General features: G+C 43.2%; 1 protein-coding gene across 1 annotated transcript; it reads left to right on the top strand.

Annotated features, from left to right (window-relative positions):
- The first annotated feature begins 20,215 nt into the window (after positions 1–20,215).
- On the top strand, positions 20,216–414,342 carry LOC115462840 (protein hinderin-like). Its single transcript, XM_030192876.1, has 10 exons — positions 20,216–20,245; positions 46,333–46,472; positions 70,820–70,917; positions 78,646–78,761; positions 174,595–174,719; positions 289,149–289,828; positions 298,378–298,479; positions 337,389–337,528; positions 385,485–385,581; positions 413,039–414,342. The coding sequence occupies exons 1-10, from the start codon at positions 20,230–20,232 to the stop codon at positions 413,268–413,270; spliced, it is 1,746 nt and encodes a 581-aa protein (XP_030048736.1). The 5' UTR covers positions 20,216–20,229; the 3' UTR covers positions 413,271–414,342.
- The last annotated feature ends 162,374 nt before the right edge of the window (positions 414,343–576,716 follow it).

The following is a 576,716-nucleotide window of genomic DNA, read 5'->3' on the forward strand; positions in this document are numbered from 1 at the left end:
AGTGTTCCTGCCAGACAATCGGATTGTCAAGCTTCAGGCTCAGGTGGACCAGTTCCTAGTAGCCTCTCCGCTTCGGGCTTGGGACTATGTGCAGCTGTTGGGCTCTATGACGGCCACGATGGAAGTAGTGCCCTGGGCCAGGGCTCATATGAGACCACTACAACAATCTCTGCTGCAGCGCTGGACTCCGATGTCGGAGGATTATGCTGTGCGCCTTCCCTTGGATCCAGCAGTGCGCAAGGCGCTGAGCTGGTGGATGCAGAAGACAAGTTGTCTGCGGAATGCCTCTGGTGACCCCAGAGTGGATTGTCGTCACGACGGACGCCTCTTTGTCGGGCTGGGGAGCCCACCGTTTGGGAAGGACAGCGCAGGGGCTCTGGTCTCCTGCAGAGGCAAAGTGGTCTATCAACCTCCTGGAACTCAGAGCCATTCGGTTGGCGCTTTTGGAGTTCATCCCGGTACTGGTGTTGAAGCCTGTACGGGTCCTGTCGGACAATGCCACGGCTGTGGCCTATGTCAACCGCCAGGGAGGTACCAAGAGCGCCCCTCTAGCCAAGGAGGCTATGAGTCTATGCCAGTGGGCAGAAGCGAACCTGGAACAGCTGTCAGCGGCCCACATTGCCGGAGTCATGAATGTCAAGGCGGACTTTCTCAGTCGCCATACCTTGGAGCCCGGAGAGTGGCAGCTATCTGCTCAGGCGTTCTTGGACATCACGAAGCGCTGGGGCCAGCCGAGCCTAGATCTGATGGCGTCATCGGCCAATTGCCAAGTGCCGCGCTTTTTCAGCAGAGGACGGGACCCTCGATCCCTGGGAGTAGATGCTCTTCTCCAACAGTGGCCGACACAAGAGCTTCTCTATGTGTTCCCGCCCTGGCCCATGTTGGGCAGGGTGCTAGACCGGGTGGCAAAGCATCCCGGCAGGGTAATCCTGGTGGTCCGGATTGGCCCAGACGTCCCTGGTATGCGGACTTGATCAGGCTCTCAGTCGACGATCCTCTGCGGCTGCCAGTGGAGCAGGGCCTGTTACATCAGGGTCCCGTGGTGATGGAGGATCCCTCCCCCTTTGGTCTTACGGCCTGGCTATTGAGCGGCGTCTGAGGAAGAAGGGCTTCTCAGACAAGGTCATCGCCACTATGCTGAGAGCGAGGAAGCGCTCTACTTCTACTGCTTACGCCAGGGTTTGGCGTATCTTTGCAGCGTGGTGTGAAGCAGGCTCACTTTCTCCTTTCACTGCTCCAATTTCTTCAGTGTTGGCGTTCCTGCAAGAAGGTCTGGACAAAGGCCTGTCGCTCAGTTCCCTTAAAGTCCAGGTAGCGGCTCTGGCTTGCTTCAGGGGCCGCCTGAAGGGTGCTCCCCTGGCTTCGCAGCCAGATGTGGTGCGCTTTCTCAAGGGAGTTAATCACCTGCGCCCTCCTCTGCACTCAGTGGTGCCTGCGTGGAATCTCAACCTGGTGCTAAGAGCATTGCAGAAGCCGCCGTTTGAACCCTTGTCAAGGGCATCTCTGAAAGACCTGACGTTGAAAGCAGTCTTTTTGGTGGCTATCACTTCAGCCAGAAGAGTTTCCGAGCTCCAGGCGCTCTCATGTCGAGAGCCTTTTCTGCAGTTCACTGAGGCAGGAGTGACTATTCGCACAGTGCCTTCCTTTCTGCCCAAGATTGTTTCTCGCTTCCATGTGAATCAGCAGCTCTGTCTCCATTCCTTTCGTAGGGAGGACTACCCAGAGGAGTACTCTGCTCTTAAATATCTGGATGTGAGACGAGTCATCATCAGATACTTGGAAGTGACCATGATTTCCGGAAATCGGATCATCTGTTTGTCCTGTATGCAGGTCCTCGTAGGGGTCTGCAGGCTGCTAAGCCTACAGTGGCAAGATGGGTCAAGGAAGCCATTGCAGCGGCTTATGTGGCCGCGGGTAAGGTGCCGCCTATCCAGCTGAAGGCTCACTCCACAAGAGCTCAGGCGGCCTCGATGGCAGAGGCCGGTTCCGTCTCCTTGGAAGAGATATGCAAGGCGGCAACTTGGGCTTCGGCCCATACATTCTCCAAGCATTACCGCTTGACTGTGGCTGCTCGGGCGGAGGCCCGGTTTGGAGCTTCAGTGTTGCGGTCAGGGATTTCTATGTCCCGCCCTGGGTGAGTACTGCTTCGGTACATCCCACCAGTCTATGGATTGATCAGCTTGATGATATGGAAGGTAAAATTATGTATAATCATACCTGATAATTTTCTTTGCATTAATCATAGCTGATCAATCCATAGCCCCTCCCAGATATCTGTACTGTTTTTATTCTGGTTGCATTTCAGGTTCAAGTTCAGTCTTCAGTTACTTCAGAAAGACTTCGTGTTCAAGTTTTTTCACTTGGATTCTTCAAGAGTTAAGACGAGTTTGTGTTACAGTGAGCTGCTGCATTCCTCTCCCCTCCGTTTTACGGGGCTGGATTGAGACTTAAAATTCTGCCGGCACTCCCTCCCGCTTCGTGCGGCTGTAGGGCAGTTTTGTACCCCTCCCGCTTCGGCGGTGTTAGGGTCAGTCAGCTCCTCCCGCGGTTGCGGTTGCAGGATAGCCAGATCCCCCCGCATCGGCGGGTGTGGTGTCCCTCCCCCGCTCCGCGGGGATAAGCTGGACGGATTCCCCTCCCCCACTTGTGTGGGGATGAGCTGGGTTAATTCCCCTCCCCGTTTCGGCGGTGGTGAGCTGGGCAGAGTGTCCCTTCGTGGGTGTAATTCTCTAAGTGCTGAGTCCTGCGGATGGAGCTTTGATATCGACATACTGAGGAGTTTCCGGCAGCACATGACCACATATAGGGAGGCAAAAGTTTGCTCTCTATCTCCACCTGCTGGTAGATGGACACAACCCACCAGTCTATGGATTGATCAGCTATGATTAATGGAAAGAAAATTATCAGGTATGATTATACATAATTTTACCTTAATGAAAAGGAAAGCTGTGCTGTTTAGTACTCTTTCACAAGTGTGTGTTTCCCATATGAATTGGCATTTCACTCATTTGTTTTGTTGGTCACAGTCTTAGATGGACATATTTATTTAATGCTATTTATTGATGCCATTCCGTAAAGAAGTGCCCAAGATGAGTTAAAAGACTCAAGAGCAAATCATCTTATTTTAATTGCGCTTATGATCATCTCTGCTGCTGTTCATAAATAAGCATATGTCTTCAGAGTTTTGTCAAGGAAACTGCTGTGTTTTGTATGGTGTGTCTGAGTTCTGTACTAAATTACAGATGGTTTTGGTGAGGCAGGCAGCGGTGTTTTAGTGATGAGATGAATTTGGGCTTTCTTTAGATGACAGTTTTTTGAGGCCACTGACATAATCTCTGGTGTAAATGTAGGTTTTCAAAAATGCCAGTAACATAGTAGATGACGGCAGAAAAAGACCCGCACGGTCCATCCAGTCTGCCCAACAAGACAACTCATATGTGCTACTTTTTGTGTATACCCTACTTTGATTTGTACCTGTGCTCTTCAGGGCACAGACCGTATAAGTCTGCCCAGCACTATCCCCGCCTCCCAACCACCCCCCGCCTCCCGATCTCGACTAAGCTCCTGAGGATCCATTCCTTCTGCCCAGGATTTGCACAGGATTCTTTTATGCTTATCCCACGTATGTTTGAATTCCGTTACCGTTTTCATTTCCACCACCTCCCGCGGGAGGGCATTCCAAGCATCCACTACTCTCTCCGTGAAAAAATACTTCCTGACATTTTTCTTGAGTCTGCCCCCCTTCAATCTCATTTCATGTCCTCTCGTTCTACCGCCTTCGCATCTCCAGAAAAGGTTCGTTTGCGGATTAAAACCCGAATCTATTTTGTGTTGACAGGAATCTAGCACCTGCAAACTCTGGATATGTATGAAACTGTGGTCCCTACTGGACCAGAGATTTACAGAGAAATACCATAGGATAGGCCCCTTGGAAAATTCACTTGTAAGTGCATGGGTATGAAGTAACAGCAGATTTGCAAGTAGATAATCATAAGACCCATCTAGCATTGCTAACCGGTTCCAGATTTTTCTGGCAGTATTTACTCCATTGCATGGTGAGGCTTGAAGTCTTGCTCTTCTTAGAGTTTGCAATTGATACATCAAGACTACAAGTTCTTATATCGGAGTTCTGCTGTGTGTCTTCATGCTTGAACTGGTTCCATCTCTGCATGGTCAGTATGATTCAAGCTCAGCATTTTTTGCTTGGTTCCATCGCTAAGTTGAAATTCTGATAGTGTTTTTTTGCAGATCCCTAATTTGTGATTCGGAGTCCAGGGTGACTCTGAGCACGGTCCCGCCATTGTTGCCATTTCCCTTCCCCTTCCCTTCCTACTATTCTCCGGGAAGAAAATCATCCTGGGAATTTCCATGTGCTGCTTTATATTGCAATCGTGGGCCTTTCTGGTACCTTCAGGCCACCAATGGATGTCTGGACATAGGGCAATGCAGCCTCATATGCAGCCATAGCTTACTGGATCCGGGTGCCTATTGCTTGGGCATATGTCCTCTGAGTGCGTCTCCTCGTCACACATTTTCCAGACCTTGTCTGGTTGATGGTTTCGGCTAGGTCTAGGACACCCTTCGGGCCGTTACATAAGAACATAAGCATTGCCATACTGAGACAGACTGAAGATTTCCAACAGTGGCCAATTCAGTAGCAAGATCCCAGAACAGCAAAACAGATTTTATGCTGCTTATGCTAGAGTATGTAGTGGATTTTCCCAAGTCTATCTTAATGGCTTATGGACTTTTCTTTTAGGAAATTATCCAAACCTTTTTTAAATCCTGCTAAAATAACTGCTTTACCACGTTCTCTGGGTTACTCGTTGAGTGAAGAAATATTTTCTCCAATTTATTTTAAATGTACTACTTAGTAGCTTCTTGTGTGCCCCCTTGAAAAGAGTAAACTAGTGATTCACATCTACCTGTTCCACTCCATTCAGCGTTTTAAACCTCTATCATATCAACCCTCAGCCATCTCTTCTCCAAGCTGAAGAGCCCTAGTCGCTTTAGCCTTTCCTCATAGGGAAGTCCCCATCCCCTTTATCATTTTCGTCGCCCTTCTTTGTACCTTTTCTAATTCGACTATATCTGTAAGATGTAGTGACCAGAACTGCACACAGTATTTGAGGTGTGGTCACACCATGGAGCAATGCAAAGGCATTATAATATTCTCAGTTTTGTTTTCCATTGCTTACCTAATAATTCCTAATATTCTATTTGCTTTCTTAGCCACCGCCGCACACTGAACAGAGGGTTTCAACGTATCATCAACAATGACACCTAGATCCCTTTCCTGGTCAGTGACTCTTAATGTGGAACTTTGCATCACGTAACTATAGTTTGGGTTCCTCTTTTCCACATGCATCACTTTGCTCTTACATTAAACATCATCTGCCATTTGGATGCCCAGTCTCTTAAGGTCCTCTTGTAATTTACACAATCCTCTTGCGATTTAACAACTTTTGAGTATCTTTTTGTCATCAGCAAATTTAATTACCTCACTAGTTACTCCCATCTCTAAATCATTTATAAATATGTTATAAAGCAGCAGTCCCAGCACAGACCCCTGGGAAACCCCACTATCTACCCTTGTCCATTGAAAATACTGGAGGAGTGGCCTAGTGGTTAGGGTGGTGGACTCTGGTCCTGGGGAACTGAATTCAATTCCCACTTCAGACACGGGCAGCTCCTTGTGACTCTGGGCAAGTCACTTAACCCTCCATTGCCCCATGTAAGCCGCATTGAGCCTACCATGAGTGGGAAAGCGCGGGGTACAAATGTAACAAAAAAAAATACTATCTGTTTTCTATCTTTTAACCAGTTTGTAATCCACAATAACACTCCTCTCCCATGACTCTCCAATTTCCTTTGGAGTCTTTCATGAGGTACTTCTTCAAATCCACAGTCAGCAACCTAAAAAGTGGAAGAAAGTTCCAAGAAACTGCCCAGAAGTCTAATATCCTATATAATAATTTGCACCTCTAACATTCTACTACGCTGGATGCCTGGGTTCGTAATATCCATTCCCACTCATTGCCCCGCCCTCGCGTCAAAACGTAATGACGTCAGAGGGCGGAACAATGAGTGGGAATGGAACGCTGGAGGCGAGATGAAGTCAGGAGGAGAGAATCGCGGGACATCGAGGGGCAGAAGGGGAGGGCAGGGCAGAGGAGAATTGATGGCCATGGATGGGATGGAGGACAGTCATAGGCACCCCGTATAAGAGGCTAAGCCTCCCCAGCCCAACCGTAACCTTCCGCTGGCTGCTGCCCCCCCAAATGCAGGGCAGCCAGGCAGCTCTCGGATTGTCCCTCCACTCCTTCCTGCTCTCAGCTCCCTGATTGACAGCCCTCCTCTCTTTTCCTCCCCCCCCCCCTTGCGCGTGTTTAACCCTTTTACTTTCAGGCGCAGCGATGGGAGTGAAGAGGACAACATAGTGGGTCGCCTCCAGCTTCTCCCTTCTCTCACACAGTGTCCCGCCTTCTGCAATGATGCATTTGCTGTTTCCGTGAGGGTGGGACACTGTGTGAGGGAAGGGAGAAGCTATGTTGTCTGCTTCACTGCTGTTGCGCCTGAAAGTAAAAGGGTTAAACGCGTGGGGGGGGGGGGGAGGAACGGAGAGGAGGGCTGTCAGGGAGCTGACGGAGGGCAGAAGAATCGCTGGACATGGGTGGGAGAGCAGGGGGAGAAGAGATGGCTGGGATTGGAGAGGAGGGCAGGGGGAGAGAGATCGCTGGACAGGAGAGGAGGGGAGGGCAGGGGGAGAGAGAGATTGCTGGACAGGAGGGGAGGGCAGGGGGAGAGAAGAGATTGCTGGACAGGAGGGGAGGGCAGGGGAGAGGAGAATTGCTAGACATGGATGGATGGAGGGGAGGGCAGGGGAAAGAGGAGAATTGCTGGAAATGGATGGATGGAGGGGGCAGGTGAGAGCAAATTTGCTGGATATGGATGGATGGATGGATGGATGGAGGAGAGGGCAGGGGAGAATGGAGAGTTGCTGGACATGGATGGATGGAGGTCATATCCAGCAGATAGCCAAGACCTGTCGCTTCTTTCTCTATAACATCAGCAAAAGTCGCCCTTTCCTCTCTGAGCACACCACCGAACTCTCGTCCACCTCTTATTACCTCTCGCCTTGACTACTGCAACCTACTCCTCACTGGCCTCCCATGTAGCCATCTACCCCCCCTTCAATTCAATTCGTTCAGAACTCTGCTGCACGTCTTATCTTCCGCCTGGACCGGTATGCTCATATCACCCCTCTCCTCAAGTCACTTCACTGGCTTCCGATCAGGTACCGCATCCAGTTTAAGCTTCTCCTACTAACCTTCAAATGCACTCAATCTGAAGCCCCTCATTACCTTTCTACCCTTATCTCCCCGAAACCTCCGCTCACAGGACAAATCCCTCCTCTCTGCACCCTTCTCCACCACCTCCAATTCCAGGCTCCGCCCTTTCTGCCTCGCCTCTCCCTATGCTTGGAATAAACCTCCTGAGCCCATACGCCAAGCCCCCTCCCTACCCATCTTCAAATCCTTGCTCCAAGCCTACCTCTTCAATGTCGCCTTCGGCACCTAACCATTATACCTCTATTCAGGAAATCTAGACTGCCCCAATTTGATTGTCTGCACATTTTGTCCATTAGATTGTAAGCTCCTTTGAGCAGGGACTGTCCTTCTTTGTTAAACTGTACAGCGCTGCGTAACCCTAGTAGCGCTTTAGAAATGTTAAGTAGTAGTAGTAGAATTGCTGGACATGGATGGATGAATGGGGGCAGGCGAGAGAGGAAATTTGCTGGATATGGGTGGATGGAGGAGAGTGCAGGGGAGAATGGAGAGTTGCTGGATATGGATGGAGGGGAGAGAGGAGAATTGATGACATGGATGAATGGAGGGGGCAAGGGAGAGAGGAAATTTGCTGGATATGGGTGGATGGAGGAGAGGGCAGGGGAGAATGGAGAGTTGCTGGACATGGATGGATGGAGGGGAGGAAAGTCAGGAAGGAGATGCACATGGATGGAGGGGAGGGAAGAGAGGAGAAATGCTGGACATGGATGGAGTCTGCGTACTCTTTATTTTTAAAAAAATACTATAAAAAAATAACAAAGATAAAAAAAAATAGATAAAACAATCCGTATCTCATACCCCTGGAGCATATTTATTTTTTGTTGCATTTATACCCCGCTGTTTCCCGCTCGGTAGGAGGTTTAGTGCGGCTTACATAGTATGGATTACTTCCGCAAACTGAAGACCCATCTCTTTAACAAGGCATACCACAACGATCAACAAATATGAACTCCTATACATAAATCTAGAATTGTCTTGTAATATTGGTTATACCACTATAATGTATTTCATTATCATATTACCCAAGAACCTTCTGTAATACTAAATTATACTTTATCATATATTTTCACTATTCATGATGTATTGTAAGCCACATTGAGCCTGCAAAGAGGTGGGAAAACGTGGGATACAAATGCAATAAATAATAATAGTATCACAAAAAGAACACAGCTGTAGCAATAGTAGAGGTAAGATGTGGTTGTTAGGAAATAGGTGAAATGGGCAGGGGATGTAGAGGTAGGAGTGGTGTAGAGTGGGTTCATAGGTTAAGTCTGGTCATTTGGGTAGGCTTGTTTGAAGAGGTAAGTTTTTAGCAACTCCTGGAAGGGTAGATGGTCGCTAACTGTTCGAATGGGTCTTGGTAAGGCATTCCAGAGCTGGCTGCCTATAACGGAGAAATTACATGATAACCTTGCTAGCGCCCGTTTCATTTGTGTGAGAAACGGGCCTTTTTTTACTAGTCTTCAATAAGTAAAAAGGTTTATTCTCCACTAATAGTCACATGCATGATCCAGACTCCATGTATAGATCACAATAAAAATATTTAACAAAACAAAATGTGCATTAGTCCTAATTTTGTACATAAAGAAATACCCTATATTTGTAATTAAATTTTTCTTAGATTTACTATACATAGTTGGAGTCAAAGGTTTGATTTAAGGACTCCACAGCCCTGCTAGTTCTTTGTATCTTATTCAACTGCACGTACAGTTTGCTTTCAGTTGTCTTGTGTATATATTTCGACTGCACTTACCTTCTTGTCTGCCTATTAAGAGATTTCATTGTATTGTACAGTGTTAGCATCAAACATATAAATGGCGAGTGACCGACTCACTCGCAAATGCGCAGTAGAGACTTCCCTCTCTGTCCCGCCCCCGCGTCAATACGTGATGACGGGGGGGGGGCGGGACAGAGAGGGAAACTGCGCCGCCGAGGTTGCTACCGCTCCCCCCCCTCGGAGTCGCCGCCACCATCCCTCCACCCGGCCCGGGCCCTCTCTTCCCTTCTGAACGTACACATCCATTCGCCGAACGCAGCAACGCACATCAGCTGAGCTGCAGTGAGCCCTTCCTTCTTTGCCTGTGGCCCCGCCCTCCTGTGACGTAATGTCAGCGAGGGCGGGACACACACAGGCAGAGAAGGAAGGGGCAGCTCAGCTGATGTGCTTTGCTGCGTTCGGCCAATGGATGTGTAAGTTCAGAAGTGAAGAGAGGGCCCGGGCCAGGTGGAGGGGTGGCGGCGACTTCGAGGGGGGGGGAGCGGTGGCGACTTCGCGGGGGGGAGGGGAGCGGTGGTGACCGCGGGGGGAGGAAAACCTCAATACCAGCCCGTTTTTACGGGCTCAACGGCTAGTCATATATATTTGATCTGAATGTTCTATTGTGCCTACCATGATGTTTCATTTATTTTGTGGTGACATCTTGAGTGCCATGTCTGTTATATGAATGTTTTTTCGTGCTGCTATTATGATGTATTCTGATTACATTTATCATATTTTTGTATGATTGTTTTACAGTGCTGTTAAATGTTTATATTTCTGATATTTTAGTCTTATTACTAGCCGTTAAGCCCGTTAAAACGGGCGAGATTTCCAGCTAACCTCCTCGCCGCCACTCCCTCCCCCCTCTGGGCCGGGCCCCCTGCACTGCCCTGACAGCGCCTCTCACCTCCATGTGAAAGCGCTGCAGGCAGCAGCAGATCTCCTGCCTGCAGCGCTTTCACACGGAGGTGAGAGGCGCTGTCAGGTCAGTGCAGGGGGCCCAATATGGAGGAGGGTGGGAGCGGCGGCGGGGATGGGGGGGGGGAAGGTGGAGGTTGGTGCGCGCGATGTTCGTTTCCAGGCGGCAGTGTCCGACAGTGACTCTGACTCCGTTTCCCTCTCTGTTCCGCCCTCTCACGTCATCACGTTTTGACGCGAGGGCGGGACAGAGAGGGAAATCTGTACTGCGCATTTGCAGGTGAGTCGGTCACTTGCCGTTTATGTGTTTATTAGGATTCATTTTGCCATTGATTGTATTCATACTTATTTTTATTCATTTTACTATTATTTATACTGTTAACAAAATTGTAAGGTTTTTTTTCAAGTTGTTCCTGCAGTACACCACATTGGGCGAATCTCTTCATAAAAGCAGTTAATAAATCCCAATAAATAAATGAATAAAGAGATTTGCTGTACTAGAATAAGTCAGGGCATGCTTAGTGTTTTCAAGGAAACAATCCATTTGGTTGTGCCAAGTTTACATGTTGCTAAAACAGCAAGGGACCATGCCTTGTTTTCCGTTCCCGTTCTGATGCTATGGAATACCTGTCCAGGTCATTTGTAGTTGAAACGAGTTGCACCCAATTTAGAAATCTTTGAAAGCTCATCTGTATAGGGAAGCAGTTGGTTGATTTTTGGGTGGGATATTGTTTGGGGGATGGAGATGTTTTTTCTATTGTGTATTTTGGAAGCATCTTGATCATTAATTTCCTAGATGAGTAAGAAAATAATGAAATGAAGCTATTGCAATTTCCTAAATATAGGAGAGCATACTGCTCATATAGATGGAACCTGTTCGTTTTAGGTGGCTGTGTTGTGAATAAGCTGATAGGCCATGTTTTTAATTTTCTTTAAATGCATTATTGCCAGCATACTGCTACAGATGTTGAGGGTGAAGGAAGGAAATTAAAAATCAGAATTTCCTTAGCTTAGAGCAGATGAATCCAAAAACTTTTATGGGTTATGACCATCTACCAGGTGGAGATAGATTGCAGAACTGAACTCAGCAATATAGTATGGTAAGGCTCCTTGTGATTTGGTATTGTTCTGTCAACAGGCGATGGGTGATCTCTCATAAGCTCCCTGGTTTCTTTGGTGGGCCTCAGCTCCTTTTCCTTTATGGTGTTTAGTTGAGCTTGGGTGGGGGTTAAAACTTCTGCAAGTGCCAGTCTTGGGATACACCTGATGGTTGCCAGGTCCCTCCCTCATCCTGCTGCAGTCTTCTCCTTTCCCTTGAGGGGAGAGGGGAGAATAAAAAAGAAAGATACAGAGACTATTGAGACACAGATTTCTGTGGTCAGCGACTTGTGTTCTTAGGATGGGTTAAGTATACTTTAAAGCCAGCAGTTCCTCTCAGAGAAACTGCACGTTCGGTCTTGTATTGCTATGGTGCGTACAGCTTTAAATATTTTTTTACTGTCGGGGTTTATTGAGATCATAGTTCTGTGCTCTTTTGTTCTGGCATGATGGCCAAGCTCATTAAGCACTGCTCCCGCTATGGAGCATGGAGAGCAGCATTGGGACATTGTTCTGTGTTTTTGGGGTTCAGAATTCGGCGGTTGCTGCGGTGGGGCCCTCACTTTCCTGCTCGGGAAATAACACCTTGTTGTCCTCTTAATTAACTGACTTTGATTTTTCTCCTGTGGAGATGCCAGTGGCAGCCATTTCGAATTCTCATGGTTCTCTTTCCTCTGCTCAGGAAGCCTCCTCTGCAGCTCAGAGGAATCTGCACTTGTGGTTGGCATTGGGGTCTTAGGTTTCTTTTGCATTTCAGGTTTTGAGCTCTTAGGTTCCTTTTACACCTAAATTTGTCCTGTTAATGCAACAACTAATGCTATTGCAGACAATATTCAGGACTCTATCGCGGCCCAGTTGGATCCTGTCCAAAAAGACACTTGGAATCTGTGTCTGAGCTGCACCCTGCCTCTCCAGTCCCCTCGGAGGGGGCGTTTCTGCTGCTTCACTGCACTCTGTTTTCTCAGAGGTTCTGCAGGAAGGAGAAATTGTCTCGGATGAGGCAGATGATCCTACTGCAGTATGGCTGTTCTATAGGGAAGAACTCCCTAATTTTATTACTAAAGCTTTGGAAGTCCTGAAAATTGCATCCTCTGATTCTCAGCCTTCATCTTTGGTTAATCTTATGATGGCTAGCACCAAGAAGCCTCCCAGATCCGTTCTTGTGCATGAGGCTATGCAGGAATTAATTTTGGTGCAGTTGAACATGCTAGATGCTAGCCTGCGGGTAGCCAGGGCTATGTTTCGCCTATATCTAGCTTCTCAGGAGAAGTTGGAGAAGTTCAAGATGCCTAAGGTGGATGCTTTGGTGGCGACGGTTACCAAGAAAAGGGCGGTACTGCACTTAAGGATGTTAAGGAGAGGAAGCTGGAGTCTGCTTTCAAGTGTTCTTTTGAAGTCTCTGCCTTATCGCTTAAGGCTTCAGTGTACAGCTCCTATCTATGCTGCTAGAGCTTGTCTGTCTTGGGTGCAGCGAGCTGCTGATTCCTTTTCTACCTCTGATGACATGCCGTCTTTGGAGTTTCTGGCTATAGAATTTGTTCTGGATTATCTGGTGGATGCTTTGTATGTTGGGAGAGGGGGAGGCTATGGGCTGGGACCCAGAGCTGTGGTAGCAGACAACATTTTTTTTCTTTTCTTTCTATCATGATGTTGGAGTTATTTTCTGTTGTGTATTTTAAATAATTTTTTTGTATGTACCCTGTTTTGATGGACTTTGCTTTCATTGGCGGTTAATCAAGTATTAAACCTGAACCAGATCTCATTTGAGCTTCTGCTAAGCAGATAGCCCTAGCAGTCACAACCAGGCACTTTCTGTGGCTGCATCATTGGGCTATGAATGCTGATTCCAAACAGTGCTTCCCAAAGCTTCTATTTAGAAAGAAGCTTTTGCTTTGGGAGGATTTGAAGAAGCTGGTCAAGAACGTGAGGGACTTGAAGACTCAGCGTCTACTTGAGGATAAGCCTAAACGGATCCTTCCTTAGCCTTTGCAGCAGATGAATCCAGAAACTGATGGGTTGTGTCCATCTACCAGCAGGTGGAGATAGAGAATACTGTACTGAAGACAGTGATACTGGATGGCTAGCCTCTTAGTCAGTGAATATATCTCTTTCTCCAGCAGGTGGTGGACAGATTCTCAACAGCTCCTGAATTCTTCAGATTTGGGTTGCTCCTGAGCCGGATTCTAGCCAGTTTGGCCAGGTGATGCCTAAGATGGATGCTTGGTGGCATACCTGATACCCTGCTTCACCCCGTGTTCCCCCTCCCTCCTTCTTTCTCTGCCCTGGTTGTTCCCTTTGGCTGATAGCCTTCCACACACACTTTTGGGTGACGGGCTCCAACCTGGAAGGTTGCGTCTTTTTAGAGACTTGCATCAACCTTCCTGCGGCTGTGCTGAGTGGATTCTTTCCCTTTTATTTGCTTTCCAGGACGTAACGCTAGTTCATGGTGTGCAGCATGGCAGCAGAGACCGTGAAGAGGTGCTCTTGCTGTGATAAACGGTGGTTGATGGCAGGTCTCTGTGTAGCGGGGTGTTCTGAGGGCCTGGTATGGGATAGTGCTTTGCCTTCTCCCGACATGGTGATTTCCCATGCTGATTCGCCGGGTGCACATGCCACCTTGAATTCTCCCATCGCAGCATTCCCACTGTACAGCTGATCGCAGTGGTGTTGGTCAAGGAGCCTTTGCGATCTAGGGTGTTCTGGACTTCAGCTTTGGAGGTTCCTCTCTCTAGGGTGTCCTTTTCTATGTTGACCTGGAACTCCAGGGGTTTGTCTGATCCTCTTGAGTTCTGGGGAATTTTATTCGCCAGAATTTGTTGTGTTGAAATGGGGCTTTACCAATTTCTGTGAGCTCCAGTGGGACTGGTTCCGGGTGACCCCACAGGGGACTTGGAGCCTGCCTTGTAACCTTTAGGAGATCTTGCGTAGAAACGGAGGTGGCTGACCTCTATTCTGAGCCCGGGGGTTGTTAGACCCTATTTCCCCCTCTCCTTCCCTGGTGACTTTGTTAGGGGAGTCTCTACGCCCCTCTCGGCTGGATGAATTGGAGGGGAAGATCCTTCAGGAGGAACCTGATGACCCCATGGCTGTCTGCATTTTTCATAGAGAGGAATTGCTTCTCTCATCACTGGGCTTAGAAGCGCTGAATATTGCTGATCCGAAAGCTCAGGTTGCTTCCACGGTGAATCCTAAGATGACGAGCACACGGAAATCTTCCAGGGCAGTTCCCGTGCTTGAGGTGGATGTTTTTCTTTCGTAAGGTGGACGCTCTGGTGGCAGTGGTCACGAATAAGACCACTCTCCTGGTTGAAGGTGGCGTGGCTTTGAAAGACATGCAGGATTTGCGGCTGGAGGCTTTCTTGAAGCGCTCTTTGGAGGTATCTGCCCTTGCCAGTCAGGCTTCTATTTTGTAGTTCTTACACGGCCAGAGCATGCTTTAGCTGGTTGCAGAAGGTGCTGGAGCAGGGTCGGGATTCTTTCTTTGCCTTGGCTTTCTGCTATGCCGCGGATGGAGTCGGGTCTGGCGTATTTAGCAGACTCCTTGTAATGATTTGGTGTGTGCCTCAGCCAAAGACATGGCTCTTGCAGTCGCTTCCCTGGCTGCTGTTGTGCTTTGTCATTGGGCAGCGGATATGGCACCCAAACAGCGGCTCACTAAACTGGCCTTTTCGTGGCAAACTTTTCTAATTGGGGAGGATCTGGTGAAGGATTAGGGTGATTCCAAATCTCAGCTTCTCCTGGAGGATAAGCCTAAGTCCACGGTGTGGTCTGGAGGTCAAGGCCTCGGCTCTGGGATGCGAGACGGTACCGCCTGGGCTGACACGTCCTCAATGTTCCAGCATACCAGATTCCCGCAGCGCTCTTCCTTTCGGGGTGATTTAGCGGGCTTCTGGCCGCTTCAAATGAGATGTCCTCGCAATAATGGGATGCCGTTCCACTCTTTCATGCTCAAGGTAGGGGGTCGTCTGACTCTCTTTTACGAGGAGTGGACTAAAATCACCACAGATCAGTGGGTTTTGGATATTATCAGAGACGGTTACAGGCTTGAATTCTCCTCACCCCTCGGAGATTCTTTCTTGGAGTCCCGGTGCATCACAGTGTCCAAGAGTTTGGTGTTCAAGACATGTTGCAATCCCTGGTGGACCTGGGGGCGGTGGCTTTCAGTTCCTCCCTGCAAAGCATGACAGGACAGGTATTCCATTTACTTCGTCATCCCCAGAAAGGAAGCTCCTTCCGCCCCATCTTGGCCCTCATGAAGGTCAGTCGAATTTCTAAAGGTTGGACATTTTAGCATGGAAGGGCTGTGGTAGTGGCGGTGAAGCCGGGAGGGTTCCTTTGGATTTCAAGGGGGCCTATTTACCTATTTCCATTTGGCCTCCGCATCAGCAGTACCTTTGCTTTGTGATTCTGTCATTTTCAATCTGCACCATGCCATTTGGCCTGGCTACTGCACCTCACACTTTCTCCAAGGTCATGGTAGGAGTGGCAGCGTTCTTGAGGAAGGAAGGGATCTGGGTGCATCCTTACCTGATTGATCAGAGCGTGTCGGAGCAGGAGAGTTGCCTGGCTTCCGAAAGGTTCATTGCCCTGTTGCAGTCCCTAGCATGTGGGGAATGATGGAAGCTAGATCTCATGGCGACACGATTGAGCACAAAGGTAGCTGGTTCTTCAGCAGAAGATGGGAGGTTGGGTTTCAAAGGACTGGATGTCCTGCTGCAGCCATGGGCTGGAGTTGGCGCTTCTCTACATCTTTCTGCCATGACCCTTGATAGGGAGAGTCTTATACAGAATCGGACGTCACTGGGGGCTGGTCATTTTGGTGGCCCCGGATTGTCCACAGCGTCCGAGGTATGCAGCCTTGGTCCGTCTTCTGGTGGATGCTGCCCTTCGGCTTCCACTCTCTTCTGATCAGGGTCTGGTTCAGATGGAGGATCCCTCCCGCTTTGGTCTTATGACCTAGCTCTTGAGAGGTGAAGATTGAGGAAGAAGGGGTATTCGGACTCTGTGATAGCTACGCTTCTTAGAGCCAGGAAGTGTTCCATGACAACAGCATATGCTCGGGTGTGGCATACCTTTGAGGCGTGGTGCTCGGCCTGTGCCTGGTTTCCGTTTCTGCTGTTGTTCCACATCTGTTGGCCTTTTTGCAGAACAGTCTGCAAAAGGATTTGGCATATAATTCTCTTCGGGTTCAGGTGGCGGCTCTTGCCTGTTACAGAGGGTGTGTGTCGGGTATTTCTCTGTCAGCTCATCCTGATGTGGTTCGTTTTTTGCGAGTGTTCTCCACCTAAGCCAGACTTGCCTGGCCTGGAACCTGAATCTGGTGCTCAAAGCTCTCCATTGAGTACCATTTGAGCCATTGCTCAAGGCTTCGGACAAGGATCTTACTCTTAAGGCAGTGTTTGTGGTGGCTATGGCCTCTGTGCACCGGGTCTCCGAGATTCAGGCATTGTTGTGTTGAGATCCGTTTTTTTCAATTTTCTGAGTCTGGGCTTAAATAGAGTACATTTTCTTTTTACTGAAGGTCATTTCAGCATTTCATCTCAATCATTCTTTCCTTCTCCCCTTGTTTAGGAGGGAGGACTATCCTGCAGATTTTGTGCAGCTTTGGTTTTTGGATGTGCGTAGGGTACGTCCTTCACTATTTGAAGAAGTCTAATGATATCAGGTGTTTAGATCATATCTTCATGTTTCTGTCGGGGCCCAGATGGACTCATGCAGCGTCAAAGGCGACAATTGCACATTGGATCAAGGAAGCGGTTTCTTCGGCATATATATTGGAGGGCTGTGCTCTGCTGTTGGCGTTGCGGGCTCCTCCATGTGGGCGCATGTGGCCTTGTGGGCAGAAATGTGTTGTGCTGTCTGTGGATGAGATCTTCAGGTGGATACTTGGACCTCATTGCATACATTTTCAAAGCATTACATTGGATGTGGCTGCACAGACGGATGCCGGTTTTGGTGCGGCGGTGCTGTCTAGGGGAGCGGCAACTTCCCACCCTCTGTAGGATTGCTTTTTTACATCCCACCAGTTTCTGGATCATCTGCTGCAGAAGGTTAAAATGATATCTGATAATTTTCTTTCCTTTAGTCGCAGGAGATGAATCCAGGTTCCCACCTGTTGAGCAGCGTCTTTTGTTCTATTCTTTGATGTGGGGTCTCCGTTGTTAGTGTTTTTTTTTTTCAGGTTCAGTTGCATTTCGGAGCACTTTAAAAAAAAAATACCCAACTACATGGTACGGTTTCACTGTCTTCAGTACAGTATTTTCTATCTCCACCTGCTGGTAGATGAACACAACGCTGGTAGTTCTACTATGTGTATTTTTCAGTATCCAACTTGTGCTTCTCATTTAAAGTATCCTCAGCACGTTGTTTTGTAGCAGTTCTATTTCACTGCGGTGTTTTATCAAGTTATTTGGCGCCCTTTTGGAGCAGTATTTTATCTGGTTTTTATTTCACCATCTACTTGAACAGCTTAGCATCTGACCGGGTTTTTATTTTACCAGCATTTCATCTTTACAGACGTTTTATTGTTTTGGGTCCCTGTTTTTGTTAATATATATGTCTTAACCTCTTTTAGTTTTCCTGTGCATCATGAGAGAGTGCTGTCTCAGTGTTTTAAATACATTACTTTAAGGTTTATCCCCTTTTATTTTACATGATATATACCACATGCACATTTGTATAAAGTTAAAGTCCATTAACATTCCAATCCACTGCATCTTTTAAGGTTCATCTAAATTTTGTTTTTTTAATTCATATTTAAGAATATTATTGTGACCCCTGAAGCAGGCGGTTTGTGCCACTGAAACACTGTATCAGGTCCTTCTCCTCAAGCAGCAAATAAGTCCTTTTAAGCACCATTTCCTGTGTTGGATCATCCTTGGTCAGCCTCTACATTTTTCTGCTTTTGCTATGAACCAAGACCACATTTTCGTGTCAGTATATTTTTATTTATTTAGTTTATTGGGCTTTTATTCAAGTTTTATCAGATTTATGGGCTTTTCTAGCCTTTTTTTTTTGTTTGCTTTGTCAGTTTTTGAGATTTCATTTGTATTGTCTTTCCAAACTCAAGCTATGTTACCCATAGGGTTTGCAGTCTGTAGCTGAGGCGGTGAAGGATGAGGTGACTTGCCCAAGCTCACAAGGAATATCAGTGAAAGAAGCAGCGTTTGAACCTTAAATTATCTTGCTCTAGCTAAAAGACCACTTCACATTAAAAAAAAAATATTAGGTTTTTGTTTCCTTAGCATCCCTCCGGACCGGCCCAGAATGTGACTGATGGGTTGTGCACGCCTTCCAGCAGGTGGAGACTGAGAACTCTGTCTCTTGAACGAGCCAATAAGAGCCCTGGCCAGCTTATCTCTTGTCTGTTCTGACTGTTTATTTAAATATTTTATACAGGGGAGAGATGTTTAGTTGGTGTTCAAAGAGATGAGGTTTACCTTTTTCCATTTGTTTCTGTGCACCGGTGTCTCTTGCCTTTTGAAGAGGCTGAGGCCTGCGGGGGTCTCCCTTCAGCGTCGGGGGTGTTACACTCAGGAGGCTTAGTCCCTCCCCAATTCCTCCCTATTTTCCTCCCTGCACCACTAAACACTACTGAGTACCAGGAGTTTCCTCAGCCTCTTTGAGGGAAGAACACTTGAGAGTTGCAAACTGGGACAAGGAGGAGTCAGTTGCAGCAGGAAGCAGCGAGGCTCATGTCTTGGGCGGAGATTCATTTGGCCGCCATCTCGGTGTCATATGTGGCAGGCACTGCGAACTTTCAAGCATATTTTCTCAGTCGGCACAACATGGACCCAGGAGAGTGGTCTTAGTGCAACAGCGTTCCAAGTGGTTGTAAATCGCTGGGGACTTCTGATCATGGACTTGTTGGCCACAAATCTGAATGCAAAGGTACCCCTTTTCTTCAGTCGCAGAAGGGATATAAAGGAGGAAGGCATGGATGCGCTTCTACAGCCTTGTCTGTCAGACCTGCTCTATGCGTTTCCTCTGTGGCCTCTTCTCTGACGTCTGATCCAACAGATCGAGGCTCACAGGGGGCCAGTGATCCTGATAGTTCCAGACTGGCACTGCAGGCTGTAGTACACCGGTGCCACGTGCCTCCTAGTTGAACCTCTGCTTCGGTTTCAGGAGTTTCTTGATCTGCTAGTTCAGGGCTGGTTCATCCAGACCCAGCTCAGTTTTGTGTTACAGCTTGGCTCTTCAGTGGGCTAGGTTGATGAACAGAGGATTCTCCTCCAAGGTCGTTTCCATGATGCCTTAATTCTCAGCCAGGTTATTATAATAATAAATACATATATATGTGTATGTATGTATTGTTTTCAGATGAGTTGGTGTTTTTTTCCTTGTTGATGAGCTCAGTGATCTAATGAACATCTTGAAAGTTATTGAGGGGGTCTTCTACTAAAGGTTAGCTTGAGTTATCTTCAGCAGGTCCCATTTTATTCTGTGGGTCCTGCTGCAGATAACTCGAGCTAATCTTTAGTAAAAGACCCCTGAAAATGTAGTGACAGGGTATCTCCTGTTTTATGCATGTCGGTTACTGTAAACATCCGGGAAAGGGGATGGGATTTGATATACTGCCTTTTTGTGGTTACAATCAAAGTGGCTTTCATATTATATACAGGTACTTATTTTTGTACCTGGGACAGTGGCAGGTTAAAGTGACTTGCCCAGAGTCAAAAGGATTGGCCTTGGGAGTCTAATCCAGTTCCCCTAGTTCTCAGACCACTGCACTAACCATTAGGTTACTCCTCCGTTCCAATAAATGCTTAATTCCAGTTTTGCACGGGTAGAGAATGAGAGTTTAGATCGGTAGTCTCAGACATCTTAGATACAGTGAACAGAATTGTGCATCTCTGTATTCGCAACCAATAACCAACATCCACATTTGCTTTAAGTGTTGCCTAGGTGTATAAAGATAGGTTAGTTTGCATAGTGTATGCTACAGACCATCTCTGGAGAATCACTGATCACCAAGGTTGGGAAGTGTTCCTTAGGAAAGACATTAAGATGCTAGATGAGCCTGTTTTATCCCTTAAACTGTTTATTCTGGTCTGTTTTTGTTCCTTAATGGTGGTATTTTCAGAGTCAAACGAAGAACAATCAATGGTGTTCCTCCCAGGTAAGGTATCTTGCATTTGGTAACATTTTTCTATTTTGAAATGAGGCATTATGGAGCTGGTAATGTTGAAAAAAAAATTATAAAAACATACAAACTTTTCTACATATTCATTTTTACTACTATTCAGTTTTGTCAATGCTTACGGTATTCAAATTTGGATCTGAAAAAATATAGTAGTTGTAGTAATATGATAATGTTGTCTTGTGGAAGTGATGCCTGTCAAAGTAGCATATGGGTTATGGGTTTGCCATTGACTCTTGTGCGGATATCGGGCTTTGATTGTGAAGCTCATATTCTGTTCTTTGAGCTGACAAGGGCTGAAGATGATGTGAAGGTAGAATTTTGCAGTCCATGAAGAGAGGAAGTCTCAGGTATCACAATAGTTTCATTTAGTAGCTTGATTTCAAGTTTGAAGCCCAGAGCAGCAAGAGGAAACTGGAGGTCCTTAATAATAGACAAAAACACAATGCTATTTTTCTGTACTTCTGTTAACTTATTTTATTACAGTAGTAGACATGTGCAGCTCTCTGTAATACACATGAGACAGATATCCGTGTTCTGTGAAACTTAAAATCTAGTCAAGAGACACTGACTAAACAATCGGGTTTCAAGAATTTATTACACTAAACAAGGTTTAAATCAAAGTCAATGATCAGGAAGAGCCAAAATATGAGTACTATCAGAAAGATCAGATTTAGTCAGGAGTTTTTGGCTACAAAAGAGTGAAGCACCAGCTTTGGAAGACACTGTTGGTCATATGGGCTATAAAGGTGTAAAGTATGGAATTGGGAGTTAAGGGGAGATGAGAGTAGCTTGCCCAACAGGTAGAGGATATGAGGAAGGATGCAGAGGGTGATAAGAGGTATCATATTAGACGAAATAGCACCACTACAAACAAGAACCTCACGAAGACACAACTCGATACCATGATATAACAAAGAACTGAAAAAACTAAAGTTAGGAGGCTAGAACGAGCATGGACAAAAATAAAGGACGAATACACACACAATGCATGGAAACAAATGCAAAGAAAATACAAGTATGCAATACCCAGCAGATCGAATCTGGACAAACTTCGCACTCCTCAACACTGAAACCGTCACCCAAGCGATTAACAGATTCGCCAAATCCCACTGTAAACTGGACGTATGTCCTAACAACCTAATAAAATCTGCCCCACAACGCTTCATAACAGACCACACCTAAACTACTTACTACAACATGGACTCTTTCCTAAGGACAAAGGCAATATACTACTCACCCCAATACCTAAAGACTCGAAGAAAAAAGAAAACGTCATCACCAACTACCGCCTGGTAGCATCTATCTCTCTGACAGTTAAACTACTGGAAAGCATGGTAACCAAGCTTACCTGAATAAATTTTCAGTACTACACGAATCACAATCAGGATTCCGCTCCAACCACAGCACCGAAACAGTACTAATCACTCTTTTAACCAAATTCAAGCAAGAAATTACAACCGGCAAGAGTGTACTTCTCCTACAATTTGACATGTCAAGTGCGTTCGACATGGTCAACCATACAATATTATTAAACATACTAGAATACTTCGGGATCGGTGGAAGTGTACTCAGTTGGATCAACGGCTTCCCAACTGCAAGAACATACCAGGTGATGGCAAACTCGAACACATCACTACCATAGAAACCAGAATGTGGAGTACCCCAGGGATCACCGCTATCACCGACTCTTTTCAACCTAATGATGACCCCACTAGCCAAAGCCCTATCCGACCAAGGCCTTAACCCCTACATCTACGCAGATGATGTCACGATATACATCCCGTTCAAACATGATCTAACAGAAATCACAAACGAAATCAAACTTAGCCTCCAGATCATGAACTCATGGGCGGATACATTTCAATTAAAGCTCAACGCAGAAAAAACACATTATCTCATCCTTTCATCTCCATACAATACGAACAAACCCACACATATAAACACCCCAGACTACACCCTTCCTGTTTCAGACAACCTGAAAATTCTTGGTGTTACAATCGACTGAAACCTTACGCTAGAGAGCCAAGTGAAAAATACTACAAAGAAAATGTTTCATTCAATGTGGAAACTTAAACAAGTAAAACCTTTCTTCCTGAGGGAAATATTTCGTAACCTGGTACAATCATTGGTTCTATGTCACCTAGACTACTGCAATGCAATCTACGCTGGATGCAAAGAACAAATCTTGAAGAAACTCCAAATTGTCCAAAACACCGCATCGAGACTCATATTTGGAAGAATGAAATACAATAGTTCTAAGCCCTTACAAGAAAAACTACATTGGCTCCCAATCAAAGATCGAATCGCGTTCAAGGTCTGCACCCTCGTTCATAAAATTATTCATGGCGAAGCACCAGCCTACATGGCAGACATTGTAGACCTGCCAACCTGTTATTCTTGTACATTTAATTGTAACAATATGCTGAACCTCTTACTCTGTTAATGGAGATGCCATTGCAATATAATGTAAGCCACATTGAACCTGCAAATAGGTGGGAAAATGTGGGATAAAAATGCAGCAAATAAATAAATAAACACAAAAAGATCAGCACACTTTTACCTAAATCTCCACTTCCCAAGTTGCAAAGCTCTAAAATATAAAACAACTTATGCATCCAGCTTCTCGTACATAAACAGTCAGTGAAGGAAAACACAGCAAAGCACGAAGGGGAGGGGAGAGAGGGCAGAGGGTAGGGACAAACACACTCCCACATGCACACAGAAGAAACCTTGCTAGCCCCCGTTTCATTTGCATCAGAAACGGGGCTTTTTTTTACTAGTATGTAAATAAAACCTTGACGTCTGGGTCATGAATTTCTTTAGCTTTTCTATATATTTCTTACATAGTAACATAGTAGATGACGGCAGAAAAAGACCTGCACGGTCCATCCAGTCTGCCCACAAGACAAACACCAGAGCTGGTGGTTGGGAGGCGGGGATAGGGCTGGCCAGACTTATACGGTCTGTGCACTGAAGAGGACAGTACAAATAAAAAAGTAGCACATATGAATTTGTCTTCTTGGGCAGACTGGATGGACCGTGCAGGTCTTTTTCTGCCGTCATCTACTATGTTACTATGTATACCTTACCTTGATTTGTACCTGCCTTATTCAGGGCACAGACCGTACAAGTCTGCCCAGCAGTACTTCCCGCCTCCCAACCACCAGTCCCGCCTCCCATCACCGGCTCTGGCACAGACCGTATAAGTCTGCGTTCCATTATCCTCGCCTCCCAACCACCAACCCCTCTTCCCCCCACCTGCTCCGCCACCCAATTTCGGCTAAGCTGATTATTACAACTCATTAAGAGACAAATCATTACACATCCTTTCCACTCCAGCCTATATAGATTTAGGCTGAGTCCACTTCATTAAATGGTGCATCATATTGTCTCTTGTCACACTGATTCACCCCCTGTAGCTGGAAAAGCAAATGATTTTTTTTCTGAGGTGACCCATACATCAGGATTTATACCACTAAGTCCCCCTTTTGCATGACAAAAAAAAGATCTGCTATATGTTCCTCTGTGTTATCCTCTGCATGATAATCTGGAGGTAGGGCACTGGGAGGAAGTACTAGATACAAAGAAGTACATCTTTTTTTTTTTTTTTTTCAAAATAATCAGCTTTATTTTTAACCTCCGCTAATTTCTGTTCCATTTCATCTTTGATTTGATCAACCTTTTTCGAACCTGACAGAGCATGTGCTTTATCACATTTTAAACATTTCTCATATCATTTAAAATACTCGTCTACTGGTCTGAAGCTATTTTCTTTTGTTCCAAAATTTCTCTTAAATTTATGAGTATTTCATATTTAAAAGTACTGTTTGGTGGGAAGCAAAAAGCAGAATTATTTCTGTTATAACTGTTCCATTTATCCAAATATTTATAACATTCCAGCCCATAATTTATTTTCATGTAAGCTGCTGACCCCGAGAATAGGGTCTCAGACTTTTTTTTTGATTTCCCATAATTAATATGCTGAGAGGAATCTCGAAATCTCATGCCACTGACTCCTATCCCAGGAGTTCCTTTTGAATCTCTCTCCTGTGAGATTTTTTTTTGTTTTGTTACATTTGTACCCCGCGCTTTCCCACTCATGGCAGGCTCAATGCGGCTTACATGGGGCAATGAAGGGTTAAGTGACTTGCCCAGAGTCACAAGGAGCTGCCTGTGCCTGAAGTGGGAATCGAACTCAGTTCCCCAGGACCAAAGTCCATCACCCTAACCACTAGGCCACTCCTCCATCAGATCAGACAAAACTTCTCTGTATGCCCGACAGACTTTAATTCCTAGAGTCTGTAATCTGGCCCCCAGCCAGATTGGCTTAGACCCACTGAGCTTAAAAGCCTCTTCTCTTGGACTTTGTGTCTTAAGCAAGTTGAGAATCCAGTCATCACATATACTCCCAATCGATAAATGATTCACAAAGTTAATGTTAGTTTTCCACAAACTTAGGTTTTTTAAAACATGAAATATATATAGTATCTACAACCCACAAGAGGGCAGCGTTGATCAATGCAAATAATTCACAGACAGCAGAACATAGCTTTCAGGTTTCAGCCGAGGGAAGTCTTGACTCACCAATTTGCTTCATTTCTTTGAAGGCATGAATAAACATGTGGATAAAGGTGAGCCGGTTGATGTAGTGTATCTAGATTTTCAGAAAGCTTTTCATAAAGTTCCTCATGAGACTCCTGAGAAAATTAGAGTCATGGGATAGGAGGCAAGGTTCTGGTGTGGCTTAGGAATTTGTTATTGGACAGAAAACAGGGTTGGCTTAAATGGTCATTTCTCAATGGAGGAGGATGAACAGTGGAGTGCAGCAGGGATCTGTACTGGGACCAGTACTATTTAATGTATTTATAAATGGTATGGAAATCGGAACAACGAGTGAGATGATCAAACTTGCAGATGATACAAAACTATTCAAGGTTGTTAAAACACGTGCGGACTGTGAAAAATTGCAGGAAGACCTTAGGAAATTGGAAGACTGGGCGTTCAAATGGCAGATGAAATTTAATGTGAACAAATGCAAGGTGATGCACATTGGAAAGAATAATCTGAATCATAGTTACCTGATGCTAGGGTCCACCTTGGGGGTCAGCATTTAAGAAAAAGATCTGGGTGTTGTAGATAATATGCTTAAATCTTCTGCTCAGTGTGCAACGGTGGCCATAAAAGCAAACAGGATGCTAGGAATTATTAGAAAAGGGATGATGAATAAGAGTGAAAATAATATAATGCCCTTGTATCGCTCCATGGTGTGTCCAACCTTGAGTATTGTCTTCAGTTCTGGTTGCCGTATCTCAAAAAAGATATAGTTTAATTAGAAAAGGTTCAAAGAAGAGCAACCAAAATAATAAAGGGGATGGAACTCCTCTCGTATGAGGAAAGGCTAAAGAGGTTAGGGCTCTTCAGGTTGGAAAAGAGACGGATGAGGGGAGATACGATTCAGGTCTACAAAATCCTGAGTGGTGTAGAATGAGTAGAAGTAAATCGATATGTTACTTGTTCCAAAAGTACAAAGACTAGGGGACACTCGGAAGTGACATGGAAATATTTTTAAAACAAATAGAAGGAAATATTTTTTCACGCAACGAATAGTTAAGTTCTGGAACTCTTTGCTGGAGGATGTGGTAACAGCGGTTAGCATATCTGGGTTTAAAAAAAGGTTTGGACAAATTCCTGGAGGAAATGTCCATAGTCTGATATTGAGACAGACAAGGGAAGCAGCTGCTTGCCCTGGGATTTGTAGCATGGAGTGCTGCTACGATTTGGGTTTCTGCCAGGTACTTGTGACCTGCCTTGGCCACTGTTTGGCAAACAGGATAGATGGTCCATTGGTCTGACCTAGTATGGCTGTTCTTATGTACTTTGCTGAGTTATATGCGGACAGCTCCTGGGGTTCTGATGTAGAGTCAGAAGACTTCTCAGAGGAGGTCTCTCTTGGCCTACCTTCAGACCCTAATGACAAGAGTCAGGTAGCTGATGCCATCCCATTTAAGTTGAAAATTGAGGATGAGCCCTGGGCCAAGATGTTGACCATCCTCGATTTCTCTCTTAAGGAAGCGATAACAGTGCACATTCACAGCATCTTTAAAACTGTGTAGAAGAGAAATTGAGAGACACCACGCTATGTGGTGCAGGTTGTTCTAAAGAAGGCACACTCTCTCTATATATATAGAAGGCTCCCGGATTCGAGAAGCTACATCTTCCTCACCATTCCATGGTGGCTGAATTTGTTCTCAAAAGAGCCAGAAGCTCGAGGACCCATGCCTTGGCTCCCCCAGGTAGGTATGCTTACACTCTGGAGCATTTTCGGAGGAAAGTGTTACAAGGCTCAATACTCATTTTCTGCATCTAGTCTTAACCAGCTCTTCATAATTATCTACCTGAAGAACTTGGTCAGCAGTGTGGTGGAATTTGCAGGGACTGTCCTTCTCTGTTAAATTGTACAGTGCTGCATAACCCTAGTAGCGCTCTAGAAATGTTAAGTAGTAGTAGTAGTAGAGTAGGCCATAGAACTCTACCAGATAATGAATAAGCAGAAGGAATGTCGAAAGCATATAATCTAGGCAACTTTTGATGTGGCATCAAGACTGTGACAGAACAGTGTGTTTTAAGCTTGCAAAACTGACTTAATTAGTTCTGAAGTGTATTTCTCTAGTTTGGCCAGCAGGTAGTGCATGTTTATGTTTTGAAACTTTCCAAACGAATGGAACAAAATACCAGTACTCATCATAGGAAGAAGACGCTCACACCAACAGCTGGAAGAGCCAAACCACTACCCAATCAACAATACAGAAGCTAGACAAACAAACAGCAACATAAATCCAAACACGAACAAAACCCAACAGAACCACAACAGCAAAATGGACAGACCACACAGACAACTATGAGCTGTCAAGAACACCAACAATAAAGACGACACATATGTCCCAATACCCACAGGCTACATATACTCAAGCTCAGTAATGAACAAGACAACACTACTAAGAGACTGGATAGAAACAGAACAAATTGGACTACTGCTTGTAACTGAAACATGGTTACATCTTGAAGGCGACCATGCACTACTAGACCTATACCCACCAGGATACAAAATAAAACATATCAACAGAACCAAAAAAAAGAGGAGGAGGCGTAGCAGTAATATACAAATCCTCCTTCACAACAGAACCAATCGCTAAACACACATCCTCAACATTCGAAATCCTGGCATGTAAAATCACTGACAAAACACCTGACCAACTATGCATCACACTATCATCCCCCAGGAAGCTGGACAAACAACCAAGATGATTTCATGGACTTCAAATCAAATATCTGCACCAGTCACCCAAACGTCCTACTAATAGGTGACACAAACCTACACCTAGAAAAACAAAACAACACAAACACCAACACACTAATGAACTTCATAAACCAGTGGAACTTTACAACAGCACAAGGAGTCGCATCACACACAAAAGGTCACCGATTAGATATACTAGCACACAGATTCTCAATGAGTAACAGTCACATAGTAGCAAACCACACATGGGAAGAGGTCCCATGGTCAGACCACAAGAAGCTCACCTTCACCTTACAATAGAAGAAAAATGGCAAAAAAAGAGAGCCAAGAACCCAACACACAACAGCCAGAGGGAAAATAGACAACCTCACATTTTGGACAACAACGATAAATGAACTCAAAGACCTATCACCCAAGGAGGAACACTTTATGAGAAAATGGGATGAAATAAGTGAAAACATATTAAAGAAAACAGCACCACTCAAAACAAAAATAACCACGTCCCTGGTTTAATGACAAACTATTACACATGAAGAAACTCTGCAGGAAACTTGAAAATACATGGGCCAAAAACAAAAGAGAGACAAACAAAACCATATGGAGAAAAGCCATAAGAACATATGCAAACAGTATAAAGAAAACAAAAGCAGAACACTACAGAACATATACGGACCTCGAACAGACCAACACAAAAAAATATTCAAACTCATGAACAAACTCCTGAAAACCCAGAACATATTGGCGACAACGGAAACACCACCAACTACTGATGAGCTTGCACAATACTTCAAAATCAAAACAGCAAACACAAGATCAACCCCTACTAAAACGACAAATAAATGTCACAGACTACATACAAGACTACGAAACACAGGGCAACCATACCGCAGCACACAGAACATGGACCACTTTCAAACTACCATCACAATTAAACACAGTAAAGACACTATTGACAAAATACGCACACGCATATTGCCTACTTGACAAATGCCCCAACTATATGATGAAAAACCCACCAGACTGGTTCATCGAGCATCTCACCAAACACATCACATGTTTGAAAAAGGTCAGTTTCCAACAGACAAAGGTGATATAGTACTCACACCCTTCCTCAAAAACACAACTAGCAAGATCAGTGATATCACAAATTATAGACCAGTTGCCTCAGCACCACTACTGACTAAAACGATGGAAGGTCTAATAAGTCAGCAACTAATGAAATACTTGACAACATTTTCAATTCTTCATAACTCCCAATTAGGTTTCAGACCACAACACAGCACTGAGATGGTCATAACACTGATAACGAAATTGAGAAGCATAATATGGCAAGGACAAAATGTATTATTACTACAATTAGATATGCCAAGTGTGATCGACTTAGTAGACCACACTACACTTATTACTCTGCTCGACAACTTGGGAATCGGTGGGGCAGTGGCAACATGGTTCAATTTTTATTTTTTAATTTTTGTTACATTTGTATCCCGCGCTTTCCCACTCATGGCAGGCTCAATGTGGCTTACATATAATGGCTTCCTAAAGACCAGATCCTATATTGTAAAGATGTCCAACCAAATATCAGCATAGCTCTGAGTGCAGGGTACCACAAGGATCACCATTATCGCCAATACTATTTAATGTAATGATGGCACCACTTGGGAAAAAAACTGAAACAAATGGGTTTCAACCCATTTATATATGCAGATGATGTCACCATCTTCATACCTTTCCAAAAGAATATCATAAACATACAGGGCAAAATTTTAAAAAACAGGACTGGAAATCATGGAAGAATATGCAACAGTCTTCAAACTGAACAGAGACAAAACCAACTTCCTAGTACTATCTATCCTGCACAACCCCACACTGCACATACTACCAAAAATTCACAATCAACCAACAAACATATAAAGTCGAAACACACCTTAAAATACTAGGGATCATACTCGATAAACACCTAACACTGGACAACCAAATATCTGCATTAACATCAAATTACTTCAGAACACTTTGGAAACTGAGAAGGATAAAAGACTATTTCTTTAGGCAATCCTTCCGAATACTGGTCCAGTCAACGATACTATCGCAACTAGACTACTGCATTGCAGCATACGTAGGGTGCAAGGAAAACACACTAAAATCTCTGCAAATGGTCCAAAACATGGCAGCAAGACTGATTTTCAAGAAATCGAAATATGAAAGAGCAACCCCACTACTTGAAACACTATATTGGCTACTAATCAAGGCAACAATATTTTTTAAAGCGAGCACCCTAATCTATAAATTACTATTCGGAATGACACCCGAATATATGCTTGACATGTTCGAACTATCCACAAGAAATTCAAACCCAGAAAACAGAAATTGCCTACTCCTACACCTACCTAATTGCAAAAATATCATCTACAAAACCATCTACACAGCAGGATTTAGCTACCTAGGTTCCAATTGGTGGAATTCGATACCAAAAACCATAAGAAACATCACAAATCTCCTCCAATTCAGAAATGAAATCAAAACCTATTTCTTCAAGAAATTATACAGCTAACTGCAAAGATATTGCCATCTCCTTTCAACACTTCCCCTCAAAACTATATGAATAAACACCACCAAAACTCAACAAGGAGCACAAGAACCACCACCTCCTTTTCCTCTTCAAATCTGTCTCTTTAGAAACTATATAAACAACTACACAAACTATGGATGCCCTCTCCACATTGTACAACACTATTGTAACTCCTCAAAAATGTAAACTGTAAGCCATTTTGAACCAAAACTTGTTTTTGGATATTAGTGGGATACAAGAATGCATAAAGAAATAAATAACCATGTTTCATAATTTTAGCAGGGTAGGGGTGAATATATTAGTTCTGACCGCTTCTGAGTCAAAGGTAATAAAATGGTATTTTTAAAGCAAAGCAGGTCACTAAAAATGCCAGCCCTAACCCACTGGATCTCTGTTTGGAAATCTACCTAGAAAAGATTTAAAGCAGCCTTAAAAACCTATGTTAACTGGGCCTATTCATGCTGTTATAAAAGTGTGAGGGTCATTGGGCCAGAATCAAATCATGGTCTGTCCAAGTTAAAGGAATGCCTGGATTAGTAGTAAGGATTTCATTCACTGAAATTGTCAAAGATGTGTCCTGTTGAGTGAATAGGGATGCGTAACCCTGGCAGCGCTATAGAAATGCTAAGTAGTAGTAGTAGTATGGTTAGCAGCTGTAGTAGATTTAAGTTGGTAATTAGCATTGAAAAAAATATTCTTGTAGATAAGCTTGAGGGTCGTCTACATAAATATTAAAATCACTGTGAGGGAGTGAGTGGTATAATGGCAGATGTCCCTGAGAACACACACTCATTGATACTGCAGTTAAGCCCACTGAGCCAGAGAGGCGGGGCTCAGGCTATTCGGTGGTTAAATGCCCTGGAGTTGAGTAGTTCAGAGAGGCCCTGAGGCAAGAGGTCTCCAGGAGCGAGACCCCCAAATACAGTGGAAGACTGTGAGAGAAGGAATCCTTCCAAGAAGTTGGTTGGGCAGTAGTACCTGTGGAAGACTTGGGGAAACAAAGTGGCCCTCAAGCTTTTATCTACAGAGTCTGTGTGGGAAAGGCAGTCAAGGTTGTAAGTTTATGCGATCATCTTGAAGACTTGCATGTTGTGTGTCCAGGCTGAAGGTAAAACTGTGTTGGACTGTGCTTGGTTGGAACGGTATCATTGTGTTTAAGGTGTGGCCAGAAGCCAGCCCTAGTGACACTGCTTCCTTAGGGCTCGACCAGAACACTGACAGCACTGCACTTAGCAGTGATGCATCAGACTTTCATATTAGAAAACAGTAATAAAGAATTATTCTGTTTACTCTTACCCCTTGTCTGCCTCTGTCTGTGAACGTTCACTGCCTTTCCGTGGAGTCAGGTTACCACAATTATCAACTACAATTGGGAGTCCATGTCTCAAGGAATGAGAAGAAAGGCATTCAATCAACTCTGCAAGTAATAGAAGAAATGGAGGCTGGTAACTAGAGCAACAAAGTTAGGCCCAGATGATCACAAGCCCTGCGCTGTTCCGAACAGCGCTCTAAAATTAGCGCTGGAACAGCATGGGGCAATAATGCTCCTATGATCAAAGCTAATAGCATGCAAATTCATGTGCGCTATTAGCTCTGTTCATAGGGGTACTTCTGCAGGAGTATAGTGCCTGGGCATGCACCCAAGGCAAATCTTCCTGCAGAAGTTTTTTTTTGACGGGTCCGGGCTGTCAAAAAAAAAAAAAGCCTGGACCTGTCAAACGGGAGGTTTCCCCTCCCTCTCCATGCATGAAAAGGGCTGGAGGTCCGCTGAAACAAATAAAGTTTCCCTGGTGGCCTTGTCCATCCCCCCGACATCCCCCTGACATGGGTATGGGGGGGGGGGGGCTGGAGGTCCTGTGGAATTCTAGCCCCCCCTAATCCCCCACCCTGACACAAAAAACCCCTCCCTGGTGGCCCAGTGGGCAACCCTACTCCCATACTATCTCTCACCCTCTCTGGTGGTCTTGCGTCCCCTGATCACCCCCCGTACCTTGTAGTGACAGAGGAGGGAGTATCACTTCCTCCTTCCAGTGCTGCCTCCAAAATGACGGTGCCCTGCCTGGGATGTACTGGACAGGGCTTCCCTACATTCGCCCGTGCCTTCCCACCACGCAAACGCGCTCTCCTCGGTTCTTTTTCTACCGCGGTGAGGAGATGGCATGTTTTTTTACCGTCTCCTCACATTGCTCAGTCCATAAGAGCTTTTTTGTGCCTTTCAGCAATTATTTTTGTCCAAATTTGTGTTCCCAGATGTGGAACCTCCTTTTTTGTTTTCCCCTTATATTTTTAGTTTATTTTGCCCGGTTTTAAGTTTCCTTTCTTTTTCGTCTTCATTCGGCCGCTTGTAGGCATTGACTTCAGCCTGGAGTTTTCCCTTCACCTCTGGGAAGGACATCCATTCTTGGTGTCGTCTTTGCATGAAGAAGAGGACCCAGATTTCTAGAGAGGCTGAACGAGAGAGAATTTTTTGGAGCCAAGTCCGGTTTCTCATGTCTGCATCAGCATCGACATCGAGTATCACACTGGCATCAGGAGCATTGGTAAGCATGGCTGCTGCTAGACCCTTGACACTGGGAGCAGTGAAGCATCGAGTGGGTCTTCACCTGCCTCGGCCTCCTGCTGTGCATTGCCCCTGGGACCATCCATTGTTGTATCCAACCCCAAGGTGATGTATGGATTCAATGTTGTCCTTTTCGGCTCCGAGGTGCCTTGGTGACAGGCTTTAGATGAAGGCCAAGAAGTATTGTCATTGATCGCCCTTGACGCATGGTGCTGGGAGCTCCGGGGCATCGAAGGATTCAGCACCGAGAAGCGTTGGCAGCAGGAGGACCTCTCCCCCTACATAGAGGAGGTGCTGATGCACTGGTTCCCAGCAGCCAAGACCCAACTCCAGTGTCAACCCCAGCATTTCTGCAACCTACTTTTGTGTATACCTTACCTTGATTTGTACCTGTCCTTTTCAGGGCACAGACCGTATAAGGCTGGCCAGCACTATCCCCGCCTCCCAACTACCAGTCCCACCTCCCACCACCGGCTCTGGCACAGACCGTATAAGTCTGCCCAGCACCATCCCCGCCTCCCGCCACCCAATCTCGGCTAAGCTCCTTAGGATCCATTCCTTCTGAACAGGATTCCTTTATGTTTATCCCACGCATGTTTGAATTCTGTAGAGCAACTCCACTACTCATAATGCTACATTCGTTCCCAATCAAGGCCAGATTATATTTCAAAACCAGCACAATCATCTTTAAAATACTGTTTGGCATGTCACTGGACTACATGCTAGACATGATCAATCACCAAGAAATGCAAGCCCAGAAACCAGAGGTTACCTACTACTTCACTTGCCCAACTGCAAAAACATACTATATTAAGTCCACCTACATGGCAGGATTTAGCTACCTGTGCTCAAAATGGTGGAACTCAATTCCCATAGTCATAAGAAGAATCACGAACTACCTCCAGTTCAGAAAAGACCTAAATCTTCAGGAAATTCTATGAGTAAAATAAGCACTCATCATTCTGGAACAACAGAATGCCGCTAAACCTTGGATCATCAGAGACTGCTGCTCCCCTAAAAGAAGACTGTCATAGCTCCACTCAATAGAACACTGAAGTACCTGCTCTACCACCAGAAGCGCCTGTCACCAGACAGTAAATGAATTGCACTACAGAAAGGAATTTATTTATTTATTCCATTTGTATCCCGCGCTTTCCCACACAAGCAAGGATCAATGCTGCTTACATAGTAACAATAAAAAAAGGAATTACAAGTCGTAAGAATATACAATTTGTAGTAAACGTAATATTAATGGGGTTAATGGATAAGTAAATTGCGCCTGAACCAACACCCCGCCTTTCCCGATGTTGGCCCTTGATGAGCGCATCTGGGCCTTGTTCCCTGAGCTGCTGCATGTCCTAATGCAATGGTGTGCATCGGAATCTAGGGTGCTTGCGCCTACCCTGCCTCCCATTGCAGACCCGTTTGGTCTGCAGCCTGCAGTGCAGCCTCCAATACCAATGCCGCATGCGGCTCCGGTGTCAACTGCCACTCAAGCCGGTATTTCCTTAACTTCAGTGGATGAAGCTTTGCTGGAGTTGAGGCAGGAAGCTCCTGCTGCTCCCCATTCAAAGCAAGGGACGAGCTTTTGACTGACTCCAGCAGAGCACAGCCGCAGTAAAAGTGTCCGTCCCGGATAACTTGCTGGTCGGGGGGGGGGGGGAGAGAGCTGAAATTTTTTTCTCAAAATGTGGCCCCTTATAACCTTCGACTGGTACGTTCTTCAAATAGTACCTGCCTGTGCTGAGAGCTGAATGAATGAGCTCTCGGTGGGCAGTTTGGAGGTTTTTGAAACCAATTGAGTTTGTACCCTGTTAACAAGTGTCCCATTTATTGTCCTCTTGCCACCAAGTCTCTGAGATGCCTATTATATCTACCTCATCAGTTAGTGTTATATGCTCTAACTCTGCCATCCTATTTTTTAGACTTCTAGCATTTGTATACAGGCACTTCAAATTGTGTTTTTTTCCTTTGATCTACAAGCTGCTTAGAAGTTGAAGGGGATAATGTTCTTCCTTTATCCTGCTCTCTCATTAAGCACATGTGGCTTACTTTCAGCATTGTTGAAACCTCTCTACTGGGATTCCCTAAATGTCCTGTTTCAATAGTATCCTTCAAGGATACTCCAAACCGAACCGTGCGCTCCTGGGCGACTGTTGGCTGCCCCCCACCCCATTATATTTTAAAAGCTTCTTTATCTCCTTTTTAAAAGTTAGCAGCAGAAGCCTGGTGAACCCATCCTTTCGGAACAGTTTCCCCCTTTCCCAGAATGTTGCCCATTTCCTAACAAATCTAAATCCCTCATCCCTGCACCATCGTCTCTCAACCATGCATTGAGACCAGAGCTCTGCCTGCCTTTTGGGTCCTGCGCGTTGAACGTGGAGCATCTCTAAAAATGCTACCCTGGAGGATCTGGACTTCAGCCTTTTACCTAAGAGCCTATATTTGGCTTCCAGAACTTCACTCCCACATTTTCCTATGTCATTGGTACCCACATGTACCAAGATTGCTGACTCCTCCCTAGCACTATCTAAGATACTGTCTAGGTGACGTGTGAGGTCCGCCACTTTCACACCAGGCATCCCTGCACCATGAGCTATGGAAAGCTATTTAACTTAAGTCTTGGGCACTGATTTCACCTCAAGAAGCAGGAGGTGGGATGAGCATCAGTAGTTGAATTCACAGCAATAAAGAAGCAGGGAGTGTTAGGAGAACCAAATAAAAGAGCGTGCAGAGAAAAACCAAAAATAATCACGGTCTTCCCCCCCTGCTTCTCTCAGGCTCTGATCTGCTTGAGCAAGTTGATGGGTGCTAGATTTCTTGTTTGTAGTATGAAAAGGGTTATGGTGAACAGTGTGGTTTGGGATTTGCTGTTTGAATGCATAGCTTATTTCGAAACACAGCTGATAGTCTAATTTAGTGATTGACTGTCGTTTTGCTTTTTCACTAATCTTTCATACTTTGATTCCTGGACAATTGCAAATCGCAATAAATTCAGTGCACAGCTATATGTACTTGATATTGCTTACAGTGAAATGACTCCATTTAGCTTTTGGACTGTGCAGCTAATGTGTTTTCTAGTCATGTGACTGCTTCATTACCATTCATAATGATCCTTGAGTGCTTCAGAACATTTTGTGATAGCTTTGTGGATTGGGTGTTAGCCAACAAGCACATGGGTAATGTCAGAAAGGCTTTTTTTTTTTCTTGTTTACAAAGTGATAAAATCAGTCTTCCTTAATAATTTATCATTTTAACAGGATTGCAGTATATTCACAACAGAACACTGCTCTAGAAAGTTTATTGAATTTAAGAAATTAATTTCTTAATGAGCTGTGGAAGAAGGTCCTGCACTGTGTGCAGGGCCGCTTTAACTACCCATGGGGCCCTGGGTAAACTTCTGTGGATATCCAGCAGCACAGCTTCCTTAGCTCCCTGCCAGCCAAGCTGCTTTCTACTGTTAAAAAGAGGAGTGTGGTAGCCGTGTTAGTCCACTCTTAAGGTTATCAATAGAAATCAAACAAAATCTCTGTTGATCACCCTCCCCTCACCTATCCACACCCATCCTGTTAGAATATCAATGATATGCTTTGATGTCCCCATGCATACTTCCTACCCACCCCCCTCCTCCCACCCTGTCAGACTGTCATAGTAATGCTTGAAGGTTTTCACATATATACACTGTCAGCTAGCACATTTGCTTATTTCCGATCTGACGAAGAAGGGCAACCTTCGAAAGCTAATCAAGAAATGTATTAAGTTATGTCCAATAAAAAAGGTATCATCTTATTTTCTTTTCCATGTTTTATTTTGTTTGATTTCTATAGATTCTACATGGAATGTTGCTATTCCACTAGCAACATTCCATGTAGAAGTCGGCCCTTGTAGATCACCAATGTGGCTGCGCAGGCTTCTGCTTCTGTGAGTCTGACGTCCTGCACGTACGTGCAGGACGTCAGACTCACAGAAACAGAAGCCTGCGCAGCCTTCTACATGGAATGTTGCTAGTGGAATAGCAACATTCCATGTAGAATCTCCAATAGTAGCAACATTCCATGTAGAATCTCCAATGGTATCTATTTTACTGTCATAGTAATGCTTGAATGTTTTCACTTATATACTCTGTCAGCTAGCACATTTGCTTATTTCCGATCTGACGAAGAAGGGCAACCTTCGAAAGCTAATCAAGAAATGTATTAAGTTATGTCCAATAAAAAAGGTATCATCTTATTTTCTTTTCCATGTTTTATTTTGTTTGATTTCTATTGATACTGTTAAAACAAAATGCAACATAAATACGCAGAGCCACTGTTTAGGCCATGCTGATGAGGACTCTGCTGGTTCTGCTCTTCTGAAATAGGAAGACCACATCAGAAAGGGTGCAAATGGCAGAGCCTTCAGCTGTGTGGCCTAGATAGCAGCTTCACACTTTTATACTGCTGCCTTTTATTTTTTTGGAAGCAGTGGGGCTGGCAGCTGGTGGGGAGGGTTAAGAAAGCTGCTCAACCAGGGAAAGAGAGGGGAAGGAAAGAACAGAGATGGCCCAAGGGTGGCCCATCCCAAAGAGTGAGATTGAAGGCCAATGAGTAAGTGCATTTGGGGTATAAATTTGTTATGGTTCTGAAGGGGCTAAGGTCTGAGGAAGGAGTACTGGCTATCATAGCATGTTACATATTTTAAACGCCATTATTTCAAGCACTTATCAAGACTAAACTACATACATAATCTAAATACAGTTGAATTGTTTCCATAAAAGACCCCACAAGAGGTAGTGTCTCTTAATTTAAACCTGATTAGACACAAGTTTCCAATAGACAACTACCTCAAAGCACATCAGATCCTGCGCAAAATGTTCTAAAACCCCATATGATAGACTAAAATCATATTAGTGTTCTGATTTTATCTCAGACCAACACACTGTCCCTCCACTACAAAACACTATGCATAAACTTGCGCAAAAACGCTCTCAGAACCTTATCATACCCTAACACTAGCTCCCAGGACTCAAAAAACCCACAATCTTATCTGTGAAAAGGCAACACTGTAAATATCACACCAAACCCTAATACTCCAATACACACCTAGTGAGAAAACAGAAGAAATGGGTCTGCTACAGATCTCTATATAGAAACTATATGCTAGCAGAATATTGCACCTTGGTCACAGGCACAAAACACACAGACCCTCAACAAATATGAAACAAGGGACCACAGATCATTTAATAGACATATGAAGGGAGGAAAACTAAACTGGAGCCTCAAGAAGTCAAACTCTGCATATACAGCAAACAGAGAGAAATAGAAATTGAAATGCAAGATATCGGAGATGCACATTTTCCAAAGCTGACATATCTCTCTATATAAAAGGCAAAACCAACGTTCTATGAAGTCTCCAGCCGGAAGTGTGAAGGGGGCGAGATATCCGGTTTCCCTATGAGTGTCTGCCCCGCCCTCTCTGTAACACAGTCAGTGAAGGAAAACAGCAGAGCAGGAAATCAAATCGCTGGCTCTGTAACAGTGAAGGACTCAGAGGGAAGAGGGGAGAGAGGCCAGAGGGCAGGGACACACACACTCCCACATGCACTCAGAAGAAAACATTGCTAGCCCCCGTTTCATTTGCATCAGAAACGGGGCTTTTTTACTATCTCTCTATATAAAAGGCAACACCAATCTCTCTATATAAAAGGCAACACCAACGTTCTATGAAGCCTCCAGCCGGAAGTGTGAAGGGGGCGAGATATCCGGTTTCCCTATGAGTGTCTGCCCTGCCCTCTCTGTAACACAGTCAGTGAAGGAAAACAGCAGAGCACGAAATCAAATCGCTGGCTCTGTAACAGTGAAGGACTCAGAGGGGGGAGGGGAGAGAGGCCAGAGGGCAGGGACACACACACTCCCACATGCACACAGAAGAAAACATTGCTAGCCCCCATTTCATTTGCATCAGAAACGGGGCTTTTTTACTAGTATCAAAATAAAATACTTTTTTCTCTGAGGACAAATGGGATATGTATTCTCACATATGAGTGACGTAATCCGACAGCTCCCTATAGCTTTAAGAAGCCTTTGGCAGTGTCCCACTGTGTATGCACCGGCAGATGCTCAGGCTGCCTCCATACTGGCACTGCTCAGCCTTTCAGATGCCTGTCCTCGAGGAGCAGATCTGAACCATGCTTTAGGAGGAGCTGGGATGCCTCCTTGCAGGGCGCAGTACAGAAGCACCAAGGGTTCTTGAGCCAGACATGGAGCTGCTGTAGCCCATCTTGGAGGCTCATGCCCTTCCTGTTGGGTGGTCGTCAATGCCAGTACCTTGTCATGTGTTACTGTTGGTGCCAACCAATGCAGTGGCTGTTTATATCAGGAGAGGAAGCTGCCCTGAGTATCAAGGACAGTCTGCACCTTGGTGCCCAGTATCAAGGCCTGGACGTCCGTCTAGTAGGCTGAGTCGGGCACAGACTCGGGTGTCTTATGATTATTTTGCTGAATCTGATACGGACCGCTCTCGGGCTTTTCAGGAGAACCCTGACAATCTCTTGGAGGAGAGGGGTCTTTAGGCATACACTCAGATCCCTCCCCTCTACAGGAGAGAAGAAGACAATCTCTTCCAGAGGAGTTCTCCTATTTTGGCTTTTTCTGGGAAATGGCGACTGCCATTCCATTTCATTTGGATGTGGAGGACGGGCCCTGGGCTGAGTTGTTAACTGTCCTGGACTATGGTTTCTGCTGCAGGAGGCTGTGACAGTCCCTGTTCAACATGTCCTGGGAGATGCACAAATAAGAAACTGGGAGACCCCTCTTTCTGTGCAAGTAGTACGTAAGAAAGCGGATTCCATATACAGAGTCCAGAAGGCTCCCAAATTCCAAAGGCTCAGTTGCCCCACATTCCATGGTAGTCGAATCTGCTCTGAAAAGGGCCAAGGGCTTATTTTCCTGCATCCAGACCTTCCAGCTCTACATGTGCCAGTACTTGAAGTCCTTGATGTCCAGTGTGCTCACTCTTTTACGGACACTCTCTCACTGGAGCAGGCTGCAGAGCTTCACTAGTTAGCAAGCAGAAAGAGTATAGAAAATATCTGGTTAGGGACACTTTTGATTCCTTTGCTGTGGTGTCCAAGCTCTCCACCATATGTGTGGGAATGCGTAGACTCTCTTGGCTGCATGTTTTTGATCTAGAACCTGCAGTTTAGGAGAGGTTGATGGATGTCCCTTGCCATAGAGACAATTTTTGGGGGGACAAGTTGGAAGAGGTCGCGGACCTCATAAAGAAACGATACTGCTGATGCCATCAATCCCTGTCTTGGCTGCCTCATTCTATTTACTCCACATTGCAGAGGTTTTCTGGAGGATTATAGAAGAGGTTCCTACTGCTTTCAAAGGTGTAGGTATACCTCCTTTTCTTATCCTCAACAACAGGCTCAGGCCCAGCGCTCCCGTCCTTGGTAGCAGTGGGCCCAGAAACCTCAGCAGGCTCCCCAGTTGAAGTCAGAGAAAGGTTTTTGACTGGCTCTAGGAGAGCATAGCACCTTCTTCCCATGATTCAGAAAACTATTGGTTATGCTCTGTGGAATTAAAGGATGCTTACACCCATATCCAGTTACATCCCAGTCACAGGAGGTATCTCAGATTTCTAGTAGGGAAGCACCATTTCCAGTATCGCCGTTTAGCCTTGCATCTGCCCCCAGCGTTTTTGCAAAGTGTCTTGCCCCTAGTCACAAGCATCATTACACAGACAGAGTTTCTCTACCTGGACAATTGGCTAGTCAAGAGCACATCAAAGGAAGGTGCTCAGGTATCAATGCAGAGAAGGGTGTTGGAGCTACTAGGGCTTGTTATAAACAACCCAAGTCACATCTACTCCCAGTACAACAATTGGAGTACATAGGAACCCTGCTAGACACAGTACAGGCTATGGCCTACTTACCACTGGCAGGTCAAAGCTCGGCAGATGTTGAGACTGATGGACCACAAGGCCTTCACTGTGCATGTCACGCCCATGGCCTGCTTCTGTTTGCAAAGTGTCCAGTGGACCCTTGCTTCCCAGTGGCATCAAGCCATAGGGAACCTTGTGGATGTAATCTCCGTTACCCCAGAGTTAACTCAGTCCCTTCTCTGGTGACTGATTTGCCCAATTTGGTCCCATTCCGAATTTCACCACCTCAGTGGTGGCTGACAACAGATGCATCCAACTTGGGGTTGGCAGCCCATGTAGAAGGTTTTACACTCGGGACCTTTGGTTCAATCAGGAGACAGACCTTCACATCAACCTCCTAGAGCTATGGGCAATATGGAACGCTCTAAAGGTTTTCAGAGATAGTCTGCTGAACCAAATTATTCTATTTCAAACAGATAACCAGGTTGCCATGTATTATGTCAACAATCAGGAAGTTAGGAAGTGTCAGGTTATGGTATGGGTCACCAATCACAATATGAGCCACATACCCGAAGGGGAAGCAGAACAGCCTGCACAACTGCACAAGTGGCCTTTCAACATGGGTGTTGCCTGGAAGATCTTCTGAGAGTGGGGCACTCCCTCAGTGAATCTTTTTGCCACTAATTTCAATAACAAGGTCCCTCAGTTGTGCGCCAGACTCAGGTCACATGACAGACTAGAGTTAGACGCATTCCTCCTTGATTGGGGAAAGGGTCTCCTGTATGTGTATCCTCCAATCCTTCTAATAGAGAAAACTGTGCTGAATCTTAAACAGGACTGGGGGCCCATTATCCCCATTGCACCTTACTGGCCAAGACAGATTTGGTTCCCTTTTCTGCTGGAGTTGTCTTCTGAAGAACCGAGGAGAATGGGCTGTTTTCTAACTCTCATCATGCAAAACAAGGGGTTTCTTCTGCACCCCAACTTCCAGTCCAGGAAAGATTCCACTAAGAAGTGTTATACTTTGTGGAGGAGATTTGCCATCTGATGTGAGGGCAGGGCCCTAAACCCTCTCTTTTGTCCTCCATATAATGTGCTTGAATACCTTCTGCACCTTTCTGAGTCTGGTTTGAAGACCAACTTTATAAGGGTTCACCTCAGTGCAATCAGTGCTTATCATCTTGAGGGAAGAAAGCCCATCTTTGTACAGTCTCTAGTTGTTTGCTTCATGGAAGGTTTGCTGTGACAAAACCCCCCATCAAACCTACTGTGTCATGGGTCCTCAACTTCGTCCTCACACGTCTGATGAAAGCTCCTTTTGAGCTGCTGGATTCCTGTCATGTGAAGTACCTGATCTGGTGGCGGTCACTTCAACTCACAGTTCCAGAGCTGCGTGGACTTAATACTACATACTTCCTACTCGGAATTTGTGCTGCAACCTGCTTATTAGACTATAACCGTGGCTTTCACCTGATAGAGAGCCTGCAAGTCTAGTCCCGTCGTATTGGCAACATTAGAAATGGCGCCTATCATTTTTGAAGGGACGCTATTTAGCTTTTAACCAATCAGCGGCTTGTTATGTATATTACTTCATCTTAAATTAATACAAGATTAACAAAAATGGCTTTATCGACTGCAATCTCTTTCACCTAAAGGTTTAAATACCAAAATAGAATGGAAAGCATTCTTGTAAGTATCTTTGTAATCATTTTTATAAGCACCTTTGTAAGCATTGCAGCTTAAATCTTTCCAGTTCTATCCAACAGTTTGGAATGGGAGCACTTTTGGGCTCCTTTAAGATGAAGTAATATACCTACAAGCGGCTGATTGGTTAAAAGCTAAATAGCGTCCCTTCAAAAATGATAGGCGCCATTTCTACGTAAGTACATAATATAAGTACATAAGTAATGCCACACTGGGAAAAGACCAAGGGTCCATCGAGCTACAGCATCCTGTCCACGACAGCGGCCAATCCAGGCCAAGGGCACCTGGCGAGCTTCCCAAACGTACGAACATTCTATACATGTTATTCCTGGAATTGTGGATTTTTCCCAAGTCCATTTAGTAGCGGTTTATGGACTTGTCCTTTAGGAAACCGTCTAACCCCTTTTTAAACTCTGCCAAGCTAACCATGTTGCCAATACGATGGGACTGGACTTGCAGGCTCTCTGTCAGGTAAAAGCCGCTGTTATAATCTAATAAGCAGGTTGCAGCACAAATTCTGAGTAGGAAGTATGTAGTATTAAGTCCATGCAGCTCTGGATTTTACTCATTTATTCTTTTTGCGAGTAGGACACTAAGAATGTAATCTTGACAGTTTGTCTCCCCAAGAAGCAGACAGTGAAACGGAGGCGCGAAGTAAAATCAGTAATATTGGATGAACTTGCTAATGTTCATATATATAGACAACTTATCAAGATGCACTTGGAAATTCTTTCTGGTCAGTCTAGTGGTACCTAAAGCATTTGGAATTATTTCTGTATCCTTTTGCCACGTTTTCTTAGTTTGATTGCATTTCTTAGTACTTTTCTTTTTCTCTGCATATGTTGTACAAAAATATTCATTTGGTACTGTCACATGTATTAGCAATGATGTCCTTTTTTTTTTTTTTAGCGTTGTGTCTGGTTTTCTTGCAATGAGCAGTTTTTTTTCCTCCAGTGGAACGAGATTGTCTGAAGTGATCACAACCTCTTTATTCTCAACAGTTCTCTTAGGGTCACGATTCCAGTGTTTTTCTGGTACGGCAGTGTTAAGTGTTGCCAGTGAATGAGTCAAGTTACCTTATTGTACCTTCCAGAATTCAGTCCACCTTATATCAGCACGTTACATCTACAAAAATTTGTTACCATTTGCAGTTTTTTTAAAAAATTACATTTGTACCCTGCGCTTTCCCACTCATGGCAGGCTCAATGCGGCTTACATGGGGCAATGGAGGGTTAAGTGACTTGCCCAGAGTCACAAGGAGCTGCCTGTCCCTGAAGTGGGAATCGAACTCAGTTCCTCAGGACCAAAGTCCACCAAAGGCCACTCGTCCACTGTTGCTACTATTTGACATTCTACATGGAATGTTGCTATTCCACTAGCAACATTCCATGTAGAAGTCGGCCCTTGCAGATTACCAATGTGGCCGCGCAGGCTTCTGCTTCTGTGAGTCTGACGTCCTGCACGTATGTGCAGGACGTCAGACTCGCAGAAACAGAAGCCCGTGCAGCCTTCTACATGGAATGTTGCTAGTGGAATAGCAACATTCCATGTAGAATCTCCAATAGTAGCAACATTCCATGTAGAATCTCCAATAGTATCTATTTTATTTTTGTTACATTTGTACCCCGCGCTTTCCCACTCATGGCAGGCTCAATGCGGCTTACATGGGGCAATGGAGGATTAAGTGACTTGCCCAGAGTCACAAGGAGCTGCCTGTGCCTGAAGTGGGAATCGAACTCAGTTCCTCAGGACCAAAGTCCACCAAAGGCCACTCCTCCACTGTTGCTACTATTTGACATTCTACATGGAATGTTGCTATTCCACTAGCAACATTCCATGTAGAAGTCGGCCCTTGCAGATTACCAATGTGGCCGCGCAGGCTTCTAAATGGAATGTTGCGAGTGGAATAGCAACATTCCATGTAGAATCTCCAATAGTATCTATTTTATTTTTGTTACATTTGTACCCTGCGCTTTCCCACTCATGGCAGGCTCAACGCGGCTTACATGGGGCAATGGAGGGTTAAGTGACTTGCCCAGAGTAACAGGGAGCTGCCTGTGCCTGAAGTGGGAATCGAACTCAGTTCCTCAGGACCAAAGTCCACCACCCCCTAACCACTAGGCCACTCCTCCACTGTTGCTACTATTTGAAGTCGGCCCTTGCAGATCACCAATGTGGCCGCGCAGGCTTCTGCTGAGTCTGCGCAGCCTTCTACATGGAATGTTGCTAGTGGAATAGCAACATTCCATGTAGAATCTCCAATAGTATCTATTTTATTTTTGTTACATTTGTACCCCACGCTTTCCCACTCATGGCAGGCTCAATGCGGCTTACATGGGGCAATGGAGGATTAAGTGACTTGCCTAGAGTCACAAGGAGCTGCCTGTGCCTGAAGTGGGAATCGAACTCAGTTCCCCAGGACCAAAGTCCACCACCCTAACCACTAGGCCACTCCAGTTTCTGTTCTAGAATCTGCATTTATTGCTGTAAGCATTCATGTTTGTAAACTTGTTCTGTAATGCATCTGTCAGTCTTTCAGGCTTAGGTTTAAGTTCTCTTCTCCTCAACGCTTCCTTTGCCAGATTTTCATCAAATATAGTTCTTGAAGTAATACTTTGAATTTTTTGTTTCCCAAGGGATACTGCCTCCAAGTGGGTTTGTGCATAATTTCTCCTGCTGTGTCAAATGGTGTGCGTACGCTTTGATTATAACCTATCAAATAAAAATTTGTATGTATAAGGAATTCAAGTGGGATGAGTTGTGCTGTTCTGAACCACTATGAGTGTGACAGTGCAAAACAGTTGAGTACTTTCACTGTTTGATTTTGTTGGAGCCTAAATATTCTGCCACCAGATGGAGTGAACAGAAATGTAAAGATATATGTTGATTGTATGTCACAACCCGAGGGTGAGAGGGTATTATATATAAGTATACAACAAAACAAAACTCTCTCACTAGCAAGCAGGAAGCATGCTCATTCCCACTGCAGGCACAGGCAGCTCCTTGTGACTCTGGGCAGGTCACTTAACCCTCCATTGCCCCAGGTACAAATAAGTACCTGTAGATAATACTTAAGCCGCATTGAGCCTGCTATGAGTGGGAAAGTGCGGGGCAGAAATGTAAGAAAAATAAATATTGGAGATTCTACATGGAATGTTGCTACTATTGGAGATTCTACATGGAATGTTGCTATTCCACTAGCAACATTCCATGTAGAAGGCTGCGCAGGCTTCTGTTTCTGTGAGTCTGACGTCCTGCACGTGCAGGACGTCAGACTCACAGAAGCAGAAGCCTGCGCGGCCACATTGGTGATCTGCAAGGGCCGACTTCTACATGGAATGTTGCTAGTGGAATAGCAACATTCCCTGTAGAATCTCAAATAGTAGCAACAGTGGAGGAGTGGCCTAGTGGTTAGGGGTGGTGGACTTTGGTCCTGAGGAACTGAGTTCGATTCCCACTTCAGGCACAGGCAGCTCCTTATGACTCTGGGCAAGTCACTTAACCCTCCATTGCCTCAGGTACAACTAAGTACCTGTATATAATATGTAAGCCGCATTGAGCCTGCCATGAGTGGGAAAGCGCGGGGTACAAATGTAGTAAAAAATATTGTGAACCTTTATGGTTACTCAGGCCTTGACACAGCGTTACTAGCGAAACCTTGGCCGAAATCGGTGTGTTTGACCGATGACCCACTTGTTGCTTTGTATCTGCACTTGAAAGCTAAGTTACTCTTTTGACTTTCACATGCTATATGGATCCCGAGCTGATTCTGTTGAGCTTTTAGCACCTTTTCATTCATTTTGCAATTAAAATTGGGTTTTTGCCTAAGATGATATAATTCCCAGCAGAAGCTTTCTCAACCCTTCTTATTACTAAATGACTACTTGGGTTGGAGGTTGGGTTACATTCAGAGGCTTTTCCCTTAATTCCCTTTAAAACAGATGCACTCCACAGAATCTTTAGTCTATTGTTGAAATTATTATTTTTTGCCATTACATGAGAGAGTTTTGTTTTGTTGTATACTAAGATATGTGTTGATAAAATCCTGTCTAATTTATAATCCTTAGGACTTTCCGGAGAAGGAAACCTAAGACCAGGAGTCAAACTTATGGGTCAGAAAACCCAGTATAGTAAGCCCATGCCTATGATGACCACATCTGTTTCAAGAGATTCACTCATGGATCGTGAAACATCTGCAAGGCAACAGGTAAATTGGCATATTTTAAACAGAACTGTTCAGGATGGGATAAATATTAATAGCACTTTTCATGTTGGCATATGTACCGTAATACAAGTTCCTGATAGTTCTAATACCTTCACCTTAAGATAGGCTGTTAATGTAACGGGAATGCTCATGTGTTTATATGTACATACTGTCACCCTTTGGGGTGGAATTTGCACCTGGACACTGCTTTGGTGTCTGGTGGCCAAGGCTCTTTCTGCTTGCACTGACTCTTGGTGACTGAGCTGCAGATGCACTTGACAAAACTCTCCTTAAGATTTAGCAACAGGTTAGTCTGCAGTTCTTTCAATACTTTATACTATCCCTGTTAAGGATGGTAACATCAATAAGAATAACACAGGGTCTAGTTTCTAGGGTTTCAGGAATGCTTGAATTCCTCCCCTCTCCTCTTTCAGACACAAAGAGAAGGAATCCTTGTTAGAAGTAAACTCAAAAGTCTCTCAGCAGCCTCTACTCTCAGCTGCTTTCCCACTGTCTTTCGTAATTCAAGAATGGCTGTAAAGGAAAGCCTTGATTCCTCTTTTCAAGGCAGTCCAGAAATAGAACAAGGGCAGTCTGTCTTAAGAGATAAATCAATTATCAAAACAGTCAATATAAACTTTATCCTCTTCAGTTCCTTAACCTCAGTTACAGTTGCTTGCACAGAGAACTGTAATCCCTACACTTAAACCATAGTAATCCCCTCCCTCCCCAATGGTTAATGAAGCTCCTGCTCTCTCCAGGTGGCTTAGTTTGTGCAAAAACAGGAAAATAAAAAACCCAGCGCTCACTATTGCAGGCCTCAATTCAAAAGCAAAAAGCAAAACTCCCATGTCTGCAAAATACTTTCCACCCCTAGCCTTCAGTAGATCCCTGCTTACTGTTAGGATCTCTCATGATTTATCTCAAAGGAAGGGTCTTCTGATGGCTCCAGACTAGTGTCCATTTCTTTCAGCTCCTGATCTTAGAGAGTCCAGGGTGCTACTGGTATCTGCCTTCCTCTCGTGTGCTCTCCCAGTAGCTTTCTGTAAAACTGACTGTTCAAGCGTTTCCCTTTCCCTCTGTTGCCTGGGAAGTTGATGAGCTTCACCTTTCAACTGAATGAGAAGTAGACAAAATACTGTGTCTTCCAAAAGGCCTATACCCATCTCTTGGTTGGTTGCTTGCTTGCCTGCCTGCCCAGCCTCTCGTGCTCTGCCTTTCATCACCCCTGCCTCAAGGATCAGGTTCACTCGGGCCAATGCAGAAAAACACACAGTAGTGCCAGCTCAGGACATGGCATATATTGTTAAATTAACTCCAAATAATTCTATGGCCATGTAGTGAGCATGCAAATTACTACTGTTAAAAATGCAGCAGTAATACACAGCTCATTGCAAAATGTTATCCTTCCTGTCAGTGCATGAGTGATGATTCACTCGTTAACTGACAGGTAGGGTGACAAAGAAAAAAAGCAGCAGCCATGGCCAAAAAAAGCATTCTTCAACCCCCCCCCCCCCCCCCAAACCGATGCCCTGACCAATCGCCTCCCCTGACTCAACCCAATTTCCTCCCTCCGACTTAAAACACAGTTTTCTGGTGTCTAGTGGCATCCATCTGCATATCTAATGCACTAATCTACCCTCTCAAAGTATACCTTAAAAGGGGCAGGAGCAATGCCACCTTGAAAAATGGCAGTGCCTGACTCCACTTTGAGGCATATTTTCAAAGCACTTAGCCTCCCAAAGTTCCATAGAAACCTATGGAACTTAGCCTCCCAAAGTGCTTTGAAAATATGCCTCATAGTGTATTCCAGGATGCACTGAACAGGGTCAGTCTGTCAAATAAGGAATTTTTTTCCCTTATTTGGTAGTCTCCACCCATACTATTAAAGAAGCAAAAATTTCCCTTATATAGCAGACCAACCTCACTGGGTGCATCCTAGGGTGTTCTGTGTAACATAGTAACATAGTAGATGACGGCAGAAAAAGACCTGCACAGTCCATCCAGTCTGCCCAACAAGATAAACTCATATGTGTATCCTTACCTTGATTTGTACCTGCCTTTTCCGGGCATAGACCGTACAAGTCTGCCCAGCAGTATTTCCCACCTCCCAACCACCAGTCCCGCCTCCCATCACCGGCTCTGGCACAGACCGTATAAGTCTGCCCTCCACTATCCTCACCTCCCAACCACCAGCCCCTCTTCCCCCACCTGCTCCACCACCCAATTTCGACTAAGCTGCTGAGGATCCAAACCTACTGCACAGGATTCCTTTATGCATATCCCACGCATGTTTGAATTCCGTTACCGTTTTCATCTCCACCACCTCCCGCGGGAGGGCATTCCAAGCGTTCACCACCCTCTCTGTGAAAAACTACTTCCTGACATCTTTCCTGAGTCTGCCCCCCTTCAATCTCATTTCATGCCCTCTCGTTCTACCGCCTTCCCATCTCCAGAAAAGATTCGTTTGCGGATTAATACCTTTCAAATATTTGAACGTCTGTATCATATCACCCCTGTTCCTCCTTTCCTCCAGGGTATACATGTTCAGGTCAGCAAGTCTCTCTTCATACGTCTTAGAATGCAAATCCCATACCATTCTCGTAGCTTTTCTTTGCACCGCTTCCATTTTTTTAACATCCTTCGCAGGGTACGGCCTACAAAACTGAACACAGTACTCCAGGTGGGGCCTCACCAACGACTTGTAAAGGGGCAACAACACTTCCTTTCTTCTGCTGATCACACCTCTCTCTATACAGCCTAGCAACCTTCTCGCTACGGCCACCGCCTTGTCACACTGTTTTGTCGCCTTCAGATCCTTGGATACTATCACCCCAAGATCCCTCTCCCCCTCAGTACCTATCAGACTCTCCCCGCCTAACACATAAGTCTCTCGTGGGTTTCTATTCCCTAAATACATCTCTTTGCATTTCTTCACATTGAATTTTAATTGCCAAACCTTAGACCATTCTTCTAGCTTCCTCAGATCCTTTTTCATGCTTTCCACTCCCTCCCGGGTGTCCACTCTGTTGCAAATCTTAGTATCATCCGCAAATAGGCAAACTTTACCTTCTAACCCTTCGGCAATGTCACTCACAAATATATTGAATAGAATCGGCCCCAGCACCAATCCCTGAGGCACTCCACTACTCACCTTTCCCTCCGAGCGAACTCCATTTACCACCACCCTCTGGCGTCTGTCCGTCAACCAGTTCTTAATCCAGTTCACCACTTCGGGACCTATCTTCAGCCCATCGAGTTTATTTAAGAGCCTCCTGTGGGGTACCGTGTCAAAAGCTTTGCTAAAATCTAAGTAGGTTACGTCTATAGCACGTCGATGATTCAATTCTCCAGTTACCCAATCAAAGAATTCAATGAGATTCGTTTGGCACGATTTCCCTCTGGTAAAACCCTGTTGTCTCGGATCTTGCAACTTATTGGCTTCCAGGAAATTCACTATCCTTTCCTTCAGCATCGCTTCCATTACTTTTCCAATAACCGAAGTGAGGCTTACCGGCCTGTAGTTTCCAGCTTCTTCCCTATCACCACTTTTGTGAAGAGGGACCACCTCCGCCGTTTTCCAATCCCTCGGAACCTCTCCCGTCTCCAAGGATTTATTAAACAAATCTTTAAGAGGACCCGCCAGAACCTCTCTGAGCTCCCTCAATATTCTGGGGTGGATCCCGTCCGGTCCCATGGCTTTGTCCACCTTTAGCTTTCCAAGTTGTTGATACACACTCTCTTCTGTGAACGGTGCTATATCCATTCCATTCTCAGGTGTACTTTTGCCAGTCCCTCGCGGTCCTTCTCCAGGATTTTCTTCAGTGAAAACAGAACAAAAGTATCTATTTAGCAAATTGGCTTTTTCTTTATCATTATCTACATAGCGGTTCGCAGTATCTTTTAGTCTCACAATTCCCTTTTTAGTCATTCTCCTTTCACTAATATACCTGAAGAAATTTTTGTCGCCCCTCCTTACATTTCTAGCCATTTGTTCTTCCGCTTGTGCCTTCGCCAGACGTACCTCTCTCTTGGCTTCTTTCAGTTTCATCCGGTATTCCTCCCCGTGTTCCTGTTCTTGAGATTTTCTATATTTCTGGAACGCTAATTCTTTAGCCTTTATTTTGTCAGCCACTTGCTTGGAGAACCATATCGGTTTCCTTTTTCTTTTGCTTTTATTTACTCTCCTTACATAAAGGTTTGTGGGGTCCAATGCTACCATTTGTCAAGATGGTGGCACCGGAGGCGGGAGTGAGTGGGCATTGTTCCTGCTTGTTTTAAAGTACACCTCAGGGGGGCTCAGGGTTAATGTCGGGGGGGGGGTGGGGGGTGGAGTTATAGTAGAGGACGGGGAAAGTTTTTTTTTTTTTTTTTCTTCCTGTCAGGGGTAGGGAGTAGAGAGGTGCACTAGTCACCAATGAAACTTTTTTTTTTTTTTAAACGGGGAGAGAGGGTGGCTGTGTCAGGCTCTGCTGCACTATACATGGCCAATTTTCTTTTTTTGTATTAATGGTTGTGCTCTAATGTTGCCATTAGCGCATGGCCATTAAAAAAATTACTGCATTAGCACTTACTGACACCTATTTTGTAGGCGGTAAGTGCTCATGCAGTAAAGCTGTGGTAATTAGTGTGCAGTAATATAATTGCGTTGATTAGTGCAGAAATGCCCACTCTCCGTCCTAGACAACCTTCTCTGTAAAATAAAAAGTATATTTTTTAGTGCAGCTAGCGCTCACAGATTAAGAACTTATCACAAGACGCTTGAGTGCGTCCCACTGTAGGCCAGTTTAAGTGGTGGTAACCGTGTACTAGTGCTTACTGCAGCTTAGTAATAAAACCCCTCAGTGAGTCTGTTCTTAACATGCCTGTTCTCAGGGTTGCAAGATAATTGCAAAGCTACTGTATAAAATATTTCTAAATTGTTCAATTAAGCAGTGTTCTTCATTACAAAGCTCAGGGGTCAGTGGCGGCCCCCAGTGACCCTCTAAGTGTGGGGGGTGATGGGCTGGAGGACATGGATAGAGAATGTGTGGGAAGGATATAGACTTAGGGAAAGAGAGTGTGGGGAAGTAGACTGTTTTAGTTACACAAGCCACTCTAAATGTGTATGAGCAATCAGGTTGACTGTATCTTCAGAGGGGGGAACCACCCGGCCAGCTACATCATTGGAGGAGGAATCCCCCCATGCGTAGTATGCTGTTCATTCTATGAGCACAAACAGGCCTAGAATTCTCACGTGGTAACATAGTACTTGATGGCAGATAAAGACCCGTACGGTCCATTCAGTCTGTCGATAAACTCACTACATTTGATATGTGATACTTCATATGTATACCTCGTCTTGATTTGTCCTTGCTATTTTCAGGGCATAGACCATAGAAGTCTGCCCAGCACTGTTCTTGTTCTAAAATTTCTGAAGTTGTCATCGAATACCCTGAAAAGCTCCACTCCATCCCATCCAAATCTATTCTGCCACGATCAGGACACAGACCGCCGATCACTGGCCTTGTTTTCCAACTTCTGAAGCTGAAGTTGAATCTGTCCAGCCATGATCTGAGCACACACCGTAGAAGTTTGCCCAATACTGGCTTTGCTTCCCAATTACCAGTGTTGCTTCCTAATCTCTGCTAAGCTTCTTAGGATCCATTCTTTCTAAACAGCATTCCTTTGAGTTTATCCTATGCATTTTTTAATTCCGTTGCTGTTTTCATCTCCATCACCTCCCGTGGGAGGGCATTCCAGGTATCTACCATCCTCTCTGTGAAAAAATACTTCCTCCCATTATTCTTGAGTTTGCCCCCTTTCAACCTCAATTCATGTCCTCTAGTTCTAGTGCCTTCCCGTCTCTGGAAAAAGTTTGTTTGCGGATTAATACCTTTCAAATATTTGAATATCTGTATCATATCACCCCTATTTCTCATTTCCTCCAGGGTATACATGTTCAGGTCATCAAGTCTTTCCTCGTATGTCTTGCAACGTAAATCCCATACCATTTTCATTGCTTTTCTTTGAACCGCTTCGTCTTTTTATATCTTTAGTAAGATACAGTCTTCAAAACTGAACACAGTACTCCACGTGGGGCCTCTCCAGCGACTTGTAGAGGGGCATCAACACCTCCTTTCTTCTCTATGCAGCCTAGCATCCTTCTGGCCATGGCCACCGCATTCTCGATTATTTCACGACCTTGAGATTCTCAGACACCATCACCCCAAGGTCCCACTCCTGAGCCGAGCATACCAGTCTCTCCCCTCCTATCCGGTATATCTCTTTTGGATCTGCACCCCAAGTGTATCACTCTGCACTTCTTGGCATTACATTTTAACTTAGAGTACTATCTTGGGGATCATGTAGAAAAATACTGAAGTAAATGTATTGCAAAAATATGTATATATAAATAATCCAGTCTAATATTGTAACAATATCAAAAATTTGAGATCTGAGGCACCCTTAGTGGCCCTTTGGGTGTCTTAAGTGTCATACTGTGGAAGATTTGCGATGTGTGGTTCTTGCTCAAGTGGTGTTGAAAAGAGGTGGGGATGTTAGTGAAGTTTTGTTTACTTTAGAACAAAGATTTATATTTAATTGAAATACTGTCAAATTTGGAGGTGGCATGGTGATTGTAAGTTTGCAGTGATGTTTGTCATCTTACATATTACCTTCCTGGGTCAGATTCTCAAGCTGTTTATAATCACTTTCTTCTGTGAATGGCGCAATATCCGTTGCATTCCCAGATACTCTCTTGGCAGCCAACTACAGCCCTTCTCCAGGATTTTCTTCTACTAACACTGCCGAGAAGTATTTGTTTAGCACATTTGCTTTATCCTCATCATTCTCCACTCTCTCGGCAGCCAACCGCAGCCCTTCTCCAGGATTTTCTTCTACTAACACTGCCGAGAAGTATTTGTTTAGCACATTTGCTTTATCCTCATCATTCTCCACATAGCCATTCTCAGCATCTTTCAGTCTACCAATTCCATTGCTATCTTTTCTCCTTTCCCCAATATATCTGAAAAAGGTCTTGTCACCTCTCTTAACATCTTTAGCCATTTTTTCTCTGCTTGTGCTTTCACTAGGCGTATTTCCTTCTTTGTTACTTTAAGTTTAATCTGATAATGTTTTCTGTGATCCTCATGTTGCGTTCTTCTGTATTTATTGAACAAAGCCTCTTTTGTCCTTATTTTTTTCTACCAATTGTTTGGAGAACCACATAGGCTTCCTGTTTCTGTTTTTGTTTACTTTCCTTGCGTAAAGATCAGTTGCCATATTTATAGCAGCTTTCAGCTTGGACCACTGTGTTTCCACTTCACATATGCCTACCCATGCCATCAGTACTTTCTTCAGGTATTCCCCCATTTTACCAAAATCAGTTTGTCTGAAATCCAGTTCTTTCAGTTTTGTACGTCTGCACAAAGCTTTTGCTCTTATATCAAACCACATGTTGTGATGATCACTATTACATAGATGGGCACCCACACGGACATTGGAAACACTTCCTCCATTTGTGAGCACTAGATCCAGCGTTGATCCTTTCCTCATGGGTTCTGTCACCATTTTTCTGAGCAAGGCTCTTTGACAGACATCCATAATCTCTCTTCTTCTCCGAGTCAGAGCCGGTAGTGGGAGGGGGGATAGTGCTGGGCAGACTTATACGGTCTGTGCCAGAGCCGGTGGTGGGAGGTGGTGCTGGTGGTTGGGGGGCGGGGATAGTGCTGGGCAGACTTATACGGTCTGTGCCCTGAAAAAGACATGTACAAATCAAGGTAAGGTATACACAAAAAGTGGCACATATGAGTTTATCTTGTTGGGCAGACTGGATGGACTGTGCACGTCTTTTTCTGCCGTCATCTATTATGTTACTATGTTACTATGAGTCTGCTGATGGGACATTCCAATCCACATCGGGCAAGTTGAAATCTCCTAACAATTGCACCTCCCCTTTCATACCAAGCTTTTGAATATCTTCTATCAGATCCTTTTCCAGCTTCTCCATTTGTGCTGGAAGTCTGTAGATAACACCAGTGTGGATACAGTTTCCATCTTTTCTTTTCAGGACGATCCATATAGCTTCTTCCTTTCCCCAGGTTCCCCGCATTTCAGCCGCTCTGATATTGTTTTTCACATACAGCACCACTCCTTCACCTTTTCGGCCCTCTCTATCCTTCCTAAAAAGATTATAGCCTGGTATGGTCACATCCCATTCATGGGAATCATCGAACAATGTCTCCGTAATATCAACAATATTCAAGTTGTCCTCAAACATCAGGATTATAGGATCCAAGATGGCCGACGAGTAGGAAGCAGAGAAGTTTGCTCCCTAAAGAAATATAATATATTTCATAAGTACATAAGTACATAAGTAGTGCCATACTGGGAAAGACCAAAGGTCCATCTAGCCCAGCATCCTGTCACCGACAGTGGCCAATCCAGGTCAAGGGCACCTGGCACGCTCCCCAAACGTAAAAACATTCCAGACAAGTTATACCTAAAAATGCGGAATTTTTCCAAGTCCATTTAATAGCGGTCTATGGACTTGTCCTTTAGGAATCTATCTAACCCCTTTTTAAACTCCGTCAAGCTAACCGCCCGTACCACGTTCTCCGGCAACGAATTCCAGAGTCTAATTACACGTTGGGTGAAGAAAAATTTTCTCCGATTCGTTTTAAATTTACCACACTGTAGCTTCAACTCATGCCCTCTAGTCCTAGTATTTTTGGATAGCGTGAACAGTCGCTTCACATCCACCCGATCCATTCCACTCATTATTTTATACACTTCTATCATATCTCCCCTCAGCCGTCTCTTCTCCAAGCTGAAAAGCCCTAGCCTTCTCAGCCTCTCTTCATAGGAAAGTTGTCCCATCCCCACTATCATTTTCGTCGCCCTTCGCTGTACCTTTTCCAATTCTACTATATCTTTTTTGAGATACGGAGACCAGTACTGAACACAATACTCCAGGTGCGGTCGCACCATGGAGCGATACAACGGCATTATAACATCCGCACACCTGGACTCCATACCCTTCCTAATAACACCCAACATTCTATTCGCTTTCCTAGCCGCAGCAGCACACTGAGCAGAAGGTTTCAGCGTATCATCGACGACGACACCCAGATCCCTTTCTTGATCCGTAACTCCTAACGCGGAACCTTGCAAGACGTAGCTATAATTCGGGTTCCTCTTACCCACATGCATCACTTTGCACTTGTCAACATTGAACTTCATCTGCCACTTGCACGCCCATTCTCCCAGTCTCGCAAGGTCCTCCTGTAATCGTTCACATTCCTCCTGCGACTTGACGACCCTGAATAATTTTGTGTCATCGGCGAATTTAATTACCTCACTAGTTATTCCCATCTCTAGGTCATTTATAAATACCTTTCATTTAGTGGAATATGCCAAAGAGAAAGGGGAAATCTAAGGGACCTCTTCGTCCTAAGGTGGAAACTCCCTCACTTCGTCAAACACTTATTTCAGCGTTCCTGGCTTCGACACCGACGGGCATTTCCGCTGCCGGTGCAGGGGAGAGCACCGGCTTGGAGAGTGATTTTTCACTCAGCCCTGCTGGCCCGTTAACCCCTCCATTCTCACAGCCTACCGGTGTACCAGTTCCAGAGAGAGGAATACTGACATCTCCGAAAGAGAGGCAGGTCCCGGGTGAAAAAACGAAGGCGTGGGAAGAAATGGAGGGTGACCAACGACCTCAAGCCACAGCAGTGGTTCCGGAACAGAAAGATACTTCATTGGCTGAAATGTTGCTATGTTTGGCGGCAACTCAACCACTGGTAAGACCGGCTGAGATTTCATTGGAAGCTATATGGTTTGCCCTAGAATACCTTCATAAGGTCTGTTTATTGTTTATTTCAGTTTCCTTAAGTAATGCTACGCAAATAAAAAGCAAGAAAACTGACTTAGAAGCTGTATCAACTAAACAATTGAAATTTGATGGAGAGTTACGAAAATTGCGTGAGGTTCAAAATCAAGTGGTGAATGATAGACTAATGATTGTAAGAAAAATTGAAAACTTAAAAAATGCTATGAGGAACCAAAACCTTAGAATTTTAAACTTTCCTATAAGTGAGTTGATATCTCCAAAAGAGATGTTCTTCAGATTTCTCAAGGAAGAGTTTAAATAGAGCAAATGTTTCCACCGGTTCAAAAAATGTATTATCTACCAGTAAAGCAAGAAATTTTCCAGGATCAAGGAACTCAAGCTCAGTCAAAAGATCAGTCAGAAGGTTTGGATTTGACTGCTTTTTTTAGAGCAATCTAATGAAGAAATAAAAACGAGATCCACACTACTAGTGAAGTTTGTATTCCTCCAAGACAAAGAAACATTATTAAAACTTTATTTTAAAAAATCTAATGTGGACTTTTTAGGAGAGAAAATTTCTATTTTCCCAGATGTTTCAAAATGGACACAACAACGTAGAAAGAAGTTTTTGGACTTGAGACAAGAAGTTATTTCACTGCAAGCCAGATTTCAGTTATGTTTCCCATGCAAATGTTTGGTAACATTTAAGGATAAGAAATATGTTTTTTATGATGTTAACCAGTTGAGTGAATTTATAAAGGCCAAGAAGGAAATAGGACAACCCGTATAACTAACAGGCCTTAAGTAATATAAAAGAAGCCTAATTTTGTTCTATATGTATTGATCTGCTACCAAATCCCCTTGGTATATTTCCTAGGGCACCTTGGATCTATCTTATTGTGGGCTATAATAGAGTGTGGGAATTAGATTATTCTTGTTTATATTTCTTTCATTAGAGATTTTTTTTGCCTGAACTCTGTAATTTTTCCTCAAAGTTGATGTATCTTTGTAAAGTTAATATGGAAAATATATATAAAAAAAAACAACAACAACAAAAAAGCATCAGGATTATAATACTTTGTTCTTCAACCCCTAACCTTACACTTGAGGATCAATATCAGAAACGTTTTGATATAATGATGGTTCTAGCCACTCATCTTATAGTATTTAATTGGAAAAATAATTTGCATTTGAACTTTTGTGAATGGTGGAGTCATCTTTGTACTATTAGAAACTATGAAGAATCTGCAGCTTTTAAATTTCATCAATTGCCTACTTTTAAGAAGCATTGGGCTCCTGTTGATCATTACATCAAAACATCAGCATCTCCTAGAGATTAGATTTTTATATTTATACTTAAATTGTCACATTTATTTATATGTAATGCATTTGGTTTTGTTGTATGTTATATTGGTTTAAATTTTCTGAAAACTCAATAAAAATGATTAAAAAAAAACATCAGGGCTTACATAAGTAATGCCACACTGGGAAAAGACCAAGGGTCCATCGAGCCCAGCATCCTGTCCACGACAGCGGCCAATCCAGGCCAAGGGCACCTGACGAGCTTCCCAAACGTACAAACATTCTATACATGTTATTCCTGGAATTGTGGATTTTTCCCAAGTCCATTTAGTAGTGGTTTATGGACTTGTCCTTTAGGAAACCGTCCAACCCCTTTTTAAACTCTGCTAAGCTAACCGCCTTCACCACGTCCTCCGGCAACGAATTCCAGAGTGTAATTATACGTTGGGTGAAGAAAACCTTTCTCCGATTTGTTCTAAATTTACTACACTGTAGTTTCATCGCATGCCCCCTAGTCCTAGTATTTTTGGAAAGCGTGAACAGACGCTTCACATCCACCTGTTCCACTCCACTCATTATTTTATATACCTCGATCATGTCTCCCCTCAGCTGTCTCTTCTCCAAGCTGAATAGCCCTAGCCTCCTTAATCTTTCTTCATAGGGAAGTTGTCCCATCCCCGCTATCATTTTAGTCGCCCTTCTCTGCACCTTTTCCAATTCTACTATATCTTTCTTGAGATGTGGCGACCAGAATTGAACACAATACTCAAGGTGCGGTCGCACCATGGAGCGATACAACGGCATTATAACATCACACCTGTTTTCCATACCTTTCCTAATAATATCCAACATTCTATTAGCTTTCCTAGCCGCAGCAGCACACTGAGCTGAAGGTTTCAGCGTATTATCGACGACGACACCCAGATCCCTTTCTTGGTCCATAACTCCTAACGTGGAACCTTGCATGACGTAGCTATAATTCGGGTTCTTTTTTCCCACATGCATCACCTTGCACTTGCTCACATTAAACGTTATCTGCCATTTAGCCGCCCAGTCTCCCAGTCTCGTAAGGTCCTCTTGTAATTTTTCACAATCCTGTCGCGATTTAACAACTTTGAATAACTTTGTGTCATCAGCAAATTTAATTACCTCGCTAGTTACTCCCATCTCTAAATCATTTATAAATATATTAAAAAGTAGCGGTCCTAGCACATTTTTACATATACTACAAGCTTTTATGCTCATTGCTTTCCATGTGCTAAGTGAGTTTGGATGGTTTTCTATATTTATATGACCTTTCCCTCTGCCATCATATTTTCTTCTGGGGTTGACTCTCTGAATTCCCTTGTTTCCTTTTGTCAACTCCACCCTCTAGTTTACATTTCTAGAATCATATTGTCTGATTTGTCTCCAAGGATTCTTTTTCCTGTCGCAGAAAGATGTAGTTCATTACAGTATAGCCTATTATTGTTCCATGTATTACTCCATCCTCCTATGTATCTAAAACCACCTTCTTTACACCAAGATTTAAGCTATTGGTCCAAATGATGATATTTAATTTCAAAAGGCTGCAATTCACAGACTGCCTGCCTTATACACTATGTCACTTTCTCAAGAGGTCAAAACTCCATTCCTATTAACTTATGCTGAAAATAGTGCCATCCAATGGGGAAAACAAACATCATTCACAAAAATGTCATAACTTAGAATCCCATAAATGATGTTTGAATATTGCCCACTACTTTATTCTAAATTATACAGCGTTCACCTGATTCCTTAATCACTAACAAATAATATCACTGTATTTTTTTAAATTATTATAAAATTTTTTCTAACAGACCTCAGAGGTGTTGTTGGAATAGATTTCCACTTTGATGTTAACACACCAAAAAATCAATCGTATATGCCTCTCGTCATTGGTCACCACTAAATGAGTTATCTTTTTTTTATTTTTTTATTAAATTAAATATATTGTTTATCAATTTTCTAATGTGACTCTACCTTTTCTAATGTGACTCTACCTAACTATCAGTATCTCCTTACTAAAATTCACTTGTTATAGTATATAAACTATTTGTATAAAAATATCTTTATACTTAGCTTTTTTTCAAAAAAGCTTCCTTCCGATAGAGTTGCTATCACTCCAAATCCGATTCATTGGACTTTGCTATCGCTCCAAAGTTGAAATTATTTCACTCCAAAGAATCATCATTCAACTAACGAATTGTCTCTCGCTCCAAAGGCTTACATCAGGGCTTAAATCCAGGGCTTAAATCGACACGTGTTTCGCCATCCAGCTGTTTCAAGACTATATGCCCTCTCTCATATCCGGGTAGAATCTCCGTAGTGTGCCTCTAGGGAAATAAACATAACTTAATTCGATATCTTTTATATATCCAAACCATTCAACATCGGGTCTGGTCTCTTACTCTCTCGTATCCGAGTAGAATCTCCGTCATCGCAGGCCACCAAAATGGCCGCGACTTTTTATTTTCATTCAAACAAAATCAGATGACTCAACCAACTATAACTTAGAATCCCGGCACAATGAGACTTACTTCTCCATTTGATGACATGCCTCCAAAATGGCGTCTGCTGTTTATCAAAAATGTCACCACTGTGGAGACCAATCCAAGAAGCAGCTATGTAGAAAGTTATCTCCAATAGGATGTTTAAGCAGTGATGTCACAAATACTTTGAAGTTCATTCATGCTAAAACATTCTATGCTTAAATAAAGGCTTTCCACTCAGTGCAACTATTCAGTCCAACAGGCTGTAAAGATCGCAGTCTGTGTATCCAATGTTGCTCCCTCTGTAGAAGTTTCCTTGCGCAATCCCCCCCCCATCTGATGTTTTCATCAATGTCAATAATAAAGCATCGCAGTTTGTTGAAACTGACCCATCAAATTACAATGCTGTACGAGAGGTGCTTCTAGTCTGTTCCTCATCAGACTGCATTGATGTTCATTCAACCTAATTTAAACATTTTTAATAGGTTTACCAACATAAATGTTATTGCAGGGACACATAAACAGCAAACTTGCAATTAATATTGCTAACTGCTGAAGATGATTGGGGTTGGACGGTTTCCTAAAGGACAAGTCCATAAACCGCTACTAAACGGACTTGGAAAAATCCAAAATCCCAGGAATAACATGTATAGAATGTTTGTACGTTTGGGAAGCTTGCCAGGTGCCCTTGGTCTGGATTGGCCGCTGTCGTGGACAGGATGCTGGGCTCGATGGACCCTTGGTCTTTTCCCAGTATGGCATTACTTATGTACTTATGATAAACTCTGCTATCTGCTGGATTTGTGAACAACTTCAGTTGTAACGTCGCATCACAGTTCTTAAAATTCTTACATTTATAAAGACCTATCAGACTCTTGCTCGTTATCTTTTTCACTTGATGGACTCAAAATTTTCTTTAAATTCTTTCCTAGAGAATATGCAGTTCGTAAATTTGCATCCTTAAATAAAGCATATGTCTGCATAATATTACACTATTTTATTAAATGTTGGACTAGCATTAGTATATTTAGTGACAAAAGTATACATGTTGTCTTCATCATTAAATCTAGCCATACTGCTCAATAATTGATCTTGATCATTATATTTAGCTCTATGATATGTTTGTTTCAATAACTTCTCATTATAACCAGTGTTTGCAAATCTTGTGTTAAAGGCTTTGATTGTATCTTGTAATCCTTCATATCGCTACAAAACTGCAGATAGGGCAAACGTTCTCAACGTTCCTTTCCATATCATCAAGCTGATCAATCCATAGACTGGTGGGTTGTGTCCATCTACCAGCAGGTGGAGATAGAGAGCAAACTTTTGCCTCCCTATATGTGGTCATGTGCTGCCGGAAACTCCTCAGTATGTTCTCTATCTCAGCAGGTGGTGGTCACACACAGCAGCAGCTCTGGCTAGGCCTCCAAGCCTAATTCTTAGGTTTTGTTGAGTGCCTGGGGTTGAGGGCTCTTTTGAGCAAGTGCAAACCTGGTGGTGCCAGGTCCCTCCTTTTCTCCCCCCCTCCCGCTGGCTCCGTTAAAAAAAAAAAAAAAAAAAAAAAAAATTTGAACGTCCTTAAAGGCGTTTATTTCGACGTTTATTTAAACGTTTATTGCAGCTACTCACTGGGACACCAGGTCGTTACAGCTCGGAGCGGCAAGCAGGTAATTTTTACCTTTTTATAGCGGGCAGGGGGTTTCCCGATTCTTCTCCTCGTGGCATATGGCGTCGGAGGGCGAGGGCGCAAAGAGTCGCTCCCCGGATCGCTTGAGCGCTTCTAGAGGGGATGCGGGGGTCTTAAAGCCTGATTCGCCCTTGTTGGGTGACAGTTTCGTGACCGATGAATGTCCCGGTCCTTCCTCCGGCGTGGCGGGTTTTCCCGCCATAAACGCCCATCCCCCGCTCCTCGCCTCCGCCATCTTGGCCGGCCACGCGGCTCGGACGGCTTCTTCTTGGGCCGCCCTTGAGGTTGGAGACATTAATGCCATGAACGCCCTTAATTTGGGCGACGGCACAAAAGCGGCTAAAGTTAAGCGCCGTTCTTCCCGCGTGGCTCCTTCGCGGAGTGTCGCGCCGGACGCCATTTTGGATGCGCAGCATGTCTCTCCCCCGCTCTTGCGAGCGCCGGTTGAGGGTGCGTCTAGGGCTGTAGCCCAGGTTGCGGAAGTGCACAGTCTGGGGGGTTTCTCCCCCGAGTTTGTTTTGCTGCTGCATCAGGCCTTCCTTATGCAAAACGCTGCCCCTGCTCCCTCGTCTGGTAAAGAGGTTGAGGTTCCCAGAGGTAAATGCCCTCGGGTTGATTCCCAGGCCTTGGAGGACTTTGTCTCCTCCGATGTAGATGAGGGCAGCGTATCTGAGTTCTCCCAACGGTCCTTTGCGGATTCCTTGGAGGAGACGGATCCCCGCTCGGATGGAGCGGATGACCCCTCTGCAGCGCGGCTTTTTAGCTCAGAGGATTTGCCCAACCTGTTGATACAGGCCATGGACACTTTGAAGATTTCCTCTCCGGAGGACGTCTCTCCCTCAGCCCCTGTTGGCTCTGCCATTATGCTGGGGACGAAGCGCCCGCCTAGAACCTTCCACGTGCATGATGCCATGCACACCTTAATTTCGGCTCAATGGGATGTCCCTGAAGCGAGCCTTAAAGTGGCTAGGGCTATGTCCCGCCTCTATCCTTTGACTGAAAGTGAACGTGAGGCCTATCTGTGGCCTACCGTGGATTCTTTAATCACTGCGGTGACTAAGAAAACGGCGTTGCCGGTGGAAGGTGGCACGGCCCTAAAGGACGCCCAAGACAGAAGATTGGAGGCGGCTGCTTTAAGTTTGCAGGCCTCAGTTTGCGGCTCCTATGTGGCCAGGGCGTGCCTGACTATGGTGCAGCGGGCTTCCCCCTCGGATCATTCCTTGAGGGCTGATTGGCCGGCCCTGGAATCGGGCTTAGCCTATTTGGCAGACTTGCTGTATGATGTCTTGAGGGCCTCAGCTAAAGGCATGGCTCAGACAATCTCTGCGCGGCGGTGGCTTTGGCTGAAACATTGGTCTGCTGACCACGCCTCTAAATCCCGCCTGGCTAGATTGCCTTTTAAAGGCAAGCTGCTCTTTGGGGTCGAGCTGGACAAAATCGTGACCGATCTCGGCACGTCTAAGGGCAAGAAGTTACCAGAGGTCAGGGCTCGGGCTAGTACTCGTCCCGGTACCTCCAGAGGACGGTTTCAGGAAGCCCGTCGGTACCGCCCGGGCAGGTCGGGTTCCTCTGCCACCTCTTCCTTTAAGAGGAATTTCTCCCCCAAGCAGCATTCCTTTCGCAGAGACCGCCGTCCCGGAGGTGCTCCCTCCGGTCCTCCCCCAGGGTCTCGTACCCAATGACGGGGCCTTGGTCCACGCCCCAGTGCAGATTGGAGGACGGCTGTCCTCGTTTCTGGGCGAGTGGACCACAATAACTTCAGACGCTTGGGTGCTGGAAGTCATCAGAGACGGCTACAAGCTAGAGTTCTGCCGACCCTTAAGAGACGGGTTTGTACTCTCTCCCTGCAAGTCTCCGGTCAAAGCTGTGGCAGTGCAGCAGACTTTGGACAATCTGATCCGCCTGGGTGCGGTCGTTCCGGTGCCAGAAAATCAGCTTGGCAAGGGGCGTTACTCCATTTACTTTGTGGTACCAAAGAAAGGAGGTTCTGTCCGGCCTATCCTCGACCTCAAAGGGGTCAATCGGGCCTTGAAAGTGCAGCACTTTCGCATGGAGACTCTCCGCTCTGTTATAGCGGCAGTGAAGGCAGGGGAGTACCTGGCATCCTTGGACATCAAGGAAGCGTACTTGCATATTCCCATCTGGCCTCCTCATCAACGCTTTCTGCGTTTTGCAGTCCTGGGCCGACACTTCCAGTTCAGAGCCCTCCCGTTCGGGTTGGCTACTGCTCCGCGGACCTTTTCCAAAGTAATGGTGGTCATCGCGGCCTTCCTGCGAAAGGAAGGAGTACAAGTCCATCCTTATCTGGACGACTGGTTGATCCGAGCCCCCCCTTATGCAGAGTGCGGCAAAGCTGTGGACCGGGTAGTTGCTCTTTTGAGCTCCCTGGGATGGATCATCAACTGGGAGAAAAGCCAGCTGCGCCCGACTCAGTCCCTGGAGTATCTGGGAGTTCGATTCGACACCCAAGTGGGCAGAGTGTTCCTGCCAGACAATCGGATTGTCAAGCTTCAGGCTCAGGTGGACCAGTTCCTAGTAGCCTCTCCTCTTCGGGCTTGGGACTATGTGCAGCTGTTGGGTTCTATGACGGCCACGATGGAAGTAGTGCCCTGGGCCAGGGCTCATATGAGACCACTACAACAATCTCTGCTGCAGCGCTGGACTCCGATGTCGGAGGATTATGCTGTGCGCCTTCCCTTGGACCCAGCAGTGCGCAAGGCGCTGAGCTGGTGGATGCAGACAGACAAGTTGTTTGCGGGAATGCCTCTGGTGACCCCGGAGTGGATTGTCGTCACGACGGACGCCTCTTTATCGGGCTGGGGAGCCCACTGCTTGGGAAGGACAGCGCAGGGGCTCTGGTCTCCTGCAGAGGCAAAGTGGTCTATCAACCTCCTGGAACTCAGAGCCATTCGGTTGGCGCTTTTGGAGTTCATCCCGGTACTGGTGTTGAAGCCGGTACGGGTCCTGTCGGACAATGCCACGGCTGTGGCCTATGTCAACCGCCAGGGAGGTACCAAGAGCGCCCCTAGCCAAGGAGGCTATGAATCTATGCCAGTGGGCGGAAGCGAACCTGGAGCAGCTGTCAGCGGCCCACATTGCCGGAGTCATGAATGTCAAGGCGGACTTTCTCAGTCGCCATACCTTGGAGCCCGGAGAGTGGCAGCTATTTGCTCAGGCGTTCTTGGACATCACGAAGCGCTGGGGCCAGCCGAGCCTAGATCTGATGGCGTCATCGGCCAATTGCCAAGTGCCGCGCTTTTTCAGCAGAGGACGGGACCCTCGATCCCTGGGAGTAGATGCTCTTCTCCAACAGTGGCCGACTCAAGAGCTTCTCTATGTGTTCCCGCCCTGGCCCATGTTGGGCAGGGTGCTAGACCGGGTGGCAAAGCATCCCGGCAGGGTAATCCTGGTGGGTCCGGATTGGCCCAGACGTCCCTGGTATGCGGACTTGATCAGGCTCTCAGTCGACGATCCTCTGCGGCTGCCAGTAGAGCAGGGCCTGTTACATCAGGGTCCCGTGGTGATGGAGGATCCCTCCCCCTTTGGTCTTACGGCCTGGCTATTGAGCGGCAGCGTCTGAGAAAGAAGGGCTTCTCAGACAAGGTCATCGCCACTATGCTGAGAGCGAGGAAGCGCTCTACTTCTACTGCTTACGCCAGGGTTTGGCGTATATTTGCAGCGTGGTGTGAAGCAGGCTCACTTTCTCCCTTCACTGCTCCAATTTCTTCAGTGTTGGCGTTCCTGCAAGAAGGTCTGGAGAAAGGCCTGTCGCTCAGTTCCCTTAAAGTCCAGGTAGCGGCTCTGGCTTGCTTCAGGGGCCGCCTGAAGGGTGCTTCCCTGGCTTCGCAGCCAGATGTGGTGCGCTTTCTCAAGGGAGTTAATCACCTGCGCCCTCCTCTGCACTCAGTGGTGCCTGCGTGGAATCTCAACCTGGTGCTAAGAGCATTGCAGAAGCCGCCTTTTGAACCCTTGTCGAGGGCATCTCTGAAAGACCTGACGTTGAAAGCAGTCTTTTTGGTGGCTATCACTTCAGCCAGAAGAGTTTCCGAGCTCCAGGCGCTCTCATGTCGAGAGCCCTTTCTGCAGTTCACTGAGGCAGGAGTGACTATTCGCACAGTGCCTTCCTTCCTGCCCAAGATTCTTTCTCGCTTCCATGTGAATCAGCAGCTCTGTCTCCCTTCCTTTCGTAGGGAGGAATGCCCAGAGGAGTACTCTGCTCTTAAATATCTGGATGTGAGACGAGTCATCATCAGATACTTGGAAGTGACCAATGATTTCCGGAAATCGGATCATCTGTTTGTCCTGTTTGCAGGTCCTCGTAAGGGTCTGCAGGCTGCTAAGCCTACAGTGTCAAGATGGGTCAAGGAAGCCATTGCAGCGGCTTATGTGGCCGCGGGGAAGGTGCCGCCTATCCAGCTGAAGGCTCACTCCACTAGAGCTCAGGCGGCCTCGATGGCAGAGGCCGGGTCCGTCTCCTTGGAAGAGATATGCAAGGCGGCAACTTGGGCTTCGGCTTATACATTCTCCAAGCATTACCGCTTGACTGTGGCTGCACGGGCGGAGGCCCGGTTTGGAGCTTCAGTGTTGAGGTCAGGGATTTCAATGTCCCGCCCTGGGTGAGTACTGCTTCGGTACATCCCACCAGTCTATGGATTGATCAGCTTGATGATATGGAAGGTAAAATTATGTATCATACCTGATAATTTTCTTTCCATTAATCATAGCTGATCAATCCATAGCCCCTCCCAGATATCTGTACTGTTTTTATTCTGGTTGCATTTCAGGTTCAAGTTTAGTCTTCAGTTACTTCAGAAAGACTTCGTGTTCAAGTTTTTTCACTTGGATTCTTCAAGAGTTGAGACGAGTTTGTGTTACAGTGAGCTGCTGCATTCCTCTCCCCTCCGTTTTACGGGGCTGGATTGAAATTTAAATTCTGCCGGCACTCCCTCCCGCTTCGTGCGGCTGTAGGGCAGCTTTGTACCCCTCCCACTTTGGCGGTGTTAGGGTCAGTCAGCTCCTCCCGCGGTTGCGGTTGCAGGATAAGCCAGATCCCCCCGCATCGGCGGGTGTGGTGTCCCTCCCCCGCTCCGCGGGGATGAGCTGGACGGATTCCCCTCCCCCACTTGTGTGGGGATGAGCTGGGTTAATTCCCCTCCCCCGTTTCGGCGGTGGTGAGCTGGGCAGAGTGTCCCTTTGTGGGTGTAATTCTCTAAGTGCTGAGTCCTGCGGATGGAGCTTTGATATCGACATACTGAGGAGTTTCCGGCAGCACATGACCACATATAGGGAGGCAAAAGTTTGCTCTCTATCTCCACCTGCTGGTAGATGGACACAACCCACCAGTCTATGGATTGATCAGCTATGATTAATGGAAAGAAAATTATCAGGTATGATACATAATTTTACCTTTTGGCAGTGCATACACTAAGACCCCTACAGGTGCCATACCCTTTTAGTCTACGGCTCCCTCTGTGAAAACTTATCTCCTCCCCTCTCTTTCTCTCCCTCCTTTCTTTTTTTTTTTCTTTCTCCTGTGACCTTGTCCACTGTACTTTGTACTATTGTTTGCTTATTAATTATTGTACGCCACATTGAGCCTGCCCATGAGCGGGAATATTGTGGGATATAAATGTCATAAATAAATAATAAACAATGTTGGAGTGACAGCTGTCAAAATGTAGAAATGTATTCCTATGTATTGTCTTCTTACGAACTTTGATTTTAAAACCATCTACAAATTGATTATCTTCCACATCCAAAAATGATAGTCTGATAAGAATATTGACAGATGAGAATTGCACGAATTCAGCCATTCGAAGTACAGTAAAAATTCATATATATTGCACAGCAAAAAAGTAATCTATGAATCTGTGCTCAAAAAACAAGGCAAACAGTCCACAGTATCCAAGAGGGAGAACAGAAGAGAAGCAGACCTTTGAGAAAACAGTCTTTATTGACTCTTTAAAACTCCCAGATGTCAAACAGCATTGCCTGAAATGGCCATGTTTCGTCAGATGGCTGCGTCGAGGGTAAAAGATACTAAAATAATGCAAAACCATTATTGGGAGATAACAACAACAACAAAAAAAAACCCAGTTAAAAATGATACAATAAAACCACAAATAAGTAAAATCATAATATACATTGAAAATATAAGTGAATGAACTTAAAACATAGTTCTTGGCCAGTTTATCCTAAATGAACCATAATCAAAAACATATCTAAAGCTGCCATAGAGAATATAAATGCCAAAAATGGAGAGGGTTAAAGGAACACTAAAACAACTCAAAAGCAATACAATAAACCCACATATGTATATAAAATCACAGTGAAGATGACAATTATTTTGTACACTTACAACATACATCTTTGATCTTTATCTTAAATAAATCATACCTAAGAACTTATCAAAAATGATTAAAGAGAAAAATACATTTGTAAAAAGTCCGAAGGAGGAGGTGGCTAATCTAACTAGTATAAAATCTCAGGTTCAACCAAAACTGATTAAACAAAAACAAAACAGTGGTATAAAATGGGTTCCACCATAACTGATGGAAACTAGAACCAAACATCACTTAAAAGTCCTGCCACCTTCATAGTCTCAAAACACAAAGGGCCCTGTTTACTAAGATGCAATAGCATTTTTAGCACATGCTAACCATGTAGACACCCATAGGAATATTATGGCCATAGCGCGTGGCTTAGTAAACAGGGCCCAAAGCCTTCTAAAAGAAAAACCTCAAAATTTAATAAAAATATAAAAGAGAAAAACAATAAGTGATAAATAGTTGTAAGTGTTTTTGACCAGTGATAAAATTCAGCGCCCCAGTAAAGAAGCTGAGAAGTGTCAGCATCTGGGTATTTGAGGTCTTTCTCTCCTATATTTATACACAGTAAATGTCTATTTCTCTAATATTGCTGTACGTGCAGTGTCTGACTTCTTGAGGTTTCCAGTTCAACCTTTTTGGCTTCATGGCTCTATTACTGATCTGTGGTCCCATGTTTCATATTTGTTGAGAGTATTCTGTGCTTTGCATGTCTGACAGGGGTGTAGTGTTATGCCAGCATGTAATTTCTTTGTAGAGATCTGGTAGCAGTCCCATTTGCACTGTTTTCTCTTTAGGTATATATTAATGTTTTTGGTCCCGGTATAATGCATAAGGTTGTTGCTCTTTGAGTCCTGGGAGTTAGTGCTGCTATGGTATGGTAAGGTTCCAGCTGTGTTTTTGCAGAAGTTTGTGTATTGTATTTTGCAGTGGAGGGGTTAACATAAGAACATAAGTGTTCCCATAATGAGATAGACAAAGGGTCCATCAAGCCCAGTATCTTGGCCAGTCCAGGTCACAAGTACCTATCAAGCCTAGTACAGTATCCTGTTTTCAACAGTGGCCAATCCAGGTCACAAGTACCTGGCAATATGCCAAAAGAGTAAGACAGATTTTATGCTGCTTATCCTAGAAAAAAGTAGTTGATTTTAACCAAGCAGAGATCTTTTAAAAGATCTAGACTTCTAGCAACATGGAAGAGAACAGTGGGGTTTGACATCTGAACACTGCAAGAACTCTACAAAATCTGCCTAAAATTCTTTCATAGAACTTTCAGCTTTTGCTTCACTTATGCCCATTGGAATTGTTTTTTGGAGCTATTCCTGGGTTATACAATCTGGTTAATAAAATTGAATCCTTTTGTGAAAGCAAAATCCATCCCTGTGCACGCACACATACATACACAACCACATATATATAAAATTAAAGATGAATAACTTTTGTTTTTGAAATTCAAAGCATTTGTGTTCCCATTCTCTCCCCATGTGGTAGAGGTTCGGGTTTTATGTTTGGGTAAACAGCAGGGTAGTTGACAGGTTCTCCAGAGCAGAGAGATTTCATTGCCCTTCACTAAAATGAGAACTTATGTTGCTCTTTGTGTCTGTGTAACAAAAATACAAGATTATTTTATGAATTGGAGATTAAAAACTTGTAGATGAGTGGCCAGCTTCATCAGAATGCAGGAAAGAGGGCAAATATTTAGCGCAGCGTTTCCCAAACTGTGCGCTGCAGCACCGTGGTCCACCGCAGAAAATTCCGACCGAGCTCCCGCCTGAACCGCTACTGCAGACAACAGAGGCAGAAAAACAAAAAAGAGCACGCGCAGGGCTGCACAGCCTTCATGCATGTGTTGTCAGTTCTGCCGATCCTTTGCTCCCGGAACTGGAAGTTGACGTCAGCGAAGGCAGAGGACCAGCAGAGCCGATGGCGCATGCCTAAAGGCTGCTGCGGCCCCGCTCTTGTTTATTTTATTTTTTTGTCGCGACTGCCAATGAGGTTGGATGAAAACAGAGATGGAATGAAGTCAAAAAGTTGAAGCCAATAGTCAGTCTCTGTTTCCCTTCCAATTCAAAACAAAGCAAGCAAACCTATGAGCTGCTGCATCCAAGTTGTCATTCTTTCTTGTTGGTAGCATTTTTTAAATTTAATCTCACTTATATTTTTAAACATGCTGGCTTGTGCAGCATACAGATGTACAAAGAGGAATTATAATAACGGAATAACTTTTCATAGGTAGAACAGTAATTTGTTATAAATTGTAATCATTGTGTTATTTGGAGGGGCTGGTTATAGGGACACCCTAGCACTGTTATATTTGTGCAGAGAAAAAGATGGATACTTGTGTGGATGGGGGGGGGGGGGGGGCTATGTGACAGGGGGGGGGGGGAAGCGAAGATTGGGGGAGGGGTGCCGCGAAAAATTGCTCAGACACGAAGGTTGCCGTGAACTGAAAATGTTTGGGAACCACTGGTTTAGGGGATCATTTGCAATCATTCAGACACGTTTTGATTATGTATGTACATAAAGATTAGACCATTTTTATGGAATGTCACATCCAGTTAATTCTGCCCGTCTTTGAGGGTTTAGGGTATAGTTAGAAAGCATATCAGAAGATGAAAGAAGTTTGAAAAAAAAAAACCATACAAAATTTGAGGCGTTTTTTTGGTTTCTTATGTGATGGTTAAGATTTTGTTAAAAATGGTAATTTATTTTAGGTTATATATGAAGTTGTAGAATCAAAAAGTGCATCCTTGAAAGATTTGTGTCCAGAAGATAAGAGGAGGATTGCAAACTTAATTAAAGAACTTGCCAGGTAAGATTGTGCTTCCTTTAATAAACTTTCATTCTCACTTTAGAACAGTCAATATCTTATTTTCTCACAGTGAACGTTTATTGACTTCAGAGGTAAATATTGACCAAAGTAAAGCTGAGTGAACTGTAACGTTGGAATTCTAATACACATAAGCTGCCGGATTCTCTGTAGAGCGCCTAGAGATCCACGCTGAAATCCAGGCGTATTCTATAACAACACGCATAACTTAATTGGTTTAACAAGCTTATCAGTGTTGATAACAGCTGTTGACAAGCAATAATAAGCACTAATTGGCAATAATAAGAATTTACATGCACAACTTGCTAAGCGTATTCTGTAATGAACTGCGCCTAAATTCTAATTATTATTAGCATTTGTATAGCGCTACCAGACGCACGCAGCGCTGAACACCTGACACAGAGAGACAGTCCCTGCTCAATAGAGCTTACAATCTAAAAAATGTACGCAGTTCAAAGAGGACATGGCTAAGGGTGGGGAAATAGGCGTTTTGTGGCCATTCCAAAATGTATGTGCATAGTTATAGAATATAGCCCAGTGCGCAGGGATTTACGCCGTGTTTTCGTTGGTATAAATGGAGACGCATAGTTTTAGGTGCTGAGATATCAACTAAGTGTATTCTATATACCGCACCTAAATCTAGGCGCTGCTTATAGAATACTCTTTGTCGGAAATGTTTACCACACGGATATTTTAGGCACCTTATTTAGAATCTGGCCCAAGGTGTCAATTGTTGATGTGTGCTAAATCGTTTTCCTGTTAGATTGTCATATTTAGTATACATGTACTTGAGTACAGTAAGGACAAGACTACTTACCTCTTTGAGTTTCATTCACAGCCACCTTCTCTCTCACTTTTGGATTCCAGAGAACAAGTGTGACCCGCTGAGCAAAAAGATACCAAATGTGGGGTTACAAAAAACAGAGATAAATGCTATACAAGTTTGGGGAGGCAACTTTAATTTTTGAAAGTTTTGTGAACTATAAGGTCAGTAGAATAGGATTAATCAATTTTTAAGAACTTTGATGTTTTTCATGTTCTACAGCCGAAAAACTGCAGATACCTAAGGTGGGGTATGTGTTTCCTGGCTTAACTTTTTATTGATGAACACTTCTCATTTTTGAAGGACATAATTAGTCCATACCTGAGGCTGAGATGTTACGGGATTATGCAGATATCCCTCTTTCTGGTATAAAAAAGGTCACATTCCCCATTTTTGGTACCTTTTCGCTTAGTGGGTCACAAATATCTGAATATTAGAGTTCTGCCTACCAAGAAGTGCTTTGAAAGGAATAGTTGAGAGCTCTTCAAAGTAGCTGGAATAATATTTGGCAGCATTCAAAAATATTATATATTCAGGGCTGATAGGAGGAAGCAACTCCATGGATACTCCTCTGCTTTACTCTCAAACTGGCCCACAGACAGTTATTCACTCACATATTTAAGCAGTTTTTATCTGCTGCCCTGATTAAAGTCAAATATATTTATTCTTCACTAGACACTGAATATCTCATGCAATTCCCAGTGTATGGAACTGTTTTTTTTTTTCACCACCTTTATCTTTCAGGGTGAAACTAGGAAACTTAGCTTCTCAAACCATGGCATTTTTATCATAAGAAGGATATGTGACAAAACCTGTGCTGTAAAATCCACTGACTGTATTTTCTCCACCAGAAAGAGCGGCCGTAAGCAACCTACAAAACAACCAACACATTATGATCAAACCTGCAGACAAAGGAGGCTCAGTGGTGAGTATGGACACACAAAAATACGTCGAAGAAGGACACAGACAGCTCTCAGACAACACATACTACAGGAAACTAACTGAGGATCCCATACAGGTTTATACAAAACAGCTGAAAGACCTTATCAGAACATTTCCAAAGCAAGTACAGCCACATCTGAAGAAACTCATACCAAACCAGCCTTCTGTGGGCACATGCTACTCAAAATCCACAAACCTGGAAACCCTGGCAGACCAATCATATCGGGTATTGGCACACTCATGGAGGAAATATCTGGACTTATAGAGGGGATTCTGAAACCTCTCGTGCACAAGACAAACAGCTTCATACAAGACACCACAGACTTTCTAAATAAATTAAAAAATATCAAGCAATTACCACCGGGTACCCTTCTGGTCACAATGGATGTAGAATCACTATACAGCAACATTCCCCATATGGATGGCATAGCTGCATGTGAGAAGCTCCTAAAAACATCCACACTGGACCATCAATACTCACCGGAAAGTATTACAAAATTAATCAAATTTATTCTAACTCACAACTATTTCCGTTTTAACAAAGATATCTACCTACAAATCATGGGCACTGCGATGGGTACCAGGGCAGCACCCCAATATGCTAACCTCTTTATGGCTGAACTGGAAGAGACATTTTTGAATACATATCAGACCACACCTCTAAAATACTAATGGTATATCGATGACATTTTTATGATTTGGACTGAGGAGGGAGAAACCCTAAAACAATTTTCCAGTTCTTTCAATACATACCATCCTATAATCAGATTCAAAATTGAATACTTCCCAGAAAAAGTCAATTTTTTGGACACCAGAGCTTCAATCAGCAATGGCTATATACAAACATCCATATACAAGAAACTCACAGAAAATGCAACTCCAGCTTCTACCCTTCACATACAAAAAAAATCTAATGTCTAGTGAGGAATAATATTTGACTTTAATCAGGGCAGCAGATAAAATGGATTAAATATTTTGACACCCATCAAACAGGACTTAACAAAGATCTGGGTTTTCTAGCCCATTATAAACCATGAAATTCCACTGCTCTGATCACCATGCGTATCTCCATGTCCCTCATTCCTGTCTCTCACCTAACCCACCCTTCCCTCATCCTTTCAGACTGTCACTGAAATACTTTGATGTTTCACTTATATATGCTGTTACTTATCAAAATTTGCTTATTTCTGATCTGACGGAGGGCTACCTTCGAAAGCTAATTAAAAAATGCATTAAGTTAGTCCAATTAAAAAACAATGTGTAGAAAGAGAAGTTGGCCATATAGAAGATAAAAAGAAAAAAAGGCTATTTCAATTTCAGACTTATTTTCAAAAGAGAAGGACGCCCATCTTTCGACACAAATCGGAAGATGGGCGTCCTTCTTACAGGGTCACCCAAATCAGTATAATCGAAAGCCGATTTTAGATGTCCCCAACTGCTTTCCATCGTAGGGACGGCCAAAGTTCACGGGGGCCTGTCAGAGGCGTAGCGAAGGTGGGACTTGGGCGTGCCTAACACATGAACGTCCTCGACCCATAATGGAAAAAAAAAAGGGGCATCCCTGACGAGCACTTGGACAACTTTACCTGGTCGTGTTTTTCTTACGACCAAGGCCTGAACTGACCAGATGACCACCGGAAAGAATCGGGGATGACCTCCCCTTATTCCCCCAATGGTCTCTAACCGCCTCCCACCCTCAAAAACATCTTTAAAAATATTTTGTGCCAGCCTTTATTCCAGCCTCAGATGTCATACTCAGGTCCATCACAGCAGTATGCAGGTCCCTGGAGTAGTTTTAGTGGGTGCAGTGCACTTCAGGCAGGCAGACCCAGGCCCATTCCCCCCCTACCTGTTACACTTGTGGTGGTAAATGTGAGCCCCCCAAAACCCACCAGAAACCCACTGTACTCACATGTAGGTGCCCCCCTTCTCCTGTAAGGGCTATGTAGTGGTGTACAGTTGTGGGTAGTGGGTTTTGAGGAGGGTTTGGGGGGCTCAGCACACAAGGTAAGGGAGCTATGCACCTGGGAGCAATTTGTGAAGTCCATTGCAGTGCCCCCTAGGGTGCCCGGTTGGTGTCCTGGCATGTCAGGGGGACCAGTGCACTATGAATACTGGCTCCTTCCACGACCAAAGGGCTTCCATTGGATCATTTCTGAAATGGGTGTCCTTGGTTTCCATTATTGCCGAAAATCAGAAACGACCAAGTCTAGGGACGACCATCTCTAAGGACGACCTAAATTTCAAGATTTGGGCGTCCCCGACCGTATTATCGAAGCGAAAGATGGACGTCCATCTTGTTTTGATAATACGGGTTGCGTTTTCCTAAGCTCCCCTTTAGAGGGAAATTTCTTTTCAGGAAGATCTGGAGAGGATTGTGATGGATTTGGGTTAATTCAAATCCCAACAGCTTCCGGAGGGCTAGACCAATTTGACTGCTAGGGCTACAGCCTCGCTTCCGCGATTCCGGAAGGCTTGGTGGTACAGCCCAGGCCAACCGTCGGTTCCTTTTTCAGTGTTCCAATTCCTTTTGTAGTGAAAAGCGGTTCTTGGGAGCAACAGTCAGACTGGTTGCACCTGGTCGCTCCACACTTGATGGGGTGCCAGTCCACTTTTTGGGGCCTTGTATGAGGGGTTGGCTGACCTTTGAGGAGTGGGCCACGGTTTCTTCAGCCCACTGGATTCTTGGTCCTTTCAGAGGAGGGTTCAGGCTGGAGTTCTCCCATTACAGATTTTTTTGGAGTTTTGTGCGCCATTTCCAGGAAAGTGTGGCTTTCGCCAACCTGTTGTGGGCCCTCCTCAATATGGGGGCAGTGGCACCGGTTCCACCGTCTGAGGGGTATTCAGATCAGGTTTCCTTTTTCTTTGAGGTCACTTTTGTAGGGAGTTCCTTCAGATCGGTTCTAGAGTTACAGGAAGTGAATGAGTCCCTGGAAGTCCGGCTCTTCCAGATGCAGAGGTTGAGCTCTGTGGTGGCAGCAGTGCAGCTGGGGGAGTTCTTTTCTTTCCCTGGACCTGAAGGGACCTATTTGCTTTTCCTTCTGGCCTCCACTGCGGCAGTATCGGCGATTGGTGGTCTTAGGGCGCCATGTTCAGTTTCGCACCCCGCCCTTGGGGATTTGCTACAATTCCGTGCACCTTTTCTGAGGTGATGGTGGTAGTAGCAGCAGCATTCCTTTGGAGGGAAGGAACCTCTGTTTCCCCTTCCTAGACAATTACTTATTTCGACCTGACTCGAAATAGGACAGCCTCTTGACCACTGTCAGCTTCTAGCCTTTTTGCTTTCTTTAGGTAGGGTGTTCCATTCGTAAAACACTCTCTTTGTTTCTCTAGGACTCTGGAGTTTCTGGAGGGTGCTTCGACAGGTAGGGGCTCATGTTCTTGCCGGGAGACAGAAGGGTCGGAGTCTGCTGTCTCGTGCAGAGTCTGTTGAGCGTTTTGAGTCCATGGGCCTGGTTTAGCGCACAGCTGCTAGGATCCATGGTGACTTCTTTGGAACTTATACTGTAGGCGAGAGCTCTTATGCGTCCTTTGCTATTTTCTCAGCTGTGCAGATGTTGCCACTATTCCAGCAGTACCAGTGCAGTCTCTTTTGGCTACGATGGGCAAGACGCATCTGGTGCTGGTGGCTTTGCATTGACTACTTCTGGCGGGAAATACTTTTGATGTCTCCGCAGTAGAGGTAGTTGTCATGGATGCCAGCCTCACAGGGTGGGGAACTCTTTCTCTCCACTGGTATGCGCTGGGGTATCAGTAGATGATGGAAGCAGCATGGCTTTTCAATCGGCTAGAACTGCGGGCAGTTGTGTTTCCGTTGCAGGATTTTCAGAGCATGCTGACAGGTTGAGTGGTTTGCCATCTCTTGCACAGCTTGTCGTCTGTGGCCTCATCTACCGTCGGCTTGGTATGCAGAGCTTTGTGCTGGCTGCGGAAGCGATGATTCTGTGGAGTGGACGGAAATCCATACTCTTTATCTCCCTGCAGTGCTCTGTGTGGGTCAGAGCACTGTTCAGGAGGATTTTCTCAGTTGTCTTCTCCTCGATCCAGCGGAAGGGGAGTTGGCACCGGATGCGTTTCTTCTGATCTGTCGGAACTGTTGCTTGCTGGAGTTCGACCTCAAGGGAATCAAGGAGAAGTTCTAGTTGGGCAAGTTCTTCAGCGGCCAAAGAGAGCTCGGGTCTGCAGAGTTGAACGTCCTGCTGCTCCTTTGAACGGAGTCGTCACTCTATTTCCACCGACAGTCAGTTTGGTCAGACTGTTCTGCAGAATTTGTTTAGAGTCTAGAATCCAACTTCATTTTCCTAGTCTTGTTTTGTTCTGTTCTAGGACTCACCTTTACAACAGTGTGTATATATATATATATATATATATATATATACATCAGGTTAATTTGTTAGGTGAAGGCAAGGCCTTGACTTCTTTGAACTCGTTGTTGTGAGTTCCTGTTTTCCTAATGTTGTTTTCTCTGTGCCTGGTAGGCATGGATTCCAACATGTGAGAATTAGCTGGCCTGCTTGTCTTTGGATAAAGCGAAGTTACTTATCTATAGCAGGCATTCTCCGAGGACAGCAGGTCACTTATTCTCGCATACCCTCCCACCTCCCCTTGGAGTTGTCTTCTTTACCTTGGTCCTGCGCTCGCAAGTTGGGCGGAAAGGCACCCACGTATACACCGTGAGAATGCTGCCTCAATCTTTTAAAGAAACAGTATGCTGGGTAGCGTTTCCACACTGGGCTCCGTGGATGATGTGTCCTTGGAGAATACCCGCTACAGTTAAGTAACTTCGCTTTCCCTACTAACACTATATAACCTGACCATTACTTGTGCTTGAAAATAATCACTACTGGTTCCTTTTTTTTGGCCAGTCGAAAGAGGAAAAAAGTTTTTACTATAGAGCTGAAACTTTTGCAGAAAGGAAGTGCTAAAGAAAGTGAACGTTAAAGCTGTTTTGAGCTGAGACCTTGCTTTCTTGCCAGAGAGCCATCTGAGATTGTGCTTTAGCAGAAATTTTTTGGACCTGCACTATGTGACCCAAGAGCTTGTTTTTCCTGCTAGGGGATCCATTTTTGATCTGAGGCCATTCTTTTGCAGTAATGGAACCATGGTAAGATTCTTGTGCACAATGAGTTTTATGCAACAGAATATGTACATCTACTGTATTCCTGTTCATTTACATTTACCATTTGTCTCTACCAAATTTCAAAATTAAATTAAAACCCATTTTTTAAAATTGGCTTTTGGTTCCAATGCTGTTGGAGTCTCCTTTGGTGGGTTGGACAGTCTATATTTATTATTGATTTTTTTGAATCTGCTATTGTAATCTTCATTTTCTCTGGTGTGAATGTGATTATTCTTTCCTATCTATTTATGGTGTTCTTTTATTGTACACCGCTTTGACCTTGTTTGAAGTAACAGCAGTATATAAAGTTTGAATAAACAAAAACATAATTTGTATATAAGTATTGTGCCTACTTTTGTAAAATTATCCCCTTTATGACTGAAATAATTGGGCTGAGATGGGTGAATAAAGCTACCAGGATGGCTGTGATCACTTTCATTTTGAAGTTATTGTGTTATATTTAATAATTATTGTAGATGCAGTTAAAGCATACATATAGAATTATAGTTTCACTTTGCAGCTTAAAAAATGGTTGCACCCTCTCTGCCTTGTTCTAGGTCATTGGTTTTCAACCCAGTCCTCAGGGACCCCCTGGCCAGTTGGGTTTTCAGGATACCCTCAATGAAAATGCATGACTGATATGCATGTTAATACATCTCATACATATTCATTGTGTATATCCTGAAAACCCAACTAGCCAGGTGGTCCCTGAGGACTTGGTTGAAAATCACTGTTCTAGATGACTTAGGTAAATTGTATAATTGGAAGATTTCAGTTCATCATACTGAAGCATCAGGTTCATTCTTCCTGAATTTTTCCATCTTAGGGTGAGTGAAGAAAAGGAAGTGACAGAGGAACGATTAAAAGCTGAACAGGAGTCATTTGAGAAGAAGATCAGACAACTGGAGGAGCAGAATGATCTCATCATCACAGAAAGGGAAGATATCCTTTTGAAAGAGCTATTTCTTAGAAAACAAATTGCACAGTCAGCTTCACTGTTTGAAACAAAAAATGTGGATTACCAAGAAATAATTGTTCTAATTTATGGCAAGGAAGAAATCTACATGGGTTGTCTTTCAAAGGCATTCAGAAGGATAATTTATCAGCATGGGCTTTTGGCTCATCTGAGCTTAAAACTGCCATCCAGCTGTTCCTGTGATGTTGTTTCACTATGAAATAGACACTTGTCAACTAAAAAACTCCAATTCATACTTGTTAATCAGGAACCGTGTCATGATAGAATTTATAGAACAGAAGTGGTGTGTGTAGTTTCTCTTTAATTTTTTTTAGACAATCTTTTATTTTATTTATTAGGATTTATTTACCGCCTTTTTGAAGGAATTCACTGAACAGCAAGCAAAAAGTTGTTCGATAAAGGCAATTCATGGAAGAAGAGATATGCATGTTAACACCTAATAGATTATCTGGATTCAGGAGTTCTTAAACACATAAGAATAGCCATACTGGGTCAAACCAATGGTTTATCTAGCCCAGTATCTTACTTCCAACAGTGGAATACATTTGGTCTGGGCTTCCACGATGGTATTTTTAAACAACATCCACGCCTGATTTAAAGTCCCAACCTTTGCGGCCGACCCTTTCAGCTTCTTTTTAACCATTTTCCTCATTTTGTCATAGTCACCCTTTTGAAAATTGAATGCTGCTACAGTACATTTCTTTAGTGACTTCACTCCAGATGTCAGCTCAGATTTGATCATGTTAGGTTCACTGTTTCCCAGTGGATCCAACACCATTACCTCTCGTACCAAGCCCTGCATTCCACAAAGGACTAGATGTAAAATAGCTCCCCTTCTTGTCTGTTCTTGGACCAGTTGCTCCAAGATGCAGTCATTTATTATATCTTGTGCTCCATGATGTTGCATTTATCCATTCAATATTGGGGTAATTGAAATCACCCATTATTATAATGTAGTCTATCCTAGAGTAAGAGTCATGGGAGTGCCAATAGAAAGTATAATCCTGGGCTCCCGAATGCCTCAACCGCCACGGATCACACATCCCTAGGTCCCTTACCAACTCAGCAAAAGCACAAGAGATCTTGTAATCATTTGCCACAGGAGGTCCAGATCTATCCAAAGCAGGGTGGATAGTAGAATTAAAATCTCCTCCCACAATCAGGTGAGCTGCATGCATGACAGGAGTCTTAGAGCGGATATTTTGAAAAAAACAAAAAACAAACCTCTTGAGATTGATTTGGTGCATATACTGAGGTCAAAACTACCGGATTAGCATCAATATGCAAGGTCAAGAATAAAAATCTTACCTGCAGGATACCGCTTTATATGCTCCACTTTCACCTGCAAGGAAGAGTGCAATAAAATTGCAACACCCCTTTTCTTTAAGCCGTTGCCCGCCGAGGCACAGTACACATGAGGATAGCGAGGATGATCCAGTAGCCGCTTACGGTCTCTCCTGAAGTGGGTCTCCTGCAGAAGCACAACCTGGGGGCTGTGATGCAAATTTTCTTAAGCAGTTTTTGACGTTTCTGAGAAGAATTTAGCCCCCTGACATTGTATGAAAAAACCTTTAATGATGTCATTTAAGTAAAGAGTAGAAATTTAAACTGCTAAAAATCTCTAAATAAAAGGAGTGAGCTAATCCAAAATAGCCTAATGACCTTGTGTCAATGCCCTCTGCTACTCTACAGAGCCCACCCGACTCCCTTCCCCTGAATCCGCTCGTAATTCATCCAACCACTACCACATCCAACAACCCCAACCTCCCCCAACCCCTAACCTGACCCAACCACCAAACAGACAGAAACAAAAAAAAAGGCAAAGATCTGCCACAGAAATGGCAAATCAAAAGAAAAAAAGCAGATCAAAAAACACCAAAAAAATAGAACATGAGGGTAACAGAAGAAGTGGTTTATTACAAGTTACCCGACGTGGCCACGTTTCGCCCTCAGGCTGCGTCAGGGGTAAAAAAAACTAATAGGGGTAAAAAGCAAAGTGAACCCCTAAAAGTAGTCATACAACCACCTTACATAAGTGCTTCCCAAGCTTACTCAGCAAACTTCACAATGCTATGTTGACTGGCAGCATTATGAAGTTTGCTTTTTACCCCTATTAGTTTTTTTACCCCTGACACAGCCTGAGGGCGAAACGTGGCCACGTCGGGTAACTTGTAATAAACCACTTCTTCTGTTACCCTCCTGTTCTATTTTTTTGTCTTTTTTGATCTGCTTTTTTTCTTTTGTTTTGCCAACCACCAAACAGACATCCACAACAAAGGGAAACCTGAGTGGGAATGTGCGTGAAAAAACGAACCAAGTCCCAAATTAGCCACCCAACCCCCACCCCCACTGTCCTCCATTCGCCCACAAGCACATACAGCCATCTACCTATCAAACAAACATCCAGACTAATAGAGAACCCCCCCCACCCAAAAAAAAAAAAACCTTGTCAGCACAAGTACAATTCCAAAACCAGCCATGAGTAATGACCCCAGATGAAGGCAACAGAAGGACCAAAAGATTTTAAGTCCAAATCAGCCCTGCAGTGAAGTTTTCTTTCTCTTCGGAGAGCCACTGCTGGAGCTTCGCCCCAGTAGCCGGGGCCACAGATTGTTTAAGCATTGGGGATTCCATCATATTAATGTCCATCAGAATTTTCCAGGCCTCCTCCAGCCAACAAGGTCTATACACTTTCCCCTGGATTGAGAAACATAAGGCAAATGGAACAGCCCAGCGATAGTTAACTTTCCCTTTAGATAAAATGTCCAGAACCGGTCTCATAGCACACCTTAGAGATAGGGTAAACAAAGACAAGTCTTGATATACAGAGACCTTAGCTTCATTAAACTTCAAGATAGGGAACAGCCGAGCTTTCTGAAGAAGATTTTCTTTGTCAAAAAAATTAGCAAAGTGGACCACAATGTCTCTAGGTTGATTTTCCCGTGGCTTCCCAAGAGCCCGGTGCGCTCTCTCTAGCGCGATGGAGGCAGCATCCCCGCTATCTCCCAGCAGCTGCTCATAAAGAGGGGCATAATCGAATGGGGCACCCAAGTTTTTCTGAGGGCGTCCTCGCAGAACGTCTCCGCGAAGGGGCAGGGAAACCCGTATTATCGAAACAAGATGGGCGGCCATCGTTCGTTTCGATAATATGGTCGGGGACACCCAAAACTCAACATTTAGGTCGACCTTAGAGAAGGTCGACATAAATGTTGAGATGGTCGACCTTAGAGATGGTCGTCCCCGGTTTTCGGCCAAAATGGAAACCGAGGACGTCCATCTGAAAAATGACCAAATCCAACTCATTTGGTCATGGGAGGAGCCAGCATTCGTAGTGCACTGGTCCCCCTGATATGCCAGGACACCAACCAGGTACCCTAGGGGGCACTGCAGTGGACTAACTGATGCACTAACTGAACGGGAAAAGCCCTTTCCTTTCCGATCCCTTAGCGATTCGGAAAGGAACGGGCATGCAAGAAGGAAATTGCATGCAAATGAGCTGCTCACTGTTAGCTCATTTGCACACGATTTCCTTCCTAAGGAGGGGAAGCCAGTGCAGAGCAGCTAAGTGTTATGCGTGGCTACTCTGTGCATGCCAAAGACTGCTTCATACACGCAGACAAGCTGCATGTATAATAGCCGTCTACAACCTTAAAAAAGTCCAGGTGAAAACGTCCAAGTGCTCGTCAGGGAAGTATTTATTTGTTTTAATTATTATTTACTGCTGTGTTGGACTTTATCAGGTGCTGGAAGTTTTTTTGTTTTTTTTTTAAGAATTCTTGACCTTTTGGTAATTTATTTTTTTAACACATTTTGTTTATTATTATTTTATTATTATTATTATTATTAACCTGTTATTTGAATTATTATAAACAGCTTTAAAACCTTGCTATATTTAGTGGTATATCGAGTAAATAAATAAAAAATAGGATTCCTTTTGGAATTATATAAATATGTGTTTAAGTATATTTTGCTAGAGTCGAAGAGTGTTTGTCTGCTCCATCTGTTTTTATGTTTCACTGTTTAGTGTGAGGATGTTCTGTGTGGAAATGTGCTGCCTTCCTTCCAGTGTCAACTGAGAGATCAAGATTTGAGCATTGTAAAGAAATTTTGACCTTTCTAGAAAGTGCTACTATGCGGAAGCCTGCCAGAGGAGGCTGTGTGGTACGCAAGAGCAGGCACTTGGAAAAGGCGCTCAGCACCAGTAGGCTGTGGCTCAGGCAAGTTCAGAGAAAAACAAAAAAGGCAACAGTCTACTTGCTACATAAAAGTCTGTTATAAAAAGTAGACCGATACACATATATAAAAACAAAGAAATAATTTATTCAAACCAAGATAAAAGCAGTACCCGACGTGGCCACGTTTCGCCCTCAGGCTGCGTCAGGGGTAAAACTAAAAATCAGGGGTGATCAACATACCCCTTCATACCCCTTCAAAAACAGACACTGCTCTGGATCAAAGTGCACTTTGATCCAGAGCAGTGTCTGTTAACAAGCACAGCTTTTTTTGAAGGGGTATGTTGATCACTCCTGATTTTTAGTTTTACCCCTGACACAGCCTGAGGGCGAAACGTGGCCACGTCGGGTACTGCTTTTATCTTGGTTTGAATAAATTATTTCTTTGTTTTTATATATGTGTATCGGTCTACTTTTTATAACAGACTCAGGCAAGTTCAGTCCTTCTCTAGCAGCCTGTCCCCCATCCTGGCTTTGAGCAGCTGGCCGAATCAGATCACCTCTAATTCTTGTGTATGTCTTGACTTTCTCCATGGCAGCAAAGAGCAACAGTACCACTCCCAGAGCTTGGAATGGCATCTCTGTGCACAGAATGGCCCATTTGTGTGCCAAACTGAGATGTTTCCTGCTTTTCTGGGGACCTGTATCACTATTTTGTAGTGGGGTTCCACCTTCATTTCTGTCCTTACCACAAAAGTCTCTTGCCAAACTTTTTTTTTTTTTTTTTACTTACAACATTATGAAGGAGTAATGTATTGGTATTATTTAAGAGAGAAAACTGACTTGCAGCCCTTATCCTGGGGAGGTTTTTGCAGCCCATTTGCGTAGTCCTCCCAATGTACTTGGGGGGGGGGGGGGGGGGGAGAGTCCACCCCAAACCATTCAGACCTCTGCTTCTACTACCCCATGCTCCTTCTGGCCGCTTGGCCGTGCACATGGAAGGTTTTGCAGTTAGTATGCACATTCCTCTCAGAGTCTGCCAGGGTGACTCAGGTCCATCTTGACCACTAGAGTCTCTGCTGCTTCTACTCGTTGATTCTTCTGGCCACTTGTCTGGTGGTATGTGCTTAATGGCATGCATCCTATCTCCACAGTTTTGTATTTTCTCTTCTTTTATTTCCTTTGTCTCTGTTGTTCGTTTTCTTCCTTATGCTAGCTTTCTCTAATCTTATTCCCTGTCACAAAGTGTACTGTATAACTCAGGATCACATTGTTCATATTTTGTTTTCATCACTCACCATCCATTTTGTCACTATCCTCTCCTCAGCTCTTGAGCTTCAATGTTGCAGCAACATAAATGATATCATCTACATAAACATTAAAGTCCCCTAAAATCATCATCTCCTCAATTCCTGACATTAGCAATAATAAATATTCCATGAATTCTTTCCATAGTGCCACAGATAGCTTAGGGGGACAAATGATATGTTCTTGATCTCTGGAGGCCTGGTGCAGATAGTCCAAGGTGGTGCTCAGCAACAAGGTCACACACCTTGGATTTAACTTTATATTGGAAAGTCTATATCAACAAGTACAGGTGCAAATGATGAAGATAATGTCAGTTCTACAGCTGGATCATACTTGCTTCATACTGCAACCACAAACCTTCCACACCTATAGATAAAATCAATATTTTTCTTTTACTTCAAATTTTCTCTAAAAATAAAAATGCAAGCAACCCTTCTCCCTTTCCAACATTTTCTAGGGATATGTATTTTAAAAGCTGATAGACATAACAAACTTCTGTCTGGATCCCCCCTTGGTCAGCTATGTTAAAAATAGACAATCAAGGTTATCATCTCTTAAAAGATCATCCACCAAATGCTATTTGTTACCTATAGATCGAACATTGAAAAGCACAAAAGAACCATGCTTTCCCACAACTCCCTGTCCACCTAAGATGGAGAACCCTGGACCTCTTTCATCCCTCCTTTATTTTCCTAATATTAGACCCCTCACGCTACCTACCATACCTCCCTCTTTCTAATATAATCTCCATTGGCTGTGAGCTCCCTTTGCTAATTTGCTCCATAACTATAAATAACCCAGACCAGTACAATACCTCAATAATAAGAATCTCCACCGACTCTGATACTGTCTCCCCAAGCTCCTCTTAATCAAAAAAAAACCCAACAAAAAAAAACACACACACACACTATCGCCCCACAACCTACCTAGACTGAAATCCAGTTTAAATTACCACCTGAAGAGTACAAAACACTTAAAAGTAATCTCACTTGATCTTGTGAAGAGGCTGACAAAGAGGTAGGACCCCATTACCATGTTCTGGCTTAAGCCGTAAATGACATCACAGATACTCTGAGTCTATTACGAACATGGCTGTTTGCAGGGGAATTAATTCCAGTTTAACAGCAACTCTAAGTGATGCAGACTGGAATGCATGTAAGACTTTTATCTAATTTTTTTTGTTGTTGTTACATTTGTACCCCGCGCTTTCTCACTCATGGCAGGTTCAATGTGGCAGGCAATGGAGGGTTAAGTGACTTGCCCAGAGTCAGAAGGAGCTGCCTGTGCTGGGAATTGAACTCAGTTCCTCAGTTCCCCAGGACCAAAGTCCACCACCCTAACCACTAGGCCACTCCTCCACTGTTGCTACTATTTGAGATTCTACATGGAATGTTGCTACTATTTGAGATTCTACATGGAATATTCCACTAGCAACATTCCATGTAGAAGTCGGCCCTTGCAGATCACCAATGTGGCCGCGCAGGCTTCTGCTTCTGTGAGTCTGACGTCCTGCACGTACGTGCAGGACGTCAGACTCACAGAAACAGAAGCCTGTGCAGCCTTCTACATGGAATGTTGCTAGTGGAATAGCAACATTCCATGTAGAATCTCCAGTAGTAGCAACATTCCATGTAGAATCTCCAATAGTAGCAACATTCCATGTAGAATCTCCAATAGTATCTATTTTATTTTTGTTACATTTGTACCCTGCGCTTTCCCACTCATGGCAGGCTCAATGCGGCTTACATGGGGCAATGGAGGGTTAGGTTAAGTGACTTGCCCAGAGTCACAAGAAGCTGCCTGTGCCGGGAATCGAACTCAGTTCCTCAGTTCCCCAGGACCAAAGTCCACCACCCTAACCACTAGGCCACTCCTCCACTCCGGCTTCTGACTTATACTTTTACCTTAAAGACTGTTTTAAATTGGTATTTACTTTTTTTTTTTTTTTAAGGAATGTTTTATAAAGATCACCATATCTTTCTATACACATACGTGGGCCAAATTTGTGCTATGCGATAAGCATACAAGTAAAATATGTGCAGGTCTTTTCATCAAATGTAGCCTTTCCTTGTAGTCCTGTCAAATTTCAGTATGAGGAATTTACTTACATTAGGAAGACTGTATTTCTGGTGAGTTCTTCACAAGCCCCTGATAGTAGTACGCCTAGATTTTGTCTGTTAAGAAAACTGCTGAACAGCAATAATTTACTTTTTTTTTTATTTTTTGCGTGTGTCCCATTTTCATTAACGTGTGGTAATTGACGGAGTTGCAGTGACTTCTAGCCGTAATGAGTTCTAAACATAATAATGCACTCCTTTCTAATAAGTGAGCACTGCTGGGGATTTAAAAGCATACTAAATCAGTTGCTTTAGTGTGAATGTATTAGTTTTTTTCAACATTAGCTTTAATAGTAGTTATTTACATAAGCATACATCCCATTAACTGCCATCAAGGCTGGAAAACATGCTGAACTGTTCATATTTTCATATAATTATTGAACATAATGGTTTCATTTGCATTTTTAAACAGTGATGTCTCTGTCAGGCTTGAAAATAGTGTTTTTACGCAGTCCCTATTTCACATCCACTTATTTGACATCATTAAATTTTATGCTAATGTGCTTGCCTTGGAATATCATCAATAGGACAGATGCTTGTGCTTTAATGTACAAATCGAACAAGCGTTTCCTTCCTAACTGCAAAGGAGTGGAGAGAAAACACATCTGCACTTTCTAGATAAATTTTCCAGTTCAGCTGTTAAATAGCTGTATTAACTAAAACTTTACCTAAAAATCAAGATATCACTTTAACATCACAACCTTTATTTAGTGGCAGGGAGACCATAACATTGTCCTAGCAGGACAGAAAGAGGTATTTTTATAAATAGTACTCAGAAATGTGATTTTTTTTTCATCCATCTCATAAAGCATCTGTTCAGACATTTTTAATAGGTCTGTCACTTTCATCCTGATCCTCTGTTTATACTCACTCAAAATTGCTCTCTGCTGGTTCTGTGGTATGGTAAGCCTTCATTTGTGACAGGTTTATTTTCGAAAGAGAAGGACGCCCATCTTTCGACACAAATCGTAAGATGGGCGTCCTTCTCACAGGGTCGCCCAAATCGGCATAATCAAAAGCCGATTTTGGGCGTCCTCAACTGCTTTCCATCGCGGGGACGACCAAAGTTCCCAGGAGCATGTCGGAGGCGTAGCGCAGGCGGGACTGGGGCATGCCTAACACATGGGTGTCCCACTTGGACAACTTTACCTGGTCCTTTTTTTCTTACGACCAAGCCACAGAACTGTGCCCTAAATGACCAAATGACCACCGGAGGGAATTGGGGATGACCTCCCCTTACTCCCCCCGGTGGTCACTAACCCCCTCCCACCCTCAAAACAAATTTAAAAAATATTTTTTCCAACCTCTGTGCCAGCCTCAGATATCATACCCAGCTCCATGACAGCAGTATGCAGGTCCCTGGAGCAGTTTTAGTGGGTGAAGTGCACTTCAGGCAGGTGGACCCAGGCCCATCCCCCCCTACCTGTTACACTTGTGGTGGTAAATGTGAGCCCTTCAAAACCCACCAGAATCCCACTGTACCCACATGTAGGTGCCCTTCTTTACCATAAGGGCTATGGTAGCGGTGTACAGTTGGGTGGAGTGGGTTTGGGGGGGCTCAGCACACAAGGTAAGGGAGCTATGCACCTGAGAGCAATTTCTGAAGTCCACTGCAGTGCCCCCTAGGGTGCCCAGTTGGTGTCTTGGCATGTCAGGGGGACCAGTGCACTACGAATGCTGGCTCCTCCCACGACCAAATGGCTTGAATTTGGTCGTTTCTGAGATGGGCGTTCTCGGTTTCCATTATCGCCGAAAATCGGGGACGACCATCTCTAAGGTCGACCTAAATTTCGGGATTTGGGCGTCCCCAACCGTATTATTGAAACGAAAGATGAATGCCCATCTTGTTTCAATAATACTGGATTCCCCGCCCCTTCGCCGGGACGTCCTGCGAGGATGTCCTCAGGAAAACGTGGGCGCCCCTTTCAATTATGCCCCTCCACATATCTTTACCTGTTTTTGCAGCAACATTTCAGCTAAGGTCCCTCCAAAGCCTAGTATGCATGCACCTAGTAGATGTGTCAGTTGAGCAATGACATGAACTCTCACCCCAGAGTTCAAAAATACCCATGCCAAAGATCCCCCAGGTATGCCCTGTGGCTTGTAATGGACCTGCCAATGCTGCAGAAATACAGGTTTCTGGATCGTCTATGGTGATTAGAAAACTGGAGCCATTAATGGCAGAACGTGGCCTGCAGTATTTGCTGTGACATTGAAGGAGCATGTGCATATACCTGCTGTCCTTGTAAGGTGTCTGTCTCTTGTTCTGCAGTGCTGTGGAGGGACTTCCAGAGAGGAAGAGAACTTCACTGTTTGTTTATTAAAAAGTTGCTTTATCGCGAGAGCCAAATCAAGGTGATTTACATAATAAAAATATCAGTAACATGAAAGAAATAGAAACCAAACTCCATTTTAAAAAGAAAAGACAGACTCGCACAAAGAAAAGTACCACACAGATAATAGGTTTGCTGATGCTGTCCACCCCTCCCCAGAAACATCACAGTTTAACCAAATGCAGCTTGAAATAAATGAGTTAAAAAAAAAATTGCACTGTCGAGTTGACTTCCACCGAGCATATGCAGGGTCCAGGAAAACCAATCTATAATCACTAATAGAACATAGTAAATGAGAGGGGTTGGGGGGGGGGGGTATTGTTAAGGCTGCCAGATAGTCTGGAACACCATCATGTAGAGCTGTAAATGCTAGAGTGAGGATTTTGACCTGTACCGTATATTGTACAGGGAGCCAGTGAAGTTGCATGTTTTGCCCTACAGAGAAATTGGGTGGCCCTGTTCTGTATCAATTGTAAACATTTCAAGTTAGTTTGAGAAATACATATAACAAAAGAGAGGGAACAAAGTACAAACTAAAGTCCAAACAAAAAAAACAGCACCACGGGCCTTTAAAAATGGAACACAGTTCTTTAATGAATGAGCCTTGACAAAAAGACCCGACACGGGCCGTGTTTCGGTGACTAGCACCTGCGTCAGGGGTCTACATAGAATACAAAACACAGAAATAATATATTTGTAAAATGTTTTTAAACATATAATGAATAAAACCAAAGATTAATATTTAGACTCATCAAGCATACATATATAAGCCTATATAAACACCTAAAGCATTTAATATTTTAACATTGCATTTAATATTTTAACATTCTCATATATTATTACATAGTAATTTGAAAATAAATGGATAATTAATCAAAACAAAAATGGTAACTCACCACAGTGATGATGTGGAAAACTTGGGGAATAACTCAAATATATTCCTCTACAATATATTATTCCTTACTTTTGGACAAAAAGTTTTTCATATATTAATATTATATATTTAAAACGCTTATTTTAATTATTTATAATATATTTTATAAAAAGGTCATATTATATAATACTGGCTATAACTAAATTTCATATTCATAAAAGCTTTAACAGGTCAAAAATAATTTTAAAAAAAACCCCATTTTAAAATGTACAATAAATTTCAAACATTACACTGATAATATTATAAACCTTCAAAAACATTCAAATCAGCACAGAAATGAATAAATACATAAATCTTCAAATATAAAAAAAAGCCAAAGCTATAATATCTAGTGGCAGTACTTGATCTTAATTTAAAAAAACCCTTTTGTCACTATTCAAAATGCCATTTGCATAATTGATTGCAATTGGCAGATAACAAGATGAATAACAAAGTCAAAAGTATTTTATTCATTGACTAAAGTAGCATTAGCAGTTACAGATAAAATTGGTATATAGCAAAACAAGTGTACCCAGAGCTTCAAACAATAAATAAGTAAATAAAAGCCCTGTTAACTTTTTGTCACTATTCAAGATGCCATTTGTATAATTGTGATTGGCAGATAACAAAATAAATGCAAATTTTAAAGGTATTTTGTCACTAGCTAAAATATCATTAGCAGTTACAAATAAAATTTACATAATTAATTGTAATTGGCAGATGACGAAACAAATTTACCCAGAGCTCCAAAAAATAATAGAAGCCCTGTTAATGCTATAATATATATATACTAGTAAAAAAGGCCCGTTTCTGGAACGAATGAAACGGGCGCTAGCAAGCTTTTCCTGGGAGTGTGTATGTTTGAGAGAGAGAGCCAGAGTGAATGTGCGGGTGTGTGACAGAGTGAGACTGTCTGTGTGACAGTGTGTGTGTGTGAGAATGAGAGTGTGTGACAGGGCCCCCTCCCCTGTTCCTAATGCCCCTCACCCCGTTCCCTCCCCTCCTTTTCCTCCTCCTTCCCACACTTTGGGTTCCTTAAGGCTTTCAAAAGTCTATGTACCCCCGTGGCCCTAACGCCCAGTATCTGGATACCTCACCGCTTTCCTCCTCACCCCTCCCCCAAGATGTAATACTTTCACGTCCTTCATGTTTTTTTAAAAGTGTCCTATCTACCTTGTGTACAAATGCCCCGCATTCAGATTGTGTTCCTCTCGTAAATTTTCATTTCTTTCATTCATTCAGAACTCCCCCCCCCCCTATGGAACACTTTTGGTTCCTTCAGTCTTTTAAAACTGTCCTATGTACCCTTTGTGCTAATGGCCAGCATTGAGATTGTTTTCCTGTCCGAAATTTGCATGTCTTTCAGTCATTCACAACTCCCCCCCCACCCCTTCTCCAGTTTAACACTTTCATTTCCTTCAGTCTTTTAAAACTCTCCTATCTACCCTGTGTCCTAATGGCCAGCATTCAGATTGTTTTCCTTTCCCAAATGTTCATGTCTTTCAGAACTCCCCCCCTCCCCCCATTTAACACTTTCGGTTCCTTCAGTCTTTTAAAACTCTCCTATCAACCCTGTGTCCTAATGGCCAGCACTCAGATTGTTTTGCTTTGCCAAATTGTCTGTCACTGAGGTCAGTGCTTGCCTGCCTAGCAGACCACTTCCGGCAGGCATGGTCCCAAGTACATCCTGTTGGAGGTGAGAATTTCTAATAATTCCTAGCATCCTGTTTGTTTTTTTGGCCACCACTGCACACTGGGCAGAAGATTTCAGAATAGAATGTAACTGGTGAAGTGCAAAAAAACCTGATTTCAAAAGTGTTGACATTTGCTGAGAGAATGTCAGATGTGAATCAAGTGTAACCCCCCACCCGATCACAAAATGGTAAGTATTTGCTAGAAAATTGCTTTAAACTTGGGGAGGAGTGGCCTAGTGGTTAGGGTGGTGGACTTTGGTCCTGAGGAACTGAGTTCGATTCCCACTTCAGGCACAGGCAGCTCCTTGTGACTCTGGGCAAGTCACTTAACCCTCCATTGCCCCATGTAAGCTGCATTGAGCCTGCTATGAGTGGGAAAGCACGGGGTACAAATGTAACAAAAATAAAAAATACAATTTAGAGTTAAATAGGTAACCTCAGTGACTTTACTCAGCTCACTTAGCAGTCTCAATATATGGATGATATGATGGTGCAGGGAGGGATTTAGATTTGTTAGGAATTGGGCAACATTCTGGGAAAGGCGGAACCTGTTCCATTTAAGATGGGCTCCACCTTAACTAGGGTGGAACCAGATTGCAGGGATCAACATTTAAAAGGATGCAAAGCAGCTTTAGAAAATGGGGGAAGGCCGACAGTCGCTTAAAAGTGCACGGTTTGGAGCAAGGTTTCTTTAAATGATATCGCCAAAACAGGGAAGATACGGCACCCTGATAGCGATGTTGCCATAAAGACCATAGTAGATCAGATGTCTTTTAAATAAAGATCAGACATAAGTACATAAGTACATAAGTAATGCCATACTGGGAAAAGATCAAGGGTCCATCGAGCCCAGCATCCTGTCCACGACAGCGGCCAATCCAGGCCAAGGGCACCTGGCAAGCTTCCCAAATGTACAAACATTCTATACATGTTATTCCTGGAATTTTGGATTTTTCCAAGTCCGTTTAGTAGCGGTTTATGGACTTGTCCTTTAGGAAACTGTCTAACCCCTTTTTAAACTCTGCTAAGCTAACCGCCTTCACCACTTTCTCCGGCAACGAATTCCAGAGTTTAATTACACGTTGGGTGAAGAAAAATTTTCTCCGATTTGTTTTAAATTTACTACACTGTAGTTTCATCTCATGCCCCCTAGTCCTAGTATTTTTGGAAAGCGTGAACAGACGCTTCACATCCACCTGTTCCACTCCACTCATTATTTTATATACCTCTATCATGTCTCCCCTCAGCCGTCTCTTCTCCAAGCTGTATAGCCCTAGCCTCCTTAGTCTTTCTTCATAGGGAAGTCGTCCCATCCCCGCTATCATTTTAGTCGCCCTTCGCTGCACCTTTTCCAATTCTACTATATCTTTCTTGAGATGCGGCGACCAGAATTGAACACAATACTCAAGGTGCGGTCGCACCATGGAGCGATACAACGGCATTATAACATTCTCACACCTGTTTTCCATACCTTTCCTAATAATACCCAACATTCTATTCGCTTTCCTAGCCGCAGCAGCACACTGAGCAGAAGGTTTCAGTGTGTTATCGACGACGACACCCAGATCCCTTTCTTGGTCCGTAACTCCTAACGTGGAACCTTGCATGACGTAGCTATAATTCGGGTTATTTTTTCCCACATGCATCACCTTGCACTTGCTCACATTAAACATCATCTGCCAGACAGATTTTAAAGATTACAAATTATCACTGCCACCTTTAAGCAGGTTGTAAATAGGAATAACAAACATTGTTGGAATGTCTGCAGCCTAGGAAATAAGATGGGAGAGTTAGAATATATTGCACTAAATTAAGACCTGGTGGAAGGAAGATGACCGATGAGACACTGTTATTACAGGGTACAAGTTATACTGCATTGTTTGGTAGAGGGCCTTGAATTGAATAGACTAAAAATTCTGCAGGATACAAAACATACCTTGAAATCCCTGTGGATAGAAATTTCATGTGTGTAAGGGGAAAAGATAGTAATAAGAGTTTTCTATCATCCACCTGGCCAGAATGATCAGACAGATGCAGAAATATTAACAGAAATTAGGGAGGCTTACAAACTGGGTTACACAATAATAATGGGTGATTTCAATTACCCTGAATATTTCTGGAATAGTCAAAATTTCTACCTTATATACAACCTGTTTGGGGGCAACTATGGCAGGCAAAAAATGAAAAAAAGTGGAGAAAAAAAGACATTCTTGTTAAAAAAGAAGCCGTCCGCCATTCTCGTTCCAGGGTGATTCGGAGACGGAGAGAGATGTTATGTGCTTGGATTAAAAGAAATAATTCCCCTGAAGCAGCTATGTAATAGCGAAACAGGGCTTCCCTGTCGGGATTTGATGAACTTTAAGAGTACACTGTATATGAGGCTGGACTGGACTATGATTTTTGAAGACATCATCGTTTGAGTTAAGTACTCTTTCCAAGCTTTGAGAAATGTGAATTTTGGGTCTCCTTTACAAGTGTTTGTTGTGGCACATGGCAGTGCTTATGTGAAAGTTTATATAGTGGAGTTTTTTTTGAACACGCATGATTGTAACGGTTCCCTCATTATACCAAAGGCGTGTCCTTTAAGAACGAGGAGTTTCCTGAAGTCTTCTTTTTCTCCACTTGTTTTTTTCATTTTTTGCCTGCCATAGTTGCCCCCAAACAGGTTGTATATAAGGTAGAATTTTTGAATTTTGTTGATTTCAATTACCCCAATATTGATTGGATAAATGTAACATCAGGGCATGCTAGAGTGATAAAGCTCCTAGATGAAATCAAGGACTGCTTTGTTCACCAGCTGGTTCAAGAACCAGCAAGAGAGGGAACATTTCTAGACCTAGTCCGTAGTGGAGCACATGATATGGTGCAGGAATTAACTGTACTATAGCCACTTGATAACACAACCGAACTCCAAAATTCAGAGATTTATAAAGATGTGGGTGAGATACCGCTGCCAGAACTGATATTTAATGCTGATGAGTCAGAGAAACTGAAACACATTTCTGTAAGCCTGGAACATGTAATAGGGCAATTTTATAATTTGTACAGTTGCAAATCATCTGGACCAGATGTTATACATCAAAGAGAACTGAAAAATTAACTTGCAGAGTTACAGTTAATAATATGTACTTTATCTTTAAAATCAAGCACGGTATCGGAAGATTGGAGGGTGGCCAATGTAACACCGATTTTTTAAAAATGGTAGAGATTATTTTAAAGAACAAAATTACAGAACATATACATAGGCATCAATTAATGAGGCAAAGGCAACATGGATTTAGTCGAGGGAAATCTTTCCTCACCAGTCTACTACATTTCTTATGGGGTGAATAAATGTGCATAATGGTGAGCTGATTGATAATGTGTATAAGGACTTTCAAAAGGTATTTGACAAAGTACCTAATGAAAGACTCCTGAGGAAATTAGAAAATCATGGGATAAGAGTAGTATCCTATTGTGGATTAAGAACTTCAAAGATAGAAAACAGAGAGTTGGGTTAAATGGTCAGTGTTCTCAATGGAAAAGGGTGGATATTTATTTGGTACATTTGTATCCCACATTTTCCCACCTATTTGCAGGCTCAATGTGGCTTACATAGTACCGTAAACGGTGTTAGCCGATTCCGGTATGAACAAATACAAGTTATGAACAATTACAAGGTGATCTTGTGGTAGAATGAGGTACATGTATGGTAAATACAATTGGGGGAAACTTAGAGAGAGAGAGGGAGAGGAAGAGTTAGGATATGTCCATTACGGGGATAGTGAGGTTCTCTAGGGGAATGTGCTGGGACCACTACTTTTTGACATGTTTATAAATGATCTAGAGATTGGAGTAACTAGTGAGGTAATAAAATTGGCTGATGACATAAATATATTCAGAGTTGTTAAATCATAATAAGAGGATTGTGAAAAATTGCAAGAGAACCTTGGGAGAGTGGGCTTACAAATGGCAGATGACATGTAGTGTGAGCAAACGCAAAGTGATGCATGTGGGAAAGAGGAACCCAAACTGTAGGTACAAGATGCAAGGTTCCATGTTAGGAGTCATGGCCCAGGAAAAAGATCTAGGTGTCATTGTTGATGATACGTTGAAACTGTCTGCTCAGTGTGCAGCGGTGGCTAAGAAAACAAATAGAATGTTAGAAATTATTAGCAAAGGAATGGAAAAAAATGAGAATGTTATAACGCCTTTGTATTGTTCCATGGTGCAACTGCACCCTGATTACTGTGTGCAATTATGGTCACTGCATCTCAAAGAAGATACAGCAGAATTAGAAAAGGAACCGAGAATGGCAATTGAAATAATAAAGGGGATGGGGTGACTCCCCTATGAGGAAAGGCTAAAACAGTTAGGGCCCTTTAGCTTGGAGATGAGATATAGAGGTCTATAAACTACCGAGTGGAAAGGGTAAATGTGAATCACTTGTTTACTCTTTCCAAAAATACTAGGATTAGGGAGCATGCAGTGAAGCCACTAAGTAGTAAATTTAAAACAAATGGAATAAATATTTCTTCACTCGTGTAATTAATCTCTGGAATTTGCTGCCAGAGAATTTGGTAAAAGCAGTTCTCCGAGGACAAGCAGGCTGCTTGTTCTCACTGATGGGGTGACGTCCACGGCAGCCCCTCCAATCGGAAAACTTCACTAGCAAAGTCCTTTGCTAGCCCTCGCGCGCCCGCGCGCACCGCGCATGCGCGGCCGTCTTCCCGCCCGAAACCGGCTCGAGCCGGCCAGTCTTCTTTTGTCCGCACTCGGTACGGTCGTGTTTTCGCCGTGTCGAGCCCCGGAAAGTCGACCTCGCGCGTCCAATTCGTTTGAACGTGTTTTTTTCCTTCGGGAAAGCTTTATCCTTGATCGGGAAGTGCTCCGGAAACCCCTCGTCGGGTTTCGTGTAAATCCTCCCCGTATTTCCAGCTTTTTGGCCCCGATAAGTTTTCTTTCGTCGTCGGGGTAGGCCTCTTTCGGCCTCGGTCGAGAATTTTTTTCTCCCTCTAAATTTTTGGTGCTTCAAATTTCGCCATTTCGGCTTTTGATTTCGCCGGCGTGATTTTTCCGCCCATGACATCGAAGCCTTCCAGCGGCTTCAAAAAGTGCACCCAGTGCGCCCGGGTTATCTCGCTCACTGATAGACACTCTTCGTGTCTTCAGTGTCTGGGGGCCGAGCACCGCCCTCAGAACTGCAGTCTGTGTTCCCTTCTTCAAAGGCGGACTCAGGTAGCGAGATTAGCCCAGTGGAACGTGTTGTTCTCGGGCTCTTCGTCGGCATCGGCACCGGGATCTTCGAGTGCATCGACGTCGTCAGCGTCCAGACCATCTTCCTCGGCCGCCCCTGCATCGAGTGCATCGAGGCATCGGGCCTCTGCATCGGCGCCGAGACATCGGATAGCTGCATCGACGTCGGTGGTACCAGGACCTCGTCTGCTGATGTCGTCGGATGGTGGTGCATCGGGTGGAGTGCAGGTGAGGGCTGTCCATTCCCCTGCTGGTGGCGGTGAGCCCTCGGGTGGGTCTCCTCCCGCCCTGAGGGCTCCTGCGGTACAGCCCCCCCGAGATCGACCTTCTTCAGTCTCGGCCCCGAGGAAGCGACGGATGGATTCGACGTCCTCCTCGTCGGTGCCGGGGAGCTCCGGTGACATGCTTCGGAAGAAATCGAAGAAGCATCGACACCGGTCTCCTCCCCGTGTCGGCACCGAGAGCTCTGGGTCGCCGAGGGATTCGGCACCCAGTAGGCATCGGCACCGAGAGGACCGCTCACCCTCTGTTCAGGAGGTGTCGATGCGCTCCGCTCTGGACAGCCCGGAACAGCCTCCACGCCCGGAACAGGTACTGACGTCGACGCCTGCATCGACCTCACAGCCTTTCTCTACAGCCGCTCTAAACGAGAGCCTCCGGGCCGTTCTCCCAGAGATTCTGGGGGAGCTGTTGCGCCCTACCCCTCCGGTACCGGCGGTGCTTGCGCCACCGGTACCGTCGAGCGTGGCGCCGGCTGGCCCATCGCCCAGGTTGAGGTCCCCGACGTCGGTACCGCGTGCGGTGCCGACCGCGGCCACCTCCCAGGAAGGCTCCCCGACTACGTCGGCGGAGGGAGCTTCGCCGATGCGGGCGAGGGAGTCTACCTCTCGACGTCCCCATCGTGGACGGGGTTCCACGGAGTCGAGCAGGGCGAGGTTGCAGACACAGGTCCGTGAACTTGTGTCTGACACCGAGGGTGAGGCCTCGTGGGAAGAAGAGGAAGATCCCAGATATTTCTCTGACGAGGAGTCTGAGGGTCTTCCGTCTGATCCCACTCCCTCTCCTGAGAGACAGCTTTCTCCTCCCGAGAGTCTGTCTTTTGCCTCCTTTGTCCGGGAGATGTCTACGGCCATCCCCTTCCCGGTGGTTGTGGAGGACGAGCCCAGGGCTGAAATGTTTGAGCTCCTGGACTATCCTTCTCCACCTAAGGAAGCGTCCACTGTTCCCTTGCACCATGTCCTGAAAAAGACATTGCTTGCGAACTGGACCAAGCCATTAAGTAATCCCCACATTCCCAAGAAGATCGAGTCCCAGTACCGGATCCATGGGGACCCAGAGCTGATGCGCACTCAGTTGCCTCATGACTCTGGAGTTGTGGATTTGGCCCTAAAGAAGGCTAAGAGTTCTAGGGAACATGCTTCGGCGCCCCCGGGCAAGGACGCTAGAACCTTAGACTCCTTTGGGAGGAAGGCCTACCATTCCTCTATGCTCGTGTCCAAGATCCAGTCTTACCAGCTCTACACGAGCATACACATGCGGAATAATGTGCGGCAGTTGGCGGGCTTGGTTGATGCTCTTCCCCCTGAGCAAGCCAAGCCTTTTCAGGAGGTGGTCAGGCAGCTGAAGGCGTGCAGAAAATTCCTGGCCAGAGGAGTTTATGACACTTTTGATGTTGCGTCCAGGGCCGCTGCTCAAGGTGTGGTGATGCGCAGGCTCTCATGGCTGCGTGCCGCCGACCTGGAGAATAGAATCCAGCAGCGGATTGCGGACTCGCCTTGCCGTGCGGATAACATTTTTGGCGAAAAAGTCGAACAGGTGGTAGAGTCTCTCCACCAGCGGGACACCGCATTCGACAAGTTCGCCCGCCGGCAGCCTTCAGCTTCTACCTCTACAGGTAGACGATTTTTCGGGGGAAGGAAGACTGTTCCCTATACTTCTGGCAAGCGTAGGTACAATCCTCCTTCCCGACAGCCTGCGGCCCAGGCTAAGCCCCAGCGCGCTCGCTCTCGTCAGCAGCGTGCGACTCAGCAGGGCCCCGCGGCTCCCCAGCAAAAGCAAGGGGCGAGCTTTTGACTGGCTCCAGCAGAGCATAGCCGACATCCAAGTGTCAGTGCCGGGCGACCTGCCTGTCGGAGGGAGGTTGAAAGCTTTTCACCAAAGGTGGCCTCTCATAACCTCCGATCAGTGGGTTCTTCAAATAGTCCGGCAAGGATACACCCTCAATTTGGCCTCAAAACCTCCAAATTGTCCACCGGGAGCTCAGTCCTACAGCTTCCAGCACAAGCAGGTACTTGCAGAGGAACTCTCCGCCCTTCTCAGCGCCAATGCGGTCGAGCCCGTGCCATCCGGGCAAGAAGGGCTGGGATTCTATTCCAGGTACTTCCTTGTGGAAAAGAAAACAGGGGGGATGCGTCCCATCCTAGACCTAAGGGCCCTGAACAAATATCTCGTAAAAGAAAAGTTCAGGATGCTTTCCCTGGGCACCCTTCTCCCCATGATTCAGCAAAACGATTGGCTATGCTCTCTGGACTTGAAGGATGCCTACACACACATCCCGATACTGCCAGCTCACAGACAGTATCTGCGGTTTCAACTGGGCACACGCCACTTCCAGTACTGTGTGCTACCCTTTGGGCTCGCCTCTGCGCCCAGGGTGTTCACAAAGTGCCTAGCTGTGGTAGCAGCGGCGCTTCGCAGGCTGGGGGTGCACGTGTTCCCATATCTCGACGATTGGCTGGTGAAGAACACATCCGAGGCAGGAGCCCTGCAGTCCATGCAGATGACTATTCGCCTCCTGGAGTTACTGGGGTTTGTGATAAATTACCCAAAGTCCCATCTTCTCCCAGTGCAGAAACTCGAATTCATCGGAGCCCTGCTGGACTCTCGGACGGCTCGCGCCTATCTCCCAGAGGCGAGGGCCAACAACTTGTTGTCCCTCGTCTCGCGGGTGCGAGCGTCCCAGCAGATCACAGCTCGGCAGATGTTGAGATTGTTGGGCCACATGGCCTCCACAGTTCATGTGACTCCCATGGCCCGCCTTCACATGAGATCTGCTCAATGGACCCTAGCCTCCCAGTGGTATCAGGCCGCCGGGGGTCTAGAGGACGTGATCCACCTGTCCACGAGTTTTCTCGAATCCCTGTATTGGTGGACGATTTGCTCCAATTTGACTCTGGGACGTCCCTTCCAAATTCCTCAGCCGCAAAAAGTGCTGACCACGGATGCGTCTCTCCTGGGATGGGGAGCTCATGTCGATGGGCTCCACACCCAAGGAAGGTGGTCCCTCCAAGAAAGCGATCTACAGATCAATCTTCTGGAGTTGCGAGCGATCTGGAACGCTCTGAAGGCTTTCAGAGATCGGCTGTCCCACCAAATTATCCAAATTCAGACAGACAATCAGGTTGCCATGTACTATGTCAACAAGCAGGGGGGCACCGGATCTCGCCCCCTGTGTCAGGAGGCCGTCAGCATGTGGCTCTGGGCTCGCCGGCAAGGCATGGTGCTCCAAGCCACATATCTGGCAGGCGTAAACAACAGTCTGGCCGACAGGTTGAGCAGGATTATGCAACCTCACGAGTGGTCGCTCCATTCCCGTGTGGTGCGACAGATCTTCCAGGCGTGGGGCACCCCCCTGGTGGATCTCTTCGCATCTCAAGTGAACCACAAGGTCCCTCAGTTCTGTTCCAGGCTTCAGGCCCACGGCAGACTGGCGTCGGATGCCTTCCTCCTGGATTGGGGGGAAGGTCTGCTGTATGCTTATCCTCCCATACCTCTGGTGGGGAAGACTTTGTTGAAACTCAAGCAAGACCGAGGCACCATGATTCTGATTGCTCCCTTTTGGCCGCGTCAGATCTGGTTCCCTCTTCTTCTGGAGTTATCCTCCGAAGAACCGTGGAGATTGGAGTGTTTTCCGACCCTCATCACGCAGGACGAAGGGGCTCTTCTGCATCCCAACCTCCAGTCCCTGGCTCTCACGGCCTGGATGTTGAGGGCGTAGACTTTGCCTCTTTGGGTCTGCCAGAGGGTGTCTCCCGCATCTTGCTTGCCTCCAGGAAAGACTCCACTAAGAGAAGTTACTTCTTTCATTGGAGGAGGTTTGCCGTCTGGTGTGACAGCAAGGCCCTAGATCCTCGCTCTTGTCCTACACAGACCCTGCTTGAATACCTTCTGCACTTGTCTGAGTCTGGTCTGAAGACCAACTCCGTAAGGGTTCACCTTAGTGCAATCAGTGCATACCATTACCAAGTGGAAGGTAAGCCGATCTCAGGACAGCCTTTAGTTGTTCGCTTCATGAGAGGTTTGCTTTTGTCAAAGCCCCCTGTCAAGCCTCCTACAGTGTCATGGGATCTCAATGTCGTTCTCACCCAGCTGATGAAACCTCCTTTTGAGCCACTGAATTCCTGCCATCCGAAGTACTTGACCTGGAAGGTCATTTTCTTGGTGGCAGTTACTTCGGCTCGTAGAGTCAGTGAGCTTCAGGCCCTGGTAGCCCAGGCCCCTTACACCAAATTTCATCACAACAGAGTAGTCCTCCGCACTCACCCTAAGTTTCTGCCAAAGGTCGTGTCGGAGTTCCATCTGAACCAGTCAATTGTCTTGCCAACATTCTTTCCCCGTCCTCATTCCTGCCCTGCTGAACGTCAGCTGCACACATTGGACTGCAAGAGAGCATTGGCCTTCTACCTGGAGCGGACACAGCCCCACAGACAGTCCGCCCAATTGTTTGTTTCTTTTGACCCCAATAGGAGGGGAGTGGCTGTAGGGAAACGCACCATATCCAATTGGCTAGCAGATTGCATTTCCTTCACTTACGCCCAGGCGGGGCTGGCTCTTGAGGGTCATGTCACGGCTCATAATGTTAGAGCCATGGCTGCGTCGGTAGCCCACTTGAAGTCAGCCTCCATTGAAGAAATTTGCAAAGCTGCGACGTGGTCATCTGTCCACACATTCACATCTCATTACTGCCTGCAGCAGGATACCCGACGCGACAGTCGGTTCGGGCAGTCAGTTCTTCAGAACCTGTTTGGGCTTTAGGATCCAACTCCACCCCCCGAGGGCCCTGTTTGTTCTGTTCCAGGCTACACTCTCAGTTAGTTGGTAAATTTTTTAGGTCAATCTCAGTTATGTCCTCGCCGTTGCGAGGCCCAATTGACCAATGTTGTTGTTTTGAGTGAGCCTGGGGGCTAGGGATACCCCATCAGTGAGAACAAGCAGCCTGCTTGTCCTCGGAGAAAGCGAATGCTACATACCTGTAGAAGGTATTCTCCGAGGACAGCAGGCTGATTGTTCTCACCAACCCGCCCGCCTCCCCTTTGGAGTTGTGTCTTCCCTTGAAATGTATTGTCTTGCTACATACTGGACTGGCCGGCTCGAGCCGGTTTCGGGCGGGAAGACGGCCGCGCATGCGCGGTGCGCGCGGGCGCGCGAGGGCTAGCAAAGGACTTTGCTAGTGAAGTTTTCCGATTGGAGGGGCTGCCGTGGACGTCACCCCATCAGTGAGAACAATCAGCCTGCTGTCCTCGGAGAATACCTTCTACAGGTATGTAGCATTCGCTTTACCTTAGCAGGGTTTAAAAAAGGTTTGGATAATTTATTAAGAGGAAAGTCCATAAGACGTTATTAAGATGGACTTAGGAAAATACACTGCTTATTTCTAGTGTAAGCAGCGTAAAATCTATTTGTCTGTTTTGGGATCTTGCCAGGTATTCGTGGCCTGAATTGGCCACTGTGGAAACAGGATACTTGGCTTGATGGACCTTCGGTCTATCCCAGTATGGCAATAGTCATGTCCTTATGTAATGGATCATGTCAATGGAGATTAAAATCTCCTAATACCAACATTTATCTATTTATTTAGGCATTTATGTCCCACATTTTCCAATAATATATTGTTTTATTGTGGCTTACAGTTAGAACATTAACGTACACTCTAACAGGTGATCTCTACCTGTGCATAGCAACTACAATTAAAAACAGTAAAGTGAAGCATGCTGCTTGCTGATAGTTTTCTGGAAGGTACAACTTACTTTTAAGGCAAGGCACTTTTCAAATTAATTTCACAGAATCATTTATGATGCAGCCTGGCTCTTGTATTAGTCCACTTAGATACACAGAAATAAAGGTCAAACAGACTGTAAGCAACACCTTTTTATTGGACTGACCTAATAAATTTGTGATTAGCTTTTAAAGGCTATGTTCCCTTCACAAGGTCAGTATAAAATAAGCTCATTTTCCACTTACCTGATGAAGGAAGCACAGTTCTCTAAAGCTAGTCAAAAATATATTTCGCCCAATAAAACAGTAGTGCCTACAGCTTGTTAGTTGATCTTTATTTCTACAGAGCCCTATAAATACAAAACAAGCCACTGCAGATAAAATGAATATTTTGATATCACAACATGACTAACATTGCCAAAAGAGTACTAAAGTTTTTCATGATTTTAGATATTTTATTTTTTTACTTTTTCGCTCAAATTAGTCATAGTAACATTACAAGCCTTATCACATTTCTAAAAGTGACTTATTTTAATTCATTCTAACCAAATGAATGTTAGAAAGAAATTATATATAAAAGAACATAAGTGTTGACATACTGGGACAGACCAAAGGTCCATCATCAAGCCCAGCATTCTGTTTCCAACAGTGACCAATCCAGGTTACAAGTACCTGGCAAGATCCCAAAACAGTAAAACAGATTTTATGCTGCTTATCCTAGAAATAAGCAGTGCATTTCCCCCAAGTCCATCTTAACAATGGCTTATGTACTTTTCTTTAAGAAAGTTATCCAAACTTAATTGAATTGAAGACAATATTGAGTGATCATTGCCAAGAACTCCTCACTCAGCACAACTGTCTTGAACACAAGGGGTCAAACACATCAGCCTCAGAGAGACTGTCTAACCCATGTACTGACTATGATTCCTTCAGTACAGATAATTGAAAGTATCATAAGCCCTCTTCTTTTCCCTACAAGAGGGCAATTCAAAACATCATATACCGTAAGCAAAGAGCCATTTTTTTTTTTTTTGGGGGGGGGGGGGGGATTCTGTTGTTCCATTTTATTATAAACTTGGTTAGCATACTCAATTGACCATGAGATCTACTATAGTACAAATTTTACACTGAAACAGCATTAAAATAGCATAGACTTGGTGCTGAATACTCTGCTAATTAAAATTACTTCATATTATAAAACTTGGCAACACACTGTTAAAAAGACAAGCAAAACTTACCAGTAGTCACAACATTCCTTAAAACTATTTAGTGTAAAGTCCAAGCAGTTACAAAAATGACTGCAGTAGCTTTAACACAGACCATATTAAGTACTGAGAACCTCTTAAAAACATGCTCCCTGCCATACTTGTTGATTCAAATATGTAAAATATACTACATTTTCTAAGGACACAAAACTTACCAGTGCTCGCAACAGCATATACACAGACTGTTCCCAATGCAGACAGAAGCTGTGCATGATGGAAAGAATAGATACAGCACTTCTTGCCCTGCTCCCACAAATGGGAGGGCTATTCAAAACCATTATGTGCAAAGCTTATATCAATTTTCTAACCCACAATCAGTACTAAAACATACAGAATACTCAGCAACAATATTGAAGGATACTCCAATTCCTAAAAAGCATGCCTTAAAGCCATTAGTTATAAAATCCAAACAGTTATAAAAACAAATAGTTCTAACAGCTTTAATGCAAACCATAGTCAATGGAAACAGCCTTCAAAAATATGCGTCATATCATTCTCTTCTAATTACAATAACATCGCATGAAACTTAATAATATACTTCTAAAAAAGCAGGTGAAACTTGCCAGTGCTCAAGGCATTTCTTAAATTTATCCTATATAATAAAACGCACCTCCAACATTCTGAAGCTGACTGCATGGCTGAGGCATTCCTGCTTCTCTGTATCCATCTCCTGAATTGACATCACGTACTTCCAGGTTCGACCCAAGCAGAAGTGACCAACCACACGAGGTTTCTCGGCTTCAGAATATTGGAGGTGCATTCTATTAAATAGGATTGGTCAGTTCCTTGAAGCACAGCCAGAGCTCAACGTCCTGCACAGTAACGCTCAGACACCAGAGAGAGAGAGAGGGGGGCCTGACACCAGAGAGGGGAGGGGAAGGTCTCTCTGTCACACACACACACACTCTCTCTCTCACAGTCAATGTCTTTCTCTCACTCTCACACACTCTGTCTCACACTGTATCACATTCACTCTCTATGTGTCACACAGTCACTCACACATTCTTGGTCTCATACACTCAGTCTCACAGAGAGTCTGTCTCACACACACACTCTCTCTCTCGCACATACTGTATCTGTGTGAAACACACTCTCTCTCTCTCTCTCACACTGTGTCTCACATACGCACTTGCACACACTCTCATTCTCACACACACACACACACACTCTCTCTCTCTCTCTCTCACAGACACACTCGCACCCAGACTCACTCTCTCTCTCTCACACACACACACTCGCACATTCACTCTCTCACACACAGTCTCTCTCACATACACTCTCTTAAACATACACACTCCAAGGAAAACATTGCTAGCGCCCGTTTCATTTGTGTCAGAAACGGGCCTTTTTTACTAGTTAATAATAATATCCAAACAAGCAGTTACAAAATCCACTAGTATCTGCAGCAACTTTAACACAGACTATTTTCAATGTAATCCTTTAAACGACATACTTCATACTATACTCTGCTGAAAAATAACCCTACCCTGTAAAACTTAAAAAGCAAAAAAACAACCCCCCCAAAAAAACCAAAACAAGCAATACTTACCAATGCTCACTGCAGCATGGACAGAGACTGTTCTCAGTATGAACAGCAAACAGGGGCCATGTATGATGAAAAAGTATTGTATAGCCCAGAGCTCCCAAAAACAATGGAATCGTGAAACATATATACCACTAAAGAAAGTGCTCATTTAAAGCCACAAAATCAAATGCGCAGACTTGTCCTAAAATTGTTAAACATTAATAATCACATACCATACAGAAAGCTTACATAAAATTATCTAGAAACACTGTTCTATACACTGCTAATATAAACAGCAAAAACCTTAATTCTTGTTCTTATAGCAAACTAACAAAATATAGATGTAAATATGCTATTCTGGATCACAGTAAAAACGGCAAGGATGTATATTCCAAGGGTCGAACAGATTAGCCTCAGAGACCATCTAACCCAGGTACTGACTATGATTCCTTCAGAACAGAACAACAGATTAACAGAAATCATTAAAAGTAACATCATGCCTCTTCTTTTCCCTACATGATGGCAATTAAAAACATCATATCCCTTAGGCAAAGAACCTGTATTTGGGGGTCATCGAAGTCTGTTATCCCAGTTTATTATACGCTTGGTTAACACACTCATTTGACCAGGAGATGCGGAATAGTACACATTTTATACTGAAACCGCATTAAAATATTATGGGCTTGGGGGGAAGGCAGAAGTAGTCTGCAAAGTCTAGTATTCAAAATTATGTTGATATTGTAGAGAAATTGTTGGTGATTAACAATATGGAAAACAGGCAAATGCAAAGTACTGCACTTGAGCAGGAATAATTGAACAAACAAATATAAATTGAGGACTAAGTCTGGGCAGTAACGTTGTAGTTCAGTCTTGGGTTTATACCAGGGTTTGACAAGTCCCAGCTGCCAGGTCATCATGATGCCTAGAAACTGCACTCTGGTGTCTGGATTTGTCAGTATATTTAGGGGTCTGTTTACTAAGCTGCATGGTATTGTCCAGACAGCCCATTCAGAGTGAATGACTACTACTACTACTGCTACTTAGCATTTCTATAGCGCTGCCAGGGTTACGCAGCGCTGTACAAGTTTAAACATGGGGAAGGACAGTCCCTGCTCAAGAGAGCTTACAATCTAAAGGTAGCTATGTCGCCAGTAGCACACAGCCCAGCCACACTACCAGCTTAGTAAACTCCAGCGTTAGTTTTATATTTAACAAAAGCAGCTTCCCCCAATAAGGTTGAATTGAACCCCTTCTGTTTAAGCACTGGGCAAGACTGGTGATAATTAATAGTGTATTTATAACAGTCGCTTATCCTAGTTAGCAAGAATATTTTTATTAAAGGGCTTATAGAACATTTGCTTTTCAGACAGTACATTTATTTTAACTACAACTGATATTTAGCATAACCTGAGTACGTAATACTATTGGCTTTCTGAAGGTCAAAAATATTTTGATTGTGTTTAGTTCTCACACACAACATTTGGTTCACTAGTACCATGTCAAACTGCACAACTGTGGTTTTACAGCTCTGTTGAGTACAAAGTACCATCTGCAAATTAAGGGACAAACATGACAAATCATTTTTTTGCACTTACTATTTGGGGCTATATACTCTGTCCTCTGGATGACTGGGGGGGGGGGGGGGGGGGGTCATGCAAGGATATCAGGGAGATGGTGATGGGAATGGAGATGTTTAAGTCACTGGCTCTCTTTATTTTAATCATTTTAGTGAAATTCTCCATAACACGGTCAACATCTTTTCTACGGCCAAAAAAGCAAACAGGATGCTAGGAATTATTAGGAAAGGGATGGTGAATAAAACCAAAAATACTATAATGCCTCTGTATCGCTCCATGGTGCGACCTCACCTTGAGTACTGCATTCAGTTCTGGTCACCATGTCTCAAAAAAGATATAGCGGAATTAGAAAAGGTTCAAAGAAGAGCGACTAAAATGATAAAGGGGATGGAACTCTTCTCATATGAGGAAAGGCTAAAGAGTTTAGGTCTCTTTAGCTTGGAAAAGAGACGGATGAGGGGAGATATGATTGAGGTCTACAAATTCCTGAGTGGTGTAGAATGAGTAAAAGTAAACCGATTTTTTTACTCATTTCATAAGTACAAAGACTAGGGGACATTCAAGGAAGTTACACGGAAATATTTTTAAAACAAATAGGAGGAAATATTTTTTCATTCAACGAATAGTTAAGCTCTGGAACTCTTTGCCGGAGGATGTACTAAAAGCAGTCAGCGTATCTGGGTTTAAAAAATGTTTGGACAAATTCCTGGAGGAAAAGTCCATAGTCTGCTATTGAGACATGGGAGGAGATCCGCCGGCAAGCGGAGAACTCAAACACCCCACGGTAAAAACAGAAGAAAGCAAAAAGTGGGAGAGCGACCAAGGATGCCAGAAACTGGAGGATGTTCGTTAATAAAGAATTTTATTAAAAGTTTTGAAGACTCGACACAACGTCGTGTTTCGGCCGTCAGGCCTGCATCAGGAGTCTGCCGTACAGAATGCTGCAGAGCAAAAATGATGGAGATCCTTTGAAGATCTCACAGCAGTCTCTTGTGCAGAGCATTATTGGATGACATAAAGGCTGATTCTTCAAAAGGAACGTAGGTATCTCAAAAAAGATATAGTAGAATTGGAAAAGGTACAGCGAAGGGCGACGAAAATGATAGTGGGGATGGGACGACTTTCCTATGAAGAGAGGCTGAGAAGGCTAGGGCTTTTTAGCTTGGAGAAGAGACGGCTGAGGGGAGATATGATAGAAGTGTATAAAATAATGAGTGGAATGGATCGGGTGGATGTGAAGCGACTGTTCACGCTATCCAAAAATACTAGGACTAGAGGGCATGAGTTGAAGCTACAGTGTGGTAAATTTAAAACGAATCGGAGAAAATTTTTCTTCACCCAACGTGTAATTAGACTCTGGAATTCGTTGCCGGAGAACGTGGTACGGGCGGTTAGCTTGACGGAGTTTAAAAAGGGGTTAGATAGATTCCTAAAGGACAAGTCCATAGACCGCTATTAAATGGACTTGGAAAAATTCCGCATTTTTAGGTATAACTTGTCTGGAATGTTTTTACGTTTGGGGAGCGTGCCAGGTGCCCTTGACCTGGATTGGCCACTGTCGGTGACAGGATGCTGGGCTAGATGGACCTTTGGTCTTTCCCAGTATGGCACTACTTATGTACTTATGTACTTATGTACTTAGGTAGTCTTTAAGAAGACTGTTGAATAATCCGTCAGAAGCACTGCACGTACTGCGGGTAATACAGCTAAAAGAATTGTGTGCCTGAAAAAAGCTGTGGAGGCGCTCGTGGCGCCACAGCCCATTCACTTTGAAACAGCTTAGAAACAGACGCCCCTAGCATGGAGTGTTTACACGATTTGGGTTTCTGCCAGGTACTTGTGACCTGGCTTGGCCACTGTTGGAAACAGGATACTGGGCTAGATGGACTATTGGTCTGACCCAGTATGGCTACTCTTATTTTCTTATATACAAATCCAAAATAAAACCATGACATCACAAACGCATGAACATTATCCACCCAACCCCTTTCTCCTTTATAACTCCCCCCCCTTTCCCTCCCGCCATGTTTGGTAAGTACATAAGTATTGCCATACTGGGACAGACCAAAGGTCCATCAAGCCCAGCATCCTGTTTCCAACAGTGGCCAATCCAGGTCACAAATACCTGGCAAGATCCCAAGCGTTTCCTTTCAAATGCTGTAGTCTTGCCAACTTCCCTTTAACAAATATCTTATTTCCCGTGTCATAATTCTCCCCACCCCAAACAGTTTCCATCTTGAGCTCTACCGGTCTTCATGGAGTTGAAGGTGCAAGGTGAAGAAACTGAAAAGGGCTCCCAGGTCTTTAAAATAATTTTAATTGCCTTTTCCCCTGCATAAAGAACAGTAATTTCATTCCATCTGTAATAAATCATGCATTTGATTTCTCCACAATGATAGTGCTGGTGTAATAGGGGCCAACTTTTCAGAATGTTTGGAGGTTCTAAACCCATCACAAAGTACACTTTCTTGGTCAGAATGAAAGCTTGCTCAATATCAGGAGTGCTCAAGCACCCAGAGAGCTGGCACCTATGGCCAGTGGTTCCACACTGTCCTATCATAGCAGGATGCTTTTCTTAGCCACTAAAGCTTTCCAGAGAAAGAGTTCTTGCTCAATGAGAGGGAGGTCATGATCATTGCATAGATCCAGGAGACAGAACTGTGGAATCATGGTTATAGTTTGCTCTAAAATCTCTAAAAGGCTTTTGTTGTTGTTACATTCCCAAAAGCAATGAACGTACGTACCCTGTGCACTGGCACATTTAACACACACACACACACACACACACACACACACACACACACACACACACACACACACACACACGCACACACGCACACACACACACACACACACACACACACACACACACACACACACACTTGTCTACCTGAGCTGAGGAGAAATGCAACCTGTGCATTACTTTAAATTGAGTTTCTTGCAAGCTTATACACTGCACCAAGTGCTAGCTTCCCACCATTGCATCCAAAACATTTTCTTCCGTATAATATTTTCCTAAATGTTGCTCCCATTTTATTACTGCCAGCCAGAAGGGAGAGACCATATGCTCTCTCCGCCAACCATTATTAAGGGGTGGGGTGGGGGACTTGATATACCGTCTTTCTGTGGGTTTTTGCAACTACATTCAAAGCAATTTACATAGTATATACAGATACTTATTTGTACCTGGGGCAATGGAGGATTAAGTGACTTGCGCAGAGTCACAAGGAGCTACAGTGGGAATTGAACCCAGTTCCCCAGGATCAAAGTCTACTGCACTAACTACTGGGCTACTTAAACTTTCCTATCAACTGCTGCTCATCCCCAACAGCACATTTAGGGGGAACTTTCCAGTTGCATCCTATCCTTTTACAGATGCCTGCAAATATGAAAAAAAAGTCCAACCTGTATTCAAACCATATCTTTTCTCAGCCATTCAAAAGGAAACAGTACAGGACTCTTCCTCTTCCAGCAACTGCTTAATGTACCCTAACCCTTTCGTCTGCTATTCCTGATATTTCCTACTCTGTAACCCCAGGGGATATTCTCCATTACCCAGCAGAGGAAGATACCTAAACACACATGATGTGGATACTGAAGTGTGTGAAATCCTATCTTCCCCTAAACACCTTCCGAAGTTTGGTCCAGTCCACTGTACTTACCCATGTTGACTACTGCAATAGTATTTTTATTGGATGCAAGGCCCAAGTCCTGAAAAAAAACTCCAAACTGCCCAAAACACGGCAGCCAGACTTATTTTTGGTAAGTCGCAGTTTGAGAGTGCAACACCTCTCCGTTTAAAACTTCATTGGCTTCGTATTATGGAACGAATAAATTTCAAAGTCCACATGATGATTCACAAGATTATCTACGAAGACTCCCCAACCTACATGTACAATCTGATTGACCTTCCTACCAGGAATTGCTCTACTTCTTCTCGAACTTATCTAAACTTACACCTTCCCAACTGTAAAGGAATCAAATACAAAACATATTATGCATTCAATTTCTCCGTTATAGGCAGCAAGCTCTGGAACATCCTACCAAGATCGATTCGTATAGTCAATAACCATCTACCCTTCCGGAAGCTACTTAAAACTCACCTTTTCAAGCAAACCTACACATATGACTTGACTTAATTAGAAATCCATCTGCGATACCTGGATCTGACTACTTGGCAGAACTTAAATATGCTTTTTCCTTTTGAATTCATTCCTCTCCGAACCATTATTATACATTCTTTCTTAGTCACAATACTTTATCCAACTTACACCCTCTTCCGTTCCCTACCTCTTCCACCGTCCTCCCTTATCCTTTTTTTAGTCCACCTCTTTATATACTATATTTAAATGTTTTATCCATGTTGTGCTATCTTGTAAATTTTGTTTTATTGTAAGCCGCATTGAGCCTGCTAACAGGTGGGAACGCGCGGGTTATAAATGTTACAATACAATACAATACAAAATAAGAATTTTTTCATAACTCTTCATCAGGTTAGACAATTTAGATCATTTTTAAAAGCTAAGAAAATTTTAATGGTGCCCCCTTTTTTTAAAACCAAGATAGGGAGAGGAGCTCTGGTACAGAGTGTGGTTCAGCAATTAATATTTTTATTAATGTTGTAAATCTTATTACAGTAGACTGAAGTTAAAACAAATGTTGAATGTAAGCTAGTTGGCACATTTCCTCTAAGCCAGGAATGGGTAGCCATGGCGCTTGAGGGCCACAACCCAATCGGATTGTCAAGATTTCCACAATGTATATGCATGACATCTATTTGCATGCATTGGAGGCAGTACAAGCAAATCAATCTCATGCATATTCATTGTGGAAATCTTGAAAGCTCGACTGGGTTGTAGTCCTTGAGGACCATGGTTGCCCACCCCTGCTCTAAGCTCTGGCTAGCTTCTAGCGTAATGCCTGAAACCACTCACAAATTCTGATATAAGATGATGGATTGGGATAAGATGGGCTGTAGAAGTGCCAGTCCGATCTAGCCGTACCTAGAAAGGAGTTCTGCGGAGGCTCAGTCATCTCTTAGAATCATGGTTTGTACATGGGATTCCATTCCAGGTTCTTAAGCAACACTAAGGGTGCATATGTAAAACACTGCTTTATTGTAAACATGAGTTAGCCTGGTATGTTGCCAGTTCATTACTCCAGTCATTGATTTGAGTCTGTTGGGAATTGGCGGGCATCCCTCTTTCTAAAACTGCCATAAAAACTCAAGAGTAAAAATTTTTCCTTTAAATAAAATACAATAAACTGTCAAAGCATTAAAAATAACTAGAGGCATTAAATATTTAAACCCTGATCATTCACTGTCATATTATGCATAAATGTGTGATAGGTTAAATGCTGAAGTGATTTTTAATGATCTGGCTGAAAGATGTAACATCATATTGTAGTTCTTGTCATATGTTACTTTTTAAAAAAATCATAACTGCCAGATTGGTATGAACTTCTTAAGAAATGTACTCCACCTGAATATCTATTGAGCAATAAAATAATTATCGAACAGCCATATTTACATATCCTTCATGTTTCTCATAAAAATATGCACTCTTTGAGTTTGACTGCTAAAGTGCCTGACCTATTCGTCACTGTAGTATGTAACCTTAAGGCTATTGTGAGCACTCTGGAGTGCTGGTGCGGGAAAAGGGGGATAGTGGTTCTTTTTGCCGTCAGCAGCCCTGGTCATTCAGCCCAGCTAGGAGAGCAGTGCGCCCTCTAGGGGCCAAACTGCTGGAGAAAGCTTTAGTTAAGGAGGAAAACTACTCTCCCCAGAAGCCAGTGCAGGGTCAGGAGAGGGAGGGGGGAATAACTGATTGGGAGATGAGGTCTGATCCTGGAAATGAGGAACAGCTGGGGGAGCTTAGGGAGGAGGAGGATACGGTTTGTGATAAAGAGGAGGTGTGAAAAGAAGCGGAGGAGGAGTGTATAGAAGTGGCTGGTTTTGCTCTAACCCGGGCAGACAAGGTGAAAGCTTTTGTGGCCTCAGCATTGCCCCGGCTGTAGAGTTGGGGAAAGCTGTGGAGAAGAGACTGGAGAGCACAACTTGCTACAGTACTGTCTGCTCACAAAAGGTAGTGCTGTTGAAAGTTAGATAGATTGTTTCTGAACAGGATTGTGCCCTGGAAAACTCAGACTGTATTGTGTAAGAGATGGTGTGGCATCACCTAATCACCAAAATTGTCTGCTGATAAGATAGTGCTGCTGGAGGTTTGGTGGGATTTGAAGCAGAAAACTGCAATTGTCTAGGGCCCTGATGGCGAACCTATGACACGCGTGTCAGTACTGACACGCGTAGCCATTTTCGATGACACGCGGCCGCATGTGGCCGCATACAGAGAAGCAGCGGCGTTCCTTGCTGACACCCGGGCGGATCGCCGATGCGCCCCCCCCCAAGGTGCAGCGCGACCTCCCCCCCCCCCCCCCCCCCCCGGTGCATGTTTACCCGTGTGCGCTCCTATTGGCTCCCTCCGAGTCCTCCGCTCGTTCCCTCCCTGCTGCTCCCTCTGCCCCGGCTCCTGCACGGCCGTTTGACCTCACTTCCGGCCGGCGGAGCAGAGAGCAGTGGAATGCCGTGGGGGACGCATCTCTGAGGGCCCTGTGATCGCCATTACCAGCAACCACATAACCACAGCAACCATCATCCAATCTACTGTTCTGGGGTGTCGTGGATTTCTAATTGACCATCATTACTGAGATAGGTGAGGGGGAGGCTGGGAGAGGCAAGGGCATGTGCTATGGGTGCCGTTTCCCGCCATTAGAAATAGCGGCAGCCATCTTAATTTACATAAGGTGGTCAGTTAGGCTAGTTAACCCCTAATTGCCTGCAGGGCTAACAGGCTATCTATAATTCTATCTTCTGTCACTGCCCCCCTGATGGAGAACCCAAAAAATAAAAAAACAAGGTTAAGTAAAGGAAGTGGTAGTAGCAGTAGCCGACCCTTTCAAGAGACATGGACCGAGATGTATGGCATTATAGAAAAAAATGGCAGATCATTTTGCGTTCTATGTACTGAAACGGTAGTAAGCAGAACGTGGAATATAAATAGACATTTTGAAACTAATCATTCCCAGCTCCTGAAAAAAAGTGAGGATGAAAGGAAGGAATACATTTCCAGGCAGCTACACTTTTATAAGAGCCAATCTAATTCCATCCTTACATTTGTAAAAGGTTCTACAAATTTAACATCTGCAAGTTTGAGCATTGCTCACTCCATAGCTCAGCATGGAAAAGCACTCAGTGAGGGAGGATTTATTAAAGAAACTCTCCTAAGATGTGCACCAGTTCTATTTCACGATATGCAGAATAAAGATGCAATTATTAAGAGAATATCTGAGTTACCAGGAAATTTGGAGTGCCTGGATCCGATTACCAGACACTTTTAGCACCCTGAAAAATATAGCAATGGCTTTACTCACAATTTTTCCCTCTACGTACTTTTGTGAAACCTTATTCTCAGTGTTAAATAATATCAAAACCAACAAAAGAAACAGATTGAAAGATGAAGTTAGTAGCGCATGCTTGGGCTTGAAGTGTACAAAATACCAACCTTCAATTGAAGATTTAGCCAATGAAATTCAGCAACAAAAAAGTCACTAATAGGCAGATTAGTTAAAGAATTCCCCCTCCCCCTCACTTATCTTAGTTCACGGCACCCCACACAAGTTAAATAATACCAAGACCAACAAAAGAAACCGATTGACAGATGAACAAAGAAGTCACTAAGCAGGTAAGTTAAATAATTAGTTTTTGGTTTATTAAATACAGTTATATATTACAATTATACATTTTTGTTATTTAAACTATAAGTATCGTGAAATTATGGTTTTTTTAATCGAAGTGACACACCACCCGAGTTATGCTCGGTTTTTTGGCGAATTTTGACACACCAAGCTCAAAAGGTTGCCCATCACTGGTCTAGGGGAAAATGAGTTTGCAATATGTAAAGATGGGAGGACGACCCATTAGGAGATAAAGAGGCATATTTTCAAAGCACTTAGCCTTCCAAAGTTCCATAGGTTTCTGTGGAACTTTAGAAGGCTAAGTGCTTTGAAAATATGCTTCATAGTCTACTGATTGAAGGAGGTGTTTAAGCCAGATTAATCTGGTGCTAAGAGAGCTGGAACAATAAAGAACTTTGATTGTTTTCTAACGGCTATGAGTGTGCAACAGTTTCTTAAAATCTACAAGAAGGAGAGAGAGAGGAAAAGTGAGGTGTCTGGCTAGCAAAGCTCACGGAAGGCAGTGGAAGCTAAGCAGGGACGACCTCGGCCCATCTGGAAGGGTGACCTGGTTACACTATGCATTGGGCTTCTGGGAGCTGCATAGGAGGATCTTCATTGTTGCCCTTTGATCGCTGTGTGGTATCACTTCAACACTTCTACATTTGTCAGAGTCTGGTCTTAAGACCAACTCCGTAATGGTTCACCTTAGTGCAATTAGTGCTTATCAGTGTGTAGAAGGTAAGCCTATCTCTGGACAGCCTTTAGTCGTTTGCTTCATGAAAGGTTTGCTTTTGTCAAAGCCCCCTGTCAAACCACCATCATTATAGGATCTCAACGTCATTCTCACCCAGCTGATGAAAGCTCCTTTTGAGCCGTGGATTCCTGCCATCTGAAGCATTTGACCTGGAAGTTCGTTTTCTTGGTGGCTGTTACTTCAGCTCATAGGGTCAGTGAGCTTCAGGCCTTAGTAGTGGATGCACCTTATACTAAATTTCATCACAACAGAGTAGTCCTTCCCACACACCCTAAGTTCCTGCCGAAGGTGGTGTCGGAATTCCATCTGAACTAGTTGATTGTCTTGTCAACATTTTTTCCCTATTCTCATGCCGCCCTGGTAAAAGCAGCTTGCACACCTTGGACTGCAAGAGAGCGTTGGCCTTTTACATGGAGCAGACGAAGCCCTTCAGTTGTTTCTTTTGATCCCAACAGGAGGGGAGTCACCATCAGTAAATGCACCATTTTATTTATTTGTTGCATTTGTATCCCACATTTCCCCACCTCTTTGCAGGCTCAATGTGGCTTACATAAAGCCATAGTGGCAATCGCCATTTACGGAATGAGAAATACAAGGTATTATAAGGTTTAGGGTACAAACAGTAATAAGATAAATTAAAGTAAGTGTATAAACAGTACATAACAAGTGTAAGAAAGATCATTTAGTGGCAAGTAATTAATGTGAACAGTATAAAGAGTTTGATATTATCTTGTTCTGGTAGAGTTTTGAAGTCGGGTCATTTATGAAGTTATCATTATGATAGGTCTTTTTGAACAGGTTGGTCTTTAGTAGTTTCCGGAAGGCAGTCAAGTCGTGCATTGTTTTTATGGTAGTTGGAAGTGCATTCCATAGTTGTGTACTGATGTAGGCGAAGCTAGATGCATATATTGATTTATATTTAAGTCCTTTGCAACTGGGGTAATGGAGGTTCAAGAATGTATGTGATGATCTTTTTATATTCCTGGTTGGTAAGTCTATTAGATCTGACATATATAGTGGGACTTCGCCATGTACAATTTTATGAACCAGAGTACAGACTTTGAACATAATTCGTTCTTTTAGTGGAAGCCAGTGGAGTTTTTCTCTAAGGGGTTTTGCGCTTTCATATTTCGTTTTTCCAAATATGAGTCTGGCCACAGTATTTTGGGCGGTTTGAAGTTTCTTAATGACTTGTACTTTACATCCAGCATAGATGGAATTCCAATAATCCAAATGGCTTAACACCAGTGATTGCACCAGTCTACGGAATATTTCCCTAGGGAAGAAAGGTTTTACTCTTCTAAGTTTCCACATTGCATTTCCAGTTGGCTAGCAGATTGCATTTCCTTCACTTATGCCCAAGCTGGGCTGACTTTAGAGGGTAATGTCATGGCTCATAATGTTAGAGCCATGGCCGCGTCGGTAGCTCACTTGAAGTCAGCCTCCATTAAAGAGATTTGCAAGGCTGCTACGTGGTCTTCAGTCCACACATTCACTTCTCATTACTGCCTTGAGCAGGATACCCAACGCGACAGTCTGTTTGGGCAGTCAGTATTGCAGAATCTGTTTGGGGTCTAGAATCCAACTCCACCCTCCTAGACCCGTTGTTCTGTTCCAGGCTGCACCCTCATCTAGATGTATATGGTTTTAGGTTGATCTACGTTATGTCTTCGCCGTTGTGAGGCCCAGTTGACCATTGTTTGTTTTGGGTGAGCCTGGTTGCTAGGGATTCCCCACTTGTGAGAATGGTAAGCCTGCTTTTCCTCACAGAAAGCGAAGATACTTACTTGTAGCAGGACAGCAGGCAGCAGGCTTCACATTCTCACAATCCCACCAATCTCCCTTTAGAGTTGTTTCTTTGTACTTTGATTTATTTTTATGCTATTGTATTAAACTGAAGAGCAGCGAATGTGCTGCGGGCGGGAAGGCGCTCCATGCATGCACGGTGGTCTCGGCTCGCGCCCCAGAAGGCTCTCAAAACTTTTTTTCTTGCTGGCTAATGTTTCGAATCCCAGGTGACGCAGATCGTCTACCCACTTGTGAGAATGTGAAGCCTGCTGTCCTCGGAGAATACCTGCTACAGGTAAGTTTCTTCGCTTTTGTGAACTTCCCCAAGGTGTCTTTTCAGGTACCTAGTGATATTTTGGAGAAATACTTTGTAGAGATGCTAAAGATCCCACCTGATTTGCACAATTGCTATCACCTTTGCCCTCGATTCTTTTTAATGTATTTTTATATACATTAGGATTTGAATTTGAGAGAGATGGGTGTATAACCTACAGCAATCAGACTAATCTTCAGGCTATCAAAATTCGACAGGGTCTCCCCATGTTACATGATACTACACTGGCTCCTCATTGAGGTGAGAGTGTTTTTCAAACTGGTATGCTTCCTTTTAAAAACACTGCAAGGACTGATCCCCAGCTATCTGCTAGTTCATTTCTGCTTTGCAACCTCAGCCAGAAATAGGAGACAAGAAGCTGCTAAATTCTTCACTTTCGCCTCATCTAAGGGCAAGAAGAGAGTATCGCTTATTGACAAATTTCTTGCCATTCAAGCAGCCAGACTTTGGAAAGACATTGCCGGAATGTTTTCTCTTCCTCAATCATATCTCATGTTCTGAAAGAAGATAAAAACATTCCTATTTAAGAAATATGTACAGTAGAACACCAATTATCTGGACTATCCTCTGCGGAGGATAGTCTGGGTAATCATAAATCCAGATAATTGGACATATCAAATTTCTGTAAAGAAAACAAGATTACAGCATTGCATATTAAACATTAGCTTTATTTTCATCAATATGTTTGCAGAAAAAAGTATAAACTACAGTAGTTCTAATCAAAAAGTACTGTTTTTAAAAGTAAAATGCAGTTCAGTGCTGTATGTTTTGCATACTGTATATACACTCTTGTACACTAAAAATGGAAGTAATTCTTAATTGCTTCAATGCTCATTTTCATTTCTCTGCTGCAAGATCACGTAGTCTTTTCAGAAAAAGGTGCTTGATTGCACTGCTTTCTTCCTGCTTTTCCTGCCAAGCCATTGCTGTATTTAAACATTCAAAGGCTTCTGCGTGTGTCGGTCCTGCATCAACATCAACCTGGTGATCATCATCCATCAGTTTCTGATTCTTCATGTTCCTTGTCCTATACAGATTCCACGATTTCATCATCTGTTATGATCTGATACCCTGGATCATTTGCATCACTGCATATGCATTCGCTGACATTCTCAACATCACAATCAGAGCAACCAAGAATCTGTAGAAGATCTCTTGCAATATTTTCAAGGGCATCATCTTCTCTCCCTCTGCGGGTGTTTCTTGTTTGTTTAGAATTATGTTCCATGTGTTTTTCAGGGTTTGGTTTTTAACATGATTCCAAGAGTCAGCAACCATGTAGGAACAATTTTTTTATGTTCAGTTCTCTTCAGAAGGTGATCATGCCATTTTTAGTTTCTATGCCAGCCAAAATAAGTTTTTTTAGCAGTTGTTTCTTGTGAAGTCATTTCAATGAAACAATAACTCCTTGATCATTGGCTGCATTAACGATGTCACATTTGGCAAAAAAAGCTCTTTGAATCTACCTTCCTCTCATGCTAGGCTTTCAGCTGTAGGATGTGAAGGTGCATTGCCCAACAATAAAATGACATCTCCTTGTTTTCCTGTACGAAGCTTCCTTTTAAAAACATATTTTCTTTTCCATGTTTTATTTTGTTTGATTTCTATTGATAACCTTTAAGAGTGGACTAACACGGCTACCACACCCCTGTACGAAGCTGAAATCTTTTCACCTCCAATATGAAGCAAGTGTCATACCAGTCAAGAAAAACCTCTTAACTCCTTTGGATTCTGTACAACAATGGAAGGTTATGTATGTTTTTGAATGCACAAGGATTTTTAGATATACCAATCAGCAATAACTCCAACTTATGACTACCAGTTGCATTTCCCCCAACCAGCAGTATGACACATTCTTTAGATGACTTGAATCCAGGAGCAGATTGCTCCTTGTGACTAACCAGTGATGTACTGTGGAGTGATTTCCAATTCAGACCTGTTCGTCTGCATTATAAACACCATCAAGGTCATAGTTGATAAGGTCATTAAACAGAAGAAGAAAGTCATTAGTTGCTGGCAAATTTGCAGAAAGTTTCTCACTGTGGATTTCAGTTTGCCTTATTCCATGTCGGTGCTTGATATTTCAAAGCCACCCAGTGCTGGGTTTGCAGTCTAAATCCTGAAGCTGCTTATTGAAAAACACTGCCTTTTTGGCTAATAGTGGCCCAAGGATCTTTTTTGCAGGAACCAAAGATTTAGAGCTGTATCTACCTTTTCAGTAGGTGACTTTTTCATGGTTTTTCTGGAACAACTCCCTTCATCTTTTTCAAAAACTGAGACGTAGTTTACAATAGCATCACTTTGTCAGATATTGTTGATGTTCCTACACCATATTCTTCTGCTAAATGTTTCCCCGACACTCCCTGTCTTAATTTCTCCACAATATCAATTTTCTCTTTTAATGACAAAACATGCCGTTTTCGCTTTTTTTCCATTTCCAAGCAGCGATAGCAAGGCTGTTTCCTCTGCCACGACCCCGCAAGCAGTGATAGCAAGGCTGTTTCCTCTGCCACGACCCCGCAAGCAGTGATAGCAAGGCTGTTTCCTCTGCCACGACCCCGCAAGCAATGATAGCAAGGCTGTTTCCTCTGCCATGACCCCGCAAGCAGTGATAGCAAGGCTGTTTCTTTTGCCACGTCCACACAAGCAGCAATATCAAGGCTGTTTCCGCTGCCAGGTCTCCACAAGCAGCGATAGCAAGGCTGTTTCCTCTGCTGTGTCCCCGCAAGTAGCGATATCAAGGCTGTTTCCTCTGCCGCGTTGCCAGAAGAGCTAGGCAGAAAGGGCTTTTTTTCTGCTGCGTATGAGTCAGGAAAGGGCTTGGGCTTTTCTCTGTGTGGACTGCGAGGATTGGCTGGGAATGTATTGGCGGATAATGGGTCTGGATAATTGGAAATCCAGATAATCGGCGTTCTGCTGTATTATAATTAGATTTCTGCCTATCTCCAAAGCATCCATTGTAATTCTCAGAGGAATGTTCTGATCTCTATATTCCTATAAGAAGTTTGTAAACTGTTTAGAACTGAAAAGGTGTTAGCGGGAATAAGCCCAAATGTAATGTAATTTATGCAGTTGATATCTCAGTTTTAATTCCTATTAGATGCTGGTCAGAAGTGGCGCTAACAAGCATGCAGAAGAGATTGGACATAATAAAATATTGGGTGTCTAAACATAAACTGACGCTAAGTTCAGATAAAACAAAATTTATATGCTTTAGAAATTCATCTATTTTGACACCACCAATGATAACGATTAAACAGAAATATTATACCTTGTCATCTTGTATTAAAATTTTAGGGATTCATCTAGACAATAAATTAATATTGAAAATTAATACAGAAAATTTTTGATTAGGAAAACGTTTCTGCTTTTTAGGAAATTGCGGCAAATCCTATATAATAATTCTCACCTCCAATGTTCTGTCTTGCCTGGGACCGTGGCTCCCTCGGAGGTGGTCAGGAAGGCTCCATAGATCAGACAGAGACGTCACTGGCAGCATTATGACGTGGTCCTAGCAGACCAACTCCGAGCAAATATAAGCAGTGCTTTTTTTGTGCCAGTACACACCGGTACGGCGTACCGACACCTTTTTTGTAGGTCCCCTCCCCGACCCAGTCCCCACCTGCCTATCAGCTCCGTGCCGACGACCCTCCTCTCCTGCCACGGAGCTGGTAGGCAGGTGGGGACTGGGTCGGGGAGGGGACCTACGCTGTACCGGCACAAAAAAAGCACTGCTTATATTTGCTATTTCATATTTATGTAATTTATATATGTTTATGTTACATGGTCTATTTATAATATGGGCTGAATTTGACCCACTAATGAAATAATCAGATCCATATGAAATGTAAATTTTTTTTTTTTGTTCTTTAAAATGGGTAGGTTTACTTCTTATGATAGCTTACTACGAATTAGGAACGTTATGTAGGAACATAGGAATACCTTATTACATTATTTTCCTTCGCCATTTTGATGTTATTGTTCTGCTGGACATTTATATATATTTTTATATACATATTTTTTACAAACATATATTTTTTACAAACAAATAATGAAGTTGACAAATATAATATACTAGTAAAAAAGGCCCGTTTCTGACACACATGAAACGGGCGCTAGCAAGGTTTTCTTCGGAGTGTGTATGTTTGAGAGAGTGTATGTGAGAGTGACCGTGTGTGAGAGAGTGAATTTGCGAGTGTGTGTGTGAGAGACAGAGAGTGAGTCTGGGTGCGAGTGTGTCTGTGAGAGAGAGAGTGTGTGCAAGTGCGTATGTGACAGACAGTGTGAGAGAGAAAGTGTGTTTCACACACAGTGTGTGCGAGAGAGAGTGTGTGAGACACAGACTCTCTGTGAGACTGAGTGTATGAGACCAAGAGAGTGTGTGAGTGACTGTGTGACACATAAAGAGTGAATGTGATATTGTGTGAGACATAGAGTGTGTGAGAGTGAAAGACATTGACTGTGAGAGAGAGAGAGAGAGAGTGTGTGTGTGACAGAGATACCTCCCCTCCTTCCCTCCCTTCTTCTCTCTGGTGTTAGCCCCCCCCCCCCCCCTCTCTCTCTCTCTGGTGTCTGAGCATTACTGTGCAGGACGCTGAGCTCTGGCTATGCTTCAAGGAACTGACCAATCCTATTTAATAGAATGCACCTCCAACATTCTGAAGCCGAGAAACCTTGTGTGGTTGGTCACTTCTGCTTGTGACGAACCCGGAAGTACGTGATGTCAATTCAGGAGATGGATACAGAGAGCAGGAATGCCTCAGCCATGCAGTCAGCTTCAGAATGTTGGAGGTGCGTTTTATTATATAGGATTATTTTAGTCATTGTTAGCTGTACCAATTTTGAGGCATGTTATGTTACAGAGGTTCTTCTCTTTTTTGTCTCTTTATTTGCCTTTATCTATTCTTTTCCCCTACTATTCATATAGTTACGGTGCTTAATCTATGATGATATTTAATTTTAATTACTATATTTGTTATAATATTTTTAACAAATTTATCAATTGATTTTATCATTATAAATATTAAACTTATTTGTGTTTTTATGCGTATATATATTTTTAATATATTTTTAAATGTCTGTTTTATTTTTAATTTATTTACTATATATATGTTATTTTATAGACCCCTGATGAAGGCTTTTTAAAGCCGAAACACGGACCGTGTAGGGTCCAAATCAAGCTGTATTTGGAGCATCTTATCCTGGTGTTTGGACTGATCTCTTGAAGTTGGTTTCTTTTTCCACTTCTTTTTGTTGGTGTTGTTTTCTTGTGGAAAGTGTGAACCCTATCTTGTTCTTGCATATAATAATGGTAGTAATAATATTAATATGTTCACAATTACTATAGTCTAGAGTCTCAAGCATCAGGACAAAGGAGATGAGATGACGATCAGTCCATGATAACCTACAATCTGCAGGCCATGTAGTATCACCACTGACTCTTCTGGTAAAACATAGTAACATAGTAAATAACTGCAGATAAAGACCTGTACAGTCCATCCAGTCTGCCCAACAAGATAAACTCATTATACATGGTATGCGATACTTTATATGTATACCTGAGTTTGATTTGTCCTTGCCGTTTTCAGGGCACAGACCGTAGAAGTCTGCCTAGCACTGTTCTTGTACTAAATTTCTGAAGTTAATGTCGAAGCCCCTTAAAATTTACACTCCAACCCATCCATATCTATTCAGTCATGATCAGGGCGTAGACCGTAGAAATCTGCCCAACACTGGTTTTGCTTACCAATTACTGGGGTTGCCAGTGCCACCCAATCTCTGCTAAGATTTCATGGATCCATTCCTTCTAAACAGGATTCCTTTGTGTTTATCCCACACAAGTTTGAATTCCATTACCCGAGATCTAAGATATGTGACTAAAGTCACCAAACAGAAAATGAGGTTTTAATGAATTCTAGTAGAGCAAACAATTTGAAATGCAACAGTCCAGACCCCATTCTTTCATGTGAAAAAGTGAAAAAGTTACAGAAGTTCAAACGTAACTTTTTTTTAGACTACCTATGGGCCCATGGCATGAAGAATAGGCCATTCTTAACATTTTAAATCTGAGACTTTAGTTATCTTTTCCCAGAGACGGTCACATATGAAGGGAAGGAAATGGGACTTGATATACTGCCTTTCTGTGGTTTTTGCAACTACATTCAAAGCGGTTTATATATATATACAGGTACTTATTTTGTACCAGGGGCAATGGAGGGTTAAGTGACTTGCCCAGAGTCACAAGGAGCTGCAGTGGGAATCGAACTCAGTTCCCCAGGATCAAAGTCCACTGCACTAACCACTAGGCTACTCCTCCACAGCAATGGCTGAGGAACACACTCAGCCATTGCAACAGAAAAAACTGTAAAGTAGTGGTCCTTTAGAAGCCTAATGCCAAATATGGAGAAGGGTGTGTGTTTTGACAGTTTCTTGTACAATGAACTGTGTCACATGATCAGTTTGTTTAGACACGTGTAAAAGTAAAGAACAACGGAACTGCAAGGGGGAGTTTACTTTCCCTGGTTGAAAAATTAGCTAGGAGAGGCTGTCTCTTCCCCCCCCCCCCCCAAAAAAAAAAAAAAACCAAACAAACTTGTGCTTTGTATTATAGACTGCATTGTATGTACTTCTGCTTTTGATTAGAACAATAAATGAACAGAGTTTGCTGACAGCGTTGTCTGGTATAAGTTGGTATTCAGGGCTGGCGTTAGGGGGTGAGTAAACAGGGCAATTGTCATGGGCTCCCATGTTACAGGGGGCCCCAAACTTGCCAGAAATTGAAAGAGGGATTGCTTGCAAGCAAGCTTTGGGGCCCCCTCCCCAGCATCTGCAAAGGCCCTGTTGGTATTATACCACTAAGTTATCCCCCTGTAATGGAGAAGGATACCCCCACAAGGGTGAGTGTAATTGTGAGTTAGTGTCACTGGCCCCAATTCCCCCCCTCTTGTTACAACAAGTTCTTGGAGGAAAAGTCCATAGTCTGTTATTGAGATGGACATGGGGGAAGCCCCTGCTTGCCCTGGGATTGGTAGCATGGAATGTTGCTACTAATTGGGTTTTTAGGTAAATATAGGAGTATTAGCAATGTGGTAATGGAAAAATCACTCTAAAAACTGCAAAGAAAGCATAAAACCTTCAATACCTTTATATGTATGCTAACATTGCTAGTTTTTACATTATATCTTTTTTTTTATATATATAGTTATGAGTCTTACTGATAAAAAAACAAAACAACAACAAGGAAGGAGGTTTTGACATCAGATATCCCACAAGGCAAACTATCGGACCTCTTATAACACTTACAGCTATTTCAAGTCCAAGCTCTTAACTGCAGTTCTCAATCATTTGCCTCAGCTCTCCCTGTCTAAGAATCTTTAATAGAAAAACAGAAAAGCGACAACTTACCTTAATGAACACATGAATCCAGCGCTTGTGACCTGGATTGGCTGCTGTTGGAAGTGGGATACTGGGCTAGATGGACCATTGGTCTGAGCCAGTATGGCTATTTTTATGTACCACTCCTTGGGAAATGAACAAAAAATTCCTGTTTTGTAAAGAGAGCTGCACCGGAGCCAAACTTGTGTTAAACAGCATTGCAACTCCATTTGTCCAACCTTGGCTGATGGCACCACTGCACCCCCCCCCCCCCCCCAAATCCCTTCCACTGGGTATATCAAAGGTGACTGAGATTGATCCTTTCGCTCTTTTAGAACCAGGTCTTTGTAATGCAAATCAAATCTAGTCTGTTATCCTCTAATAGTTCTTGTAAAATAACCTACTTCCTAGTAGCATAATGGGCATTCACCAAGGGAAAATGATTAAGCTGAATATCTGTACAAGACACCCGGGTTATAGCTAAAATTACAGTCTTATCTAGTGTGGCGTTTTGGCTTATACCCTCCTGATTAATGAACTAATCAGTGGAAGGAAAGACAGGTTCCATGTCAAGTTTAGCCTTTCACCACTGTCAGCAGAAAAGGTGGAATATTTTCCTCTGTCCCAAATGGTTTGGATAGCAAAAGTACCATCTCTATACTCTCTTGTACCTAAATCCCCACAAATCATTTTGAACACAGCAAAATATTCCAACCAACCAAACAAGCCTTCTAAAACGTACATAATAATAACAGAACCCTAGTATACTATAACTTTAATCTTAGTAACCCCTCTCAGTGTAGTTTCTTGTTGGTGCTGCAGGTGGACATCAAAACCAGCTAAAGAGCCAAGTCCCCAGTTTGGAGAAGTCGGTCTCAGAACAGTTGAAGGCAGAGAGACAGAACAGAAACCCTCCAGTCTTTAAATAATTTGCTAGGTCTGCCTCACTGATGGCTTCATTGCATGGGCACAGCGTCTGCTCTATAGTTTCCGGATGGTGATACAAGCAGGCAACAAAGGGGCTGAAGTGAGACTCTACAAAGTAGTATCTGCTATTAATAGTATTATTATGTATACTAGTAAAAAAAAGGCCCGTTTCTGAAACCAATGAAACAGGCGCTGCATGTGGTTTTTTGTGTGTGTGTGTGTATGTGTCACAGAGTTATTTTGTGTGTGTGTGAGTGTGTGAGGGTGCGGTGTGTGTGCAGGTTGTTGATGTGTGTCTTTTTTTGTTTTGTTTTGTTTTTTGGTTGGGGATGTGCTGTGCTGTGCTGGCAAAGTGGGTTGGATTGGTGTGTGGCTTTGAGGGTGTGTTTCTGTTGTAATCTGTGTGTGTGGTTTTGTCTGTCAAGGAGGTTTGTGGAGGGGGGTCTTTCTGTTGGTGAAATGTAAATGTGGTTGTAGGGGGTGTCAGCCTTTGTTGAGTGTTGTTTTTTTTTCCATGTTTTTTTTTTTGTGTTGTGCTGAGGCAGCAGTGTTGTTTTAGATGGGCGGAAGGTTGAGGAGCACGTTCTTTGTCTGTTGGTATTTTTTGGCCGTTTCAGGGCTGCTGTAGGGGAATGCTGGAAGAGAAATGTGCTGTTGGAAGCAGCGCCATCTTTTTCCATTGGGCTGGGGTTCTGGGCATCCTGGAGGTGGGTGATGGCTTGCCTGAGGACGGGGATGGTTGTTTTAAGTTGGAGGAAGGGAGAAGAGCACGGTCTCGGGCCGTCGGGGGGTGATCTGGTATGTTTGGTCCATTTCAGGCCGGCTGCAGGGGAATGCTGGAACATTTATGCACTGCAGCAATCAGCGCCGTCTTTTTCCGGGTGCTCGGGGAATCCCCGAGGTGGGAGACAGCTTGCCTGAGGCTGGGGATGGTTGGGCACGTCCTTAGCCGCTTTGGCAAAAGGGGAAGAGGAAGGGGGTGGGGAGTTACCTGCAGCCGCCTGAGAAACCATGTATTCTTTGTTTGTTTTGTATTATTAGTTTGCATTTCTGTTGAAGAAAGAGTGGATGCCTTTCTAATGATGGAGGTGGTGCGTCGGTGTGCGGTTGTTTCGTTAGTTTGGCAGCCAGTCTCCAGCAATTCCTAGGCAGGGAAGGAGTAGGGAAACACGCTCCGCGTGTTTCTCTACTCCTCCCCCTCCCCTGGTCTATTTTTGCACATACCCACAGCAGGAATATTCTTCTCTCGTTCCAGCGGTGGTTCTGTGCTCTCCGTGCTGCACAGATAATGAGCCATTCTGCTGGGGAATGCTCCTCCCTTATTGTCACGTAGTTTCCTCTGATTGGTCTGTCTTACGTTGCCTAGTGTTGCCTGGGAACGGTGTTGTGATGGTCCTTTGTGTTTCAGAATGTTGAGGGTGTTTTTTCTGATTGGTCCGTCATGCGAGGGCGGGGCAGAGAGACATGGTCAGTGTTGTGGCTTCACCACCATGAATCCATGAACCCTTCAGTGAGTGACTGAGTGACTTCAGAACATTGTCTTCAGAATGTTGAGGGTGAGTTTTATTATAGTAGATTAGCATGTGTATAGCGCTACCAGACGCACGCAGCGCTGAACACCTGACACAGACAGTTCCTGCTCAATAGAGCTTACAATCTAAAAATACAGACAGACAAGACAATTAAGGGCGAGGGAAGTACTGGGTGAGAAAGGAACAAGGGGAGGGCAATAGTAACTTGGATTTATGTAGCACCTTTATCCCAAATAAGATCTCAACACTCTTTGCAATTTAATACTTCAGAAACATTCACGCAGCTTCCAGCTAAGATAGCCTGGTGGTCATTTCTGACCCCATGAGTGAATGAAAATCACTAGAGGAGAGGAGCAGGAAGAACATTGTTAGTTGTAATATTATCTTATTGTAATAGAATAAAGTAACATACATAGTAGATGACAGCAGAAAAAGACCTGCATGGTCCATCTAGTCTGCCCAACAAGATAAACTCATATGTGCTACTTCTTGTGTATACCTTACCTTGATTTGTATCTGCCATTTTCAGGACGCGGACCGTAGAAGTCTTGCCCAGAACTAGCCCCATTTTCAGGACACAGACCGTAGAAGTCTTGCCCAGAACTAGCCCCACCACCCAAACACCAGCCCCGTCTCCCAATCTCGGCTAAGCTTCTGAGGATCCATTCCATATAGAGATAAAATTGCTTATAGGTTACAAAGAGTTGGCAAAAGTAGAAATCTGAGATTGTAACTTCTTAATTCTTTTTATTCAACCAGTACATTTATCTTTCTCCAGAATGCTTTCAAAAGATTTTGAAGAATAGTTTCTGAGTTTTCTATGTGGAGATGATATGAAAAAGGATTTTGGATGAGGAGCTTGTTTATTTGGATGGCAATAGATTTAGCTCTTTAGGGCAGCCACCATTGAGAAAGTTCTGAAGATTTTAAATTGGCAACCAAAGGAACAAAGTGATATTCAGCTCGTATTTAGGGACAGGAAGGTCAGACACTTACAAAATCTTCAATTCGAAGGTCATCATGCTGTAGGCAATCAATAAAGCTTTTCAGTTCAAGAAAGACAACTGCTGAAGTTTGCAGAGTCCATATTAGCATGTTACAAAAACCACCACCATGAATAGCCTTGGGGATAAAATGGTATTACTACATAGCTTAGGTCAAATGAGGTACAAACCTTTATCATGAGCGCTGCAGGTTTTACAGCCTGCTTTTAACATTTCAAAGCCAAAAAGAACTTATGGATCAAAGCTGCAAAGGGGGTTTGACCCTAAATGTTTGTAGATACAATGGAAGTAAAAAAAAAATGATGATAGTCTTGCTTTGCAGCCAAGCACATGCATATTTTAAAGTAATTTATTTCAGCTTTGGTTTTATTTGGTATTCTCCACAAATATGAGGTAAGTAGATTATTATTTCTTTACAGTATTGGTCTAATTTGTCATAACACTGTTTTTCAGTAGTTCTTGCTTAGATGATACATAGTAAACATAGTAAACATAGTAGATGACTGCGGAAAAAGACCTGCACGGTCCATCCAGTCTGCCCAAGAAGATAAATTCATATGTGCTACTTTTTTATTTGTACTGTCCTCTTCAGTGCACAGACCATATAAGTCTGCCCAGCCCTATCCCCGCCTCCCAACCACCAACCCCGTCTCCCACCACCAGCTCTGGCACAGACTATAAGTCTGCCCAGCACTATCCCTGCCTCCCACCACCGGCTCTGGCACAGACCGTATAAGTCTGCCCAGCACTATCCCCGCCGCCCAACCACCAGCCCCGGCACAGACCGTATAAGTCTGCCCAGCACTATCCTCGCCTCCCAACTACCAGTCCCGCCTCCCACCACCAGCTCTGGCACAGACCGTATAAGTCTGCCCAGCACCATCCCTGCCTCCCAACCACCAGTCCCACCTCCCACCACCGGCTCTGGCACAGACCGTATAAGTCTGCCCAGCACTATCCCCGCCGCCCAACCACCAGCCCCGGCAAAGACCGTATAAGTCTGCCCAGCACTAGTCCTGCTCTATTCTGATACAAGTCCTTTTTTTTTTCCTAATAGCATTCAGTGGGCTTTAAGTCGACTAGCAGCACTGTTTATGATAGTACAGCATTAATAAATTCCTCTCAAAATTTGGAGAATGATATATCTTCTGCAAAAGGCGTCTCTTTAGTATTATTCATTTGTGTATTAATATTGAGGTAGAAGATCACTTTCACTGTGGTATGTGTTTGAGCAGGTAGGCTTGTATAATGTCTTGAAAATTGTACAAAGGCCTTCATTTGACAAAGTGTCCTTTGGATTTGATTCTGCTGCCTTACTTAAATTGGTGAGAGAAAGAGTGAAGCCAGTTTTGAGAAATTACTTCTGGCTCCGTAAGTGATTGTTCCAATTTTAGGCCTATATCAAATTTACTATTATAGGGAAAGATTTTGGAATAAGAAGTAAGTTGACAACAGCAGGATTTTATGACTGCCTAGAAAATGTTACAATGGATCCAATATTTTCTAGGCAGTTTTTGGTAGGACATAGTCCTGAGATGTTAACATAGTCATTGAATGCTGTTCTTCAGGACGTAGACCACAAAATATTGGCTTACTTTTATTTGTGGATCTTATACCAGGGTTTTGACACTGTTCATCACTCTTGCTATTGTCCAGACTAGCAAGCATTAAGTATTTGTTGCACTAGCTAACCTGTCAGTCTGCTGCAGCCTTCCCGAACATATCACTCCATATGCACTCACATACCACAGACCATTGTCATGCCACTATTATTATTGTTAGCATTTGTATAGCGCTACCAGACGCACGCAGCGCTGAACACCTGAATGCATGCCTCCACATCCCATACTGCAGCAGCCAAGGGGTATAGTGCACTGTGGACCTCGGAAACCATGATGCTAGATAGCCACACAGCGAGGTGGGTAAAGAATAATGGGAGTAGTCTGGAGAGCACACTGAGAGGACCACAGATGACTTGAAAGCAGGAATAGGAACTGGTTGGTGATGGGCTGAGGGGGAAAGGGGCAGGGAAGGAGCCCCCCCCCCCCCCATACGGCAGGACTTGAATTGGCGACCTGAGTGCTCCTAGACCTAGCCACTAATCGCTGCTCTATTCTGATTTGTTAGGACGTGGCCCCTGATCACCAGCCTATCTGCCTGTAGTCTGGAGTGCATTCTTCCCCCCTCTCCTCACCTCTCTGAGTGCCTCTAGTATAGATGGGTTTCTTATCAGCCCCCACAGTGTCCAAGCTTGCTGGAGAGAGGGGTGAGGTTCACAGGCTTTGCCTCTGGCAGGTTAGCTCCAGCACTTGAGAAACTGCTTCAGGGTGCCTCCATTTTCTTTTGATATCCTCTATATCTCTATTTGCATGGATCACATTAAGCCGCTGGCATATACATATATTTTTTATTTTAGATTTTGCTCACACCTTTTCAGTAGTAGCTCAAGGTGAGTTACATTTGGGTACTGCTACTACTACTATTTAACATTTCTAAAGCGCTACTACACTGGTATTTCTCTGTCCCTGGAGGGCTGGCAATCTAAGTTTGTATCTGAGGCAATGGAAGGTTAAGTGACTTGCCCAAGATCACAAGGAGCATCAGTGGGATTTAAACCTCTGGTCAAGACCAGTGCTCTAACTACTAAGCCACTCTTCCACCCATTTTTTCTGCTTGGTATAAGCACAGATAGTTTGCCCCTTGGGAGCAAACAGTTTGTCGTGGTGTGCCACTACCTCCTTCACTAGGAGCTTGAAAAGCTTGCCATAGGGGTGTTTTGTAGTTAAGATCTGGAAAAAGACCCTTGAGCCTGGCTTTTTCAAGCTGAAACATTGTCCCTTGTTGGGTCTCTATTGTCCTCCAATAAACAGCCATTCTAAGAAATCCACCAGCTTCATGAGTGGTTATGTGTTGGAATCCTCATCTTTGAACTTACTGTTGAGGTGTGGTGTGGCATCCTGGGGTAGCAGGTTCAAGTCCGGACCTCCTTGTGATGCAGGGCACATTGGATCCTTCTTGATTGGGCAGCCCTCTGGTAGAGCATTTGACATTAAGGAGGAGCAGCTCTGAATGTGTCCACTGAGGGCCCTTTGAACACCTCTTTCCCCCACTTCCCCTCGTCTTATAGTCTCCCTTTCCCAGGGCTTGCCTAGGAGTGTTTAACCACAGCAGTTGTCAGCCTTGCAGATCGGGGAATGTACACATAATTTAGAGAGAGGAGGCAGAACATTGTATTTGAAAACTAAATAAAAATGCAACAATGTTATATTCAACAACAGTCCATAGCCATCATTTAGGCTGCCTCCGCTCCTCACAGGGCATCCTCAGCTCATTGAGAATTTGCCCCTATAATATTCTTGGGGCTGCCAGCTTCTCCTGCACATCTGTGCACAGGTCTGTGTCCTTCAGCAAGAACTGGCCTAGGGTGGCTGTGAGGGTGGGTTCCGCCACAGGCATGTCAGCGGTTTCCGGGGGGCTGTCTCCACTGGGGACATGTCCTTCCAGGGACCCTCACAGATGCCAGTGGCTGCATATTACTCCATGACTTGGGTGGGGGAGGAGTATGCATAGGGGGTAGTTTCCCTAAGGAAAGGTTTGTATTCTACTATCATGTAGAGTTTTGAAGCAACCTCAGCTTGGGCCTTGAGGGATGTTTCACAGGGCAGCATATCTAACGTTGCACCTCATAATGCTATATACAATTAGTGTGGGGTGTGGCCCCTTGTGATTAGATTGTGCTCTAACAGCCCTCTCTGTAGGTAGTGTGCTGTTCTCGTTGCATACTCCTTTGTTAGGTATTGTTTGTTTGTTTTTGTACCCCGCGCTTTCCCACTCATGGCAGGCTCAATGCGACTTACATATTATATACAGGTACTTATTTGTACCTGGGGCAATGGAGGGTTAAGTGACTTGCCCAGAGTCAGAAGGAGCTGCCTGTGCCTGAAGTGGGAATGGAACTCAGTTCCTCAGTTCCCCAGGACCAAAGTCCACCACCCTAACCACTAGGCCAGTCCTCCACTGTTGCTCCTATTTGAGATTCTACATGGAATGTTGCTATTCCACTAGCAACATTCCATGTAGAAGTCGGCCCTTGCAGATCACCAATGTGGCCGCGCAGGCTTCTGCTTCTGTGAGTCTGACGTGACTCACAGAAACAGAAGCCTGCCTGCGCAGCCTTCTACATGGAATGTTGCTAGTGGAATAGCAACATTCCATGTAGAATCTCAAATAGTAGCAACAGTGGAGGAGTGGCCTAGTGGTTAGGGTGGTGGACTTTGGTCCTGAGGAACTGAGTTTGATTCCCACTTCAGGCACAGGCAGCTCCTTGTGACTCTGGGCAAGTCACTTAACCCTCCATTGCCCCATGTAAGCCGCATTGAGCCTGCCATGAGTGGGAAAGCGCAGGGTACAAATGTAACAAAAATAAATATGCAGCAAAGTGCTGACAGCTGTTTTGCAGTGTTAGCATCTGTTAGCCTCATTTATCCCTCCCTCCATGTTCTATAAGGAGGTCCAAAGGGCTTGATGTGCAAAGAACTACATAGGTTGAGTGATGTTTAAAGATAGGGATGTGTGTTCATTTTAAGTATTGATTTAATAGTTTCAACTGCTTGTTGAATTCCATTGCTTTAAAAAACCATTGGGTTATAAACCACATATACGTTTCAGCAATAGATGGCATCATTGACCAATTGTTTGCTGCTTAAGAATTATACAGAAAAAAAATGTAGATTTTTTTCCCTTCTCTTTCCAGTCTTTAAAAGAATGGGTACTAAACTCTCAGAGCAGCGTTCATAAAGTTATTCATATTTTTTTTTTGTAGTTTTCTTCCTCTAGGGTGAAAGTGTATTTCCTTTTAAAGTAGTTAAAAATAAAAAGCTGTTTTTGTTGTTGACCTTTCTAGTGATTTGATCCTGTCCAAAATCTATCAACAACATTAGTTCTTTCTCTTCACTTGTAATACGGTACACAGTGACAGCTGACAAAAAGAAAAAAAAAATTAGTCACAATGTAGTGACAAAAGTGTTGCCTGGAGAGTGTGCCTGCTGAGAGCCAGAGACAATTTGGAAACAGTAATAAGTTTGCCTTGATTGAAATGATTATTTTCATGGTGCTTTAGGGGAGAGAAAAGATGAAGGATTGTTTGCTCTTAATAGGAGTGCCCTTGAAAGAACAAGTAGGTGCAATCAAGGAAGAAAAATAAAACACACAGTATTGTTAGAATTCCAGTATCCCCATGGAGTGAGGGCATATAGTGGCTGATTTACCAAGTGATGTATGTCTGGTGTTCCGGAGGTCAGGCTACAGCCTTCACGTGCTTTCGTAGCATATCGCAGAGAACAGGCTGTAAAATATAAGCCTTGTAACACTTCTACACCAAAAGATCATAAATTGGTGTATTCATATGTGTGAAGACTAGCTAAGAAATAAAAAATGGAGTATTGTGTTCAGTACTGGTCTCCGTATCTCAAAAAAGATATAGTAGAATTGGAAAAGGTACAGCGAAGGGCGACGAAAATGATAGTGGGGATGGGACGACTCTCCTATGAAGAGAGGCTGAGAAGGCTAGGGCTTTTCAGCTTGGAGAAGAGACGGCTGAGGGGAGATATGATAGAAGTGTATAAAATAATGAGTGGAATGGATCGGGTGGATGTGAAGCGACTGTTCACGCTATCCAAAAATACTAGGACTAGAGGGCATGAGTTGAAGCTACAGTGTGGTAAATTTAAAACGAATCGGAGAAAATTTTTCTTCACCCAACGTGTAATTAGACTCTGGAATTCGTTGCCGGAGAACGTGGTACGGGCGGTTAGCTTGACGGAGTTTAAAAAGGGGTTAGATAGATTCCTAAAGGACAAGTCCATAGACCGCTATTAAATGGACTTGGAAAAATTCCGCATTTTTAGGTATAACTTGTCTGGAATGTTTTTACGTTTAGGGAGCGTGCCAGGTGCCCTTGACCTGGATTGGCCACTGTCGGTGACAGGATGCTGGGCTAGATGGACCTTTGGTCTTTCCCAGTATGGCACTACTTATGTACTTATGTACTTATGTACTCTTAGTCATAATACAACAACATAACACATAAAGGCTGTTTTGTCAACCCAGGCTGCCTTTCTGTATCTACCTGTATCAGATTGCCTCTCAAGTGGCACTTGCTTCTGCTCTCCAGTTCTCGCCATTCTTGTGGCTAACGCATGGCCCGAAGTAGCTATCCAGTGCTAGGACTTGCAGCCAGTGTCTCTCTTCTTGAGGCTATTGCCTCGGAAGTAGCAATTGCATAACTTGTTTTTCAGGCTTGGGTCTGCCTGTGAACACAATGGGCTAAACCCCGAAACCAGAGGCTGATAAGCCTTCAAAAGAAAAAGTTAAGGGGAACCCCCCCCCTCAAGTTTTAACACGGTGGCTAGAACATGCCCAAACAGTGGCACTTGCTAAAAGAAGAGAAGCAGCAAAGTAAGAGAGAGGCCCTTACAAACCCGCAAGCCCATTTTCACAACCTGCCACTGGCAGTAAGGCCAATTAGTGTGGAAATAGCGTGCGTATAAATCTGCATGGAATGCTCAGAGGGCTTTAGCGTGGCAACATCGTGCTTAGCAGAGATGGCTGCAAATTGTATTTAAATGTAGTGAAATGTATGTTAATGGTGTCATTTGCTATGCCTTTCCAATGCTCAGAGAACAGTTCACAAACAAACCATGCTCTTACCACTGGGAAAATAACACCAGCTCAGAGCTGGCGTTGGAAGGTGTGAGGAGAGGATTTCTTTTGATTTCCAGTTTAAAATCTGCCTGTTTTGATTTCTTTTGGATGCGGAAGCAAGCCTGTGCAAGCATGTAAGTGCCGGTCCTGAGAAATAAAGCAAATCCGAGCGAACCCGACAGTGAAAGCACACATTGGCACCCTGTTTTCTGTGTTTTAATATAAGCCTTCCAAATAAAAACAAAATTTGAAAAGCTTATATTTAAAAATGCAGAAAAGCAGTGCCGATATATGCTTCACGGTCGGGATTGCCTGGCTCATACGCAGAAGAGCTGATTTCTGTACATGCGCTAAGCATGTACCTACACCTTGTATTCACTTTTACAGCACGCGTGTAATTTAAATATCATTTCCTTTGAGTATTGGAGAGCTGTTTTTCTGTGCTGCTCCGGTGGTATGGGATCTGTGTTATTGGTTTTACTGCAGGAGTTCTGAGAATTCTGGAGAGGAGACGAGCAAGGCAGTCCACATACATACAAACAGCCAAGTCTTTAGAAGTTTTCTAAAATAGTTATTGCTTGGAGCTAGTTGCTTTTTGAAATTCCCGAGTAAACATATGTTCTTATGGCTGCACGTTAATTGCAATTAACACAGTAGTTAACGCATTAATTGTTAACCACAAGTATAAAAATTAATTGTGATTAATAGTTAATTGAGTGCTGCATACCTTCTCCCTCTCTCTCGTCCCTCGGTGCACAGTCAGGCATCTCTCCCTCCCCTCCGGCTCTGCCTGTGGTGCTCTGTCTCAGTTCTTCCCCCCCTCCTCCCCGGCGTACCTTTTCAAAAGCAAGCAAGTCTTCGGTCCTGTAGCACCAGCAGCAACCATACTGACAGGTTGTCTGTGATCTGCACTGGGTCTTTCCCTCTGACCCATTCTGCTCTTGCGTCAGAAGGGGCAGGATGGTTCAGAGAGAGAGGCCCAGTGAAGGCCAGAGGCAGCCTGTGAGTATGGCTGCTGCTGGTGCTGCAGGACCGAAGATTTGCTTGCTTCTGCACTGGGGGGGGGGGGGGGGGAAATTGTGAGAGAACCATGGACAGGGCCTGGAGGGGAGGGACAGACACCGCTGAAAATCTGCTATTTAAAAGGTATATGGGGGAGAGGGGATGTTTGAAGACCATATGACATGCAGGCAAGAGAGGGAGAAACCAAATCACTTGTAGGACAAGGTGGAGTTCTGACCACACACCTTGGGTCCAGGCCCACCCAAACGTGGGTGTCTGGCTACGCCCCTGCTCAGCTTATGCAAAAATAGGCATGCATAACTCAAACTTTCAAATGATCTAAAACATTTCTGAAAACTAAAATCATTTTTTCAATTTGTGTTTGGTTAAGAAATTGACATCCTTTAAATCAACCATCTGTTAACAAAGGACTCCAGTCAAGCAGCGATTCTGAACCAGTGTGTCACCAAAAAGTTGACAAATTAGACAGCAAGCTTGTGCTTTGCCTAAGAACTACCTATTCCTACAAGCTGGAGAGTGCAGAGACCCAGAGAGTTAGGTACTCGAAATCCCCATTAACTGGTCCTTATTTCTACTTCCCCACTACCTCCGATGATAATTACTGCCGGCAGCCCCAACTAGAAGTGTAGATCGCTGTTCATGGGTTCTGGGTAGTGTATTTGCAGGGTTTTTGTATGACTTTACAGTATCTGGCAGTGGAGGAATCTTGTACTTCTGCTACTTTAGGTGACTCTAGAATGTATGACAAGCTCTAAATTCTAGAATAGGTAAACGTCTATTGATGTTGACAGAAAGTTAGTATGAATTTGTCTACCATTCAATTCCATAATGAAAGCTATATGCAACACATTATTTATTAGGATTTATTTACCACCTTTTTGAAAGAATTCACTGAAGGTGGTGTAGTAAGAGTAAATCAAACATGAGCAATAGACAATTACAGCAGTAAAAATATTATACAAAGTATGGCACAGTATACTACTTGCAATGTCAACACAGTATGTAATAGAATGTTTTAATAGACAGCGTAGGGTATAAGCGAAGATGGAACATATAAATAGGTAAGACAGTAAGAGGAGTTAGAAAATAAGGTGACATTTAAAGAAAGTTGCACATGAGGTCATAGAGTTGATTAAATGTTATCTCAGCTAGGGTAGGAGTGGATAAACATGTCCTGCTGCAGTATTTGCAGTCTGTGTCACTCCTTGTGTGTGTGAGACTAAGAAGTTAGTTACTTCTTCCATTCAAGGCCTGAGTGAGGAGCCAAGCTTTCACTTGCTTCCTGAAGTAGACAGAACCTTTCAGGAAGTGCATTCCAGAATGTGGGGGCTACTCCGGAGAAGGCTCACTTGGTGGGCATCACATATAATGTCTTTTGGAGAGTGTGGTTAGGGATACCCCTTGGGGGAGGACCTTAGTGTCCTTGGAGGTGTGTAGAGGGTGATCCTGTTCTTTAAGTACTCTGGGCCATTTCCTTTAAGGGCCTTGAAGATCAGGCATTAGTCCCAGTTAACATAAAGCCTGTATTTTTTTTAAATAAAGAAAGATAAAATTTTATCATTTTAACAGTCTATTAAAAATAAATTCTGTTTAAGAATATTGTATATTTCCCTTACATCATTGAACATTTAGGATTTTATTTTTATTCAGCTGTGAATTTGTGTTCAGCGTGTCACAGACATGAAATCGTCTGTCAGGTGTGTCACAATAGAAGAAAAGTTGAGAACCTCTGTTCTAAAACCTTGATTCGATAGAACACAAAAGTTTTGGTGAAGTTGAATTACTCAATTTTTAGTTTAGTAAAAGGATCCCTTACCAGCTTTATGAAGAAATTCATACAACAAGAATGAGCTGAATGTAGGCAATAGACAATTACTGCAGTAAAAAAATATTCAAATAACAGTACTTGTTATGATATAGATTTATCTCCTGACAGTGGGATCATGAAGACAGGTTTGAGAAGGCCTGATTATATATTTGTAAGAAAGGAGTTCAGTGTGTCTGTATCCTTCTGTCAATAATTTCCCTGTTCTTTTCAGTTTACCTATATAGTTTGTATATTCTTGAGAGAGAGAGGGAGGCATTTTTCATTTCCTCTTAATAGCCTGCACTTGTGTCATGCAGATCTGGCCATAGTTTGTTTTATTCCCAAGATGCTTGTTTCGTTCTCTTCCCATCTTCCACTGTTGTCTTTTATGCTATCATTTATATGTGTCTGAAGGACGTACATTTTTGTTCAATATTGTACTTGTGCCATTCTTTGTGCATTAATGGGGCATATTTTATACATTTTGCCAGCATCTTCCACCCATGTAATCTTTGTGCTGTGATTCTTTGTGCTGTCATTGAGTGGAGGAGTAGGGTAGTGGTTAGTGCAGTGGGCTGATAATCAGGGAAGCCCAATTCAAATCCTGCTGCTGCACCTTTTGCAAGTCACTTAACTCTCCATTGCCTTGAGTACAAACAGATTGTAAGCCCTCCAGGGACAGGGAAATAACTAGCATATACTAAAAAAAGGTTGTGAGCTAAATCCAGTTAAATAAATTTTTGCATTACTGAAACATTTATAATACCTCTTTGCATTATTTTCTGTTATTTGAAACAGTATTCTTTTGGCAACTAAGATTTAATGCTAAAAATTGCAGGGTGAGGCATTTGGGCTACAAAAACCCAAGGACGTGGTACACTTTAGGGGGTGAAGTACCATATATACTTGAATATAAGCCCTTCCAAATATAAGCAGACATAACATTTTTCCCCTAAAAAAAGAGGGAAAAATGTTAACTCAAATATAAGCTGAGGGCTTTTATTCTTTTCCTCTCCCATAGTGACCAGCATTTCTCTCCCTCTTCCCTGTCCTCCTCCTGCAGTGATTGGCATTTCTCTCCCTCTTCCATGTCTCTCCTCCTGCAGTGACTGTAATTTCTCTCCCTCTCCTACCTCCCACCTTCCCTCCTGCAGTGACTGATACTTCTGTCTTCCTTTCCCTGCGGCCTCTCCCAGAAGTGACCGGCATTTCACTTGCTTGAGCCTGGATGCTGACCGCTGACACAGAAGTAACTGCAAGCAGGGCCAGTCCAAGACTTTGAGCATCACCGTCAGCATCCAGGCGTACCGATAAGAGAAATGCTGGTCACCAAGTGCGTGGGGGAGAAGAGGGGGGAGAGAGATGTTCCAACTCGACTAAAAGCCAAGACCTCAATTTTTGTTCCCAAAAATCTTGACTTATAGTCTAGTATATACAGTACTTCTGTGCATGAAAGAGGAATGGGGCTTGGGTGTGATCGTATATGATGATCTTAAGGTAGCCAAATGAGTAGAAAAAGTGATGGCAAAGCCAGAAAGATGCTTGGGTGTATAGGAATGGCCATCAGGAAAAAGGAGATGATAATGCTTCTAAAGAAGTCTCTGGTGAGACCTCATTTAGAGTATTGTATATAGTTTGGAGACCACACCTTCAAAAAGGTATAAACAGGATGTTGGTTCAGAGGGTGGCTATTAAAATGGCCAGTGGTCTTTGCCATAAAGGGTATGGAGACAGACTTAAAGATTGCAATACTTATACTTTGGAAGAAAGGTGGGAAAGAGGAGATATGATACAGATGTTTAAATATATCTGTGGCATAAATGAGATGATACGATGGGAACAATGAAGGTGAAATGGGACAGACTCAGGAGTAACCTAAAGAAATACTTCTTCACAGAAAGGGTGGTGAATGCATGGAGCAGCCTTCCAGTGTAGGTGGTGTAGAGAAAGATTGTATCTACTACTACTACTTAACATTTCTAGAGCGCTACTAGGATTACGCAGCGCTGTACAATTTAACAAAGAAGGATATTCCCTGCTCAAAGGAGCTTACAATCTAAAGGTGACTTCAAGAAAGCTTGTGACAAGTACATAGGATCTCTAAGGGGATGAAGGGATAGTAGATGATTTAGATGAGCAAACTGGATAGGCCACTTGGCCTTTATCTGCTGTCATTTTTTCTCTGTTTATTTTTCTTCAGCTTAGGGAACCATAGGATTGGAATTTGGCTTTAGCTCATTCCTTTCTCAGTAGTTGAAGGCGAGTTACATTTAGTTACAGTAGGTGTTTTCCTATCCCCAGAGTGCTTACAATCTAATTTGTTTCTGAGGCAATGGAGGGTTAAGTGACTGGTAAACAAAGTGGGGGTGACACGAAGGATGATGCAGAACAAAAACGTCCAATGGACTAAAAAGTTCACATCAGAAGCTTTATTCACAGTAAAATGGACTCCACATGAATCGTGTTTCAGCCACAAAAGGCCTGCTTCAGGAGTCCCTATAAGTTGTACTTATATGGCTACACAGCACTCTGCAAATCCCGAAGGCAAATAACCTAGACAGTAATTATCAATCGCAGGAGCACTGTCAAACAGAGTTGGAGCTAACAAGTGACTGCCCAAGATCACAAGGGATTTGAACCAGGTTTTCCTGGTTCTCATCCCACTACTCTAACCATTAGATTATCCCTGTACTGGAGAAATTACAGAGCAGAACCAAGATAGCATGTGCTATCAGTGAAACATATGAGATCTTGATTTTCTCTCTCTCTGTTTTGAGTATCCAAGTCTCCTAAAAATAAATTATTTTTAAAGGTCTGCAGGAAAAGTATGAATATTTTTAGGAAACTTGTTGGAAAATTAGGTTCTTACCTTGGTAATTTTCTTTCCTTTAGTCATAGCAGATGAATCCATGAGCCCTCCCTCAGTGGTTCATTATGTGATTGATGTTTATTTTATGTTCAGTTTTTCCTGTAGATATGTTCCCTCATTGGGAGAAGTTGGAAAACAGTCTTCAGGATTTCTGTTCTGTTACAGGAGGTTGAGTTTGTCCCTCCTTTGAATTGTTGCTCCTGTTCTGGGGCATTCATCCGCTGTGAGGAAAGTTCATGTTATTATGCTTTGCGGTGTAACACTGCTTTGGAAGCTTCAAATACTGAAGAGACAGATGGAGCTAGCTGGCCATGAGGCACTATGGTTTTTCAGTGCCCTCTATCTCCCCCTGCTGGTTGATGGACACAACCCACTCGTAATGGATTCATTTGCTATGACTAAAGGAAAGAAAATTACCAAGGTAAGAACCTAATTTCCCCACAAGTTTCCTAAAAATATTCATACTTTTCCTGCAGAACTTTAAAAATAATTTATTTTTAGGCGACTTGGATACTCAAAACAGAGAGAGAGAAAAACGGTATGAAGGAAACGGTTAGGGGTTAATTGTCGAAGTTTGGTGTATATTACAGATTTACAGGCATTAGTATTTTGAGACAGGTTCCTTACTGATGTTTTCATATGAAGCTATATTTAAAAAATGCGTACATTTAATCTTTTTTTCTATAATATCAAAATACGACTCCCCCCCCCCCCCCCCCCCTTAAGCAATTGTAAAATTGTAGTTTGAATTTTGAATATAGTTGCCTGGTTCAACTTCAGTCCTTCAAAACTCAGTTAGTTGTACTGTATGTTTATGACCTGTTATGGATGAGTACATGCGAGCCAACGTTAAAAAGTTAAGTTTCTTTATTAGAACAGTGCTATTATAAAGCTTCTGTTTTACACTGATTCTAGCTAATGTCTGTCTTGGCCTTGCAGTTTATTTTACATCTTTATTTCTAGTTAAATTGGAACCAGTCTTGATTGTGTTATAGCTCCATAAACCTTTTTCATAACTTTATAGTCTGCCTTCCCATCTATCACAGTCCCTATTCTTAGCCAGAAACCACAGAGCACAATTTCTGAAACCCAGTATGTGTGCATTTTGAGTCTGACTATAATACGATGTTGCCTTTGGTCAGTGTTGGAGACTAATTCCTACTATGGGGCAGTAAATGCTGCCTCCTTTTCACCCCCAACTTTGGCTGGCTTAAGGAACAGAAATTAATTTCAGGAATTGAACTCAGGTGTCCCACATAGAAACGTTCAGGACAGCAATTGATCCATTGGGTTGACTGAGGAATGATGCCATATATGTATGACTTGTGAGTCTAGGCTAGTTAGATTTGATATGATTCATCATACAGTATTTCAGTTTATATCCCCCCTTCTTAGTGCTTAAAGCAGAGGACAACAATCAAGCCAATGAATTAAAATAAATACATTGAAATGTAGAAAGATAAAATCAAAATTAATTAACCTCCATAAAATAAGCAGTTTTAGAGCAGAAATTACAATATTTTCTGTATGAATTTTTAGTGAACTTAGGAAAATGAATCCTTCCTCAAAAGTGCAATAGAATGAAAATCAGGATAAAGTTTGCAAAGAAAGTATTGTATACTAGAGAAAAGCTTATAAAATATCAGTAGTATTATTTCCACTTTCAGCTGTATACAAATAAAGCTTTGTCTATCAGTTTCAGTGAAGATGGCTCTGCTAGTACATTTCTTATTTCATGCTTCATTTTGTCTTCTGCTCCAAGCGCTATACATGTCACAAAGTGTCTTGCATTATAAGTGCTAGAAGGTATTGTTCAGAGAAATTTACTTTGTCAAAAAACATAGTGGGAAGAAGACAAAATATATGAGATTATATAGGACCAAAAAAAGGACCCCGTCAAATAGAGGTGAAGAAATCAAAGGAGACAGCAAAAGTATTTTAAAAGGGGTCAAGATATGTTTGTTCATCTGTTTGGGAGCAAAATGACTCAAAAAAAAGAATTATTGGAATGGGATGAAATTTGCCATGTAGGAAAAAATGGTAAAAGAACACATGCCCCCCCCCCCCTCCCCCCCACCCGTTTACTAAGCCACTTGGCAATGCAAACACAGTCCATTCAAAGTGAATGGGCTGTGTTGGCATTAGTTCATGGCATCCACTAGTGCAGCTTAGTAAATGGACCAAATCAGACTAGGGGTTCCAGAGAAATAAGGCCCCCCCCCCCAAAAAAAAAATGTCCCAATGCATTCTATGGGAGAAGTTCAGCTTCTATAGCATATAAACTTAGGTCTCTGTTTACTAAGCCATGCTGTACACGCGGTGCACTAATACTAGAGACATTCATAGGAAGCTGCGGCAACAGATTCAGTTTCTCCTTCGGCAAAGTCATAGTAACATAGTAACATAGTAGATGACGGCAGAAAAAGACCTGCACGGTTTATCCAGTCTGCCCAACAAGATAACTCATATTTGCTGCTTTTTGTGTATACCCTACTTTGATTTGTACCTGTGCTCTTCAGGGCACAGACCGTATAAGTCTGCCCCGCACTATCCCCGCCTCCCAACCACCAGCCCCACCTCCCAACCACCGGCTCTGGCACAGGCACAGACCGTATAAGTCTGCCCAGCACTATCCTCACCTCCCCACCACCAGCCCTGCCTCCCAACCCCGGCTCTGGCACAGACCGTACAAGTCTGTCCAGCACTATCCCCGCCTCCCAACCACCAGGCCCGCTTCCCACCACCGGCTCTGGCACAGACCGTATAAGTCTGCCCAGCCTTATCCCCGCCTCCCAACCACCAGCCCCGCCTACCGATCTTGACTAAGCTCCTGAGGATCCATTCCTTCGGCACAGGATTCCTTTATGCTTATCCCACACATGTTTGAATTCCGTTACCGTTTTCATTTCCACCACCTCCCGCGGGAGGGCATTCCAAGCATCCACTACTCTCTCCGTGAAAAAAATACTTCCTGACATTTTTCTTGAGTCTGCCCCCCTTCAATCTCATTTCATGTCCTCTCATTCTACCACCTTCCCATCTCCGGAAAAGATTCGTTTGCGGATTAATACCTTTCAAATATTTGAACGTCTCTATCATATCACCCCTGATACAGACGTTCAAATAGTCGCCCTCAGGTATGGGATTATGTGCAAGTGTTGGGCTCCATGATGGCAGCAGCAGAAGTGATTCCCCCTGCAGCAGCCTCTACTCTAACTGCTGGTCTTCAATCTGCCAGAATTACAACCTGTGCCTGCTGTGCATTCGGGAGGTGAAGCTCATCATGCCGTGGTGTTTGTCGGTGGATAACCTGATCAAAGGAGTTCCCTTTCCCTTGAATCACTGGAGATAGTGGCCACAGATGCCAGTTTATCGGGCTGGGGTATGCATTACTTCTCTCATCTGACACAGGGTACTTGGATGGAAAAGGAAGCTCGGTAGCCCATAAGTCGTCTGGGACTCAAGAGCAATTCAGAATTCATTAAGGACTTTTGCTCTTTTCCTGAGTGGTGCTCCAGTCAGGGTGTTCTTCGACAATGCAACAACTGTCACTTATGTCAGCAAACAAGGAGGCACATGTGGCAGTCGGAGAAGGAGGCTGCTAGCTTGAGGCGTTGGGCAGAGAAGCATCTCCTTTGCTTTTTTTCCAATGCATATAGCAGGATGCATGAATGTGCAAACAGATGTCTACCTCTTGTGCTGAAATCATCTTGCTTTTGCCGGGTGATATTTCCAAGGCAGCAACATGGTCTTCTCTGCATTCGTTTATCAAGCACTCTAGGGTGGATGTGGTGGCTTGCTTGTAGGCCTCCTTTGGGGTTTCAGTTCTGCAGGAGGCAGTGCCTGATGCCCACCCTCTCTAGGGACTGCTTTGGAACATCCCACAAGTTCTGGAATAGTAGGAAGGATAATATGGAAGGAGAAATTAGGTCTTATCTGATAATTTTCTGTTGATTAGTCCGTCACACTATTCCAGAAGTCCACCCTTGATTTCTGGTTTTGCTTGACAATGGAAGAGACTATACTTGCTACTGCTGTAGACCTGGTTTTGCAGCTCCTTGTGAGGGTGCTGTCCCTCTCTCCAGGTGGACCTGGGGAAGTGAGCTGTTAATTGTTGTTCCAGGTTTTGTTTTTCATGTTACAGTTTAAGGTTGTTTGGTTGGGATCTCTTTTTTGTCCCATGTCCCTCACTGCTTGTCTTCATAAATACCGAAGGACTCAGGTGTCTCATAGAGGTTATATGTCCCAGCTCAGCTCTGTATTTTCTATCTCCACCTGCTGGTCGATGGATGTGACTATCCCACAAGTTCTGGAATTGTGTGAAGGACTACATTATTAAGATTCTTGTTTTAGTCCACTGGGCTTTTTATTCCCAGATAGCTGCTTACTTAGCTACTCCATTGTTCTCTCCATTCCTCCAAACTGGGTTTCCTTTCTATACCTTTCCTAGCATGTCTCTGTCTCACATTTCCAAGGATTCTGCCTTTTACTAGGGCCCCTACCTTTGGAATTTTCTTCCCATCCATATTTGCCTTGAACCATCCTACCATAAATTAAAGAAAGCAATTTAGTCTGGCTGTTCCAATTAGCCTTTGATAAGATCTAGATGGTGTAATCCTAGGGACCTTCCTCTTCCCTCTCTCCCTCCTCTCTTCCCCTTCCCCTTGCCTCTGTTCCCTTTCCTCTTGTTTCCTTCTCCTTCTGTTTTTCTGCTTTTAGTTTGTTAACCACTCTGCTATGCTCTGGCATCAAGAGTGCTATATCAAGCACCTGTAAATAAAAAATAAATTAATTGCAAAAAAAAAAATATATATATATAAAATTGAAACAACATTTCACATATGTATATTTTCAATTTTGGTGATACTTCAATAAAACAAATGCCTGGTGTTTTTCTTGCTCTCTGTTCAGCTCTGACTGACCTGGAGACTTCTGCAGTTTTTGTGGTTGAAATGAAAGGTGCATGTTTTAATCTAAGGTTGGCTGCCCTTGGTGTGCTGTAATTTGATTTGAAATGTTCTACTTTATGTTATTTACTGCACTCACCAGATTGCTTTCAGCCCTGCTGTTTTCTTTATGCACTCTTAGACGCTTTCTTTAAAATACCAAGAAGTAAAGGTCAACAAACAAGTTGTAGGTGATATCTTTTTATTGGTCTAACTTAATACGTTTATGACTAGCCTTCAGGAGCTCTGCTTTCTTCATAAGGTTTGTACAAAAAACATTTTACACTGACCTAATGAAAGAAATATCTCATGAAATCTATTCACAAACGAACTGTTGTTCAGTAAAGGTAATCCCCCTACAATTTGCTTGTTGACCTTTTGATTTCTTCATACATATATGGGTTACCACGTTGCTGCATTCGAAAGTACTACGAATGGGAACCATGTCACAAGTGCACAAAGTTGTTTCAACTGTGGTTTGTGTCTGAAAGTTATTGTATGTCAGTAAGCGACCTTTGTAAAGTTTGGTGGTCTTAGTTCAGAGCTTGTTAGATAGTTATTTGCATTAATTAAACAGCTATTTCTATATCATCTTCCGCCTTCAAATCAGTTTAAATGATGAAAGCAGAAAACCATATTAATATAAAGTATCAGTGAAGCTTAAGTACAACTCACAAAAAAACTCCAGACCGCCCAAAATACAGCAGCCAGATTGATATGTGGTAAAACACGATTCGAAAGTGCTAAACCCCTACGAGAAAAGCTGCACTGGCTCCCAATCAAAGAACGGATCATCTTCAAAATCTGCACTTTGGTCCACAAAATCATCTACGGTGTAGTCCCAGGATACATGACAGACCTCTTAGATCTACCAGCCAGAAACAGAATCGGATCATCACGATCATACCTAAACCTACACTACCCAAACTGTAAAGGACTAGGATACAAAACAACTTGCGCATCTAGCTTCTCCTACATAAGCGCACAACTATGGAATGGACTCCCAAATGCGGTGAGAACAATCCATGACCACTTAAACTTCAGGAAATCACTAAAATCTCACCTCTTCAAAAAGGCCTATCCCATCGATCCACCCAGCAACACAGCATAACTAATGATGCCACCCTCCTAGACCCTGTTTTATTCTGTTTCAGGCTGCACCTACACCTAGTATGCAGTGGCGTAGCTAGGTGGGGCGCCAGGGGAGCGGCCGCTCCTCCAAACAGAATTCTGCCGGCGCCAGCATCTATTTTTTTCTCGTCATGTTGCATTGAAAATGTGCGCCGGCAGACGTCTGCTCGTGCTCCGCTTTTGCTTCCCCCACGCCGTCAACCTGGCTCCGCTTCTACTAGTATGTATATAATTTCAGGTTGATTGAAGCCTTAGTCTCGACATTTTGAGACTATTATCCTAGCTTTCTTGTTTTTGGTGACCCTGGTAGCTAGGAATTCCAACATCCTGTATAATAATTCTCACCTGTGTGGAAACTGTACAAAGCAGATCGTTGATAAACTGAGATGTATTTTATTAATATAACAGAATTAAAATATGTATACAGAAACTCATACATATACATATCATAGCCCGATATGAGTTTCTGTATACATATTTTAATTCTGTTATATTAATAAAATACATCTCAGTTTATCAACGATCTGCTTTGTACAGTTTCCACTTTGGAGTTTGCAGATCGTCTGCCCCTTTGTTTTCTTGGCCCCTAATAATTCTCACCTGGCTCACTCTGTGGGAGGGAAACACTGAAGCACTAGGCTGGCTGCCAGCAACACTCACTGTGCACCACTCACCACTCACTGTCACTCAGGACCCGCCCTCAGCCACGCCCCTTCCGGACATAATTCGCAACCCCAACGTTCTAAATGAAGCCTCAAAAGCCCCTCAAAACCGGAACTGAGGCGCCAGAGATATCCGGTTTGCCTATGCCTCGAAAACGGAAGCCAGAACTCTGAAGCGCCGTATGCCCCGGCCTCGCATCACAACGTCATGACAACGAGGGCGGACCACACTGCAGCAAACTACGGAGCTCCACGCAATCTGCACAGTGCTGGAAAGTAAATGCAGTCAGACCTCGCAGGTACCTTGAGGGGGGTCGGGAGACACGGGTCGCGAGGCACACTGCAGCAAACTACGGACCTCCACGCGATCTGCTGGAAAGTAAACAAACGCGATCGGACCTCGCAGGTACCTCGAGGGGGGTTGGGGGACACGGGTCGCGAGGCTACAAACGCTACCTCCTCATGCCTGCAGGGTGCTTCGGGGACAGCTGCGTCGCTCCACATGCCTCCACAGCCTACAAACCCCATCTCCCCCTGTCCCAAAAACTTGCTAGCGCCCGTTTCATCTCTCCCAGAAACGGGCCTTTTTTACTAGTGTGGGAATAATGCAGCCTGTTGTCCTCGGAGAAAGCAAAGATACTTACCTGTAGCTGGTGTTCTCCGAGGACAGCAGGCTGCTTTTTCTCACATACCCTTCCACCTCCCATAGAAGTTGTTTTTGGTTGTACTCTTTATGCTTTTCACCTGACTGAGGGATCCACGCTCAAGCGCATGTGTGGTGGGACGCTGCTAGAACTTTCTCTAGTGATAGTGATATAGCGTCCACACCGGGGCTGCGTCTGATGACGTTACCCATATGTGAGAATAAGCAGCCTGCTGCCCTCTGAGAACACCAGCTACAGGTAAGTATCTTTGCTTTAAAGATCTGGCTGATAAACGGATAAAGGAATCAAATATCAATTAGTATCTTTTGCCCCTGACGCAGCCATCTGGAGAAACATGGCCATGTTGGGCAATGCTGTGTTGACACCTTGGAGTTTTAAAGAGTTAATAAAGACTGCTTTTTTAAAGGTCTGCTTCTCTTCTGTTCTCCATCTTAAATATTTTATTACTCAAAATTGATTAACAGCTCATCTTTTCTCATGTATATAAACAGCATTAGTGAGTGATAGAACTGAAACTTTAGAGCTCTGTGCACTCCTACTGCCTGTAGTTTTATTTATTGATTTATTTATTGCATTTGTATCCCACATTTTCCCACCTTTTTGCGGGTTCAGTGTGGCTTACAATATGAGTTGAATGTTGGAAATACAATTTGTTACAGATTGGTTATGGATTACATTGTGCAGAGTTATGCGAAACAATTGAGGTGTCGTTAAGGAATGTAACAATGGAACATAAACATTGAAACTTTGGAAGGAAACAATGGGAGCTTAGAGGGCGATAAAAAGGCATGAAGGCGTATGGTATATATCTTTCTGTGAGTAAAGGTATGAGTGATGTGATATTACGGGAATGAGAGTTCAGAGGTGAATGTATGATGCATTAGTAAGTGTGGACTTTATGTGTTTTGTTTCCTTCCGTAAATTTTTTCGAAAAGATGGGTCTTCAACAATCTGCGGAAGGAAGCTTGCTTGTTGATTGTTCTTAAGTTGCGCGGCAGTGTATTCCAAAACTGCGTGCTCATGTGATGCATTGTGTGACTGAATGACTCTCCATCTTTGCCACTTGGCAAAACATGCTAGCAATGAACTAAGCATTACAGAGCCATTTTCAAATGTTATCTACTTTTTAATTGTAATTTTTAAGTATATACATGTATATTAGGTCATAATTGAATAGCTTTCCTTGGTTGCTAGAGAATTGTTAAGGCAGTCTTATACATCCTAATTTGTTAGTTTAGTCATGGTTACTAGGTCATTCCTTAGCCGTTACCAGTTTTTAAGCACACCATTTGCATACTCCTCTTTGGTGACTGACTGATTGCTCCTACAATTTTGCTGCCTAGGAGTTTGACTAAAATTTTGTTTTCATGCTTATCTAAGTTTAAGTAGCCTTTCAAATGCTAATGTTTCCTTCTTGATTTTCATTCCTGCCTCCCCTATATCCACCTACCACACTGCCTGTATCTGAGGACCTTTTGCTCACTCAAATTCTTCCAAAAGAAACTGTTTTAAGGCCTTGTATAAATCCATAAAGGGTAATGGATTTGATGTACTACCTTTCGGTGTTAAAACCAAAGCAACTTACATATATTATATGTGGATTCTTTCTCTATCCCTAGTAGGCTCATAATCTCCCCCTGATTCTGTCCTTGTTTTATTTAGTTTTAAAATAATGAAGTTGTCCGAGGACTAGCAGGACATATTCTCACAACTGAGTGATATCATCCGATGGAGCTCGGTGTAGGCGCTGCCCTGCATACTGTCTCTTTAAGAGGTCTTTAGCAGTATCCTACCAGTCATGCACAGGTGCCTTCCCACCTGAAGTGCAAGTGCAGGACCAGCAGTCTTCAGTTTTCAACAGAGCAGAGAGGGCACATTTGTGGTTTGTCCTCAGCGTTTCAGATTTCTTCTTTTTTTCTGGTGCCTTCCCTGCTGGTATTTTTCCTTGTTTTTCTCATTTTTGTTTTAACCCTTTTAGTATCAGTAGTACCATTTTTCACGGGTTTAAGTTTTCTTTCTTTTTTGGCTCCAGAGGCCCCCTTAGTCTGAGCTCCAGCTGAGTTGTATCTGTTTTTTTTCTCCATCACCATTGAGCCGTTTGATTTTGCGTCGGCTGTTTTCATATCCCAGATGGTTCCTAGTGGCTTTGAACGCTGTTCCCAGTGTAATAGGGTCATCTTTAGGACAGATCCCCATAACTGGTATCTCTTGTGTCTGGGTCCAGACCACGATGCTCATTCCTATGTCTTCTGACTGTGCATGCAAAATAGGATCCAGAGAGTCAGAGAGATCCAGTGCGAGAAAAGTTTTTGCTTAAAGTATGGTCCATCAACGACTGCATCAGAAGCACCAGTCTCAATGTTGCAGTGGCCACTTCTGACGCTAGGAGCTTACTGGCATCAAGGAGGTCTCCCCCTACCTCAAATTCAAACGTTTTGTAGTTCCCCGGGACCAATTTCCATTGGACACGATGCCAGGGAGGCATGAAGATTTGTTGTCGGGACTTCAATACTTGATGCCCACTCAAGTCTAAGAACAGCAATCACTGTTTTCCCTTGAAGCACGGATCCTGGAGCTGAGAGGAGCTGACACTACAGCTGCCTTTCAGTTGGCTTTTGATTTCCTATTTGGCATCGGCAGGTTCTCAGACTGTCTTTACACCGACTCTGGCCCTCCTTTGCCAATGCCTACCTTTGAGAACAGGTTCTGGGGCATGATCAGGGAGCAGCTGGTAGCTTGCTGTAGCAGCAGAGTGCTTTGGCATCAGCGGCACGCCAGCCACAGTATAGCTTCAGCCTTCATTGGAGGTCCAGGCTTTGCCTGTGGAGCAGCCACCAATGCCTTTGCCTCGACGGGCATTGGAGCCCAGCCATCCCATGTGGTGACCCACTCAGTGTCGAGGGAGGAAGCTTCCCCGGGATTGGGAAAGATCTGTATTTGTAGCTCAGCACCCTGAGAGGCCTGGATACTCAGCAAGTAGACCAAGGCAAGCAAGGAATCATTTCTCTCAGAAAGAGTACCTTGAGTCTGATTTTGACCAGTCACGGGAGTCTAAAGTGGAGACAGACCACTTTTTGTCAGAGAAGTCTTATGGCATATATTTGGACCCCTTCCCTCCATAGGAGAGGAGGAAGTCTCCACCTGAGGCTCTCTCCTTCACCAGTTTTGTGAAGGAGATGGCGGCTTCTATCCCATTTATGTTGGAGACCGAGGACGAGCCTAGGGTGGAGTTGCTGACCATTTTGGATTATGACTCTGCTCCTAGGGAGGTGGTCACTGTACCTCTCCACGCCGTCCTCAGAGATACACAAATTAAAAATTAGGAGACCCCACTCTCTCCAGGTTGTGTCTGATAAGGTGGATTCCATGTATAGGATCCAAAAGGCGCCAAATTCGAGAAGGTCCAGTTGCCCCACCACTCTATGGTAGTCAAATCCGCTCTCAAGAGGACTAGGGGTTCCAGGATTCATGCCTCAACTCCCCCAGGTAGGGATGCCCGGACACTGAATTCCTGTAGGAGAAAAGCGTTTGGGGTCTTGATGCTCATTTCCTGCATCCAGACCTACCAGTTCTCCATGAACCTTTACTTGAAGTCCTTGGTGAAAAGTGTGCTTGACTTTGCAGACACTCTTCCACCAGAGCAGGCCACAGAGCTTATTCAGCTGGCTACAAAGCAGGAGGAGCACAGAATGTACCAAACCAGGGACTCTTTTGACACTTTTGATATTGCATCCAAGCTTTCCACTTTGGGTGTAGGAATGCATAGACTCTCATGGTTGCATGCCTCTGACCTCAAACCGGCGGTTCAGGAGAGATCGGTTGGACGTTCCATACTATGTAGACAGTCTCTTTGGGGACAAGGTGGAGGAGATTTCGGGCTCATTAAGAAACATTCTGACATCATTAAGTCCCTTTCCCAGCAGCCTCCTCCTGCCTTCACTTCCTCTCAGAGGTTTTCAGCAGGGCCTTGAAAGAGCCCCTACTACTCTGAGGCATAGGTTTAGTCTGTCTTTCCATCCTGACCAGCCCCATCGCACTCGCCCTTGCCATCAGCGGACCCAGAAGGCCTAACTGGCTCCCCAGTCAAAGCAAGAGATGAGCTTTTTTTTCTGGCTCCAGGAGAGCATAGCTGCTATCCCAGTAGCCATTCTGGACGACCTGCTGGTAGGGGGGAGGCTGAGTTTTGTACATGTAATCTCCGACCTGTGGGTTCTCCAAATTGTCCACCAAAGTTATGCACTCCATTGGCGAAAACTACCTCCAAATTGCCTGCCGAGCATTTTATTTCAGCTCTCTGCACAAGGAAGTGCTTGCAGAAGGTACTGTCCACCCTTCTGAATATCAATTCAGACAACCCGTTCTACCAGGGGAAGAAGGGAAGGGATTCTATTCCAGATATTTTCTTGTGCCTAAAAAAATGGGGGTGAGGGATTACATCCTATCCTAGACCTCAGGAGTCTGAACAAGTATTTGGTCAAAGAAAAGTTCAGGATGCTTTCCTTAGTCACCCTTCTCCCCAGTCACATGAAGTATCTCAGGTTTTGTGTGGGAAACACTTTTTCAAATACCGTATTCTGCCTTTTGGCCTCATGTCAGCTCCCTGGATGTTTACCAGATGTCTAGTGGAAGTGTATGTGTTTCTCTGCTTACACTGTCTGGAGATGAAAACCTTTTCTGGAAGTCTGATCAGCACGTTGTCACATTTCATGGACTGTGCAAAAGGGAAGAAGCCTCAAAGTCTTTCCTGGCATGCTGTATTAAGATGATGATAAAGATGGCATATAAAAACTCTTCTAGGTAGAGGCCTAGGTGATCACTCCAGAAAACATTTGCAGAGTGGTGATGTGGTTGTTTCCTTTGCGAGACACTAGAAGATTGATGCCTGGACCAGGGTGAGAGTGCCCTTTGGCAGAGCAGGTATTAGAGAGAGTCCTATCTTCCTCCCACCCTGAAGATTATAGTTTTTGTACATCTTGTCGGTCTAGACTGTTCTAGCAAAATGAAAAGGAATATAAAATTTTCTGTTAATTTCCTTTCTTTGATGCCTTCTAGACCAGTTCAGGGCCCACCCAGAAATACTGCAGTGCTTGGGGTATTGTTGTGCAGCATCTACCTGCTTTCATGGCTCTTAGTTCTCTGTGTCTCCCTTATATGGCATGTTATTGGTTCTGAGATAATGTGGTCACTTTTATGTTATGGTTCTGGAGATAACACATCACAGAGCGTATGTTCAGTATGCAAAGGTGTTCATCACATGGACAGTTAAAAATAGGCATGCAAAAGGTGTTCATCGCATGGACAATCAGAGCATAGGCATGCAAAACTTGAGATGCTTACACACAATATACAGCAGACAGTGTCCAGTTAATTCCTGAGACCCAGACAGTTGGCCTATGGCATGTAAATGAATGTGGGGGGATGTTGAGGGGTGCACTCGTAGGAGCCAGTTCTGTGTATGTAGTGTCCAGGGAGAGAGAATTTCCATTGGGTTTAGCGCCCCCAGTAATTCTGAAAAGTTGGTGCCTTGGGTGGACTCTTTCATGTGCTCACTCTAATACATGTCTCAGTAGCAGAGGTTTACATTTTTTTAACATCTTGGTACACAGCCATGCACTGGTTTTACACTCTGTCTTTGCCAATTAAATGTCTCCTCTTGGTGACAGCAATGTGTCCATAGATTTGGATAGTTTGGGGAGGGGAGTGAGTTTGGTGCTGATTAGTGTACAACCCCATTCACATGGCCTTTACATTGCCAAGATGGGATAGTGGGCAGTCTGTGGTGAGAGCTGGGGTGACAATGGTGCAATGATCACCCCTTATATGGCTTATGTAGAGTGAACACACTGTACTGTAGCAGCATCTTATGGTTTGCTGTTGTAAGATATGACTTCTGTCTTGACACATTTCAGCCCCCACCTTGTAAGTTGGGGAAATCTAGAGTAAAAGTTCTATAGGGATTATGCAGCAGTTGAGTAAATGAGCTTTTGTATCTGGATGATGGGTATTAACTATGGAAACTACCATTATACACTTAAGAGGTTGGCTTCCTTATCAGTCTCTCTCGGCATAGTGTCATGAACAAATCCACTCTCAAAAGAGCCAAGAGTATGAAGAGTCTTCCTCAGTGCTCCTGGGGAGGGAAGAAAGCATTTGAGAATGATAAGCTTACCTCCTGCAGATCTTCGTATCAGCTCTTAATGAGTATGTGGAAATTTGTTTGCAGTGTGGTGGAGTTTATTAACACTCTCCCCCAGGAGAATGCTGATGAGCTGCACCAGCTAGTAGCCAAAGAGTGGGAATATGGAAAATATATGGTAAGGGTAACCTATATTATTTTTAACACAGAATCCAGGGCTTCCACCATGGGGATTGGGAGCTGCAGACTCACATGGCTGTGGACCTCCATCCTCGAGCCAACAGTGCAGGAGAAGCTGCAAGATGTTCCATGCTATGGTGATAATCGTTTTGGTGACAAAGTGCAAGAGGCCACTGGCCTCATTAAGATGCACTCTGATACAATGGAGTCACTCTCTAGGCCCACTCCCAGCTCAGTCTCCTCATCTAGGAGATATTTTAGCAGAGGATAACAGATTCTACTACTCGCATCAATATAGGTACCCTTCCTCCTCTCAGTCCTCCCAGACGTTTCAGTGACTTCACTCTCGCCCACTACTGCAGAGGGCCCAAATGTCCCAGGCAGCTCTACAGTTAAAATCAGGGGTAACTTTTGATCGACTCCAAGAGAATATAGCATCAATCCCTATAACAGCCCCTGATGGCCTACTGATGGAGAAGAGGCTGAATTTGTTTTTATCAAGGTAGCCTCTTAATAACCTCAGACTGGTGGGTTCTGAAAATAGTTCAGATAGTCTGCAGTTGGAAAGACTACCTCCAAATTGCCACCAGATAATCAAAATTAAGCTGTCAGCATCAGATACTGTTTTGGGGAGGAACTCTCTAACCACCTATAGGCCAATGCAGTCAAGCCCATTCCAGAAGGTAAAAGAAGGCAAGAATTCTGTTCCAAGTACTTCCTTGTTTCTCCCATCCTAGCCTTGAGGGCCCTGTACAAGCATCTGGCCGGACAAACGTTCAAAAAGGGAATTGGCAATGCTTTCTGGACTTAAGGATATATATACCCATATTCAGACACATCCAAGTCATAGTAAGTATCTTAAGATTCTGAGTGGGGAGACACCATTACCAGTACTGCATACTGCCATTTGGCCTCATGTCAGCAGTGCAAGTTTTGACGAAATGCTTAGCAGTCATTGCAGCATATCTTTGCAGACTGGGAATGCGAGTGTTTCCCTACTTAGATGACTGGCTGTTCAAGAGCACATCAGAAGGAGTGAAAGAATTAATACTCATGACCATTCAGATGCAGGAGCTACTAGGGTTTATCATAAATTATCCCAAGTCCCGTCTTGGCCTTGTCACAACAATTGAAGGGCTTATTTTCTAAACCTTCTAAGTCCAGTAGCTCTTTTTGTCACTCGCATCAATCCCTCAGCAACCAAGAAAGCAGTAGAAGTGCTGACCAGGGAAGGAGGAAAATTCTGAAAGAAAAGGTGTAGAATTGTGGCGAAGCAAGGGTTTGGATATAAATTAGACTTCTGATTCTGTGTGTTTATAAATTGCAAACTAAGTTGTTTGTTTTGAAGCCAATTATGGGCTTTGGGATGATACTAAAATTCTATGGATATCATGTTTTCATGTCACAAAACTAAACTTTAGGATCATTTTTAGGTAGATTCCATTGTTTTCATGATCTTATAAAATGCAAAATTAGTATACTGTTCCTCAGTCATCTTCATCATTCCCAGTGGTTACACACTTTCTCTCAATCATTGTTTCTTTCGGTCACACTCCTCACCCAGTCTCTCATTTCCCCACCCTATCTTTAACAGTCCACTGCTTATCTTCCCCATCTCCAGCAGTCTCCCTCTCTCAGTTCCTCTGATCCTCACCAGCTGAGATCACTGATACTAAAAAATACAAAAAAATAAGCTTCTCTCTTGTCTTCTCCATGGGACTACTTTTGAGCTACACAATAGCTAAGAACCTACTGGGAGTGGCTCAAACCGGGAGACATGTGGTAAAGAGAAGCACTTCAGCAACCGGCATGGAGAGAAGCGGGTACATCCCACGTTGATTATGTCGTTTGGCTGCCACAGAAGCAGCTGATGACATCACTGGAGTTTCTAAGGAAAAAGTGTTTTTGTGATTTTTCATTGTATCCGGAACCACCAATATTCCCATCAGGGCAGGGGGTGTTTATCTGGGTTTTCTGATTATAACAAAAATGAGAAACCCTTGAGTGAAGGCCTTTTGTCATTACATTGTCTGTTGCTGGTCATCTTTAGGATTTATATGGATACCAATAATTGTGTAATCTTAATTTTACGGATTCAAATTGTATAATCTTAATTTTACGAATTCAAAGACTAATTAGGAAACAAACTTGTCTTGACAGAGCTCTGTCTCAAAACTAATGTGCCTGTACACATTATACAAGGAAGGAGAGAAATAAATTGGTTCTAATTACCTTTGTGCTTGAAATTAAAGGTTAAAAAAACCTTTCTTGTTCTGGGGATTGATTCATCAACAGTTTGTGAATCGTTGAAGCTGTGATTGTGACTGGAAATAATGGGGGGGCCACTCTTGTGCATACTAAAATAGAGTGATTATGCTTAAATAATTAATCAACTAATTACTTTATGCTGAATTTTTCATTGGAGCTACCTTTAATTTATTAATTTCTGACTTTGATATTTCAGAATCAAATGAAGCACAGTTTGACAGAAAGTGTCCAGTTTGGGGTCTGGGAACTGAGCAGGGTATAGTAGAGGCTTCAGAACAGAACATGTACCATTTGCTCTGTATCTCACTGCAACTTCTCTTCTTTGTTTTATTTTCTAATGCTCCCCTGTTTAATCCCCTCACTCATCTTCAGCACTTTGTGGTGGAGATCACAGATAAAATGAGCTTGAAGCTCCAGATTAAATTAGCAGTGGGGAAGAATTTAAATCATAAAACCCATCACAATTTAGGGTTCAGTTTGAGACTAGCAATCTGAATGCAATTAAAAAATGAACTTATTTAACATAAAAGGTTGTAGCTACAGTATAATCTTTGGCTTGATCATGGTGAGTCTGAGAGGTTGGTGTTATGGAGCAATCTTCTCTACCTGCCCTGGAATATGATTGTCTGCCTGTTTGAAAGGAATTATGAGGATATCTGGATGACTGATTAGTAGGGGAGAGATGAAAATGTTCACAGTTGATAGGTTGGGGGACTGTATTGGATTGGATTTATTAATTGTATAAACCGTTTTGTACCAAGGTGTTAAAGCAGTTTATAGAAAAACGGTCAGCTATTAAGAAATACAATATGACATCATGTAAGATACAGTTTCCAGAAGTACAAAATCCCCCCAAAATACAGAATATTAATAAATAACCAGGTTTTTAAAAGCTTGTGAGAATTAAAATATAAAGGAGCATTATGCAGCTCATCTGGTGAGAAGTTCGAGTAGAAGGCTAACGTACGAAAGCACTCTTTGCCTCATTGTTGAGAGTCTGATAACATTGAGTGGACCTTATGCATCCTAAACAGTTAACTCAGCTTTCATATATAGTAGTGGGATATCCTTTTACTTTTTTCTAACTTTGAGCCTGGGCATGTACAATCTGGTGTAATCTGAAGGCCCTATTCATGAAAACTGGCCAGTACAGATGCAGGTGCTTTAGGGAATAAGAGAGTAAATCAGGACCTAGGAAAGTTACTAAGGTAATTAAAGCACAGGGGGACACACTAATATCTAAGAAGGGTAGAAAGAAACATATTCTGTTTACTTTAGTCTAATGGCCTTGAATTGTGTATCTCTTTTTAAGTTCAAAAAAATGTATAAAGAATGTAATAAAGGTAAAATGGACCATTCAATTTTGTAACAGACTGGGGCAGGAAAAGGCAGCAAGTAGGTCACAGCTTAGCAAATGTTGAGATTGATGGGCTACATGGCCTCAACAGTGTATGTCGCTCCCATGGCATGGTTCCATTTGAGAAGAACCAGATTAATAGACACTCTCTTTTTGTATCAAGTGGTTCTTTTGGACAAGGCTATTAAAGATCTCTTGATGTCCAGATTTCCTATAATTTGTTCCATAAACAGATCAAAACTTATTTAAAAAAGTTGTGTTAAATTTATGCTGGATAGAATATGTAGTTTAGGGATATCTTGTATCTGTTAGGTTATATTTTGTTATTCATGGAAATGTCCAGTCTTCTTTAATGTGTGATCCACATTGAACTGTAAGGTATATGACGGAATACAAATTCCACTACTTCAGAAGTTGTTGATAACGAATGCATCCAACCTAAGATGGAGCGCTTGTATAAATGGGCTTCACACCCAGGGAACTTGGTCTACTCAGGAAACAGATCTCCATATTAACTTCTTCAAGCTGAGGGTCATTTGGAATGCTCTAAAGGCTTTCAGAGATTGGCTACAGAACCAAATTATTCTCATTCAAACCGACAACCAGGTTGCAATGTTCTATGTAAGCAAGTGGGGGGGAGGGGGTACAGGTTCCTACCACTTTGGGTCAGGAATGGTACTTCGAGTCACATACCTACCAGGAAAGGACAACTGCTTGACTTACAGATTGAGTAGGGTTTTGCAACCGCACAAATGGTTTCTCGACATGGGTGTGGTCTCTTGACATGAGTGTAGCCCGAAATATCTTCTGATTGTGGGACACCCTGTCGGTGGATCTTTTTGCCACTCATCTCAACAGCAAAAACCCCCAGTTTTTTTTCCAAGCTCAGATCACACAGAATGCTAGTGTCAGATGCCTTTTTCCTACATTGGAGGAAGGGACTTCTGTATGCATATCCTCCAATATCTCTCATAGAGAAGACTTTGTTGAAACTCAAGCAGATCTGGTTTCCTCCTCTTCTGTAGTTGTCCTCTGAAGATCTGTGGAGTTTGGAATATTTTCAGACCCTCATCATGCAGAATGTGAAATTCTTTTGTATCTCAACCTCCAATCCATGGCTCGACTGAGTAGGGTTTTGCAACTGCATGAGTGGTCGCTCGACATGGGCATAGTCTCTCAACGTGGGCGTAGCCTGCAATATCTTCTGAGTGTGGGATACCCCCTCGGTAGATCTTTTTTGCCACTCATCTCAACAAAGTTCTCCAGTTCTGTTCCAAGCTCAGATCACACAGAAGACTAGTGTCAGATGCCTTTTTCCTACATTAGGGGATAGGGACTTCTGTATGCATATCCTCCAATATCTCTCATAGAGAAGACTTTGTTGAAACTCATGCAGATCTGGTTTCCTCCTCTTCAGTAGTTGTCCTCTGGAGATCTGTGGAGATTGGATTATTTTCAGACCCTTACAGAATGATGCATCTCTTTTGCATCCCAACCTCCAATTCGTGGCTCTCATGGCTTGGATGTTGAAAGTGTAGAATTTGAATCCTTAGATTTTCTGGAATGAGTCTCTGGCATGTCGATGTTTCCAGGAAAGACTCCTCTAAGAGATGATACTCATGTGCAGGAGGTTTGCTGTCTAGTGTGAGGATAAGGCCTTGGATCTCATCTGTCCTACACAAAAACAACTTGAATATCCCCTGCACCTTTTTGAGTCTGGTTTGAAATCCAACTCTGTAAGGGTTTTTCTAAGTGTAATCAGTGCTTATCAACATGTGGGAGGTAAACCCTATCTCTGTAAGGAATGTTCACTTCATGAGAGGTCTACTATTAACAAAGCCCCCTGCCAAACCTACAACTGTATCATGGGATCTCAATGTTGTCCTCACTCCAGTGATGAAAGCTCCTTTTGAGCCACTTGATTCCTGTCATCAGAAGTATTTGATCTGGAAAGTTGTGTTTTTGGTGATGGCGCTTCAAGCCCTATATTTATTTATTTATTTATTAAGAGAGAATTGATATACTGCCTTAAACTAACAGGTAGATCTAAGAAGTTTACAATTAAAAGCAAATATTAAAAGCATAAGAAAATAATTCCAATTTTTGGCAAGAAAGCAAACACATCCAAACCAACCAAGTACAGCAAAACATAAGGGAAAATAAGAGTACTAGGGATAAGGAAAGGTAAACATAGCAGGGCACAAAAGAAAGGAAAGAAAGTTGCAATGGACAAAGTAAAACAGAGTCAAACCTTCAGCAGTTAAAAACAAACAAACAAAAAAACCCCCCAACAACTCATAGGCTATTGTAGGACTGATTAAAAAGCCAAGTACTATCAGGGGAAGAAGGGTACTTTCTTGTGACCAATGTTATAGGTGTACTGATTTTACAGTATTTCATTATTTGTATTTTCTGTATCACTTAGAAGTACCACTAGAGGGAACAAGAGATTAAGTTTTCTTTTGTAAACAATGCCCAATATTAGATTTCATTTTGTAGTTGCACATATGGTAGAATATTATCATTTTATGGTTACAATTATGAGCAGTTCTAGAAAATGACAGCTAAATTATGCAATGTTCCTTTTATTTGTTTCACTTTTGCACTCTAACATTGTATGAAAATGTTCAAAAATATAATTAGCCTGATCATTTTTCGAAAATTGGAGGCAGAGACAGACTTGGCTCTCTCTTTCATGGTACACTGAAGATTCAGGTTACTTTAACAGTTTATTTACACAGTGCAGCTGGGACTTCAGTGCTTGACTAAGATATGGCATTAATAGAGAATACACTAAACATTACCTCATTCAACTTTGCATATAGTTTCCATGGTGATCACACTCGTGCTTAGGAGCTTCTCGAGCTTCTGATGTTAAGGAAAATGCCGTTTTTATCATGGTCCGATAAGTTCAAAGTAGATTGGGCCTTTCACTGAAAACACTGTGTGCAACATACCATGCTGATGCTTTGTTTGAAGTATCTTTCAACTTCACACAATTGTCATGTCAGTAGGATGAGAAAGAGATGGATATTAAATCTGGAAATCTGTAAAAATAAATAAAAATGCAGTCTCTGTGTTCTGGTAACAGATATTCTGTGTGTTACCTTCAGACAACAGGACTGTGATAATGCTGGTGGCTACTATTTATTTTGTCTTCTACGGAGAGACTCTAACCTGAGTGCACTCACATTGGTAAGAACTATGAGATAAAGCAATTTGCTGTTTTCTATTCCATGGTTGAGTGAAAAGAATGTCATATCCTGGTACTATCAACACCCGGTGCTAAATGCTCTGTTTTCCTGATTGACCTGATCAGTAGTGATTGGATGAAAAACGGACCAGATTCTATCTGCTTGAGAATGAGGTAGTAAAGGATCATGTAAATAGAGGAAATAGTCTATAGATGAAGGGGTATTGTTAAATTCTATTGTATTTATTTTCTGTTTAAAATAAGTATTCAAGTGGGTGGCAGTAGGTGCGAGATCGTTTGAAATGGTTATTAGTTGAGTATCCAATAAACTTTTTTTTTTTTTTAAATCATTTTTATTGAGTTTTCAAGAAAATTTAAACCAATATAACATACAACAACAAAACCAAATGCATTACATATAGATAAATGTGACAATTTAAGTATAAGTATTAACTAATGAATAAAGTTTTGTCTGGTTTACTATTGTATCACCAATGAATTTGGAATAGTAGGAGGTTTTTGCTTTGAAGATCATACCCCTGTAGATCTTCAAATTTTTTTTCCAAGTGATCTATTTAGTGGATTTGCCCTTAGCCCAAATTCTCTCTTGTCTCCTGCATTTACGTTTCATTGAACCAAGGAGATAATCTTTTTGGATGAGATTTGACAGACACGGGTGCAATACCATCAAGGACTGCTTAACAAGTATTGTTCCATTGCTGAATGAAATTCAGGGAAGGGTTTGAGGTAAGTAATGTACTGAATGACTCATTGAACCAGAATTTTAAAAGGTCAATTTTACCTCTAGTTTTAAAGGAATGGAATGACAATTTCCTTCCAGTGCAATTTAAAAAAGAGGCTACTGTGATCTGACCAAGGTATTGAGGTCCAATGAAAATCTGAGATGAAAAATTAGTTGGGTCTGTAAATGACGTTGCTAATACAGTGCACTCCATTTAAGTGCACGTTGGATAAGCGCATGCTCTGTTTAACTGCATGCCGTACTTTAGTCCCGTTTTTGGCACCATCAGTTTCTATGGGGACAAACTTCGGTTTAGTGCACCACTGATAAGTGCAAGATTCGCTTATATGCATGCTTTAAGACCGCTCCTCTGCAGGAAAGACTCTTCATAAGCGCGCACACAGAATATGGAAGCCGATTGACGCGTGACAACAAACGAGATTTCAAATTTACCGCCTCTTTAACTGCCACAAGCAGAATAAGTGAAAGAATGTTGTTAGAGTGTACACCGGGGTCGTCATCGATACGGAACTGTAAGACTTTAACACTGGCTGAACGAATAGAAGTTCTTTAAAAAATTAGAAAACAAACAAAGTCAAGCATCTATTGCTAAAGAATATGGCACTGAGGGAGTCTTTGGAGTAGGGGGCGATCACAGGTTCCTACGATTGTTTCATGAGGAGGAATTGAGCTCCATGATATTGGAGGCCCTCGCGGTCCTTTCTTTGTGGTTTTGGGCCATCTCTTTCAGTTTATGGCTATTCCATTCAGTTTTGCCACAGTTCTGAGGATGTTTTCCAAGGTCATGTTTGTAGTGGTAGCCTTTCTGTTGCACTGGGGAATCAGGTTGCACCTTTACCTGGACAACTGGCTGATTCGTGCATCATCCTATCATGACAGTGTAGAGGCAAACTCTCAGATGGTCCAGCTCCTGCAGTCATTGAGTTAGGTGATCAACTTCAAGAAAAGCTGTTTGATTCCATTGAAGAAGTTAGGGTACCTCGGGGTGCTGTTTGACATTGGGATGGAGATGGTCTTTCTCATGAATTGCAGACACATCAAACTTTTGCAGCAGATTCATCTCCTTGTGCGCCAGTCCTGGCCATGGGTCTATGTCTAAGTTCTGGGTCCATGATGGTGGCTATGGAAGCGGTTCCCTGGGCATGGGCATATATGCATCTGTTGCAGGAGTCCTTACTCAGCCGCTGACCTCTGGTGTTGCAGAATTACAACATTCGGCTTCCTTGGACGTGAGTAGCCAGGCAGAATATAAGTTGGTGGTTGGGGCGGGGGACTCTCCAAAGGAGTCCTGTTCCCCATCACTCAGTGGGAGGTAATGACTACAGATGCCAGCTTGTCCGGCTGGGGGGCCTATTACAGGATTCATCTAGTCAAGGGCAAGTGGACCATGGAGGAAACGAAGTTGCCGATTAATTACTTGCATTCTTTACTCCTTTGCTAGGAAGAACCCCAGTCCAGGTGTTCTCCAACAATGCGACAGTGGTGGCATACATCTGCAAACAAGGGGGGACCCGCAGCAAACAGCTGGCAATGGAGACCAATTTTCTGATGGACTGAGTGGAGAGGAATCTTCTCTTCTTGTCAGCAGCTTACATTGTGTGTTCACTCATTGTAGAGGCTGACTTCCTCAGTAGGACTTTGCTTGACCCTAGAGAATGGGAGATGTTCAGTGAGGCTTTTCATCAGATTGTGCAGTGTTTTGGGGGGGGGGGGGGTCTCCACTGTTGGATCTCAGGGTGATGCGATTGAATGTCAAAATGCTGCTTTTTTCAGCCATCGGAGGGAGCCAGACAGACTGACTAGGCCTTAATGCTCTTCTTCAGGAGTGGGTGGACAGAGGTCTATGGCTGTGGTACACAGACCTGGTGCAACTCCTGGACAGGGATCTGTTCCGTCTTCCTCAGTCTCTAGGCCTGCTTCATCAGGGCCCAGTGCTCATGGAGGAGCCCTCCCCCTTTGGTCTTACGGCTTGACCATTGAAAAGGCTCGGTTGAGATAGAAAGATTACTTGGATCCCATTATTGCTGTCTTGCTACAGGCCAAGAAATGCTCTACCTCCACAGTGTACGTCTGGGTGTGGCTAACGTTTGAGGGGTTTCACTCTGTTCTCTTCCTCGTTTCCTCAAACCTTGGCGTTTCTCCAGTCAGGTGCACACAAGGGATTGGTGTTGGGCTCCTTGAAAGTACAGGTCATGGCCCTGGTCTTCAGAGGTCGTCTCCAGAATGCGTCTTTAGCATTGAGAGTGGTTCCATGTTAGCCAGTCGATGAAACTGCCCTCGTTCCGCAGGGACGAAGTGGAGGATCAGTACTTCTTGTTGATCGCTGGGTCCTCCTCTGATATCTGGAGGTCACTAATGACTTCTGCAGGTCGGATCGGCTGTTTGTCCTTTTTGGCAAACAGAAATTGGGACTGATGGCATTTAAGCCCACGATTTCAAGATGGCGCAAGGAAATATTTGCCTCGGTTTACATTCTGGCAGAGAAGTAGCCCCCTCCAGTGTTGCGGACTCATTCCACAAGGTGTACTGCAACTTCCTGGATGGAATCTACTCTGATTTCCCCAATGGACATATATGCAGGGCAGCGACGTGGTCGATGCTGCATACGTTTGCTAAACACTACAGGATGGACACTATGGCACATTCCGAGGCCGCTTTTGGTTCTTCTGTTCTGCGGGCAGCAGGGCTGGGGTCCCATTCTTCTTAGAGATTGCTTTTGAATGTCCCACAAGTCCTGGAATAGTGGTCCCACTATTGCTTTAGAATATCCCACAAAACCCTGGAATAGTTGGAAGTCATGAAATGGAGAAACTAGAGCTTACCTGATCATTTCCTTTCCATTAGTGATTCCCACTATTCCAAGAGCGCACCCATAATTCTCAGGTCTTGATGACTAGAAGAGGAAATATGTTTGGGCCTTTGGACGCTTGTTGAGTGACATGGCAGCTGCTTGGGGCTCTCTAGCTTCTCTGCGGGGCTCCCTGAGGGTGGGCTCGTAAATTGACTTTGTACTGTTTCTATGTTGGTTAGAGTTATTGTATTTATTTATTTGTTACATTTGTATCCCACATTTTCCCACCTATTTGTAGGCTCAATGTGGCTTACATTGTTCCGGAGAAGCGATTACAGACTCCGGTATAAACAAATACAAGATGGTGTTGTAGTTAAATAGTTAAATAAAGCTAATGTGGTTCAACCACACTAGGGGATCATGCAACAGACGTTTTGTGTTATATCCATATCGTGTTTTAGTTATGTTGTGTTGCAGTGATTGGGCGTTTATGTTGGATCAGTGGGGTATGCCTTTTTGAAAAGGTGAGTTTTTAGGTTTTTTCGAAAGTTTAGGTGGTCGTTCGTGTTTTCCTACTGCTTGTCTACAATAATACTGAGGAACTGGGCTGCCCGACTAGGAATATAAGGCACAGCTCTGTTCGATGTTCTTTATCTCCACCTGCTGGTTGATGGACATGAGTATTCCCACAAGTCCTGGAATAGTGGGAAGCAGTAATGGAAAGAAAATTATTAGGTAAGCCCTACGGTTAATGCATGGACCACATACAAACCTAAGCACATTATACTATGTAACACCTAACTTATATATAATTTTAACATCCACTGAATAAATTATTGGCTGCTTAGCATTGAGACTGCTATCCAGGACTGGTATATGGAGCGCCGTTCCCGTGCGTAATACCGGAACCTTATTAGACAGGATTGAAATAGCTCAATAGGCCCCACCCTTTAAGGAGATAGCGTGACTTCATAGCCATTCTACTTCAAGGTTAAGGCCCATAGAGGCCACCTTATTCCACTCAAAGATATAGCGCTGTTCTATAGCAAATAATTGACACTTACATCTCCTCCCCTCATGGGAGGAGCTACCTGTACCAACACCACACATTTTAAGTCTTCTATAGCATGCCTCTGGCTGATCCAATGAGTGACCAGCGGTGCTTCTTTTTTTTGGATTCTCAAGTTACTAATATGTTCAGCTAGCCTATTTTTCTTTTGGTGTGCCCAATGTAATAGAGCGAACATGGGCACATTATGCAATAAACCACTCTCTCACTATTGCACGTTGTATTGGCCTGCAAGTAAAATCGCTTGTTAGATCCCGGGATGTCAACCCAGTTTGACGCAACTGTTTGCTTGCAATAGACACAGCTCCCACAGGGGTAGTGCCGGCCATCCAACCTGTCAAAAGCAGATCTCTTTAATAATTCACCCAAATTTGACTTTCTACGGTACGCAACCTTGGGGTGCTTGTTGAATACCGGATGCACCGACAGCACATGCCAATATTTATGTACAACTTGTCCTATTTTAGGAGCGTAGTTGGAGAACGGGAGCACACGTGCCGAAGGTCTGGCTGTAGACTTTTGTTTGGGAGAAAATAACCAGGATCTGTAAGCATATCGTGCTCTTGGCTACATGTGCTGGAGCATACCAGAGTTGCAGGCCCGGCTGGCGGAGATCGCGGCCCGGTGCTCTCCATCTTCATCTTCGGCACTGCCGGTTCAACATGATGCCAGTCTGCAAGGTGGATGTTTGATACCGCTCAATCAGCACTTCCCTGGCGTCTTTGTGTCCTGATTCTTCACCAGCCTTTCCAATGTCTCCCGCAGGCTGCGGTCGTCACCCGCACTGCTTGTCTCAGGCATCTGTCACTACCTTCTCGGCTTTGCTGTCCTGTTCGCCTGCCTTGATGAGTCTCAGTGAGTCAAGACCTGATTTTGGCCTTTTCCTTCCTTCCTCCTCTTTTTTGCTTTCATTTTCCTGCCTACTTATTTATATTCCCTTCCTTCCTTCCTCTCTCTGTTCCTTCTACCCTCTCAATTCTCATTGTAATTATTTCATTAGTTCATTGTAAGCCGCTTTGGGGCTGCTAAAATGCGGCAAAAGGTGGGGTATAAATGACCTAAATAAATAAATTTCTCCATATGAGAAGTCTGAATTTCAAATTGTAATCAAGTCATGAGCTATACCACATTTTGAAAGCATGTAAAATTAATTTGTCTTCAACCAAAATGGGAATGGACGGTGGTGTCTTTCCATAAAATATGTATCATTTAGCAGTTTAACAGGTCCTTCATGTTTTACCCTGTTGTCATTTTATTTTTTTTCATTTTCAGTAAATAGCAGGGCACAGTATTTAAGAGCTGAATAGTAGCTAGGAAGTCTACCATAGTGAAACTGCTTGTAGAACTGGGTTATAAAGTATGAAGAGATACTGTTTTTGGTTTATTAAAAAAAAAATGCCAAACTAAGATGATACAACCTTGGCTTTAAAAAAAAAAACCTTTTAAGTATCTTTTCCCTCCATTTCCTTCCCTTTCCCTTCTTAATACCAATTCATTTTTTTATTTAGCACATATAAATCATAAACTTCACCAAAACAGTCAAAAGCATGTTACAATATTAATATATAATAAATCAGTTACACTAATGATAACCCCAACCCCGTCTTCCCACACATTCCAGTCCTGACTCCAACCCCTAGTATTGTCTTCCATAATCGGAGATACCGTTCCACAATCTCATTGGCAGTGTCCCCCAGCCTACTATAACAAAAAGCAACTCCTTCACTTTTATACAAACGTGGAAAAAAACGTCCTTGTTCCCTCAGCTCTAGTGGCAATACATTTCATATGTAGTGATCCTAAACTGCGACAGAATGCTTATTGTGCATTGTACCTTGAAACCTAATCCTGCCCAGTACCTGCAGCAACAACTGCTGGGATGACTGTAAGGGCCACAATATAAATTATTACAGTAGTCTAGCCTGCCCATCACAAAAACTTGAATAAAAGTTGCTAGATCCCATTAATCTAACAAAGTCTCACCTATCAAAGCAGTTGTAAATTGGCAAACTACCCCTTCATTGCTTCTGCACAGTATCTTCCTATCATAAACAAACTGCCATCCAACAAGAAACCCAAATTTTTGATCCTTGCCCTGCAAGGGAGTACCCTTAACAGTTGGCATGGCAGACTAAATACTAAAGTGGTTGCTAACCCTTAGGATCACTGACTTATTTATGTTCAATTTCAGCGTTTTTCTCTGTAACTATTCTGATATTGCAGTAAAGCGCCTGTTCATATCACCCACATCAGTCCTTCACTGGAGGTCATCAGCAAATCACCCCAATTTGTTCCCCACTTGATTAACAGACTCAAAGATTAAATTCTAATGGGAATAAAGCTTGAATATGTTACTGATAACCCATATATATCGTAACACATGACACACATGAGCGTATTCCATTTCTGCCACCATTGTCACTCCTAGAAGCCGGGAGTATCAGAGTTCTGCTGTCAAACTTTGGAAAAACTGCCTTGTTTTTACTTAGGCTTCTACTTAAGTTCAGTCCATCAGAGATTCTGAGTCAGTTCAGATTCTGAAACTTGTTTATCTTAGTGTTTTGGGACATGTCCTTCTGTTTTAGTGATTTAAAAAAAAATGTAGACTCCGAATTTTAGAACGTTTGAAGTTGAAAGTGAAGAGAGCTAACTCCATATCTCTTTGATAAATTGATATTGGTTGAAAGGTGTTTTCTGTACTGTATTTACACACATTTCCCTTTTAGTATTCCGTTTTGGAACATACTTGTTAAATATATCTGCTCCTGTTAAGTCATCTCTGCTCTGAATACAGCTTTCTCATTACTAGAATAAACATTCTAATGAAAATGACATTGGAAAACTATCTTGTGTGTTCACATTAATGTTGTTATAGCAAGCTACAAGCAACTGCCTTTCACTGCTATTGAAAATTAAATGAATAAATAGAGCAATCTGTCATCTTTCATCTTTCCACCACACACATTATTCTCTTATCATTCTAGTGATGCTTTGTGTGCTTTTATTTCTCCTACTTGGGGTTGTTGGGAGTAGGAATCTTCTTTTTATGTATTCTTATAATACTAGCCGTTGAGCCCGTTAAAACGGGCTAGTAAAGGAAGGGGGGGGGGGTTGAAAGCCCCCCCCCCGGGGGCCCCTCCGCCACCCGGGCCGGGTACCTGGCTTCACTATTCAAACCGTCTGAACGCAGCACACAGCTCATCTGAGCTGCCGTCGGCCTTCCTTCTTCTCTGCTTGTGTTCCGCCCTCGTGTGACGTAACGTCGGCAAGGGCGGGACACAGGCAGGTAAGGAAGGCCAACGGCACCTCAGATGAGCTGTGTGCTGCGTTCCGGCGGTTTGAATAGTGAAGCCAGGTACCCGGGCTGGGTGGAGGGTGGGTGGCGGCGGCGACTCTGGGTGGGTAGGGGGGAGCGGTAGCGACAACCCTGGGGGGGGGAGCGGTGGCAACGGCGGTTCCCTCACTCACAGGTGCGCAGGTTCCCTCTCTGTCCCACCCCCGTCATAACGTATTGACGCGGGGACGGGACAGAGAGGGTATCTACTGCACATTTGCGAGTGAGTACGCCTCTTGCCATTTATATGTTTGATAGCTTTGGCTTGTACATGCTCTTCTATTGACTATGGAGCTCATTGAAGGGGGGCAGACTCAAAAAAGATGTCAGGAAGTATTTTTTCACGGAGAGGGTGGTGGATGCTTGGAATGCCCTCCCGAGGGAGGTGGTGGAGATGATAACGGTAACGGAATTCAAACATGCGTGGGATTTGCATAAAGGAATCCTGTGCAGTAGGAATGGATCCTCAGAAGCTTAGCCGAAATTGGGTGGCGGAGCAGGTGGGGGAAGAGAGGTTGGTGGTTGGGAGGCGAGGATAGTGGAGGGCAGACTTATACGGTCTGTGCCAGAGCCGGAGATGGGAGGCGGGACTGGTGGTTGGAAGGTGGGAAATACTGCTGGGCAGACTTGTACGGTCTGTGCCCTGAAAAAGGCAGGTACAAATCAAGGTAAGGTATACACATATGAGTTTATCTTGTTGGACAGACTGGTTGGACCATGCAGGTCTTTTTCTGCCGTCATCTACTATGTTACTATGTCCAAAAAGTGGCATAAATCTGCATTTGGACGTTTTTCTCAGAAGTGCGTTCAAATCGCAAAGGGGCATGTTAAGGGCGGGATCTGGGCATACCTAACATTTGGACGTTTTTCAGCCGTAATTGAACAAAACAAAACTGTCCAGGACTAAAACTAAGACATTTTCAGCTAGACATGTTTTTATAACGAATAAGGCACAAAAAGGTGCCCTAAATAACCAGATGACCACTGGAGGGAATAAGGGATGACCTCCCCTTACTCCCCCAGTGGTTACTAACCCCTCCCACCCCTCAAAAATGTGATTAAAAACATTACTTGCCAACCTCATATGTTATACTCAGGTCCATTGGAATAGCATGCAAGTCCCTGGAGTAGTGTAGTGGTGCTGCAGTGCAGTGCAGATAGGTGGACCCAAGTTCTTACCTCCCCCTACCTGTTACACTTGTGGAGGAAATTGTGAGCCCTCCAGAACTCACCAGAAACCCACTGTACCCACATATGGGTGCCCCTTTCACCCGTAAGGGCTATGGTAGTGGTGTATAGTTGGGGGTAGTGGGTTTTGTGGGGCTCAGCAGACAAGGTAAGGGAGCAATGGTGAAATGTGTACCTGGGAGCATTTTATGAAGTCCACTGCAGTGCCCTCTAGGGTGTCCTATTGCTTTGCTGGGATGTCTGATGGACTAGTCTACTAAAAATGCTCCTCTTACATCCTAATGGCTTGATTTTGTGCGTTTTGCACTTGGACGTTTTGTTTTCAAAAATGGACCAAAACACAAAAGCGTCTAAATCACAAAACCTTGTTCAAAACAGTATTTTCAAAAAAAAGATAAATGTTTTTCTTTCCTATTCAGATTTTGGACGTTTTTTGCAAAATGTCCAAAGTCGGACTTAGATATTTTATCAAAAATGCCCCTCTATATATCATACTGCAGACGACTTGAACATTATGGTGTAATTCAGTTGTACTGTGGCGCAGAGGATTCACTGAGTTAAAGCATGAGAGGTTTGGTAATTTAAATGGAAAGATGTGAGCTGGGTTATATAAATGCCAGCATAACTTTTTTATTTTTTAAATTTTATTTTAGTGTACACTTCGTAATGTCACATGAAATACTTGTGCTTATGCATTATGAAGTAGACTCAGTAGCCAACCAAACATTTTTTTTATCCATCTGTATCAGTGACTGCATGTTATAAGAATTCTAAGTAATATGAATATTGCGTTGGATATAGGCTTAGAGTTCCAATTTAAGGAATAGTTTAGAAGGTGAAAGCCAAAAAATTAGCATTTTAGAAGGAAGCAGAGAATTAGAACAGGGGCAAGTATTTATCTAGAAAAGATATGGAAAAATGGCCAAGGCAGGAGAACAAAGGTGCAAAGAGAGGAGAAATTAAGATGGTACAATGTGGAGCAACAATACTAGAAAACAAAAATGCAGACAAGCACAATAATTACTTTTGGATGCTCTTCACAGATGAAGGGGATGATGATGGTCTGTGAATGACTAACAGGAGTGTAAACAAAAGGGAGAGAAACTGATCTATAGAAGATTATTTAGAGGGAACTAGCGTAACTGAAAGTGGATACTGTAGAGAGGTTATACTATTGTAGAATATTAAGAGAGCTTAAGAATATGTTAGCAGTGTTACTGTCAATTGTTTCCTAGAACTAGGTGTAGTTTCAAAGGACTGGAGAAGAGTCATTGCTGAATATGAGTGAGGGTGGGGGCTGAGAATTACAGGCTCCTTGGTAATGGGAAGAGACTCAATTAATCTGGACAGCTTGAAAACTGATGAGCTGGGTTAGAAACTGCTCAGGTGACCCTCATCATAGAGTGATGGTAAATGGAGTATGAGGGGAGAAGACTAACAAGTGGGATTCCACAGGAATCACTCCTAGGACCAGTTCTATGCTTTTTTTCCTCCCCTAACATAGAAACAGCAAAATGATATTGTAGTACACAGGGTTTTGAAACCTCACAGATCTCTTCTATAGATGTGGAGCCTTCAATGCTCATTTAATACAGCATTTTTTTTAAAACGGTCCTTAGAGGAAATCCAGCCTATGGAAGCTCCCATTTTCTCCAGGCCTATTGAGATTATGTTTACATAGAAACAGTGTGATGGTGATTTGCAACTGATTCTGGGTTTATTCAGTAATAATTAACTTGAGTTGTGTATTTCTCACGGACCTTATATTACTGATAATCTATCACAACAAAGTGGGCACCATATTGAATACATAGAAATGTAAACATAAAATATTGTGCAGTTAGACAATGAGGCCAATTTACATAACCATTTTGTACTTTCCAGTTATAATGCTTTGCCCCTTACAGTGCTTATTCAGTGTGCTTTCAAGTTTCCCTTCCCTCCGGAAGGTACTTGTGATGCCGCTGGGTCTACCCACACCACTAACATTAACCATACCCTCTATCCTTCCCCCATTTCTTCATCCTATCATTCTCTACACAACTTGTTATCTCTATCGTACTTTGTATCCATACACTGTGTTACATATTTTGTAACCATATTTTTTTTTTTTTGTTACATTTGTACCCCGCACTCTCCCACTCATGGCAGGCTCAATGCGGCTTACATGGGGCAATGGAGGGTTAAGTGACTTGCCCAGAGTCACAAGGAGCTGCCTGTGCCTGAAGTGGGAATCGAACTCAGTTCCTCAGGACCAAAGTCCACCACCCTGACCACTAGGCCACTCCTCCACTGTTGCTACTATTTGAGATTCTACATGAAATGTTGCTATTCCACTAGCAACATTCCATGTAGAAGTCGGCCCTTGCAGATCAGCAATGTGGCCGCGCAGGACGTCATACTCACAGAAACAGAAGCCTGCGCAGCCTTCGCTTTCCCACTCATGGCAGGCTCAATGCGGCTTACATGGGGCAATGGAGGGTTAAGTGACTTGCCCAGAGTCACACCAATGTGGCCGCGCAGGCTTCTGCTTCTGTGAGTCTGACGTCCTGCACATACGTGCAGGACGTCAGACTCACAGAGACAGAAGCCTGTGCAGCCTTCTACATGGAATGTTGCTAGTGGAATAGCAACATTCCATGTAGAATCTCCAATAGTAGCAACATTCCATGTGGAATCTCCAATAGTATCTATTTTATTTTTGTTACATTTGTACCCTGCGCTTTCCCACTTATGGCAGGCTCAATGCGGCTTACATGGGGCAATGGAGGGTTAAGTGACTTGCCCAGAGTCACAAGGAGCTGCCTGTGCCTGAAGTGGGAATCGAACTCAGTTCCCCAGGACCAAAGTCCACTCCTCCACTGTTGCTACTATTTGAAGTCAGCCCTTGCAGATCACCAGTGTGGCCGCGCAGGCTTCTACATGGAATGTTGCTAGTGGAATAGCAACATTCCATGTAGAATCTCCAATAGTATCAATTTTTAATTTTATTACATTTGTACCCTGCGCTTTCCCACTCATGGCAGACTCAATGCGGCTTACATGGGGCAATGGAGGGTTAAGTGACTTGCCTAGAGTCATAAGGAGCTGCCTGTGCCGGGAATCGAATTCAGTTCCTCAGTTCCCCAGGACCAAAGTCCTCCACCCTAACCACTAGGCCACTCCTCCACTCCTGATTTGAACCAACCACCTTCTGATTCCCAGGTCAAGTGCTCTAAGCACTGCACCACATGAATCATATATATACTATGTAACCATACATTGTGTTATCTCTGTAATACCTTGTATCCATGCTTTGTAAGTCGCACTGAACCTGCTATTGAGCGGGAAAGAGCGGGGTATAAATGCTACAAATAAATAAATATACGGGAGCAATGGTGAGATATGTACCTGGGAGCTTTTGGGTGAAGTCCACTGTAGTGTCTCCTAGGGTGCCCTACTGCTCTGCTGGGATGTCTGTGTGGCCAGCCTACTAAGAATGCTGGCTACTCCTACATCCCAATGACTTGACTTTGTGCATTTTTCACTTGGACGTCTTTTTCTTTTCGAAAATGAACCAAAAAGATAAACGCACAGAGCACAAAAACATCTAGCAAGTGGCCATTTTCGGGAAAAAAAAGATGTTTTGCTGTTTTGAAAATGGCTATATTTGCCATTCGGATTCTGAACATTTTGAGCTGGCCGTCCAAAGTCAGACTTAGACGTCATATTGACAGTGCCCCTCTTTATAAGATTACCACCATGAAGATTAGTAAAAGACACATAACGAATGATAGAGGAATTAAATCAGGGTCTACACTTTTCACACTGCTGTTCTCTAATCACTATGTTGCACAATTAATCATTTTCACCAGAAATGTGCTACAATGTGTATCCTTATATTAGAGTTGAAGAAAAAAATGTGGTTGCATATGTGGGAACCAAGAAGTTAAGAATAGAACAAAGTCACTGCATCTCCATCTTTCTTGGTACTGCGTTCAGATAATCTGATCTAGTATCTTTTGGGTTAGGATTTCAGACTTGAATTACTTGCCTTTCCAAAGCCGAGTTCAGAAATGAGAAGCTGCTGTTTGATTCTAATTTTATTTTTGCTTTCTAAATGATTCTTGTTTTCCTTAACTTGTTATTGCACCTCTGCAGCAACAATATAGAGAGTGCCAAGAACTGCTGAGCCTGTATCAGAGGTATTTGTCTGAGCAACAAGAGAAACTGAAGCTATCTGAGCCTGCAGTTAACACGTTAAGCCCCAGGCGGCAGGTGAGCTTGGTTTGTTCTTACTTTCCCTTAATATGGCCCTTGGAATGCTCCCTTTGAAGAAGTATTTTTACCTTACTCTTGCGTCTTAATATTCTTGCAATATACAAAACATTTCCTGGTGGACTTGCGTTTCTCATATATCTTCCATGGCCAGGAAAGCTGAAGTAACTGTCCTTTAAGGGAACTTGAGTTCAAGTTTCATGATTTTAGTGCAGCACGGGCAGTTTCCTTATGGTCCAATGAAAAAGTAGCTCTTATATTTTCTGATACTGTATGCATGCTAGAATAGAATGTGTGAAGACTAGAGTTCAATGGTCAATACATCAAAGAGAGAAAGTTCATATATATCAAAGAAATCAAAGCATTGCTGTAAATGCACAAAACTCTGGGGCCCTTTTACTAAGCTGCGGCATAAAAGTGGCCCGAGGTGGTGCGAGTGAGTCTTTTGGGCTTGCGCCCGGCTAGTTTTTGCCGCATCCTGGAAAAAAGGCTTTTTTTAAGGGAGCGGAAAAACCATTGCGTGTCCATTTTCGGCATGAGACCTTACCACCACCTATTGACTTAGCGCTAAGATCTCATGCGCTACCCGGGTGGTGGGCCTGCAGCATGCGCACACGGTCCGTTTACTGCTGGGTAAGCACCATGTGGTAGAAAATAGAAAATATTTTCTACTGTGAGTTTTCGACGAACGCCAAATTCAGAATTACCACCCGGGGCACATGGTAGCCGGGCAGTAATGCTGATTGGCGGACATGCGTAGAGCCTTACATTCCTTTGTAAAAGGGCCCCTTAGTGTTTACACATTGAAGGTTGCTAACTTTATTGAAGGGTTTTTATGACAGACATGCTCATTCTACAAACTCAGTTTGGGGTAATAAATTGTGGAGTGTATGTTGAAATTTTCAGCCTGGTGTTAAGGATTAATTAAAAAGGAATGGGAACAAAATGGAGAATAGTAGCTCCTTGGTGTGACTGCACCTTTGAATAATTTTTTTGTCATTCATCAATCTGATTACCTCATTTATCACTCCTATTTCCAGCCCATTTATGAGTGTGTTAATTAGGACAGGTCACAATACAGATACTTTGGCACTCCATTACATGTAGATAACTGACCATTTAGTCACCATCCTTGTTTTCTTTTAATCAGGCCCCTATGCTCAGATGCAAATGTGAGTTCTAGAGGCCATTAGCCCTGGACTAGCACCCGCATTTGTTAGCTCAGAATGCTCAGAGCCGGCGATCACTTGAACTAATGATCACGCCAGCTCTTGAGCGCAATGAGCATGTACATGCATGCTGATGAGGTTTTTCTATATTTCTCCCCAATGCTTAGCGGATAGCACGCCAAATGATGCTCTTGCTGAAAACCCTATGCCAGCTCAGAGCAAGCGTTAAGGTGTCAGGAGAGCTGTCCGATATGCTAGAGCCACCCAGTTTCTCCATACAAAATAAATTTCAGTCTCAGGCTCAGCTATCATCAAGTGAGCTTAAACGAAAGAAGACACTTATCTTAGTTTAAGTGCCGGTAGGCTTTTCCTGTGCCCGTAAGTTCAGTCTGTGTACAGCAGATTCACTTGCTCGCTTTATCAGCAGTCTTTACCCTCTTTTCGATCCGGTGAGCTCTGTAGATATACCATATCCATGAGCTCTTTGAGGTCGTTTTTCCTTCTGTAGAAATCCCGTTAGGGGAGGAATTTCAGGTAGTAGCAATCAGATGTTATCATCAATTTCTGGGATTCAGTGTTTAGTTTTTGCATAGTCAGAGAAGCTTGACTCCGTAGAGGAGTACTCATTTGACCTATTTTTGCCTCCACAGGCAAGGAATAGGTCTCTTGAGAAGCTTGTATTTTCAGATTTTAAAGTCATGGCCAAATTAAGAGCGATTGCATTAAATTTCAAAGAAGAATTCAGAACTCTCCTTTTAAGTATCTTGAAGTATCTGGATGCGCCAAAGGATTTAGTGACAGCAGAGGAGAAAATGAAAAATCCCATATTCAATATTTCTGGTTGGCAAAAATATAGATACCAAATACCCTCTCTAAGCAGCTGAGATATGTACTGGTTCTCGTTGCCTACCATTCTGTGGTAGTTGAATCTCTCTGAAATGGGTCATGAAGTCTAGTATACGTACCTCTGTGTCCTCTGGGTGTGAAAATTAGAACTTGGGCCGTTTTCTGAGGCATTATCAGGATGTTATGCTACAGAATTGTATAGCATCATAGTCCAGTATCTCTGTATCACAGGCATTCATTAACCATCTGCTTCAAAAGAATCAAAGTGAATTCAGTTTACTATTAGATTAAGGTTTGTGAAAATATGTAATCATATTGGCTTATGATAAATGCAGCCTTTCATAAATGCAAGCATTTAGCCTTCTTGAGGACATTCAGGAAGGGCTCACATATGAGAGGGAAGAACTTTCTTACGGCAAAGAAATGCTTTCAGGGTCATAATTTCCCCAGGCCTCATCAGGATTTTCAGGCCTGAATATAGAAGCCCTATGCACCATACTACTATCCAGTTAAATCCATAAATGGGGTTTTGATAGAATCCAGAGACAATAGAATGTAAGTCTACCTTCTGGAAGACTAATCTGTGGCTGAGAGACTAATATTTTATGGAAACTCAGTGCATTTTTCCAGCAAAAAAAGGTGGTACTCAAATGCCAGGCCACTTTTCAGGGGCGAGGCGATCACTGAGGGATACACCCCACAATAGCCAGATCCCCAGCAACCAGTCACAAAATCTATGACAAGGCAGAACTGGTGTGTAGAGCCTGAGCTCTTTCATTAAAACTTGGGGTCCATGGGTCAAAATTTTAGCAGACAATGGAAAAGGTGCCGGTATGCAGTACCCCCTCAAAAAAAGCCCTGTGGAAACCACTGACTTATATTTTCACCAGCAATGAAGCTGCATAGGACTGTATCTAAGCAAAGAAAATAATCCCTTGTGTAGGAATTTCTAATTGCTGCTGATGTATTGATTGTGCCTGAATATTAGGGGAGCCTAACAGCTTGTCTTACCCCGTACCAGCACAAGTGCAACCTGCTGCTAGACAGAACATCTTCCACTGCTACTTGTTGTTTGTGCCTAGCCTGACCTAGCTGTGTCTGCCTTGTGCCTTCCTATTCCCTGCAGCTGATGGCTTCTGCTGCTCTTTGTGCAGGTAAGTATTGTGTGATTGATTCCAAGGGTCCTCAGTGGTAGGACACTAAAGGACAGTACAATTAGGAGAAAAACTGGACTGTCTGGTCAAAATTCAGACAGATTACCACACTAGTTGGGATAGTTGTGTGTGCCTGAACTTCTCAGAGTTTGGAAGATCATAGTATACTACAGCAATGGAAGCTATCACAGACTAGGGGTAAGCAGGCATGCTTAATCTGTTCTGCTTTCTAGGTGAGTTTTGGGGCATATTCTGTTTAATATATTTGTGTGAGATATTGCTGAAGGAAGGAAAGGTTTGCCTTTTTGTGAATGACACAAAAATAGCCAATAGAGTGGATACCCTGGAGGGAGTAGAAACGATAAGAAGGGATCTCCAAACCTTAGAAGAATGGTCGAGGGTCTGGCAATTAAAATTCAGCTCTCCAAGTTCAGAATTAGTCACAAAAATAGTTACAGTCACACGATTGGTTAAAGAATTGGCACCGGACCATTGATATGGTTATAACTGAGAACATACACAATCTAGATCTACAATCCCAAGCTAAGTGAAATCATTTTTTAATATATTACTTTAAGTGTAAAATGATGGAAGGAAGGAAGCGATTGCAGTACAATGATGTATAATAAGTTTGATTACAATAGCCTGATATGGCCGGTGTAAAACACGATCACTGAGCACTTACTTAGAAATAATCACAAGAAAGAGCAAAAAAAATTTTTTTTTTAATTATATATAGTTAAACAGTGGTTTCTTTGAATATATGAGTTAAAATTTAATGCCAAGAAGTGTACAGTGATGCACTTGGGGTGCAGAAACCCAAAAGAGAGATACTGGGTAGGAGGGGAGAGATTAGTAAGCTCGACTCGGGAGAGAGACCCTGGGGTGTTGGTGTCTGAGGATCTAAAGCTGAAGAAACAATGCGACAAGGCGACAGCTTTGGCCAGAAGGATGCTAGGCTGCATAGAGAGAGGCATAACCAGCAGAAGAAAGGAGGTGTTGATGCCCATCTTCAAGTTGTTGTAGATGGGCATCACCAAGTTGTTGGTGAGGCCCCACTTGGAGTATTGTGTTCAGTTTTGGAGGCCGTATCTTGCTAAAGATGTAAAAAGACTGGAAGTGGTGCAAAGAAAAGCTACAAAAATGGTATGGCATTTGCGTTGCAAACCGTACGAGGAGAGACTTGCTGACCTGAACATGTATACCTTGGAGGAAAGGAGAAACAGGAGTGACATGATACAGACGTTCAAATATTTGAAAGGTGTTAATCTGTAATCAAACCTTTTTCAGAGACGGGAAGGCTGTAGAACTAGAGGACATGAATTGAGGTTGAAGGGGGCAGACTCAGGAGTAATATCAGGAAGCATTTTTTTCACAGGGTGGTGGATATGTGGAATGCCCTCCTGCGGGAGGTGGTGGAGATGAAAAAGGTAATGGAATTCAAACATGTGTGAGATAAACACAAAGGAATTCTGGAAAGTAAATAAAAGCAAGAGAAAAAGGAAACCGCTATGGTTCTCCAAGCAAGTGGCTGAGAAAATAAAGACTAAAGAGTTGGCGTTCCAGAAATACAGAAAAACTCAAGTCGAGGAACACGGGGAGGAATACCAGAGGAAACTGAAAGAAGCCAAGAGAGAGGTACGTCTGGCGAAAGCGGAAGAACTAGTGAGGTAAGGAGGGGTGACAAAAATTTCTTCAGGTATATTAGTGAAAGGAGAATGACTAAAAAGGGAATTGTGAGACTAAAAGATACTGCAAATCGCTATGTAGATAATGATGAAGAAAAGGCAAATTTGCTAAATAGATACTTTTGTTCTGTTTTTACTGAAGAAAATCTGGGAGAAAGACCACGATGGACTGGCAAAAGTTCATTTGAGAATGGAGTGGATATAGCACCGTTCACGGAAGAGAGTGTGTATCAACAACTAGAAAAACTAAAGGTGGACAAAACCATGGGACCGGACGGGATCCACCCCAGGATATTGAGGGAGCTCAGAGAGGTTCTGGCGCGTCCTCTTAAAGATTTGTTTAATAAATCCTTAGAAATGGGAGAGGTTCTGAGGGATTGGAGAACGGCGGAGGTGGTCCCTCTTCACAAAAGTGGTGATAGGGAAGAAGCTGGAAACTACAGGCCGGTAAGGCTCACTTCGATTATTGGAAAAGTAATGGAAGCGATGCTGAAGGAAAGGATAGTGAATTTCCTGGAAGAAAATGAGTTGCAAGATCCGAGACAACATGGTTTTACCAAAGGGAAATCGTGCCAAACGAATCTCATTGAATTCTTTGATTGGGTGACCGGAGAATTGAACCGTGGACGTGCTATAGACGTAATCTACTTAGATTTCAGCAAGGCTTTTGACACGATTCCCCACAGGAGGCTCTTAAATAAACTGGATGGGTTGAAGATAGGACCCAAAGTGGTGAACTGGATTAGGAACTGGTTGACGGACAGGCGCCAGAGGGTGGTGGTGAATGGAGTTCGCTCGGAGGAGGGAAAGGTGAGTAGTGGAGTGCCTCAGGGATCGGTGCTGGGGCCGATTCTGTTCAATATATTTGTGAGTGACATTGCCGAAGGGTTAGAAGGTAAAGTTTGCCTATTTGCGGATGATACTAAGATTTGTAACACAGTGGACACCCCAGAGGGAGTGGAAAACATGAAAAAGGATCTGAAAAAGCTAGAAGGTCTAAGGTTTGGCAATTAAAATTCAATGCGAAGAAATGCAAAGTGATGCACTTAGGGAGTAGAAATCCAAGAGAGGCATATGTGTTAGGCGGTGAGAGTCTGCTAGGTACGGATGGGGAGAGGGATCTTGGGGTGATAGTATCTGAGGATCTGAAGGCGATGAAACAGTGTGACAAGGCGGTGGCCGTAGCTAGGAGGTTACTAGGCTGTATAGAGAGAGGTGTGACCAGCAGAAGAAAAGAGGTGTTGATGCCCCTGTACAAGTCGTTGGTGAGGCCCCACCTGGAGTATTGTGTTCAGTTTTGGAGGCCGTAGCTTGCTAAGGATGTAAAAAGAATTGAAGCGGTGCAAAGAAAAGCTATGAGGATGGTAAGGGATTTGCGTTACAAGACGTATGAGGAGAGACTTGCGGACCTGAACATGTATACCCTGGAGGAAAGGAGGAACAGGGGTGATATGATACAGTCGTTCAAATATTTGAAAGGTATTAATCCGCAAACAAACCTTTTCCGGAGATGGGAAGGCGGTAGAACGGGAGGGCATGAAATGAGATTGAAGGGGGGCAGACTCAAGAAGAATGTCAGGAAGTATTTTTTCACGGAGAGGGTGGTGGATGCTTGGAATGCCCTCCCGCGGGAGGTGGTGGAGATGAAAACGGTAACGGAATTCAAACATGCGTGGGATAAACATAAAGGAATCCTGTGCAGAAGGAAGGAGCTTAGCCTAGAATGGGTGGCAGAGCTGGTGGTTGGGAGGCGGGGCTAGTGCTGGGCAGACTTATACGGTCTGTGCCGGGGTTGGGGGGCGGGACTAGTGCTGGGCAGACTTATACGGTCTGTGCCAGAGCCAGTGGTGGGAGGCAGGGATAGTGCTGGGCAGACTTATACGGTCTGTGCCAGAGCTGGTGGTGGGAGGCAGGACTGGTAGTTGGGAGGCAAGGATAGTGCTGGGCAGACTTATACAGTCTGTGCCAGAGCTGGTGGTGGGAGGCGGGGTTGGTGGTTGGGAGGCGGGGATAGGGCTAGCCAGACTTATACGGTCTGTGCCCTGAAGAGGACAGTACAAATAAAAAAGTAGCACATATGAATTTATCTTCTTGGGCAGACTGGATGGACCGTGCAGGTCTTTTTCTGCCGTCATCTACTATGTTACTATGTTTAGAAGGAATGGATCCATGGAATCTTAGCAGAGATTAGGTGACAATGCCAGTAATTGGGAAGCGAAACCGGTGCTGGGCAGACTTCTACGGTCTACGCCTTGATCGTGACTGAATAAATATGGATGGGCTGGAGTGTAAATTTTAAGGGGTTTCGACATTAGCTTCAGAACTTAGTACAAGAACAATGCTGGGCAGACTTCTACGATCTGTGCACTGAGAATGGCAAGGACAAATCAAACTCTGGTATAAAGTATCACATACCATGTAAAATGAGTTTATCTTGTTGGGCAGACTGGATGGACCGTACAGGTCTTTATCTCCCATCATTTACTATGTTACTATGGAGAATCTACATGTGACAGAAGCAGAAAGCACATAAGCTGAATGAGTTGGGGGCAGGGAAGAAATTATTAGGAGAGTAGAAATTCCTTCAAGCACTTTCTAGCAGAAAAGTCAATATAATGGAGTAGCAATGATAATTTTTATTTCTTATTCTTCCTTGTGATGGGCTGTGTCAGCATTGCCACGCGGCTTGGTAAACAGGGGGGGGGGGGTTGTTTGGTATGATTGTAGCACTAGCTGCATTAACTTCCCTGAAATGAAATGCTCTGGATGAGAGAATTTCTCTGCTTCAAATATACTCACCAAACTGTATTAGATACCAAGGCACTTGAAATATTATCTCCTGGGATGTACTCAAAAGCTTCTGTTAATTATGTGCTCTTGCCCTATTTGGTGTGTGTGAATGGTAAATTTTTATTAGATGGTTCTTGGAAAGGGATTTGCTATTATCCCAAACCCACTTCTCCTCTCCCTCCACTCTCTATCTCAGTTGATAACACCCTCATCGTCCCCGTCTCATCTGCCTGCAACCTCGGAGTCATCTTCGACTCCTCCCTCTCCTTCTCTGCGCATATCTAGCAGATAGCCAAGACCTGTCGCTTTTACCTCTATAAATATATCAAAATTCTCTACAATGTCGCCTTCGGCACCTAACCACCATACCTCTATTCAGGAAATCTAGACTGCCCCAACTTGACATTTCGTCCATTAGATTGTAAGCTCCTTGGAGCAGGGACCGTCCTTTTTTTGTTAAACTGTACAGCGATGCGTAACCCTAGTAGCGCTCTAGAAATGTTAAGTAGTAGTAGTTAGCAAGAGGTCCTTGATTATTTGTTTTTCTATTTCACTTTTGCAATTTTATGTACACTTGGTGCCAACAATGGTTGTAAACGAGATGCGCAAACAACCATTTAGCTGTAGACATGTTTACTACTACGAGAACAAAAATGTATTAATTTCTTTAAAAAAATTTAGTCATCTTGTTTTATCATTGCCATTTTTTAAATCTATACAATATTTAAAATATACACTCCCAAGTGTACAACATTTTAAGCAATATAGAACCAACCACAAATAATTTGGTGTTCCATTTATAATTACAAAAGGAAAAAAAAAAGAATTAAATACATTTACACTGGTCTACCCAAAGTCCACAACTGGAGTGAAACTAGAATCACATAGCACACATTTGCAAACAAATTTGGTCAGTGGAAAGTTTACATATGAATCAAAACCTTTACACACAAGCCATCAATCCTTAGAGGGAACATCGCTCACCAGTTAGATCCTTCAGGTAGTGTTATGGGGCTACAAATTATCCCCTCTGTTTACTAAGCTGTGTGGCAATTCCGACACAGCCCATTCAAAGTGAATGGGCTGTGTCGGCAATAACACACGGCAGCCGCTAGTGCGGCTTTGTAAACCGGGGGTCATGTCTGCTAGGATACCTTTCAGATAATTTTCCAAGGAGAGAATTGACATTAAATAAATGCCCAGACCCAATCAGGTTGGAATACTGTCTTGCATACCAGTGTATATGAATTGTAATCTACCTTGTTAGGCAGGATAGAAATGTGAAAGAAATAAATACATAAGTAAATAAAATGTGGAAGCTGAAAAGAATAAAACCATTCTTTCCAAGATCTGTCTTCCGCAACCTGGTACAATCACTCGTATTAAGCCATCTAGATTACTGCAACTCATTATACGCAGGCTGCAAAGAACAAATAATGAGAAAACTTCAGACAGCCCAGAATACAGCAGCCAGACTCATCTTCGGAAAACCAAAATACGAAAGCGCAGCACCATTACGCGAGAAGCTACACTGGCTCCCACTCAGGGAACGTGTCACCTTTAAAATATGCACGTTAGTGCACAAAATCATTCACGGTGAAGCCCCTGCATACAGTGGGGGAAATAAGTATTTGATCCCTTGCTGATTTTGTAAGTGTGCCCACTGACAAAGACATGAGCAGCCCATAATTGAAGGGTAGGTTATTGGTAACAGTGAGAGATAGCACATCACAAATTAAATCCGGAAAATCACATTGTGGAAAGTATATGAATTTATTTGCATTCTGCAGAGGGAAATAAGTATTTGATCCCCCACCAACCAGTAAGAGATCTGGCCCCTACAGACCAGGTAGATGCTCCAAATCAACTCGTTACCTGCATGACAGACAGCTGTCGGCAATGGTCACCTGTATGAAAGACACCTGTCCACAGACTCAGTGAATCAGTCAGACTCTAACCTCTACAAAATGGCCAAGAGCAAGGAGCTGTCTAAGGATGTCAGGGACAAGATCATACACCTGCACAAGGCTGGAATGGGCTACAAAACCATCAGTAAGACGCTGGGCGAGAAGGAGACAACTGTTGGTGCCATAGTAAGAAAATGGAAGAAGTACAAAATGACTGTCAATCGACAAAGATCTGGGGCTCCACGCAAAATCTCACCTCGTTGGGTATCCTTGATCATGAGGAAGGTTAGAAATCAGCCTACAACTACAAGGGGGGAACTTGTCAATGATCTCAAGGCAGCTGGGACCACTGTCACCACGAAAACCATTGGTAACACATTACGACATAACGGATTGCAATCCTGCAGTGCCCGCAAGGTCCCCCTGCTCCGGAAGGCACATGTGACGGCCCGTCTGAAGTTTGCCAGTGAACACCTGGATGATGCCGAGAGTGATTGGGAGAAGGTGCTGTGGTCAGATGAGACAAAAATTAAGCTCTTTGGCATGAACTCAACTCGCCGTGTTTGGAGGAAGAGAAATGCTGCCTATGACCCAAAGAACACCGTCCCCACTGTCAAGCATGGAGGTGGAAATGTTATGTTTTGGGGGTGTTTCTCTGCTAAGGGCACAGGACTACTTCACCGCATCAATGGGAGAATGGATGGGGCCATGTACCGTACAATTCTGAGTGACAACCTCCTTCCCTCCGCCAGGGCCTTAAAAATGGGTCGTGGCTGGGTCTTCCAGCACGACAATGACCCAAAACATACAGCCAAGGCAACAAAGGAGTGGCTCAGGAAGAAGCACATTAGGGTCATGGAGTGGCCTAGCCAGTCACCAGACCTTAATCCCATTGAAAACTTATGGAGGGAGCTGAAGCTGCGAGTTGCCAAGCGACAGCCCAGAACTCTTAATGATTTAGAGATGATCTGCAAAGAGGAGTGGACCAAAATTCCTCCTGACATGTGTGCAAACCTCATCATCAACTACAGAAGACGTCTGACCGCTGTGCTTGCCAACAAGGGTTTTGCCACCAAGTATTAGGTCTTGTTTGCCAGAGGGATCAAATACTTATTTCCCTCTGCAGAATGCAAATAAATTCATATACTTTCCACAATGTGATTTTCCGGATTTAATTTGTGATGTGCTATCTCTCACTGTTACCAATAACCTACCCTTCAATTATGGGCTGCTCATGTCTTTGTCAGTGGGCACACTTACAAAATCAGCAAGGGATCAAATACTTATTTCCCCCACTGTACATGTCTGACTTGGTAGACCTGCCACCTAGAAACGCCAAAAAATCATCCAGAACTTTCCTCAACCTCCACTTCCCTAAGTGCAAAGGCATAAAGTATAAAGTACTACATGCATCAACCTTCTCCTACAAGAGCACGCAACTCTGGAATGCACTGCCACGCGGCCTGAGAGCGGTCTATGAGTTGACAGACTTCCGCAAACAATTGAAGACCTATCTCTTTGACAAAACATACCACAAGGATCAAAACATATAAATCACATATACACCATAACAATGCCTCAAGATATTACCCCATGTACTCCACTTCCCTGTACTCTCTCCCATTCAACAATCTACCCACAGATAAAAACTGTCTACCCCATCGCTCTCCTGCTATTATTCGATCAGCGTAGTAATTCCCCAACGTCATATCCTTTAGTTTCTACGCCCCAAAGGTGATTGATCTGACTCTGTCTTCCTTAACTATTCACAATGTAACCCATAATCGTAATGTAACAAACTGTATTTCCATCATTTACAATGTATTGTAAGCCACACTGAGCCCGCAAATAGGTGGGAAAATGTGGGATACAAATGCAATTTAAATAAATAAAATAAACCTGCCCTTCTACAAAAGAGAGGGTAGGGGTTTTGCTCCAGGTTTTCCTGGTTCTTGAGAAAATTAAAGGACACCTCTCATTCTAGACCTACAAGTCTTGAACAAATATCAGACAAAAAGTCAAGTTGGTTAATTTGTGCACCTCAATGCCCCCTCTAATTAATGGACACTGCTTATCTGCTCTGGATTCAAGGAATAGCTATGCTTACGTACAGAAAAAATTTCAAGTCAAAAGAAGTGTCTCAGATTTTCTCTAGGGAAAAACATCCTTTTTTCCAAGATATTTAGCTGCTGTTGTGGCATTCATATAATAATTGGTGTTAACATAATTGATCAAACTCTCTGAGGCTCTAGCTTCACTGCAGAGTTGGTGAAAGGGAAAGGGAATTGGGACTTGATATACCGCCTTTCTGAGTTTTTTGCAACTACATTCAAAGCGGTTAACATATATTCAGGTACTTATTTTGTACCAGGGGCAATGGAGGGTTAAGTGACTTGCCCAGAGTCACAAGGAGCTGCAGTGGGAATTGAACTCAGTTCCCCAGAATCAAAGTCCACTTCACTAACCACTAGGCTGCTCCTCCACTCCAAGCCATAGTAGCTTATCCGTTTTATTCTAAATGTTATTGTAATTGGGTAATCTTGTGCACACGTCCTAATTTTCTGCCTAATGTGGTAATGGACTTCCACATTAGTCATGCATTTTCCCCAGACCAAGTTAGTTTGGAAAACAGCTGTTACTTAACTTAGAAATGAGCTAATGGCCATCTTTTTATTTATTTATTTTTTTATTCCAAACTAGCCTATTGCGGTCTCAAAGAGAAATGTATCCAGTTGAATAACAAATTGCATATTTTTTTTTATGGCCAATTAAATTTGTCCCGAGATAGACATGTCAGAGCCCATATCAGGGCTGTGTTTGATGGCCCATTTCTGCTCAGGATAGAATTGCAAGGCTGAGACGGAGTTATGTCCACTCATTTACATCTCATTATTGCCTAATTGTAATAATGCCTATTTCAGCAGCAAGTCTGGGCTGCTTCTTCTCCAGGATCTTTTTGAGGGGTAGAATCCAACAAGCAATCTACCTTGGGACCTTGGAAATACTAACCATAACAGTACAAGAAAAGCTAGCTTTGATTATAACACATCAGATAGTGTTCATGTTGTAGAAGAGATCAGGGGCATAGCCAGACACCCAATTTTGGGTGGGCCTGGGCCCAAGATGGGTGGGCAGAAGAACTCCACCTTGTCCCACAAATGATTTGGTCTCTCCCTCTCTCGCCTGCATGCCATATGGTCTCTCAAATATCCCCCCTCCCCCGTATACCTTTTAAATAGCAGATCTTTACTTTCAGCGAGCAGCAACAAATACACACTGCTCATGTTGGCCCCACAGCTTTCCCTTCGATACAACTTCCTGTTTCCCCATAGGCAGGAATACATCAGAGGCAAGGCTGTGGGGTCAGTGCGAGCAGTATATAACAGTCGCTGCTCGCTGCAGGCAAAGATCTGCTATTTACAACGTATGCAGGAGGAACAGTTGTTGGGAGTTTTCGGCTGATGGGGCTTGGGGATCTCTGCCAGCCACATCATAGGTGTGCTGCTACTGGGTGGGCCAGAGCCCAAAGTGGGTGGCCCACCCAGGCCCACCCTTGGCTACGCCACTGGAAGAGATGCTTGACATTAAGGTATGCCAAAAAGAAAGATTTTTAAGAGGCAGGTTGGAAAACGGGACAGGAATACTTTAAAAGCAACTTTTATATGGCGATGTTCCATCAGTAGCAGACATTTGTCAATATTAATAGAATATAATAATTTTTCTTCCTCTCCCCCCCCCCCCCCCCCCCATAAATATGTATTACATGTCACATAGGGCGTAAAGGGATTGTATGAATTCAGTAGCATTCTGGTCCACATATGCCAGCACTGAACAGGAACAAATACACGTATGTGGGTGAAATAATATTTGTAGGCATGTCTGTGGGCAGCGTAGGAGATGTTAATGGACTGTGCATGTTACAAGCACAAAAGTTCAATTGCACCTGTATAACCAGATTTATCAGCGACACAGTTTCTTTAATGTAACTTGGATTAGCAATAGAAGTTTATTAGGCGAGAAAATAGTAATTCACAACAGGCACAAATCATGTTAAGTACTTCCAGTTAACCAAAATGTTTCTACATGAAACTATATTTCTGTAGTAAATCTTAAAAACCATTACATTCAGAACTTGCCCTTAAAAGTAAAACTTCCTGGCCTAAATAACCAAGCTTAAAAGAATAAATGAGCACAACCTTACTGTTTGTTTTAGCAGTCTGTCTCTAAGATAACCATCTCTGGTGGACATGCAGCCAGTCCCAACTCTTCAAGACCATAGCTTTTTAAAAATGTATTTAGCTTGCTCCTTTTCAGTGGAAAGATACCAGATTATCGGCAGCACTAGCAAGGTATGAGTCCAGTAAAATGTCAGAGAGCTCAAAGTAAGAGTTCAGACCTCTCAGTTCAAGACAAAGTAGCGATCCTGATTGGGAAGCAAGGAGTGAGACCCGTACCTGGACCTGGGCCTCACTCCTTGCTTCTCAATTAAGATCGCCCTGTAAGGCACCCTCTCAGCCCCACAGAGGAAAATTGCGGGGGGGGGGGGGGGGGGGGGGGTGCGTTCCTTGTTCCAGCATAGAAGCAGTTGTTTTGCAGGGGGTGGCCCTGAAATGAGGCCCGGGATTAAATACCATGTGTGTATGGCGCTTGGCATGTGAACTCCCATCTCTCTTGCGGCACACAATGTGGGAAATGTGATCTTAGAGCCTGGAAAAGCTTTATAAGGGAAGAACAGGCACAATATGGGGCTCATTTTCAAAACACTTAGACATACAAAGTTCCATAGGTTACAAGCAGGCTTATTTTCGAAAGAGAAGGACGCCCATCTTTGACACAAATCGGAAGATGGGCGTCCTTCTCACAGGGTCATCCAAATCGGTATAATCGAAAGCTGATTTTGGACGTCCCCAACTGCTTTCCATCGCAGGGACAGCCAAAGTTCACAGGAGCGTGTCGGAGGCGTAGCGAAGGCGGGACTTGGGCGTGCCTAACACATGGATGTCCTTGACCCATAATGTAAAAAAAAGGGCATCCCTGACGATCACTTGGATGACTTTACCTGGTCCTGTTTTTCTTATGACCAAGGCACAAAAAGGTGCCCGAACTGACCAGATGACCACCGGAGAGAATCGGGGATGACCTCCCCTTACTCCCCCAGTGGTCACTAGCCCCCTTCCACCCTCAAAAAAAATCTTTAAAAGTATTTTGTGCCAGCCTCAAATGTCATATTCAGGTCCTTTACAGCAGTATGCAGGTCCCTGGAGCAGTTTTAGTGGATGCAGTGCACTTCAGGCAGGCGGACCCAGGCCCATCCCCTCCACCTGTTACATTTGTGGTAGTAAATGTGAGCCCTCCAAAACCCACCACAAGCCCACTGTACCCACATCTAGGTGCCCCCTTTTACCTGTAAGAGCTATGGTAGTGGTGTACAGTTGTGGGTAGTGGGTTTTGGGGGGCTCAACACACACGGTAAGGGAACTGTGTACCTGGGAGCAATTTATGAAGTCCACTGCAGTGCCCCCAAGGTACCCGGTTGGTGTCCTGGCATGTGAGGGGGACCAGTGCACTACGAATGCTGGCTCCTCCCACAACCAAAAGGCTTGCATTTGGTCTGTTCTAAGCTGGGCATCCTTGGTTTCCATTATCACCGAAAATCAGAAATGACCAAGTCTAGGGACGAGCATCTCTAAGGATGACCTAAATTTCAAGATTTGGGCGTCCTCGACCGTGTTAGCGAAACGAAAGATGGACGTCCATCTTGTTTCGATAATACGGGTTTCCCCGCCCCTCCATTGGGACGTTTTGCAAGGACGTCCTCAGCAAAACTTGGGCGTCCCTTTTGATTATGCCCCTCTATGGGACTCATTTTCAGAGCACTTAGGCTTACAAAGTTCAGTTCCATAGATTACTATGTAAATTTGGAAGTCCAACAAAAATTAAAGATAAAAAAAAATCAGTTGCTCCAAAATCAGAGCTTTCTATGTGTTCTCCATAGTAATCTAGGCTGGATTCACCAGTAGAGCAAAACACAATTCCTGAATGGCTGGCTTTATTCCAAGGGAGTAGAAACAACAAAAAAGTGCAGAGTGATGCATTTGGGGAGTAGAAACCCAAGGGAGCTGTATGTCCTAGGAGGTGAGAGGCTGATATGCACAGACGAGAAGAGGGACCTTAAAGCGAAAAAACAGTTTGACAAAGTGGTGGCTGTAGCCAGAAGGATGCTAGGTTGCATCAAGAGAGGAGTAACCAGTAGAAGAAAGGAGGTGTTGATGCCCCTGTACAAGTCATTGGTGAGGCCCCACCTGGAGTATTGTGTTCCGTTTTGGAGGCCGTATCTTGCTAAGGATATAAAAAGACTAGAAGCGGTCCAGAGGAAGGCGACAGAAATGATATGGGGTCTGCACCATAAGACATATGAAAAGAGACTGGAAGAACTGAATATGTATAGCCTAGAGGAAAAAAGGGACAGGGAGATATGATACAGATGTTTAAATACTTGAAAGGTATTAATATAGAAACAAATCTCTTCCAGAGAAAGGAAAATGGTAAAACTAGAGGACATGAGCTGAGGTTGTGGGGTGGTAGTCTTAAGAGTAATGTCAGGAAATTATTTTTCATGGAGACGGTGGTTGATGGCTGTAATGCCCACCCAAGGAAGGTGGTAGAGACAAAAATAGTGGCAGAATTCAAAAAGGTGTGGGATGAACACAAAGAAGGAACCCTATTTGAAAATAGATGGTAGAAAACAAAAATAATATATTTTTTAAAAAACCTTAAATGGCTGCAGGGGGTGGATGTGTGAGTAACACTTGGATGCTACTCCACCTGTGAAGAACTAATGTCGGTGCCAGGCAGACTTTGTAGGTCTGTGTCTGTATATTGCAATCCAATTTAGGGTAGGCTGGAAAGGGCTTCAATGGCAACTTCAGTAGCTAGAACTGAGGACAGTACTAGGCAGACTTTTACGGTCTGGTCCCACAAATATTTAATAGGCTGGATTTGAATAGGCTGGAGTAAACTTCGAAGGCAACTCCAGTAGGTGGACCATAAGGACAGAGCTGGGTGGACTTCTATGGTCTACGTCCCAGAAACGCCAAAGAAAGACTAGTGATAAAGTATATAATATCACATTCATTGTTGATTTAATCATTAATTGATAATGAGTGTGACTGTTGTGCAGACTGGATGGACCATTCAGATCTAAGACTGTCATCATTTACTATGTTATGCAATCCTTCTCCAACCCCCTCCACCCCCACTCCTATCCCAACCAGATTATGGGGGCAGGGGGGAAGATACCACTTCCCCCCCTGCCCCCATAATCAGCAAAATAATTCAAGTCAGATAGGAGTTATTCATCATTGATTGTGTATTTACTAAACGTCAACCCAATTCCTTAAAATTCCCCTATACATTCTTCTGTAGTGGATGAATCCTCTGCAACTTCCAAACAGATCTTCTGTATCTGGGCAAAGGTTTCCAAGCTGGATCATGCTTACTGCAACCAATTATATTTGAAATACTCCAAACAGTACAAATCTCTCGTGTTGACAAATAGCCTCTATTTGCTTGTTGCAGTTGTCCGAGTCTTACTGTGTCTGAATAAGTGGAACTGTCATTTCAACCATCATGCTGTGACTTTCTTCACGGTATGCTGTGAAGTCTTCAGTTTGTCTTTATATTAAGTAGGTCCTCAAACCTGATTGGATGCAGTTTGAGGTGATTTCGGCAGGAAATTGAGGCGGTAAAGTCAATTGGTCACTTCTTAGAATTTTGGTGGGAAAGTCCGTGGTCATAGATTTGAATTTTGGCAGAAAATACTTTTGAATTTTTGGAATGAAAGTCCGTTGGTCATGATTTTAAATTCTGGCAAGAATGAGGCTTGAAATTCATTGGGACAATTCTGATTCTGGAGGGAGAAGGAATTTCTGTAGGTTGTATTCTAAAATGTTGGGAGAGGGTGAAGAAGACGTTTGTCCTCTGCCCCATTTCTGTTTGCGTACTTGCTGTTTCCTTTTAAGAACATTGTCACATTGTTGTGTCAACTCTTTCAATTATTGTGAACAGTATTTACTGTTTATTGGTCAATGAACATTGTAAAACTCAGTGCAGGTTTGACAGTCCCAGAATCATATGCTTAAAATCCATTTTTAGCCCCTAATGTGGCAGGCTATTTCTTACAGTGTATTTGGTGATGACCACTCCTGTACACTTCAAATACCTCTTATTTTGATTCCTGGCATTTTATTTTATTTTTATGAAATAATGTTATGTAGCCTTCAAGTAGAATATACTTGCTATAAGTAACAAAATAGTCCACAAGCAAATTACTTTAAACAATATAATCCATAGAAGATGGCTGATGTTAACACAAATTGAAGTAGAGGTAACACACACCTATACCCAGGGAACAATGATCAAGTGTTATAAGGTTTAGGCACAGTAACATAGTAGATAATGGCACATAACGACCTATATGGCCTATCCAGTCTGCCCCACAAGATATACTCATAGCATAAGGTATGATGCGATAACTATATATGTATACTTGATTTTGATTTTTCCTTGCTATTTTCAGGGCATAGACTGTAGAAGTCTGCCCAGCACGGTCCTTGTTCTCCAGCATCTGGAGTTGTCATTGCAGCTCCACTCCAGGCCATCCAAATCTGTCCAGACACTATCAGGGCACAGACAATAGAAGTCTGCCCAGCTCTGGCCTTGTTCTCCAGCTACTGAAGATGAATCTATCCAGCCGTGATCAGGGCATAGACTGTTGAAGTCTGCTCAGCACTGGCTTTGCTTCCCATTTACTGGTATTGCCATCTAATCACTACTAAGCTTCTTTGGATTTATGCCTTCTATACAAGTTTCCTTTGTGTTTATCCTACACATTTTTTGATTTTGTTACCATTTTCATGTCCACCACCTCCCACAGGAGGGCATTCCAGGTATCTACGTCCTTGAAAAAATACTTTCTGACATTATTCCTGAATTGGCCCCCCCTGCAACCTCAATTCGCATCCTCTGGTTCCTCCACCTTCCCATCTCTGGAAAAGGTTTGTTTGTAGATTAATACCTTTCAAATATTTGAATGTCTGTATCATATCACCCATGTCTCTCTTTTCTTCCAGGGTATACATGTTCAGGTCATCAAATCTCTCCTCGTGTATCTTATGACGCAAACCCCATACCATTTTCGTTGCTTTTCTCTGAACCGCTTTGAGTCTTTTTAGCAAGATATGGCCTTCGAAACTGAACACAATACTCTAAGTGGGGCCTTACCAATGACTTTTACGGGGCTTCAACACTACCTTTCTTCAGCTGGTAATACCCCCCTCTCTATGCAGGCTAGCATCCTTCTGGCCGTGGCCACCACCTTGTCGCAATGGAGGGAAGTAGGATTATCATAATATATGGAGACCCTCTAGCATTTAGGAAAATACATAACTGATTTTAGTCATAAAATATATAATGATTTTTTTTTTCAAATTTCACAAGATATCTACATAGAAAACAAAGAATTATGCTAGTGCCAAGGGCGTCCACATCTTCACCTGTAAGAAGAAATTGCTTCATTTTAGTCTGTGTAGTAACCGGGGCTTTTTTGTGCCGGTATGCACCGGTACGGCGTACTGGCACCTTTTTTCCCCCGGCGAGTCCTGCACCCTTCCTCTCACTCCCCTACTTACTGTTTTTTTTTTACAGACTCAGCAGCACGAGCGGTGCAGTGATTGAGAGAGGCTGGCAGCGTCAGAGCTTCCCTCTGCGAGTGCTGCCTCAACTTCCTGTTTCCACATAGGCGGGACTCGCAGAGGGACACTCCGACGCTGACAGCTTCTCTCAATCGCTGCACTGTTCGCGCTGCCGAGTCCAATGCTGACAGCCTTTATCGCTTCACTGGCTGGCAGGCAGGCAGTCTAGAAGGAGGATGGGCTGGGGGAAGAAGAATCGCTGGACATGGATATGAGAGGAGAATCGCTGGACATTGATGGGAGGGGAGGGCAGGGAAGAGAGAATTGCTGGACATGGAGGGGAGGGGAGAGAGGAGAATCGCTGGACATGGATGGGAGGGAAGGGAAGAGAGAATTACTGGACATGGATGGGAGGGGAGGGCAGGGGAGAGAGAAGAATCGCTGGACATCGATGGGAGGGGAGAGCAGGGAAGAGAGAATTGCTGGACATGGATGGGAGAGGAGGGCAAGGGAGAGAGATGAACCGCTGGACATGGATGGGAAGACAGGGGAGAGAGGAGAATTGCTGGACATAGATGTCAGGGGAGGACAGGGGACAGAGGAGAATTGGACGTGGGAGGGGAGGGCAGGGGACAGAGGAAACATGCTGGACATGGATGGAGGGCAGGGAAGAGGAAGGAAATGCACATGGATGGAAGGGTAGGGCAGGGAAGAGAGGAGAAATGCTGGAAATGGATGGCGAGGAGAGCAGGAGATAGAGGAGAAATGCTGGACTTGGATGGAGGAGAGGGGAGAGAAAATTATTGCTTTATATGGATACAGGGGAGGGAAGATGGAGGAGAGGAGAGAGGAGAAGTGCTGGACATGGATGGAGAGGAGGAAAGAAAAAAGAAGAAGATGCACATGGATGGAGATGAGGGAAAGGGAAGAGAGGAGAAAAACTGCACATGGATGGAGAAAATAGGCAAAAGCTGGATCCACATTATACCTCCTCCAGTCAATTCCACGGAGGAGGACCCAGCTTTTACTTATGGATGTAGGGCAAGAAATGAAGAAGAAAGGAGGAAAGTAAAGAAATAAATGGAAAGGAAGCTCTGGAAAAGGAGTTAAGAGAACAGATAGAGAGCAGCAGAATCAGAGACTGGGACCAATATGGATAGAAAAACAAAGTCACCAGACAACAAAGGTAGAAAAAAATCATTTTATTTTCATTTTAGTGTTTGGAATATGTCCAATTTCAGAATTTACATCTCCTGTCTTATTTTGCATTGGGTATACTGGAGCTGTAACAGCTTACAGAAATGATTTATAATGAAAAAAAATCATGTTGTTTTTTTCTATACTTGTATAATATTTTCAGTGATGTTTGTTTATATGCTCCATGGCTGGTGTAAGGGGTGTGGCTATCAGGGGTGGAGCCATATGTGGTGACCCCACCCATAATGAGTACCGGCACCTTTTTTTCTACAAAAAAAAGCACTGATAGTAACACACATCAGGTAAAGCCCAGCCCAGCACAGACCTGACATTTTAGTTTAATGCTAGATATCTCCCAAATATTTATGCTTTTAATTTTTTTCTTTTATTCTCTCTTCAAAGATTCTATTCTGTTCTGTGGCTTATATTCCACTTTTATCTCAGCAATTCAAAGTGTATTATAAAAGACAGCACATTCTTAACTAGAAAGAGTTACAGTAAATTAAGAAAACATAATTCAAATTCATTAAAACATAAATTCATTTATAAAGCAAAAATAAGTAAGTTTTAAGAACTTTTCTATACAATAAGGAGTAATTAAATGAATCTCAAACGGTAAAGTATTCCATATTCTTACACCCTGAAAAGAAAAAGAACACTCCCGTAATGATTTCTGAGTCATCCCTCTCATTGAGGGAAAATCAAGCAGTAAGATTTTTGAACTTCTCAAGTCAGATCTGTGTTGTTAAAATAGATATAGGCCTCTAATCATACCTGAATTTAATCCGTAAAAGCACTTATAAATCATGCAGGCAATTTTAAAATGATCACGAGATTCTAGTCTCAACTAGTGTAATTCTTTAAAAAGAGGAGTAACCTCACTATATTTACATTTTCTAAAAATCAGTCTAGTAGTAGTATTTTGTAGAAGTTGTAATCTGTTCTATTGTTGCTTACTTATAGTGCAGTATAATGAATTACAATAATCCAAAAAAGTTAAGAGATCTACCTGAATAATAATCGTAAACCTTTCTGGATTTAATGATGCTCTAATTACAGTACCTTTAATTTATGCAAAGTGAAAAAGAACTTTTTTTTTATCAAGTTATCAATATGGTGTTCATAAGATATGTTAGAATCCAATATTATCCCAAGTACTCTGGACTTACTATCAAACCGTAAAGATGTTCCTGAAAGAAGAACCACACTTTCTAAAACAACTTTTTGTTGATCCAGTCCTCGACTATTTTTATATGACTAGTAAAACAGGCTCGTTTCTGACACAAATGAAACGGGTGCTAGCAAGTTTTTCCTCGGAGTGTTTATGTTTGAGAGAGAGAGTGTGTGTGTGTGAGAGAGAAAGTGTGTATGAGAGATGGAGTGTGTGTGTGTGAGTGAGAGAGAGATAGTGTATGTGAGAGACAGAGAGTGTGTGTGTGTGGGGTTCCAAGTTCCCTGACCCCCTCCTTCTCTCCCTCCCTCCCTGTCCTCCTCTCCGAGTTCCAGGCCCCCCCTTCCATCTGAGGTGCAAGCCCCCCTCCCTCCCTCTCCTCTCCTCTCCTTCTCTCTCCTCCCCTCCGAGTTCTTGCCCCCCCTCCCCAGCGTGTTCCATGACCCCTTTCCTCGGAGTGTGTATGTTTGAGAGAGAATGTGTGGGTGAAAGATGGAGTGTGTATGTGAGAGAGAATGAGTGAGACAGAGTGTGTGTGTGTGTGTGTGTTTGTATCAGAGAGAGAGAGTGTGTGTGTGAGAGACAGAGTGTGTGTGTGAGTCTGTGTGTGAGAGAGTGTATGTGAGAGACAGAGAGTGAGTGTGTGTGAGAAAGTGAAGCCTTCAAGCCTTGAAGCATTCGTGTGCTCTGTAAGGCTCCATCTCCTCAATTGACAACACGTAGTTCCGGAACGTTGCAGGAATGCTTCAAGGCTTGAAGGCTTCACTTTCTCGGCTTCAGAACGTTGGAGGTGCGTTTTATTATATAGGATTTTACCATCTGAATAATATCAATAAGTTTTGAATGGGGCATAATGCAAATATGTCATTTGCGTATGTTAACAAAAAGATGTGTTTTGCTTGCAGATAACTTCCTAAGTGACTCATATAAACATTAAACAACTGGAAGAACAAAGGTGACCCCTGCGGGACACCACAAGCAGATATCCATCCCACAGAAGTCTTGCCATTCTTTAAAAAACTTATATTGTCTATTTCTTAAGTAGGCTTTGAACCAATCAAATACACATCCACCTATTCCTATCTCACTCAACCGAGTCAGTAATAAACTATGGTCCATGGCATCAAGTGCTGCCGAGATGTTAAATTGTAAAAGGACCACCTCTTTACCTTCAACCAGCCTATATGTCAGACCTGATAGACCTACCACCCAGGAACGCAAAAAGATCCTCTCGCACATTCCTTAATTTACATCCTCCCAAATGCAAGGGTCTGAAATACGAATCAATGCATGCATCTACCTTTTCCTATACGAGCACGCAACTTTGGAACGCGCTGCCACGTAACCTGAAAACGGTCTATGAATTGACCAATTTCCGCAAACTATTGAAAACCTATCTTTTTGACAAGATATATCACAAAGATCAGCATGTGTAACTGTATAATTCAACATGTGTAACTGTATAGTCTTAAAACCTCTAGACTGTCTTATAATGTGTTATAATGTCTTTCTGCTCTAACGCCCTCATCTATCTTACTACCATGTAACACAAAACCCTCTGTAAACCAAATGTATACTCAATGCTACTTCCAGTATCCATGACGAAATGTAAGCCACATTGAGCCTGCAAAGAGGTGGGATAATGTGGGATACAAATGCCATAAAATAAATAAATATCCTCCTTATTTCTGTTGTGAGTACAATCAACATGGTCTCTGTACTATGCATCGATCTAAAACCATGTTGAGTTGGATGTAAATACAGAGAGTCTTCTAAAAATGAGGTAAATTGATTATTTACAACAAACTAGGAGTTTAGCTAACCAGGGAATATTCGCTACTGGTCTAAAATTATCCACTTGCGTGAGATCTCCTATATTCTTAGGAATTGGGGTGAGTGCAATAGATGCTATTTCCTTAGGATAGACTCCCTCCTTCGACACAATTTGTAAGCCAGTGCAGATGGTAAGGATTCCAAATAGAAAGAAGGGCAGAGATCTAAACAACTTTCCTTTTTGCCACTCGATTAAAAAACTTCAAAATAATAGTGGAAGCTACAGGGAGAAACTTGTCCCATATTCTATAAGTTGATATACCTGTCTTCTCATCATGTTGTCGTTCTGTTAAGATCTTATCAAAGTCTTGGATGTTAGACAAAAAGGAATCTCGAATATTGTTAATCTTTGACTGAAAACAAATGGCAAGATTATCTGCAGAGGGCTGTTCTAATTCTGACTTGTTTAAAGTTCTATCTGCACAAGTCAATTCCTTATAGATCTTAAAAAGCATCTTAGATGAATTATATGCTTCCTTTATTTTCTTATCACAATACTGAATTTTTCTCTCCCTAACTGCATTTTATACTGGTTAATATTGTTCTTCCAACTCTGATAAATTTCATGTTCTTGTTTTTTTTCTCCACTGCCATTCGAGAGATCTATAGTTCCTTTTAAGTATTAACAATGCCTCAGTAAACCATGGATTATCCAACTTTTTTTCTTAATATACAAAGAAGCTAATTCATCAAGCACTGTCAGAATAGTAAATTCCATGTCTGAATCGTATGAGATTCTGAAAGAGTAAAATTAATTTGTGCAATTAACTCATTCCAAAATAGATGCTTACTTGGATATTTCCAACAAACTACCTTCTGTCTGTGATCTAATCTGTTAGGAACTGTAGTTCGGTTATCAAGTATTCTGACGTAAAAATTAGCAATGTAATGATCCCACCAAATAACTGGTTCCCAGGAAGTATTGCAAACTAAAGTTTCCCAACCATTATTCTTAAAATATACTATTAAATCTAACATATGCCCTTTGTTGTGTTTTACATTTGTAGAACATAACTCTAAATCTACAGAGGAAAGAAAAGTTTTAAAATTACAAACATTCATATTAAAATCATCTTCCAATTGGAGATTTAGACCACCTAAAATTATGATTAATAATAATGACATAATCTCATATACTTTATTATAATTGTCACACCAAGGGATCTGGATGTCGTCGTCGATAATACACTGAAACCTTCTGCTCAGTGTGCTGCTGCGTCTAGGAAAGCGAATGGAATGTTTGGTATTATTAGGAAAGGTATGGAAAACAGGTGTGAGGATGTTATAATGCCGTTGTATCGCTCCATGGTGCGACCGTACCTTGAGTATTGTGTTCAATTCTGGTCGCCGTATCTCAAGAAAAATATAGTAGAATTGGAAAAGGTGCAGCGAAGGGCGACTAAAATGATAGCTGGGATGGGACGATTTCCCTATGCAGAAAGACTAAGGAGGCTAGGGCATTTCAACTTGGAGATGAGACGGCTGAGGGGAGACATGATAGAGGTATATAAAATAATGAGTGGAGTGGAACAGGTGGATGTGAAGCGTCTGTTCACGCTTTCCAAAAATACTAGGACAAGGGGGCATGCAATGAAACTACAGTGTAGTAAATTTAAAACAAATCGGAGAAAATCTTTCTTCACCCAACCCGTAATTAAACTCTGGAATTCGTTGCTGGAGAACGTGGTGAAGGCGGTTAGCTTAGCAGAGTTTAAATAGGGGTTAGACGGTTTCCTAAAGAACAAGTCCATAAACCACTACTAAATGGACTTGGGAAAAATCCACAGTTCCAGGAATAACATGTATAGAATGTTTGTACGTTTGGGAAGCTCGCCAGGTGCCCTTGGCCTGGATTGGCCGCTGTCGTGGACAGGATGCTGGGCTCGATGGACCCTTGGTCTTTTCCCAGTGTGGCATTACTTATGTACTATCTAGTTCATCTGGAGTTTTTACATAATATCGGATTAAAAGAAGGCTCAGTGACCCCTACCATACTCAGGCCGGCTCCTCCCATCAGCCCAAATACAAAAATCACAAGACCTTTAACCAATGCATCTTAAAAAACATTGGATGCTAGAATATCTAGTGCACAACTATATATCTAACAAATACGTGTTGGCAAAGTATAAAAACATCCAGAACCAAACTAAATCTTGAATCATACAAAATTCCTTCCTTCTTTGCTTCCGTAGTTGCACATGAAGGGGAGTGCCAAAGGGGCCTCTTCAACGTGGTGCCTGAGGTGCGATGCCTCAGGAGGCAGAGTGTTTAAAATGCCCTCTAGGCTGACGTCAGTGCTGAAGCATCTGGCTCCACCCACTGGCTCCGCTTCCAGCGATCCCACTACTCAGCTTGCAGATTTTCTCTCAGGCTCATTCTCATGTCTCAGAAGCAGATTCTCTGGTTTCACACACATTCTGCAGGACTTCTCTTCTCATAGATAATTTTTCGAAGTCTAATCTTCAGTAAAGGGTTCCAGAATGTACTAAAGGAAGTTATCACTGTTGATGTATTTTCACTGTTGGATTGGTATGCAGTTCTTGGTACTAGTTCTGCATGAAAGTTTAATTCAGTGATGCTTTGGGTTCCTTTTAATTTCCTTGAATATTTATTCGTAATCTTCCCTTTAAATGAACATGGTCAAGAAATAGGATTTTGTAAATACAAACCTGCCAAAATCATAGATAATCACTTCAGCAATGCTAATTACTTTTGTTAATGCTAGTTAACTGTCATTATCAATGATTTTAGTATATACACTGGGGACAGTATCATCGGAGAAATCCTCTGCTGTGAAATATAAATGTTCATAGTTTGACTTGGAATGCCATATTTTGCATAACTCAGTAAATTGCATTGCTGTAACTTTTCATGTGCAATGAAATAACATCCTGAAATTTAAAAGCAAACATTTTATGGTGCAAATAACTTTTTTTTTTTAATTTCTAATTTGCATTTAGCTTCTGTGAATATGCAGTATTATATAATAGTGGCATAAATCTGCAAGAGTACATTTAGACATACCTGATTTTTGGTTGAAAGTATTGAAATATTACTGTGAGGTATTCTGGCATTAGGTGTCCCTCATCTCCAATCTTATCTTGGCATTTGCAAATTCTGCTATCACATCAGCCTGAGACTGCCAGTCCTTGGCTGGCAAGGTTGGCTGAACTACAGCATTAATGAACTTTTAAACCTCCGCAAGGGAGGAAATGAAAAACCATGAAGCAGCCTGATAACTGCAGAATCTTCAGCTTCAGTTTTATTGCCTCGATGTTTATTTTATTCTTTATTTATTTATTTCTTACACTTGTATCCCACATTTTCCCACCTATTTGCAGGCTCAATGTGGCTTACATAGTACCGTAGAGGCTATCGCCAATACTGGTATGAACTATTACAGAGTGAAGTTGTGGTAGACTAAAGGTCATGTGTGATAGACACATTAGGGAATTATAAAGGAGAAAAAGTTAAGCTATGTCCAATATGATTTTTGGTTTTGGTATGTTGTAGGGTTAAGGCATTTAAGTTGGATCATTAGGGTATGCCTTTTTGAACAGGATGGTTTTTAGTAGTTTCCGGAAGTTAAGGTGGTCAGTTCCCCAGGACCAAAGTCCACCACCCTAACCACTAGGCCACTTGATGTGGTGTCTAGAGTCTCCTCCATAGGTATTGGCATACTTACACTCTCTTGGCTGGAGAAACTTATAGAGGTCTCCTGCTGAGGTGATAATCTTTTTGATGGCAGGGTGGGCATGGTTGCTGACTTTATCAAAAAAACATTCTCATACCATCAAGTCACTCATCCTCATTCAAACAGATAATCAGGTTACGTTGTACTTTGTCAACAAACAGAGAGGCAGGGGATTGTATCTCCTGTGTCAGGAAACGGTCAGGCTGTGGCAGTGAGCCTTTTCAGCCATGGCATGGTTTTCAGGGCCACATACCTGGCGGTGAAAGACAACAGTTTGGTTGACAGACTGATCAGGGTGATGGAACTGTCTCTCAACATGGGCATTGTCCAAGAGATTTTCTGAGTGCGAGAAACTCCCTGGTGGATCTCTTTGTCACATGGCAGACTTGTGTCGGATACCTTTTTCCTCAATTGGAAGAAAGTCCTTCTATATGCATATTCTCCCATAGCTCTAATGAGGTAGACATTTCTGAAATTCAAGCAGGACTGAGGAACTATAGTTTCACCAAAGGAGATATTGTGCCCAATATGGCCACGTTTTGCCTATACAAGGCTGCATCAGGGGCAACAACTAGAGGGGATGGACGAAGCACACTTCCCTCTGGAGAAAGCAAAGTCAGTGGTAAATAGCAAAAGTGCTGCTCCTCAGGAGTCTCTCTGGTAATCAACTTTAAAGGGCCACTGACTTACATTGTATAGATGGACTAAGCATCTTGATGAGATTTCCAGATATGTTTACAAAAGTCAAAATGCCATCTGTTTTCAACATCCTTTCTTAAACAATGTATGGAAATCTTTTTAAATTATTTGTATGAATGTCTTAAGGTTATCCTTCATGCAAGTTCTTTTCCAGTTGAAGCTGGTAGGATTTTATTCACCCCAGTTCGTAAGAAACCAAAACATCTTAGTGATGTAGCCAATTTTTGGCACATTGCATCCATTCCTTTATTGACAAAATGAATGGAAGACTGTTGCGAGTCAGTTAATTGAGTATTTAAAATTTCGTAATATCTTTTTCGAGTCCTTTATCTGGCTTCAGGAAATATTTCAGCACGAAACTGTTAACCTGATTACACTCTGAAGGCAGAAAAGAAATTAGTTTGGGCCGAAGGGTTTAAATAATACAGTTCGACATGTTGGCTGCGTTTGACCTTGTCGATCATGAGATATTCTTGACTCTATTAGCACATTATGGAGTAGGAGGCTCAGTATGGAAGTGGTTTGGTAGTTTTTTTTGAAAGACAGATCATATCAAGTTAAGAAGGGAAAGAATAGTTTGTCAATCTCATGGGTGCCCGAATGCTGTGTACACCAGGATTCACCTCTTTTCCCCATACTATATATCAGCTGTATTTCTTTCATATATTTATGCTAATGATGTGACTGTTCTCTTACCTTTTGACAAAACACTCATTGATTTCTAAGCTAATAGAGGAAGGATTTGAAATTCTTTCTACTTGGGCAGTTACTTTTCAATTAAATAATGATAAAACCAAATTTTTGGTATTAGGAAATTCATATAAACCATTTTTTTTTAACTTATTTAGAGATAATAGGGAGTTCATTGCAATTAGAAAAACAACTTGAGATCCTTGGGAATAATTTTGATGAGCACCTTACATTTGAACCCCATTTTAAACTGTTGACAAAGGATCTTATATACTTTGAGGAAGTTGAGAAGAATCAGATCCTGTTTTAATTTTACAGCTTATAGATTGCTAGTCCAGTCTCTTACTTTATCCCATCTTGATTATTGTAATGTACGTGGGCCTAAACGAGTGCCTTTTTAGAAAACTACAAGCACTACAAAATATGGCTGCACATTTGATCTTTAGCTCCTCAAGATATGAATCTGTCTCTCCTTTATTAATAAAGCTTCACTGGCTTCCGGTAAAGGTTTGATTTATTTTTAAACTGTGTTCTATGACCTTCTTAATCCTTTATTGTTTTTTACCGATGAACTTGACAAATTTAGTTCATCTATCATTTAGGAACTTGGCCACAGTTTGCACACTGCCCTTGTTATTACAGTTTCCAAGTGCAAAAGATGAGATTTATAAAACCACTTTCAACGGAATGGTTTCTTATCAGGTTCCACATTGGTGGAATTCATTGCCTTTATTCGGCAAATACCTCTTTATCTGCCTTTTGGAAAGTGTTTTGAGGTTTTTTTATAAGTAAAGTTGAGATTTCTACCTGAACTTTCTTTTATCCTCTTTTTAATTTGTCACTTTGTAATAGCATCCTAGGGATGCCCCTGTACCTTTTAGATTGGACACTGCATTGAACTCTTGGTTGGGACCTTGCGGGATAGAAGTAAAAATTGTATTGCAATGTACCAATGATGATGGCATTGTTGCTCTGATTAAAGATTCTTTGGTATAACATTTGTAGACATTCTCATTTGGGATAGACCGAAACGATGATTTTAGAAAGTAAAGGGCCTTCTGCTCTCAGTGCAAATCAACATAGCAAAGAAAATCTGCCTGATATAAATAACATTAAATAACCTTCTTGAGCCTATATTGCTTTCTGGCAGAAGAGCCAATATTCTATTTAAAAATGTAGAACGTACAGAAAATGTACCTAAACGTAGGGGTTGCACAGAGCCCTTAATGCCAGTTGGTGAAAAATCTTCCAGCCGAAATCATGCCCAAAAATAGCTATGTAACAAGTTTTCTTTGGGGGGGGGGGGGGGGGTCTCAAGTTACTGCCTCACCTGGTAGTACAGTGTACTGCTCAGCTTGCTCTGCTGCCTCCTCCAGGGTGGGGGATCTCTTCAGCGTATATACTCTGGCACTGAACCTGGCAGAAGCCTCCTGAGCAGCCATCTGATCATAACCTCATCAACCACCTCACCCTCCTATTGGTCAAATTTTGAGCCAGAATGCACCAAGCCTCATTTCGGCTCCAAATTTGACCAGTAGAAGGGTTAGCACACACAGAGCCGGAACCAACCAGTGCGGCCGGCCAAAAACAGAAAGTACCCTAAAAAGTCACAACCTGCAATCGTTAAAAACTTCCCGCGAACTACTTTAAAAAACTGCCCAATTCCACAAGAAAACTGCAGAGCTGACAACTCTGCTTAATGCAAGTAATTGCTGAGCCCATGACAGTTTAAGAAGTGCTTCAGCTTATAAAACATGATCAAACTCTTGCATATAAAGTGTACTATTTAATTTTAAAGATAGGCTTTCTTGGTACTGCACTTCACCCTCACTGCTCATTTGAAAGTGCTGCTTGCTTTGCCTCCCTCCCTATCTATATAAATCAATCTGTATGCTATTGCAGAATAATCTAAATAAACTATTCTTTCTAATTATATTTATATTTGGAATTGTGATTGTTTTGCATACATGTTTATACCATTTTGGACAATTTTACTCAACAGAATTGGATTGGTGTAAAGTATACATAGTCCTGAAGGCAGTAAATATCTATAGGGAAATGACACTGACAGTTTTAATAATAGGAATATTGTATGTTTTTCTGTTTTGTTTTGTTTTATTTTAAAGAAAATAACCCTTTATATTCTTTGTTCTGGAATCATTAGAACCACCAACGTTCTAATGAAGCCTCCAGCCGGAAGTGTGAAGCGCCAGAGATATCCGGTTTCCCCATGAGTGTCTGCCCCACCCTCGCTCTCTCTGTAACACAAACAGTGAAGGAAAACAGCACAGCACGAAATCGCTCTCTGTAACAGTGAAGGACTCAGAGGGGGGAGGGGAGAGAGACGCCCTCACTCTCTCTGTAACACAAACACAGCACAGCAGGAAACAACACTGAAGGACTCCACTCGGAGGGGGGAGGGGACAGACAGCACAGGGGAAGGGAGAGAGGGCAGGGACACACACACTCTGAAGAAAACCTTGCTAGCCCCCGTTTCATTTACATCAGAAACGGGGCTTTTTTACTAGTATTATGATAAAATCTTCTTCAGCTTTTAATTCTAGTACTAGTTTTGGTGCAAAACTTGAGCTATTGGAAGACAGATTGCTTTCATATGCTCACTAACTCAATATAATGAAAATAATACTTGAATGACTGCATTCCACAGCATTAATATTTGAAGAGGATACTGTTGATTGGAAGGCAAGGCAAATGTAAGTTGCAGTCAGGAATTCAGGGTTCATCTTTTTAACATTTTCATTCTAGATCTTAAAGCTCTGTGATGCATCCTGACACACATTTATCATTTTCATTTAGCAAGAAAACAAAAGACCTACAACAGTACATTCTTAATGGAATAATTTGAAGTGGGCACTAGACAATCCAGATGTATGTATAAGAGTGAGCATCTAGAAGTATTTTTCTCTGGAAGGCTATTCACAGGTTTTGTTACAGTGTCAGTTTTTCATATTGGAGGACTTTCGTCAGACAGTCTGTTATGGCTGTCATAGGTCTGGTTGAATTATTTTTGTTTCAAAGCTTAAATATTTCCCTACATATATTACTGAGTTATTCTTTAGTACCGTGTTTCCCCGAAAATAAGACACTGTCTTATATTAATTTTTGCCCCCCAAAATGCGCTAGGTCTTATTTTCAGGGGCTGTCTTATTTTTCGGGGAAACATCGGGGTTGGATCGGGGTTGGCCCGCCCGCCCTCCGTCGCTCCCGGAACTAACCTTAAACGCCTCCTTTCACCTCCGCAGCAGGGCAGGCCACTCCTTCCTTCCATGTCCCGCCCTCGCCTGACGTAACATCCGCGAGGGCCGGGCACAGAAGGAAGGAGAGGTCTGCCCTGCTGCTGCTTGCTGCAAAGGTGAAAGGAGGCGTTTAAGGTTAGTTCCGGGAGCGACGGAGGGTGGGTGGAGGGGGGGCAGCCTTGTCCGGCTCTCGGCGGCCCTGCTTTCAAACAAAAATTTGCTAGGTCTTACTTTCGGGGGAGGCCTTATATCTACCAAGTCAGGAAAACCTCTACTAGGTCTTATTTTCAGGAGATGTCTTACTTTCGGGGAAACAGGGTACTGCTTTTTAAAAATTCATGCTTCAGTGAAAGAGTTGATTGTTGCAATTCACTGTACGCTAATATTTCAAAAAAGAATGTTTGCACCTTCCGTTGCTTCAGAATACTCCAGCACATCTGGTAGTAGGCGCTAAAACGTTTGATATTTACCTTAGATTTGTAATCATCGTGTTGGTTGGTGGTAAAATTTTGAATGCAGTTTAACATTTTACTGTTTAATTATTTGTTTTTTTTGGATAGCCATTTTATAAATAGGTTATTAGAGTATTATGATCTGTAGAGTTGTCATTCAGCTGCTTAAGTGTTAATAGAATTACTCCTTGTATGTCGTGAAGTTTTGTGTTACTCAATAATCAACTTAGTTATCTTGGGCCCTATTTATAGAAACTGTTAATTGAAATTTACCACATGAACTTAATTACTTTAAAATTCAGGCAGCTAATGAAGGCCTCATTTTTCCCCTGAACTTCTATGCGTGATCTAAAAATTAAGTACTGTGTGATTACTATTAGATTTACTGAAGTGATACTTGCTGATTGTTAGCAACCAACAGTGATGATGCAATAATTCAGAAATGAAAGGGTTACAGGAATGTACGTGCAGCCTAGGGAGCAGAAGTCCGCATAGGTTCAAGAATTCCTTCGCCAAGGGTCTAGAGGAAACGGTAGTAAGCCCAGGCATAGGGATGTCTTTCCTGGAATCCCCATCCATTGTATTTCATATATGATTATTATTTGTTTATGTGCTATTAGTGAAATCACCATGTTAGTATTAATGGTTAGGATCTAACACATATTTGATGTGTCTTTGAGAAGAATAAAAAGTGCAGTTTTGCCCCAAAATTGTCCACCCAACCTGGAAGAATGCTGCTGACTGAGGCAATACCTAGATTTTCAGTGATATTTTATGACTAATGCCGCTGAAAATCCCTGCAGACTGTTCTGGCACTGGATGGAGCTGGACTTTATTTGGATACTGGCGATGTTCCAATACTTCTGTTACCCAGATATTCAGTGCCAATATCCAGATATCAGCAGGTGCTGAATATTGAGTATATCTTTAAATGCTGACCATGTAGTTTAAAAATTGAACTATGTGTTTATGAAAAACAGTGACACAATTAAAGCATGAGTAAAATTGTTATAGAGACTACCTTTTTAAAGATTCTTTTTATTAAGTATGAGAAAACGAGCATCAATATAAGCAATTAATATAACATATATACTGTAAACTAAAACATACAGTGGTTTCTTATTTGTGTTTATAAACCACATAATACAAACCAACAGATAACAACAGTAACAATAAAGAAAACTGATGATGCAAGGACATCTAATATATGACATGAAATAATTAAGTTTTTCTAAGTGTTTTTCCATTGCAATCATCCCCCGCACACTAACAAGAAAGAAGAAAATCTATCTGCCATATAAACCCTACAAATCCAGTAGAGCCTAGAAAACTATTTGACATTTCTTTGTCTCACTCCCCATCTACGCATGAGCAATCAGTATTTATCCATATAGTCTCTGGGACTGGCACACTAACAATTAAAAAAAATCATTGATTGAGAAAACGTATATGAGTCCTTTTCAAAGCTGCATGTTTTCCCGTGCACTGAAAGTTTTTACAGCAGCCTGAAAATGTCTAACTTTCCATTTTCCAAATTTATAACCATGCCCTGATGTTGCCATTAGCACATGGCCATTACCAAAAATTACTGCGTGAGCCCTTACTGCCACCTATTTTATAGGTGATAAAGCTCACATGCTAATCAGCGTGTGGTAATGTGGCTGCGCTAACTGATTTGGGCTGTCATGCCGACTCTCTGCCCCAGACACACCCCCTCAGAGAAAAAGAAAAAAATGTAGCACATGGTTCATACCCACATTGGGCTTTTTCTGTAGGACACCTCAGCGTATCCCGCCGTAAGCCCTTTTAAGATGCGGTGAGCGCACACTAGAACTTACCACAGCTTAGTAATAGGAGCCCATATAAAGTTACAAAAAATTTAATGAATTTAACAGCAAATGATACCAAAATATTATCAGGCAAAGCAAGGAAATATAACTCTTTATCTGTTAAGAACTGAACTACGTTCCACATGAGAGTTCCCTCTCCCCAATAAGGTTCCCAAATAACCTGGAATATTTTCCATTTTTTGAGTATCTCCTTCGTCAGCATTTCTTCTCGCCGTCAATAATTGTTCAAACATCAATCTCTGCCAGTGCAATAAGATTGGGGAGGCCATCAATCTCCAATTTAATAAAATCACTTTCTTTGCTAGCAAGAGTGCTTTTTAAACAAATAAGTGGCAGTCTTCCCCCTGAGAAGGTACTGTGAGATCCCCTTGGCATAAAAATTATGTAGAGCTGAATGGGATTGAACTCCCACATAGGATAACAAAAAGGAGAAATTTATATTCCAGTTCTCAATGGCCCATATTTATAGGATATGATGACAAGCAGATGGGTAGATGCAGAAAGCTACCATGGGCTGCAGCACGCAGTTAATAAGAAGTCTACAAGCTCATTATGGGCCGCGTGATGCAGAAAGGGGTTTAGCAAGACAATTAACTCACATAGTAGACATCAGTGTATAACATATAAAATGCATTTAAATGCATGGTAAACAGGCTATTAGCTAATCCATAGTCATGCAAAAAGGTTAATAGCCTGTGCTGTGATGTTTGCAGCGTGATAAATTTACCGCTAGGTCTGAGGTAGCTTTCTGCACTGTTCCCTGGTAGTCTAGTGGCCCTCCCTCCACTCCCAAACCAATTTGACCCTTTCCACAACCCCTACCAATGTAACCTAAAAGCCCCGGTAGTTTAGTGGCCCTCCGCTCACCCCAATATTAAATATCCCTGGTGTCTAGTGGTCCCTCCTGACTCCCTGACCCAATTTAAAGAAATATAATCCCTGGTGTCCAGCAGCACCCTGACCCCTCCCCTGAGCCCCTGGAACCCTGTACCTGAAAACAGGCAGGAGCAATGCCCACTCGCTCCTTCCCTCCTCAAAATGGCAGTGCTCTGCCCTACGTGGTACATTGTGAGATGCATCAGCCCGGGCTAGTGTATCATATAACTTTATGAATCCTACTACCCATCACATATCCAGGAGACAATGACTTTGACTATCTTTCCAACCAAAATTCCATCCGCTTATCCTGTACCTATCCCCCTCCCACCTCCCCCTCCCGCCTCTTCTACCCTTGCTTGCACCTCTCCTACTCCTTCACCCCTGCCCTTCTCTACCTACCTATCACTTTTGTTATTCTGTTATATTTAACTTTTATTTTCTTATCAAAATCCTGTAATCCTTATTACTATGTAAGCCGCATTGAACCTGCTTTGAGTGGGAAAGTGCGGGGTACAAATGTAATAATAAATAAATAAGGGAGAAATCTCTTATATGGCAGATTGGCCCTTCTCAGTTCATCCAAGGCTAGCGATTCAACATTTGAGAGACGGCCCTCACCTGAGTCCCTGAAGAAAGTTTCTTATTGAAACCCACAGTGTCACGTGTTCTTCATAGCAGGGGAGTTTGGTGTGATCTCTTTTGAAGCTTTATATTCGCTGGAACCCTTGGCGTTATTCAATGTTAACTGTTGCCAGGCTCACAAGATAAATTCTTTTTCATTTATTTATATGATGCTGCCTTATTGTTATTATACATTGTTATGATATTTGGTGCACATTAGATTTGATAGCATATGTTGGTACGTTATTGCACTGTAAGTACCACTGGGAGTGAGTCGCCCAATGAATTTACTACTTTGTAGCTTCATTTCGTGCCCCCTAGTCCTAGTATTTTTGGAAAGAGTAAACAAACGATTCACATCTACCCATTCCACTCCACTTAGTATTTTATATACCACTATCATATCTCCCCTCAGCCATCGTTTCTCCCAGCTGAACAGCCCAAGTTGCTTCAGTCTTTCCTCATAGAGAAGTCGTCCCATCCCCTTTATCATTTTCGTTGCCCTTCTCTGTGCCTTTTCTAATTCCACTATATCTTTTTTGAGGTGCGGTAACCAGAATTGCACACAGTATTCAAGGTACTGGGTGCTCAGTGGGAGGGGGAGGGCTGGGGAAGACTCAGGGTGCCAGCTAGACATCAGGTACTATGAAGTCAGTGAGAGGGAGAAGGAGAGCAGTATTTTAATGTCAAAAGAGGGATGGTCAGTTCTTTCAGGGGGTTGGGTTGGGCTTCTGCCTGGTGTTGGTCACTTTTTTTTGGGGGGGGGGGGAGGGAAGGAGTGCCACTAGATACCAAGGGCTTTTTTTCTTTTTGTAATATTGGGAGGTGAGAGGGAACGACCTAAGTCAGGCAGGAAGGAGATCAGGGACCAGTGCAGGTCACTGGCAATTTTTTTTTAATGTCACCCTTCCTGTTGGTGCCTTAGCCAGTCGTGGGTCATGCGCTGACGGGAAAAGTGACATTTCCCAATGAGCTGTGGATTACTGCTATGATTTTTAATGCCAATGTAAGGAAACATCCTCAAACCTCAAAAATATACAATCTAAAGATGTCTACAGATTGTTGTTCGAAGTATGTTCTTTATCTTATCATCTGTTCCTGTTTAAAGATCAATGTGGGATAAACTAGTAGGACTAATGAACATCACAGCAGACTAAAAATAAAATAATAACAGCTCCAATGGTTGTCCATTGTATTGAATAGAATCATGATTTTGCGGTCATGCAATGGCTAATCATTGTACAGGTGTCTCCGCATTTCCAGGGTGATCGTGATGCTTATTTGGCACTACTAGTGCAATTTTGGATTTTTGAGCTAAAACCAGTGGCCCCTGATAGTCTTAATGAAGAGATTGAATGGAATGCTACTTTTTGAACTTTGTAAATATCCCTTTATGGGAGAACATCAAACTTTCTTCTTGGTTCCATGACGTGTACGTTTTTCAGATTGGATGAAGATGGGACGTAAGGGACGTCAGACTTTACTTAAAAGACGCTGACTTTCACTGAGCTTATTATAAATGGAGGATCTCTGAAATTAAAGCACTGGCATCCCTGACGAAGACATTGTTGAAATGGAAATTTCTGTAGGACGTGACAAACTTCAGGAAATCTTGTCAGAGAATTTTGAAAGAACTTTACACTCAGATAGCTTTGTTCCTGTTTAACTTGATTTTCCAGTTCATTTATAAGATACATGTACTTGTTGCAACCAAATAGGTTCAAATGTTGAGCCATCTGAGTTGATTGTGTTAGTTCAGAGGAGTACTCTCCTTACGTATCATTTTGGACATATGCCAAAAGCGGCTATTACAATTTTTCATTATTTATTCACACAAAAAATTGGGGTAACACTTTGACGAGAGTATAGTATGATGTATAGAGCCTGGTAGTGAGCCGCTTTTGCGGCTAGATTCACTGAAAATAGACTCGGTTGTGGATACAGCCTATACTAAACTCTCTGTGTACCCCCTCACAAATTATTAATTAAAATTTTTATATTGTGTGTTTCACGCTTCTGGCATATACCCTTGGATCCATTGTTATGGGATATATATTTTTTAGGGGATTGACTCTTGGTTTATGATTTTTAATGCGGTGGTAATTTGCATGCTCATTGCTTAGAGCATGCCACAATATTTTTGGAGTGGTAGTTTTGCGGTAGAGTTGTGTGCTGATCTAGCTTACCTCAAGGCTTTCTGTATCGGCCCCAGAGTATAAAAGGTCTTCTCTCGCTAAACATCTTAATTCTGCAGTCCATGTGTGCTTAAATTTCATATCAGGGCTTTGAGACCAAATCCATCATATACCTGTAATAATGAGATAACTGGATGGCATCTTGATATTTACATCAAAAAACAATTATGTAAAGCCAGAGCCAATCCAGCTGTTAACTCCAGCCCTATAATACTATCAACATAATGTTGTTACTGTAAAAATGCAAATTAATCTCTCAGATTAAGGTCAGTGATAACTACTTTAAAATTAGCCAACAAATGATGCATGCTGCTGGTTCTGTCACGTGATCAGTGTGAAATTGGGATTACCTTCCTGAATCCCCCAAAGAGTGTGGGGCTTGGAGAGACAGTGAAATTAAGCAAGTCACTTCTGCATTTCTTCCCTTTAGCTTCCACTCAAATTTTGGAATCTTCAACTACGAAAACTGTACTAATATTACCCTACATTTTTTAAAGGCATAGGGACCTTTTTACTAAACTGTGCTAGGCACTAGTACAATGCCTACCGCGTGCCAGAAAGCACTGTCATGGGATGCACTGATGCGTCCCTTGGTAGTGTGCTGATCCGCATGCACTAAAAAATATTTTCTATTTTTTTTTAGCACCAAAGACTTATCTATGGGGAGGAAGTAGACATGCCTTGCTAATTGAGTAGTTCGGGCATATTGCCACGTATTGCCCAATTAGCATGGGGTTAGCGCAGGAGCCCTTATCGTCTAGTAAATAGGTGGTGGTAAGGGCTCCTGTGCTAATGGCCATGCACTAATTGGGAAATTAGCATGTGGTCATTACAGATCAAAATACAAATGCGGCTACAGTGCCAGTAAACCAGTGCTGGATACATTTTAGTGCGGCTTAGTAAAAGGGCCCCATAGTTTTTCAAGCTGTGTACATTGTCTTTAGGTTACTCTTAATAATATTTACTACTACTACTACTTAACATTTCTAGAGCGCTGCTAGGGTTACGCAGCGCTGTACAGTTTAATAAAGAAGGACAGTCCCTGCTCAAAGGAGCTTACAATCTAAAGGACGAAATGTCAACTTGGGGCAGTCTAGATTTCCTGAATAGAGGTATGGTGGTTAGGTGCTGAAGGCGACATTGAAGAGGTAGGCTTTGAGCAAGGATTTGAAGATGGGCAGGGAGAGGGCCTGGCGAATGGGCTCAGGGAGTTTATTCCAAGCATGGGGTGAGGCGAGGCAGAAAGGGTGGAGCCTGGAGTTGGCGGTGATGGAGAAGGGTACTGAAAGGAGGGATTTGTCTTGAGAGCAGAGGTTACGGGTAGGAACCACTTTGAGCCTGCAAAGAGGTGGGATAAGGTGGGATACAAATGCAACAAATAAATAAACGTAGGGGGAGATGAGGGTAGAGAGGTAGGGAGGGGCTGCAGATCGAGTGCATTTGTAGGTTAGTAGGAGAAGCTTGAACTGTATGCGGTACCTAATCGGAAGCCAGTGCAGTGACTTGAGGAGAGGGGTGATATGAGTATATCGGTCCAGGCGGAAGATAAGACGTGCAGCAGAGTTCTGAATGGACTGAAGGGGGGGATAGATGGCTAAGTGGGAGGCCAGTGAGGAGTAGGTTGCAGTAGTCAAGGCGAGAGGTAATGAGAGAGTGGATGAGAGTTCGGGTGGTGTGCTCATAGAGGAAGGGGCGAATTTTGCTAATGTTATAGAGGAAGAAGCGACAGGTCTTGGCTATCTGCTGGATATGCACAGAGAAGGAGACAGAGGAGTCGAAGATGACTCTGAGATTGCGGGCAGATGAGACGGGGAGGATGAGGGTGTTATCAACTGAGATAGAGAGTGGAGGGAGAGGAGAAGTGGGTTTGGGTGGGAAGACAATAAGCTCGGTCTTGGCCATGTTCAGTTTCAGGTGGCGGTTGGACATCCAGGCAGCAATGTCGGATAAGCAGGCCGATACCTTGGCCTGGGTTTCCGCAATGATGTCTGGTGTGGAGAGATAAAGCTGGATGTCATCGGCATAAAGATGATATTGGAAACCGTGAGATGAGATCAGGGAGCCCAGGGAAGAGATGTAGATTGAAAAAAGAAGGGGACCAAGGACAGATCCCTGAGGAACTCCAACAGAGAGCGGGATGGGGGTGGAGGAAGAACCATGAGAATGTACTCTGAAGGTACGGTAGGAGAGATAAGAGGAGAACCAGGAGAGGACAGGGCACTGGAACCCAAATGAGGACAGTGTGGCAAGAAGTAAATTGTGATTGACAGTGTCAAAAGTGACGGATAGGTCGAGGAGGATGAGGATGGAGTAGTGGCCTTTGGATTTGGCAAGGAACAGGTCATTGCAGACTTTAGATAGTGCCGTTTCTGTCGAGTGTAGGGGGCGAAAGCCGGATTGAAGCGGATCAAGGATGGCATGAGAGGAGAGAGAGGAAGGGTAGGAGGGAAATTGGGCGGTAGTTGGAGAGACAGGTAGGGTCAAGTGATGGTTTTTTGAGGAGTGGTGTGACTACAGCATGCTTGACGGTGTCAGTGGAGAGAGAGAGGTTGAGGATATGACAGATGGGGGGGGGTGACAATAGGAGAGAGTGTGTTGAGTAAGCTGGTGGGGATGGGGTCAGAGGAACAACAGGTGGTACATTTCGAGGAGGAGAGAAGATGGGCGGTTTCCTCTTCGGTGATATCAGGAAAAGAGGAGAAGGAGGCCTGGGTTGGTTGGTTGAGGGAGTGGGTTAAAGGGTGAAGAGGAGGAGATGGTTTGGTGTTGAATTCGAGGTTGATCTTCTGCACCTTGTCGCGGAAGTAGTCAGCCAGTGATTGAGGAGAGCCAAATTCCCTTAATTGTTAAAGAAAATACGTTCTGTTAGATCATTTTATGACACAACAGACTTCATACTCTACTTCATGCTCTGGTATAGTATTAGGCCATCTGAATTATTACAATGTTTTATTCCAAGACTTTAAATGATATAAAAAGACTACACCTTGTCTAAAATATAGCTATTAAGCTTATCTATGGAGCAAGACTCTGGGACCACTTCATTTCTCTCCTCAAAGCCTTTTTCAACTAGAATTCCTCATAAGATTCTGTTGTTGGCCTATAAAATACATAATACCAGGGCCTTCCATCTTTTTTCTTTTTTTAAAATCACATCTACTCATCCCTTACACATTCCCTTGTGTCCTGTGTTCAATCCAGCGGACCCTACAAGTAATTCCCTCATTCCGCCAAATTCAATTTGGTTATATTTGTTTTTCGATCTTTAGTGTAATCATCTGCATTTTGAGCCCTCCTATCAAAAGTTCAGAGCTGGGTTGAAAACCTTCTTTTTTGAAAAACCTGTTGGAAACTAATTTGGTTACCAGTACCAATAATTTTAAGGGAATAGGAGCAGGGTCCAGATTTGGAATGCACAGAACAGTTGATTACATAATATCTGCCCATTTTCTATAGTTATTATAACTCCTTTTCTTTTCTTTTACTTCTTTTCTATATCGTATTGTAAACTACACAGATGCTTCCTAATGTGTGGTATATCAAGAAATAATAAACTTGAAACTTGTTACTTTTATGAGTAACTGCACTTGGCTTTTAGAAGAATGTCTAGTAGCAATTTTTTCATATTATTAAAGTTATAAGCTGCTTTTTCAATATTCTCAAAACAATTTACATTTATTTATTTTTGTTACATTTGTACCCCGCGCTTTCCCACTCATGGCAGGCTCAATGCGGCTTACATATTGTATACAGGTACTTATTTGTACCTACTACTACTACTACTATTTAGTATTTCTATAGCGCTACAAGGCGTACGCAGCGCTGCACAAACACCTGGAGCAATAGAGGGTTAAGTGACTTGTCCAGAGTCACAAGGAGCTGCCTGTGCCTGAAGTGGGAATCGAACTCAGTTCCTCAGGACCAAAGTCCACCACCCTAACCACTAGGCCACTCCACTAGCAACATTCCATGTAGAAGTCGGCCCTTGCAGATCATCAATGTGGCCGTGCAGGCTTCTGCTTCTGTGAGTCTGACATCCGGACGTCAGACTCACGGAAACAGAAGCCTGCGCAGCCTTCTACATGGAATGTTGCTAGTGGAATAGCAACATTCCATGTAGAATCTCCAATAGTATCTATTTTATTTTTGTTACATTTGTACCCTGCGCTTTCTCACTCATGGCAGGCTCAATGCAGCTTACATGGGGCAATGGAGGGTTAAGTGACTTGCCCAGAGTCACAAGGAGCTGCCTGTGCCTGAAGTGAGAATCCAACTCAGTTCCTCAGTTCCCCAGGACCAAAGTCCACCACCCTAACCACTAGGCCACTCCTCATTATCATATACAAAACAACTAAAATGATGTAAAAAAAATAATCAAGTAAAACTCCAGTAGGAAAACTAAACCCTAAACTTGATCATCAGTACGTTATTCAGTATTTGAAGTCCAGCACCAAGTACTCCTGGGGGAATTCTGTGGAACTGTGCATTGCAGAATTTCTGTTGAATTTCCCCAGGATGTAGAATTTAACTCAAGATGGAGAGATGCTGTGGCCTTCCAACACCACTTCACTATTATAGCTTGCAATCAGTGCAACACTGAAGTCCTGTGTTGTTTGTGTGAAACTTTGAGAAAAGTTCAGGATTTGAGCATCACATAGATGGCATGGTGAAAGAGCCACACAGTGCAGAAAGTCCATGACACCAGTTGTGTTTCTATTAGGGCTGCACGCTTAGAGAGCCACACAGTACAACAAAGACAGTGCTGAAACAGAATTCAGGGAGAGAAGATAGAAGAGGGATTTAGACCATGGCTTGCCCGTGGATTGGTAGCATGGAATATTGCTATTGGGTTTTTCCAGGTACTTGTGATGTGGCTTGGCCACTGTTGGGAACAGGATACTGGGATAGATGTATCATTGGTCTGACCCAGTATGGCTGTTCTTATGTTCTTATGAGCAATGAGGTAAGGCAAAACGGGAGAGCAGGTAGTGGATAAGCAGAGCATATGTGGAAGGGGGCTGAACTGGAGGAAACTAGGGATATGGGATGTGTGGGGAAGGGGAGAGCTAGGAGTGTGTGAAAGAGGAGTTGAGCTGGCAGAGATGATGGTTAAGAAGGCATATGAGGGGAGGGGAAAGAGCTGGGAACAACAGTGAGTAAGAGTGGAGATGGGTGAAGTAAGGGAATGAGTATAGGAGTGATAACCTATGGGGAGACTGGTTAAGTGTGATATAGGGTGAAGGAGAACTGAGGGAGGTAATAACATGTGTAAGGCAGATGATCTGGCAGAGATGGGTTAGAGGCAGTGGCGTTCCTAGGGGGGCTGACACCCAGGGCGGATCGCCGATGCGCCCCGCCCCCTGGGTGCAGCGCCCCCCCCCTGGCGAATGGACACCCCCCCCACCAAGGAACTCCCCCCCCCCCGGGTGCACGCCGCTGGGGGGGGGGGGGGGGGTGCCGCGCGCGCCTGCCTGTCCTCCGTTGTTCCATGCTTCTTCTCTGCCCCGGAACAGGTGTAGAGAGAGAGAGAGAATGTTGAAGGGGGATGAGCTGGGATGGTAGAAGAGAGTGTTGAAGTGGGATTATCCAAGGGGGACAGTGTATGTATATATGTAGTGGGGAAGTGACATAACATAGTAACATAACATAGTAGATGACGGCAGAAAAAGACCTGCATGGTCCATCCAGTCTGCCCAACAAGACAAACTCACATGTGTATACCTTACCTTGATCTGCACCTGCCCCCCCCCCCCCCCCCCCCCCAGGGCACAGACCATACAAGTCTGCCCAGCAGTATTTCCCGCCCCCCAACCACCAGTCCCACCCCCCACCACCGGCTCTGGCACAGACCGCACAAGTCTGCCCTCCACTATCCTTGCCTCCCAACCACCAACCTCTCCTCCCCCACCTGCTCCACCACCCAATTTCGGCTAAGCTGCTGAGGATCCAATCCTACTGCACAGGATTCCTTTATGCATATCCTACGCATGTTTGAATTCCGTTACTGTTTTCATCTCCACCACCTCCCGCGGGAGCGCATTCCAAGCATCCACCACCCTCTCCGTGAAAAAATACATCCTGACATCTTTCCTGAGTCTGCCCCCCTTCAATCTCATTTCATGTCCTCTCGTTCTACCGCCTTCCCATCTGCGGAAAAGATTTTTTTGCGGATTAATACCTTTCAAGTATTTGAACGTCTGTATCATATCACCCCTGTTCCTCCTTTCCTCCAGGACATGGTTAAGACTTCTGGAATTCATGTATTTTCATTTAGCAATCTTGAGAACTCTAGATAAACTGTGACAACTACTGACATTAATAGCAACCGCTGTGAACACTGCTGTGTTGCTGCAAGTATTGGCAGGTGCAAGAAGTTGGCACTACATGCAGTTCAGAGCTCTCCTTGGACAGTGGATTGCTGAAAGCTAGAAGCCCTAGTTATGGTGCACTATTGCTGTACTCCTGGGGAAAATCTGCACCAAAACGTGAAAAGTTTGCATCTTTGAGCAAGAATTTTTCTGTTTAGTAGTTTAAATTAATGACTGTTCAGAGACGGTGGATACACTGTATTATTTTCATAAATATAGTATGCAGAATTTTAAATATTGTATGCAGAATTTCTCCAGGAGTAAACAGGGAACATAATGAAAGATGTTTGAATATGAGTAAGGGAGGAACATGAATGAATTAAGAAATAACATTCAACTAACTTCTGTATCTTGAAATATCAATGCTGTCATCAAATAATCAAGTTTCTCTTTAACATAACCATTCCCCTAACAAAGTATTCCTGTAAAAGCAGAAATATTCTTTCATTTGGATATCATTTAATGATACACTTGAGCCTGCAGCCTGAAATGTCAGCCTTTTGTGTTCTTAAACCTTTTGAATCTTGAATAAAGCTTCCACGTAAGAACAATCAACATTGATAGTAGCAGATGAAACAGCAGTTTCTGAAAATGAATTTTGTATGACTCTGTTCTCAAGACAATTTGAATTTTAAATGTTTTAAAATGTTACGTCTTCGTACAAGTGAATACAGATTGAGGTAGCACTGGCAGTAAAATGTGTTTTCATGCATCGGTGACCATTTTTTTTCTCCTTTCCCTTTAACCTGTTAGATTGCAGAAGCATCCACAGTGCATACTTTACAGCTTCCAATTTCAATAATTTATTGGCCGTCTGACCTATAAACTAATATCTGTAACCATGTCTTAAACCTGGACACATTCCCCAGGGTACATTTGTGTGCTTTAAATACAGTGCATGTATAAGATTTTATATCTCCGTATTTGCAAATGTTAGTAGTCCATTTCCTCAAGCTGTGTCTTGACAGTTATGGTTTATCAGCACAACATTGTTACAAGGTCGCTTCTTCCTTCTCCCCTCCTCCTCTTCACAATATTCTTTTTTTTTTTTTAACTTGCTGGTTTTACTTGGTCATAAAGGAGTGCTGTACTTTTTTTTTTTTTCTTGAATCATTTTTTTTAATTAACATTTGAACATATAAATTCCAAACATGATAGAGGAAAAGATAGTGCAGAAAAGAAAATACAATCAAAAAGAACACAGGAAAAACAACCATAGTGTACAAACCAACAGTCCACATCATGGGAAGGAAGAGAGCTACAAAGAATATAATCAAGGTAAATAAAGAATAATATCTTCCATATCAAGCCCTTCAAAACAAAACAAAAAAAAACTAAAGTCTAAACCTAACCCTCAAACTTATTCTTGTTCAAAAGAAACTTGCCCAGTTATGCTGGTGCCCTCTCCCCACCCCCCCCTCGCACATACTCAAGGGACTGGAGCCGGAGTGGCTCATGGATACTGCTGCTGGCTGCTGAGGTTAGAGAATGTTTAGGCTGCTGTTGGTGGACAACTTCAACTAGTGGGCCTTGGGAATCCCCGCCAGCTCAAGGTATTTAAATTTTGTGTTTGGGGAGGGGGGTGCTGAAAATGTTGTGCCCACCCACTTTGGGCTCATGCCCACCTAAAATTAGCCATCTGGCTATGCCAGTGATGTGGTGGTGGTGATGAAGTTGGGTGGGAATGCCACTCCTTCTTTTCTTTCTTTGATTATCAAGGCCCTGTAGAAGTGCCTTCTGTTCAGCCAGAGGGACTTAAGAGAACCCTGCCAGTCTAGCAGCTTCCACAACTGGAAATTCCTTTCTTCATCTGTTGGGACCTGGGGAACCTTGTCATCCCTGCTGCTTCTGCCAATAAGGACATCTCCACAACCAGTTCTGTTTTTGCTTTGCCCACCTGCCTCCTCCCACTTCCCTCTGTCAAACAGGGACAGCCAAGTGAAAAAATGTTAAAACATAAGTACTTTTCATTTCCCATAAAATGCACTGTAAGTCTCAGTAAAGGGCTGTTTCCGCATACAGTTCAAACTCCTCTCATTGACCTATAAGTGCATTCACTCTGCAGCTCCTCAGTACCTCTCCACTCTCATCTCTCCCTACATTCCTTTCCGGGAACTCCGTTCACTGGGTAAATCTCTCTTATCTGCACCCTTCTCCTCCACCGCTAACTCCAGACTCTGTTCCTTTTATCTTGCTGCACCATATGCCTAGAATAGACTTCCTGAGCCGGTACGTCAAGCTCCATCTCTGGCCGTCTTCAAATCTAAGCTAAAAGCCCACCTTTTTGATGCTGCTTTTAACTCCTAACCCTTATTCACTTCTTCAGAACCCTTATTTTATCATTCTGACTTTAATATTCCCTTATCTCTTGTTTGTCCTGATTATATTGCAAGCTCTGTCGAGCAGGGACCGTCTCTTCATGTTCAAGTGTACAACACTGTGTATGTCTAGTAGTGCTACAGAAATGATTAGTAGTAGTCTTTGGGATTCCGGAATCTTGCTACTCTTTGGGATTCTGCACGGAATCTTGCTACTCTTTGTCCTTATCCCTTATTTGTCCTGTTTGTCTGTCCTAATTAGATTGTAAGCTCTGTCGAGCAGTGACTGTCTCTTCATGTTCAAGTGTACAGCGCTGCGTATGTCTAGTAGCGCTTTAGAAAATGATAAGTAGTAGTAGTAGTCTTTGGGATTCCGGAATCTTGCTACTCTTTGGGATTCTGCACGGAATCTTGCTACTCTTTGTCCTTATCCCTTATTTGTCCTGTTTGTCTGTCCTAATTAGATTGTAAGCTCTGTCGAGCAGTGACTGTCTCTTCATGTTCAAGTGTACAGCGCTGCGTACATCTACTAGCGCTTTAGAAATGATAAGTAGTAGTGAATTGTTTTAGAAACTTCCTTGTAATCCACTTTCAATGTGACTTCACCAGAGCAACAATGAGGCTGATTAGTGAGCACCCTAGTGGGAGTTTTCGCAGTTCTTTTACCTGGGATGTACATATTGTTTTGTTAAAGGCTTTCTGTCATAGTTAGGCTTTATCTTCTTTTTCCACTTCTGAAATCAATGAAACAGGGGAAAGGGAAATGTGACTTGATATACCGCCTTTCTGTGGTATTTTGCAACTACATTCAAAGCGGTTTACATATATACAGGTACTTATTTTGTACCTGGGGCAATGGAGGGTTAAGTGACTTGCCCAGAGTCACAAGGAGCTGCAGTGGGAATCGAACCCAGTTCCCCAGAATCAAAGTCTGCTGCACTAACCACTAGGCTACTCCATCAATAGGGGAAAAAAAGTTTAAATGATATACTTAAAATGATTTCTGTTTTACAGAGTTGCTTGCTTTTTTTTTCCCTTGGGCAGTATTTTCTATTTGTATATCTAATTCTGAATACAACACAGTGGAGCAAGCTAAACTCAGTGAGGGTGAGACACCTTAAAAAGGATAAATGGGGGAAAAGACCTCGGAAAGCTGTGGTCACCAGCTCAATAGCTAGTTAAAAATCAGAATCAAAATTGTTCAAACCACAGTTCATAGCTTTAATCATCGGTCATAACCCCCCCCCCCCCCCCCCCCCAATCCAACCAGGTGTATAATAACTGTTTTTTCTAAATTATTTTTCTTGTTGCTCTTGTGAAAAAACATTAATGAGGCAATAGCTCTCCACAGCATTTCTAAAATTCTAGTAAATCAAAATTGAACTTAGCTTAGCTTGGTTTTGTTTGACCGTCCCTGTAACGAGTATCCAGACATATCTAATTCTGAAAACACAGAGAATACAGTTTCACCTTTTGATTCAAATTTGCATTGTCTTAACAATTTCTCAGGTTTCGTGTCTGTTCTTTTGATCAGATAACAGGACATCTATTCTAGTGATCCTTTTCTGTGTGTTAGGTACACAAGTGCAAATATGTCCACCATTTCAGTCTAATGTAACACATTATTCTGTTGAGAATTAAGTAGAGTATTAGTGACAGTGAAAGAAGTTCTAATCAATAACTCCCAGCGCGGAGCCTTTTCCATCCCAAGTCTGACCTTTAGAAAGTGCCCTTGGCAAAACTGAAGAAGAGCCGCATGATCTTAACAGTCTGTTCTAAAATCTTATTCATAGGACTGTGAATGAGTACAGAGAAAAGGGTCGTAATTTTGAATAAGAAAATTAAGCATTATGACACACACCAAGGTAGTCTGATAGTCTGACTAAAAGTGATGGTTTTTGTGGAGGGAGTTTAATTTGTTACCTTATTTAATTTTAGTCCATGATGCTATTACAGTATGAGAGCCATAGGATGTAATTTTGCAGTAGATGCTGGTAGTCAGATGTGTAGTGTTCTAATGCTAATAGCCAGGGATATTATTGATGGTCAGTAGGTAATATGCTTGGTCTATGTAAACTATTGCCTATTTTCATGCAGTATGCATGCTTGTATTTGAACGTTGAATAAGCTAATTTTTTATTTTTATTTTTGTTACATTTGTACCCCGCGCTTTCCCACTCATGGCAGGCTCAATGCAGCTTACATGGGGCAATGGGAGGGTTAAGTGACTTGCCCAGAGTCACAAGGAGCTGCCTGTGCCTGAAGTGGGAATCAAACTCAGTTCCTCAGGACCAAAGTCCACCACCCTAACCACTAGGCCACTCCTCCACTGTTGCTACTATTTGAGATTCTACATGGAATGTTGCTATTCCACTAGCAACATTCCATGTACAAGTCAGCCCTTGCAGATCAGCAATGTGGCCACGCAGGCTTCTGCTTGTGTGAGTCTGACGTCCTGCACGTACGTGCAGGCCGTCAGACTCACAGAAACAGAAGCCTGCGCAGCCTTCTACATGGAATGTTGCTAGTGGAATAGCAACATTCCATGTAGAATCTCCAATAGTATCTATTTTATTTTTGTTACATTTGTACCCTGCGCTTTCCCACTCATGGCAGGCTCAATGCGGCTTACATGGGGCAATGGAGGGTTAAGTGACTTGCCCAGAGTCACAAGGAGCTGCCTGTGCCTGAAGTGGGAATCAAACTCAGTTCCTCAGTTCCCCAGGACCAAAGTCCACCACCTTAACCACTAGGCCACTCCTCCACATTTTGATAAAACATTTTTAATCTTCTAAACTTTTTTTTTTAAGGAAACATGCTGAAATTAAATTATTGATGGCAGATTTCCTATTTCCTTCTAATACATTTGAATTAAGTAAAAAAACAAAAACAGTTTCATATCCTGGGGAATAATTGCTGGCAGCTCAAGTTCTTTAAAGGAGTTAAAAGAATCCACTAGTTCTTGCTGATTCTCTATTGACAAACAGGATGAGTCGGCCTCACAAATAGGTGATGTCCTCTGATTGCAACAACATGGAGCCAGTGCCCTTGGAGCTCAGAATAATCTTACAGAGACTTCCTGTGCAGCTGCTACTTTATAAGTCCCCTTAGTCTTTTTGATCTACTATTCCACTAGATGCAATCTAGTGTGCCTTCATTTCATTGTATTTTGTCGTTGAGGTGTTTCTTTCTCTCATTTTTTCTGTCTCACCTTTCCTTTATATCCCCTCTTGATTTTCCCCTTTCCCTTTTTAAAAACTAAGCTGAGTTCAACTTGGCAATTCAGGTTTTCCCATAGTTAACAGGTTTAATTTAGACTTTTGAAGGTAGAAAATGCCCATCACAGGCATCCAATGAAAATAATAATAATGTTTGGGTCTGAGATATGACATTCCAAATACATTCTTTCCAGAGTGATATCCACATGGGAGAAGGATTTCTTACTCTCACCGTTTGGTTCATAGACATCTTTCTGTTGTGGCAGTGGAAGAGTTGCCTGGTGGTTAGAGCACCAGTCTTGACATCCAGAGGAGTCTTTGTTCCAATCCCACTGCTTCTTCTTGTGATCTTGGGCAAGTCACTTAACCCTCCATTGCCTCAGGTACAAACAGATTATGAGCCCTCCTGGGACAGAGAAATATCCAGAGTACCTGAATGCAACTTATCTTGAGCAAAATACAAATAAATTAAATAAAATAAATACAAATGAAGCATGTAGAAGCCCTGAACCAAAGAGAATGTTCCCCTGATAACTTTTTTGAAGAAGTAAGGAAAATTAGTTAGCATAGCAATTCATAAGACCTCTTTTTGTCAGGAAATGAGGAATCCAGATGGCTGAGTTCAGCCCCATGAAGTGAAGAGGATGGGACCTGTAGGTGCGGACACTTATTGGAAGATGAGCAGTCCTCAAAGAAAAAAGTTGTTAGGTCCTGTAGTGCTGCAGCCTTGATGATAGAGGAAAATTGGTGAAAGGATTTTTGTCAGTAAGAAAATTGTTGATGTCTCAAGTGTTCTCACCACCAATATCTTCACAGCAAGTGCCAAGTTTAGCTTCACTACAATGGGTACCCATCTGCTTCTTTACTGCAGATGCCTTTTGGCATGACAAAATAATTTTAGCACTGAAAATCATTTTCTGAAGTGGATGATTCTTCTTTGGAAATTTCTGCAAATGGTTTGATGGAACTGCTCACTAGTGCTGTTAAAAACAAGATAATGTTATGTTTCCATTCAGATTTTCATTATGATAGAGGTCTATAAAATACTGAGTGGAGTGGAATGGTAGAGGTGAATTGTTTTTTTTTTACTTTTTCCAAAAATACAAGGACTAGGGAGCACTCAATTAAGCTACTAAGTAGTAAATTTAAACAAAACAGAAAATATTTCTTCATTCAACGTGTAATTAAACTTTGGAATTTGTTGCCAGAGAATGTGGTAAAAGCAGTTAGCTTAGCAGGGTTTAAAAAAGGTTTGGCTAGTTTCCTTAAAGAAAAGTCCATAAGCCATTAGTAAGATGGACTTGGGGAAATTCACTGCTTATTTCTAGGATAAGCAGCATAACATCCGTTTTACTGTTTTGGAATGTTGCCAGGTACTTGTGACCTGGATTGGCCACTGCTGGAAACAGGATACTGGGCTTGATTGACCTTTGGACTATCCCAATATGGCAATGCTTATGTTCTTATTATTGCCTCATGAAATATGAAAATAATTTTCAAATGGCATTGGTATTAGATACAAGGGATTGATTGTTTTTAAGTAAACTTCTGTTTTTGCATCCCTCAAGTGGACTTAATCTGAAAGATCAGTTGGTATCCTCAGCACTGTTTGAGAAAAAGGATGCCCCTATGTTATCTCAGCACTACAGATATGATAATTGTCCAATTTGTATGCAAACTTTGCGAATCCAGTTTTACGCATCTTTGGGAATAAAAAAGGTTTATCATTGGCAACATTTTTCCAATTGTAATACAACCAATGTTGTGTATTTTATTATGCCCCTGTAATCTTGTTTACATTGGAAATGCAACCAGAAACTTTAGTGTGGATCCTGGATCAATGTTTCACTAGCTCTCATTTGTCTTCATTGGTTACTAGTTGAATGGAGGATTCAATATAAAACTTTTATTGTTAATTAACAAAGTGTTGTGTAATATTGTACTTGTGGTGTGATCTCAACAAGTGTCCGTTTGTATCAGCCTCCAAGAGCTCTAAGATCGACTTCTAAGAATTTATTAGACATTCAGTCTTTTCATACTATTAAACTGGAAGAATACAGATCCTTCATTTTTTATATCGCAGGACCAAGTTATTAAATGCATTTTTATTCTCCTTAAGAGCAATAGAAACCTTGGAGACCAAGAAACAGTTGAAGGCCTTTTTCTTAGATGGTGCATGAAACAGTATATTGTTCCAGATGCATTGGCCCGGCAGATAGTATGTTGATTTTTGACGTTGATGTAGATTTAACATTTGTTGTTTAATTTATTAAATTGTGTGTGGTTTTTTTCTGTGTTTTTATTTTTATTTCTCTATTGTATATGTATATTGTACCCCTCTGAGAATTGTAGATCGAGCGGGTTATACATTTTTAAATCAAATAAATAAAACATAAGAATTGCATTGATAGGAAGATCAGAGAGAAACATCTTACAACATATTTTATGGATCATAAATTTAGGGCCCTGTTTACTAGCATTAGCATACACTAATGTTAGAGACACCCATAGGAATATAATGGGTGTCTCTGTCGTTAGCACGTACTAATTTTTAGCACGCACTAAACAGTTAGTGAGTCTATAGCGAGGCTTAGTAAACAGGACCCTTAATGTTTTGTTTATAACTATTTGAAGAGGAGGAAATGCTAATAGAGTTTTAGTCAGCGAGGAACATAAATATATTTTTGAAATGGATACTGCGGAACCTGAATTTAAACCAAGAACTTGGTCTCGCAATCCACAGCTTCTAACACAGATTAAAAAGTTCAATCAAAAATACATGTATAAACTAACTTTGTAAGTAATTATATAAATGTGATCATAAATTTTGAGAGACCACCACTATCATATTTTTATGGGAAGCTCAACTGGTATTATCTTTCCCACAGTCAGGCTTATTTTCGAAAGAGAAAGACGCCCATATTTCGACCCAAATCGGGAGATGGGCGCCTTTCTCCCATGAGCGCCCAAATCGGTATAATCGAAAACCAATTTTGGGCGCCTCCAACTGCAGTCTGTCACGGGAATGACCAAAGTTGACGGGGCCTGTCGGAGGCGTGTCGGAGGCGTGGTGAAGGCGGGACTGGGGCGTGTTTATCGTCCGAGGAGAGCTGGGCGCCCTCGGCCGATAATGGAAAAAAAGAAGGGCGGCAGAAGCGAGAATTTGGGCCGGTTTTTTTGGACCCTTTTTTTTTCACGAACAAGTCCCCCCAAAAGTGCCCTAAATGACCAGATGACCACCGGAGGGAATCGGGGATGACCACCCCTGACTCCCCCAGTGGTCACTAACCCCCTCCCACCAACCCCCCCCCCCCCAACTTTAACAACTTTTTTTGCCAGCCTGTGTGCCAGCCTCAAATGCCATACCCAGCTCCATCACAGCAGTATGCAGGTCCCTGGAGCAGTTGTTAGTGGGTGCAGTGGACCCAGGCCCACCCCCCCCCCACCTGTCACACTTGTGGTGGTAAATGGGAGCGCTCCAAACCGCCTCCAGAACCCACTGTACCCACATCTAGGTTGCCCCCCTTCACCCATAAGTGCTATGGTACTGGTGTAGAGTTGTGGGGAGGGGGATTTTGGGGGGGGATTTTGGGGGGCACAGTACCCAAGGGAAGGGAGCTATGGACTTGGGAGGTATTTTACTGTTTTTTTTTTTTTTTTACGTTTTACAAGTGCCCTCTAGGGTGCCCGGTTGATGTCCTAGCATGTGAGGGGGACCAGTGCACTACAAATCCTGGCCCCTCCCATGACCAAATGCCTTGGATGTGTTCGTTTTTGAGCTGAGCGGCTTCGGTTTCCATTGTCGCTGAAAACCGATACCGCCCATCTCAAATCCGCCCAAATCCGATGGATTTGCCCGGCACCAACTATATTATCGAAACAAAAGATGGACGCCCATCTTTTTCGAAAATACAGTCTGTCCCGCCCCTTCGCGTACCCATCCTCGGAGATAGTCACCCATGGAGATTGGCATCCGCGTTCGATTATGCCCCTCAATGTATCCCAATTTACAGAATCTCTCATAAATACGAAACTTCTATGTGCAAAAAAGTTCATATTCATTTATCTTGATTTGTAGCATCCAGTTCTGTTATAAACAATCTGGTTGGTACTCTTAACTAATAAAGTCAAACCTCATCAAATCAGAATAACTGGTTCTCTTGAAATCTATTTTGCTTGATACCATATTCAAAGCATTGACTTTGTCCTCCACTTCACATTACTGTTTGGACCAGTCTCCAATCAGAGATGGTGCATTTGGTTGGGCTGTGCTGGCCAAACTTGTCTTTGTAACATTAGGGAAGGGAATGGGATTTGATATACCGCCTTTCTGTGGTTTTTGCAACTACATTCAAAGTGGTTTGCATAGTATATATAGGTATTTACTTGTACCTGGGCCAATAGAGGGTTAAGTGACTTGCCCAGAGTCACAATGAGCTGCAATGGGAATCAAACCCAGTTCCCCAGGATCAAAGTCCCCTGACCTAACCACTAGGCTACTCCTCTACTCAAACTCTCCCATCTTTATTTATGAATAGACTGTGTCCAGACAATGAACAATCCATATAAATATGAGCAGCCCTGAACATGGAAGACACCCACTTGTGTGCCTTACTCATTCCTGTTGACAGCATAGAGCCCTCTTTAGAAAAGCGTGTGCTAACTGTATGGACGCCCATATGAATATGATGGGTATCTACATGGTTAGCGAGCACTAAAAACGCTAGCATGTCTTTGTAAATAGGTCCCATAGTTTCTTATATGTAATGGGTGTTGAGTAGGATTAATCAGGCACACAATCCCTCCCCCTCCCCACCTCCCTGAAAGTTGGATTGGTTCTTGAGCTCTGGAACTGATATAAAGAGGAGACAGACTGAACATGTTCAGAACTTTACACTAGTTCTGAACTCTGGGAGAGCTGTTCCATCCCAGTGGTGTTGGATGATATTACCAACTTTCTTTCCAGGTCAATCTTCCTGTCTACTGAAAACACCTGGTTACAGGTGAGAAGTCAAAGCTTAGGGCTGCTGATACATGTAAGAATTGTGCAATGTCCAGACACAGCCTGTTCAAAAAGAAAGATGGGTAAGTTGCTGTAGTAAAAAAAAATATAGAATGTATGCAAAGAACATATATAAATAAATAGAATTTTAATAACAATGCACTTGTGAGTTTCTGACCTAAAAGGTATTTGTAAAAACCTATGCCAAAGACAAATTACTTTTACATTTCAACAATTTGATTGGTGACATTGCAAAGGAAACATAATAAACAATAGAATATACAAAATATTGACTATCAGAACAAACATGAAAAATAAAAAGAGAAAAAAAAGGCAACAAAATGAAATCTGTCACCAAGCTTTTCACATATTTATCCCCTCAGCCCCTAACCATCAGATTCTACTACTACTACTTATCATTTCTATAGCGCTACAAGATGTACGTAGCGCTGTACCCTTGAACATGAAGAGACAGTCCCTGCTCGACAGAGCTTACAATCTAATTAGGACAGACAAACAAGAGAGAAGGGAATATTAAAGTGAGGATGATAAAATAAGGGTTCTGAACAAGTGAATAAGGGTTAGGAGTTAAAAGCAGCATCAAAAAGGTGGGCTTTTAGCTTAGATTTGAAGACGGCCAGCGATGGAGCTTGACGTACCGGCCCCTTCTCTGCTGTGTTTATGTTACAAGTGTTTTATTGATGGCAATATAAGCGAAACACAATTTTCGTGAAAAATATTATTATTATTATTATTATTTATTGCATTTGTATCCCACATTTTCCCACCTCTTTGCAGGCTCAATGTGGCTTACAATATAAATAAATAGATATGAAAAGTAAAAAATCACCACTCATTTGAGTAAGATAGGGGATAAAATAAATCATCAACTTTGAACAATGTAGCTTCATTCAGTTCCTATCAGAACCCCTCACCCCAACCCTCCAGATATCAGAAAGGCATCTCCACCCCCCCCCCCAAAAAAAAAAAAAAAATTATGCAGAGACTAATGTTTCTATATCCTCCCAAAGCTCGCCACGTTTCAAGGGGGCCTCAACTACAACTGCCTCCCCCCTAAAGGCCTACCCTCCCCCCCAAGACACTCAAACTCAATCCGCCTAACCCCCTCCCTTGATCACTGATGGATACAATTTATTTAACAGAGAACTATGTCCTGAAGGTGATAAAATAGAAAGATAGGATTCCCAAAGAAGCAGGTATCTCTGCGTGCACTTGGGAGATAGAGAGGCATATTTTCAAAGCACTTAGCCTTCCAAAGTTCCATAGGAACCTATGGAACTTTGGAAGGCTAAGTGCTTTGAAAATATGCCTCATAGGCATCCTGAGCTTCCCAAAGGGCTAATATATGCACCTGGTTCCTCTATCCCCAGAAAGAAGGACCATCTCCCAAAACCCAAACTTGTAAAATACATTTAAAAGCTATAAGCCTCAATTTGTAAAATAAAAGAAATTTCCCCTTCCCACATACGGTCACAGAAGCTACCGTTCCTAATAAACAAATCCGCGGGGTCAGAGGGATCAGCAGGCTCATAGCAGTAGCAAAGAAATCAATTCACTCCAAAAGTCCTGTACCTTCGGACAGCACCATAGAGAATGATAAAAAGAGTTTTCCTCCTCAGAACATTTAACACACTGCGCATTGGGCATAAGCCTCATGCAAAAAAGTTGTAATTTGGAAAAGTAAGCCCTATATATAATTCTAAAATGTTTCCTGTAACCCAGTTGTGACTACTATCTGTGCTGTCTTTTTCAAGAACTGAAGCAGGTCCCAATCCCGCAAGGACATCCCAGGTCCTGTTCCCATTGAGTTTTCAGCCAGTTCTTCCCCTCCAGATGACCACTCAGGGCCCTATGGAGGCCAGCTATTGATAACTTGTCCTCAGGGATGGACAGAAAGAAAGTCCTTAAGTCCTCCCCTATTCGGACTCTAAGGGCCGTTTGGGGTAGACTAGATGCATAATGTTTTATCTGACAGTAAGCAAAGCAATCTCCCCATTTTCTAGAATTCATTGATATAAGGTTGTCCAACAGTTTCAATTTTCCCTTTGGAGTGAGTACATGTTCTAAAAGTACCAAGCCCCGAGTTTCCAATCTAAAAGCCTCTACCCAGCAAAACATTTACATTGCCACAAAGTGGTAATTGATCTGTTATCTCCGGATCCCCACCCAACAGACCCACTATGAACCGCCAAGCATCCCTTAAAGACTTAAGAAGGACACTCTGACCTCAAAGGGGCGGAAGCGTCCGGTAAGGGGCCTGGAGCAACGAAAAGAGGTGGTAAGGCGAGCATAAAGCCTGCTGAAAGAAGATAGGAGTATAATCCTGGCCTTCTGAGAACCAATCATAGAAATGACGTAAAAGACACACCTGGTTATATAACCGAATATTGGTGAGGCCTAAGCCCCCGGTGGTCCAGTTGCCCACCAACCAGTGTTAACGGATCCTATCCTTTTTCCATGCCCAACAAAATCTAGCAAGCAATCGTGCCAAACGGAGAAGATCCTTGTTTAAGACCCGAATGGGGAGGGTCTGAAGAAGGTATAACCATCTAGGAAGCAAGACCATCTTAATCAGATTTATCCGGCCCATTAATGACAAAGGTAAGGGATGCCAGGTCTCCAGCTGACATCGCATCTCCTCCAGGATTTTGGGGATGTTCGTATTATATAGTTTACCAGTATGCTTCCCAAACTGGATACCAACATAACAAAATGTGTCCGTCGCCCAGCGAAGAGGAAAAATCCCCCCCCCCCCCCGAGTCTCCAAATGTCTTTCCCTGAGGGCAATGCCTCCGATTTCTGAAAATTTAGCTGAAAACGTGCAAAATCACTATGGATTCCCAGATCTACCACTTTAATCTCTGGATTGGTGTAAACATCTCAAATCAAAGGGTCTAAAATCAAGGTAAACAACAATGGAGAAAGCGGGCATCCCTGACGAGTGCCACGAAGGATGGGAAAGGCATCAAAGAAAATCCTATTAACTATTACTTGGCTCTATGGTTAGTATATAAAAACTGAACAAAGCGTAGAAAATGATCCCCAAAACCGTAGGAGTGTAGTGCTGAAAACAAGAAGTCCCATCTAACCCTATCAAAAGCTTTTTCAGCACCATGAGAGAACGTAAGGCCTTCTACTCCCGATATTCTAAAGAAGCAAGGATTCTATGCACATTTTTCACAACAGAGCGCCCTTCAACAAATCACACTTGAGCCTCATGTAACAGAGTGGGCATGAACTTCGCCATCCTGTTTGCCAAAAGTTTAGCCAAAAGCTTAGCCTCCACATTCAGAAGTGAAATCGGATGGTAGGAATCCGGATATAAGGGGTCTTTTCCTGGTTTCAGAAGGGCAACAATATCTGCCATATTCAGCTCTCCTGGAAGTTGGTCTGAATCTAGGAGGGCATTAAACATAGCAGTCAATGACTGAATTGTCTCCTCTCCCATCGCCTTACAGAATTCAGTGCGAAAGCCTTCGGGATCATGGTGCCTTGAGTAATGGGCTTTGATTAAGAGCCCAGACCACTTTCTCCTGAGAGATTGGGGGCCCCCAAACCATCTCTGTTCTCCGGTGACAAACAAGGAATATTGTGTCCCACCAAATATTGTTCTCTCCATAACCCTTCATCCAGAGGGGTAGCATAGAGAATGTGCAGATGTTGACGAAAGCAGACCATTATCTCCCGGTTGGTATGAAGGAGCCCACCTTTCGCAGTTTGCACGGTAGTTATCCAGCAGGGACCCATGCTGCGGGATACTAAACGCGCTAATAACTGACCTCCCTTATTCCCATGTCTATAGAGGCAGTATTTATAGTATGCCAAGGATTTAATCGTCCGTTGATGTAAGAGCTCATTAAGTAAAGTTTGAGTTTTCAGTAAATGTTGTTTATCGGTTGAACTAGTGGTCACACTCTAGCGTCTTTGGAGTGAATGAACTTGGCATTCCAAACAATGATCTCCCGAGCCCTCTTTCTATGACTGGCATAACTGATGATCTCACCTCTTAGTACGTTTTTTGCAGCTTCCCAGTACAAAATTGACTGAGCCACATATATCGCATTATGTTGTTTGTAATCATTCCATTTTTGCAACAAAAAGTCCTGAAACTGCTTATCTTTTGTTAACCAAAGGGGGAATCTCCACGGAGGAGGGTTCCCTTGTTGGGTCCCAAGTTGCCAGTCCATCCATACAATGGTATGGTCAGAGATTTCACATCGTCCTATTTCTACTTGTACCCAGGTTAAAATGGTATCTGATATCAAAAGGTAATCTATTCGGGATTGGGATGAATGGACTCTAGAGAGATGGGTATAGTCTATCAGAGGGGTAGAGAACATGCCATAGGTCAATAAGACTCAGCAGGTGACACAAATGAGGAAGGCCTCGATGAGAGAGCACGTGCTTCCCCAGATAACCACTAGAGCTATTCAGCTAGGGATCCCAAAGAGTGTTAAAGTCACCCCCCACCACCAATGGCATCTGCACATGAGGGAGCAGGATATCCAGCAGAGGTTTCTAAAAAGCCTTAGTAAACTGATTAGGTGCGTAAACATTACCTGCATATGAATAGTAACCGTACATAGAACCACCCACCCCTCCATGTCTTTATGAAGTGGCAGTAAACAATCTAAGACCCCCCCCCCCCAACGAAAAAGAATTGCAACCCCTCCCTTTTATTGACAGCAGGGGATGCTACACAGTCCCCCACCCACCAACGTTTGAATTTATAGTGCTCAGAGTCTGTCAGATGTGTCTCTTGTAATAATGAAATGTCCACATGATGTCTTCAGAGCCTGCAGTATTTTAGAATGCTTAATGGGAGAAGTGATACCCTCTTCCCCCCACATTCCAGGTAACAATTTTAACCATTAGGTAACACCAGTGCGTAGGGTAAAGCTCAAAGAGGAAGAAGTACTGGTGGGCTGTCCCAGCCTCCACCCCACCAGGTTATGATATGCAGTAAAAGAGATGGAGTCAAAGCAGTGAGTCAATGAGTTACCTCCCCAACCAGAATTTAGGGGTGTCTCAAACCTCCCCAACCCAGCCTACCCTTCCCCTGCCCTCCTATCCCTACTCCTCCTCCCTCCCTACCCATCAAAAATCCCATTATAGCAAATAGTCTCAGAAGTGAAACTAACCACATTCCAACATCCGTCCACCCTGACACCCATCTACTCTTCCTATGAGGCCAAGAAGCCCACAATATGACTATTAGCCCTTTCCCAACTAGCTTCTTGTCAGCACACCGCCATAAAACCAAAGATCCACACTCACTAAAAAAAAACAAACAAACGCCAAGCTTACATGCACACATACTAGAAAATAGAAGAGAAGGAGGAATGCTTAGAAGTCTAAAGGATGAAAACCAAACTTCAAAGTCTTCCCCCAGACCATATTAACATGTCAGAATCATAAGAAAGAACAGTGAGGACGGTCACCCACTCAACTTTTATAGAGCAGGACACAAGCAAAGGTTGGTCAGTCTATAATGGTATGTATCCCCAACAGTCAGGGATGTGACCACTGCTCTCCACCAAAGAGCAAATCATGTCCTGCTGTCAAGGAGTAGAATAGACGGAAGGAAGAAAAAACAAACAAACAAACAGAAAAACTGTTGGAATGTAATTGTATTTTACATGCATTGCCTGTCACCTATTATTTCTCTGTGATTACTCTGTGACCTCTGATGTGAATTACTTAGAGAGGTCACACAGCTATGCAACTTCCTGTGGGGGTTAGATGCAGCACATGCAGCACATGGAGCACATGGAGCTCATGATCTCTCCTAACCTGAGAGGATCTATGGTGGTGTGAGCATCCATTACCATCTAAGCACATGGAAGGAGCTGATAATACAAATGTATAATAATATGTATATATAAGCCTGTCTGATTATAATCTAACTACAAACTGTGAGTAAACAGATGTTTTGTTACTTCAACTTTAAAGTGACTCAGCAGTGAATTATTCAGGGGTGAATGAGAGAGAGATGAAGAAAGAAATTAACATTTCTAAAGCTGAAGCTGTGTGTACTAAAATCTGCTAATTATTTACTACAAATAATCCAACAAAAGGGTTATGGGCCCAGGGCTCAGGAATTGAAAAAGAAGAGAAATATTACCAGGCAGAAAAAAAGGCCACATTTTTTTCTCTTAAGTTTTAAAGGAAAGAATCAGTCTGTCTCTCTCTCCCCCCACACAGCAGACAGAAGGCTAAGAAAATGGCTGAGGGAAGAAATTCACCATTTTTCTATTCTCTCAAGGTGCCTAGATTAACTGAGTTTAATTATCAGCAGTGGGAATTAAGATTCATATGTCTCCTTCGAGCAAAAAGATTAAATATATGCTTAGACCAAGACAGAACAGCTGAAAATATGGCTGAATGGGACAATGCAAACTATTATGTGAAGTGCATGCTTTTGGAAGCTCTCTCAGAGAAACAAGCCATATTAGTGGAGGGAAAAGATACACCAAAGGACATTTTATATAAACTGAGAACTATGTATGCAACTACATATGCAAAACAGCAACCAATTTGGCTGGCAGAGTTGAATGAAACCAAATTAAGGGATAAAAGTAAATGTAATGATCACATTATGCATCTTATGTCTTCATTTCAAAAGTTAGAACTTTCTGGAATTCCCATGTGTGATGCATTGAAAAGAGCATTTCTTTTTACCTCACTATCAAAGAAGTTTGATGTTTTTAGGTCTGTAAATGAGGCCATTGAAGGGCAATCTTTTGAACAGACAACATCAAAAAGGAATGCACAAGGAAAAGTGGAAAGGTATAAAGCCAGATTAGTCGCAAAGGGATATCTTCAAAAATATGGAGAAGATTTTGATGAAGTGTTTGCACCTGTAGTGAAACACACGACAATCAGAACACTTCTGAGCATTGCAGTCTCAAAAGGCATGCAAGTCAAACACATTGATGTGAAAACAGCGTTTCTTCACGGAGATATAACTGAAGACTTGTACATGGAACAGCCAACAGGTTTCATAAATACAAAACAAAGACAGCTAGTGTGTAAATTAAACAAAGGTCTTTATGGATTAAAGCAAAGTGCAAAATGTTGGAATGATAAATTGCATGAAATATTGACAAATTTAGGATTTAAGCAAGGTGAAGCAGATAAATGTTTGTACACTAGGTGCACAAATGGACAATATGCATACATTTTAGCTTTTGTTGATGATCTGCTCATTGCAAGCAAAAGTGAGCAAGAGTACAAGGACATTGTAAAGTGTTTAAACCTCAATGTTGAGATAAAAGAACTTGGTAATGTGTCATACTATCTTGGTATAGAAATTGAGAAACAAAATGATGGTTCTTATCTTCTAAGCCAGAAGCAGAAAATAAATGAGCTTATTGAAAGTTTAGGTATGCAAGATGCCCAAGTTGTAAGCACTCCCATGATCACTGATTTTCTGAAGGATGAAACAGTAAGAGAACCTTTACCAGATAACATCCAATATAGATCAGCCATAGGTAAGCTTTTATATCTAACTACCACATACAGGGCTGATATAGCAAATGCAGTAGGAATTTTGAGCAGAAGGGTCAGCTCACCTACCAAATCAGATTGGACTGCAGTTAAAAGGATGGTAAGGTATTTAAAGGGTACCATTGATTGTAAATTAAAGATTTCAGCCAATAGTAATCCAAAACTAATATGTTACTGTGATTCAGATTGGGCAGGGGATCATTCTGATTATAAGTCCACAAGTGGATATGTGTTTATGTATGGAAATGTACACATTTCATGGGCCAGTCATAAACAAAGTATTGTGAGTTTGTCTTCTACAGAAGCTGAATACGTGGCCGTATCGGAAGCGTGCAGAGAACTGATGTGGATTGAAAAACTTATGCTGGATTTTGGAATAGCTGAAAAGAGACCAATCCAGATAATGGAAGATAATCAGAGCTGCATCCGACTGTCACAGAATGACAAGGTTCAGTCACGCACCAAGCACATCGCAACGAAATACCACAACGTGCGAGAGTTGGCAAAAGAAGGGGTCATCAGTCTACACTATTGTCACACCAGTGAGATGACAGCTGACATCATGACCAAACCGTTACCCAGAGAACGTTTTGTGAATCTGCGTATAAAGCTTGGACTTTGTATGAATAAATAATTGCATGACAGTTATGCATGAGAAGGGGTTTGTTGGAATGTAATTGTATTTTACATGCATTGCCTGTCACCTATTATTTCTCTGTGATTACTCTGTGACCTCTGATGTGAATTACTTAGAGAGGTCACACAGCTATGCAACTTCCTGTGGGGGTTAGATGCAGCACATGCAGCACATGGAGCACATGGAGCTCATGATCTCTCCTAACCTGAGAGGATCTATGGTGGTGTGAGCATCCATTACCATCTAAGCACATGGAAGGAGCTGATAATACAAATGTATAATAATATGTATATATAAGCCTGTCTGATTATAATCTAACTACAAACTGTGAGTAAACAGATGTTTTGTTACTTCAACTTTAAAGTGACTCAGCAGTGAATTATTCAGGGGTGAATGAGAGAGAGATGAAGAAAGAAATTAACATTTCTAAAGCTGAAGCTGTGTGTACTAAAATCTGCTAATTATTTACTACAAATAATCCAACAAAAACAACCTAAAATTAGCCAGACATGATTAGGCCTTATCTCTAGAAACTCTCCAAGCAAGCATAATGTTCCACTTAGATGTTGGCACCCTTATTAAAAAGATCTGCAATGTGGAGAGAGAAAAATTAAACCAGCCATGTGTGGTAGTTGAATTTAAGTAGAGATCTTTGCAGAGTTCCTTGGTTGCCAATACCTGGCGACAGTTGTATAGATGTGGAGGACTTCATGAAGTTCCTTGTTTACCAATCTCTGGTGCCTCACGGTTAAGCTGGTTTAAGAAAATCTGAACTTCAGGTACTGCATCAGAAAACAAGGTGTTTGCTTGGTAGATGTCCCACATCTTAGCAGGGTACAGCAGAACAAATCTGATGTTTTTTTCATGGAGACTGGAACAGACTGTTGCAAAGGTCCGTCTCTTCGCCGCTATGCTTATTGACTAATCTTGAAAACATAACACCCAAGACCCTTCATAAGTTAGGGTTTTACCCGTGCAGAGTAATATCTTTTCCTTATGGGTGAAGTTGAGTAAGTGCAAAATCACAGGGCGAGGTCGGGTGTTAGCTAGTTGTCTTGTCCCCAGTCTGTGAGCCCGCTCTCTGTGTATGGGGTCCGATATATCCGGCAGTTGTAACTCCTTCATCAGCCAGGTCTCCAACGTGCCACTCAGGTCTTTAGCTCCAAGAATCTCAGGGAGACGAATCAAGCGTAGATTATTTCACCTGGACCTATTTTCCAGGTCCTCCAGCTTTTCCTCCATAGCCTTGAGTTTAGATTGATGCTGTGCCTGGGTACCTGTTATCCCCTGCATTCTGTCTTCAAGAACACTAGTGCGCTGTTGAAATGCTACTAATTCTCTGCCAAATTCGTCCAACTTTACCTCCACTCGTTCAAGCTTACCTTTGATAGGCTGCAACTTTTTTTTTTACCAATACTTCTTCCAAAGCTGCAGTTACCTCCGTAGTAATCTCCACCGCCCACGCTGAACTCACTGAGGAGGCAGAAGGACTAGTTGATGCCGCCATCTTGTTTTCCAGAAGCCGACTGCGATCTTTAACTTTGTAAGTGGATTTACTTGACATTCAACAACCGGAGAGCATAAAACTCCACTCACCACTTCAGTGAACCTAATCTCCACCAGAAGACCAGTTTTAATCAATAAAAGAAGATTAGAAAAGGCCCTAGGTGCTGGGGTGAAGGCAGGAGACAGAGGAATCAACGTCTCTCCTGCAGCATGGTGTCTGATGGTCGAAGACAAATTACTTTTATTTTTCATAGCCGAAAAATATGACAGTTTTTACCAGTGAACCATTTTTTGTTTCTTGCAAATGATTAAAGTTCAACTGGATTAAAGTTTCTTTGAGATTAGACAGTAGAAATGTGTATCTGCTTATGCAAATGGTTTAATCACAATTGTGTTGCACTTCAGTCTTGTATGCTGTTTAAGGATGTGAATGCATCCTTGAAATTTAGGCTTGGTTCTCTTAAACTATTCCAAGTGGTTCATACAGACTAGTCAAGCCTTTTGATTGATTGAATGCTCTTTGTGCTTTTATGATCTTTAAATTTGATTCATGCTGAAGTAGCAATACCCGAGTGCTTGTTAGCTGTTGTTGAATGAAAGTACGATCAGTGTACGCGCAGTTAAATATCTTCTGTAATTTTATTGAGTTACTATCATTAAGATGAATCCAGCCATTTTGCTTGCTAGATACTCCATGTAGGATTTTAATGAAATGATGGCAGAAATCACATTTTTATTGCCTACTGTTGCCAAATTTTTCCTTTGAGACAAAAATATGGCAAGGCTAGTATTAATGACTTTCACAGAAAATGTGTGATAAGGTAGCTTGAGCTTGTAGAGATGATAATTTTGTTCTGTATTCAGATAACTCAGCAACTACAAGGAGAATTGTTGCTTAATAGGCACACCATGGGAATTTAAAACATTTAGATGCTAATTTGTGTACATATTCCAGGGTGAAATCATAAAGCTAATTCATTTCATAGATACTTTTTTTTGTTGCTTGTAGCTCAGATAGATATGATTTGCACATGACTGTCTAGCTACCCTTTGTTCTGTGACTTTGGATGACCTAAAAGGATTTTACTGAATTCTGTACAATCCTTCACCCCCATCTCACCTTTCTTCGGCAATGTGATCTTGTTATGGTTTTGTTTAAACAAAAAATTCACAATATTTATGGGAGGTGAGCTAAGGTTTAAAAACACAAATACCTGGTACCAAGATTGATGCCAAGATTTAGGCTCCCCAGTGCCATGCACTTAGCATCAATTCTGTAATGGTCCCTTGGTGTCAAGATACTAGCTTAAGTTGACATTGGCGTGCCATTATGTCCTGAAGCAGGAGCGTAGTTTTGGGGGGGGGGGGAGGGGGCATTGCCCCCCCAAATGCTGCTGGACTGAGTGCCTCCCTCATCTTCCCCTTTCTCTTCCCTACATGCCCCAGCATAAAGCCCCCATCCTTAGCACTATCCCTTCTGACTCCCCTCCCGCGGCCCGCTTCCATCCCTTCAAACCCGCGGCTCCTTCCTGCTGCAGTAGTTCTGTGTGCTGCAGCATTATAGCCAGGCTGTGCTAAAACCTTCCCCACGGCAGCAGGAAATGCGTCACAGGGGGAGATTCCAGCAGAGCCTGGCTGTAAGTGCTGCACCACGTGACTTTGCAGCAGCAGCTCTATCTTTTTTTTAGAGCTCAGAACTGCTGCAGCGGGAAGGAGCATCTGGCTTGAAGTAGGGGGGAGGGGGGAGCCAGAAGGGATAGTGCTGGACAGGAAGAGAGGAGAAAGGGGGATTTATGCAGGGGCAGGAGGGAAGGGGAGGGAGAAGAAAAAAAAACAAGGTAGACCATTTGGGGTGGGGAAAAAGGAGATGCTTTACAGCAGGGAGAAGGGAATAGGGAGATCAGGGCCAGTTTAAGAGGCACTGCAGTGTGGCATCGAAATTTAGGGATATCAAAAGCCTGCCCCAATGGCTCTCCCCTCCACAGCTGTGAGTCCATGTTGTCCCTTGGAAGAAGAGGCTGTGGGCTAATGCAGGGGCTGGGCATTGGGAGAAAGGAGCTGGGATCCTGGAGGATGGAGCTGGGGGCTAATGCTGGGACTGGGAAAAGGGAGCTGGTGGCTGATGCTGAAACTGGGGACAGGGAGCTGGAGGCTTACGCTGGGGGGAATGGGAAAGGTAAAGGGAATGGGACTTGTACCTCCTTTCTGTGATTACAATCAAAGTGATTTATATATTACTAGTAAAAAAGGCCCGTTTCTGACACAAATGAAACGGGCGCTAGCAAGGTTTTCCTCGGAGTGTGTATGTTTGGGAGAGTGTATGTGAGAGTGACTGTGTGAGAGACAGAGTGAAAGTGTGAGTGTGTGTGTGTGAGAGAGAGAGTGAGTCTGGGTGTGAGTGTGTTTGTGAGAATGAGAGTGTGTGCAAGTGTGTATGTGAGACACAGTGTGAGAGAGAGTGTGTGTGTGTGTGCGAGAGAGAGAGTGTGTGTGAGACACAGATTCTCTGTGAGAGTGAGTGTATGAGACCAAGCGAGTGTGTGAGTGACTGTGTGGCACATAGAGAGTGAATGTGATACAGTGTGAGACAGAGTGTGTGAGAGTGTGAGTCAGAAAGACATTGTATATGAGAGAGAGAGTGTGAGCCCTGCCCTCCCAATCCATCCCCATCTGTCCCCTGCCCCCTCTCCATTCATCCTTTTCCAGCAATTCCCCTCTCTCCCTGAGCCCTGCCCTCCCAATCCATGCCCATCCATGCTCCTCTGTCACCTGCCCCCTCCATTCATCCCTATCCAGCAATTCCCCTCTCTCCCTGAGCCCTGCCCTGCAATCCATATCCATCCATGCCCATCTGTCCCCTCCATTCATCCCTATCCAGCAATTCCCCTCTCTCCCTGAGCCCTGCCCTCCCAATCCATGCCCATCCATGCTCCTCTGTCCCCTGCCCCCTCCATTCATCCCTTTCCAGCAATTCCCCTCTCTCCCTGTGCCCTGCCCTCCCAATCCATGCCCATCCATGCTCTTCTGTCCCCTGCCCCCTCCATTCATCCTTTTCCAGCAATTCCCCTCTCTCCCTTCCATGACCCCCCCTCGCATCCATGCTCCTCTGTCTCCCATGTCACAGCCTGGCCCGCCCTCTTCTCCCCCCCCTTCGCATCCATGCCCCCCCCTTCGCATCCATGCTGTCGTTTCTCCCCTGCCCTTCCGCTCCCATTGTTCAACTTTACTGCCCACCCTCTTCTCTCCCCCCAACATCCCTTTTTTTTTTCTTTTTAAATTTACCTCCGTGGCGGTTCCGGCAGCGCAGCGTCAGGGAAGGAGGCGGCACTCCCGACGTCTAGCCTTCCCTTCGCTGTGTTCCGCCTTTTTCTGATGTCATCCTTGACGTCAGAAGAAGGCGGAACACAGCGAAGGGAAGGCTAGAGATGTCGGGAGCGCCGCCTCCTTCCCTGACGCTGCGCTGCCGGAACCATGTGCGTGGGTGCGATCCGTTTTTTAAAAAATTTTTTCCGCCCTCAACGTCATGACGTTTGACGCGAGGGCGGGGCAGAGATGGCTGGCTGGCTTCACACCATGAATCCACGAACCCTACAGCCAGGGAGTGTTTGAGTGACTTCAGAACGTTGTCTTCAGAACATTCACGGTGTGTTTTATTATATTAGATATACAGGTACTTATTTTGTACCTGGGACAATGGAGAGTTAAGTGACTTGCCCAGAGTTGCAAGGATCTACAGTAGGAACTGAACCCAGTTGCCCACGTTCTCAGGCTTCTACACTAACCACTAGCCTTCTCGCATGTGCAGGAAGAGGATGCTGAGGGAGGAGAGAAATAAGTATGATGGAAAGGACAGGGGTAATGAATGCCTAGGAAGGGGGCAGCAAGGACTACTAGGACTGGGTTAGAGACCAAAAGAAGGTAGACTTTTAAGACTGGTTGAAATTTGGGCATGTAATTGGAGACTTGGTGTCACGTCTGTGGTCGTGACCCCTCTCAGACTCACCTTTTTCCCGGAGGTCAGCTTCTGAGCTGACTTCTGTCTGTTCTTCCTGAGTTTGTTCTGTCTCTGTCTCTGTGTGCTGGCTGCTTCCAGCATGGCTCTGATTGCTCCACTATACTGCACCTGTGTGTGTTGGGCCTCTCTGTGCTTCAGTGTGTCTGCTGCCTGTGTTTTGGTTTGTGTTCCTCTTGCCCTCTGGTGGCCAAACCTGGGGCTGCATTGGATTGTCTGTGTGCTGTTTCCCGTTCCAGACTTCAGCCCAGTCCAGTTCGGATCTTCCGGCCTGCCAGACTTGCTTGTCTTGTTTGAGCCTGCACAGCATCCGTGGCTGCCTGGTGATTGCTGCAGCTGAGTCTCAGCTGCTGCTGGGCTTATTACTACTACTACTACTACTTAACATTTCTAAAGCGCTACCAGGGTTATTCAGCGCTGGACAATTTAACAAAGAAGGACAGTCCCTGCTCAAAGGAGCTTATAATCTAAAGGACAAAAAGTGCAGTCAAACAAATTGGGGCAGTCTAGATTTCCTGAATGGAGGTATAATGGTTAGGTGCCGAAGGCGACATTGAACAGGTGGGCTTTGAGCAGGGATTTGAAGATGGGCAGGGAGGGGGCTTGGCGTATGGGCTCAGGGAGTTTATTCCAAGCATAGGGTGAGGTGAGGCAGAAAGGGCGGAGCCTGGAGTTGGCAGTGGTGGAGAAGGGTACTGAGAGGAGGGATTTGTCCTGTGAGCAGAGGTTACGGGTAGGAGCGTAAGGGGAGATGAGGGTAGAGAGGTATTGAGGGGCTGCAGATCGAGTGCATTTGTAGGTTAGTAGGAGAAGCTTGAACTGTATGCGGTACCTGATCGGGAGCCAGTGAAGTGACTTGAGGAGAGGGCTGATATGAGCATATCGGTCAAGGCAGAAGATAAGACGCGCAGCAGAGTTCTGGATGGATTGTAGGGGGGATAGATGGTTAAGTGGGAGGCCAGTGAGGAGTAGGTTGCAGTAGTCAAGGCGAGAGATAGAGAGTGGATGAGAGTACGGATAGTGTGCTCAGAGAGGAAGGGGCAAATTTTGCTGATGTTATAGAGAAAGACGCGACAGGTCTTAGCTGTCTGCTGGATATGCGCAGAGAAGGAGAGGGGGGAGTTGAAGATGACTTCGAGGTTGCGGGCAGATGAGACGGGGAGGATGAGGATGTTGTCGATTGAAATAGAGAGTGGAGGGAGAGGAGAAGTGGGTTTTGGTGGAAAGACAATGAGCTCAGTCTTGGCCATGTTCAGTTTCAGGTGGCGGTTGGACATCCAGGCAGCAAAGTCGGATAGGCAGACCGATACTTTAGCCTGGGTTTCCGCAGTGATGTCTGGTGTGGAGAGATAAAGCTGGATGTCGTCAGCATAGAGATGATATTGGAAACCATGAGATGAGATCAGCGAGCCCAGGGAAGAGGTGTAGATTGAGAAAGGAAGGGGTCCGAGGACAGATCCCTGAGGAACTCCAACAGAGCGGGATGGGGGTAGAGGAAGATCCATGGGAATGTTCTCTGAAGGTACGGTGGGAGACATAGCCATTTGGAAACTCTCTGCTTTGCCTTTGCATCGCCTAAGGCCCTGGTATGTGGGTTCTTGTTGCACTTCTGCCTAGTCCAATTTATTGTCTGAGAGTCTTGCCTGATTCTAGTCCAGTCTTTGTGTAGTTTATCTTGTACTGTATTGCTTGTTTCCTTGCCTTGTTTCTTGTTTGTATTTCTGTGTTTAGTTTCTGTTTGTGTTTCTTGTTCAGTGGTTGCCTAGCAGCTTTCAGTCCTGTCCCTTATCTATCAGTGTTTGTTCCCTGTTTCAGTGGTTGCTTGCAGCTTGCAGTTCAGTCCCTTGTCTGTCTGAGAGTCTTAGTCTAGTATTCTGCCTAGCCTCCCTGTGCGTTCTGGTCCCTGTGTGTATCCTGCTCGTATCCTGTTCCAGCCCTGTCCGGCAAGTCCTGCCGGCCACCTGCACCCAAGGGCTCAACTCCTGGGGAAGGGTGGCCAAGTGCAGGTGAAGTCTAGCTGTTCCTGTCTGAGTTCTGTCTTTGTCCTGTGTGGGGTGGTTTTGCCTGCTACTGCCGCTCCTCGGCAGTAGTCCAAGGGCTCACGATCCGAGTTCCTGCTTTTGGAAGACGTGACATTTGGGACTTGGCTGGGAATGTGGATGAGGTCTCAGGGCTTGGGTAAGATGGAAGAGGTATTAGGTGGAGGGACAGTGGGGGGACGGTAATTGGGCGACGGTTTGAGACTGAGTGCAGAAAAATGGGGCGGAAGAACCTGCGGGGGTTGGACCTTCCCCGTAACACATCTCATCTAGTCATGATGGATATGCTTAGGGAGCACCTTCTCCAGCTTGTTCACTAGCATCTTAGCAAAGATTTTCATAGCAACGTTAAAAATACAATGGGCTTGTAGTACTTCATCCTTTCCTGGTTTAGGAAGGACCACTTATACATTGAGTTAAGTAACTGTTCCCCTCCCCCAAACTACCTTATTAAACAGTTTTACCAGAAATGGTGCCAGGGCCATTGCTAGACCTTGTAAAATTCCATGGGATACCTATCTGCTCCAGCCACCTTCCCTTGTTGCAATGTCTTTATTACTTGCTCCACTTCCTGAAACTGTCTGGGTCAGTTCAACCACTCCTGGAACGTTTGGGAGGTGGATCATGTTTAAATACACCTCCATAGCTGTCAAGGATAACATACCCTCTGAGACACATAAATGTTTGTAAAACCACCTGAATTCCTCTGCTATGCCCGTATTATCCATTGCCTCCTGCCTACGGTCCCATACACTCTTTCTTCCCATCTAGCACCCCTTTGTTTACACAGCTGTCCAGCAAACAACTTTGTTGCCCCGCTCGATAAACTCCTTCATTTTTTGAAGCAACCATTCTATTTTGTATGTCTCTAAAAGATTTAATTTCCAATTTTGTGTTTAAAGTTTCTTATAAATTTTCTTTAGCAACAACAGAGAATAGGGATTCCAAAGCACACAGCAAAAAATGAATAGCAGAAAGAAGCACCAAAGACCTAAAAATTTTCTTCCCCATCTCTGCTCTTGCAGGGCCTGCAAGTGATGTATCTCAAATCATATTTGAGAAGTTTTCCATTCTTGGTTCTTTTTTTTTCTTTCAAACCTAATTTAATAATCATCTCTCACATGTTGGCTTTCCCACCTCCCAGACTCTAAGAACACCTCCCCTGTATCACTATATCTGTTCCCACCATTTTATTTGCAGTAATTGCTGAAAATCCGGGCACTCCAACAGACTCACATTGGCTCTCCAGTTTTTATTTATTCATTTAAACGTGTATATTCCACCCACAACTAAGCAGATTACAATATCACTTACATAATCAAAGTAGAGAGGTGTGGTAGCCGTGTTAGTCCACTTTTAAAGGTAATCAATAGAAATAAAACAAAATAAAACATGGAAAAGAAAATAAGATGATACCTTTTTTATTGGACATAACTTAATACATTTCTTGATTAGCTTTCGAAGGTTTTTTCCGATATGACAAAGAAGGGCAACCTTCGAAAGCTAATCAAGAAATGTATTAAGTTATGCCCAATAAAAAAGCTATCATCTTATTTTCTTTTCCATGTTTTATTTCATGATCTAAGTAGAAACAAAATTGAAATCAAAACAATTACAAATAAAGATATAATATATTAGCCCCATGATAACTCATATAAAAGTAATCTCAGCAGTTTCTAATAAAACATTTTGCTGTGTCAAAATAAAAGGCTTAAACACATTAGCTCCATGCCTGCACACATAAATGTGTCTTCAATAGTTTTACGAAAAGATGTCATATTACTACACAATCTAATGACTCTAGGTAGTTCGTTTCAAATAGCAAGTGAGAATATTGAATTCCAAGTAGAAACATATCTTACAGAATGTAAATCTCCAGTTACCAATAATACTACATGATCTGACCTCAAGGCCCTCAACAGCCTGTACACAACAATAGAATTTTTCAAATACCAAGGAACAAAAACTGCATATAATGCTTGATGAATTAAACATGCAACTGTATACAGAACTCGAAATAAACACCGAAGCATAGGTGCTACATGTTGAAAACAAGAAGCACCAGCTGCAGCATTCTGTATCATTTGCAGCACTTGTATTCTAGATTTTGTTATACCCATATACACAGCATTGCAATAATCAATGTGAGAAATCGCCATGGACCTAAAATCATATTGTGATACAATAGTTTCAACCTATTCAGAAGATGAAGCTGATAAAAAGCAGTTTTAACAACTGGCAACACTTGATTTTGCATAGATAGCTGTGCATCTAATATACCTTCATGTTGTCCTTAACTTCCAATACCAAATCTCTCAGACATACTGATTTACATTGCTTCAAAGATTCATCATCTCCAAAGAATATCAACTCAGTTTTTTTCAAATTTATCACAAATTGGTGAGAAGTCATCCATTGATGAATTTCATTCATACATACAGTCATTCAACTCATTCAACTCACTACATAACCCAGACAATCCTCCTTGTACTGCTCCTTCCCTCCTGGGCTGCCTAATATCACAAAACCATTCCATAGTCTGAAACTGTGATGGGGTGGATCTCAATCTTGGACCACCAATGAGTTGACATCTCTGGTGCAAACAGTCTAGCATACAATAAGATTCTTGCAGTGCTGGGAAGAACATGTGCTCCCTGACCCCCTCATTATGTGCTCTCCAAAGATGCACAAGCCCCATAAACCATTTAGTAGACTGATGTTGCTGGGATTGTTATATGTTGACGAACTGTATGCACATTTTGAAGCGTGCTAGCGTTTTTAGCGGTCGCCAAACGTTACACACCCCCATATATTCCCATAGGCGTCTCTAGCATTTAGTGTGCACTAAAAACGCTAGTTGTTAAATAAGTGATCATAACTTTAATGAACTTTTGCACTTTCATAATATTCATATATTAATAACGGAATCAGATAATCGAGTTGCATGATCTCTGACAACTGGCTATTTGGTGGTTCACCATATAATCTTTTTGGAGAACCACATATAGGGTGTATTCTTAGTTAGATGTATTGAATATAGCCTTTATAAAACAAGCATTTTTTGGAGATTTTTATAGGTGCCCTGTTATACAATTACTTCCCTCATTACTATTTAGCTTTGTGGAGAGAACATAAGTGAAGAGAATTTCAGAAGTGCTTTACGCAAAAGGTGTTGGATATCTGAAGTAGCAGAGATGGTGATGGTGATGGCCAGGGTGGTGACAGAATTTAAACAAATTAAGCGGTGGTAAGTAATGGTGTGTAAGCAGAACATTTCTGCTTATTTTTGTTTTGTTCCACTGTTTCTATTTTTTATTTTATTTATTTTTGTTACATTTGTATCCCGCGCTTTCCCACTCATGGCAGGCTCAATGCGGCAGGCAATGGAGGGTTAAGTGACTTGCCCAGAGTCACAAGGAGCTGCCTGTGCTGGGAATCGAACTCAGTTCCTCAGTTCCCCAGGACCAAAGTCCACCACCCTAACCACTAGGCCACTTCTCCACTCCATTTTGATTTCTTTTATTCTTTTTTTCATTTTATTTTAATGAGCACCAAAGTAGCAGATGCTAAAACGTATCGCTATGTGCTATTTCATCTTAGCGCATACTATTTTTAGTGCACACTAAAACAAAATGAAACATGTACACTCATAGTGATAAGGGTGAGAGAAGTAAAGAAATGAGAAGTTTGGGCTTCATCTTGACAGGGATGCATGTACAATGGCTTATATGCGGGTTGTAAAGTTCAGCTTTTGAAAAAACTCCAAACAGCCCAGAACACTGCTGCCAGATTGATCTTCAGCAAAACGAAATATGACAGAGTTACACCTCTTCGGCTGAAACCTTCACTGGCTCCCAAGTATGGACCATATTACTTTCAAACTTTGTACACTAGTCCACAAAATAATCTACGGTGATGCCCCAGATTATATGATTGATTTAATTGATCTTCCGGTGAGGAATAGATTAAGGTCATCTCGTACTTATATGAATCTTCATTACCCAAGTTGTATTGGTCTTAAGTACAAAACCAGCTACGCGTCTAATTTCTCCTACTTAAGTACACAGATGTGGAATGCATTACCGAACTGTGTGAAAACGCTACATGATCATCAAGACTTCAGGTGATCTTTAAAGACTTAGCTGTTTTGTCGGGCCTATCCTACTGCTGCTACTCATTAGACTCTGCTTTGTATTGATTCAGAGGACAATTTTATTACATATTACTTTGTTTCTTATTTTACACATGTACCCCTTCCTTACCTGACCCTATTTATTATTGTCTTGTAAGCCACATTGAGCCTGCTTGTGTGTGGGAAAATGTGGGATACAAATGCTGCAAATAAATAAGTAAATAAATATGCACATCTACTAGTGTAGAAGGCGAAAAGAGGGAAGCAACAAAGCTGATGTGTGTGGAGCGATGATGAACACTAGGGTTTTGGCATGCTGATATGCATAGTTAGGAGGGAGGTGGCAGTTTCCCTGTCACTGGTACCTACACTTCCTAGTGAACAGCAAAAAAGGATAATGTGTAACACTTTCCAGGCTTGCAGGTGGGTGATATTTTTGGCACAGGGGTCAGTAAAAGCAGTAATGAAAAATAATGACCAGAACTTAATTTTGTAAATAGGAGTAACTAGTCCAAAAGAATAGGACAAATAGTACTGATCTGCCAGTATCCACTAAGACAACCTTAAAGAGATCATTCAGTGCTAAAGAAATAATGCTGGTATTAAAGCCTTTCCATTGATCACAGGAAAACATCAAGTTAAATTACTCAAACACAATATTGCAAAGCAATGAAAGATAAGGAACACCTTTCTGCAGTCATTGAATCATTTGTTTTCTGTCTTAATTAATCAAGGATCTCAGACTATTAATGTCGTGATGAGTAGTTTGGACATTGCCATCCTGAACTCTTAGTTCCTCAGAGCTGCATAAGTTATGCTAGTCTCTCGTTCTTTGTCTTTCATAATGAAGCAGATTGATTTAGGCCATTTTCTTGCTGTGTATTTTAGCTTAGTAGACTGACTTTGTATTTGTCCATCAGAGATAGATAAATTCACTTTGGTGTAGTAGTATTTTTTTGGGGGGGGGGATGCAAGGGGAAGGTTGAGAGTAAAAATGAGGCTTCCATATATATTTCTTGGTACAAAGATGATTAGTATGAAAATACTGGTTGGACTTGACGGCCTTCCGGAAGTTATTGAAGACTTACCTGTTCAAAGAGACTTATAAAAAGAATCCTTCATAAAGATTTAACATTAAAACTGTACCAGAACAAGCCAACATTGAACTCTTTAATTTGGCTACTTTAATCATATTGTCATTATTGAACGTTATACTTTATTCTTGATCTTGTATATCTGATATGAATTATTTATTTATTTACTTCTAATTTACTTGATATTTTATACACCTTAATTGTAATAATGCTCTGTACTTCTCATTCCGTTAATGGCGATCGCCATTGCGGCATAATGTAAGCCACATTGAGCCTGCAAAGAGGTTGGAAAATGTGGGATACAAATGCAGCAAATCAATAAATCTAGTAAAATGGGATAACGGCCCACAATCTGGATAAACCTGCTCTTACAGTAAACACGTTTTTACTGTCTGTAAGAGCGGTTTTATCCAGATTGCGGGCCGTTGTCCGATTTTACTATATACAGCATTGTTGATATACGCTCGTTTGGTACTCAACATTACATCATGTCATAAGACTCCTGAGGAAGGCTCCTCGGCGCCGAAACACAGCTGTGTACAGTCATTTTTGACGTTACCTAATAAACTGCTTTACCTTTTATACGTCTCTCCCACTGATTGGAAAGAGCCTACCTTCCCCACTCCTTCTTTGCTCTACATTTGACTGTTTCTCCATGGGGATTAGGAGCACCTCCACCTTTGTGTGGCCTCTCTTTGATTTGGGCTTTGTTTTAAAGCATATACACTGGAATCCACACCAATATGAAATGAGTACAGAGGCACATCCTTAACAGCATTGTAATGCTCGGTCAGTAGAACCTTTACTGGATATTTTTGTTGTCTGATACAAATTTAATTTAAGTTAAATGACCAGTTCATTTTACTCGCTTCATAGACTTTCAGCAAGTCATAAGCAGCTTATATAATTACCCTAATTATGAACTTGGCAACAGTAGTCATAAAAAACATTTAGTATACATCTCCTCTCAATGATTTCTACGCTTCATAGAGGCTGTACATCATGAATATTGTTGACAGAATGGTTTTTTTTCTTTACTTCATCTTTATCTGTTCTCAGTATGACCAGTGATGGATTAAAAAAAAAAAAAGAGTGAGGGAAGGGATTGGATTGGGCAGTTGTCCAGGGCCCAAGACTAGAAAGTGGTCCATATCAGAATAAAGTAAGCATGAGATGCTGACTGCATAATTTTGTTTTGAATGTGTACCTGAATCTGTTTTATTTATTTATTCATATATTTTTATACACAGTTTCTTCTTAAGGCTGCAAAACTATTTGTAATAAAACATAATTCCATACAAATGAGGAAACAATACAAAAAACACATTTTACTTCTTGTTACTGCCCCACTAGCCCCCACCCAGTTCCCACCCTTACCAACCATCATATCAAATAGATGACATGTATATATACAAAACTGAGATCTCCAAACTCCATTTCTATACAAACAAAACATGTTTAATTCAATGGCCCCCTTCAAACCATTGGCTTCCAAAGTCTTTAATGAATCCAAAAAGCTTCTCTCCATTTAGATGGTTCAACCTGTCTCCTCTTATGTCAACTCCTATTGCATCAATTACTAAATCATTTCAAACTTTCAAATTTGTGACAATTCTGAATGCTATGTGCAACCACTGGTTCCTGTAATCTGCTTCTTTTCAAATTAGACTTGTGTTCAGACATCCTTGTCCGCAAACATCTTGAAGTTATGCCAATGTATCTCTTGGATCAAATAAAATAATACCAGAGTGCTGCCAGGAGGTAATTAAGTGCAAGGATTGACCTGATCCTGCTCTGGGTGACCAAAAATAAATTTATTTTTAGTAGAGAAGGTCTCAGAGTGATGGATTCAACCAAAAACGAGGCGCCACACTAGGTAGCACCTCTAAGGGTGGATAAGTTTCTCTATCATAGAACTTCTCACTATTGTGTTTTTTTCGAAAATAGCACCACCCGTGCTCAACTTAGTGCAAATTAAAGTATAATTAAATAAATAAACACTCAACTCTCACAAATCTCAGAGCTGAGCAAGTCAATCCTATCACTCCTGTAAAACCTCACATAGAAAATATACATCTATTTTTTTTTATATATTTCATACTTCTCAAATGTATCTTAAATACCATATTGGCACTTAGCATATGAGATGATCGAACAAGTCCTTTAAAACATCTGTCCAAATCGATAACTTCAATCCTTCATGAGATATAAATGTTAACTTCTGTCCAGATCGATAACTTCAATCTTGGCCGGATTGTATAGTTGTTACTGGGTTCCTCAACGGGAATCCCACCTCTTAGTTCGTCATCTCAAAAGATTCTTTCTCAATGAGACAAAACGAGTTCGACACTGCAGGGTTTCGGAATCTTCCTCAGGAACTCAAAAATTGTGATTCTCCTCTAGACAAAGTCACTTGAATGAGTGCCTCTCCTCCGTGCTGGTTGATTCACGAGTTCCAGAGTAAGTATTTTTGGGGGGTTATTTTGATTATTAATGTATCTCTTGGGACATGTGCAAGCACAACATAAATAACAAACTCAGTTCTACATGTTGTAAAATTCTTCAAATGATATTTCTGACCATCCACAGAATTTATAAACTCCTTACGCTGCAAAGGAACATCACAAATACTGCACATGCCACACTTGAAATGATCAAAGAGTTGTAGTCTTCATAGCTGTTCTACACACAGCCGGGCTTAGAATCTCTTTCAAATTCCTTCCTCTTGAAAGGCAATCCTTAAGGCCAATTGCAGGACAGAGGGTATCCAAAAAAGTGTTGAAAAAGGCTTATAATAGAGCAAACTTTAACCCTCACGATTTATTACTCTCCCCTAAATGTAATATTGGAATAGTAGATTCTGTCTCCACTTTTGTAATGCGGTATTTTTCTGGCAGTAATGATGATATTAAGATTATCAGAAGAAATTGGGAAGTAGTTCAATTGCATCCAATTTTTTCAAGAATCAGCCTTAAGGATTGCCTTTTCAAGAGGAAGGAATTTGAAAGAGATTCTAAGTCCGGCTGTATATATAACTTCTATAAAGACTGCAACTCTCTTTATGGTTATTTCAAATATGGCAGGTGCAATTTATGTGTTACTTTGCCGTGTAAGGCGTTTATAAATCGTTTGGATGGTCAGAAATATCATTTGAAGAATTTTACAACATGTAGAACTGAGGGGCCCTTTTACTAAGATGTGGTAGGGCTAATGCCGGGTAGCATGCGCTAAATCGACCCTACCGCCGGGGTAGTGCAGCTCAGCTGTAAATTTCAAAGTTGTTTCCCATGGTAGAAACAAATTTTCTACTGTGGGGGGCATTCCCGGCAGTAATTGGCAACATGGCCACATTGCCGCGCGCTGCCTGATTACCGCACGTGTAGCGTGTGAGCCCTTACCACCAAGTAAATAGGTGGCAGTAAGGGCTCTGGCACTAAATAGCCATGGACTACTTTTAATATTAGTGCACAGCGAATCGCCAATGGCAATGTTGAGAAAAATAATTTATTCACATTAGTTAAAGTAGACCCGACACGGCTGCGTTTCGCTCTCCTAAAGGTCTACGTCAGGGACTAGCATATAACAACCCAGTGGTGCAGTAAAACCAATTCTACCTACTGAACTAAAATAACTGGGATAGGAGGTAGTGTTCTATTGTGGATTAAAACTGGTTAAAAGACAGAAAACATAGAGTTGGCTTAAATGGCCAGTATTCTCAAAGGAAAAGGGTAGTTAGTGGGGTTCTGCTGGGGTCTGTGCTGAGACTGCTGCTTTTTAACATATTTATAAATGATCTAGAGATGGGAGTAACTAGTGAGGTAATTAAATTTGCTGATGACTCAAAAGTTTTTCAAAGTTGTTAAATTGCAAGAGGATTGTGAAAAATTACAAGAGGACCTTACGAGACTGGAAGTTGGCATCCAAATGGAGATGATGTTTAATGTGAGCAAGTGCAAAGTGATGCATGTGGGAAAGAGGAACCTGAACTATAGCTGTGTGATGCAAGGTTCCACTGACCATGAAAGGAATCTGGATGTCATCATTGATGATACGTTGGAACCCTATGCTCAGTTTGCAGTGGCGGCCAAGAAGCAAATATAATGTTAGGTATTATTAGGAAAGGAATGGAAAACAAAAATGAGGATGTTTTATTGCCTTTGTATCGCTCCATGGTGTGACCGCTTCTCGAATACTGTGTGCAATTCTGGTCACCGCATCTCAAAAACGTTATAGTGGAAGTAGAAAAGGTACAGTGAAGGGTGATGAAATTGATAAAGGGGATGGGACGACGTCCCTATGAGGAAAGGATAAAGCGTATAGGGCTCTTCAGCTTGGAGAAAAGATGGCTGAGGGGGAGACATGATAGAGCTCTATAAAATAATGAGTGGAGTGGAAAGGGTAGACATGAATCACTTGTTTACTCTGTCCAAAAATACTAGGACTAGGGGGCACGCAATGAAGCTTCAAAGAAGTAAATTTAAAATAAAGAGGAGAAAATATTTCTTCATGCAAAATGTAATTAAACTGTGGAATTCATTGCCAAAGAATGTGGTAAAAGCAGTTAGCTTAGCAGGGTTTAAAAAGGTTTGGATAACTTCCTAAAAGAAAAGTCCATATGTTATTATTAAGATGGACTTGAGGAAATCCACTGCTTATTTCTAGGATAAGAAGCATAAAATGTATTGTACTGTTTTGGGATCTTGCCAGGTACTCGTAACCTGGATTGACCACTGTTGCAAACAGGATACTGGGCTTGATGGACCTTTGGTCTGTCCCAGTATGGCAACACTTATGTTCTATGCCATATATGTACATAATTGACTATAATATTTCACATTTACTTGTATTGTTTGTACTTAAAACTAGGCACCACCTTATAGAATTGTCCCCATTTTCATTTCACACTCGTATCTAATATTATATTTACTTTCAATAATATTCTGGTTTTAATTGTTTATTATATGTGAAATATGAAATCAGAAAGCAGAATGTTAAGAATTCTTATGAAAGGAATAGAAAACAAAATAAAATATATGAAAATATCTCTGTATTGTTGATACTCTGGGCAAGAGATTTTGGGGAATACACATTGGAGCTTTTGCTTTTGAGTTTGAAATAGGGACCCAAATCAGCAGGTAGTGTATAATTGCAAGAATTGCATTATACGTTTTTCTCATGCATGTCTATCCAGCCGTCAAGAGCAAAAGAAAACGGGTATACCTGCAACAGGGGCCCTGCTTGGAGTGTGGGCATTCTGACACCACGTATTAACGTGGTGGGAGGTTGTCCACCTATTCAGGACTTTTGGACTAGACTTTGGACCGATTTGAATGCAATTTATCGACAGCGGTGGAATCCACACCACATATGTGTATTTTGGATGATATTATTGGTGTTGTTGAGGACAACCGTGAAATTGCGCTTTTCTTGGGTAAATCGGCATTGATAGCTAAGCTCTGTATTTTGTTACAGTGGACTTATTTATTTATTTTATTTATTTATTGCATTTGTATCCCACATTTTCCCACCTTTTTGCGGGTTCAGTGTGGCTTACAATACATTATGAATAATGGAAATACAGTTTGTTACAATTCAGGTTATGGATTACATTGTGAAGAGTTAAACGAGTCAAAATCAAATTCGTTAAGGAGTAAATCAATTGAAATCAACCCCACCTACTTCGACGCATCTCATACATGAACTACTTACTATTGAGAGTCTAACTGTGGAGGAGGGTGGAGTGTGCAATTCTGGTCACTGCATCTCAAGAAAAATATAACTGAATTAGTTAGAAAAGGCGCAAAGAAGGGTGAACAAAATGACGAGGAGAGGAAAGGCTCTTTAGCTCGGAGAGAGACAGCTGAGGGGAAGATTTGATAGAAGTCTATAAAATCCTGACTGGAGTAGAATGGGCTAACACTGAATCAAATGAGAACAATTAACTTCAGAATAACCACTTACTGAGATATTTTTCTTCCTTTATATCTTTCCATCTTTGACTACTAAGGAGTCACTAAGTTGGCTTATTTTGACATATTAGATTTCAAACCTCTTTACAGTGTCTCTATAAAAATGGCCCATCTAGAACATGATAGAAACACATTGTCACATCAGTGTCAGAATGCTTGCAATATCTATGCTAGAATTAATCATCGTATACTACATTTCACTGTTTTAAAAAAGGTTTATTCTATTGATTCCAATAAGTACTGAATACAATACATAACAACCATTATTCAGTAGGCAGGAAAAAAAAAAAAGCTTTAGCCACTAGTAGTTAATCATGGGCCCCTTTTACTAAGCTGCGATAAGCCCAGTGCTGGCTTACTGCTCACTAACAGGAAGTACTGCCGGGCTACCACAGCAGCCCAGCGGTACTTCCCACCCCTAGCGTGCTATCATATCCAGCTTTACAAAAATATATTTTTGTAGCATTAGAGTGTATCTGGTGATAATCGGGCAGTGCCACGCCCTGCCCGGTTACCATCGGGTTAGCACAGGAGCCTTTACCACCAAAATGGCTACGTGGCAAGTGCTTTCTCCGAGGACAAGCAGGCTGCTTGTTCTCACTGATAGGTTGACGTCCGTCGGCAGCCCAAGGAACGGAAATCTTCCTAGCAAGAAAGCTTGCTAGCCTTCGCGCGCACGTGCGCATGCACGACCGTCTTCCCGCCCGCAGCGCGAGCGTGTCCCTCAGTCTCTTTTTTTTTTCCGCGGCTCAGGACGGCTGTTCTGTGCCCCAGAGAGAGCCCTCGCAGCGTTTTCGCCGCTTTTCGGCCTTTTTTTTCCGTTCCTGGGGCTGCCGACGGACGTCAACCCATCAGTGAGAACAATCAGCCTGCTGTCCTCGGAGAATACCTGCTGCAGGTAAGTAACCTCGCTTTACTTGCCGCATGGCCATTTCTAGCAGGAAAGAGAGACTTCCCTTTTACTTACTGCGATAAAAGGGGGCCTCGGTGCATGTGAAAAACATGCGCTGACACCAGCTCAGGCCCCCTTTTGCTGCAGCTTGGTAAAAGGGGCCCAATGTTTCTTGTTTTGCATCAAAGAAATGCCTTGTAACCACTGTTGTAGGTACACATAATTATATTGGTTTTCTGAATATGGTTGAGACAAACAGTAGTTTTCTAGCGTATGCAGATCTTACGACGTGCATACTCATTATGGATATTCTGAGAACCAGACCAGTAAAGTGTGCCTCCAGGGCAGGGTTGTAAACTACTGATTCTGAGATACCTTTTGTAGAATATTGCTGAAATGTCTGTTACAATGTAGCATTCAGTACTATAGACTCCTTAGTGTCATGCATCAAACTATGGCATTGTACTGAAATGCATTGTTTTGCTGTCAGAACTTTGGAACGTAGAAAACGAAAGTATATTTCAAATTATGTGACAAGAATGCTATTAATTGAGCCAGCTATAACTTATATGAAAAGAGTTAGGGTTCAAATGACAGTTGAAAATATGCCTTCATTGATTGCTTGAAAATAAGAGGCCAGTGCCATATTTTTAAGAATTTTTTTAAAATACAGCATCTAAGTTAATAGAGTTGACCTCAGGTTATGACAAATTATACACCAGAGTATTTCTCATTCAAACTTTTTTTTTTTCAATCCTCTGCTTCACTGTCTGTTTTTATGACATCATGGGATTTATACCCTCAGATTCATTGGTTTTTCACTCTCTGTAGTTTCCTGGAGCAGTAGTGAGCAGTACTTAACTCCTGAGAATGCCTACATACAAATCTATAAAAGTAGGCAGGGACTTCCTGTGTACATACATTTTAAATGTGTATGTGATTCCACAATTTTATAAAAGCCTCTTTGTGTGTAAAACAGGTTTTCTACCTGGAAAAATTATCTTCTAATGAAGCAATCATATTTTACACTGTAAAACATTAAAAAGGAGACTGCAGGCACTCCAGTCTCCTGTACGTGTTCCTGCTGGGAAACTGGGCGTTCCCTGGTTAGATAACTGATCAGGAGTGAGACATCACATTTTTCCTCAGTCAGATCATTCCTTCTGTTTTCTTTGGAGCGTTAGTAGGTAAGAGAATTGGATAATATAGCAAGGATACTCAGGGGCTCATTTTCAAAACAAAAAAAATGTCGTAAGATAGCAGAAGCACGTTTTCCTCTCAAAAAGTCCAAGTTGCAATTTTTGACACCCTGATTTTAGAATTTTGCTCCACAGTTTGTCCAAATTTCAAAGGGGCATGTTGGGAGTGTGCTTGAGGTGGTACATGGGCAGCACCAAAAGATAGACATTTTTCTGCAATAATGGAACAAAATGAAAATGTCTAGGGCCAAAATTAAGGTCTTGCTGATTAGATCTGTTTCAGTCATGACTTAAGGTCATTTTCGAAAGTGATCGCCGGCCATCTTCCGACACAAATCGGGAGATGGCCGGCAATCTTCTGAACCGGGCCAAATCGGTATAATCGAAAGCCGATTTTGGCCGGGTTCAAATGCTTTCCATCGCGGAGCCGGCAAAACATCAAGGGGGCGTGTCAGTAGGGTAGTGAAGGCAGGACGGGGGCGTGCTCACGAGATGGCCGGCTTTGCCCGATAATGGGGAAAAAAAGCCATCAAAGAAACAGTACATACCAGCCTCTATAACAGTTTCAGATATTATGGCCAGTCCTATTAAAGCAGCAAGCAAGTCCCTGGAGTAGCCTAGTAGTCGGTGCAGTGAACTGTAGAGAAGGGGCCCCATGCCCATATCCCATTGCAACTAGTACACTTATGGAAAGTGTGAGCCTTCCAAAACCCATGAAAAACCTACTGTACTTACATATAGATGACATCTGCAGGCATAAGGGCTATTTTAGTGGTGTACAGTTGAGTATGGTAGATATTTGGTGGTTTTTGGAGGGCTCATTATACAACTTAAGGGGATAACGCTGAGATGTATACCTAGGACCTTTTATAGGAAATCCACTGTGGTGCCCCGCTGCTCTGCTGAGATGTCTGTGTGACAGTCTATTAAGAATGCTACCCACCTCACCATACATCCCTGTGGCTTGTTTTTGTGCATTTTTCCTGTGCATGTATTGTTCTTTTTTTATTGGTCCTAAAAGATAGACACACTGAGCTCAAAAACATCTAGTAAATGGCCATTTTTGAAACAAAAAGTTGGACATTTTTCTCGTTTGAAAATGGCCATGTCCACTACTGCATTTTTGGACGTTTTTTTTTTTTTTGCAAAATTCCCTTCCAAGTGTCACATGATAATAACTTTTGGAGGTGAACTTGTAGTTAGAGTTAAAAACCTCTTCAAATTCAGTTGTTTTTTTTTTGTGGGGGGGGCCACAATCAGTTTTCTTTAATTTTCTTTCAAAGGAGACAAACTAATGACTCTCATAGAGGGGAAAGACAAGCTGTAAGACATAGTCACAGAAGCTTCCTTGTTACTCTCCTAGATGCAGTGGCATACCTAGGGTAGTTGACACCTGGGACCGGTCATTTTTTAACACCCCCCCCCCCCCCAAATCCAGTACTAGGCATACCGAGAATACAAAACACTCAGGACCTATAGAGCAATTCTACCATACCATAAGCAGTAATTTGTACGCGTCACACAAGGAAAAGGAAAGCATCTTAAACACTACAGTGAGCACTAGAACATCAATTCACCTATTGTAAAATGAAAACAGACAGATTAGTACAGATCGTCGATCCTGCAGTCAATGCCAACCGAAAGCCATGTCTTTTTCACAAACACAGATACACCCTAATCCACTATAGAATAAGTAATCATAAACTTTCTATTTCGACAAAAATTAAACTGAACCCCCGATGCCAGACTCTGCATACAATGCAACACCACAGAAACAGAAAATGTCCCTAGTACTGTGCAAAATATAAAGACAGCAGATGTAAATTTGAAAAAACTAACAAATACCAATCACCACTTTACAAATTAACAAATAGCAATAAAACAAATATAGAAAATAAAATAATACCATTTTATTGGACTAATACATTTAGCTTCCAGAGGCCAAAATCTCCTTCCTCAGGTCAGTACAGTATAGTGATGTTACAGTATCCTATCCTGACCTGAGGAAGGGGGTTTCATTCTCTGAAAGTTAAGTCAAAATGTATTAAAATTAGTCCAATAAAAATATTACCTTATTTACATGTTCTATTTATAAACAACACAGCTACAATACTATATTCTAAAGCAAAATAATATATTTACAGTTTGTTGTCTCTGGTTTCTCTGCTTCCTCATCTTCTTTTCACTGTCTTCCTTCCATCCAGGATCTGTCTTTGCTCTCTCTCTGCCATCCAGGGTCTGCCCTCTCTAATGTCCCTTCCATCCACTGTCTGCCCTCTCTCTCTGCCCCTTCCATCCACTGTCTGCCCTCTCTCTCCCTTCCATCCACCATTTGCCCCAGTCTGCCCTCTTTCTCTCTCCCCATTCCACCCACCATCTGCCCTTTCTCTCTGCCCCTTCAATCCGTCTGCCCTCCCTCTCCCATCCATCCAGGGTCTGACCTCCCTCACGCTCCCCACTTCCATCCAGGGTCTGTCCCCTCTCTCTCTCTGCCCCCTCTTTTCAGCCCACAGTTCCACCTGCCCCTAGTTCCAGCCCCAGCCCACATCTCCCACCTGCCCCCCTTTTCAGCCCCACTATCCCACCAGTTCCCAGCCCTTTTCTCCCATCAGTCCTGAGCTTCAGCCCCCAGCCACTTCTCCCTGTCCCCTTTTCAGCCCCTAGTTTCAACCCCAGCCCTTTTCTCTCACCAGTCCTGAGGTTCAGCCCCAGCCACTTCTCCATGTCCCCTTTTCAGCCCCTAGTCTCCCCTCTGAGAACCCCTCTTAGCTCCCCCACCCCTCCCCAGTTCCCTTCTCCCCTCTGAGCTCCCCCCCCCCTCCCCAGTTCCCTTCTCCCCTCTGAGCTCCCCCACCCCTCCCCAATTCCCTTCTCCCCTCTGAGAACCCCTCTGAGCTCCCCCACCCCATCCCCAATTCCCTTCTCCCCTCTGAGAGCCCCTATGAGCACTCCCCTCCCCAGTCCCCTTCTCCCCTCTGAGCTCCCCCACCTCCTTCTCCCATCTGAGCCCCCCCCCCTCCCGTGGAGAGCGACAGAGCCCTCTTCTGCCACCACCCTGCGTTTTTTTTTTAATCCATGCAGCGACGCAGGCAGCACCTCGTGTCTGCCCTGCTGTGTGCTGTGACAAAAGAAAATTGCTTCGCTGGCGTTGGGCCTTCTCTCGCTATGTCCCGCCCTCAAGGAAATAGGAAGTTACCTCAAAAGAGGGCAGGACATAGCGAGGGAAGGCCCGACGCCAGCAAAGCGATTTTCTTTTTTCACAGCACACAGCAGGGCAGATACGAGGCGCTGCCTGCATCGTTGCATGGATTAAAAAAAATGCAGGTTGGTGGCAGGAGACGATGGAGCCCCCCCCCCCCCACCCGCTGACACCTGGGGCGGACTGCCCCCCACCGCCCCCCCTTGGTACGCCACTGCCTAGATGGGATACATTCCTCTGGAGAGTTGAGAATGCAAACTACTGTTTGGAGCATGAATTTTTCCTGAGTTCTCCCTTCCTTTCAGGCCTCACATGGTAGCATCTGAATAGGTCTTAGGGCAGAGTTTAGTCTCCTTGGGTAAATTAAAAGGAGAGGATGCCTTTGTGCCCTTTACCGTCCACCTTATGAGGGTATTGTTTCACTTGTGGGTGAATCACGCTTTCTCTGTTCTGATGGTAAGGAGGTTGGATGATCTAGGCTAGGGCAAGGTTGGCCATTCTTAAATCAAGTGTTGGTAAACTTCTGTGATATATGTAGGTGCTCTGTTCCTTCTGAATTTCCTTTGATCTATTGTTGTTCTAATAAGGCAGTATGGTCCTTAAGGCATTGATTTTAGAAAGAATCAAGGAGATGGTCACTTTGGATCATGCTAACAAGAGGCTGGGAAGTCCCAAAGGGCTAGCAAGTCTACTTGTGCTGCAGTCCTCGGACAGAGTTAGCGTTGGTCTTGCCAAAGGATAATGCCCTTGCCTCCTTTGCATCCCTTCTCTTAATGCCTCGGCATGGGAATGCATATCTGGAGGGGACTACACATTTAGATGAGTCCTGAGAGCTATTGTAGCTTCCTGCTGCCCAATCTAGGTAGTTCTTTGGTACATCCTACTCAGTTGGACTGGACTGAAATCAGCTCTGAAGTTTTTTCCTTTGGCGCCATCTATTGACAGGGGGACATAACTCTCTCGTTGGACTGATCTGGTAGAACTTGGAAAAATAAATTAACAGATAAATTTAAATTAAACCATTCAGTAGTTAGACATTATTAATGATATCTCAACAACAAAGGTGAGTAGTGGATTTCCTCAGGGGTCGATACAATTCATGTCCTCTGTTTCTACTGCTTCCCTTCTTCTGGACCCAAGTTCTGGCTAACTGAGTGCTTCCAGAATTAACCAATTTAATACAACTTTAAAGGAGGAATTAGATGGGGGGGGGGGGGGTTGATATTTATGGATTGTAGGTATTGTAATGTGTTATCTGCTATGTTTATCTTGCTATGTTATTTCCCCGTCTCATCTGCCCGCAACCTCGGAGTCATCTTCGACTCCTCCCTCTCCTTCTCGGCACACATCCAGCAGATAGCCAAGACCTGTCGTTTCTTCCTCTTCAACATCAGCAAAATTCACCCTTTCCTCTCTGAACACACCACCCGTACTCTCGTCCACGCTCTCATTACCTCCCGACTTGACTACTGCAACTTACTCCTCACCGGACTCCCACTTGGCCATCTATTCCCACTTCAATCTGTTCAGAACTCTGCTGCACGTCTTATATTCCGCCAGAACCGATATACTCATATCACCCCTCTTCTCAGGTCACTTCACTGGCTTCCAATCCGTTACCGCATTCAGTTCAAGCTCCTCCTTCTTACCTACAAATGTACTCAATCTGCTGCCCCTCACTACCTCTCTACCCTCATCTCCCCTTATGTTCCCACCCGAAACCTCCGTTCACAGGACAAATCCCTCCTCTCAGTACCCTTCTCCACCACTGCCAACTCCAGGCTCCGCCCATTCTGCCTCGCCTCACCCTATGCCTGGAACAACCTTCCTGAGCCCCTACGTCAAGCCCCCTCCCTGCCCATCTTCAAGTCTCTGCTTAAAACCCACCTCTTCAATGCTGCCTTCGGCACCTAACTCTTACCTTCAGGATATCTGGACTGCCCCAAATTGACTGCCCCCATCGTATCGTCTACTCACTTGTCCTTTAGATTGTAAGCTCTTTGAGCAGGGCCTGTCCTTTTATGTTAAATTGTACAGTGCTGCGTAACCCTAGCAGCGCTTTAGAAATGTTAAGTAGTAGTAGTAGTAGTATTTCTAATATGTTATACTGTATTGTTCCTCATCTAGTACAGCAATGAAAATGTCAAGTAATAAGTTTTTTTTTAATAAAAACACACCTAAATTTACTGCCTAGACTTAGTTTTCAAAACTTTTGCAAAACTTTAAAAGGGTGAAAGCAAAAAGATGATTCAACACTTTGCTATCATGTTTGTAGCTACCCTGGAATCTACTTAATGTGGCTGATGTAGCTTCCCTTGTGGTTTGTACATACAATACTTGTGAGTTTTTCAAGGAAACTTTCTTAATGTGTTTTTTTTGCTCCATAGTCTAAACTATAATCCCTATTTACATTTTGCTCATTATAAACATTTTATCACTTTAATTACTACATATAGCCACCAGTTTAACAAATACTGTAATTATTTGATTCCAACCCAAAAGTGTTAGAAGAAAAATCCTCTCTGAATTCCATTTGTCTTATAATCTATCATGGGTTTATAATACTTTTAAATTCTCAAAGGAGGATTAAAACTATGGGGTGCCATTCCGCTTCCTCTGAACACCTCCATTACTTCCTGGTCTCTGCATGAATGTGCCTTTAGCCAGATAAAATTAAAGGCATGCGTCTAATCAGCATTTCAATATCACATTCTCCAATTAACTTTATTGTGGTAATATGCTCAGCAAAGCTGTGCAGCAGGAAGGTAGGCATTAAAGTCATGAAATAAAACAGAGAATAAAAGCAGCTTTTCTGATTTAAAAAAAAGAAAGAAAGAAAGGTATCAACAAAGCTTTTAATTAACAGCATTATTAGTATCCTTACACAAATTTTCCCTTTAAAAAGTATAGTGAGTTTAGAGTATGCAGATATTTTTTGCCACCTCGAGACGTATTTATTATGCCATAATGCATGCACTAATATGTTAATATCTTCCTGTCTTTACCAACTCTATATGTGGTACAACTGAATATATGATTCTAACTTCAAAGAGAGAAGCTTTATATTTAAAGTTAGGACTGCTATTTGTAGAACCAGACAAGTTACCAGACAACATAACTTGTGGTGGATTGAGCAGAATCCCTACCCCACTTTAATCTCAAAGCCTAAAAAAATTGTATTGGCTCCCTCCCTTCCTGAACCAAAAATTAAAAAGAAAACTTTTTCTTTAGGACCCAATGGAAGAAGATAAAAGTGGTTTTGGTGCTGAAAGGCCCAAATACTTTTTATGCCTGGTTTTGGTTTCGACCGAGAAGCTACAACCATAGTTTTGTTTCTGCTGAAACTGACCATGTGTTTTCAGTGGAAGATCAAAATTTGTGCTGTGTCTTGTTTGTCTCTCTGTCTCTCTCTCCCCTCCGAACAGGAGTTGCCTGTCCCCCCCCTGCCCACCTGTAAGTGCTCCTCTCGGGTATATCATAAAATCTGTCTAGGGGTTAGTCAAGGCAGGAATGATCCCCAGTTGCTCCGCCCATGCTGGCTCAGCTGTCAAAATGGTTGCCATGACCTTTCGTGGTAATCTTGCAAGACTGTTGCCAGAGCTGACAGCAGCAGTTTTGAGAGTACAGCTGACATGGGCAAGAGTGACTGGGGATCATTCCTGCCCTGAATATACCACTAGACCACCATAGATTTTAAGGTAGTCTTGGGGGGGGGGCTACTTTTTGTGTGTATGTAATACAATTGCATGTAATGCAGTTATGATCTTGCATAGTAGTTTATACGGTTGTCACAGTTCATGTGGGTAGTCAAGTGGTGAGCCTTTGTGCCTCTCCCAAAAGAGAACAGCGGTCTACAAGCCCCTAGGCCTACCTGCACCAACCGCTGTTCCCCAGATGTTGAGAACTCAGGTGTGGGCAGCCAGCAGGACTTACAGTTAAAGATTGGTTATCAGGAGGAGGCAGAATAGAGCAGAATCCAAGTCAGGCAGTGTCAGGGCGGGCAATGGTCCAGGCAGAATCCAAAGTCCAGTAGGGTCAAAGACAGGCAACAGTCCAGGCAAAAGCTGAGATCAAGCAGGGTCAAAGGTAGGTGGCAGTCCAGACAGAATCTGAGGTTCAGCATGGTCAAAGGCAGGCAGGCAGGCGACAAAGAAGAACACTAACCAGAGCCAAACAGAGCAAAAGCTGAGGCGGCAAGAAGAACTCCAGTGCATCTGATGTCAGCAGTGGCGTCATGTGGAAGCACTGGTTAGAGAAGTACGTCAGCATTCCCCTGACTGCACTGGAGCGGCATCGCGTCAAGTCTAAGCGGCTGCATTCCAAAGGCCACCCCCTGAAGATGTCAAAACGGTAGTGTGCCAGGATTTTAACAGGATGGATCACACTTTGAGATTCATCTGAATGTTGAGGCAGTTCAAATAATTTGGATAGGGCATCTTCTCGGATGTTCTTTTCCGCAGGACGAACGTCAAGTGGAAATCAAAACGTGCAAAGAATAACGACCATCTAGCCTGTCAGGGATTTAATCACCGAACCTTTTGTAAATACAAGAGGTTTTTATGGTCAGTAATAACCGTGAAAAGATGCAGGGCTCCATGATGTGCCTCAATTCTTCAAGCAGCAATTTTAAGACAAGTAGGTCTTGATCTCCAATGGTGTAATTACGTTCTGTGTAGGTGAACTTCTTAGAAAAGAAAAGGCAGGGGTGAAGCTTGCCTGCGGGAGAGATTTAGGAGAGAACTGCCCCTGCACCGAGGGCAGAGACATCCTCTTCCAAGATAAAAAGCCATGTGGTATCTGGCTGATGAAGTACGGGCGCAGTCAGAAATGCCTCCTTCAGGTGGTTGAAGGCCTGACAAGCCTCTGGTGGCCAGTTGATGTCATCGGCCCCCTTCTTAGTAAGATTGGTCAGAGGAGCTGATAGAAGTGAGAACCCATGAATAAATTGTAATAACTTGCAAAACCAAGAAAAGGTTGCAGGGCTCTTACTTGTGGACACTCTCGAATGGCTCAAAGCTTCTTGGGGTCCATCTGTAGCCCCGATTCAGATATCAAGTTGCCAAGGAAGGGGATGGGCCATTGATGAAATGAATATTTCTCCATTTTGGCATACAGTCTATTATCCCTCAGCCGTTGTGTGCGCAGCCACTGAGGAGGAGAAAATAAGGATATCATCCAGATAGACAATTACCATGGAAATGATCAAATCCCAAAATATATCATTGACAAACTGTTGAAACACAGCGGGGGCATTAGAAATTCCAAATGGCTTAACCGAGTACTTGTAATGCCCATCACGCATGTTGAAAGCTGTTTTCCAATCATCTCCCCTTTTAATGTGTACTAGGTTGTAGGCGCCTCGGAGGTCCAACTTAGTAAATATCACAGCACTTTGGGGCTGGTCAAATATCTCAGGAATGAGTAGCAGGGGATATCAGTTCCTGGTGGTTATACTGTTAAGGCTTCTGTAGTCAATGCAGGGTGAGAGACCCCCGCCCCTTTTACCGACCAAAAACAACGGCCCCTGATGGAGATGTAGAAGGCCGTATAAACCCCTTTTGCAGGTTCTTTTCAATATATTCACTCATCACTTGTGATTCATGTTGAGAAAGGGCATATATTTTCCCATGAGGAGGCATCTTCCCTGGAACCAGGTCTATGGCACAATCGAAGGGTCTATGAGGTGGAAGGACTTCAGACTCTTTCTTGTCGAAAACATCTCCAAAATCTTGGTATTCTGGGGGACGTCCAGCGATCAAGTCTGTCGCTAGAACAGAAGTAGTAATAGTAACTAGGTGCCGGATATGAGTCAGACACTGATGAAAACAAGTAGGACTCCAAGCTACTAAGTTATTCGTGTTCCAATCAAGGAGCAGAGTGTTGCTTGAGCCAAGGGAGGCCTAATACCACCGGATGCGTGGACCTGGGTAGTAATTAACGTTGAATCCTTTCATGGTGCAATATGCTCACTTTAGGAAAGCACTGAGATTCCATTATTTGAGACATTAAACCAAAGTTTTATCTGCTCACTTCATATAAATAGCCAATTTCACTGTTTATGTACCCTGTTTCCCCGAAAGTAAGACATCCCCCGAAAATAAGACCTAGTAGAGGTTTTCCTGAATTGGTAGATATAAGGCCTCCCCCGAAAGTAAGACCTAGCAAATTTTTGTTAGAAAACAGGGCCGACGAGAGCCGGACAAGGCCGCCCCCGGGCCGCCCCCCCCCCCCCCCCCACCCATCCTCCGTCACTCCCGGAACTAACCTTAAACGCCTCCTTTCACCTTCGCAGCAAGCAGCAGCAGGGCAGACCTCTCCTTCCTTCCGTGCCCCGCCATCGCGGACATTACATCAGGCGAGGGCGGGACACGGAAGGAATGAGTGGCCTGCCCTGCTGCTGCTTGCTGCGAAGGTGAAAGGAGGCGTTTAAGGTTAGTTCCGGGAGCGACGGAGGGCGGGCGATCCAACCCCGATGTTTCCACGAAAAATAAGACAGCCCCTGAAAATAAGACCTAGCGCATTTTGGGGGGCAAAAATTAATATAAGACAGTGTCTTATTTTTGTGGAAACACGGTAGTATGCTTAGTTTCATGGTTAAAAGCCATTTTAGGTTGTTACCAGATGACATTTAAAAATTACACTTTTGCAAGGGACTCAAAAAATCTACAGAGTATCTTCTCTTTTTTGTAACACCTTCTTGAATTAAAGGGACAGTATTTTGGATAAAAGTGTTTGATAAATACAGTAGTATTAATAGTAAGGGACCTTTTACTAAAATATGTGTTAAATTTTGCAATTTTCACAACAACACAGGAAATTATCATGAAATAACTGGAAACCTAACACTACAGTTATTGGGGCATTCCCATCATTTTGTTATACAAAATGGGATTGGTAGCATAGAGTCTTGCTACTATTTGGGATTCTGCCAGGTACTTTTGAGCTGGATTAGCCACTATAGGAAGCTGGATAGTGAACTAGATGGGCCATCGGTCTGACCTAGTATAGCTGTACGTATGTTCTTATGTCCTGCATTAGAATACCAGGTAGTGCATGTTACTAAGATTGGAGTTAGCACACAAGTACTTAGTGCCGTCTATTAAGAGGCGCTAGATGGGCCTGTGATAACTGCAGAACTGCCAGTAAGCATGTGATATGTGTCACATGCTACCTGCTAGATGCTGGGAACACCCATTCTCCCCCATACCCCGCCTCCTAACATAAAAAGCATGGTAACTGGTAAAATACTGCAAAACCGATTAACAAAAGGTGTATGCTAGCAGTTACCACGCGATAAACTGCGCATAACGTACTTAACACACTTTAAAAGGGCTTGTATCAACTTCCATTTTGTCTTTTTACCCCTTCTTCCCCCCTCCCTCCAGCCACCTCTGGTGTCCAAGTGCTAGAGATTTGTTGCTGGGCACTACACGTAGACAGTGCTTTAGATTCTATGCCGCGAGCAGATTTCTTCTACCAGCTCATTTTATCCTTTATTGGAGACTTATTAACCAGTCAATATGTCATACTCACATTTTTTTACTACAGTATGGCCTGTGTGTGTTTTTTTTTTTTAAAGCACAAGGCTGATGACTTGATATTTTTTTTTAGATGAAGCACTTATGAGCCCTACTAAAATCCCTAAGGCTGCCCATCTAACTTATTAAGACCGGGTGAATGTTTGTTTGGTTTTTTTTCTGCTTTTTTATATTCATCGCTGGCATACAGGATTTTCTACTGATGGGTGGAGGAGCTCAAACCTCCCGGGCCCATTAGGTTTAACTTGTTTACTGCACTGATATCTATATGTTTAAATGACAAGACAGTTCAGGTTATTGAATAATTTAAAATTCAGCTCTAATTGGTGTCATATGACCTGGAAAAGGCCACGAATAATGCCAGGAGCATGCTGCCTAAGGTTTATAAATAATTCATAAAGCAAGATTATTCATTTGCCTGGATGTCTTGTTAAATGCAAAAGTCTGTAAGTAATAACAGATGATGTAACACCTATAAGTATTTAGTTCAAATTCTAGAAGGTAATCTACCTTGATGATCTTCTAGCAAGGGGGGTTGGGGGGGCACAAGGGGAAGATGCAGATACATGCGGCTTAATTGCACGAAGGAGACGCCACTGCATTTAAATGGAATAGAACTTCTGGCACAGTGTTCCATGCAGATGTTAAATTACACATTCTCCATCAACTAGGCAGCTACTCCCTGGGTGCTTCCCCCAGATTAGAATAATGTACCTCCTTGGTTCCCATGACCTTACTTTCCCTGAACTCCACATACATTGGGAAATGATAGTGATTTGCTCTTTGCTCATAAATAATTTATTTTTTGCAATATTTATCTAGGTCCTGAACCCCAGAATTCTCATGGAAAGAAAAGGGCAGAAGTGAAATACTAGAACTAGAAGACTACAGTTCTCACCTTTAGAGCATGCTGTACGCAGAATGTGAATAGAAGAGACCCTGGTGCTGTTAGGGTTAGTGTAGCAACATTTTACACTATGGTTTTATATATTTTTTTCTTAGCAAACAGCTCTGATAATCTTTATGTAAGCCTAGTGTCCAGAGTTCATGCTGGTTTTTTTTTTAATTATCGGTAGTAGTATTCTTCAAACTGTGAAACAGAGGACTGTGGTTATGTTGAAAATGTGAGACAAGTTGATATCTTAGAATTATATTGTATATATTTTTATGTTATTTTTTTGACTGTTTAATAATGATCTTGTAGCTGATACTTATAGGCCTTAGCTACGGCATTTGAGCCTTTCAGAATGTGTGATAAATGGACTTAATTTTCATGTATTTTTGATACTATTGAAAAGTGATATATCAAATCTTCTATCAAGAAAGAATCAATACTCTGAATCACACTAGTAGATTTGGCACGTATATCAATTTATTTATATAATTGTAAAAAATAGCCTCAAAAGCCCATGGTGCCTTTAGAATAAGACACCAACTGTAATAGCTAACATCATAGGCTCCTCCACCTTCCGAAAACACAGACTTCCAAAAAACTTTTAAAAATGGAAGAAAAAATCTGTAGTAAAAACGGAAGAAGGGGTAATAACTTTTAATAATTTCTTGATTAAAGTGCACAAATCACAACTTTATATAATGATGTAGAACTTGAAAAACTCATGTAAATAATTATATATAGTCAAGACAACAGAACAAACCCCCCCCACCTTCTTAAAGACAACCTTTAGGTGGAAAATGGAACATCTGATGTTTCCCTCCATTAATCAATGGTATATTAGATAACCTTCATTTAAATAATGGTTTACTTCGATCTATAACTTTCTCAATATAGCATCTCTTAAATCTAAGTGTTAATCAGCTTTAGATGAATGCATACATCATACTGCTTCCATAATATCCACTAATATTTTTGACCATGAGGAATCCAAATCAGTTCAGGTCTTTCAGTTATCTTAGATTCCCAAACCGGGTCTGTATAGCTATTCACAAATAATAGTCTTCAAAATATATCTCTTGTATCTTCTTCAAAATGAGTCTCGATTTCTCAAGGAATATCACTCAATTTCTCGACAATAAAGGGACCCATCTGTTTCGCTACTTCTTCAGGAGAAATTTAACAGAACAAATATCTGTTTTTCATTTCAATTCTCGCGAACATATGGCTCAAAAGGCGATTGTTTAAATAGGACGCCTTCAGGAGTGACTCCTCCCTATAATGACATCCTATCTTATAACATCCAATCAGATAAAAGATATTTTTAATGAGACTTCAGAAGGAACAACTCCTTCCTATTGTGACATCGTCTCATATATCTTCCAATCATTGGATGAGATCAGAAAAACGCTTCCCATTCTAATGGTCCATTTAATCCTTTTGGGATCATTGTTTGAAGATAATAAATCCATCTCTGTTCTTTCTGATGTAAAACTCATGAAATGTCTCCTCTTCTTCCATTCTCTCTAAGCTGTTCTATAATCATGCACCGTAACTGATTAAATGTATGACTTTTTTTGACACATAGGGTTTGTCATGGACAGCATGCCAATGTTTGGCACACTGCTTGCTGATCATTAGGGAGGAATACGTTTAGCATGCTACTTGCGCTGAGTCCTGATTTGCATGCTAGTTGCATTCAGAGCCCATGAGTGTGTTGTTTCACGCGCTCGGGACCCTGGTCATGGAGCGGTAGCAAACGCAGGCGCTTGTATGGCGCTAATAGCCTCTAGCACCTGCGTTTGCTTCTGATCCTAGACCCAACTGAGCTGCTCCCCTTGCTGATGGCGCTGGCCAACAGTTGGCCTCCGGGCGAAACTTTACCCCCATCAATGTGGGAGGCAGCTATCACTGTAATTGCTAAACCATATAAAGATCGTATGCTATGTGGTTCCTATCAACCCATGTCTTTGTTGAACATTGACGTGAAACTGATAGTTAAGATATTGGCTGATTGTTTGGCAGTTCACTTGCCCGACCTTATTCACCCTGATCATTCGGGCTTCATTCTTCGGGGACAGGTAGCAGATAACATTCGTAGAACTTTATATTTGTTGTGGCTCTTGCAGCAGTCATGAGAGAAAGTGGTCTTATTGGCAATCGATGCTGAAAAGGCATTTGACAGGGTGAATTGGGGATTTTTATAGGCAGTCATGCAGCAGATGGGTTTTGGTGACCACTTCAGAGATTGGCTTAAATGTTTTTATGTAGCTCCCTTAGCTTGAGTGAGGATAAACAATGGTTATACAGAGCCTTTTTTGATGGGCCGAGGCACCAGGCAAGGGTTCCCATTGTCATCCTTGCTCTTCACTATTTCTCTTGAACCTCTAGCATTGAGAATTAGATCCAACCCAGATATACTGGGACTAAAGTTTGCAGGATGTTCTAATAAGATTGCCCTATTTGCAGATAATATCCTGTTTATATTAACTGACCTAAGATGTCTCTTCCTAATGTCTTGAAAGAGTTGTCAGATCCTTAAGGGTCCTTAGCTGGATTCAAAATCAATTTCAACATGCGTAACTCCACCTTCTTCTAGATATCCAGGAATGTTCTTTATGTCTTTTGCTCCCATACCTTCTTGTACCTAATGCCTTTGACTCTAACACTATCATGTATTTCACCATCATGTACCAAAACTTCTGCTAAAACAATGTATACTCTTTTCTATTCCCAATATTATGTATTTCACCATCATGTACCCAAAACTTGCTGTAAATCCAAATGTACATTCTTTTCTATTTCCAATATCCACGATGAATTGTAAGCCACATTGAGCCTGCAAAAAGGTGGGATAATGTGGGATACAAATGTAATAATAATAATAAGTCTGAAAGTTTGAGTATTACATTGTCTGCTAGTGAAGACAAGCTTTTACGACAGAATTTTCCCTTTCGATGGGCAAAGGGTCACTTTGGGGGTGAAAGTTACTAAAGATTTAAATCTCCTTTATTGTTATAATTACTCAACCTTGTTGCATAAAATTAGGGTAGACCTTGCTAAGTGGAAGAGAGGTTGGTTATCCTGGTGGGGTCGCATATCTGCGGTAAAAATGAATACTCTTCCCTTCTTGCTTTTTCATTTTCAAACTCTGCCTGTGTCTGTTCCTCATCAACAATTTAAAAAGTTGCAAAGAGATCTCATTAATTTATTTGGGGGAGGGGGAATATGCCCTGCGTCTCTCGAGAGTTGTTGTGGCATCCTGTTGAGCTGGGGGGGCAGAGCAGTTTCCAGTGTGACTTGGTATTACTGGGTGTCTCAGTTAAGACAACTTGTAGATTGGGAGGTTTGCCCAGATAAGATAACTATAGAATTGGAACAATACAGCCTGCCACACTTTGCCTTAAAGCACTTGCTTTGTTTCTGTCTGTTCCCTGAACAATGCACATACTAGCTAACTAACCCCATAGCATCTCCTGAGTATCTGGAATTTCGTAAAAACTAAGATGGGCTGGAGATCTAAAGATTCCTCTCTGGCTGCTATACAATTCAAGCCTACTTTTATGAGCTGTTCTAGCAGCAGTGCCTTTGTTAGGTGGCATCTCCTGAGGCTGTTATGCTTTAGACAACTCTTGGATGTAGGGGAGTTGCTGAGTTTTGAGGAATTAAAGGAGCAATTTCATTTGGCAGCTCCTGATCTCTTCCCCTACTTTCTGTTAAGCATTATATGGGAGTACAGGGGTAGTTATAGGAGGATCCTGATGATACTGAGCACCTGGAGAATCTCTGGATGGCAGTGAGGAAATTACAACACCCTTTTTCTATCCTCTTTAAGTTTTTGAGAGGTAAAGAGTTTAAGCATTTTTAAGTTTATACTCGATGGGAAAGAGATTTAGGTGAACAATTAGGAATAGGAACATGGAAATTGGTGTTCAGAGAGGTGCAAAGGGCATCGTTAATTTAAAGAAAATGCATGTAAAGTAGTTTCTCGTTGGTACTTAACACCTGTTTACTTAAAGCGCATGTACCAGACTTCATTCTCAGATATCTGTTGGCACTGTGATAATATATATATATATTTTTTTTTTAATAAAGCCTCCTATCAAGCCTTTTGCAGTGATATAGGGCCTCAGTGTCATTTTAACACTGCTTATGAAACTTCTTTGTGAGCCACTAGGTGTCTATCATCTGAAGTACCTGATCTTGGAAGATCTTGCTTTGGTGGTGGTCACTTCAGCCCACGGGTTCAGTGAGCTACAGGCTTTTTTAGTTGATCTACTTTACACAAAGTTTTACAACAATAGAATGGTTCTGCGCACTTTTTTTTTTTTTTTATTAATGATAAAGTCATACATCCATATACATAGACTTAGAAATAACAGAATTGACTTTAAAGGCAAAAAAGAAAAAACCAATACTTACAACCAGATGGTTAAACTATAACACACTAAATTTACATTTGTCCCCAATAATAGGATCAAGAGACTAGGAAATATTTCAATCAACAAACAAAAGAATTAATAATTAATGGAGGGGGCAGCTCGAATATCTACAGCCAATTTAACAGCGCTTAAATTAGGGAGGCAAAGCAACAGGTGATCTAACTGTTTCCATAGATGATATGAATTGTAATAATTTTAAAGGGGAAAAGAATATATAATTATTTGCTTCATACATTATGAAGCATTTACATGGAAACTTTAGCAGGAAAGTTGCACCCAAATTAATCACTCTGGTTTTATAGGATAGAAATTCCTTCCTCCTTTTTTGAGTGCTTCTTGCCAAATCTGGAAAAATTTGAATTCCCCCCCCCCCCCCCAAAAAAAAAACAACATAATTTAAATGACGAAAGTAAAGTCTTAAAATGTTATTTCTATCCAGTTCAAGAGCGAAGGAGATGATCAGCGTAGTTCTCTCTGTGACTATCTCCAGAGAGGTTTCCAGAAACTCAGTAAGATTTAAATCAGGAGGATTCTGTGGTTGATTTTCCCCTTTCTCAGTTCCTGAAATGTATTGAGTCCTCGTAATAGGAGGACAAGCCTCCATAGGTATCCCTAATATCTCATTAAAGTATTTTTTTTAGCATATCAGTAGCTGAGATTAAGGGAGATTTAGGAAACCCCAAAAACCTAAGATTATTCCTCCTTCCGTTATTCTCCAAATATTCTATCTTCCTCTCTTGAATTTCTTTATCCTTTATCAAAGTCACTGTTAAGTCCTTCAATTGTTTAACTTCTTCTTCAATACCCCCAAGTTTTTGTTTATGTTCCTGAACTTCTGTAGACAAATTTTGGGAAGTCTGCTTTAATTCCTTAATTTCGCCAGTCATAGAAACATTCATCTGTAGTAACATTTTGTTCACCTGCTGGATTGCGTCCCATAATACTTCCATTGTCACCCGGATTGGTCTTATCAAATCTCCACTCTCTCCAGGAGGTAGTCCTCGGGGAATAGGTGCAGCGGCCTGAAACTGACCCTGCATAGTTGCTCCGTTCACCGGGATAGTAACGCTGAGAGATCCTCCATCCACAGGAGACACACACTCGAGCTGCTGTGGTATCGCCAGCGTCAACTTACTTCCGGGCTGTGGAGGAGGGGTGAAATCAGGAGGACTCAACGTCGCTCCCTCAGCGCTGCGCTCAGGCCCCTGCGGAGTCGAGCTCTCCGAAGTAGGAATCCGAGCACCCAGAGTGCTGATTCCGAAGCTCTCAAGAGGTGCCTGCCGCGAGACTGGGGTTGACGTCGAGGCCTTGGAGGTAGGAGCCTGAGTTTTCCCCTTTCTCTTCCCCATCTCGATTAAAAATAGACAGAGTAAGAGCTTCTGTTGGTCCCGCAACTCTCTTTGGACTCAGGAACTCAGCGCTCGCACGACCGTTAGCGCCGCCATCTTGATCCGGCTCCTAACTTCATTCCTAAGGTAATGTTGGAATTCCATCTTAACCAGTCAATTGTTCTACCAACATTTTTTACAGAACCTCATGCCATATTATTCACCTAAATAGGAGGCAGTAAGTGCTCCCGTGTTAATATTTTTTATGACCATGTGCTTATTTTTCTATTTCTTTGCGCAGCTTAGTAAAATAGCCCCATAAATATTTAAAGATATTCTTAAATAATGAAAAAAATTCATTAAAAATGTATAATTGGTTAACACTTATTAAAAATGTTCTAAATATAATTGGTCATTTTTCTAACAATAGTTGATGTATAATTAACAATCTACTCAGTGATTGATGTGCATTAAATATTTAAATAGCTGGGGGGGAAAAAAAGGAAGAGCAAGTCTCCACAAAACAGTCCAGAAATTCCAAACCATGTAGAATAAACACAACACTCACACAGTGAAGTATGCAATCAGAATGTTCAAAATAATTCTTTATTAACACGGGCTGTGTTTCGGTCTAATGGCCTGCATTAGGAGTCCAAAACATATCTGTAAGAAGGCTAAGAAATACAAATTAAAACGTAAACATAATATCAAGATATAGAAATATTAAGAAGGGAAGCAAAAAAGAAATCATAGCTATTTGTCTGTGAGCAATGAACAAATCAATTAAACATATATTCCACTGAGAAAATGGGTAAAAAAGGTATATACATACATATTCTGAAACTTAAGTGAAAGTAAATAGCTTACCAATATCACCTACATGCCTCATATCAGGGGCTTAGCTATGGGTGGGCCTGAATGGGCCCAGGCCCACCCAGTTTCTCCTGATCCTCCAATCGGATGGTCTTGGTTAGGGTATAGTGGAAGTACACAGCCTTTCAGGAAATCTGCCGCGGCTCAGCCACATGCATTAGGCAGTCAGCAGCAAAAACAGGAGCTCTCCAGTCCTCCTACCTGTGGTAAACTGCCTAATTTTGTTTTAGTGTGGCTGCAGGTGGGGAAGTCAGACCCTCTAGAGCCGCACCACTGCAGCTGTTGAGTGCTCTACTGCTCTCGCTCCAGCGCCGACTGACAGGCAAGGGCGCTTGCCTTCAGGCCCGCCGAGAGACTGAGTCGGGGCAAGGCCGGCCCCGCTGCCGTCCCCCCCCCCCCCCCCCCGAGGCAGCCGCCCCCGAATAGCTACTCAGGCCGCCGGCGCCGCAGCTCCGGTCTCCACCCCCAGCCCCATCGACAGCCCCCTCCGTCCACCACTGGGCCCCCTGCATTCAGATCAGCAGCTCTCACCTCATGTGAAAGCGCAGCAGCAGATCGCCTCCCTTTGGGCCATCGCTCCCTGTGTCCCGTCTCGCGGAAACAGGAAGTTACATCTGACGAGGGTGGGACACAGGGAGGGAAGGCCCGAAGTGAAGCAATCTGCTGCTGTGCTTTCACGTGGAGGTGAGGCGCTGCCGATTTGAATGCTGGGGGCCCAGTGGTGTACGGAGAAGGTCTGTCGATGGAGCCGAGGGCGGGCGGGTGAGACCGGAGACTGCGGTGCTGGGCCCCCCTTGGAGGCCAGGGAAATTTTGTCCCCCCTGCCCCCCCCTCTCGGCGGCCTTGCTTGACTTACTCCCAGTGCCCCCATGGCACACAGGCCAATGCCGCACAGACATTTTTGCCGTCAGTGCTGCAGCTCAGCCAAGCCGTGTCTCGTCCACTGTACCAGGAGCAGTAGCTGCTGGAGAAGATGTTAGTGAGCCTTCGCTGAGCTCACTCAAGCCTTTAGTTGAGCCCCCAAGGTCTCAGCACTCCCCTGCGGCCCCAAGCAGGCACAGGACCCAGCCAGCACACTGAGCACAGTCTGCAGTGCTCTCTGAGATACCTGTTGCCATGTGCATACAAATTTTGGAAACTCAAGCTCAGCTGCCCAGGTAAAATAAATATTTTTTAAAATGTACAGTTTTATGTGGGGGTGGGCTCTTTACTGCCTACAGGTAAAAAAGGTATATTTAATCATTAAATATACCTTTTCCCCCCTAGGCAGTGGAGAGCTCACCCCCACCCAGAAACCCACCAACAATAAATTTTATTGTATTTTATTGTTAGGTTTCTGGGTGGAGGTGGGCTCAATGTCCAAGTTAAAATTTAAAAAAAAAAGTTGTATTTTTGTTAGTGATTTTTTTTAGGTGGGGATGGTCTCTGTAGTGCCCAGATTAAATATTAATAAAAGCTTTATATTCAATGTGGGCAGGTTTCTGGGTGGGGTGAGCTCTGCATTGCCCAGGACATGAGAAAAAAAAAAAAGCTTTTGTATTTAATGTTGGTGGGCTTTGGGGTAGAGAGGATGCCAGACTAAGGTGGTATGAGTAGGGGGTAGGGCAGGGCTGATGCTAGGCTACAGGGAGGGCTAAGGGGCTGATGGCTAGCTACGGAATAGATGGTGGGGAATGGAAGGGCTGGTGCGGGGCTATGGAGATGAAGGGGGTAGGGAAAGGAAGGCTGGATGGGGGGTAGGGAAGGGAAAGGCCGATGCCAGGCTACAGGAATGGATAGAGGTGTAGGGAAGGGCTGATGCCGGGCTACGGGGATGAGTGGGGAAGGAAAGGGCTGATGCTGGCCTACTGGACAGCTTCTAATTTTTGGTCCTTAATTCTGTGTTCTGCATATGACCAAGCAGGTGAAAGATTCTGCTGGCATGTGGTTTTTGTATGGGGGATCTAGGGGTCTGACTTGTCTGGCTTTTCCAATGGGATGTGTGTTGCTGTTGTGTATATTCATGCTGCCTTTATAAAGGTACTGTTATTGGTATTCTTATTCAGAACTGGTGTTAAGGTTTGCAACATAGGCTCTACTAAGCTTCTTTGCCTGATTTAGTGTCACTTCACAAAATACCTGGCAGTGGGCAGTGAAGGGATTTTGTGTTGTTGTTATTATTGAGGTTCTACCAGAATTTGAATACATTTTGCCATGGAAAGTTGTAAGAGGAAACATTCTAGCTATGTTCTATATGCTACAGATTCCACAGTAGGTAGGTAGAAGGAGGAAGATGTCTTCAAGGGTATATTTACCAAATTTTAAATGATTAATTAATACAGCTTAATAAGGCATATATATTTATTATAAAGTAAAGTTGAAGGATATGTGCCAAACTGTGGTAATTTTATTTTGTTAGCATCAGATGGGAGAGAAATCAGTAGAGCCAGAGGAAGGGAAAAAGACTTAAACGTTTACTTGAATCAGGCATGCACATTTGTTATAAAGCAAAGTTTGAAGGATATATTCCATTGCTGAAATTATATTGCACTCAATTTGCAAAAATTGTACTTCTTGCATTGTAACTTTACCACAGTATTATTGTAAGCCACTTTGAGCCCGCAATCAGTGGGAAAAGGTGGGATACAAATGTGGAGGAGTGGCCTAGTGGTTAGGGTGGTGGACTTTGGTCCTGGGGAACTGAGGAACTGAGTTTGATTCCCACTTCAGGCACAGGCAGCTCCTTGTGACTCTGGGCAAGTCACTTAACCCTCCATTGCCCCATGTAAGCCGCATTGAGCCTGCCATGAGTGGGAAAGTGCAGGGTACAAATGTAACAAAAATAAAATAGATACTATTGGAGATTCTACATGGAATGTTGCTACTATTGGAGATTCTACATGGAATGTTGCTATTCCACTAGCAGCTCCTTGTGACTCTGGGCAAGTCACTTAACCCTTCATTGCCCGCCGCATTGAGCCTGCCATGAGTGGGAAAGCGCGGGGTACAAATGTAACAAAAAAAAATAATAATAATAAATATTGCAGGATCCTGTCATGTGTGTTGAGATGTTTGCCATTATTGTAGACTTATGTCTCGTCAAGTTTAACATGCGGGATAATGTAACTATATATGTGGTTTATATTGATGCAGGGCACCCAAAATGTCAGGTCTGGCTACCCCACTACCACATATACGTACAAATGTATATATACTTATACATGTAAAAGCATCTAACATATTACTGTCACGTCCGTGACCGTTTCCTTGTTGGTGCTCACCTCGCCCCCTGGTGGCCAGAACCGGTGGCTGCTATGGACTGTCACCCGTTCCAGATTTCAGCCCAGTCCGGTCTGGATCTTCCCGGCTGCCAGACTTGCTTCTCTTGTTTGTGCCTGAACAGCACCCGTAGCTGCCTTGTGATTCCTGCAGCTTGAGCTTCAGCAGCTGATGGGCTTTATTAATCACCTGGAAACTTCTGTGTTTGCCTTTGCATCTTCTAATGTCCCTGGTATGTGGGTGTGCTCTGTGCACTTCTGCCTAGTTCTGTTTCTTGTCTGAAATCCTTGCCTGGTTCTAGTCTAGTCTTTGTGTAGTTAGCTTGTTCTTTATTGCTTGTTTCCTAGTCTTGTTTCTTATTTGTATTTCTTTATCTGCTCCTTGGTTAGCCTGTGTGTAGGTTATCTATTAGCTTTTGTTTGCTAGTTCCCTGCTTAATGGCTGCTTGGCAGCTCTCAGTTCTTGCTCTGTTGTCTGTCTGTGCTTGGCAGCTTTCAGTCTTTGCTGTCACCTGTAGTTGTACCCTTTTCAGTGGCTGCCTGGCAGCTTTCAGTTCTTGTCCTTTAGCCTGTCCACTTCCTGCCTAGTGTTGTATTGTCTGTCTGTGAGTCCTAGCCCAGTTCCTGCCTTGCTGCCCATGTATATTCCTTTCCCCTTTGACCCTCAGTCCCTGTTCAGCCGAGTTGGTATCTAGTTCCTGCCCTGTCCGGTAAGTCCTGCAGGCCGCCTGCACCCAGGGGCTCAACTCCTGAGGAACGGTGGTCAAGTGCAGGTGAAGTCTAGCTGTTCCTGTCAGAGTTCTGCCTTGTCTGTGGTGTGGGATGGTTTTGCCTGCCACTGCTGCTCCATGGCAGTGGCCCAAGGGCTCACGAACCTACTTACTGCCTCGAGAACCTGACAATTACATTTCACATAAAAATGTGTAACCCCCAAAATATAAAATTAAATCATACATGCCAGTCCAAAATGATCCTATATCAAATACATATCAAAAATGTTTAAAACATTTACCTGAATAATGTTTTTATGTATTCATTTTTAATGGTGTCAATATTTATATTTTTACATGATTTATTTTATGAAAAAGGCATATGTCATCTATGAATTGCACTAGATATGCACATCTTTACCATATACCATTTAGCATGTTCTAACAAATCAATCACAATGCAGTGCTGCTCCCGTCACACACTGTGCAGTTTTAATTATTAGTTTATGTATTTTTTACGTGAATGCTTTTTTCTCCGACTGATTTCATGTATTTATGTTCACACATTCTTGATTATTATGAGCCATATAGATGTTATTCATGGACCATGAATTGTAACACTATGTATTTTGTAGAAGTGGAATTTGCATTTTTCACTTACATTTTAAAATTATTTTTCATTTTAACAGGCAGCATTTACACATTACATTCTTTTTTTGTCTATATGTATTATTTTAGCCACTTTCCTTATCTGGATTGTATTACATTTTCCACAGTTTCCATGTTTGTTTTTTTTGTTCATACGGGGCACATGCTCTATATAACAAGCACAATACGTCGCTGCTTTCATCATAGCAGTGTTTTGCTGAAGAAGCAAGTTTTGACTGCATGGGAGTGCATTCATTGCAGTAAGCTGGTTGCTTTTTATTTCATTTCATTTCTTGTTTTGACATTTGTTTACCTTAGTCGTTGTCCATATGTGTTTAAAAATTAGCAGATAATTAAATTTGCTGATCACAAAGAATTATTCAAAATCATTAGATCGCAAGAGGATTGTGAAAAATTGCGAGAGGACCTTGGGAGAATGGGCATCCAAATGGCACATGACGTTTAATGTGAACAAGTGCAAAGTGATGCAGGTGGGAAAGAGGAACCCAAAGGTTCCACATTAGGTGTCACCTCCCATGTAAAGGATGTAGGTGTCATCATCGATGATACGTTGAAACCCTCTGCTCAGTGTGCAACAGCATCTAAGAAAGCAATTAAAATGTTAGGAATTATTAGGAAAGCAGTGGAAAACATAAATTAGGATGTAATAATGCATTTGTATCTCTCCATGGTGCGACTGCACCTTGAATACTGTGTGCAGTTCTTCTAGTCACTGCATCTCAGATATAGCGGAATTAGAAAAGTACAGAGAAGGGCGACAAAAATTATAAAGGAGGTGGGACGACTTCCCTATGAGGAAAGGCTAAAGTGGCTATGGCTCTTCAGCTTGGATAAAAGACAGCTGAGGGTAGATATGATAGAAGTCTAAAAAATAATGAGTGAAGTGGAACGAGTAGATATGAATTGCTTGTTTACTCTTTTCAAAAATACTAGGACTAGGGGCACGCAATGAAGCTACAAAGTAGTAAATTTAAAACAAATCGGAGAACATATTTCTTTACTAAACTTGTAATTAAACTCTGGAATTTGTTGCTGGAGAATGTAGTAAAAGCAGTTAGCTTAGCGGGGTTTAAAAAGGGTTGGCTAGCTTCCTAAAAGAAAAGTCCATAAAGCCATTATTATGATGGACTTGGGGAAAATGTACTGCTTATTTCTAGGATAAGCAGCATAAAATGTATTGTACTTTTGGGGGATCTTGCCAGGTAACTGTAATCTGGATAAACCACTGTGGAAACAGGATGCTGAGCTTGATGGACCTTCGGTCTTTCCTAGTATGGCATCACTTATGTATTTATGAACTTATGAGGATATTTAAGGCAGTGCAATCCAAGAGAGGGGAAAGGTACCAAGGGCACACGATAATATTTAAAATAAAAGAAGTAGGGTACTATCTAGTCTACCTGTATTAAGGTAGAAAACTTAAGCCCCTCCCCCCAAGATACCCTCTTTCCCTGGCAGTTCAGCAGCCCCCCCCCCCCCCCCCCCCCCCCCCAATCCAAGCATTAAAAAAATATTCCTGGTGTCTACTGACATCCCCTTTAAAAAGCAGGACTGATACCCACTTGCTTCTGCCTCCAGCGCCTTCATCTAGGAAAATGGCAAGGTCATTTGGCCCAATAAGAGAATTTGCCTTGCTTTGGCAGTCTCCGCACAGAGTGACCTCGCTCAGTGCATCCCAGGATGCCCTGGGGGGTCAGGCACCGCCATTTTCAAAGATGACCTAACCATGACTCTCTGACTCAACACCCCCACCACTGCAATTTCCCCACCCCTAGCTGTCTGTCTGTCCAATTTAGATTGTAAGCTCTGTTGAGCAGGGACTGTCTTTTTCATGTTGATTTGTACAGCGCTGCGTAAGTCTAGTAGCGCTATAGAAATGTTTAATAGTAGTAGTAGTAGTAGGGTCCTTTTACAAAGGCACGCTGAAAAATGGCTTGCGGTAGCATTGGCGCTGGTTTTGGGTGTGTGCCAATCCCTTTTCAGCGCGCATGTGAAGAAGGCCTTTTTTTTTTTTTCCGAAAATGGACGTGCAGCAAAATCAAAATTGCTGTGTGTCCATTTTGGGTCTCAGACCTTACCGCCAGCCATTGTATTAGTGGTAAAGAATCCGGACGGTAATGACCTACGCGCGTCAAATGCCACTTGGCGCGCGTCCAAAAATAAAAAATATTTTTCGGACGCCTATATCAGACATGCGCCAAAAATGAAATTACCACAAGAGCGACGTAGTAGTCGGGCAGTAACTTCATTTTGGTGCGCGTAGATTCTTACACAGCTTAGAAAAAAGGACCCCCAAGTGTTTTGATTTTTAATTGGGGGGAGGGATAGTTAAGATGTATTTAGAATATTATTTTCTTTGTAAATTTAAATGGTTCTGCCTATTAAAGAGTGGACGAGCTGAATCTGTTTTGCTGTTTCTTGTTAAAGAATTCTTGAGCCTTTTTGGTTTTCTTTTTTCACAGTAACAGCTTTTCTGTACAAGAAGTATTTCTTGATCATATGTGTGAAATTGATATAAATAAAATGCTTTTTTTAAAGCATCATTGGAATAAAAACCAAGAAAGTTCTTGCTTAGAATAGGGAAGAAACTTCCTTCTTCACTAAGTCCTGATTTGCAAAAGACCAAGTCTGATATTATTTGAAATGACTAATCCTCAAAACAAGCTATTCTTTCACAAATAGGATTTGCTTTTTCTCTGTATTGCTAAGTGCTAATTACTGGCTGATGAAGGTACCCTAATTAAACCTTCTATCCTCTTAATTTGCTTAAAACATCTATAAAACAAAGATTAAGCCTGGGGATTGGTAGGAGTTGTATCCGGAGGAGGGGGCAAAGAGAATGAAATTCAAACTCTAAACAGATTTGTTTTAATTTCTATGCTGTACTAGTAACTGCTTTTGTAATCTAAACAGAGGCTTTAAACGCTAAACACTACCTTTGCTAAATAAACAGAATAGTATAAAAAGATACTAAAACTATTTGTTTAACCCCAATTCCACCTTTCCCCCAAGTTTGAATAAAATTTACCAGCAGGGTAAATGCTCACCAGTGCAGTTCCTTTCTTAGCACATCTTCAGATTTATGTGGGACTTTGCTTGTATGAAGTCTCCTATGAAAGAATCTGCTGTGTCAGGGAATTCAGTGGGATTCTTATTCTACTGATTAAAGCTTATTTTGATCCTCTAAATTCTTGTGGTCTTTAATTTCTGTCCTACTTACATGGTCACTCTCATTAACTTGCCGCCCAGGAACTCCCGCAAGTCAGCTCGCACGTATCTCAATCTCCACTATCCAGCTCTTAGTGGTCTCAAATATAAGACTGTCTATGCTTCCTCTTTTTCTTATCTTAGCACTCAATCCTGGAACGGACTGCCCCAAGTGGTCAAATTCACCCCAGATCACCCGACCTTTAAGAAGCGGCTCAAGACCTTCCTTTTTCGGTAGAGCATATGCTGTGGAGCCTCCTGGTGTTACGTCCCTCTGAGCCACGGCAGCCACATCGACAAATTGTCACCTTCCCCTCTTTCCCTCTCCCTCCTGTTTTTCCTCTTTCCCTTCTCTGACGCTAATTCCTGTATTTTGTATTAATGTTGTTTAATAGACTATTGTACGCCACATTGAGCCTGTCCTTGGGCGGGAATAATGTGGGATATAAATGCCATAAATAAATAAATAAATATTGGTAGTGATCACTTTATCATATAGAGTTAATGATCTGCTGGTTACCTCCCTTATTTTAAGTGTAATCATAATACGTTATGTTAGGCTTTTATAGCCCACTTTATCCCCATATCCCCACAAAGGGTTCAGGGCGTCTTTTACTGAGGCGCGCTCACGTTTTTAGCGCATGCTAAAATTCTGGGCGTGCTAAACGTTAAAGACACCCATAGGAATGCATTGGCATCTCTAACGTTTAGCATGCCCACAATTTTAACGCGTGCTAAAAACGTGAGCACGCCCTCAGAGAGGGATGACAATAAGAGAAACCGTCAATGTACTAAATCTGGATAATACAAAAAAATAGAGCATGATAAGAACCACACTTACAGCAGTAGATATTTACAGAACAAATATGTCTTCAATCATTTATGGAATTGACGATAAGAATTATCAGATCATTCCGGATCTTTGCCAGTTGGTAAAAAAGAAAAAGAAAAGAATTTTCATAAAAATATTTGAATTTTAGTTCTTTCATGGAGGGAAAACTCAGAAAAAGATGATCTACACTACGATGGGAAAAACCTGAGACTCAATAAATAAAGGACTTAATAATCTCAGAGAAGAGGGTACATTCTCAAAAGAATATCCTACTGATATTTTAAAAATCAAGCTGCAAATCTTGAACAGGTACGAGCTTTCAAAGGCAACCTGTGTAGTTGTATCACATTTGGGGGAACACATGATCATATTTAGTCCTCCTAAATACCAGTCATGCAGCTGTATTTTATATTAACTGAATCTTATTTATTAATTTCAATGAGATACCTGAATAAAGAGAATTACAATAATCCAATTGCGAAAGAATCCACACCTGAACTAGCACAGTAAAATGATCATTAGAAAAGTATGGTACAACTTGACAAAGTTGTTTAAGTTTGAAAAAAGATGTCTTAATTAGGTTATTAATCTGGAATTCCGTATTTAGGGGCCCTTTTACTAGGCTGTGGTAAGCACTAACACGTGCTTACCACAGATTTAAAAAGTAGTACCTCAGGGCGTGCTGAGGTGCCCCGCGATAGTTTGCGCATGTTGGTGCATTAACCGTGCTCTTAAAATAGTTTTAAATTTTTAGCGCTGGGGGCAGAGAGTAGGTATGTTCTGTGCTAATCAGGTAGCACAGCTAAATTACTGCATGCTAACTGATTGGCGTGTGGTTAGTGCATGAGCCCTTACCACCTAGAAAATAAGTATAGTTAAGTGCTCACGCACTAATGGGAAAATTAGCGCATGGCCATTATTGACAAAATAGAAACATTGGCCATGTCCCGACAGCACTAAAAATGACCTTAGCGTGACATAAAGACCTGTGATGATGGGTGTTTTTCAAGTATCACCATTTGTCTCCTCTTTTGGCATTTTATATCTCTATGCATTACATAAGTACATAAGTAGTGCCATACTGGGAAAGACCAAAGGTCCATCTAGCCCAGCATCCTGTCACCGACAGTGGCCAATCCAGGTCAAGGGCACCTGGCACGCTCCCCAAACGTAAAAACATTCCAGACAAGTTATACCTAAAAATGCGGAATTTTTCCAAGTCCATTTAATAGCGGTCTATGGACTTGTCCTTTAGGAATCTATCTAACCCCTTTTTAAACTCCGTCAAGCTAACCGCCCGTACCACGTTCTCCGGCAACGAATTCCAGAGTCTAATTACACGTTGGGTGAAGAAACATTTTCTCCGATTCGTTTTAAATTTACCACACTGTAGCTTCGACTCATGCCCTCTAGTCCTAGTATTTTTGGATAGCGTGAACAGTCGCTTCACATCCACCCGATCCATTCCACTCATTATTTTATACACTTCTATCATATCTCCCCTCAGCCGTCTCTTCTCCAAGCTGAAAAGCCCTAGCCTTCTCAGCCTCTCTTCATAGGAAAGTCGTCCCATCCCCACTATCATTTTCGTCGCCCTTCGCTGTACCTTTTCCAATTCTACTATATCTTTTTTGAGATACGGAGACCAGTACTGAACACAATACTCCAGGTGCGGAGATTAATCCACATGTACTTGCTTATAATAAATGTAAACTGCTTTGATTGTACCTGAGAAAGACAGTGTATCAAGTCCCATTACCCATCTTTAAATGGTGTCCATGTGGGAGATCCCTTTCATGCCCAGAAAAGACTGTACAGGCATTTTGAGAATTCTTTTTTTTTTTTCATTTTAAAACATTTTACATGTACAAAAGCAGTATTTTTCCTTACAAAACTGTAAAAGAATTGTCAACATAGTTATTCCCATTCACCCCTCCCTCCCCACCCCATCTCCTCCATTACACATCATATAGTATTGTATAGTATAGAGTCACTGTAAATATATGTAAATCCCAAGAATAATAATATAAGCACTAGATTGAAAGAGAGATTGAAAACTACCCTTTACCCTCTTATTTATTATACAAACCATGAAGGGAGCCCATATCTTTTCATATTTTTCTAATCTGTTGTAGTTAATCACTGTCCGCATATACTCAAATAATTAGTATGCTAGACCCCCCTATTTCAGCTCTGATTGGTTAGGTAGGTCCTGTGTCTTCCATTGCTTTGCCACTTCCCTTCTAAATATCGCCACATATGGTAAGTAAACTTTAATATACGCTTCTCCAAGTTCTGTAGGAGGCATCTCTGATAAAGAAACCTCTTGGATCTAGGGGGATATTTACTGTCAACATATCCAGAAATAGCCCGGCACAATCTTTCCAAAGAGTTTGTATAACCTGACAGTCGCACCATGTATGGTACCCCCCCCCAAACACACAGACAACTTCTGCAACATACTCCTATGCTCATAAAAGAAAAATGCAAAAGGAATGTAGGAGGGATGCCCTATTTAAATAAAATTTTACTCCGTTTTCTATCAGATTGGCCAAAATAGATATTGGAATGTGTTTTGATAAATTGATTGCCTTTCTTTGTCAGACAGAGAAGTTCCCAGATCCTATTCCCTTTATAAAACATATTCAGGTCTCTGTTCCCCCTGCTTCTAAATATCAAATAGTTCAGATATTAGCTTTTGCTGCTGTGCTCCTTCTGTCATGACCACCTCAAATGGAGTTGCCTTCTCTGCAAGCCACTCTCTCAATGGGCTGCTGGTAACTAAATAGCACACTTGGAGATAGAAATAAAAGTCTGAATTTAGAAAGCCAAAGGATTCCTTCACGTATTGAAATGTCCTAATGATTCCCCCCATTATAGAGTTGTGTCCATAACGGACCCTCTTGCTCCTACCTAAATAAACCCCATAGGGTTCCAGTGTGTAGCAAAAGATTGTAAATAGCTCATCGGAGACAACTGTGATAGATCCTTTTCTTTCAATAAAAATTTGCACACATTATACCACAGGGTAACAGTATGTGTCATAAGTAGAATTTGCTCTTCTTTCTTCACTGTGAATTCCTTCTGTAATAGTGAGTACATTTCCGATGACTCTTGGTCTGTATGCAGCCAGATTTTGGTTTCCTCTCGTACCATTCTAATACCACCTGAAACTGGGCTACCCAATCATACCTTTGAAAGTCAGACACTCCCAGACCCCACTGCAGTTCTCATCACATCAGTACTGCTGTGGATAGTATTGGGGGCCAAAACTTTACATTATAGCTGGGTAATCATGGAGTCCCGTATGTTAAACGGGAACATTTGGCACAAGTACAAGAACTTTGACAATTGTATTGACTGCTATTTGCCCCATCCATGGGTGGTTAAACCTATGCCATCTATCTAGATCAGTAGAGAGGTATGGTAGCTTATTTCCAATCTGACGAAGAAGGGCAACCTTCGAAAGCTAATCAAGAAATGTATTAAGTTATGTCCAATAAAAAAGGTATCATCTTATTTTCTTTTCCATGTTTGATTTCTGTTGATAACCTCTAGATCAGTAGAAATCTCCTTCAATAATGACATAATTTAATGTAAAGAGGCTATGATGGTCTGAACTAATCTTAACCCTAGGAACTGTATATGTTCATGTGCCAATGAAAAATAAATACCAGCTTAGTTTATAGATTGCTGGGGAAACTGAGAGCAAAGAACCAAAATTGCCGAGAAGTCAAAAGCAGATTTTTGCTAATTTTAAATTATTTTTCTGTTTCTTAAAGGTGTCCCATGAGAAGAGTCCACAAGAACCAAAATCTTTGGAACACAATGGATGTTATTTGGGCTTACCTAGACCAGAAGCATTGTACAAAGACAGCAGAATATTATTTCCTGAAAGTGGTGTGTCAGTTTTAACAGCTCATCCCCATTGTAAGAATGATCCCATTGCTAGAATGGCACACAAGTCGGGCCATCACGAGGACCTCAATAATATTCAAGTGGAAAATGGGTTCATAAGAAAGAGTAATAATATGGTGCCATCAATGCACATTGAAGCACACAGTCCACGTATCGCTTATGATATAAACCCTCCAACGGATGAATATCGGAACACACTTCCGAGTCACTGCTATATGTATAGAGAACAGCAAAGAACTGCAGAACGTATTCCGAATAGATATCAAGTCGATCCTTTACCCCAAAAGTTCTGTGCTCCCTTTCCTGAACCAGATGAATTTGTAAGACCCCCTGACATTTCCTTCCTAAATGATAAAGTTAAATCAAAGCCACAAGAAATGAGTCCTGTAAAAGAGCTTACTGAAGAACGAAAGCACAAACTTCTACTGCAGAAAATGGAATTGGAAATCGAAAAGGACAGACTTCAGCAACTGTTAGCACAGCAGGAAGCAAAGCTGCTTCGGAAACAGCAGCAGCTGAGCCAGTCCTGGCAAGATTCCAATAGGTGAGTCTAGGAAGGGGGTCATGGGAAAGACGATAGAGTATAGAAATAATTCTTAAATAACAGTGCAAATTGTGGGTGAAATATGTTTCTTTCTTAAGAACCTGATTGCTCAGTTACTTCCCCAAAATGAGTTAAAAGCAATATAGTAGAGCATAGATTGTAACTTTAGAAATTGACCTTCATTTTAGAAGGATCTCCACGTGTAAATAGCAGCTTTTAATGTGCAGTCATACACATGTTATTGTATTTATTTACTAGCCGTTGAGCCCGTTAAAACGGGCTGGTATTGGGGTTTTCGGAGGTCGACACTGCCCCCCCCCCCCCGCGAGGTCGCCACTACCGTTCCCCACCCCACCCCTGGAGTCGGCGCCAGCCCTCCACCCGGCCCAGGCCCTCTCACCGCTACTGAACCTACATCCATTCACTGGAACGCAGCAGGGCAGATCAGCTGAGCTGCCGTCGGCCTTCCTTCTCTGCCTGTGTCCCGCCCTCGTGTGATGTAACGTCAGCGAGGGCGGGGCACAGGCAGGGAAGGAAGACGGACGGCAGCTCAGCTGATGTGCGTGCTGCGTTCCGGCGAATGGATGTAAATTCAGTAGCGGAGAGAGGGCCTGGGCCGGGAGGAGGGCTGGCGGCGGCGACGACACCGGGGTGGGGGGGAGCGGTAGCGACCTCGGCGACTTTGCGCAGTTTCCCTCTCTGTCCCGCCCCCGACATCACGTATTGATGCGGGGGCCGTATTGATGCGGGGGCGGGACAGAGAGGGAAGTCTCTACTGCGCATTTGCAGGTGAGTCGGTCACTTGCCATTTATATGTTTGATTGCATTTATACCCCACATTTTCCCACCTAATGGTAGTTTCAATGTGGCTTACAGTGCAATGATATTAAACAGGTTACATATCAGAGGCAGTGTGGTGTGATGAGAGAGATCAGTCAGAATAGTCCATTTAAGAGATAGGTATGGTGGTCTGTTTGCTGTTAGGTGGTGTTCTCTTGGAGGAGTGATTTGAAGAGGTATGCTTTTAGGTGTTTTCTGAATTGTAGATAGCTATTAATGGATTTGATGTTTTTTGGTATGGAGTTCCATTAAAGATGATTTGAGAAAGCTGCCATTTATAAATAGGAATCATAGCATGTCTAAATGGCAAGTCAACATTGTTACAACATAGAAAGGGAGTGGGTTGAGTGGGCCTACAATAGTGAAGTGTATTCCCATTTTATAAAGGGAAAACATGTTGCTAGCAAAAACTTTAGACACCAGCATTTACATCTGCCCAAGGAACAGGTGTAAATGCCAAAGCCAGGTGCCCAGCGTACCCCTAATATGAGATCCTTCCCCCAAACATACTCCCTCCCAACAACCAGGACCCCCTTTAGAGCCCTTTGAAAATCAATCTCCCCCCAATGGCACCCATGTTGGGAAGTGACCCGAGTGTGCACGGGGAACAGGAGCAGTGATTTTGAAAAGCTGCTCCTCCACCTACATGGGGTGAGGTACCACACTTTCTCTCCATATGCAGCTGTTTAGAATTGCTGCTCTGGAATTCTTTGCCAGAGAATGTGGTAAAAGCAGTTAGCTTAACAGGGTTTTAAAAAGGTTTGGCTAGCTTCCTACAAGAAAAGTCCATAAGCCATTATTAAAATGGACGGGGAAAATTCACTGCTTATTTCTAGGATAAGCAGCATAAAATGTTTTGGGATCTTACCAGGTACTTGTAACCTGGATTTGCCACTGTTGGAAAGAGGATGCTGGGTTTGGTGGACCTTTGGTCTGTCCTAGTATGGCGGCAATACATGTGTACTTATGTACATTACATCAAAGAGAACAAAAATTGATTTTTCGCTTGCAAACTGTAGCGTCCCGAGGCCTTAACGGTCCTTTAGAGTGGGTAGCTTTCTTTTAAAGGATGTGCCTTTATGGAATCAATATTGCCTGTAATGTTGCCATCAGAAAGGAGGAAGTCCATTTTATGAGAGCGTTCTTAAGCCGCTAACTGCCATCTTGAAGTAAGGCTGATTATCTGTGTGTCATTCCTCCTGAAGAAGAAAACGAAACGAGGGGGACCCTTTTCCTGGATATTGGACCCTGTGCTGCAGCATTTGGATATAGAACAGAATGGGACTCATTGAGCCGTAATTCTGGGATATTTATGCGAAGCACTTCATTTTAAGCTAAGTAATTCATTTTTTTTGCTGTGCACAGTGAGGTTCTGTATATTTATATTTTTCAACTATAATGAACAGTGATAGTGAAATGACTGCAGTATTTTTGAGAGCTTAACAGCATCTTTTTTTGCACCAGTGTTTTTTTCTCCGATTGGGGAGTTGTATCCACTGTTACTTTTGCGGTGCTTTAATTGGAAACCAGTGATTAGAGCCATTGTGAATGGTCATCTCTGTAGACCTTCCAATGGCAGTTGAGGTTTCATTTGTTTAAAATTGATACTCAGACGGCAGTCGTTTCAGAACAGTATATTTTTTTGGGATTTTCGTAGTGTTAAATTTTGTTCTTTACTCTTGTAATTTTGGTGATATTTTGTAAAATATAGACATCCTGCTTACAATAGAAGGCTAGTTCTTTTTGTAAATCAAATGTCTTTTTTTTTTGTTACATTTGTACCCCACGCTTTCCCACTCATGGCAGGCTCAATGCGGCTTACGTATACAGGTACTTATTTGTACCTAGGGCAATGGAGGGTTAAGTGACTTGCCCAGAGTCACAAGGAGCTGCCTGTGCCTGAAGTGGGAATCGAATTCAGTTCCTCAGTTCCCCAGGACCAAAGTCCACCACCCTAACCACTAGGCCACTCCTCCACTGTTGCTACTATTTGAGATTCGACATGGAATGTTGCTATTCCACTAGCAACATTCCATGTAGAAATCGGCCCTTGCAGATCACCAATGTGGCCGCGCAGGCTTCTGCTTCTGTGAGTCTGATGTCCTGCACTTACGTGCAGGACGTCAGACTCACAGAAACAGAAGCCTGCGCAGCCTTCTACATGGAATGTTCCATGTAGAAGTCGGCGTTTGCAGATCACCAATGTGGCCGCGCAGGCTTCTGCTTCTGTGAGTCTGACGTCAGACTCACAGAAACAGAAGCCTGCGCAGCCTTCTACATGGAATGTTCCATGTAGAAGTCGGCGTTTGCAGATCACCAATGTGGCCGCGCAGGCTTCTGCTTCTGTGAGTCTGACGTCAGACTCACAGAAACAGAAGCCTGCGCAGCCTTCTACATGGAATGTTACTAGTGGAATAGCAACATTCCATGTAGAATCTCCAATAGTAGCAACATTCCATGTAGAATCTCCAATAGTATCTATTTTATTTTTGTTACATTTGTACCCCGCACTTTCCCACTCATGGCAGGCTCAATGCGGCTTACATGGGGCTATGGAGGGTTAAGTGACTTGCCCAGAGTCACAAGGAGCTGCCTCTGCCTGAAGTGGGAATCAAACTCGGTTCCTCAGTTCCCCAGGACCAAAGTCCACCACCCTAACCACTAGGCCACTCCTCCACTCTTGTTCTTGCCTCACCAGCTTGTGAAAGCCTCTTTCTCATCAGCCATCATGCTCTCAACGCTGTAGTACTTTTCCTCAGGCATTTCCCCAACGTAGTTTTGGTTTTCCACAGTGTTAAAAAAGTGAAGAAAGTACCCTTTGCTGCCTTCAAAACCCATGGCTTGCGGGGAGCTTGCTGAGCTTCGTGGGTAGAAAATTTAGAGAATCTATCACGGTAAAGATCCGTTGCAAAGATGTAGTTGGGGATGTGCACCTCCGTTTCCTGCACACATTCACAATCGTAAATGATATACCTTTCGGATGTTTTAGGCCTAGATAGCCTTGTCATATAGCATAAATGTTTTTCCACTTTCAGTAAGGGATCACTTCAGTGCAAACATTTTCTGACTTTGCATTGGTGCTTTTTTTCGCAATAAGAGTCACACTTATTGCAAAATACTTTAGACAAGCATTCTATCTCTTTTTTGGGTGCTAAGTTTGTATGCCATTTTAACATTCCTTAGACCAACAATACGACTGGCAGTTAGGGCAGCTCTGTCTTCCTGAACCGCGCATGTGTAGGATAGAAACAGATGACTTCGTGATTTGCACATTTGTTTGCGGCTGTAAGGCATTTCACAGTGTTTACAGAAAATTTTCTACCATAGAACTGATATCTAAGATATGGTAAAATGATCATGATGGAGTAACAGACGGTCTTAAGGAACAGCTTGTTTTAAAAAGACACCAGTCGTGTCTGTCTATACAATGTAGGACTTGTATGTTTACACCTAGATGTTGTTCAAAACCTCTACATCACTCAACATGACTTTTTTGTTTTCTGACCATCCTAGCACGGCGTGTAGTTTTCTGGCTTCATGTAACAATTCTACGTCTTCTAGCTTGACAGCGGTGGTGAGTGCCTTGAGACTTCCCCCAAAGCACAAGCTATTTCCCACGTTGTTTAGATCTACTAAATACCTTCTTTTGTTTCCTGAAATTGTGGCTATCAAGAATACTTTGTAAAGACCTGTAACACCCCCCCACTACACCCTTTATTTCTGATAACCATCACAATGAGATACATGTTCTCATTGATGTATATTTCTCTGAAACTCTGCAGAAAATTACTAACCTGTTCTAAGAAATGCCCCGCCTCGGTCCCTCCCAGTTGGTGACTTCTAGAATGCAGTAATTATATAATCCCCCAGGCATAAATCATATTTGTAAGTAATCCTCGGGTGAATCTGTACTGTTTGATATCTAAGCTTGTTGGATACCGTCACATAGCGTTTTGAGCATCGCTGAACAATCTTGTTGTGTCTATAGTAACAAAACGAAAATGGTCTGAGTAGCTCACACCATTAAACCTGAGTGAATTTCTAGTCTACCTGTTCACAAACTCTATATATCTCACTGATTCAGGGTCTGCTGTAACATTTTCAGACACATTGTCTATAACAGGCCCTATTTCAGACACATTAATATAAGAGCATAAGAACATAAGAGTAGCCATACTGAGTCAGACCAAAGGTCCATGTAGCCCAGTATCCTGTTTTCCAAATAGTGACCAAGTCAGGTCACAAGTACCTGGCAGAAACCCAAATCGTGGCAACACTCCATACTACAAATCCCAGGGCAAACAGTTGCTTCCCACGTCTGTCTCAATAGCAGACTATGGATTTTTCCTCCAGGAATTTGTCCAAACCATTTTTAAACCCAGATACGCTAACCACCATTACCACCTCCTCCAGCAAAGAGTTCCAGAGCTTAACTACATAAGTATTGCCATACTGGGACAGATCAAAGGTCCATCAAGCCCAGCATCCTGTTTCCAACAGTAGCCAATCCAGGTCATAAATACCTGGCAAGGTCCAAAAAAAAAGTACAAAACATTTTATGCTGCTTATCCCAGAAATAGTGGATTTTCCCCAAGTCCAATTTAATAATGGTCTATGTACTTTTCCTTTAGGAAGCCATCCAAACCTATTTGTTGAGTAAAAAAATATTTCCTCCTATTCGTTTTAAAAGTATTTCCATGTAACTTCCTTGAGTGTCCCCTAGTCTTTGTACTTCTGGAATGAGTGAAAAATTGATGTACTTCTACTCATTCTACACCACTCAGGATTTTGTAGACCTTGGTCATATCTCCCCTCATCCATCTCTTTTCCAAGCTGAAGAGCCCTGACCTATTTAGCCTTTCCTCATATGAGAGACTTTATCATTTTGTTCACTCCTCTTTGAACCTTTTCTGATTCCACTATATCTTTTTTGAGATACAGCGACCAGAACTGAACTTAATACTCAAGGTGCAGTCGCACCATGGAGCGATAAAAAGGCATTATAGTATTTTCAGTCTTATGATCCCTTTCCTAATAATTCCTAGCATCCTGTTTGATTTTTGGCCCGCCATCTCACACTGAGCAGAAGATTTCAGCACATTCTACAATGACACCTAGATCAATTTCTTAAATGTTGACCCACAAGGTGGACCCTATCATCACGTAACTATGATTTGGATTATTCTTTCCAATGTGCATCACCTTGTATTTGTCCACATTAATTTTCATCTGGGAAAAGGTATATATTGACAGTGGTGGACTTTGCTACCAGATATCCTGAAACAATAGCCTCATCCTCCGTAGAATCAGAGAAAATTTCCACTGCCTTTTAGAAATATTTTCCTGGTTAGGATATCCACAAGAAATACTCTCAAACCAAGGGACACAGTTTATGTCTGAGCTGATCCAGAATCTGTGGGCACACTGTACTACTACTACTACTACTATTTAGCATTTCTATAGCGCTACAAGGCATACGCAGCGCTGCACAAACATAGAAGAAAGACAGTCCCTGCTCAAAGAGCTTACAATCTAATAGACAAAAAATAAATAAAGTAAGCAAATCAAATCAATTAATGTGAACGGGAAGGAAGAGAGGAGGGTAGGTGGAGGCGAGTGGTTACGAGTCAAAAGCAATGTTAAAGAGGTGGGCTTTCAGTCTAGATTTAAAGGTGGCCAAGGATGGGGCAAGACGTAGGGGCTCAGGAAGTTTATTCCAGGCGTAGGGTGCAGTGAGACAGAAGGCGCGAAGTCTGGAGTTGGCAGTAGTGGAGAAGGGAACAGATAAGAAGGATTTATCCATGTAGAGTGAAATCTGTATGTACCACACCATATCACCCTGAAACTAATGGGTTGGCGGAGAGATTTAATGGTACATTAAAGCATATGTTACAGACTTTCATAGAATCAGGAGACTATGACTGGAATAGCTGGAACCGCAGCTACACCAGTTCCTGTTTTCAAGTGATTTGTCATCTAGATTCATCATGCAGAAAAAGTTTATGAACATTATATTAATATTATGGAATACTTATAGTGCATTTATTATTAACATTATTTGATATGGGAACAGAGTGTACTGTGATGGTTCCCTTTACTTGTTCTCATTGCGCAATGAGTGACGTTTGAATCGGACCAGATTTCTCACATTTATATCTTTACATGGTGCTATATAGAAGAAATATATATATATATATATATATATATATATATTTTTTTTTTTAATATATATTTGTACTAGCCGTTGAGCCCGTAAAAACGGGCTGGTATTGAGGTTTTCCTCCCCCCGCGGTCACCACCGCTCCCCTCCCCCCTGCGAAGTCGCCACTGCTCCCCCCCCCCCCTCGAAGTCGTCGCCGCTCCCCCCCCCCTCGAAGTCGTCGCCGCCACCCCTCCACCTGGCCCGGGCCCTCTCTTCACTTCTGAACTTACAGATCCATTCGCCGAACGCAGCAACGCACATCAGCTGAGCTGCCCCTTCCTTCTCTGCCTGTGTGTGTCCCGCCCTCGCTGACATTACGTCACAGGAGGGCGGGGCCACAGGCAAAGAAGGAAGGGCTCACTGCAGCTCAGCTGATGTGCGTTGCTGCGTTCGGCGAATGGATGTGTAAGTTCAGAAGGGAAGAGAGGACCCGGGCCGGGTGGAGGGGTGGTGGCGGCGACTCCGAGTGGGGGGGGGAGCGGTAGCAACCTCTCGCGGCGCAGTTTCCCTCTCTGTCCCGCCCCCCCCCCCCCATCATCACGTATTGACGTGGGGGCGGGACAGAGAGGGAAGTCTCTACTGCGCATTTGCGAGTGAGTACGGTCACTCGCCGTTTATATGTTTGATTACTTTTTGGTTGGTTTGTTATCCTATGCTTTTAGAGTGGTTTGATGTTATGAGGTTCATGGGATTATAATGTGTTTTTGCTCCTTTATTTGATGTATAGGGGAAATTAAGGCATAGCATCAAAGATGGGAAAGAATGAAAGAAAGATAGCAAGGAAAGCGAGGTAGATGGTGATAGGAAATGATGACAGGGGCTATGAATAGATAAAGAGGTAGAGTCTGAGAAGAGAGAAATAGAGCTAAGTGAGCTGTAACGTAAAATATATACATCAGATATAAGGAGGGAGGAGAAAAATGGAAAATGACTCAAAGGAAAATAAGTTTTAAAAGACTGAAGAAATAAAGAGAGAACAGGACCGAAGTGATCAGAAAAACCTTATCTAGACAACAAAGGTTAAAATTTTTTTTAAGTCTTTACACTGTGAGCATTTGTATTCATACTGTAGCTTTACAGCCTTTTTCTCTTTTTTTTTTTGTATATTAGGGATGTATATTCCTAGCAGCATATACAGAAATAAATTGTTAAATGGGCTGAATAGTCTGTTTCTGTCACCATTTACTATGTTACCTTTCAGACTCTTTCCTCACTTATTCTACCATGTACCTCTACTAGGAGGTTACTTGTAAAGGGTTTTCAGAAAGGTTTTTCTTTGAAAGAATCCTTTTACTCTCCTCCCCGGCATGAGCATGAAGAATTGTAAGCCTCGTGCTAACCAATTTTAAAAATTTGAATTTGGAAGATTCTTTGCTTGGTTTTCTTCATAAGGTCTTTCCCTCTTTGGTTGTGTCTGTAAAGTCCTAAGAAAATATGATAAATAATTTGAACTAATTTTGATGGCGTCCAAATATGCAACTAAGTGCATCTACACTTGCTGGTTTAGAGGTCAAGCTGCTGTTGATTCTGAAGAACTGATTGTAGATGAAGCATTAATGAAACAAGCAGGAATGACTCCATTGATGAATGGTATCAGTTCAGGACAGAGGTAAGTCCATATTTTGTTCTCTAGCATTACAAGTCAGTTCGGGTAAAGGATGTAGAGTACCATAATGTTCAATTATACGCTCATCGAAGGCCAATATATTGTTTCAGACTGTAATTTTATAGGGTATATATGCCAAGGTCTCTTTCTCACAATACCTTTCTTCAGAAATCCATCAGTATAAGACCAGATGCCTATGCTATGGATCTTGTGGGGCTGCATATAGGACTGAAGGTGAAGGTGAAGTGGAGGAGTGGCCTAGTGGTTAGGGTGGTGGACTTTGGTCCTGAGGAACTGAGTTCGATTCCCGGCGCAGGCAGCTCTTTGTGACTCTGGGCAAGTCACTTAACCCTCCATTGGCCCATGTAAGCCGCATTGAGCCTGCCATGAGTGGGAAAGCGCAGGGTACAAATGTAACAAAAAAAAAAAAGATACTATTGGAGAATCTACATGGAATGTTGCTACTATTGGAGATTCTACATGGAATGTTGCTATTCCACTAGCAACATTCCATGTAGAAGGCTGCACAGGCTTCTGTTTCTGTGAGTCTGACGTCCTGCACGTAAAAAACAATATTCTGTTCAACTGTTGTTTATAAATAACAAATAGAAAACAATAATAACAATGAGCAACTATAATAACCCCACCACCACTTCCCTCTACCCTTCCAACCCCAACAATAGCTGACTTCTACTACCCCAAAGAACCCTAATCCTCCCTATTAAAATGTCCAGGGGTACAAAATACAACCTGCTCTGTATGCCCTATCGGGGAGAAATATGCCCTATGAAGTACATGGCTATGATGTCACTTCCTGTGACATCAAAAGAGGTGGGGTTTAGGGTGTGGCTATATAAAAGGGTGTGGTCTGTGTATGGCTATGCAAAAGGGGTGGGGCTTTGGTGGAGGTCAAGACATCATATCCAGTGATGTCATCAAAGGGGGTGGGGGTTAGTAAGCAAGGCTTGGGCGTTGACATCCTCAGAGGGGGCAGGATGTGGGCATGGCTTGGGCGTGCTCTTGCTTCTGATTGGCTGAGAACCCAGAAGTGGGCTTGTCACCTGTCAAAATCAATTAATTTTGACAGATGCTGGTGAGATTCACTATCTATTTTAAGTTTTGCACATTCCTTTTTCCAAAGTAGTTCAAGGTGAGTTCACAGGTACAGAATGTTTTCCTCTGTTTCTGGAGGGCTTAAGTTTATTTTAGTAGCTGAGATAATGAAGGGTTTAGGGGCCTTATTCTATACAGGTTATGCTCCTAAATTTACAATCCTAAAATGTATGCTCCTAAATTTATAAGCATAATTTCTGCTCCTAAATTATGAGCATACTCTATACTCCAAAATAGATTATGCTCGTAATTTAGGAGTGTAAATTTAAGAGCATAATCTTTATAGAATAAGGCCCTAAGTGACTTGCCAAGATCACAAGGAACATGAATGGAACATGAACCCTGGTTTTCCTGGTTCTCAATCCACTGCTGTAACCAGTAGACTGCTCCTCTACTCCATCTGTATGTCTGATTTAACACTCACAAAGAGATAAATATGTAAACTAGAATGGAAATAGAGATGCTTACAGGAAGTCGGCAACTCTTTTTTATGGCTGCCAATAACATAGAATGGCATTTTAGAAAGGAATCCAAGTCTGTGTGTCACATATGGATGTCCATTTGTCATGTATTTTAGAACTGGATCTGCCAACATACTGCCCATTGTAAAATATGTGAGAAATGGACATCCATGTGCTGGTGATATAGTAACATAGTAACATGACGGCAGAAAAAGACCTGCACGGTCCAGCTAGTCTGCCCAACAAGATAACTCATATGTGCTACTTTTTGTGTATACCCTACTTTGATTTGTACCTGTGCTCTTCAGGGCACAGACCGTATAAGTCTGCCCAGCACTATCCCCGCCTCCCAACCACCAGCCCCGCCTCCCACCACCAGCTCTGGCACAGACCGTATAAGTCTGCCCAGCACTATCCCCGCCTCCCAACCACCGGCTCTGGCACAGACCATATAAGTCTGGTGATATGCAGCATGAACATCCATTTTATAAACTTAAGTCATCCAAATTTTGAATGGGGACATGGACATCTTTGTGGCATCATAATAACATCCATGTTATAAAATGGCCACATAGATATGAATGCGGAGCAGAGGGGTAGCCTAATGGTTAGAGTAGTGGGCTGAGAACCAGTGGACCCAGGTTGAAATCCTAGTTCAGCTCTTTGTGCTTTTTTTTTTCTTTTAAATTATGAGCCCTTCATGGATAGAAGAATAGCTACTGTACCTGAATGTACATCACTTCAATAGCTTTCAAGCTTCTTGTACATTAGGGAGAGAGGATTTGATATACTGCCTTTCAGTGGTTACATTCAAAGTGGTTTACATGTTCCTGGAAAAATGGAAGGTTGAGTGACTTGTCCAGAATCACAAGGAACTGTGGTGGGACTCAAACCCAGTTCCCCTGGTTTTCAGGCAACTGCACTAACCATTAGGCTACTCCTCCATTAGCTCACTCCTCCACTGAATGTTCAAGTACAGTAGGTTTACCGTATTTTTCGGACTATAAGACGCACCGGACCATAAGACGCACCTAGGTTTTAGAGGAGGGAAATAGGAAAAAAAAAATTTCCTTTTTCCCTCCTCTAAAACCTAGGTGCTCCGGTGCGTCTTGTCCGAGTTTTGGATCGCCGTCCCGTACTTACGCGATGCCATGTTCCGTGGTGGTCTAGTGATGTCGGGGCAGGAAAGAGCCCCCTCTTTCCTGCCCATTGCGCTGCTCTCCGTGCTCCTGACTGCTTCCTGACGGTCTCGGCGAGATTCAAAATGGCCGCCGAGATTCTCGCCGAGACTGTCAGGAAGCAGTCAGGAGCACGGAGAGCAGCGCGATGGGCAGGAAAGAGGGGGCTCTTTCCTGCCCCGACGTCACTAGACCACCACGGAACATGGCATTGCGTAAGTACGGGACGGCGATCCAAAACTCGCTACCTTCGGACTATAAGACGCACCCCCCATTTTCCTCCCAAATTTTGGGGGAAAAAAGTGCGTCTTATAGTCCGAAAAATACGGTAGTTTAGTGTAATTTAATTGATTTATAGTCTGCCTAATTGCCTAAGCGGATTCCAAAAATATATCTCTCTATATAAAAAGCAACACCAACGTTCTATGAAGCCTCCAGCCGGAAGTGTGAAGGGGGCGAGATATCCGGTTTCCCTATGAGTGTCTGCCCCGCCCTCTCTGTAACACAGTCAGTGAAGGAAAACAGCAAAGCACGAAATCAAATCGCTGGCTCTGTAACAGTGAAGGACTCAGAGGGGGGAGGGGAGAGAGGCCAGAGGGCAGGGACACACACACTCCCACATGCACACAGAAGAAAACCTTGCTAGCCCCCGTTTCATTTGCATCAGAAACGGGGCTTTTTTACTAGTACGTAATAAAATCCACCTAGCCAAAGATACCAGACTACAATAAAACAATGTTAAAAACGCTAGAAACACATAAACCTAAACTACCTAATTGCTCATCCTACAACACTCATCGAATAAACTATGACAGCTTGAATTCTGTACCACCACCCCTTTTAGATTCTTCCTTTAAAAAAGATTTGCTAAATAAATGTGTTTTTTTAGCATTTAAAAAAATTTTCCAGTATCATTCATTAACCTGATTTGCAGAGGGAGCTAGTTCCATTGCACAGGTCCCGTGATTGAAAATTCTGTTCTATTCATTGTTCTTATATACCATTTCTAGCCTAATGATTGATCTGAAGTTCAAGAAACAGCTAATTGACTAAAATTACTGTAAAAACTAAGCATCCTTCAAAAGCTTTTCAAAATAAAGTCTTCAAACTTTTACAGGACAAAAAATGAGAATTTTTATTTCTAATTACATCTGGAAGAATGTTCCACATCGACACCGCCATGTAATAAAAAGATTGTTCAAGTATCCTTTTAAAAAGAAAACATCAGCATGGAATTTTGATCCTGCCTTTGAGCCAATTTGCTAGAAGAAAAAAAAAACGTACTAGTGAAATAAAGTCTTATGGGGATATCTCCAAATATTTTGAAAACAAAACAAGAAATTTAAAAAATCAGTTCTTGCCTGAGGTGGGAGCCAGTGAAATTCTCTAAAAAGAGGAGAGACATTCGCAAGTTTAGATTTCTTAAAGATCGCGTGTGCAGCTCTATTTTGAACCAGTTGTAGCTTCCTCAATTAATAGTGATTCCAGCATAAAGTGAGGTACAATAATATATGTATGATAGCACAACAGATTGGGTTAAAACTGTAAAGTGAGACTGATCAAACGGATCTCAGTTGTTTTAATTTTAAAAATTTTTTAAAAACTTTTTTCGCTACACTATACACTTGAGTCTGAAAATTGACTCCCCAACTTTTAGAAGTATATTCATTTGAAAGTGAATTGTTGGAATTGAGAGCCACACAATTAGGAAATAACTGATTCTGTGTTCCAAACCAGAGTAATTTAGTCTTTGAAGGATTAAGTTTAAAATGAAAACTGTCAGGCCAAAATTGAATATCAGAAATACATGTTAAGAGTTTTGAAACATAAGATTGAATATTGGGATCTACATCCTGGAAAATAAAAATAACATCTGCATATGAGTAGAGAAATTCACCCCCTTCCAATTCATTGTGCCCATAAAAACATTAAAGACAGTGGGGGATAAGGACGATCCCTGAGGGACCCCACAGTTGGGGGTCCAAAAATATGGAAGATCACCTCGTACTTTCACCACATACGAGCGACATAGAAGAAAATTCTGAAACCAATTCAGAACAGCCCCTCCATTTCCTAAACTAATCAAAAAGTCTAATAAAATGTCATGGTCCACCATGACCAAGGCTGCTGATAAATCAACTGTAAAAAAAAAAAATAGCTTGTTTACCTTTACTAAGTAAATTTCTTATCCTAGTGGTGAATGCCAGCAATAGGGTTTCCGTGCTGTGAAATGGACGAAACCCATGCCAATAAGACTGTAAAATGGAACATTTATCAAAATAATCCATCAATTGCTTTGACACTATGGATTTTAGAAGTTTTGTAAATGATGGAATATTTGCAATTGGTCTGTAATTTGAATGTAAATTTGGATCTAAAGAGGAAGACTTATTAAGAGGAGTTAAAATGATTTTGACTACTTAAAAAATACCCACATAAAGAAATGATTCACCATATCACTCCACTCTTAAAAGAGGCCCACTGGTTACCAGTTGCTTCATGTATCACTTTCAGACTCCTTCTTTTGACCTACAAACTTTGGGAACATCAAAAGCCATCATTTCTTTCTGCATATCTGGTCCCCTATTGCCTATCCCATCCCATGCGCTCGTCACCTCAGCATCTACTAAGTATCCCACCTTTTTCTGTGATCCCCACTCTTGCTATGCGTTGGTCGATTTTTTTTCTGTCCAAGCCTCCCAGCTTTGGAACCACCTGCCATTACACTTAAAGACCCTCACTACATTAAATCAATTTAAAGCTGATCTTAAAACATATCTTTTTTTGGAGGCCTTTGGCCAAAGGTGAGGTTGCATGATATATTGTTAGTTTGTCAGCTGCTCATGTGTTTACCTTCCCTCTCTCTTCTTTCCTATTTAATATTGAGTAGAGAGGTGTGGTAGCCGTGTTAGTCCACTTTTAGAGGTAATCAATAGAAATCAAACAAAATAAAACATGGAAAAGAAAATAAGATGATACCTTTTTTATTGGACATAACTTAATACATTTCTTGATTAGCTTTCGAAGGTTGCCTTCGAAAGCTAATCAAGAAATGTATTAAGTTATGTCCAATAAAAAAGGTATCATATTTTCTTTTCCATGTTTTATTTTGTTTGATTTCTATAGATTCTACATGGAATGTTGCTATTCCACTAGCAACATTCCATGTAGAAGTCGGCCCTTGTAGATCACCAATGTGGCCGCGCAGGCTTCTGCTTCTGTGAGTCTGACATCCTGCACGTACATGCAGGACGTCAGACTCACAGAAACAGAAGCCTGCGCAGCCTTCTACATGGAATGTTGCTAGTGGAATAGCAACATTCCATGTAGAATCTCCAATAGTAGCAACATTCCATGTAGAATCTCCAATGGTATCTATTTTACTGTCATAGTAATGCTTGAATGTTTTCACTTATATACACTGTCAGCTAGCACATTTGCTTAATTCCAATCTGACGAAGAAGGGCAGCCTTCGAAAGCTAATCAAGAAATGTATTAAGTTATGTCCAATAAAAAAGGTATCATATTTTCTTTTCCATGTTTTATTTTGTTTGATTTCTATTGATTACCTCTATTTAATATTGTAAGGTATCATCTTATTTTCTTTTCCATGTTTTATTTTGTTTGATTTCTATTGATTACCTCTATTTAATATTGTAGTTTCCCATAGAACCTCCTGTGCCCGCCTCTCCTTTTTTTCTCCTGTGGCTACATGTTATTTCCTTTTCCTCCCTCTCTCTTAGTCTGTACGCTGCCTAGACACACTGTAGATTGGCAAGATATAAAATCTCTTAATAAACTTTAAACTTGATTCATTAAGGTAGTAATCCATTTCACTGCAGCCAAAGGAGGGGCCCTAAAGACTGAGGATGGACATGAATCTAAAGGACAAGACGACAAACTCAGTTTAGAAAGCAGGGAGTTTACTAAAGTTACAAGCACTTGTGTAAAAGTGTACCAGTGAGAGGGGTGCTATCCAGTTCTTTGCATTGAGTGTCACATGTATGATTATCTTCCAGTTGGTGAACGGTTATGTGTGTTGCCTGATGCAAAGAACTCCTATCTCTGAGAATGGGTCTGTTCTCTTGAGGCTAGAGTAGCAGACTTGGTGGAGCTGAGAGAGATGGAGACGTACATAGAAGAGACTTACAGGGATGTTCTAGAGCCCCTGTGCTGCCTTGGAAGAGAGAGGTCTCCTAGAAGGAGAGCATCACCCTGGTGAAGTAGGAAGTACTCCTGTAGCCAGGACATGCCCACCAGAGGAAGCACTATCTTACTTACCCACATCTAATTGTCCACCTCTTTATACACTATATTACAGCTGTTATCCATTCTATGTTATCTTGTGTAAACCTGTTATATTATGTAAGCCGCATTGAACCTACTAATAAGTGGGAAAGCGCGGGGTGTAAGTGTTACAAATAAATAAATAAAAATCTTCTGAGAACATCTGCCCAGGCGGGAAGGGTTAGCACATTGTTGTAGCTGGTGATTTGATCGTTAGGCATGTAGATAGCTGAGTGGCTGGTGGATGTGAGGATTGGCTGGTCACTTGCCTGCCTGGTGCTAAGGTAGTGGACTTCACGCGTCACCTAGACAGGATCTTAGATAGTGCTGGGGAGGAGCCGGCCGTCTTGGCACACGTGGGTACCAATGACATAGGAAAATGTGGGAGGGAGGTTCTGGAAGCCAAGTTTAGACTGTTAGGTAGAAAGCTAAAGTACAAATCCTCTATGGTAGCATTTTCAGAGATGCTCCCTGTTCCACGCGCAGGACCCAAAAGGCAGGCAGAGCTCCAAACTTAGTCTCAATGTGTGGTTGAAACGATGGTGCGGGGATGAGGGATTCATATTTGTTAGGAACTGCGCAATATTCTGGGAAAGGGGGAGACTGTTCCGAAAGGATGGGCTCCACCTTAACCTGGATGGAACCAGGCTGCTGGCGCTAACTTTTAAAGAGGAGAAAGAGCAGCTTTTAAACTAGAATGGATGGAGGGGGTGGGGGGAAGCCGACAGTCACCCAGGAGCACATGCTTTGGTGTGAAGTATCCTTGAAGGATAGTATTGAAACAGGACATTTAGGGAATCCAAGTAGAGAGGTTTCAACAATGCTGAAAGTAAGCCAGGTGTGCTTAATGAGAGACCAGAATAAAGTATGCACATTATCCCCTTCAACTTCTAAGCAGCTTGTAGATCAAAGGAAAAAACACAATTTGAAGTTGCCTGTATGCAAAGCTAGAAGCCTAAAAAATAAGATGGGAGATTTAGATTATATAGCACTAAATGATGAGGTAGATATAATAGGCATCTCAGTCTCAGAGACTTAGTGGAAAGAGAACAATCAATGGGACACTGTGTTCACAGGGTACAAATCGTATTGCAGTGATAGGATCAAATTGGAGGAGCGGTTGTGCTATATGTTAAAGAGGGAATTGAGTCAAATAAAATAAACATTCCACATGAAACAGATAGCAGTGTGGAATCATTATGGATAGATATTCCATGTGTGAAGGGAAGGAGTATTGTTGTAGGGCTGTACTACCGTCCGCCGGGACAGAACAAACAGACAGATGAAGAAATGTTTACAGAGATTAGGAAAGCTGGCAAATTGAGCAATGCTACAGTAATGGGTGATTTCAGTTACCCCTTTACTGCCTGAATAAATGTTACATCAGGGATTGCCAGGGAGATAACATTTCTAGATGTAATAAACGACTGCTTCTTGGAGCAACTGGTCCAGGAAACATCGAGATGGGGAACCATTTTGGATCTGGTCCTTGGCGTGCAGGGCTTAGTGCAAGAGGTGGCGGTGTTGGGTCTCCTGGGATTTAGTGAACATAACATGATCAACTTTGAGCCACTATCTGGGATGAACCCACAAAGGAAATCTACTGTAGATGCATTTAATTTTCAAAAGGGTGACTTTAATAAAATGAGGAAAAAGATTTTTAAAAACTAAAAGGATCGGATGCTAAAGTTAGGACACTAAATCAAGCGTGGACGTTATTAAAAAATGCCATCTTGGAAGCCCAGTCCAGATGTGTTCCACGTATTTGCAAAGATGGAAAGAAGAGAAAATGACAGACAGCATGGTTAAAAGGTGAAATAAAAGTGGCTATTACAGCCAAAAGATTATCCTTCAAATAATGGAAAAAGGACCAAAATGAAGAAAATAAGAAGCAACATAAACACTGGCAAGTCAGATGCAAAGCATTAATAAAGAAGGCTAAAAGAGATTATTAAGAGAAACTTGCCATAGAGGCTAAAGTCACAGTAGCAACGTTTTCAGGTACATCAGAAGCAGAAAGCCTTTGAGGAAATCCTTGGGACCGTTAGATCATGAAGGAGCAAAAAGGACGCTCAGAGAGGAAAAGGCCATAGCGAAGAAACTGAATGAATTATTTGCTTCTGTCTTTACGGAAGAAGATGTAAGAGATCTTCCTGTACTGGAAATAGTTTTCAAGGGTGATGATGCGGAGGAACTGAAAGAAATCTCGTGAACCTGGAAGATGTACTAAGCCAAATAGTAAATCACCTGGACCGGATGGAATATATCCAAGGGTACTCAAAGAACTCAAGCATGAAATTGCTGATCTGCTGTTAGTAATATGTAACTTGTCATTAAAATCATCTGTAGTACCTAAAGATTGGAGGGTGGCCAATGTGATTTTTAAAAAGAGTTCTAGGGGTGATACGGGAAATTACAGACGGTTAAGCCTGACATCAGTGCCAGGCAAAATAGTGGAAACTGTTATAAAGAATAAAATTACAGAACACACAGACAAACATGGTTTAATGCGACAGAGTCAGCATGGGTTCAACCAAGGGGAGTCTTGTCTCACCAATTTGCTTCATTTGTTTGAAGACATAAATAAACATATAGAAAAAGGTGAGCCAGTTGATGTAGTTTATCTAGATTTTCAGAAAGCTTTTGATAAAGTTCCTCATGAGAGACTCCTCAGTAAATTAAAGAGTCATGGGATAGGAGGCAAGGTCCTGGTGTGGATTTGGAATTGGTTATTGGACAGAAATCAGAGGGTGGGGTTAAATGGTCATTTCTCTCAATGGAAGAGGGTGACTAGTGGAGTGCTGCCCGCAGGGATCTGTATTGGGAAAGGTGCTATTTATCTTATTTATAAATTATATGGAAATTGGAACAATGAGTGAGGTGATTAAATTTGCAAATGAAACAAAACTATTCAAGGTTATTAAAACACGTGCAGACCTTGAAATATTGCAGGACGACCTTAGAAAATTGGAAGACTGGGCACTCAAATGGCAGATGAAATTTAATGTGGATAAATGCAAGGTGATGCACATTGGAAAGAATAATCCGAATCATAGTTACCTAATTCTAGGGTCCATCTTGGGGGGGCAGCACTAAAGAAAAAGATCTAGGTGTCGTCGTAAATAATACACTGAAATCTTCTGCTCAGTGATCGGCAGCGGCCAAAAGAATAGACAGGATGCTAGGAATTATTAGGAAAGGGATGGTGAATAAGATCAAAAATACTATAATGCTTCTGTATCGTTCCGTGGTGTGACCGCACCATGAGTACTGCATTCAGTTCTGGTTGCCGTATCTCAAAAAAAGTATAGCATAATTAGAAAAAGTTCAAAGAAGAGCGACCAAAATGGAACTCCTCTCGTTTGGGGTAGGGCTTGGAAAAGAGACATGAGTGGAGATATGATTGAGGTCTACAAAATCCTGAGTAGTGTAGAATGAGTAGAATTACATTGATTTTTTTACTCATTCCAAAAGTGCAAAGACTAGGGGACACTCAAGGAAGTTACATGGAAATATTTTTAAATCAAATAGGAGGAAATATTTTTTCACTCAACAAACAGTTAAGCTCTGAAAATCTTTGCCAGAGGATGTGGTAACAGTAGTTATTGTATCTGGGTTTAAAAAAAGGTTTGGACAAGTTCCTGGAGGATAAGTCTATAGTTTGTTATTGAGACAGACTAGGGGAGCCAATTGCATGCCCCAGGATTGGTAGCATGGAATGTTGCTAATAATTGAGTTTCTGCCAGATGCTTGTGACCTGGCATGGCCACTGTTTGGAAATGGGGTACTGGGCTAGATGGACCATTAGTCTGACCCAGTATGGCTACTCTTATGTTCTTATGTATCTCCCAAGTTAAGAGTAAAGGCCTGAGATGGAATATTCTGATTAGTACATACAATACTAATTATCTTTTCAGAAAATTAATTTGCCATAGTCTCAGCTTCAGGATATTCTGATTTCAAAGAAGAATGAGAGCATGAAGTTAATTCATTCCAAAGCTTAAAAAGAGTTTTCTGATTTCAATGTTCAGTCCCAATTAATCACACATAATATTGCTTTCTAGCCCTAGAACGTTCATGTTTACATCAATGTATCTTGCATTTCCACTTTAATTTGTCTGACAACTGTTTAGTTTTTCTCCAGACACATTTCAGCCGTCTACAAAGCTGCTTAAAAGCATGAAGCTCTGAAGAATACCATGGAGTCTTCTGTGATTCAATCACAGTTCTTGGGGTGACTGGAGCAATGTCATTCAAAAGCCTAGTAGCGTTTTGATTCCAGATATCTAAAAGTTGATCAAAGTCACCATCTGAAACTATGGTGAGAAGAATAGGCAACAAGGAAGCCCAAAATTGAATACTATCAATGTCTACTGCCCCGGTCTCTTCAAAATTAATTTTCCTAAGTACTGGAATAATCAAGCAAACTGTGCCTTCAGACCTCAATGCTCAATTAAGCGTATAAATTTTCAATACCATACTCAAGTAGTGGTCAGAATCTTGTTTCAATGCCTTGTGTATTAAAGGTAAAATTTTAAACTCAATTCTTTTTTCCACAGGCAACCAGTGATATTCCTGCAAAGTAGGGCTGATGTGTTGAAATCTAGCATAACCAGATAAAAATCACGCTGCTGTGTTCTAAATAATTTGCAGTGGCTTAGTACTGTATCTTGACAGACCCAACTACAGAGCATTGCATTACTCCAAACCACTGATCACAAGACTTTGCATAATCAATTTTAAATCCTCAACAGGAATACAGCCCTTCAGTTGATTTAATATTCACAATTTGAAAAATTAATCTTGGTCAACTTTCCTAATGAATTTTTTTAGGGTGTATTTATCCCTCCCAATATGGTGGTTCACCCACCAATACGTAGGAAGAAATAAATCACCCAAGGCTGCATCAGTTAGGAGTTTAATTAGATACCTTATTTCTTATTAAGTATTAATACAATCATCAGATCAGTGATATCTCACTGGGAGTACAGAACATTGCTATACAAAAGTACTGCTATATCTGATACTCCAAAGAATATATAAGTAATCAAATACTTTTATTTATTATTCTCCAAATATATGTACAGTCAGTTGCTTATGGGAGTATAGTACCACAGCTACACATAGGTGTTCTCTGTGTCTGAGCCTCTAATGTTTTATTTTAGGGTCTTTTTTGCCCTCACCCCAAATTACCAGCTAAAGCCAATTTGCAGATATGAAAGACTCAAGGCTACTTATGAGAAAGCAATAGGATTTATTACAATTGATTGGTTTCTTATGGGAGAGCAGCCCTGCTTGCACAAAAGTACTGGCTGTGACTGTCCCTCTCCATTGAAGTAGGAAGTACAATCACGTATATACGTTTATTAACATAACAGGTCATTCTGACAATAATCCCATTTATTGGATGTATGCTAATATAATGGTTAACACTGATTGGTTATGGTAATGAGTTGGTTAGTATTTACTGGAAAAGCTAATAGACCAGCTCTTCCTGGATCTTCCTGAGGAGTTATCTTGTTCTGTTTTTCACTAAAACATCTGTGCCCACCATGTTGCTAAACGATGTTACTCTGTTGTTCCACCTACGCCCGTTCCTCATTCTGCTGCATGAGAGTGTCACAACAGCTCATGAGTTTTCCTGTAACTCTAGAGTTCAGATTAGAGTTACAGGCCTGGAAGCTTGTCTGTCATTTTTAGATCCTGAACCAAAGTCAGGCCTTGAACCAAAGCTCTTAGCTATGATGTGAATAGACACTAATTTGTAGTTTGAAAATAAGCTATGTATTTAAAATCACTCCCAAATTACGAACTTGTGTAACCAAATGGATTTCTCTGTCACATAAACTAATTGTATCAGGAATTTGCTCACCAAACACATCTCCAATTAAAATCACTTCAGTTTTATCAGTATTCAAGACCAGCTTATTTTCTTCCAACCAGCCTTCAGTTGAAATGAAAATAGACTGTAATCGGTTAATAGCACTCACCTTTTGAGTGACAAATGAAAAAAAAAGAACTGGATGTTATCAGCATACACCCTGTAGTACACATTCAAAGAGTTCAACAGTAGATTCCTTGGTTCCAGGTAAATATTAAATACAACAGATGTGCCAAAGATGACCCTTATGGAATTCCTGTTGTCAAATCTCTTCTCTCTGAAAACTGGTCACCAATACTTCATACTATAGGATCTGTAACTAAGGAAACCTGTTACCCAATCCAATACCCTACTCCCAATGCCAAAAGAATCTAAAATTTCCAGGAACACCTGATGATCTACTACATCAAATGGCTGGAAAGAACAAATTGCATTATCACAATTTGTTGTTGTTCGTTATTGATTTTACACAGATGATCTTTTATTATTTGTTCCTTTTATGTTTAATATGGGTTCTTTCAGTACTCCTATGACAGAGTGCCTAAATGCCACGTCTAACTGGTTGGCTGAGAATGGTTTGGCTAAAATATCAAAACTAAAACCAGGATTATTAGTAAGTTGTTTTATCTTAGGCGCCCTCATACTATACTATCTATGGTCTTATATTTCGCTTATTTCATGAAAACTTCTAAGCAGATCACAATAGTGTAAAGAGAACCTCAACATTTGGGCAGACTTGTACGGTCTGTGCCAGAGCCGGTGATTGGGAGGCAGGGCTGGTGGTTGGGAGGTGAGGATAGTGCTGGGCAGACTTATACAATCTGTGCCAGAGCCGGTGGTTAGGAGGCGGGGCTGGTGGTTGGGAGGCGGGGATAGTGCTGGGCAGACTTATACGGTCTGTGCCCTGAAAAGGACAGGTACAAATCAAAGTAGGGTATACACAAAAAGTAGCACATATGAGTTTATCTTGTTAGGCAGACTGGATGGACCGTGCAAGTCTTTTTCTGCCGTCATCTACTATGTTACTATTTGAGGGAGAGCACAGAGTGATAACAACATTATAAAACTAACAATATGAAATTAAGCAGAAAATTTCAAAAAATGTAAAAGTTTTCAAAGCTTTTTCAAAATATAAAATTAAAAGGCAACTCTCTAGTCCATAATGGGAGATTATTCTAAATCCTAGCCTCCTGAAAAAAAAGGAAAGCTTCTGAATTATTAGATAGTTTTTATTTTTTCATTGAAAAAAAAGAGGTATGGTACCTTGGATTGGTTCTTGGATTATCAAAAACAATGAAATAGCATCTTAGAAAACTGGCTGGTTGGTTAGTTTTTTGTTTTGTTTAGTTTTAGTGTTTCGAGCCACTTTGTTTCCAACATGCTATTTAATTCAATTTTTTTAGTCATTAGTATCATTCAAGTTATTACAACTTGTCCAAATGATGATGTTTATGTACTTACAGCTTATGATAGGCAAGATACGTAGAAATAAAACAAAATAAAACATGGAAAAGAAAATAAGATGATACCTTTATTATTGGACATAACAATACATTTCTTGATTAGCTTTCGAAGGTTGTCCTTCGTCAGATTTGAAATAAGCAAATGTTGATAGATGACAGTATATATAAGTGAAACATCAAAGCATTTCAGTGACAGTCTAACAGGATGGGGGTGGATAGGTGAGAGACAGGAAGAGTCAGGTGGAGATAGGAGGGTGACAAAGCAGTACAATTTTATGGTTTATAATGGGCTAGAAAACCCAGATCTTTGTTAAGTCCTGTCTGGTGGGTGTCAAAATATTTAATCATTCTGACTTCAAAGGTCTTACGTTCCTGTATTGTTTTAAAGTTCCCTTTCAGAATTCTTACCATGAAATCACTGGTACAGTGTTCTGGTTTTGTAAAGTGCTGCCCCACAGGCGTGACATCTTTATTGGTACTAGCATTTTTCATATGGTGTCATTGTAAATTAAATCTCTTATTTAGCATCTGACTTGTTTCTCCAATGTAGCAGCCTTCGTTGCATTTTTTACACTGAATGATATATACCAGATTGGAAGATGAGCACGTGAAAGATTCCTTAATGTTGAATATTTTTCCTTTGTGAATGACCGTGGGGTCCTGTGAAATGTTTTGACATAATTTGCAGCTGGATATATTGCAAGGTTGTGTGCCATCCTTTTTTTTTTTGAGTCTGTGTTGGGAGCTTACTTCTAATTAGCTTGTGTTTTAAGTTGGGTGTCTGTCGGAAGGCCAGCACTGGTGGGGATGGGAATATCTCTTTCAGTAATTCATCCTCCTGGAGCAGAGGCTGCAGATCTTTTATGATTTTCTTAATTTTTCCAGCTCTGGGTTGTATGTCACTATAAGGGGGATTCTGTCTGTGGCTTTATTTTCTTTGTACTGTAGCAGATTTTCCATGGGTGTTTTGAGGGAGGAGGCAATATTCTTGGAGATTATTTTGGGGTTGTAGCCTTTCTGTTCGAAGGATGCAATCAGGATTTCAAGGTGTCTGTCTCTGTCCCCTGGGTCAGAGCAGATACAGTGGTATCTTGTGGCTTGGCTGTAAATAATGGATCTTTTTGTATGTGAAGGGTGGAAGCTGGAGTTTTTCTTGAACACCTGCTACAGCTAAGTAGCTTTGCTTTTTATTCATGCCTCTCCTACTTGCAGTTTGACAGTTACAGGAAGGTTTGCAAAATTCTGTAGCTGTTTCAGCTAACTTGCAGATTTCTCTAAAAGACGTGGCTATCGTGGCCATGTCAGGTGCTGTACTTTACATGATATTAACAAGTAAATTTTCAATGGAAAAATTCCTGCAGAGTTTAGTTTAAAAATTCTCACTAGCAAAGATTGCAGGTACAAAAGAAAAGCAAGGTAAGTGCATTAGAGCATGTGTATCATTTTCAAAGTGAGTTCCTTGATTATACCATCCTACATCCGCCCCCTCTTCTTTATGACTAAATCTAGCCACCTCGTAGAACTCAGTGGCTAAGGCCAGACACTGAGGGGAGGGAAGTTGCAGCCGGAGGGGTTTGTTACATACCCAGTGAATTGCTTAGTTATCCATGCAGATTCCTCAAAACGTCAGAAGTTATCATTGTGCTTTGTGCCCCTTACAATGAATGTTCTGCATCTTTATTTGTTTTGTGCTAGACTAGAAGAAAAATTTGAATTTTATACCCTGTTTAGTGCACGCTAAGGAAGAGAATTAAAAACGGGTCATTTTCTTAGTATTCAAAACTGCTTCTTAAAAACAAATTTACTTTGTTTAGGGAAAAGCATTTTTACTTATGTTGTTAAAACTTAACTATAATTACATAGTCAGTTAATTAGAACTCACTTTTTGTTGTCTCCTTCCTTGATGAGCCTCACAAAAGATCGCTAGGTGAAAATTAAAAAAAATTAAAATGATCTTGGCACCAAATATCTAAATAATATTTACAGCATTAAACTCTTTCAAGCAACACATTCACATTTAGAATGAAGAGCTAAAAAAAAAATCTTTTGCAGAAATAATTAACAGCTCATTTGGACTTAATTACATATAATTACCAAAAAAACTAACTGCAATTCATTCTCTATTATTTGTCTAAAGAATCGCAGGCAAGGGAATCTGCGTCATTAATATGCATAAATCCAGTCAAATAAGCACAGACAATAGATGAATGCATAATGTCAAATGATACGTAACTAGGAGGGTACAGATGTGCCACGCCATCCAAAGGTAATTGGGATGCACAGTGATAAAATTTCTATTTTAATGCCCCTTGTGTTCATACTAAATCACACTTAATCAAAGACTTATAGTTTCAGAAAGGCAAAGTGCAAGTTGAACATTTGTCCTAAACATTGTACTTGAAAAGTGAAGTTAAAATGTTTCAATTATTTGTAGATACTGAAAAACAAACAAGTAAGTTTTTGTTCCTTGCTAACTGGTCTATCCTTTTGCTCCCTACTGTCTGAATAACAGCTGTTCCTAGCCTGTGGAGACTGTTACAGACTTCCAACTGGGAACAAGAAGCTTATCTTTAGAAGTCCTTCAAGGCCTGCTTTTTAAATAACTACTGGTGTTGTAATTACATAGTTTAGCCTTGGTTAGAGAGTGGGAAGTCTTTTTTTTTTTTGTAGGTACTGTGTAGTTCTTCTAGTCACCACAGTCTTGTATCGATTGCCATTTGAAGAGCTCTTAAAGCTATGCAGCTGTCTTGGCTTCTCTTGTCATTTCTCTGAAGATAAGCAGCTCATAGTCACACAAGTGGGTTATGGTATCATGTACAGTATCAAAGATGCATCTGTTACAGAGCATTCCGGAAAGACCCAAGGGCATTTACCACATGTATAGAGGAGCTAACTATGTTGCCGTGGCCCAGCTGCTCCTCTCAGTTCATTGTCATCCACTGGCAACGTTAGAAGCATCTATTTTGGCGAATTTTGTGTTTTCTTTATCAAAAAAAGATCCCAACTTTAGAACCTAAAGTATAAACCCTCTCTCCCATTCTTTGTCTTTGAGCAGTAAGCTTAGTAAACCAGACCTTTAATATCCTGGGAAGTTTTTGTGACTTATTTAAGTTTTCTTAACTTAAATAAGTCCTGCTAGTTGTCTTGAGATACATTTCTTTTCCCATTACAGCACTTAGCAATGTTTCAGTTGATATATCAAGCTCTTTGGTCACCTGGTCTTCCAGATATTTTATAGCCTTCCCCTGTTTTATAAGAGTGAATCATTATTAAACATTCAGACAAGAGCGTGCAGGAACCCATGATTGTTGAGAATAGTAGACAACATCAATCAGAAGCCGAAATGTTAAAAAATTCAGAATATTTGTTCAACCTTGGAATTGTCATCACCGAACTAACTGGTCTAATCGTTCACCAAGAGGTCTTTTACTAAGCCCAGTAGTGTTTTTAGCTCACAGTGGAAATCAGCTGGCATTATATTCCTTTGGCTGTCTTGGTGTTTACTGCCAACTGATTTCTACTGAGAGCTAAAAACGCTACCACGGCTTAGTAAAAGACCCCCTAAACCAGTTTGGCTTTATTAACAACTTTAAAAAGCAGTAATGAATTAACAGGAAGGGTGTATAAACTTTTGCTCCTGCTATATTATATTTTTTATTATTTTTTTCAAGCAGTGAAAATTAGCAAATAGTAATTATGCATTTAAATGTACAGAAAGATGGTGTATTTCACTTTGTATTATGTAGTGGTTACCTGAAGAAGGAGCTGTTGGCATGGGAATGCGTAGAAGAAGTGGAAAAACAGTGGTCCAAGCTAAAGGCTGCTATAAATATAGCTACTGATCTTTTTGTGAGGAAAGTAAACAAAAACAAAAGAAGCAGGAAGCGTATATGGTTCTCCAAACAAGTAGCTGAAAAAATAAGAGCAAAAGAGACTTTGTTCAAAAAAATACAAAAGAACGCAACGAGAGGATCACGGAAAAGATTATCGGACTAAACTGACAGAAGCGAAGTGGGAAATACGGCTAGTGAAAACGCGAGCGGAAGAAAAATTGGCTAAAGATGTAAAGAGAGGTGACAAGACTTTTTTCAGATATATTGGAGAAAGGAGAAGAGATAGGAATGGAATTGCGAGACTGAAAGATAATGAGAATGGCTATGTGGAGAGTGATGAAGATAAAGCGAACGTGCTAAACAATTATTTCTCTTCAGTGTTCACGGAGGAAAATCCTGGCGAAGGACCGCGGTTGGCTGCTGAGGGAACATCTGGGAATGGAGTGGATACTGCGCCGTTTACGGAAGAAAGAGTTTATATACAGCTGGAGAATCTGAAGGTGAACAAAGCTATGAGGCCGGATGGGATACATCCGAGGATACTGAAGGAGCTCAGAGAGGTCCTGTTGGGACCTCTTAAAGATTTATTTAATAGATCTTTAGAGACGGGAGAGGTTCCGCGAGATTGGAGATGAGCGGATGTAGTCCCTCTTCACAAAAGTGGAGACAGGGAAGAAGTGGGAAACTACAGACCGGTAAGTCTCACATCGGTGGTAGGAAAAATAATGGAGTCGCTGCTGAAAGAAAGGATAGTTAACTTTCTAGAAGCCGACGGGTTATAGAACTCGAGGCAACATGGCTTTACCAAAGGAAAATCCGGCCAAACGAATCTTATTGACTTTTTTGACTGGGTGACCAAAGAACTGGATGAGGGATGTGTGCTAGATGTAATTACTTGGACTTCAGCAAAGCCTTTGATACGGTCCCCCACAGGAGACTCGTGAATAAGCTGAAAGGGGTGAACTGAATTAGAAACTGGTTGACTGACAGGTGGCAGAGGGTGGTGGTAAATGGAATCCGCTCGGAGGAAAGGAAGGTGAGCAGTGGATTTCCTCAGGAGTCAGTGCTGGGGCCTATTTTGTTTAATATATTTGTGGGAGATATTGCTGAAGGGTTGGAAGGAAAGGTTTGCCTTTTTGCGGATGACACGAAAATAGCCAATAGAGTGGATACCCTGGAGAGAGTAGAAACGATGAGAAGGGATCTCCGAACGTTAGAAGAATGGTTGAGGGTCTGGCAGTTAAAATTTAATAGTAAACACTTCCAGGGTATAAATAATCCTTCGAGTTTTCTTCTCAACTTAGTGTACACTAACAAAACCCCTATAACATAACATAAAAATATATATCACAGTGCAGTGTGTGAAAAAAAACAAACAGAAAAACAAAAATTCAAAGAACAATTTTTTTGTAATTTTAAAATTTAATGCCAAGAAATGTAGAGTGATGCACTTGGGGTGCAGAAACCCAAAAGAGAGATACCGGATAGGAGGGGAGAGATTAGTAAGCTCAACTCAGGAGAGAGACCTTGGGGTATGTCAGGAAGTATTTTTTTCACAGAGAGGGTGGTGGATATGTGGAATGCCCTCCCACGTGAGGTGGTGGAGATGAAAACGGTAATGGAATTCAAAAATGCATGGGATAAACACAATGGAATCCTGTTTAGAAGGAATGGTTCCATGGAATCTTAGCGGAGATTGGGTGGTGATGCCGGTAATTGGAAATAAAACGGGAGGTGGGCAGATTTCTACGGTCTATGCCCTGATCGTGACTGAATAGATAGGGATGGGCTGGAGTGTAAATTTTAAAGGGCTTCGATGTTAGCTTCAGAACTTAGTACAAGAACAGTACTGGGCAGACTTCTACAGTCTGTGCCCTGAGAAAGGCAAGGACAAATCAAACTCGGGTATACATATAAAGTATCACATACCATGTAAAATGAGTTTATCTTGTTGGGCAGACTGGATGGACCGTACAGGTATTTATCTGCTGTCATTTACTATGTTACTATGTTTACTCAGGGCTTCATTGAATCATACAGTTTGACAAAAGGTACTTAACTTTTTTCATTCAACTGTACTTTTGGAAAACATGGACCTGCATTTAATTCACATCATTTGAGGTTATTTTTAATTTCATATATGGAACTGTGCTTTATAAAAATTACCATATTGTCTTGTGGTCATTCCAGGGTTTGTCTTCAAGAAAGGAAAATACATTAACTTTTGAAAGAAAATTTTAAAATATAGTGATGATAGCTACAAAGGTGAAAACAGATCATAAGAGAATATCCACTCAATCTATTTACAAGTATATTTTGAATAAGCACTCTATCACTATAACTCCCAATAGAAGATCCAGTCAGAAATCCTCCAGCTGTATTTTCCAATCTTGCTTTTATTAAATTGTTCTGCTGTTTGTAATTAGCATCACTCACATGTCTGCAGATTATTCCAATCCCTAAGCTTCTTTTGCATCCAGAAATATCATATTAGATTTGCTAGGGTAACCAAAATAGTATGTAATGTAATCAAAAGTTCTATATTTAAAAATAATCTCTTCATTAAAAAAAAAAATCTTTGGGCTGGATTTTCATCAGTAGCAATGACTAGCTTGATTTAAACATTGAGGCTGGCATTTAAATCAATATGTATATTTAGCAATGCTATATATACAGTCAGCAGCACTGAATATATATATTGGCTGCTGACCACCACTGTCACTATCCATTTAGTTTGTCTGCTATTTAGCAGGTCTATACTAAACATTGGAGTTATCTACTTAGCAACTGAATATTGCAGCTATATTGATAATTTTTGGATTCCACCCTCACTTTGTCATGCATCTGACCCTTCTCAATACAAACAATGTTGGGCTAGTTACATATAACCCACCATTTTGCAGCAATGTCCATATACAGCACCATTTTAGATAGATTGTGGATGTGAGAATCTTGACTTTTTAGTGGAAACATGCAAAACCAGTGACATTATTTCACCAGGGCTGTACATTTCTGTGTATCTTCAAATTGACGTTTCTCTGTGCCCCAGCAAAGAAATATGAAAAGTGTAAAAAATGTATATGAGATAAACATGGATCTCAAAAAATATTGCTATGTGTACAGTGTCCTCCATCCAGGCTCCAGTTGTAACAGTAAATGTCTAGATCCACTTAGCACATAGACGGCCTTTCCCAGCAATGCCCAGGCCAACCATGTGTATGTGGGCCAGATCCCACGGTAATATGCAGTGCCCACTATCAGGACCTATGATGTACACATGGAAGATGAAAGCTAAGATGGAGTGAAACTTTTCTGAAAAAGAAAGTGACTTCCTGGGAATGCTCAGCATCTATAAACAGGCACACCTCTTTAGGGAATGAAAGTGGTGGGCTTGACTGATTCACCTTATCCTTAAGACTAACCTGAGTTGCTTCCTCCCACAGCCAAGATGAATGTGGAAGAGGAAGAGAAGGCTAGCTTGTCCACATCTAAAGAGGAAGATGAGGGCACTGAGAGCTAGGGAGCTGCAGCGCTTCCACCATAATGGCAAGCCCAAATGGGGAGGCAGCAGCTGTGGAAGGCATAGGCCCAATGCTGGCCTTAGAGCCCATCCCAACCAAGCAAAGGCAAACAGGGGAGCCTAGTGGACATCAGCTGCAGGGGCCGGACACCAGACATGCTGTTCCAGGCTTACCCTTCAGCTGGTGCCCCCACTAGAGCCAGTGGGCCTCAACCCAGATGACATGATGACCATGAAGCTTCTGAGCCATGGTAGCTGCTTGAAGTCCAACAGCAATTTGATTCCTTCCAAGAGGACCTGCTTCTGGCCTTCACACATATGCGCTGTGTCATGGGCCTCATGGTTATTACCATGGAGGAGACGTAGGCCGAGATACATGCAGGTATATAAGGATGCACGGATGTACAGGCAGGTGTGCCGGAGATAGTGGTGAACCTGGAGACACAGGAAATGGATTCCATCAAGCCACTCCTAGGCAGTGTGGAAGGGGTTATGGACATCCAGTTGCTTGTGCCATCATCCTTCATGGATCAGGAAGTGAATGCTAAGGTATCAGCTGAGGATGGTGGTGATGAAGCCCAACAGTGCCCTTCAAGACACCGGCAGGAAATGCTGACGTATACCGTGATCAACTTGCTCAGATCTGGGACATCATGGCGTAGAGAGAGCACAATCTGGCCTCACAGAAGTGCATACTGGTGATGATGGAACTACAGATGGCTCAGGTTGATGAGCAGATGCAACTGAACCAGAAAATGGTGCCGGTGATGTGAGCACTGACCTTCAGAATGGAAATGCTGTATGAGAAGATAGAGCATATTGCAACAGCAATCCCATTGCGACCACCAGTAAGTCTCCACTGCCAGCCCATACCCATGGATGCAGGGAAAATATCAGGTGACAAGAACTGCATCAAAAAAAACCTGTAATTACCACCTGCTTAGGTCCTGTTCCGGGGAGGGGGGGCAGTCATGACACACCACCTGCTACACAGCATCAAATGGCACAGCCTTCACACTATCACCCTTTGTGTTCCCAGCATTTGCTGCAGCAGCCAGAGAGGCAGGAATGGATGCTAAGGAATCATCCTCCAGCTTTGAAAGCAGTGACAGCTTCTCTCATCCAGAACATGCTGACAAATGGTGTGTGTCAGAAAATGGGGAAGCTGTACCCCAGAAGGGGAGAGGGAAAATGTAGTTGGGGAATCAGGAAGGTAGAGGAACTGGTTTTTACGTGGGGAGGGGGACATGGGGTAAGGGAACGGAAAGGATGAGAGGGTGAGGAGGGATGGTTTTGTGTGAGTGAGGGTGGGGGAGTGTATGTGGGGGTAGAGGGGGAAGGGCAGATGATAGTGTGGTCACGATTGACACACAGGTGTGGTGGTGAGACTAAGGTGATGGGAAGTGGAAAAGGATGTGGGATACTGTTTGTACACATGCCTGACTTGCTCAGAGATGGCTAATATGCTTTCACAGAAATGATTGCTCTATGAGTTTATTCTTTGCTGCAATGCCATGCTGGTGTAGATATGAATGCTCCAATGACATTTTTTGCCTGTTTTTTCTCCTTTTTCTCCTTTCTGTCTCTCTATCCTGTGGCTGCAGTCCCTTAGGGAGTGGTATTCTGCACTGTAGTGCCAGGTTATGCAGGATACAGTAGGTCATGCACTGACATAGGCTGCACATGGGGCTAGGGAGTGAGAGACAGCTGGGCAGATGCATATAGAGAGAGACTCAGTTGGGAAAGATTCAGGGATGGATGTGGAAGGGGCTCATGGGTAAGTATGAGAAAACATAACAGGGGTGAGATTTGTAGGGGCAGGGAGGGCAGAGGAGTGAGAGCTGGGTTCCAAAAGGACTGTGGCATTGAATGGGACTGGTAAGGGTCAAAGTCAAGCTCACAGGCTCTTAACATAAGAACATAAGCCTTGCCATACAGGGACAACTGAAGGTCCATCAAGCCCTGTATCCTGTTTCCAACAGTGGCCAATCCAGGTCACAAGTACCTGCCAATTTATCAAAAGTGTAAAGCAGAATTTTTGCTGCTTATCCTAGAAAAAGTGGATTTTACCAAGTCCATCTTAATAATGGCTTATGAACTTTTCTTTTAGGAAGTCATCCAAAACTTTTTTTTAATCCTGCTAATCTAACTGCCTTTACCACATTCTGAGGCAAAAAAATTCCAGATTTTAATTACATGTTGATTGAAGATATATTTTTTATGGTTTGTTTTAAATGTTCTACTTATTAGCTTCATTTCATACCCCCTAGTCCTAGTATTTTTGGAAAGAGTAAAAAAGTGATTCACTCCAGTCAGTATTTTATAGACCTCTAACATATCTCCCCTCAGCTGTCTCTTGTCCAAGCTTAAGAGCCATAGCCTCTTTAACCTTTCCTTATAGGGAAGCCGTCTTGTCCCTTTTATCATTTTCATCACCTTTCTCTGTACCTTTTCTAATTCCACTATACCTTTTTTGAGATGTGGTGCATGTCAACATACTATCCACAATTGGTGAGAGACATCAAGAATGCTGCATCATCCATTACATGCCCCTAAAATGTTCCCAACACTCTGGCCATTTTCGATATTTTCACCACATCCACATTTTGCTCCAACCTGTTCTAAGATTGTGTGGTAGATGTTTGGATGAATAGCACTTCTAAAATGACCACCCTAAGGTTTTAAGACATACAAGATCATCAGCAACATTTGAAAATTGAATTCCTATCATATACACAAGTATTTAGAAGTATATGAAACATGGATGATTGTTTCATGGAATACTAGGTTCCAAACATCAGAATCCATTTATTATCATTCTGTAGTTTTTATGTGCGATGATAACAACAAAGAAAATGTGGGCAGATAATGACCATAGGATCCATCTAGACTAGCCCAGTTTCATTTCTGGTGCAGTGCCATAAATACTTGGAATTCACTCCCAGTCCTTGGCCACCACCAAGTCATGTTTTGAGGATATCCCTAATGAATATGCACAAGAGGGATTTGCCTATCCACTGCTTTCACTGTATGCAGACCTCCCTCATAAAATTCATTAGACGGAAAATCTGAACTATTAATGGCTCTCAGGGACAAGCATTGAATACCACTGCCAAATACCCTAGCTTGTAAGGGGGGAGGGGGTAACTAGTTGTATTTTCAAAATATTCAGACTGAATATACATGAGATAGATTTACATGCACTTGGTCTTCATTGTATGCACATTTATCTCATATGGATGTATTGTGGATATCCTGAAATCCCGACTGGTTGGGAAACCACTGCCACAGATGTTCAGTTCTGGTCACCATATCTCAAAAACAATATAGCAGAATTAGAAAAGGTTCAAAGAAGATCGACCAAATTGATAAAGGGATGGAACTCTTTTCGTATAAGGAAAGGCTAAAGAGGTTAGGGCTCTTCAGCTTGGAAAAGAGACAGATGGGGGGAGATATAGTTTGAGGTCTAAAAACTCCTGAGTGGTGTAGAACGAGTAGACGTAAATCCAACTATGTTACTATGTTAGGGGACACTCAAAATTACATGGAAATACTTTTAAAACAAATAGGAGGAGATATTTTTTCACTCAATTAATAGTTTATTTATTTGTTACATTTGTATCCCACCTTTTTGCAGGCTCAATGTGACTTACATTATTCCGTAATGGCGGTCGCCATTTCCGGAGTGAGAAATACAAAGCAATGTTACAATAAAGTTCATAAATGTTAAAAGTAAATTATAAAGTAGATTGGATAAGCAGTTCATTACAGGCATAAGAGATAAGGGGGTAATGCGTTAATGTTCATTGGTGACAAATTGATTGATGCAATCAGATGTAGAGAATACGGTATCATCTGGTTCTAATAGAGTTTTGATGTTAGGTCATTTGTGATGTCTGTATATGATAGGTCTTCTCGAACAGGTTGGTCTTTAGTAACTTCCGGAAGGCTGTTAAGTCGTGCATTGTTTTTAAGGCTTTTGGTTATGCTCTGGAACTCTTTGCTGAAGGAGGTAGTAACAGCGGTTAGCGTACCTGGGTTTAAAAAAGGTTTGGACAAATTCCTGGAGGAAAAGTCCATGGTTTGCTATTGGGACAGACACGGGGAAGCAATTGTTTGCCCTGGGATTGGTAGCATGGAATGTTGCTGCTAACTGGGTTTGTGCCAGGTACTTGTGACCTTGCTTGGTCGCTGTTTGGAAAACAGGATACTGGGCTAGATCGACTAGTGGTCTGATCCAGTATGGCTACTCTTATGTTATGTTCTTATGGTCTCTATCTTTTATTTCTTCACAGCTATGGATATTCTACCAGAATACAGAGTCCAAGAGACTCTTCCATGTGTTCACTACCCATTCTGTGTAGAAATATTTCTCAATGTTACTCTTGAGGCTACCCCTTTTGGGAAGACTCCATCAAAATATATTTTAAAGTTTACATTGCATACCAGTTTGAGCCATTCCAGTTTTTGCTGTGGCCTTAACTGGCCTCAAAGGAAGAGGTGGAAAGCTCATTTGTTGTACTGTTACAAAGTACTTAGGTGCCCCTAATTAAACTCATTATAAAAGCATTATTTATGAGCCTTATTCTCTTCATGTTTTAATGTAAAGATGAGTTTAATTTACTTAAACTCAATTTTTTTTTAACCTTCATCGCAATTTTTTATGAGGTGAACGGATTTACTGAAAACTTTATATTGTCTGTGTTGGTGCTGGTTCTAAATCTGTTCAAGAGGAAAAGAATGATTTGTTAACTAGCCTTAGGAATCTTTTGATATGCTTTATCATTTCTCTTGGATTTTGTTTCAAGGCTTATTTAGTTTTTATATAGCTGTTCAAGAGTGTATTTAAATTGTTCTGTAATTGCTTGTATTAGGGACTTTTTAATGTTTTTATTTTTTAGACAAGCTGAGAAAAACTGATCTTTGCCCTCACCCCTCAGGATAAAAGAGATTAATATTTTCATTTGTCCAGTTCAGTAATTAACATGTCAGTTCTTGCTCATGTTATTTATGTGGAATTTATGCTGACTAGCAAAGTGATTTGAAATGCTCATGTTATGATAGTGACCTCTCTGTTTATTTTGCTAAAAATTAAGCCTTGCAAACATAATTCCATTTAGTCATTTTCTCACTGTTCCGTTGAGGGTAAGTAACAATTTTAAAAAAATTTCACCCAGCAAATAAGATACAAAGAGGACAAGAGAGAGTTTAAAAGAAAGTTCTGGTTAAAATTCTGATTTTGGGTGGACACCATGGCTAAAGGTGGTAGTATTTCAGTAAAATTGCTTCAGTATTAGGTCTTCTGTCTGGCAGGATTTAAGTACATGGTAGAGACAGTTATATAGTAAACAACGGCGTATGTTTACTATATTACTGGACTTCCTCTTATTTACCGCATAGGAATCGCAAGCACGGCTTTTTGTAAGAGAAGCCGTAAGAGCAGCATGGTCCATCTAGTCTACTCAGTAAAGTACCTTGAGTTGTGTTTGCCACTCCATGGATATTTTACCTCTCCATGCATTGGTTTAGGGTTCTATCTGCTTCTCCGTCCCTCTCTGTTTCTGCTTAGAATTGTACTTACCACCCCATGCAGTTTATAACCTTCTCTGCTTTTTTGAAATGTGAAAGTAATTTATCTCAGTAAATGAGGTCAAATAAAGACCTGCATGGTCCATCCAGTCTGTACAGTAAGGCGGCCAGAGCCACACCCGTCACTCTATGCAGGTTACAGTCATTTATGCTTAAACACTGGTTGTTAAGGGTGAGGGGCAGTGTTCTATAAACTCCCTCACACTTCAGTTTTGAAGGCCATCTCTCTTCAAAGACATAAGACTTAAGGTGATTCAGAGGAAGTTGACAAAACTGGTACAGGGTCTGTGCCAAAAGACATGTGAGAAGACACTGGAAGACTTAAATATATTTATGCTAGAGGAAAGAGAGAGAGAGGTGATATGATTCAGACATTTGTTTTAGTTACATTTGTAACCCGCGTTTTCCCACTCATGGCAGGCTCAATGCGGCTTACATAGGGCAATGGAGGGTTAAGTGACTTGCCCAGAGTCACAAGGAGCTGCCTGTGCTGGGAATTGAACTCAGTTCCTCAGTTCCCCAGGACCAAAGTCCACCACCCTAACCACTAGGCCACTCCTCCACTCTTAAGTACTTGAAGGGTATTAATATACAAACGGGGCGGTAGAACTAGAGGACATGAATTGAGATTGCAGGGAAGATTACGTAGGAGTAATGTCAGGAAATACTTTTTCATAGAGAGGGTAGTGGATACCTGGAATGCCCTTCCAGGAGAGGAGGTAGAGTCAAAAACGTTGAGGGAATTCAAAAATGCATGACAGAAATACAGGGGATGCCTAAATAGAAAGAAGGCGGAAACACAACATAGCTGTTATGTTCGGCAAGAGTAGTAGGAACTAAGGTCGATGCCGAATCTTACCTGTCTTTTGCCATTTGCAGGGCACAGAGCATAGAGGTCTGTCTGGCATCGACCTTAGTTCCCCCAATAATGGAGTTGCTGACCCTTCACCAGTCTTTTGTCATTTACGAGACACAGACTAGAAGTCTGTCCATTGTCCATCATCGACCGTATAAGTCTGCCCAGCACTATTCCCGCCTCCCAACCACCAGCCCTGCTTCCCACCACTGGTTCTGGCACAGACAGTATAAGTCTGCCCAGCACTATCCCCGCCTCCCAACCACCAGTCCCGCCTCCCACCACCGGCTCTGGCACAGACCGTATAAGTCTGCTCAGTACTATCCCCGCCTCCCAACCACCAGCCCCGCCTCCCACCACCGGCTCTGCCACCCAATCTCAGTTAAGCTCCTGAGGATCCATTCCTTCTGAACAGGATTCCTTTATGTTTATCCCACGCATGTTTGAATTCCGTTACTGTTTTCATTTCCACCACCTCCCGCGGGAGGGCATTCCAAGCATCCACTACTCTCTCCGTGAAAAAATACTTCCTGACATTTTTCTTGAGTCTGCCCCCCTTTAATCTCATTTCATGTCCTCTCGTTCTACTGCCTTCGCATCTCTGGAAAAGGTTCGTTTGCGGATTAATACCTTTCAAATATTTGAACATCTGTATCATATCACCCCTGTTTCTCCTTTCCTCCAGAATATACATGTTTAGGTCAGCAAGTCTCTCCTCATACGTCTTGTAACGCAAATCCCATACCATTCTCGTAGCTTTTCTTTGCACCGCTTTAATTCTTTTAACATCCTTAGCAAGATACGGCCTCCAAAACTGAACACAATACTCCAGGTGGGGCCTCACCAACGACTTATACAGGGGTGTCAACACCCCCTTTCTTCTGCTGGTCACACCTCTCTCTTTACAGCCTAGCAATCTTCTAGCTACAGCCACCGCCTTGTCACACTGTTTCGTTGCCTTGAAATCCTCAGATACTATCACCCCAAGATCCCTCTCCCCGTCTGTACCTATCAGACTCTCACCGCCTAACACATACGTCTCCTGTGGATTTCTATTCCCTAAGTGCATCACTTTGCATTTCTTCGCATTGAATTTTAATTGCCAAACCTTAGACCATACTTCTCGATACCCTGTCCTCACTTGGATTCCAGGGCTCTGTCCTTTCCTGGTTCTCTTCCTACCTCTCCCTCCGCACCTTTAGTATTCACTCTGGTGGATCCTCTTCTACTTCTATCCCTCTGCCTGTCGGCGTACCTCAGGGTTCTGTTCTTGGTCCCCTCCTCTTTTCTATCTACACTTCTTCCCTTGGTTCATTAATCTCATCCCATGGCTTTTCCTACCATCTCTATGCTGATGACTCCCAAATCTACCTTTCTACCCCTGATATCTCACCTTGCATCCAAACCAAAGTTTCAGCGTGCTTGTCTGACATTGCTGCCTGGATGTCTCAACGCCACCTGAAATTAAATATGACCAAAACCGAGCTTCTCATTTTCCCCCCCAAACCCACCTCCCCACTCCCCCCGTTTTCTATTTCTGTTGATGGCTCTCTCATTCTCCCTGTCTCCTCAGCTCGAAACCTTGGGGTCATCTTTGACTCTTCTCTCTCCTTCTCTGCTCATATCCAGCAGACCGCCAAGACCTGTCGTTTCTTTCTTTACAACATCCGTAAAATCCGCCCCTTTCTTTCCGAGCACTCTACCAAAACCCTCATCCACACCCTTGTCACCTCTCGTTTAGACTACTGCAATCTGCTTCTTGCTGGCCTCCCACTTAGTCACCTCTCCCCTCTCCAGTCGGTTCAAAACTCTGCTGCCCGTCTCATCTTCCGCCAGGGTCGCTTTACTCATACTACCCCTCTCCTCAAAACCCTTCACTGGCTCCCTATCCGTTTTCGCATCCTGTTCAAACTTCTTCTACTAACCTATAAATGTATTCACTCTGCTGCTCCCCAGTATCTCTCCACACTCGTCCTTCCCTACACCCCTTCCCTTGCACTCCGCTCCATGGATAAATCCTTCTTATCTGTTCCCTTCTCCACTACTGCCAACTCCAGACTTCGCGCCTTCTGTCTCGCTGCACCCTACGCTTGGAATAAACTTCCTGAGCCCCTACGTCTTGCCCCATCCTTGGCCACCTTTAAATCTAGACTGAAAACCCACCTCTTTAAAATTGCTTTTGACTCGTAACCACTTGTAACCACTCGCCTCCACCTACCCTCCTCTCTTCCTTCCCGTTCACATTAATTGATTTGATTTGCTTACTTTATTTATTTTTTGTCTATTAGATTGTAAGCTCTTTGAGCAGGGACTGTCTTTCTTCTATGTTTGTGCAGCGCTGCGTATGCCTTGTAGCGCTATAGAAATGCTAAATAGTAGTAGTAGTAGTACTTCCTCAGATCCTTTTTCATGTTTTCCACTCCTTCCCGGGCGTCCACTCTGTTACAGATCTTAGTATCATCTGCAAATAGGCAAACTTTACCTTCTAACCCTTCGTCAATGTCACTCACAAATATATTGAACAGAATCAGCCCCAGCACCGATCCTTGAGGCACTCCAATACTCACCTTTCCCTCATCCGAGCGAATTCCATTCACCACCACCCTCTGGCGTCTCTCCGTCAACCAGTTCCTAATCCAGTTCACCACTTCGGGTCCTATCTTCAGCCTTTCTAGTTTATTTAAGAGCTTCCTGTGGGGAACCGTGTCAAAAGCTTTGCTGAAATCTTAAGTAGATTACGTCTATAGCTCGTCCCTGATTCAATTCTCCTGTCATCCAATCAAAGAATTCAATGAGATTCGTCTGGCACGATTTCCCTTTGGTAAAACCATGTTGTCTCAGATCTTGCAACTTATTGGCTTCCAGGAAATTCACTATCCTTTCCTTCAGCATCGCTTCCATTACTTTTCCAATAACCGAAGTGAGGCTTACCGGCCTGTAGTTTCCAGCTTCTTCCCTATCACCACTTTTGTGACAAGGGACCATATCCGCCGTTCTCCAATCCCTCGGAACCTCGCCCGTCTGCAAGGATATATTAAACAAATCTTTAAGAGGACCCGCCAGAACCTCTCTGAGCTCCCTCAATATGCTGCTTTCAGCACTTGTTAGCTTTTTAAGCTTGTAAAGTTACACGCATTGTTATAGAATCCGCTTGAATTTCGGTGCGGATCTCTAGGCGCTCTATATAGAATCTGGGGTTATGTCTTAGAAAGCCAGGAGAAATGTCTTCTGGTGCAAGCTACAAAAGGAAAATGCACCAGCTTCCAATAGTCCTTCAATTAAAAACACCATTTATGCCAATGCAAGTACTAACTTCTCAGAAAATTGCAAACAGAATAGAATACCACTGCTCAACTTGTCTGTAGGATGCCACAATTTACAAAAGCATCTCCTTTACAGTTAAAATTACATTGGCTTCCAATAGATGCAAGAATTACCCTTAAACTTTGCATATTTGTCTTCCAAATCCTATACGATATGTCGTCGTCTTATGTGTATCACTTAATAGAATTGCCATTATGTACCCCTCCGAAGGGACACCACCTTGTAGAGGTGGAAGGGCTTGTGTGTTTCAATGACTTAGAGGGCTATGCTGAAGGGTTACCCATATCAGACAGGCCTCTGAGGAGAAACCAGAGTGTCCCAAACTGGGAGAGTGGTAAGATGGTGACCTGAAGTTCGTATGCCCAACGGCCCAGCTGCTCTCTGAAGTTTCGTCTTCTTTACGTAAATTTCCTCTCTGCAAATGCAGTTACCTTAACTGAGAGGAAGGGGACAACCGGCGGTCAGCCGCTGATGGCCAGCGTTTTATCCCCTGAGCAGCAAGTGCGGGACCGCTGCGCGACGAACTGCCCGCAGATGAAAGGGTTGGCGAGTCCTTTGATTAGCGCAAGCGAAGGAGCGTCAACGCTCTTGGACTTGGAAAAAACAACTCCATCGCTCCCGAATTATTCAACCACCATGTCCAAAGGAGTGGAGGAGTGAGTTAGAGGTATATGCTGAAACGGAGGACTTTTACAGCAGAACCCGAATCGGCGGAACCACTACAAAACAACTTGGAGTTTTTGGCTCCCGTGGAGGTTACATTGAATACCATCTGGAAGACGCTTCGGGACCTAATGGTGGCAGTAAATAATTTTGTTTCAGATATAATTTTATTAGAGAGTTACATGGACAATTCAACTGAACCGTTTGACAGTAAAAAATTGATATAACAAATGATTCTACCTGAGCAAGAAGTGGTTATGATAATAGACCAGAACTTTTGAATAATAAAATTAATATTATTATAGATGATTAATATCAAGATTATTGTTTTTCCGGGTATGACTCCTAAAGTTTTCCTCAGAAATATTTCCTCAAATTATTACTTTAAAAGGAGTGAAGCCTTTGAAAACTGGGATTACTTTAATCAGTGAGATTTGAATTAGAGACTTAAGTATATGTATTGTTAAATAACTTCTGGTTTTTAAAAGAGAAAGAATGTAATCAGATGTATTATTTCTAACTAATATTGGACAATAAGTATGTTTTTCAATGAAATGATTTGACTATACACCGTATTGGCCTTGAAGAAGCCAACCAGATGAACAATGTGGAATAATGAATTAGACGAGTAATATCTGGGGATAATCAGGTTAATACCACGGGTTTTTTTTCTGTTTACTGTTTAATTGATCTCCTTATCTTGTTTCACTCTCTCTATTTAGTGGTCTAAGGAAGAGAATAGAATTACCTGACTGAAATAATTCCTACATATTACTTTCTCTGTATTTCCAGCAAGTTGTTTTATCGCTTGTAAAAATTTAAATGGTTATAAATAAAAATTTTAAAAAAAATTGCCATTATGTAATGCAACAGCAAATTCGAGAGACCACCTAAGTCTTCATTACCCTTGTTGCAAGAATTTAATTTACAAATCAATTCATACAGTGGGTTTTATATACCAAAGCACTAAAAAATGGAACTCCTTACCCATACAACATGATTTTTTTGCAAATTGCTAAAATCATTACTAGGAAGTTAAATGATTTTATCATACTGGTCTGCGTCATACTGTTCTATAATCACGCTTTTTGTTCCATTACAATTTTATAATTCTTGTACTTATTGTTTATTGGAATTATCTAATTGTATATCACCGTTACTTTGTACGTAAGCCACATTGAACCTGAACTTGCTTGGGATAATGTGCGGTATAAATGTCCTAAATAAATAAATAACGGACACAAGTTTTCTTTTCCTCTTTGTTCCCCTTTTGTCTTTGTTTTTGCTCTTTTACTTTCCCCTCCCCACCTCACAGTTTGTTTGATACCTAATTTGTCATTTTGAGAGTGATTTTATAAGAGTGTGTGCACTTTAAGTGCTCAAGTACCCACACATTGGTGGTCACATATGCAGATAAATGACCGCATATAAAATAGCAAATGGTGCAAAAGTGCTCCCTTTGGAATGATGGCATGTACTTTGTCAGTGGGCGTGTGGGGGTGGAGTATATGCAGAGCATATAAGTATGTGCATAGATAATAAAATATCATAATTTATGCACATACATAAAAAGTATTGATTGGATATTTACCCAAGCTCTAGGGCTAATGTAAACATTCATGTCTTTAGGGTAGGCGTATTCTGGAGTGACAGAGTCACAATACACACAGTTATTTGCATTTGAACAGCTATGTGGGCTCATCATAGCCAACCTCTATACCTCATACTGGAAGGCAAGGTTAGACTAGAACCAGGGACTCCAGAATCTCTTTCTGTATAGCAAACAGGAGAAAAAAATTGGAGGTCCTGCTACATCTAGAGAGAAAGAGAAAATGTGTGTGTCTTTTGTCAGACAGCCAGGAGTAACCACTTCTGCTGCAGTACATTTTTCAATCTGCATACAACCAATGTAAGCTCTCTTCTTCATCTGCAATTCATAAGTATTGTGCGTACATAATCCCTGGTTTTCTACCTGTGGCGCTCCAGTATGTTTTCTTATATACTTTTCTTTACCTGGCTAATGTATTCATGCGTTTTCATTCCGAAGCAGAGGAATTGAAGGACAGACTTCAGTTTGCTTAGGGAAGCTTAGACCCCTTCTGCTCCTCTCCCCCTCAGGTGTGAAAACAGAGAATTCTTCAGATGACTCCAAGCTGTGCATTTGGAACACAAAGCTGTGGCAGACAGATGGATTGTGGGTATTATGTTGCTTCTAGCCAAAAAAAACCTTCAGTTCAGCACTCATGGCTCAGTACATCAAATCATCTATAAAATTATTTTTCCAGACCAAGCCTACAGTTATGTTAGATTGATTCCTCTGAATGAGTAACTAAAACAAGTTAAAATCCATCAGTTTCCTCACATTCATTTAAAAATGAATTTAGTTGACTCTAAATAGACATTTGTTTTTATCGTCTTGAAGAAGTGACTTTTATGCCATTAAAAAGCAGTTTAATGTATCTATGTGGCGCCCTAACTTGAGCACTACATAAAGATTAGTAAATAAGACCCCATTAAAAATACTTATAATGTAAGTAACATGGCTCCCAATAGCCTTTCTAATGTCCATTAATGCTTATTCAGAGAATCCAAGCTCATTTTACTGAGCCATTTAGTCAAACCGTGTGATTATTTAGAAAGTTAATTCATGCATACTAAAATCTAGCCTAAGTAATGCAGAGGGTAGGAGGTAAAACTCTGTGGAGACGATAGTCCTTTTTGTTATTTAATGATCAGCTGTAATTAACTTGCAAATTTGAAATAATTAGAACAAATTAAAGGTATTTAACTTGGCCTCCCCAAAGAAAAATTCAAATTGCACCAAATGTGGCTTTAAATTATTCAGGTCTCTGAGGCCTCCACTCCTTTTATTTATTTATTTATTTTACAGTGCCTTTTTATGATAAGAATACCAAGCTGCATTTTGTCAGAAAGCATCCCATCAAGTAATTGTTCTTTATGTCTAATAAATGACAGCTATTCTTCTCTGTAAAAGTGCTCTTCTCTCCCAAGACAGCATCAGCATTTCTGTGGCATTTTAATTCAATAAAACAAAAGGTTAATGTTTTTTTTTTCCAACTTTTTAAGGAGTGCAAATAATAAGCAGTTATTCGGTCTTGAGTGACATTTTGAAACTTGCCATTTAGACTCAGCAGGGCTGTCGCGATATGAAATTGACAAAATGAAACATTTCAACATCATCCGCTGCTGTTTTCCCATTTTATGTGTGTAACTATCCTGCAAGGAGGAAAAAAAAAAACCAAGCGTGGAGTGTTGATGCATGTCATGTCTACAGGATAGTAACCTTTCAACATGCTCTGCTATTTCAGAGTAGATACATTCATCCTTGTTGAACAGAGAAAGCATTCCAAGGCAGGGGAGCACAAGGCTTAATTTGCTCTAACACTGGCTGGTATTGGTACCTTCTTGTTCAACCACTTCTCAAAGTGTCATTATAAGTCTGTGAGGCCTCTAGGGCATTAAAAAAAAATTAGTAAATAGATAAAATTAGAAATTACTTCACAGAGCACGGGGTCATTTGTTCAATTGTGAACGGCAGTCATGGATTTATGTAGCGCTGTATTCAGGTGCCTTGAAAAGTCTCAGTGAATTCAAGGGGGTCTGGTTGAAAATGTGGATAGCCTGTGGTCATTCTTGCCTATTACATTTGAATGAACAGCAATGTAAAAAGTATACTGTAGATTTAGGTCATAACCAGGGTAACATTTTTACCAACTATACAATAGGTTCTATTTATATATACATTTGTGTTTTGAATAAGGGCTGGTTTAAGGTTGATGCTGCCTCAAAGGGATTTAGTTAAAATAAATGGGAAAATTGCCTTTAAAAGTAGACGGGGAAAGGTGGCCTGAGACAGAAAGAAGCAACGTATGATCTGGGCTAGCTTAACTTATAGGTCCAATAACATCACAAGCTCAGGCATTTGGCATCGTTTGTCTCCAAAACTCTGGGCCAGAGCCTCACCTGGACCTTAGCTTAAGCCGGCCCTGCTAATACCCATGATTGGAGGATGTATAAATGCCAACTGAGAGATTATTTTGAACAATACATGTATTGCCCTTCTGAAGTAAGAAACACACATATATTTTAAAATCTGCCTACATCATTTCCATTGAATCTGTTTGCATTATGTTTATATAAGTGGTAGTTTAATATGTAAAATGCCGCCTAACCCTTCTAAAATGATCACCTAAGTGTATTACATAGAGACTGAGAAATGCTATCTAATCTTGTATCAAATAGAGATTTCAAGACCCTTGTTTCGGCAATGTGGATGATCTCTTAATAAGCTTAATTACTTTTTGAAGCGCCATTTGAAAAACATGTCAGAATGAGCAAAGCCTCATCCCATGGCACTGCTAATGTTCTGTTTATCCCTACTGATCTTTTCCTCAGCCAGTTTTTGATCTCATCAATATATTTACACTGGGTACAGCGTCACAAAATAGCTTTTTCTGCCAGTCACACTGCAGCTTTCAGCCAGCAGCATCAGGGGCTAAATATAATATACTGTTTCTCAAGCCTGTGGCTAAGAGTTAAGTTGTCCTTATTTTCCTAGTCCTTTTCAAACCCCAGTGACCAGACACAGTACAATGAGGCAGAAAGACAGGCGCCTGCTGCTAGTGTGCAAACCCTATGCCAGCATTCAGAGGAAGGCAGCAGCACAAGAGAAAGCATTGGCACTGATATAAAAACAAAAAGTAGCAGATACCAAGCTGCATGGAGAAAGAACTGAATTTACTGAAGAAAGACTTCATGAGGAAAGCTCTGCAACTGTGCTTCTGCTAGAGCTGCTGGCTGCCAGAGGGAGCACTGCATGACTTGCCACTCTGCTAGAGAACCGTCAGAAGAAGGGAGGTTTTGGATAAAGAGAGAACAGAGATCCTCTGTTCTGCTGGAGAGAAGAAAGGAGAGATGTTGAGCAAAGGAGGAAGAGAGAAAGAATGTAGTTTTGTGGGACAGAGGAAGGAGAAGGGGGACTTGGGGGGGGGGAGTAAATACTGGACACAGAGAATGCTGTGCAAATGAAGGGGAGAGACATAGGGACTTTGGGAATAGGTAGGAAGGGGGTGTGAGAGAGAGAGAGGTGCACAGTCATGGGGGGAAGGCCACAAGACAGGTGAGAGAGAAGATGGATGGGGAAGACAGGGGTAACTGCTGGGCAGAAGAGGCTAGGAATGGGAATACTGGACAAAATGATAGAGCAGAAAGGAAATAGAAGGTGTAGTCATGGGAGAGAGAAGACGAGAAAGAAAAGGAGAAACATAAATGGCTGAAAAAGGATATACAAGGCATGGAGAAGGCAGAGCAAGGAGAGAAAGAAGGGCATAGGACTTGGTGGACTGAGAACTGGACATGGAGCAAAAAGGGATAAAGAGATGAACATGAGTCAAGGAAGAGGGCAAGAAGTCAGCCAGTACTGCTTTGCTAGGACAATTGCAGCAGGCTCGGAAGAAGTCATAGTTTGCTGTCTTGATCAACTTTTAGAAAGGGTAGGAAATGGGGGGACACAGGGGACCTGCCAGCTTGTAGAGAGTGGAAAGAGCCCAGGGTAGAGATTGGAACATGGAAACCCCTTGATCATTGGATTCATGAAGGGTAGGATTAGGGTGTTTTGGGGTGTCACCAAACCTCGTGTTTGTTCTTGTGTCAGGGGTGAGATGTGTGAGTTATATTGGTTCTGCTGAGTCCCTATCATTTTTCTTTTCTTTTTTTTTTCTTTATTAAGTTTATATTACATTCAGTCATACAACTTAAATGTCAGGAAGAAGGAAACATAAATGACCATTAGGTTATTTAACATTTTTTTTCTTAAAAATTTTATTTATTTTATTTTTCTTACATTTGTACCCTGTGCTTTCCCACTCATGGCAGGCAATGGAGGGTTAAGTGACTTGCCCAGAGTCACAAGGAGCTGCCTGTGCCTGAAGTGGGAATCAAACTCAGTTCCCCAGGACCAAAGTCCACCACCCTAACCACTAGGCCACTCCTCCACTCCTATCATTTTTCTTGTATGGGATCTGAAGGACTAAAGATCATAGAGGCACATAAGATATATATTTCCTTACCTTTATAAATCGCCTTTCCAGTCAAATGTTTAGGGAAGAATACAGAACAGGCAGCATATATTTCAATAAATATTTGGAGTGGTTAATTTTTATTGACATTTTTTGTGATTTTGTATTATTTATTGTGTTTTATCTTATTGTGAATTTGTTTCATTATTTGTAAATTGCAATAATTTGTTGGAAAGTAATCTTTAAATGAAATAAAGAAATAAAATAAGTATGACATAAAGCAATAAATATATACAAAGTGATAACAGTCACTGAAGACAAAAAGTTCAAAATCACTAATTAAAATATAAAACTGTATGCAACAAAAAACACAAATGCATACACTAATTAATTTAAAAAATACAATCCCAAGCAATCACCATGCTTTACATATTTTCTAAACTGTAAATACCCCCCCCCCCCCCCACACACACACACACACCCACCATGTGGAATTCCATAATCTGCAATATAGAAAAGACTTTTTTAAATCTCTGTCAGTTTAACTTCATTCAACTAAGGCATATCGAAACAGGCCTCCTGAGAATATGTAGAGCACAACTGTAGTCATGACAAGGGATATAAACTCATGTACTCTGACAAGAGTTTATATCCCTTTAAATCCATCTAGCTTCCTGAAACCTAATTGTAAGTACTTCTTTTGTAGAACACCAATATCTAGCAAGATCTTCAAAAATCAACTTGGAAGCAACAGCACAGGAAGGAAAATAGCCTGCTTCAGCGCAGGTTCAGAAGAAGAGGCATTGTGGGTGCACAAAAAAAAAGAAACAGTCACAACAGAAAAAGGTAAATCAAATTTATACCAAAATTACAGTTTGATAGGTTTTAAATAGTTGTGATGGGCATGATTGCCCTATCCATTTGACTTTTCCCCACCACATCTGCCAAATACCTTCTTCCCGTATTATAAATATTATAAGCCATAAAACTATAATGCTTTGTCATCTTCTGATCACCGATCTCTCCCTCTCTCTTCCTGTTTCTCACCTCACTCCCACCATTTCCCCTCCTTTTCCCCTTGAGACTGCTATGTTTCATTTTTATATTCTGATGCTCCTCAATGAGTGGTATATCAAGTGTCTAATCAACTTGAAATTTCGTTTTGCTCATACTGGCCTGAGCAGAGGAAGAAAATTCTGACCTTAGAAAGCTACTCAAAATGGAGGCAATTCTATAATTGAGCACCTCTGTTTAGGTACCCTGAGGCTGCATAGTAGGTGCCTATTCTATAACGCAACCTAAATGCCTAAGTTCCACTATAGAATACCAGCATAACTCAGTGTCAGCATGCCTAATTTCCTTAGCACCTACAGCAGATGAATCCAGAGACTTGTAGATTGTGACCATCTACCAGTATGTGGAGATAGAGAGCACTGAACTCTGTCCTATAGGATGGTATGTTCCTTGGTTAGTCTCTATCTCCAGCAGGCGGTGGACGATCTGTCACAAAATCCTGGTTTCATCTGTGTTGTGGCTCCTGTTTTGAGTTTCCTGGTTCAGTTGAGCTTGAGTGTTTAGGCTAAGCAGTGCCGGCTTTAGGGCGTACACCAGGGTGCCAGGTCCTTCCCACCCCCCACCCCCACCCCTATACAGACACTTTCTCCTTTCTCCTTCCTCACAAAATCCCTCAGTCTTTACTCCTGGGATGGCTAGCACACTGGAAGCCGTCTAAAGTGTTCACTGTACATGAGGCTATGCACAAGCTTCCAGTCTCAGGATGGCCTGGGCCACGACTCTTACATTACCTCAAGTTGATTCTTTGGTGGCTGCACTTCGCTGCAAGCACATGCAAACAAACACACGCACAGACCACTCTGCTGACGGAGGGTGGAATGACCTTAAAGAATATGCAGGATGAGACATTGAGATCTTCTTCACCTGTCCCTGGCCACGGCCGCACAGCATGGTCGAGCCTAACGGCTGCTCCCAGGTCACAACAGATGTGATGTAATGGGGCAATTTAACAAATTGAAGAGTAGCAAATCACCAGGACCGGATGGTATACATCCCAGAGTATTGATAGAATTGAAAATTAACTTGCCTGTTCCCCTTTAGCCCCCGTACTGGTGTTTTCTTTTCCTTTCAAGTCTAGGGCATCTCTTTCAGTTTCAAGCAATGCTGTTTGGATTAGCTATGGTGCCCAGAACATTTGCTGAGGTTGTGGTGGTAGCCACCTTCCTGAGAAAAGAGGGAATCAGAGTGCATCACTCTCTGGACAACTGGATGATCAGGGCCTCATTGGAGCAGACAAGTTGTCAATTGACTACCTGGGTCATGGCACTTTTGCAGTCTCAAGGTTGGGCTATCAATCTGCACAAGAGTCATCTGGTTCCAACACAGACTTTGGAATATCTGGGAGTATGATTCTAAGTGATGAAAGTACTATTCGAAGTGACCCGCGGCCAGGTATCTTTCCCAGAACAGAGAAGACACAAGCTTTGAGAACAAATTCACTGCTTATTGTGAATTCCGAATCCCTGAGCTTGGGATTATGTTCAGGTGCTGGGCTCTCCAGCAGGGTCCTTGAAGGTGGTTTCTTGGGGTGGAGCTCCTATGCATCCGCTCCAGCAGTCTTTCTTCTTCTCCCAGTGGTTGCCGGTTTCTTAGGGCTACAATTAACGTCTCGTGTGGAGACCTCTGGCAAAGCACAGTATGTCAGGGTGGCTTCAACTGAACAAGCTCCTCCGAGGTGCGTCTCTGGCTTCTTGTCTTTGGATAGCTGTAATCACAGATACGAACCTGACAGGTTGGGGAGCCCACAGTCTTTAATACTCTGCTCGAAGTCTGTGGAGCCACTAAGCAACGCTGTGGCAATCCAGTTGGCTCAGATTCAGAGTGGTACACAATGCTTTTCAAGCCTTTCAATCTGTTCTTTAGGGTAAGTCAGCTCGGGTTTTCTTAGTCCACATGATGGCAGAGGATTCTATCAACTGGCAGGGCGGCACTCAATGTGTCTTTCTCTGGCAATGGAGGCACACCTTCTGTTTCACTGGGTGGAAAGGCATTTGCAGCAGCTTTCAGCTGCCCACCTAGAGAAAACTCTCAACGGGCAAGTAGGTTTCTACAGCAGTAACTCCTTGGACCCAACGGAATGGGAGCTGGAGCTTGACACCTTCCAGCTAGTAACTCAGAAATGGGTCACTCCCCTAATAGATTTCATGGCAACACGTCACGCTGTCACAGTTTACAGGTTCTTCGGCAGATGATGGGAGGTCAGTTCAGAAGACATAGATGCTCTTCTTCAGCCTTCACTGGAGTCGGCCCAGTTTTATGTGTTCTTGCCATTGCCTGTAAAAGGACAAGGTCTTCACAGAGTCCTTTGTCATCTGGGGTTGGCCCAGAAGGCTGGGATATGTGGGCTTGATTCCTTTTCAGGTAGACAAAACTGTTCACCTTCTGAGTCACGGATTCCTCCATCAGGGTCCCATTTGGATGGAGGATTCCTCCCACTTTGGTCTTACAGCCTGAATGTTGAAAGGCTGAGAATATAAGAATAAACATCTAGTATCCTGTTTCCAACAATTGCCAAGCCAGGTCACAAGTACCTGTTAGAAAACGAAATAGTGGCAAACTTCCATGCTACCATTCCCAGGGAAGCAGTTGCATCCCCATGACTGTCTCAATAGCAGACTATGGATTTTTCCTCCAGGAACCTGTCCAAACCTTTTTTTAAACCCAGATACGCTAACCGCAGTTACTACATTCTCCGTCAAAGAGTTTCAGAGCTTAACTATTCATTGAGTGAAAAAATATTTCCTCCTATATGTTTTAAAAATATTTCCATGTAGGGAAAGGAAAGGATATACTGGCAATATTGTTGCAACTTTACTTCTGGCAGAAAAAGCTCAGCTTTAGCCATTTATGCTCGTGTCTGATGAGTTTTGAAACATGGTGCTCTGAACGGGCGTGGTCTCCGTTTCAGGCCTCTTTGCCACACATATTAGCCTTCTTGCAGGTTGGTCTTAGAAGAGGTCTGGCTTACAACTCTTTAAGGTTTAAGTGGCGGCTCCTACCTGTTATCAGGGTTGGATTCTGGATTTCTTATCCACTTCTTATCCAGATGTGGTTCATTTCTTGAATGGGGCTGGTCATCTTAGACCACCTCTTCGTTGTCCTTGTCCCAAGTGGAACCTTAGCATGGTTCTGCAGGCTCTTTAAAAAAGAAGGCTCCCTTTGACCCTCTGAAGCAGGCTACTTTGAAAGATCTTCCTCTCATATCTCTGCTTCTAGTAGCCGTTGCCTCAGCTCGGGAAGTTTGAGTTACAGTCACTGGGCAGAGTTCCATTCCTTCCTTTCTTCAATTCAGGAGCGAATATTTGTACCTTTCCTTCTTGTCTTCGCAGAGAGGGGTTTCAATTTTTCATCTTAGCCAGCCTTTTTCTGCCCTTTTAAGGATGGGGATTGTAAGACAGATTTTTGCTTGTTCCATTGCGTTGATGTTTGTTGAGTGCTTCTCCGATATTTGAAGCTACCAATGATCTCAGACAGTCTGATCATCTTTTTGTTCTTTTCTCAGGCCTGAATTGGGGACCTGCAGCATTTAAGGTGACTATTTCTCACTGGATTAAAGAGGCTATTGCCTCTGCACATCTTATTTCCTGCAAGGAGCTGCTGGTTTCTCTTTGACCACATTCTCCTAGGGGCCCTAGTGACTTCTTGGGCAGAATCATGAGTTTTTTCCCGCAAAGGTGTAAGTAAAGTAGCTACTTGCTCTTCATTGCATACTTTTTCTAAGCATTATCATCTGAATGTTGTGGCTTTAGCAGACTCTTCTTTTGGCCGTTCGATACTCTCCGTGGGAGTTTCAGATTCCCACCCTTCATGAGGACTGCTTTCCTACATCTCACAAGTCTCTAGATTCATCTGCTGCAGGTGCTAAGGAAGGAGAAATCATGACTTACCTGATCATTTTCTTTCCTTTAACTACAGCAGATTAATCCAGAACCCTACCCTTCTTCAGTGTTCTGTTCTCATGTTTTCTTCATTTCTCTGTTTAGGGTAATGGCTCATTTTGGTGTTAAAATTTTTTGCTGTTTTGTACTATTCATGCTTCTCTGTGAGGAATGGGATCTATTAAGCCTTTTTATTCCTTCTGCTTTGTTATGAGAAATACTAACTAACCAAGGAGCATACTGTCCTATAAGACAGAGTTCAGTGCTCTATATCTCCACCAGTTGGTAGATGATCACAAGCACAAGTCTCTGGATTCATCTGCTGTAGTTAAAGGAAAACATATTATCAGGTAATTTCTCCATTTAGGCACCCACATTTACATCAGTCATAGAGCTGATATAAATGCAGGTGCCTAAATGCTGCAGGGCCATGTATAACTTACAGAATTCTGTAAGTTACCTGTGTAAGTTGGACCCCCCCCCCCCCCCCACCTGTGTCCCATTCAGTTTAATAGCCACCATGGAAATATGCATTACATAAGTTAAACAGAATAGCACTTAGGCACCTGACTTGCACCTTTACATGCATAAGTACATTTACATGGGTGAGAGGTGCACAAATGTGGGCACCTAGGTTATAGACTTGCCCTTAAAATGTATTGTTAGTCCAATAAAAAAAGGTATCATACTTTTTGTTTGTTTTATTAATTTCTTTTTATTAACTATCTTATTTCCCTAATTTTTACCTCCCCCATCTCATCTTCTGCCATCATCCTTTTCTGTTACATTTTTTTTGTGTTGTTTGTTTCTTCACTTACTTTTGGTGGTACTCTTCCACTCCACTTTTTTGTTAATTTATATTTGTTTATTTTGATTTATATGTCATTCATCTTACCCAGCTCTGGGAGGCATGCAATATCAAATTATATCCCAAATTATGTTTTGGGTTTTTTTTAATTATATATTTCTTGTTGCTATTTTTTTTGTTTGTTTTGGACAACAAAGGGTACAGATGGTTTCCCTGGCTTCCAGTATGGGGAACTCTTTTGTTGAGTATAGCTGTTGAACAGTTCTGTAGTTCAGTCTTGCAGCAAACCTACATTAATGTCAACCATATTGAAACAGGTCATGGAGGTGTGAAATACTATGGCCCTTAAAGGACTGAGAGTAACTCTATCCTTCAGTGCAATCACTACTGGCAGAAGAGAAAGCTGAAGAGTTCAGCCTCAAGAAGTTTCGTTTTAAAACTTTCAGCCAGCCGGAGCAACTGGTCTATCAAATGTGCTAGTGGGTTGGGGCATAAAAAGGGTCCATTGAGCTCAGCATTGTGACCAGCCAGGGCACAAGCACCCAGTAGATCTGTTTTTTTATACTTGTTTCTAAGGATAAACAATAACTTCCCCAAGTCTGTCTGGCTAATAGGCTTCTATGGAAATTTTGCCCTGGAATTTTGAATGTCCCTTACCAGTCCCCAAGACCACGTCCTCCAGCAACAGATTCTAAAGCTTATTTGTGTGCTGTGTGAAAAACAAAATACTTTCTACAGTTTTTCACTCTGATGGTTTCATGGCATATTCTCTTGTTTCAGTAGTTGAAAGGTTAAATCAGACTTGTTGAACATGAGACCTGCAGACAGTTTCCAGCTGAGTGAGTCTCTCTGTTCATCCCACAGGAGTGTCAGACATAAAAGTTGCTGGAGCTTGCCAGCATCACTAGCTTGTTAAAAACTCAGGAAGGAACTTCCTTTGCGATGAGCTTGCGATGCCCCAATCATCATACATGACACACTTCCCATGAGTTTTTATCAAGCAGTGCCAGATTAAGATAGCAAGCACTTTTTTTGAGTGTTGCAGCAAATGGCAGGACCCTAAGGTTATATTGAGGTCAGTGGAGCAGCAATAGCTGTACTGCAAGTAAGGATGAGGGATATAAGAAGCAGGGCTAAGGAGAGACAGGATGCTGGGAAAAGTGGAAAAGGCAGGAGAGAGGATGCTTGGGGAAGGAGATAGGAAAGAGAATGCTCTGGGAATGGAGGAGTCAAGAAGATGAATGCCTGTGGAGGAGAGGAGACAGGAGGGCCAAATAAATTAATTGGTTGTAAGAGTAATATTAAGATAAAGAGTTTGTTTTTAAAAAAGTAAAATATACATTTACATAATTAAGAGGCAGATATATGCATGCGTCTCTCCTGAACTCTTCACACCTCATCAGATCACTTAGGAGATAACTTTCAAGATGGGCTTCACCTTTTGGGTGCCCAGATGCCATTATAGAATACTAGTGTAACCCACTATCAGGCACCAAAAATCTAGGCAGCAAGTGCGCATGTAGCTTACAGAAAAGTGCTCCGTCCATGTGAAGAGAGATGGACGCCTGGAATTCCTTCCCAGTGAAGCTGAAGACAAAAGCGGTGATGGAATTCATAAATGCTTGTGATAGACACAAAAGAATCCCTGAATAGAAAGAGGAAAACTTAACACATCAGCAGTTATACGTTCATTTATAATGGGCAGGAACTGTGCTTAGTTGGAAGCTCCAGCAGTGGGGAAGTGAGGCTAATGCTGGATAGACGTCGATGGTTTGTGTCCCATATATGGTGTAGAAGGTATATAACTTTATAGAAAATAAAATACATTGTCCCACACAGGATCAGTAAAATTGGTCTCTGCATAATATATCTTATTGCAATAAGGAGAGAAGACATGGAGAGATGGTTCTCTCCTTCCAAGCCTTCCTGAAGAATGGCATCTAGTGCTTACATTTATTCCCCTTAAACACATATGAGGTAATTGATTCATCTATACAGAATTCCATAGCATCAGCATAACATACTTTTTAGAAGGCTGAACTTAGTATGCTAAAAGTCTAAAGTATAAGGGCATAGGTCAATAGAAAACCTATTACATAGCATTTCTCATCTACGTTTAATAATAGACTAACATGTTTTTCTACAAAATATGTTTTATCTTTCTAAAAGAAGTCATCTATCACAAATACTGGTCAGTTCAGACTTCTTCTAACCTTTCTTATCCAATGGCCTTTATTTGTCAATATAGGTTAAAGAGATCTGCAGTACACTTCTACTTACTGGCCTTCTCTATGGTCAACTAAGCCAGCATTTTGTCAATAGCTCACATAAGACAATTTCTTGCATTTCTTTTAAAGACTAAGATTTTAACTCTTTCTTTCCCAGTTCCACAATTTCCTACTCTCGTCCTAGCGATCTCTATAATGTTTTATCATTTAGGGGCCCTTTTACTAAGCTGCGTAGGCACCTATGCGTGCCCAGTGAGCACCAATTTGGAACTGCCGCCCTGCTACCGCGTGGCCCGAGCGGTAATTTCATTTTCTACATGCGCCATAAAATTTCCGGCGAGCAGTGCTAACCAGGCGGTAATCAGCAGTGTATGCATGCTGACGATTACTACCCGGTTAACGCGTGAGACTTTACCGCTAAGTCACTGGGTGGAGGTAAGGTCTCAGGTCCAAAATGGACGTGCACCAATTTTTATTTTGCTGTACATCCATTTTCGGCCAAAAAGAAAAAGGCCTTTCTTGCAGGTGTGCTGAAAAATGGATCTGCGAGTGTCCAATACGGACGTCTACACCAGTGCAGGCCATTTTTCAGCACACCTTAGTAAAAGGACCTCTTAGTTCTGGTAGCACCATATTACTTAACTGGACTGGGGTAAACATGTTTTTAGCTATAGCCTAGCTAAGGCTGGAGAATAAAACAAAGAAGAATAATTCAAATTATAACCACTTGTATTTAAACTTTCTTCCTTCCTTTTTACTCTGAAGTTCTAGATATCTTCAGAGTTAACTCTACGTTTGTTAAGAGTCATATATTTCCAGCTTTCTTATTCAAAGATTTAATTCTTATAAACCTGCTCTTTTTTCTACATAAAAAGGCCTATTCATTTGAGATTCCATCCTGCCATAAACTTGCCACTCCCATAGGTAATTAGCAACACCCTTCACTTATTCAGGAAATAACTCTGTCCTAAGTTCTCCTAACTATTTTGACACCTTATAAATTCTCCTCTTGCCCTAAGAAAACTAATTTCTTACTATTTCTCCTTTAATAATTATCCTTAAAACCATGAATAAGTTAACAACAACCTTTGTATTTTACTTTACAATGTATGGACAAGGAAAAACATGGTCAAATGTAAACACCATTATACAATCTACCTTTTCAGTTGAAGAAAAAACCTTTCTAGACATAACAATTCTCTAAACAAAAGGAAAAGAGGAAGAACACTATATATATTTCTAGCAAAAACTCTCAATTACAACCCATAACACATAATGACTTATATTATTAGTCAGTGTGGCAATTGTCTGTTATTTATTCCTATCACTAAAGCAGAATAAAAGCTTTAATTCAGGTGCAGAGAAGGGCGACGAAAATGATAAAGGGGATGGGATGACTTCCCTATGAGGAAAGGCTAAAGTGGCTAGGGCTCTTCAGCTTGGAGAAAAGGGGGCTTAGGGGAGATATGATAGAGGTCTATAAAATAATGAGTGGAGTTGAACGGGTAGATGTGAAGCATCTGTTCACACTTTCCAAAAATACTAGGACTAGGAAGCATGCGATGAAGCTTCAATGTAGTAAATTTAAAACGAATCGGAAAAAATGTTTCTTCACTCAACGTGTAATTAAACTCTGGAATTCGTTGCCAGAGAATGTGGTAAAGGCGGTTAGCTTAGCGGAGTTTTAAAAAGGTTTGGACGGCTTCCTAAAGGAAAAGTCCATAGACCGTTATTAAATGGACTTGGGGAAAATCCACTATTTCTGGGATAAGCAGTATAAAATGTTTTGTACATTTTTTGGATCTTGCCAGGTATTTGTGACCTGGATTGGCCACTGTTGGAAACAGGATGCTGGGCTCGATGGACCTTTGGTCTTTCCCAGTATGGCAATACTTATGTACTTATGTAAACTGTGTGACCTTAAAACAATTTAAAAAAAATAGTCAAAAGTTTTAATTTAAGATACCATTTGATTTGTAGAACAGCAGCATTGAAAAAACAACTACTGTACATTTCACTTCTTAGACATAGAAAAAAAAACTTACTTAAAACAAATAGTACAGGTTATCAAGCAAATTAAAGGTTAAGATCTTTTCAGGAAGAGGACTGAATCCCAGTCAAGGGAAAAGGAATATCAGGAAAAGTTATAACAATACTTATATTAATTCTGCGATATTCAACACTATTACAATCGCCTACCCCCCCCCCCCCCAAATATTCCAATAACCTGTTTCTTTTTATAGTGTGACAGAGATCCAAGTACTACCTTAAATCTGCTACTTCAGATAAATTCAGTCTGCTAAAGACAGTAAACCTCACAACACAGGCAAAGCAGATTTAAAACTGGAAATAAGTTAAGGATGAAACATTACTATAACAAAATATCACATGACTGATTAACCTCTTTGATTCTAATGATCAAGCAATACCACTTTAAACCTTATGCTGAATAGGGTCTATCTATAATCAATGACCTAATGTATGTTACAATCCAATTTATTACTCAGGAACCCTCATGCATATGCACAGGTTGTATATATATACCATGATCTGTTCCTTATATGTTATGTTCCATGTATGTTACCATGTATGTATGCACCTTAAAGTAATACCATATGTAATTCTGTTACCCGGAAATGGCAACCGCCATTACGGCAAATGTAAGCCACATTGAGCCTGCAAATTGGTGGGAAAATGTGGGATACAAATGCTACAAATAAATAAATAAAATTACATCACATTGTTAGTAAAGACAACTTTTCACAAAAGTTTAGGGAGCTGGGACAGAAAAACTCATAACACATTCCTTCAACAAGCAGATTCAATTGAAAGTTCACATGAAATAGAAATCACACTTTAAACAAAGGATTTTACAGCTCTCATAAACCAGATAACTTTACATCCATTCAATTCATTCAAACCAACACAGATTTTTTTTTTTTCAGTTTGCATAGCTAGATTTATCTGTAAATACAGCAAAGCACTGGAGCGAAGGCATTTTACCTCCAAGTAACTTCTATATAGAAGAGAAGCACTTACATACGGATAATCAGAAGCAAACACCGGCGCTAGAGGCTGTTAGCACCTGCATTTGCTACCGCCCCATGATCAGAGTCCCCGAGCACATGAAACAACGCGCTCATGGTCTCTGAACGCAACTAGTATGCAAATGCATTCAAACCAGGGCTCTTAGCACAAATAGCATACAAATGCATGCGAAACCTATTCATCCCCAATGATCAGCGACCAGCATGCCAAACCCTACACTGCGGCAAACCCTACACCAGCTCCGTGGGGAGGAATGGTGAGCCCTGTCCAGCATGCATTTGCATTCTAGCAGACCCCCATTCCCCCCAACGAAGCAACCCCCACCAGGAACCAACGACCCCCTCCCCCCCCCCCCCAGCGACAGGGGGCTGGAGGTCCGGCAGACCTCCGGTCACCCCGACGACCCTCCTCCCCCCCCCCCATGTTCAGGGAGGGCTGGAAATCCGGTGGGTCTCCAGCCCCCCTAATTCCCCTTAGCATTTCTAAAAGGTCCATGATGGCCCAATGGGTGACTGACACCCCCCCCCCCCCCCCCAGCGACAGGGGGGGCTGGAGGTCTGCTGGACCTCTGGTCCCCCCCCCGACACCCCCTCCAACACAGTTCAGGGAGGGGGTGTCCCTCCTCTTCCTTTGACGCTGCTTGCAAAATGGCGGCGCCCTGCCCAGTGTATCCTGGGATGCGCTGGGTGGAGCTTCACACCATATAAGTGAGGCCCTTATATGGTGTGAAGCCTCGCCTAGCGCATTCCAGGATACACTGGGCAGGGCTGGGCGCCGCCATTTTGCAGGCGGCGTCGAAGGAAGAGGAGGGATGCAGGCTACCTCCCTCCTCCAACTCAAGATAGGGGGTGGCGAGTAGGGGGATTGACAGTGGACCACCAGGGACCTCTTGCTAATGCTGGGGGTTTGGGGGGGCTGGAGACCCACTGGATCTCCAGCCCTCCCTGAACTGTTTCGGGGGGCCCAGAGGTGGTACCCCTTTCGCTGGGGGGGGGGGGGGGCGGTTGGTCGCCCACTGGGCCACCAGGGACTTTTTAGAAATGCTGAGGGGATTTAGGGGGGGCTGGAGACCCACTGCATTTCCAGCACCTCCTTGAACCTGGTTTGGGGGTCATCAGGGGGACCGAAGATCCCCCGGACCTCCAGCCCCCGTTTTGCCTTGCTTGGGGCAGGGGTAGTTGGGATCTGTTGGTCCCATGGACCTCCAGCTCCTGCGTTAGAGAGGTCTGGGCTTTTGACAGCCCAGACCTGTCAAACAAGTGCGGGAGGATTGTGCTGAGCGCATGCTCAGGCAGAATTCTCCCGCACTTCTACCCCATGATCAGAGATAATTGCATGCTTAAATTTGCATGTCATTATCTTCGATCATAGGTCTAATAACGCCCCGCTCTGTTCCAGCGCTATTTTTATAGCGCTGTTTGAAACAACATGGGGCTTTTGATCATCTGTCCATTAGTGACAATTTACATCTCTGCTAAGAAGTTTTGACTTCTTATCTGTCCTTAACAAAAACCAGACCTTTACTGATAAGCTTTTTTTCTAAAGATTTAGGGGTCCTTTTACAAAGGCGTTCTGAAAAATGGCTTGCAGTTCTGTAAGTGTGGGTTTTGGGTGCGCACAGATCCATTTTTCAGCACGCCTGGAAAAAATGCCTCTTTTTTTTTTTTTTTTGCCGAACATGGACGTGTGGCAAAATCAAAATTGCCGCTCATCCATTTTGGGTCTGAGACTTTACCGCCAGCAATAGACCTGGCGGTAAAGAATTTGGGCGGTAGTGACCCACGTGTGTCAGATGCCACTTGGCACGCATCCGCTATGCGTGCCAGAAAATAAAAATATTTTTCAGATGTGCGTAGTGGACGCGCACCAAAATTGAAATTACCGCAAGGGCCACACGGTAACCGGACAGTAACTCCAATTTTGCGTGCGTGTAGGCACCTACGCAGCGTAGTAAAAGGGGCCCTTAGCTATTCCTGCACTTTTCTAATTAACCTTTGAACTTATTTATGAATTATCCCCCCTTTACCTCAAATGTCATACACTGACATATAGAGGTAAGACTAAGGAAAGCAAGCATCTGGAAACAGCCTCTGGCCAGAATGAAACACCTCCACCAATACAACAAACTGTTCTACAGAATTTCAAACAATAATACCAACAATGGACTGTAGATATTTACCATTTAAATATTGAAGGATAAATATTCAAAATTAAAAATCGGAGGAAAAGGTTTCAAAATGCCGTGTGCCAGGGGCGTATCTGCGTGGGGCCACAGGGGCCTGGGCCCCCGCAGATTTCGCCCTGGCCCCCCTCCCCGCCGTCAACCCTCCCCCGCTGCTTTCTTTTGCTGGCGGGGGGCCCCAACCCCCGCCAGCCGAGGTCCGACCCGCAATCTCCATATTTCGTCTTCCTCCGTGGCCATGTGCTTCAAGGAAGTAACGCTGCAGTGCTGATTGGTTGAATCCAGTTCGGCGTCTGACGTCGCTGCGACGTCAGACGCCGAACTGGATTCAACCAATCAGCACTGCAGCGTTACTTCCTTGAAGCACATGGCCACGGAGGAAGACGAAATATGGAGATTGCGGGTCGGACCTCGGCTGGCGGGGGTTGGGGCTCCCCGCCAGCAAAAGTAAGCAACGGGGGAGGGTTGACGGCGGGGAGGGGGTGGAGAGATGCGGCGGGGGGGGGGGGGGGGGGCAAAAATGTGCCCCCCCTCTCTGGCTCTGGCCCCCCCTACCGCCGGTTTCCAGATATGCCCCTGCCGTGTGCCAAGATGAATTTAGTCATCAATATCTTCTCAAGGCACACTCTGGACTATAGCTTATCACATACCAAAAACCTCCTGTATCCTATCCTTTTATTGCTTATTAAATTTTTCTTATTTCTTATTTTTTATTTCTTGCTCATAATCATTCAAAACAATCCAAAAAATCTTCTCAACAAAAAAGATAAAATGACTTAGCTTTTTAAGCCTCTGCGCTTCAAACGCGGGTCTGGCTGTCAAACCCCCAGTCTTGAGACTCCCAACGGGGACCCTCCGGGTTTCTCAAGGAAGTAGTCAAGGCACTCTGAAAATCAAGCAAAAGCTTCATTATGCATCCTTCAACAAACTAAATATTATGGCATAGTTCATTATCTCATATACCTGACAATCTCGTTTTGTTTTCTCACGGAAGGATAAGCAGCCACAGATCTCAAGATGGCATCCTTGTTTAAACAGGACACTCCCATTATGTGCTCCAATTACCTGGATCCATTTAAAGTACGGCAAGCCTGAAGAGACAAAGCCCTCCTCCATACACATCCCCCTTGGACGGGATATTCCGTATTCCATACACAAAATGCTTTATCAAAAAAATAATTAACAAATGTCCCTTAACTCAGAAAAAATAGACTTATATATGATATATAGATTCTCTCATGTCATATTCACGGTGTCCACAAGAAGGCAATGCCAGCCAATACAGAGAGTTTACAGGCTGTTACTAGGGGAAAACAAAGAGCTTTGTTAATATCTGCAAATTCACCATTAGGGACACTTTGATTCCAGGGACATGCAACTAAATACAGGAGAAAAGAAACAGATAATTGTACAGACAAACACACACAAAACCCTCATTTGGAATTCCTTATATTATGCAACTGTAGAAATCAGTTCAGCTGACGATTTCCTGTGGTAATTAATTTTAATTCTTTGAAACATATCTTCAAGCCAAAAAGGCAGTAGAGATAATTTTCCTCACACGGAGCATCATATTGTAGAAGGTATATAAATTTATAGAAAATAAAATACAGTAGAACGCCGATTATCCGGACTATCCTCTTCAAAGGGCTGTCTGGATAATCATAAATCCTGATAATTGGACATATCAAGTTTCTGTAAAGAAAACAAGATTTCAGCATTGCATATTAAACATTAGTTTTATTTTCATCAATATGTTTGCAGAAAAAAGTATAAAATACAGTAGTTCTAATCAAAAAGTACTGTTAAAAGTAAAGGTCAGTGCCGTATTTCTTGTTCATACTGTATATACACTAAAAAATTAAGTAATTCTTAACTGTTTCCTCTGCCACATCCCTGCAAGCAGTGATAGCAAGGCTGTTTCCTCACATCCCCGCAAGCAGCAATAGCAAGGCTGTTTCCTCTGCTGCGTTCCTACTACTCTCAAAGGCGCAGGTACACTACTTCTGCCCATCGTCAGCAACAGGCCCAGCCCCAACGCTCCCAGGCCTACCAGCAATGCCAACGAAAGTCATGGCCTTCACCCCAATCAAAAACGGGGACAAGGTTTTGCCTGGCTCCAGGAGACCATAGCCACCATCAAAGTATCCGTTCTCATAGGAGGGAGGCTGAATTTTTTCCAAAACAGGTGGCCTCTTGTAACCTCAGACCGGTGAGTTCTCCAAATAGACCAGATGTGATATGCCCTCCACTGGGGGGGAAAGGGAAATGGGACTTGATATACCGCCTTTCTGAGGTTTTTGCAAACTACATTCAAAGCGGTTTACATATATTCAGGTACTTATTTTGTACCAGGGGCAATGGAGGGTTAAGTGACTTGCCCAGAGTCACAAGGAGCTGCAGTGGGAATCGAACTCGGTTCCCCAGTATCAAAGTCCACTGCACTAACCACTAGGCTACTCCTCCACTCCCATTGGCAAAGGAAACCTCCAAATTGTCCTCCATGGGCGTTATTCCTCAGCACCCAGCATGAGCAGGTACTTGCAGAGAGCTATCTGCCCTTCTCCAGGCCTATGTGGTTGAGCCTGTTCCACAGGGCAGGAAGGGAAGGGATGCTATTTCAGGTACTTTCTCATGGTTAGAAACAGATGGGGATTTTGTCCTTTCATAGACCTCAGGGGCCTGAACAAATATCTAGTCAAAGAAAAGTTCAGAATGGTTTCTCTAGACAATCTCCTCCCCATGATTCAGGAAAAAGACTGGCTATGCTCTCTTGACTTGAAGGTTGCATATACCTATATCCAGATACTTCACAGTCACCTGAAGTACCTCAGATTCCTAGTAGGGAAGCAACACCACCAGTACCACATCCTGCTTTTTGACCTCGAGTCCGCACCCAGGATGTTTACAAAATATCTTTCAGTAGTTGCAATATCATTGCTCAGACTGTGACTGCATGTGTTTCCCTACCTGGATGATTGGCTGATCAAGAGCACATCGCAGAATCAATACAGAGAACTATCTGGGTGCTGGAGCTGCTAGCAGCAATTGGAGTATATAGGAGCCCTGCTAGATACAGTGCAAGCTTGAGCCTTTCTCCCCCAAGATCAGGCAACTGCTCTTATTACAATCACCAACCAAATCTGTAACAGCCAGCAGATTATTATTTGGCAGATATTGAGATTACTAGGCCACATGGCCTTCACTGTACATATTACTCCCATGGTATGTCTCCATTTCAGGAGAGCCCAGTGGACTCTGGCTTCTCAGTGGCATCAGGCCACAGGGAATCTTACGGATGTCATTGAGGTCACACTGCAGCTCAGGCTCTCTGCTGTGGTTGATTCAGTCTAATTTGAACATGGGGCTCCCATTCCAAATTCCAGCTCCACACAAAATTGTGATCACAGATGCATCTCACCTGGGCTGGGGAGTTCATGTAGATGGCTCCACACTCAAGGGACTTGGTCCTCCCAGGAGGTAACATTTGACATAAATCTCCTGGAACTCTGTGCAATTTGGAACAATCTAAAGGCTTTCAGAGACTGGCTTGGGAACCAAAACTTTTTGATACAAACAATCAGGTTATGATGTTCTGTGTCAGAAAGCAGTTGGGATGTGGGAATGGATCCTTGGCCATTGCATGATGCTCAAGCCACGTACCTGGCTGGCAGGAGAACTACTACTACTAGACATATGCAGCGCTGTACACTGGACATAAATAGACAGTCCCTGCTTGGCTGAGCTTACAATCTAATTAGGACAGATAAACAGGACAAATAAGAGATAAGAGAATTACTAAGGTGAGAATGATAAAACACGGGTACTGAACAAGAGAGTAAGGGTTAGGAAATAAAAGCAGCATCAAAAAGTTAGGCTTTTATCCTAGATTTGAAGACAGCCAGAGATGGAGCTTGATGTACCGGCTCAGAAAGTCTATTCCAGGCATATGGTGCAGCACAATAAAAGGAATACAGTCTGGAGTTAGCGGTGGAGGAGAAGGGTGCAGATAAGGAGAACAATTTGGCAGACAGTCTGAGCAGGGTCATGTCACCACACGAGTGGTCTCTCAATATGGGCGTAGTCTGTGAGATCTTCCAAGTATGGGCCACCCCCTCGGTGGACCTCTTTGCCATTCACCTCAACAACAAGGTCCTTGAGTACTGCTCCAGACTCATATTGCATGACAGACTAGTGTCAGATGCTTTTACCTACATTGGGGGGAGGGTCTCCTTTATGCGTATCCTCTTACACCTTTAATAGGGAAGACTGCTGAAACTGAGCAAGATCAGGGGACTATAATCCTAATTGTGCTCTACTGGCCGAGACAGATCTTGTTCCCTCTGCTTCTGGAGTTGTCCTCTGAAAGACCATGGAAGTTAGACTGTTTTTCAACTCTCATCGTGCAGCATAAGGAGGTCTGTTCTGCACCCCAACCTCCAGACCCTGGCCCTCATGACCTAGATGTTGAGAGCATAGAATTTGTCTCCTTGCAGCTGCCTGAGGGTGTCTCCAGGATTTTGCTGGCTTCCAGGAAAGATTCTACTAAGAGGTTTTACACCTTTAAATGGAGGAGGGTTGCCATCTAGTGTGCGGGCAAGGCCCTAAATTCAATTACTTGTCCTGTAGAAAAACTGCTTGCGTACCTCCTACACCTCTGAATGTGGTCTGAAAACAAATCTGTAAGGGTTTATCTTTCTGCAATCAATTCTTATCACCATCGTATGGAGGGCAACCCCATCTCTGTACAGCTTCTAGTTATTCGGTTCATGAGAGGTTTGATGTTAACAAACCCCCCTCTCAAACTTCTTGTGTCATGGGATCTCAATGTTGTCCTTACCCAGCTGATGAATGTTCCTTTTGAACCACAAGACTTCTGTTATCTTAGGTAGCTGACCAAGAGCAGGTTCCAGAACTGTGGAAACATTCTATCATTACCCCAGTACTGAAAAAAAAATCTGGATTCCACTGACCACTCTAATTATAGACTAATCTCTCAACATTCCACTTATGGCCAAGCTGTTGGAAAAAATGGTATTAAACCAATTTATGAGCTTCGTAGACAAATCTTTGCTTTTTTATCCATGACAAGTGAGCTGCTGTGCACACCACAGCACTGCAGCTTTATTCACTGCTCTCAATAATGAAATAAGGACATCACTTTTTATTTATTTATTTTCAAAAATTTATATCCCGCCTTAAACTCAAAGCAGGTTACAACAGAAACATTCACAATATCAGACGAAAACATCAAACAGTAACAAACAAAATAAAATCTCATTAATACATCAACTTTTGGAAAGCGCTGTCAAGACAAACCAATCCCTATCCATACATATACGTTTTAAAAAAATAAAAAGTCTTCAATAATTTTTTAAATGTCTGAAAATCTGTACAAAGTCTTAAATAGCCTGGCAAGACCGTTCCACAAATAAGCCCCAGCTATAGAGAACGCACAATTTCTTGTTTCAGATAAACGGCAAACAGAAGTTTGTAGCTGTTTCTTCACTAAAGAACGTAATTCTCATTGTGGTTTATATATGAGTAAAGAATCCACAAAATATTGGGGATCTTACCATATATATGTTGATGTATCAAAGTTAAGATCTTATATTGTATACGAAATCTCACCGGTAACCAGTGTTTGATCAAATCTTGAATGTACTGTATGCAGGTGCCATTCCAAATAGTATCTTGAAAATGAGGGTGCTATCTTTGAAGAGTAGTCTTGCCTTGATTGGCAGTCTGTAGTGTTTTGAGTAGCAGGGTAGCTCTTTCGTATTTTGACTTTTTGAATATCAGTCTTGCTGCTGTGTTTTGGATGACTTGTAACAATTTTAATGTGTTTTCCTTACACCCTATGTATGCTGCATTACAGTAGTCTTAATTGTGATAGTATCGTCAATTGTACCGTTATCCGGAATGATTGTCTGAGAAAGTAGTCTCTTATCCTTCTCAGTTTCCATAGTGTTCTGAAGCATTTTGATATTACTGCTGATATTTGATTGTCCAGTGATAAATGAGTATCTAGAATAATTCCCAGTATTCTCAGTTGTGTTTTGATTTGGTATATTTGAATGTTGATTGTGAAATTTTGGTAAGCTGTGGGGCTGTGCAGGCTGGATAGAACCAGGAATTTGATTTTGTCTCTGTTTAGTTTCAGTTTGGAAGTTGTTGCCCAGTTTTCCATAAGATCCAGGCCTGTTTTGATTTTGTCTAGTATTTCTGTGATGCTGTTTTTAAAAGGTATGTAGATGGTGACATCATCTGCGTATATCAATGGGTTGAAGCCCATTGCTTCCAATTTTTTGCCAAGTGGCGCCATCATTACATTGAACAGTATTGGTGATATTGGAGATCCCTGTGGTACCCCGCATTTCAGGATCCAAGAAGCTGATATCTGGCTTGACATCTTTACAATGTAGGATCTGGTCCTTTAGGAATCCATTTAACCATGATCCCACTGCACCACTTATTCCCATGTTGTCAGGTAGGGCCATTAGTGTTGTGTGGTCTACTAGGTCGAACACGCTTGACATATCGAATTGTATTAGTAATATATTCAGTCCTTGGCATATTAAGCTTCTGAACTTCGTTATCAGGGTGGTGATGACCGTCTCAGTGCTGTGTTGTGGTCTGAAACCTGATTGGGAGTTATGAAGGACTGAGAATTGTGTCAGGTATTCCATTAGTTGCTGTGCTACCAGACTCCCCATTGTTTTGATTAGTAATGGTATTGAAGCTACTGGTCTATAGTTTGTGATGTTGCTGGTCTTGCTGGTTGTGTTTTTATGGATTGGGATGAGTAAGATGCACCTTTGTCTGTTGGGAATTGTCATGTTGAAAACATATATGCAATGTGTTTGGTGAGGCATTCGCTGAACCATTCCGGTGGGTCTTTCATCATATCTAACTACCCTATAATTTACTCTATCATCTATGAACTTTAACACAATACCACCTTGTAATCTACTCTATCATCTACGAATTACAATGCTATACCACTTTGTATTTCTCAGATCCGGAAATGGTGATCGCCACTATGGCATAATGTAATTTACTCTATCATCCATGAACATTAATGCAATACCACTTTGTAATATACTCTTATCATTTACATGCTATACCACTTTGTATTTCTCAGATCCAGAAGTGGCGATTGTCACTACGGTATTATGTAAGCCACATTGAGCCTGCAAATAGGTGGGAAAATGTGGGATGCAAATGCAACAAATAAATAAAATATAATTAGGGCAGTTGCTTAGCAGGCAATGTGCATGTGCATATTTTGTCAGTAATGTCTTTACTGTGTTTGGTTTTGGGTGATTTGAAGGAGGATCATATTCTGGCTACCGTGGTGTGGACGTCATTTGTTTTGCATTCTTGTAAAATGTCTATGATGGATGCTTGTGGATTTTTTTAGGTTTGATCTTGTCTTTGCTGTTTTGTGTTCAAAATATTGTGCAAGCTCATCTGCAGTAGGTGGTGGTTCAGTTGATGCTAGTACATCTTGGGGTTTCAGTAGGTTGTTCATGAGTTTGAATATTTTTTTTCGTGCTAGTCTGTTCTGGGTTGGCATATGTGCTGTAATATTCTGCTTTACCTTCTTTATGTTGTGTGCATATGTTCTTATAGCTTTTCACCATATGGTTTTGTTTATGACAGTTTTGTTTTTGGCCTTTGTTCTGTCAAGTTTCCTACACGTTTTTTCATGTGTAGTAGTTCATCATTAAACCAGGGATGTGGTTGTTTTTTATTTCTTGTTTTCGTTTTGAGTGTTGCTATTTTGTTTAGCATGTTTTCACTTATTTCATCCCAGTTTCTTATGAAGTGGATGTCCTTGAGTGATATGTTACTTTCCGCCTTATTTTTGAAAGAGAAAGACGCCCATATTTCGACCCAAATCGGGAGATGGGCATCTTTCTCCCATGGGCGCCCAAATCAGTATAATCGAACGCCCATTTTGGGCTTCTTCAACTGCAATCTGTCGCGGAAACGGCCAAAGTTGACGGGGGCATGTCGGAGGCATGGTGAAGGTGGGACTGGGGTGTGTTTATCGGCCGAGGAGAGATGGGCGTCCTCGGCCGATAATCAAAAAAGAAAGGCGTTTTAGCGCGAATTTGGGTCACTTTTTTTGGACCCTTTTTTTTTTCACGAACAAGTCCCAAAAAAGTGCCCTAAATGACCAGATGACCACCGGAGGGAATCGGGGATGACCACCCCTGACTCCCCCAGTGGTCACTAACCCCCTCCCACCCAAAAAAAACAACTTTAAAAACTTTTTTTTTTCCAGCCTGTATGCCAGCCTCAAATGTCATACCCAGCTCCATCACAGCAGTATGCAGGTCCCTGGAGCAGTTTTAGTGAGTGCATGCACTTCAGGCAGGAAGACCCAGGCCCATCCCCCCCCCTACCTGTTACACTTGTGGTGGTAAATGGGAGCCCTCTAAACCGCCCCCAAAACCCACTGTACCCACATCTAGGTGCCCCCCCTTCAGCCATAAGTGCTATGATAATGGTGTAGAGTTGTGGGCAGTGGGTTTTGGGGGGATTTGGGGGGGGTTCAGCACCAAAGGGAAGGGAGCTATGGACTTCAGAGGTAGTTAACTTTTTTTTTTAATTGTTACAAGTGCCCCCTAGGGTGCCCGGTTGGTGTCCTGGCATGTGAGGGGGACCAGTGCACTACGAATCCTGGCCCCTCCCACGACCCAGTGCCTTGGATTTGTTCGTTTTTGAGCTGGACGCCTTCAGTTTCCATTATCGCTGAAAAACGAAACCGCCCAGCTCAAATCCGCACAAATCCGATGCATTTGGCTGGCACAAACCGTATTATCGGAAAAAAGATGGACGCCCATTTTTTCCGAAAATATGGTTTGTCCCGCCCCTTCACGTAACCGTTCTCAGAGATAGACGCCCATGGAGATGGGCATTCGCGTTCGATTATGCCCCTCTTTGTTCATTCATTGCTATTGTCCAGAAGGTTTGATTGTCCACATCCCCTCTGGTTGTGAATGTGTGTGGTATTCTTGGTACTCTGTTCTTGCCGTTTTCTTTCCATAGTACCTCTTCCCATTTGTGGTTTTCTAATATGTGATTGTTGTTTGCTGAGAATGTGTGTGCTAGTATATCTAATATGTGGACTTTTGTGTGAGTTGAGGTGCCTTGTGCTGTTTTGAAGTTCCATTGGTTTATGAAGTTCATTAGAGTTCTGGTGGTGGTTTGTTTTTCTAGGTGCAGATTGATATCTCCTAGTAGTAGGACATTTGGTTGGTTTGTACAGTGTTCGATACGAAATCCATGAAATCTTGTTGAGCGTTTGACCAGCTTCCTGGGGGCGTTAAAACAGTATGATACATAGTTGATCAGCTAGTGTTGTCTCAGTGATTTTGCATGCCAAGATTTCAATTGCTTGAGATATATGTTTATTAACAGGCTCTACTTTAAAGAAGGATTTGTATATTATTACAGCTCCACCTCCTTTCTTTTTGGTTCTATTGATGTATATCTTTTCGTATCCCAGTGGGCATAGGTCATTCAGTGCTGGGTCATCTTCGATGTGTAGCCATGTTTCTGTTATGAGCAGTAACCCTAATTTTTCTGTTTCTGTCCTATCTCTGAGTAATGCAGTCTTGTTAACTGCCAATCTCGCATTTAACGGGACGCATTTAACATATTTTAATGTTAGTGTGTTAACCATTTGTAGTTGTCTATGAGGTCTGAAATTTTTGGGATTGTGGTCTTGTTGATTATTTTTTGGGCTTAGCTTTGTGTTGTTGGTTTGGTCTGTGTTTTGTTGTGGGGTTTATGATTAGGCTCTTCCAGTTGTTCACGTGAGCGTTTTCTGGCAGTGATGCATACAGGGATTTTGTTCCATTCTTTAGGTGAAGCAGCTGGTATCTCCATAATCTATATTGTTATTATGTAATAGAAAATCCATATCCTTAGGTTGGCCATTTTGAGGGGGTTTTAGGCATAAGTGGAAGTCTTTCTGTATTTGTTCTCAGTGTTCATATCTCCCAGTCAGGTTGGATTTGTTTGCTGTGTGTGTGTGTTTTGGGGATTCTGGGGTGTCTGTATTTGTGTGTGTGGGTGGGACTAGGAGGGCATCATTTATCTACCTTGTTGCTGATGAGGCTTCACGGTTTCTTGGTCATTCTCACTTTCCGTTCAGGCAGACGACGCTGGGTGAGTGTGCTGATTCACAGCTGAGCCCGGGGTTCCTCGCACTGGGCTCCGATCTGGAGGTCCGCGTCCAGGGATTAGCACTGTGTAGTTATGCAGTGTGTCTTCCCTGCTCCTGCTGTCTGTCCAAAAGAAGATGCCTCACCAGCCTTGACGGTTGACAGGGGGTCTGAGATTGGCGCTCAGGACCCGCGCTCTCAAGTCTGTAAAATCTCTGTCTCTGCTCGTGCCTCCTTGGTCTGGGAAAATATGCTGGTCAAGGGGGGTCCAGGTTCGGAGTCTATAAGGTCTCCATCTGTGCTCATGCCTCCTCGGTCTGAGAAAATAAGCTGGTCGAGGGGGATCCTGGTTCAGATTCTATAACGTCTCTGTCTGTGCTCATACTGCTTCAGTCCAGTGCAAAAGTGCAGTTGCCAATTGACACATGTATTGTCAGCCATGTGTGCTGGCACTGGAAGGTCGAAAGTAGGATTTGGGTCAGATGTGGCATGTGTCATCTCCAGCACGGTTCGCTGCTTTGGCTTGCAATCCTGTGTCCGCCAGGCCCAAGTCTGTGGCGGCAGCGTGACGGTTCCTGCACTAAGTTGCTGCATCTGATACTGCTTTTCGGACTTGTGATCCTGTGTCCACCAGGCCTCAGTCAGAGATGGCACTGTGTCGGTTCCTGCATTAGATTGCTGCAGCTGATGCAGCATGTGTAGGTGGCCATGAGTCTTACTACTCCGCTTCAGCTAGATGACTCGGCCTTCATTCTCATCCGCCTCATGCATACCTATCTGGTCCACCCACCCTTTGGTTCTCCACTAGTCAGTTGCCCCCAATCAGGGCAACCGTCCACAGCAGGGTGACTAGGACCATCCAGGGCTCCAGGAGCTCACTTCGGAGCTTCCAAGCATGTAGCCATCTGCATAGCTTGGTTCTTATTAAGCTGTATTAATAAAATAAGTCTTCTTGTCCCTTCCTCTGGTTCTGCTGCTTTCTCTCCTTTCTGAAGCTGACGTGAACCAGTTCAAGTCCCTGGAGTTCCTGACAGTGTTCTTTCCACCCCCTTCTCCTTACGAAGGAGCAAACAAATGCTAGACACTTTGATCACGTTTCTCCCCTTCCCCGCCCCCCACTTCAATCTTTGGATCTCTCTCCCCTAAGACATTTGTCTAGATTTCTTCTTCCCTCATTTTAAAAAGACTGTAAAAACATGACTTTTTTAAACAGAACTTCAGGTACTACACAGTGGACAGCTCTTCGTCCCCTTTTTATTCCCCCTTCTCTCCACATTGTCTTTCCTATGTTTGTTTTGTACCTATCCCTTCTTCATCCTGTCTGCTATTTCCCCCCCCCCCCCCCCTCTACCCCTGTCTTTCCTTACTGAAATGAGAACAATGTAATTTCCTTTCAAACTCTTTTGAGTCTTTTTGTTTATTGTGAACCACTTAGGAGCACTTCCTACTCGATGTGTAGTATATCGAGCAATTGAGACAAATAAAAACAAATAAAATTGTATACCTGTAGTTTGGATTATTTTCCTTTAAATGCATCACTTTGCACCTCCCTACGTTAAATTTAATCTGCTATTTAAATGCCCATTCTCCTAGCCTCAAAAGATTCTTCTATAATTCTTTACAGTCCTCTACTTTTAATGACTTTGAATAAGTTTGTGTAATCTGCCGATTTGATCTCATTCATTGCTCCTTTCTACAATGATTTATGAATATGTTAAACAACACTGGTCTCAGTACAGATCCTTGGGTCACTCCACTATTGATCCTTTTGGAAAACTGACCCCCATACATCCCAGGAGAGCAATGGGGCACCCTAGGGGGACACTGTGGACTTCATATAAATGTTTCCAGGTACACATCTTACTGCTTCTCCCTTATTTTGTCTGCTGAGCCCTCCAAAGCCCACCCAAAACCTACTACCCCCAACTATACGCTACTTCAGTAGCCCTTATTGATGAAGGGGGCACCTTTATATGAGTACAGTGGGTTTTTAGTGAGTTTTGGAGAGCTCACAATTTCCACCACAAGTGTAACAGGTAGGGGGAGGTATGGGACTGCCTCCACCTGTCTACAGTTCACTGCACCCACCACTATATTACTACAGGGACCTACATGCTGCTCTAATGGACCTGACTATAACATCTGAGGCTGTCATAGAGGGGATGGGAGGGGGTCAGTAATCACTGGGGGAGTAAAGGGGGGGTCATCCCTGATCCCCTTCAGCGGTCATCTGGTCATTTAAGGCAGCTTTTTGTGCCTTATTCGTTATAAAAAAAAACAGGTCTAGATCAAAATGTTGAAGTTTTCACCCTAGATGTATTGGTTTTGTTCCATTTTGGCTGTAAAATGTCCAAGTGTTAGGCACACCCTAATACACTGATGGGCAACCTTTTGAGCTTGGTGTGTCAAAATTCACCAAAAAACCGAGCATAACTCGGGTGGTGTGTCACTTCAAGAAACATCACTGCTACTAGGACCGCCCTGGGCCCCCCCTCCACCCGCTACTGGGCCCAGAACTAACCTTAAAGCCTTCTTTCACGTTGCAGCAAGCAGCAGCAGGGCAGACCTCTCCTCCTTCCTTCTGTGCTCCGCCCTCGCGGACGTTACGTCAGGCGAGGTCAGGACACGGAAGGAAGGAGTGGCCTGCCCTGCTGCTGCTTGCTGCGACGTGAAAGGAGGGTTTAAGGTTAGTTTCCGGGAGCGAGGAGGGAGGGCGGACCACACTGCAGCGGCGCCGCGTGTCATCGAAAATGGCTACGCGTGTCAGTGCTGACACGCGTGTCATAGGTTCGCCATCAGGGCTCTAATCCCACCTTCAAAATGCCCCTGATATGCCCCCTTGTGATTTGGACACACTGCAGATGAATTGCATAGATAAACGTCTGCAAAATAGGTTTTGAGAATACAGATTTGGACATTTTGAGAAGAAATTCCTCCAAATGCTTCTTTTACACTTTTTGGATCTTTTTCTCTTTGTAAGGCTGTGTGCTTTGAAAATGAGCTTCCATATAAACCAGCTCAACATTATCTGTGTTTTGTTTACGATTTCAAAAAATATTTGAATAAATTGTTAAGGCAGATATACAGCTAAAATTTGTGCCAGTAACAACCCAGAAACAACGGCGTACGGTGATATGGCAGTTTGATGTGCCAAATATTTATTTTAAATGTTTATGTGAGAAGTTTCATCTTTTTCATTTTTTGTGAAGTTGTTTGTGAGGACTTTTCCTTCTGGAAGAACCTTATTATTCTCAGAGAATTCTGAGATATAGATGTTTGATGGTTTAATAATGAGTTGTTCATATTTTTCTAGAAAGTTTTAAGGAGTATAGTAAGAATGCCACCTTTTGGGGGATATCATTTGAGCCTGTTTGGGTTGGTGGCTTCTCTCTTTTTTACCAGATTACTGCATACTTGGGATTAAGTATATGCAAACATATATCATATCTCTGTCCATGCTTTATCTAGCCTACACCCCCAGGTACACCTTCATGCAGCACATGTGTAAGTACATGCTATCTTGTCAGCACATGTACTTTTTCTCTCATATTTGACTTTGCAGTCTTATAAGAGCCCTTTTATATGTATAAACCTTGCTTTACTTGCAGTGAATGCTTTATAAAATTACTCCCATAACGTGGTTGGAGGAGCAAACATCTATTGTGTTAAGCCATTTTGAGTTGCTTCTCTTGCTGTTGACTAATAGTGATCCTGCAGAAGATATGAAAAAGCACTATTGCTGTCAATGTTTGTGTACCAATGGAAGAATTGGGTTCATGACCCTAAAGAAATTCTGTTTCCTTCTACTGAAAGCCTAAGCAGATAATCAAGCCCACTGATCTTTTTATTTTACTTTATCATCTCTTCCAGTCTTTTCTTAATTATATCCATAGACATAGTTAAGATATTTTTGTCTGAAAGTAAATTCTTTAGCTTCTTCACTCATAAAATCAAGAACAAAAATCTAAGAAAACCTACAGCTCTGTGATCCTTATTTTGTTGCTGAGGACTGCACTATTCCCCTTCATTATCTTTGTTGACGTTTCTGGATGAAGGTATTAAACTGAGCTACAACAGGTGCAAAGGGTTAAGGCTCTTACAGAGCAGCATATAGCCAACTATTCATAAGGAAACAGCTTGTTTTCCTCCTCAGTACTAAATATCAAAAGATAACTTAGGAGATACCTGTTCCCCTCCAGGAAGACAAAGAGGCCAAGGCTGATATGTTTGGGCTTCTGTAATATGTATGTAGATGCCTTAAATGAGTCCATAGCTGTACAGATACACACCTGCAAGAACTTCAGTGCCAGATGTGGCAAAACTTGATATCTTTCCACAGCTGTTCAAGAGAGTTCCAAAGCCTTGATTTTGACATGGTGCAGCTCACACATCATTCCATAGTTAGAGTCAGCTTTGAATGCACAGGAGGGGTGAGTCTCTTTCAATTGAAAGAAAGCTCTGGAATGATGGGGCATAGGATGAATGTAAAAAGGAATAGACTCAGAAGTAACCTGGGGAAATACTTCTTCAAGGAAAGAATGGTGAATTTGTGGAATTGCCTCCTGATGCAAGTGGTGGAGATGAAAGCAGTATCTGAATTCAAGAAAGCTTGGGACAAGTACATAGGATCTCTAAGAGAGTGACAGAGTAGATGGCATGGATGGACAGACTGGATAGGCCATATAATCTTTATCTGCCTTCATTTTTCTCTGTTTCTATAAAGAGAACAAGCATGCCAAAGACACAAATGCTCCACTGGTCTAGGGTCACAAAATATTTATTCTAGTACAGAAGAAGGTATTTCAAGGCATCAGGCTGATCTCGGGTATGGTAGTACATCAGGTCTACATGGTACAGTATAAACAATATGTCCAGAATATACAACTATTTCCATAGATTCTTCCCTAATCATTTCCTGGGCCAGTTTGGAAATGCAGAAGAAGGATGAATGCACCTAATCAAGTCTGCATACAAGGCATTTGACAGCTTGGTCAGAACTTCCCTAGGCGCTGTTGGGGTCTGCACCCACCTTATCCAAACCACAACTGATTACTGCAAGAAACCCACACTCTTGGATTTGTTTCTTACACTAATAAAACACATAATACTTAGAAGTGCAATAAAAAGAAAAGTTTATTCTGGAAACAAGTACATAGTAGGCTTAAGCAAGTCTGAAATACAGAAAATAAATTTAGATAGATTTTCTTGGGCAAGGAAACCCAACTTACATAGATTTCCCTCATTTTTATACAATAGACTTAGTATGTTATACAATAATCAGGAAACTAATTCTCATCTTAGCACATCCCACTAACAATCATCTACTTTTCTAATTCCATACATCTGACTTCTATCCTATCAATTATCAGTTCATACCCCTAATTCTTAGAATAGCAGTTACGCCACTCCACTTGACTCTGAGTAACAAAGCCATACCTTCTGTCACAAATTGTAATCCCACTTCCTCATGCTACTTCAGCAGTTTTTTTATATCACATATCCAAACTAAATACCAGCTGACCTTGTGGTTAAGCTAGCAAACTGTTTGTCACCATCCAGATACAATGTGGTTTCAAACTGTATGAAACACAGAAAATCTTGACCCAAGAATGAATACAAATGTAAATATTCATTAAAGTTATCTTAATTACATTGGACTATTCTATATGCATGTACTTATCTTTTAAAAGCTTGTAACAAAGTTCACAACTAAATTCTTAAGCTGTCTTGTACAGTATCTTGTCCTAGACATGACAGGTCACATCATAGCTTGTAATTGGCTGCATCTGTAGCTCATTTGAGATCAGCCTCCATAGATCAGATCTCAAGACAAACTATATTAGGGTTTACCTTAGTGCAATTGGCACTTATCACCACCAAATAGAAGGTAAGCCCATCTGTGCTTATCCTTTAGTTTTTCATTTTATGCAGGGCTTGCTTCTGTTGAAGCCTTCCATCAAGTCTCCTGCAGTGCCTTGGGACCTCAATGTCATTTTAACCCAGCTGATGAAAGCTCCTTTTGAGCCACTAGATACCTGACACCCATACCTGACCTGGAAGGTCCAATTTGTGATGGTGATAACTTCAGCCAACAGGTTTAGTGAGCTCCAGGCCCTAGTACCTAATCCACTTTACATAAAGTTTTACAACAATACACAGGGGTCTTGCACACACATCCTACCTTTGTTCCTGAGGTAGAGTTGGAATTCCATCTTAATCAGTCAGTCCTACCAACAATTTTTTCAAGACCTCATGCCCATAAACGTGAATGCCCACTGCACACTTTGGTCAGCAAGAGAACTTTGGCTTCTATCTGGAATGAACTAAAGTCTATCCAACTTTTTATTTCTATTGACCTAAACAGTATGTGGGCTGCCATTGGCAAATGCACTCTAATTGGCTAGCAGACTACATTTCCTTCATTTTTATTTAGGCTGGACTGACTCATAGCTTGTAATTGGCTGCATCGGTAGCTCATTTGAGATCAGCCTCCATAGAAGAAATTTGCAGAGCTGCAACATGGTCCTCCCATTCGCATCCCATCACTTTTTAGAACAAGACTTCCAACGCGACAGTCAGTTTGCCCAGCCAGTCCCTAGAATCTCTTGGAAAATGTTTTTTTTTTAATTTTGTTGAAGGCAGTCGGTAGCTAGGAAGTCCTACATATAAGGTTATTATATACTACTACTAATAGCATTTATATAGCGCTACCAGACGCACGCAGCGTTGAACATTTGACATAGAGAGACAGTCCCTGCTCAAAGAGCTTACAATCTAGGTAAAACAGACAGACAAGACATTACGGGCAAGGGAATTACAGGGTAAAGAGGAGTGGAGGAGTGGCCTAGTGGTTAGGGTGGTGGACTTTGGTCCTGAGAAACTGAGTTCGATTCCCACTTCAGGCACAGGCAGCTCCTTGTGACTCTAGGCAAGTCACTTAACCGTCCATTGCCCCATGTAAGCCGCATTGAGCCTGCCATGAGTGGGAAAGCGCGGGGTACAAATGTAACAACAAATAAAAAATAGGGGAGGGCAAAAGAGTAGCAGCTAGGAGCCAAAGGCAGCAGTGAAAATGTCAGCCTTCAGCTTATATTCAAAAACAGGTAGAGATGGAGCTAGACGTATGGGCTCAGGAAGACGGTTCCAGGCATAAGGTGCAGCAAGATAGAAGGAATGAAGTCTGGAGTTAGCGGTGGAGGAGAAGGGGGCAACAAGAGAGACTTACTCAGAGAGCAGAGTTCATGGGGAGGAATGTAGGAGGAGAGGTAACGAGGGGTCATAGAGTGGATACTTGTTCTTGGAAAAAGCAAAGTTACTTACCTATGGCAGATGTTCTTTGAGGACAGCAGGGTAAATAGCGTTAAATACCCTCTCTTCTCTACTACTACTACTACTACTTATCATTTCTATAGCGCTACTAGACGTATGCAGCGCTGTGCACTTGAACATGAAGAGACAGTCCCTGTGTGACAGAGCTTACAATCTAATTAGGACAGACAAACAGGACAAACAAGAGATAAGGGAATATTGAGTTCTAACAGCTTAAAAGTTTGACTGGCTAAGTTCCCCACAACAGTGGTAGGTGGGAAGAAAAACCTGCATACACAGTGTAACATTCTATAAATTGTAAACAAAATAGAGAGTATTCCAGTGTGGACTCCATCAGATGATGTCACCCACATATAAGGCAATTTATCCTGCTGTCCTTGGAGAACACCTCCTTACAGGTAAGTAACTTTGCCATCTTGGCACCCAAATGCCATTATAAAATAGGCTGTCACGAGGTGGCATCAGGGTGCACCCATTTATAGAATTACCCCTAACTAATTCATTCAAAAAAACTATTGTAACCGGCAAGAACATACTCGTACTACAATTCGACTTGTCTAGTGCCTTCGACATGGTAGATCATGGAATATTACTACACCTGTTAGAATACTTCGGAATCGGAGGCCCAGTTCTCAAATGGTTCAAAGGATTCTTCACCACCAGATCCTACAAAGTAACAACGAACAATGACAGATCACCACCTTGGACACCGAAATGTGGAGTTCCCCAGGGATCCCCCCTTTCCCCAACTATCTTCAACCTTATGATGATACCACTAGCCAAACTTCTAGCCAATCACAACCTCAACCCCTACATATATGCGGATGATGTCACGATCTACATCCCATTCAAAAGTAACCTAAACGAAATAACCAACGAGATCAACCAGAGCCTCCAAATCATGCATTCATGGGCGGATTCATTCAAGCTAAAACTGAACCCAGAAAAAACTCAATGTCTAGTTCTCACTTCCCAAATACAACACAAACAACTACACTACCATAACCACACCATACGGCACACTTCCTATTTCAGAAAGTCTGAAAATTCTTGGCGTCACTATTGACCGAAACCTCACACTCGAGACCCAGGTGAAGAATATAACGAAAAAAATGTTCCACTCGATGTGGAAACTTAAGAGAATAAAACCTTTTTTCCCAAGAAACATCTTCCGCACCCTAGTACAGTCATTAGTGATAAGTCACCTGGACTACTGTAACTCTTTATACGCAGGCTGTAAAGAACAGAACATTAAAAAAAACTCCAAACAGCCCAGAACACCGCTGCCAGACTCATCTTTGGAAAAACTAAATATGTAAGGGCTAAACCTCTAAGAGAGAAACTACACTGGCTACCACTCAAGGAACGAATTGAGTTCAAGATCTGTACAACCGTCCACAAAATCATCCACGCAGATGCCCCACTCTATATGTTAAACCTAGTGGACCTACCGCCTAGAAACGCCAAAAAATCGACCCGCAAATTCCTCAATCTGAACTTCCCCAGCTGCAAAGGAATTAAATACAAACAGGCATACGCTACTACTTTTGCGTATAAAAGCACACAGATTTGGAACGCACTACCCATGGCCCTGAAAACTATGGACAATCTAACCAGCTTTCGCAAGCTTTGAAGACACATCTCTTCAACAAAGCCTACTAAATACATCCTAATAAACCATTCTCAAATTACTCAGGTACATCAAAACACCTTTCACAATACCTCACCTAGCACCTTACACCTAGACCATACACCTTCAACCGATTATTGAATGTATTTAAGATAATGTAATGACTGCATCATAACAACACTCTGTAAGCCACATTGAGCCTGCAAAAAGGTGGGCTAATGTGGGGTACAAATGCAATAATAATAAAAGTACCTGAATTAGGGCCCTACAATTTATGTAATGAATTGCAGGCCTAAGTTTAATGTTCTGAGTTTTAGAAACCTAAACTTAGAAAATTATAAACAAAAATGTTGGCCTCTACATTCAGCTGAATATGTACCTAAATATAGGTACCTACGTGAAACACTGACAGTCTCTAGTGTAAGCATAGCTATATGTATAATTAAGTATAATTTTAGTATTTGATCTTTTGTCTGATCTTATATGTTATTGATCAGTTTAAACATTTGTTTTCTATCAGTTGTATAACATGGAGGCCTATTTTCAAAGCACTAAGGGGCCCTTTTACTAAGCTGCGGTAAAAGGGGGCATATGCTAACTTCAGCGTATGTTTTTGACGCACACTGAGGCCCCACCTTTTACAGCAGCAGGTAAAAGACTGTCTTTTTTTGAGGAAAGAAATGGCTATGTGGTAAGTGAAACACCGTGTGGCCGTTTTGGTGGGGAGCCCTTACCCTCACCCATTGAGATGGCGGTAAGGGCTCCCACGCTAACCTGGCAGTGAGCGGCACTGCCCAGTTACCACCGGTTAAGTTCCAGGGCTACATTTTTGTAGCACCAGAAATGGCACACCATAGGGATGGGAACTACTGCTTCACTCCTGCAGTGGTAATAGTTGCGGATTGGTGCACGATAAACCGCCGCTTAGTAAAAGGGCCCCTTAGACTTACAAAGTCTCTGGAACTTTGTAAGTCTAAATGCTTTGAAAATGAGCCCCCAAGTGTAGTTGTATTTAAGCTGTGTAGTTTGTGTGTTGTCTTTCTTCACCTTGTGTGTTTAGTATCCTCAGTTATATAGTGTAGAAGTAATCAGATTGTACAGAGATATAAAGGCTTTTACTGTAAGCTCCCTAACATAATCCTTCTATTTCATTTACCAGCTAAAGAAATCCTTTTTTTTTTTTTTTTTTTTTACTTCTGGACCTCGTTGCACTCTGTGTCAGCATAAAAATACAAGACAAAATGGGGGAAAATGCACCGCAGCTCTCAAAGGAACAAATAACTTCTTTTATTAGTTAAGACCGTACTCTCATTAAAAAGCAGTTTCAGCCGAGAAACTTTTGAAGAGGTATCATCAGACTGGCCCCAAACAGTGGCTGAGGTTAATCTCCTCCATGGCACAGCTACAAAAACTGGAAGACTGTAAAGGGCTTGTGTCCAAAAAATCAATTTCTAATTTGAAACAAAATCATTTTTGACTAACAGGGGTTCAGGACCCATTACTTTTGCTGTATAGTCCTGTGACATTTCAGCACTTTCTGTTGTGCTCTGTGAATCCTAATAGTCATTGTATAACACTTCAGCTTTGTATTTGCTGAACCAATCAATTTAAGCTAGAGAAAGCTGTTACTTTTCAGCAAAGTTCTAGAACCAGTTTTCTTTGAAGGTTTTTTTGTTGTTGCTTTGATGAATTAATTTTCACTGGTGGAAATGGTGAAATTATAAACTTAAAAGTTTGTTCACATTCTTGCAAGAATGTATCTTTTCCTTTTTGGAGTTGAGTGCCGCGTTGAAGTTGAAGTTATTTTTCCCTCATGGTTTTCATACATGAGATCCCTTTGTTCTCTATCAATTCAGACTCTAGAAGTTGATTAGCATGGACTCTACTTCAGATCAGGGTTGCCAGGTGGAAAATTTTTTTCCAGCCCAAAGGAGCCCAAAATCCAGCCCAAAACCCGCCCAAACTCAAACCCCGCCCCTGACACCCCCGCCCCCGCGTCATCACCCCCGCCCCCCGCCGTCATCAACCCCGCCCCCGCCGTCATCGGCCCCGCCTCCCCCGTCATCGGCCCCGCCCCCGCCGTCATCGGCCCCGCCTCCCCTGTCATCGGCCCCGCCTCCCACGTCACTAACCCCGCCTCCCACGTCACTAACCCCGCCCAGAAACGTCATTAACCCCGCCCACCACGGCTGAAAAAGCCTGCGAAAAAACCGCCCCGAAGCCAAAAAGGAGCCCAAAAAACCGCAACCCGCCGCGGGCAAAAATTTCCCGCGGCGGGTCGCGGAAAACCGCCCAATTGGGCGGTAAAACCGCCCACCTGGCAACACTGCTTCAGATGGTTACTTTATACTTCTGTTTCTCTCCTCCGCCTCCCCCTCCTCCCTTAAAGGCTTTCTATCAAAGCAGCCATTTGATTGTATTCATAAAGTGGCTTTAAACTAAGCTTTTTCAGTTCCTTGATTGAAGTTTCTTTGTTTTCTTTTTCCGGTGTGCTACTGTTAAATTGGGCAAATTAACATTATAATTTGTATCCGGGGATCTTCAGATATTTCAAAAGTTTCCACCATATGGGACTTAGCCCCAAAATGTAAATGGTGTCCGTCACATCCTCATGGATCAACCCGTAAAGCACAAGTTTTTTTCTTTTTTTTTTTGTTTTCTTATATTATTTAAATCTTAAAAGGCATTCATCTTCAACTGGTTTATCAAACAATATTATATGACTTAACTTAAAGCAGGTAACAGCAGCGATTTTTCTTCCAGTTCAAACCTCTGCCGACATGGCCAGGTTTCGTTATACTTCGTCAGGGAAGAGGCTTGCATATCTATATTCACTTCAGTGTTTCAAAAAAATGCTTTACGGGTTGATCCATGAGGATGTGAAGGACACCATTTACATTTTGGGGCTAAGTCCCATATGGTGGAAACTTTTGAAATATCTGAAGATCCCCGGATACAAATTATAATGTTAATTTGTCCATCATTATTAGATATGTTACGATGATAAAGGTTGAGAAAGACATTTGAAAAAGTATGTGTTTGGGAGATTGACGTTACTGTTAAATTGGGAGCATATCATATATGACTGGTTCTAATTAGTGCTTATGAAAATGGAGATTTTTATTTTATAAAATTCAGAGCTTGACTGCTCCAGAGCTCCAAGCTACCTAGGTGCATTGTCTTCCTTCTGCAGTCTGTAGCTGTGGCATCACGTTCCACAGTTTTCAGGATGAGCCCTAACGTTTTATGCACCAGCCCCTTTAAATAGGTGTCCAGGAGCATTAGGCCATAAGATAGCAGCCCTGTATTCCCGGGCAGAAAATAAAATGCCAATCTCAAATCTGGCATAACCTCTTTAGTAATTTGCATGACACTAAGATGCTGTGCATCTCAATGTTATATAGCTTGCTTTGCGATAAAATACAGGATTTTGCCATGCAATGCATATTGTTTGGCAAAAATCATGTGTTACTCTTTTAATGCACATTAATAGCCACCCCACGTAGTATCTTGTGCTCTGCCATTTCCTACTTAGGAGCTTTCTAATACTCCATTATAGCTAATTGTGGGTTTAAATCTTTCCAGAATGAAAATTTAAATAACCCCATTGAGCATACTTCCGTTAGTTCTCTGCCACCCCTTAGTCATTTCCACCAGCCTTTTCAGTGGTAAATAGTGTTTCTATAGACTGAAAGTGAACACTTTTGCTGCTTGCTCAAAATGACTGTTTCAAATCTTCAGCTTCAGTTTACATCTCTGCCTCTCATGATCATGCAGACCATCATTTCTTCAACCCTTGCTGACTTTTTCTGATGAAGCGGGATTATGCTAAGGAAAATAGCAACCAGTTGCAAGTCATAATCTAAATATATAATGCAAGATTGGAAGAGTGGCCTAGTGGTTAGAGCATTAGTCTTGCAATCCAGAGGTGGCGGGTTCAAATCCCACTGCTGCTCCTTGTGATCTTGGGCAAGTCACTTAACCCTCAGGTACAAACTTAGATTGTGAGCCCTCCTGGGACAGAGAAATATCCAGTGTACCTGAATGTAACTCACCTTGAGCTACTACTGAAAAAGGTGTGAGCAAAATCTAAATAAATAAATAAGATTACAATTTGATAAAGAACACTAGAGTAGTGGATGCTTGGAATGCCCTCCCGCGGGAGGTGGTGGAAATGAAAACGGTAACGGAATTCAAACATGCGTGGGATAAGCATAAAGGAATCCTGTGCCGAAGGAATGGATCCTCAGGAGCTTAGTCAGGATCGGGAGGCGGGGCTGGTGGTTGGGAGGCGGGGATAGTGCTGGACAGACTTGTACGGTCTGTGCCAGGGCCGGTGGTGGGCAACGGGACTGGTGGTTGGGAGGCGGGCATAGTGCTGGACAGACTTGTACGGTCTGTGCAGGAGCCGGGGTTGGGAGGAGGGGAGGGTGGTTGGGAGGCGGGGATAGTGCTGGGCAGACTTATACGGTCTGTGCCCTGAAGAGCACAGGTACAAGTCAAAGTAGGGTATACACAAAAAGCAGCAAATATGAGTTATCTTGTTGGGCAGACTGGATGGACCGTGCAGGTCTTTTTCTGCCGTCATCTACTATGTTACTATGTATTTTAAGGTAATTATAGATAGTCTGCATTATTTTTTCTCTGTTAAATATTAGTACAACTCAGATTTTATTATTGATAACCTGTGACTCACCTGATATTTCAACAGTGTTTCAGTATGTTAATGAATCATACCTGTTTGGAAATTGAGAGATTTAGGTGTTACGCTTGATGAAGGTTTGACAATGAAAGCACATGTACTTAAGATCATTACAAATTTTATCTTAAACTGAGATTAGTAAGAAGATTAAATACTTTACTGAAGAATTGTTATACAGAGTTTAATTATTCCATTTTTTGAGTATGCTAATGCATTGTTACTAGGGCTTCAGAGGACTTGAATTAAGGCACTGCAAATAGCCCAGAACTCAGTGGTCAGAGTTTTAAACAGAACCAGTCAGTTCGAACATATTACTCCAGTATTGAAGAGTTTACACTGGTTGCTTGTTGAGTATAGGGTTCAATTCAAAAATCATTAGTTTGGTTTTTTTTAAGATTCTCACACAAGTCTCAGAGATATTGGCAGCGAGGCTCTATATTGTCAGGAACCCATGAGGATGCAAGGAGAAGGGAGCCAGGAAAAGAGCAGGATAGGAAGGTGTACCCGCCCTGAGTCTAACTACAGATCCCAGGGTCCCATGGGGCGGGAGGCCACCCCTCCAGGGAGGGATAAGAATCATAAAGACCTAAAGAGGAGGGAGGAATACGAGTCCCAGGAACCCATGCAAGTTACAGAGGAGGGGGAAAGGGAGCAGAAAGAGCACTACAAGTCCCACGGGGCCGAGGGGGAAGGGAGTGATTGGGTAATGGGGGATAATCAGAGTGGGGAGGAACAGCTGGGCAGCATAAAGGGAGAGGAATTAATGGACTGGGGAGGTGGTGAATGGGAGGCAACTCCAGCAAGGGAAACGAAGGCGTATGAGCCTATGGACATGGCTGCAGTGGCACGGGTACAAGGAAGGAAACTAAAGGGCTTCTTAGCCAGCCTGATTGCCAGGCTGGGGGTTCAGGGAAGACTAATCCAGCAGCTGCTACCTCCCAGGAGAAGGTGAGAGGTTAAAGGAGAGGACGGGAACTGTGCCTTGTTGAGGATTGTTTGTGGGGGGGGGGGGTGAATTATGACATGGACCTGTGCACTGCAAGGAAGTGCTTGAGGACTCTGAGTTCGGGCCTGGACTGTGTTCAGCTGGAAGTGGGGGAGGGGTGGGGGTTTTCCCAGCCAGCTGGATGGGGGGGGACAGTTGGTGATCAGTGCTACTGTGTCTTATATGATGGAATAAACAGAATTTATTTATTTATTTAGGACATTTATACCCCACATTATCCCAAGCAAGTTCAGGTTCAATGTGGCTTACATACAAAGTAACAGTGATAACACAATTAGATACTTTCAATAAACAATAAGTACAAGAATTATAAAATTATAATGGAACAAAAAGCGTGATTATAGAACAGTATGACGCAGACCGGTATGATAAAATCATTTAACTTCCTAGTTAGGAATAAACTTACTAGGAACGATTTTAGCAATTTGCAAAAAATCATGTTGTATGGGTAAGGAGTTCCATTTTTTAGTGCTTTGGTATGTAAAACCCACTGCACTGCATTTTGGTGTCTGGAGCCTGGAGTGGACTTGTGGGGTAAAGAAAAGGGGGGAGCAAAAGGAGGGGAGCAGCTGTGGACAAGGGCGTGAGGATATTACCCGGGTGGAGACCACCCCGGAGACGCCCTGAGACCTCCAAGGAGGAGACAGGCAGACAATATTTACCAGCCACATTGATTGTTGAGATCAGCAGCTCAGAAATTACTTGATATTCCATCTCATCATGTCAGACGATCTGATGAGTACAGAAGTAAGATATTTTATGTTGCAGGTCATAAGTACACAACAACATACGTGTTGCCATGCTAGGACAGACCAAAGGTTCATCAAGCCCAGTATCCTGGTTCCAACAGTGGCCAATTCAGGTCACAAGTACCTGGCAAGATCCCAAGACAATATAATACATTTTATGCTGCTTATCCTAGAAATAAGCAGTGGATTTTCCCAAGCCCATTTTAATAATGGCTTATGGACATTTTTTATAGGAAGCTATCCAAATCTTTTTTAAACCCCACTAAGCTAACTGCTTTTACCACATTCTCTAGCAACAAATTCCAGAGTTTAATTACATGTTGAGTGAAGAAATATTTTCTCCAATTTGTTTTAAATGTAGTACTTTGTAGCTTCATTGCATGCCCCCTAGTTCGAGTATTTGCAGAAAGAGTAAACAAGCTCTTCATGTCTACCTGTTCCACTCCACTCATTATTTTATATACTTCTATGATATCTCCCCTAAGCCATCTTTTCTGCAAGCTGAAGAGCTGTAGCCGTGTCAGCCTTTTCTCATAGGGAAGTTGTCCTCCATTTATCATTTTCGTCACTCTTCTCTGTACCTTTTCTAATTCCACTGTATCTTTTTTGAGATGCGGTGACCAGAACTGCACTCAGTATTCAAGGTGCAGTCGCACCATGGAGCGATACAAAGGCATTATAACATGGTCTTTATTTTCCATTCCTTTCCTAATAATACCTAACATTCTTTTTGCTTTCTTTGCCACCGCAGCACACTGAGCAGAGGGTTTCAAAGTATCGTCAACAATGACTCCTAGATCCTTTTCCTGGTCGGTGACTCCTAACACGGAACCTTATAATCACGTAGCTATAGTTTGGGTTCCTCTGTCCCACATGCATCACTTTGAACTTGCTCTTATTAAACGTCATCTACCATTTAGACACCCAGACTCTTAGTCTCTTAAGATCCTCTTGTAATTTTTCACAATCCTCTCACGATTTAACCACTTTGAATAACTTTCAGGCTCATTTTCGAAAGAGAAGGACGCCCATCTTTCGACATAAATCAGAAGATGGACGTCCTTCTCCCAGGGTCATCCAAATCGGTATAATCGAAAGCCAATTTTGGACGTCCCCAACTGCTTTCTGTCGCAGGGATGGCCAAAGTTCAAGGGGGCATGTCTGAGGCGTAGCGAAGGTGGGGACTTGGGCGTGCCTAACACTTGGACGTCCTTGACCCATAATCGAAAGAAACAAGGAAGTCCCTGATGAACACTTGGACGTTTACCTGGTCGTGTTTTTCTTACAACCAAGGCTCAAAAAGGTGCCCAAAATGACCAGATAACCACCGGAGAGAATCGGGGATGACCTCCCCTTACTCCCCCAGTTGTCACTAACCCCCTCCCACCCTCAAAAAATATCTTTCAAAATATTGATTGCCAGCCTCAGATGTCATACTCAGGTCCATGACAGCAGTATGCAGGTCCCTGGAGCAGTTTTAGTGGGTACTGCAGTGCACTTCAGGTAGGCGGACCCGGGCCCATACCCCCCCCCCCCCCCCCAACCTGTTACGTTTGTGGAGGAAACAGCGAGCCCTCCAAAACCCACCACAAACCCACTATACCCACATCTTGGTGCCCCCCTTCACCCATAAGAGCTATGGTAGTGGTGTACAGTTGTGGGTAGTGGAGTTTGGGGGGCTCAGCACACAAGGTAAGGGAGCTATGTTCCTGGAAGCAATTTATGAAGTCCACTGCAGTGCCCCCTAGGTTGCCCGGTTGGTGTCCTGGCATGTCAGGGGGACCAGTGCACTACAAATGCTGACTCCTTCCACGACCAAATTGATTGCATTTGGTCGTTTCTGAGATGGACGTCCTTGGTTTCCATTATCGCCGAAAATCAGAAACGACCAAGTCTAGGGACGACCAAATTTAAGGATTTGGATGTCCCTGATTGTATTTTCGAAACGAAAGATGGACGTCCATCTTGTTTCAAAAATATGGGTTTCCCCGCCCCAGGATCAGAACGTTTTGTGAGGACATCCATATCAAAACATGGATGTACCTTTCGAAAATGCCCCTCCACGTGTCATCAGCAAATTTAATTACCTCACTAGTTACTCCCATTTCTAGGTCATTTATAAATATGTTAAAAAGCAGCGGTCCCAGCACATACCCTTGAGGAACCCCACTAACTACCCTTTTCATTGAGAATATTGACCATTTAACCCTACTCTCTGTTTTCTATCTTTTAACCAGTTTTTAATCCACAATAGAACACTACCTCCTATCCCATGACTCTCCAATTTCATCTGGAGTCTTTCATGAGGTACTTTGTCAAACGCCATTCACTAAATCCATGTTGGCTTTGTCTCATTAATCCATGCTTTTGAATACGCTCTGTAATTTTGTTCTTTATAATAGTCTCTACCATCAGGCTCACCGGTCTATAATTTCCCAGATCCCCTCTGGAACCTTTTGTAAATATTGGCGTTACATGGGCTACCCTCCAATCTTCCGGTACCACGTTTGATTTTAAAGATAATTTACATATTACTAACAGTAGCTCTGCCAGTTCATTTTTCAATTCTATCAGTACTCTGGGATGAATACCATCCGGGCCAGGAGATTAGCTACTCTTCAATTTCTCAAATTGCCCCATTACTTCTTCCAGGGTTACAGAGATTTGATTCAGTTTTTCTGACTCATCAGCATTGAATACCATTTCTTTCCCACATCTTCCTTGGTGAAGACCGAAGCAAAGAATTCATTTAATCTTTCCGCTATGGCCTTGTCTTCCCCGAGTACCTCTTTTACCCCTCGGTCATCTAACAGTCCAACTGATTCTTTTGCCGGCTTCTTTCTTTTAATATACCTAAAAAGGTTTTTACTGTGCGTTTTTGCCTCCAGTACAATCTTCTTTTCAAAGTCTAATCAGTGCTTTGCTTTTGACTTTCCATTCCTTATTCTGTTTCTTATTATTTTCAGTCACATCCTTTTTCCATGTTCTGAAGTACTTTCTGTTAACTCTAAAAGCTTCCTTCACCTCACTTTTTAACTATGCCAGCTGTCATTTTGTCTTCCTTCCTCCTTTTTTAATACACGGAATATATTTGGCTTGGGCTTCTAGGATAGTATTTTTGAACAGCATCCATACCTGATGTAAATTTTTGACCTTCTCAGCTGCTTTTCTTTTTTTTTTTACTGTTCTTCTCATTTTATCATAGTCTCCTTTTTGAAAGTTAAATGTGTATACTTACTCCATAGTTTATATCAAATCTTATATCAATTCTGATCATGTTATGATTTCTGTTGTCAAGAGACCCCAGCACCATTACCTCCTGCACCAGATCATTCACTCCGCTAAGGACTAGGTCTGGAATTGTTCTTTTTCTTGTTGTCTCCTGAACCAACTGCCCCATAAAGTAGTGCTTGGTTCCTTCAAGAAATTTCACCCCTTTAGCATGCACTGATGTTAAATTTATCCAGTCATGATCGCGGTAATTGAAGTCACCCATTATTATCGTATTTCTGAGTTTGTTAGCCTCCCTAATTTCGGATAACATTTCTACATCTGTCTTTTCATCCTGGCCAGGTGGACAGTAGTACATTCCTATCACTATCTTTTTCCCTTGTACACATGGAAGTTCAGTCCATAGGGATTCCAAGATGTGTTTTGTGTCCTTGTAGTATTTTTAGTCTATTCAATTCAAGGCCCTCCTTAACATACAGTGCTACCCCTCCACCAAGTCAATCAACCCTAGCACTGCGATATAATTTGTATCCTGGCATGACACTGTCATCCTCCTTCCACCAGGTCTCAGAAATACCTATTATATCTATTTTTTCATTTACTACGATATATTCTAACTCTCCCATTTTATTTCTTAGGCTTCTGGCATTCACATGTGGACATTTCAAACTGTTTGTTGTTCCTGTTTACATCTTGCTCAACAGTGACAGTGATAATGTGCAGTCTTGAAAATCTGTCTGCTTTTTATTTAAAGACACCTGGTCTACTATTCTCATTATTGCACTATCAGGATGCCCTGTCTTCCCTGTTTTGGTATATCTTTGAAAGATACCTTATTCTGAACCATGCGCTTTTGAGTGATTATCAGCCTTTCCCCCACTTTCTAGTTTAAAAGCTGCTCTATCTGCTTTTTAAATGCTGATGCCAGCAGCTTGGTCTCACCCTCGTTAAGATGGAGTCCATCCTTTTGGAATAGGCTCCTCCTTCCCCAGAATGTTCCCTAGTTACTAACAAATCTAAAACCCTTCTCCCTGCCCCATCAACTCATCCACGCATTGAGACCCCAGAGCTCTGCCTGTCTCTTGGGGCCTGCGCGTGGAACGGGGAGTATTTCTGAAAATGCTACCCTGGAGGATCTAGATTTCAGATTTCTACCTAGGAGCCTAAATTTGGCTTCCAGAACCTCTCTCCCACATTTTCCTATGTCATTGTTACCTACATGTACCAAGACAGTCGGCTTCTTCCCAGCACTATCTAAAATCCTCTACGAATCAGAAATATTACAGAGTTTAAAAGAGAACTCAAGACACTTGTTTATGCGAGCCTACAGTTGGGGTAATCAATGATGACTTAACATCTGCTCTGAGACTCTTTAACAGTTATTTTATGGTGTCATTTGATAATGTCTAGTTTGTTTTTATATTATGTATGTAATTATGTCATCCACTGAGAATGATGGATCAAGCAGAATAAAAGTTTTTAAATAAATAAAATTGACACTGTCCATTATTGTATATCATCTTGGCTTTTGAACTCTGTGTACTATTATTCTCGGCAACATTCTGGACCACAACTTGTCATGGATTCAGGATGGTGAGCCCTTGGACTGAAGCCAGAGCTGCGCAGACAAGTGCTCTGGGCTGGCACAAGGCAGGAATCAAGGCAAGAACCAAGGCAGGACTGGGCAAGACAAAACGAGGCTAGTACTAGACAGGGCAAGGCTAAGCAAGACACAGCTGGACAAGGCAAGACAGACAAGTCAGGAACTGAATCCAGACGAGGCAAGGAATAGCAATACATCAGGGCTAGAACTGGAACCCAGACAGGACAAGGCTAGACAAGGGACTAGGCTAAAATTGGGTCCAGACAGGCAAGATGAGAGGAAGGCAAGAACTGGATCCAGACAGGACTGAACAAGACAACGAACAAAACATGGACGACTAGGACTAGACACAGATGACAAAGTAAGGCAAGAAGACAAGTAAGGTCTAGGCAAGACAGGACTAGTCTGGGCAGGAATAAGAGTCCAAAGCAAGGCAAAGTCTGGAGGCAGGACAAGGGCTTGGCAGGAACACGGAGACAAGACTGGGCTGGAGCTTGGCAGGAACTTGTGGACAAGGCAGGACTGGAGCGGCATCAGGAACAGGAGCAAGGCTAGAGCTGGAACACAGCAAGAACACAAGGAGACCAGGAAGGCCTTACAAGACTGAAGGCCCCAATGGAGGGCAGGCACTGCCCTAAAGTACCCCTCAGGCCAGAAGCTGTATCTGCAGGAATCCTGGAACTCCTGTGCGCTGCCGTTTTAAGGGCAGGTGTTCAGCACGTGTGCGCTCCCTAGAGCCAGCACCCGCAAACACGCAGAGTTCAAGGAGTGCAATGGGACATTGGAGTGCGGCTGCCAAATGTGATCACCCTCCATGAGCTCGAGACACCATGGGATCCACCAAAAAGCCAAAAATGTGCATCAGGAAGGAGTCATAGCCTGGGGCCATGACAGTACCCCCTCCTTGAATGACTCTTCCTCTTGGTCAAGGGGAGGGTGGCACGGGAAACAGAAGACCCTCTTCAAGAACACACGCGCAGGACCAACAGACTTCCATGAAGAGTCCTTGTAATCACAGTCCCATCTGGAATCAAAATGGGCCCTAGACCACATGCGAGTGGTCCAGTTCTTTAGGCATGGTACAAGAAACACAAGGTTGAAGACAGTTCACAGAGACCTTAGTCATCCAATCTACCATGGCTGAATGTGGGCAAGCTGTCCAAAGAAGCCTTCCAACAGAAGAACTGCAGCATCCTGTTCATCCAACGAGGAGAACACTTCTCAGCTTACTGAAACAAGCCTACACGGATGGCTAGGTCCTGGGCAGAACTCGACAAAAGCAAAAGTAAAACTGAAGCAGGACACTGAAGCAGGACTAGACTATAAACAAGATCAAGGCAGGAACACCAGCACCAGACAACTCATCGAGCTCATGGCTTTTGCATTCTGTCATGTATTCAGGACAGTGAGTCCTTGGACCTCAGCTGGAGCTGTGGCAGACAAGTCTCCTGAGTTGGCACAAGGCAGGAGTCTGGGCAAGAACCAAGGCAGGACTGGGCAGAACATGGCAAGACAAGGCTGGAACTAGACAGGGCTAGTCAAGGCAAGACACAGCTGGACAAGGCAAGGTAGACAAGACGGGAACTGGATCCAGGTGAGGCAAGGAATAGCAAGGCAACTGAGCTAGAACTTAAACCCAGATAGGACAAGGCTAGACAAGGAACTAGGCTAAAACTGGGTCAAGACAGACAAGATGAGGGGAAGGCAAGAACTGGATCTGGATGGGACTGGACAAGACAACGAACAAAACAGACAAGACTAGGACTAGCTGCAATAAAATCCATAATGTAAAATAATATACTATAACACATACAGATTTTCTCATCTAAATTATATAAGACAAAACACATATCAACAAAAACAAAGACATTAAAAATCAGGAGAAGCAATAGTAGTCAGACAGGAATTATTAATAAAAAGCTTTACTAAACAGGTAAGCTTTAAGGTACTTCCTGAAATGAACAAAATTATTGATACTATAATGTTTAAAAAGAAGCAACATAGAATAATGTTTAAAAAGAAGCAACATAGTATATTGAAGTGTGGTATTCTGCCAGCTTAGTCTTGTAAAATGATGGAACATCTAGCAAGGAGATTGGAAGTGAGTTGTAATTTTTTTTTTTTTAGGACCAGGGAAATGTGGTCAAATCTTGTAAGTCTTGACAATAATCAAGCAGCTGCATTTTGAGCTACTTGTAAAGAGGAAATCAGGTATAATGGAAGTCCTAAGTATAATGAATTACAATTATCAAAATGTGAGATTATGATGCCATGAATCACAGTTATAAAAAATTTTAGGTTATTAAGGGGCTCATTTTCAAAGCACTTAGCCTTCCAAAGTTCCATAGGTTTCTATGGAACTTTGGAAGGCTAAGTGCTTTGAAAATATGCCTAAATAGGTCCCAAGATGGCCAACTGACCAGGAAGCTCGCAACCAAACACCACTCACCCACCTTGTCCACCTTGTTCCCTAATCTGATGTGCTGCTGTTCGACAGTGAAGGGACCACAAAATGACGGACACAGAAGAGTGATCTTCACACCCCAGCTCTCAGGTGGGACGAGGCACTCTTTCAACCCAGCAGGAGTAGGCACCATGACTGCTCTGTGCCAGATGTGGACCACGTGGACCAACACACAAGAGCAGTTCGGCGCCCGGGGCAATAGTTAGGCTCCCTTCTGACTGCATCTTGCAGTGTCCGGGGTGCTACCACATCAGAGCACAGGACTTGGAGTGGAGTACTGGCCAGAAGAGAGCTCCCATGTGGCCAGAAGTCACCATCGAGCTGCACGCTGCTGCCCCTGGGACTCATACAGTTTCCCGGGTACCGGGAGACGAGAGGCCTGAATGCACATCGCATTGGCCCAGGTGAAGGTACGTCAGTGACGGGGACGATCCGCTTGAGGTAAAGGATCACGCCAACGTCCTAGCTGCCCCCCGCTTATATCAGCGCCAGATCCCAGAGCTGACTGCAGGGGAGATAATCTAAACTGGAACCCAGCTGAGCTGGACTCCGGACCTTCTGGGGTTTGCAAAGAGAAGATAGAAAAGAAAGAAGTAGGAGAGTAGAGGAAAGAGTAGGAAAGAATAAAGTAGAGAAAGAAGAACAGAAAAGGGAAGGGGAAGAGAAAAGAAAAAATTAGGAGGAGACAAGAGAAGGGGAAAAGAAGAAGATAAAAGAAAAGGGAAGAGTAAGGGGTAGTAAGGAAAAAAGGGAAGAAAAAAGGAAAAGAAAATAAAGAATGGAAAGGAGAGAAAGGAGGGGATTTAAAAAAAGAGAGAAAACCCCGCAGGAACTTTCAGCTCGCACATTAAAGATACCAGGACCCGCCCACAAAGGAGGAGGAGAAACACAACAGGAATCTCATCGCCTTTACATTATAGGGTTAGTCACTTAACAACCACGGACACAACCCCCTCCTAACTAACAGGGACCAGAAAAACACTGACCTTTCCGCTCATTATAAAAGGCAAAATGCACATCACAAGAATTCTAGTTGGGCTAACCACTCTAACACTACTAACCACCTCGGGAGCTTTAACCCAAGAGGAGAACAACAAAATACCGAAAGCTGACACAGCAGATTCTTACTTGGTTTGAGGTTAATTTTGTATTTCGCATGTGGATGGAGAGGTCTGATGGGACAAATAGGAAGGAAAAATGTAGTCTGAATTGTTAATTTTTTCCTTGAGTCCCACCAGACCAGACCAGTCCAGGGATTCACCTGGAGAATCTTCAGGATTTTTATTTGTCTGACTGATTAGTGTCTGCAGCTAATTTAGTTCAGGATCTAGTTTCAGTATGTTTCAGAGTGTTTGTTCAGGAGGCCCGTGTTGGTTGAAATACTGGGAAAGAGGAGGCTTTATGGGTCCCTAAATAAGGTGATATCAGAGCTCCAACTGTCCTTTGTGTCTATTTGCTGATAGAGGGCAAAACCCTGCATTTGGGCTGGGCTGGTATGACTAGAGGAAGAAAATTATAAAGTAAAACTAAATGTTTCTTTTGGTTAAGGATAGTAGTATAAAAGTGGTCTTCTTGAAAATTGATTACTATAACTATATAAATAGTTCAAAAAATTAGGATTTTTGTTGTTTTATGCTGCTGCTGAGGACAAAAGTGATGTCTTATGAATACTCTGGTCCAGGGGTAGGCAACTCCGGTCCTCGAGAGCCGCAGGCAGGTCAGGTTTTCAGGATATCCACAATGAATATGCAGGAGATAGATTTGCATACCATGGAGGCAGTGCTTGCAAATCTATCTCCTGCATATTCATTGTGGATATCCTGAAAACCTGACCTGCCTGCGGCTCTCGAGGACCGGAGTTGCCTACCCCTGCTCTAGTCTAAGACAAGAATCTATAAACTCCAGTAACATCACCAAAGATTGTAAAATAACCATGTGCCACGTGAAGTGAGTTCACTCATGGATCAGGACACATGGGGAGAAAAATTGCAAAGAATAGAGACCCATTTTAGGTGCTAATCATCATCTGCAAAACAAAGAAACAAATTTAGGGACCCTTTTACTAAGACGCGTAGGCACCTACACCCATCAAATTAGAACTACCGCCCAGCTACCACATGCCCCTGGCGGTAATTCTAATTATGCACGTCCAATACACGCAGCAGAAAATAATTTCTATTTTCTACCACATGGCACTAACCAGGCGGTAATGGGCAGTGTAAGGCCCAAAATGGACACGCGCTGATTTTTATTTTGACGCATGTCCATTTTCAGCAAAAAAAGAGGCCTTTTTGCAGGTGCACTGAAAAATGGGTCTGCGTGCATCCAATACATGCGTCTACACCAGCGCAGGCCGTTTTTCAGTGCACCTTAGTAAAAGGACCCCCTAGAGACCTCTTTTTTTAATGAAAAGATTCCTACTTTATAGTTTGAATTCAGACAGTTGAAAGAAGTTATTTTTATGGCTATTGCATCTTATTTTTAATTATCAATGTATAGAAATTAGTATTAGGTAATGCAATGTGAAATCTCTTTAATTAGACCAGCTATGCTTAGCAACTGAACATATATCTCATATTGGAGCACAGTAACAGACAGAATTCACTGTACTATAAAACAGCTGCCACTGTTGCTAAAACTTCCCAGCATCAGTCCCTGGCTGATCACATTTGTTATTTCTTTGCTACAGGATCTAGAAAAGATGCAGCAACATCTCCTGTAATGAGAGGTAACAGAAAGGAACTGGCCACCACAGCAACATCACCCATTCAAGCCAACTCTTTACGGTAAACTGCCCTTTCTCTTCCAATTTCATAGTAGTAGAGAAACTAATGGTAAAGACCACCAGGTCCAGTTAATCTATCCATCTTCCATACCCAAACATAATTTCTGTTATGACTGGAGCTGTGAGCCCTTGGACCATAGTGAAAAGGTAGACTGTGGTTGAGTCTCCTTCTGAACAGGAAGCCCGTTTAAAGAAATCACCTAAGAACAGTCTCAGTGGAGCATAGGAACGAGGCTAATGACTCAGGAGCAAGGTGTATGCATCTCAGGGGCAAGGCTCATGCCCCAGGAGCAAGACTAGTGTCTTAAGTACACAACCGTGTCACGGGTTCCATTTACACACAGACAGGTAAGTGTCTCCTGGAACCCAGTCACATACTCACACAGGATGGAGTCTCTGGAACCCACGCACACACGATAGCATCTCCAGAACCCATTCACACTGGATAGTGAGTCTGGAGCCCACTCACACACACATAGAGCATCTCTGAAACTCACACACACTGGATAGCATCTCTGGAACCCACACACACACAAAGCATCTCTGGAACCCACTCATACGCTCACACACACAGTGTCTCTGGAACACCCCCCCCCCCCCCCCCCCACGCACACACACACACACAGGATAGCATCAAGGAAGTTGCTAAACAAGACAGTGTTTCAGGGATAATAGCGTAGACCGACGATGCAAAGGCGCTGAAGCCTAGTTCAGTGCATCTTAAATGTCCCGCTGCGCTGAAGTCATCCCCCCGCACCCTGCACATGCAGTATCAGGCCTGGGGAGACACTGGCAAGCGTCCACCCATCTCCGCTGGTATCAGGAGCAGTTCAGATGAGCAGGGTCCATCGGGGGAGGCTGTGAAGAGTCACAGTAAGACCGTGACAATTTCCAGCTTTCCTTTTACTTTTCCACCCACCACTCATTGTCTTCTATTTCTAATCTGTGCCCTTTTAATGCCTTGTATTGATTTAAGTGAGGATGAAAGCAGGAAGTGATCGGTGAGGGTGTGGGAATAACAGTGAGTAGGGATAGTAAGATTAGAGAGACTGAGCTGGATACCATAGGAGTTGTGAGGTATGTATGAGAGTGAGTGAGTGAGAAAACAGATCATTGCAATGACGGTTGTGAGAATAGATCCATCCTTCTTCCTAATCCAGAATCATCTCTCTTTCTCATCCCTCCTCTACAAGTCACATTTCCTTTCCTACCCTTCCCACCATCACCTATTCCTCTGCTCCTGCTTTCCTAAGATTCATTCTCCATATATCCTGAGATTTTTCTCCCCATTTCATAGATTCTTTCTCTACTGCTATTCTAATCCTCTCCTCAGAACCATTGCTAGGGATTTTAGTGTCTGTAGCAAGCAAACAAATTTGGCCACTTTGTCCCAACCCAACCCCGATGTTTGCACTGATTATCCATTGGGTTTGGATATTTAAATTAGTCATCTTTTCAACTCTCCCCCTATCCCCTTCTCAACAGCCTAGATAGCAAGAGGAGAGCAGTGGTATTTTTTATTCTTATCAGGAGTCAGATGCTTTTTGGGATTTCTCTCTTTATTTTGAGTAAAGTGATGTGGTGGCCTGTTAGTTCACTTTTAAAGGTAATAAATAGAAATAGAACAGAGAAAAGAAAAATAAGATGATACCTTTTTTATTGGACTATCATCTTATTTTCCTTTTCTATGTTTTGTTTTATTTCTATTTATTACCTTTTTTTATTGGATTAACATCTTAATTGTCTTTTCTATGTTTTGTTTTATTTCTATTTATTACCTCTTTATTTTGTATCTTGAGCTATTCGAAAATTTCTCTGTTGCAATCATTAATTTAAAAAGTTGGCCCCTTTTTTTTAACTAAGATTGGCAAAGTCTTGTCAGCATAGTAGAAAATTTTATACCCCTCTACCTCCTCCTATATTCTTTTAATTAGCTCTGTTTTTCTTCATTGCTTTGGTTATTGTTTCCAGCAATAATGTACATAGCAGTAGGGACAAAATGTCCTCCTCTCCTGCTTCACTAAGCTGTTTGTTTTTAGAGGGAGGACATTAAGGAAGACTACTGCAACAGTGTTTAAATTTAAAAAGGAAGATTGATAAAATGAGCAACTTAGAAAAAAAAATGTAAAAGGAGCAATTGAAACATTATAAGATTAATGCAGTGTGAACACTGTTTGAAAATACTATTTCAGAAACCCAGTTCAAATGTATACCATGTTTTTAGAAAAGGCTAAATAAGACCAAAACAACTATCTGCATGGCTAAATGCTGAGATAAAAGAGGCCATGAAAAGCAAATATAAATGCAGACATTAAATAGCATAAGCACTGGTTGGTTAGATGAAAAACTTCAATGGGGTAATCCAAAAGATAATTTGAAAATGAGCTTGTCACAGAAGCAAAAACTCAGAATATATATATTTTTTTAGTTATGTTTGAAGCAGGAAACCTGTGAGGGAGCTAGATAGACTACTAGATAATTATGGCAGGTTCTGTTTATTTGGTATACCACAAAAGTTTTAACAAGAAATCTAAGCAGTTTACAAGGTTAAAAAGTTATAAGGGGAAACATGACAAATAAATGAGCATCAACAAAACATATGGAACATAGGGCTAATGAGAGAGAGAAAAAATTTAAAATTTGAAGAAATGTAAGTGTCTGGAAGGGAAAGTAAAGACGGGTAGCAAGGTTGACTGATTTTGAAAGGCCAAAAGCAAAGCACAAACTGGAAATTACACAGATTAATTAATTCCAGTTCTGGTTGTAAATACCAGAGAGAAATAATAGGTTTAATCTGAGACTTGATATCTTTCAATCCTCAAAAAAAGAGAGAGAGTGTTCCAGAGGTTTGGGCCAGCCACATTGAAACATGAGTTTCTAATAGTGTCCAGAAAGACCTTATGGAAGGATGGAACTATCAAAAGACCTTGGTTAGCAGATCATAGGGCCCTTATGGGAGAATAAGGAACAAGGAAGCTAGCCAGGAAGGAGGGTAGGCCTGAGGATTGTATCTGATGACAGAGAATATTGATTTTAAAACTAATGCTGCAGGCTACTGGAGGCATATGTTCTAAAATTAGGAGAGAAGTGACATGGTCAAAATTGTAGCGACCATTTTAGAATTTGACTGCATTGTTTTGTATCAGTTGAAGCCTATGAATCTGGTAGGTAGGCAAACCTACAAGGAGGTAGTTACAGTAGTAAAGATTAGATAAGACGAAGGAGCATAGGAGGATACGAAGAGAACATTCCAGGAAGGAGTGAATGGAATAGATCTGTCTGAGAATGAAAAAAAGAAGATACTCTCTCTTTGAAATGTGAGGCTAAAAATAGAGTGTGCTATCAATGGGAATTGAATATCATAACAGCAGTTTTAATAGGATTGAGCCGCCAGCTGTTACCAGTTAACCAATCTGCAACTGCATCTAGTTTACTGGAAATCAATGGATAATTAGAGGAAGAGGGAGAGTCAAATGGGAGAAATAACTGAATATCAGTGTAAATAAAGAAGGTGAAGTCCAGTGATTGAAGTAGGATAGTTAAGGGAGTCAAGAATATGTTGAAGAGTATTAGACCCAGAATTGATCCCTGTGGTACCGCAGATATTAATGGCTGAGGAGAGGAGAAGGAATTGGAGTAATGATCTACTCAGGAGGATTCAGACAGGTAAGAATGGAACCCACTGAATGGCTAGATCTGTATTGTGTAGATCTCTAAGTCGACTCAAAAAAATGGAGTGGTCAAAAGCTGATGACATATCCAACGAGAATAGGACAACATCCCTCCCACCATCTATGGTGACTTTAATGTAGTTCTTAATCCCATTAGGGAGTATTCTGTTGAGTGGTTACAACGAAAGCCAGTTTGGCGAGAATGAATAGCATTCGTATGGTCAAGAAAGTCAGAAAGTTGACCAGAAACAATTTTTCCCACAGTGTTGGATACAAAATGGTAAGCTAGAGATTGGTCTATAATTTGTCACAGAAGAGATATCTAATTTGGAGACTTTCAGAAGCAGGATAACAACTACATGTGTCCATGATAGAGGGAAACCCCCTTTGGAAACCACTGATAATAGGAAAGGTAAGAAGCTCAGCAAAAGGAAGGCTGGGATTGGGTCATTATAAGGGGATGATGGCCGAAGTAATGATATAGTTTTCTTAAGAAGATCCAGAGAGGGGAGATTACAGGAAGAAAAGGAGGAAGTAGGGATAATATGTACAGGAAGGGAAGAAGTGATTTTTTCAGAGAAGCCTGGTCAGCAGTTAGTGAGAGGGAGCTACAAACCTGATGAGTTAGTGAGGTGATTAAGTAGATAATAAAGGTGGGAGGTGTTAGGGTCTTAGTCATGTAAGCATATCATATATGTACAGTTTGCTTTTTTTAGGCTGGCAGTGTAATTTGTATTTGCCAGCATTTACACTTGTAAATGCTAGATTTCACAAGGACAATGGTGAATCCACACGAGTCCTCAGTGTTGAGTCCGATGCTGACCAGTCCCGGGGCTCCCTATCAGCACCTGATGATGATAAGGCAGGGAGAAACCTCGATGCTGGTGCATTCCCAGTATAAGATGCAGCTCCAGCAGCTGTGGGGATCAATGCTTCTGATGCTGATGTTGATGGACCGGCCTGGGTGCACCAAAACGTTTCTCACACTGGGCATCTCTGCTTTTCTGGATACTTTTCTGCATTTTTACACAAAGAACTGTTACAGGCTTTTTTTTTTTTTGTTACATTTGTACCCCGCGCTTTCCCACTCATGGCAGGCTCAATGCGGCTTACATGGGGCAATGGAGGGTTAAGTGACTTGCCCAGAGTCACAAGGAGCTGCCTGTGCCGGGAATCGAACTCAGTTCCCCAGGACCAAAGTCCACCACCCTAACCACTAGGCCACTCCTCCCATGAGATTGTGATTCGGGTTTTTTATGACATGCAGTTTGGTGAAATTGTTGCTTCTTGCTGTATGTTCCACAAAAACATGTATTTGCCCAAATCTTTACATATTTTATAAAAAGCTCTGTGCTTGGCAGAGCTGTTTATAAAATACCCAGAAAATTGTGAGTGACCTGACTCATATGTCCCACTTCCTACCTAGGCATCCTATGTAAAACGGGGCTTCGTATTTTTAAATGAGCCTATGAAATAAACCCTATTAGAGTACCAGGTGACCTTAGAAAAGTTTTTGCAGCCTGAAAAACAAGTTGATGGCAAAAAGTTTTGTCTAAAGAAGGAGTAAGATGTAACCCTAGCTGCTGAGTGATTAATAGGGAGGTTTGTACCCACTAAGGGACAAAAGATTTACAATAGTACCTTTTTTTTTCTTGATGTGGAATGGACAGAGTAATAGGAGCTGATGTGCTCCATGAACCATCTGAATAAGGAAAGCTTGCTGGTGCTTGCAGTTTTACACTTGCCCATCTGAGTGGGATCAAGGCTGGATAGAAACAAATGAGATGCCAGGAAGGAAATCAGCGAGCGAATACCACAGCAGCAATGCAATGGAAGCTATAACAACCTTCTTAAAAGTGCTGTAAATTTCACATTTGTTTTGTAAGCAGTAGATAGATTGTTTATTTCACAATGCAAAAGTGCCCAAGTTAAATCAGGATAAGTGATATTAATGTCCTGTGGTCAGTATTATTGAACCTCGAAAGCAATAAACTTTATGAGTCGATAAATATTGCATTTGTTGCATAGTTAACATTCTGCTGCTGTCTCTGGCACATATTACACATTGTAACCACAAGTCTACAATACATTATTCATATTTGGGATGTCACTGAGTGATGGATTACTGGAAAAGAGACTGTCCTTTAAATAAATCAACAAATACAAATGCAAATGTTAACATTTTCAGCCACAACTTTTTCCATCTTGAATGGGTAATGAAAATTTCATACTGTATCGACAGCCGGCAGAGGGAACAATTAACGACCTGCACCGAGAATAAGAGAGATTAATTTGCCAATGTCGTCTTTTATCACTATATGTTTGACTTATGTTAGACTTTTGTAGCTGGTACCTTTCTTTGAGGGACTGAAAATAGCTCACCTACACTTGTTTTTTTTCTGTAGTCACTTTAGAATGATCTTTGAATTAGTTAGAAATTAAATTTGTAGGGAAATGGGGTGGGGGGTAGAGCCAGATTTGTGTAGCACTGTAGTTTTAAGTCAGCATTTACCGTGGAGAATAATTGACGTAGAGCAGGGATGCATGGACCTTACATTTTATGCTTATTACTTCCAATAATAGAAATATTTTGAATTCTCCAGAGAAAGGCAATTCCTCTATTCACATGCCTTTGTAGGCTTCTGTGACGTCTCCAATTAATGCCAAATTTAAATCCTTTGTAATTATGAGATCTTGATCTATTTTCAGACAGAAAACTTAACGTTTTTCTTATTAATGACCCAACAACTTGGAAGGTTCAAAAGGAATTTTGACCTTTCCATTCGGCATTTGTGACTAATTGGATATGTTTTTGACAAACAGTATGTAGGAAGTTATCATAGTAATGCTATACTTAATTTGGCTTTGAATAAAGGATATGTTCAATTTTAGAAGTCTAACAAGCACTTGGCCATTTAGCACCATTAATTAAAGAAGCCTGTGTGGAAGGGGGAGTCTAAGAAGGCACTTGAAATCTAGCAACTTTCTGAAGAGCTCATCCTACCGAGGACTGTTTAATTATAGGCCCTTCAGCTCCGAAGAGAAAAATATGTTACAGTCTGCTAAGAGTTCATAAAATAACAAAGCTAATTGTCATGGCATGATATTCAAATTCACTTTTTATTGATCCCTACCTCCCAAGATATTGGTTTTCAAAAGTATTTTGCACATATCTTAATTACAGAATGAAATTACAAGATAAAAACGTAGTTTCCAATAAATTTGTCAGTGCTGATATAGTTGAGTCAAAGCACAGATGGTATAAGGGAACAGAGGAGTGGAACGGTGTGACTAGGACAGAACACCTTCTTCTGAGCTAGAACAAAGTTTGTATCAGAGTGAATAAAATATGAAAAGAGACGATATTACAACGGTTTTGACACAGTACAGTTGCCATTGAGTGGCAATGGAAGAACCAATCTTGAAATAGGCCAATACAGTTATTGCTGATATGATGACAGAGCTACGTTGCTGAATATACTATCAAATTCAAAATGTTCAGCTGAGTATGTTAACAAATGGAATTTTCCCCACCAGATTATAAAGGATAGCAAGCTGATATACTAACCAACTAAAGCTATTTTTGTGTCCATAGTACAGTATCCCAACCTCCCACCTTGATCAATGAGCAGGACTAGGCATTTTCAGTGGGAAGGTGAAAACAGGTAGATGTCTCCTTAATGAGACAGTGCAGCATAGTCTGACACTGTATTGAATGTATTTACATTTAAAGCAAAAATAGTAGGGAGGAGGGGTGTCTGTGAGATAGTTGTTGGTGATCCCGGAAGAGCTGAGGTTGTTTGGGAATGAACTTGAGGAAACATTTTCTTCGTTGTTGTCCGAAACCATTGTAATCTGACATCTGATCAAGTTAGCCTTTGTAAGCATTATTTTTAATTTCAACATTTGGTCAAAATCTGATCATTTCAGTAGACTTATCATGAATAGCATAGTATAAAGTTACTGGTTGACACTGGGGATAAGGAAGGTTGATTAGTTAGTATTTTATGTTAGCATTTATTTTATTATTTATGGGTTGCCGTAAGGGGTGAAGAGTTTTATAGGCCATTGTAAATCACTTTGCTCTTCTTTTAAAGGAAGCAGTATCTAGGTGAAATATAAGTTGAAAAGTACACACATACAGTAAGAAAATGGCTTATTTCCCCTTCTTTCATTTGATATTTCATTCATGTCTGTTCATGGACTGGATATGAAAAGACATGGTAAATAGAGGCCAACCAAGATTTAGTTTCGAATTTGGCACTGAAATCTGGGTTCGGGTTTAATCTGAAAATTCCTGTGAATTTTCAACTAAAACCCAAAACTCACTCCTCCCCCATTTGCTATGACTCCCTATCCCCCCCCCCCCCCCCCCCATTTCACCCATAGTTGGGCCTACCTTAAGAAGGCCTATTGGTCTATTGGAGTCTTCAGGAACAGGAACGAACCCCACTCATTTCTGCCCCATGCCACTGCTCCATTTGCAATGGCTGCTGAAACTTCCCATGACAGCCTCATGAGACTGCTGTGGGAGGTCTCAGCAGCTATTTTGCGATTAGAACCACCACAGGCAGGAGACTCAGGCAGGTGCCAGATTCAACTCTGACCACCGTGATGGGCAGACTGGATGGACTGTGCAGGTCTTTATCTGCCAACATTTACTATGTTACTAGTTTGGAACAGATGTGTTAAAGGGTGCTATTTGTGTCCATTGAGAAAATGCTTAGATCATCTGACCTGTCTTACAGAGCGTGGAGAAGTAGTCTAATGGTTAGAGGAGCAGGCTGAGAATCAGGAAAGCCAGGGTTCAAGTTACACTGCTACTCCTTGTGATCTTGGGCAAGTCATTTACACCTCCATTGCCTCAGGTGCAAACTTAGATTATAAGCTTTCTGGGGACAGGGACATACCCAGTGTTCTTGAACGTAACTCACCTTGAGCTACTACTGAAGAGTTGTGAGCTAAATCCAAAAAATTACCTTGAAAGCAAATTTACCTGTTCCTCTGTTTTCCCAGTCATAAGGGGATAATGATGGCATTCCTTTCCCCTTAAATGCTGGCATGCAGATCGGTTTCCAGGGTTGTGTTGCCATGCTGCCCACATCAAAAAATTCACATTTCTTGTAGGGGAAGTCAGTTAAAAAAATAAAGAGGGATCTTAGCCTGGCTGAAGCACCCATATATACTCTTGTACTGTAGATCAGAGATTCTCAAGCTAATCCTGGAGTACCCCTAGCTTGTCTGGATAGCCACAGTGAATACTCATGAGAGAGATTTCCATGCAATGGAGGCAATGCATTTAAATCTGTTCTGTATTCATTATAGGACTGGCTAGGGCCTTGGTATTGAATCCTAATCCTTGAAAGCTGCCAATGGGTCAGGTTTTCAGGCTGCCTCTAATGAATGTGCATATGTGTCTTTAGGGATACCCTGAAAACCTGACCTGTTGGCTGCCTCAAGGATTGAGAGTGAATACCACTGGGTTAGGGAGTAGTCCACAACTGACTTCAGAAACGTTGCTCTAGATTATTAAGTAGTTTCCAGTCGAATCTTTAAAGACCACATAGTCATTTTGATTGTACATGAGCTATATTTGCATGCACTTCTATTATATACAAATATGTCTCCTACATATATATTGTGGACTGGATTGAGAACTATTGCTGTCAATGGATTGCTCAAAACTTTTAATTTTTTCATCAGTCAGTCATCTGAAGTCTAAAAGACAATTCAATGCTGTATTGTCCTATCAGTCTGTGTTGCTATGGAACTCATTATCTTTGTCTCTTAGATAGTCAGGAATTATAATCAGTTTAGAAAACAGCTAAACATTTTTATTTGCTAAGTTTGTAACCATGACTTAAGTACTGTCTCTGTGGCCTACTTTTGTATTATTGTAAATTCCTAGAGAGTGCTCTGGGGGGGGGGGGCCCTTTTACTAAGCCGCGTAGGCATCTACGTGCGCCCAACGCGTGTTTAATTTGGAGTTACCGCCTGGCTACTGTGTGGCCCAGGTAGTAATTTTGTTTTATATGTGTGTCTGCTACGTGCACCGGAAAATAATTTTTATTTTTCTGCACGCAGCAGAAACCAGGCAGTAATCGTCATTCTACGCGCATAGACGATTGCTGCATGGTTACCATGTGAGACCTTACCACTAAGTCAATGGGTGGCAGTAAGGTCTGAAACCCAAAATGGAGGCACGCCAATTTTTATTTTGGCACACGTCCATTTTCGGCAAAAATTTAAAAAGGCCTTTTTTACAGGCGCACTGAAAAATGGATCTGCACGCACCCAAAACGTGTCTACACTAGCGCAGCCCATTTTCAGTGCACCTTAGTAAAAGGACCCCTACTTATTCTTTTGTTATCCACTTTGACCTGTATAGGTATATGCAGGCTAGAAGACACTAATGTAATGCAATACCAGCGAGTCAACTCTCATGAATCCTAGTTTAACAAATTTCACCCAAGATGATATTAACTTTCAAGATTTAGTGTCATTAGTACAGAATTATAGTCCATACAATAATGTGAAGTAAGTCCCCCACTCCCGATTTTCTTGTGCAGACTTCTATGGTCTGTGCCCCAAAACCGGCAGGGAGAAGAAAAGTTTAAGTATACCAGTATTTAATCATGAAGAAGTGGAATATGTACAGTGTACCGGATTCAGTTCTGTCCACCTTGTTGGGCACACCGGGTAGACCGTGCAGGTCTTTAGCTGCTGACATTTACTATGTTACTGTTACTGCATATATGTCTCACTGATCTTTAAACAAAATGTCATATTGTTAAAGGGAACCTGAGTAAGCACGTAACATAGTTTTAAGATTATTGCTTCATTTTTTAAGGAACAAAGTTATCCAACATCGATATCACCCATGTGTAAAAGTAATCGCTCCCTTAGCTACTCAGTCGATCAACTGAGCAAATGTAATTAATTCGAAATTTAAACCTCACTCTATATTGAACCTTACCATGAGAATGAAGTAGTCATCATAAAGTTTCTGTAAGAGTGGTATGTCATGATCAAAGAAATTCCAGAAGAGATGAGAAAAAAAGTTGTTGAAATATATCAGTTTGGAAATGGTTACAAAGCCAGTTCTAAATACCTTATACTCCACCAAACCACAAAGAAAGCCATTATCACCAAATGAAGAAGACTTGGAAGAAAGGTGAATCCTCCCAGGAGTGGCTGACCTACCAAAATAACTCCAAGAGTGCAGTGACAACTCATCCAGGAAGTTACAAAACTTCCCAGAGGAACATCCACAGCTAAGGGCAGTGTTCATGACTCCACAATATGAAGCAGACTGGGAAATAATGGGAATCATGGAAGAGTATTGCAAGGCAAAACTGCTGCTATCCAAGTGTAACATCAATGCTTATCTCACATTTGCAAAAACACATTTGGATGATCCACAGGCCTTTTGGGATAATGTTCTGTGGACAGATGAGTTAAAAGTAGAACTCTTCAGACAACACAGGTCTCATGTCTGGTGTAAATCAAACACAGAATTCCATAGTAAGAACATCATACCAACAGTCAAACATGGTGGTGGAAATGTGATAGTGTGGGGACACTTTGCTGCATACACAACATCCACTGTGGACCTGATTCCAATAGTTAAATCTACAATTTTTCAGACTTAGAAAAGGAGGGGAAATAACTCAGAAACCATTAAAGCAGACTCTCAAGAGTCAAAGCTAGAAAAGGAGGGGAAATAACTCGGAAACCATTAAAGCAGACTCTCAAGAGTCAAAGCTAGTCGGTTCTAGTATCATTTATTGGTGTGCCTCAGGACCTGGAAAACTTACCATTATTAAACGAACCATGAGTTCTGCTCTGCACCAGAAAATTCTTAAGGAGAATGTCTGGTCATCTGTCTTTGAGATGAAGTTGAACCATTATTGGGTTGTGTAACAAAACAGTGATACAAAACACAAAAGTAAGTCCACATCTGAATGGCTGAGGAAAAATAAAATTAAAGTTTTGGATTGGCCTATTCAAAAGTACTGACTTGAACCCAGTAGAAATACAGTGGCAGGACCTAAAATGAGCAGTTTGTGCACGAAAACCTACAAATGTGTCTGAATTAAAGCTGTTGTGTAAAGAGTGGACTAAGATTCCTCAACGGTGATATGAAAGATTAATATCAAATTATAGGAAGTGTGTGGTTGCAATTAATGTTCCTAAAGGTAGTACACCCAAACAAAAATGTGCACTACGTATAGATACTAATTGAAAAAGAAAAAAAAAATAATTGAAAAACCTTAAAGAAACTCCAGACTGCTTAAAACACGGCAGCTAGGCTTATATTCGGAAAAACGTGATTTGAAAGCGCAAAACACCTCCGCGAAAAACTGTACTGGCTCCCAATTTGGATATTTATGTATTTATTTGTTGCATTTGTATCCCCACATTTCCCACCTATTTGCAGACTCAATGTGGCTTACAATATTACATCATGGCAGGCGCCATTCAAGAGTAGATAAACAATTGGTTACATACAAAAAAAGTGTAACAATGGATATAATCAATTCAATAAATCAGAAAACAGATTATCAAGTAAGTAGTGGTGCATTGGAATTCCTATTGTTAATTGTTATGGTAAGCCTTCTTGAAAAGAAAAGTCTTTAGTGATTTTCGAAAGTTGGTTAGGTCGTGAATAGTTTTCAGATCAAGTGGTAATGCATTCCACAGCTGCGTGCCAATGTAGGAAAAGCAGAACGCATGTACTAGTTTGTATTTTAGACCTTTACAACTAGGGAAATGAAGACCCAGGAATGTGCGTGCTGATCTTTTAGCGTTCCTGGATGGCAAATCAATAAGGTCTGGCATGTATGCCGGAGCATTACCATGAATGACTTTAAGAACCAGAGTGCAAACTTTGAAAACAGTACGTTCTTTAACTGGAAGCCAATGGAGCTTCTCTCTAAGGGGTTTTGCGCTTTCATATTTTATTAAGGTAAGAAGGACAGTTTCAGTTCTATGAGCCGAACGGAAGCCCGACTGCGATTTGTGCAGGATGGAGAATTTCTGAATATATTCGTTGAGTTGTAGGGTCACTCTTTTTTCCATTAATTTTGTGATTAGAGGGATGGAGGCAATTGGACGGTAGTTGGTAATATCGTTGGCAGGTTTTTTTAGGTTTTTTGGTATAGGTGTAAGTAAAATATTACCATGTCTGGTGGGGAAGGAGACTCGTTGGAGTAGGAAGTTTAAATGGGTGGTGAGATCAGAGATAAAACATGAAGGGGCATCTTTCAAAAGATAGTTGGGACAAGGGTCAAGTTGGCAATAAGACCTGGAGAATTTAGAGATGGTTTTGGTGACTTCTTCAGTGGTAAGGGGGGTAAAATTAGTCCAATATCGGTCAACTGGTACTTCATCAGATCCAGGGTCCAGTTCATCAAGAAAGTTGTCGACAGTGAGATAGTCTTGAGAAATTGATTTACAAAGATTATTTTGTCGTTGAAGTATTTAGCTAACTGGTCAGCAGAAGGGCGGTTTGAAGGTGATGTTGTTACTGGGTCTGTGTTGAGTAGATTTTTTATAAGTTGAAATTTTTTTTTGTATCTGCACCAGAGATAGTAATTTTTTTGAGTATAATAGTCTTATGAAATTACTAATTGTTAACATCCTAGGAAATTAATTCACATCTTTTGCTTAGTTTCTTAATGTGAATGCAGTTAGGGCAAAAAGCCAAGCTAAGCAATTAAGAACTGAATACCAGACTTGATAGTCTGAGAGCAAAAGGGTATGTGTAAACAGTTAATTGCAAGAAAAGGTTTGAGGACTGAAGCAAACTAGGTAAACTAGGATAAGCAACATGGGCTTACTGTGATCCTTGTTTCATTGAATGTGCATGACTGCTAACTTAGGGGGTCTTTTACAAAGGCGCGGTAGTATTTTGAGCACACGCTAAATGCTAGAGATGCCCATAGGAATATATGGGCATCCCTAGTGTTTAGCGCATGCTTGCGTGCCTTTGTAAAAGGCCCACTTAATGTCATTTTGTCCCATACACAAGGATGAGACCTGGACCAAGAGCTGCCACGAATGTTAATTAGCAAATGTGCACTATAATTGCCAACCTCATTAAAATTCAGAATTAAATGATCTTTTTTAATATAAATAAGCTTTCTAATTGAACTTGATGTAAGCAGTTTAATCAAAACAATGCACTAGTAAATAGGCAGGCATTTATTTTAAATTTAGCCTTGGTCATGAAAAGTCTTTTGATCATCTTCTATTCTAAGCTTGATATTAGAGAGGAAAGGTTTAGTACACAAGCACACTCATTTAATTTTTTTTTAATTCATAAATAGGAATCTGACAGAAAATTATATTAAAATAGTGAAAATATTCTTCAGAAATTGTTCAGTGCACCTGAACCATGTAAGTTTTGGTGGTATATCATCAATTTTTCATCAATCAACAGTGTGACAAGAACCCAATTACCTTTTTTGGGAAAAACATTCTATTTATTGTTTTCAACATCAGTTGGCTTAAACAAAAATAATAACCTTTTATTGGAAATTAATCCTTCACAGATCATACCAGGACTAAAAAGATAATAATATAATTAAAATAGGAAATAACAATACTGTAGTTGTGTTTTGAACAGATACCAAAACAGAGTCAATACAAAACTCATGTGAGGCACTCAGGTGAGCTAGAATTAAATTTAGAGTCATATAAAGATGAAACCATAAGCTATGAGTTTAGATTAAATTGATCGAGCCACATGGCTTATTTTCTTGTTGTTTGCAAGATGGTACTATTGTTTTGAAAAAGACATATAGAGGCGCATTTTCTAACAGGCTGCCTAGGTATTTATTTATTGCATTTGTAGCCCACATTTTCCCACCTGTTTTCAGACTCAATGTGGCTTACAATATTACATCATGGCCAGCGTCAATCAAGCGTAGGTAAACAATTGGATTACATACAAAGAAATAAGTGTAACATAATGGGTATAATCGATTCAGTAAATCAGAAAACAGTCAAAGTATCAAGGAGTAGTAATGCACTGGAGTTCTTATTATTGAGTACTAGTAAAAAAGGCCCGTTTCGGAAAGAAATGAAACGGGCGCTAGCCAGGTTTTCCTCGTAGTGTGTAGAAGCGCTGCCGGGCCGCCTCCTCTTCCACATTGCGCCCTCTCTCCCGCCTCCTCTTCGTCGTTCCGCCCTCTCTCCTGCTTTCGGCTACTGATTGGCTCCTTGAATGTGCTCCGCCCTCAACGTCATGACGTTTGACGCGAGGGCGGGGCCCACAGACTGTGCTACAGAGCTTCGAACCCGCCTCCTCTTCGTCGTTCCGCCCTCTCTCCTGCTTTCGGCTACTGATTGGCTCCTTGAATGTGCTCCGCCCTCAACGTCATTACGTTTGACGCGAGGGCGGGGCCCACAGACTGTGCTACAGAGCTTCGAACAAACGAACTGGCTTCATTGACGTCAGTGGTCAATGGAACGTTGAGAGTGGTTTTTATGTCCAGATGGGGCGTGGCCTAGGGCGCAGATGGGCGTGGCTGAGTGCGGGAGTCCAAATAGCCTAGGTCAGGAGCCACAGTTGGAGTGAGGTGAGCTTCAGAACGTCTGAGGGGGATTCAGAATGTCTGAGGGGGATTTTATTTATATAGATTATGCCTTGTTAAAGAGATAAGTTTTTAGTAGGGATGGCACATACGTTTTGCCTATTTTATAAAGGTGCAGCCTATTTTAGGATTATTTTACCACCTGGTAACATCAAGGCCATCTGTTAGGGCCAGCATCTGTGGTTCAGTGTATCTGGAACCCCACACACACACACACACACACAGAAAACCCCTCGGGCTCACCCCCAGCCAAGCCCCCTTATCTTGATGTCCCAAGCAGTTACCCCAGGAGGATCTCGGAGTTGCAGGCGCTCTCATGTAGGGATCCTTTTCTCCAGTTCACAGAAGCAGGGGTGTCCCTTTGGATGGTTCCTTCCTTTTTGCCAAAGGTAGTTTCACGTTTTCATCTTAGCCAATCACTGCATTACCAGCATTTCTTAGGGAAGATTACCGTGAGGATTTTAGGGCACTTCGTTGTCTGGACATCAGGCACATCTTTCTTCAGTATCTGGAGGTGATGAACGAGTTCCGGAGTTCAGACCATCTTTTTGTGCTTTTTGTAGTTCACAAGAATGGTAGTATGGCTTTAAAAGCCGCGGTGGCTCACTGGCTTCGAGAGGCGATAGTTTCGGCATATTTGTCTAAGGGGAGATCTCACCCCTTACAAATCTGGGCCCATTCTACTAGGACGCAAGCTTCTTCGCATGCAAAGTCGTATTCGGTGTCTTTGGAGGACATTTGCAGGGCCGCCACGTGGGCGTCGGTACATACCTTTGCCAGGCATTTTAGAGTGGATGTTGCAGCGCATCAGGATGCTGTTTTTGTTGCGTCAGTTCTTACAGCAGGGTTGAGGTTATCCTGCCCTACTTGAGGACTGCTTTGGTACATCCCACACGTCTCTGGATTGATCTGTGGGAAGCTATGGAAGGAAAAATTAGTTCTCACCTGATAATATTCTTTCCATTAGTCCCAAACAGATCAATCCAGAAGCCCGCCCTTAGTTTCTTCAGCTGTTTGTTGTGTTTTTCGGTACGATTCTAGTTTCGGTTCTGCAGAGATTCCTTTGGTTTATTTAAAAAAAAATCAAGCTGTAAATAGGAGCAACAAACATAGTTTAAAATGTCTATAAGATGGGAGAGGTAGAATGTATCACACTAAATGAAAAATTAGATATAATAGGCATCTCTGAGACCTGGTGGAAGGAGGATTAACAGTGGGACACTGTTATACCGGGGTACAAATTATATCATAGTGATAGGGTGGATCGAATTGGTGGAGGGGTAGCATTGTATGTTGAGGGCCTTGAATCAAATAGATTGAATATTCTGCAGGAAACAAAACATCTTGGAATCCCTATGGATTGAAATTCCATGTGTTAAGGGGAAAAGGATAGTGATAGGGAGTATACCTGGCCTGAATGAACAGAAAGATGTAGAAATGTTATCAGAAATTAGGGAGGCTAACAAACTGTGCAACACAATAATAATGGGTGATTTCAATTACCCCGATATTGACTGGGTAAATGTAACATCACGGCATGCTAGGGAAGTAAACTTCCTTGATGAAATCATGGACTGCTTTATGGAGCAGCTGGTATAGGAGCAAACAAGAGAAGGAAAATTTCTAAACCTAGTCCTTAATAGATAGAGCGCATGATCTGGTGCAGGAGGTAATGGTGCTGAGGCTGCTTGATAGCAGTGATCATAATATGATCAGATTTGATGTTGGCTTTGGAGTAAGTATACACAGGAAATCCAATATGTTAGCGTTTAACTTTCAAAAAGGAAACTATGATAAAATGAGAAGAACAGTGAAAAAAAAAACTTAGAGGAGCAGCTGCGAAGGTCAAAAATTTACATCAGGTGTGGATGCTGTTCAAAAATATCATCCTGGAAGCCCAGGCCAAACTTATTCTGTGTATTAAAAAAGGAGGAAAGAAGACCAGACGACAGCCAGCATGGTTAAAAAGTGAGGTGAAGGAAGCTATTAAGAAACAGCATAAGGAATGTCAAGTCAAATGCAAAGCGCTAATAAGGAAGGCAAAGGGGACTTTGAAAAAAAAGATTATGTTGGAGGCAAAAACACGTGGAGGGGCATAATCGAACGGGGCGCCCAAGTTTTCCTGGGGCCATCCTCGCAGGACGGCTCCGTGAAGGGGCGGGGAAACCCATATTATTGAAACAAGATGGGCGCCCATCTTTCATTTTGATAATACGGTCGGGGACGCCCAAATCTCAACATATAGGTCAACCTTAGAGATGGTCATCCCCATTTTTCGGCGATAATGGAAACTGAGGACGCCCATCTCAGAAACGACGAAATCCAAGCTGTTTGGTGGTGGGAGGAGCCAGCATTTGTAGTGCACTGGTCCCCCTGACATGCCAGGACACCAACCGGGCACCCTAGGGGGCACTGCAGTGGACTTCACAAATTGCTCCCAGGTGCATAGCTCCCTTACCTTGTGTGCTGAGCCCCCAACCCCCCAAAAAAACCCACTCCCCACAACTGTACACCACTACCATAGCCCTAAAGGGTGAAGGGGGCACCTAGATGTGGGTACAGTGGGTTTCTTGTGGGTTTTGAAGGGCTCGCATTTACCACCACAAGTGTAACAGGTAGGGGGGATGGGCCTGGGTCCGTCTGCCTGAAGTGCACTGCTCCCACTAAAACTGCTCCAGGGACCTGCATACTGCTGTCATGGATCTGGGTATGACATTTGAGGCTGCCAAAAAAAAAATGTTTTTTTTTTTTGGGTGGGGAGGGGTTGGTGACCACTGGGGGAGTAAGGGGCGGTCATCCCCGATTCCCTCTGATGGTCATCTGGTCAGTTCGGGCACCTTTTTGAGGCTTGGTCACAAGAAAAAATGGACCAAGTAAAGTCGCCCAAGTGCTCGACAGGGACGCCCTTCTTTTTTCCATTATTGGCTGAGGAAGCCCATGTGTTAAGCACATGCCAGTTTCGCCTTTGCTACGCTGCTGACACGCCCCCCATGAACTTTGATCATCCCCGCGACGGAAAGCAGTTGAGGGCGCCCAAAATCAGCTTTTGATTATGCCGATTTGGGCGACCCTGCAAGAAAGATGCCCATCTCCCGATTTGTGTCACAAGATGGGCACCCTTCTCTTTCGAAAATAAGCCTGATAATAAAATTTTTTTTTAGGTATATTAAAAGCAAGAAGCTGGCAAAAGAATCGGTTGGACCGCTAGATGACCGAGGGGTAAAAGGGGCAATCAGGAAAGACAAAGCCACAGCAGAGAGATTAAATGAATTCTCTGCTTCAGTCTTCACTGAGGAAGTTTTGGGAGATATACAGGTGCCATAAATGGTATTCAAAGCTGATGAGTCAGAGAAACTGAATGAAATCTCTATAAAGCTGAAGGATTTGACAAATTGAAGAGTAGCAAATGTGGACCGGATGGTATTCATCCCAGAGTACTGATAGATGGCTGCACATGACCACATATGGCAGACCTCTGAGATTCAAGCTATCTCCTCCACCTGCTGGTAGTGGGACATAACCCACAAGTCTCTGGATTGATCTGTTTGGACTAATGGAAAGAAAATGAGAACTAATTTTTCCATGGTAAATGGGGTCAATAAGGCTGCAAGATAAGTACAGTCAGAGTAAGAGGTTTATGAGCCAGGATGAGTAGTTTAAACAAAGGAGTCACATGACCAAACTTACTGGTCCTACACAGGAGCCAAATGGCTGCTTTCTGGATGGACTTTAAACGTTTAAGAAGATAACTGGCATTGGAGTGGTCAAGCAGGAGGTTACTGAAGCATAAAGGAGGTTGAGTTGCAATGGTGATCTGAATCTGAGTTGATGCAATGCCCAAAAACATTGACAAGCCATATGTGCTATTTGAGGTTCAGAGGTTAAATGTTGATCAATAAAATCCTAGTACTGAAACAAGTCTGTCAAAAGTAATACTGAACCCAGGAGGTAAGGAGTGAGAGAGAGTTTTTAACTTCATAGCCAGATTATGATTCAGCATTAGCATAGAGTTAAAACAGCTGTTGAGGAAAATTGAACCTGAAGACTAGCTGTGCTTTCCAAGGTAAGTGCATAAGTACAAAGATCCTAAATTCCAATTCAGACATGAGCATCTCAATCTTACCTTCTACCTTTAGGAGATAAACAAAATGAGAACTGGTTGCAAGTGAGAAACATTTTTTTTCATTATACAATTGTAAAACGTAAACCCAAAAGTTTCTAATTTTATTTATGACTTTTTGGGGTTTTTTTTAAATTTTGGAAAATGTGTTTTGTCCTTTTCAACAAACTACTTATGAATTACACTGCCATAAACCTGGGCACCTTGGTCGTTATGCTTCTCGCCTGCTGCAGTGAATTATATATTGCAGATCTTTTATTCCAAGTGCCTTTGTCAGCGGGACACAACCTTTGTCACTTGGTGAATCATTTTAACAGCAGGTTGAGTCTTAAAAAGAAGCTGTACCCTCTGTGTCCTGTGCTATATTTCAGAAGTATACATGCCAAGCAGTAACGTTCACCCTGCATCTGTTAGAAATGTTACTGCTATCTTATTATTCTTGAAATTCTTTCAGCTCCAGAGCAATTTCTTTGAACTCCTGGGACCAGTTACGTTAACTAGAGACTCGTAAATTATTTCACACACAGTGAACCGGATTGATTATTATGGTGAGCCAGATCGGTATATATTGGTTATTACGTTGCAAATGATATCTCATGCAAAGCATTACCCAACCGAATCTCATCCCATATGTGTTCATTTGTAACACAGTTTGAATATAGCTGCTCCCAAGGATTCAAAGGAACAGATAAAATAATCTAACTTAACTTTGAGGTGGGCTGAGGTGAAGTGTTTCTTTAACAATCTATAAAGAAATATTATTTTTGTTCAAGTAGTGATATCTGTTGCTATGAAGCAGAATTTCTGCATCACCCTCTGTACTTTTCAACTGTTGGGGTGGACCCTGTGGAGGAGTGGCCTAGTGGTTAGGGTGGTGGACTTTGGTCCTGGGGAACTGAGGAACTGAGTTCGATTCCCGGCACAGGCAGCTCCTTGTGACTCTGGGCAAGTCACTTAACCCTCCATTGCCCCATGTAAGCCGCATTGAGCCTGCCATGAGTGGGAAAGCGCGGGGTACATATGTAACAAAAAAAATAAAATAAAGATTTAGAGAGAATTCCTACGTTGCTGTCCTCTTTGCCTATTGCTCATGTTTGATCTATTCTTACTATACACCGCCTTGAGTGAATTCCTTCAGAAAGGTGGTAAATAAATCCTAATAAATAAAATAGAAAGGATTCCTCTTGAAGGTCTTCTGGTTTAACTGGAGGAAATGTACCTTATGGTGTGAGGAAAAGGCCATAGATCTTTGATATTTCGCACAAAAACTGCTTGAATACCTTCTGCATCTTTCTTTCTGATTTGAAAACTAACAATGGGGCCTATTTACCAGGCTGCATTACCACAGTTACACAGCTTAGCACACAAAAAAATCAAAGTCAAACACACTGTAAAAAGGCATGCAAGGCAGATCATTGTTATGCAAAAGAAATATGACTTCTGCTAATATTTGTAAGCTGTACCATTCCAAGAATGTTAACTACACCTCAAGAAGCATACTTAAATTTCCCATAGGAACACTAGCACAATAACACATGAACCAATGCTTCTGGGGAATAAATGTAATGGGGCTGAAAGCCCCCCTCCCCCCAATCTAATTAGGAGTTTCCCTTGTTGGTTAGTAACTATGGCTATGACTATGGCTCCTCTTTATCAGCTCCACCTCCTTAAAAAAAATAGCAGCGCTCTCCAGAAACTACACAACCTCTGCCCACACTTATCCTACTGTTCCTGGGCAGATGATAGGGAGCAAAGGTAATCCCTATTTGCTCCTACTCCTCTGGTTCCATTTTCTAAAAGGGCACCAGTTAACTGCAGGCATCTCTTTGCCCTGATCATGTGGTCAGGAGGTGAATTCTGGAAGGAGTGAGGCTAATAGGAGATACTTTTAATTTTTTTTTTCTAACGCCTCTAGTCATGAAGGTAGGGAGGAGTGCCATGGCCTAAGCCACTAGGCCACCAGGGATGCTGCAAACAGAGGCTTAGGTTTTTTTTTTCCTTTGGCAGCCCATTTAAAACATGGCAGGCCTGAGATGGGAGTCCATCAACCTACTACTACTACTACTTAACATTTCTAGAGCGCTACTAGGGTTACGCAGCGCTGTACAAAATAAAACAAAGAAGGACGGTCCCTGCTCAAAGGAGCTTACAATCTAAAGAACGAAATGTCAAGTTGGGCAGTCTAGATTTCCTGGGTAGAGGTGTAGAGGTTAGGTGCCGAAGGCGACGTTGAAGAGGTGGGCTTTAAGCAGAGATTTGAAGATGGGCAGGGAGGGGGCCTTGCGTATGGCCTCGGGGAGTTTGTTCCACGCGTTGGGTGAGGCGAGACAGAAAGGGCGGAGCCTGGAGTTGGCGGTGGTGGAGAAGGGTACTGAAAGGAGGGATTTTTCCTGAGAGCGGAGGTTACGGGTAGGAACGTAAGGGGAGATGAGGGTTGAGAGGTAAGGAGGGGCTGCAGATCGAGTGCATTTGTAGGTTAGTAGCAGAAGCTTGAATTGAATGCGGTACCTGATCGGAAGCCAATGAAGTGACTTGAGGAGAGGGGTGATATGAGTGTATCGGTTCAGGCGGAAGATAAGACGTGCAGCAGAGTTCTGAACGGATTGAAGGGGGGATAGGTGGCTAAGTGGGAGACCAGTGAGGAGTAGGTTGCAGTAGTCCATCAACCTGTGTTGCAACAGGAACACAGCAAAAATTACCAAAGAATTAACAAACTGCAGTAGTTGTATCACAGTTGTGTGGATTCCTGGAGTTAAATGAGATAGACACATTTTGCCACACTTCAATAAATAGACCCATCTCTTAGGATTCACCTTAGGGCAATTGTTACTTACCATCGTCATTACCCAAATCTGTATCGCAGCCTTTTGTTGTTAAATATATACAGGCCTTAATTCAGTTGAAGCCTCCCATCAGAAAAACATAAAGGTGTGTGCCATAACTGGGTCGCGGTAAAGTACATTCTACCCAGCATCCTAATTCCAACAACAGCCAATCCACTGCACAAGTTCCTGGCAGGGTCCAAAGAGTACATGTGCCTCTTGTTTCTCATTCCCAGGATAAGTGATAACTTTCCCAAGCCTAGATTAGTTTAATGTACCACCTTTCATGTAAACAGCAATGTTATTCACAATTAAAAGCACACAGCAAAGAAGGAAAAAAACCTCTACAGATGGAACAAACCACGGATGGAACAAAAAGTGGAGTCAATAAGTTCATACAGGAATCAGATGATTCTTTACTGCCAGCAACTATAGTAGTAGGAGGACCCGACACAGCTGTGTTTCGGCATAATCATATGCGTGCATCAGGGGTCAAAACAAAATCTCGCTTTAAGATATCAATAAAACGAATCAATAGTTATGTACCTGTGAGCAAGACCTTCTGTGCTGAGCGGCATATCTAGCGCCATCACTTGCTGTGCTACATTTGCTTCTATGGTCTATGCCCTGATCATTGCTAGATAGGTATGGATAGGCTGGACTCGAGCTTTTCAAGGGCTTTGATGATAGCTTTAGAAGTTTTAGAACAAGAGCAGTACCGGGCAGACTTCTTCGGTCTGTGCCCTGAAAATAGAATAGACAAATCAAGATCAAGTATACATATGTTCTACGGTCTGTGCCCTGATCGTGGCTAGACAGATTCAGCTTCAGAAGTTGGAGAATAATGCCAGTGCTGGGCAGATTTCTATGGTCTGTGCCCTGATCGTTTCTGAATAGATTTGGATGGATTGGAGTGGAACTTTTCATGGGCTTCGAAGACAGCATTTGAAGTTTTAGAACAAGGTATACATATGTTATATCACCTTATACCTTTATGTAATGAGTTTATCTACTCGGGCAGACTGAATGGACCGTACTGGTCATTATCTGCTGTCATCTACTATGTTATGTTACCCTGTCCAGCACACTTTGTGACACAGGTGTTACAATACTTCACTCTTCATACACACCCACTGCTGCCAATGTGTTGGTGCTTCTGGTTTCCTAGGCCTTCACTCAGTTGGCCCATGATGGTAGCACCAGTTGTGGAGTAGTAAGCGAAAGCCTGGTGTGTCGTGCTTTTTAATAGTCTCATCATATACTTTCTGGATGGTGGTCCTCCTTCAACTACATGCTCAGGGATGGTAATAACTCATACAACCAGCCAGATAGTAGGCCACAGCAGTAACAAGGACACCACCAGGGTATGGGGTACTACAAGCCCAGTCACATCCTTTGCTCATCCTCCACTGCTCCTGCCATCCGTCTGACCTCCTTATTAGACCTCTCTAACTGGAGAAGGGATTGTTGGGGCCCCGACAGAGCTTTCTGGGAGAAGAGCAGGCTGTTCCCCCAGTACGCATCTTGGTGGCTGAAGGATGTTCACTTTCCACACTGGATCTGCTCCCTGTGGTTGTATGGCCTACAGATGCACTCTGATGGGCTTGATGCCTAGCAATAGTATTTTGAGACCTACACCACCGATTCTGTTCAATATATTTGTGAGTGACATTGCCGAAGGGTTAGAAGGTAAAGTTTGCCTATTTGCGGATGATACTAAGATCTGCAACAGAGTGGACACCCGGGAGGGAGTGGAAAACATGAAAAAGGATCTGAGGAAGCTAGAAGAATGGTCTAAGGTTTAGCAATTAAAATTCAATGCGAAGAAATGCAAAGTGATGCACTTAGGGAATAGAAACCCTCGGGAGATGTATGTGTTAGGCGGGGAGAATCTGATAGGTACGGACGGGGAGAGGGATCTTGGGGTGATAGTATCTGAGGATCTGAAGGCGACGAAACAGTGTGACAAGGCGGTGGCCGTAGCTAGAAGGTTGTTAGGCTGTATAGAGAGAGGTGTGACCAGCAGAAGAAAGGAGGTGTTGATGCCCCTGTATAAGTCGTTGGTGAGGCCCCACCTAGAGTATTGTGTTCAGTTTTGGAGGCCGTACCTTGCGAAGGATGTAAAAAGAATTGAAGCGGTGCAAAAAAAAGCTACGAGAATGGTAAGGGATTTGCGTTACAAGACGTATGAGGAGAGACTTGATGACCTGAACATGTATACTCTGGAAGAAAGGAGAAACAGGGGTGATATGATACAGACGTTCAAATATTTGAAAAGTATTAATCCGCAAACGAACCTTTTCCGGAGGTGCGAAGGCGGTAGAACGAGAGGACATGAAATGAGATTGAAGGGAGGCAGACTCAAGAAAAATGTCAGGAAGTATTTTTTCACGGAGAGAGTAGTGGATGCTTGGAATGCCCTCCCGCGGGAGGTGGTGGAAATGAAAACGGTAACAGAATTCAAACACGCGTGGGATAAACATAAAGGAATCCTGTTCAGAAGGAATGGATCCTAAGGAGCTTAGCCGAGATTGGGTGGCAGAGTCAGCTGGTGGCGGGAGGCGAGGATAGTGCTGGGCAGACTTATACGGTCTGTGCCAAAGCCAATGGTGGGAGGCGGGGCTGGTGGTTGGGAGGCGGGGATAGTGCTGGGCAGACTTATACGGTCTGTGCCCTGAAGAGGACAGGTACAAATCAAAGTAGGGTATACACAAAAGTAGCACATATGAGTTTGTCTTGTTGGGCAGACTGGATGGACCATGCAGGTCTTTTTCTGCCGTCATTTACTATGTTACTATGTTACACCACTTTAAACTCAGCATCGGCAGGAGTGACTTGGGCTCACACCTGTCCTGGACCCCTTAGACTAGAAGTAGACCTGGGGGTGTTGGGTTCAGAAGTGGAGGAGTGGCCTAGTGGTTAGGGTAGTGGACTTTGGTCCTGGGGAACTGAGGAACTGAGTTCCATTCCCACTTCAGGCACAGGCAGCTCCTTGTGACTCTGGGCAAGTCACTTAACCCTCCATTGCCCCATGTAAGCCGCATTGAGCCTGCCATGAGTGGGAAAGCGCGGGGTACAAATGTAACAAAAAACAAAACAAAAAAAAAAAGAAGTCAATGGTGGGGGATCTGAAGAGGGAGGGGAAGTATTGTTAATTTGGAAAAGTTCTGGTCCTTTTAAAAAGGCACCCAGGGACCATCAGGATGTATGTTATTGGCCCCATGCTCCTGCGGAGCTAAATATCACAGGTTGCAAGGTTGAGTGCAAGTTGTGTTATTAACTGCAGCTTAGTAACTTCCCCATTAAACCTCAGGCTGCTACATTAAATGTTAGTGTGGGTGTGCTTAGCAGTTTAGTGCAGTGGTTCCCAAACCTAGTCCTGGAGGCATCCCAGCCAGTCAGGGTTTCAGGATATCCACAATGAATATTCATGAGAGAGATTTGCATGCAGTGGAGGCAGTGCATGCAAATATCTAGATGAATATTCATTGTGGATATCCTGAAAACCTGACCGGCTAGGGTGCCTCCTGGACCAGGTTTGGGAATCGCTAGTTTCGTGAAAAGGGGACCTGTATGTTGAATATGCAGACAGTGTCTACATTTATGTTTGGGTTACCTTTAGAGCGCCATTTCTTTATCTAATGTTACATCCTTGGTTCCCCGTGCTGGATGTGAGCTGTGCTGCCTTAGACATTTCTTCTTTGTAGTGGGTGGAATAGATTCCAAATAAACTTCCCCCATGCCCTTCCTCTCCCCGTGTGTGTATATTGCTCTTATCCTGCCATTATTTAACTATAGCCCACGCTCTTGCATCATACGATTTTGCTTGTGACTTAAAAACCATCATTCCAATGTATGTTTTTGCACTTTTCTTCCATTTCTGTGTTATGCTTAAGCAATTTGACACATAACTGTAGTATCCAAAAACAATTAGCGAAAAAGACGTGACAGTCTGAAAAGCAAATGTGGGCACAGTATGCTGAATTTACTGTATATAGAGGGCAATACATCACTAATAACTGCACAATACTTTAGAACATTTTTAATTCATTAGCAAATAATGATGCTTAAGACACTGGAAGCAAACATGTTGCTTTAAAATACGCCATATGGCCTCGAGGGAGGAAACTAAAACATTGGTATATGCAATAAATTTTTTAATCACTTTATAAATACAAGGGGTTCAAAATATATTGTTTGTCTCCCGGATTATTGCCAGTGTGCACCTTACCTGGGGCGAGAAGGATGCATATGTGGGTGGTTATTAGAGAATGGTCTGTAATTGCATTAAGAGAACCTATGAAACTGGAGTAGAGCTCATAGTCAAAGAAGCCATCTGCACTGTAGATGAACTCTTACGTTTCTGCACAGCAGCACAGGGTTATGGAGAAGCAGATACATGCTCGTTTCCTGACTTGCATTTTGATGATTCGTCTCTTTAGAACTTTGCTAGTCTACTACTACTACTATTTAGCATTTCTATAGTGCTACAAGGCGTACGCAGCGCTGCACAAACATAGAAGAAAGACAGTCCCTGCTCAAAGAGCTATGTAATAAAAGTGAGCCAAGTATAGGACAATCAAGCCATTGTGACATCACTGATGAGGTTGGCCCTTATTGGTGGCCTGAGGCATTATGACATCACAATATCACCTCTGATTACAAGAGACTACTACTACTACTACTATTTAGCATTTCTATAGCGATACAAGGCGTTCGCAGCGCTGCACAAACATAGAAGAAAGACAGTCCCTGCTCAAAGAGCTTACAATCTAATAGACAAAAAATAAAGTAAGCAAATCAAATCAATTAATGTGTGCAAAAAGGAGGAGGGGAGGGTAGGTGGAGGCGAGTGGTTACAAGTGGTTACGAGTCTGCGAAATATAGTAAAACTTTATGCCATGGTAAAGCATTCTTATCTAGATGAGGTGTACCTGTCACTTCCATAATGCATTATTTCTTGACGCGGTGGTTACCTCTATACAGTGTTCCACAAACGATACAAAGTATGGTGGTTGTTTTTGTAAAAATGAGTCTCTCCAAAATTATTAGAAACTGTCATTTTATATTTAATTTCCTGGATTTATATTATTGTGATTCAATTAAATCCTGCTCTCACAGAGATATACTTAGATTACAAGTGGAGTGTTGGGGTTGTAGAGAGAGAATTAACACCTAAGACTACTTCAATGCAGTGTTTGCACCCTTTTATGAAACTGTTTAATTGTTTCTAATCAAACTACAGGTATGAATCGTCTCTCTTGGAGCTGGTGGAAGAAAGGTCACCCGTCTCTGCCGCAAAACCTCTTTCCCACTGCAGAAACCCATATGACTGGAACAACAAAAACCACGCACCACCCATTGGGAGCCATCATAAGCCTATGAATCAACCTACAGCATCTGTTTCTAGAAGATCTGAACCAGAGGATGAGTTAGAAGAGAACCAGATACTAGGAGAGATTTTCTTTATTTGCTAGTGAACATTCCGCGTATTCTTTTTGGATTTAAGGACATGATTTTTGCGTTTCTACAATTTGTTTGTTCACAAATTGCAAGCATCATTTTACTTAACTTATTGAATGGAAAACCAAAACAATATCTACTTGCCGAGGCATATTTTATTAACGTCCTATCTCATGTAGTATGTGGAAATCACGTCATAAATAAGATTCTTCTTTTTTGGCCATCCTCATCCAAAGATGTTATATTTTGGTGGAATAGAGGAAGGAGCCTCTTGTGTGCCAAGTAATTCCTTTGAAAGATTAATAAGTTTGCAAAGCAGAGTGGAGTAGTATCATAGATGACACTGTTACTGACCTAGCAGCAGAGCAGATTGTAGCAGATACAATAAAACTGGCATTGTAATTGGTGCTTTCCAAAGGAAAATAGCTTTTTAACAGCCCATATATTTAACCATGAAGTGCAAGTATCATAATACATCTCAGCAAATCTGCTGGCTGCTCTTTCACCATTCTGTGTTTTAGCGTCGGTGCATATGGCTACCCAGTTCCATCCCTTGCTGGTTGCAAGCCAAGTTAGAATTTCTAGACAATGAAGGCAAATGCAAATTAACCCGACTTTACGTAAATGTGGCCCTGTTTGTCCCTGTGCGGTGGATCTTCTGATGAACTCTGCTACAGTAGATACTTGACAGTAGCAGACAGGGTATATCTTCAGAAAAATAACAGTTGATTCCCACTTTGAAATGGATTGTACTGTAGTGATTATTATCCAGGGACCACTTTCAAGTATTCTGTTCAGCAACGTAACAATGAGAGAAAGTTCTGTATTCTGATTTCTCATTTTATTCTTTTTATTCTCTCTTTCCTTCCCCATCCTTTCTCTCCTGGTAACCTGCTACAATAACAATGCAGGGACCTTGCTGGTAAGGCAGTTTTGATGTGAAGCCTTGTACAGGGTCAGCTTGTGTTACCTTAGTAAGCAATAACATTTTTATTTGAATGAGATCAAGAGGCTCATTGTCAAAGCACATAGACTTACACAGTTACATAGGTCATTATGGGACTTTGTAAGTCTAAGTGCTTAGAAAATAAGCCTTCACAAAACTTTGGGGCCCTTTTGCCCAACACGCGTCAATTCGGAGTTACCGCCCGGCTACCGTGTGGCCCAGGAGGTAATTTCGATTTTTACGCACGTCCGCTCTGCGCACCAGAAAATAGTTTTTATTTTCTGATGCTTGGCGGAAACTGGGCGGTAATCGTCATTCTACGCGCGTACACCATTACCACCCGGTTAACGCGTGCAACCTTACCGCTAAGTCAATGGGCAGCGGTAAGGTCTCAGGCCCAAAATGGATGTGCACTCATTTTTACCGCACTTCAATTTTCAGCCCAAAAAAAAGGCCTTTTTTGCAGGTTCGTTGAAAAATGGACCTGCGTGCGTCCAATACACGCGTCTACATCAGCGCAGGCCATTTTTCAGTGCACTTTAGTAAAAGGACCCCTTTGTAAGCCTATGTGCTTTGAAAAGGAGCACCTAAATGTACAACTTTACAGTCTCCCAAATGCTCTACTTCAGAGGTGTGGAATTGAATTATACCTGAGTCTACGCCAGTGATGGACACCTTAGGATTATGTAGACCATACAATTTATTATTAAATGGAAGAAATACTACTTTTTTTGCGGTGCAGAAGGTGAAGATATTAGGATATGACTGCTGTACTAGCTAAGTTACTGAAATTGCCTGTTATTCCAAGGTCTGGCTTAAAATATATTTGTGCACACCTGTCTTTTATTATGGCCCCACTCCCTTCTTGAAACCACTCTTAAATTTTCTGTATTATTATGATGTTTGTGTGGATTTCTGACAAGATCCAGCACAACAAAATCACAGTTCACCTAGTTTCGTAATGAAGGGGGAGCAGCCAAGTAGGAGGAACTTGTAAAAACTTTAAACTTGAATATCTTCTCAAAAATAAATTAATAACAAATGAAAGCTAAAGTTGAAAGTTAACATGTGCTGGATTATTCTCTGCGATAGAGCTGACTGGGAAGCAGATAGCAGAACATAATTAATATTCATTTTCGCTTCTCTCTCTTTTATCATTTACTTTGTGGGTCACTAATTCAGGCACTGACGGTCCTCTGAACGTAACCTATAAAGATGAGAAACTGCCTTCAGAAAAATCCTATTCAGATTTTCTTTCTGTACCTGCTTTGATCTACCAGTATAAAACATCTGGCTAATGGTGATGCATACCGATTGCTGCATTATGTTTAAAAAAAAGCTTTAATGCCTACCGTTGCTGCTATAGCACATGGCTCATTTTGAAAGTGCCTATTCAATGGCTATGTCAAAAAAACAAATCTTCAACAGTCCCACTATCATACAGATAACAATACATTTGGTTATTGGGGCCCAGCTTCTTACTCATATATTCTTTTAAATGACAAATTCAACGTCACTCATTCCCTCTTCTTCGTGTTAGCACAACTCAATTCATTTTTTAGGGGACCTCAGTAGCGTTTACTGCCCAAAACATGTTAATATGGCAGTATCAATAACGCAAACTTCGTCATCGGTACACCCGCTTAATATAGTATACATAAACTTTTCTTTTCTTTCTTATAATTAATAATGAAACTTATCTTCAACAATCAGATCCAGGGGCTCTGCTGCCCAACATGCAAGGACCTCCCCTAAGATCTAATCTAGCGCCAGCTCTGTCCTTGACACAGCTCCTAGTTGAGCGAAACATGCATGTCAGGCAGCAGAGCCCCTGGATCTGATTGTTGAAGATAAGTTTAATTATTAGTTATAAGAAAGAAAAGAAAAGTTTATGTATACTATATTAATCGGGTGTACCGATGACGAAGTTTGCGTTATTGATACTGCCATATTAACATGTTTTGGGCAGTAAACGCTACTGAGGTCCCCTAAAAAATGAATTGAGTTGTGCTAACACGAAGAAGAGGGAATGAGTGACGTTGAATTTGTCATTTAAAAGAATATATGCGTAAGAAGCTGGGTCCCAATAACCAAATGTATTGTTCATTTTGAAAGTGGTCAGTTAAAGCCCTGGGTGTTTCCAAATTTGAAGGGTTTTAAAAAAACGTATGCACAAGAGTAAATCCTCTGTAAATATAAATAATAACGGTGATAAAATGCATATGCGTATGTGTATATAATATATATATACAAAACTGTGCCATGCAGTCCAAGAAAAAGTGTCCAGGGAAGCAGTCTTTCCAGAAACTGTGCTATTTGGCTTTGGAATTTTTGCTTATTTATTTACCAGTATCTGATTCGTATCTCATCATAGAGAACTGAGGTGCAAATTAAGGTTGATTGTCCCCTTCAAAATCTAAAGTCAGACACTAGCATTTGGTTTCTTTTTTTGAATTTACACAGTTTAAAGCTCATGCAAGACTGCACTCTTTGCATCGTTTCTGTTTGAAATAATGTTAATCAGTGACTGTTTCCACTAATGGATCATTGTATATTTCCCCCAGTATATACTGCCTGTGCTTTAATTAGGTTAAAAACACCAGCACGTCATAATTAAAGGAGTTAGTGCTTTAATAAACTGGCTATGCATTGCAAAATTGTCATTTTTATGGTCCTTCATTAGAATTTTTTTTACAACTCTCATTGTGTGCAGTCCTGTTTACACAAATCATGAAGTTGTGGCCAGACGCAGTTCTGTGTTTTTAATGGAGGGGAATATAGTAACATAGTAGATGACGGCAGAAAAAGACTTGCACAGTCCCACCAGTCTGCCCAAGAAGATAAATTCATATGTGCTACTTTTTTATTTGTACTGTCCTCTTCAGGGCACAGACCATATAAGTCTGGCCAGCCCTATCCCCGCCTCCCAACCACCAACCCCGCCTCCCACCACCAGCTGTGGCACAGACCGTATAAGTCTGCCCAGCACTATCCCCGCCGCCCAACCACCAGCCCCAGCACAGACCGTATAAGTCTGCCCAGCACTAGTCCCGCCTCCCAACCACCAGCCCCGGCACAGACCGTATAAGTCTGCCCAGCATTAGCCCCGCCTCCCAACCACCAGCTCTGCCACCCATTCTAGGCTAAGCTCCTGAGGATCCCTTCCTTCTGCACAGGATTCCTTTATGTTTATCCCACACATGTTTGAATTCCGTTACCGTTTTCATCTCCACCACCTCCCGCGGGAGGGCATTCCAAGCATCCACCATCCGTGAAAAAGTACTTCCTGACATTCTTCTTGAGTCTGCCCCCCCTTCAATCTCATTTCATGCCCTCCCTGAGGACCATACTGCCCTCACTAAGTACTAGCAAAACAATTCCATAATTATATATCCTATTTATAATTGAATCTTGGTAATGATGCCAGCAACAAGCCAATGGAAATTGTCATATCTTTTCTCTTTATACTTCTATGATTGACTTGTCATTTCCTTAGTAGATGAGTGAACCAATTAATATATGAGGGGAACACATTCATATAGCTGTGTCTAAGCATGCCGTGTTTTTAACTCTCATGTCATTTGGTGCTTGTTTTAATTATAATTTTAATCATGAATATTATACATTTTAGCATTTTTAGAGTATCTTCAGCACTGTCCATCTATTCATCTAGATCATCTCCTAAAATGCAAGTGACTGGCTTTTAATTTTATTTCATTTTCTGAAGTATGTAGAGTTTCGCTTTTGTGTATTCGCATACATTTTAGCTTTAAATATGTGGTGTTTTAAGTTCTTTACATGCAGAGAGGTTGTGTCTCCTTATGTCACACATTGATTTTGAAGTGCTTTTAATATTTTTACTAAGCTTCTTCATTTTTCTTCATTTTCTTTACTTTGTCAGCCATGAGTCTTACTGCCTTCCCAGGTCAGATTTTCTCTAACCCAATGTTCCCATCTTTTTTTTATTCTAGTTCAAAAAATCCAGATATATCAGGAGATATAAATTTAACCACTGAATATCCCAGAATCCAACTTCAATATAACATATCCAATACTAGTAACCGGATTTGGGTTACAAAATATCACTTTTTCTCCTTTGATTTATCTTATAAAATACTACTGTCACTAGATGACTTAAATCTGTAAAGTGTTTTTTGCGCTCAGACAGTGTACTGTGCCTTAAAAATCACCATGAATGGCATGGAAAGCAACCTTCTCATTCACGGTACACTTTGAGGCTCATTTTCAAAGCACAATAGACTTACAAAGTTACATATGAGGAGCATTTTCAATATGACGTCTATATCTGACTTTGGACGTTTTGCTGAAAACGACCAAAAATCAAGTAGTGAAAAACTCTTTGAAAATGGCCATTTCCTAGATGTTGTGCTTAGTACATCTATCTTTTTAGACCATTTTCCAAAGAAAAAAAATCCAAGTGAAAAATGCACAAAATCAAGCTATTGGGAGGAGGAGCCAGCTTTTCTAGTAGACTGGCCACACAGAACAGTGGGGGGCACCCTAGGGGGCAGTGCAGTGGACTTCACATAAAAGGTCCTAGGTAGACCATTAACACCTTATATTTAATTAATTTACTAGGATTTATTTATCGCCTTTTTGAAGAAATTTACTCAAGGCGATATACAGTAAGAATAAATCAAACATAAGCAATAGACAATTACAGCAGTGAAAGTATTCAAACAACAATACAAAGTATGGCATAGTATGCCGCATTACAATGTCAACACAATAAAACATTTTAATAGACAGCATAGGGTATAAGCAAAGGTGGAACATATCTATATAAATAATTCTCACCTGCAACATTCTGAAGCTCACTCTGTGGGAGGGAAACAATGAAGCCCTGCACTGTTGGTAGGCTAGGCTGTCAGCAACACTCACTGTCACTCATAGACCCGCCCTCAGCCACGCCCCATCCGCACATAATTCACAACCCCATCGTTCAACCGGAAGTGTGAGGCGTCGAGATATCCTTTTTGCCAATTACTGTGTGCCGCCTTCGCGTCACAACATGATGACGAGGGCGGATAACTGACACTCCACGAAACGCGATCTCTCCCGCCCCTCGGCGGCCATTTTTCATACGGAACCCGCATCACGGAGCGGATAAGTGCTTGGAGGGAGGTTGGGGGACAGCTGGGTCGCTGACGATGGGTGGCTGCAGGGGGGCCCGGGGGACAGGAGGCTCGCTGGACACCAAAACCTTGCTAGCGCCCATTTCATCTCTCACAGAAACGGGCCTTTTTTACTAGTAGCTAGATAAAATAGAGTAACAGGAGTAAGAAAATAAGGGACTAGTTTAAAGAAAGTTGCAAATGAGATCAGAAATGTGCTTGAACATTATCTTAGTTAGGGTAGGAGTGGATAAATATTGTATGGTGAGCCCTTCAATCCCCACAAAAAAACCCTGTACCAAACTATACACCACTGCAACAGCCCTTATGACTGCAGGTGTCACCTATATGTGGGTACAGTAGATTGGGGGGGGGGGGGTTGACACTTTCCACCGCAAGTGTAATAGTTACAATGGATTATGGGCCTGGGTCACCCTCTCTACAGTGCACTGCACCCACCACTAGGCTATTCGAGGAACTTGCCTACTGCTCTAATACATCTGAAGCTGTCATAGAGGCTGGTATGTACTGTTTCATTTACAACTTTGCAGAGTGGAAGGGGGTCAGTGACCACTGAAGGAGTAAGGGGGTGTCATTCCTTTTTTTTCCTGCAGTGGTCATCTATTTATTTATTTATTTATTTATTTATTTGCATTTGTACCCCACATTTTCCCACCTATTTGCGGGCTCAGTGTGGCTTACAATACATTGTAAATAATGGAAATACAGTTTGTTACATTACGATTATGGTTACATTGTGAATAGTTAAGGAAGACAGAGTTATATCGGTCACTTTTGGGGCGTAAAAACTATAGGATATGTCATTGGGGAATTACTACGGTGGTCGAATAGTAGCAAGAGAGTGATGGGTAGAGAGTTTTTATCTGTGGGTAAATTGTTGAGTGGGAGAGAGTACGGGGAAGTGGAGTGCGTGAGGTAATGTCTTGAGGCATTATTATGATGTATATGGGCTTTATATGTTTTAATCCTTGCGGTATGTTTTTTCAAAGAGATAGGTCTTTAATCGTTTGCGGAAGTCTGTCAACTCATAGACCGCTCTCAGGCCGCGTGGCAGTGCATTCCAAAGTTGCGTGCTCTTGTAGGTGAAGGTTGATGCATGTAGTGCTTTATACTTTATGCCTTTGCATTTTGGGAAGTGGAGGTTGAGGAAGGTTCTGGATGATTTTTTGGCATTTCTGGGTGGCAAGTCAACCAAGTCGGACATATATGCAGGGGCTTCACCGTGAATGATTTTGTGCACTAACGTGCATACTTTAAAGGTGACACGTTCCCTGAGTGGGAGCCAGTGTAGTTTCTCACGTAGTGGTGCTGCGCTTTCGTATTTTGGTTTTCCGAAGATGAGTCTCGCTGCTGTATTCTGGGCTGTCTGAAGTTTTCTCTTTATTTGTTCTTTGCAGCCTGGTCATTTAGGGTACTTTTTGTGGCTTATTCGTTAATAAAACAGATCTAGACCAAAACGTCCAACTTATAGCCCTGGATGATTTTGTTCTGTTCCATTATGGCAGAAAAATGTCTGTGTTAGGAACGCCCGTATCTCACCCTTAACACACCCCTGATGCCCCCTTGTGATCTGAATGCACTTCTGACGAACTTCATAGAAAACCATCTGGAAAATGGGTTTTCGAAGATACCAATTTTTGCCACTTTTTAGATGTTTTTCTCTTTTGAAAATGAGCCCCTTTGTAACTTTGTAAGTCTATAAGCCCGATATTCAGACTGCGGGAGGTAGCCGGGCTGCCTCCCACGTTCAGCACTAAGCTCAGATGTTCAATGCTAAGCTGTTTCCGGTGACCAACATAGAATATCCAGTTTATTTTTGGCCGCTAAGAACTTAGCCGGCCAAGTCAATATTCAGCACTGACCGGCTGAGTTCATAGCAGCTAAAGATAGACCTGCTATTGACGCGTCCATATTTGGCCACCAAACTTAGCCAGTGATGTGCTGAAAATCAGCAGATAGCCGGTTATATCACGTTTTATAACCAGCTACATTTACTCTACAGCTCCTCAGTACCTCTCCACTCTCATCTCTCCCTACATTCCTCCCAGGGAACTCTGTTCAGTGGGGAAATCTCTCTTATCTGCACCCTTCTCCTCCACCGCTAACTCCAAACTCCGTTCCTTTTATCTTGCTGCACCATATGCCTGGAATAGACTTCCTGAGCCAGTACGTCAAGCTCCATCTCTGGCCGTCTTCAAATATAAGCAAAAAGCCCACCTTTTTGATGCTGCTTTTAACTCCTAACCCTTATTCACTTGTTCCGAATCCTTATTTTATCATCCTCACTTTAATATTCCCTTATCTCTTGTTTGTCCTGTTTGTCCTAATTAGATTGTAAGCTCTGTCGAGCAGGGACTGTCTCTTCATGTTCAGGTGTACAGCGCTGCGTACGTCTAGTAGCGCTATAGAAATGATGAGTAGTAGTAGCTAAGCACTAACCAGGAATAGTCAGTGGGAGATAGTAACATAACATAGTAGATGATGGCAGAAAAAGACCTGCACGGTCCATCCAGTCTGCCCAACAAGATAAACTCATATGTTCTACTTTTTGTGTATACCTTACCTTGATTTGTATCTGCCATTCTCAGGGCACAGACCGTAGAAGTCTGCCCAGCACTAGCCCCGCCTCCTACCACTGGCTCTGCCACCCAATCTCGGCTAAGCTTCTGAGGCTCCATTCCTTCTGAACAGGATTCCTTTATGTTTATCCCACGCATTTTTGAATTCCGTTACCGTTTTCATCTCCACCACCTTCCGCGGGAGGGCATTCCAGGTATCCACCACTCTCTATGAAAATATACTTCCTGACATTTTTCTTGAGTCTGCCCCCCCTTCAATCTCATTTCATGTCCTCTAGTTCTACCGCCTTCCCATCTCCGGAAAAGTTCGTTTGCGGATTAATACCTTTCGAATATTTGAACGTCTGTATCATATCACCCCTGTTTCTCCTTTCCTGCAGGGTCTACATGTTCAGGTCAGCAAGTCTCCCCTCATATGTCTTGTAACGCAAATCCCATACCATTCTCGTAGCTTTTCTTTGCACCGCTTCAATTCTTTTTACATCCTTAGCAAGATACGGCCTCCAAAACTGAACACAATACTCCAGGTGGGGCCTCACCAACAACTTATACAGGGGCATTAAAACCTCTTCTGCTGGTCACACCTCTCGCTATACAGCCTAGCAACCTTCTAGCTACGGCCACCGCCTTGTCACACTGTTTCGTCACCTTCAGATCCTCAGATACTATCACCCCAAGATCCCTTTCCCCGTCCGTACATATCAGACTCTCACTGCCTAACACATACGTCTCCCGTGGATTTCTACTCCCTAAGTGCATCACTGCATTTCTTCGCATTGAATTTTAATTGCCAAACCTTAGACCATTCTTCTAACTTCCGCAGATCCTTTTTCATGTTTTCCACTCCCTTCCGAGTGTCCACTCTGTTACAAATCTTAGTATCATCTGTAAAAAGGCAAACTTTACCTTCTAAACCTTCGGCAGTGTCACTCACAAATATATTGAACAGAATCGGCCCCAGCACCGATCCCTGAGGCACTCCACTACTAACCTTTCCCTCATCAGAGAGAATTCCATTAACCACCACCCTCTGGCGTCTGTCTGTCAACCAGTTCCTAATCCAGTTCACCACGTCGGGTCCTATTTTCAGCCTGTGAAGTTTATTCAAGAGCCTCCTGTGGGGAACCGTGTCAAAAGCTTTGCTGAAATCTAAGTAGATTACGTCTATAGCACGTCCATGATTCAATTCTCCGGTCACCCAGTCCAAGAATTCAGTGAGATTCGTTTGGCACGATTTACCTTTGGTAAAACCATGTTGTCTTGGATCTTGCAACTTATTGGCTTCCAGGAAATTCACTATCCTTTCCTTCAGCATCGCTTCCATTACTTTTCCAATTACCAAAGTGAGGCTTACCAGCCTGTAGTTTCCAGCATCTTCCCTATCACCGCTTTTGTGAAGAGGGACCACATCCGCCATTCTCCAATCCCACGGAACCTCTCCCGTCTCCAAGGATTTATTAAACAAATCTTTAAGAGGACCCGCCAGAACCTCTCTGAGGTCCCTCAGTATCCTGGGGTGGATCCCGTCCAGTCCCACGGCTTTGTCCACCTTTAGATTTTCAAGTTGTTGATGCACACTGTCTTCAGTGAATGGTGCTCTATCCACTGCATTCTCATTCGTGCTTTTGCCAGTCAATCGCGGTCCTTCTCCAGGATTTTCTTCTGTGAAAACCGAACAAAAGTATCTATTTAGCAAATTTGCTTTTTCTTCAGCTGGCTATCTCTCACTGAATATCGGTGGATAGCTGGTTAAGAACCATTTAACTGGCCAGGTGCTGTTCCTGGCTGGTTAAATGGATCTGAATTTGAAAATGAGCACATTTATATACTATATGCATCTATTTCCTTTTGAAACGAGCATCGTTCTCCCATAAACTGACACACCCTGCTAGAAACACACTTTGAAACTGCTCAGTGCATCCATTTTCTGGTGTCTAGCAGAAACGGTGCATTGCCACATCCACTCCCTTCAGCAGATCACACAGAGAGGCCCAGCCTTTGTTCTAAGCAGTGCTTTTTTTGTAGAAAAAAAGGTGCCGGTACTCATTATGGGCGGGGTCACCACACATGGCTCCACCCCTATGATAGCCACACCCACATTAACCACACCCCCTATACCAGCCATGGCGCATATAAACAGACATCATTGAAAATATTATAGTACTATAGGAGAAAAAAATAAAGTGATTTTTTTCATTATAAATAATCTCTGTAAGCTCTTACAGCTCCAGTATACCCAGTGCAAAATAAGACAGCCAATGTAAATTCTCAAATTGGACATAATTACAAACACTAAAATGAAAATAAAATGATTTTTTTCTACCTTTGTTGTCTGGTGACTGTTTTTCTTTCCATATTGGTCCCAGTCTGTGATTCTGCTTTCTTTCTTTTCGCTTAACTCTTCTGTGCCATTTGTCATTTTTGTCTCCTTTTTCTTTGCTTTCTTCAATATTTTTCAGGCTCTCTCTCTGTCCAGATTTAATTCATTCTTACTATCCATTCTTTAATTTCCTTCATCTACCTGTGGCTTTTCATCTTTTCCTCACCCTTGTTCTCCCCATGCCCCTTCCTCTTATTCTCCAGTCTTTCTCTATTCCCCTTTTCCATCCAGCAGCTCTGCTTTCTCTCCCCATCCTTCCAGTGTCTCCCCTATTTCTTTCTGCATTCTTCCATCCAGCATCTTCCCTTTCTCTCTCCCCATCCTTCCATCTGTTTTCCCCCTCTCTCTCCCCATCCTTCCATCTGTTTTCCCTCTCTCTTTCCCCAATCCTTCCATCTGTTTTTCCCTCTCTCCCCAATCCTTCCATCTGTTTTTCCCTCTCTCCCCATCCTTCCATCTGTATTTCCCTCTCTCCCCATCCTTCCATCTGTTGTTTTCCCTCTCTCCCCAATCCTTCCCTCTGTTGTTTTCCCTTTCTCTCTCTCCCCAATCCTTCCCTGTTTTCCCTCTCTCTCTATCCCCATCCTTCCATCTGTTTTCCCCTCTCTCCCCAATCCTTCCCTGTTTTCCCTCTCTCTCTATCCCCATCCTTCCATCTGTTTTCCCCTCTCTCTCTATCCCCATCCTTCCATCTGTTTTCCCCTCTCTCCCCAATCCTTCCATCTGTTTTTCCCTCTCTCTCCCCATCCTTCCATCTGTTTTCCCCTCTCTCCCCAATCCTTCCATCTGTTTTTCCCTCTCTCTCCCCATCCTTCCATCTGTTTTTCCCTCTCTCCCCAATCCTTCCCTCTGTTGGATTCCCTCTCCCTGCCAAGTTTGGCGCGAACGGCGCGAAGACGCAACGCACGCGGCACCAGCCCCTATTTCCGGCCGCTGCTGCTTCTCCTGTTGTTGAGCAGCAGCGGCCGCTACACAAAGAAAAAGAAGATTAAAAAAAAATTGAAACCTGGCTGAAACGCGGCACCCCGGCACTGTAGACAGCCATTAGGCATTGGCTGTTGCCCCGCAACCGCTCCTCCTCTTGCCTTACGTCACTGCCCCTGGAGGAAGACCCCGGAGGAGCGCAGTGACGTAGAGGCAAGAGGAGGAGCGGCTGCGGGGCAACAGCCAATGCCTAATGGCTGTCTACAGTGCCAGGGTGCCGCGTTTCAGCCAGGTTTGAATTTTTTTTTAAATCTTTTTCTTTGTGTAGCGGCCGCTGCTGCTCAACAGGAGAAGCAGCAGCGGCCGGAAATGGGGGCTGGCACTGCGTGCGGGACATGGACTCACGGGGCGGGGGGGAGCAAAAAAAAAAGGTGCCGGTACGCCGTACCGTTGCGTACCGGCACAAAAAAAGCACTGGTTCTAAGTGTCTGAAAAGTACAATCTGAAGCTGCAATGTTTTAAACCTCTACCCAGGAATGCAGTATTGATGACTAGTTGCTAGGGTTGTCAGATTCTGAGAATGACATCCTATAGTATATCTCCTATCACCTTCTCCCACTACTCCAACCAGAGTTACACCTAATCACACTGACCACCCTTCAACATCTTCTGTCCTTCTGTGACTGTTCTCTTGTGCTTGACTGCTTAAATATTTTAAATTTAAATGCTTTACTTTTTGTCTATTAGATTGTAAGCTCTTTGAGCAGGGACTGTCTTTCTTCTGTGTTTGTACAGCGCTGCGTACACTTTGTAGCGCTCTAGAAATGTTAAATAGTAGTAGTAGTAGGTATTCACATGCTTTCACTACAGAATCCAGTCCCTCTACATCAAGCTATTGCATCAGTTTTAGAAATAGAATATTCACTGCTTCCAAGTTTTGAACTGATGCAGCATTGCAGCCTGAGATGATGGGCTTCTTCAAAGTTTAAAAAAACAAAATCCTGATCTGATGCCTGTTAAATGGTGCATATCCAATACTGTTGTATCCCACAGTTTGAGAGACATTACACTAATTGCACACACTGTGTTTAATTTTTGTAGGGATTACTGTGCCTGTGAGAAATAGTTTTCATCATTAGTGTTCTGTTTTTGCCTTTTTAAAGTGCCTTTGCACATTTAAGTAACTTTTATTTGAGAAAGGGGTATAGAATATATTCAGTCCCATTCTTCTTTTCTGTGACTACATTTTTCAACAGTGTGTTTTTGTTCTGGGTTGTATCATGGTAGACCCTCAATGCAATGTCACCTTTCCCAGTTTACTGTCATGAATTCCTCCAGCTTAGTTGTTCAAGGGACTTCATCATCAATGGGTTTCCCTTTATTCTTTCTGGCTAAGATCATGGTGACACCAGCTGCAGACAGGCAGGGCTGCCGAGAGACTCGGCCGAGCCCAGGGCAAGCCCGCCTCCGCCGCCCCCCCCCCCATCGCTGCTGCCCCCCCCCTCCCCGTTGCTCCCCCTGCCGCTGCTGCCCCCCCCCCCACCACCGCTGCAGTCCCGCGGTCTCACTTGCCTGCCTCCATGGCTCCAGGCCCCCTGCATTCAAGGCGGCAGTCGCAGATCGCCTCTTTTCTGGCTTTCCTTCCCTGTGTCCCGCCCTTGTCTGATGTAACTTCCGGTTTCCACGAGGGCGGGACACAGGGATGGAAGGCCAGAAGGGAGGCAGTCTGTGACTGCCACTTTGAATGCAGGGGGCCCAGAGCCGAGGAGGCAAGCAAGTGAGACCGGGAACTGCAGCGCCGGTGGCCTGACCCTGGCGCCGGGCCCCCCTTGGAGGCCCAGGCCCGGGAAATTTTGTCCCCCCTGCTCCCCCTCTCGGCGGCCCTGCAGACAGGGCCACTGAGGGGGGAGGGGCACTGGGGGCAAAATGGCCCGGACCTCCAAGGGGGTGCCCAGCGCCGGGGTCTCTTTCTCTTTCCTGCTCCTGACGCGACCGAGTGATCAACAGGAGCAGGAGAGAGAAAACTCCGGCACCAGGCCCCCCTTAGAGCCTGGGGAGAACCTGGAGGAGCACACATTGCAGGTCTTCCTCCAACGCTGACTCCTTCACTCTGCCCACTGCTTGCTAAGGGGCTGCTTTTCCTCTCAGGCACGCATGCTCGGTTTTGAAACTGAGCAGGCAATCGGCAGAGTGAAGAGCAGCACTGGAGGAAGACCTCTTCTGTTGGCGGGGCCTCGGGGTCCCCGCCAGCCAAGGTATTTGAATTGCAGTAGCAGCACAGATCGGGGAGCGTCAGCGGCACACATTGTGGGGGGGGGGGGGGTGCGGCCCTAGCAGCAGAAATTCTCCCCAGGTGGGGATTATCCATTCCAGCTCATGTAAAACAAAGGGTTCAAATTTGCCTTATGGCAGCAACTTGCCAATCTCATATAAATGGCTGTCAAGCGTTTCTGCTGGGGTTTCAAAATGAGATCATGGGATGCCAGCTGAACCAGAGTAAAAAAAAATAAGACCATCTGAGTTACCTGTGAGTGGCAGCGCTTTGATATATGATTCTTACCAACTTGACACTAGTTCAGTGGCGTACCAAGGGGTGGGGGCGGTCTACCCCGGGTGCACACCGCTGGGGGGGGGTGCCTGTCGGCTCTTTGTTTTCATGCTCCCTCTGCCCTGGAATAGGTTACTTCCTGTTCTGGGGCAGAGGGAGCATGAAAACGAAGAGCTGGCAGGCGCGCGGCACCCCCCCCCCCCCTAGCGGCGTGCACCTGGGGGGGAGGGTTCTTTCAGCGGGGGATCGGGGGTTCTTTCGCCGGGGGAGGGGCGGCACATCGATGATCCGCCCCGGGTGTCAGCCCCCCTAGGAACGCCACTGCACTAGTTAAAAATCATTTTTATGTGCAGTCAGTGCATTAATAGGTACAGTGGTGGAAATAAGTATTTGATCCCTTGCTGATTTTGTAAGTTTGCCCACTGACAAAGACATGAGCAGCCCATAATTGAAGGGTAGGTTATTAGTAACAGTGAGAGATAGCACATCACAAATTAAATCCGGAAAATCACATTGTGGAAAGTATATGAATTTATTTGCATTCTGCAGAGGGAAATAAGTATTTAATCCCTCTGGCAAACAAGACCTAATACTTGGTGGCAAAACCCTTGTTGGCAACCACAGCGGTCAGATGTCTTCTGTAGTTGATGATGAGGTTTGCACACATGTCAGGAGGAATTTTGGTCCACTCCTCTTTGCAGATCATCTCTAAATCATTAAGAGTTCTGGGCTGTCGCTTGGCAACTCGCAGCTTCAGCTCCCTCCATAAGTTTTCAATGGGATTAAGGTCTGGTGACTGGCTAGGCCACTCCATGACCCTAATGTGCTTCTTCCTGAGCCACTCCTTTGTTGCCTTGGCTGTATGTTTTGGGTCATTGTCGTGCTGGAAGACCCAGCCACGACCCATTTTTAAGGCCCTGGCGGAGGGAAGGAGGTTGTCACTCAGAATTGTACGGTACATGGCCCCATCCATTCTCCCATTGATGCGGTGAAGTAGTCCTGTGCCCTTAGCAGAGAAACACCCCCAAAACATAACATTTCCACCTCCATGCTTGACAGTGGGGACGGTGTTCTTTGGGTCATAGGCAGCATTTCTCTTCCTCCAAACACGGCGAGTTGAGTTCATGCCAAAGAGCTCAATTTTTGTCTCATCTGACCACAGCACCTTCTCCCAATCACTCTCGGCATCATCCAGGTGTTCACTGGCAAACTTCAGACGGGCCGTCACATGTGCCTTCCGGAGCAGGGGGACCTTGCGGGCACTGCAGGATTGCAATCCGTTATGTCGTAATGTGTTACCAATGGTTTTCGTGGTGACAGTGGTCCCAGCTGCCTTGAGATCATTGTCAAGTTCCCCCCTTGTAGTTGTAGGCTGATTTCTAACCTTCCTCATGATCAAGGATACCCCACGAGGTGAGATTTTGCGTGGAGCCCCAGATCTTTGTCGATTGACAGTCATTTTGTACTTCTTCCATTTTCTTACTATGGCACCAACAGTTGTCTCCTTCTTGCCCAGCGTCTTACTGATGGTTTTGTAGCCCATTCCAGCCTTGTGCAGGTGTATGATCTTGTCCCTGACATCCTTAGACAGCTCCTTGCTCTTGGCCATTTTGTAGAGGTTAGAGTCTGACTGATTCACTGAGTCTGTGGACAGGTGTCTTTCATACAGGTGACCATTGCCGACAGCTGTCTGTCATGCAGGTAACGAGTTGATTTGGAGCATCTACCTGGTCTGTAGGGGCCAGATCTCTTACTGGTTGGTGGGGGATCAAATACTTATTTCCCTCTGCAGAATGCAAATAAATTCATATACTTTCCACAATGTGATTTTCCAGATTTAATTTGTGATGTGCTATCTCTCACTGTTACCAATAACCTACCCTTCAATTATGGGCTGCTCATGTCTTTGTCAGTGGGCAAACTTACAAAATCAGCAAGGGATCAAATACTTATTTCCACCACTGTATACCAGAGGATTTAATTTTTCAGAATTGTTTGTAGCATTGGAGAACGAAAGGAATATCAGTCCATGCTCAGAACTTTCTTTCCTCATTTTTAATGTATGAATATTTTCTTACACTAGACAGATAAAATTGGAGAACAGAAAATCTTTAAACTTTATACGTACTTATTTGTTTAAATGTCAGCAATGTCAGAATGCCATTCAATTTCTTGTCATTTAAAATAAGTTACTATCGTAGGTGCTATGAAAGATGTCTTTTATTGTATACAAGTTCACTCAGTGCTGTGTGGGAAGACAGAACTATGCAGCTTCTCAGGCCATACGTCTACTCTTCACAAAGTGACTTGCAGCGAGACATTTCTCAATGCTTACAGAACCTGTTCCTTTATCGTGTGTTTTTTCTTTTCTTTCCACTAGTGAATGCCAACCTATGAGAGTTCGCATATGTCAGCAGAAGCTTTTTTCTTTGTAATTAGCAGCTGCCACATGTGATACCTGATTTAGTCAATGCTTTGAGAATCTAATCCCTGTAACGTCGCCATTGCTCCACAGAGATATCACAGTCATCATAACAAATGGTGAAAGTTGACCTTGAGGAAAAATGCTTTTATATCGTTATCAAAGGCAATAAAATTAAATGAAATGCTAGGAAAGTTTAGGGTGAAAAAGGTAGCCTGCAATAACCTACATTATACGGAGAACTGCCTGAATTTTCTGTGGAGGTCTTTTAAAGAGAAACATCTTAAATATTTGCATACTACGTTCCATCTGCCCTGTTAACATGGTTGTCCCATTGTGCTATTGTAAAAAGATGTGTTTGCTTACCTATTATAATTGAAATTACCCAACACAATCAATAGTTTTATCCCAGATCTCATAATCACCATCTCTGATATATTTTAGTTTGTAAGGTTTTCTTATTCTGTAGATGAAACTGCATCCCTAGTGACCACCCAACAGTGAGCCTTTTTATTAAGAACTCTGTATTTGGATGCTATGCAATAATTGTAAAATTGCTATTGTCTTTCCATCTGCCCCAATAATCTTGTTCTTCCATCGTAACACAGACTTTTGTGTTTTCTGCAGATAGATTAAATTCTTCATTTATGAAATTTGTTGCTCTTCAAGGGCCCTGTTTACTAAGCCGCGCTGTAGGCACGCTAACTTTTTAGCGCACATAAAAATGAGCGTGCACTAATATAGAGACACCCAATATATGCCAATGGTGGCTCTAGTGTTAGCACGCACTAAAAATTTTGCAAGCCTACAACTAGGCTTGCTAAACAGGGCCCTAAATTTTTCAATCTCATCTATATGTGTCAAATATAGAAGCAACAAAATTGTAACCAGTATTGATTCTGACACCTTATACCGTGCTACAATTGCTGTATTTTTCTTACTACTAATTATCCTTTTCATGCACTCTAGCATCTTTGATACCTTGCCAGCTGCTACTTAACTCCGGAATTTCATTTTTAGTTTGCGTAACTGAATGGCCCAACCTCTCCTGAATCATATGTGCTCATAACATGACTTTACTATCTAGATTATAGCTAAGGGTAGTTAGTGGGATTCCCCAGGGCTCTGTGCTGGGACCGCTGCTTTTTAACATATTTTTAAATGACCTAGAGATGGGAGTAACTAGTGAGGTAATTAAATTTGCTGATGACACAAAGTTATTCAAAGTTGTTAAATCGCGGGAGGATTGTGAAAAATTACAAGAGGACCTTACGAGATTGGGAGACTGGGCGTCTAAATGGCAGATGACGTTTAATGTGAGCAAGTGCAAAGTGATGCATGTGGGAAAGAAGAACCCGAATTATAGCTCCCCAGTATCTTTCCACACTCGTCCTTCCTACAAGGCATACGCAGCGCTGCACAAACATAGAAGAAAGACAGTCCCTGCTCAAAGAGCTTACAATCTAATAGACAAGAAATAAAGTAAGCAAATCAAATCAATTAATGTGAACGGGAAGGAAGAGAGGAGGGTAGGTGGAGGCGAGTGGTTACAAGTGGTTACGAGTCAAAAGCAATGTTAAAGAGGTGGGCTTTCAGTCTAGATTTAAAGGTGGCCAAGGATGGGGCAAGACGTAGGGGCTCAGGAAGTTTATTCCAAGCGTAGGGTGCAGCGAGACAGAAGGCGCGAAGTCTGGAGTTGGCAGTAGTGGAGAAGGGAACAGATAAGAAGGATTTATCCATGGAGCGGAGTGCACGGGAAGGGGTGTAGGGAAGGACGAGTGTGGAGAGGTACTGGGGAGCAGCAGAGTGAGTACATTTATAGGTTAGTAGAAGAAGTTTGAACAGGATGCGAAAACGGATAGGGAGCCAGTGAAGGGTCTTGAGGAGAGGGGTAGTATGAGTAAAGCGACCCTGGCGGAAGATGAGATGGGCAGCAGAGTTTGAACCGACTGGAGAGGGGAGAGGTGACTAAGTGGGAGGCCAGCAAGAAGCAGATTGCAGTAGTCTAAACGAGAGGTAACAAGGGTGTGGATGAGGGTTTTGGTAGAGTGCTCGGAAAGAAAGGGGCGGATTTTATGGATGTTGTAAAGAAAGAAACGACAGGTCTTGGCAATCTGCTGGATATGAGCATATACTTCTGTAGTATATGAACAGAATTTGCCATGATCCCTACTGCCCAATGATCCCGGAGCCATCTTAAAGGAGCCATTTCATATGAATTGACATGTCCCTACCACTTTCTCCCAAGCAAATGCCTCTCACCCATCCCCAAGAACTCATTCCCAACCCTCTGGAAGACCCTCCCTTTTGCCCTTTTTTGAAACATTGACCTAATGGCAGAACTGTGAGACTACCACTAGGGGTGAGCAATCACCATTTTGAACCTGGAACCAAACGGGACTGGAGTGATTGGGAATCAGTCCTCCAGCCACTAAATACCAGGGAACACTGTGATGGGGAGGGGGGATCTTCATGGAGTGTGAGACTTCTGGAAGGAGGTTGAAGGGTCTTTCTGAGGTTAGAGGGAGTACGGTTCTGCGGAATCTTAGCAGAGATTGGGTGGTGACGCCTGTAATTGGGAAACAAAATGGGAGCTGGACAGAGTTCTACGATCTTGACTTAATAGATTGGGATGGGCTGGAATGTAAATTTTAAGGGGCTTCGACGTTAGCTTCAGAACTTAGTACAAGAACAGTGCTGGGCAGACGTCTACGGTCTGTGCCCTGAGAAAGGCAAGGACAAATCAAACTTGGGTATACAAATAAATTATCACATACCTTGTAAATGAGTTTATCTTGTTGGGCAGACTGGATGGACCGTACAGGTCATCTGCCGTCATTTACTATGTTACGTCTTTTCATTTGTACCAGCCACTTTAAAGATGTACCCAATTTGTATAATCACGAAATGCTTTGTGTCTTATTATGTAACACACAGGTAAACAAATGTATTATGATAGTCATCCACAATTTTGCCATTTAAGGCATGTTGAGAGGAAAGTATGTTAGTAACTATCTGCTTAACCTTCCTGTTTACTAAGCCATGGTAGCGCCGACACAGCCCATTCACTTTGAATGGGCTGTGTCATCATTGTCATGCGGCTTAGTAAACGGGGATAAGGGGGGTCCAGTCAAGGCTGGAGAATTTTGCTAAAACAATATTCCTAGTCTCTGTGTTAGAAGGGCGTTCTAGTCATCACATAACAGCAACAACTAATGACCGGGCTTGGACATTGGACTTAGGACCCACAATTTCTGAATCCGAGAACGAATCCTGAAGCATGATCCCCAGATAAAAATTTCTGCTGCACTGACTCTGCATTTATTATATAGGATGGAGGAACAACAGCAGGTGGCTGAGAATGAAGTGTGGTGCTGCAGTGCAATAAGAGGACAGTTCTGATTGAGCCTGAAGCCTGTAGGAACAGGAAGAAACAACTAAACAAAAACAAAAAAAAATTAATTTATTGGCAAGTTCACATGACAACATCTGTTCTATTGACTCATTCTGCCTTTTTATTAATTACCTGTTGATTAAGGTTTTTGTGACACAAATTGCCCTAAACACTTGATACTCTTCTCTATTATAACCATAGGAGCCAACTTTCCAAAATTATTGGGGGGGGGGGGGTGCTAAGCCCAATGGAAATAACCCCTCTCTGGACACATACAAGGAATTTTCTCAATATTGGGGGTGCTCAAGCACCAACAGCACCCACAGAGTCTACTCCTATGATTATAACTACTACTCACTAAGGGGCCCTTTTTACTAAGCAACGTTAAAATATGAGTTTAACATGAGACTTTCCTGTGTGCTAAGACCACTTCTAATGTGGCAGTATTTTAGGTTGTGCACTAAGGAAATATTTGATGGAAAGCAGTTGAGGACGCCGAAAATCTGCTTTCTTTTCTTTTTCTTTTTTTAATTTTATTTATAACAACTTAATTTTACAAGCACTAAAATAACTTGCCATAAATACAGAGAAAATAACACACAAGAATTATTTCAATCAGGTAATTCTATACTCTTCCTTAGACCACAAAATAGAGAGAGTGAAACAAGACAAGGAGATCAATTAAACAACAGTAAACAAAGAAAACGTGGTATTAACCTGATTATCCCCAGTTATTATTTATCTGAATCATTCCACATTGATCATCTGGTTGCCTTCTTCAAACCCAAAACGGTGTATAGTCAATCTATTTCGTTGGAAACATACTTATTGTCCAATATTAGTGAAAATAATACACCTGATTTCATTTTTTTCTCTTTTAAAATCAGAAATTATTTATCAATACAAACACTTGAGTCTCTAATCCAATTCCCACTGAGTAAGGTAATCCCAGTTTCACAGGCTTCACTCCTTTTGAATTAATATAGTAAGAGGAATCATTTCAGAGGAAAAAACTTTAGGAGTCATACCCGGAACTCTTGGAAAACAATCTCAATATTAATCTGTAATAATATTCATTTTGTTCAAATTTTTCTGGTCTATTATCATTTTCAAAATCTTAACTGTTTCCTACTCCTGTAGAACTTCATTTGCTGTATCAATTTTTCATTCTCAAAGGATTCGATTAGATTATCCATGTGGCTCATTAATAAGATTATATTTGAAGCAAAATTATTTACTACCACCGTTAGGTCCTAGAGCGCCTTCCAGATGGAGCCAAAAAGTCCAAGATGATAGCTCTTATGGGTTTAGGAGTGGCACCGCCGACACGGGTTCAGCTGTAAACGACTTCCGTTTCCACATACACTCCTAACTCACTCCTCCACTCCTTTGGACATGGTGGTTAAATGATTCAGGAGTGATGAAGTTGTTTCCAGGTCCAAGAGCATCGACGCTTCTTCACTGGTGCTAATCAAAGGACTCGCCAACCCAGTCATCTGTGGGCAGCTTGTTGCGCAGCGGTCCCACACTTGCTGCACAGAGGACAAAACTCTGGCCATCGGCGGCTGACCCCCCATTGTCCCCTTCCTCTCAGTTAAGGTAACTGCAAATGCAGAGAGGAAATTTCAAGAAAACAAAGACAGAACTTCAGAGGACAGCTGGGCCGTTGAGCGTACCAGCTTCAGGTCGCCATCTTTCCACTCCCCCTAGTTTGGGACACTCTTTGTCTGGTTTCTCCTCAGAGGCCTGTCTGATATGGGTAACCCTTCAGCATAGCCCTCGGAGTCATCTAGCCATCTTCTGAACCGACTCCATCTTGTTTATATCTTTTTGAAGGTGTGGTCTCCAGAATGGTACACAATATACTAAATAAGGTCTCACCAGGGCATTATCACCAACTTTTTCCTACTGGCAATTCCTCTCCCTTTGCACACAAGCATCTTTCCAGCTTTTGCTGTCGCCTTTTCTACCTGTTTGGCCACCTTAAGGTAGTCACATACAATCACACCTAAGTCCCACTCCTCTTTCATGCACAAAAGTTCTTCACTCCCTAAACTGTACCATTCCCTCAGGTTTTAGCGTTAAATCAAGGCTGCCAAATTGCAGACCATTCCTCTATCTTCACTAAGTCCTTCCTCATGTTATCCACACCATCAGGGATGTCTACTTTATTGCAGATTTTGGCATCATCCGCAAAAAGACAAACCTTACCAGACAGCCCTTCAGCAATATCGCTTACAAAAATGTTAAAAACTACCGGCCCATAAACCGAATTGTGCAGCACACCATTGGTAACATCCTTTTACTCAGATGAGCTCCATTTACCACTACCCTCTGTTGCCTTCCATTCAACTAGTTCCTAACCCAGTCAGTCACTTTACTGCCCATACTGAGGGCACTCAGTTTATTTATTAGTCATCTATGCGGAACCGTGTCAAAGGCTTTGCTAAAATCTAAATACACCACATCTAGCGCTCTCTCTTGATCCATCTCTCTGGTCACCCAGTAAAAAAAATTAATCATATTTGTCTGACAAGATCTGCATCTCGTGAAACCATGTTGCCTCATGTCCTGTAATCCATTGGATTCCAAAAATGTTACTATTTGCTGTTTGAAAAGCGTTTCCGTTAATTTACTTACCACAGAAGTCAGATGTACCAGCCTGTAGTTCTCAACCTCTCCTTCCGCTTTTGTGGAGAGTGACCACAACTCTTGACTCTAAAGAAGCACTGAAAAGGTCAGCCAGGAGAGCTGCTAGAACTTCCCTAGGTTCCTTCAGTACCCTCAACTGCATTTTTTCTGGTCCCATTGCTTTGTCCACCTTTACTTTAGCCAGCTCCCCTCAAACACAGTCCTCTGAAAATCATTCAGGGACTACTACCCCTCCATTCCTCATTGTGTTTGTTTTTTACGGTCCTGCTCCTGGCCCTTCAGCTGTGAACACAGAACAAAAATATTTCCCTATCAGCTTTTACATATTCCTTCCCTTCACCTTTGAGTCTCACAATGCCACTTTTGCACTTCCTCCTATCACTAATATATCTAAAAAAAAATGTCTTGTCCCCCACATTTTACTGTATTGGCTATTTTTTTTTTTTTTCTTTCATTTGCATCTTTGCTTTCCTGACTACTTTACCAGCTTCTCTTAGCTTTTCCAGATATTGTTGCCTGTCTTCCTCTTTCTGTGATCTCTTGTAGTTTATAAAGGTGAACCTTGTTTTCCTTAATTTTCAGCTACTTTCCTTACAAAAAGGTTTGTTGCCCTTACAATAGCTCCTTTCAGTTGTGCCTACTGCTTTCCAACTTCTTCCAGATGTTCCCATCCAGAAAGCAATTCCTTGAGGTAGTCCCCTATTCTAGGCTCTTCTCATACAGACCCCATGTCTATTTTTTTCTTGGGTTTTTACATTTGCTCTTTTGAAATTATGCTTTAATATGGTTGGTTGGTTGGTTGTTTCTTGCTTCTGTTCCTTTCTAGCTTAATGACCAGCTACTTCGTGATTGTACATGGAAAAGGAGAGGGTGCTGCAAGTAGACTTGCTGGCAGATCTGTTATCATAGTGTAACCCGGGTCTCACTTGTGTGCCAGCTCCGGCCCCAGTTCACAAAGCAAAGCAGATCAGTTCAGTTTCACATTCAGGGCCACTTTCACCTCACTCATCCATTCTAGTTCACCTGCAGTCAAGATTGGGAGTGAGTCTATGGTCCGGAATAGGAATCCGGGGGTTTGGGAGATATTGATACTCTGTAGTCACAGCTTATGCAAACTGTTCATTTCTTCCAACTATGCAACAGGCAACACTTCAAAACCTTTATTGAACTGTCCAAACAGCATATAAACTCCAACTTTGATCCAATCCTTCTGGTGTTCCTCAGGGGAACTCCTATACCACTTCTCCTCTCAGGTATATTTAAGGATACCTCATGGACACCAAATATGTACATATATATAGGTCACCTGTCCATGCCTATTCTGTAGGGCAGCACTGTTCTTAGTGGCTGTTTCTCCTCTCTGTATAGACTCATAACTCTGCGGGTTGAGATCCTCCTCTGGTCTGACCCTCTGCCAGCGGTGATCCCTCTCTGTATCCACCCTGATCTCAGGACTGAGCTCTCCTGGCTCCAGTCCCCTGCACCCGGGCTGGATCTCTTATCTGCCCACCCGTAGCACACAAACCAGCTCATTTTCGAAAGAGATCCCTGGCCATCTTCCAACACAAATCGGGAGATGGCCGGCGATCTCCTGAAACCGGCCAAATCGGTATAATCGAAAGCCAGTTTTGGCCAGGTTCAACTGCTTTCCGTCGCGGAGCTGGCGAAACTTCAAGGGGGCGTGTCGGTAGGGTAGTGAAGGCAGGGTGGGACGGGGGCATGCTCACGAGATGGCCAGCTTCGTCCGATAATGGGGGAAAAAAAGCCAGGCTTGACGAGCATTTAGCTGGCTTTACTTGGTCCCTTTTTTTTCACGACCAAACTTCAAAAAGGAGCCTCAACTGACCAAATGACCACCGGAGGGAATTGGGGATCACCTCCCCTTACTCCCCCAGTGGTCACCAATCCCCTCCCACCCAAATGTCATACCCAGCTCCCTGACAGCAGTATGCAAGTCCCTGGAGCAGTTTTTAGTGGGTGCTGTGCACTTCAGGCAGTTGGACCCAAGCCCATCCCCTCCTACTTGTTACACTTGTGGTGGTAAATGGGAGCCCTCCAAACCCCCCCCCCCAAAAAAAAACCCACTGTACCCACATGTAGGTGCCCCCCTTCATCCCTAAGGGCTATGGTAGTGGTGTACAGTTGTGGGTAGTGGGTTTTGGGGAGGATTTGGGGGGCTTAGCACACAAGGTAAGGGAGCAATGCACCTGGGTGCTATTTTTATTTTTTTAATTTTTAGAAGTGCCCCCTAGGGTGCCCGGTTGGTGTCCTGGCATGTGAGGGGGGCCAGTGCACTACAAATGCTGGTTCCTCCCATGACCAAATGCCTTGCATTTCGCCGGGTTTGAGATGGCCAGGCCCAGTTTCCATTATGGCTGAAAAACGAAGCCGGCCATCTCCTCTGCACCTGGCGATCGATTTACCTGGACCCAACCGTATTTCAAAAATACGCTTGGCTCCTCCCCCTTGTGGAGCCGGCCCCGAAGATGGCTGGCCAGCTATTTGGCTGGCACCGTTCGATTATGCCCCTCAAAGTCTCCTCATTGCCACTTTCATGAGCTGCAACCCCCCTTTACAGTAAGTGATCACACTCCTCACCTATGATTCCCCTTTCCTTCTGGTCTCTTGGCAAGGAACCATCAGGCAACAAAAGATCCCTCTATGGGCATAATTTCAGCCTTTATCCCCTTCGTAAGTCCTCCCTCCTTGCCATTTTTAGGCAATGGCAGCTCTTTTCTTCTGCATTCTATTTCAAAACCACTCCTCATTGGCTGGGCCTCCTCTCACCCAGGGACATCCTACCAGTCCAGCCCTCTAGCAAGGACCTCCCTCTCACCAAGGCTCTGGATAAATCTATCACTTTAGTAATACCCATCTCAGGGGGTATTACAATAGGAAGCCCCTGATAAGAGTAACCTGTCCTGTTAGTGATACCGTTAGGCATGCTGGAGTGGGCACACAAACTGGATAGGATTGCCAACAGGCAGCTCCTTGTGACTTTGGGCAAGTCACATTGCCCACATTGCCATTGCCCACATTGCCATTGCCCCATGTAAGCCGCATTGAGCCTGCCATGAGTGGGAAAGCGTGGGGTACAAATGTAACAAAAATAGATACTATTGGAGATTCTACATGGAATGTTGCTACTATTGGAGATTCTACATGGAATGTTGCTATTCCACTAGCAACATTCCATGTAGAAGGCTGCGCAGGCTTCTGTTTCTGTGAGTCTGACGTCCTGCACGTACGTGTGTGGCCACATTGGTGATCTGCAAGGGCCGACTTCTACATGGAATGTTGCTAGTGGGACCCTGGGCAAGTCACTTAACCCTCCATTGCCCCATGTAAGCCGCATTGAGCCTGCCATGAGTGGGAAAGCGCAGGGTACAAATGTAACACAAATAAAATAGATACTATTGGAGATTCTACATGGAATGTTGCTACTATTGGAGATTCTACATGGAATGTTGCTATTCCACTAGCAACATTCCATGTAGAAGGCTGTGCAGGCTTCTGTTTCTGTGAGTCTGACGTCCTGCACGTACGTGTGTGGCCACATTGGTGATCTGCAAGGGCCGACTTCTACATGGAATGTTGCTAGTGGGACCCTGGGCAAGTCACTTAACCCTCCATTGCCCCATGTAAGCCGCATTGAGCCTGCCATGAGTGGGAAAGCGCGGGGTACAAATGTAACAAAAAAAATAAAACTTAAAGATTCTTTTCTTCATAGTAATGGCATTGATGGCACAACAGCAGGTAGGGGGAAGTTCCTCATCTGGCTTGTTCCCCCACTTGCAAGTGTTCTTGAGCCTGAGGCTGTGTGATCCTTCTCCACCTTTTCCTTCCCCTTTTGCCATTCAGAGCAGAGTAGGAAAGAGTTGGCACTGTAAGTAGGTTACCCTCTCCCCCATCCCATGTCTTTGAAGCACATTAAAGTTATTTCACTACTGTTCAAGAAGATGAGATTTTGATAGATTCCCCCCTGCCTCCATCACAAAGCTCCTGCACTATCGCTCACAGCATGAATGCCAAGCTATGAGACCGTAGTAAGGTGATATGCTTTCATCATTGCTGTGCTAGAACCCTGGTGAGCTTGACAGCTAATGAACAGCAGATTTTCCGTAGGCTGATCGAATAAAAGATTACCTATTAAGATTTTGTCATTCTTTATAAACGATTCTGTAGCAGAAATGAGGGAAAATGCATCTTAACAGAAAACAGTTTGCTAATACTACCAAAAAAAAAAAAAATCAACACAAAATAAACTCCTTGTGATGTGCAAAATAAAGGAGCCAAAATGGCTTTTAGGAAGTTCAGACCTATTTACCGAGGGGTCCTTTTACTAAGCTGTGCTAAACAGAGGTCTGCGGCAGTGTGGGCACGTGTTGGTGGTGCGCGCCGGGCCATTTTTTTTACCGCGTCTGGGGAAAAAAGGATGTAGGCTTGCGCTAAAATTAAAACTAGTGCGTGCCTATTTACGGCCTGAGCCCTTACTGCCACCCACTGATCTAGCGGTAACCAGAGTGCGCCAACTTCCGATTACCGCCGGAAACGTCGCACATGGTAGAAAATAAAAGTATTTTCTACCGCCAGAATGAGCGCACGCCAAATCTGAAATTACCTGGCGGTAGATTTATTCATTCATCCTGACCAGTGATAAGATAAATCTACAGCAGGTGGAAGAGGAAACCAGGCACACAAAATAAAAAGGCCTGTTTGATTAATTGGAAGTTTCCTTTCATGGTGTACAATCTCTCTGATCAGGTCTTTACTACTTAGTTCTCCCTCCATGCTGTGTTAATTTCCTTCATTTCAGTGTCTGTTTTAATCAAATCCATAGGGCACCTATTAAAAAACTGTTTCCTCTCCTAAGGGAGTTGTTTTGACACCAATAAACAATTCTTTTGAAAGTTTTAAAACTGTAGATGGAACAGGAAATGAAACAGATCTGGTGCTTTTGCTTCAGACTTTCTTCGAGCCTGATTGCGGACACAAAGAGAAGAAAGTCTTTCGAGGATCTACCCTACAGGAAAGGACCTCAGTGATTGCTTTGGCCCAAGCAACTATGAAGACAAAATTTTGAATGTCTGTGCTGGAAATAGGGTGTATTCCTCTTGAAATCTGCTTATGAAGTAAAGGGATGGGACGCACTGATATGAAAGACAAGGTCAGGTGACCCTCAGGGGGAGGAATTCTGGCTTCGGCCTAACCCTACTACTACTATTTAGCATTTCTATAGCGCTACAAGGCGTACGCAGCGCTGCACAAACATAGAAGAAAGACAGTCCCTGCTCAAAGAGCTTACAATCTAATAGACAAGAAATAAAGTAAGCAAATCAAATCAATTAATGTGTACAGGAAGGAGGAGAGGAGGGTAGGTGGAGGCGAGTGGTTACAAGTGGTAAGCCTGTTCTTGCTGGAAGGTACGTGGTGGAAGTGCCCAGCGCTCCCACCAGCTGTCTTCCAGGTGCTGTGGAGGACTTGCAGCCCATCTGCATATCCTCACAGCCTTCTCCGGGGTGACTCCCATGTCCACCCGATCCTCCCAGGGTATTCGCTCCAGGTGCTGTGCGCCATTAAAACAGCAGCTAACATAACTGGGGGTAATACTGAGCCCGTGACAGTAAGCGGCTTGTAAGCTACTCACTGCCGCGGGCAGAACTAACCCAGGATATCCAATGCCAGTGCATGCCTGACCCCTAGCCATGAACATCTGGGTATGTGTGCTGACCCAGAAGTACACCAGGCATCAGTCGATATTTAGATTGGCGCCCGGTTAACTTGGTGCATAAAAGTCAAGAAAGTCTTTTTCCTGTCCTAGAGTAGCCTAATGGTGAGTGCAGCACCCTGAGAACCTGGGTTCAATTCTCACTGTAGTTCCTTGTGACTCTGAGCAAGTCGCTTAGCCCTCCATTGCCCCAGGAATAGAAAAATAACTTCCTGTATATAATATGTAAACAGCTTTGATTGTAACAACACAAGGACAGTATATCAAATCCCATCCCATTTCCCCGTTATGCACTTACTTAACCGATTTATTGCCACTGACTGGCTAAGTTGCACTCCTGGACTGCCTCTAACCTAATTGATTAGGAAGTGGCATTAGCCATTCAAGTGCCACTGAATATTGGTGGCCAGCCAGCCTCTCCTGCCCGGTTAAACCTCTTTGAATATCTACCCCACAAAGAATTAGAAGTTCGGAAAAAATGGAATTTTAATTTCTTCTTGAAATTTTCAAAGTGAGTTTCTAACCTTAATGACACTCACAATGCATCCCATCGTTCAGGTGTGAGGTTGACGGTGGCTGATAGTCTTGTGGTGTCCAATTGAGATGAAAATGGGGAGGGAGGGGGGAATCACCATCCGCTTCTGATCTTCTGTATATCGATTACATGTAAGAGAGTTAAGGATTAATAAATCACAAAGACAGAGCAGCAAACCCTTAGAGAAAGACCTATGACAAACAGCAACTGAACTTGGTACCTAACTGGTAGCCAGTGAGCTGCTTGCAGCAAAGGGGAGACACGGTCAGATTTCTTGGGAACTGCAGAACAGACCTGGTTTTTGAGCAATACACAATGAAATACATTTTCATGCATCAGAAAACCAGCTTATGCAAATTTATATCATGCATATTTGTTGTGGCTAGCCCAAAAACGTAACTAGCAGCAGGGGCATAGCCAGACCTTGCGGTAGGAGGGGGCCAGAGCCCGAGGTGTGGGGGGCACATTTTGGTCTTCTTCCCCCGCTGCCGCTTCCCAACCACTGCTGCATCAAATACCTTGGCTTGTGGGGGTCCCCAACCCCCACCAGTTGAAGTGTTATCCAGCGCCGGTCTCCGGCCCTGCTCTGTGTTCCCCTCACGTCTGGCATGCTCAATTTCAGTAAAGAAGCGTGCAGGACGTGAGAGGAAGACAGAGCAGGGCAGGCAACGTGGCGGCGCCAGAGACCGGCGCTGGACAACGCTTCGGCTGGCGGGGGTTGGGGACCTCCACCAGCAAAACCAGGGGCCCACAGGAAATTTGGGGGATCCCAGGCCCCACATAGCTCCGCCACTGACTAGCACGCAGGATCACCAGAACAGTTTTGAGAAACCCTTTTCTAACATCTAGACCACTTTTTATACCCATCCAATGAATGTATTCTTTACAGAGTACAGATTAATATACAATAGTTTGTAAGATACCATGGGACTGGGAATTTGGCACATTTTAACATCCCTTGGTACCTGTTTTAATTATAGTTGCATGCCAAGGGCATTACTGATCTGGCACGACTCTGTTTTTCATCCATTTCACATCACTCTGGTTGCTGGAAAACAACCAATCTTAAAAAAAAAAAATCCATATACATGTTCTGCTTATTGAAGGCGTTTATCAAATGCAGAGAATTACAAACCTGAGAAGCATGGATACAGAGAGGTGACGGCTCTGTCAAATGAGATGACAGTAATTCAGTAATTCCCGTCAAGACGTTTGCTGATTGCAAAAACTAAGCAAGATGACAAGTTATTGAGAACGGCCCGAGGACTTAAAGAGAACGCTCTGTTTAATCATATGTGCGCAGTATGTGATGATAGAATGAATCTATCATTTATAAGGAGTGCACCGTGATCACAGGCTGCCATTTCAGGAACTCTCAGACTAAGGACAACTCCAGAGCGTGTTAGCTCTAAGAAATGCTGTGTAGAATTAGAAAATGGAACAATTCATTATTCGGCTGTGTTTTCTAGGGAAGTTATTTGACAGATATTTTTTATAGTCAAGTCTTAAATCGTCATAATAAATTAAGACTATTCACTGTTCTTAACACGACAATAAATTCAGCTGTAAGCATGAATGAAAAGATCCACAATTCCTTTAATGCATTATTATGCACCGATTTCAAAATGACATGTTTTACTATATCAAGTCAGGATAATATCAGAAGATTTACTATGCTTAGGTGTAGGATAACTGCATAATGAATTGTGACATAGTAGTAGCAACTGCAATTTTTCTTTTTAATCTTTTTTTTTTGCAGTGATCTCAGTTCCATTCGGTTAGATGATAAAAGAACCTGAAGTGGTGGGAAGCTTCATGATGAGGAACTCCAGCCGCAAACACTTGGGTGACCTCAGTTACCTGAGATTATAGTCACCCTTTAACTCTGTCACTTGGCTAGCCATGCCCATTGAAGGGAAAGGGAAACGGGACTTGATATACCGCCTTTCTGAGGTTTTTGCAACTACATTCAAAGCGGTTTACATATATATTCAGGTACTTATTTTGTACCAGGGACAATGGAGGGTTAAGTGACTTACCCAGAGTCACAAGGAGCTGCAGTGGGAATTGAACTCAGTTCCCCAGGATCAAAGTCCACTGCACTAACCACTAGGCTACTCCTCTACTAGCAACAGTCCATGTAGGAGCCTGCCCTTGCAGATCAGCAACGTGGCTGCGCAGGCTTCTGTTTCTGTGAGTCTGACGTCCTGCACATACATGCAGGACGTCAGACTCACAGAAACAGAAGCCTGCGCGGCCGCGTTACTGATCTGCAAGGGCAGGTTTCTACATGGAATGTTGCTAGTGGAATAGCAACATTAACATTCCATGTAGAATCTCAAATAGTAGCAACAGAATCTCAGTAGTAGCAACATTCCATCTAGAATCTCCAATAGTAGCAACATTCCATGTAGAATCTCAAATAGGGAAAGGAAAATGGGACTTGATATACCACCTTTCTGAGGTTTTTGCAACTACATTCAAAGCAGTTTACATATATGTAGGTGCTTATTTTGTACCAGGGGCAATGGAGGGTTAAGTGACTTGCCCAGAGTCACAAGGAGCTGCAGTGGGAATCAAACTCGGTTCCCCAGGATCAAAGTCCACTGCACTAACCACTAGGCTACTCCTCCACTAGCAACATTCCACCTAGGAGCCTGCCCTTGCAGATCAGTAACACAGCCGCGCAGGCTTCTGTTTCTGTGCGTCTGACGTCCTGCACGTACGTCAGACGCACAGAAACAGAAGCCTGCGCGGCCGCGTTACTGATCTGCAAGGGCAGGTTTCTACATGGAATGTTGCTAGTGGAATAGCAACATTAACATTCCATGTAGAATCTCAAATAGTAGCAACATTCCATTTAGAATCTCAAATAGGGAAAGGAAAATGGGACTTGATATACCACCTTTCTGAGGTTTTTGCAACTACATTCAAAGCGGTTTACATATATTTAGTTACTTATTTTGTACCAGGAGCAGTGGAGGGTTAAGTGACTTGCCCAGAGTCACAAGGAGCTGCAGTGGGAATTGAACTCAGCTCCTCAGGATCAAAGTCCACTGCGCTAACCACTAGGATACTCCTGAAGTGAACTAAAGTAGAATATGGTTTCCAAACATTTGAGGTTGTTGATGGCAGCCCTGGTGATTTGCTAAAAATAACTCTCTGCAGAAGATGTCTTAATAGAGTAATTATAGTCACAATAAAACACCCTTTAATCTTGAGGGCTTGCTCTAGCTGAGTGGCAAGTACTTCCAAATGGAAGCCCCAAGTTCAGTTCTTGGGTCTGATGCCATCTGTTTCCTGGGCCATCATCATCCAGTACCTGTGATCCAGAAAGTGTCTTGACTAAGGGCTGCCACTGTGATAATTGCTCTATGGTAGGAAAGGTGAGTAAAAGGGGATGGGGAAAATCTAGGACAAATTTACAAAGTTGAGAGCGTAGACCAGTATTATTACTTGGACTAGGGGTTACGCAATCAAACTACTGAGTAGTAAATGTAAAACAAACCAGAGAAAATATTTCTTCACTGGACGTGTAATTAAACTCTGGAATTCATTGCAAGAGAATGGGGTAAAAGCAGTTAGCTTAGCAGGGTTTAAAAAAGGTTTGGATAATGTCTTAAAAGACACGCCCATAAGCCATTATTAAGAATGACATGGGAAAATTCACTGCTTATGTCCAGGATAAGCAGCATAAAATCTGTTTTACTGTTTTGGGATCTTGTCAGGCACTTGTGACCTGGATTGACCACTGTAGGAAACAGAATACTGGGCTTGATAGACCTTTGGTCTGTCCCAGTATGGCAATGCTTATGTTCTTTTGTTCAGTATAATTAGGAAGCAACAAAATCAGTAACTAGTTTTGGAAAATTATATGCAGTCTTTAGATTCCAGGTTCTGTGATTCCAAAGTCTATTATTTAAGAGCAATGAAGGCTTTACAAATATATAAATAATAATAGACACAGGGAGGAGGACTCTTTCCATCCAATATTCAGCACTATTTAACCAGCCAAAAATGGCTCCTGTATGGTTAAATAGTGTTTAACTGGCTATCCACGAATATTCAGCGGGAGATAGCCAGTTATCTCCTGCTGAATATTCCCAGTAGTGCTTAGCAGATAGCCAGCTACATTGCGCGATACAGCCGGCTATCCACGAATATTCAGCACATTGCCCAGTGGCGTACCAAGGGGGGGCGGTCCGCCCCGGGTGCACGCCGCTGGGGGGTGCCGGGGCGCGTGCCTGCTCTGAGTTTGCTGACTTCGCGCGTTCGCTGCAGCTCCCTCTGCCCTGGAACAGGTTACTTCCTGTTCCAGGTCAGAGGGAGCTGCAGCGAACGCGCGAAGTCAGGGAACTCTGAGCAGGCGCGCGCTGCGGCACCCCCCCAGCGGCGTGCACCCGGGGGGGGTCCGCGCTGCATCGGGGGGGGGTGTTGCACCCCGGGGGGGTCTGCGCTGCAGCGGGGGGTGCTGCACCCGGGGGGCGGGGCGCCGCCCCGGGTGTCCGCCCCCCTAGGAACGCCACTGACATTGCCTGCTAAGTTTGATGGCCAAATTGAACCACTGAAATAACAGGCCTATCTTTGGCCGGTTTAAACTTAACTGGCCAGCACTGAATATTGACTTGGCCAGTTAAGTTGACACCAACCAAAAATAAACCGATATTCAATGCCGGTCACCAGAAACGGTCTGGCATTGAATATTCAGGCTCAGTGCCGACCATGGGAGTCAGCCCGGCTAACTCCCACAGTCTAAATATTGACCCCTCTGTCTCTAGGAAACAGTAATGTCATAGTAAAGTAATTGTATATTATTCCAGTACAGCCTCTAGGTGTCACTGTGGGTTGCTTAAAGTCTCTCTCTCTCTCTCTCTATTTAGAAATATATATATATATATATACACATACACATTTTTCCCAACCCTTCTATGAAACAAGAAAATCTGCTTACTTCCTTTGAAAGGATGCCAACCAAGCCAACCAAGAGTCCTTGGTTTGTGGCATGGATTATATAATAGTGGCTTTCCTGGGAAAAAAATAATCAGATCAGGAACGCAACAATATTACGCCACACAAACAGATGGAAATGCATTCATTCGCATCTGTTTGTGTGGTGTACCATTGTTACAATTACGATTTTTTATATAGAGTGAGCTAACCAAGACTTATTTGGTTTGATTGGTTAAGTACATAAGTAATGCCACACTAGGAAAAGACCAAGGGTCCATCGAGCCCAGCATCCTGTCCACAACAGCGGCCAATCCAGGTCAAGGGCACCTGGCGAGCTTCCCAAACGTATGAACATTCTATACATGTTATTCCTGGAATTGTGGATTTTTTCCCAAGTCCATTTAGTAGTGGTTTATGGACTTGTCCTTTAGGAAACCGTCTAACCCCTTTTTAAACTCTGCCGTCTATTGATTTGTCAGTGACACTTTCCTTGGAATTATATAATTCCTGTTACAGGCCTTGTCAAGTCATTATTTGTTGGGCCATGGATACTGGTTGACACTATCAAGCATTAAAAGTTCCTTTGGTTCTGCAACAGACTTGTCTTCATTGTGTTTTTAATCTCACTGTTGTATCCTGCTCTCCTGCTCCGCTTCCCGTGGGGACCCTTATCCGTATACCACTGTTATAGATTAGGTTCGGATCGAGCAGCTGATACTGAAGCAGAGGCCCTACATTAGCCATCAGCTGAGCAGTGAAGGATCGGAAGCAAACGCAGAGAAAGTTGAAACAATAAAAGATGACCAGACCGTTGGATGTGAAAGGAGTTCGGAGATTTTTGGACATGCTTAACTAACTAGCAACTTGCAAAAGTCTAGTAGGTTAGTATGAACCACTTAAACAACTGGCACACAAAGATGTTGCATTGAAATGGTCATAACAACCACCAGCTTCAGCACGAGAGAATAACGTCCCTTACAGCACCACAGATTTGATCCTGGACTGGTCGGCTAGTGCGGAAGCCCCGGCCCTTGAAAGACTATCCAGCTTATAATCGAACGAGAAAAACGCCCAAGTTCCGACCTAAATCGGGAGATGGACGTTTATCTCACAAAAACGAATAAAGCGGTATAATCGAAAGCCGATTTTTGGGCGTTTTCAACTGCACTCCATCGCGGATGCGGACAAAGTTTATGGGGGCGTGTCAGAGGTGTGGCGAAGGCGGAACTGGGGCGTGGTTATCTGCCGAACAGAGATGGGCGCATTTCACAGATAATGGGACAAAAGTATGCGTTTTTAGCTAGAATTTAGGGCACTTTTCCTGGACCCTGTTTTTTCACGAATAAGGCCCCAAAAAGTGCCCTAAATGACCAGATGACCACTGGAGGGAATCGGGGATGACCTCCCCTGACTCCCCCAGTGGTCATAAACCCCCTCCCACCTCAAAAAATGATGTTTCACAACTTTTTATTTTGACCCTCAAATGTCATACCCACCTCCCTGGCAGCAGTATGTAGGTCCTGTTAATATATGGCCTAGCTTTAAGGCTACCACTGGAATAGTGATGGCCAATGCTATGCAGCCAAGAATAACTGGAAAAAATACTGACTAGGCCAAAGAACAAGCAAGTGAATTAATATTTGAGAATCTGCAAAAAGCAGGTCTGAACAATGAGTCCTGATACAAACTTGGTACAATTTTTAAATCAAATATAGCATCTGTAATGAAAGATCAGATGAATAAAATGGAGCTTATTAGTTTTGGTATACAATGATACAGAGGTAATACAGAGTTCATGAGAAGGTATGAAAAGTATGAAAAGTATTGCAGCCGGAAGATGAGAAACTGTTATCTCAACGCTTCCCAAAACATGTTGATAATTAGCAGTAGCTGAGAACGGAAGGAGGTGGGCACATCAGATAGCAGATCGCATGGGAAAGTATGATCTCAGAAAGTGAGAAAGATTAGGAGCAAGGTTTCTCACCATTCACTTCTATGGAGAGGATAGAGTATAAAAGATGGCAGATTTTGGCTTAGTTTGAGAGTCTTCTCCAAAGCTTCTGTCAGACGGCGAAGCTCTGTCCGGTTGTACCCAGAATCTGTCTGCTGAATGTACCTGATTAAAGTCTGATGTACAAATAAAATCCTTATTCGAAATGATGATTTGTGGGCTTAACTTAATGATGAAAGGCTGTAAGTATAAATGCTTCTGCTGTATCAGGCTATCACTCGCTGCATTATATAACTTGTAACCTAAATCCAGTTTGTCATAAGGCTGGTATCTGTTCCTTGCCAGTGCTGAGAGGCGGACTAATGCGGGTCTCTTAGATCTAACGTCTCTTTCAGTGGCAACTCCTCTTAGAACTTCACAACCCCCTGATTGCCCCAGTTCTAGGGCTATTCAGAGATGGAGTCAGATTAAGGTCATTTAAGCCTTCTTGGGGGGGCTCGGGACCCCTTAATTCACGACATTGGTGACCCAGCGTTCGATTTAAACACGCCATGCGAATTTTTGTCAAAGTGGGGATTGATTCTAGCTCTTGACTAAAATTCTGTTGTTTTATCTTCCAATTGATTGCTGTCCTTTTCTTGCCTTTTCTTGCCCCATCACTGTCTTTCAATATTCTGTTCTGTTCTTTCTCACCCCCTTTTTCTTTCTCCCATCCTGTCCATCTCTTTCACCTGCTTCCCTAAATTTCTTCTATCCTGTCCGTCTCTTTGATTTGCGTGATGTGCGCAAGACTGTGTTTGTTGTGTGAATGAAGCATAACAACGAATCCAGGCGACTGCGATTTGGGGTTTGCTGTATGTTTATTTCAATGTTCAAAATCTTTGGATTGGTCTTTATGCTAGCAATTCTCGCTTAACAATCCTTAGAGATTGCGCATTTTCTGTTTCCCATCCCACCCTGTGTTCTGTATTAATCCCTCCTTTTCAAATCCCTGTCCCCTTGTTCTCACTATGTATTCTGTTCTTTCTTCTTCTGTCGACCTTATTTTCCTCCCCAATCCCTTTTCCTGTTCCCCTTCATCCTAACTTCTTCTACCTATCTCTCCTATTAGTCCCCTGGGTCTAATCCTGCTCTTTCCTCTTCTGTATGTTCCCGTATCGGGGGAAGTCCCTTTATTCTAGGAGAACAGCACGCTTTCAAATTGCTCTCTCTCTTAAAATCCTTTTGAATTCTCTGTTCTTATAACCACTCCTCAAAACTGACAGCCCCCACCTTTCCACATCTGCTCTTTCCTTCACTCTATTCCTCCTCATTCGTTCTGTTGGGCTTTTTTTTTCCAGCTGAAAACAGTAATTACGGTGTTCAACTTTGTAGCTGATTGCCGTCGTCCAATTGCCGTTTTTCCCCTTATCTCTCTAAGTATTCTTTCAGTCTTCTGCACTATGCTTTCCCCCTAACAGCCACACTTTTCTCGGCTCTTTTCATAGTGCAGCATGAATAACTGCGTAGTATCTCTTATTCCGTTCCTTTTCCTTTTGTATCTTTGTGTGTGTCTTTGCACTCTGTCTGAATTGTATTTTTGTGCGAACTATACTGTTCTCCCCTCTGCTTTTCTTATTTCTCATTTCCACCTGTCAAAATCTTTATTATTTACTGCGTAGTTCAACTGATTGTTCTTTTTCACAGCTGTTCAATCCTGTGCTCTCACCCCACCCCCATAGTCATTTTTCCTTCCTTAAGTCCAATCTGAATCCCTTCCTCCACAACATTTTGTTCTTGTCCCCCTTTTTCTGCCACAATAATCCTCCCTGCCCTCCTCTCTGGTGTTCTACCGACTCCTACACCATATGTCTGTGGTCCGTGTAAAATTTATAAGGGTGTGGCCCGCACGGTACCAATTGGGGTAACTTAATACCTTACATACACCTTTTTGGCTTCCTGTGCAAACCAGAAATCATTTTTTTTATTTTTTGGATTTCCTAGAAAACTTTTCTTTTTCCTTCTCAGTCCCATGTGCTGTGAGGGTTGATTCTCTTTCCGGTCCAAAGCTTATTACATTACTAGTAAATATATACTCCCTCTTGGGCTTCGAATCTGCCTTTGTAAATCTATTTCACCTTGCCCGAAGAGTTGTAAGTTCTAAACCCCTTTTTCTCACATTTTTTTAATATCCTTATCCAGGCTTCCGAAACTGCCATTTCTTTCTGTAGCTTTAAAGGTTTTCCCTAACAAGTGCTGTAGTTCACTATCTCAAGGACATGAGAATCTGGGAAGCTTGCCCACTTTAGCTGCCTTATCAGTCCAGCACTGCTTTGGCAGAGGAGGCTCTACAGTTCACTTTTAAAAGCTAAGAAAGTGATTTTTTTTTCTCTCCCCCTTTTCCGTTCGTTTTTTTCCCTGTTCTATGCTGAAGTGGTATAAGTTAAACAGTCATTTACACAGGTATTCTTTTTAACCCTCTGTCAACTGTATTGTTCCTAAAATCCGTCTAACTAACTCTCTCTCATGTCTTTCAACTCCGGTTTCCCCTCATAATTGTAAAATGACTTATCTTTTCATGCCTCATGCTGCCAAGTCCGTTATACGTGCACCTCTGAGCATTACATTACAGAATGTACGGATGTATTTCTGCTTTCACTTTTAAAATTATGGCACTGCATCTTAGTCTTACTCTGCATTCTCCTTTTATCAGGGCATACTTTTTTCCTCCTCTTTTATATTATGTTATTAGGACGTTGTCTCCCACTCCCCAAAATTCTCTGCTTATACTGCTTTGACTTTTGAGCGTTTCTTTCTCTTTTATCTCATTTCCCTTAAACAATAGACCGTCTGAGACTCTACTGCTTTCTCATTCTGTCTCTGAGCCGTGATTTTAACCCCGAGACAGGTTTTTCTTTCTTTTTGTGCTGCAAGTGACAGTTTGATAGACCTTATCGTGCCACACCTTCAAACATACATTACTTGACTTTCCCCTTTAAAAACCAGCTTTCTCCTTCTTTGTCCTAGTGTGGTTTCCTGTGATCACATTACAATGCTTCTGGGAAGCCTTAGTCCGGAAACTAAAAATTAACCCTTACTTAACAGAATCAAGCGATATGCTGGTAGTAATGAAATTTAGATTGCCGTTATTTTAAAAAAAAACACAGTAGAAGACATTAGAAATTTTTGCCTTAAAGGAGCTGTCGTATTAAGTGTAGAATTGACAGTTTCAGCTTTCATATGAACACATAACGCAGTTAGAATTGTCATACTTTCTCAAACATTAACTCCCTGGTTCCTTACACAATAGTTCCTAAGAACTGCAATACGTTTGATCTGATAAAATCCTATCCTGATTAATTATAACAGCAGAAAGTTTTAATATGAAAAATTAAACTTACAGTTTTTATGTGCTGTATAGTTCTATTTTCAGTAGCCGTAATGTCCAATGCTTGCAGTGAGCAGTAAACTCAAATTAAGCACAGGAAGCACACTTCCCTTCTGGTTTTTATTCTCCTTTTCCTATAACATCCACGTCAACATTAAATCCTTATAACAATTTTCTGTAAACCTCTTTGATGTTCTGGTTCTTCTTAAACTCTCTACAGGATTACTGCTAAATCATATTAAAAGTTTTACTTCCCAGAAGCAGTCTTTTAACCACAATGTTACCCTCTAGATAAGATTCTCGTATGCTTTGGATCTCCGATACTCTGGTTCTAGTTTCTTGTACTCTATTTTAATGGTGTACTCGTTTAAAAGAAATATAAGTTACAGCCCCAGCACCGTACTATCGTGTTAGTTTAATACAAGCCTGCTTATCTTCAGGAAACATTGATTTTTGAACAGTATTATAGATTGTCAGAATTATAAATTGTCCTCATATTTAAGTCCCATTTTAAGGACTATATTATAACGTTATCTACAAGAAATACTACACTTCCTCGCTTGCATTGTGATTTTCGTCCTGGCTTATTATAAACACTTGTAATAATGAGCTAGGTTATAATATTTCTTGATGAATATTTCCACGTTCTAAGAATGACAATCACTTTTAAATAATATGGTTCTATAATGAATAAAATTGTGTAAGTCTTTATAAAAAAATTTCTGTTTTTACTCGACAGCATTGTAAACCGGGATCCAACACAGAAACTCACATAAAATTACAGTGGTTTATTGTTACATTAAGAGCTAGATAATCCCTTGTATAACTTATATGATAGTAGAAGTATTATGTACTATATAGAAGCATTCCTTTACTTTTACCTTAATAGATATGCATATAAAATAAGTTTTACCTTTTTGGTTGAGAAGATGATGGCTGCGTGCCATGATAATACAGCGTTGCTTCACATCTCAAGTTATTTCCTGTTGGTTCTTTATAACCCAACCTTCTCTTTCCTTCTAATGCTGCAGCTGTCCTGTTTGTCATCATTTAGACACATAGTCACTGACTAGTATGTATGTTTTATGCCGAATCATTAGAAGTTCTTGGTGTAAGAATCACATGTTTTAATTTGTTTTTTTCCCCTTTCACCTGTTTAGCCACAAAAGCTTCCTGCCATTGCATTCGGGTTTATTTTATTTATTATGTTCCTTTTCTGAGTGTAATTTGTCATATTTATAGGTATTAACTTGTCATCTTTGCACCACGATTTTGGCGTCCTGTTTGACAATTTATTGAATTACATGCTTCTCTTATGTTTTCCCGTTTAGATGCTACTTCCGATCTATCTGGTACCCGCCCCAAAAGCATTTAATATGTATTTACCTTTATTTCATTTATTCTAGGGGTATAGGCCTGGACTACACATGTTACAATACCTTTCTTGCCTTTTGTTGAAATCGGTGTTTCAGTAACATATATGGTTATCCCCTGTTACTCTTATTATAGTATGTAGTAGTTTCATGTCTTGTTTAAAGTCTATATTTTGTTTCCATATACAGCTCCCAACCTACCCTTACAGCTTATTTTTTGCCTTACATTACAAATTAGGTAGGCCCAGTTTTTATCATATAATTTCATATACACTTATCTTTCCTAAATAGTTTTCTTCTTTTACTACAGGTATGAATGAATTTATTTGTACTGTTTGCCCTTGTATTACAGGCTTTCTTATTGTAACTGTTCCGCTCTAATGCTTTTGAGTTTCCTTCTCCTGGTTTGTTGAGTGGAAAATATATTGTCTAGTGAATGATGAACGTGGAATTTTTCACATTTTTTGTCCTGACTAAGGTGTTCCAACTAAAGGCTCTTTTTATGACTGTGCCTTACCCGAAGAGCTTACATGTGTTGAGTCATAAATCTTTCTTTCAATTTTCTTTTAACCTGATTAATTTTATTTTCACTATCGTTGCAGTTTATTTCAGGGGCTCTTCCCTTTTATTCAACTCTTTATTTCTACCTCTCTTAAATACCTGTGTCACGCTATAATCATTGGGTTCGATACCGATGCCTGGGACTTACACCCATTGGAGGGCCGCAAACCCTTCAATGGATGACGGTATCACAATTACTAGGAGCAGACTTCCATTCCATTTTCGGAGTGGCCTGCGGATTCGGCTTTATTGCCCACATATGAGTTACCTAGTCCAGATGACCGTGGGAGCAATATAGAGACGTCTGACGCTTTTCATTGCGAGTTTGGACTAGTTGACTAGGGCATTCAATATTTTTGAAGGGTTAGTGGTAACAGAGAAAATTCCTAGTCTTTCAATGTTTTAGTTGGGTTTGTGGTAACAGAGAAAATTCCTCACCTTAAATTTCTCAGTGTTTTGTTGTAAACGAGAAACATTCCAAACCACTGTAGGTCCATTGGAGAGGTTAGTTGTAAAAGAGAAGATTCCTAATCTGCGGAAATCCAGTGGTCCGCTGCTCTTCGACTCAGAAGACCTTATTCGCGGGTTTTATGGGTTCTTTTTGGGAGTGGTTGCAACGTCCCTTCTTAGGGGCTCTATCATGGGTTATAGCCCGTGGCCGATCGTAACCGAGATAATTCTTGGCAGGCAGTAGAAACCGAGATTTATTCCTGTCTTTAGAAGCACACTCTGGAGAGTAGTTCTCATTAATTAGGGGTAGAGTAGTATAAATATATAATAGCTGACACTACGTATTTATTTACTTTTGTACTGTCTCTCTAGGCATATTTCTGTTTACAATTTTTGTCTTGCTTTCTCTTAATGTCACTTGTGGTCAAAGCGTGGAACTGTCCGCCAATTAGTAATTTTTATTTTGGGTCCCTATGTTGGAGTACATTAGCAGATGCATGAGTATGAATGTGTTATGTCTCTGCATGTTCTACTATCAGAATAATCATCGCATGTTTTTGTACACTGTTAGCACATTATCATTTCAAGATCTCTCTGTTATCTCTGAAGCTGCTCTTTGATCCGCTGACCTTGTACCAGGTTCTAGGTCTGGTCAATATATATATTATTACAATAGTTCATTTTTTTTTCTATAGCATGTTACAGGTCTGAAGCTCATTTGTAGACCACTTACTCACTAGGTCCCGTGGTTATACATATTGGGTGATGTTGTTCACTACCCATTATGTCATATCTTCCTCTCCGCAACCAACACCAGATACTGGTGATCTGACATCTATTCAAATCTCTGGTAAGGACTTTCTGGAACAATCCTTTCTATTTTGCGGTTGACCTCCCTATGCCACCGAGAGTTCAAAAGGGCGTAGTGATCCCGCCAACTGTCCTCTTTCTCTATTAATTTTCTGCCCTGGAGATTACATTGCACGAATCGTGAGTATATTTTCATTTATTGCATGTGTTACTATGAAGCTTGCCATTGTATATTCGAATTTAGTAACAGATAGTAGTGATATAAGTGTTTTATAAGACTAGATTTGCCAATATTATTTGATACAACCCAGATATCAGTGTTCTACCATACCAGAGTTCTGGTACCCAATTCATTATGCTGCCTCTTGAGAGAGTGATAAATCACTTCCCAGGAGACCACATAAATCTTATAAAGTTTTGCCAAATATGGCATTCCTGGAATAAGTTTCAGCCTGGACTCTCGTGGCCCCGTAAGGGCACTTTTAATACCAAAACTTTGCAAAGGTTATTAAACTTTATTTACATATACACACCCGATTCCACCCGTCATTTCCACTATCAGATTCTCAGTAGATGGGTATCGACTATCACTGATTACGTGATCCCAGACACTGTCGATCTGACATCGTTATTGATACCTGGTGAGGTGAATCTTAATCCACGACCTAGTAGACGGCCCCCTGCAAGAGGCGATTCACCCATTCCACATAAATTCAATGCTCCTAGCGTTAACAATCAGTGCCGGGACTGTCGCTCTCAACCTACTCCCAGCCACCGATTGGGACATAACGCCATGGAATGTCCATGCCGGCACTGTCCTCATAGTCAATACCGTCAACCTCCTTCAGACTCCCCATCGCTGCATGTCTCCCGGATGCAGATACGACAGCCACAGAGAGACCGCAGGCGCCCGAGTGACCTCCCCTCACTAGATAACCCACATCGCCAAGACTGTAGGAATGATTACCCTGATAATCGTGGCCGCCGCGCCCAACCTCAGCGAGGTCCCCTACGGGGGCCCCCTGATTCCACTAGACAACCCAGAGACTACCGTTCCCGGCCTAGTCCTGATCGCTTTCCAGATGTCCTGTGTTATCGCTGCCAGCAATATGGCCATTATGCCTTTCAGTGTTCTCAACCATTACGGAATCTGCCCCGAGCTCAAGTTCGGGCAATGCGGCTATTACGCAGCCGTCTGTCCACGACCACGACTACGCGTACCTAGAAAACACAGAGGGAAAAAAAACAGATTCACCAAAACCTCAACTGTCGTGCCAACGTGGAATGTTTCCGTTGCTATCACATCGACCATTCTGCATCGCAGTGTCTACTACCCGTTCAACGCTAGCCCAGAAATCAAAATCGCCCACCCCACCCGTCCATAATGACTAGGCGTATTCCGAACCCGATCTGATTTTGTAGTTCACAGTTACTCATAGTACTCAGCTCCTCATTTAGTATCCAGAAACCATTTCTCTGTATATGTGTTGGTGTGATGTTTCTGTTTCTATTGCAGGTAACGTGTTTTTATTTTATATTTCTCCTGGTTTAATTTCAAGTGTATATTTATGGTACCATACAAATGACCTAACTGAGTCAGCAAGTTATTTAGTTGTTTCTATGCATACCTTCCCTGGGGAGTTCTTATCAACTGCAGGGATGAGTGATCCCCAGAGGATGTTCATTTTATGTTTTTTATATGTATACCTGAACTGACTTATTTATGCCATTTTACTTTATACGGGATCCCTTTTTAATAAAAGCTGTGTATTGCACATTTTTAAAATGTTTTCTGCTTTAACTATTAAGCTGTTTAAATTGATGTGACATTTACTTCTTTAGTTTTTTATGAATATAAAGCCTTCATTTTTGAAATCTCTCTATGATATGTGTGACATCTGAAAGCTTTTCATTATTTCCTGGTCTAAGAAAGAAGACATATTTACTAACCATTATCCGTTATATGGAAAAAACGCGAGAAATACTCCCTTGAACTGGCCATTTGGGGGAGCATTTTGCGCTGATCATACAATTTGTAGTATTCTTGAACAGAGAATTGGTGAAGCTTTCGGACATGAATAAGGAAAATTATGCACTCCACTTTTTAATTCCTTTCTATTTACAACAGGTAATCACAATAACCCCAACTATTGGTTTTTTTTATCTGTCTGTCTTTCACTGCGAGTGATTGTGAGACAAACTGGTGTAGATTATTTGGGTGCAACAGTCCTGGAATTCATGCTTTGTGTATTTAACTAACACCTTGCTTCAACTAACTCTTGCCGCGTGGTGGATTTGTCTTGAAGCGATATGCTTCTTCCTACTTCTTTGTCTGATTGAAAAAGGTTACTTAAACTCTATGTGAAGGTCAATCACTGGTGTCTGCACTTTTGAATGTTTTTTTCATTTGTCTTTTTCAAGGAACCTTTTTCTGGCATTGCCTTCTGAATATGCCTTGCTGCAATTCAGATGTATCATATTTTGTTTTTTATTATTAAGCCTATTTTTATCTTACACCCTTCAGGGTGCTTTTTTAATTTTTTTAATTTTTTCCATTCTCGATGCTTTGTTTCTTACCAAGCCTCTTTCCTGGCCCCCATTTATACCCACGACCCTCCTCCTAGCATTCTGACTTCTTTCAATAACTTAACCACATAAATTGCACTACTGGTCTGTTTAAGTTTTGCCTTTCCCCAGATGGAGGAGACGACTGCTAGCAAAGAAGAGCTACCCGATAATGTATCTGATCTGAAGGCTATGTTGCAGCAAAGAATCGCTAAATTAAAAGACAGATGCACAGACCCCAACATTACCTGGTGTGAGAAACGAGACATTATTCAGCGTGAGTTTCGACAGATGCATCAATTGGTCCATGAGCAAAAGAGATAGGCTCTCCACTTGCTGGAGTTACACAAAGCTTTGGCCTCTACCCTTCCTTCTGAATCATCTAACTCGTAAGTCCTGCTGGCCTCCTGCAGCTGAGGGCTCAACTCTTGGTGAATGGTAGTCATCGTAGGTGAAGATTCCATATCTATTGGCGATAGATTGCGAGGCATTGCCCTCCATACATCAATAGTTGAACATTTACCATCATCTCTAAATTTTTAATTGTTTTTTTTGTAATCTTCTCTTTTGTTCCATATACTTTACCATTGTTATTTGATCATGCCTTTGTAATAATTACTAATCTGTCTTGCATTTATGTAAATTGGCTTTTCATTATTGAACCCTTCTGGGTTCCCTTTTGCTTTTGCACCTAATTAACACTGTTTTCTCCATGTTGACATTGTCTTTCATGTCTATTCAATTCACACCGCATTATGCCCACTAAGATATAGCAATGTATCATTCAAGCATACAGTTATTTTGCTTATTCCTTTGCCAGCCTCTGGCTCTTGATGGACTGATTATGATAGTGTATGCCTAGAATAAAGACATGAAAAGATCCCACTTTGTACACCACAAGTACGTCTTCAAAATTTATCCTGGCCCAAATGATGTTAGATCCCCCAAGGTTGTGGCAATGACCTTTACACCTTGCAAACTACTGGACCACAAGTCTTGGGTCCATGTGAAAGATATACGTGTTTACTCCGCCGCAGAACCAGATGTTACGAGCCTAACCATCTCAAGACCGGCAACTTCCTTCAGCAAGCCAGCCTGAAAACCCAGCCCTGTTGGATCTTCCAGAACTCCGTCCAGATTCTTCAACGCTTCCACCGCCTCGACCATGTTCGATGAAAGAAACTTTTGAACTGATACTTAATTTGAGAACTACTGTTGCTGTTTATGGACATTATAGATTCATATTATGTTTTATTTTCAGTTTAGCAGCAATCCTGTCTAGATATTGAAAAGGTTTTATTTTTATTTTCCTATTATTTCCTTTAATTGTTCTAATTGTTTTTCCACGAGTTTCCCCGTCATTTCTGTTTATGTAATTTAAATTGAAGTTGATATTGCTCGGATACAAGGGTAACATCAAACCCTAATACTGGCTCTGATATCATAATGAAGATGTAAACTCTGTTAGTATCAACCTGTTATGCAATTGTTTAACTTTGGTGTAGGCTTACTTGAGCTGTATGTCTTTCTGTAGGTTTGACTAAGCTCCAAGAGGGGTAACGGATATATACAATGCTTCCCATACTTCCAGGTCATTATGCATATGTCAAGATCCATGCATAATCTTGGTTAATATAAATTTTCCTAGGATTGACCATTTTTGCTGTATGAGGCAACCTCATACTTGCTATCCACTTATTAGTGCTCATGATTGGATGCCAATGATGAGTACTAGTAAAGTCCAGGAATCCCGACCTGTTTAAGGATTCTGAATACCTACAACCTTAAACAGCCTATTAGTATGATCCACCTGAAATTGCTATTACCCGCATACCTATATTTCATGGGATTTTGTAAATGAGCTCATGGATTAGTCCCATTCATAAAAACATTTCTCGCTACAGGTTTGAGTAAGTCTCAACCGAAAACTAAACAAATTGTACCAGTTGATCTTAAGACTCAGATAATTTGATGGCCTCATAGAATACCTTCTGGAATGGATGGTACCAAGGTACGTTAACCCTGGTGTCACCCTATGGGATAGGGTGAAGAGGGGAATGTTAATATATGGCCTAGCTTTAAGGCTACCACTGGAATAGTGATGGCCAATGCTATGCAGCCAAGAATAACTGGAAAAAATACTGACTAGGCCAAAGAACAAGCAAGTGAATTAATATTTGAGAATCTGCAAAAAGCAGGTCTGAACAATGAGTCCTGATACAAACTTGGTACAATTTTTAAATCAAATATAGCATCTGTAATGAAAGATCAGATGAATAAAATGGAGCTTATTAGTTTTGGTATACAATGATACAGAGGTAATACAGAGTTCATGAGAAGGTATGAAAAGTATGAAAAGTATTGCAGCCGGAAGATGAGAAACTGTTATCTCAACGCTTCCCAAAACATGTTGATAATTAGCAGTAGCTGAGAACGGAAGGAGGTGGGCACATCAGATAGCAGATCGCATGGGAAAGTATGATCTCAGAAAGTGAGAAAGATTAGGAGCAAGGTTTCTCACCATTCACTTCTATGGAGAGGATAGAGTATAAAAGATGGCAGATTTTGGCTTAGTTTGAGAGTCTTCTCCAAAGCTTCTGTCAGACGGCGAAGCTCTGTCCGGTTGTACCCAGAATCTGTCTGCTGAATGTACCTGATTAAAGTCTGATGTACAAATAAAATCCTTATTCGAAATGATGATTTGTGGGCTTAACTTAATGATGAAAGGCTGTAAGTATAAATGCTTCTGCTGTATCAGGCTATCACTCGCTGCATTATATAACTTGTAACCTAAATCCAGTTTGTCATAAGGCTGGTATCTGTTCCTTGCCAGTGCTGAGAGGCGGACTAATGCGGGTCTCTTAGATCTAACGTCTCTTTCAGTGGCAACTCCTCTTAGAACTTCACAACCCCCTGATTGCCCCAGTTCTAGGGCTATTCAGAGATGGAGTCAGATTAAGGTCATTTAAGCCTTCTTGGGGGGGCTCGGGACCCCTTAATTCACGACAGTCCCTGGAGCAGTTGTTAGGGGGTGCAGTGGACTTCAGGCAGGTGGACCCAGGCCCATCCCCCCCCTACCTGTTACAATTGTGCTGCTTAATGCTTAGTCGTCCAACCCCCCCCAAACCCACTGTACCCACATGTAGGTGCCCCCCTTCACTCCTTAGGGCTATAGTAATGGTGTAGACTTGTGGGCAGTGGGTTTTGAGGGGGATTTGGGGGGGCTCTACACACAAGGGAAGGGTGCTATGCACCTGGGAGCTCTTTTACCTTTTGTTCTGTTTTTGTAAAAGTGCCCCCTAGGGTGCCTGGTTGGTGTCCTGGCATGTTAGGGGGACCAGTGCACTACGACTCCTGGCCCCTCCCACGAACAAATGCCTTGGATTTATTCGTTTTTGAGCTGGGCGATTTCATTGTCCATTATCGCTGAAAAGCAAAAACGCCCAGCTCATAACTTGGCGAATAAAACATGGACGTCTAATTTTTTCGAAAATACGCTTGGGTCCGCCCCTTCACGGACCCGTTCTCGGAGATAAACGCCCATGGAGATAGGCGTTTCTGTTCGATTATGCCCCTCCATGTCTGAGTGCAAGAGAACATAGTAACATAGTAACATATTAGATGACGGCAGAAAAAGACCTCCACGGTCCATCTAGTCTGCCCACGATAAACTCATATGTGTATACCTTACCTTGATTTGTACCTGTCTTTTTCAGGGCACAGACCGTATAAGTCTGTCCAGTAGTATTTCCCGCCTCCCAACCACCAGTCCCGCCTCCCATCACCGGCTCTGGCACAGACCCCGTATAAGTCTGCCCTCCCCTATCCTAGCCTCTCAACCACCAACCCCTCTTCCCCCCGCCACCCAATTTCAGCTAAGCTTCTGTGGATCCATTCCTTCTGCACAGGATTCCTTTATGTCTATCCCACGCATGTTTGAATTCCGTTACCGTTTTCATGTCCACCACCTCCCGCGGGAGGACATTCCAAGCGTTCACCACCCTCTCCGTGAAGAAATACTTCCTGACATCTTTCCTGAGTCTGCCCCCCTTCAATCTCATTTCATGTCCTCTCGTTCTACCGCCTTCCCATCTCCGGAAAAGATTCGTTTGCGGATTAATACCTTTCAAATATTTGAACGTCTGTATCATATCACCCCTGTTCCTCCTTTCCTCCAGACTATACATGTTCAGGTCAGCAAGTCTCTCTTCATAAGTCTTGGAACGCAACTCCCATACCATCCTCGTAGCTTTTCTTTGTACCGCTTCCATTTTTTAACATCCTTTGCAAGGTACGGCCTCCAAAACTGAACAAAATACTCCAGGTGGGGCCTCACCAACGTCTTATACAGGGGCATTAAAACCTCCTTTCTTCTGCTGGTCACACCTCTCTCTATACAGCCTAGCAACCTTCTCGCTACGGCCACCGCCTTGTCGCACTGTTTCATCGCCTTCAGGTCCTCAGATACTATCACCCCAAGATCCCTCTCCCCGTCCGTGTCTATCAGGCTCTCCCCACCTAACACATACGCCTCCCTTGGATTTCTACTCCCTAAGTGCATCACTTTGCATTTCTTCACATTGAATTTTAATTGCCAAATGTTAGACCATTCTTCCAGCTTCTTCAGATCTTTTTTCATGTTTTCCACTCCCTCCGGGGTGTCCACTCTGTTGCAAATCTTGGTGTCATCCGCAAAAAGGCAAACTTTACCTTGTAACCCTTCGGCAATGTCACTCACAAATATATTGAACAGAATGGGCCCCAGCACCGATCCCTGAGGCACTCCACTACTCACCTTTCTCTCCTCCGAGCGAACTCCATTTACCACCACCCTCTGGCGTCTGCCCTTCATCCAGTTCCTAATCCAGTTCACCACTTTGGGTCCTATCTTCAGCCCTTCTAGTTTATTCAAGAGCCTCCTGTGGGGAACCATGTCAAAAGCCTTGCTGAAATCTAAGTAGATGACGTCCATAGCACGTCCTTGATTTAATTCTCCTGTCACCCAGTCAAAGAATTCAATGAGATTCGTTTGGCACGATTTCCCTTTGGTGAAACCATGTTGTCTCAGATCTTGCAACTTATTGGCTTCCAGGAAATTCACTATCCTTTCCTTCAGCATGGCTTCCATTACTTTTCCAATAACTGAAGTGAGGCTTACCGGCCTGTAGTTTCCAGCTTCTTCCCTATCACCACTTTTGTGAAGAGGGACCACCTCCGCCGTTCTCCAATCCCTCGCAACCTCTCCCGTCTCCAAGGATTTATTAAACAAATCTTTAAGAGGACCCGCCAGAACCTCTCTGAGCTCCCTCAGTATTCTGGGGTGGATCCCGTCCGGCCCCATGGCTTTGTCCACCTTTAGCTTTCCAAGTTGTTCATACACACTCTCTTCCGTGAACGGTGCTCTATCCACTTCATTCTCAGGTGTACTTTTGCCAGTCCCTCTCGGTCCTTCCCCAGGATTTTCTTCAGTGAAAACAGAACAAAAGTATCTATTTAGCAAATTGGCTTTTTCCTCATCATTTTCTACATAGCGTTTTGCTGTATCTTTTAGTCTCACAATCCCCTTTTTAGTCATTCTCCTTTCACTAATATACCTGAAGAAGTTTTTGTCTCCCCTCCGTACATTTCTAGCCATTTGTTCTTCCGCTTGCGCCTTCGCCAGACGTACCTCTCTCTTGGCTTCTTTCAGTTTCATCCGGTATTCCTCCCCGTGTTCCTCTACTTGAGTTTTTTTGTATTTCTGGAACGCTAACTCTTTAGCCTTTATTTTCTCAGCCACTTGCTTTGAGTTAATACGTTGTCTTGTTTAAAAAAGTGATTGTTGAAATTATGAAAGGAAATATGAACCAATATATGTGGAAGCCAATGGGGGAGGTTAAGGAAGTAGATGGGAAAACAAATGAGGAGACACAGGGAAGCTTACTGAGCGAAGGGATGACGGAGAGGAAGTGCTAAGGTGAAGGATCGCATAGATACAATGCAGGAAGGACACAGTAGCGAAACAGTAAGCTTGGTTTAATAAAACACCTTATACGTTCTACTCCACCTGATTTCTGAAACATTTTAAGTCAAATATTTGTCTAGGCAGACAATTTCCTTCATCTGGATGTACTGGAAGCCATCTTGAGTTTTGAGGAAAAAAGTTATCTTTCACCAATCCAAAATATATTAGCAATGAAACTACTATATATAATTTGAGTTTAATACATTTGAGTATGGGAAATTTTTTAAATATTTTTTTCAAAGGATAAAGTCTCGAGTAGGGTAAATGCACTTCCCAGCTATACATCATTTTAGACCTAAATGGGTTTCAAGTCATTCTGAGCCCAAAATAGAATAGAAAGGGATCACTGTACTCAATTCAATTGTAAAAACAAATTGAGAAAGTGAATGTCCAGATTTCCAAAGCTATTTATAAGTGTCAAACTGAACAAAGATGTAAGATAGGTCCAGGTGTTCAAGACATTACCAAGTAGTATTTATTAATCTGACACATTTAGTTCATAACTCTTAAGGGTACATGCAAGCCATTCTCCTTTCCAGCCACAAACTGAAACCATTTGCTGTAGAAGTCTCTTACCTAGTGGAAAATGCTAAAGAAACAGGACAGATGTTGTGATGACAGGATTCAAAAGTGCAAGCAAATTTATGACACCATTTACATATAAATTAGCTTATGAAAAAAAAAACAGTTGATAGGAAAAACACAGCCACATCCATGGAGATGGATTCTTGCCCCTGAGCCTCACATTTACACCTCAAGTCAGGGGGGAGGAGTATTTGTTACGCATTTGGGTTCTTCTCCCCTTCTTATCCCTAAGTTAATTTGGTCTGTGTTGGTGGTGTGTAAAAAAAAAAAGAGGGTCCAGTAACTTTAGTCACAAGGAACCCTCATCAAATAGAGAATAACCAATTAGAAATAGATAAAAATTATTTTGCTCACTTATTGATTCCAGCCTTCGCTCTCCCCTCCTGTTCCATGCAGACAGGAAGGGAGGGGCAGGATCAGGAAGCAGGGTGGCTCTTCTTTGCTCTGCTGCTTTCTCTGTTCAGGCTTATCCCCTCCCTTCCTGTTCCCGCCATGCTGTCTGGGAGGGACGGAAGTAGGAAACAGAGCTGTTCTCGACTGCCTAAACTTGGACAGTGGACCTGGACAGCTTATGAAATGGAATCTCTGCTATATAGGGCCCGGTGGGCCATGGGTAAAAGGGACCTTGCATAAAACAAAATGCAAAGCATTCCTTATATCTTGGAATGAGTAGGACTCATCTATACCATGCACCCAAATCCTCCTTATATATGATACCTTCTGCTCTGTTTGTAGCCCATCTAAATCTCATAAAAGTGTTTGGTGGTTGTAGATTGTATGCAAGTACCTAGTGGAGACTAACTTAAGGCCAGCAGATTAATCTCACTTGTGATCAGCTATAAGAAATAAATGTAAAGGTTGCAAGAGAGGGGAGACATGATAGAGGTATATAAAATATTGAGTGGAGTGGAACAGGTGGATGTGAAGCGTCTGTTCATGCTTTCCAAAAATACTAGGACTAGGGGGCATGCGATGAAACTACAGTGTAGTAAATTTAAAACAAATCGGAGAAAATGTTTCTTCACCCAATGTATAATTAAACTCTGGAATTCGTTGCCGGAGAAAGTGGTGAAGGCAGTTAGCTTAGCAGAGTTTAAAAAGGGGTTGGACGGTTTCCTAAAGGACAAGTCCATAAACCGCTACTAAATGGACTTGGGAAAAATCCACAATTCCAGGAATAACATGTATAGAATGTTTGTACGTTTGGGAAGCTCGCCAGGTGCCCTTGGCCTGGATTGGCCGCTGTCGTGGACAGGATGCTGGGCTCGATGGACCCTCGGTCTTTTCCCAGTGTGGCATTACTTATGTACTTATAAATCAGGTGCATGTAGTGCTGGGCTCCGAGGTTTGCTTTTCGGGATATCCACAATGAATATTTATGAGATTTACTGAGATCCATCCTTCATTCCCTGCTAACCAACAGATTAAGCTAGTGCTAGACAGTCTTCAGTCAACTCAACGACTGGCTAATTGAAAGTAATTGGCTAGACCCATGTCAATCTGGGTACGGAACAGAGACATTTCCTTTGTCCCTTCTTGATGATCTGCACAGAAACCGTGACAGGGCATCTGCCTCGATATTTGTGTTCCTCGATTTCTTGGCAGCCTTCTACATCATGGATCATAATATCATGCTTACAAGATTGGCAGAAACAGGTATCAATGGCACAGTACTTGGTTCAAATCCTATCTGTCAGATAGACCAGCAATCAGTTATGCTCAGCAACAACACATCATTACCTTTGGGCACTGGACTGTGGGGTGCCACAGGGATCCATACTGTCTCCCATTTAATTTAATATCTACCTCAAGCCTCTGGCTGAGCTGCTTCGGTCAATGGACACAGAATTCTACATCTATGCTGATGATGTGCAACTACTCATACCCACTGAACCAGATCTGCCCACAGCTCTGAGTAACCTGACCGCCTGCCTAATCGGAACTCAGGAATGGGCAAACAACAACAAACTTTGCCTGAACCCAAATAAAACAGAGATTCTTTGGGTACCACATTGAGCCTGCAAAGAGGTGGGATAATGTGGGATACAAATGCAACAAATAAATAAATACCAAACACAAGTGGACAAATACCCAACTTCAAAATATCTTTTTGGAAGTATGAACTCCCCCTAAAATCACAGGTCAGGAGTAGGGGCATAGCCAGACTTTGGCGGGAGGGGGGTCCAGAGCCCGAGGTGAGGGGGTACATTTTAGCCCCCCCTGGTGCCGCCGACCCCCCTTGCCATTGCCGACCCCGCTGCCACCACCACCAACAACTTTGCCCCCCCCCCCGCCGACGACCCTCTCGACCCCCCCTCCCGCCGCCAACCTGCTGTCGCCTACCTTTGCTTCCTTCTGTTTCTGACATCCTGCAGAAACGTCCTGCAGGATGTCAGAAACAGAAGGAAGCTTTTTGCGGGAAGAAGAGGACCTCGGCTGGTGGGGGTTGGGGTCCCCCGCCAGCAAAGGCAGGCGACGGCGGGAGGGGGGGGTCGAGAGGGTCATCAGCAGGGGGGTCCAGGGCCAAATCTATGGGGGCCCAGGCCCCCCTGGCCCCACGTAGCTATGCCACTGCTCAGGAGTCTTGGGATACTGCTAGACTCATCACTCTCACTCTGATCCCACAAAACATTTCTGTATTACCTATGGCAGCTATTAAATCTCTCTCCATATATTGAAAAGACAAGTCTGACCACAGTGGTCCATGCCATGATAACATCATGACTAAACTACTGTAATGCCCTGTACACTGGTCAAACCAAAACAAGTTTGTATCAGCTCCAAGTAATTCAGAATGCTGCAGCACGACTGATAGAAGGCTGCAAACGGTGTGACCACATCATACTCTTCCTGCAAAAACTACATTGGCTACCAGTCTCTTACAGGGCTAAATTTAAAACTCTATGCTTGATTTTCAAGGTCCTCAGTCAAAATGGGCCAGTGTACTTAAATAAGCTAATCCTTTATTACAAGAGGACCTTACGAGACTGGGAGACTGGGCGGCTAAATGGCAGATGACGTTTAATGTGAGCAAGTGCAAGGTGATGCATGTGGGGAAAAAGAACCCGAATTATAGCTACGTCATGCAAGGTTCCACGTTAGGAGTTACGGACCAAGAAAGGGATCTGGGTGTCGTCGTCGATAACACACTGAAACCTTCTGCTCAGTGTGCTGCTGCGGCTAGGAAAGCGAATAGAATGTTGGGTATTATTAGGAAAGGTATGGAAAACAGGTGTGAGGATGTTATAATGCCGTTGTATCGCTCCATGGTGCGACTGCACCTTGAGTATTGTGTTCAATTCTGGTCGCCGCATCTCAAGAAAGATATAGTAGAATTGGAAAAGGTGCAGCGAAGGGCGACTAAAATGGTAGCGGGGATGGGACGACTTCCCTATGAAAAAAGATTAAAGAGGCTAGGGCTATTCAGCTTGGAGAAGAGACGGCTGAAGGGAGACATGATAGAGGTATATAAAATAATGAGTGGAGTGGAACAGGTGGATGTGAAGCGTCTGTTCACGCTTTCCAAAAATACTAGGACTAGGGGGCATGCGATGAAACTACAGTGTAGTAAATTTAAAACAAATCGGAGAAATTTTTTCTTCACCCAACGTGTAATTAAACTCTGGAATTCATTGCCGGAGAATGTGGTGAAGGCGGTTAGCTTAGCAGAGTTTAAAAAGGGGTTGGACGGTTTCCTAAAGGACAAGTCCATAAACCGCTACTAAACGGACTTGGAAAAATCCAAAATTCCAGGAATAACATGTATAGAATGTTTGTACATTTGGGAAGCTTGCCAGGTGCCCTTGGCCTGGATTGGCCGCTGTCGTGGACAAGATGCTGGGCTCGATGGACCCTTGGTCTTTTCCCAGTATGACATTACTTATGTACTTATGTACGTATGTACTTTATACACCTTTAAAACCTCTAAGTCTCTCTCAAGGATCATCACTATCTGTATCCTCATCAAAAGAAATTGCACAATGTGATACTCATCAACAAACCTTCTCAGGAGTAGCCCCTACGCTCTGGAATTTACTTCCAGAGGAGCCACGTATAACTTGAGACTACCTCTACTTCAGGAAGCATGTGAAAGCCTTTAATACGTAGGGTGACTGATTATATACACTCATTCTGCACCTGGACTAGCTCGCTACACACATTGTAACTTAGATCAGTTCCTTATCTTTTGCTTAACTATACAAAGAATGTGCCATGTGTTTAGCTAACTACTACTACTACTACTACTTAACATTTCTAAAGTGCTACTAGGGTTACGCATCGCTGTACAGTTTATCATAGAAGGACAGTCCCTGCTCAAGGAGCTTACAATCTAAAGGACAAATGTACAGTCAGTCAAATTGGGGCAGTCTAGATTACCTGAATAGGTATAAAGGTTAGGTGCCGAAAGCAACATTGAAGAGGTGGGCTTTGAGCAAGGATTTGAAGATGGGTAGGGAGGGGGCTTGGCGTAAGGGCTCAGGAAGTTTATTCCAAGCATAGGGTGAGGCGAGGCAGAAAGGGCGGAGCCTGGAGTTGGCGGTGGTGGAGAAGGGTACTGAGAGGAGGGATTTGTCCTGTGAGCGCAGGTTTCGCGTGGGAACGTACGGGGAGATGAGGGTAGAGAGGTAGTGAGGGGCTGCAGACTGAGTGCATTTGTAGGTAAGGAGGAGAAGCTAACCATTAAATTATCCCAACTGACTCTGTTCTCATCATATATCTACTCTTGTTCCCTCAGCTATATGGTGGTATATTGTAGAAAATCTTTAGCATCATATCTATTTTAGTTGAATGTTCTAATACATGCTTATTAGGTGTATCATTAGTATTATGCTAAAATTTTACTATATTTCTGGTATTTGAATTCCAGTGCTGTTAAATGTGTATATTTTTGATACTGTTTCACGGTAATTCTATTATTAGGTTTCAATTTACTGTTTTCAAGTTTACCTCATTTATTGTATTTATATTTATTCTTGGTTATTTTACTATTGTTATGCTGTTAATAAAATTGTAAGTTTTATGTTAAACTGTACCTGCTGTACACCGCCTTAGGTGAATCTCTTCATAAAGGCGGTTAATAAATCCCAATAAAATAAATAAACAGTGCAATAGTCTGTATCATGGGTTTCCTGAAGGGCAATCAAGTAGAGTACAATCAGTCAAAAGCATGGCCACAAAATTATTAGCGGGAGTGAGGACAAGGGATCATGTTCCTCTGATCCTTAGTGTTATATTGGCTGCCAATATAATGTTAAACCTAATTTGCTGTTGTAGATCTGGTCTTTAGGGCTTTACATCAGCATGTACCTTGTTATATTACAGAAGTAATGGCCCAGTATGTTCTGAGAGAATTACAACCATTTCAACATGGCCATAAGTTGTTAAACTAATTTAATACCCCGTGAGTTGGGTATTACTAGAGTTGCCTTGTTAGATTCTCTGGAGGCTCTGGGAGGAGTGAGGTTCCTGCCAGTGGGTTGGAGAGTTGGGTATCCCTGGGTGGGAGGAAGCAGCTCAAGTATCTCTCCACACTCGTCCTTCCCTACACCCCTTCCCGTGCACTCCGCTCCATGGATAAATCCTTCTTATCTGTTCCCTTCTCCACTACTGCCAACTCCAGACTTCGCGCCTTCTGTCTCACTGCACCCTACGCCTGGAATAAACTTCCTCAGCCCCTACGTCTTGCCCCATCCTTGGCCACCTTTAACTCTAGACTGAAAGCCCACCTCTTTAACATTGCTTTTGACTCGTAACTACTCGCCTCCACCTACCCATCTCTCCTCCTTCCTGAACACATTAATTGATTTGATTTGCTTACTTTATTTTTGTCTATTAGGTTGTAAGCTCTTTGAGCAGGGACTGTCTTTCTTCTATGTTTGTGCAGCGCTGCGTACGCCTTGTAGCGCTATAGAAATGCTAAATAGTAGTAGTAGTAAGGGAGCGAATTTGGAATAAGTTGCAGAAAGAAAGTGCTCTCATGTAGAGAGTGACAGCAGGGCGGCGTTTGAGTTTAATAAAAGGAGTTGTAAGGAGGTACATGAGGTCTTTGGTTGTTGTACCCCCACCGAGACCCTTGGGAGTATTGGGGGATCCTGGAGTGCAAGAAATAAATACAGGCTGAACACAGGTATTGTTGCTGCTCCAATAAGTGGCAACGAAGAAGGAAGCTGAGCTTCAGGTGGACAAGGGGAGTCCAGCCTCGGAGCAAGATTGAGACAGGGAAAGCCTGTCCAAGGCTAGAGTGTAGCCCTAAGAGGTGCACTGCTGGAAGGAGGACAGTCTACGAGGTCTGTTCCTACGTGAATTGGGGCTGTTATCGGAGGAGTAGAAACAGCCTTGAATTTATTCCTGTCACAAAAGGATGGGTAAAGGACCAGAGAGATGTAAATATGTACAGTTAAAAGAGGGTTGTTATCCTGATTCTATTTCTGAGATAATCTTTACCCCAATACCAAAATCTCCAAGTGCAGATCTGACTGTATTAGAAAATTATAGGCCTGTTGCAGGTATTCCTTGGATTACTAAACTTAAGGAATTTATAGTTTATCAGTGGTGGAGTGGCCTAGTGGTTAGGGTGATGGACTTTGGTCCTGAGAAACTGAGTTTGATTCCCACTTCAGGCACAGGCAGCTCCTTGTGACTCTGGGCAAGTCACTTAACCCTCCATTGTCCCATGTAAGCCGCATTGAGCCTGCCATGAGTGGGAAAGCGCAGGGTACAAATGTAACAAAAATAAAATAGATACTATTGGAGATTCTACATGGAATGTTGCTACTATTGGAGATTCTACATGGAATGTTGCTATTCCACTAGCAACATTCCATGTAGAAGGCTGCGCAGGCTTCTGTTTCTGTGAGTCTGACGTCCTGCACGTACGTGCAGGACGTCAGACTCACAGAAGCAGAAGCCTGCGCAGCCACATTGGTGATCTGCAAGGGCCGACTTCAAATAGTAGCAACAGTGGAGGAGTGGCCTAGTGGTTAGGGTGGTGGACTTTGGTCCTGGGGAACTGCCCATTGCCCCATGTAAGCCGCATTGAGCCTGCCATGAGTATGATAGTATGGGGTACAAATGTAACAAAAATAAAATAGATACTATTGGAGATTCTACATGGAATGTTGCTACTATTGGAGATTCTACATGGAATGTTGCTATTCCACTAGCAACATTCCATGTAGAAGGCTGCGCAGGCTTCTGTTTCTGTGAGTCTGACGTCCTGCACGTACGTGCAGGACGTCAGACTCACAGAAGCAGAAGCCTGCGCGGCCACATTGGTGATCTGCAAGGGCCGACTTCAAATAGTAGCAACAGTGGAGGAGTGGCCTAGTGGTTAGGGTGGTGGACTTTGGTCCTGGGGAACTGCCCATTGCCCCATGTAAGCCGCATTGAGCCTGCCATGAGTATGATAGTATGGGGTACAAATGTAACAAAATAAAATAGATACTATTGGAGATTCTACATGGAATGTTGCTACTATTGGAGATTCTACATGGAATGTTGCTATTCCACTAGCAACATTCCATGTAGAAGGCTGCGCAGGCTTCTGTTTCTGTGAGTCTGACGTCCTGCACGTACGTGCAGGACGTCAGACTCACAGAAGCAGAAGCCTGCGCGGCCACATTGGTGATCTGCAAGGGCCGACTTCAAATAGTAGCAACAGTGGAGGAGTGGCCTAGTGGTTAGGGTGGTGGACTTTGGTCCTGGGGAACTGCCCATTGCCCCATGTAAGCCACATTGAGCCTGCCATGAGTGGGAAAGCGTGGGGTGCAAATGGAGTAAAAATCAGCAATTACAGTTTTACTGATGACGGCCAGCATTTCCCAACAATCTCTCTTCTCAATAGCACTAGCACTGTGAAAAGAACCCAAGCCAATTAGACCCTGATGCAGCAGCGATAAGAGAGATTGTTGCAGAATGCTGGCCATCGTCAGTCATGGGGGACTTCTGAATCATGAAGCTGGCTCATATGAGATGAATGAAGCTGAGTCTGATAAGATAAATGTGTATGAAATGAACTGTTATATTGTGCATTGTACATTGATATTTGAGTAAAGAAATTTGACACAATTTATTTTGGTTTTGAGGCTTTCAATTGGGATTCTACACTGAAAAATGGAAGGTTTTTGTCAATGATGAAGAGCGGATCCTTGTGATCAATACAGCTCTTTAGGTCAGTGCCGACCTGGAGCTCTATGAGGATTCCCTTTTAGTTAAGATTTTATTTTTACCAGTGACTGGTTACATTTTTCCCAACATGATTTCCGTACTTTATATAGTACAGAGACCTTGCTGTTGACCTTAACATCTCAAGTCAAAGTTATTCTAGGTAGGGGTGGTCAGTTTGATATTTCAGCAGCCTTTGATAGCATAGACCATTCATTTAATGCTTCATGGTCTTTGTGAATTGGGTATGAAGAATGTTTGAAAAAGAGAACATATAGAGATCAGAAAAATGGTGTTGTTTCTGGGCCCTGGCTTCCTAGGTGTGGTGTTCCTCAGGGGACCCCCTTTTCTCCTTTGCTTTTTAATGTCTATATGAGACCATTGGGCACATTCTTAACTTCAGGTAATGTTCTATGATGATCAGTGGTGTTCCTTGGTTGGCTGCCACCCGGGGCGGATCGCCGCTACGCACCCCACCCCACCCAGGTGTGGCGTCATCCTCCCCCTGGCGCATCACCTCGAAACACCTTCCCCCCGGGTGCATTGCTGTTACCTCCTGGGGTGCTGGAAGCAGCCACACAGCTGTTGGCTCTGCTTGTTCTCTGCTCCCTCTGCCCCGGAACAGGAAGCAACATCAGAGGGAACAGGGAACCGGTGAAGCCGACAGCCGTGCGACTGCTCCCTGCACCCCCCCCCCCCCCTGCAGCGTGCACCCGGAGCTGACTACCCCACCCTCGGTACGCTGTTGATGCTGATGACATATTTCTTGTATGTCCAGCGTTGGACACCTTTGAAAACACTGCGGCTATGCTGTCTGAGAATATTTTATTGATCGACTCATGGTCTCATAAAATTTTTCTTAAGTTAAATAGGCTGAAAACAAATATTGTCTGGTTGAGGGGATTTCAATTCATTCCTGCAACTTGCTACAGGGGATATTTTTTAAATATCACAAAATAAATCTAAATCTTTAGGTATTATGCTGGATTTGAGGTTAACCTTCAAAAGACCAGATTAATGCTCTTGGTAAGAAGTTTCATTTTCCTCTTCATCAATTAAGGGCACTTCGGTCCAGTCTCAGTGAAGAAAGGTTTGGAAGTATTGCTCAGGCTGTCCTCCTGCCTTGTCCTGATTATTGCAATTCTTTATACGGGGAATTACTGTGAAACCTTTAAGGAGATTACAGCTACTCTACAATACGGCAGCTAGATTCACTTTTAAATTGAATAAATTTGAAAGAGTTTTTCTACTAGCATAGTAACATAGTAGATGACGGCAGAAAAAGACCTGCACGGTCCATCCAGTCTGCCCAACAAGATAACTCATATTTGCTGCTTTTTGTGTATACCCTACTTTGATTTGTACCTGTGCTCTTCAGGGCACAGACCGTATAAGTCTGCCCAGCACTATCCCCGCCTCCCAACCACCCTCCCCTCCTCCCAACCCCGGCTCCTGCACAGACCGTACAAGTCTGTCCAGCACTATGCCCGCCTCCCAACCACCAGTCCCACTTCCCACCACCGGCTCTGGCACAGACCGTATAAGTTTGCCTTAAAAAATTACACTGGCTTCTGATCTCCTCAGCAAGCCTATCTAAATATTGTCTTTTGCATTCCCCGGGTAGGACTTCTCGTGCAGTTCATTCTTACACTTTGATGTTTCGGAGTGTTGGAGGCTTGCGCTTGAAAAGTTATTTGACAAATTCTTTTAAATATTTGGCTATAAAGATCTGGAATGATATTCCCCACCAAATTAGGTTGGTTTGTTCTTATTTTATATTTAGAAAGTACTTGAAGGCTCTTATGTACTCAGATATTGTTTCTGTTTGATATTGTAATATTCTTTTTTTTGTGTGTTTTGCTTTGTACTTCCATCTGCATGTGATGTTTTCTTGCCTTGTAATCTGCAAGAAATCCAAGTAAGATATGGTGGGATATAAGCTTGGAATGGAATGGACGCCACAATGTATCTTTCATAAACTGTGTATATAAAGGGTCGGAGTATTGAGTGCTGGTTGCAGAAGTCCCAGTAAAGTCGGTGTTGGTATTGATAAAACTACCAGAGTAAAGCATGTTTATTGGGAGGAGTGGCCTAGTGGGTGGAGGAGTGGCCTAGTGGTTAGGGTGGTGGACTTTGGTCCTGGGGAACTGAGGAACTGAGTTTGATTCCCACTTCAGGCACAGGCAGCTCCTTGTGACAGCTCCTTGTGACTCTGGGCAAGTCACTTAACCCTCCATTGCCCCATGTAAGCCGCATTGAGCCTGCCATGAGTGGGAAAGCGCAGGGTACAAATGTAACAAAAATAAAATAGATACTATTGGAGATTCTACATGGAATGTTGCTATTCCACTAGCAACATTCCATGTAGAAGCCTGCGCGGCCACATTGGTGATCTGCAAGGGCCGACTTCTACATGGAATGTTGCTAGTGGAATAGCAACATTCCATGTAGAATCTCAAAAATAGTAGCAACAGTGGAGGAGTGGCCTAGTGGTTAGGGTGGTGGACTTTGGTCTTGAGGAACTGAGTTCAATTCCCCCTTTAGGCACAGGCAGCTCCTTGTGACTCTGGGCAAGTCACTTAACCCTCCATTGCCCCATGTAAGCCGCATTGAGCCTGCCATGAGTGGGAAAGCACAGGGTACAAATGTAACAAAAATAAAAGAGGAGAGCAGGTGCTCCCGGACTGAGAGAAGCAGTACCTCAAAGTTCTCTCTGATACTTCCAAATCCCCAGATCTCTATTACTGAACACTGACCCACTCCCAAGCTCAAACAGTGGAACCTGTGACTGAATGGTTGGTGAGCTGAGCAGAGAAAAGAATAGAGCATTTCAGAGAAATAAGTTTTTCCCTGTGACCCGGGTCAGGGACTGAGCTGAGCCGGTTTGGAGCATGAGACCCGGGTTACACTAACAGGTACCAGGCAAACATCTTTTAGGTATTCTGGGCCAAAGCTGTGGAATGCATTACCGGATGAATTAAGACCTAAGACATATCTACTGCTAAGGAAGTAAAATAAAGCTTGGCTGTTTGAGAGGACTTTCATTTGTTAGGGATGTAGGACTGGTGGCTTTACTTGTTAGGGATTTGGTAGTCTACTGATGTGGTGCTTATTTTTACCGAGCTTGGGGCATATGAGATTGGATGGGTTCGTGGGAGGGTAGTTTTCAAGCCTGATTGGGCTAATTGGATAAGTCTGGTTGGAGGAAGACTTAAGGACAGGGGATTAGCGTAGTGGTTACTAGTTGCATCTTGCCTGAGGGAAAGCATGTAATCAATGATTTGTATATAAATAAATAGAATGGGTAAAGGGGTCATGGATTTGATATAAAGTGGTTCACATTTATCATATGCAGGTAGTATTTTTGTACTTGGGGTAATGGAGGGTTAAGTGACTTGCCCAGAGTCACAAGGAGCTGCAGTGGGAATTGAAGTCAGTTCCCCAGGATCAAAGTCCACTGCACTAACCACTAGGCTACTCCTCCACTCATTCCACCAATAAGAGCCAACCTCATCAGTGATGTCACAATGGCCGATACTTGGCTCACTTCTGATATTGTGATGTCATAAGGGAAAGGGAAATGGGACTTGGTATGCCACCTTTCTGAGGTTTTTGCAACTACATTCAAAGCAGTTTACATATATTCAGGTACTTATTTTGTACCAGGGGCAATGGAGGGTTAACTGACTTGCCCAGAGTCACAAGGAGCTGCAGTGGGAATTGAACTCAGTTCCCCAGGATCAGAGTCCACTGCAAAAACCACTAGGCTACACCTCCACTAGCAATACTCTATGTAGAAGCCTGCCCTTGTGGATCAGCAATGCGGCCGCACAGGCTTCTGTTTCTGTGAGTCTGACATCCTGCACGTAGTGGAACAGCAACATTCCATGTAGAATCTCCAATAGTAGCAACAGAATCTCAACATTCCATCTAGAATCTGAAATAGGGAAAGGGAAATGGGACTTGATACACCGCCTTTCTGAGGTTTTTGCAACTACATTCAAAGCGGTTTACATATATTCAGGTACTTATTTTGTACCAGGGGCAATGGAGGGTTAAGTGACTTGCCCAGAGTCACAAGGAGCTGCAGTGGGAATCAAACTCAGTTCCCCAACATCAAAGTCCACTGCACTAACCACTAGGCTATTCCTCCACTAGCAACATTCCATGTAGAAGCCTGCCCTTGCAGATTAGCAATGCGGCCGCGCAGGCTTCTGTTTCTGTGAGTCTGACATCCTGCACGTATGTGCAGGACGTCAAACTCACAGAAACAGAAGCCTGCGCGGCCGCGTTGCTGATCTGTAAGGGCAGGCTTCTACATGGAATGTTGCTAGTGGAATAGCAACATTCCATGTAGAATCTCAAATAGTAGCAACAGAATCTCAATAGTAGCAACATTCCATCTAGAATCTGAAATAGGGAAAGGGAAATGGGACTTGATATACTGCCTTTCTGAGGTTTTTGCAACCACATTTAAAGCGGTTTACATATATTCAGGTACTTATTTTGTACCAGGGGCAATGGAGGGTTAAGTGACTTGCCCAGAGTCACAAGGAGCTGCAGTGGGAATCAAACTCAGTTCCCCAACATCAAAGTCCACTGCACTAACCACTAGGCTATTCCTCCACTAGCAACATTCCATGTAGAAGCCTGCCCTTGCAGATTAGCAATGCGGCCGCGCAGGCTTCTGTTTCTGTGAGTCTGACATCCTGCACGTATGTGCAGGACGTCAAACTCACAGAAACAGAAGCCTGCGCGGCCGCGTTGCTGATCTGTAAGGGCAGGCTTCTACATGGAATGTTGCTAGTGGAATAGCAACATTCCATGTAGAATCTCAAATAGTAGCAACAGAATCTCAATAGTAGCAACATTCCATCTAGAATCTGAAATAGGGAAAGGGAAATGGGACTTGATATACTGCCTTTCTGAGGTTTTTGCAACCACATTTAAAGCGGTTTACATATATTCAGGTACTTATTTTGTACCAGGGGCAATGGAGGGTTAAGTGACTTGCCCAGAGTCACAAGGAGCTGCAGTGGGAATTGAACCCAGTTCCCCAGCCCACTGCATTAACCATTTGGCTACTCCTCCACTCCATGTTCATCATTCTGTCTTTTTTTCCCTTATTTGTACAGAAATGATTATAGCTGTATCTCAGTTAGGGTATTATCTGTATATTGGAGGATAGTGTTGCCAACTGGCTCCAGACCTGATAGCATTAATCCACACCTGGGTTTATCCTCATGGCATGCAAGAATTCGAATTTCTGCTTTTCCAATTTCATGACCTTAGTCAAGCAAGACTACAATCCTTGCATGTAGTGGGTGAAACTCAGGACTGGATCAAACCTGTTGAGTGAATCTGGCAGATGAAGTTCAATGTTGACAAGTGCAAAGTGATGCATGTGGGTAAGAGGAACCCGAATTACAGCTATGTCATGCAAGATTCCACGTTAGGAGTCACAGACCTAGAAAGGGATCTGGGAGTCATCGTTGACAAGACGTTGAAATCTTCTGCTCAGTGTGCTGCGGCGGCTAAGAAAGCGCACAGAATGTTGGGTATTATTAGGAAAGGGATGGAAAACAAACACAAGGATGTTATAATGCCGTTGTATCGCTCCATGGTGCGACCGCACCTCGAATATTGTGTCCAATTCTGGTCGCCACATCTCAAAAAAGATATAAAGGAATTGGAGAAGGTGCAGAGAAGGGCGACGAAAATGATAAAAGGGATGGAACGACTTCCCTATGAGGAAAGGCTGAGAAGGTTAGGGCTCTTCAGCTTGCAGAACAGGCGGCTGAGGGGAGATATGATAGAAGTCTACAAGATAATGAGCAGAGTAGAGCGGACAGATGTGAAGCGTTTGTTTACACTTTCAAACAACAATAGAACCAGGGGATACAAGATGAAGCTAGAATATGGTAGATTTAAAACAAACTGGAGAAAGCTTTTCTTTACTCAGCGTGTAGTTGGACTCTGGAACTTGTTGCCAGAAAATGTAGTGACAGCAGCTGGCCTTACGAGGTTTAAAGGGGGTTTGGACAGATTCCTGAGGGAAAAGTCCATTGAACATTATTAAAAATAATTTTTTTTTTTTTTGGGGGGGGGGGGGGGGGGGGGGTTGCCGGGTTCTTGAAGCCTGGATTGACCGCTGTCGGAGACAAGATGCTGGGCTTGATGGACCCTTGGTCTTTTCCCAGTATGGTGGTGCTTATGCTTATGAATCTGGAGTTGGTCGGCAACCCGAGCAAGTGATACGTTTTAGAAATAAATACAATACCCTCAATGTAAGAAACACTTGTTACCCTCAAGCCAGACTGTTTTCTGGTTCTGATTAGTTAATCCATCGTCCCCCCCTGTTCCTCTTCTGAAAGTATTTTCTGTATGTGAAAAAATCCAGCAGAAAACCCATCCCGAGAGCAATGCTGGTCTGGAGGGTAAAGCATTAGATTCATTAGTATGAATGATTTACTTTCTTGGCCATTATCACATGCATGTCTGGGGAATCTCTGGTTAGTTTTGCTCTGGCAGAAAACAGTTTCTTTCTCTTTCACACTAATTTTCTCTTAGGGTCTAGGAAACAGCATTGCCAGCTATGTTTTTTTCCCTTTCCAATTTAAGCATCCAAGTCAATGCTTCATATTTCATCAGATCACTGGCTTCCTCTTCCTGATGCCCTGCACAGGAGTGGGAGAGACCTGAGCTGGAATCACACTCTGGGCCATAGGAGCCAACTTTTCAAAATTATTGGGGGTGCTAGCACCCACAGAGTCGGCTCCTATGCTCTGTGCAACACGCTCCATAGAGCCCCCACCCCACCTACTGCACTGCAGGGAAGACAATAGATGGACAGTGATTTTTGCACCCTGTCTCCCATGCACCCTCACCCTGTCCCCCCATATTCTATATATGGAACCCAGATTTGCGCACCCAAGATGCATGTGCAAATTAATTAACGAGCCCTTAACTACCGATAACACAACGCAACAATGATTTTGCTACTGAGAGAAAAACATGTGATTTATACTAAACTTAACCCGCCGATTCCAAATATGAACTCCGAATTTGCCTGACACGTCTAGATTTTAAATTATACATGCAAAGCCTATTCACTTATAATATTAATGCTTGGGATGCTTTTGTGCTAGTAGTGCAGAACTTCCTTGGGAACAGACGAGCTGAAAACTATGCTGAACTAGTAGACAACATGCTTAAAGCATATGAACAACTTGGCTGCCGAATGTCATTGAAAATGCATTTCTTACATTCCCATCTTGACTTTTTCCCACCCAATTTGGGACACGTAAGTGACGAACATGGAGAAAGGTTCCATAAAGACATTTCTACAATGGAGAACAGGTATCAAAGGCCGCTGGAATCCCAACATGATGGGGGGCTACTGCTGGTTTTTGCAACGGAAAAATATGACCGGTCACAAACGCAAAAGCAGATGCCTGAAGCACTTTTAACAGTACTGGGCCTTGCTGAAGTAAGACGTTTAAACAGGAATACGAGACTTTTTTGAAATGTTGTTATTCCATTACATTTTCATATACTGTTTACTATGAAAACTTTTGATGTAGATCAGGTAATCGTTGGAGTAAAACTCGTTCTGTAAAAAATTATTCAATGCTTTCCAAGTGCTTAATTCATTTGGGCAAACTTGTGCATAACAAAATTTCCTGACGTGTTACAACAATTCTGACTTCGGATTTGGAATGCGCACACTGAATTTAGTATAGGACAAATGGTTTTTGCCCAGTAGCGCAAGAAAAAATTTTGTTTGTTGTTGTGCTGTGTAATTGGGTGCTAATAAGCAATTCATGGCACCAGTTAAGATTTGTGTGTGCATCTGCCTAACTCTCTTAGTGTGTAACAAAATATGGGGTGTGTCGGGGGCATTCTGAAAAGTTGCTCATATAATTACAGAATTCTGCGTCACCCTGGAGCATAGTCAGACCTCGACGGGGGGACGGGGAACGACACACAAGAACCCAAAGTGGGGGGGGGGGCACATTTTGGTCCGCTTCTCCATCACTGCCCCCCCCCCCCCGCTGCTGCCGCATGATGGTACCTTGACTGGCGAGGGTCCCCGAGCCCTGCCAGTTGAAACGTTTGTCCCGCGCTAATCTCGCATTGCCTGCCCTGCTCTGTTCTCAGTTGCACCACGCACGCTCATTTTAATGACCCCCCCTGCCCCCCCCTTGAGTTGAATATCAGGGGGGGGAAAGGTTGGTAGTGACATACGATCACGTAGAATGTGCCGTTACAAATTACAGCCTATCCCTAATATTTATTTCTTGGGATTTATGAACAGATCCACTCAAGACAGTGTTCAGCAGGTCTAATGTACACTGAACAAATCCAAGAAGGTCTCCCCAATGGTATTTGCCAAATTTTACAAGTAATTGATGGGACGTGCTAGTGTTGAGCAATAATTTGCAGGCCTAGCATTTGTAAGGACATGGTATTTATAAGGTGCTTTCATGCGCTGGATCGCCACGCTCTTTATCAAGAAATTAATTACATGCTAGCTGTGAAGTGACTATCCCCAGTAGCCATTATCCACTCAGCAATATCCTACATACAGCTGTGAACATTTGCGTTAGTGACAATTAATCTGTGTTGCTATTAATTGAGGGAAGGAATGTTGGCCAGGACACCAGGGTTATCTGAGTCATACAATCTCCGATAGCCACCTGCATAACCTTGAGAAGCCAGCCAGCAGCAGAAGGGGTGGCAATGTAATATTTCAGTGCCTCTGCAACAGCTCTGATCTACAGAGGTGACATAACTAATTTCCAACTTTAGTTTGAATCTGTCACAAACTTTGGTGGCGCACTGTATTCTGCAGGAGAGAAAAATTGGCTTTCAACTAGTCGAATGCAAAACGCTTGACTTCTGTGGATACGTGTAGTGCTGATTTCAGAGCAATGTCTCCTGTAGCTTCTTTTAACACAGAGGAAAAAAAAATTAATCAAATATACAACCACAGCACTAAACAGAAATAAAGACTGAAACATTTTATTTTTGTTACATTTGTACCCTGCGCTTTCCCACTCATGGCAGGCTCTATGTGGCAGGCAATGGAGGGTTAAGTGACTTGCCCAGAGTTCACAAGGAGCTGCCTGTGGTGGGAATGGAACTCAATTCCTCAGGACCAAAGTCCACCACCCTAACCACTAGGCCACTCCTCCATCTAGGTCTTTTATGTAGCATGCCCATCATCCTGTTTCCAAGAGTGGCCAATCCAGGTCACAAGTACCTGGCAAGATCCCAAAACAGTACAATCCATTTTATGCTGCTTAATCTAGAAATAAGCAGTGGATTTTCGCCAAGTCCATTTTAATAATGGTCTATGGACTTTTCCTTTAGGAAAACCATCCAAACCTTTTTTAAACCCCGCTAAACTAACCGCTTTTACTACAAGGAGTGGCCTAGTGGTTAGGGTGGTGGACTTTGGTCCTGAGGAACTGCATTCAATTCCCGGCAGAGGCAGCTCCTTGTGACTCTGGGCAAGTCACTTAACCCTCCATTGCCCGCCACATTGAGCCTGTCATGAGTGGGAAAGCACGGGGTACAAATGTAACAAAAATAAAAATAAAATTCTCTGGCAATGAATTCCAGAGTTTAATTACAAGTCGAGTGAAGACATTTTTTTCTCTGTTTCGTTTTAAATATACTACTCTGTAGCTTCATTGCGTGTTCCCAAGTCCTAGCATTTTTGGAAAGAGTAAAGTAAACAAACAATTCACGTCTACCCATTCCACTCCACTTATTATTTTATAGACCTCTATCATATCTCCCGTCAGCCATCTTTTCTCCAAGCTGAAGAGCCCTAGCTGCTTTCCTCATAGGGAAGTCGTTCCATCCCCTTTATCATTTTCATTGCCCTTCTCTGTACCTTTTCTAATTCCACTATATCGTTTTTGAGATGCAGTGACCAGAATAATTTAATACAGTGGTTCTCAACCCATCCTCGGGGCACACCCAGCCAATGAATATGTATGAGATAGTTTTGCATACCAAAGAGGCAGTGCATGCAAATCGATTTCGTGCATATTCATTGTGGATATTCTGAAAACCTGACTGGCTGAGTGTGCCCTGAGGACTGGTTGAGAAGCACTGATCTATGTTTGTGCAGCGCTGCGTACGCCTTGTAGCGCTATAGAAATGCTAAATAGTAGTAGTAGAAGCACTGATCTAACAAATTTAGAGGTAATGTTTCGAGGGCTTTTTTTGATGCATTCACCAGTATACAGGTATAAAATGCCTCCTATAACATAATCGCCATGCAAGAGTACACAAAAGGACAAGAATGCATGTACTTTGATGCGATGGATCTAGTTGCGATTTACGTGTGTTGTTTATAAAATATACACATTTATTTACACTTGCACCTGATCAGATGTTAGATGTATTTGTGTTCGTTTTGCCCAGGATTTCTGTAGGATTTGTGCTGGTATTTTAAAAATCACCAAGAAAAAGCAGAATTGTCTCCTTAACGATAAACCATAAAGAGCAAACCAGAAAACAAAATGGGGATAGACCAAAGTATTTCCAAAGCAGTAGGTTTATTAAAAACAGGCATTGACACAGTCCTGAGTTTCGGCGCATGACGCACCTGCTTCAGGAATCAAACAGATAAACTCAGCCACTGATGATAAATGTAAACATATGGGCAGTGCATCTTTTCTAGCAAAAAAGGTGCCGGTACTCAAATGCTAGGCTACCCTTCAAGGGTGGGGTGATCACTGAGGGATCCACCCCACATTAGCCAGGCCCCTGCAACCAGTCACAGAACCTGTGACAAGACAGATTTGGTGTGTAGAGCCTGAGCTCTTTCATTAAAACTTGGGGTCCTTGGGTCAATTTTAGCAGACAATGGAAAAGGTGCCAGTACCCCCAAGTACCCCCACAAAAAAAGCCCTGCATATGGGCTAGAAAATCCAAAGCTACAGCATCTAAAAATATAGGCAAACAGGAAAACAATCTGAAAGCATGCCAATACAAAAGCGTGTTTTCCTGTGTCAGGGTAGGCAATATGTAAAGTAACATAGTAGATGACGGCAGAAAAAGACCTGCACGGTCCATCCAGTCTGCCCAACAAGATAACTCATATGTGCTACTTTTTGTGTATACCCTACTTTGATTTGTACCTGTGCTCTTCAGGGCACAGACCGTATAAGTCTGCCCAGCACTATCCCCGCCTCCCAACCACCAGCCCCGCCTCCCAACCACCAGCTCTGGCACAGACTGTATGTCTGCCCAGCACTATCCCTGCCTCCCAACACCAGCTCTGGCACAGACCGTATAAGTCTGCCCAGTACTATCCCCGCCTCCCAACCACCGGCTCTGGCACAGACTTTGCACTTAAAAAATAGAGTTTAGCATTCAAAGCCACTTTTTTCCACAAGTGAAAATATAAATCCATTTTCCATGGTGGAAAAGATAGTATCATTTGGTGTACTGGGACTATTATTATTAGTTCACCGTCTACTCTGTCTCTTGTTTATATTATCTGTTTTAGCAGGGGAAGGTTGCAATGGAGTCTGTTTCATATTGGGTTGAGTTTGTTGACCATGTGGTATGTATCAGTGTGTCATGGGGGCCTCAATGGGTCTTAATGGTTGTGTAAGGTGGGGGAAGAAGCAGATTTCAGACTAAGCATGGTGACTTCCTCTCTGAGGGGCCCTTTCACTAAGCCTTGTAGGCACCAACGCGCATCAGTTCTGAGTTACCGCCCGGCTACCGCGTGGTCCCTGCGGTAATTTAATTTTTGACGTGCATCCTCCTGTTCTCCTTGACTCTTTGTAACACCAATTGTATTCTTTACCCTGGTATGGCGATACCATAACAGGTCTTTGTAAGCCACATTGAGCCTGCAAATAGGTGGGAAAATGTGGGATACAAGTGCAATAAATAAATAAATACATGCACCAGAAAATATATTTTATTTTATTTTCTGGTGCGTGGAGAAAATCGGGTGGTAACTCTGACTTGACACGTGTAACATGAGGTCAGAACCAAACTCTATATTGGTATGAAAAAAATAATGATAATATTAATAGTTATGCTTATAAAATTATCAATTGTGCTCAGTTTTTTTTGGTGTATTACAGCGTCCCGAAGACTCGAGAAATGCACCATTCCACCATCATAGCACTCCCTGCTTCCTATCCTGTATCTCAACTCTAAATAATCACAAGAATATTATCATTATTTTTTTCATACCGATATAGAGTTTGGTTCTGACCTCATATATATCTTTTGTTTGGTTTCTTTACTATTTTTTCAGTTAAAATTTAATGCCAAGAAGTGTAGAGTGATGCACTTGGGGTTCAGAAACACAAAAGAGAGATACCAGATAGGAGGGGAGAGATTTGCAAGCTCGACTCAGGACAGAGACCTTGGGGTGTTGGTGTCCAAGGATCTGATGGTGAAGAAACAATGTGACAAGACGGCGGCCAGAAGGATGCTAGGCTGCATAGAGAGGGGTATAACCTACAGAAGTCTACAAGTCGTAGGTGAGGCCCCACTTGGAGTATTGTGTTCAGTTTTGAAGGCCGTATCTTGCTAAAAATGTAAAAAGACTGGAAGTGGTGCAAAGAAAAGCTACCAAGATAGTATGGGATTTGCATTGCAAACCGTACGAGGAGAGACTTCCCAACCTGAACATGTACTGTATACATTGGAGGAAAGGAGAAACAGGGGTGACATATTACAGGTGTTCAAATATTTGAAAGATATTAATCCGCAAACAAACCTTTTCCGGAGATGGGAAGGCAGTAGACCTAGAGGACATGAATTGAGGTTGAAGGGGGGCAGACTCAGGAGTAATGTCAGGAAGTATTTTTTCACAGAGAGGGTGGTGGATACCTGGAATGCCCTCCCGGGGAAGGTGGTGGAGATGAAAACGGCAATGGAATTTATTTATTTATTTATTTTGCTGCATTTATATCCCAAATTTTCTCTCCTATTTGCAGGCTCAATGTGGCTTACAATATAATTCAAACATGCGTGGGATAAACACAAAGGAATCCTGTTTAGAAGGAACGGATCCATGGAATCTTAGCAGAGATTGGATGGCAACGCCGGTAATTGGGAAGCAAAACCGGTGCTGGGCAGACTTCTACGGTCTACGCCCTGATCGTAATTGAACAGATATGGATGGGCTGGAGTGTAAATTTTAAGGGGCTTCGAGATTAGCTTCAGATCTTTTAGTACAAGAAGAGTGCTGGGCAGACTTCTATGGTCTGTTCCCTGAGAAAGGCAAGGACAAATCAAACTCGGGTATACATATAAAGTGTCGCATACCACGTAAAATGAGTTCATCTTGTTGGGCAGACTGGATGGACCATACAGGTCTTTATCTGCCATCATTTACTATGTTACTATCCACCTTATAATTGAAAGAGAAAAATGCCTAGATTTCGACCCAAATCGGGAAATAGACGTTTATCTCACAAAAACGAATAAATCGGTATAATGGAAAGCCGATTTTGGACGTTTTCAACTGCACTCCATCGCGGAAGCGTACAAAGTTGACGGGGGTGTGTCGGAGGCATGGTGAAGGTGGAACTGGGGCGTGGTTATCGGCCGAGGAGAGATGGGCACCTTTCGCCGATAATGGACAAAAAGTATGCGTTTGTAGCTAGAATTTAGGGCACTTTTCCTGGACCCTGTTTTTTTCCACGAATAAGGCCCCAAAAAGTGCCCTAAATGACCAGATTACCACCAGAGGGAATCGGGGATGACCTCCCCTGACTCCCCCAGTGGTCACTAACCCCCTCCCACCACAAAAAATGATGTTTCACAACTTTTTATTTTCACCCTCAAATGTCATACCCACCTCCCTGGCAGCAGTATGCAGGTCCCTGGAGCAGTTGTTAGGGGGTGCAGTGGACTTCAGGCAGGTGGACCCAGGCCCATTCCCCCCTCCCCTACCTGTTACAATTGTGCTGCTTAATGCTTAGTCGTCCAACCCCCCCCAAACCCACTGTACCCACATGTAGGTGCCCCCCTTCACCCCTTAGGGCTATAGTAATGGTGTAGACTTGTGGGCAGTGGGTTTTGAGGGGGATTTGGGGGGCTCAACACACAAGGGAAGGGTGCTATGCACCTGAGAGCTCTTTTACCTTTTTTTTTTGTTTTTGTAAAAGTGCCCGGTTGGTGTCCTGGCATGTGAGGGGCACCAGTGCACTACGACTCCTGGCCCCTCCCACGAACAAATGCCATGGATTTATTCGTTTTTGAGTTGGGCGCTTTCATTTTCCATTATCGCTGAAAAACAAAAACGCCCAGCTCACAAATTGTCGAATAAAACATGGACGTCTATTTTTTTTGAAAAAACGGTTCGGTCCGCCCCTTCACGGACCCGTTCTTGGAGATAAACGCCCATGGAGATAGACGTTTTCGTTCGATTATGCCCCTCCACGTAAGTAAATCAGTGCCTGGCCGTTAATAGGAAAAATGAAAATGCGGCCATTTTACTGCTGCGTTAAAAGTGGCCTCAGCACAAAGGAAAACTCAGGTGCTAGTCATAGCGCAGGCCACCTTTTAGTACAGGTTAGTAAAAGGAGTTGGTAGGCGCTAAATATCCCTTTTCCAGTTTAGATGCCCTATTCCAAGTTCTCCTCCCTCTCTTTCTGTTTTTAAAAATTTTCTCTAGACTCTTTTTGTCTTTTGCATTTCTTTTGGTCTATGGCTTTACTGAATTATTTCACTTCTACCTCTGTTAATATCCATGGTCTTAAATTCATCTGGAAAGAAAATTTCATTTTCACATAAAATGGTAAATTCACGGCAGTGATTCACTTTGTCAAGCAACTCACTATAGGAGGGGAAAAGAGTTTACAATGAGAAAGCCAAGACCTGTCGCTTCTTCCTCTTTAACATCAGCAAAATTCGCCCTTTCCTCTCTGAACACACCACCCGAACTCTCGTCCACGCTCTCATTACCTCTCGCCTGGACTACTGCAACTTACTCCTCACCGGCCTCCCACTTAGCCATCTATCCCCCCTTCAATCTGTTCAGAACTCTGCTGCACGTCTCATATTCCGCCTGAACCGATATACTCATATCACCCCTCTCCTCAAGTCACTTCACTGGCTTCCGATCAGATACCGCATTCAATTCAAGCTTCTCCTTCTTACCTACAAATGCACTCGGTCTGCTGCCCCTCACTATCTTTCTACCCTCATCTCCCCTTACGTTCCTGCCCGTAACCTCCGTTCAAAAGGATAAATCCCTCCTCTCAGTACCCTTCTCCACCACCGCCAACTCCAGGCTCCGCTCATTCTGCCTCGCCTCACCCTATGCTTGGAACAACCTTCCTGAGCCCTTACGCCAAGCCCCCTCCCTGCCCATCTTCAAGTCTTTGCTTAAAGCCCACCTCTTCAATACTGCGTTCGGCACCTAACCCTTACCGTTCAGTGAATCCAGACTGCCCCAATTTGACTGCCCCTATCGGACCGACCGTTCACCTGTCTATTAGATTGTAAGCTCTTTGAGCAGGGACTGTCTCTCTTTGTTAAATTGTACAGCGCTGCGTAACCCTAGTAGCGCTCTAGAAATGTTAAGTAGTAGTAGTAGTAGTAAATAGATTCGATCTATACTCTTTCCCCCTTTTTTGTGTTCCCCCTCCCCCCCCAAAAAAAGGGGGTAGAAATATTAGTTGCTAAACACTGTCCTCCGGTGGTTAATAAGATAAAAAGTGTTTGATTTTGATTGATTTCTTTTTATTGAGAGTAACCTGAGGGATATTCCATCACTTTTTTATAGGTCTAGGTTCCAGTTTTGCATGGCATCATGGGACAGGATTTTAATGTGGTAATAGATTGGCATGCACTTCCTCCTTGCAAACCTTCCTCGTGCATATTCATTATGGATATCCAGACAACCTGATTGGACTTGGTATGCCCCAAGGATTGGGTTGAGAAGGCCTGATCTATACGCCTACTCCAGGCTCAAGTATATTTTTGTAGATAAGCCTGATCATGTGTTCTTGAAGAGAGCATCTCTACAGTCTATTACTTACTACTACTACTACTTGACATTTCTAAAGCGCTACTAGGGTTACGCAGCGCTGTACAATTTAACATAGAAAGACAGTCCCTGCTCACAGGAGCTTACAATCTAAAGGACAAATGTACAGTCAGTCAAATAGGGGCAGTCAAATTGGGGCAGTCTAGATTTCCTGAATGGTATAAAGGTTAGGTGCCGAAAGCAACATTGACGAGGTGGGCTTTGAGCAAAGATTTGAAGATGGGTAGGGAGGGGGCTTGGCGTAATGGCTCAGGAAGCTTATTCCAAGCATAGGGTGAGGTGAGGCAGAATGAGCGGAGCCTGGAGTTGGCGGTGGTGGAGAAGGGTACTGAGAGGAGGGATTTGTCCTGTGAGCGGAGGTTACGGGCGGGAACGTAAGGAGAAATGAGGGTTGAGAGGTAAGGAGGGGCTGCAGATCGAGTACATTTGTAGGTTAGTAGTAGAAGCTTGAATTGAATGCGGTACCTGATCGTAAGCCAGTGAAGTGACCTGAGGAGAGGGATGATATGAGTATATCGGGTCAGGCGGAATATAAGACGTGCAGCAGAGTTCTGAACGGATTGAAGGGGGGATGGTTAAGTGGGAGGCCAGTGAGGAGTAGATTGCAGTAGTCAAAGCGAGAGGTAATGAGAGTGTGGATGAGAGTACGGGTGGTGTTACTTGATTGGGCAATGCTCCTATAATGCTGAGGGGATCTATGGCCTCAGCTTGGGATACTATAGGGGCTGGAGGCTAGATGATCCCCTCTTTAAAAAATGCTTCTATCAGAATTTATAGAGGTGTATTTAGCAATTAATGATATTGAAGACATCTCTACAGGTGTACTGTGAAACAGTGCTAAGCTCTAGTGTGTGGGAAATTTATTGCTTGGAGAGCTGCGTAGAGGAAAAAGGTTGAGGCAGCTGAATGTTTGGCTCAGCAGAACCTAATTGCCTCTGAAACTTTATACAAGTGGTAGGGGTCAAGGTACTTAAAGGAGGAGGTGACTAATAAAAAAAAAAGTAGCCCTTAATGCTTTACGCAGTGAGAAGGTCAGCAAAACAATAAAGAGGGTTCAGTGGCAGTATTATGATAAGGGTAATAAAGGTGATAAGTTATTGGCTTACAGACTAAGGGTGCTACAAAGCAATAATTTGGTCATCTGTTTGATTCAGAGATGGTACAGTTTTATTTCAGGTGGAGAAAGTCTATCATGTCATTGCAGAGTTTTACAGCTCACGTTATACCTCAGAGTTGCAGAAATTAAGAGGTGGAATAGAAACTTGGTTTTGCTTTACGGGGCCTCCCACCCCTATGAAAGGATTCCCCTACTAGGCCATAAGATCCAAAACTGATGTCTTTACCTTATTGTTTTACAAAACGTTCTCCTCTCAGCTGCTTTCATTCGGACTGGATTTTAAATTTGCATATGGATGACTTGACACAGGGATTAATAGTACATTTAATCTTGTTTTGGCAGTTTTAAATATTGGGCTATTTAGCTCCTTCCCTACTCGTCGAGGGACGTACTTTGGACCTACTTCTTTTATCTAAAAAGTCGATGACATGAAACAAAGTTGGAAACCTCAAAGCTGTGTCAGTCATTTGGAAAGATCATTTCCTGCTGTTCTTTCCCCTCTTGTTGGGGATTCAGAAGAACTCTGGGTCAGTCAACCATGTTCTATCTAGGGGTATATTGACATTGACAGATTGCAGTTGAAAATGGAAGCCATTCTTCTCGGTGTCTAACCGGAATCTGTCATTATCAAATATTCTAGACACTGCTCCATTAGCAAAAAAAAGAATAATTAAACACCTTTCCTGTAGTTCTACCTCAGAATTAATAATATGAAATGTCAGTCTTCAGAGTAACTTTGAGATGCAAGCTTTTTGGTGTCAAGCATTTCATCGTCAAGGAGAAGAACGACTATTTCAGTAATCACATTCTTTGTGCAAATAATTCTGTTAAGGAATTGCTTTGTTGGTACATGAATTGTAAGATGATTTGTCGTCTTCCCTGGTTTCTAAGGCTTCTATGCCTTCTTGTCATTATTTGGTAAGTGGAATCTACTTGGAGGAAAGTAGGATGAGTAATGGAGTGCCTCAAGGATCAGTACTGCAGCTAATTCTATTCAATATATTTGTGAGCGACATTGCCGAAGGGTTAGAATGGAAAGTTTACCTTTTTACGGATGACACAAAGATTTGAAACAGAGTGAACACCCCCAGAGGGAATGGACAACGTGAGAAGTGATCTACAAAAATTAGAAGAATGGTCTAAACTCTGGCAGTTAAAATTTAATGCAAAAAGTGCAGAGTAATGTGCTTGAAGTTTAGAAAACCAAAGATGATGTATGAGATAGGAAGCAAGATGCTAATCTAAAAGCACCGTTCAGGATAGAGACCTTGGGGTGATAGCGTCGGAGGACCTGAAGGCAGTGAAACAATGCAGAAAGGCAGTGACTGTAGCTGGAAAGATGCTAGGCTGCATAGACAGAGGTATATCCAGCAGAAGAAATAAAGTGTTAATGCCCCTGTACAACAGTGGCGTAGCCACAGGCGGGCCTGGGTGGGCTGAAGCCCACACAATTTGGGCTCAGGGCGACTCAAAATTTCATCTCCCTTAGTGTGGCTGGAAGGGAACCCTAAGCCCCACCAGCCAAAGACCTCCTTCCCGCCAAACAATCTTACTTCTTGGGTGACCACCAGCACTATCCCCGAGCCGCTGCTGCCAGATGCAGCCTCCTCCACCGTGCGCATGCCATGCTTAGTTTTCACAAATGCAGAAAGACTCAGGTTCAAAGCTGCTTGTTTAGTTTTTCAAATTCTATAGGGTTTCACCTCTGAACTGCTGACTAAGACCGCTTCGCTATGTTTAGTCCAGTCTAACAGACTAAAATAACAACTGATACTAGTGTCACTGTTTCAAAAGACAACTCGATATCAGAAGGTTTACAGCTCTCTATTCCCCATACTTGGAGTTAAAATATGAAACACTCTTCCTATTGCCATCAGAACAGAAAACAGCTACCTTAGCTTCAGGAAGAGGCTAAAAACCTTTCTCTTCCCAAAGACTACTTCATAATAATCCATTATGACTTCTGCCTCCTAGTACCACCCACTATCCTTTCTTATAATACGTTTCATCAATGATATCTAATTTTCTCATACCTCACAACCAACACCATCTGCTTTTTTCTCACCTAGATTGTAAACTGCACTGAACCTTGGAAAGGGGATATTAGCGGTATGCAAGAATTGATTTGGATCTGGATTTGGATATTCCCAGGGAGAGCTAGTGGAAAGAAATTCCCCAAAGTCAGCTGAGCTGACCGGTACCTGAAAAAAGTGGTGTGGAATATGAGGCCGCTTGGCTACTCTTATATACCACCACCGGTAATGTGCATTGTGGAAATTCAGCGGGAGACCTAGATTAGGGAGGACATCTTCCAGAATATGTGCCCGGACCCTAGTACACAGGCCAAAAGACTCGATGGTGGGGCACCATATGTCGATGCATAGTACAGAGATTGGAAGATTGGGCAATCTATCCAGAAGGACTATGTGGCAGTGGCATAGCCAAGGGTGGGCCCAGGCCCACCCACTTTGAGCTCAGGCCCACCCAGTAGCAGCACACCTATGATGTGGCTGGCAAGGATCCCCAAGGTCCACCAGCCAAGAACTCCCAACAACTGACCCTCCTGCATACCTTGTAAATAGCAGATCTTCACCTGCAGCAAGCAGCGACTGATATGTACTGTTCACACCGGCCCCACAGCCTTCCCTCTGATGTATTCTCGCCTATGTGGAAACAGGAAGTTGCATCAGAGGGAAGGCTGTGGGGCCAACATGAGCAGTATGTATTAGTTGCTGCTCGCTGCTGGTGAAAATCTGCTACTTAAAAGGTATGCGGGGGAGGGGGGATGTTTGAGAGACCATATGGCATGCAGGCGAGAGAGGGAGAGACAAAATCACTTGTGGGATAGGGTGGCGTTCTTCTGCCCACCCATCGTAGGCCCAGGCCCACCCAAAATTGGGTGTCTGGCTACGCCCCTGCTATGTGGAAGTTGTAGATTCCTATCAGTGAAGTCAGGTCCACAGTGTGACCTGCATCTTGCCTGGGGGGTGGGGGGGGGGCACTGGTGCGCAAACCAGACCCCAAGTGGTACGGATAAGGGACAAAGTGACTGGACAGACCCAGGGTCTGCTGTTTATGTTAAACTGAAGTAAATTAACACAAAATGGCTGTGTATTATGTTGAGTTAGTATCTGGTGAACAGAATGTTATATGGAATGTGAAGAAGAATAGTGGACGGTTGGGAAAACTACTACCACTACTTAACATTTCTAGAGCGCTACTAGGGTTACGCAGCGCTGTACAGTTTAACAAAAAAGGACGGTCCCTGCTCAGAAGAGCTTACAATCTAAAGGACGAAATGTCAAGTTGGGGTAGTCTAGATTTCCTGATTAGAGGTGTTGTGATTAGGTGCTAAAAGTGACATTGAAGAGGTGGGCTTTGAGCAATGATTTGAAGATGGGTAGGGAGGGGGCCTGGCGTATGGGCTCAGGGAGTTTGTTCTAAGCATGGGGTGAGGCGAGGCAGAAAGGGCAGAGCCTGGAGTTGGCGGTGGTGGAGAAGAGTACTGAAAGGAGGGATTTGTCTTGAGAGTGGAGGTTACGGGTAGGACCGTAAGGGGAGATGAGGGTAGAGAGGTAAGGAGGGGCTGCAGATCGAGTGCAATTGTAGGTTAGTAGGAGAAGCTTGAACTGTATGCGGTACTTGATCGGAAGCCAGTGAAGTGACTTGAGGAGAGGGGTGGTGTGAGTATATCGGTCCAGGCGGAAGGGAGGATTATGTCTCAATGTTGATGGGGAAAGATGATACTGAATTATTTACTTGTGCTAAAATAAAAGTTTTTGTGTTTAGTTTCCAGTTTAATCTACCACATCTCAAAACAGATATAGTGGAATTAGAAAAGGTACAGAGAAGGGTGACGAAAATGATAAAAGGGATGGGACGACTGCCCTCTGAGGGATATTCTCAACCTATGGCCCTTCAAAAGATATTCTACCCTTCCAGATGCTCTTCTTCTTTCTTCCCTGCCTTCTGATGGTATTTCTGTAGTTCCTCATGAGCTGTGGATGGTGGTTCATATCAGGCATGGCTCTTCCACTCCAGGGATGAATGATGTCAAGTTATATAAAGAAGAGGAGTTTAAGAAATGTGGCTTGGAGTAAAAAGTGGAAGGAGAGTAGTCTGAATTAGGTTATGAGACTTCATGGTATCTCACCTGTGTCATTGAGCTCAAGGATGCCAGCCATGAGCCATTTCCAAAGCTAGAGAGGGCTGCATCATTTGTGGCCTCATCAGCCTGTGTCTCCTGCAGAGAGTCCCCCACTGGCTCCATCATTGCTGTGAACTCATTCACTTGGGTCAAGTGATGCCCTGTGAGGGCAGCTGGTGGCTCCTGTCTCAGACCTTCCCCAAGGCTTCAGTGGAGGAGTGATGAAGACACTCAGTGGGTTGCCTCAGCACCAAGCTTCCTTCCACAAGGCAGCAAGTAGACCTGTGCTTTTTTATATCCCACATCACACAGCGCACAAGTAACTCACAGAGAGACAAAGTAAGTTGAGAAAGGCCTCTAGAAATCCTAGGCAGTTGATAGTAAAATTGAAAAGTAGAGTTGTTCTTTGGGAATTGAACTTTAAAGTAGTGCGTGTCAAGTTAACCAAAAAAGAAAAGACCTTGAATATTATATTGATGAGTAGGTGGGGATATGCAAATCCTCTCTCCTCTGTGCCTTTACGATTAATATTTTCTAATTACAGGATAACAAATATTCTTTGGTAATGATTTCTTTAGGAGTGCCACTGGCTGGGGAATACTATTGAATAAACACTATTTTGTGAGTTGTTACTTGCAAACTGCTCACTTGATGTTCTGATCTTATTTCGTATATTTATTTATTGTATTTGTACCCCACATTATCTCACCTTTTTGCAGGCTCAGTGTGGCTTACAGAGTAAGGTTATGATAAAGTCAGCTGAGGTAAGAGAGGTGATAGATGGGCTGATGTTGGGTAGGTTGTATGAGAAATGTTTTAGGTGTGTTTGGATGATTTGGGGGATGAATTGTATCATTGAGGGTGGTTATTGTATATTTAAAGATGTCCCTTTTCTTATCACCCAGAGATGGGAAACTTTAGACCAAGAAAGGCAGTAACAGCTACAGTCTGAGCTTGCACATCTGCAAGTTTAGTGGTCCGAGCTTATTTCAGGTATATCGGTAGTAATTTTAGAACAGAGCAGTTTGTTATAGAGGTGTAGTGGATATGTTCTTTTGCAGTACCATATGAAGACCTGTAGGCGTCTATGTGTCGGTTAGAAATTCTAGTGATTGAGGCAGAAATTGCTTGTAAATTGGTTATTTATATTGTCTTTCAACCTGGTGTGAATGTCCTTGTGTAGAGGATTCAACTACTTGCTTAAATTAGTGTATTTATAGTCTACCTACGTATTTACAAACTGTGCCTATGCTGAGCCCAAATTCATGCCCTGTATATGTCTGCGAGCAAAGTTTTTGCTCTCTTGTCATTATATGTTCTGTTATTTTTTTTATAAGGGGCCCTTTAATACGTACTTGAGCACACAGACGGGAATGAGTTTATTGAGCTTTCATCTTAAGAATGTCTCTCTTCTTAAACATTCAGCATCAGATTAGAGAGATGGGTAAAATCAGGAAAAGGAAATTGATGTGGCTTCTGGTTCTAACTTCTCTCTCTCCTTCTGAAGTCCTGGTGCAGCTAGTAGCTGTAACCAGTGCCCTATCTACTTGTGCCAGCCATGATCAACAATACAGAGATGACCACAAGTGAGTTCTGTATAACGAAGGTAATTCTGTCACCATAAGTGACTACCGCAAATAGGAGCATTTGCTTTTCCTCTTATGTCTAATGTGTCTTTTCAGTTATTAGCGCAAAACGGCCTTTCTGGCCATAACACATTTTTGCACACATTTGTTCGCACATGTAGATATAACTGGACTTTATTCATGTTATACTATTTTAAATGTCTTCAGGTTGCTGCATCTGGACAACTGTCTGCAAGCTAAGCAATTTCCTTTTCCTGATTTTACCCATCTCTCTGATGCTGAATGTATAAGAAGAGAGACATTCTTAAGATGAAAGCTCAATAAACTCATTCCCGTCTGTGTGCTCAAGTACGTATTAAAGGGCCCCTTATAAAAAAAATAACAGAACATATAATGACAAGAGAGCAAAAACTTTGCTCGCAAACATATACAGGGCAGGAATTTGGGCTCAGCATAGGCACAGTTTGCAAATACGTAGGTAGACTATAAAATACACTAATTTAAGCAAGTAGTTGAATCCTCTACACAAGGACATTCACACCAGGTTGAAAGACAGTATAAATAACCAATTTACAAGCAATTTCTGCCTCATTCACTAGAATTTCTAACCGACACATAGACGCCTACAGGTCTTCATATGGTATCGCAAAAGAACGCATCCACTACCCCTCTATAACAAACTGCTCTGTTCTAAAATTACTACCGATATATCTGAAATAAGCTCGGACCACTAAACTTGCAGATGTGCAAGCTCAGACTGTAACTGTTACTGTCTTTCTTGGTCTAAATTTCCCCATCTCTTAACCTGGGTGATAATAAGAAGGGCAGCTTTAAATATAGAATAACCACCCTCAATGATACAATTCATCCCCCAAATCACCCAAACACACCTAAAACATTTCTCATACAACCTACCTGTAGGTGGTTATAGATATATTTTGTAAGAGGCCAATTCCTACATATGTACTCGCTTATGTCTAGGGGGCGTGGCCTCTGCCCAACCTTAGCTGCATGGAAAATAACGGACAGACCAATGGAATATATTAGTTTATTTATACAGCGTTATATACAAAAATATAGAAAACTCTTATCAGCTTATAGCATCAGCAATTCCTGATTGCATGTACAATGATACCAAAATATAGAGAATAACTACGATTATCCTATGGGCTAAAATCTGTAATGACAGATAAACACAATACCGAGATCCTAATGATTACCACACAAATCTTATACTAGGCTAACAGCAACTAGAGATCATAAATCCTGACGTCACACATCTGATGGGTCCGAGCACAGACTAATTATCTAACCCAGCCTGAAGGAAGTAAACTATGATCTCACCGTCCCGGTCACCAGATCAGATTCCTTCCGATACCTCAGCCGAATGTCTCAGCGAGGTCCCACAAGCTCAGGTGATGCACTTGTCTTGATCAGCCACAGATGATACAGACTCAGTATAGATCCTGTAGACAGCTGTAATCTGGGGAAAAGCTTTGCCAGGTATTATCAGTAAGTCTCTCAGGTAAATCAGGTGCTTGCAGAAATGCAAGGGTTCTCCTCTTCCGTTCTTCTGTACTTCTGTTCGGTTCTTCAGCAACTAACTTGTTTCTGTTCCCGCTTCTCAGACCAATCAGTTTTCTGGGAGCCAATCAGAAATAATCCCACCATGTACTCCCAGCATCTGTATGAAGCTTCCTTTGTCCGTCTTATCTCGTACGCTCTCTCTCTCTCCCTCTCCCTCAGGGACATGCATTCTCCCCCGATACAGAGTGACCTTGGAGGTGGTGCAGGCTTCAGTAAATCTATTACAAGCTGAAATGCTGACTTCTGCACAGTTGGTAGTCAGACATATAGGTGAAAGGTTGCAGCGTCCATGTTGGCTGTAAAGGTGCTCTCATGTGCACACCGGGTGGGTGAGATCACAGCAAATACTCCTACAGATTCCCCCCCTTGGAGATGGAAATTACTACAAAGGAGTAAAGGCCTTCTCCAACCTAACTACAAAAATAAGCCAGACAGTCCAGTCAGGATTCAGGTACAACTTCATGGTCAACTACAAAAAGTTTCAAAGTAAATCTCAACTAATGCAAACTAACACACTTCCAACAGTTCTATTAAGCAAGATAATGTTCACAAGGAAATCAAAAATGCTAATACAGCAAAATACTAAATAATAGAACCCGCATGTGCAGTTAGTTAAAAGTCGTAACACATGAAAATTAATCAAACAAATCATGAACCATAATCACATAGATCATGAAAATCACATCATGCAAAGCAAAGCATATTAGTACAGAAAAGTGAAAACGGAATAAATTGTTGGCAAAACGCTGGTCAGATGTAACTACATAAAGTCTTGCAATCTCATCGCCGTAGGTGACAAAGTGTTTACGCGATAGCGTAAATGACGAAGGTCTCTCCAAAACACTACAGCACACAGGAACATGATGAACCACGAGATGGTCAAAAGTGGGATGACCACGTGAGTGGACATGTGGAACTGGGTGACATCAGATGAACGACGTTTGTAATCTGCAACCTCGAGAGTCTCATGGTCAACAGATAATTCAACAGTGTGAGAGTCTTTGGACTGTAAAAAGGGTATAAGGTCCATAGCAAAGTCAATAGGATGTCCACGAAATACATCAAGTACTTCCAACTCAGAAACAACCGGGTCTGTGTCAAGATAAAACAGGGAAACTCCTCCTACATGGGCAACAGCATACTTGGGTACAGCGATCACACAAACATTGCAAGGAAGAGTGTAACGGTTGATTACATCATGCTTCTGAAAGGTGACAGTAAGTTCCGTACTAGGTGTGCTAACTAACCATACCGTATCCAGTACAGCTACAGTGGTATCAGAAAAATCGTCATATTTTGACACGGTAACCTTACATTTCTCTTGGACATTCTCTGTGGACAAGCCACAAAGAGCTTCTGTTGTGTCTTTCAGGAAAGGTTTACCAGGGCATAGCCAATTAACATCTTTAGTTTTGTGGCAAAGGTCTAAGTTAGGGACCAAATAATGTTGCGGAGCATCCTGTTGGTAAGCAACATACTTAGGTGTATCAACATTAAGGTACAAATTCTCATGCCAAGTACCTACATTTACAACTTGTTTAAGCTGGTATACATTCTCAGGCATAATAAATGGCAAATTAAGGATGAAGGCAATTTCCATACGCTCCATATCCAAATAAAGGGGAAAGGCAGTACCTAAATGAAATGCGATTTGAATTTGAAAAGGTTCAATAGACAAACGGGTAACTTTGGCAAAGGCATCTTTAACAACATCAGATGGTATCAGGTACGTTGGTATCTGTCCCTGCATTAGCTTACTAACACTAGTATCTACTTCCCTAAATAAATCCTGGATAAGGTCCTTAACAGGTTGTATAAACACACGGTCTTCATTCATGGTACCTTTAATTGTCAACAAATCAGCTGTGTTAGCACTAATTTTATGTGTATGTAAATTCACAAGAGTGACCGTATCAGCAATAGTTTTACCCTGGGCCACAAGTTGGCTCTGTTGGACTACCAATTTGGTCTCGATGGCTTTCAAGTCTGCTTGGATGGCTTGTATATTGGCCTGCAGCTTTTGGACAGAAACTACGTTGGCAACAGACATGGAAATACCAAAAAGTGAACCAATGGCCGAAAAAATCAAACCACCGGCCAGACCAAGAAAACGCTTAGATCTGGACCTGGAATTATAAGGTTGCATAGGTTGTACCATGACTTTGTCCAGTTGATGCAAAATGTTCTTCACTTGTGCACGGGCATTTTGCATATAATTGCGAAACCAGGAATGGGTAACAGCAGACAGAGATAAGTTACTCATATTGAAATGTTTCAGTAGTACATGCATTGGGTCAAGGGACACAACTACTTTCTGTGGAACAATCTGGGACTGGGTAATCAGGAAGCCAGGGGTATCTTGCAGAACAACTCCAGACATGGGACCAGGTTCGATCATCTTGGACCACGATCCCAGCAGCACGGAGATCAAGAACACGATCATCAGGGTTCTTTTCTGCATCTGCAAGGTACAAAGAAAACAGACTATGCTGTTGGGGTGTTAGTACAGTTCGTGTCATCAACACCTACGTCTGGAATCAAATGACTGGGATGACGTGGTCTCAACTGATTGATGTGGACCCATTTAAGGGTGTCTTCACCCTTAGTATTTTTCTTGAGGCAAATTTGGTAAGCCACAGGTGAAGCTTTTTCCACTATTGGAAATGGACCACGCCAACTAGGCAGAAACTTCCTTTCTTTAACCTTGTTTCTGGCAAAATTGAAGTAGAATACCTTGTCGCCAATTTGGTATTCTTTAGAGGTAGTCCCTTGATCATAATAGGCTTTTCTACCTCTAGCGCTACTTTCCAAATTTTTCTGAGCAAAGGCAAAGGCACTTTGCAAATGCTTACGCAAATGGGTGACATATTCATGAGTGGAGGTAGCACTGGACAAGTTCACATCATTAGTCCTGTACAACAAATGAATTGGTAATGTCATTTCCCTACCTGTCATCATCTCAAAAGGAGACACTCCGGTGGAACGGTGGGGTGTGGAACGAATCGCCATAAGGACCAATGGTAAGACAAGGTCCCAATTCTTACCTGAGGATGACACATACTTCTTCAGAATGGTCACGATGGTGCGATTAGCTCTTTCCACCTGTCCCGAAGATTGAGGTCGGTAAGCTATGTGCAACTTACTCTTTACTCCAAGCATCTTCCACATATGTTGAATCACCTCTGCCGTGAACTGAGAACCTTGGTCTGAATCCACTCGCATAGGCAAACCCCACCGGCTGAACACATGATTCAGTAGTAAGGTAGCCGTGGTTTCTGCCGTGCAGTTGGGTGCAGGCAGACACTCCAACCACTTGGTGAACAAGCAGGTGACTGTGAGCAAGTACTTGTTACCACGAGTGGATCGAACTACAGGACCAACCCAATCAATCTGGATATCCGACCAGGGCATGGCGATACCCTTCTTCCTAAGTGGTGCTCGGTGAGATGGTGAAGATGGCTGGAAACGACAACAGGTCAAACACCCTCGCGTGTACAACTGTACATCCTGTCGCATGTGAGGCCAATAAGCTACTTGCTTTAGGGTCTCATAGGTGATATTCTCCCCTCGATGTCCAGCACATGGTTCGTCATGGGCATGCTGCAACATAATGCCTCGATATTCTTTAGGCACCACCCATTGCTCAATGCCATGCTTACTCGTCCGAATAAGCAGGTCCTTGTGAAGTTTGAACTTCTCTCGGGAGGCGTAGAGTATCCTCATTTCCTCATCTTGCTTGTGTTCTTCCGTCAGGGAACAGTCTTGCGGATTCCATATGTACTCATAAAATCTACCGATCACCGGGTCGGATTTCTGTGCCATGACAAGATCAAAGGATGGGACTTCCCTGCACCACTGGACCACCGGCGTGTCGTTGGACTGCTTCGCCTGTCGTCGGGTGACCGCATGGACAGCCGCAGTCTCCACATCTGGGGGTCGCCATAATTCTCCTGTAAGCGCACCCTCCTTGGCCAGGTGATCGGCCAAGTCGTTTCCCAGCTTGTCGGGACTGTCAATTTTTGCATGACCCTTGACCTTCTTCCAATAGATGGTCATGTCATGGTCCTTTACCAGTTGATCTAAAATCCGGATCAAGTTTCCATGATGTACTGGTTTTCCTTTGGAATTTAACATATTTTTCTGCTTCCAGATGGGCAAATGGGACACAAAATTCTGTCTCACATAGTCCGAATCCGTACATATGACCAACTGTCGGACTCCTTTCTGAATTGCAGACTGTACCGCCACCAGAGCTGCCACAATCTCAGCGTACTGATTAGTTTGCGAGCCCAAGCTGTGTTTCAGGGTCTCTTCAAGATTGGTTGGATCCCATACCACTCCTACTCCTGCAACCAATTCCTTGACTGTATCACGACGGTAAGCACAACCATCTACATAGACCTTAGGCATGGTAGCACAAGTCTGTTCATCATACAGATGGTGTCGATGAGGTTCTTTCTCTAGCGGGGGAACATCTGCTTCGGGAATACCTGCAATGGAATCCTGTTCTGCACAATCATGTAGGTCAGCCATACCTTGGGCTACTGCGTTACGATGTTTCTGAGCATACCTTACCTCCAGAGGCCAGCCTTGAAGAGCCAATGTCCAGGAGACTATTTTGCTGTTTGGCACTCGACCGGTCTTAATTCGGTCACTACCCAAGAAACTGATGGGCTGGTGGCAAGTCTCCACAATTAGCTTCTCACCTTGGATGTAACTTCTGAAGTGTTGCAAAGCCCAAACGGTAGACAGGAGTGCTTTCTCACAGTCGGAATACTTCCTCTCCACATCCGTTAGTCCTTTACTGGCATACGCCACTACCCTCTTATCCGTGTCATACTTCTGATATAAGACAGCACTCATAGAGTGTTGGGAATATCCCAAGTCCACGTAGAACTCACGACCTCCCTCGGGGTATGCGAGGCATGGGAAGCAGCTAAGCTTGTCTTTCAGCTCCTGCATAGCAGATTTCTGTTCTGGCCCCCAGACCCAAGGTGTATCTTTCTTCAACAACTTGACCAACGGTCGGGTGATCTCCGCATACTCATCTATGAACTGTCTGGAGTAGTTGCAAATTCCTAGAAAGGAACGAAGTTCAGTGATATTGGTGGGCTGTTTCAACTGTTGTAAAGACTGCACTCGCTTCTTCTGGGGTCGCAGACCCTCAGCAGAAATTTCATACCCTAAGTAATTCAGTGATTTCCTGCACCATTGTCCTTTGGCAAGAGTCAGTTTAGCTCCAGCATCTGCCAACTGTGTGAAGACATGCTCCATCTCCTCCAGGTGTTCCTGAAAGGTAGGACTCTTGATCAGAATGTCATCCACATAGACCACTGTTCCTCGAGCTTCAGCATCGGGTAGGGCTTTGTGTAGGAAAATGTTGAATTCAGCAGGTGAATTGAGAAACCCAAAGGGTGTCCTGTTCCACGTATACTGCTTCTTCCCAAACGTAAAAGCCAGTTTATGCTGATCGTGGGGATGGACTGGTACTGTCCAAAACCCTGATGCCAAATCCAGGCTGGTGAAATACTTAGCCCCCCTGATGGTTGCAAGGTTCTGATCCAGTGGAGCCATAGGCCACCGGGACAAGGGTACTCGCTTATTCAACTGACGGTAATCCAGAGCGATTCTCCAGCTGTTATTCTTTTTCAAGATGGGCCACAGAGGGGAGTTGTACGTGCTGTTGCATTGTCTGATGATACCCCTGGTCTCCAAGGTGTTGAGAATCTCTTGTACAGACTCATAGGAAGCCAATGGAATCTTATACTGACGCACAAAGACAGGCTTGCTACCAGGTTCCGTAGGCACTCTGGTGACATGTAGGTTCGTAAGTCCACAGTCATACGAATCTACAGCAAAAAGGTCCTTGTAATTGTACAACAACTGAGTCAACCTCCTCTTCTCTGTGTAAGTAGTACAAGCATCAGCCTGTTCCACTTGCTCTTTCACCATAGCATCAAACTCTGAGAAAGGTTGGTTGGATGAAATTTCCACCTGTTCTTCAATGTCCTCCTGCAAGGTTGAGGTTTCCACAGAATTCACCCTTCGAGGCTTCTGAGGTACAGACATTTCCCTGGACAGAAACAAGAAGTCATCTTCCACCTGTACCTGAGCACACGTCGCATCATAGGGCCAAACAAACTCGAGAGATACGAGGCCCCTGGGAGAGGTAAACCAACTGTCAGTCGTCTCCCCCCCCCTGGCAGGTGTCCCAAGAAGAAGGCAGCCTGCCAAGGATAGGCAAACTTACCTCGACATCATGGAAGGACTGGCCAACCAGAAAGCCAACAGAATCTCCAGCAGATAGCTCAACTTCAGCAGACTGTGGATTGGTGACCAACAGGTATAAGGTGGTACCGGTGACCTCCAAACATGGCAGAACACCAATTGCCAATCCAAGGTCTCGAAAGTGGGCATGTGGGTTAAAGAACACTACATCATCCAGCAGACGTTGTCCTTGAGCGAGGCGAAGCTTGAGGGAAAAATCCCGAACTCTTCCTGGAATGGTTACATCCTTGTCACAGACTACCTCACAGACCTGGGGAATGGTCTGTCCAGACTTCAAACAAACAGCCGTAGGTTCAAGTTCCACTGGGTTGTTCTGCATTCTACTCCACAGGACAAGATTCACCAGGTCCACATAAACTCCCAGTCGTGCAAGGCAATCTGACCCCAAACATAAGGGTTCCCTCAAGCCCCGGACAATAGAGAAGTGGTGAGTGAATGTCTTCTTTCCCACAGTCAAGGGAAGGCCACATATTCCGTCAAGCGGCTTGGAGCCTTGTCCCCGTACCTGTACCGAAGTAGAGGAACATCTGCTGAAGGGAAGTTGTACAGACTTACGAATTTGGCTGTACAACGAGTCACTGATGTAGGAGAGATCACTAGTGAACAGTAAAGTAGCTTGAAGCAATTGGGTGTTAGCCACTTGAACTGGTATGGTGAATTCATCACCTTTCTGGGTGATGATAGTGACCTTGCAAGGATGAGCAAAATCAGGACCAGAGATAGGAGGTGATTTTTCAAGTAATGCTGGAGACACAGTATCTGTTAAGTCATCCGTCTTGGCTGAGTCCTGTGAAACAATCTCTAGTTGGTCCGCTTGCTGCACCAGCTCTTCATGCTTCTGACCCCCTTTTGGTGCCTCTGTCAACGGAGGCTCCCGCATGGGCGGATCCGCGGAACACCGGGGATCAGTCCGCAGGGGAATGTCCTGTAGCTCCACAGAGTTGGCATCACCGACTGTACGCCAGTATCTCCCTCGCACATATTTAAGGGGTCGAGTGACTTTAGACCAGATCGTTTCCTCGTCATAATCCAAAACAGGCCGAAATCTCTTCAAAAGGTCATTTCCAATCAGAAATTCTTCACCCTCGCTGGTAGTGATGATGGCTGGGTGCCTGACGGTCATCTGTCCAAGCTGTAAAGATAGCCAAACCTGTCCCACAGTTCCAATACTTTGATTGCCATAGGCCACCAGTGACAAGTCGCTCGGTGTGACATGCAGCACATCCTGACCCCCCCCCTAGAGATGCCTCTAGTTTCTGAAACAAGCCCTGGGTGACCAAAGTCACCTCTGATGCTGTATCCAGGAGACCTTCACAGGAAAGTACTTGTTGAATTAACAACTCCACGGTATATCTGTAACCTTTAGATATAAGCTTACCTAGAAAATACCTGACTTCCTGGGATGAGTCTTTTGAAAGAGGCCCTTCCTGGTTCGAGGGCTGCGACGCGGCATGGTTCCCTGGGGACTCCTCACTGAAGGACGACAACGCATCCACGTGGACCGTGGGGACGCTTGCGGTAACAGGTGTTGTGGCCACGTCTAGTCATGCTTGTTCTTCCTCCGAAGAGGATGGCTGTTCCACCTCAACAGATTTAACACTCAGCCCCGGAGGGGTCGGCGGTCTAGAAGACTGGTCCTTCTGTTTCTGGAATTTGACCTTTTTATGAGATGGAGGTGTCTTAGGTACATTGCTAGACTCCGCGATTGAACATCTGGCCATCAATTGGTCCAGCTGAGCTTGCATAGCACGGATCTTCTCTGCATTCCACTTCTTCTGATTAAACCGCTTCTTTTTAGGGTGTTGCTGTCCCTCCTGTGCAATAGGAGGCGCTGCATCCCGCGGCAGGGCCTGAGAGCCCGGCGGCGTAGTTGGTCTCGGCGTTTTGTTTTCCAGAGAAAGCGTGGAAGTGACCGCACAAACAGCGGGTGTTATCACCCTGTTGCGACTCTTGGATGTCGGCCTCGGAGTCTCTGCGATTGGCTTGGCGCGGCAGATTTCAAAAATTCCTTCAGCCTGCTTTAGAAGGCTGGAATAGGGTTCTGCGTTTTTTCCTGCCAAGGGAATCTTTATCGGGTCAGGCAGACCCTGTATAAAAAGGTCCCTGAAATCACCAAATTCAAGATCTTTAGAATCAGGCGGCACCCCCCCCTGGTAAAATGCACGCTTCAAGCGATGGGCCCACTCCCGCGGACTCTCCTCCGGATTACAACTAATAGTATACGCTGCACGCTTAGCTTCCAGAGAGTTGGCAAAGAGACCGTAGCGCTTCGCTAAGGCTTGCTCCACTGACCGTAAATCGGGGTTATCGGACATGATCAAATCTAGAACTTCATGGCACTCGGTACTAAAGGTCCATTTGAGGAGGGCTCTGATGTCATCCTCAGAAGAGACGTGCATGGTCTGCAGGAGTTCATGCACTGCCTTAAGATGGGTTTCTATGGATACCGAGGCAGACTCTTTAAAAGGCGCTATTACGGTGCGTAGCATCTTTATAATATAAGCTTGCCTCTCCATAGACATTCCTTTCTTGGGTTCCGGCCTGACATGCTGCTGATCACTACCAGGTGTAGAGAACCTCGGGGCAGGTGTATTGCTAAAACTGGGTGGATCTGCCGAAGGCTGAAACCCTGAGCTAGGCACCTGACCAAGTGAGCTGATGATTTCCGCAGGCCGTCCCTGGTCCCGTGCCCCCAATGGGTGTGTCACTGTCTCGGGTCTGCTGCTTCGGTCACCAGCCACTATGGGGCTGGATTGTACAGAGGGGCGGGAAAGAGCCGAAGCCATGCCCCCAATGGGTGTGTTTAACTCGGGTCCCTCCCGGCTCACGTAACGGTTCATTTCGGGAGCTGGGCTTGGGTGACCCGCAGCAAAACTGTCGGGGAACTCTAAGGTATACGGTACTTCTTCCTGCGCCATGTGCGTAAGCTCTTGCTGCATTGTGGAAATCTTTACAGTGCACTCATCTAATGCTTTAGACAATGAATCTCTGTCCTTCACTGTACATTGTAATTGCAGTGAGACTGTCTCCTGCTTCTCTTTTAACTCCGCCAACTCTAGCTTGGCGGCGTGCCAATCTTGAAACACAGACACAGATTCTTCTTGAGTGGTCACTAGCTCCCTGCGCAACTCACTCTGAACCCCTTCTGAGACCTGTTTTAGCTCCCGATATAATGTCTGCAACTTATCTGTTTCCCTAGTCTGGTTGTGTAATGCATCAGTCAAACGGGAAAATTTCTCTTGCAACGAATCAAAAGACACGAGGTACTGGGCAATTTCTTGCTTTAATGTGTAATTAAGTGCTTCACAATCAGTTAAGTCACACTGCAAAGTTTTACACTTATCATACAGTGTCTGGCACTCCGTACAAATCTCTTCAGAGGAGTCAGGTGGGGCGGGGCTTACATTGGTCCCTGCTAAAGCAGATTTGGCAGTGTGTAAATCAACTCGTAATGCAGCTAACTCACTGTCTCGCTCCTGGACAGTTTCCCTAGTCTGGGACAAATCTAACTGCAACTCCGCTATGCGATCTGTTAGAGGTGCAGATACCTCTCTTATCTCATTCATCAAAGAGTCTTTAACTGCCAAAAGAGACACGCCCAGTTCACAAAGCATCCATTGTGACAAATGCTGTTTCTCTTTTATAATTGTATTTAAAACCGTAGCATATGCTTCTGAGCTATTCGGTGAACTGCTACTAAATAAAGCACGTACAGACTCTACTGTAGGAGGTGTTGGTTTCGTCTTACTATGAGAGAGTGGCAGTAATATTTTCAGCACGCCCTTCTCCTGTTCACTCAGGAGAATTTCAGGCAATGTGCCAACCGTGCCGGTCGCCATGTTAAAGACTAAACACACCCTGTTTTCCTTCCTTACAGAGAGTTAGAGAAACCGTTTCTTTCTCTTTTGGAGCTCAGAGTAATAAATCTGTCAACCAATTACAGCAATAAAACACAGCTGTATAAACAAAGGTCTGCCGTCAGCTAGGGTAAATCTGCAGTTCGTGCAAAAAGAAACAGAGGGTTAAAGCAGCTTTCTGAAAAGACCCAGAAAAGTTTTAACTTCTGCTATTCTTGCACCAACCGTCCCGGACGAGAGCCCCAATTTGTAGGTGGTTATAGATATATTTTGTAAGAGGCCAATTCCTACATATGTACTCGCTTATGTCTAGGGGGCGTGGCCTCTGCCCAACCTTAGCTGCATGGAAAATAACGGACAGACCAATGGAATATATTAGTTTATTTATACAGCGTTATATACAAAAATATAGAAAACTCTTATCAGCTTATAGCATCAGCAATTCCTGATTGCATGTACAATGATACCAAAATATAGAGAATAACTACGATTATCCTATGGGCTAAAATCTGTAATGACAGATAAACACAATACCGAGATCCTAATGATTACCACACAAATCTTATACTAGGCTAACAGCAACTAGAGATCATAAATCCTGACGTCACACATCTGATGGGTCCGAGCACAGACTAATTATCTAACCCAGCCTGAAGGAAGTAAACTATGATCTCACCGTCCCGGTCACCAGATCAGATTCCTTCCGATACCTCAGCCGAATGTCTCAGCGAGGTCCCACAAGCTCAGGTGATGCACTTGTCTTGATCAGCCACAGATGATACAGACTCAGTATAGATCCTGTAGACAGCTGTAATCTGGGGAAAAGCTTTGCAAAGGTATTATCAGTAAGTCTCTCAGGTAAATCAGGTGCTTGCAGAAATGCAAGGGTTCTCCTCTTCCGTTCTTCTGTACTTCTGTTCGGTTCTTCAGCAACTAACTTGTTTCTGTTCCCGCTTCTCAGACCAATCAGTTTTCTGGGAGCCAATCAGAAATAATCCCACCATGTACTCCCAGCATCTGTATGAAGCTTCCTTTGTCCGTCTTATCTCGTACGCTCTCTCTCTCTCCCTCTCCCTCAGGGACATGCATTCTCCCCCGATACAGAGTGACCTTGGAGGTGGTGCAGGCTTCAGTAAATCTATTACAAGCTGAAATGCTGACTTCTGCACAGTTGGTAGTCAGACATATAGGTGAAAGGTTGCAGCGTCCATGTTGGCTGTAAAGGTGCTCTCATGTGCACACCGGGTGGGTGAGATCACAGCAAATACTCCTACAGATTCCCCCCCTTGGAGATGGAAATTACTACAAAGGAGTAAAGGCCTTCTCCAACCTAACTACAAAAATAAGCCAGACAGTCCAGTCAGGATTCAGGTACAACTTCATGGTCAACTACAAAAAGTTTCAAAGTAAATCTCAACTAATGCAAACTAACACACTCCCCCATGTCCAGCAACCATCCTCTGTCCCCTGCCCTCCTCTCCATCCACCCATGTCCAGCAACCCTCCTCTCTCCCCTGCCCTCCCCCCCATGTCCAGCAACCATCCTCTATCCCCTGCCCTCCATCCACCCATGTCCAGCAACCCTCCTCTCTCCCCTGCCCTCCTCTCCATCCACCCATGTCCAGCAACCCTCCTCTCCCCCCTCCCATCCGCTCCATTCACCATATCCATCAACTGTTCTCTCCCCTGCCCTCCATCCTCCGGCACCCATCTATGTCCACCCATCCCCTAAGTGTACCACGATTGTGACCTCCATTTCCCTGCTGTCCCCTCCGCCGCAATTTCACCCCCCCCTGTCGCTGCCACCTTTGACCCCCCCCCCCCGGCGTTGACTCCTCCCCTCTTTTCACCATCACCGTATCCTAGTAACTTACTTGCCTAAGCCTTGCCTTCAGCTGTTTTCGTTATCTCCCGTGAGTCCTGTCGTCAGTTTGCCTCCATCACTGCGTCTGTTTCCCTCTCAATTCCGCCCCCTCCTTCCCTCCCTCCTCCTCCGATTTCCACGCCCATGTCCAAGACCTCCTCCCTATTCGGCTCTACTGCTGGTGGAGACGGGGCTTGGACTTTTGCTCTCTCAACGTTCGGTCTCTACTGCGCATTTGCGGGTGAGTCGGTCACTTCTCATTTATATAGATTGATGTGTCTTTTCAGTTATTAGCTATATTTAAAGCTGTCCCTTTTCTTATCAGGCAGGTTAAGAGATGGGAAAATTTAGACCAAGAAAGGCAGGAAGAGTTACAGTCTGAGCTTGCACATCTGCAAGTTTAGTAGTCCGAGCTTATTTCAGGTATATCGGTGGTAATTTTAGAACAGAGCAGTTTGTTATAGTGTGGTAGTGGATGCGTTCTTTTGCGGTACCATATGAAGACCTGTAGGCGTCTATGTGTCGGTTAGAAATTCTAGTGAATGAGGCAGAAATTGCTTGTAAATTGGTTATTTATACTGTTTTTCAACCTGGTGTGAATGTCCTTGCTTAGAGGATTCAACTACTTGCTTAAATTAGTGTATTTTATAGTCTACCTACGTATTTGCAAACTGTGCCTATACTGAGCCCAAATTCCTCCCCTGTATATGTCCGCGAGCAAAGTGTATGCTATCTTGTCATCATATTTCAAGAAAAATGTCAGGAAGTATTGTTTCACGGAGAGAGTGGTGGATGTTTGGAATGCCCTCCCGCGGGAGCTGGTGGAGATGAAAACGGTAATGGAATTCAAACATGCGTGGGATAAACACAAAGGAAATCTGTTCGGAAGGAAGGGATCCTCAGGAGCTTTCGGAGATTGGATGGCAGAGGCGGGGCTGGTGGTTGGGAGGCGGGGTTAGTGCTGGGCAGACTTATACGGTCTCTGTGCCCTGAAAAAGACAGATACAAATCAAGGTAAGGTATACACAAAAAGTAGCACATATGAGTTATCTTGTTGGGCAGACTGGATGGACTGTGCAGGTCTTTTTCTACCATCATCTACTATGTTACTATGTTACTATCCAGCTTATTTTCGAAAGAGAAAAATGCCTATAGTGCGACCTAAATCGGGAGATAAACGTTTGTCTCGCAAAGGCGCCCAAATCGGTATAATCGAAAGCCGATTTTGGGCGTTTCCAACTGCACTCCGTCGCGGAAACGAATAAAGTTAACGGGGCGTGTCGGAGTCGTGGTGGAGGCGGAACTGGGGCGTGGTTATCAGCGGAGGAGAGATGGGCGTCTTTAGCTGATAATCAAAAAAAAAAGGCGTTTTGACCGCGATTTTGGGTCACTTTTTTTGGACCCTTTTTTTTTCACGAACAAGTCCCAAAAAAGTGCTCCAACTGCTTAGATGACCACTGGAGGGAATCGGGGATGACCTCCCCGGACTCCCCCAGTGGTCACTAACCCCCTCCCACCAAACAAACCCCACTTTAAAAACTTTTTTTCCAGCCTGTATGCCAGCCTCAAATGCTGTACCCACCTCCATGACAGCAGAATGTGTTCGATCCTGTCACAGCCTTTCCCTGGGTCAGATGTGGCTCTCGGATGCAGTACAGGGTCACATCAGCATCGCATTGTGGTGGGTGTAGGGTATTGGGTTCCGTGATTTCATTAGCTTGTGTTACAGTCTCACGATGTTGGTAGTTGGTAGGCTCTTCTCCCATGGTGCTTTTCCCCCTGCCTACTGGGTCAGAGTGTGCCCTGTTGTGTTTCCTGTTGTAGTCCATGCGGTAGTGGCCATTTTTGTAAGCCAGTTTTAGTTCCCTTTCCTGTGTTAGCCACGTTACAGAACTTAGTTCTTCCCTTGAATGTGGCTGAAAGAGGGCATTGTACAGCATTCTGCCAGCTGTGACCTACTGCTCATCTCAGTACCAGGGAGACTCGTTGCCAGTGGGGCACAACCTCTGATCTGCAGTTAACTGTGAGTAAAGGCGGTTATTCCAATAAAGGACGTTTTTGGAGAGATTAGTCTTCAGGTGTCAACTGGTGTGCCAATGTTATACAGCAGTAACAAGTCCTAGAGGCCTGCGTGTATGCAGGTCCCTGGAGCACTTTTAGTGGGTCCCGCAGTGCACTTCAGCCAGGTGGCCCCAGGCCCATCCCCTCCACCTGTAACACTTGTGCTGGTAAATGGGAGGCCTCTAAAACCCACTGTACCCACATGTAGGTGCCCCCTTCACCCCTAAGAGCTATGGTAGTGTTGTACATTTGTGGGTAGTGGGTTTTGGGGGAGGGGGTTGGGAGCTCAGCACCCGTGGTAGGGGAGCTATGCATGTGGGAGCTTTTTCTGAAGTCCACCGCACTGACCTAGGGTGCCTAGTTGGTGTCCTGGCATATCAGGGGGGCGAGTGTACTACGAATCGTGGCCCCTCCCACGACCAAATGGCTCGGATTAGGACGTTTTTGAGCTGGGTGTTTTTAGTTTCCATTATCGCTAAAAAAAACAAACGCCCAGCTCAAAAACGTCCATTTTTTCAAAAATACGGTTCGACCCGCCCCTTCAAGGACCCGTTCTCGGAGATAAACGCCCATGGAGATATGTGTTTCCGTTCGATTATGCCTCTCCACATGTTCTGTTATTCTGGTCAGTTTTTTATAAGAGGCCCTTTAATATGTACTTGAGCACTCACACAAGAATGAGTGTATTAAGCTACCATCCTTAGAATATCTCTCTACTTATCCATTCAGCAGCAGATTAGGGAACTGGGTAAAATCAGGATAAGGAAAGTGTTGGGCCTGCACTCTATTGTTCTGATGCAGCAAGCTGAAGACATGCAAAATTACATAACATGAAAAAAGACCAGCTATATCTACATGTGTGATAAAATGTGTGCGGAAATTGTGTTACGGCCAGAAATACCGTTTTGCTCTAATAAGTGAAAAGACACATTAGACATAACACGAAAAGCAAATGCTCCTATTTGCGGTAGTCACTTATGGTGACAGAATTACCTTCGTTATACAGAACTCACTCGTGGTCATCTCTGTATTGTTGATCATGGCTGCCACAAGTAGATAGGGCATTGGTTACAGCTAGTAGCTCCACCAGGACTTCAGAAGGAGAGAGAGAAGTTAGAACCAGAAGCCACAGTGAGACTGATCTCTGGCTGGCTTAGTTTCCTATTTCTCACCCACTCTCTCTCTCCATACATTCAAAAACCTGTCAAACTTGCTCCTGTTCCTTCCTCTCTTCTTCCCTCCCTTCAAACACCTTCCCAACCCCTTTCTTCCTTCCTTGATTTTTCTTTACGAGTCTACACATACAGACTCTAGACTCCTTCCTTCCCTCTCATTGTCTCCCATTCTCCTTGTTGATCTCTTTCAATTGCCCAATCTTCCTCTGAGGGATATTCTAAACTATGGCCCTTCAAAAGATATTCTACCCTTCCAGATGCTGTTCTTCTTTCTTCCCTGCCTTCTGATGGTATTTCCTTAGTTCCTCATGAGCTGTGGATGGTGGTTCATATCAGGCATGGCTCTTCCACTCCAGGGATGAATGATGTCAAGTTATATGCACTATATAAAGAGGAATTTAAGAAATGTGGCTTGGAGTAAAAGGTGGAAGGAGAGTAGTCTGAATTAGGTTATGAAACTTCATGGTATCTCACCTGTGTCATTGAGCTCAAGGATGCCAGCCATGAGCCATTTCCAAAGCCAGAGAGAGCTGCATCCACAGCTGAGAGATGCAGCATTTGTGGCCTCATCAGCCTGTGTCTCCTGCAGAGAGTCCCCCACTGGCTCCATCATTGCTGTCAACTCATTCACTTGGGTCAAGTGATGTCCTGTGAGGGCAGCTAGTGGCTCCTGTCTCAGACCTTCCCCAAGGCTTCAGTAGAGAAGTGATGAACACACTCAGTGGGTTGCCTCAGCACCAAGCTTCCTTCCAACAAGACAGCAAGCAGACTTGTGGTTTTTTATACCCCACATGACACAGGCGCCAAGTAACTCACAGAGAGACAAAGTAAGTTGAGAAAGGCCTCTAGAAATCCTAGGCAGTTGATAGTGAAATTGAAAAGTAGAGTTGTTCTTTGGGAAATGAACTTTAAAGTAGTGCCTGTCAAGTTAACCAAAAGAGAAAAGCTCTTGAGTATTATATTGATGAGTAGGTGGGGATATGCAAATCCTCTCTCCTCTGTCCCTTTTCTTATCACCCAGGTTAAGAGATGGGAAAATTTAGACAAAGAAAGGCAGTAACAGTTACAGTCTGAGCTTGCACATCTACTACTACTACTACTTAACATTTCTAGAGCGCTACTAGGGTTACGCAGCGCTATACAAATTAACAAAGAAGGACGGTCCCTGCTCAAAGGAGCTTACAATCTAAAGGATGAAATGTCAAGTTGGGGCAGTCTAAATTTCCTGTGTAGAGATGTAGTGGTTAGGTGCCGAAAGTGACATTGAAGAGGTGGGTTTTGAGCAAGGACTTGAAGATGGGCAGGGAGGGGGCCTGGCGTATGTGCTCAGGGAGTTTGTTCCAAGCATGGGGTGAGGCGAGGCAGAAAGGGCAGAGCCTGGAGTTGGCAGTGGTGGAGAAGGGTACTGAAAGGAGGGATATGTCTTGGGAGCGGAGGTTACGGGTAGGGATGTAAGTTGAGATGAGGGTAGAGAGGTAAAGAGGGGCTGCAGATCGAGTGCATTTGTAGGTTAGTAGGAGAAGCTTGAACTGTATGCGGTACCTGATCAGAAGCCAGTGAAGTGACTTGAGGAACGGGGTGATATGAGTATATCGGTCGAGGCGGAAGATAAGACGGGCAGCAGAGTTCTGTACGGACTGAAGGGGGGATAGATGGCTGAGTGGGAGGCCAGTGAGGAGTAGGTTGCAGTAGTCAAGGCGAGAGTGGATGAGAGTTCGGGTGGTGTGCTCAGAGAGGAAAGGGTGAATTTTGCTAATGTTATAGAGGAAGAAGCTACAGGTCTTGGCTATCTGCTGAATATGCGCAGAGAAGGAGAGGGAGGAGTCGAACATGACACCGAGGTTGCGGGCAGATGAGACGGGGACGATGAGGGTGTTATCAACTGAGATAGAGAGTGGAGGGAGAGGAGAAGTGGGTTTGGGTGGGAAGACAATAAGTTTGGTCTTGGCCATGTTCAGTTTCAGGTGGCGGTTGGACATCCAGGCAGCAATGTCGGATAAGCAGGCCGATACTTTGGCCTGGGTTTCCGCAGTGATGTCTGGTGTGGAGAGATAAAGCTGGGTGTCGTCAGCATAAAGATGATAGTGGAAACCATGCGATGAGATCAGGGAGCCCAGGGAAGAGGAGTAGATTGAAAAAAGAAGGGGTCCATGGACAGATCCCTGAGGAACTCCAACAGAGAGCGGGATAGGGGTGGAGGACGATCCATGAGAGTGTACTCTGAAGGTACAATGGGAGAGATAAGAGGAGAACCAGGAGAGGACAGAGCCCTGGAATCCAAAAGAGGACAGTGTGTCAAGAAGTAAGTTGTGATTGACAGTGTCAAAAGCGGCGGAGAGGTCGAGGAGGATGAGAATGGAGTAGTGACCTTTGGATTTGGCAAGGAACAGGTCATTGCAGACTTTAGATAGTGCCTTTTCTGTCGAGTGAAGGGGGCGAAAGACGGATTGAAGCGGATTGAGGATGGCTTGAGAGGAGAGAAAATCAAGGCAATGGCTGTGAACAGCGCGTTCAAGTATCTTGGAGAGGAAGGGTAGGAGAGAAATGGGGCGGTAGTTGGAGGGACAGGTAGGGTCAAGTGATGGTTTTTTGAGGAGTGGTGTGACTACAGCATGCTTGAAGGTGACAGGGACAGGTGCTGTGGAGAGAGAGAGGTTGAGGATATGGCAGATGGTGGGGGTGACAGTAGGAGAGATGGTGTTAAGTAAGTTGGTAGGGATGGGGTCAGAAGAACAGGTGGTACATTTCGAGGAGGAAAGAAGATGGGCGGTTTCCTCTTCGGTGATATCAGGAAAAGAGAAGAAGGAGGCCTGGGTTGGTTGGTTGAGGGAGTGGGTTATAGGGTGAAGAGGAGGAGATGGTTTGGTGGTGAATTCGAGGTTGGTGGTAATTTTAGAACAGAGCAGTTTGTTATAGAGGGGTAGTGGATATGTTCTTTTGCGGTACCATATGAAGACCTGTAGGCGTCTATGTGTCGGTTAGAAATTCTAGTGAATGAGGCAGAAATTGCTTGTAAATTGGTTATTTATACTGTCTTTCAACCTGGTGTGAATGTCCTTGCATAGAAGATTCAACTACTTGCTTAAATCAGTGTATTTTATAGTCTACCTACATATTTGCAAACTATGCCTATGCTGAGCCTAAATTCCTCCCCTGTGTTTGATATCTTGTCATCACATGTGCTGTTATTCTGGTCAGTTTTTTATAAGAGGCCCTTTAATACGTACTTGAACACGCAGATGAGAATGAGTTTATTGAGCTTTCATCTTAAGAATGTCTCTCTTCTTGTACATTCAGCATCAGATTAGAGAGATGGGTAAAATCAGGAAAAGGAAATTGCTTAGCTTGTAGTCAGTTGTTCAGATGCAGCAACCTGAAGACATTTAAAATAGTATAACATGAATAAAGTCCAGTTATATCTACATGTGCGAACAAATGTGTGCAAAAATGTGTTATGGCCAGAAATGCCGTTTTGCGCTAATAACTGAAAAGACACATTAGACATAACAGGAAAGGCAAATGCTCCTATTTGCGGTAGTCACTTATGGTGACAGAATTACCTTCGTTATACAGAACTCACTCGTGGTCATCTCTGTATTGTTGATCATGGCTGGCACAAGTAGATAGGGCACTGGTTACAGCTAGTAGCTGCACCAGGACTTCAGAAGGAGAGAGAGAAGATAGAACCAGAAGCCACAGTGAGACTGATCTCTGGCTGGCTTAGTTTCCTATTTCTCACCCACTCTCTCTCTCCATACATTCAAAAACCTTTCAAACTTGCTCCTGTTCCTTCCCCTCTCCTTCCCTCCCTTCAAACACCTTCCCAACCCCTTTCTTCCTTCCTTGATTTTTCTTTACGTGCCCATACATACAGACACTAGACTCCTTCCTTCCCTCTCTTTGTCTCCCATCCCCCCTGTTATTCTCTTTCAATTGCCCAATCTCCCTCTGAGGGATATTCTCAACCTATGGCCCTTCAAAAGATATTCTACCCTTCCAGATGCTCTTCTTTCATCCCTGCCTTCTGATGGCATTTCCCTAGTTCCTCAGGAGCTGTGGATGGTGGTTCATATCAGGCATGGCTCTTCCACTCCAGGGATGAATGATGTCAAGTTATATAAAGAAGAGGAGTTTAAGAAATGTGGCTTGGAGTAAAAAGTGGAAGGAGAGTAGTCTGAATTAGGTTATGAGACTTCATGGTATCTCACCTGTGTCATTGAGCTCAAGGATGCCAGCCATGAGCCATTTCCAAAGCCAGAGAGGGCTGCATCCACAGCTGAGAGATGCAGCATTTGTGGCCTCATTAGCCTGTGTCTCCTGCAGAGAGTCTCCAACTGGCTCCATCATTGCTGTGAACTCATTCACTTGGGTCAAGTGATGTCCTGTGAGGGCAGCTGGTGGCTCCTGTCTCAGACCTTCCCCAAGGCTTCAGTAGAGGAGTAATGAAAACACTCAGTGGGTTGCCTCAGCACCAAGCTTCCTTCCACAAGACAGCAAGTAGACTTGTGCTGTTTTATATCCCACATGACACAACGCACAAGTAACTCACAGAGAGACAAAGTTAGTCGAGAAAGGCCTCTAGACATCCTAGGCAGTTGATAGTGAAATTGAAAAGTAGAGTTGTTCTTTGGGAACTGAACTTTAAAGTAGTGCCTGTCAAGTTAACCAAAAAAGAAAAGACCTTGAATATTATATTGATGAGTAGGTGGGGATATGCAAATCCTCTCTCCTCTGTGACTTTGCGATTAATATTTTCTAATTTAGAGGATAACAAATATTCTTTGGTAATGATATCTTTAGGAGTGCCACTGGCTGGGGAATACTATTGAATAAACACTATGTTGTGAGTTGTTACTTGTAAACTGCTCACTTGATGTTCTGAGCTTATTTCATATATTTAAAGCTGTCCCTTTTCTTATCAGGCAGGTTAAGAGATGGGAAAATTTAGACCAAGAAAGGCAGTAACAGTTACAGTCTGAGCTTGCACATCTGCAAGTTTAGTGGTTTGAGCTTATTTCAGGTATATTGGTGGTAATTTTAGAACAGAGCAGTTTGTTATAGAGGGGTAGTGGATGCGTTCTTTTGCGGTACCATATGAAGACCTGTAGGCGTCTATGTGTCGGTTAGAAATTCTAGTGATTGAGGCAGAAATTGCTTGTAAATTGGTTATTTATACTGTCTTTCAACCTGGTGTGAATGTCCTTGAGTAGAGTATTCAACTACTTGCTTAAATTAGTGTATTTTATAGTCTACCTAATTAGTTGCAACTGTGCCTATACCGAGCCCAAATTCCTCCCCTGTATATGTCCGTGAGCAAAGTGTATACTATCTTGTCATCATATTTCAAGAAAAATGTCAGGAAGTATTTTTTCACGGAGAGAATGGTGGATGCTTGGAATGCCCTCCCACGGGAGGTGGTGGAGATGAAAACGGTAATGGAATTCAAACATGCGTGGGATAAACATAAAGGAAATCTGTTCGGAAGGAAGGGATCCTCAGGAGCTTTCAGAGATTGGATGGCAGAGGTGGGGCTGGTGGTTGGGAAGCGGGGTTAAAGCTGGGCAGACTTATACGGTCTGTGCCCTGAAAAAGACAGATACAAATCAAGGTAAGGTATACACAAAAAGTAGCACATATGAGTTATCTTGTTGGGCAGACTGAATGGACTGTGCAGGTCTTTTTCTACCGTCATCTACTATGTTACTGTGTTACTATATGTTCTATTATTCCGGTCAATTTTTTATAAGAGGCCCTTTAAATTTACTTGAGCACTCACACAAGAATGAGTGTATCACGCTACCATCCTGTCTCTCTACTTATCCATTCAGCAGCAGATAAGGGAACTGGGTAAAATCAGGATACGGAAATTGTTGGGCCTGCACTTAATTGTTCTGATGCAGCAAGCCGAAGACATGCAAAATTACATAACATCAAAAAAGACCAGCTATATCTACATGTGCGATCATTAGACATAACACGAAAAGCAAATGCTCCTATTTGTGGTAGTCACTTATGGTGACAGAATTACCTTCATTATACAGACACATTAGACATAACAGGAAAGGCAAATGCTCCTATTTGCGGTAGTCACTTATGGTGACAGAATTACCTTCATTATACAGAACTCACTCGTGGTCATCTCTGTATTGTTGATCATGGCTGCCACAAGTAGATAGGGCACTGGTTACAGCTAGTAGCTGCACCAGGACTTCAGAAGGAGAGAGAGAAGTTAGAACCAGAAGCCACAGTGAGACTGATCTCTGGCTGGCTTAGTTTCCTATTTCTCACCCACTCTCTCTCTCCATACATTCAAAAACCTTTCAAACTTGCTCCTGTTCCTTCCCCTCTCCTTCCCTCCCTTCAAACACCTTCCTAACCCCTTTCTTCCTTCCTTGATTTTTCTTTACGTGCCCAAACATACAGACACTAGACTCCTTCCTTCCATTTCTTTGTCTCCCATCCTCCCTGTTATTCTCTTTCAATTGCCCAATCTCCCTCTGAGGGATATTCTCAACTGATGGCCCTTCAAAAGGTATTCTACCCTTCCAGATGCTTTTCTTTCGTCCCTGCCTTCTGATGGTATTTCCTTAGTTCCTCAGGAGCTGTGGATGGTGGTTCATATCAGGCATGGCTCTTCCACTCCAGGGATGAATGATGTCAAGTTATATGTACTATATAAAGAAGGAGTTTAAGAAATGTGGCTTGGAGTAAAAAGTGGAAGGAGAGTAGTCTAAATTAGGTTATGAGACTTCATGGTATCTCACCTGTGTCATTGAGCTCAAGGATGCCAGCCATGAGCCATTTCCAAAGCCAGAGAGGGCTGCATCCACAGCTGAGAGATTGTAGCATTTGTGGCCTCATCAGCCTGTGTCTCCTGCAGAGAGTCCCCCACTGGCTCCATCATTGCTGTGAACTCATTCACTTGGGTCAAGTGAGGCCCTGTGAGGGCAGCTAATGGCTCCTGTCTCAGACCTTCCCCAAGGACTCACTGGAGGAGTGATGAAGACACTCAGTGGGTTGCCTCAGCACCAAGCTTCCTTCCACAAGATAGCAAGTAGACTTGTGCTTTTTTATATCCCACATGACACAGGCGCCAAGTAACTCACAGAGAGACAAAGTAAGTTGCGAAAGGCCTTTAGAAATCCTAGGCAGTTGATAGTGAAATTGAAAAGTAGAGTTGTTCTTTGGGAACTGAACTTTAAAGTAGTACGTGTCAAGTTAACCAAAAAAGAAATGATCTTGAGTATTATATTGATGAGTAGGTGGGGATATGCAAATCCTCTCTCCTCTGTGCCTTTGTGATTAATATTTTCTAATTTAGAGGATAACAAATATTCTTTGATAATGATTTCTTTAGGAGTGCCACTGGCTGGGGAATACTATTGAATGAGCACTATTTTGTGAGTTGTTACTTGCAAACTGCTCACTTGATGCTCTGAGCTTATTTTATATATTTAAAGCTGCCCTTTTTCTTATCACCCAGGTTAAGAGATGGGAAAATTTAGACCAAGAAAGGCAGTAACAGTTACAGTCTGAGCTTGCACATCTGCAAGTTTAGTGGTCTGAGGTTATTTCAGGTATATTGGTGGTAAATTTAGAACAGAGCAGTTTGTTATAGAGGGGTAGTGGATGCGTTCTTTTGCGGTACCATATGAAGACCTGTAGGCGTCTATGTGTCGGTTAGAAATTCTAGTGAATGAGGCAGAAATTGCTTGTAAATTGGTTATTTATACTGTCTTTCAACCTGGTGTGAATGTCCTTGTGTAGAGGATTCAACTACTTGCTTAAATTAGTGTATTTTATAGTCTACCTACGTGTTTGCAAACTGTGCCTATGCTGAGCCCAAATTCCTCCCCTGTATATGTCCGCGAGCAAAGTGTATGCTATCTTGTCATCATATGTTCTGTTATTCTGGTCAGTTTTTTATAAGAGGCCCTTTAATACGTACTTGAGCACGCAGATGAGAATGAGTTTATTGAGCTACCATCTTAAGAATGACTCTCTTCTTATCCATTCAGCATCAGATTAGAGAGATGGGTAAAATCAGGAAAAGGAAATTGCTTAGCTTGCAGACAGTTGTCCAGATGCAGCAACCTGAAGACATTTAAAATAGTATAACATGAATAAAGTCCAGTTATATCTACATGTGCGAACAAATGTGTGCAAAAATGTGTTATTGCCAGAAATGCCGTTTTGCGCTAATAACTGAAAAGACACATTAGACATAACAGGAAAAGCAAATGCTCCTATTTGCGGTAGTCACTTATGGTGACAGAATTACCTTCGTTATACAGAACTCACTCTCGGCCAACTCTGTATTGTTGATCATGGCTGGCACAAGTAGATAGGGCACTGGTTACAGCTAGTAGCTGCACCAGGACTTCAGAAGGAGAGAGAGAAGTTAGAACCAGAAGCCACAGTGAGACTGATCTCTGGCTGCCTTAGTTTCCTATTTCTCACCCACTCTCTCTCTCTCCATACATTCAAAAACCTTTCAAACTGTTTCCGGTGACGTCAGCATCCTCGATGGCAGCCTGAACTCATTGCTCCGGCTCAACCCCGCTAAAATCGCTACTTTTTCGCTATATAACCGGCGGACTTTACCGCGAAACGAAGGCAGGAAGAATATACAAGTGGTACTTACAGAAAAGAAATGTCACAGAAATCGAAAATCGCGGTTGCCAAAGCAGGAGTACGAGGCAGCCTCCGCAATGCTAAAACTGCTAGCAGCCATGCTTCATCTCGGGAAGAGGAGGCCTCAGATTTTGATTCGGCTCACTCCGATGAAGATACTGGCAACAATAAGGATTCACAGTTCACCAAAGTGCTTCGAGAACTCCGTAAAGACTTAGCTCGCATGAAATCAGACATTGTGGAACGCATTGAAAATGTGCGAGGTGAGATCAAGGAAATTGGTAATCGAGTGGAGGATCTTGAAGGCCGGGTGGACGAACACGTGGATCTGATGAACCAAATGAAAGAGAAGGAGATGGATTTTACTAACCAAATGGAGGAATTACAATACAAACTTGATGACATTGAGAACAGAGGGAGACGAAATAATTTACGGTTTCGGGGCATTCCAGAGGCTGGAGATCAAGAAGATGTTCCCAAACTAATACATGAACTATGTAAGCATATTTTGAAGGGAAATCCAGACCAACAGGTCCCGGAAATTGAACGAGCCCATAGAGCGCTAGGCAAGTCGCTCCCTAATAAACCCAGAGACATTGTGGTCCGCTTCTGGAAATACTCAGAGAAAGAACATCTATATGGCCTGGTTAGGCAACAAAAGGACTTGTGCTTTCAAGATACACCTATTTCGGTATTCCAAGACTTATCAGCCTATACTTTACAACAAAGACGAAATATGAAACCGATACTGGAAGTATTGGGGCAACATAACATAAAATACCGATGGGCTTTTCCCTTTGCAGTATGCTTTACTATTACTGGAAAGCTACACAAAGTTCGCACCCCGGAGGTGGCACAGCAGATTCTACAAGCAGCGGGTATGATGGGACCGAATAGAGAACTACACTTGGAGACTACTGTTGACAAGAGAGACAAAGTGCGACAATGGCAACAAGTTTTTAATAAGGCAAAGAAACTACGGCTGACTATGCGCAACACCTGACTGTAATAGTACACCAAAGTGAGGTTGCTGAAAGAGTACGCGAAGGTTGACATTTTCTGCTTTATTTCCTTATGATCTACATTTACAGCGAAGATAAGTCTGTCGGGTATATGGAGGATGCCATGCGGGGTTGGGCGGAGGGGGTGTGGATGGGCTGTATGCTGCGGGGGTTGATCTTGCTAGGAAGTGAGTGAGTGGACTCCTCCGGGGAATTCTATTTCCGGTGGAAGTTTGTTACTCTACTTATGAAGGGGATAGGGGAGGAAGGGAGATGGGAGGCTAGGGGGGGGGGGATGGGTTAAGGAGAAACGGGAGGGAAGGGCATTACAGTGTCTGCAGATGACATCTAGATATGTAAATGAATTTTCATTTTCTTTTTGTTAAGTATACTCTATGGCAGCTACTTTAAAGATTATGAATCTCAATGTCAGAGGCCTAAATGCTCCTAGAAAGCGACAGTTGATTTGGCAAGAGATAAATAGACATAGACCCCAGGTGGTTATGTTGCAAGAAACCCATTTGAAAAGGGCACATGAATATTTGTTTAGACATGTTTATTACTCTAAGATTTATTTTGCCTCAGACATATCTGATAAGAAACAAAGAGGGGTAGCGATATTGCTCCAGTCTGACCTGCCTATACAAATCCATCAGGTGAAAAGAGACCCAAAGGGCAGATATCTTCTACTCAGGGGGACATTTGAAAATCAGGAGGTTACTTTGGGATCTATATATGGGCCAAATACTAATCAACCATCCTTCTTTCAATTACTTAAGAAACAAATACACACAGTGCTGGGAGGTCAGCTTATACTGGGTGGTGATTTCAATGCCACTCTTTGCCCTGAAGTGGATAAATCGGGACGCAACTCTGGTAGTGACAAAGTCTTAGCCAAACATTTTACTACTTTTGTTAGGGATATGGGACTTTTTGACTCTTGGAGAGACCTGCACCCTACTGAGCGTGACTACTCTTTTTATTCTCCAGTACATTCCACATATTCACGGATTGATTACTTGTTGGTTGATAAGTTATTAGGAAAGCAACTCACAAAAGCACATATAAATAATATTACTGTGTCTGATCATGCTCCTTGTGTGATACAACTGGATTGGCAGACAGGAAAACAGCGGGTGGGGCACTGGACACTAAATAACGGACTGTTAAAACAGGAAGCAGTTTGTCAGGAATATGTAAAGGTCCTGAAGGAATACCTATCTTTTAATTTAACCTCAGGGCCCTCAATTGCTATAGTGTGGGAAGCCCTTAAAGCGGTGTCCAGAGGTCACTTTATTAAGGTTGCCAGAAAGCTTAAGAAACAGAGGTTGCAAGCCACCTTGCAGCTAAGAGAGAAAATTGGTATCCTAGAAAGTAAACATAAAGCCACAGGCTCTCTTAAGATATATAGAGCTTTACAAGCTGCCAGAATACAACTAGACGCCTTGCTAGCTCAAGATCTTGAATATATTAATGAAAGACTAAAGCTTCACACATATACCACCAGAAATAAGATCAGTAGGCAGTTAGCTATTAAATTGTGAAAACTAAGGGCAGATCGTAATATCTATCGTATTAAGGGACCCAAAGGAGAGGTGCTCCGAACATCTCCAGAGATTAGAGCCCGTTTCAATGAATACTATGCTAAGCTTTATGCCGGAGATGGGGGTATACAGGAGGAGAGTATTCGGTCATACTTGCAAAAAATGGCTTTGCCATCCTTAACACAAGATCAACAACAATTGCTAGATGCCCCTATTGACATGCGCGAGGTCCTAGCAGCTATAAAAACCTTGAAAACAGCCAAATCACCGGGATTGGACGGCTATACGGCTGAATTCTATAAAAAATTTGCCCCTTACTTGGCACCTGTTTTGACAGATGTGCTTAATGCAGTAGTGAAAGGCAATAATCTCCCGCCAACTATGAAAGAGGCATGGATTGCAGTGATCCTGAAGCCTAAAAAGGAGATGACTGAGTGCTCTTCTTACCGCCCCATCTCTGTGCTCAATGTGGATGTCCGCATCTTGGCTAAGGTATTAGCAAGTAGATTAACAGAAATTTTGCCAACCTTAATACATCCAGATCAGGTGGGTTTTGTCGCCAATAGACAGGCCTCAGACAATATTAGACGAACTCTGAATGCTATGTATATTGCCCGGCAGAGTAAAACACCATATTGTTTATTGAGTGTGGACGCTGAAAAAGCATTCGATAGGGTGCATTGGCCATTTCTACACCAGGTCTTACAACAGTTTGGATTTGGTTCTAATTTTAGGGACTGGATTAAAGAACTATACACTCAGCCGAAAGCAGGGGTAAAGATTAATGGGCAGATATCCGCCTTCTTTGAGCTGAATAGAGGAACACGCCAGGGGTGTCCTCTATCGCCACTTTTATTTGCTTTAGTAATGGAACCACTGGCGTGGGCTATTAGGAATCATCCAGGGATAAGGGGAGTGAGGGTGAAAGACTGGGAATCAAAGGTGGCATTGTTTGCAGATGATGTCCTCTTAACCCTTACCTCGCCTTTAGATTCTATACCCCAGGTTGTATGTGAATTGGATACTTATGGGCGGGTGTCGGGATTTAAGATTAACTATGAGAAAACAGAAGCAATGGCAGGGGGTATGACAGAGGAACAATATCAACGTTGTAAGCAACTATATCCTTTGAGGTGGGTAACTAAGGGTCTTAAATATTTGGGGGTTTTCCTTACTGCTAAACTACAGGACATTACTGAGGCTAACTATACACCGTTACTGAAAGACATTAGAGAGGATTTGGAAAGATGGGAGCCCCTTGGTTTGTCTTGGTTTGGGAGAATAGCCACAGTGAAAATGAATATATTACCGCGATTACTGTATCTTTTCCAGGCCCTGCCACTCCCTATTAGTGACCATGTGCTTCACTCCCTGCAGAAACGATTGCAGAAGTTCATCTGGAAAGGAGGCAAATCTAGAATCCACCCCTCCATAATGTATACAGACCGTAAGACCAAGGGTGGTCTAGGGATCCCTAGAGTGGATTTATATCATAGAGCGGCTCAGGTTAAATCCGCAGTGGAATAGTTTCAAGAAGCCCCTCACAAACTTTGGGTAAAGATGGAACAATATATACTACATAGCCCTTTGAAATTAGGCCATTTACTCTGGTTGCCGCCTAAACATCGTTGTTTGGGGGAGGAGGTGAGCCCGATCATTGAGTTCACTTTGTCATGATGGGATAAAATGGAACGCTTAAAACGAATCTATTGCTCTCGGTTATCACCTATTGCCTGTAATTTAGCATTCCCATTAGGCTGCACACGCTCAGTTTTCACTAGATGGAAAAAGCAAGGGTTAGATCTCTGGGGACAGTTGATCAATAAAGATACTTTTATATCATTCCAGGAATTGGCAGATACATACAGGTTGCCCTCAACAGATCAATATGCCTACACTCGATTCATTTTCTGTCATCAGAAGGCAGACGTGCCTATTTAGTGGGTGACGTGACCTTTTTAAAAGAACTCTGTGTTTGGGAACAAGGGACACGTGGCCTTATTACTTTGATTTATGGGCACTTGCGAGATAACCTGTATGTTAGCCATAAGCACAGGGTGCTGTGGGAGAAAGAATTAGGGGTGAGTTACTCGGCAGAGGAATGGCAGAGAATGGAGAGGCATTCTGTACGCATATCTCCAGCTGTAAATGTGCAAGAAAATTTAACAAAAGTACTATACCATTGGTATCTAACCCCAGTAAGGTTAAATCATATGTTTGGAACAGCTTCCCCGACTTGTTGGCGTAGATGTGGCCAACGTGGTACATTAGGCCATATTTGGTGGACATGTTACAAAGTAAAAGCCTTCTGGAAAGCTGTCCAGGCCCGGATTGGATACTGGGTGGGAGTTGAGATACCATATGACCCTGCTGTATTTCTGTTTCATAAAACTATCCTGGGGGTGAATGACTTTGGTCAAGTGTTATTCAAACATTGCTTATGTGCAGGCAGATTGCTTATTGCTCGCTCATGGAAGCAAAAAAATAGCCCGTCTGTAGTCCAATGGATGACCCTATTGCGGAACATTGCAGAGAGAGAAAGATTGATGGCAAAAGAGAGACACCAGTTGTCGAAATGGACTAAGATCTGGGAACCTTTGGATATACCGAAGACTTAATGAGCTATAGCGAAACATCTGATATGTTAAATCACTGTTGTTACCTCAGACACTGTAAGGGGAAGGGGGATTTGGAGGGGATTTTGACCAATAAAGTTGAAATGTTTTGTTGCAGATTGTTTAGGGGGAAGAACGGTGAGAAAAATATGTAAAACAACAAGAATACTGAATGTTTTATTACTCAATGAATGAGTATTGAAGAAACAAGTTCCAAGTTTTACAGTATATACTAGAGCCTGTGAGCTTACTGTTGTGCCTGTATTCACATTTTGTCTTACTTGTTCAATAAAGATTCTTGTTTAAATAAAAAAATAAAAAAAAACCTTTCAAACTTGCTCCTGTTCCTTCCTCTCTTCTTCCCTCCCTTCAAACACCTTCCCAACCCCTTTCTTCCTTCCTTGATTTTTCTTTACGAGTCCATACATACAGACTCTAGACTCCTTCCTTCCCTCTCATTGTCTCCCATTCTCCTTGTTGTTCTCTTTCAATTGCCCAATCTTCCTCTGAGGGATATTGTCAACCTATGGCCCTTCAAAAGATATTCTACCCTTCCAGATGCTGTTCTTCTTTCTTCCCTGCCTTCTGATGGTATTTCTGTAGTTCCTCATGAGCTGTGGATGGTGGTTCATATCAGGCATGGCTCTTCCACTCCAGGGATGAATGATGTCAAGTTATATGCACTATATAAAAAGAGGAGTTTAAGAAATCTGGCTTGGAGTAAGAAAGTGGAAGGAGAGTAGTCTGAATTAGGTTATGAGACTTCATGGTATCTCATCTGTGTCATTGAACTCAAGGATGCCAGCCATGAGTCATTTCCAAAGCCAGAAAGGGCTGCATCCACAGCTGAAACATGGCATTTGTAGCCTCATCAGCCTGTGTCTCCTGCAGAGAGTCCAAACTGGCTCCATCATTGCTGTGAACTCATTCACTTGGGTCAAGTGATGTCCTGTGAGGGCAGCTGGTGGCTCCTGTCTCAGACCTTCCCCAAGGCCTCAGTAGAGAAGTGATGAACACACTCAGTGGGTTGCCTCAGCACCAAGCTTCCTTCCACAAGACAGCAAGCAGACTTGTGCTTTTTTATACCCCACATGACACAGGCGCCAAGTAACTCACAGAGAGACAAAGTAAGTTGAGAAAGGCCTCTAGAAATCCTAGGCAGTTGATAGTGAAATTGAAAAGTAGAGTTGTTCTTTGGGAATTGAACTTTAAAGTAGTGCATGTCAAGTTAAGCAAAAAAGAAAAGCTCTTGAGTATTATATTGATGAGTAGGTGGGGATATGCAAATCCTCTCTCCTCTGTCCCTTTTCTTATCACCCAGGTTAAGAGATGGGAAAATTTAGACAAAGAAAGGCAGTAACAGTTACAGTCTGAGCTTGCACATCTACTACTACTACTACTTAACATTTCTAGAGCGCTACTAGGGTTACGCAGCACTGTACAAATTAACAAAGAAGGACGGTCCCTGCTCAAAGGATCTTACAATCTAAAGGATGAAATGTCAAGTTGGGGCAGTCTAAATTTCCTGTGTAGAGATGTAGTGGTTAGGTGCCGAAAGTGACATTGAACAGGTGGGTTTTGAGCAAGGACTTGAAGATGGGCAGGGAGGGGGCCTGGCGTATGTGCTCAGGGAGTTTGTTCCAAGCATGGGGTGAGGCGAGGCAGAAAGGGCGGAGCCTGGAGTTGGCGATGGTGGAGAAGGGTACTGAAAGGAGGGATTTGTCTTGGGAGCGGAGGTTACGGGTAGGGACGTAAGTTGAGATGAGGGTAGAGAGGTAAGGAGGGGCTGCAGATCGAGTGCATTTGTAGGTTAGTAGGAGAAGCTTGAACTGTATGCGGTACCTGATCGGAAGCCAGTGAAGTGACTTGAGGAACGGGGTGATATGAGTATATCGGTCGAGGCGGAAGATAAGACGGGCAGCAGAGTTCTGTACGGACTGAAGGGGGGATAGATGGCTGAGTGGGAGGCCAGTGAGGAGTAGGTTGCAGTAGTCAAGGTGAGAGGTAATGAGAGAGTGGATGAGAGTTCGGGTGGTGTGCTCAGAGAGGAAAGGGTGAATTTTGCTAATGTTATAGAGGAAGAAGCGACAGGTCTTGGCTATCTGCTGAATATGCGCAGAGAAGGAGAGGAAGGAGTTGAAGATGACACCGAGGTTGCGGGCAGATGAGACGGGGACGATGAGGGTGTTATCAACTGAGATAGAGAGTGGAGGGAGAGGAGAAGTGGGTTTGGGTGGGAAGACAATAAGTTCGGTCTTGGCCATGTTCAGTTTCAGGTGGCGGTTGGACATCCAGGTAGCAATGTCGGATAAGCAGGCCGATACTTTGGCCTGGGTTTCCGCAGTGATGTCTGGTGTGGAGAGATAAAGCTGGGTGTCGTCAGCATAAAGATGATAGTGGAAACCATGCGATGAGATCAGGGAGCCCAGGGAAGAGGTGTAGATTGAAAAAAGAAGGGGTCTATGTACAGATCCCTGAGGAACTCCAACAGAGAGCAGGATAGGGGTGGAGGATGATCCATGAGAGTGTACTCTGAAGGTACGATGGGAGAGATAAGAGGAGAACCAGGAGAGGACAGAGCCCTGGAATCCAAAAGAGGACAGTGTGTCAAGAAGTAAGTTGTGATTGACAGTGTCAAAAGTGGCAGAGAGGTCGAGGAGGATGAGAATGGAGTAGTGACCTTTGGATTTGGCAAGGAACAGGTCATTGCAGACTTTAGATAGTGCCTTTTCTGTCGAGTGAAGGGGGTGAAAGACGGATTGAAGAGGATCAAAGATGACTTGAGAGGAGAGAAAATCAAGGCAATGGTTGTGAACGGCGCGCGCGTTCAAGTATCTTGGAGAGGAAGGGTAGGAGAGAAATGTGGCGGTAGTTGGAGGGACAGGTAGGGTCAAGTGATGGATTTTTGAGGAGTGGTGTGACTACAGCATGCTTGAAGGTGTCAGGGACAGTTGCCATGGAGAGAGAAGGGTTGAGGATATGGCAGATGGTGGGGGTGACAGTAGGAGAGATGGTGTTAAGTAAGTTGGTAGGGATGGGGTCAGAAGAACAGGTGGTACATTTCGAGGAGGAAAGAAGATGAGCGGTTTCCTCTTCGGTGATATCAGGAAAAGAGAAGAAGGAGGCCTGGGTTGGTTGGTTGAGGGAGTGGGTTATAGGGTGAAGAGGAGGAGATGGTTTGGTGGTGAATTCGAGGTTGGTGGTAATTTTAGAACAGAGCAGTTTGTTATAGAGGGGTAGTGGATGCGTTCTTTTGAGGTACCATATGAAGACCTGTAGGCGTCTATATGTCGGTTAGAAATTCTAGTGAATGAGGCAGAAATTGCTTGTAAATTGGTTATTTATACTGTCTTTCAACCTGGTGTGAATGTCCTTGTGCAGAGGATTCAACTACTTGCTTAAATTAGTGTATTTATAGTCTACCTACGTATTTGCAAACTGTGCCTATGCTGAGCCCAAATTCCTCCCCTGTATACGTCTGCGAGCAAAGTTTTTGCTCTCTTGTCATTATATGTTCTGTTATTCCGGTCAGTTTTTTTTTATAAGAGGCCCTTTAATACGTACTTGAGCACACAGACGAGAATGAGTTTATTGAGCTTTTATCTTAAGACTGTCTATCTTCTTATCCATTCAGCATCAGATTAGAGAGATGGGTAAAATCAGGAAAAGGAAATTGCTTAGCTTGTAGTCAGTTGTTCAGATGCAGCAACCTGAAGACATTTAAAATAGTATAACATGAATAAAGTCCAGTTATATCTACATGTGCGAACAAATGTGTGCAAAAATGTGTTATGGCCAGAAATGCCGTTTTGCGCTAATAACTGAAAAGACACATTAGACATAACACGAAAAGCAAATGCTCCTATTTGCGGTAGTCACTTATGGTGACAGAATTACCATCGTTATACAGAACTCACTCGTGGTCATCTCTGTATTGTTGATCATGGCTGGCACAAGTAGATAGGGCACTGGTTACAGCTAGTAGCTGCACCAGGACTTCAGAAGGAGAGAGAGAGAGAAGTTAGAACCAGAAGCCACAGTGAGACTAATCTCTGGCTGCCTTAGTTTCCTATTTCTCACCCACTCTCTCTCTCCATACATTCAAAAACCTTTCAAACTTGCTCCTGTTCCTTCCTCTCTTCTTCCCTCCCTCCAAACACCTTCCCAACCCCTTTCTTCCTTCCTTGATTTTTCTTTACGTGCCCAAACATACAGACACTAGACTCCTTCCTTCCCTCTCTTTGTCTCCCATCCTCCCTGTTATTCTCTTTCAATTGCCCAATCTCCCTCTGAGGGATATTCTCAACCGATGGCCCTTCAAAAGGTATTCTACCCTTCCAGATGCTTTTCTTTTGTCCCTGCCTTCTGATGGTATTTCCCTAGTTCCTCATGAGCTGTGGATGGTGGTTCAGATCAGGCATGGCTCTTCCACTCCAGGGATGAATGATGTCAAGTTATATGTACTATATAAAGAAGGAGTTTAAAATGTGGCTTGGAGTAAAAAGTGGAAGGAGAGTAGTCTGAATTAGGTTATGAGACTTCATGGTATCTCACCTGTGTCATTGAGCTCAAGGATGCCAGCCATGAGCCATTTCCAAAGCCAGAGAGGGCTGCATCCACAGCTGAGAGGTGCAGCATTTGTGGAAGAAGGGCAACCTTCGAAAGCTAATCAAGAAATGTATTAAGTTATGTCCAATAAAAAAGGTATCATCTTATTTTCTTTTCCATGTTTTATTTTGTTTGATTTCTATTGATAAACTTCGTAATACAGAACTCACTCGTGGTCATCTCTGTATTGTTGATCATGGCTGGCACAAGTAGATAGAGCACTGATTACAGCTAGTAGCTGCACCAGGACTTCAGAAGGAGAGAGAGAGAGAAGTTAGAACCAGAAGCCACAGCAATTTCCTTTTCCTGATTTTACCCATCTCTCTGATGCTGAATCTATAAGAAGAGAGACATTCTTAAGATGAAAGTTCAATAAACTCATTCTCGTCTGTGTGCTCAAGTACATATTAAAGGGCCTCTTATAAAAAAATAACAGAACATATAATGACAAGAGAGCAAAAACTTTGCTCGCAGATATATAAAGGGCAGGAATTTGGGCTCAGCATAGGCAATAAATAAATAAATATACGAAATAAGATCAGAGCATCAAGTGAGCAGTTTGCAGGTAACAACTCACAAAATAGTGTTTATTCAATAGTATTCCCCAGCTAGTGGCACTCCTAAAGAAATCATTGCCAAAGAATATTTGTTATCCTCTAAATTAGAAAATATTAATCGCAAAGTCACAGAGGATTTGCATATCCCCACCTACTCATCAATATAATATTCAAGGTCTTTTCTTTTTTGGTTAACTTGACACGCACTACTTTAAAGTTCAATTCCCAAAGAACAACTCTACTTTTCCATTTCACTATCAACTGCCTAGGATTTCTAGAGGCCTTTCTCAACTTACTTTGTCTCTCTGTGAGTTACTTGTGCGCTGTGTCATGTGGGATATAAAAAAGCACAAGTCTACTTGCTGCCTTGTGGAAGGAAGCTTGGTGCTGAGGCAACCCACTGAGTGTCTTCATCACTCCTCTACTGTAGCCTTGGGGAAGGTCTGAGACAGGAGCCACCAGCTGCCCTCACAGGACATCACTTGACCCAAGTGAATGAGTTCACAGCAATGATGGAGCCAGTGGGGGACTCTCTGCAGGAGACACAGGCTGATGAGGCCACAAATGCTGCACCTCTCAGCTGTGGATGTAGCTCTCTCTGGCTTTGGAAATGGCTCATGGCTGGCATCCTTGAGATCAATGACACAGGTGAGATACCATGAAGTCTCATAACCTAATTCAGACTACTCTCCTTCCACTTTTTACTCCAAGCCACATTTCTTAAACTCCTCTTTATATAGTGCATATAATTTGACATCATTCATTCCTGGAGTGGAAGAGCAATGCCTGATATGAACCACCATCCACAGCTCATGAGGAACTACAGAAATACCATCAGAAGGCAGGGAAGAAAGAAGAAGAGCATCTGGAAAGGTAGAATACCTTTTGAAGGGCCATAGGTTGAGAATATCCCTCAGAGGAAGATTGGGCAATTGAAAGAGATCAACAAGGAGAATGGGAGACAATGAAAGGGAAGGAAGGAGTCTAGAGTCTGTATGTGTAGACTCGTAAAGAAAAATCAAGGAAGGAAGAAAGGGGTTGGGAAGGTGTTTGAAGGGAGGGAAGAAGAGAGGAAGGAACAGGAGCAAGTTTGAAAGGTTTTTGAATGTATGGAGAGAGAGAGTGGGTGAGAAATAGGAAACTAAGGCAGCCAGAGATCAGTCTCACTGTGGCTTCTGGTTCTAACTTCTCTCTCTCCTTCTGAAGTCCTGGTGCAGCTACTAGCTGTAACCAGTGCCCTATCTACTTGTGCCAGCCATGATCAACAATACAGAGTTGGCCGAGAGTGAGTTCTGTATAACGAAGGTAATTCTGTCACCATAAGTGACTACACAAATAGGAGCATTTGCTTTTCCTCTTATGTCTAACTAGCAGTTAACCCATTAAAACGGGCAAGATTTTTGTTTTTAAAAATGTAGTGGAACAGCTGAATGTTTAGCATTTCTTCTCTCTCCCTTCCCACCCATCCATCCATGTGCATCTCCTTCCTCTGTGTTCCATCCCCTCCATCCATATCCAGAATGTCTTCTGTCTCCCCTCCATCCGTGTGCATCTCCTTCCTGGCTTCCCTTCCCTCCATCCATCTTCAACAATTCTCCTCTCTCCCTGCTCACTCCTCCATCCATCCATATCCAGCAACCCTCTTCTCTCCCCTGACCTCCCCTCCCCTCCATCTATCCATATCCAGCAACCCTATTCTCTCCCCTGGCCTCCCCTCCCCTCCATCCACCTATGTCCACCAACCCTCCTCTCTCCCTACCCACCCCCATGTCCAGCAACCCTCCTCTCTCCCCTGCCCTCTCCCCCATGTCCAGCAACCATCCTCTGTCCCCTGCCCTCCTCTCCATCCACCCATGTCCAGCAACCCTCCTCTCTCCCCTGCCCTCTCCCCCATGTCCAGCAACCATCCTCTATCCTCTGCCCTCCATCCACCCATGTCCAGCAACCCTCCTCTCTCCCTTGCCCTCCCCTCCATCCACCCATGTCCAGCAACCCTCCTCTCCCCCCCCCATCCGCTCCATCCACCATATCCATCAACTGTTCTCTCCCCTGCCCTCCATCCTCCGGCACCCATCTATGTCCACCCATCCCCTAAGTGTACCACGATTGTGACCTCCTTTTCCCTGCTGTCCCCTCCGCCGCAATTTCACCCCCCCTGTCGCTGCCACCTTTGACCCCCCCCCCCCCCCGGCATTGACCTCCTCCCCTCTTTTCGCCATTGCCGTGTCCTAGTAACTTACTTGCCTAAGCCTTGCCTTCAGCTGTTTTCGTTATCTCCCGTGAGTCCTGTCGTCAGTTTGCCTCCATCACTGTGTCTGTTTCCCTCTCAATTCCACCCCCTCCTTCCCTCCCTCCTCCTCCGATTTGTCTATGCCTATGCTGAGCCCAAATTCCTGCCCTGTATATGTCTGCGAGCAAAGTTTTTGCTCTCTTGTCATTATATGTTCTGTTATTTTTTTTATAAGGGGCCCTTTAATACGTACTTGAGCACACAGACGGGAATGAGTTTATTGAGCTTTCATCTTAAGAATGTCTCTCTTCTTATCCATTCAGCATCAGATTAGAGAGATGGGTAAAATCAGGAAAAGGAAATTGCTTAGCTTGTAGTCAGTTGTTCAGATGCAGCAACCTGAAGACATTTAAAATAGTGTAACATGAATAAAGTCCAGTTATATCTACATGTGCGAACAAATGTGTGCAAAAATGTGTTACGGCCAGAAATACCTTTTTGTGCTAATAACTGAAAAGACACATGAATCGATATAAATGAGAAGTGACCGACTCACCCGCAAATGCGCAGTAGAGAATGAACATTGAGAGAGCAAAAGTCCAAGCCCCGCCTCCACCAGCAGTACAGCCGAATAGGGAGGAGGTCTTGGACATGGGTGTGGAAATCGGAGGAGGAGGGAGGGAAGGAGGGGGCGGAATTGAGAGGGAAACAGACGCAGTGATGGAGGCAAACTGACGACAGGACTCACGGGAGCTAACGAAATCAGCTGAAGGCAAGTAAGTTACTAGGACACAACAATGGCGAAAAGAGGGGAGGAGGTCGACGCCGGGGGGGGGGGGGGTCCAAAGGTGGCAGCGACGGGGGGGGGGGGGGTGTGAAATTGCGGCAGAGAGGACAGCAGGGAAAAGGAGGTCACAATCGTGGTACACTTAGGGGATGGGTGGACATAGATGGGTGCCGGAGGATGGAGGGCAGGGGAGAGAACAGTTGATGGATATGGTGGATGGAGTGGATGGGAGGGGGGAGAGGAGGGTTGCTGGAATTGGGTGGATGAAGGGCAGGGGACAGAGGATGGTTGTTGGACATGGTGGGGAGGGCAGGGGAGAGAGGAGGGTTGCTGGACATGGGGGGTGGGTAGGGGAGAGAGCAGTGGCGTACCTAGGGTAGTTGACACCCGGGGCCAGTCATTTTTTAACACCCCCCTCTAAAATCCAGTACTAGGCATACCGAGAATACAAAACACTCAGGACCTATAGAGCAATTCTACCATACCATAAGCAGTCATTTCTAGCAGTCACACAAGGAAAAGGAAAGCATCTTAAACACTACAGTGAGCACCAGAACATCAATTCACCTATTGTAAAATGAAACCAGATAGAATAGTACAGATTGTCGATCATGCACAGTCAATGCCAACTGAAAGCCATGTCTTTTTCACAAACACAGATACACCCTAATCCACTATAGAATAAGTAATCATAAACTTTCTATTTAGAGAAGAATTAAACTGAACTCCCAAGATGCTAGACTCTGCATGCAATGCAACACCACAGAAACAGGAAATGTCCCCTAGTACTGTGCAAAATATAAAGACAGCAGATGTAAATTTGAAAAAAACTAACAAATACCAATCACCACTTTACAAATTAACAAACAGAAATAAAACAAATACTGTATAGAAAATAAAATACCATTTTATTGGACTAATACATTTAGCTTTCAGAGGCCAAAACCTCCGTCCTCAGGTCTATACAGTATAGTGCTGTTACAGTGTCCTATCCTGACCTGAGGAAGGGGGTTTTGCTCTCCGAAAGTTAGTCAAAATTTATTTAAATTAGTCCAATAAAAAGATTACCTTATTTAAATGTTCTATTATAAACTTTATTAACACAGCTACAATACTATTTTATCCTAAAGCAAAAAAAATAAAAATATATATTTTATTTACAGTTTGTTATCTCTGGCTTCTGCTTTCCTCATCTTCTTTTCACTGTCTTCCTTCCATCCAGCATCTGTCTTCGGTCTCTCTCTGCCATCCAGTGTCTGCCCTCTCTGCTGCCCCTCCATCCAATGTCTGCCCTGTCTCCCTGCCCCTTCCATGCATATCTGCCCTCTATCTCAGCCCCTTCCATCCACCGTCTGCCCCTGTCTGCCCTCTCTCTCTCTCCCTTCCATTCACTGTCTGCACTTTCTATCCCTTCTATCCACTGTCTGCCCTTTCAATCCACCATTTGCCCTCCCTCTCCCCCCCAATCCATCCATCCATCCATCCACAGTCTGTCCTCCGTTTTCCCCGCTTCAATCCATCATTTGCCCTCCCTCCCCCCCCCAATCCATCCATTCATCTAGGGTCTGCCCTCCCTCTCCCCCCATCCATCCATCCATCCATCCATCCATCCAGGATCTGTCCCCTCTCTCTCTGCCCCTTTTCTCAGCCCCCAGTTCCAGCCCCCTTTTCCCACCTGCCCCTAGTTCCAGCCCCAGCCCACATCTCCCACATGCCCCCCCTTTTCAGTCCCCAGTTTCAGCTCCACTGAACCCCCCTCTCCCATCTGAAACCCCCACTCTCCCATCTGAAACCCCCCACTCTCCCATCTGAACCCCCCCTCTCCCATCTGAAACTCCTTCCCTCCCCCCTCCCATCTGAAACTCCTTTCCTCCCTCTCCTATCTGAAACTCCTTCCCTCTCCCATGGGAAGCCGATCCGCACAGCGCGCGCACCTAGCAGTGCCTCAGAGCCCCGACGATGACGACGGCGCTTCCCAGAAGGTCCCCCCACACTGTTCGCTTCTTGCTATCATCACCTTCAGGCCCTTCCCTCAGTTGTCCCGTGGCCACGCCTCACGTCTGCCCAGTGCCCTGCTTGTAAACGAACGAAGTAAATCTCCTCGTCGTCGACGAGGGTGGGACCCAGTGAGGAAAGGCCTGACGAGTTGACGATGAGGAGATTTATTTCGTTCATTTACAAGCAGGGCAGACGCGAGGCGCTGCCTGCCACGCCGCTTGCTTTTTCTTGGAGGAGATGAGTGCTGCTGGCTGCAGTGCCACCAATGCCAGCGGAGTACCCCCCCACCCACTGACACCCGGGGCGGACCGCCCCCCCCCTTGGTACACCACTGGGAGAGAGGAGGGTTGCTGGATATGGATAGATGGAGGGGAGGGGAGGGGAGGTCAGGGGAGAGAAGAGGGTTGCTGGATATGGATGGATGGAGGGGAGGGCAGGGAGAGAGGAGAATTGTTGAAGATAGATGGAGGGGAGGGAAGGGAAGCCAGGAAGGAGATGCACACAGATGGAGGGAAGACAGAAGACATTCTGGATATGGATGGAGGGGAGGGAACACAGAGGAAGGAGATGCACATGGATGGATGGGAAGGGAGAGAGAAGAAATGCTAGACATCCAGCTGTTCCATTACATTTTAAAAAACAAAAATCTCGCCCGTTTTAACGGCCTTAACGGCTAGTTAGACATGAGGAAAAGCAAATGCTCCAATTTGCGGTATTCACTTATGGTGACACAATTACCTTCGTTATACAGAACTCACTCTCGGCCAACTCTGTATTGTTGATCATGGCTGGCACAAGTAGATAGGGCACTGGTTACAGCTAGTAGCTGCACCAGGACTTCAGAAGGAGAGAGAGAAGTTAGAACCAGAAGCCACAGTGAGACTGATCTCTGGCTGCCTTAGTTTCCTATTTCTCACCCACTCTCTCTCTCTCCATACATTCAAAAACCTTTCAAACTTGCTCCTGTTCCTTCCTCTCTTCTTCCCTCCCTTCAAACACCTTCCCAACCCCTTTCTTCCTTCCTTGATTTTTCTTTACGAGTCCATACATACAGACTCTAGACTCCTTCCTTCCCTCTCATTGTCTCCCATTCTCCTTGTTGTTCTCTTTCAATTGCCAATTCTTCCTCTGAGGGATATTCTCAACCTATGGCCCTTCAAAAGTTATTCTACCCTTCCAGATGCTCTTCTTTCTTCCCTGCCTACTGATGGTATTTCTGTAGTTCCTCATGAGCTGTGGATGGTGGTTCATCAAAGGCATGGCACTTCCACTCCAGGTAAAAAGTGGAAGGAGAGTAGTCTGAATTAGGTTATGAGACTTTGTAGGATCTCACCTGTGTCATTGAGCTCAAGGATGCCAGCCATGAGCCATTTCCAAAGCTAGAGAGGGCTGCATCCACAGCTGAGAGGTGCAGCATTTGTGGTCTCATCAGCCTGTGTCTCCTGCAGAGAGTCCCCCACTGGCTCCGTCATTGCTGTGAACTCATTCACTTGGGTCAAGTGATGTCCTGTGAGGGCAGCTGGTGGCTCCTGTCTCAGACCTTCCCCAAAGCTTCAGTGGAGAAGTGATGAAGACACTCAGTGGGTTGCCTCAGCACCAAGCTTCCTTCCACAAGGCACCAAGCAGACTTGTGCTTTTTTATACCCCACATGACACAGGCGCCAAGTAACTCACAGAGAGACAAAGTAAGTTGAGAAAGGCCTCTAGAAATCCTAGGCAGTTGATAGTGAAATTGAAAAGTAGAGTTGTTCTTTGGGAATTGAACTTTAAAGTAGTGCATGTCAAGTTAAGCAAAAAAGAAAAGCTCTTGAGTATTATATTGATGAGTAGGTGGGGATATGCAAATCCTCTCTCCTCTGTCCCTTTTCTTATCACCCAGGTTAAGAGATGGGAAAATTTAGACAAAGAAAGGCAGTAACAGTTACAGTCTGAGCTTGCACATCTACTACTACTACTACTTAACATTTCTAGAGCGCTACTAGGGTTACGCAGCGCTGTACAAATTAACAAAGAAGGACGGTCCCTGTTCAAAGGAGCTTACAATCTAAAGGATGAAATGTCAAGTTGGGGCAGTCTAAATTTCCTGTGTAGAGATGTAGTGGTTAGGTGCCGAAAGTGACATTGAAGAGGTGGGTTTTGAGCAAGGACTTGAAGATGGGCAGGGAGGGGGCCTGGCGTATGTGCTCAGGGAGTTTGTTCCAAGCATGGGGTGAGGCGAGGCAGAAAGGGCGGAGCCTGGAGTTGGCGATGGTGGAGAAGGGTACTGAAAGGAGGGATTTGTCTTGGGAGCGGAGGTTACGGGTAGGGACGTAAGTTGAGATGAGGGTAGAGAGGTAAGGAGGGGCTGCAGATCGAGTGCATTTGTAGGTTAGTAGGAGAAGCTTGAACTGTATGTGGTACCTGATCGGAAGCCAGTGAAGTGACTTGAGGAACAGGGTGATATGAGTATATCAGTCGAGGCGGAAGATAAGACGGGCAGCAGAGTTCTGTACGGACTGAAGGGGGGATAGATGGCTGAGTGGGAGGCCAGTGAGGAGTAGGTTGCAGTAGTCAAGGCGAGAGGTAATGAGAGAGTGGATGAGAGTTCGGGTGGTGTGCTCAGAGAGGAAAGGGTGAATTTTGCTAATGTTATAGAGGAAGAAGCTACAGGTCTTGGCTATCTGCTGAATATGCGCAGAGAAGGAGAGGGAGGAGTCGAAGATGACACCGAGGTTGCGGGCAGATGAGACGGGGATGATGAGGGTGTTATCAACTGAGATAGAGAGTGGAGGGAGAGGAGAAGTGGGTTTGGGTGGGAAGACAATAAGTTTGGTCTTGGCCATGTTCAGTTTCAGGTGGCGGTTGGACATCCAGGCAGCAATGTCGGATAAGCAGGCCGATACTTTGGCCTGGGTTTCCGCAGTAATGTCTGTTGTGGAGAGATAAAGCTGGGTGTCGTCAGCATAAAGATGATAGTGGAAACCATGCGATGAGATCAGGGAGCCCAGGGAAGAGGAGTAGATTGAAAAAAGAAGGGGTCCATGGACAGATCCCTGAGGAACTCCAACAGAGAGCGGGATAGGGGTGGAGGACGATCCATGAGAGTGTACTCTGAAGGTACGATGGGAGAGATAAGAGGAGAATCAGGAGAGGACAGAGCCCTGGAATCCAAAAGAGGACAGTGTGTCAAGAAGTAAGTTGTGATTGACAGTGTCAAAAGCGGCGGAGAGGTCAAGGAGGATGAGAATGGAGTAGTGACCTTTGGATTTGGCAAGGAACAGGTCATTGCAGACTTTAGATAGTGCTTTTTCTGTCGAGTGAAGGGGGCGAAAGACGGATTGAAGCGGATTGAGGATGGCTTGAGAGGAGAGAAAATCAAGGCAATGGCTGTGAACGGCGCGTTCAAGTATCGGAAGGGTAGGAGAGAAATTGGGCAGTAGTTGGAGGGACAGATAGGGTCAAGTGATGGTTTTTTGAGGAGTGGTGTGACTACAGCATGCTTGAAGGTGTCAGGGACAGTTGCCGTAGAGAGAGAGAGGTTGAGGATATGGCAGATGGTGGGGGTGACAGTAGGAGAGATGGTGTTAAGTAAGTTGGTAGGGATGGGGTCAAAAGAACAGGTGGAGCATTTCGATGAGGAAAGAAGATGGGCGGTTTCCTCTTCGGTGATATCAGGAAAAGAGAAGAAGGAGGCCTGGGTTGGTTGGTTGAGGGAGTGGGTTATAGGGTGAAGAGGAGGAGATGGTTTGGTGGTGAATTCGAGGTTGGTGGTAATTTTAGAACAGAGCAGTTTGTTATAGAGGGGTAGTGGATATGTTCTTTTGCGGTACCATATGAAGACCTGTAGGCGTCTATGTGTCGGTTAGAAATTCTAGTGAATGAGGCAGAAATTGCTTGTAAATTGGTTATTTATACTGTCTTTCAACCTGGTCTGAATGTCCTTGCATAGAAGATTCAACTACTTGCTTAAATCAGTGTATTTTATAGTCTACCTACGTATTTGCAAACAGTGCCTATGCTGAGCCTAAATTCCTCCCCAGTATATTTCTGCGAGCAAAGTGTTTGATATCTTGTCTTCACATGTGCTGTTAATCTGGTCAGTTTTTTTTTATAAGAGGCCCTTTAATACGTACTTGAGCACACAGACGAGAATGAGTTTATTGAGCTTTTATCTTAAGACTGTCTATCTTCTTATCCATTCAGCATCAGATTAGAGAGATGGGTAAAATCAGGAAAAGGAAATTGCTTAGCTTGTAGTCAGTTGTTCAGATGCAGCAACCTGAAGACATTTAAAATAGTATAACATGAATAAAGTCCAGTTATATCTACATGTGCGAACAAATGTGTGCAAAAATGTGTTATGGCCAGAAATGCCGTTTTGCGCTAATAACTGAAAAGACACATTAGACATAACACGAAAAGCAAATGCTCCTATTTGCGGTAGTCACTTATGGTGACAGAATTACCATCGTTATACAGAACTCACTCGTGGTCATCTCTGTATTGTTGATCATGGCTGGCACAAGTAGATAGGGCACTGGTTATAGCTAGTAGCTGCACCAGGACTTCAGAAGGAGAGAGAGAAGTTAGAACCAGAAGCCACAGTGAGACTGATCTCTGGCTGCCTTAGTTTCCTATTTCTCACCCACTCTCTCTCTCCATACATTCAAAAACCTTTCAAACTTGCTCCTGTTCCTTCCTCTCTTCTTCCCTCCCTCCAAACACCTTCCCAACCCCTTTCTTCCTTCCTTGATTTTTCTTTACGTGCCCAAACACACAGACACTAGACTTCTTCCTTCCCTCTCTTTGTCTCCCATCCTCCCTGTTATTCTCTTTCAATTGCCCAATCTCCCTCTGAGGGATATTCTCAACCGATGGCCCTTCAAAAGGTATTCTACCCTTCCAGATGCTTTTCTTTCGTCCCTGCCTTCTGATGGTATTTCCCTAGTTCCTCATGAGCTGTGGATGGTGGTTCAGATCAGGCATGGCTCTTCCACTCCAGGGATGAATGATGTCAAGTTATATGTACTATATAAAGAAGGAGTTTAAAATGTGGCTTGGAGTAAAAAGTGGAAGGAGAGTAATCTGAATTAGGTTATGAGACTTCATGGTATCTCACCTGTGTCATTGAGCTCAAGGATGCCAGCCATGAGCCATTTCCAAAGCCAGAGAGGGCTGCATCCACAGCTGAGAGGTGCAGCATTTGTGGCCTCACCAGCCTGTGTCTCCTGCAGAGAGTCCCCCACTGGCTCCATCATTGCTGTGAACTCATTCACTTGAGTCAAGTGATGTCCTGTGAGGGCAGCTGGTGGCTCCTGTCTCAGACCTTCCCCAAGGCTTCAGTGGAGGAGTGATGAAGACACTCTGTGGGTTGCCTCAGCACCAAGCTTCCTTCCACAAAACAACAGTAGACTTGTGCTTTTTTATATCCCACATGACACAGCGCACAAGTAACTCACAGAGAGACAAAGTTAGTCGAGAAAGGCCTTTAGAAATCCTAGGCAGTTGATAGTGAAATTGAAAAGTAGAGTTGTTCTTTGGGAACTGAACTTTAAAGTAGTGCGTGTCACGTTAACCAAAAAAGAAAAGACCTTGAGTATTATATTGATGAGTAGGTGGGGATATGCAAATCCTCTCTCCTCTGTGCCTTTGTGATTAATATTTTCTAATTTAGAGGATAACAAATATTCTTTGATAATGATTTCTTTAGGAGTGCCACTGGCTGGGGAATACTATTGAATAAACACTATTTTGTGAGTTGTTACTTGAAAACTGCTCACTTGATGCTCTGAGCTTATTTTATATATTTAAAGCTGCCCTTTTTCTTATCAGGCAGGTTAAGAGATGGGAAAATTTAGACCAAGAAAGGCAGTAACAGCTACAGTCTGAGCTTGCACATCTGCAAGTTTAGTAGTCCGAGCTTATTTCAGGTACATCGGTGGTAATTTTAGAACAGAGCAGTTTGTTATAGAGGGGTAGTGGATGCGTTCTTTTGCGGTACCATATGAAGACCTGTAGGCGTCTATGTGTCGGTTAGAAATTCTAGTGAATGAGGCAGAAATTGCTTGTAAATTGGTTATTTATACTGTCTTTCAACCTGGTGTGAATGTCCTTGCATAGAGGATTCAACTAGCTTAAATTAGTGTATTTTATAGTCTACCTACGTATTTGCAAACTGTGCCTATGCTGAGCCCAAATTCCTCCCCTGTATACGTCTGCGAGCAAAGTTTTTGCTCTCTTGTCATTATATGTTCTGTTATTCCGGTCAGTTTTTTTTATAAGAGGCCCTTTAATACGTACTTGAGCACACAGACGAGAATGAGTTTATTGAGCTTTCATCTTAAGAATGTCTCTCTTCTTATCCATTCAGCATCAGATTAGAGAGATGGGTAAAATCAGGAAAAGTAAATTGCTTAGCTTGTAGTCAGTTGTTCAGATGAAGCAACCTGAAGACATTTAAAATAGTATAACATGAATAAAGTCCAGTTATATCTACATGTGCGAACAAATGTGTGCAAACATGTGTTACGGCCAGAAATACCGTTTTGTGCTAATAACTGAAAAGACACATCAATCTATATAAATGAGAAGTGACCGACTCACCCGCAAATGCGCAGTAGAGACCGAACATTGAGGGAGCAAAAGTCCAAGCCCCGCCTCCACCAGCAGTAGAGCCAAACAGGGAGGAGGTCTTGGACATGGGCGTGGAAATCGGAGGAGGAGTGAGGGAAGGGGGGGTGGAATTGAGAGGGAAACAGACGCAGTGATGGAGGCGAACTGACGACAGGACTCACAGGAGGTAACGAAAGCAGCTGAAGGCAAGGCTTAGGCAAGTAAGTTACTAGGACACGGCGATGGTGAAAAGAGGGGAGGAGGTCGACGCCGGGGGGGGGGGTCAAACGTGGCAGTGACGGGTGGGGGAGGGTGAAATTGCGGTGGAGGGGACAGCAGGGAAAAGGAGGTCACAATCGTGGTACACTTAGGGGATGGGTGGACATAGATGGGTGCCGGAGGATGGAGGGCAGGGGAGAGAACAGTTGATGGATATGGTGCATGGAGCGGATGGGAGGGGGGAGAGGAGGGTTCCTGGACATGGGTGGATGGAGGGCAGGGGACAGAGGACGGTTGTTAGACATGGGGGGAGGGCAGGGGAGAGAGGAGGGTTGCTGGACATGGGTGGATGGAGAGGAGGGCAGGGGAGAGAGGAGGGTTGCTGGCAGTGGTGTGCTGGAGCCGGCTCGCACCGGCTCGCAAGAGCCGGTTGTTAAATTTTGTTCTGGCTTGCGAGCCGGTTGTTGAAAATAGCGAGCCGGCTCTGGCTCTCCGCCCTCCCTCCTCCCTCCCTCCGGATCCGCCTCACCGCCCACTTGTTTTTTTTAATTCTTCGGGGCAGGCAGTCTTGCCTTCCCGCTTCCAGCGCTGACTGTCCTCCCTTGCCGATTTGCGCTTTAAAAATGGCCACCGAGACTTCCAGAGGCGGCCTCGTGAGACTTCGGCTGAAGTCTTGGCAGCCATTTTGAAGCGCGAATCGGCAAGGGAGGACAGTTGGCGCTGGAAGCGGGCAGGCAAGACTGCCTTCCCCCGAAGAATTCAAAAAACAAGCGGGCAGTGAGGGACCGGATCGGGAGGGAGGTAGGAGAAGAATTCACATAACAACTCGGGAGGGGGTGACAGGGGGAAAAGGGAGTCGCTGCTGGGCATGGGTGGATGGAGGGGGTTGCTGGGTATGGGTGCATGCAAGGCAGGGGAAAGGAGGGTCACTGCTGGGCATGGGTGCATGCAGGGGAGAGGAGGGTCACTGCTGGACATCTGGGTGCATGCAGGGCAGGGCAGAGGAGGGTCGCTGGGTATGGGTGCATGCAGGGCAGGGGAGAGGAGGGTCACTGCTGGACATGGGTGCATGTAGGGCAGGGGAGAGGAGGGTACACTGCTGGACATGGGTGCATGCAGGGCAGGGGAAAGGAGGGTCACTGCTGGACATGGGTGCATGCAGGGGAGAGAAGGGTCACTGCTAGACATCTGGGTGTATGCAGGGCAGGGCAGAGGAGGGTCACTGGGTATGGGTGCATGCAGGGCAGGGGAGAGGAGGGTCACTGCTGGACATGGGTGCATGCAGGGCAGGGGAGAGGAGGGGAGAGAGAAGAAATTGTGGACATGGATGGAGGGAGAGAAGAGTGAGGAAGGAAATGAGATGAGGGAAAAGGAAGAGAGGAGAAAAACTGCACATGGATGAAGAAAATAGGCAGAAGCTAAGGACCAGAAATGAAGAAGAAAGGAGGAAAGAAATAAATGGAAAGGAAGCTCTGGAAACGGAGTTAAGAGGACAGATAGCAGGAGAATCGGATACTGGGCCAGCATGATCAGAAAAACAGTCACCAGACAACAAAGGTAGAAAAAAAATCATTTTATTTCATTATAATGTTTGGAATATATTCACTTTGAGAATCAGGTGCTCGACAATAAAAGTTTATATTTATTTATTTACTTATTTATGGCATATGATCCCAGGTTCATTTAATTTTTTTTCCTGGAGAGAGTAATGCATTGCCCCCCTCCCCCGCTATAGCCAGCTCTGCAATTTTGGGGGGGCGCAGAGGTAGAAGGGGGGGGGGGGCGCAGTGGTGGACGGGGGGGGGGGGGAGCGCTGAGTTGGACTGAGGAGAGAGCCTGTTGTTAAAAATTTACCAGCACACCACTGGTTGCTGGACATGGGGGGTGGGTAGGGGACAGAGGAGGGTTGGTGGACATGGGTGGATGGAGGGGAGGGGAGGCCAGGGGAGAGAATAGGGTTGCTGGATATGGATAGATGGAGGGGAGGGGAGGTCAGGGGAGAGAAGAGGGTTGCTGGATATGGATGGATGGTGGGGAGGGCAGGGAGAGAGGAGTATTGTTGAAGATGGAAGGAGGGGAGGGAAGGAAAGGCAGGAAGGAGATGCATATGGATGGAGGAGAGACAGAAGACATTCTGGATATGGATGGAGGGGAGGGTACACAGAGGAAGGAGATGCATAAAAATCTCGCCCGTTTTAACAGGCTTAACGGCTAGTTAGACATAACAGGAAAAGCAAATTCTCCTATTTGCAGTAGTCACTTATGGTGACAGAATTACCTTCATTATACAGAACTCACTCTCGGCCAACTCTGTATTGTTGATCATGGCTGGCACAAGTAGATAGGGCACTGGTTACAGCTAGTAGCTGCACCAGGACTTCAGAAGGAGAGAGAGAAGTTAGAACCAGAAGCCACAGTGAGACTGATCTCTGGCTGCCTTAGTTTCCTATTTCTCACCCACTCTCTCTCTCCATACATTCAAAAACCTTTCAAACTTGCTCCTGTTCCTTCCTCTCTTCTTCCCTCCCTCCAAACACCTTCCCAACCCCTTTCTTCCTTCCTTGATTTTTCTTTACGTGCCCAAACATACAGACACTAGACTCCTTCCTTCCCTCTCTTTGTCTCCCATCCTCCCTGTTATTCTCTTTCAATTGCCCAATCTCCCTCTGAGGGATATTCTCAATCGATGGCCCTTCAAAAGGTATTCTACCCTTCCAGATGCTCTTCTTTTGTCCCTGCCTTCTGATGGTATTTTCCTAATTCCTCAGGAGCTGTGGATGGTGGTTAATCACAGGCATGGCTCTTCCACTCCAGGTAAAAAGTGGAAGGAGAGTAGTCTGAATTAGGTTATGAGATTTCATGGTACCTCACCTGTGTCATTGAGCTCAAGGATGCCAGCCATGAGCCATTTCCAAAGCTAGAGAGGGCTGCATCCACAGCTGAGAGGTGCAGCATTTGTGGTCTCATCAGCCTGTGTCTCCTGCAGAGAGTCCCCCACTGGCTCCATCATTGCTGTGAACTCATTTACTTGGGTCAAGTGATGTCCTGTGAGGGCAATTGGTGGCTCCTGTCTCAGACGTTCCCCAAGGCTTCAGTGGAGGAGTGATGAAGACACTCAGTGGGTTGCCTCAGCACCAAGCTTCCTTCCACAAGACAGTAAGTAGACTTGTGCTTTTTTATATCCCACATGACACAGGTGCCAAGTAACTCACAGAGAGACAAAGTAAGTCGAGAAAGGCCTCTAGAAATCCTAGGCAGTTGATAGTGAAATGGAAAAGTAGAGTTCCTCTTTGGGAACTGAACTTTAAAGTAGTGCGTGTCAAGTTAACCAAAAAAGAAAAGACCTTGAGTATTATATTGATGAGTAGGTGGGGATATGCAAATCCTCTCTCCTCTGTGACTTTGCGATTAATATTTTCTAATTTAGAGGATAACAAATATTCTTTGGTAATGATTTCTTTAGGAGTGCCACTGGCTGGGGAATACTATTGAATAAACAATACTTTGTGAGTTGTTACCTGCAAACTGCTCACTTGATGTTCTGATCTTATTTCGTATATTTAAAGCTGCCCTTTTTCTTATCACCCAGGTTAAGAGATGGGAAAATTTAGACCAAGAAAGACAGTAACAGTTACAGTCTGAGCTTGCACATCTGCAAGTTTAATGGTCTGAGTTTATTTCAGGTATATCTGTGGTAATTTTAGAGCAGAGCAGTTTGTTATAGTGGGGTAGTGGATATGTTCTTTTGCGGTACCATATGAAAACCTTTAGGCGTCTATGTGTCGGTTAGAAATTCTAGTGATTGAGGCAGAAATTGCTTGTAAATTGGTTATTTATACTGTCTTTCAACCTGGTGTGAATGTCCTTGCGTAGAGGATTCAACTACTTGCTTAAATTAGTGTATTTTATAGTCTACCTAATTAGTTGCAACTGTGCCTATACCGAGCCCAAATTCCTCCCCTGTATATGTCCGTGAGCAAAGTGTATACTATCTTGTCATCATATTTCAAGAAAAATGTCAGGAAGTATTTTTTCACGGAGAGAGTGGTGGATGCATGGAATGCCCTCCCGCGTGAGGTGGTGGAGATGAAAACGGTAATGGAATTCAAACATGCGTGGGATAAACATAAAGGAAACCTGTTCGGAAGGAAGGGATCCTCAGGAGCTTTCGGAGATTGGATGGCAGAGATGGGGCTGGTGGTTGGGAGGTGGGGTTAGTGAAAGGCAGACTTATACGGTCTGTGCCCTGAAAAAGACAGATACAAATCAAGGTAAGGTATACACAAAAAGGAGCACATATGAGTTATCTTGTTGGGCAGACTGGATGGACTGTGCAGGTCTTTTTCTACCGTCATCTACTATGTTACTGTGATACTATATGTTCTATTATTCCGGTCGATTTTTTATAAGAGGCCCTTTAATACGTACTTGAGCACTCACACAAGAATGAGTGTATCAAGCTACCGTCCTAAGAATATCTCTCTACTTATCCATTCAGCAGCAGATTAGGGAACTGGGTAAAATCAGGATATGGAAATTGTTGGGCCTGCACTTAATTGTTCTGATGCAGCAAGCCGAAGACATGCAAAATTACATAACATCAAAAAAGACCAGCTATATCTACATGTGCGATCAAATGTGTGCGGAAATTGTGTTATGGCCAGAAATACCATTTTGCTCTAATAACTGAAAAGACACATTAGACATAACACGAAAAGCAAATGCTCCTATTTGTGGTAGTCACTTATGGTGACAGAATTACCTTCGTTATACAGAACTCACTCGTAGTCATCTCTGTATTGTTGATCATGGCTGGCACAAGTAGATAGGGCACTGGTTACAGCTAGTAGCTGCACCAGGACTTCAGAAGGAGAGAGAGAAGTTAGAACCAGAAGCCACAGTGAGACTGATCTCTGGCTGCCTTAGTTTCCTATTTCTCACCCACTCTCTCTCTCCATACATTCAAAAACCTTTCAAACTTGCTCCTGTTCCTTCCCCTCTCCTTCCCTCCCTTCAAACACCTTCCCAACCCCTTTCTTCCTTCCTTGATTTTTCTTTACGTGCCCATACATACAGACACTAGACTCCTTCCTTCCCTCTCTTTGTCTCCCATCCTCCCTGTTATTCTCTTTCAATTGCCCAATCTCCCTCTGAGGGATATTCTCAACCGATGGCCCTTCAAAAGATATTCTACCCTTCCAGATGCTCTTCTTTCGTCCCTGCCTTCTGATGGTATTTCCCTAGTTCCTCAGGAGCTGTGGATGGTGGTTCATATCAGGCATGGCTCTTCCACTCCAGGGATGAATGATGGCAAGTTATATGTACTATATAAAGAAGGAGTTTAAGAAATGTGGCTTGGAGTAAAAAGTGGAAGGAGAGTAGTCTGAATTAGGTTATGAAACTTCATGGTGTCTCACCTGTGTCATTGAGCTCAAGGATGCCAGCCATGAGCCATTTCCAAAGCCAGAGAGAGCTGCATCCACAGCTGAGAGGTGCAGCATTTGTGGCCTCATCAGCCTGTATCTCCTGCAGAGAGTCCAACTGGCTCCATCATTGCTGTGCACTCATTCACTTGGGTCAAGTGATGTCCTGTGAGGGCAGCTAATGGCTCCTGTCTCAGACCTTCCCCAAGGATTCAGTAGAAGAGTGATGAAGACACTCAGTGGGTTGCCTCAGCACCAAGCTTCCTTCCACAAGACAATAAGTAGACTTGTGCTTTTTTATATCCCACATGACACAGCGCACAAGTAACTCACAGAGAGACAAAGTTAGTCGAGAAAGGCTTCTAGAAATCCCAGGCAGTTGATAGTGAAATTGAAAAGTAGAGTTGTTCTTTGGGAACTGAACTTTAAAGTAGTGCATGTCAAGTTAACCAAAAAAGAAAAGACCTTGAGTATTATATTGATGAGTAGGTGGGGATATGCAAATCCTCTCTCCTCTGTGCCTTTGTGATTAATATTTTCTAATTTAGAGGATAACAAATATTCTTTGGCAATGATATCTTTAGGAGTGCCACTGGCTGGGGAATACTATTGAATAAACACTATTTTGTGAGTTGTTACTTGCAAACTGCTCTCTTGATGTTCTGAGCTTATTTCATATATTTAAAGCTGTCCCTTTTCTTATCAGGCAGGTTAAGAGATGGGAAAATTTAGACCAAGAAAGGCAGTAACAGTTACAGTCTGAGCTTGCACATCTGCAAGTTTAGTAGTCCGAGCTTATTTCAGGTACATCGGTGGTAATTTTAGAACAGAGCAGTTTGTTATAGAGGGGTAGTGGATGTGTTTTTTGCTGTACCATATGAAGACCTGTAGGCATCTATGTGTCGGTTAGAAAATCTAGTGAATGAGGCAGAAATTGCTTGTAAATTGGTTATTTATACTGTCTTTCAACCTGGTGTGAATGTCCTTGTGTAGAGGATTCAACTACTTGCTTAAATTAGTGTATATATTCTACCTACGTATTTGCAAACTGTGCCTATGCTGAGCCCAAATTCCTCCCCTGTATATGTCTGCGAGCAAAGTGTTTGCTATCTTGTCATCATATGTTCTGTTATTCCGGTCACTTTTTTATAAGAGGCCCTTTAATCCATACTTGAGCACGCAGACGAAAATGAGTGTATTAAGCTACCGTCCTAAGAATGTCTCTCTACTTATCCATTCAGCAACAGATTAGGGAACTGGGTAAAATCAGGATACGGAAAGTGTTGGGCCTGCACTCTATTGTTCTGATGCAGCAAGCTGAAGACATGCAAAATTACATAACATGAATAAAGACCAGCTATATCTACATGTGCGAACAAATGTGTGCAGAAATGTTTTCTGGCCAGACTTTTTCGCACTAATAGCTGAAAAGACACATTGGAGATAGGACGAAAACAAATGCTCCTATTTGCGGTAGTCACTTATGGCAACAGAATTACCTTCGTTATGCAGAACTCACTGTTGGTCAACTCTGTATCGTTGTTCATGGTTGGCATTACTACTACTACTACTACTATTTAGCATTTCTATAGCGCTACAAGGCATACGCAGCACTGCACAAACATAGAAGAAAGACAGTCCCTGCTCAAAGAGCTTACAATCTAATAGACAAAAAAATAAATAAAGTAAGCAAATCAAATCAATTAATGTGAACGGGAAGGAAGAGAGGAGGGTAGGTGGAGGTGAGTGGTTACAAGTGGTTACGAGTCAAAAGCAATGTTAAAGAGGTGGGCTTTCAGTCTAGATTTAAAGGTGGCCAAGGATGGGGCAAGACGTAGGGGCTCAGGAAGTTTATTCCAGGCGTAGGGTGCAGCGAGACAGAAGGCACGAAGTCTGGAGTTGGCAGTAGTGGAGAAGGGAACAGATAAGAAGGATTTATCTATGGAGCGGAGTGCACGGGAAGGGGTGTAGGGAAGGACGAGTGTGGAGAGATACTGGGGAGCAGCAGAGTGAATACATTTATAGGTTAGTAGAAGAAGTTTGAACAGGATGCAAAAACGAATAGGGAGCCAGTGAAGGGTCTTGAGGAGAGGGGTAGTATGAGTAAAGCGACCCTGGCGGAAGATGAGACGGGCAGCAGAGTTTTGAACCGACTGGAGAGGGGAGAGGTGACTAAGTGGGAGGCCAGCAAAAAGCAGATTGCAGTAGTCTAAACGAGAGGTGACAAGGGTGTGGATGAGGGTTTTGGTAGAGTGCTCGGAAAGAAAGGGGCGGATTTTACGGATGTTGTAAAGAAAGAAACGACAGGTCTTGGCGGTCTGCTGGATATGAGCAGAGAAGGAGAGAGAAGAGTCAAAGATGATCCCAAGGTTTCGAGCTGAGGAGACAGGGAGAATGAGAGAGCCATCAACAGAAATAGAAAACGGGGGGAGCGGGGAGGTGGGTTTGAGGGGGAAAATGAGAAGCTCGGTTTTGGTCATATTTAATTTCAGGTGGCGTTGAGACATCCAGGCAGCAATGTCAGACAAGCACGCTGAAACTTTGGTTTGGATGCAAGGTGAGATATCAGGGGTAGAAAGGTAGATTTGGGTGTCATCAGCATAGAGATGGTAGGAAAAGCCATGGGATGAGATTAATGAACCAAGGGAAGAAGTGTAGATAGAAAAGAGGAGGGGACCAAGAACAGAACCCTGAGGTACGCCGACAGGCAGAGGGATAGAAGTAGAGTACATTGGGTTCTGGTTACTGCTAGTAGCTGCACCAGAAGTTCAGAAGGAGAAAGTAAAGTTAGAACCAGAAGTCACAGTGAGACTGAACCCCTTTCCTACCTGCTAGTGTCCCCCCCTCTCTGCTTGCCTCTCTCCAAACACCTTCCCAAACCTTCACAACCCCTTTCTTCCTTCCTTGATTTTTTCTTTATTAGTTCATACAGACACTAGGTTCCTTCCTTCCATCTCACTGTCTCTTAACGGCTTTTCCATTTGTGCATGCACCTGTAGCATTTAGGCGAGTCTATTTACAGTAGCATAGACATGATATAAGTGGTCACACCTATAGTTGGACATGTACATGTTAACTTAGGTTGCCATTACAGAATATTAACTGATGGGGTCTTTTACAAAGACTCACTAGCATTTTTAGCATTCGCTAATGATTAACCAGCGCTAATTTCTAGTAATGCCCATAGGAATATATGGGCCTCTCTACTGTTTAATGCACTCTTTTTTTTAGTTCGCTAAGAATGCTAGCATGCCTTTGCAAAAGGGACCCTGAGTGACCTCATTTAGGCACCTGTTTAAGCACCCTATATTGAACTGACCCCTAAATTTCTTGCACGTGTCTGCCAATTATCATTTGTATAAATAATCCCTGGTTAGAGAATGATTTGTGTGCAGGAAAGTTAGGAGGCAGGCAGTGGCGTTCCTGGAGGGGGCGGTGGGTGCGGTCTGCCCCGGGTGCACGCCGCCGGGGGGGGGGGGGGGGTGCCGCGCGTGCCTGTCCTCCGTTGTTCCATGCTTCTTCTCTGCCCCAGAACAGGAAGTAACCTGTTCCAGGGCAGAGAAGAAGCATGGAACAACGGAGGACAGGCACGCGGCATCCCCCCCGGCGGCGTGCACCCAGCGGGGGGGGGGGGGGGGTTCCTTCGCGGGGGTGTCCTTTCGCCGGGGGGGGGGGGGGGGGGGGGGGGGGGGTCCGCACTGCATCGGGGGGGGGGGGGGGGGGTGCTGCACCCGGGGGGCGGGATGCATCGGTGATCTGCCCCGGGTGCCAGCCCCCCTAGGAACGCCACTGGAGGCAGGTGGAGCAAGGAAGGAGTTTTATGGCTGGTTTGTGGTTTGTGTATATCATTTAATTGTTCTTCTGTATTAATGTTATTTGCACTGTATTTTAAAGCTACCTTGTCCCCTGTTCTGGATGCCTTCGTTGTAAGAATTGGTAAGAATGAAAACTCCTGAAAAACATTGTGTTGACATTGCAAGACTTATACCATGCCATACTTCGTATTGTTGTTCGGATAATTTTACTGATCTAATTGTCTACTGCTCATGTTTGATCTATTCTTACTGTACACCGCCTTGAGTGAATTCCTTCAAAAAGGCGGGAAATAAATCCTAATAAATAATAAGGAAATGAATTTTTTTAAATATGGTATGTTTGTTATAAATATGATTTTGTAAGTCACATACAGGTCAATTCTGCATAAGGCGCCTAGGCTTACATAGTAACATAGTAGATGACGGCAGAAAAAGACCTGCACAGTCCATCCAGTCTGCCCAACAAGACAACTCATGTGTGCTACTTTTTGTGTATACCCTACTTTGATTTATACCTATGCTCTTCAGGGCACAGACCGTATAAGTCTGCCCAGCACTATCCCCGCCTCCCAACCACCGGCTCTGGCACAGACCGTATAAGTCTGACCAGCACTATCCCTGCCTCCCAACCTCCAGTCCCGCCTCCCACCACCGGCTCTGGCACAGACCGTATAAGTCTGCCCAGCACTAGCCCCGCCTCCCAACCACCAGCCCTGCCTCCCAACCACCGGCTCTGGCACAGACCGTATAAGTCTGCCCAGCACTATCCCCGCCTCACACCACCGGCTCTGGCACAGACCGTATAAGTCTGCCCAGCACTATCCCTGCTTCCCAACCTCCAGTCCCGCCTCCCACCACCGGCTTGCACAGACTGTATAAGTCTGCCCAGCACTATCCCTGCCTCCCAACCTCCAGCCCCGCCTCCCACTACCGGCTCTGCTATCCAATCTCGGTTAAGCTTACAAGTGTTGATCGTGAGTAAATACAGAATAACGGATTAAGGAGACAAAGCAAACACGGATTTCGTGAAGGGAAATCTTGCCTCACCAATCTATTACATTTCTTTGAAGGGGTGAAAAAACATGTGGATAAAAGTGAGCTGGTTGATATTGTGTATCTGGATTTTCAAAAGGCGTTTGACAAAGTACGTCATGAAAGACTGTAGAGGAAATTGTTGAGTCATGGGATAGGAGGTAGTGTCCTACTGTGGATTAAAAACTGGAGATATGATAGAGGGGTATAAAATAATGAGTGGAATGGGTAGACGTGAATCGATTGTTTACTCTTTCCAAAAATACTAGGACTAGGAGGCACGCAATGAAGCTTCAAAGTAGTACATTTAAAATGAATTGGAGAAAAGTTTTACTTCACTCAACGTGTAATTAAACTCTGGAATTCGTTGCCAGAGAATGTAATAAAAGCAGGTAGCTTAGCAGGTTTTAAAAATGGTTTGGCTAGCTTTCTAAAGGAAAAGTCTATAGACCATTATTAAATTGGACTTGGGGAAAATCCACTATTTCTAGGATAAGCAGCATAAAATGTATTATATTTTTGGGGGATCTTGCCAAGTACTTGTGACCTGGATTGGCCACTGTTGGAAACAGGATACTGGGCTTGATGGACCTTTGATATGTCCCAGTATTTTTTTAATTACATTTGTACCCTCCTGCACTTTCCCACTCATGGCAGGCTCAATGCAGCTTACATGGGGCAATGAAGGGTTAAGTGACTTGCCCAGAGTCACAAGGAGCTGCCTCTGCCTGAAGTGGGAATTGAACTCAGTTCCCCAGGACCAAAGTCCACCACCCTAACCACTAGGCCACTCCTCCACTGTTGCTACTAGTTGAGATTCTACATGGAATGTTGCTATTCCACTAGCAACATTCCATGTAGAAGTCTGCCCTTGCAGATCACCAATGTGGCTGCGCAGGCTTCTGCTTCTGTGAGTCTGACGTCCTGCACGTACATGCAGGACGTCAGACTCACAGAAACAGAAGCCTGCACAACCTTTTACATGGAATGTTGCTAGTGGAATAGCAACATTCCATGTAGAATCTCCAATAGTAGCAACATTCCATGTAGAATCTCCAATAGTATCTATTTTATTTTTGTTACATTTGTACCCTGCGCTTTCCCACTCATGGCAGGCTCAATGCGGCTTACATGGGGCAATGGAGGGTTAAGTGACTTGCCCAGAGTCTCAAGGATGGCAATACTTATGTACTTAATAGGCATCACTTATGCACATATTTGCCATAATAAGCTCACAAGTAAGTGGCATAGCATGCAATTGGAATGGTGGCATAGATGGGGGAGAAACATGTGCAGGAAGTGGGTGTGTCAAGCATCAATGTGCACATCTTCTAAAGTCCTATAAGACGCATGCATTAACTGATGCATTTAGGTGCGTCCTCTTACACCTGCCATTGACCAGGTAAAAGCAGGCACGCCAATGCTAGTTTGCACTAGTATTCTATAATGACATCAGGATACCCTTGTGTTGTGTAATCCCCCATTACACGGGGATTAGTGAGTGGTGACAGCTTTTCCCTGGAGTCACTGGGGGGAGAGCATGGGATGTCCTTGAGTAGGAAGGAAACCCAACCAGAGGGCCGTGTTGTTGAAATAACCCGCAGGGAGAAAGTGAGTTTGTTGTTTGATTGATAAGGGAGATGGAGGTGGAGTAGGGTTACCATACATCCAGTTTTACTCAGACATGTTCTCTTTTTGAGGACATGGCCGGGCATCTGGGCGGGTTTTGCCAGCCTGCCCATTTGTCCAAATTTGTGGACTTATGGGCAGGCCGGCTGGCGGGCGGATGGACAGTTGGGATTCAGGGTGTCCTACCCTCCCCTCCTTTACCTTAGTGTGGGACCCTGGTGGTCTAGTGACCTCCTCTGGGCAGGAAACAGCCCCTTCTTTCCTGCCTGGTGCTGCTGTAGACCTCTCTTGCTCTCAAAATGGCTGCTGAGAGTTCAAGCGGCGGCCTCTTGAGACTTCCGCAGAAGCCTTGCAAGGACACTGCTTGAACTCTCAGCAGCCATTTTGAATCGGTGCTGGGAGCAAGATAGGTCTACAGCCGTGCCGGGCAGGAAAGAGGGGGCTCTTTTCTGTCCCGAAGAGATCACTAGACCACCAGGGCACCACACTAAGGTAGAGGAGGGGAGGGGAGGGGTAGTGAATGGAGTCATGTGGGTGGAGGGAGGCAGGAAAATTGTGGACGGAGAGAGAGGGAATCTGGCTTTCTTTGGGGGGGGGTCAAAGTGACAGGGGACGGGGTGGGGTGTGACGGGGGTGGGATGGGGTGTTACAGGGGTCGGGTCGGGGTGCAACAGGGGGCGGGGCATGTGCCCTCTTTTTTCTTAGGGCAAATATGGTAACCTTAAGCTGGAGGTAATAAAGACTCTGACTTGTGGGCGAAAGTGGTCTTTGGATGCCTGTACCTCCAATGGAACCCTTGGAGGAGTGGGGGATCCCAAAATGGCTACATAAACTCAGGCTGAATTGAGGAGTAGTGGCAACTTGGAAGGTGCGAGAGCTGAGAGTGGGTAAGAGTAACCCAGCCTGAAAGCAGGAACCAGGGCAGGGAAAGCCTGTTCAAGGCCAGGGTGCAGCTCAACACGTGCATTGCTGGAAGAAAGACAGCCTAAAGGGTCTGTGCCTGAGGGACGTGGATTGTGTTTGGCAGTGGCGTACCAAGGGGGGGGGGGGTCAGTGTTGGCAGTCCGCCCCGGGTGCACGCCGCTGGGGGGGTGCCGCGTGCCTGTTGGCTCCGCTCGTTCCGTGCTCACTCTGCCCCGGAACAGGTTACTTCCTGTTCCGGGGCAGAGGGAGCATGGAACGAGCGAAGCCGAGAGGTGCGCGGCACCCCCTAGCAGGTAAAAATGCACCCAGGGGGGGTATCCTTTCGCCGGGGGGAGGTGTCCTTTCACCGGGGGGGGGGGGGGGGTCGTCCTGCACCTGGGGGGGGGGGGGTGCATCGGCGATCCGCCCCGGGTGTCAGCCACCCTAGGAACGCCACTGGTGTTTGGGGAAATTCAGGAGCAGCCTTGAATTATTACCAGCCTCTGGGATGAGTAAAAGTCAGGAGGTTGTTATAAATGTGTAAATATTGCAGTCATCAAGAAGATCAAGCTTAAACAAGGGGACTGAGGTTGTAATACACAATCTTGAATGGACAGGAGAAGCTTAACTGTACAAATGCAGTTATACAAATGGTCTACCTGCCTGTTGCAGAAAGTTCAGTAAAGCTGAGTTTGCATCAATTGAAATCCTTGGAGTGCTGTGTGTTTCTTTTGAAGTGACAGTGAGGACGCTTGCTTCCTGGACTGGTAAAGCTTTACAAAGAAGACCCACTTAATTTCCCAATCCCCAGATCTCTATTCCGGACCATTAATCCACTCCTAAGCTCGAATTGGAAGGACCATATTGAACAGCAACTGAGGAGTGAGCGAAAGTGTGGGGCGTGTGGAGAGACACGTCCCCGTGACCCAGATCGAGAGGCTGGAACTGAGCTAGTGGAGGTGGTGCGGCAAAATCCGGGTTATAGTTGTTTATACAATTGGTGCTCCCCATGCTGCTTCTGAACACCAAAAAAGGAGGTGCTGATTTACAACCTGGCTATGGGTTAGCATTGCTAGATGTTTTTAAAACCACCAGGCATGCTGGAAAGCTTATGAACACAGGGTTGAAGATGAGTGCCTTTAATAATGTACCATCCTGAATCCCTGAAGCAACTAGGAGTGGAACGCTGGCCACGGTCAGTGGGACTGTTCTGTGGTTTACACACTTAAAATAAAGAAAAACAAAAGATTTTTTTTTTTTGCGATAAGTAATTGTTGCTTAAGTTGCCTTTATTATTATCATTTTGGTAAGATTTTTTAGCTGGTGACGTAATTATCCCATAAGTCACAGACGGAGAATTCTATACATGATGCCTAACCTTAGGCGCTATTTCCACGTCAAGTTTTTGGCATGGAAAAGCATTCTAACGGATTCAAGGCACTGAAATGGAGAAGAAACAGAAGATCCATGTGAACACACACTTATATTTATAGAATAGCACCTAAATGTTTCCACGTGGCTCTGCAAAGGGGGCGTAATGATCGGAGGGACATTGGAGAGTCGGGGCATTGCCTTAAGACGCGACAGTGTTATAGAATAGTGCAGATCTGTGCCCAATTGAGGGCCAGGATTTATGTCTGGTTTCAGTTGGTGTAACCACTGTACCCCCTAAGCTGACTGGAAGTCCTCTACCTACTGGCCCACCAGTAGGTGGTGCTGTTTCACTATCGCATTCTCAATGAGTGTTCTGCTCCCATATTCATGGAGGCAAGTTGTTTGTTGTTTATATGAGACATTGGTATAACCAAATTTGGTTCCTGTGCTCTTTAAGTAGGATAGGCTCTTCCTTAGCACCTGCTTCTGTTCCCTGTGCCAGCCCCTTTTCTTTCCTTTTGGGGCTGCAGCATAGTTTTCTAAGCTGACTTTGCTGAACCTGTTGCATCCTCTCCTTTCAAGTTACTGTAAAATAACCGAGTTTTTACCAGTTTAAAAGTATTCTTCACAGCATCTACTCTTCTCAGCTTTGTGATGAGGTCTCCTGGCTCCCCTGGTATACAGGGTGAAGTGGTAGAGAACAGACTTCCAGTTCTGCAAGGCATAGACTCTTTTCCTGCACATCTAACTGTAAGTTATATCCTTTTGTTTGAATTTGCATTAAAGAAGATTTTGGTTCAAGAGTTCTTTCACAGTGATGTTCTAGATTCTGGTTATGTGCATGTTCATCTCCTGAGTAGAAAGAACCTATCAGGAGAGAGAGTAGAACAGGAAGGGACAGGCAAACTCTGCAGGATTCGAGGGAACCTATCTGTCTCTAGCAATTGAAAACAGGTTATTGAAGCCCCACCCCACATTGGCAGCAATGAATTTGGAGGACTCCCGCTCAGCTTAGAGGGAACAGTGGGTGTAACTCCTCGCACCCAAAGTTGAATAGCTACACGCTATTTTATAAAGGGCGGCCGTCCCAGATCACCCATTATAGAATATGGTTCATTGCCAATTTTTTGGGTGCCAAATTTTTGTGCTCCATGTACAGAATCCAGCCCTGAGTGAATACATTTGGTGGGAACTCTGAGGCTTTTTATTTAGTTATTTGCAGTGGCGTAGGAAGGGGGGGGGGGGGGGCGGTGGGGCGGCCCGCCCCGGGTGCACGCTGCTGGGGGGGGGGGGGGTGTCGGCTCTGCTGGTTCCCTGTCCTCTGCCCCGGAACAGGTTACTTCCTGTTCCGGGGCAGAGAGAGCAGGGAACCAGTGGAGCTGACGCAGCTCTCAGTGACGTGCACTCGAGGGCGGATCGGCCCTCTCGCCCACCCCTCGCTTCCTAATTCAATGTAAGAATGCGCTCTGGGGGGGTGCGCGCCGAGGGAGGGGCGCCATGCTGCACCCGGGGGGGAGGCGCAGCGGCAACCTGCATCGGGTGTCAGCTGCCCTCGCTACGGCACTGGTTATTTGTTTAAAGATTGAAAGCAATAGAATAGGGGCACCTATTTGTAGTTATCTAGTGGAACTGTATTTGTTTGGTGGATTATATTTGTGGGCTTCCCATCTTTGTGCTGTGAGGAATCAGCCGACTGATGAAGTGGGTGAGAGAGCAAATCAATCAATTCCTAAAGTCCATGTCAGATGTGAAAAGGTCACTATGACCCTCTTCAATAGATGTGGGACATCAATATTATAAAGAATTTTAGCCCTCGAAGTGAAGCTGTAGTCCCAAAAAGCTTAAAACTCTCCTCCTTACAGTAGCTCTGTAAGCATATTAAGTTTCTCATATAATATACACTTTCTTCCTCACTGCCATATATGGGTAACACCTTGAAAGAGACCACTTTTCTTGACACCATCTTAAGACCTTCCTCTTTCCTGAAAACCTCCTTGTTTCCCCACTGACTTGCTTTCTGCAAGACTCTTTATCCATTAGTGCCTCAGCAGACTGAGAGGAATGGAAGTTTCCTCTTTAAACATCAAAGGCAGTCCTCCCAAATCCCCTCGTATTTCTCTTCAACCTTTCACCTTCCTCCAAACCATAGGTGCCTTTTTGGGTTGTAGCTCATTTTTCACAAAGGGTGAACGTACGTGGTGAGCTTTTAATTTGGACGAGTGTCACTGTTTAGTATTTCCTTCACTTCTCTTCATCATTAGCATGCCGGGAACTACTTGATAGAAATTCTGCAATTTGAAAGTGGCTGCATTTATTCATCAAGGTTATGCACCTTGGGAAATGGCTATCTGTGTCGTCCAATTGTCATTTCTTTCAGATCTCATTTCCCTTGCAGTCCTAGTCTGCAATAGTTCGATATGAAGTTCTTTTTCTATCTCTGCTTGAATTTTGGATGCATGGTATTCAATCCTCTGATCTTTTTGCTGCATTATGTGTACATAATTAAGATTATTTTTCTTAAATGTGCATCATTTTACTCTTGCCACTTTATATTTAATATACCATTCGGAAGCCCATTACCCCAGGTTACTCTGCACTATCCACTTGTGTTTTAACTATCTAATATAATAATTCGCACCTCCAACGCTCTGAAGCTGACTCCGTGGCAGTGAAGCCGTGTAGTGTTCGTAGGGTTCGTATCGTAATCGTCCCGCCCTCAAGGGAACTCTGTATAGTTGCCAGGGAAAGAAACGCGATGTCAGAAGGAGAAGGGGCCAACCACAGGCCTCGCACTCGCTCTCAGTGCCCCGCCCTCGGAGGGAAGGGAAGGCTGCATATAATATTCACCCACCGGAAGTTCGTTCCCTCCCTCCGAGTTCCAGGGTCGTCGTCCATCCCCCCTCCCTCCCAGTTCCAGGGTCATTGTCACTCCCTCCCTCCCTCCCTTCCAGTTCCAGGCCCCCTCCCTGGGAGGGAGGGAGGAGGGAGGAACTGGGAGGGAGGGAGGACCCTGGAACTGGGAGGGAGGGAGGACCCTGGAACTGATAGGGAGGGAGGGAGAGATGGGGGACCCTGGAATTGGGAGGGAGGGGCGACGCTGGAACTTCCCTTAAAAACATTAAAGGCTGAAGGTGATTACCTCGCTAGCGCCCGTTTCATTTCAATGAGAAACGGGCTTTTTTTTTACTAGTTTTGAATAATTTTGTGTCATTTGCAAATTTGCTCATCTCACTCACTATTCCAGCTCGGTTTTGAACACAGCATATTAAATAACACCTGTTACAGCACAGATTCCTGAGGCAAACTACTATTTACTTCTCTCCATAGGAAAAAAAAACTGACCAGGGTTTACTTGTGTTTAGTTTCCTGTGTTGTTTACAGGGGGGTTTCATGGTGTTTTGTCTTTATAATTTTTTTAAGGGTGCAACTGGACAAGAACAACACTAAAGCCACAGGAAACAAGCCCATAAACTGGACAGACATGGCAAGCCTGCCCTGAGCTGGTTCCTGCTGGACCAAGCTTACCCGAAATTCAAGACACTGTAGATCCCCTATGGGTGAGGTTCTAACATCGGATGGTGAAAGGATTCAATCACGGTGTAAGGTTCCTCGCTAAACACTCACCATTGTCGTGAAATGTGAGAAAAACATTTGCACTTTAAAATTAGCATTTTAGCTCAATAGAATAACTACATCTTAATACAGCTGTTTTTAAAAATCTATTTATTGCTGGTATTTATTGAATAAAAAAAACATCTTCTGCAATAAATCATTATAATCTAAACAGTAGTGTGCAATATCATTATCACTTGGTAACACTGGAACCATCATCAGGGGAAATTCATTTAACACCTTAAATTGCACCCTATATAACACATCCAGCATTGAATTTCCCCAATTTTCCTGTAAATTCCCTATGTGGTGAGTGTTTAGCGAGGAACCTTACACCGTGATTGAATCCTTTCACCATCCGATTTTAGAACTACTACTACTACTACTATTCAGCATTTCTATAGCGCTACAAGGCGTACGCAGCGCTGCACAAACATAGAAGAAAGTCCCTGCTCAAAGAGCTATGTAATAAAAGTGAGCCAAGTATAGGACAATCAAGCCATTGTGACATCACTGATGAGGTTGGCTCTTATTGGTGGCCTGAGGCATTATGACATCACAATATCACCTCTGATTACAAGAGACTACTACTACTACTATTTAGCATTTCTATAGCGCTACAAGGCGTACGCAGCGCTGCACAAACATAGAAGAAAGACAGTCCCTGCTCAAAGAGCTATGTAATAAAAGTGAGCCAAGTATAGGACAATCAAGCCATTGTGACATCACTGATGAGGTTGGCTCTTATTGGTGGCCTGAGGCATTATGACATCACAATATCACCTCTGATTACAAGAGACTACTACTACTACTATTTAGCATTTCTATAGCGCTACAAGGCGTACGCAGCGCTGCACAAACATAGAAGAAAGACAGTCCCTGCTCAAAGAGCTTACAATCTAATAGACAAAAAATAAATAAAGTAAGCAAATCAATTATTGTGTACAGGAAGGAGGAGGGTAGGTGGAGGCAGGTGGTTACAAGTGGTTATGAGTCAAAAGCAATGTTAAAGAGATGGGCTTTCAGTCTAGATTTAAAGGTGGCCAAGGATGGGGCAAGACGTAGGGGCTCAGGAAGTCTATTCCAGGCGTAGGGTGCAGTGAGACAGAAGGCGCGAAGTCTGGAGTTGGCAGTAGTGGAGAAGGGAACAGATAAGAAGGATCTATCCATGGAGCGGAGTGCATGGGAAGGGGTGTAGGGAAGGACGAGTGTGGAGAGATACTGGGGAGCAGCAGAGTGAGTACATTTATAGGTTAGTAGAAGAAGTTTGAACAGGATGCGAAAACGGATAGGGAGCCAGTGAAGGGTCTTGAGGAGAGGGGTAGTATGAGTAAAGCGACCCTGGCGGGAGACGAGACGGGCAGCAGAGTTTTGAACCGACTGGAGAGGGGAGAGGTGACTAAGTGGGAGGCCAGCAAGAAGCAGATTGCAGTAGTCTAAACGAGAGGTGACAAGGGTGTGGATGAGGGTTTTGGTAGAGTGCTCGGAAAGAAAGGGGCGGATTTTACGGATGTTGTAAAGAAAGAAACGACAGGTCTTGGCGGTCTCACCCATAGGGGATCTACAACACTGCTATGGATGGGTTGGCTATCACCTGCTTTCAAGAGGCAGAATAGCTGGTTTTGTAAGGTAAGGGGAAGGGGAGCAAGGGGAAGGGTGATGGGATTTGATCTCATCAAAGTTGTCAAAAACGATATCTTATCAGATGAAATATCCATAGTTTGCAAACTTCTATGTATAACTTCCAATGCCTTTTCACGTGAAATATTGGTATAAAGAGCTGAAACATCCATAGTTACTAACAAAGGGGGTCTTTCACTAAAGCTTAGCTCGAGTTATCTGCAGCAGGGGCCATTTTATTCCTATGGGCCTTGCGCAGATAACTTGAGCTAAGCTTTGGTAAAAGACCGCCAAAATTTCTTGATGTTCAGGTAATTGGTACTGCTGCACCTGAGTCAGCATATGAGCTGAATCTTGAACATATGATTTAATTTTTGGTACCAATGGTTGAAGATAAGAATCTATATATCACGTTAAAGGTTCCAGCAATGATCCAATTCCCGATACTATTGCGTAACCCAGGGGGTTAATTAGTGTTTTATGCACTTTAGGAACAAAATAAATACATGGAATTTGAGAGTGTTTATTATCTAGACATTGAAGTTCTCTACTTGTAATTATACCCTTATAGTTAGCCTGATATAAGATTTCTCTAATTTGAGATTGAAATAATACAGTTGGATCTGCTTGCAATTTGCAGTAATATTGATTATCTGTTAATTGTCTTTCTGCGTCTGTCACATATTTTTCCCGATCCTGTATAACAACTGCCCCCCTCCCCACTTATCAGCCCTTTTTTATAACTATGGAAGAGTCTTGTTGTAATTCCAAAATTGCCTTCCTCTGATCCCTCGTTAAGTTATGACAAACTTGAGATCTGAATCCTTCGATTTGCCCTTAAGCTAATATCGTAGGGTCTACTTGCCCAGGTGGAACCCATGTAGATCTCATTCTGTGTAACTTAATACCACCTATTTCTTTCTCTTCAGTATCTCCAAAATGCACCCTCAAGCGTAATTGTCTAAAAACAATCTATAAAGATTTTTACATATCTTAAAAGAATCATAACTATCCATAGGAACAAAAGACATACCTAATTGTAGAAGCGACAGTTGGGCTAGTGACAGAGACTTAGTTTAAAAATATTAATATATATATATGCTGAATCTAATTGCGAGGTCGTGCATTCCGTCAGCCTTGATTCGTTTTGCCTGTCAAAGTCTTCAAAACAGGTGATATCGTCACTGTATTGGGGGCAGCTACTCCCATACTTGTGGGATTGCCCCCTTGAAGTCTCTTCCCCCGAGAATCACTTGAAGATAAAGTGAAACTGACTGACTTTGACTTGGGTTTTCATACCCCCTGGATTTATCCGTCCAGGGGATACCCCCTTGTGTAATCCATTTCATCTCAAAAGATAATTTTTCACTTTATATTCTCACTGCTCCTGTCTAAATGCTTCCATCTGTTTTGTATATTCTTGTCTTTCACCTTTTGTATTTTGTCTTCCACCTCCTTCTTCTGCTGTTGCATCTTCTTATTCAATATATCTGTCAGCAATCATTGTCTAGGGTGGTCCTGGGGTCCACTTCGCAGAGGCAGTGGGTTCCCAAAGAATATGCAATCCACACGGATTTGGATATATAAAGTATATTATATTTGCATATATGTATTGGCTCACAGCACTTAGTACAGGTAACTGGTACAGGGCTGTATCTGTGTGTGTTTAGGGAGAGAAAGAAAGGATAGGATGTTTGTTCAGAGGAAGAAAGAAACCTTGGAATAGGGCTGTCTGAGAATGGGGGGAGCAGAGCCAGGTGCTCTGGTGGCTAAAGATGGAGGTGTGCAGAGAAAGAAAAAGAAGAAACAAAGGCCTGTGCTCTGCTGCCGAGAGACAGAGCAAGAAGTGCCCCCCCCCCCCCCCCCCAGGCAGAGAGCAGTGCCCTGGACAGAGAGAGAGACAGTAGACCCCAAGCAGAGCTCTGCTGCACAGAGAAAGACAGCCCCCAAGTAGTGCCCTGATCTCTGCTTTATACCTAATAAGAACTGAGAGAGAACAGGAGCAGAGAGAGATCAAAAACTTCTCTCCTTCCCAGTTATTTTCCTTTACAGAACTCCAGATACTTTCTGAAGTCAGGAAAGGTGACAACTTTCACAGGTTGTCCTGTTTGAAGTTATTAGTCATGGAGCCTCACTGTCTGGCTTTGGTTGCTCTGAAGCCCTGCTCCCAGATGGAACAAAAGGTATGTTAATCAAGAGTAATTGAGAAACCAAAGGGCTATCAGGCCTCTGACCACCATTTGGTGCCATCCTCAGTGCTTCCTGAAGGGGAGGGGGGAGAGTTTATCAGAAGTGAGTTTAATATTGTCAAGCTGGTTTATGTCCAACAATAATTTTGACTTCCAGCACTCCTGACATCTCCACACCTTTTTTCCTTTTCATGGTCCCATACCCCCAGTTAAATTGTTCCTGCTAATTCATATCTCCACAGTAGTGAGATGTTTAAATCCCATTATGAGTCCAAACCTCATGTCTTTATTTATTTATTTATTTTTGTTACATTTGTATCCCGCGCTTTCCCACTCATGGCAGGCTCAATGTGGCTTACATGGGGCAATGGATGGTTAAGTGACTTGCCCAGAGTCACAAGGAGCTGCCTGTGCCAGGAATTGAACTCAGTTCCTCAGTTTCCCAGGACCAAAGTCCACCACCCTAACCACTAGGCCACTCCTCTTAGGTTGGGCAGTCCTTAATATGCCACCTTACCCGTCTTAGAGCAGAATGGACAGTGCATAAGGGATGCAGGTATTTGGGAGGTTAAGACCTACAGGTACCAGGATGCCCGTTATACAAAGCTCCAATTAACCTGCCAGACTAGAGTGGCTCCACAGTAGATGATGGGACAGTTAAAAAAAGCCAGATTAAAAATGTAAATGCTGGGAAGAAAGTAGTTAAAAAAATGTTTCAGATGGGAAGGAAAGTAGTGTGTATGTGTGTTTGTGTGTGCATAGCTAGCTGCCTTATAGGGGTGAGGGTATTTTATAGGTTAAACTTTGCACAGAATTGTACATATGTCTAAGTTTACAGCACATGAAAATCATACCAATGCATAGCAATACTTGTACACCAGTTATAATAATGATAGGGTGAATTAAAACATTAAAGACATGATCAGCAGTAGATGAATATCCAAAGAATAATTCCCATACCGAGACATGGGAGTCTTGTACCAAATTTTGAACAGTTTGTCTAATTTGTCCATTCTCATAAGTGATGGTATGATTCACTTCTGTGGTGGTTGTTTTCAAATGGTCCATATAGGCATGAAGTTCCGTAAAGTTCAGTAGTTTGTGTAAAGTCTCTTCTCCCATGCCCAGAGGGAGTGGATGGACAGCGTATGGAATAAAATCTGGAATGTCAATAGATGTCAAGAGTGCTGGAAGTCAAAATTATTGCTGGACATAAACCAGCTTGACAATATTAAACCAACTTCTGACCATATCTATATTTAAAAGCGTAAGATCTAAAGAGCATTTTGAGAGGAGAGCATTCCGTCATTCCACATACTTTTCTTCATCTAAAAATTAGGGTTCTTTATATAGCTGCAGCCCCCCGAGATATACATTGTGCATGGCAGTATTCTACCAACGCTGCTTTCTCTGCTTTCTGTATTGCAGTCCAATCCAAGTTATCACTCCTCTCAATTAATCTTTCTAGAGGAGGCAATGTGGCACAAATTTTGTCGCAGAGAGAAACAAAAATGTATTTTTGAGTGGAATAAGATATCTCCAGTGGGGTTAAATAAAGATATAGAATGGCTTTCATTATAAACTGAACATGTTTGGATTTGCTGAGCCACAGGTTCAAAGGGAAGGGGAACCGGAGCTGGTATTACCTTTCTGTGGTTTTTGCAACTACATTCAAAGCAGTGTACATAGTATATACAAGTACTTATTTATACCATGGATAATGGTGGATTAACTGACTTGACCAGTGTCATAAGGAGCTGCAGTGGGAATCAACCCCAGGTCCCCAGGATCAAAGTCTGCTGCATTAACCACTGGGCTACTCTTCGAGGCTTGCTGTTGCCTTGCTCCCTGGGTGCCATCTTCAACTGCTGAAACGCTCAGCTTGCTGTGAGTTAGAAGAAATATTTTTGATTAGTATGTTAAAAGTTGGATGTTATAATTAATTATATTTGTTTTTGAATAGTTATCCCCTGAAAAAGCCACTGAAGTGGTGAAACTTGGCTCCAAGTTGAGAAATTGGATTAATTGTCGGATTATATTATGTTTTGATGAAAGCAAGAACAGCCAGTGTCTATCAATGGAAGGGCTCCAGAAGACGATAATATAAGAAGGAGAGATCCTCTATTTTATATTGCATGGACGTCCTATGCAGATAAGTCATACAACAGATTTTTTGACTTTTTAAGAGATTTGTTGAAGTGGTCATTTCGGACGTTATTGAACTGATCTATAGGGAAGCTTGACGTGCAATGATGGATACAAGTGGCTGAGAATGTATTTTACACTTTTAAAATAGTCACATATAAGTTTCTGAGCAAATCACAATCATTTAAAAATATTTTAAGAATTTGAATAATATTCTGGTTTATAATTTAATACAAGGTACATGGATAAGGCATGTAGAGAGATGAAGGAGACAGGGAAGGAGGTGGAAGGGAAGGGAGACAAAAAAAAAAGAATGGGATTCCTCTTAGTATATTAATTCAAAAGGAGTGAAGCCTGTGAAACTGGGATTATCTTAATCAGTGGGAATTGGATTAGAGATTCAAGTGTTTGTATTGTTAAATAATTTCTGGTTTTAAAAGAGAAAAAAAATGAAATCAGGTGTATTATTTCCACTAATATTGGACAATAAGTATGTTTCCAACGAAATTAATTGACTATACACCGTGTGGGTTTGAAGAAGCCAACCAGACGATCAATGTGGAATAATGATTCAGATAAATAACTGGGGATAATCAGGTTAATACCACGTTTTCTTTGTTTACTGTTGTTTAATTGATCTCCTTGCCTTGTTTCACTCTTCCTATTTATTTTGTGGTCTAAGAAAGAGAAAGATCTAATATAATAAAACGCACCCTCAACATTCTGAGGACAACGTTCTGAAGCCATGAAGCCATCTGACGTCACTCCCAGGCTTAAGGGTTCGTGGATTCGTGGTGTGAAGCCTTCAAGCCAGCCAGCCGTCTCTGCCCCGCCCTCGCGTCAAACGTCATGACGTCGAGGGCGGAAAAAAAAACCAAACAAATCCGGCAGCGAAGCGTCAGGGAAGGAGGCGGCGCTCCCGACGTCTAGCCTTCCCTTCGCTGTGTTCCGCCTTCTTCTGACGTCAAGGATGACGTCAAAAGAAGGCGGAACACAGCGAAGGGAAAGCTAGATGTCGGGAGCGCTGCCTCCTTCCCTGACGCTTCGCTGCCGGAACCGCCACGGAGGTAAATTTAAAAAGAAGAAAAAAAACAAAAAGGGATGTTGGGGGGAGAGAAGAGGGTGGCCAGTAAAGAAGAACAATGGGAGGGGGAGGGCAGGGGAGAAACGACAGCATGGATGCGAAGGGGGGGGCATGGATGCGAAGGAGGGGGGGAAAGAGGGCGGCCCAGGCTGGGACATGGGAGAGAGAGGAGCATGGATGCAAGGGGGGGTCATGGAAGGGAGAGAGGGGACTTGCTGGAAAAGGATGAATGGAGGCGGCAGGGGACAGAGGAGCATGGATGGGCATGGATTGGGAGGGCAGGGCTCAGGGAGAGAGGGGAATTGATGGAAAGGGATGAATGGAGGGGGCAGGTGACAGAGGAGCATGGATGGGCATGGATTGGGAGGGCAGGGCTCAGGGAGAGAGGGGAATTGCTGGAAAGGGATGAATGGAGGGGGCAGGGGACAGAGGAGCATGGATGGGCATGGATTGGGAGGGCAGGACTCAGGGAGAGAGGGGAATTGCTGGATAGGGATGAATGGAGGGGACAGATGGGCATGGATGGATATGGATTGCAGGGCAGGCCTCAGGGAGAGAGGGGAATTGCTGGATAGGGATGAATGGAGGGGACAGGTGACAGAGGAGCATGGATGGGCATGGATTGGGAGGGCAGGGCTCAGGGAGAGAGGGGTACTGCTGGAAAAGGATGAATGGAGGGGGCAGGGGACAGATGGGCATGGATTGGGAGGGCAGGGCTCACACTCTCTCTCTCATATACAATGTCTTTCTGACTCTCAGTCTCACACACTCTGTCTCACACTGTATCACATTCACTCTCTATGTGCCACACAGTCACTCACACACTCGCTTGGTCTCATACACTCACTCTCACAGAGAATCTGTGTCTCACACACACTCTCTCTCTCGCCCACACACACTCTCTCTCACACTGTGTCTCACATACACACTTGCACACACTCTCATTCTCACACACACACTCTCTCACAAACACACTCACACCCAGACTCACTTTCTCTCTCACACACTCACACTTTCACTCTGACTCTCAAACAGTCACTCTCACATACACTCTCCCAAACATACACACTCCGAGGAAAACCTTGCTAGCGCCCGTTTCATTTGTGTCAGAAACGGGCCTTTTTTACTAGTTGTATATAATCCATTTATCTAGTTGAGATTGTTTTTCTCTAATATTGTATTAATGTACAGTCATCTCTGTATTACTGTTTGCAAGTGACCCTTGTAAAATGAAAAATTATAAATAAATGATTAAAGAAAGGAATGGAAGGTTGGAGATAGGACTGTGGTTGTATGAGAGCTGAAAAACGTGAAAAAAACTGGGAAGAAGTGAGAAGAGATGGCATTGGAGAGAAAAGAGATGCAAACTCAGAAGACAGAGATGGGGAGAACAAACTAGAAAGACAGAGCTTGGGTTCCTGGTGTTGGTGGAAGAAAGTGGCAGCAATAAAGCAGGAATAGCTCTCAAGTACTTCAGTAAGACTTTCAGAAACTAGGGGATACTCGATACTTAATAGGTCGAAACACATTGCACCGCTTTACTTTACTTGAGAAAATACAATTTCCTCACGCACCAAGGATATCATAAATGACAGTCAATATACCACTTTTACCCAGTGCCGTAGCGAGGGCGGCTGACACCCGGGGCGGGTCGCCACTGCGCACCCCCCCTGGATGCAGCATAGCGCACCCCACCTCGGCGCGCGCACCCCCCTCAGAGCGCATTCTTACCACTGGCGTAGGAAAGGGGACGGGTGGAAGGGCGGCTCTGCCCCGAGTGCACGTCGCTGGGAGCTGCGTCGGCTCCGCTGGTTCCCTGCTCTCTCTGCCCCGGAACAGGAAGTAACCTGTTCCGGGGCAGAGAAAGCAGGGAACCAGCGGAGCCGACACCCCCCCAGCGGCGTGCACCCGGGGCGGACCGCCCCACCCCCCCCTTCCTACGCCACTGCTTTTACCACGGAGGTGCAGAACAGGAGATCCATGTGAAAAGAAGCTGATCATGATTTGGAAGTGGATTAAGAAAGACTAAAAGGGAGTCGGGATATGAGCAAGTAGGCAGGACAAAGGAAAGGACACACACAAAAGAGCAAAAAGGTATTACATTGAAATGTCATAAAAAAGAAGAAGAAAAGTCTGTGTGACGAATAAGACATTTGGAGGGGCATAATCGAACGAAAACGTCTATCTCCATGGGCTTTTATCTCCGAGAACGGGTCCGTGAAGGGGCGGACTGAACCGTATTTTCGAAAAAAATAGATGTCCATGTTTTATTCGACAATTTGTGAGCTGGGCGTTTTTGTTTTTCAGTGATAATGGAAAATGAAAGCGCCCAGCTCAAAAACGCATAAATCCAAGGCATTTGTTCGTGGGAGGGGCCAGGAGTCGTAGTGCACTGGTCCCCCTCACATGCCAGGACACCAACCGGGCACCCTAGGGGGCACTTTTACAAAAACAAAAAAAAAGGTAAAAGAGCCCCCAGGTGCATAGCACCCTTCCCTTGTGTGTTGAGCCCCCCCAAATCCCCCTCAAAACCCACTTCCCAAAAGTCTACACCGTTACTATAGCACTAAGGGGTGAAGGGGGGCACCTACATGTGGGTACAGTGGGTTTGGGGGGCGGTTTGGAGGGCTCCCATTTACCAGCACAAGTGTAACAGGTGGGGGGGGGATGGGCCTGGGTCCACCTGCCTGACGTCCACTGCACCCCCTAACAACTGCTCCAGGGACCTGCATACTGCTGCCAGGGAGGTGGGTATGACATTTGAGGGTGAAAATAAAAAGTTGTGAAACATCATTTTTTGTGGTGGGAGGGGGTTAGTGACCACTGGGGGAGTCAGGGGAGGTCATCCCCGATTCCCTCTGGTGGTAATCTGGTCATTTAGGCGCCCATCTCTCCTCGGCTGATAACCACACCCCAGTTCCACCTTCTCCACGCCTCCGACATGCCCCCGTCAACTTTGTATGCTTCCGCGATGGAGTGCAGTTGAAAACGTCCAAAATCGGCTTTCCATTATACCGCGTTATTCGTTTTTGTGAGATAAACGTCCATCTCCCGATTTAGGTCGGAACTTGGGCGTTTTTCTCGTTTGATTATAAGCAGGTTGGCCTGTTAGCTTTATTTAACCACAATACTGCCTGTATTTGTTTCATTACCGGACTTGGCGAACGCCTCTCCGGTACTATGTAAGCCACATTGAGCCTGCAAATAGGTGGGAAAATGTGGGATACAAATGTAACAAATAAAAAAAATAAACAAATCCTATATAATAAAACGCACCTCCAACGTTCTGAAGCTGACTGCGTGGACATAAGCCTTGAGGCATTCGTGCTTCTGTATCCATCTCCTGAAATGATGACGCCTCCCACTTCTGGGTGCGTCAGCAGTGACTGTGCCCAATCACAACATAGCAGTGTGAGCCAACTCCGTCGTGTACCTGTGCTGAAGGGGGACCCCAACCCCCGACAGCCGAAGTCCTCTTCTCGGCTGCCGTGGCATTGCTTGCTGAATGATCTGATCAAGTTTCTGTGCGTGTGTCTGACATCAGATGCGCGCACAGAAACTTGATCAGACCATTCAGCAAGCAACGCCGGCGCAGACGAGAAGAGGACTTCGGCTGTCGGGGGTTGGGGTCCCCCGTCAGCACAGGTACGTGACGGCGGCGGGGGAGGGTTTTCGGCGGAAAGGGGGGGTTGAGAGGGTCGCGGCAGGGGGGTCCAGGGGTCAGTGACGCGGAGGGGCGGGGGTGTTGAAATTGGAGGGAGCGGGGAGTCTGTAACTCGGTGGGAGGGGCGTGAGGGCGCCTTGAACTGGAAGGTAGGGAGGGGGGGTCTGGAACTCGGAAGGAAGGAAGGAAGGGAGGCGTGGGTCTCGGAGGGGACAGAGTGAGACAACAAGGGAGGGTGGGAGATTACCTTGCTAGCGCCCGTTTCATTGGCTACCGAAATGGGCATTTTTTACTAGTAAATAAATAAACAAAGTCTCCTTTTGAAGTGTATCTTCTACAGGCTCTAAGTGGCAGCTGTTCTGCAGAACTAGCAGGATCACTGCTCCAAGTAAATGCAAGGACCATATCTTCATCTGGGGTGATTTGATTTCATTGTTTGTCCCTTCACTTCCTCAGAAGCGGGTTCAGGTGTAGCAGGTGGTTCCAGAGCCCCCTGCACTCTACTTGCCAAAGGCCGATGGGGAAACAGCCAGCACGTTTTACGACATTTCGAGGGCATTTTGCAACAATGAACACAATAGTGGTTGGTAATTATCTAATGCCAGCATCTGCGGAAAGCCAAATCAATTGCCACTAACGAGAATGAGATTATAGGGAAACGAGAGCGTAATTACAGGATGATTGATGCATTAAATGACTTTGGGAGGAGACAGCCTTGCAAGACCAAATGAAAACAGCAGTTGGTTCTCTGGTTTACTGAACTTTATCCAAAGTACTGTCACTAGACTTAGAATGAGATTCTAGGGGCATTCTCTAAAGTCCTTGCAATTGCTTGCAGGCTCCCAGCAGGTACTTTATATCCATGGGATCTGCAACTGAATTTTCAAAAGAAAACTCCCAGCAGAGTTTTCCTTTGAAAATTCAATTGCTAGCCTATTACTACTACTACTAGTTATCGTTTCTATAGCGCTACAAGGCATACGCAGCGCTGTACACCAAACACAAAAAGACAGTCCCTGCTCAAAGAGCTCACAATCTAATTATGGAATGTAGAATCTCAAATAGTAGCTACAGAATCTCCAATAGTAGCAACATTCCATGTAGAATCTCAAGTAATAGCAACATTCCAGAATCTCAAATAGTAACAACATCCCATGTTCCACTGCACTTAGGCTACTCCTCCACTAGCAACATTCCATCTAGAAGCCTGCCCTTGCAGATCAGCAACGCATCCGCGCAGGCTTCTGTTTCTGTGAGTCTGACGTCCTGCACGTATGTGCAGGACGTCAGACTCACAGAAACAGAAGCCTGCGCGGATGCGTTGCTGATCTGCAAGGGCAGGCTTCTATATTACTACTACTACTACTACTTATCATTTCTATAGCGCTACAAGGCATAAGCAGCACTGTACACCATACACAAAAAGACAGTCCCTGCTCAAAGAGCTTACCATCTAGATAAGACAGGTAAACAGACAAAACAATTAAGGGTAAGAGAATAATAGGTGAGGTTGAAGGACATGGCAAGTAAGCAGTGGTTAGGAGTCAAAAGCATTGGTAAAGAGGTGAGCTTTAAGTTTGGACTTGAAAACGGCCAAAGGCGGGGCCAGACGCACAGGCTCGGGAAGTCTATTCCAGACGTGGGGTGCAGCAAGACAAAAGGAACGGAGTCTAGAATTAGCAGTAGAGGAGAAGGGGACGGATAAGAGAGATTTATCTACAGAACGGAGTACATGAGGGGTGGGGCGTAGGGAGAGACGAGAGCGGAGAGGTACTGGGGAGCGGCAGAGTGAATACACTTATAGGTCAATAAGAGAAGCTTGAACTGAATACGGAAACGGATAGGGAGCCAGTGAAGTGACTTAAGGAGGGGGCTAACGTGAGCATAGCGACTTTGGCGGAAAATGAGTCGCGCAGCAGAGATTTGGACTGATTGAAGAGCCTATGCCACAAGTACTTTAGTACCCAGGGACTTTCTACGCTCATGATAGCGCAGGCAGTGCCAGCGCCGTTAACTAAGCATGGGGATTTCAGACTGAAATCTCTGCAGACTGGCTGCTAGCCCCAGCCCCTTGAGACACATATAACTGACCTCTGGAGATGACAGAGTGGCTACCTTTACCTGCAGGAGGCAAGAGCAATTCTCAGTTGCCGATATTACCTGGGCTACTGATGTTAACAGGCTGCTGGCATCGACATTCGAAAAGGAGATAGAGCAGCTTTTAAAGTAGAAATTGGAGCAAGGTTGACAGTCGCTTAAAAGCGCATGGTTCGGAACAAGCTCTCTTTATAGGTTACACTAAAACAGGAAGATAGGACATCCCGATAGCGAGGTTGCAATAGAGACCATAGTAGACCAGGAGGGGTGTTGTCGATATGGTGTTTAAATCCGACTTTGGGTGTTTTGCTCAAAACATCTCAAATTCAAGTTGCGAATATAACGATTTTCGAAAATGAAAAACTTTTATCTTTTTGTTTTGAAAATAGCCTTTTTCTAGACGTTGCTGTGCTCGGTGCATTTATCTTTTTGGACCATTAAAAAAAAAAACTGTCAAAGCATGAAACACACAAAATCAAGCCATTGGGATCAGTGCCGTAGCGAGGGCGGCTGACACCCGGGGCGGGTCGCCGCTGCGCAGCCCCCCCCCGGGTGCAGCACGGCGCACCCCCCCTCTCAGCGTGCACCCCCCCCCCCGGAGCACATTCTTACTGCCATACGAAAGCGGGGGGCAGGTGGGAACGCCGATCTGCCCCGAGTGCACGTCGCTGGGAGCTGCGTCGGCTCCGCTGGTTCCCTGCTCTCTCTGCCCCGGAACAGGAAGTAACCTGTTCCGGGGCAGAGGGAGAAGGGAACCAGCGGAGCCGACACGCCCCCAGCGGCGTGCACCCGGGGCGGACCGCCCCACCGCCCCCCCCCTTCCTACGCCACTGATTGGGATGTAGGAGGAGCCAGCATTCTTAGTAGACTGACCACACAGACATCCCAGCAGAGCAGTGAGGCACCCTAGGGGGCACTGCAGTGGATTTCACATAAAAGGTCCTACATACACATCTCACTGTTGCACTCTTATATTTGTATGGTGAGCCCCCCCCCCCCAAACCCACCAAAAACCTACCGTACCCAACTGTACACCACTACAATAGCCCTTATGGCTGCAGGTGGTACCTATATGTGGGTATGGTAGGTTTTTGGTGGGCTTTGGTGGGGGGGGGGGGCTAACACTTTCCACCATAAGTGTAACAGTTATAGTAGCTTATGGGTCTGGGTCCCCTTCGCTACAGTGCACGTCACCAACCACTAGGCTTCTCCAAGGACCTGCTTCCTGCTCTAATAGGACTGGCAACATCTGAGGCTGGTATGTACTGTTTCTTTAAACACAAATTGTTTAAAGAAACAGCATCATTGTATTATTCAGCTTGGAAAAGAGGTGGCTGAGGGGAGATATGATAGAGGTCTATAAAATAATGAGTGGAGTTGAACGGATAGATGTGAAGCATCTGTTCACGCTTTCCAAAAATACTAGGACTAGGGGGCATGCGATGAAGCTACAAAGTAGTAAATTTAAAACGAATCGGAGAAAAGTTTTCTTCACTCAATGTGTAAGTAAACTCTGGAATTCGTTGCCAGAGATTGTGGTAAAGGTGGTTAGCTTAGCGGAGTCTAAAAAAGGTTTGGACGGCTTCCTAAAGGAAAAGTCCATAGACAGTTATTAAATGGACTAGGGGGAAAACCCACTGCTTATTTCTGGGATAAGCAGCATAAAATGTTTTGTACTTTTTTGGGATCTTGCCAGGTATTTGTGATCTGGATTGGCCACTGTTGGAAACAGGATGCTGGGCTCGATGGGCCTTTGGTCTTTCCCAGTATGGCAATACTTATGTACTTATTATCCATGTGTCATATTTGTTTTATCCAATATGTTTTCCTTTCACTGCACATCCAGAGACTGATCACAGCCTGACACATTCTTACAGCTATTATTATGGACATTACTTGTATTGTGCTTGGACATTTCAGCAGCTTTATCTCACATTATTTTCTTTGATTTTGGTAGCATTTGTTTGTCGTTATTACCATTTGTTGCAAGCCTTATAGGTTCTATTTCCAGCATCCGTCCTGTAGTTTGATGAACTGTATTCTCCATCCAAAGAAGGGCTGGCCCATTGACATATTGGAAGTCTCAAAGATCCTGGGTGGGTCCAACATTTCCATCACCCTTGCCCACATCATTTCATCACAAGTTTGTTGCAAGTGACTTTGCTTTTCCAATGAACTGATAAGCCATTTGGATTCTGTTGATGTTCTTTCGTCACTTGTTTGCTCATGGGCATTGACTGGGATCATTTCATTTGCTTGCAACCCTACTGCAAACTATAATACCGTTTCACTTGCTTTTATATTCCTTTGTATTGC

This window comes from Microcaecilia unicolor, chromosome 2 (assembly GCF_901765095.1).
Source record: "Microcaecilia unicolor chromosome 2, aMicUni1.1, whole genome shotgun sequence".
Taxonomy (NCBI): Eukaryota; Metazoa; Chordata; class Amphibia; order Gymnophiona; family Siphonopidae; genus Microcaecilia; species Microcaecilia unicolor.

Coding starts and splice junctions, on each gene's coding strand:
- LOC115462840 (XM_030192876.1), top strand. Junction 289,829..298,377: donor TCCTGGCAAGATTCCAATAG/GTGAGTCTAGGA, acceptor TTGCTGGTTTAG/AGGTCAAGCTGCTGTTGATT. Junction 385,582..413,038: donor ATTCAAGCCAACTCTTTACG/GTAAACTGCCCT, acceptor ATCAAACTACAG/GTATGAATCGTCTCTCTTGG.